The sequence below is a fragment of the Pseudonaja textilis genome, chromosome 6 (genome assembly GCF_049901715.1).
Source record: "Pseudonaja textilis isolate UNSWEBS1 chromosome 6, rPseTex1.2, whole genome shotgun sequence".
Classification (NCBI taxonomy): Eukaryota; Metazoa; Chordata; class Lepidosauria; order Squamata; family Elapidae; genus Pseudonaja; species Pseudonaja textilis.
In genome coordinates, this window is record NC_141995.1 from 49,579,306 (window position 1) to 50,156,021 (window position 576,716).

The 576,716-nt window shown below is 42.5% G+C and overlaps 7 protein-coding genes and 2 long non-coding RNA genes across 28 annotated transcripts; 3 read left to right on the forward strand and 6 right to left on the reverse strand.

Moving 5' to 3' along the window:
- Window positions 1-4,060: 4,060 nt before the first annotated feature.
- LOC113435791 (toll-like receptor 6) lies at window positions 4,061-462,262 on the forward strand. Of its 7 annotated transcripts, XR_015744191.1 has the most exons (4): window positions 5,252-5,598; window positions 7,057-9,453; window positions 11,383-12,031; window positions 462,190-462,262. XR_015744191.1 is itself a non-coding variant. In XM_087936828.1 (3 exons), the coding sequence occupies exon 2, from the start codon at window positions 7,099-7,101 to the stop codon at window positions 9,451-9,453; it is 2,355 nt and encodes a 784-aa protein (XP_087792954.1). In that variant the 5' UTR covers window positions 4,061-4,517; window positions 7,057-7,098; the 3' UTR covers window positions 11,383-17,036. The 7 variants fall into 7 exon arrangements, 6 of the variants coding, with proteins under 6 accessions (XP_087792954.1, XP_087792951.1, XP_087792952.1 ...); XM_087936828.1 differs by lacking the exons at window positions 5,252-5,598; window positions 462,190-462,262 and adding an exon at window positions 4,061-4,517 and having other exon boundaries at window positions 11,383-17,036; XM_087936825.1 differs by lacking the exons at window positions 11,383-12,031; window positions 462,190-462,262 and adding an exon at window positions 17,719-18,814 and having other exon boundaries at window positions 5,251-5,598.
- KLF3 (KLF transcription factor 3) lies at window positions 24,273-52,400 on the reverse strand. Of its 2 annotated transcripts, none has more exons than XM_026699862.2 (6): window positions 51,709-52,400; window positions 33,577-33,660; window positions 32,393-32,879; window positions 30,880-31,024; window positions 30,023-30,183; window positions 24,273-26,151 (listed from the first exon to the last, which is right to left on the reverse strand). In XM_026699862.2, exons 2-6 carry the CDS (start codon window positions 33,631-33,633, stop codon window positions 25,970-25,972), a joined length of 1,032 nt encoding a protein of 343 aa, XP_026555647.1. In that variant the 5' UTR covers window positions 33,634-33,660; window positions 51,709-52,400; the 3' UTR covers window positions 24,273-25,969. The 2 variants fall into 2 exon arrangements, with proteins under 2 accessions (XP_026555647.1, XP_087792955.1); XM_087936829.1 differs by lacking the exon at window positions 51,709-52,400 and adding an exon at window positions 51,306-51,629.
- LOC148125476 (uncharacterized) lies at window positions 74,999-80,529 on the reverse strand. Its single transcript, XR_015744163.1, has 2 exons — window positions 80,415-80,529; window positions 74,999-79,628 (listed from the first exon to the last, which is right to left on the reverse strand). It is a non-coding gene; the product is annotated as an uncharacterized LOC148125476 (long non-coding RNA).
- Window positions 80,811-89,607, forward strand: LOC148125477 (uncharacterized). Its single transcript, XR_015744221.1, has 3 exons — window positions 80,811-80,923; window positions 82,771-82,923; window positions 87,461-89,607. It is a non-coding gene; the product is annotated as an uncharacterized LOC148125477 (long non-coding RNA).
- TBC1D1 (TBC1 domain family member 1) lies at window positions 160,982-253,623 on the reverse strand. Of its 10 annotated transcripts, none has more exons than XM_087936569.1 (22): window positions 253,564-253,623; window positions 247,683-248,157; window positions 204,380-204,895; window positions 199,786-199,875; window positions 194,343-194,447; window positions 193,344-193,476; window positions 192,583-192,674; window positions 191,141-191,251; window positions 190,085-190,213; window positions 187,496-187,582; window positions 184,322-184,569; window positions 179,646-179,786; window positions 178,218-178,337; window positions 175,785-175,918; window positions 173,855-174,040; window positions 171,849-172,010; window positions 170,858-171,016; window positions 170,339-170,583; window positions 168,458-168,617; window positions 166,769-166,938; window positions 164,989-165,159; window positions 160,982-163,009 (listed from the first exon to the last, which is right to left on the reverse strand). In XM_087936569.1, exons 2-22 carry the CDS (start codon window positions 248,097-248,099, stop codon window positions 162,806-162,808), a joined length of 3,780 nt encoding a protein of 1,259 aa, XP_087792695.1. In that variant the 5' UTR covers window positions 248,100-248,157; window positions 253,564-253,623; the 3' UTR covers window positions 160,982-162,805. The 10 variants fall into 10 exon arrangements, with proteins under 10 accessions (XP_087792695.1, XP_087792692.1, XP_026555643.2 ...); XM_087936566.1 differs by having other exon boundaries at window positions 184,283-184,569; XM_026699858.2 differs by lacking the exon at window positions 253,564-253,623 and adding an exon at window positions 253,187-253,264 and having other exon boundaries at window positions 184,283-184,569; window positions 247,683-248,146.
- Window positions 265,212-292,496, reverse strand: PGM2 (phosphoglucomutase 2). Its single transcript, XM_026699860.2, has 14 exons — window positions 292,429-292,496; window positions 286,899-287,066; window positions 286,401-286,507; window positions 284,033-284,117; window positions 282,532-282,615; window positions 281,123-281,316; window positions 278,694-278,883; window positions 277,950-278,047; window positions 276,568-276,748; window positions 274,731-274,824; window positions 272,468-272,597; window positions 270,098-270,287; window positions 268,385-268,518; window positions 265,212-265,376 (listed from the first exon to the last, which is right to left on the reverse strand). The coding sequence occupies exons 1-14, from the start codon at window positions 292,486-292,488 to the stop codon at window positions 265,274-265,276; spliced, it is 1,818 nt and encodes a 605-aa protein (XP_026555645.1). The 5' UTR covers window positions 292,489-292,496; the 3' UTR covers window positions 265,212-265,273.
- On the forward strand, window positions 313,011-340,543 carry RELL1 (RELT like 1). Of its 4 annotated transcripts, none has more exons than XM_026699866.2 (7): window positions 313,011-313,161; window positions 329,344-329,583; window positions 330,937-331,008; window positions 333,063-333,120; window positions 334,547-334,777; window positions 336,066-336,305; window positions 338,085-340,543. In XM_026699866.2, exons 1-6 carry the CDS (start codon window positions 313,044-313,046, stop codon window positions 336,277-336,279), a joined length of 933 nt encoding a protein of 310 aa, XP_026555651.2. In that variant the 5' UTR covers window positions 313,011-313,043; the 3' UTR covers window positions 336,280-336,305; window positions 338,085-340,543. The 4 variants fall into 4 exon arrangements, with proteins under 4 accessions (XP_026555651.2, XP_026555652.2, XP_087792702.1 ...); XM_026699867.2 differs by having other exon boundaries at window positions 338,088-340,543; XM_087936576.1 differs by having other exon boundaries at window positions 336,066-336,258.
- Window positions 344,962-393,147, reverse strand: PGCKA1 (PDCD10 and GCKIII kinases associated 1). Its single transcript, XM_026699863.2, is given in 5 exon segments — window positions 344,962-346,275; window positions 346,278-347,002; window positions 348,371-348,425; window positions 351,487-351,535; window positions 392,635-393,147. Coding segments are annotated over 3 exon segments (963 nt in total). The 5' UTR covers window positions 348,403-348,425; window positions 351,487-351,535; window positions 392,635-393,147; the 3' UTR covers window positions 344,962-346,069.
- Window positions 405,762-478,185, reverse strand: NWD2 (NACHT and WD repeat domain containing 2). The gene is made up of 7 exons (XM_087936819.1): window positions 477,648-478,185; window positions 441,134-441,222; window positions 429,232-429,348; window positions 421,030-421,233; window positions 414,574-414,718; window positions 411,694-412,283; window positions 405,762-409,882 (listed from the first exon to the last, which is right to left on the reverse strand). The coding sequence occupies exons 1-7, from the start codon at window positions 477,796-477,798 to the stop codon at window positions 405,950-405,952; spliced, it is 5,229 nt and encodes a 1,742-aa protein (XP_087792945.1). The 5' UTR covers window positions 477,799-478,185; the 3' UTR covers window positions 405,762-405,949.
- Window positions 478,186-576,716: the final 98,531 nt, after the last annotated feature.

Genomic DNA, 576,716 nt, shown 5'->3' on the forward strand with positions numbered 1-576,716 from the left:
ACCATTTTTCATACCTAGTTTTATGACTTTTGCGGCATCCCCATGATCATGCAATCAAAATTTGGATGCTGGGCCAATGATTCATATTTATGACCCTTGCTGTGTCCCGGGGTCATGGGATCGATCTCCCTTTTGCGACCTTGTGATTAGCAAAGTCAAGGGGGAAGTCAGATCTCACTGAACAAGTCACTTATCAAATGCCATGTTTCACTTAACAACGGTGGCAAGAAAAAAAATCGTAGAATAGAGCAAAACTCACTTAGGAAATGTCTTGCTTAGCAACATAATTTTTGGGCTTCATTGCGCTTGTAAGTCGAGGACTACCTGTTTTCTTGCCCTTCTTAAAAGCCAGGTCCAGGTGTGGAGTTACTGAGTTATGACTACAGCGAAGCCTATGCACAAGAATCTTCTCAGACAAAGTTTGTACCAGGACAAAATAGATACAGGTAGTCCTTGACTTACAACCACAATTGAGCCCAACATTTCTGTTGTTAAGTGAGAATTTGTTAAGTGAATTGCACCCCATTTGACAATTGATTTTATTTTGTTTCATTAGGATCCACCATTAGGAATCATCCAACCACCCCCTTTCTTGCTAAGCAAATCACTCCAATTGTTAAATTAGTAACGTGGTTGTTAAATTAATCTGGCCCTCCCTTTGGCTTTGTCAGAAGGTCTCAAAAGCGGACCATGTGACCCCCACTCCCCACCCCGGGACACTGCAACTGTCATAAACATGAGTCAGTTGCCAAGCGTCTGAATTTGGATCACAAATTCACATTGGGGGAGGCTGCAGCAGTCCTAAGTATGAAAAGGGCCTTTGTAATGTGGAATGGATGCTGAACGACCACTTGCAAGTGAAAGAACAGCTATATTCTTTCATCCCTTTCACCCTCATCCTATCCTAACTGTACTCTCTTTCATCCCTTTCACCCTCATCCTATTCCCTGGTCCATCGACTCTCCTTTATCAGTCTGACTCTTCATCTTTGTCCACAGCTCTTCTCCCAAGTTTAGTTTAATTTAATTTAGTTTAGTTTAGTTTAGTTTAGTTTAGTTTAGTTTAGTTCATTGTCATTGCACCTCGTACAACGAAATCAAACACCATCTTCAGTGCACATCATGACCATGAAAATAGACACAAACACACATCCTTCACATTCTATACATGGAATTTAAAACCCCTGATATTGTTCTTAAGCGGCGAAAAAGAAAGGGAAAGGAAACGGAATTGGCTTTTCTTCCTCTCACATCGACAGTTTTAACTGACTTGGAACATTAAGAAGAAGAGATTCGAATAAGAAATTGATACTAATCCACTTTGACATTAATAGGCTATTTCTAGCTGAAAATAAAGTGTCAAAGGGATAAAGATTCTTGGATAATTTAAGAATTTTCTTAAGAAAAAAGAAAGAAAGCAGAGGAGGGAAAAGGAAACAAGAGGGTGGAATCTGGAAAATGGAGGAGACCACCTGGGACTTAAAAAAATTGATAGTGGAATTTTAACAAGGCTTGCAAAAGATACATTGTAGCTGAAACTTTGTTATAAGACAATAAAGCCCCTGGAAAGAGAAAGTGACAAAAGAAGCAAGAAACAGATTTGGATTATTGGATGATTCCTGGAATTTTGGATGGTGGATCCTAATGAAACAAAATAAAATCAATTGGGGGTTGTTTAAAAATTTTAAAAAATGGCATCACTCCTTGAAGAGTTAAAAATGAGACTTAAAGAACAAAAAGAAGAAGCACAAGAGGATCTTTTGGCTTCGTATTTCAATTTTTAGAAATGGAGATTTCTGGCAAAACAAGAAGGCCGGGATAAAGACGAAGCCATCTTTAATGACCAAGCAACTTTAAGCGGGGTAAAAAAGGGAAAGGGGCGAAAGGGAGTTAAAAACTTAAGCATTGAAGCAACAAACAAAAAAAAAAGAGTAATTTGAAAAGCAATCATAATATCAGGAAGAAGCAGAAGGGAGGATCACGGAAGGGAGAATCAGATAGAAAAAGGAATAAAAAGGGGAGGGAAAAGAAGAGAGGGAAGAGGGAAAGGAAAAGAAGCTATAAAGGACAGAAACAAGATATAAAGGTACAAGAAAAGCATACAAGAATTAAAGGTATAAACCTATTTAAAAGACACAGAGACCATGGTTAAAATTTAACTTAAGGAGAGGATTCTGCAAGGGTGCATGGGATAGCATTGTTATATTTGAAATAGAAAACGGTTAGAAAATATGTTTAGATGATTAAAGTGATAGGAAAAATTTGTATTGATGTGTAATGGAATATTTGTTTGTAAAGAGAATCAGTCTCTCAATGATTTAAAAAGAAAGTTAAAAAAACTGAAAAGAAACATGGAAGATTTTTATCAGTTGACAAGATGAATTTGAATAAGAATAATAATTTATTGACTACTGTTAATAACTATTGTTTTGCTTTTATTTAAAGACAGTAATAAGTAAAATATGAAATATAGATGATTAAAGTGAAAGATAACTGATATTACTAGGTAATGTTTGTTAAAAGAAATAGAAATGTAAAAGATTGTTATTAATATTAATGGCAGAGCTGTACTTGAATAGAATACTTATTCCATTTACTATTGTTACACACACACACACACACACACACACACACACACACACACAAAATATAGAAGCCTGATGATGGCAGATGAGATTCTGCCAAAACATCATCAGAACTTTAAAAGCACAACTATAATGACATGGGAAAATACCCGAACAAAGCTGAATACCATACATATAAATACCCTCAAAAACTTAAGAAAACAAATATATATATATACTAGATACTTGAATCTTACGCGGGAGAAAACCGAACAACCAAAGATCTATATATATATATATATATATATATATATATATATATATATATATATATATATATATATACACATACATACATACATACATACATACATACATACATACATACACATGTATACTCTAAATGAATGTTATCACTGTAAAGGTGTAACTTAAATTTTTAAACAAGATTTGAAAAAAGATACAAAGGTGTTACACTCCAGTCTAGTAATTATAGGGGAAAATTTGTTTTATGTGAAAAGATAATATGAAATTGTAAACAGGACAGACAAAAGTATAAAAACATTGATTAGAAAGATTTTAAAAATTAGAAAAAGATATGTAATTGAATTAAGAAAGGAATGAGATAATTTAAAATGAGACTATAGGAAGTAAAGAAAGGGAAAAGCTATTGAAAAAATTGCAAAAATAGTTATAAGATATGGATTAGAACGTATAAGGTAAATATGTATTGAGTTTATGTCTGTATGGAGAAGTGATAACCTGGGGTCATGCTGTTCTCAAAAAAAGATATTTTATTTGTATTTGTACGTTTTGTGAAAATTTAAAGAAAACTTTTATAAAAAGAAAAAAAAAGAAAACCCCTGATATTGCATTAATATTGTACTATACAGTAGAATTCAACAGAGCTACTGCCCTGGGATAGAAGCTGTTTTTCAGCCTATTTGTCCTTGTTTTTATTATCCTATATCATCTGCCAGATGGTAACAGTTCAAAAAAAGGGTGCCCAGGACGAGATGGATCTTTGAGGATGTTTTGAACTTTCTTAAGGCAGCGGGAGCTATAAAGCTCTTCCAAAGAGAGGAAGAGAGCAACCCATGATCCTCTGGGCAATGATATTCACCCTCTGGAGTGCTGTCCTATCTTCCACTGTGCAATTGGCAAACCATACAGAGGTGCAGTAAGTTAAGATACTCTCTCTGGTGCAGCGGTAGAAGGTCACCAGCAGTTTTCCATTCAGCTGTTGTTTCCTGAAAAGTCTCAAGTAGTATATAATCTCTGCTGGGCCCTTTTGACCAGGGATGCAATATGAGCATCCCAGGTCTTTTAGGGAACACCCAGAAACTTAAAACTGGTCACTTGCTCCACTCCGTCCCCATTGATAAGAGCTGGATGTCTGATCTGTTCCTTCTATATAGTCCACTATCAGCTCCTTGGCCTTATTGGTGTTGAGGACCAAGTTATTGTCTCCACACCAGGAAAGCAACCAACCCCAATGAGTCCCACCACTGTTATCTCAGACCAGCTGCTGGGGGGGAGGGCGAGAAACTTGTTGAACCTGCATCAAAAGAATAAAGTTTTTTTGGGGGGGAGAGGGGGTTGGGACCCCTTTTCTGCCCCCTCCTTCCCCGCCTGGGAGCGCGGCTGGCGGCTTGCGCTAGCCGAGACTGACAAATTTCCTGTCTCCACTTTCACTTTGGGTCCGCCAGCACTTTCCCCAAACCTCTCGCCCTTGCTGGGCTGGCTGCTGAGCCAAGGAGGGTCCGGAAGCGAAGGAGGCGTGGGGTCTTCCCGGCAAGGGGAAGAGGAAGCGGGCAAAGCCTCCTTCTGGTTCAGAAGGCAGGGAAGTTCCAAGCCGAGCGACACCCGTGTCCGGGCGCTCGCGGGCTTTTCTCGGGGAATCGCTGTATAATCCAAAGAGCCGGGCGGGCAGGTCGTTGCTATCCTTTCCGAGGTAGGTTATTCTCTGTCCGGGGGAGGAGAGCAGGTCCCCGCGTTGTGTCGGGGTGGAATCCAGGCGCAGCTGGAGAACGCGGGACGCGAACCCGTCGTGGAGCTGCGCGCTTCTTTGCCTAAGCAGCGCTAAAGCAACCGGGAGCGCTACGAAGCGCTTCGAAGTAATAATGGTAATGATAATGAGGGGAGGAGGAGGAGGAGGAGGAGGAGAAGGGAAGGAAGGAAGGGGGAAAAAAGTCCTTTTGGGGTTGCTTTTTTCTGCCTTCTCTTCTAACCGGCAGCATTGCTGGAAAATCCTTCCCTTCCCGGAGACTTTCTTCCCTCCTTCTTGCAACTCCAACGTGGTTACAACAGCAACCCGCTCCCCAAATCCAGACGGATTGGGTCTTGGCTTCAATGGTACAAAATGCGCTGGGTGGATGAAAAATTAGGTTTGGCCACCCAAACGTCCCTTGGCTTTCATGTGCTGGTTTTCAGACGTTTTCTAACCCCGTGGGTTATTTCAGCCTGACTTCCTCTTTTGAAGCAACAACATGAGTCTGAGAGAGAGGAGGGGGGAGGGGGGGGGGAGAGAAAGAAGAAGGAAGAGGAGGGAGGGAGGAAGAAAGAGAGAGAAAGAAGAAGGAGGGAGAGAGGGAAAGAAGGAGGAGCAGGAGGAGGAGGAGGAAGGGGGAGGGGGAGGGAGAGAAGAAGGAGGAGGAGAGAGAGAGAAAGAGAGAAAAGAAAGAAAGAAAGAAAGAAAGAAAGAAAGAAAGAAAGAAAGAAAGAAAGAAAGAAAGAAAGAAAGAAAGAAATGAAACAGTAGCAGTCATTGTTAGAACTGGCTATGATTTGCTCCTAGGGAGAAAATCCTTGGAACAATTCCTACCCCAAAGCTTTTTTTTTTTTATTCCCAGGGCCTGATTTGAGGTACCCCAGGAATTTTAAGCAAGACAAAATGGATGAGGGTAGACTTCGATTCACAACATTTCCTTTAGTGACTGTTCAAAGTTACACTGGCACTGAAACAGCGACGCACGGCCATTTTTTGTACTGAATGACCATGGCAATATACCCAGGGTTACATGCTCAACATTCAGGTGCTTGATTTAGTAAAACTCGCTTCACCACTCTCTTGCTTAGCAACAGGAAATTTTGGGCCTCAGTGGCGGTCATAAGGTACCTGAAAAAGTTTGGTAGCTTGTTCACGGAGCTCTTTTGTTCTTGTACAAAAAGTGCTTTTGTATTTCAGGATTTTATTTTATTCCATTTTATGTTTTTTTTTTTAAAAAAAGAACTATAGATAGAAGACTAACGCTTCCTTAAGAGCTAAAGAGAATTAGATTCTCTTGGGCCTCAAGAGGCAAGGGGGAAAAATAAGGGAAGCGATCAAACTCCATGGTAGTGTTTTGGGAATGAAAAAAACCAACAAGGGTCCTTTAACAGAACCTCAATAACGTGTAGCAAAACTTTAAATAGAAGTAAAAGACTTAAATGACATTGCGTTCTTTCAACGTCACAAAAAGATCTAGACATATCTGGTAAGGCGGCTGTGGGAAACAGATTTAGTCACTGAGATTTATGAATATTGAAGAGCCACAATGTGGAGGAAGTAGCTGCTATTACAACACCTTGTAACCCCCCCTCCCCCCAGTAAGAAAGGAACTAGGAGAGTGAAACGTGCAAGTGATCTTAGAAAAGCTCAAAACACAAAGGGAATATTATGTGCTGCTTAATTCCTCCCCAAATCACCCAAATGAAATCGTCTCGTAGAATCCCAGAGAGCTATTGTGTTACTTTAGAGAAGTTTGCAGCGAATCATGTTTCTAGTATCTTAGAAGACCAAGATATGCTTAATTAATATGAACTTTTGGGATAATGCACACTTGGTATTCAGCAGGTTCCGACCAGTTCTGGAGAACCGGTAGCGGAAATTTTGAGTAGTTTGGAGAACTGACAAATGCCACCTCTGACTGGCCCCGCCCCCATCTATTCTCTGCCTCCCAAGTCCCAGCTGATGGGGTGGGTCTTTTTTGGTTGCACTGCACAGGAGAACAGAGCTGGAAAGCAGGTTAGTGGGGTGGGGAAGGAATGGGATTTTGCAGTATCCTTCCCCTGCCACGCCCACCAAGCCATGCCCACAGAACCGCTAGTAAAAAAATTTGAATCCCACCACTGGGCTAATGTATTATTAACAGACGTTCCCGTTATTCTGTTAAGGTTTCATTTATTATAAGGAATATTGAATAGAATAGAATGGAATACTTTATTGGCCAAGTGTGATTAGACACACAAGGAATTTGTCGTGGTGCAGATGCTCTCAGTGCGCATAAAAGAAAAGATACATTCGTCAAGAGTCAAAAATCATAAGATACAACACTTAATAATGGTCATAGGGTACAATAAGCAATCAAATCATACTAGGAAACAGTCAATATAAATCGTTATGATACAAGTGACTAAGTTACAGGGGATGTAATGGGAGGAGTGATGATAAGATTAATACTGAAATATTAAAGGCTGACCATAGTATTGTACTGGGATTTTTTTTTTAACAGAACGATGTCCAGTTGAGAAGAAGGCCTAAATCCTACTGTCCTATGGCCGGAAGGAAAATGTCAGCTACGAATAATTTTCTCTCTATTTGTATATTTGTGATAACCTCATGGAATTTCACCCACTCAAGTGGACTTATAGCAAATTACTCAAAGGGCTTCCTGTTCACTGTTCCTAAACATTTATCAACACAAACAACAGTTCTGGATCTATCCAATAACAGTATATCTACATTGGAAATCTCTGATTTTCGTTCTCTTCCCAACTTACAAGTGCTAATTCTGTCTCACAATTCTATCAGCAAAATTGATTTGGGGGTTTTCCAGCACAACAAATTCTTAGAGCACCTGGATCTGTCTCACAACATGCTAAGGACTGTTTCTGGTTTTCCTGTTAAAAGCCTCAAGCATCTAGATCTCGCTTACAATGACTTTACTGATATGCCGCTCTCCACCGAGTTCACCAAAAAAACAAAGCTGAACTATTTGGGAATTAGTACTAGAAAACTTTCAAGTGTCAACGTTCTTCTGCCTTTACAACTGGACACGCTGTTACTGGGCTTAGAAGATCTTTATGAATACAGGCCAGGAAACCTCCTCGTGTTCAATGCAAAGACGGTTCGGATTGTGCTCCCTCAAAGAGCAGACTTTCGCATCCTCTCAGATCTACGATTCAACGGTACAGAAAGTTTAGAACTTTCTAAGATCCCATTGGAGCAAATGGGAGACTTAAGAACATTTCTGACGCTGAATGAAACAAGCACATTGCTAAATCTAACAATAATCAATACAAAATTCACTTGGAAAGACCTCATTGACAGCTTCAAAGCAGTGGGGGAATCCACTATTAGTCACTTAACCATTTTATATCCAACCATTACTGAATTCAATGCTGGATCTTTTAAAAATGTGGATCCCTCATTAAAAAGTTTAACCATCAAATATGGGCAACTTGATACAGCAAAATTTGACCAAAACATTGTGTACTCAACTCTTTTCAACTTGAACATTGACAGCTTGACTATTTCTGATACTGGTATATTATATATATATTGTCCTGAAGCAGACAGTAGATTTAAATATTTAAGTTTTAAAAACAACACATTGACTGACACAATGTTAAAAGGTTGCAAAAATTTAACTAGTCTACAAACGTTCATTTTACAAAAGAATAGACTGGAAGATCTTACCCAAGTGAGTTTAATGACAACTAACATGACCGCTCTGAATTATATGGATGTAAGTAAAAATTATCTGTATTACAAAGACAGTGAAAACAAATGCAACTGGGGTGAACATATAATTAAACTGAATTTGTCATCCAACAAGTTAACAGACTCTGTTTTTAGATGTTTACCGAACAATATCCAAATGTTGGACTTACAAAGTAATCAGATTTCAGCTGTACCTAAAGAGATCATTGACCTGACTGCTTTAAAGGAGTTAAATTTGGCTTCTAACAGACTCAATGCTTTTCCTGGATGTCGCCATTTTAGAAACCTTCAGGTGCTTAACGTAGAAACTAATTTTGTTCTTGACCAGTTTTCTGAATTCTTCCAGACCTGTCAGAATATTCGAAGATTAAAAGGAGGACATAATCCCTTTGGGTGCCACTGTGAATTAAGGCAGCTCATTCATCTTCAAAAACAAGAATCTGTGGCATTGGATGGTTGGCCTGATGCTTATATGTGTGAATACCCCAGCGACTTAAGGGGAACTCTCTTAAGAGATTTCCATATTTCTGAACTTGAGTGCAATGTGGCTCTCTTGATTACAGTGATTTTAGCGGTCGGTCTGTTCGTGATAGCTGTCGTTGCTTTCTTCTGCGTCCGCTTCGATGTTCCCTGGTATTTGAAGATGATCTGTCGTTGGAGCCAGGTGAAACACCGGCTATGGAAGAATAAATCGGAAGAGATCCCCGAGAGCATCCAATACCACGCATTTGTCTCCTACAGTGAGCACGATGCTAACTGGGTCAAAAGTGAGCTCATCCCCAATCTGGAGAAGGAAGACGGGTCCTTAAAGATCTGCCAACACGAGAGGAACTTCATCGCAGGGAAGAGCATTGTGGAGAACATCATCGACTGCATCGAGAAAAGCTACAGGTCCATCTTCGTACTATCTCCCAATTTTGTGCAGAGCGAGTGGTGCCATTACGAGCTATATTTTGCTCATCACAAGTTATTCAGCGAAAACGCCAACGGTTTAATTCTCATTTTGTTGGAGTCCATACCGGCCTACATCATTCCCGCCAGGTACTACAAACTCAAAGCTCTCATGTCCAAAAGGACCTACTTGGAATGGCCAAAAGACAAGAGGAAGCATGCATTTTTCTGGATTAATCTCAGAGCAGCTCTTCAGATTAAACTGCCAAACTCTGAAGAAATTGAAGAGCCCTAGGTAAGAATGCTGACTATCAAAACACGTTGGTGTTCCTCATTTTTTAATTACAGAAACATAGTTTTTGGTAGTGTTGGAAGAATTATCCTGCTGGGTTCAGTTCCAAGTGGGGAAAAAGACACTGAAAACACGGAGGCTGTTAGGAAAGGTGATTTAATGGTGGACAGGAGGACCACATGGCTTGGAGCTCCAAAGAAGGAAGGCTGAGATGCTGAGAGTCCCTTGGTTTTATAACCCCTGTTGGGATTTGAATTTGAGCTTGTATTCTGATTGGTTGTCAGACTCCCATGGGGCCATGCAGGGGCAACTCTGTAGGCTGTCCTGAGTCCCAGGCTTGGTTGAGCCTTGCTGGGTGATGATGTAATGAAAGGACTTTGAGCAGTTCCTATTATTGCTGTCTCTGGAGATCTTTGTTATGTAAAATAGGCTGGCCTAGGCCAGAGTAATGGACCATTAGCAAATGTGGGTGTGGGGTGAGTTTCTGCTCTTCTTAGGGAAAATATTCTGCCTTATTAATATTTCCTAGGATATTTCAATTTTCTAGGAGAGAGGTGGGTTTTAACTTCCAATAGTAGTGTAGTAGTTACAAAAACCAAGTTGTCTTTTGGGTTGTGACTTAAAGAGCAGAGGGATGTCTAATTCGACTTTATCCATACCAGTTTTATATATTTAAAATATTAGATTAATACTTTCCCCCTTTCTAGTTCTTGCATTTCTGATACGAGATGACACAAGATCCATATCAGTTATGAAAATATCTAAGCACTACTCTGTAAAGGAGACAAATGTTGCCTGCCTACTGATGTATATATTTGAAGACCCCAGAAATCATTTTTGCATGAGGGTCCTTGACACTCTCGGAGCTGGGTGTTTTTTTTACAGATATTTCATGACCCAATTAGGTAATATCATCAGCACTAGAAGGAGATAGAGGTGGAGGAGAAGAAGGGGAGGACTGTGAGATCCTTGGTGCTCTCTGAGCTTGGTGGCTTTCTTGCAGATGTTTCATGACCCAGCTAAATAACACCATCAGTGGTAGAAGGGAGTAGGCCTTCTAACTCCCTTGTAGCACTGATTATGTTACCTAGTTCGGTAATGAAACGTCTCTACAGTAATATCACCAAGGTCAGAGAGCACCAAGATTGAACAGTTCAACCCTGAGCTATAAATATTCTCCTCCATTGGTATTACTTTTGTTTGTCATTTCACTGGTATGGAACTTTTTTTAAAAAATGAGGGAAACCCCTCCCCCCCTAAGATAAACATGCACACATAAACCAGGCAACTAATATTACAATATATTACAGCATTTGTATGTCTTAAAATTTCTCTACCTATTTTCATGCTTTCCAGGTATATAAACATCTAGTTTTTTTTTCTTTCGCTACTTTTATCTATTTATAATCCTCTGCTCCATTTCCCATCTGCCACCCCCCGGTCAAAGACAGCTAACTTGATACTTGATGCACTAATTTTCATATATGTGTTTGTTGCATTGCAGAATCTAATAAGGAGGGGAAAAGTCACTTGGGTAGCCAGGAATAAGGCATCATCTGCATATAAAATTACAGATGCATTCTAACACCACCACATACATCCCTTATCTATTTCTTGATACATTAAACAACCTAAAGGCCATTACACATCCCTGCCTTACTCTTTGCTCAGAATCAAACCATTCACTAAACATTGCACTTATTCTTGTGCATTCTTTATCTGAACCATAAATTGCTCTTATAACAGAATAATAGAGTGGGAAGGGACCTTGGAGGTCTTCTAGTCCAACCCCCTGCTTAAGTAGGAAGCCCCATACCAGTGATGGCTAACCTTTTCGGCACCGAGTGCCCAAAACGCACGCACATCGCCAATATGCCATGCAGTATATAAGTCTAAGGGCTATTGCTAATCGATTAACTTTTTTTCTTACAGGAACAGTGTGGATGGAAAGGAATCTGCTCTCGTATCGACAAGATCTGATGGCTGTGGTTTTTATGTTCCCTACTACTTTGTGATTTGGGAGTGGCATCTCCCAGCCTGAGCTGGTACACAATCTGGACTCATGGTTCCCACCTAGAGTGCAAGTGGCAGCCATGTCCAGAAGAATCTTTGCAGAAATATATCTTATTTCCTTTCCTAGGTCGGGAAACACTGCATCACTGGTATTAGAAGTATTAGTACCGCTTTATAAAACCGTAGTAAGACCACACCTGGAATACTGCATTAATAAAAAAAAAGTGTTGAAACTCTAGAAAGAGTACAGAGAAGAAGGACAAAGATAATTAAAGGTCTGGAGACTAAAACATAGGAAGAATGGTTGCAGGAACTGGGTATGGCTAGTCTAGAGAAAAGAAGGACTGGGATGACATGATAGCAGTCTTCCAATATCTCAGGGGCTGCCACAAAGAAGAAGGGGGTCAATTTATTCTCCAAAGCTCCTGAAGGCAGGACAAGAAGCAATGGATGGAAACTAATGAAAGAAAGAAACAACCTGGAACTAAGGAGAAATTTCTTGACAATGAGAACGATTAACCAGTGGAACTGAAGTTATCTTCAGAAGTTTGGTGCTCCATCACTGGAGGTTTTTAAGAAGAGACTGGAGGGACTTCCGGTTTGCCAGGCTTCGGCGACGGCAGAGATTCGTGATCCTGCACAATCTCTGCCGTGCTAGCCGTCTTGGTGCCTCCAATCCCGACGGGTCTGGAGGATAAGGCTGCCCCGTAGAGGCAGCCGAAGACAGGGGGAATCCGGATAGGGGTTTGGGGGTATTGCAGACCCCCTCCCCAGCCAGCAAAACCCCCTTTTCTCAAGGCGGTGGAACGGCAGTCTGTAATGGCCGCCACAAAGAAGCCGGCAGCTGGACAAGACTGTGCAGGACGAAGAAGGAGAAAGTTGTAGAGTGAAAGTTTTTTGGCTGAACCGGGACCTTTAAGATACATTTAATATCCTGAAAACCACAATCTTTTGGATGATACATTGTTTCCAGTGGAGGTTTTTAAAGCGGTGAATGGAAGTGCTGAAAGGGAAAGTTACTCTCCCTCCCTTACGGAGTTAACAAATGGACACTGAAAAACCTGCTTTTTTATAGAAGGTAAAAATTTAAAGCTCTTTGTTACAAGTGGGAAGGGAGAGGACTGAAAAAAAGAACTTATATTAAGGTTTTGTTGGAGGAGATGCCTTGAAGATTTAGAGACTAGAAGTTAACTGCAATAAGGCTTTAAAATACAGATTGGGTTTTTTTCTAATTGATATTACCCCAGGAAGAGAAATTGCAAAGGGAAGAACTTTGTGCTCTGTTTGGACTGCTTGATGGCTCTGGGACGTTGGGGAACTGTTTTAAGTTTTGAAATATCTTGGTTGGTTTAATAAGAAGAAGAGGAAAAAGAAAAAGAAGAAGAAAAGGTTTGTAATGGCTTTACCTCTTGATGAACTAAGACAAGAACATGGAAAAACAAGGAAAGAAGGCAAGGATGCTGTGGGAGAAGCCTTTCGCTTTTTAGAAATGGTGCTTGCTATTTACCAGCAAACTCAACAACAGGTGGAGGAAGAAGAAGAAGAAGAAGAAGAAGAAGAAGAAGAAGAAGAAGAAGAAGAAGAAGAAGAAGAAGCAGCAGCCATTTTTAATGAATCAAAAAATTTAATCAAGAAAGAAAAGAGAAAGAGAGGAAGGAAAAGGAAGGACTTAAGACCTAAAAAAAAACCCAAGAAAGAAAAAAATAAGATGCAAAATCAATACAATGTTAGAAAGCAAAAGAAAAGAGGAATACAACAGAGAGGGGAAGCTAAAAAGGCGCAGGTTAGGAGAGGATGGGGTAAAAAGGCTAGGTGGGTTAAGAAAGAAAGGGAAAAGGGGGGGAAAAGCCACAAAGGTATAAAACAAGATGGGAAAAAGCAAATTTTGCTTAGGGATAAAGGGTAATGCATAATTTAAAAAAAAAAAAGATTCTGCAAAGTACATATGATTGTATTGTAGTGTTTGTGTTAGAAATAGAAAATTAGAATTTTATAAGATTTAATAAAAGATTAAAATATTAAAATGTTTAATAATGATAGATCCTAAGATTTAATAAAACATTAAAGGAAATGTTTAAAATATTTAGTTTAATTATAGAGTTTAATGGGCTATTGTGTTGATGTTATTATAGATTTATTATTGCAGCATCTGTTTTTGAAGAAGAGACTGGATAGCCAGTTGTCTGAAATGGTATAGGGTCTCCTGCTTGAGCAGAGGGCTGGACGAGATGACCTCCAAGGGTTCTTCCAGCTCTATTCTGATTCCATTTGATTCCATTCATTAGTCATTTCCTATGTGCCCTGTTGCCATGCCCTCTGCCTCAGTCTGTTCATGAAGACCATTCAGTATCTTCTGCATTAAAAAAGGATTCAAAAAATCAAATCTCCCCTCAAAAATAAAAAGGATGGAGGAAAATAATCAACTTGTGTCATCTCCAACTTCTCTTTAGTACACCTTACAAGGCTAACAGAATTAGGGTTTGTGTAGGCTAATCCTAGCCAATTTGTTAATATTTATGGGTTGCCTCAAAGCCAGATGTATAGGCATTCAAATTTACAGCTGTCTTTGTCGTCATCCACAAAAGGAAGAACTTCTACAAGGTAGTCGCAGGAACATCCTGAGGTAAATTAAAACACCGTGCAGAACAGACAAAAAAAGGCGGGAAAAAAGGGAAACTCACCCTTTATATTTAACAGCAACCAATCAGAGCATAGATTGCCTCATGTATGAGTCAGCAAATTCTAATTAATGAACTACAACTGTGCGTTCTGGCTTATCATACACCATATGCTGTCCCAGCCATTAAATTCAGTATCCTAACACCGATGGTGTTCAAGTGGCGCTCCAGATGTTTTGGGATTGCATTGCACCCAAGGCACTTATTACTATTGGTGAAATGGGACAACTTGCCACGGCCAACTCACCGTGGGACAACTTGCTGCAGCAAGACAATCTAATAATTTAAAATAAATGAGAAAAAAAATGTCATTCACATTTCATGCTGTCCCTCTTTTTGCACCTTTTCTTCAATGATTCTATTTCACTATTTCTTTAATGTTAGTGTAACTCTTGACCTGCAGTGAGTTGGCTGTGGCAAGTTGGCAGCGGTGAGTTGGTCATGGCGAATTGTCATAGATCGTACCATTGGTGCTATCTTTGCTTGCTTTTTGTCACCGTTGCTCTGCTTCTATTTCAGATCTTTGTGTTTAGTGATTTTCCCCAGGTCGTTCTCTTCTCTTCTGCTTTCTCCAGGCACTGCCACATCCACTATACAGACTTCTTTTTGGTCTTTCTTACTGACAATTGTTATGTTAGGTGGCAGGTGCCGGTTTGTTTGAATTCTAAAGTCCCAGAGCAATTTAACATCGCTTTTTATGACTTTCACTATTTTATGGCCCGACCAGTTCTTGCTTGCAAACAAATGATATTGTGATGACCCGGGGTGTGGCATGAAGGCAACACAGTCAAATAAGCAAGAAGAATCCCCTTATTATCTCCAACTTGGCCCACAATGTCCAAGTTACCTATGGCTGGAGAAAAACTCTCCCAGAAACAGCCTTTAAGTGGAGGAAATTCAGTCTGAAAACAAAGTACATACAAACTGTAACTAAAAATCCACACAAACCACACTGCAGCAATTAACTGGACAGGGCAGGAGAAGGAATTGCAGTTTGAAAGACCAGCAAAACACACACAGGTGAGAAGATGCCAGGAACGCAGATAAGCCTCGACAATACCAGATAATTCACGATTTGCTCCCAATAACTTTGCTGTGTGCAGCTTTCCTTTTTAAACACTGTGTTCCCAACTGCAGCTAATGAAGGGAATCAAGGCCCTTTCCTCACCCTTAAGCCATGCAACTCACATTGCTTCCTTCTCTCTTCCTCCCTGCGTGCCCTAGGATAAAGAGGGGGTGGGTCTGGGTCTTCCTCTGAATTCCCTCTCCCTTGCTCTACCTCTTCCCTGCTCTGCCCAGCCGGACTGTGCCCTTTCCCAGTTTCTTCCACAGCCAAGGGAACCACACTCCCACTCCCTGTCACCTGCTCAGCCTCCTCCTTTGAATCATATTCAGACAGGGCATGACAGATATTTCTTGCAGGTCTTCCAATGTACCATTGTCACTACTTTGTCATGCCATTGCTTGTAGTCAAGTCTGTGCAATCTTCTTGCAGCAGCTATTATTATTATTGTGATTATTATTGTGATTTCAATTTTACTGGAACTTTCCTGGAACCATGAATTGCAGTGGGGAAGCATATACGCCATATATCCATACATTTTTTTTCAACCACACGGGTTAAATAAATTGGAACATTAAAAATAGCACGCTGTAAGAAGTGAATGGTAATAATTTTCTCTCATACTGTATATGTATAATGTGCAAAATCTTCATGGAACATTGGGGACATCTAGTGGTGCTAGATATTCCTGGAAAAGGAGAAGTTTATGTTGCCTATAGGAAAATAAACTATTATTAGTGGAAGGAATAAGAAGAAACGCATTGGATTTTCTCATATGGGGCACCTTTTATGACTTTATGACATTTTGGCTACAAAATATTCTTGGCTAAAGGAGAAATAAGTAAGAGTGGGTCCATTCTCCTGAAAGCATCAGATAAGCTCGTTTGTCTGAAGACCAGTTACCTCTTTGGCTTAGTATCTAAAACACAAAGGACCACACAATAGTTTTTATCAAAGGATTAGGATCACAGATTGAGATGTAGTTCAGAAAGATTTAGTGCCCTAGTCCAGGGGTGTCAAATTCACGTCGTCACAGCAGCGTCACGTGATGTATCGGGACTCCCCCCCCCACTTCACTAAACCAGGCATGGGCATGGCCAGCCCGTGACACATTGTTCTGACCCAAACCCTTTTCCAATAAAACAAACATGAATCAAAGGGAACAGAAACCTTTTAATGATTCTTACGAATCCCCGGTTAAAAGGCTGCTGCAAACTAACTTTGGTAAGCACAAACTGTGCGAGGCTGCCAAGAATAACAAATAAGGTTACCTAGAGATATTTTATAACACAAGAGTCTTCAAATGCCAACTTAACATACTGCAATGTCCACGAGTGCTCGAGTTTCAAAACGTCTTTGCTTCCTGCAAAGAAGGTCTGATTCACAGCTGGCTTTTATCTTCTTGAAGGAGGGGCCATTACCTTGCAGCCTTATTCCTGAGTCACTCATGCTGCTGCAGCTGCTCTTTCTTGCGAGCAGCCCTGCATGCACGCGCACTTGGCACAGACTTCTTGGGAACTTTCTCATCGCTGCTGCCAGCCCCCACAATCTCTGAAGGCAGCAGTCTACTCCCTAATGGTCCTGGCCCCTCATCTGAGTCCTCGCTCTCCTCAGCTGTCTGCACCTGCTGCCAGTTAACCACAACTTTTACCCAAAATCAGGCAGAGCAGATTGAGTTGCTTGCAGAATCACAGATTCACTCAGAGACCTACCTTTCTGCAATCTATTGCCTGAGTCTGCACTGAAAAAATAGAAGCTTCAGTCCTAAGAAAGGTCTTTCTAGCTAATGTATATCTCCCGGCACAGCAGAACAGCTGATGGTTGGAGGGGGGGGGAGGAAAAATAGCAACTTACCAAAAATTAGGAGAAGGCACAACACAGGCAAATTGGATGGTGTGCATCTCAGGTAAGGAGTGAGTGGGCGGGGTGGGGTGGGATGGGATGGGGCCAGCCAGTGGAGCGAATTGCTGGTTCTCTGAACTGCGTAGAATCATAACAACTGGTTCTATAGAACCGGACAGATCAGGTAGAATCCCACCCCTGAATATATAACATATGAGGACTGTACAGTGCAAATTTATAATCACGGTTTGATATGACAAAATGTCATTACTGAATCCCCATCCGATTACCAAAAAAAGAAGAAGAAACGGTAAAGGAACATTAAAACATTCACATCTTTAGTGAGTAAGATTACCAAAATTTTCAGTATCTGTAAATGATAGGCAAGACATGCTAAAAACCTTTATTTACCCAGTTATTATTAGCTTATAAAATATATTACATTTTATTTTTATTTTATTTTTAAAATCTGCATAATGTTATACAGGAAGTAGAATAAATGTAACATTCCTGCTACATTTGCAGGCGAAATTTGAAAAAAATGCTAAACAGGACAGTTATTTTGCCTGTGGAATATTTTAAAATATATATAGTTAAGAAAGCGCTAATATTTGTCAAACATAATAGGAATTATTATAGCCCTTTAACATGTGTAAAATACTTTTCCTGTAGTTCTGTTGGAAAATATATCTACTTTATCAAGCCAGAAGTCAAAATACAAACACGGTGCTATCATGAGAGTGTTCCCTTGTGTGTTTAACAGAAGAACAGTTGTAATTGAAAACTAGATTTTGGAAATCTCAGCAGCCCACTGAACAGCGCTACTGGGGAAGAAGCCATTTTTCATCACGCTTCCTGTGACGTGACTACAAAAGGCAACTATACAGTGCAATTCTACTAGTGGGTGAGGAGGCTGAGAAACAGATGCTTTAAGATTTCTTTTGTACTGTAGTCTCTGGATTAGCAACACAATTTCCCCAAGTCAGCAATCTCTCTTCTTGTTCTTCAACTTTCCATGTTATAACTATGCCTTCTTGCCTTTGTCAAACTCTGCAGTTGGACATCTGATGACAGCATGGATATATTGCTGGCACCAGATTGTATTGTATAATTTATGAATCATAAAATACAATTTTACAAAAAAATCGGTTGTATGTTATGATTTATGACCCATGATTGATCACTTTGTATGTACACTAAGAGCTTTTGCACTGGAGACAAATTCCTTGGCCAATAAAGAATATTCCAGTTCCAATTTCAATATACTGTTAGTCACAATTCAAAGATGCTTTTATTTGAAACTGATTTTCTGATTTTTCTTTACGAATGTCTCACTTCTCATCCAAGAATCTTCTTCTTCACTTCCGTTGAAGTGAAGATTATTGGATGAGATTCTTCTCATCCAAGAATCTTCTTCACTTCCTGCCAGATATTTAGAACTGAACAAACTTCTTGGATATGAAGCAAGACATCTTAAAGAAAAACCAGAAAGTCCACTTGCCCTTAAAATAAAAACACCATTGGGATAACCTTGACCTGAATGAATGAGAGCCTCCATAGAGATCCCTAGTCACAACTAATATAACATAAATATGCAAGTAATTTTCCAGAAAGTTTCTTCTATTGTCCATTCTAGTCTTCGGCTCTAATCTAAGCTCTGAGTGGGTCCTAGTCAGAGTTTAGATGGACTTAGGAGGACCAGGGGTGACATGATAGCAGTGTTCTAATATTTCAGGGGCTGCCCCAAAGAAGAGGGAGTCAAGCTATTCTCCAAAGCACCTGAGGGCAGGAGAAGAAACAACGGATGGAAACTAATCAAGGAGAGAAGGAACCTAGAACTATGGAGAAATTTCCTGACAGAGAGGACAATTAACCAGTGGAACAGAAGTTGCCTCCAGAAGTTGTGGAAGTTTTTAAGAAGAGATTGAACAACTCTTTGTCTGAAATGGTATATAGCAGTGATGACAAACCTTTTTGTTGTGGTGGTGCCGAAAGTGTGTGAGCGCACAATAGTGGGCACATATGTGTCCTGTCACCCACAATGCAGTGCATCCCACCCCCCTTGTGCATGCGTGCGCAACAACCCCACCCTGCTATTTTACCTGCACTGCACATGCGTGCGCCTTCCAGCTGATTTTCGGCCCGTTTGAGGCTGTTTTCGCCCTCCCAGAGACTTGAGGGAAGCCTCTGAAGCCTCAGGAGGCCGAAAAATGGGCCTTCCAGAAATACCAGAAGTGCACGTTTTCAGCCTCCTAAGGGCCTCTGGAACCCAGGGAGGCTATTTTCACCCTCCTGGAGGCTCGAAGGAAGCCTCTGCAGCCTTGGGAGGCTGGAAATGGGCCCTTTTTCAGCCTCCAGAGGCTGCAGAGGCTTCCTTCGAGCCTCCGGGAGGGTGAAAATGGCCTCAAATGGGTCGAAAATCAGCTGGGAGGCGCAGGCATGTGCAGTGCAGGTGACTTTGGCTGGGGCTCGCGTGTCCACACAAATGGCCCTACGTGCCACGCGTGCCATAGGTTTGCCATCATGGGTATATAGGGTTTCGACCAGAGCAGAGGACCCCAATCTCTGGGCCATGTCCCACTACGGTGGCCTATTTGGAATTGGGCCATGTGAGTACACCACTGTTGCATGGATTGCATATGTTCCCCCTTTCTCCCCACAGCCAGGCCACCAAGCCATAAAGATTAGGGACTCCTGGACTAGAAAACCTCAACGGTCCCTTCCAACTTTGTTATTCCAGGTCCAAATCTGATCAGTAGTCAAGAGATCTTGAGAACCACAAGTAGTCCTCAACCGAGCCCAACATTTATGTTGCTTAAGTGAAGAATTTGCTAAGTGAGCTTTGTCCTGTTTTACAACTTTCCTCACCACGTTTGTTAAAAGTGAATCATGGCAGATGTCCAATGAATCGCATGGTTGTTGAGTGAATCCGAGTTCCCAAGTTGACTCCTGAACTTCCGCAACTGTCATAAATGTGGTCAATTCGTCCAAGCATCTGAATGTAAATCCCGTGACAATGGGGATGCTGTGTTAGGTGTGAAAAATGGCCCTGTCACTATTTTCAGCACTGTTGTAACTTTGCTAACGGTCAGTAAACAAACTGTTGTAAGTCGACGACTACCTACATCAGTGGTGGCTAACCTTTTTGGGCTCCTGTGCCGAAAATTGTGCGCACGCTTTGGCTTCCCAGAGGCTTGAGGAAGGCTTCTGCAGGCTGAAAACTAGGCCCGTTTTGTCACTTCTGGTGTTTCCAGAAAAACAGGAAGTGACAAAAAGGCCTAGTTTTAGGCCTGCAAAGCCTGCAGAAGCCTTCCTCAAGCCTCTGGGAGGCCAAAAAAGGCCTCAAACTGGCTGAAAATCAGCTGTGAAGTGTGTGCATACACAGTGAGGTAAGTTTGCCTGCAGCTCGCATGCTGGCACAAAGGGCTCTGCATGCCACCTATGGCATGTGTGCCATAGGTTCGCCATCATGGTTCTAAGCAACTGAAGTTTCTGCCGCGCAAAATTCTAACTGGAGAGTATGATTGATGACTTGGCTATGGATGTGTCCCATTGGAGAATATGAATTACAATACACCCAGAGGGTGGGGGGAAACCAGGGTCAAGGGTGACAATCACTGATGTGTCTCAGAGTCAGCTGCACCCAGGTAGTGCCGGCAAGTTTACTCCTAATAAATCTTCTTTAAGCCTTTGAAAATCCAGCTAGAGACTCATGATTTAAATGGGGGATAACTACCGGAGCCCTGACACAGGTAGTCCTTGACTTACAACCATTCGTTTAATGACCATTCAAAGTTACAAATGGCACTGAAAAAAGTGACTTATGGCCATTTTTCACACTTATGACTGCTGTAGCGACCCCGCTTGAGAACTGACTCCTATTTACTGACTCCTAATTATGACGGTCACAGTGTCTCGGAGGTCATGTGGTCCCCTTTTGCGACCCTTCTGTCCAGCAAAGTCAATGGGGAAGCCAGATTCACTTAACTGTGTTACTAACTTAACCATGGCTGTGACCCATTTAACAACCATAGCAAGAAAGATCATAAAATGAGGCCAAACTCAATAACTGTCTTGCTTAGCAACATACATTTTGGACTCCATTGTGGTTGCATGTTGATTGCTACCTGTAGTAGGTTGCATCCTGCAGTCCAGCCAAGCATCTTCATCAAACCGCAAACGGTGTAAATCTGGTTTTTGTTTTCCATCCTGGCACATATTTGGCCACATCAATCCAAAGAATCTTTCATAGCGTTGGCATCAAATGAATTAGCTTGTTATACAGATTAAAATTAGCATAGCTTTCGTTTGCAGGGCAATTGCACCCTTTCCTCTTTTTTTTGCTCAGAATTAAAGGGGAGAAAAACAACAACCGCAACATATCTAAAAATAGGAAAGAAATGAAGACATTGTGAAGCTTTATTAGCAATTTAGAATTAGGAGAAGGAGCAAATTTTCTTCTTCTTCCATTGTATGGCAAATATGTGATAGCATCAACCCATGGAAGCAAAGCTATTTGGGGAGGAAAAAATATATAAAACGCTCTGTAGAAAATAAGTTTAGGAAAAACCAAGAGTTATGGCATTGCACGTTGTTTTTTATTTTTAAAACAAAATATTGGTGAGCTTCAAAAATGGAGCATCTACTTTATGCAAAGCACCACCTGGTAAATTATGTTCCTTTCGGCTCTCGATGTATGCTATCAATGCACAGCCGTGGCTGCTTTCCAGGGTTGATTTAAAAATCTCTGATTATTTTCAGAGAGGTTCCAAGGATCCGTTTATAGCTCCAATTCTCTCTACTTGGATGTCCAAGGGTCCAGTTCCTGACACTTAAAATTAATCAATTTTCTCCTGTTTTTCCTTCTTTCTTTCTCTTCTCACACTAGTACCAGACAGTGTTAAATGTCTAAAGGATTGATTTGGATTGACAATAGAGCAGAAAATGCAAGAGATCTTTGCTCCATTTATATTAGAACGAGCGTTTCTAGAGTGCCAAATAATTTATTCGTTGTTTTGATCCTCTGGATTTTTGCAGCACAGATATGGTAAAGTCTTAACTGATATCCCGATAACCGTACAATTCCTCCTGGTACAAGCTGTTAGAAAAATGAGCCTCATTCATTGAACCTCAAAGAGACTAGTCCTCATGTACCCATGGAGAACGGTTTACCTGAAAAGTATGACAAGGAATTGGAAACAGGCTACAAGCCATCCTTGTCTTGCAACAGTTTGTTTTAGTGACCATTCAAAGTTACGATGGCACTGGAAAAAACCGATTTTCACCCTTTTGGTTATGTGATCAAAATCCAGATGTTTGGCAACTGGTTCATATTTACGATGGTTGCAGTGTCCCAGGGTCACTAGGACAAAGTCAACGTGGAAGCCAAACTCACTTAACAACCCTGTGACCAACTTAACAACTGCAGGGATTCACTTGGCCACCGTGGCAAGGGCGGTTGCAAAATGGGGCAAAACTCATTTAACATTTGTCTCGCTTAGCAACAGAGACTATGAGCTCAATTGTGGCCGTAAGTTGAGGATGACCTGTATATGGAGTCTAAAGTGAGTTGGTCATTAAATGTTCATGTTTGTTCTTCCTTCTTCCAAATTACTGCAAAATTCATGTCACTGTTCTGCAATTTCCCGTGAGGTTTGCATTCAGTATATAACCCTGTTTTGAACGCACAAAAATATTCTTCTTTCCATCCGGTATATTTCTCCAATACCTTGAAAATGCTAGGAGATTACACAGGATTAGACAGGTAGTCCTTCAACTTATGACCAGAACTGAGCTCAAGATTTACATCGTTAAGTGAATTTTACCCCGTTTTACGACTTTTCTCATCACATTAGTCACTTGATTGTTAAGTGAATTTGGCGTCCTCATTGACTTTGCCTGTCAGGTGGTTGCAAGAGTGGATCACGTGATGCCCCGGATGCTGCGACTGACATAAATGTGAGTCGGTTGCCTGACACCTGAATTTCATAAGTCGTAAGTGTGGAAAAATGGTTGTAAGTCCCTTTTTTAGTCCATGGTAACTTCAAATGGTCACTACATGAACTGTTGTAAGTTGAGGACTACTAGTACTGGGTAATCATGCCATTTAGATCCCCAAAAAGTGACTTTTGGGGGGCCTCTTCCACTGAGATGGACAATGGTTTCTTTGTCTTGGGGCACGGACTATTAGAAGCACATATAGGTATTCCTCAATTTACGATGATTCATTTAGTGATCGTTCTAAGTTACAATGGCACTGAAGTAACTTATGACCGTTTTTCACACTTATGACCGTTGCAGCCTCTGCGTGGTCACGTGATCAAAATCCAGCCGCTTGGCAACGGGCTCACACTTATGACAGTGGCAGCGTCCCGGAGTCATTCGATTCCCTTTTTACGACTTTCTGACAAGCAAAGTCAATGGGGGAAGCCAGATTCTCTCAACCACCGTATTACCAACTTAACAAGTGCCGAGATTCACTTAATGACCATGTGCAAGAAAGATCGCAAAATGGGGCCAACTGTTTCGTTTAGCTACAGAAATTGTGGGCTCCATTGTTTTCACAAGTCAAAGATTACCCCTGTATGCCTTCCACAATTTTCAAATCCTTGGCATAGTAATAAGTAAGTTAAGAATGGATTGCATAAATTCAGTTGCCAGAAGGAAGCCTTTGCTCGCCCTCATTTTGAAGTATCAAATACACCGAATTTTCCGTCAAGTTCTCAGCTGCCCCATTCGGTTGCACACCAATGAAACTCAATTCTACTCAACTGCGGGTCAAAATTCCTTGGTTCCTTAAAGGATGCCAAAACAACCTTAAGGTCTTGTGAACACCATTCCTGACCTTCCCAGTCTGGCTTTTTCGAAAAGCAAAGTTCACAGCGGAAGTCGGGATTCGTTTAATGGACCCATGATTCACTTAACGAATGCGATGATTCGCTGAACAATCAGGGCCAATTTCTTTTTTTACAATCGGATGCAACTTCCTTAAGAATAGCCTCCCTTAGCCAGGTAAATTCTGCTTCCAATTGCTGTCAAGGACTACCTATAAACTACTTCTTGTGAGAATCTTATTTCAGAAGTATCAAAAAAAACGTGGGGATGGGGAAGAGGAGGCTAAGCCAGCTAACTTGGGATTTAAATAGTATATTTTTGGGGGTGGATGGGTGGGGAGGAACTGAACAAGACTTTGTACCAGAAACAATGGATGTGGTCCAGTCAAAGTGTTCTATATTATACCGGTTTAATGAGAGTTCGGTAATACAACTTTTAAAAAGTAAGAGAGGGAACAAGGTGATGAAAGTGCTAGAAAAGTTTATACCAGAACAACTGAAGCTAAATACAATTTATGGAACAATACAACAAGCAATTTTGAGTGAGTCAAGTTGCCCCTGAGCAATTATTTACTCGAAATGTATGTGATTTTAGTTTATAAAGTGTTTAGTTTATATTCTGCAATCCCCTTCCTCTCCTGCCCATTCCTTTGGCTGTTGTCATCGTTTGCTTCCTTTAAAAAAAAAAATCCTTTTTTTTTCTTCTATAGACGAGAGACATAGTTTCCATGAATTTAACCATAGGCTGCAAAAGGACAAAAAAATGCTGGTGGATTACAGCGAGTCTCATTTCCTTAATATAAATATAAAAATTGCATCTCTGAATATTCGGAAGATTTATAGGATGAAACTATCTAATCTTTCAAATATTTTTTGGGGGGAGGGGGGAATTATCGATACTGAGAAGGTATTACAAAAATACTTGGTGACGGCTCGTTTGCTGAAGTTTTCATAAAAGCCGATTAAAAACTTTTGACAAGGTTAAGAGTTTTTCGTTTGTGATCGGCGCGACCAAATCTATGCTCTCCGGAAGTGCTTCAATTACGCAGATCTTTTTCGTCCAGGACCTTATGAATACGGAAGGATTCCGTATGGATGGAAATTCATTTCTAACAAGGAAGAGCTGGAATTTATTTTGCTGGAACGGTGGCTTCTTCTCAGCTAAGGCAGGTTGAGGTGTTCTTGAGGGCAGGAAATGCCGAGGAGTGGAGAAAATTTGTATGCCTGCCACCCTTCCCCAGCGAGGTAGATTTGAATCAATTTTATCCATGAATGTCACACCACAAGGAGTACCATTGTGTGTCCCATTCACACAGTTTGCATGACAAAAACAGATCACTGCATCCCACCAAAAGGGTTTGCTCAGTGAATCTACCAAGACACTCGATCCCAGGCAAAACAAAAGGAGAACTTACATAACCTCTCCCACACACACACACGAAAAAAAGGCAACATTGATCAGGATATATGACATCTGCGTGGGCACCCACTTTCTGATGGTAACTGGAGATTTATTATTTATTTTTTTGCATTCATTCCCAGGGTTGAGGATTTCGTTTTCTGCATTCAAAAAAAAAAAAAAAGTGTCTTCTATCCAACCATATTCCAAAAAGATCCATTCATTGCATTGCTGGGCATAAAAAAGAGACGTGCATTCTCTTACGACAGGCACATCAAGTCTCTGGCAAGGATTAGCAAACTGGATTTTGAAAAAAACAAAAAACAGTAACTATCATCGATATATATATACTGGCTGATTAAATGGCAAAACTAATCAGCTTGACTATAAGATGTCTTAGTCTGAAGGAAATATAACCTATTTGCTGGCAAATTTAGGGCACGCTGAGCATCCCCAGGAAACGAAACAAAACAAAAAAAATGTTCACATTCTTTCGGTCTGGCCGACGGCAAGAATCAAGAAGGGCCGAGCAAACATTTTTTTTTACTGACCATCAAGAAAGGTTGCGAGGAGATAAACATCCAAAGATCCAGTCCAGCTGAATCGGAATTAAAAGCTTAGGTCAAAAAAAAAAAATTGAAAAGAAAAGAAAAAAAAAAACCCCACAAAAAGGGCAAGGGAAGTGAGAAGTTCAGACGAGCATGTGGCGTTTCCGATGGAGGGCAAGATGGTCAGAACGAGAGAAACTACGATCACAGTCCGGGCACTGGAATGGTTTGACTCCGGTATGTTTCCGGAAGTGTCGTGTAAGTTCGTCCGATCGAGCAAACTTCCATGTGCAACCTTCCCAAGTGCATTTGTAAGGCTTTTCACCTATGGATTTAAAAAACAACAACACTTGTTTTAAGAAACACAAGCGAGATTATTTTACCCCATACATTAAAAAAAAACTTACGAGAAGAGCAATATTTCTTCATCACCAGTAATTTCACTGAGTGTCTCTATGGTCAGGCGCTAAATCCACAAACCTATGCACAAGAAACTTCTCAACCAGCTTTGCAGCTGTTAAGAGTTAGCTAAGGGACAACGGAATTGAAGGGAAATTGATTTATGGTAGTTAGCTTGTGACTACATTGGGATTCTAGGCTGATACCTCTTTTAACGCCGTCCTCCATTTCTGCCACTTCTTATTATCCTACGTCTATTTTTCCAACAAATGTTTTGATTCTGGGTAGAAACATTAGTAAAATAGGTCCTTGCATGACCCCAAAAAATGTGGCCGAAAATGTGGCCGTACATTTGCTCTCTTGCCAGCTATGGATAATTTGCACCGTCAATTCCAGATGAACTTGCTGCAACAGATTTTTTAAAAAGCGCACCTCTGTACAGCAAAGAGTTTCAATGTGATTCCTCAAGTTTAACTGCTGGATTGGTTCCACAGGTTTTTGAGAGAATTAAAGGGGCTTAGTATAAGTTTTAATTATAATGAAGCGTTTAAATTGATTTCTGCCCAAATGTGGGAATCTTATGAAGAATAAAGTACATATAATTTACGATACAGGTAGTCCTCGAGTTATGACCACAGCTGAGCCTCAAATTTTGAGGCTGAGCCATTTGTAAAATTAATGTTGCCCCATTTTATGACCTTTCTTATCACAGTTAAGTGAATCACTGCAGTCGTTAAATTAATAAAATTGTTAAGTGAATTTGGCTTTCCCATTGGTTTGCTCATTCTAAGGTCACAAAAAATGGTCATACGAGCTCGGGACACTGCAACCATCATAAATATGAACAGTTCCCAAGTGTCTTAATTTTTATCACATGACCATGGGGATCTTGTAATGTTCGTAAGTGTGAAAAATGGTCCTTTTTTTTAGTGGTGTTGCAACTTCGAATGGTCACTAAATGAACTATTGTAAGTTGAGGACTACCTGTATTTACAAACAAATGATTAAATGGGCAAATTTGAAGCCAAGCTGGAATTTCTGAGCAATCTGTTGATCGATATACTCTGTAGTAAAACTAATCTGGTTTCTTTCAGTGACCGATTTTCAGTTTTATAAAAATCTCTCACTTCCTATTCTTTTCACTGTGGAAATGTATCCTTCTGTTTAAAAAGTCTATTAACAAAAATAGGAGAAGGGGACAAAGATTAGGAGCCAAAGACTGACTTCACTTAATTCAAACGTTTATCTGTTCATAATATTTATAACTTGTCCCAAGCCAAACTGTACATTTTAAATGCCATTTTGACACAGGAGGGATTAATTTTTCAATGTGGGGAAGAAATGGCGTAACTAAATTCTTCAGTTCAATCCTCACTCAATTTGTACCCAGTGACACTTTTTCAGTTCTTAATTTTGTGAATGAATAGTGTTGATTGAAAAATTTCAGATGCGGTATTCCTTCACCGTGCTTCTGTTTATAGCGTTCATTTTCATTATGTTTCTTTAATTAGCACTTCAATTTTATTGAATTCATCTGGATTGTCTGAATTCAAATAACTTCTTGAAATATGAAATTTCTATGAGATGGTTGCTCATTACTAACTGATAATCTATGAGAGTTTGAATATGAACTTGCTACTGTATGATCTGTATTTAACTGAAATACACACACACACACATATAAGATAGGATTTTGGGTGCATTTTATACACAAATCAATTACATCATTGTCTATGTTTTATGTAGGACCTCAAATATTTTGTTTTTTCATGTTTATTACTTATTGATTTGATAAATTTATACACTATTACCTTTGCAATGTGACTAAAGGTTTCGTCTCCTTACTTAATTTTAAAAAATACAGGAAGTCCTCAACTTACAACAGTTCATTTAGTGACCGTTCAAAGTTATAACAGCCCTGAAAAAAAGTGACTTATGACCATTTTTCACACTTATGACCATTGCAGCAATTCCTGTGACCACATGATCAAAATTCAGGTGTCTGGCAACTGGTTCATATTTATGATGGTTGCAGTGTCCTGGAGGTCATGCGATTCCCCTTTTGTGACCTCCTGTCAATGGGGAAGCCAGATTCATTTAACAACTAGTTGGGTACTAATGCAATGATTCACTTAACAACTGTGGAAAGAAAGGTGATAAAATGGGGCTAAACTCACTTAACAAATGTCTCACTTAGCAACATGAATTTTGGGCTCAACTGTGGTCATAAGTCGAGGACTACCAATATTGCCAATGGTGATAATGAGTCCTGGGCCAATGATTATAGCCCTGTGGTGGTGAACCACAGGTGCCAGAAGTGGCGCGCAGAGCCGTTATTGCTGGCATGCGAGCACTCGCCCAGAAAAGGTCTACTGCGCACGCATGCACGCTGCCTGTCTGACAGCTGATTGTCGGGTATCTGGCGTGCATGTGCAGGGGCACAGCGGCGCGCAGGGCACACTCTCATATGCACAGAAGCATGAGGTGCATGTGGGGGGTTGCATGCACATGCGCAGGAGGCATGGAGGCCCCCGTGCGCATTGCCTTCTGGCACGCGAGCACGTGATGGCACGCGAGCACGAGCAGGCAAGTGCGCGTGCAATTATTGGCATGGGAGCCCCAAAAGGTTATCCACCACTGTTATAGTCGACTGCTATTTAAATTTGGGCACAAATCCCATTATCCAAACTTTCTAAATTTGAAAAATGTCACAGCCAACATTTAAAGTTGCTTTCAACGATGCTACCATTAAATTGCAGGGGTGCGGGGAACCTGCAAAGACAGAAAGAAGAAGAAAAATATCCATAATTCCCTCCGCAAGAACCCTTTAAAAAGCACATCAGAAACTTTTAAATATAATTCAGTGCTTTGGGGAAGGAGTTTACCGCCAACATAGTAGGGTGTGAATATTCCACTGAGTCACAGTTAGAAGGCCAAAAAGACAAACTTAGCTACCAGACAGAGAAGCAAAATGGACGAAGGAGAAAATAAATACCGGCCTCTTGAATCTGGTACTGTATCTACTTGGGAGGAAATAAACCACTTAACACAGCAAAACCTATTTCCAAAGAAGCTTGCATAGGATATATAGAAAATCCTCGACTTACAGCTGCAATGGAACCCAACATTTCTGTCGGTAAGTGAGGCAGTTGCTAAGTGAGTTGTGCCCCATTTTAAAACCTTTCTCGCCATGGTTGTTAAGTGAACCATTGCACTTGTTAAGTGAGTAATCTCATTAAGTGAATCCGGATTCCCCGTGGACTTGGCTCACCAGAAGGTCGCCAGAGGGGAATCACGTGATTCCAGGGACGCGGCAACTGTCATAAATGTGAGTCAGTTGCCAAGCTGATGGAATTCTGATCGTTTGTCTGAATTTTAATAATCTGACCACGGGGATGCTGAATTTTGATCATCTGACCATGGCCGTAAGTGTGAGAAACGGTCCTTAACAGTAGTGGTATGCTGCTGGTTCACACCGGTTCTAGTGCAAGTCAGCAGTTGGCCCCACCCACCCGCCCTTTCCTGTTCCCTATTCCCTTTGTTTGTAGCTCTTCAACTGAAGTGTGCGCCCACAGAACCGGGAGTAAAATATTTTGAATTCCACCCCTGGTCCTTAAGTGACTTTTTGTCAGGGCCGTTGTAACTTTGAATGGTCATGAAGCAAGCTGTTGTAAGTCTAGGACTACCTGTAGTAGGAGCTGGGTCTTTTTAAAAATCATTTCATTAAGGTTTCCAACCCCCTCCCCCTCCAAAAAAAAAAAAAAAGAAAGGAAAAGAAAAGAACACTTGCTTCCTACCTGTGTGTGTTCTTCTATGGGCTTTTAAATGAGAGCTTTTCGTGTACACCTTGTTGCAGCCTTCGTAATCACACCGGTGTATCCGTCTCTTCCTTTGCGTGTCTGGCGATTCCACAGGTAGAGGTCTCTTCCCAGGCTGGACTATAACTGAAGGGTGATTCCTGTGTTAAGTTGAATCATAGGTTAAAACTACAACCTTTTGAACTAAAACCATCTTCTTCTTCTTCTTTTTTTGAATGGCCCACCCCAGTGTTCACTTCTTCAATACCCATTTGTCTTCTGCCGGCGTTAATAACATTACATACATGTGGAAAAAATTCAAGCAAGCTTAGTAAATGTCATGGACTTCTGTGGTAATTGTTTGGCTGACTTTCCTACTAAAAGATTCAGTTTCATTTATTCTCTGGCATGATGAACAAGCCATCTCCCTTCCTCTATTTTTTATGTATTTATTTTTCCTCAGAATGGTAGGATTTGACCAAATATTTTAAGCCGCAATCTGAATCAGAAATCTTTGTGCTTCTATTGGTTTACACGTTTTTCTAAATATTTTAGCAAAAAAACCCTTTTTTTTTTTTAATGATACAGATTTTTCCCTCCCAGGCTATGAATGTTATCAACTTCCTTTACTCTACCGACATAAACTCAACAGATTTTACTCTTCATCTGTTTTTTTAGAGCCCAAATAAGAATTTCTGATTTGGTGCAGCCACATGGGTGCAAAGCTTTCTGAATTAGGTGAAGAGTGCAGGGAGTCCAAAGTTGCTGAGCTTGCCTCGAGAAGGCGAGCCTCAAGAAGCTTTCAACTACAATTCGCTTTTCCACTGGCGAGATTTGAAAACTTCTAAGCTACTTACTCTTGTAGCATGGGAGGTGACAATGAGGTAATCACAGGAGGAGACATTTGCTCAGGATAGTAGTCATTTCTTGGCGATTCCAAGCCCGGTTCTACCTTGATAGATGTCTTTAGTACTGGCTTTTCGTAAGATTCGATGACAGATACTGTGTGGAGGAAGAAGAGTCAGTGAATGGTAAACAAAGAGAAGAAAAGCTTGCATTTGAGTCTTTGGTCACTGCATTCTTGCTACATCGTTCTTAAAAATATAAATTGCAAATACAAACATTTGAATTAATCTGCATAACTGAACGACAATGCTGTTCTATAATAAATCTTATAACTCAATCCTTTGTTCTGGTCCCTATAGACAAATCTATAGTGGCTTCCATGCTATTGCTTTGCTTTCTATAGGAACACCAAGTGCTTAATAGAACAATATCAATTATTCTATTAAGAACAATTGAATTAAAGTACATAAATGAACGACAATGCAGTTCTATAACAGCAATAGCACTTAGACTTATATACCTCTTCATTACAGCCCTCTCCAAGCAGTTTTATAGACTCAGCCTCTTGCACCCAACAATCTGGGTCGTCATTTTACCCACCTTGTAAGGACAGAAGGCTGGGTCAACCTTGAGCCTGGTGGGATTTGAACTGCCAAATTTCAGGCAGTTGGCAATCAGCAGAAGTAGCCTGCAGTTCTGCACTCTAACCACTGTGCCAACACGGCTCTTTTAACCCTCTTACAACCTTATAACCCAGCCCTTTGTCCTGGTCACTATAGATAAATCTATAGTGGCTTCCATTCTATTGCTCTGCTTTTATAGGAACACCAAGTACTTAACAGAAAAATATCAGTTATTCTATTAAGAATAATTGATATTATATAATAATAGAAATAATAGTAATAATGGAATATCAATTTAGCACCTTCAACAAGTATATTTGAAACACTTTAGCGAGATTACATTCCTCCAAGAAATGTAGGTCAGCCCGCAATTACTCTCTGCCCTTCCATTTATCATAGCATTTATCACCATGACAATGGGATGCTTAAAGCAAGAGAAAGCTAGCTAAAGATTGCTTAGGGAGAATCATTTTCTTCAGGTCTATGGGTGCTCTCCATAGTTCAGTCTCTCTCTTTATAAGCTCCTATTCACACCACCAAGTTTAGGATAATTTATAGAGCTGTGGTAGCGCAGTGGCTAGAGGGCAGTATTGCAGGCAGACTCTGCTCAGTGCCAGGAGTTCGATTCTGACCGGCTCAAGGTTGATTCAGCCTTCCATCCTTCTGAGGTTGGTAAAAATGAGGACCCAGATTGTTGGGGGCAATAGGCTGATACTGTAAAACCGCACAGAGTGGGCTGTAAAAGCACTGTGAAGCAGTATATATGTCTGATCCCTAGTGCTATTGCTATAATTTAAAGTAGAAGATGAATGGATTCTTTAAGCTGACTTCACACACACACACAAAATAAGAGAAGGAAGTCCACAAAAGAACAAAACAAACCTGAAAACAGATGTTTTACCTGGCACGCTGCTTGGGTTTTCCAACTCTTCGGAAAGAACGGTGGACACCATGATAGGCTGTTGAAGGTGAGAGGCGTACATGAAAGGGACAGGTTGAACGACAAGGGGTTGAATAACAGGAAGTATTCCCGGGCTTCTTAGTCCGTGGCGGGAAAGAGCTGCCATGACCGGAGGAATAGTTAAGGGCATAGTAAAAGGCTGCATTCCTGGTGGGCCCAGTTTCTTCATGGGAGGGCTGGATGATGGAAGATTTAATCCCGGGGAAACTCTCTGGGGTAGAGTCTGGAATTTGAAAGAGGAAGGAGAGTTTCCAGCGGAAGGTGGCGAACTCCGTTTATTCATGGTGAGGTCAACCGGTTCCACCTGAACCCCACTGCACAGTCCATCTGGAATCTGATAGAACTTATTGGACATCATATCTGGTGTGGAATAGATGACACCATACTTATTGGACTTCATGTGGTCCATGTAAGTAGAGTTGAACGACTACAGGAGAAAAGGAGGAGGAAAGGAATGAATGGAAACCCATGGAAAGGAATGGAAACCAGAAAAGAGGAAGGGAAAAATGTATTGGAGAACAGGAACTCCTTGTGACTTGTTTCTGTCATGCTCTAATTTGAATTCTACTTGACTTAAAATTAAAGTAAATCCATCGAATACACAGAAACATTTTTGAAAACCATACTACAAATGACAATAGTGCACAGTTATTCCACTCTAGTGAACAATTCACTTATTTATGAGATTTTTATCCTGTCTTTCTTACTTTCTTACTGGTAGTAGCTTACTTTCTTACTTTATTAGTAGCTCAAGGCAGTGAACATACCTAATACTCTTTCCTCCTCCTATTTTGCCCTCAACAACCACCCTGTGAGGTGAGTTGGACTGATAGGGAGTGATTGGCCCAAAATCACCCAGCTGGCTTTCATGTCTAAGGCAGGACTAGAACTCACACTCTCCTGGTGATTGGTAGGTAACACTTTTTGATACCTGCCATGAGTTTTGATGTAAATCCAATTTATTTGTTAGAAATGCTCAGAATGTGTATTTGGTCACCTCTAACCTGCTTTGTAATCTTGCATCTTTCAGAACTGAAAAAAAAATGTGGATGGTATTGCAGACCTCCTTTATTACAGTGTAATGAGAATAAATATTAATATTTATGCATTTTTTAAATACTGACCACTGGAATTGGTTCCATTGCTTCTTGTTTGATAGGGACGGGATCAAACATCAACATTTTCTTTCGAGATAAATACCTTGGATTCTAAAAACAAGGGGGGAAAAGGACAACGGTTGTAATTTTTATTTTACATCATTTCAGTATGGCATTAACAAAGGGTACTTTGGATTATAACAATCAACAAACCATTAAAAATCACACTAAAGATGTTTTCAAAAACTGAAAAAAAATCTTCATCGTTTCTGTGTTTATAATGCTAACATGTTAACATTCTAAATCCAAGATCCTTTAAAAAAGTATGATTACAACATGATGTTTTGGCATAAGGACACACATTTTAAGACAATGTTTTGAATAGTCATGAGCCAAAGTGGAAAACTTTGGTAGAGATCTGAAGAAATTTTATACGGTCAAAGGTGCATTCGTTCATTGACAACCACAGTTGAGCCGAAAGTTTATGTTGTTAAGTGGGGCATTGGTTAAGTGACTTTTGCCCAGTTCTGCGACCTTTCCAGCCTCAGTTGTTAAGTGAATCACCGCAGTGGATAAGTTAGTCACCTGGTTATTAAATGAATCTGGATTCCCCATTAACTTTGCTCATCAGAAGGTTGCAAAAGGGGATCACGTGACCCTCGGGACAATAAATACAAACCATTTCCCAAGTATCCAAATTTTGATCACATGGTCATAGGGATGCTGCAAAGGTCATAACTGTGAAAAACAGCTGCAAATGGTCACTAAATGAACTGCCTTTGCAAGGAATCAGGCAAGAATAATTCCAGTCCCAAACTAAAAAGTCCCTGATTAGAAAAACTTAGAATAGTTTAAAATTCCTACTTGGTGATCTAATAGCCAGTCGCCTGTACACTTCTGAGTTTTGCCAAATTTTAAGACAAAAGAAGAGCTAGTTGGATGTCACACTTAGGGTGGAACTTCAGGCTAGACACTGGGAGGGTTGTGGGTTCTATTCCTGCTTTAGGTACAAAGCACAATCACATTTCTCTCAACCTTTTGAAGGAGGTGATGGCAAAACACTTCTGAAAAAAAAAAACTGTGAGTAAATCTAGAAAGTTTTTGAGAATCAGATAAATTTTTTAAAAAATGGCAAACAACTGAAGTTTACTTCACCTGCGTTTCCAAAATGCTCTTTCCTTCAATGGGTTTTTTAAAAAAAAATATCTCTAGATGTAAATGTAAATTTTGTAAAAAAATCTCTAGATGTAAATGTAAATTTTGGTTTTTATTTTTTTTGCAATTGGGAGTTATGTTTTTTTCAAACCCCTCAAAAAACAACTGAACAACCGCAATGTTCTTAAAGTTAAATCAGTGGGCCAAGTTCAAAGAAAACCCCCCTAATACACTACATTTTAGATATGTACGATTTTAGATAGTATTAGTAAGAAATCAGATAAGGAACCCTGCTCCCTTAAGAAAACAGCCTTGCCTCTCCTGTTAAAAATAAAACAGAGAACTGCACAGTGTCGTTTTCCCGTCTCCTCCCTTGCTGCTCCACCCTGTGGATTGAGGCCAAGGCAAAGCAACTTGTCCAAACAGGACATGGTTGTGATAAGATTTCGCTCACGCCCTGTGCTAAGCAAAGAAATGGGATTTTTCTATGCAAATAAGGCCAGGTATAAAGGTAAGAAAGAAACACAATCTAAGGCATAGGTCTGATATCCAGGAGAGTGCAAGCCTGGGATGGAAAAATGAAATCTCTTCTCTGCTCTATGGTTTCTCCTCTGATGAAAGAGAGAGGATCGCCGGATCCCAGGAAAGCAAGACGAGAAAAGAGATTTCATTTTATTTATTTGTTTGTGTATATCGTATTTATAGGAATCCTCAACTTACTGAAGACTAGCCCAAAATTTCCACTGCGAGGCGAGACAATTGTTAAGTGAGTTGCATGCCCTGTTTTAACCATCCTTTTTACAGTTAAAAATGGTGATCACGTGACCTCAGGGCAACCGTCAGAAATACATAAACACGTTAAAGTGTCTGAACTCTGATTACTTGACAGTGGGGATGCTGCAATGGTCGTAACAGTGAGGACCTGGACACAAGTCCAGTCATTTTCAGCGAAATCGGGAGCTAACAAACTTGATAAATAGGTCACTTTCAATCAGAATAGATCTGGAAGCAGGAGACTTTATACCATTCTGGACAAATGGTAGTCTCTTCTTAAAAACCTCCAGTGATGTGAGCATCCAGAACTTCTGGATACAATTGATTAACTGTTCTAACTGTCAAGAAATTTCTCCTTAGTTCTAGGTTGCTTCTCTCCTTGATTAGCTTCCATCCATTGCTCCTTGTCCTGCCATGTATGTATGTATGTATGTACGTACATATGTCAATTGCTTACAAGATAATAGGTATAAGTAAAAACATAGTTATGAATACATGGATACATATCAGAAAAATTTAAAAAAAATAAAAGAAACAATAGGACAAGGATGGTAGGCACGTTGGTGTGCTTACGCATGCCCCCTTTTAGGAAAGGGGTGAGGTCAATAGTAGACAGTCTAAGGTTAAAGTTTTTGGGGTTTGGGGAAGAAACCACAGAATCAGGTGGAGTATTCCAGACATTGACCACTCTGTTGCTGAAGTCGTATTTCCTGCAATCAAGTCTGGTGCGGTTTGTTTGTATCTATTGTGCGCTCTTGTATTCTTATGGTTGAAGCTGAAGTATTCATTAACAGGTAAGACATTGCAATATATTATTTTATATACTATACTTAGATCGGACCGAAGGTGGTGTAGTTCTAAGTTTTCTAGGTCTACAATTTCGAATCTGGTGGCATAAGGTATTCTGCAATGAGTAGAGGAGTGGAGAACTCTTCTTGTGAAATATTTCTGGACTTTCTCAACTGTGTTAATATCAGATACGTAATGTGGGTTCCAGACTGATGAGCTGTTTATTGGTCTAGCAAATGTTTTGTATGCTCTAGTTAGTAGTGTGATATTATCAGAGAAAAAGCTATGTAGGATTAGGGTAACCACTCTAATGCCTTTTTGGCTATGTAGTTATAGTGGGCTCTAGCACTTAGATCAGGGGTGGGATTCTACCAGTTCGCACCTATTCGCTAGAACCGGTTGTTAACATTCTAAGCAGTTCGGAGAACCAGTTGTTAGAAGAAATTATTGGCCTAATCCTGTAAGGAAGGCAGGAAGGAAACAATCTGGTGTTGCTTACAGAAACTGCCTCTCCGTTAAGCCTTATTACATTCTTGGCAGGACTAGACTTCCTGTTTCAGGAACTTCTCCAGAGTTTTTTTTCCCCCTCCTTTGCTGGTACTTTACTTGTGTGGAGTGACCATTGAAAAAAGTAACTTATGACCGTTTTTTACACTTATGACTGTTGCAGCATCCCCAGACTCACAAGAGGCCAGGCGAGGAGATGCGTTTCTCGATGTGAGTGATGTTGAGTTGGCCACATCCAGCCAGTAACTTGACCACCAAGCCATGTCCACCCAGTCACATAACCACCAAGCCATGCCCACCAACTAAGCCATGCCCACAGAACCAGTTGTAAAAAAAATTTGAATCCCACTCCTGACTTAGATAATTAGAGATGAGTATTCCAAGGTCCTTGACAGAATTTGGATCATCAACAAGGTCTTGACAATTCAGCTTGTATTTTATTTTCTGATTTTTTTTTTGCCAATATGTAAGACAGAGCATTTATTTGTTGATATTTGAAGTTGCCATTTGTTTGACCATTCTGATACATAATCAAGGTCTTTTTGAAGGGTAGTAGAATTATCTGCGGTGTTGAATAGCCTTCTGGTGCTTTGGAGAATAGCTTGACTCCCTCTTCTTTGGGGCAGCCCCTCAGATATTGGAACACTGCTATTGTGTCTCCCCTAGTCCTTCTTTTCATTAAACTAGACATACCTAGTTCCAGCAACCATTCTTTATATGTTTTGGCCTCCAATCCCTTAATCCTCTTTTTTGCTCTTCTCTGCACTCTTCCTAGAGTCCCAACATCTTTTTTACATTGTGGCGACGAAAACTGGATGCAGTATTCCAAGTGTGGCCTTACCAAGGTATTACAAAGTGGTATTAAAACTGCACGTGATTTTGATACTATCCCTCTGTTTATGCAGCCTAGAACTGTGTTGGCTTTTTTGGCAGTCGTAGCACACGGTAAGTGATTGTCCACAAAGGACTCAAAGAGCTCTCTCACAGTTACTACTATTGAGTGAGGTACCACCTATACTGGTTTTTCTTGCCTAAATGTAGAACCTTACTCTTTTCTCACTACTGAATTGCATTTTGTTAGATAGGGACCAATGTTCAGTCTTGCCAGGGTTTAATCAAAACCTGTTGTTTACCATCCAGACTGCAATCTCGACCACTCTTTTACTTGCTTGGGTCTACAGGCCCCATATGTTTCTGTAAATACATTTCCCTTAATTCCCATTTTCACATGAGAAAGGAAGGAAGAAGGAATTCCTTCCAACGGCTTTGTGAAATTCACTTATTTATTGCTCTCAAACTTCCCAAAGCTTAGAAATCAGGCTGCCATCAAAAGAAAACATTTACTTTTCCTTCATTAGTCCAGCAAAATATTTTAACAAAGTTCCCTTAGAATAACAAAATAGTCTTTAAGTGCTTTGGCACAAATATTTAAATAGAGCCTAAAATAGAAGCAAGGACACAGGTTTGTGCAAGTTAAAAGAAAATAGTTTTAAAAACATGCTACTAAAATTAAAACAAAATCCATTGCTTTTTGTCAACAAGTGAACTGCACATATCAAAACTATGCTTTTTCTAAAAGTCTGAGATAATTCTGGTGTTCACCCATATAAAAATCCAATCATATTTATCTAGAAAGAGAAAATTGCTAGAGAAGTACAGTAGAGTAATGATTTAAATGAATGAACTGAACACCCCTTCAGATAAAGCTTTGATCACACTGTTCATTTTACAGTATTTACCAAGGATACAGTTGTTGTGACTTTGCAGTGGTAACCTTCCTTATTTTCCTACCATTGGTTCTGTTTTTGCATTGTTTTAAGGGGAAAAAATCCTAGTTTTTAGGCGAAAAAAGAGTGACCAAGCTGAAAAATGCATTTTTATTTGTAGCTGATGTTTACTGAGAAAAACATCCTGTTTTCTCTTTAACCCTTTTCCAGGACCCGATCCCAGCTTAAAATTCTGAAACACAGTGCCTAAAAATTCAAAGAAAGAGGATGGCTTGTTCCAAACTCTACGATTCAATGCCGGGTCTATTGTGAAGCAACCGAGTTAACATTTTAAGTTTCACTAAACTCATGCAAACTATCTTTCTGAGTAAACTTGTTGAGATTCTGCAAATGTTAAACATAATGGAATTACTGTAAAAACGAACTGTGTTAAAAATCACAGATTGACTTATTTTAAAAGATGACCACCCGATCAAACAATATAAGCTAACGTTATTAAAAAAAATTAGCCCATCCACTAAGCTATCTATTCTATTCACGCTAAAGAACGAAAACATTCTTTAACCTGAGAGATTACAGAGTTAGGATTTGAGTCAAAATTCCTCAACAGATCTTGAACGCAGCCAAACGGATGAAACAAAGAATGCATTTGTTTGTGCATGCTATGCTTCCATTGTGTCTAATTAGATCCTTCCCGTTGGTACTACTAGTTTTGTGAGAAGAAAAGATCTATTATCACAAGGGTCCCCAACCCGCCAGGGCTGCAGCCCACGACCAGGCCATGAGCTCCCGTGGAACCATCCTCTCTCCAACCCCTTGGTGGTCCGCAAAGCTGGAAACATTGGGGAACTCTGCATTAGCATAAAGAAATTGATAAAAAGAAAAACAAGGCAATGCAACTGACATTTGTATGTCAATCTCCCTTGTCCTCATTCCAATGCAAACTGTTACAAATCATATAATTTCTGATTTAATAGACATTAGGAATTAACAATTATTTGTTAATTGCAGAGCCTGGGGGGCAGAGTTAAAAGAGGGATCACCCTCGAATTCTTATGTAGCCACAAGCAGAGTAAATCCAACCTCTCTTGAGTCCTCCTGACTCTTATTTAATTCTAATCAGGTGATGGCCATTGATTGAGAAGATTCTTGTGCATAGGTTGTTTAGCAATAAATCAGTTAAATTGGACCTTCACGTGTGGACCTGATCTTTGGCACCAGACTTTGAAGAAAGTTCTCTTTGGGGTTAGTTCTTCCATCTGTAGTTTAGACCTCTGTCCTTCCTGACCGGTGAGTATCTTGAGGGAGGTAAAGGAAACTAGTTCAGGAGCTGAACTTGTCTGTTTTGAAGACAAAGGTGGGATGGTCTCTTCTCAAGAAGCCATTGCTGAACTCGACAATGGAAGGTAAATATTTTCCTGTCTGCAATCTCCCATTTTTTATGGGAAAGTTGTGGAAAAGGTGATGGATCTACAATTGCAGAAGAATTTTAGTTGCTCAAATTTAGAAATTTGTACAGAGCAAACAGTGCACAGTCCAAATGTGGTTTTCTGCTTAACTGCCAAAAGGAAGCAGGAAACTTTACTCAGAGGGAAGACATAGTGTATACCATAGATGCAACTACAAACTTATAAACACTGCCATCTACTGGTTGAAGAACATATATCTCTACTGAATATTGCTGTAGTTGTATAAAATCAATGAAATTCCAACAGTAACTCTTAATGATTATGTGGTTAATACTGTTCCCCGTTTTTCTCTTTTAATTTTCCTACTGAAAGATGGCGATATAAGCCTCTCAAAGTCATTTTAGTCTAGAACAGCTTATAAATCACATTAGTAAGTAAGCAAACAAAAATATTCCAAGTTTAAATCTAAGAAACATTGCTAAGAGCGTCGGGCCAGTTCTGAGAGACAAAAAATTATTTATCGGAGCAGAAACTTATCTGGCTTCCTGTCTTAAGCTTCAGCTTTCAGAGAAAAACACAGCTGTGAAAGACAACAAGATTAAAAAAGCAGACATTTAAAAGAAAATGAAGTACAGATAGTTCTCAACTTACAACAGAACCTTTAGTGACCATTCAGAGTTATGGCGGCACTGAAAAAAATGACTTATAACCATCTTTCACCACTTATAACTTTTGTTGCAGGCCCACAATCGTGTGATGAAAATTCAGATACTTGGCAACGGGTTCATACTTATGATGGTTGCTGTGTCCTAAGATCATGTGATTCCCTTTTGTGGCCTTTTGACAAGCAAAATCAATGGGGAAGCCAGATTCACTTAACGACCATGTTACTAACTTAACAACTTCTGTGATTCACTTAGCAACTGTGGCAAGAAAGGTCTTACAATGCGGCTTAACAAATTCACTTAACAAATGTCTCACTCAACAACAGAAATTTTGGGCTCAATTGTGGTTGTAAGTTGAGGACTACCTATATATGGAACGGTATAGGGTTTTTTTCCCCCCTCTCCTTCAAAGTAGAGAAGAAAGAACTGCTTTCATCAGGAATCAGGTTGCAGGGACTGGGCATGGCTAGTCTAGTGAAGGGAAAGACCAGGGGTGACATGATAGCAGTCTTTCAATATCTAAGGGGTTGTCATAAATGAGAGGAGGTCAATTTATTCTCCAAAGCACCAGAAGGCAGGAGAAGCAGCAATGGATGGAAACAAATGAAGGAGAGAAGCAACCTAGAACCAAGGAGAAATTTCCTGACAGTTAGAACAATTAATTGGTGGAACAACTTGCTTGTGGTATAAATCTGGCCTATGCCCTGTTTGCCGGCCCGTGGAGAACTACAATGCTGATCTGCCCTTCAAAGAAATCCAGGCTGACACCCCTGGACTAGAACACCTCCAAGGTCCCTTCCAACTCTGTTATTCTATTCTATATATCGGCCCAGCATTCAGAAGAAATAATGTCCCAAGTCTGGGTTATGAGATAGTAACTCCTCAAATGGAGGGAACTTACAAGACATGGCTGTCCAGTGTCTAGTGTAAGGCGAATGGGATAAGTGGGATCATGTGCATTATTATCGTCATAATTGTCCCAAAATGATCGATGCAAATCACAAAATTTGCATCATTTATGTGATGTTGTCACAGTACACAGGACATCATCAGGCCTTCTAATAACTTTATTAAAAGCCACTTGTCAGATTTGCAGACTTTACAACATGCCGAGCCGAGGTTCTGCTAATATATAATCATACCTTCCTCCCTATTATGCTCACCTTCCTCCCTATTATTCCTTCCTTCCTCCCTTCCTATTATTCCTAATTTCCTTCCTTCACCCACCCACCATTGTTCCTTCTTTTCCCCGTTATGCCTGCCTGCCTGCCTGCCTGCCTGCCTGCCTGCCTGCCTTCCTTCCTTCCTTCCTTCCTTCCTTCCTTCCTTCCTTCCATCCATCCATCCATCTGTTATATATATAATTACAACTTTAGCAGAACTGAGTAGTTCAAACTCAAGTTGAATGTTAAACAACAATCGTCCAATAAGTATTACAAAATTATAGATTTGTGTTTCCTAGAACGATAATCGTTCACATTAATCCATCCCTTTAATTAAGATACACACATTTCGAGCTAAGGCTAATAGAGGACTGCAGAAAATGCCAGGAGCAGAGGCCTCCAGGGAGAGGAGGTCAAAACAACAACCGCAACAACGCAAGATGGCAGCTGCAATTGGGCCACCGAAGCCTGCCCTTCTTTTATGTGGGTGGTGCCTGCATCAGATCACTTACAAAAGAGGGAAGGGTAGATTACAAAAGGGACAGAAGAACTTGGATCACTTCTCCTAGCTTCTTTGCGATTGCATCCATCCAACCGTTTCATTTTATACTAGACACATTCAGTGTTCATCAGATAACTCTGGCTGAGAAAATAGCTCCATTCTTGGCGACTTCATTAATCCCAACTTACGTCAACTGTGGATATCACAAAGCTTGATACAACTGCTGAGCAGAAGAAGTGTATTTTGAGAGGCCTGTGCTTCAAATTCATTCGCGCCGATGGACAGAAGAACAAACCAAGTCGCCCAAAGTCAGAAACCGATAAAAATTTCATGCTCTTGATATGAGTAAGATGGGAAAATCCAAAAAGAGGCAACGTACCAATAATGAAAAACAAACAAGAAATGAGAGACAAGAAAGAAGATGATGCATTTTTAAAAAAATGATGCAATGAACTCAGGATATTTTCTCCCAAAGAGGCATGAATGCTGCTTAAGCTATTAAGCTGCTTGTAATAAACAGCACTTTTTATAAGCCTTACTTATGACTAATGTTTGAATTTAAAGTCCCTAGCAGTAGCTGTGTGTTTTGTTCCTATCACTCTTACGCTGGGTCTTATAAACAATGGCTATTATAAACCCTAAAAGGGAAGTCTGGCCCTGGACGAAGCCTTAGCATAGAGAAGATTTAGATTTATTCCGTAGACTAGCCCTGCCAAATATCAAATTATGGACTGGAACCAACTAGTCTTTGGAATGAAAAAACTTCCGTGTTGGCTGTAGAGAATCTCTCTCTTCATAAAGCACTTCCTCTGACTAAGAGCACTAAAGTTACAATAAAACGCTGATTTACAGCTTAAATAAATCGGATGCTCAGCAACCTGACTTGTATTTAACAACGGTGGCAGGAAAGGTCATAAAACGAGGCAAAATACCCTTCACAAATCTCTCGCTTAGCAACAGAAATGTCAGGCTCAAATGCGGTCGTTAAGTCGAGGACTACCTCTACACGTTCCAACTTTTGACTTCCTACCGGGGGGGGCTGCGGGGGGCTTCCTGTGTCATGGCAAGTCAGTTTTGCCCCATTTTACAAGCTTTCTGTCCCCCCGTTGTTAAGTGGATCTGGCTTCCCCAATGACTTGGCTTGTCAGAAGGGGATCCCATGACCTCCGGGACATTGCGACCGTCGTAAACATGAGACCGTGGCCAAGCATCTGAATTTGAATCACGTGACCATAACGTTCGAGAGTGTGGAAAACTCTCATAAACCATGTTTTTCACTGCCGTTGTAACTTTGAACAGCCACTAAACCTAAATCCAGGACGACCTGTAGTGAAATGTTATGAGGAAAGGCGTTTTGCAACTTATTGCAGTCCTGCAAAATGGCTGCACCAACGTTTTCAAGAGCCTGCTTGGGTAACAGGTGGAGTCTGGTGAACCGAACCATCGGTCTCCCGTGTAGAAAGAGAAAAACAAACATGGTTTGTCTGCTTCAGGTGCTTCATGGTCTGCTTCAGGTGAGCTGGAATTGGCAAGCATTCCAGATTTGGGCAAAGAAGATGCGATGTTGATCAAGTCTTACATCCTATTCATCTACCTTGTCTTCAGACGACGTCTCTGGTCTTCAAAGTAGGCCAGATTGAAAAAAAAAAAACAGATATTGCGGGGACTCCAGAAATGCTAGATTATTGCTGAAAGGTAAATTAGCGCAATATGGACAGTATGGCTATTTTTCTGTCTATCTCATCCTATACTAAAAAATAAATAAAAAATCAAGTAGGCATTGAGTTTTTTAAAAACCTCCTAAGTTGATAATGTAACCTCATTTTCTAATCACTCCTTAATCTTCCTTCCTTCCTTCCTTCCTCCCTCCCTCGTTCCTTCTTTTTGCCATTATGCCTTCCATCCATCCATCCTACCCTCCCTTATTTCTTTTCCTCATTATGTATTCTTTCGTTCCTTCTCTCCTTTCCTTCCTTCCATCCATCCCACCCTCTTCCTATTTTCTATCCGTCCATCCTCTTCCTTCTTTCCATCCATCCATCCATCCATCCATCCATCCATCCATCCATCTGACCCGCCCTTCCTTTTTTAGCTGATCTTGGGGAAAGTAAAAAAGGGAGGGTGGGATGGATGGATGGAAAGAAGGAAGGAGGGAGGATTGGGGTTACTTCCATGTTGTATCATTCAGTTTTTGGACTATTGTTATGTTTCATTATGGTTCGATTAAAGAAGCCAACTCAGGTTCAAAGTTCTCTTCAGTTAAATATTGCCTATTTAGTTGCAATTTGCCAGTCAGCAGGACTCAAAATGCTGTGAAAGTAATGTGAATTCCCCAAACTGTGGTTTAGCACAGAGGAGTGCTCAACCTCGGCAACTTTTAAGACTTGTGGATTTCATGCTGGCTGGGGAATTTGGGGAGTTGAAGTCCACAAGTCTTAAAAATTGCCAAGGTTGGGCACTTCCGGTTTAGTGTATCGTATAAATGTCCAGAAAAAAAATCCAGCTAACTGCACCACGAAGTTTTAGTGGAGAAACATGACAATCCCCAAGCTTCAAATCAAGTAGGTTAACAAATGTCACAAGTTGTAGGAGCTTCATCCCCTGGAAGCTTTCAAGAAGAGACTGGACTGCCATTGGTCAGAAATGGTGCAAAATCTCCTGCTTGGGTGGCGGCGGGGTTGGACTAGATGACCCACAGGGTCACTTCCAACTCTGCATAATCTGTTAAATCTGAGGTCAATTCTGCATCCAGCTCGGGTCACAGGTAGAGCTTCATGTGACTGAAGGCAGCAAGCAAGAGGCGGTGGCATGTGTGTGAATCAGTCTCTATTAGACTACACCCACAATCTGATCTTCAATTGCATCCTTCAGCCATGATTCCCCGAGTCAAGGATGTCAGGAAGATTTTTCACATCTCTGTGGGTCAAGGAAACAACAGGGCGGGGCCATCCGGTGGCCCCACCCACCATCCTGACTTTTCTATCACACACATGCACACCTTATAACCTGCTCAAACTCCTCTAAAATGTAAACATCTCAACTTCTTACTCTGGACCAGGACAGCACGGCATAAAAGATACTACAGGTAGTTCTCGACTTACCACCCCAATTGAGCCCAAAATTTCAGTTCCTAAGTTGAGACCTTTGTTAAGCGAGTTTTGCCCCATTTTTACGACCTCACTGTCCCCCGTTGTTAAGTGAATCACTGTGGTTGTTAAGTTAGTAGCACGGTTGTTAAGTGGAACTGGCTTCTCCAATGACTTGGTTTATCAGAAGATCACAAAAGGGGATCCCACAACCGTGATCATCATAAATATGAGTCAGTTGGCCAAGTGGTCGAATTTGGATCACGTGGTCACTACTGTGAAAAATGTTCATAAATCACTTTTTTTCAGTGCCATTGTAACTTTGAACAGTCACTGAACGTAAATCCAGGACGATGTTAGTACATCAAAGAATAAAGCAAGGTGAAATAATTTAAGCCGTTTTATTGATCAAAATGCTTTCTGGTCCATTAATGGAAGAATGTAGTTTCCTTGAATAAGTTATTTTTCGATGCGGGGGGGACAAAAATACAGAGAATTGTAACCTTTCCTTCTTCTGTCCACAAACACAGCAGTTCAGTTTTCGTTTGTTTTACTTTCTGGAATTCATACAAAGTTGGGTGAGAAAATTAATATTTTAATAGCATGGCAATACAGCTGACTGGGGACATTGTCTCAGCCAGAAAATGTCTTCCTTGGTCTGGCTTATTTATAAATAGTCATAGAGTCTCAGGAAGAAGTGGTGCCTGCAAAATGCATCTTCAGCTCATTTAGCAGCAACTTCGAGCATAATAATGTAGATATTTCAAGCTCTTGCTCGGAACTTCCTCTTCAGCACATTCTGCCCTCATTTGTGAATGTGTGCTGCCGTTTCTCACCTGATAGGCCACACTGTGTCAATAAGGAGGGTTTCTGATCAAATGAGCCTAGTACAATTTTCTGTTATTAGGAAAGACCATCTTTTCTGAAGAGGCTTTACACCATCTCATTGGATGTGTTTGTCCCGGGCTGATGGAACAGATAGGGCCCAGTGCAGAATCTGAACTGAACGAAATCATGACTTGCCTTCCTAATTCCGATACCTTTGATTTCTTTTTTTCCCATCCTGAATTCAGAAATTCAGTTTTCTTGTGTTGTGACTGCAGTGGCTGTTAAGAGATGCCATGGTCAGTCTGAATCTCTGATCATCAAAGTTGTAAACATTGGTGACACTTAATCCGAAGATGCCTGGAAAGCTTGCAAAATTGAGGCTGACTGGACAAACAGACAGGGTGGACAGAATAAATTTCTGCCTGTCTGTCTGTCTCGTTGGCTGATAAAAATACGAGCAGTAAACACGAACCATCTCAAAAACCATCCCCTAAGAACAAAAGCCATCAGCAACTCTTTGTGGGAGAAAACTTAAGCAAAACTTTGCTAAAACTTTTAGAGAAGTAAGTTTATCTTTTATTATTGAACTGGTGGCACAGATAAAAGAAAGTTTGAATAAAACAGGGGTCACCAACTCACGGCAAAGGCTCCTGTAGAAATCACGTATGCCTAAAACCTAGGGAATAGCTTTTCTTTGATTTCCCTAAATATATCACCACCATTCCACATAAAAAAAAAAAAAGCACCACATTTAAGCCTTTTGTCTCTTCCTCCCCATCTCAAAAAAAAAAAAAAAAAATCCGATCCAGAAAATAATCTCTCCTTCGTTTGATACTCTAAATAAACAAGATTGCAGCCTGCGTGCACGAGTGAAAAGGTTAAGCGTGGCTCTTTTGTGGTGACATAACGCAGGCGTTTTTTAAGCAATCCGGAGTGTGCAGAGACATGATAATTCGCTGGGTGGAGACTGAACGCAGTTGGGGCAGTGACAAGAGGACAGGTCTGGGCTACTGATCTACCAGAAAACAGCCTGAAACAGGAAAGAACACACATATGCTACATGGAATGTGTGACGCAAAGGCCAGCCTTGAAACAAAGAACAGGAAACAGTGCTAGTGGCTCTCTCTTGCTCTTTCTCTCTCTCCGCTGGAAAGAAAGAAAGAAAGGCCAGAGAAAAATCTAGGTGACCCTTCCTGTGCTACGGAGAAGGTTGGCGGATGATTTCAACCACAAACAAACCCACCACCACAACACACAGTCATTGGTCAGTGAAGACGAATCCAAGAGACGGTCTCTATCCGTAGGAAGCCAGGTTGAGTATCTACAATTAGGCAATACCACCACAATTGATGTTCTTCTCTATACTCTGCACCGAGCTGCTCAAAATATTTAAGGGGCAAATAAGCAAATAAGCAAGCAAGCAAGCAAACAAACAAATAAATATCCCCCTGCTCAAGCCAGGAGACCCTAGATCATTTCAGACAAATGGCTGTCCTGTCTCTGCCTACCTTTGTACATCTATTCGTGCAAATCAGTTCGATTCAAGAATCTCTGTTCTGTGTGGATAATGCCACAATTAAAGTATATGGTACATGGGGTAAATAGGCCAAGCCCACAAACATTTTGGGGACTACCTAAAAATGCCAATGCAATTTTTTTAACTGCAAGGTAACAACAATGTACCACTGTCAACTTCTGGGCATTTTCTGATTTCCCATCTAGTTTATAGATCTGGTATCTTAGGGTATATTAGCCAGATATGATGATCCTTGTGGGGGGAATCAGCCAAAGGCAACTAAGTGCTGAAAATTTACATTTATAACACTATGCAAAATACATTCTAGGGGAAGTGGGAAAAAAAACCCACCAGAAACGAATTTTGAAACATTAAGCTAAGCATTTGCTTATAATGTAAGTGAGCTACAGGATTTAGTGAGAACTACACAGTGATGTGACATATTGATTCCTCTTCTCTCCCTTTTTCTAAGTTGGGTTTGAGAATTTGGAACTTTTATTCATTGAGGTTTGTGACTGAGCAATAAACAACATTTCTCTCAGTTTGTTTGTTTGAGATAAACCATGACACAAATACAGGTAGTCCTCGACTTACAATGGAACCCAAATTTACCCTTGTTCAGTGAGATACTTGCTAAGTGAATTTTGCCCCATTTTACGACATTACTTGTCACCATTGTTAAGTGAATCACTGCAGTGCATAAGTTAATCACCCCGGCTGTTAAGTGAATCTGGCTTCCCCATCGACTTTGCCTGACCCCCAGAGACACAGCGACAGTCATAAATATGAACCAGTTGCCAATGCCTGAATTTTGATTCACTGCAAAAGTTGTAAACGTAAAAACCAATATTTGTAACTTTGGTCGCTAAACGAACGGTTGTAATCAAAGACTACATGTATTGTACTAGTTAGCAAGCTGGCTCCGTTCAAACAAAGCACCATAAGGAATTAACCACCGTTTAGGAGCAAATGCCATTTCTACATTCACTTTGACATTCAGTACACTTTTGTCACAATAAACCACCGATCACCATGTCTACCGTTGACACTGGAGCTCCTTTTAAAAAGTGGTGTCTACCCTTGGCATTGTTTTGATTATGTTGATGTTTAACCATCACAGCATTAAGCAGAACTGCACCCAACTTTTCTTCACTGGTTTAAAACGGGACACCAGGAAACTGAAGCAAAGTTTTCAATCCCCAACCTCCACTTCCATGGACTACCAGTGAAGTCCATACTTTCTCAGCTATTCAGAAGTGGAAAACACCTTGGATTCGTTGGATCCAAGTCTTACAATTAATAATAAGGACAAATGTTGTGCCTCAAATAATCACATACAGTATGCATTTATTTGGAACCGAGTCAAAATGGGCTAAATGCAGCTTTCCCCAGAGTAAATATATGCACAGCACTGTAACCTTTGATTAATGTGTTTGCCTCTTTTCTTTTTCAAAGAAATATTCCAGTTTTCCCCCCTAACCCGTTGCCCTGTAGATTACACTATCCTTAACCTGAACAACAGTGGCCCAGTTATTATAACTAGAAGGGTGGGAGGATCTGGGGCAGAGTATCTAGACAGGAAAAGAAAATAGACTTTTCTTTACATAATAGGTCACAGTGTTAGTTCTAACTACTTGTAAAAAAAGGAAGGCGTAAGGTCTTTCTTTATTAATCGCTCTTATTCTCTGAGTTTATTTTCATGTCAAGTTTCTTTATTAGTATATCATTCAGGAAAAGCCAAAGTTAGAAGTCAGAACTTGCTGGTTCACTTCGGCAAGCGCTTGGGTGATTGTATATGTTGTGTATTGTCTGCTTGTGAGGCACTAATGCTGTCAGGTGAAGCATCAGTGCCACACAAGCACACACACAAAATGTAATTGCCTTGTGACTAAATACAGTAGTAACATTAGATTGATATAATCTAGTTTTGATCAAATCTGTGGTTAAGGATTGGTCAAAGACTTCAGCAAGCTTTGAAAACTACTCTACAATGCCAAAAAATAAATAAATAAATCTTTATTACAACAGAAGTTTACAAGTTAAAAACTGTGACTCAATGTGCCAATGACTTCAATACAAAGTTTACATTTTCCCAGAAACTAGAGGAAAAAATAGCACCTGAGCCCAGTGTAAACTATGACATTTGCAGCTATACAAAAAGAATTGAAACAGCAATTAATGGCCAAATGATAACAGTAATTTAGAAGGGAATGCATTTTTTACTCTTGACACAAATGTCTGTAACAAGAAAGCAGCACATTCAAAGTTTTGTCAGCTGGAAGTTTTTAATTTATTCAAGAAGCGGGATTCTAAATTATCTTCAAATGATAGCACCTCACTACGAAGTCTGCATCTCACAAGCCTTCCAAATAAGCATTATACTTTTCTTTAAACACCCAGAAAGCAATATTTGGAGAGAGAGAGAGAGAAAAAGTCAAATATTGATGTCTTTTCCAATTAGGTTTAAATGTTCTACTATTTACACACCTTTCTGGCATTTCTAGGAGTGTTTATATAAATATCATTAATGCCATTTTAATACAAATAGAGGTGTCATAAAGGTGTATGTATACACTATGTGTGTGTGCTTTAAAAGCCAGGAGGAATGTAATATCACAACACAGTATCTCCCTGTCAAGACATATGTGTTCTGAAGCGAGGGAGCTAAACTAGACCCAACCATATTTTTATGAAAACTCATATTGTACAGAACTCTTTAAGAGTGTGTTCATTTTGTCCAAGTAAGACGAGTGGCAAATACATTTTCTAAGTCAATAAAAAAGAATAAATGTTCACATTCGACATCTCCCCTATCTATTTTAGGAATATAATAAGGGCCCTTAAAATTCAAGGTAATCGCATCTTGGTGGGTGTACAGAGAGAAGTCCTGAGATGGTTGAAGGAACAAAAAAACAGGAACCCCCCACACAGCCCAGGATTTAAATGGATTTCTCTCCCAAGTTGCTTCGGGCTGGGAATGGAAAGGGTCATCGGGTGTCAAGAAACAGGTCACCCATTGGGAGGTGGGGGAAAGCTCACAAAGACTCTCTCCTCCCCCATCCCAAGAACGGGGAGTGGGGTCAAATAGTCCAATCCAGCACTGCACGTCCTTTTTTTTTTTTTTTTTGCTTTTTGCTTTTTGCAAAAGCTCTCAACCCACGGCTGGGCTTTTGTTCAAATGCCTTTCCTTTAGTCCCAGGCTCTCCGAGAGGAAGGAAAAAGACGCATACAAAGGAGACTTCCCGAACCCTAAAAACATCTTTCTCCCCCCCCCCCCGCTTCTCCCCGTTCCTCCCAGCCAATCGCAGTTTAGGAGATCCCTGGGAATTGCCAAGCGCGATTCGCGCCCCTCCGGCCAGGGATCCGAGGGAGGGGGCAAGGGCTGCTGTTTCCCCCAGCCCTCCCACTAAGCCCCCCCCCCTTCCCCCCCGAGTTTCCACCGGCTCTGGGGGTGGGCGGGAGCGAGGGATCTCACCGCCCCGAGGCCCGCTACCCCTTCCCCACGTCCGCGCTCGCTCTCTCGCTCTCGCTTTTGCAACTGCCAAGGTTTTCACCGAAGTGGCGAGAGGCACTTTGTCCCGTCCCGCCACGTCGATAAAAAGCCGCGCTTTCCCTTCTCTCCATCGCGGAGTCACCTTGGGGACCCTCTCGGACCGCTCCGCTTGCTCCGCTCTCCGCCAGCCCCTTTTTCTCCTTTTAACCGACGCGTCGAGCCTTCCTCGCGACCCCCTCTTTCTCTTCCTCCTCTTCCTCCCGAGCGCTCCTCCAAGAGCCTTTTCTCCTTTTAAGACACCTCGAGCCTTCCTCGCAGCCCCCCTTCCTCTTCCTCTCCCTCCTCCCGGGCGCTCCGAGATCCCTTTCACCTGGCAATAGACCCGTTGAGCCTTCTTCGCAACCCCCCCCCCTTCTTCCTCTTCCTCCCGAGCGCTCCCTTTCTCCTTTTAACCGACGCGCTGAGTTTTCCCCGCAGCAGCAGCAGCAGCAGCAGCAGCACCGGCCGCCCCCTTCTTCCTCTTCCTCCTCCCCGGCGGGACTTACTTCGACTTGTCAAAGCGACCAACCTCCGAAGTTGGTGCTGCTGGGGCTGGCTTGGGAGCGGGGGGCTCAGGGGGTCTCGGGCCGCCTTCTTCCCTTCCCTTCGTGGGTTGTCTCTCCCTTGCGCTCGGCAGCGGGCGGGCCACCTCGGTGGGGCCGGTCGCCTCTGGCTGGCCTCCTCCTGCGCTGGCTTTTCCCCCACCCGGGCTCCTGGCACTAGGCAGCGCTGTCACATGACGCCGGCGCGGCTGGCTGGCTGGCTCTGCCAGGCTCCCTCGGCCGGCGGGGTAACTAAGAGGGCGGGGAGGGGGGGGAGAGGCAGGCAGGCAGGGCCAGGGAGGGGCGCGCCGATCACTCAGCCGGCTGAGCAGGCAGGGCGTCTCCCCGGCTGGCTGGGGCGAGGCTTCCGCACACCGCAAGCCCAGCCCGGGGTCGGGGCGCGGCTGGAGTCCCTGCTGGGCTGGGCGCCTCCTTCGCACACAAACAAGTCGGGCACGCCGCGGCGGCTCTGCCCTGCTCGGCTGGCCCCGGGAGGCAGAGTGAGGCCGGCTGCTGCTGCTGCTGCCGCTCCTCCTCCTGCCCGAGCCGGCGGCTTAATTACCCCCCTGCAGCCGCGGCGGAGCAGTGGAAGGGGGAGCCTCCCCGCTGCCAAACTCGCCCTTCCAGCTGCCGTCGCCGCCCGCCCTCCTTCCCTCCCGGCCGGCCGGCCGGCCTGCCTCCCCCGCCCGTCCGCCCTCTCGCTGCTTGTCAGCCGGGGAGGCGGCCGCACCTGGCACCGGCCTCCGAAGGAGCCACACAAGCACACACACACACGAGAGAGAGAGAGAGAGAGGGAGAAGGGAGAGGCGCGCACACGCCCGCCCTGCAAGGCAAGCTGCAGCGGCGCAAAAAAAAAACCAACAGCGGCGGCAAACGCCCTGCCAACACGCCCCCCGCCAAAAAAAAGGCCCGAGGGCAGGAAGGGAGGAGTGGCCCGATACGAGGAAACGCCCGCCGCCGCCAACCCTTGGCCGCGAAGCCAGGCACCCCGAGCCACGCCGATCGGAGAGCGTCTGTAGAGAAGGGGGTGGGCAGAGGGTCCCTTGCGCCCAAGGGCGGGGGTCTTTGGGGGAAGCTCGGCAAGGAGCGTGGTCCAGAGGGATGAGGGGGGAGGGTCCCTTGCAGCCATGGCTGAGGTCAAGGGTCTGTACCGGAGAGCAGGGGAGGGTCCCTTGCACTCACGACCAAGGACTTTGGGAGTTCAGCAATAATCTAGAGGGGAAGGGTCCCTTGAACACAGGACCGAAGCCCAGGGGTTTTGGGGGCTGGGGATGGCAATGAGCGTAGTCCATAGGGAAGAGGGGAGAGAGTCCCTTGCCCCCAGAACTGAGGCCAAGGGTCTTTTGGGGGGCTCGCCAATGAGTGTAGTCTGCAGCGAAGAGGGTTGAGGGTCCCTTGCCCCCAAGGCCAAAGGTCGCCTGCATCCTAAGAGCCCCAGATAAGACACTGGACTCCGAGCCCATCCTTCCCTTTCCTGGCTCTGGGGTGGGAGTGGGGAGCCATGCCTTGCCTGTAGTACAGGCTCCGCCTTCAGGGCTCCTTTCGGTTGGGTGGGATAGCAGGAAAGGGTCACTTTCCCCAGGGGGGCAGCCGGGCCTGCTCTGGGTTTGCCCCTGAGGCTGAGGTGGAGGCAGCTTTTAAGGGTCAACTCAATCTCCATACATAAAGTCCTCCGGAGTCCACTTTTTGCCTTGACCGTTTGACCTTCTGACGGACGGTTACCCCTTCATTCCTTGCCCTCCTTACTGCACCCATTAAAAGTGTACAGGTGGTCCTCGACTTACCACTAAGTCCGCTTAGTTACCAAAGTTACGACGCCGAAAAAAAGGTGACTTAGGACCGTCCCCACCCCCTCCCTGACTTACGACCCAAGCATCCCCACGGTCATGTGATTTATATTCGGATGCTTGACAAGCAACTCACGTTTATGACGGTGACAGGGTTCCTGGGATCCTCTTTCGTGACCTTCTGAACAAGCAAAATCAACGGGGAAGCCGGATTCACTTCACAACCGGGTTACTAATTGAACCACCGCAGCGATTTTGCTTAAACAAGCGTGGCAGGAAAAGTTGCAAAATGGGGCAGAGCTCGCTGAACAAACTCCTTGCCTAGCGACGCCAATTCTGAGTTCAGTTGGGGATGTAAGCTGAGGACCTACGTCCGCGGTTCAAAATTCCACATCCCTAGGCCCTCTCCCTAAGGCTTGGTCGATAGGTGGGTGAGGGCTATGGATATATTTGGGAATCTAAAGCAGGAAGACACCCCCCCCCTTGTGTTTCAAATGGGGCTGTGGAGGGAGGGAGGGAGGGAGGGAGTGAGGGCCACTTTTAATGGCAACCTCAAATGGGTTTTTGGAGGTATTCTTTTAACAGGCGGGAATCTCTCCACCTGATTCTTCATGCACAATACATCTCAGCAGCTTGCAAAAGAATACCCTGGACGTGAGAAATGATAGTCTCGGCTCTCCTATTTAGGCTAACCGTTCAAGAAATCCACCAATGCCCTATTTCATAGTCACAATTTTTTTCTTCTTCTGAGAATATAAAGCATTTGCGTTACATGCACCGTGATTTCAAAATATTTAGGATCATGTGGAAAAAAATGCTTCAAAGGACCTAACGCACTTTTTTTTGGTTTTTATTGTTTTATCTGCCTTCATTTTGTGTTTATAACATTTCTCTCTTTTGGGGGGAGGGGGAATGTGTATTTTACCTTAACTCTCTGAATAAAACAAAAAATAATAAAAAACAAAACCCACAAAGATTTATACCAATTTCACAGTTTGAGGTCTAGAAACCCGAGGGAATTCTAAGATACGTTTTGAATAATCCAATGCCTAATTTTTATTTAGTGATGTCGTGTGACATTTCAAACACCACCTGAGTATTTCAGTAGCTGGTCTTAATTGCCACACTGGTAGTCTCTCCTTACAACCATTCGTTTAGTGTCCATTCAAAGTTACAACGGCATTAAAAAAAAAGATTTTTGATCATTTCCCACACTTAATGACCGTTCGGGCATCCCTGTGGTTATGTGATCAAAATTCAGACACTTGGCAACTGACTCGTATTTATGATGGTCACACTGTCCCAGGGCTGGGTCACGTGGTCTCCTTTTGTGCCCCCCGATAAGCAAAGTCAATGGGGAAGCCAGATTCACTTAGCAACCGTCTGACTAAACAACTCACTTAACCACTGGAGCAAGAACAGCCTTACAATGGGGCAATCCTGACTAGCAACCATCTCCCTTAGTCTAGGACTGCCTGTAAGGCCAAAAGCACGTGCCACATTTCTGAATTCAGGCTGGTTTACCTGGAAGATGTAGCTTAATCAGGCTGAAATCCCAAAGGTTCATCGGCTCATTAAATGTAAGAATTTACCTTATTACCACACTCTCCATGCCAACGTAAGAGAATGGCCACGGGAAGGGATCTGTGGCCAAACCATGGGGTGTGTTTTGGTGTGGCAGTCAATCCAGCGTATAATGAATTGGTTCATCTGATACAGCTATTATATGTCATAAGTGAGAGGTGTGGTAAGGAGGCTGTTTTTCCAGTTTATCGGCATGTGACAAGTCATGTTCAGGAACCATAATGCACGTGTGTGTGTGTGTGTGTGTGTGTGTGGAGAGAGAGACAGAGAGACAGAGAGAGAGAGAGCTGTATCTACTGTATTTGTTCAGTTCCTATATCTCTTATCTCCTCAGGTTTCCATACTCCTAATCATTGAAAAGATAGCAATTACGTGGCCAATAAATCTTTAGCCATAAACCCCAATGTTTTAGTAAATTTCTTTTCATATACTTTTCTTCCCTACATGTTACATATTGTTGGCAACGAATTGGGAGCTTTGCTGAAGGAAACCAACCCTGGCTGTTCTTTGGAAAGACAAACAGGGAAGCGGAAGCTCAAAGACTTTGAGAAGAGAGGACTCCTTGGAGAAGACCCTGAGGCTGGGAAAGATGGAAAGCGAAAGGAGAAGGGGACGCCAGAGGAGGAGACGCTTCGATTGTGGGGGCTTCATCACCGGGGGTTTTTAAGAAGAGGCTGGACAGTCGCTTGTCTCAAATGGCATAGGGCAGACATGTCAAACTCAAGGCCTATGGGCCAGATCCGGCCTGCAGTGTGGTTAGATCTGGCCCGCAGAACATCTGTCATGGCAGAAGTTGGACACGGAGGAAACTGCTTCCTGCAAACGTTCTCCTCTGGGCTTCCATGCACAGCAGCGTCATCCTCCACCTCCTGCTTTGCTGGGAGGGGGCACTAGACAGGGAAACACCAACCATGCCTGGGATTGGGAGAAGGACGTCCCCTTTGGCATGCTGACGCTCTCTCTCTCTCTCTCTCTCTCTCTCTCACACACACACACACACACACACACACACACACACACACACACATTCCAAGCTTGGAGACTTTTCTCCACATCTGAGCTTGCAAACTGCCAATCATGCCCGGGGTTTAGGGAGAAGGCCCTCTCCTTCCTCTCTGGATAAAAGTCCCCAAATGTGGAATGTGGAGTGTGTGTGTGTGTGTATGTGCATACACACATGCTTGGCTGCCAGCAGTTTGGGCAGGTGAGGAGTTTGTGGGGGGCACCAAATTGTCCACATGTTGAGTTAGCCGGTGCGGACTTGTTCCGTCCTGGCCCAGCTGTCCAGTGCGCAATCAGCCGCGCCCAGTGAATGGTGCTGAGCCGGCCATGCCCACTGAACCACACTCACCAGGCCAATTAGGGACTCCTCATAGTCTTACATGGAACTGGGTCTTTGAGGGCAACCATTACGCTCGCGCGACCCTCAATGAGGCAGACACCCCTGGTGTGTGGGGTCTCCTGCTTGAGCAGGGGGTTGGACTAGATGACACGCAAGGTCCCTTTCAGCTCTATTCTGATTGATTGCTTGATTGATAGTGTCATTGATGCAACAAACATGAGTTTGGGCAAACTCTGGGAGATGGTGGAGGACGGGAGGGTGCTGGCATGTTGTGGTCCATGGGATCGTGACCAAATTAGCGACTGAAGAACAACAATTGGAAACCTATAAAGGTAATCCTTGTCTTTCCACCGTTTAGTGATGGTTCAAAGTTACAGCGGCCCCGAATAAACTGACTTTTGACCGCTTTTCACACTTACAACCGTTGCTGCATTCCCATGGTCCTGTGACCAAAATTCATATTTATATTTATGACGGTTGCAGGGTCACGTGATCAAAATTACAACCCCTGGAAACTGACTCATATTTATGACGGTTGCAGTGCGCTGCGATCCCCTTTTGCGAACCTTCTGACAAGCAAAGTCAGCAGGGAAAACAGATTCACTGAACAACGGTGTTCCTAACTTAACAACTGCAGTGGTTCACTTAACAACCGTGACAAGGAAGTTCATAAAACGGGACCAAATTCACTTAACGCAGGTCAGCAACCGAAATCTGGGGCTCACTTCCGGTTGTAAGTCAAGGACTACCTAATATTACGTTCATCAGTTTCATACCATTCAGTAGAAATCTTTAGGGCAAACAAAGCTGTGATAAGATTATTATTCCCAATGGGAACACTTGCATGTTAAAGGATGAAAATGGCGAAAAAGGAAATGAAAAGAAGCGAAGGATGATTCGGTCGTATTTTGTCGCAGGCTCTGCTTCTTCCTTGTGCAGATTATTTTTGATGTGGATGCCAGGATAAGAGGAATAGAGACATATGTTCCAAATCTCCTAAAATGGCTAAATCTTATTTAGTTATCTGTATGAATGCCACTTCGATTGCCAAAGTAGCTCAAAAAATTCTGACATATTTTTTTTCCCCTCCCGATTTCAGCTAGGCACGCCAGAATCTCCTTGGAACTGGCATGACATCTCACAAAACTTTTGCTCTTTATTAAATTTGTTCGATTGTTTGGGGATTTGGTGGCAACATTGGGAGGGCAAGTGCTTTGTGTGTGCTTTGATGTTCTTAGGTGCCATGTTACCTGCAGGCAACATCTTAAGGCAGGAACGGCTCATACTTTATGCTGTGATTTTCAAGCATGTTTAATGACAATAATAATCCACATAAAGTCAAAGTTCACATAAAGGAATAGAATGTGCTCTTTTGAATTAAACATTTTGCTGGGTTTTTCATGATTCATGCCGATAGTTTTTCAATCTTAAGTCTGAATTTTGATCCGCAGCTAGATTGGAGCTAAAATGTTATTGCTCATTCTATATTAGTTGCACAAAATAGTTGCAACACAGAATGTCCTACTAAGCGATTAAACAGCATGGGACTAAATAATTTAACTGAAAGATTACCGTATAATTTTTGAAACAGCATGATTGTATTTTTGAAGACTATAAATGTATTTAAATGTTTACTCTCTCTGTGTGTGTATATGTGCACACACACACACATTCACTGCCTATAGAATGCTCACAAGTGGTATGTTGAATTGGCAGTTCTTTGCTGTTGCTACACACACACACACACACACACAGAAATAAGGTGCCATCAATGTAACACCAGTAATTCTCCTTCCCTTCTGCTGGTAACTCCCAATGGTTGGCACTGATAAGTAAACCAATGAAACTGAGGACACGATCATCAAGTCATGTGGACTGACCCAAATACACATCTGATTTTCCTTGGAAGGTAATAACAGTTTCTGTATCTAAGGGCTAATTTTGATTTCACATATAACATACCTGATGTGTCAAAAACAAGGAGGAGGAGGAGGACTGTGGGTTGGGGTCTCGGGGTTTTTCTGAGCTTCATGGCTTTCTTGCAGACATTTCATTACCAAACTTGGTAACATCATCATTGCTAGAAGGAAGGGGGTTTGCAGAGAGATGGAGTAGGAAGAAGAGGAGAGGAGGAAGGGGAAAAGGGAAAGGGGAAGAAAGGAAGAGGAAGAAGGGAGAGGATAGGAGAGTAGGAGGGGAAGGGGGAGGAGGAGGAAGAGGAGGAAGGATGGTCCTGGGGTCATGCAATCACCTTTTCTAACCTTCCCAACTGATTTTTGACAAGCAAAGTCAATGGGGGAAGCCAGATTCGCTTAACGACCGCACAATTCACTTAACAACAGCAGTGCCTCCCTTAGCAACTGGAGCAAAGGGGTTGTAAAATGAGGCACAGCTCCCTTCCCGTGTGCCTCGCTTAGCAGTGGAAATGTTGGGCTCAATTGTGGTCGTAAGTCAAGGACTGTCAGGGTTATATAGAGCATTTTGCTAACATCGCCTTGTTTAAGTATGGGATTTTGCAATGTTCATTAATGCCAACGCCTTCTCCGCTGAGTGCGATACAGCACACCCCCAACCTGGTCTGATGACTGACAGTTTTCTTTGGCAATATCCACAGACAGTACATCATCTTTTACTAACTGTTTAATAAAGCAACATTCAGCATCCTCTGGAAGCGTCAGATATTGCAATTGCTTGGAACTGAAGCTTATGTCAAGCTTAACATTTATTCTAGGCAAAAACAGTAAAACCCTGAATATATTTCCTCATTGGTTTTTTTTTTCCTTGGTTCCAGCGGATTCTAATATGACCTGATTGTATGGCGATTTAGTGCCACAGATTGACTATCATCATCTGAGTCAGACGCAAAATAAAATTTAAAACTATTTCAAATATTTAGTTGCAGAGTTACTCTGCTAGTTTACGTACTGGAACTTTTCGTTCTGGGATGTATTGTGTACCATTAAAAAAAAATTCATTATGATCTGCAAACTGTCCAGAGTCATTGAGTGGAAGATAAATTGCACACCGTAAATATTTCATTTTAAATCCCAAATGGGATTTGATTGATTGAGTTATTGGCACTGTCATTTAAGTCATTTCAATCACAGCCACACTGAGCCGCAAACTGAATGAGAAAATAGGGTAAAAGTATAGAGAAATTCAATTTCCATTTTGAAAAAAAAAAAGCTCTAAAACCTAATAGCCGATCTAATAATTATAATAAACAATATAATGCAATAAACATCATCTATCAGTTCAGGCCTGGGTTTTCATGTCCACATTTAAAAGCTTCCCAAATAGCAGCCGTGATATTTCTGGAAAAGAGCATTTGATGTAAAGGAAGCTGGAACAGACAGTGATTGTCCTTAGATCCTTTCCTGCCAGAGTTTGTGGGCATTTTTAAAGGTAGATGGTCGTATCTGTACAGAATTTTTAAAGGTACATTGGCAGGTCGTATCTATATAGAATTTTTTTAAGTTAGATTGGCAGGTCATATCTATTTAGGGAGTCCTCACTTTTGTCCAAAACTGAGTCCAACATTTCCATCGCTAAGCGAGACCACTGTTAGGTGAGTTTTGCCCTATTTTTATGACCTTTCTTTCAGTTGTTAAGTTTGTCACAGGGTTGTTAAGTGAATCTGGCTTCTCCATTGACTTTGCTGGTCAGAAGTTCGCAAAAGGAGATCATGTGACCACGGGACATTGCAACCATCATAAATATGAGTCAGTTGCCAAGTGTCCGAATTTTGATCATGCAACCACAGGGATGCTACAAAGGTCCTAACTGTGAAAAATGGTCGTAAGTAATTTTTTTCAGTACCGTTGTACCTTTGAACAGTCACTAAATGAACTGTTATTAAGTTGGTAAGACTACCTGTACTCACGTTGTATTTGAATATATGAACAGAATTATTTCATTTTCATGTTCTTGGAGAATTAATTCCTTCTTACTACTGGTATATTATCAAAGTAGTTTTGTCATCCTGCAACAGGCAAAATTCCTATAAAAACCAGTGCATATTTTGTTTGCAAAACAAGTTTATCTACATGCCAAAACATCACCCAAAATAATAATAATAATAATAATAATAATCACCATCATCATTATCATCATCCTAGGCAAGCACTTAAACAATTGGCGCCATTGGTCAGCTGCAGATTCAGGTGGGATCATAAACTTGAGAAAGTGGTCGAAAATGAGCATGCAAAACTACTGTGGGACTTCCGAATACAGACTGACAAAGTTTTGGAACACAATACCCCGGATATCACGATTGTGGGGAAGAAAAAAGTGTGGATCATCGACATTGCCATACCTGGTGACAGCAGAATCAACGAGAAACAACTTGAAAAAGTCACCAGATATCAGGACTTGAGAATCAAACTGCAGAGACTCTGGCACAAACCAGTGCAGGTGGTTCCAGTGGTACTCAGCATACTGGGTGCTGTGCCTAAAGACCTAGGCAAGCACTTAGAAAAAAACTGGCGCTGACAAGATCACCATTGGTCAGCTGCAGAAGGCCACCTTACTGGGATCTGCTCGCATAATCCACCGATACATCATGTTTGGGAAGTGCTCGACTAGTGATTTGTGATACGAAACCCAGCATAGTTATCTCGTTTGCTGTGTACACTGTCATTTTTTGTGAATAATAATAATAATAATAATCATCATCATCATCATCATCATCATCATCCATCTGCCACCCGCTAAGCCACCTGCCAGGATTATTAGTGACAAAATGTTTCCTGCCCAGTTAAGCAGAGGGTCAGGCAGCAATGTGCTCCTCGGATCTGTTACCAAAGAGAAGTTTCGTTTAATTTTACCCGCCCCCTCCATTTCCCCATTCCTCAATCATGTTTGATTCTCAAAGGCCATCTGGACAAGCCCCTCCATTTTTCTTTGCAAGGTTTTGTAGATAAATAGTTTTCCATTCCTTCCTTCCTAGGGCTGAGAGAAAGTGACTGGCCCAAGGTCAACCAACTGGCTTCGTCCTATGGCACAACCAGAATTTATGGCTTCTGGGTTTCTAGCCTGATGCTTTAACCACTTCACCAAACAAATTCCAGAATAAACTCCACATTTTTTTTTCCTACAAGAACCTAAGAAAAAAACTTGACATCCAGCTATCCTCACCTTACAACCACAATTGACCCCCAAATTTCTGTTGCCGAGTGAAACATTTGTTAAGTGACTTTTGCCCCCTTTTTTACGACCTTTCCTGCCACAGTTGTTAAGCGAATCACTGCCGTTCTTAAATAAGCGACGCAATGATTCAGTGAATCTGGCTTCCCCAATTTGACTTTATCAGAATCACATGATCTTGCGGGTTGTAGCAACTGTCATAAATACAAATCGAATTTTGATTATGTGACCGTGTTGTAATGGTCGTAAGTGTGAAAAACGGTTTTAACTCACTTTTTTCAGTGCTGTTGTGACTTTGAATGGTCACTGAGTCAACTCTTGTAAGTTGAGGAATTTGCTTGGAGGGCAAGCTAAGCCCTAGTCCCTTCGGATGGGTTTATAGGTCTGTTCAGAAAATGGAAATGCTGGATTGGTTGCAAACCTAGCTATGCCTCGTCTAGTGAAGACAAAGACCAGGGGAGACACGGTAGCGGTGTTCTAATGTTTGTGGGCTCCTACAAAAAAGAGGGGGAAGTCAAGCTATTCTCCAAAGTACCTGAAGGCAGGACAAGAAGCAACGGATGGAAACTCATCAAGGAGAGAGAAGCAACCTAGAACTAAGGAGAAACTTCTTGACAGTGAGAACAATTAACAATTAACAATGGAACAATTTGTCTCTAGAAGTTGTGGGTGCTCCCACACTGGAGGTTTTTAAGAAGAAACTGGACATCTATTTGTCTGGAATGGTATAAGGTCTCCTGCCTTGAGCAGGGGGTTGGACTAGAAGATCTCTGAATTCCTTCCCAGCCCTGTGACTCTGTTCTTTGTTCTAAATGTACTTGACTCTAAAAATTGCACTGGGTGATTTTTAAGGCTGCCTTCCAGTATTTTTCTTCTTCTTTCTTCTTCTTCAGAGTGAATATTTAGCCAAATAAAGGAAATACGGTTTCAAATAGAAATTTAACCCACATAATGATGATCCATGGGAAGGTGGATAACAGCAACCAGACCATATCAGAAGGCACATATCTACATCCTCTATCAGATGTCAGCTCAAAACCTGAGAAGATTCTGTAAAGCGAATCGTTGGCCTTTTCAGTGGTTATTTAAGCAAAATGCACGATTCTCATTCACCTTACTTGGTTTTGACCTATTTTGGGGAAGATCAAACTTGCTGACACACTGTTTAATGGAAGATGATATGTTCAAGTTAAAAAAATAAAAAACTTATTAAAAAAACATGCTTTCCCTAACATTTTGAGAGCCATGGTGAAGTTGAAACAACTTCTGGAAATGAGCAATTAAAAATATGCATTCTGATTAAGATACGATTCATTTTGTGTTGTGGATTTGTTCCAAGGGGATGAAATGTTTGTGTTTTCAGTGGCACCTTCTAGTAGCAATTAATTGCAATAAAACCGTAAGAGTGTGACGGCTACAGGGGCCAAATTCCAGGGTTTAAAGACAGGGATGCAAACTGAGGCTAAGATCTTAACTATCTTAACAAGGAGGGGTTCTTGTTCCACATGTGGAAAACATATATACACACACACACACACACACACACACACACACATATATATATATATATATATATATATATATATATATATATATATATATATTTAAGTAGCTTCATTAAGCCTGCCCTAATTTTTGCAAAACCGGTACAGAAGGGATTGCTTAACAGAGGGAATTAGCGTGCGTGAAACTGTAATCAAACTAATAATAGTTTAGTAACAAAGTCCCACTAAAATATCCACTACCCTTCCATTCTCTCTGCAGAGAGCTAAAGAGAATTTCCTCCTAGCAGGATTTATGCTCAGAGGATAATGGTGTTCAGAACACAATCTCTTATTGCACATGGACGTCACCGTGGAGAGGTTTTCATTGGGAGCCACCTGTAGTTTTCTATCAGATGAGTGGCTCAATACAGGCAGACCACAACGGAGCCCAACATTTCTGTTGCTAAGTAAAAATGTGTTAAATGAGTTTTACTCCATTTTAACCACCTTTCTTGTCACTGTTGTTAAGTGAATCACTGCAGTTTTTAAATTAGTAATGTAGTTGTTAAGTGAATCTGGCTTCCCCATTTGACTTGGCTGTTCAGAAGGTTGCAAAAGGAGATCACGTGGCCATTGTAAACATGAACCAGTGTGCCAAGCGCCTGAATTTTGATTATGTGACCCTGGGGAATGCTGCAACGGTTGTAAGGGTGAAAAGGGGACATAAGTCACTTTTTTCACAGCCGCTGTAACTTCGAACAGTCACTAAACAAACTGTTGTAAGTTGAGGACTGTAAATGCTTTTAATAAAATAAATAAAATATGGGTAGACGCCGCAATGGAGCTTGCCCATCACAGTTGTAATTTGTGACAATGGTAAAAGTGGGCAATCACAATTAAAAAAGACATTGGGAACACTTTCTGAAACTGAATTTGGAAACAGAACAACTTACAAACTTACTAAACGTACTAAATACAAGTAGTCCTCAACTTACAACAGTTCGTTTGGTGACCGCTTGAAGTTACAACGAAGTTACAAAGTGACTTATGACCATTTTTGACATGACCATTGCAGCAGCACCATGGACATGTGATTTAAATTCAGATGTTGGACAACTGACTCACATTTATGATGGTTGCGGTGTCCTCACACGATCCTCTTTCACAAACTTCTCACAAGCAAACTCAATGGGGAAACCAGATTCCCTGAACAACCGTGTTACTAATTTAGTAGTGGCACCGATTCACTTAACACATGTGGCAGGAGAAGTCGTAAAATGGAACAAAACCCACTTAATGAATCTCTCGCTTAGCAACGTCAATTCTGGCCTCCATTGTGGTTATACTCCAAGGACTACCTGTAGCTACTGTTACGCCAGGCCCTCCCTTTCCATGGATCCTGGTGAAGCTGCAGTAACTCACATCTTTAAGAAAAAATGCATGAAGCTCCTTACACATTCCTACAACACCTGTCCACTAATAGGTGTGGGGTGAGGCTCTTTCTGTGAGCACATTTAAATCAGGTTCATTTAGGGAGACATAGGGCCAAGATTAACCTCTGCTTCCCCAGTGAACCCGATTAAGGCTGCTGGTTCAGTGGGGCCAGGACACGTAATCTGTGTATCAAGGTTATTGTTCCTTTGCTCTTAAAAACATCAAGGAAACAGCATCTGCGGCATGTGGGTTAAATTTGTATTTTAAATGTTTGGAACAAATCAGAGGTGGTATTCAACAGGTTCTGTCCAGTTCTGGAGAACCGGTAGCGGAAATTTTGAGTTCAGAATACCACCTCTGATTGGCCCCGCCCCCATCTATTCTCCACCTCCCAAATCCCAGCTGATTGGCTGGGTCTCCTTTGGTTTCCCTGCACAGGAGAAAGGAGCTGGAAAACAGGTTAGTGGGGTGGGGTGTGAATAGAGATTTTACAGTATCCTTCCCCTGCTATGCCCACCAAGCCACGCCCACAGGACTGGTAGTAAAAAAATTTGAATCCCACCACTGGACCAAATCTACAACACAAAACAATCGTATCGTAATCAGAATACATATTTTTAATTGCTCATTCACAGAAGTTGTTTCAACTTCGCCATGGCTCACAAAATGTTAGGGGAAAGCATGTTTGATCCTCCCCCAAAACAGGTCAAAATCAAGTAAGGTGAATGAGAATCCTGTGTTTCGCTTTAAAAAAACTCTGGAGAGGCAGCCAAACGATTCGCTTTACAGAATCTTCTCAGGTTTGGGGCTGATATCTGATAGAGGATGTAGACATGTGCCTTCTGAGATGGTCTGGTTGCTGTTATCCACTTCCCCATGGGTTAAATTTGTATTCGAAATTGTTAAAAACATCCAGGAAACAGCATCTATGGGTAGTCCTTGACTTACAACAGTTCATTTATTGACCGTTCCAAGTTACAACAGCATTGAAAAAGTGACTTATGATTGTTTCTCACACTTCCAACCGTTGCCAGAAGGTCATGTGATCAAAATCCCACGGATGGGCCACCGACTCATAGTTACGACAGTCACAGCATCCCGGGATCACGTGATCCCCTATTCGCTGCCTTCCGACCAGCCAAATCAATGGGATTCATTTAACAACCGTGTTGCTCACTTAACAAGCACAGAGATTCACTGAACGGCTGGGGCCAGGAAGTTCATAAAATGGGGCAGAACCCAACCAGTGTTTCACTTAGCAACAGAAATTTAGGGCTCCTGGGAGTGCGAGCAGGTTAACCACCAGGAGGTTACAGCAGGAGAGGTTAAAGCCTTTCTCCCACACAGACAGTGCTGGTGAAAAGAAGAGAAGCGGGTGACATGATAGACATCTTCCCGTACTGGAGGGGCTGCCCCGAAGAAGAAGAGGTCGACCAGTTCTCCAAAGCACCAGACAAGAAGCAACGGATGGAAACACATCAAGGAGAGATCCAACCTACAACTGAAAAAAAAAGCTGAATGGCTTCCCTTCAGAAGTGGTGGGTTCTCCATCACTGGAAGCTATCAAGAAGAAGAGAGGCTGGACAGCCGTTTGTCTGAAATGGCTTGAGCAGGGGCTGGTCTAGAAGGCCTCCAAGGTCCCTGCCCACCCCATTATTCTATGAAATGGTGAAGGATGCTTTTCAAGCTTTCTCCTCCATGCATCCTACAGGAATGCATGCATGCATGATCTTCATTCACACAGACTTTGCACCTGACTTCAAAACTCCGGCTTGCCTTTGCCTTATGTATTTGCTCAATGAGCAAAGCTGTTGGAAGACTTTTTTTTAAAGGTAAACAAAACCATTTGCTTCATAAGTAAGCAACAGAGGGGAAAACAATGTTTTTAGCCATTTGGATATAAAATGTATACAAACCAAGGTCCAAACATTTATCCCTTCAACTTTCCATGCAAGACGATGCCTTAATAATTGTTTTTTTTCCCCCCTTGGTTTAAAAATTATCCTTTTCTTAGCTTTAGATGTTGCTAGCTTCCTTTTCTCCCCTCCGCTTCCAAAGCAGGAAAAAAAATTGATAGAGATTTTTTTTTTATCCAAAGGGACAGAAGAGGTTAAGAAGTAAGCCTCTCTCTGCCCTTGCAAACGAGGCCTCTGTTTGTCTTTTGTGTGCATGGGGCGGACTGGGCAGAAGGAATAAAAAGCCATAACTGCAAGAATTGTGGGTAATTTGGCGCTGAATGAAAGGAGCCGAAAGAACCAGCGACCCTGGGGTGTTCGTACCGTTTTGCACAGCCGGTTTCAAATCCTTCCAAACTCAGAGCAAACCTTCTCCGTTTCTGCGTTCTGCATTTGAATATGTGAAAGTGTATAACAACACTTCAGGCATCTGAAATGTGAGAAAGAATTATCCTGTAAGGCTGGTTTTTCCATCCTGGTCAGGGTGTGGTATCCCCTTAATAAGTAAACTAAATAATTACTTATTTACAGATTCAGCAAACAGGGAAATCGCAGTAACCTTTGAAATAGACGGGGGCCAGAGGAAGGGAGTGGATTAAAAAGCTGGGTTTGTTTACTGAAAATATATGAAAGTCCAGCTTGAAACCACTGCTTGCTCATTTGTGTGATTTAGAGAATGTTTCTTCAGTCTAATCACCTGAAAATCCTTAAGAACCTCCTGTTCTTAAAAAGGTCCATTTCACTGTACAGGTAGTTTTTTTGCCTTATGACCACAATTGGGCCCAACATTTCTGTCGCTAAGCAAGATTGTTGTTAAGGGACTTTGCTCCCATTTTGCCACCGTTGTTAAGTGAAACACCGCACTTGTTAAGTTAGTACCATGGTTATTAAATGAATCCGGCTTCCTCGTTGACTTTGCTCGTCAGAAGGTCGCACAAGGAGATCACGGGACACAGCGACCGTCATAAATATGAGCCGGTTGCTAAGTGGGCAAATTTCGATTATGCGACCATGGGGATGCTGCTGTGGTCATAAGTCTGAAAATGTGAAAAACGGCCTTGTCACTTTTTTCAGTGGGGTTGTAACTCCGAATAATCACGGAATGAATTGTTGTTACTTGGACGGAAGCCAGATGAAGCCGATTTATTTCTTGGTGGGATTTAATCTTATTTGGCTGCTGTAAGGACGTAGTTGTGGCCAATGTCACCTCCATGAGTTCAACAACTTTACACATTTATTCTGAAGTAGCTTTAGAAGACTGGTCAAAAAGATAATGCAGTGGTGTGCATACTTTGGAAGGAGATTTATTGCCAAAGCTTAAATACAATTGGGAAACAGGCATTTTCTTAATCTACAGGAATACCAAGATGAGAGTGACCTAAATTTTAAATTCATAGCACCTAATTAAGAGGCAATTGATTATGTGCCATCAAGTTGGTGTTGACTATTAGAAACCACATAAATTTCTTCATGCTGATCTGTCACGAACATCATCTAGCCAGACACCATCCATCCACCATGGTAGAATAGATACATCTAAATTCCTGGAAATTTCTAATGTAACTTGGTCAGAGCTAATCAGAATAGAGCTGGAAGGGACCCTGGAGGTCTTCTAGTCCAGCCCCCTGCTCAAATAGGAGATCCTATTCCATTTCAAATAAGTGTCAGTCTCTTCTTCAAAACCTCCAGGGATGAAGCACCCACAACTTCTGGAGGCAAAGCTGTTCCACTGGTTAATTGTCCTCACTGTTAGGAATTTTCCTTAATTCCAGGTTGCTTCTCTCCTTGATGAGTTTCCATCCATTGTTTCTCGTCTTGCTTTCTGGTGCTTTGGAAAACATTGGCGCCTTTTCTTTGTGGCAACCTCTGGAGTACTGTTATCATATCCCCCTTAGTCCTTCTTTTCTCTAGACTAGCCCAACCTCAAATCCTACAACCGTTCTTCCTATGTTTTCAGTCTCCAGGCCTTTAATCAGCTGCTCTTCTTTGCACTTTTTCCATAGTCTCAACACCCTTTTTGTAATGTGATGACCAAAACTGGATGCGTTTGTGAAGGAGGAAACTGGAAGTATTGGGTTTACTTTGTGGATCAGCATGGTGCTTTGCTCAAATTAAGTTTGAGATTATGAGGATGGAGGTTCATTCTCCGAGCATGTGGGATGGTTTGCAAACATTTTGTTACCAGGCTAGGTAACATCTTCAGCAGAGTTTAGGAAATGTCTGTGTTCTTCTGCTTTGTGTGGTCAATAGGTCTTGTGATGGGTCAGGTGTGGGTGTGTCCAGCGAGGGTCTAGGGATGGGGAGGTCGTGTCAGGCAAGGGTCACTGGGAGGTGAAATGCTGGTTGGGGGGATGTGTGGTTGAGGGTTGGGGCCGTTGCTGATTGGCTGTGCGGTTAATTTGAATTCTGAGGGGTTTGTAAATTTGACATTATCTCTTGGGTGGACTGGACTTTGTTGACATTAGTAACTGAGGACATCTTTCATGCTGCCTTGGAAAATAGTTAATCAATGCTCGGGAGAAGCCCATGCAAAATGATGTTTTATAAAAACATGTTTTTGCACACTGTGGCTCATTAATGCACACTGGCTTATTCCAATGACAAATTAAGATCTGTGTCATTGGTCTTTGTTCTTGGAGTGGTGTTTGGACATTTAGTGAGAATGAGACTGCAGAGGCCCTTCCTTCACCAGAGACTCTTAAGAGCCTAAAATTTCAACGGATTTTGCTTAATGAGTAACTAGTTTTATGGTGCCTATTTCCCTGGATAACACTTTTCAGACCAGGGACCACCAGGGAACTGGAGCTATAAACCAGATTGAGAAACTGAAAGTGGAAGTAGACAAGCAGCAACAAATGACTTTTCATATTGTTCCTAAAAATTAGATGGCTGTGGCCCCATGAAGTCACCTGGAATGGTATACAGTTTAAGAGTGACCTTGGGAGGGTAGGTCCAGCATTGTTACTTAGGAAACCATCAGATTAGAGAAAAGATGAATAGTGGATGGGAGCCAGAAGGACCATCCCTAATTTCTCAAGGTGTAAAGGAGACTGGAGGAGTATTCTACTTACAAGATTCTGTTAATATAAACTTACGATAAAGTAGAATGAGCTCATCTGGCTGCATTCGTTTGGTCTACCTGATAAAAGTGTACATTGATCTTGCAAATTGGAAAGGATTTTTCTCATCTTGACTCCTTGACACCCTAAGAAATTAGAGAGGGTCTCTTTGAGTCTCTTGCCTAGCCCACTATCCAGCTTCAGATGATTGATTGATTGATTCATTCCTTTATTCACTTTTTACAGCTGCCCAACTCAACCAAGTGATTCTGGGCAGCTTACAATTCTACAATTCTAAAACAATCTAAACAATCAAAAAGACATGGCACACCATAAAAACATCCCCAAATGAAAATAAGTACAGGTAGACGTATGAGGACAACCGGGGTGCCAAATTTCTGCTGAGACAGTTGTTAAGTGAGCCTTGTTCCATTTCATGACCTTTCTTGCCACAGAGATTAAGAGAATCCCTGCAGTTGTTAAGTTAGTCACATAGTTGTTCAGGTGAATCTGGCTTTCTCGTTGACTTGGCTTGTCAGAAGGTTGCAAGAAGGGATCACGCGACCCCAGGATAAAGCAAACGTCATAAATAGGGATGGGTTGCCAAAAGTTTGAATTTGGATGGGGATGCTGCAATGGTCATGAGCGTGAAAAATGGTCACAAGTCATTTTTTTCAGTGATCTTGTAGCAATAACAGGAGCAATAGCACTTGGACTTACTGTGCAGCCCTCTCTAAGTGGTTTATAGAGTCGGCATATTGTCCCACAACAATCTGGGTTCTCATTTACCCACCTTGGAAGGAGGAAAGGCTGAGTCAACCTTGAACCTAGTGAGAATCCAACTGCCAAATTGCAGGCAGACGGCAGTCAGCAGACGTAGCCTGCAGTACTGCACTCTAACCACTGCGCCACCACAGCTCTTGCAACTTCAAATGGTCACTAAGGGAACTGTTGTAAGTTGAGGACTACCTGTAATCTAAGCAGGAGATGACAAGAACAGGGTGAGCAGGGTCTCCTGGTCCAGGAATTGGTGCAACTGGCTCACCGCTCAAAGGTGTTTGAATGCTGTCTTAGCCAGTTTCCCAAAGTCATTTCGACGTACTGTGACATGAACAGAAAGCTGAACTCAAGTTGAAAGCATTTTTATCACTATTTTATTTTTCTTGTTTATTTAAGTGTAATTTTTATTAATCTATTATTCATTCTACTGTGTACACTTGCATTTTATTTACGTATCCTTTTTGGTACAGTATTGTGGATATGAAGATTAGCTTTAGTGAATGGTAGAATCATAGTACTATTAAAAATCAGTGGATTTAATGTTCGTCTAGAATGATTTAATATAAGTTTATCCATTCAATTTGTTTTTCCCCCCAGCGTAAGGAAAGCTGTGTGCTCCTTTGCAATCTTAATGTTAAGCTTTGCATTCTTACCAGTAATATTTTGATGTTATGGGTGTGAATGTCACATAGGTTGGGCGTGGCATATATAATTTAGAGCATCTCAACACTGATTCTGGGAAGGAGGAATTTAAAAATTTTCAGACGCTCACGTAGATTAAACAATGTGTGTATGAGTGTGTGTGTGTGTGTGTGTGTGTGTAACACCTTGCAAAGGAGAGGGGGTTTGCAAATGAATATTAATTCTTTAATTTTGTAAAAGATTAGGTCTGGAGCTTTTATAGGCAGTCAAAAATCTTGCAAAAATACAGGGATGGAATTAGACCTAAAAAATAACTTATTCTCCAAAGCATCTGAGGGTAAGATAAGAAGCAATGGATGGAAACTAATCAAGGAGAGAACTAAGGAGAAATTTCCTGATAGTAAGAACAATTAATTAGTGGGACAACTTGCCTCCAGAAGTTGTGGGTGCTCTCCATCATTGGCGGTTTTTAAGAAGAGATTAGACAGCCATCTGTCTGAAATGATATAGTGTCCTGAGCAGGGGGTTGGACTAGAAGACCTCCAAGGTCCCTTCCAACTCTGTTATTCTGTTAAGCTCTTTAAAGAGAGATCCAATCTGGAGATAAGGAAGAATTTCCTGATTTCAAGAAGAGATTGGACTGCCATTTGCCAGAAATGGTGTAGGGTCTCCCGCTTGGGCGGGGGGTTGGACTAGATGACCTACAAGGTCCCTTCCAACTCTGATTATCTGTTAAATCTGTTAGTGAAAACAATTAATCAACAGAAGAGTTTGTCTCCTAGAGTTTTGGGTTCTCCATCAGTGGAGGTCTCCAAGAAAGGATTGGACAACCATTTGCCTGGGATACAATAAGACCTTGGGCAGAGGGTTGGACTCAAAGACCTCCAAGGCCCCTTCTATGATTCTCCTTTCCTACCTACCTACCTACCTTCAGCATGAATTGTGCTTTATAGTGGAGAGACATCATGTATTTCTCTCTTTCACTGTGAAGATAACTCAGTCTGGATTTTGGTAGGAATTTTGTACAGATACATTCAGAAGCAGCCTGATTTTAGGAGTATAAGCAGTCCTTGACTTACAACAGTTCGTTTAGTGACCGTGAGCCTGTTGCCAAGCAGCTGAATTTTGATCACATGACCATGGGGATGCTGCAATGGTCGTAAGTGTGAAAAAGGGGTCAGTGACGTTGTAACCTTTGAACGGTCACCAAACGAACGGGATTAAGTCATGGACTACTTGCGTTTGGGTTGCAAAAATCTGCATGGCCACTAGAGGTAGCAGCAAATGGGCAGAAAAGTCCAACTCTTTGCTGCCCTCTACTGGCTGGAGCTTTAAAATCCAGACATATACTCTGCCCAATACAATTAGCTTCCTTGAAAGCACGGATCAAAGAATAGGCAGTGAGGGAGACCTTGGTCAGAGGCTGCTGCAAAGAGGTGGCTTTCCCTGCTTTTGTTACATTTATGTTGTTGGGTTTGTGGCTAAGTGCAAGTATGAAAAATTATAAATTTTATAAATTATGAAAAAGATTCCTGTAAGCTTTAGGCTGTTTAAAATCAGTACGCTCTCAGTAACTGGTCTCAAAAATAATGAGGGGAAGGGTATTTTCCACCCTGCCCCAATTTCATTTTGTTTCTTTTGCAAAGATCCTGTTTAAGGAAACACATACATCAAAGTAACTTTCAGGACAGGACAGTGATTAAATGCTGCTGGACTCCGGTATTTCTTGAACTGTTTCTGCAGCGACCCATTAAGCAAGAAGAGAAAAGAGAAGGCAAGCCAAGGTCCCTACACTCTGGGAAAAGGGCCAACATTTGCATGCAAACTCAGATAAAACAACACCACAATCTTGCTTTTGAACTGCTGTCGCTGAGCAGCTGAAGAAACAAAAGGAATATCTTGCCTACAACTGGGCATGTTAGAGGAAGGGAAGACAGAAGTTGAATGTAGACATCTTTTCCTTCTTCTCTCCATCCAGATTATTTTCACATTTTCAAGAAAAAAAAAAATGCTTTCCCATCCTTTCAAGGACTGCAGCACAGTGTTGGCTAAATCTGGCCCTGAGTTCTGCCTCGGTTTACCTTTTCCAATAAGCAACCGAGTTAGAAGATCATTAAAAGTACCATAAAGTGGGGTCTCCAAGAACCAGGAAAAAATGGATTACATTTACTTTTGTAGTTAACACAAAAAAGAAGTTAAAAGTTGATCGGTTTAGAAATAGTCACCTCTTCAGTTACATCGCAAGAATTATAGCATCCAATAATATATCATAAACAAACTGTAAAGGTTATGATAAATGGAGAGTTAACAGACTTTATAGATATAAGAAAAGGGACCAGACAAGGCTGTCCACTGTCACTTCTGTTAACACTGGAAGTACTGAATAGGAACATCAGAGAAGAAAGGGAAATAAAAGGAATGAAAATTAAAAAAGAAGAGTATAAATTACAAGCCTTTGCAGATGACCTGGTATTTATATTAGAGGATCCATTGGAGTCCGCACCTAAACTGATAGAAAAGATAGAAGAGTATGGGAACGTAGAAGGTTTGAAAATAAATAAAGATAAAACAAAGATTTTAGCAAAGAACATGTTAGTAAGACAAAAGAAAGAATTGGATGAAGTTTTGGGGATCCAGGTCACAAACAAGGTTAAGTATTTAGGGATACATATAACACCAAGATGTAGCACACTTAAGGAGGACAATTATCTTAAACTTAAACAATAGATTGCGACAGATTTGATAAAATGGGAAAATTTACAGTTATCACTGATTGGGAGAATATCTACAACTAAGATGAATATATTGCTTAGAATCTTATACTTATTCCAGACAATTCCAATCAGATTAGGGAAAGAATTTTTTGAAGATTTAAACAAAATAGTGCTAAAATACATTTGGCAGGGGAAGAAAGAGAGAATAAAATTTAAATTGCTACAAGATGCAAGAATAAGAGGAGGATTTGCTTTGCCCAATTGGGAATTATACTACCAAGCGATGAGTCTGATGTGGGTAAAGGAGTGGATAACACTAAGGAATACTAGACTTTTAAATTTAGAAGGACATGACCTGCTGTTAGGGTGGCATGCCTTCCTCTGGTATAAGAGAACTAAAACGCAGGGGTATTTTAGAAGACATTATATTCGAGAAGCTTTGTTTCTAAACTGGGAGAAGATAAAAAAGCAATATGATTTAAAAATTCCGCTATAGTTATCTACCATTGAAGCTTTTTCCTATCGAATAATATATAAAAAGGAACAAACAGTTTGATATGGTGAGATATTGAATGAAAAGGATGAACTTAAATCTATGCAAGTGTTGGAAGAACAAGGTGTAAAAATGAATTGGTTTTCATATTTGCAAAAACAATCTAGATTTGATAAAGATGTTAAAACAGAAGGTATCTCTGACAAGTTGACTGATTTAGATAAAATTTTGACAGGTACTGATGAAAAAGTAATAAAAAAACTTTATGGACATTTGCTAGAGTTTAAATTAGAGAAAGAACAAGTAAAAGAAACAATGATTGCATGGGGGAAAATTTCGGATATGGGATTGATTTAGATAAATGGCAAAAATTGTGGTCTCAAAATTATAAAATGACAATGTCAACTGCATATAAAGAAAATTTGTATAAGATGTTTTACAGCTGGCACTTACCCCGACGAGAATTGCAAGGATGTTCAAGAAAAAATCGGATGTTGGAAATGTCATCAGATACCTGGTTCATATTTACCACATGTGGTGGACATGCTCAGATGCAAAAAGATATTGGACTATAATCCACACATGGTTGGAAAAAATGACAAAACAACACATAGACTTTAAACCTGAGATATTTTTATTGGGAATTATACCAGAAATATATTGTAAAGAATTGAAATATTTGATTGTAAATGTTTTAACAGTGGCTAGAATTGTATTTGCTAAGAATTGGAAAAATGAAAAAATACCTATGCAGGAGGAAATTATTAAGAAAATCATCGACTGTGCCGAAATGAGTAAATTGACATTTGAAATTAGAGAACAAGAGGATAAACAATTTTATATGATATGGGATTTATTTTATCAATGGTTAGATAAAAAGACATGGTAAAGAAATAGATTAGTAAGCCTTACAAAGATTAAATCATAATGAAAAATAGAATATCTCATATAAAATGATGGAAAAATAGTCAAATGAATGTTTAATAATTGATATTATATAAGCACAAGCTAGACCGATAAGGTGAGAATTTATATAACTTGTGAGTAATGGTAAAAAAAGGATAGCACAAAAGATTGTAACCAACTGACACACTGTATGTATGTCATTGAAAGAGAGCTTTATGTTCGTATGTTTGTTGTAAAAAAATAAAAACTTTGTAAAAAAAAAGAAAATAGAAAAAAAAGAATTATAGCATCCAATAATATGTGAGCACAGCCATAGTAAAGAGCATTGTATTCTGAGTAAAAGTAAAAGAAACATTTGCAAAGAAAAAAACATCAAAATGATAGATATATTCTCAGCTGAACAAGGGTGAGCTTGACTATGGAGGCTTGAGAACAGCTAAAAATGAAACTGTTATCTACTATTTATCTGATGCTTGCCTGGCAGGCCTGGTTTCTGAAAAGGTTTCTGAAAAGAAACAAGGAAAAAAATAGAGGTTTTTCTTGAAGGTTAAGGTTTCTGGAAAATGATTAGCAATACAATTGAAAAAGCAAATTAAAAACTAACAAACAAACAAACAAAACCAAAACCAACATGTTACTTGGCCAGTGCAACAGTACTACAAAAACCAGGTTTCCAGTATGACAAATCTCCAGAGAGATTTGCTTTGGCGGCATACCAGGTATGTTCTCCTTTAATTGAAAGTTTGTAGTTTGGGGATTCCTATTTGGGCTTTTTTGTTTCATTTCGCTTTGATCACAAAGTCAGACCAGAGCCCAAATCCAGCACCAAGTTTGCAGAGTTAACCTCATTGGTTTCAACTGGATGTCTATAAGGTTCCTCTCTATGTGGCATCGTGAAAGAAATCAGCATAAGTCTTGTCTTCCCGCAAAAAGGTGCATCAGATGAGTGAATGGTTGGCATTTCCTCCAAGTTATCTTCGAAGGTCTGTTGGCCCAGAGGTGGTATTCAGAAGGTTCTGACCAGTTCTGGAGAACCGGTAGCGGAAATTTTGAGTAGTTCAGAGAACCGGCAACTACCACCTCTGACTGGCCCCGCCTCCCTCTATTCTCTCCCTCCCGAGTTCCAGCTGATTGGCTGGGTCTTTTTTTGTTGTCCTGCACAGGAGAACGGAGCTGGAAAGCAGGTAGGGTGGGGAGGGAATGGAGATTTTACGGTATCCTTCCCCTGCCACACCCACCAAGCTACGCCCACAGAACTGGTAGTAAAAATTTTTGAATCCCACCACTGCCCAGCTTCGACTGTTGACTTAATCTTGGCTTTCAATGGAGACTTGTTGGATTATTTGGCAGGGTTTCATCCCTACCATTTGGAACATTGCACCTGCTCCTTAACCCTTTTTTATTTTTTAAAAGGCCAATAGCTCTGAATCTTCAGAACTTCCCCACACAACTTGAAGACAAGCTCCTGGCTTTATCGGAGATGAGGAGAGGAAAAGGGAGGTTGTTGTTTTGCCCAAGACAGGATGAGCTTCTGTTTCAATGCTCTTGGTTCTGCTCTTAGAAAACACCTCATTTTCTACCACAACTAGCTTCAGATGCCAGAAGTGGGGGATGTGACAGAGGATTCACAGACGAGGAGAGTGGATTTATCGCCGTACTTTATTTGAACTTTAAAAGAACAGAGAAGAGCAAGGAAGATGATGATGGGATTGGAGGCTAAAACATATGAAGAACGGTTGCAGGAAGTAGGTATGAGTCACTTAATGAAAAGAAGGACCAGGGATGACAGGATAGCAGTCTTCCAATATTTAAGGGGTTGACACAAAGAAGAGGGCGGGGCAACCTGTTCCCCAAAGCACCTGAAGGCAGGACAAGAAACAACGGATGGAAACTCATCAAGGAAAGAAGCAACCTAGAACTAAGGAGAAACTTCCTGGCAGTTGGAATAATTAACCAGTGGAACAGCTTCCCTCCAGAAATGTTGGGTGCTCCAACACTGGAGGTTTTTAAAGAAGAAATTGGACAGTCGTTTTCTGAAATAGTACAGGGTTTTCTGCTCAAGCAGGGGGTTGGACTAGAAGACCTCCAAGGTCCCTTCCAATTCTGTTATTCTATAAACACAAACATGAGAGAAAGCCTTCAGAGCAAGGCTTCTGGAACATTTTTCAACCCCATAAAAGTTGCTCATAGCACCAAGAGTAAGCAGGAGTTAGTGACTGCCCAACTGCCTCTCCTACACAGATTTATTGGGGTATATTTTCTGAATTCCCCTCTTAATATTGATCCATTTTAATACTTATTTTTGGTCCCATTCGGTTCCCTTTTTAAGGGACTTATTCTGCGGAGGGGCAGAGAGATAGGCAGAGAGACATATGGAAAGATGGGCAGAGGTCACTATGGATAGACTGACAGGTAGTTCAATAAGCAGAGCGAAGGACTGGCGGGTGGAAGGGCCGGCAAGCGTAGATGGATGGATGGGCAGAAAGACAGATGGCCAGAGTGATGGATGGATGGATAGACAGAGAAATGGGGGATGGGAGGGACAGAGAAATGGCTGGACAAGATACATGAATGAGCAAGGGGACACAGAGATAGATGGACTGATGTTCAGATGGAAAACTGACTAGCAGATAAATAGGCAGGTGGACAGACTGACAGGCCAATTTATATCTTTCCTTCCAACATTCTTTGGGATTAGAATGAATTTGGATAAGGAAAAGCACCCCCAAAATAAGGCAGGCAGGGTGACAGTTGATGTTCCTGTTGACTAATCCCAAGTCACTTTAGGAGAACTCCCCAGCTAACCAGGATGTCAGGTCAAAGATAACTCACTGTCTCTTTTCATCCATTCAGATCAGACGTAACAAGTCACCCAGACAGCTGTTTTTCTGCCTCTAATTCTCCCCTTTCACACTGAAGCTTCTTAGCAGCTCCTGCAAATCCCCTCCACACACACAACCCTTGTTGTGACTAATTCTACCAAAGACTCAAAACAACTGAGTCATAGCGAAGCTTTAAAACGCATTGCGGGAGGTAAGGAAGAGAAGACCTTTTGCAAGAAAGTGGATTTTTTTTGGGGGGGGGGGGGTACTGCCAAGGGTAGAGTTGCGTTTGGGATCCTCCCTTTTCTCAACCTCCTTTCGATTGGAGAGCACCCGGGTCTCCAAAGGACTTTGTAGTAATGTTGCCGTTGTCATTGTTGTTTACAGATTACACCCAGAGGCTGAAACTGGAAGCAGAACACCCCCTGACAGCTTGTAACTAACCCCAGAGAGAACTGTGAAACTCCTGAAATAACTTCAGCCAACTGCCAGCGTCTCTCTCTCTTCCCTCTCTTCTCCCCTCCCCAGAAGTAAAATCATAGAATCCTAGGGCAGGAAGGACATTAGAGGTCTTCTAGTCCAACCCCTTACCCAAGACAGGAGTCCTTATTCTATCCTGGACAAATGATGGTCCAAACTTTTCTTGAAAATGTCCAGTGATGGAGGACCCACAACTCCCACCCTTCCAAGCTGTTCAGAATAACAATTTGGAAGGGACCTTGGAGCTCTTCTGGTCCAACCCCCTGCTCAGGCAGGAACCCTATATGGTTTCAGACAAAGGGTTGTCCAGTCTCTTCTTAAAAGCCTCCAGTGATGAAACACCCACAGCTTCTGAAGGCAAAACTGTCCCACTGGTTGATCGTTCTCACTGTCCGAAAATTTCTCCTTCATTCCAAGTTGCTTCTCTCTTTGATTAGTTTCCATCCGTTGCTTCTTGTCCTGCCTTCAGGTGCTTTGGAGAATAGCTTGACTCCGTCTTCTTTGGGGCAGCCCTTGAGATATTGGAAGACTCTGCTATCATGTCTCCCCTAGTCCTTCTTTTCATCCAGTTCCTGCAACCATTCTTCATATGTTTTAGCCTCCAGTCCCCTAATCCTCTTGGTTGCTCTTCTCTGCACTCTTTCTAGAGTGTCAGCATCTTTTTTACATCGTGGAAACCAAAGCTGGATGCATTATTCCAAGTTTAGCCTTACCAAGGCATTATAGTGTGGTATTAACACTTCACATGATCTCGATTCCATCCCTCAACTGCTTAATTGTTCCCTCTGTCAGGAAATTCCTCTTTATTTCCAAGTTTTATCTCCTTCCAGGGAGCTTCTTCACCCATTACTTCTTGTCTTGCCCTGAGATGCTATGGAGAATAAATTCAATTCCATTCCAAATCTGCCTCCGTCGTTCCCTTCCTATTCCTTGGTTCAGAAGAGCAGAGAAAGAGAAAATTCATAGGCCACTTTCCAGCTCACATTCTTAATGGTATTAATTCAGAAACTATTAATTTGTGGCTGACAGTGAATCATCTTCAAAGCTTGCAAATGGGTGGTAGGAACAGCCAGAAAGATATGTCAATACGAAGTGAGGACAAAAGTTTGATATAAAGCATTTCCTGGCCGTAGTTATAAAGATAAATTCCATTGCCACGGAAGGGTAGTTGCTAAGGTGTTGGCTTTGCATCTCCTTGATTCTAGCCAGCCTGTAGCCCAGGAAATTTCTTGACGATGTAATGATTAAGATATGAGCCTAGAAGTAGAGAGACTGATTCATATTTGGATTCATTGAAAAAGGAAAGAAAAAGACCAAAACACCTCCTTGCCAGCAATCGACACCCAGATGAGCAGAGGTTAACGCCAAGATTAATATTATTAGACCAGTGACCAAGCTGTAAACAACACCCCAATTAGGGAAGTACAAACTCAGTCAAAGAAGATAACAATAAACAGCAGCCTAATCAAGGAACCCAACTCCTATTAGCACTGATCAGATAAACCACTTGTACTTAAGCAGAGAGCAAACCCCACTCCCTCCTAGCACTGATGATGTTACCTAGTTGGGTAATGAAGCATCTACAAGAGAACCATCAAGCTCAGATAACACCAAGGACCTCACAATCCTCCTCCTCTTCCTCCTCCTCCCTCCTAGCACTAATAATGTTAACTGGTTGAGTTGTGAAAGATCTCAAAACCACCAAGCTCAGAGAGTACCAAAAACCTCACAGTCCTCCTCCTGCTCCTCCTCCTCTCTGCAAACTCCACTGGCTTCTAGCACTGATGATGTTACCTAATTGGGTAATGATCTACAAGAGACCCACCAAGCTCAGAGAGCACCAAGGACCTCACAGCCCTCCTCCTCCTCATCTTCCTCCTCCTCTCCACTCCCAGCACTGATTTTGTTACCTAGTTGGGGTATGAAATGTCTGCAGGGAAACCACCCAGCCTAGAAAGTGCCAAGGACCGATTGATTCAGTTTCTAGAGTCCCCTCCTTCGCAAAGGTTAATAGGGGGATTATGGAGCATTCCCCTTACTTACTTCAAGTCCCAGCTTAATGCTGTGGTGTCATAGGATTAGAAGACAAAGAAACCCAGATTCCAGCCATCCCATAGCTACAGAAGCTTACTGGGTTGTTTCTTCAGCCCAACTTTCTTTATCGGTTGTGATTGCAGAAAAGAAAGAAAAGAAAACATATGGGAGGAGGGATCCCTGAGAAAGCCAACGTGTGGTTACCCAAATCTACCAAATAAATAATATGGAAGGTGCAATAGATAATGATGAGCTCACTCCGCAGCAGAGCCACATACCAGATGGTTAAAAAGTCCCAATGCAAAAGGAAGGGTTTGCAAAAGTAGGACTCCGCCTGCCAGCAGGCCAAGTGGAAAAACGAGTCCTCTCGCCTGCCAAAAGCAAGCAGGCAGCTGCATTAGTAATGCAGACTCCGTTGCCAGCTGATGTTTCTGGAAGCTGCCGGGTTTGAAGCCCAAGGCCCAGAGCGAGCAAGCTTCACCAGTCAAGCTGCCAAGTGGAGGAGGAGAAGGAGTTAGGTAACTGGGACCAGTTTCCCTTCAAGAAGCCGGCGAGAGCCACCCTCTCTGAAGCCGCGTGAGATTGCAAAGAAGGGCAGGTGTGACCGATAGGTTGCAGAACTCAGCTAGGAAGGGGGAAAGGACTATTGACCAGAAAGGGTGGCTTGGCCTCTTGTGAGAAGCTGTGCCAGAATGAAGCACGCAGACACATTTTGGAACGAAACCCTCCAGGAAATGAAACTGACGTTAAGGAGAACTTTGTTTCTTAAAGAAAAAAAGAGAGAGGGGGAGGGAGGTAGAAACGAACTTAATTCCAAGCCAAGTTAGCCTGCTGCAATTAAATCACACGTAAATGTAGGCAGTGTCATTTTTAGCCGGGTTCAATTATAAATCTAAATTTAATAGAGAAGGTTGAGGGTAGGGTAAGATAGCTATCAGCTTTGCAAGTCCTGGTAGCTTTTATTATTTTGCACTTTAGGGAACTACCTAATTCCTTTCTGTCTCGTAAGATGTCTTTCACGGTGTTGTTGGCCATTGGGAAATTTTTGACTGCCTTTGACCGATGGTTTCTGGGCAGAGCTGCTTGGCACATTGCCAGTGAAGGCCTGTCATGACTCCCTGAGGGTAGAAACCAATGACATCGTGCCCCCTCCCCACTCCAGACCCACTGCCAAGGCCCCCAGGGCCTATGCTGCTCAGCTTCCGTTCAAGAGGTCTGCTGACAACACAGTCCTTTCAGCAGTTCCAAGAAGGCTCCATGCCCATTTATCTGTGGCCCTGAGGACCCAGGCAAACCTCCAAGAGGCCTCAACGACTCTGTATAAAAAGGATGCAAATGACCAGCTGTCTGTTAGGAGTATAAACCTTTCCATTCCCCATCATCCAGTCAGAGCTGAAGAAGCTTCTTGGATGAAAACGAAAGGTCTTCAAAGAAAAACCAGAAAGTCCTTTGGCCTCTTGAAAAAGCGCCTTTGGGACAACCATGACCTGGATGACTGAGAATCTCCATAGACATTCATCTCTTATTCCTACCAAGCTAGCCTCTGATGGTGGCAGCTACCACCCAGTGAGTTACAACACATCCATGGCTTATACCATCCTAAACAGGTTCTCAGATTTCTCATTCTACTCAGCATAAACTGGCACAAAAAGATGATCTTTGTCACTGTCAGTTTACACTGACTTATTTTCAGTATTTAGAAAGTGAGGAATAGCTATGTTTCCTGCTTGAGACAGCGGCAGCAACAAATGAGAAAGAATGGCACTCTACCAGCCACCCAAGCCAGCTGTAGAAGTTTCTTCAAAAGATCCAGACTTCAGAATCCTCTCTTTAGATATGTATTTCTTGGTTCTCTATTCGTTGCGTTGACATCTTGACTGCCCCCCCACCCCCCCCCACCCAAGGCCAATGTAATTCTGTAGATATTTTAACAGAACAATAGAGTTGGAAGGGACCTTGGAGGTCTTCAGGTCCAACCCACTGCTCAAGCAAGAAACCCTAGACCATTTCAGACAGATGGCTTCTTCAAAACCTTCAGTGTTGTAGCATTCACAATTTCTGGAATCAAGTCATTCCACTGATTGATTGTTCTCACTGCCAGGAAATGTCTTCTTAGTTCTAGGTTGCTTCTCTCCTTCATTTGTTTCCATCCATTGCTTCTTCTCCTGCCTTCTGGTGCTTTGGAGAATAAATTGACCTCCTCTTATTTATGGCAACCCCTTAGATATTGGAAGGCTGCTATCATGTCACCCCTGGTCTTTCCCTTCACTAGACTAGCCATGCCCAATTCTTGCAACCGTTCTTCATATGTTTTATCCTCCAGTCCCCTAATCATTTTTATTGCTTTTCTCTGCACTCTTTCTAGAGTTTCAACATCATTTTTACATCGTGGAGACCAACACTAGATTTCCGATTAGAAGGGAGAAAAAATTCTGATTGTGCAAGGATTTTAACCTGGGATAATTTAGGAGAATGCCACATGGGCTTTAAACCTGTCAATTTCTAAAAGGCACGACAGGTAAGCAGCAAAAAGCTGCATGTGAATACATAAAGAAAATGCTTAGGTGTTTTATACAGTACTGTCAAGCATTATGCACATCTGTTGTAGTACTGAATTGCTTTCCCAGCAAAATGGTTTCGGTCTTCTCAGGAATATTAACTAGCCACACCTGGATAGGCTAGTTGAATAGATTTCATTGTCTACACCTGGTAGATTCAACTCCTATGCATTTATTAGAATGAATTATTTCCCAGTTCTGAGGTTTGGAATATGGAATTTCAGTCTCAAAGATTTGTTCAAAGATTTGTTCTGCATATAAATGCTGTGATGGTCACCCATGAATAAGTCATCTTGTTTGTCATGTTATTAGCTCTAATAATTGCCTATGTCTGTACCCTTGTATTATGAAACACACATATTAAGGAGGAGAAGAAAGAGGAAGAAGAGAAGGAGAAGGAAGGTGATGGAAGGAGGACGAGAAGAAAGAGGAGGAGGAGGAGGAGGAGAAAAGAAAAAGAAAGAGACAGAAAGTGTACAATTCTCTTTCTCTACTTTTAATGTAACTTTCCCTTAAAAGGGATTTGTTATCGATAAAAGATCGGTTTTTACCAATAGATAGGAGTAATTGTAACTCTGGGGTCATTGATGCTCTCTGAGCTTGGTTGTTTTCTTGCAGACGTTTCATTATCCAAACTATGGCTTGGATAATGTTACCAAGTTTGCGTAATGAAACGTCTGCAAGAAAACAACCAAGCTCAGACAGCACCAAGGATCTCTCAGATCAGTTTTGGATAAGGAGCACTTTCATTAAAAACAAACAAACAGATGTCTGATTATTCCATCAACATACCCAGATAAGTGATATTTTTCATTAAAGATAACGCCTTTTTTAAATCTCTAGGGCTACTTCAAAATTACATGCAGTGTGATTAATTCCAAGATCCCTGTTTGTCTCCAGGGTTGAACTGAGTGATTGGAGTATCATCCCATTTCCCTGTACCTGTTTTGCACTATGTATTAAAGAATGAGTAGCTAATAGGCTCGTATGAAGGGTCGGAAGGTACAGGAATGTAGTGTTGGTTGCCAATTCTCAATACAAAGCTGGATCTTTCCCTGCACAATCTGGGAGAAAGATGCAGCCGCTTTCAAGAGTTGTAGAGAGGGGCTGTGTTTGTGTTTTCATGGTCTCAAAAGCCCCTTTTGGAGTTTAATTTTGAAAACTTGCACATTTGATTGAGGAACATATGAATAATCAGAATGTAGTATATAGAACAGAAGCCATTCAGACTTACAGCAGTCTTGGAAAAGATGACTTATGACCATTTTTCACAGTTACAACTTTTGCAGCATCCCCATGATCCTGGGATTGAAATTCAGATGCCTGGCAACCATTTCATGCTTATGACAGGGGTCCTGTGATTCCCCTTTTGCAATCTCCCAACAAGCAAAGTCCGATTCACTTAACAACTGAACAATGGCATTGATGCACTGAACAACCGTGGCAAGAAAAGTCATAAAATGAGGCAAAGATTCACTTAACACATTTTTCTCTTAGTAAGAGAGTTTGGGCCCAATTGGGGTCGTCAGTCGAGGACTACCTGTGTTGAAACTACATAGCAGTCTTCCAGCTTCAATATGATCTGCAAAATTAACAAGGTGTGTGTGTGTGTGTGTGTGTGTGTGTGTGTGTGTGAAAGGCAATAATCATTACAATTTCTCTGCAAGATAGGACACTATCTTATCACTTCCACATTTTAGATCTTGGACATAGCTAAGCAAAAAAGTCTTTGTTTAAGGATTCCTAGCAAATATATACTTGGGGTGAAGGGCACTTTTTGAAATTTCACCTCTAACAGTACCTTTTAAAAAATATTCAGCTGAGTCATTTGTTTTATTTTAAACATGTAGGCCTTAAAGATTTCTATTCTCAAAGCAACTTGCAGACTATTTTTTAAACAAACCAAATCCACATTCATATTGAAGTCCAAAGTGAATGGAAAGAAATCAAATAATAGATGACACCAGGTCTTGATGGTACGAGGGGTAGGATAAAAGCAATAGAAATGATGACAATACGATCAACAATTATATTGATTTACAGTAAATTATATCGAATTGAGCTATATCTTTGCGGATCAGGGATCCTATGCCAAAAAAAATTAATAATAATAGGCAAAAACAAATACTAGAAGAAAGGGAAAAGAAAAGTTATCTGTTGGCAAGGAAAAAAATTATGGTGCCTTCAATTAGATATTCTTGATTTAGTTAATATGGTATAATATGCTAAGAGTTTGTTGTGGTGATTGAGGCACCAAGCGAGAAAACAGAAAGTGGCAAGTTCTAGTCCTGCCTTAGGCATGAAAGCTGGCTGGGTGATTCTTGGCCAATCACCAAGAGACGATGAATTTTAGTCCCGCTTAGATATGAAAGTTGGGCGGGTGATTTTTGGCCAATCACCAGGAGATGGTGAGTTCTAGTTCTGCCTTAGGCATGAAAGCCATCTGAGTGACCATGGGCCAATCATTCTCTCTCAGCCCAACCTCACAGGGTTGTTGTTATGGGGAGCATAGGAGGAAGATGATGTGTTGGATACATTTGATGCCTTGATATTTTTTTTCTGTAAAAATAATGAAGGTGGGATACAAGAAAAACAAATAAATAGAAATAAATAAGGGGGGGGGGAGGATTTCTCAGACTTCCTAGAGAAAAAAAAAGTTCATTTTTAGGGAGCTAAAAAAAAAAAGGGAGAGGAGCAATGAGTGAAAATGGATAGTAGTACTTTCTGGGAGAAGCAGGAGTATGCAGTGATGCAAGATGAACAAAGATCAGGGGAAAGGAAGCATTGGATAGAACTACAGAAAGATAAGGATAGGATAAGGTTACAGAGGTTTTCGAAAAGGAGGATATGCGTCAGACCCAAGACCCCAGAGAAAGCGTGCTTACTTACATACATATACATACTTAGATGAATATTTTTGGTATAAAAATGATGGTTCCAAATCAAATGGACAAAGTTAAGAGATTTCAAAAATGGCGTTAGAACATAGACTCATCGGGCTGGAAGGGAACCTGGAGGTCTTCTAGTATAGCCCCCTACCCAAGCGGGGGACCCTACACCATTTCAGACAAATGGCTGTCCAGTGTTGGAGCACCCACAACTTCAGGAGGCAATCTGTTCCACTGATTAATTGTTCCCACTGTCACGAAATTTCTCCTTAGTTCTTGGTTGGATCTCTCTTGAACAAGCTTCCACCCATGAGTTCTTGTCCTACCCTTTGGCGCCTTAGAGAATTACGTCTATTCTCTCTTCTCTGTGACAGCCTCTCAAGTACTGGAAGACTGCTATCATATCCCCACCCACTATCCCTTCTCTTTGATAGGCTAGACCGGGAGTGTCAGACCTCAGTTTCACTGAGGGCCATATCAGCATTATGGTTGCCATTCAGTGGGTCAAAACGCTTAGCACCCTGGCTGTATCTGTCATCAGTAGACTGGATCCAAAGAACCAATGCTCTTTCTTGCCCAGGTAGTCCTTGACCTATGACCACCATTGAGCCCAACATTTTCAGTGGCTAAGCTGGTTAAGGGAGTTTTGCCCCCGATTTACGATTTACCTTGCCACCGTTCTTAAGTGAATCACGGCAGTTGAGTTAGTAACACACTTGGTAAGTAAATCCAACTTCCCCATTGATTTTGATTTGTCAGAAATGCTGATCACATCACACACACACACACACACACACACACACACACACACAGACAGTGCAACTGTCATAAATACATGCCAGTTGCCAAGTGCGTGAATTTTGACCACGTGACCCTAATTCATAAATATTTGTGAAGCCAAATTGCGTGAATACTGGAAAATTAATCTTTTACTTCTGTGAGCAGCTCCCAAACTTTTATTCAAGAGAAGATCTGACTCACCATGGGGGTTGGGGAGGGGAAGAATTTAAGGAGCTACATGATGGGAGAAGGTAAAAATGTATGAAGAAAACTTTAGCATTAAGGTGTTTTTGTTTAAAAACCATACATAACTCTAAGAGGAAGCTTTTTATGCATGAGCTGTCTGCTGATCCAGGGACTGTGTTGAATATAAAATTTGACTTCCTAACAGGAAGGTTAAAGAACAAAAGAACTCACAACAGGCATGTTGGATTTAGCTCATTGCTGAATTCTCCAGAAAATAATTTTGCTGAAGGATTATTCAGGTCACACAAAATCAGCAAATGAAATGGGGACCAACAATCAGATCCCTCAAGGAACAGGGACTAAATAGAATTCTTGGCAAAATGTCATTATTCAGTTTGTAGCAATGGTGTTTTCCCATGAAGATTATATTTCTTGCTGCAAAGACTTTCCTTATCACCTGATCTAGGACTTGTATAGATAGGCTAATGTCATGCTTCTTTGAATATTGTTGTCTTTTTATAAGAACTGGAGGTACCTATAACCATCAGGTGTTCACAAATTTGTGATTATTCATCATATTCAGAAACCATGTGCTATAATCTCTCTCTCTCTCTCTCTCTGTCTGTCTGTCTTCTTATCAAAGGGAGAGTCAACCTGGAAATAAGGAAGAATTTTCTATCAGTAACTACAATTAATCAGTGGAACAGCTTGCCTGTCAGAGGTGTAGGTGATCCATCGCTGCAGGGTTTTTTTTGGAAAAAACTGGACAAGTATTTGACCAGGTCTCCTACCTTGGGTCGGAGGTTGGAATAGAAGACCTCTCGTGTCCCTTCCAGCCATATGATGGATAGAAACTAATCAAGGAGAGAAACAACCTAGAACCAAGAAAAAATTTCCAGACAGTGAGAACAATTAACTAGTGGGACCACTCCTTGCTTCCAGAAGATGTGGCTGCTCCAATACTGAAAGTTTTAAAGAAGAGATTGGATAACCATTTGTCCGAAATGATACAGAGTTTCCTGCTTAAGCAGAGGGTTGGACTAGAAGACCTCCAAGGTGCCTTCCAACTCTGATACTCTGTTGTTCTGATGGATATGGCACTTCTAGCAAATCAGCATATGATGGATAATGCAGGAGCCAAGCAGCTACTTCTACAGCAGATGGAAGCCATAGTGAATTCAGAACTGCCCAGGTCAGCAATGGGATAAGGGCCAACATACAACAACCCCCGAAGCTGGATGGAGAACTCGCCCCCACTCCTTTGTTTTTAAAAGAAAAACACGGATCACTTTCAATATTTGCTTTCGAAATTCCTTGGCACAAACGCAGCACCAGTACCAGTAAAAGAGAAATCACAACACCCCCAAACCACAAAAGAGGTCACGGAACTGGGAGAAAAGGTTTTGGTGACATCCAGAGTTCTTTAGCAATCTCAACTCTCGAGCGTCTCCTGAAAAGTTGCAGAAGGATGGCAAGCGTGATTTTAAAGAAGGACATAAGCTGAATGGAAGGCAGCAAAGCAGCAAGTTACAACGACAGCAACAACAGCAACAACAACAAAGTTACATCTTTGAAATATTCCTCCAAGTGCAGCTGAGAAAGTCCAACTATGAATCATTTGTTTACTGTGGCATATAGTAAGAACATAACTTAGTGATGTTATTTTAACAAGACTAAATTTGTAACAGCGATAGGCATACTGAAGCCATGTTATCTGCCTTTATTGATTTATTTTTTTAGATTTCTATCCTGCTGGATTTAATTAGATTCTTGGTTCCTTACAATAAGATAAAGCACAATACCTTTGTTTTAATATTAGCAAAGCAACAGCACAAAATGTAACCAAGCCTCATAACATGTAAAAACTCAAACAAGCTGGAAGAGCTGCATCTTCTGGCAAGTAACCAAGACAGGAGCTGATCTAACCTCAAATGAGGAGACTATGGTGTTGCCACTGAAAAATAAGAAATTCCTTCTTGATTTAGCCAATATGACTAGGGCTGGATTGCTGAATTCGTTTTGCATTCCCCCAGAGACAATAAATTATGTGGGGCCCTTGGTGCTGTCTGACCTTGGTGGTTTTCTTGCAGACGTTTCATTACCGAACTAGGTAACATCATCGGTGGTAGAAACCCTACTCCCTTCTAGCACTGATGATGTTATCTAGTTGGGTAACGAAATGTCCGCAAGGATACCAAAAGCTTAGACAGCACCAAGGACCCCAGAGTTCAATCCCAAGCTGCAAATTTTCTCTTATTGGTAAAATAAACTATTTAATCCGATATAAAGTACAATCTCAAGAGTCACGATTTTAATACTGAAATTGCAATTTCTATCTTTCACAACTTACATCCTGGCTCAGCGGGACCCTTCGGTGCTCCAAAATTTCCTGATTTTGCAATGTTTGTTTATCATTGTCTTCACCAAATAATTTTTGGCCGTTTTCTTTCTTCCCAGCCCAAAGACATGTTGGAAAGAAATGCCATATCCAAGAGGCACATGACTCTGTTAGTCTGTCTATCAGCAACATAATTCTGGAAACAGAAGGAAAAAAAGAACCAAATCTGGCCTGATGGAAAAAGCCACTAAAAATAGCTTAAGTTCCAAAATAGGTTGGATTCAACAAGGGGTTGCAAAGAAAAAAAATCTAGAAAAAAAATGTCTTAAGATGCACAAGTTGTCTGTGATTATCAATGAAGTCATAGATTTTGATTTGTGTCTTAATCACTGGTAGTGTGCAAAATGTATTTGCATTATTTACATCTCATTTAATAAACTAATAATCATGGATATTTTCATCTTAAAATTTTACACTGGATGAAGATGCAGTGAGAGCCAGTTTGGACTAGTGGTTAAGGCACCAGACTAGAAATCAAGAAACCATGAGTTCTAGTCTTACCTTAGCCACGAAAGCTAGCTGTGTGACTTTGGGTGAATCACCAGGAGACAGTGAGTTCTAGTCCTGCCTTAAGCATAAAAACTGACTTTGGATGAATCCCCAGGAGATACTGAATTCAAGTGCCACCTTAGTCATGAAAGCTGGTTGGGTGACTTTGGGCCAGTCCTTCCCTTTCAGGCCAGCTCACCTTGCAGGGTTGTTGTTGTGGGAAAATAGGAGGAAAAAGGTGTGTTGGATATGGTTCTCACCTTGAGTTATTTGTAAAAATAATGATGAGATATAAATAAATTTATGAATGAATAGATCAGTGGCCCATCTATATTACAGTATTTCTGCATATAATTTGCAGTTTGGCTATGTGTCCCTGAATAACTTTCCTTTTATGACTGAATCCTGTCTTTAGTCTTCATTAGGAGCATGAATGCTACCTGTGTGGTAGTGCTAACACCACACTAATTAAAAAATAATTTAATGTTTATCACTATCCCAAGGCTCTACATTAAACAGAAAAGGCTCAATAAATTTTGGTTATAGAGTGGCATGTATTTCTAATTTTTTAAAAAAGCTTATATATTTTTCCAATTCAAAGACACCCACATCCTATTCTGCTGATCAAAGCCACAATTATCAGTTTCATCTTGAAATTAACCAAGTTACTGAGAAAGCTGCAGGTCTCCTTTGACCTAAGAACTGCATTTAGAAAAACAAAAACAAAAAAACCCTATTGGCCTTGAAAGGTTGCCGACATAGGCAAAATTTGTGTGGATTGAAAAGAGACAGCAAACTCTCCAGTAAACACCTTGAAAGGTTTTTGCTTGTTGCATCATAGGTCTCGAAGCCTGCAGAATCAGCAGTTTGAAGAGACCCACAGCCAAAGGAAGAAAGAGAAGAGAAGAAAAAGGAAGGGAAGGGAGGAGAGGAGAGGAGAAGAGAAGAGAGGAGAGGAGAGAGAAAGAAACAGATAATTATTAGTGAGAAAAAAAATAAACTTTTCTCTGACTCCTTTCCCATTTTTCCCTGCAGTCTCTTTTACTTGTTTTGTTCCACTGAGGAATTATGAATTACATATACAAAGCATATTTGTTTTATTTTGTTATGAAACAATAGGAGATAGTATCCAAAGGCTTCCAAAAACAATTATTTGATGAGGAAGGAAAAAAGGTCTCTGCTGCATTAAGCAATGCCAGGACCTTTTGCTCTTGCTCTTAAACTAAAATTAAAATAACCAAAGCATTAAAAAAGAATAGAAAAAAAATCTCACAGGACACTGACATGCACATGACTCAGGTAATTGTGTTCAAAGCTTTATAACAGCTGACATGAAACAGAAAACCTCAAGGTCTTTCAAGGGAAGGAGGGAGGGAGGAAGGAAAGAAGGGGAGGAGAGTTCATGCAAGATCTTGTGAAATGTTGTTATTCTTGAACATGGTAAAGTAAGATGTAGGGATAAAACTTTGCAAGCTCTAATATTATTTTAGGCTATTACCCAGGATTATGGAACAGAATTTCAACCCTGGAAAAAAATCCTAACTTTTACAAAATGCAAATGATTCTGAAATACATCCAAATATTTTACTGCCCCATTAATAATGGTGGTGCCAGAGAATGCATGAAGTTTTGCCATTTTGTACTGGATGGAAGAAACATTGTGAAGGTTAGATGAGAGGCAAGAAAAATCATGCATTGCTGCCACTTTGTAACAATGCCACAGCTTTTGGGATGGATTCATTGACACGCTTGCATATTTCTGGCACAGTCCCTGAGAATGTAGAGTGGGGAACACGGGTCTTCAGATTTCCAGATTATATCTGGAAGCTATTAAGGAGCCAGTTTTGGCATGTACACTACATACAGGGCTGAAATATATTCAACTCAAAATGGAGTGTTTTCTTAAGAATAACTGAATAACAGAGTTGGGAGGAACCTTGTGGGTCTTCTTGCTCAAGCAGGAGATCCTATGCAATTTGAGACAAGTGGCTGTCCAGGCTCTTCTTAAAATCCTCTAGTGATGGAGCACCCAAAACTTCTGGAGGCAAGTCGTTCCACTGGTTAATTGTTCTACCTGGATTTGTTTTATTTAGTTCTAGATTGACTCTCTCCTTGATTAGTTTCCATCCATTCTTTTTTGTCCTGCCTTCAGGTGCTTTGGGGAATAGATTGACTCTTCCCTCTTCTTTGTGGTAACCCCTCAAATATTGGAAGACTGCTATCATGTCTCCCCTAGTCCTTCTTTTCATTAGACTAGACATGCCCAATTCCAGCAACCGTTCTTTATGTGTTTTAGCCTCCAGTCCCCTAATCCTCTTTGTTGCTCTTCTCTACACTTTTTCTAGAGTCTCAACAACTTTTTTTGACATTGTGGCAATCAAAACTGGATTGAGTATTCCAAGTGTGGTCTTACCAAGGCTTTATAAAATGGTACTAAAACATGTGATTTTGATTCTATCCCTCTGTTGTGATGCAGCCTAGGATTGTATTAGCTTTTTTGGCTGCTGCTGCACACTGCTGGCTCATATTTAAGCGATTGGCCACTTGGATTCTAGGATCCCTTTCACAGTTACTGCTATTGTGCCATTTACCTATTCTATATCTGTACCAGTGGTGGGATTCAATTTTTTTTACTACCGGTTCTATGGGTGTGGCAGGGGAAGGACACTGTAAAATCTCCGGGCAGAGATGGTATTTGCCAGTTCTCCAAACTACTCAAAATTTCCGCTACTGGTTCTCCAGAACTGGTCAGAACATGCTGAATAACACCTCTGATCTGTATATTTGGTTTTTCTTGCCTAAGTGTAAAACCTTACCTTTTGTTAAATGCATTGATGCTTATAAGAAACTAGGAAAGGCCAGAATCTGTACTATAACTATAGTCTCTTAAGGCATGACAGCAGGAATGATAAGCTTGGAAAAACAAATAAACAAAAGAAGAAAAACCACTAACCATACAATCATACAATCAGATGGGGCTAGGAATGGGTTTTCTCCAATTATTCTCGTTTGTTAAGTCACTGGACCAACTGGGCAATTTTAAACAACCCAGCTTGGAACCAGTTGGGGAATTTCTGCCTCCTACTTCAGTATGTTGTGATGTTTGTTTAAAACATTGCCTGTTTTGCTTTCAACCACAGCCTGAACTTTTATTTCCTGCTTCCTGGTTATTCCTTCCAAACAATAGCAGAGGTCAGAAAAGGTGCTGCATTTCATGCTGTTTCTTCTGAGTCAGCTTCTTTTTTTCATTTTTTTTTCCACGAAGTGAACAATCACTATACAAGCTGAGGTCTCTGGGAATTTTTTTGCCATCAATTTCAGGGAAAGAAAGAAATTCAGAGCTGGCACACTACTCTGCTGAAGGAAGATTTGCTGCTTGGATTTTTATGCACCTAGGGCACAGGCGCAGTTATTTCTGGATAAATGCTAAGCCTAATTTTAAAAAAAGTCTACAATAATCCCTCAGGACTTAAACTTTACCAGTCCACCAGACTTGAAATATGCACAAGGAGAAGTGAAAGAGTCACTTCTCACAGTTCAGCCAGATTTAACAGTAGTGCTACCTGGTGGGAAGAGAACCGGTCTGTTGACCTGGTGAAGAATATGAACAATTTGAATTTTCACCCTGCTGAGTTGTAAAAAAAATACAATTCTTACTTAATCTGTGCAGAAGAGATAGACTTGTGTTAGGCAGTAGAAGATATCATGAAACTTCTGCTGAGTGCAATAAATCTCCTGCCCCCAAAATATTTTTCAAAACCCCTAAATTTTTGAAATCATTAAGTCAAAGGTAGATTATTGGCAGATCAATTGAAATTCAACCAGGCAAGCAGCATTGTAAATGCCTGGGTATAGTTTCCCCTATGAATGGCTCAAGGAAGGATCATGGAATAGCTAGGGTGCAGAATGAACCATTCCTTAAGATTTGAATAGGTTTGGAAAAAAAAACCCCTCAAAACCCACAAGCATAAGTGATTAAGGCACCAGGCTACAAATTAGGAGATTGTGAGTTCTAGTCCCTGCTTTCTAAAGTTAAGAATCACCTCCTTTTCACCCTTTCCTCTTAACTTTCCAAAATTTCACTGGATCTTAGAATATCTTGTGTTGTATAAACAGAGGCATAGAATCAAGATCATGTGAAGTAATAGTACCCTAGTAAGACCACACCTGGAATACTGCAACCAATTTTGATCACCGCATTACAAAAATGATGATGAGACTTTGGGAACAGTGCAGAGAAGAGCAACTAAGATGACCAAAGGCCTGGAGACTAAAACATATGAAGAATGGTTGCAGAATTTGGGTTTGACTAGTCTATAGAAAAGAAGGACTAGGGGGGACATGATAGAAGTATTCCAGTATTTGAGAAGCTGCCACAAAGAAGAGGGGGTCAAATTATTCTCCAAAGCACAAGAGGCCAGGACAAGAAGCAATATTTGGAAACTAATCAAGGAGAGAAGCAACCTAGAATTAAGGAGAAACTTCCTAACAGTGAGGGCAATTAACCGGTGGAACAACTTGACTTCAGAAGTTGTAGGTGCTTCATCACGGGAGATTTTTAAGAAGAGACTGGACAGTGAGTTGTCTGAAATGGTATAGGATCTCATGCCAGAGCAGGGGGCTGGACTAGAAGACCTCCAAGGTCCCTTCCAGCTCTGTTCTAATTCTAATTCCAATTCCAATTCCTATGCCATGCCACATGTTAGTAAGAATTTATCTCTAGTGAAGTAGCTGAGAGTTTGCACAATATATTTTTCTATCCGACCTTTTTTGCCAGAAAAGGTTAAGAGGAATTACACATGGTAGCAAACTGACTGACCTTCTCTGACATCTGAGTCCAAAAGTTTTGACTGTACATGTAATTCTTGTATAGAATGTCATAGGGACCCAGGAACCAGAGAGTGGGATCATCAAATCTTTTCCCAGTGCTTGACATAAATACCTACCTACCTACTTACCTACCTACCTACCTACCTATAAACTTGGATTTTATTTTCAACCTCTGATACAGGTAATTCTGACCTTATAATCTGAATTGAGCCCAAAATTTAGGTTGTTAAGTGAGAAATTTGTTAAGTGAGTTTTGCTTCATTTTATGGTTTTTTTTTGCCACATTTCTTGAATGAATCACTGCAGTTGTTCAGTTAGTCAGACGGTTGTTAAATGAATCTGGCTTCCCCATTGACTTTACTTGTCAGAAGGTCACCAAAGAGAATCACGTGACTCTGGGACACTGCAACTGTCATAAGTGTAAGTCAGTTGTCAAGCATCCAAATGTAAATCATATGACTATGGGGATGCCACAATGTCATAAGTGTGAAAAATGGTTCACTTTTTCAATACCTTGTAACTTCAAACAGTCACTAAATGAACTGCTGTAAGTCGAGGACTACCTGTACAGAATTTGGGACACTCCTCCCCACAACTAAAAGAACATGCATAGGGTGTATTCCCCATACACATTTTGCATGCTAGATATGATGTATTACTCTAAGTAGTAGGGCACCAATGTGCATGAATAAAACTAGAAAAATGCAGTAATAAGTAATAAGCCATGTGATTTATTAAGAAATGCTTCCAAAGATAAAGATTCTGTTTCGTCCCCACCTCCAGTGAACCCCGCCAGCTAAACATTACAATCAATGCTTAGAAATATTGCCTAGCACGTTTCTTTCTGAGATTATACATATTTTGCTAAGGTATCACTTCTGTAACTGATTTTATACTCGTTCTTTTACAAATGTCTATAACTGTCTGGTTTGGTTCTGCAACCCAACAGAACAGACACAGACTTCAAAGGATAATTAGGACTGCAGAAAAAAACAATTACTACCAACCTGCCTTCAAAAAGAGGGCTGTGAAAATATTTACAGACCCCTCACATCCCGGACATATACTGTTTCAACTCCTTCCCTCAAAACAACGCTATAGAGCACTGCACACCAGAACAACTACGCACAAGGACAGTTTTTCCAGAAGGCCATCTGCTAAACAAATAATTCCCTCAACACTGTCCAACTATTTACAAAGTCTGCATTACTGTTAATCTTCTCATCACTCCTTATCACCATCCTCTCCAACTTGTGGCTGTATGACTGTAACTTTGTCGCTTGTATCCTTACAATGTATATTGACTGTTTCCTAGTATGATTTGATTGCTTATTGTACCCTATGACTATTATCAAGTGTTGTACCTGAAGATTCTCGACTCTTGATGAATGCATCTTTTCTTTTATGTACACTGAGAGCATTTGCACCAAGACAAATTCCTTATGTGCCCAATCACATTTGGCCAATAAAGAATTCTATTCTATTCTATTCTATTCTATTCTATTCTATTCTATTCTATTCTATTCTATTCTATTCTATTCTATTCTATTCTTAATCACAAACACCCCTGTCTCTCCTTTCAAACACCCCCCCCCAAAAGCTCACATAACTTTTTTGTTTTAATAGAGAGTAGAAAATGGGAATTGCATATGAAAAGTGAGAAATGGGAAGGCACGAGATAATAAAAGCAAAAATGATTATGGCAACATTTCAACAGGAAGTGTAATATAGCTCGATAACTTCCTTTCACAATCCAACGCCGAAATTCTTGCTCTTATCTCCAAATATATCATACGTTAACAAAGAGCCAGTAACTAATTCCACTCAATTCCATTTATAGATTATCCTGATAAACAGGTATCTCGTTGTTTTGTTTCCCTTACATGAATATTCATGCTCAACTTTTACAACTAGATGACTCCTACTACAGTGTGAGAACTATGCGAGAAGGGTTACTATGTCAAATGAAAAAAAGCACTAGAGTTATACCAATCACCCTGCCTTTTATTTTACAAGAAACAGTGTGCAAACAACAATCAACCTGCAAGAGTTTCCATCCCCCCCCCCCATTAATTCTTGAGACATTTGTAAGTTGTGTTGCAGAGAAGTTGAGTTGCTGATATTGTGTCTCGGGTCTTTGGTGCTTCCTGAGCTTGGCTGTTTTCTTGCAGATGTTTCATTACCCAAATAGATAACATCATCAATGCTAGAAGAGAATGGGGTTTGTGGAGAGGAGGAGAGGAGGAAAACTATGGGGTTCTTAGTGCTCTCTGAGCTTGGTTGTTTTCTTGCAGATGTTTCATTATCCAACTAGGTTACATCATCAGCTCTCAAGAGAACAAGCCCCACTTCCTTCTAGCACTGATGAGGTTACCTAGTTGGGTAACAAAATGTCGGCAAGTAAATAACCAGGCTCAGAGAGCATCAAGGACCCCAACTCAGTTCAACCTTGAGCTACAAATATTCTCTTCTATCGGTATTCTGCTTGAACTAGAAACTTATTAATTAAAGTAATAATGATCTTGTTTGCTTGGCTGGCTGCAGAGTGGTTTCTAATAGTCTTTGATCTTTACTCACTCTTTATTTTTCTCCTCTTTATTCTACACAAAACTATCTATTACCTTTGCATCTTCCCAGCAATCAACGGTGGACTCCCTAAGCAAGCTCTTTGTCCTCATTTTGTCTTAATATGTAACGTCCACACACTTTTCACCTTCCGTATGTAATTCTGCAGCTTTTCTTTCAGTTAGCAACGTTAAAATGTCATTTTTCCAGTTTTGATCCCAGCTGTCATCACTTCCAGTCTTTCCATTCTCATAATGTATGTTTTGTACAAATCAGTCAGATTAAAATCACAGTTTGCACTTTTAATCCGTTCTTTTTCTTGTTCTGCTCTTATTTTCTTCCACTTTTAAGTAATTCCCTAATCTCTCCTTCTGTCTGTCTGTCTGTCTCTCTCTTTCTCTCTCTTTTTTGGAAAAAAGATATTGTAGAGAGCTGGGAGCTACACCCATATAGTTTTCTGGACAGAATTATTGAAATCAATTAATTAATCATTCAGACTGGGGTTTCTATTTGCCAAGGTGGGTTTCTGGGCCTCTCACATTATGGATCCTGTTATTTCCAGCCCCACAATTAGCACATTATCGTGCTAAATAGTTTAGTGAAAAGAAGGACTAGGGATGATGTGATAGCAGTGCTCCAATATCTCAGGGGCTGCCACAAAGAAGAGGGAGTCAAGCTATTCTCCAAAGCGTCAGAAGGCAAGACAAGAAACAATGGATGGAAACTAATCAAAGACAGAAACCGTCTAGACTAAGGAGAACTTTCCTAACAGTGACAACAATTAACCAGTGGAGCAGCTTGCCTCCAGAAGTTTCTTTATGGAAAGTTATTCAAAACAACAACATAAATCAAAGGGAAAGGGAAAAAAAAAAGATAAAGTCCAGCAGGGTTTAAAAGAAATCAGATTTCAGACAACCGGTCAACTTTTAAAGATAAAAAGAAAAAGAAAATTCAAAAAGTGAAGTTAAAACCCAGGCACAATTAAGAAAACAAACTGCCGAGAGGAAGATGAATGACGAGTGAGCATTCCCAAAGGGAACTGGAATCTTTATTTATTTATTTAATTTATTTATTTTTATTTATTTGATTTGTCAATTGTTTACAAGATAATAAGTATAAGTGTATACATAGTTATGAATACATGAAATGGGTACATATAAGAAAAATAAAAGAAACTATAGGACAGGGACGGTAGGCACGTTGGTGCGCTTATGCACGCCCCCTACAGACCTCTTAGGAAAGGGGTGAGGTCAATAGTAGACAGTCTAAGGTTTAACGTTTTTGGGGTTTGGGGAAGAAACTACAGAGTCGGGTAGAGTATTCCAGACATTGATCACTCTGTTGCTGAAGTCGTATTTCCTGCAATCAAGTTTGGTGCGATTAACCTTGAGTTTGTATCAATTGTTAGCTCTTGTGTTGTTATGGTTGAAGCTGAAGTATTCATTGACAGGTAGGACATTGCAATGTATGATTTTATATACCATGCTTAAATCAGACCGAAGACGGCATAATTCAAGGTTTTCTAGTTCTAGAATTTCAAGTCTGGTGGCATAAGGTATTCTACAACGAGCAGAGGAGTGGAGAACTCTTCTTGTGAAATATTTCTGGACTTTCTCAATTGTGCTAATATCAGATACGTACTGTGGGTTCCAGACTGATGAGCTGTATTCAAGTATTGGTCTAGCAAATGTTTTGTATGCTCTGGTTAGTAGTGTGATATTATCAGAGAAAAAGCTACGTAGGATTAGGTTAACAACTCTTAGTGCCTTTTTGGCTATGTAGTTACAGTGGGCTCTAGCACTTAGATCATTAGAGGTGAGTATTCCAAGGTCCTTGACAGAGCTTGGATCATCAACAAGATCTTGACTATTCAGCTTGTATTTTATTTTCTGATTATTTTTTTTTGCCAATATGTAAGACAGAGCATTTATTTGTTGAGATTTGAAGTTGCCATTTGTTTGACCATTCTGATACATAGTCAAGGTCTTTTTGAAGGGTAGCAGTATTGTCTGTGGTATTGAACAGCTTCATGACTCCCCTTCCCAAGTTGCTCCACGACTTGCTGAAAACCAACTTGGATCATCCCTAAGTGCTCCCATTCAAATCCAGGAAGCAGAAATTTTTTTTGACTGAAATGGTATAGCCTGCTTGATCAGGGGGTTGGAGTAGAAGACCTCCAAGATCCCTCTGTTATTCTGAGGCTCTATATTAGCTGCTGCCCTCAGTGTTGACCACAGAGATAAGCCTCAAAACTTGGGAAACGTAGAGCAAACAATGACCGTTTAGACGAAATAGTGTCATCCTCTAAAACAAACAAACGAACAGAGAAAGTAATACCTGATTAAACATTATATTGCAATGATATTGAAGAGTTAGGCAATAAGATTTTCTCGAATGGGTGTATATAGACACTGTAGTACTCCAACCACTGCTGTACCAAGATAATCCCTTCCTATTGGTATGTTGTCTAAGGTTTCCAGATTTTTTTCTCCCCCTGCTAGATCATTCCTCAGACTTCCTCAGATGTAGGAGAAGGAATGGGAGAACTTGAGGGTGGAATGAAAAGAAGGATCAACCTAGAATTGTTATGTAGCCACAAGTGAACTAAATCCAAATGTACTTGGGTGTCACTGACCCTTATTTAATTCTAACCAAGTGTCCACCATTAGTTGAAAAGATTTCTGTGCACAGGTTTTTAGCAATAAATCAGTTGAACTGAACATTCACAGGTGGACTTGCTCTTTCATGCCAAGGGGGACACAAGATTTTGGAGGAGTGTGCAGGTATGCAGAGCAAAATCACAGTTAGGACTCCTGCTTCGTCTGGATGAGCCAACACTAGTATCCTGTGCAAGCAAAGGAGCATTTTTTGATAGGGTTCTGATTTTACCCATATATACCTCACAGTTACGGAATTTTAGGACTGGAAGGGGTCTTGGAGGTCTTCTAGCCCAACCCCGTCATCCTGGATAAATAGTTGTCCAATCCTTTCTTGAAAACTCCAGTGATGGAGCACCCACAACTCCAGGAGACAAGCTGTTTCATCGATTAATCATTCTCACTGTCAAGAAATTCCTCCTTATTTCCAGGTTGGATCTTCCTGTGATGAATTCGTTGCTTCTTATCCTGTTTTCAGGTGCTATGGAGAATAAATTGACCCCCCTCTTCCCCGTGGCAGCCCTTCAAGTATTGGAAGATGCTATCACCATCTCCCCTGAGCCTTCTCTTCATTAGGTTAAATATACCGAGTTCCCTTGGCCATTCATCATGCGGTTTAGCCTCCAGCCCACTGATATTCTTTGTGGCTCTTCTCTGAACTCTTTCTAGAGCCTCCACGTATTTTTCTTGTATTTTGTATTGCATTGAGCAAAAGTGGAGGCAGTATTCCAAATGTGGCTGTATGGTGTAATATGAGTGGTATCATCACTCTCTGATATAATAGTTGCACATCCTTAACTGAACTAGCATCCACTTTGTTCCGGAAAGCAGAAAGCAAAATCCAGAGTGCAGCCTGATGGTTTAGGCACAAAATTGGATCTCTAGCAACACTCACTCTCTAAAGAAGATAACTTGTCCAAGCAAAGCCTATTAGAGCAGTTCTAATAGGGCTACACCTTTAAGCCTCATTACAAGATCTCAGTCAGATTTTGTTTCTGCTGTGCCTGGACAGGCTGACAGCAATGTTGGATTTTCGACGGTAAGTATGAATTCAAACTAAATGTGGAACAAGAAACAAGAATGTTTGCTTCAAAACCCAGGAAGCAACCAACGCCAAGTGAACTCATCCTTCCCATTAAAATATATGGCTTAAAAACTGATTATGATTTTCTGCCAGTGAAAAGTTATACAGCAGGAAATGGCAGTGTAGAAGTTGGCTTAAGGCAGACAGATGAAATTGCTCTTAAGGCTGGTGAGCTGGGATTTTAGTTTGCAGAGAAACTCAGAAAAAACTCAGATGAATGAACAGGTCCAGTTAAAGTGGAGTTTGTGCTGAGTCAGGCATGCCATTCAAAAAAACAATCTCAGAAAACAAAATCAGGGGGCATTATTTTTCTTAGCGAATAACCATGGAATTGTATCATGGCATAAGAAAGTACTGAACAAGGGAACACAATCTGATCACTTGCAATCACTAAGTTTAGAGAATAACAGAGTTGGAAGGGACACCTTGGAGGTCTTCTAGTCCAGCCCTGGTCTGTGGACCGGCACCGATCATCAGCATGCCAGAAACCGGGATGCTCAAACAAGCAAAGCCCCATTTCAGGGATGCAGGCAGCACACAAGCCACACCGCCTCCGGTCCATGGAAAAACCTCTGTCCGTGGAACTGGTTCCTGGTGCCCAAAAGGAATTTAAAAATTGTGTCAATATACGTAGCACCTTGTTTCCCAATCAGTAGTCTTTCAACTTCATCAGAAGTGTTCCAGCGCTGTTTCAACCATATTGGTCTTGGGGAACTTTTTCAGATTTGGAACATTTCTGGAATAGATGAGGCTTTTTAAAAAATAAATTTATTTTTATTACAAATATATTTTCTTCCATTTGATGACATGTCATCCAGATACAAATATCTTGTGCAATACAGTTAGTGTTTACAATCATATTCATAGTATTATTCTCTAATCTTATCTTATTGTACTTAACATCACTATCTCTTTATCTTTCTTCTTAGCTTAATTATTTCTATTAAAAATATCTATTACCCTTAACTAGTCCATTATCTAGCTTTCATATTTCTTCTCTAACCATTGATAAAATAATTCCCATACCTTATAATATTCAGTTTCCTCTCTTTCTTTAATTGCAAGTGTTAATCTATTCATTTCTGCACATTCTAGTATTTTCCTAATCACATTTTCTTCAGTAGGAGTCCAATTTTGAGCAAATACAATTCTCACTGCAGTTATCACATGAATAATCGAGTACACATTTTCTTTACTGTAAGTTTCAGGTAAGATCCCCAACAGGAATATTTCAGGTTTTAATTCAATACGCTATTGTATCATGTGGAATAGATGAGGTTAAGCCTCAGATGACAGTGTTTTCTCCAAGAAATTCTAATTACGAGATTTAGCCGTAAGCCATGTTCAATATCGACTCAAATGGCAGGAAATAAGCAGTGGCTAGTTTCAGAGTTTCTGCTCAGGAGGGTCTTAGAGAGAAAACTATTTCATAGAACTTAGAATAACAGTTGGAAGGGACCTTGGAGGTCTTCTAGTTCAACCCCCGTTAGAGCAGGAGACCTTTTATTATTTCAGACAAATGGCTGTCCAATCTCTTTTTAAAAGCCTCCAATGATAAAGCACCCACAACTTCTGGAGGCAAGTTGTTCCACTGATTAATTGTTCAGTCAGGAAATTTCTCCTTATTTCTAGGTTGCTTCTCTCCTTGATTATTTTCCATCCGTTGCTTCTTGTCCTGCTTTCAGATGCTTTGGAAAATAGATTGACCCCCTCTTCTTTGTGGAAGCCCCTCAAATATTTGAACACTGCTATCATTTCTCCCCTAGCTCCTCTTTTATATTACCCAATTCCTGCAACCATTCTTCCTATGTTTTAGTTTCCACCTGTAGCTTCTTGTCCTGTTTTCAGGTGCTTTGGAGAATAAGTTGACCCTTCTTCTTTGTGGTAGCCCCTTAGATATTGGAACACTGCTATCATGTCATCCCAATCATGACCCCTTATAAACAAACCTGCCAGATTAGACTCTATAGGGGTCCCACAGTATGACTTTGCAACTTTGCCTTCTTCCCAGATATTGGAAATGCCATTTTGAAGTAATGGTATTATGGAATAATGTGAAACCCTATTATGGCGTTCACTCATTTTGCTTCAAATGCTCTCAGCAAAATATTTATGCAACCTTGAGCCGGTGAGGATCTGTGGTCAGAGTTAGCCTGCAGTCTTGCGTTCTAATTACTGGGAAGGAAGGAAGAAAGGAAGGAAGGAAGGAAGGAAGGGAGGGAGGGAGGGAGGAAGGAAGGAAGGAAGGAAGGAAGGAAGGAAGGAAGGAAGGAAACAAACAGTAAGGAAGAAAAGGACTTTAGTGCAGCATCTTTCAGACGGTTCACATAGTGGTAGGTGGACAAGCTTTTGAATACTTTGGCCACTTAATGAGATCAAAGGACTCTTTAGAGAAGAGCCTAATGTTGGGAAAGTTGGAAGGCAGAAGGAGGAGATGGTAGAGAAGGAGATGGTTGGATAGTGTCATTTACCCAATGAACATGAATTTGGACAAATTCTAGGAGATGGGGAGGATAGGGGATCTTGGTATATGTGGTCCATGGAGCCATAAAGAGTCAGACACAACCTAGTGGCTGAACAACAGAGAAGCTTTTAATGAGATCGGATCAGAGCCAGTCTAGATATGCATCATAGTTGCACTAATTAAAATAGCAGCTGTATTTCACATCCAATTCCTAGTACATGTTTAAGAGCTGGGAACATGTTGGATTCCACCTTCCATTTACCCAGAGCCATTCTGGTATTAGTAATCAGGTTCATCCTGTATGATTCAAAGGAGATGACTGTCTCAGACCTCCTTAATGAGTTAAATATAGACCAGACGATGTGTGCTGTGTGCGTTCCTCACGAGAATCAAAGAGCTGGGACCGAGCCAGAAGGCAGATACACATTTAGAGCGATAAAGCACATGCTTCGCTGAGGTTCCAAGAAAGTTTGCCCGACATCCCTATTTGCTTTATGTTGTAGGTGATGTGAACCTGTCAGCAATCACTTTCTCTCAGAGCGCTCCTTTGTAACCGAAAAATTAACAGTCTATTTGTCAACAGGAACATTTCCCCTTGCAATTAGGAAGTATGAAACAAGAATAGCTCTCTTGCAGTTGAGCTGAGTTGATAATTCCACAAAACATGTTGCTAGGCATAACATATCCCTTTAAGGAATGCCACCAACCTGTTAACAAGAAGCATTCAATTTAAGCAGGCATGGTTATGCAAATTGGCTTTGTTTCGTGATAGTTAATATGTGGATACCCAGTGAATAATGTCAATACAAGTACACAGGTTCTATAAATGCAGAAATTTCTAACAAACCCAAACTATTTCCTTTCCCCCTTTTATTCTACTTATAAAACCAAAAATCCTGTTATAACAGAATAACAGAGTTGGAAGGGACCTTGAAGGCCTTCTAGTCCAATCCCCTGCTCAGGCAGGAGACTCTATACCATATCAGACAAATGGTTGTCCAATCTCTTCTTTAAAACCAACAGTCTGGGAGCATTCCCAACTTCTAGAGGCAAGTCATTCCACTGATTAATTGTTCTAACTGTTAGGAAGTTTCTCCTTAGTTCTAGGTTGGCTTCTTTCCTTGATTGGCTTCTATCTGTTGCGTCTTGTCCTGCCTTCAGGTGCTTTGGAGAAAAGATTGACCCGCCCCCTATTTTTTGTGGCAGCCCCTTAGATATTATAGATCCTGATTTTAGAAGCACTTGAATCTAGATAGGCTGTGTCCAGCTTGCTAGGGTTCTCATTTTCAAACCTTTCAACCTAATTTGAAACTGGCCTTTAATGATCTTTTCTGATGCTGGCCTGGAAACAGAAACTGTTCTGTATTAACATTCTTGTAGACTCGCATTCTGATTGGTCCACCCGGACCGCAACCCGATTGGTCCACTGAATGACTGTGATTGGAGCGCTAAGAATCTACCGTGATTGGCCGAGCCGATCGCGGGAGATTCAAAGCGCTGCCATTGGCCGCCAAGCTGCCAGCCGGCTGTATAAAGCCAAGCGGCTCGCACACTTTAACTGTCCTTATTCAGAAGCTACAATAAAGAGCTGATTGTTCACTTTCGCGTCTCGCCTCTTATGTGACCCGATCCACCGATCAAACACTGGCGACGAAGGTGGGATCGTGAGGCGAGGACCAACTAGCACATGGCAAACGGTGATCAGTGCCCTGCAAGATGGCCAGCACCCTGCCGCCCGCTCCGTTCGACCCAGCAACCGAAGACTGGGAGTCATACATCGACCGCTTCCAGATGTTCCTGGAGTGCAGCAACCTCAAGGACGCCAACGGCCAGAGGAAACGGGCAGTATTCCTAACACACTGCGGGCCCGCGGTGTTCAAAATGGCCAAGGCGAAGCCCACCGACGTCAAGGAGATGGACTGGGCTGACCTCGAGCCCATCTTGCGCCGCCATTACGCCCCTACCGTGCCCATCCTCATTCGTAGGCACGACTTCTACCGCCGAGATCAGCGCGAAGGCGAGACCATCGGCGACTTCGTGGCCCAGCTGCGGAACCTGGGAGGCCCCTGCGAATTCCCCGACCTGGACCAGGCGCTTCGGGACCGAGTCGTCCTCGGACTCCGAGACCCCGTGCTGCAGAGCCGGCTGATGGCCAAAGGCAACATCTCCCTCGCCGACGCCCTCGCTGAGGCTACCACCGCCGAGGCCACCCGCCAGTAAGCAGCCCGGATGAGGCAAGCCAACACGACTGAACGGCCACCGACCAACGAAGCGACCCCAACCACCGCGAAGCCCGGGGAAACCAGCTGTTGAGAAACGACCACGCATCATGGCGACTTCGAACCCCAATCCGACACCGAGGACGAAGACGAGGAAATCCATCGGCTGCAGACCGAGCGCGACCGCCGGGATCGCAGGGGGCGTAAGTCGGGTTTCCATTGTGCCGGCTGCAGCGGCGATCACCCCCGCTCCGAATGCCGTTTTTTCGACGCCATTTGCAGGCACTGCGAGAAGCGGGGGCACATCGCCAAGGTGTGCGGGAACAAAAAGAGCTACAGCCCGCAGCGACGAGGAAACAGCCCACGACGACGAGATGGCACCCCCCCCAGGCACCGAGACCGACCGACCGAGAGCTGGTGGAGCCGCGACAGCCGCAGCAGACGACTCAGCGAAGCACAGCGGCGCGAGGAAACCCACCAGACGGTCGTCATCGGCCATTCATCAACCACGGACGCCCGAAAGGTACACATGGCCCTGTGCATCGAGGACCAGCCCTGCGAGATGGAAGTGGACTCTGGGTCCTACCTCTCAATGGTTTCTTGGCGCACAATCAAGCACCTAGTCCCGACCATCTGCCGCAATGAACTAGATGACCAGAAGCTAATCCTGAAAGACTATCAGGGAAACCGCATCCCTGTGGCCGGCATCGGGCACTTTAAGGTCACATTCAAGAACCACACCGACATCTTGCCACTCACAATCGTGGACCGGGACCGCCCCAGCTTGCTCGGCCTGCAATGGTTCGCCCCGCTGGGCATCGAGGTGACGGGCATCCATCACACAGACGAGGCCGACTGGGAAGCGACTCTCGTAAAAGAATTCCAGGAGGTCTTCGACAACTCGCTAGGCAAGTACCGAGGGCCCCCTATATCTTTCAACCTTAACCCTAACATCTGCCCCAATCCGCCTCAAACCCCGGCGAATGCCTTTTGCGCTCAAGCCGAAAATCGACGAGCAACTAGACGAGCTCGTCGCGCAAGGGGTACTCGAGCCCATCGACCATGCCCGTTGGGAAACGCACATAGTCACCCCCATCAAACCTGATGGCTCCATAAGAATTTGCGGGGACTACAAGGCCACCCTCAATCACGCGCTGCAGCAAAGCGCCTACCCAGTCCCAGTAGTACAGCACCTTCTGCACTCACTGGGGGGAGGCCGGGTCTTTGCAAAACTCGACTTGGCACAAGCGTATCAGCAATTGCCGGTCGATGCGGAGACAGCCGAAGCGCAAACGATTGTTACACACCGGGGGGCTTTTCGGTGCAACCGACTCCAATTTGGAGTCAGCGTCGCCCCAGGAGTCTTCCAAAGTCTCATGGAAAGGCTCCTCCAGGGAATAAAAGGGGTGGTTCCCTACTTTGATGACGTGCTGATTGCAGCCGCCAACAGAGAACAATTGGAGACCCGTTTAAGGGCGGTGCTTAACAAATTCAAAGACGCCGGCCTTAAAGTCAAAAGAAACAAATGCCAACTCCACACTGAGAGGGTCGAGTTCCTGGGGTACCTCCTGGACCGGCACGGAATACACCCAACCGGGAAGAAACTCAGAGCCATCAAGGAAGCCCCCACACCAACAAACAAGGCGGAACTACAGGCATTTTTGGGACTGCTTAATTTTTACAATGTTTTCCTACCCCAAAAGGCGACCGTGGCGGAACCCCTACACCGGCTACTCGATAAAGCGGCCATCTGGACCTGGGGGAAGCGGGAGGAGACTGCGTTCCAACGAACAAAAAACCTGCTGACATCGGACGCAGTCCTGATCCAGTATAGCGAGACCCTCCCGCTCACGGTAACTTGCGACGCATCACCTTTTGGCATCGGAGCAGTCCTCAGCCACACCCTACCCGACGGGAAGGAAGCACCCATCACCTTCTTCTCCCAAACGCTGGCCAAGCCGGAAAGAAATTACAGTCAACTGGACAAAGAAGCCCTCGCCATCGTCGCCGGAGTGAAAAGGTTCCACGAGTACCTTTACGGTAGGAACTTTTCGATCATAACGGACCACAAGCCCCTGCTCGGGATCTCGCAGGGAACAAGGCCACCCCGAACATCCTGTCACCCCGGATGACGTGGTGGTCCGAGTTCCTTGCCGCATACTCATACGAACTGTCACACCGGCCCGGCAAGAACATTCCGCACGCTGACGCACTCAGCCGGTCACCACTACCCGACCTAGACGACGACCCAGTGCCCACAACGACGATCCTGCAAATCGAGACCCTACCCAGCCCACTCTTAACCGCGCCAGACATTGCCCATGAAACAAATAAAGACAAACGGCTGGCGCGGGTATTGAGCTGGGTAGAGCGGGGGTGGCCAGAAAATGACGGCGGCGAGCAGTTCAAAGCCTTCCGAAACCACCAAACTGAGCTGTTCTCACAAAGGGGGTGCATACTCTGGGGCGACCGGGTAGTCATACCGGAAGCACTACAAAACAGAGTGTTGGCAATGCTGCACGAGGGACACCCGGGGGTCGTCAAGATGAAAGCCCTGGCCAGAAGCTACGCTTGGTGGCCAGGGATGGACAAACAAATCGAGACATGGGTCGCCAGCTTCAGCAGGTGCCAAGAGTCAAGAGCCAACCCCCCCGCCGCCCCGGTCCTGGAATGGGAAACCCCGAGAGGACCATGGTCGCGACTACACATAGACTTCGCCGGGCCAACCAAGGGGCATACATTCCTCATCACCGTAGATGCTTACTCCAACTGGCTGGAGGTAAGCACTATGAGGGCAACACCAACAGAAGCAGTCATCGACAAGCTCAACAGACTCTTTGCAACGCAGGGGCTACCGGATGTCATAGTGTCGGACAACGGGCCACAGTTCACGGCACTGGCATTTGAAAAATACCTGGCCGAATGAGGCATCCGACACGCCTTAACCTCGACGGCTCACCGGGTGGCGAACGGTAGGGCGGAACGGATGGTCCAATACACAAAAAAAGCCATCCAAAAAATCGAAACCGGCGACATCCAGGAAAAAATAAACAAACTACTCTTCATACAACACATCATGCCGAGCATGACCACGAACAAGAGCCCAGCGGAGTTACTGATGGGAAGGAAACTGAGGTCTACACTGGACCGCCTACACCCCACCTACAACCCAGAGAAACCCCCGGACTCCTCCAGCCGGTACCGGGCATTCAACATCGGGGATACGGTCTACGCAAAGAACTTCACGGGAGACCCCCTCTGGGTACCTGCACAAATAACACAGGTAACCGGACCCCGATCATACAGACTCCAAACGACAGACGGAAGGAGCTGGAAGCGGCACATCGACCAGCTACGGTCCAGACTAGCCGCCAACACCCCCGACGCCTCGGCAACAACAACCAAGGAAAGCAGAGAGGGAGGGGAAGCCTCAACAACCAAGCCGGTAAACGACGGAAGGCCGGAATCATCAACGGCACACACCCCAACGCAAGCCGAACACCCCCCACCAGAAGACAGAAACGTTCAAATAAACCAGCCATACTCACCAGCAGACCTCGAACTGTCACAGACGGGATCTTCACCTGGAAGGTACAGCCAAGCCAGCTCAACCAGCCCGGAAAGACCGAGCGAGAGCAACAGGACCCGCAACTCGACCAACCCAGGTAGTCCGGGCAGGAGCTGCGACGACAGGCCCGGCTCACCCTTCCAGGCGGTTCCATCAACGAAGTTGAGAGCGACGCGGAGCCCGTCCGAACCGGCCGACGATCACACACAGACTGAACCGCGCAGGTCAGCTAGACAGATTCGGAGCCCCACCTACCTGCGCGACTACGTCACGACGCTGCGTCGGACGAAACCATGAGGGGAGGGGTGTTCTGTATTAACATTCTTGTAGACTCGCATTCTGATTGGTCCACCCAGACCGCAACCCGATTGGTACACTGAATGACTGTGATTGGAGCGCTAAGAATCTACTGTGATTGGCCGAGCCGATCGCAGGAGATTCAAAGCGCTGCCATTGGCCGCCGAGCCGCCGGCCGGCTGTATAAAGCCAAGCGGCTCGCACACTTTAACTGTCCTTATTCAGAAGCTACAATAAAGAGCTGATTTTTCACTTTCGCGTCTCGCCTCTTATGTGACCCGATCCACCGATCAAACAGAAACAAACGTGAGCCAGCTAATCCTTTAACCATGAGTGTTCATAAGTGAGGACCAGAGACATGTGGCACCATATGTGAGATGATGTTTACATGAACCATGTGACATCATTTTGATGTCACGGTAGTTTCCACTGGACACTTATTTTTCCAATAGGAAATTGCACTATCTCTCATTCTATTATAGGCCCATAGCTGAGCTGCTGTGAAATTTCAAGTAACAATAACTCCTTTTTATGCATTCATAAACACCAACTAGCAGTCAGGAATATGACAAAAACTCCTTAATTTCCCAACATGTCAACAGACTTAACCATATTTTTAACTGGTAAACAGTGACCATCCTAGACCAAGCCAAGTCCAAAAACACTAGAGAATTGCTGGAAGCCTGACAATGAATGGGGATTTTACAGAATCCTTCCCCTGCCATGCCCACTAAGCCACGCCCACAGAACCGGTAGTAAAAAAAATTTGAATCCCAACACTGGTTGTGGTAGTAACTCGAGGTCTACTTATGTCTATTTGTGTGAACAAGGTAAACAGAATCTTTCCAATTGAACAGTATAATTGCCTTGAACTAAAATTTGGAATTTAGTAAAATTAAAATCACAATAAACTCTTATTTGCTAGGTCTCACTACATTTTAGTACCAAGTTTATCTAAAACCGAGTTGTTTGCAAAGCAAGAGCAAATAAAGAGAAAGATTTGCTAACATTCAGCAGTGATGTTTTATTGTCTTGTACTGTATGCATAGTTCTCTGGGGTTAGATTTGAGGCCATGGGTAACTCTAAATTGGCATTGCTTTCTTTCTGGATGATGGGGAGTGAATATCATGTTTGCAGGTTGTTAAGGAAACAGAGCACTACAGAGATCACTTGGAATTCTCTGCTTAATACTGTTTTGCCAAAACTGAAAGGAGTCTAGGTTTTAAAAATAAACACGATGAAGCTAACGATCTCTGCCAAACATTTGGGGGGCAGGAAAGAATGGAATCTAATTTTTGTAGACGAACCTGCATTTCTCTTCCAAGCCACAATTCATGCATGCACAAGATGTGGGGAGAAGATGCGCATTTGCATTTAAAAACCTCTGCAGCATTTGGGCTGATGCAGAGCACCCACAATTATCAAAAAAGTCAATGACAAGCCACAAAGGTACAGTTGGAACACTGTATATGGGTTGCAGATAAAGAAATGGGCATAGCTTTGATCCCATTGTGGTGGCCTTGTTGACTTATTTTTTTTGAACATATGGGTCAAGAATGAATGACCAGGTCCAATTAATCTGATTTATTGCTAAAAGATCTATGCAGAGGAATCTTCTCAATAAGGGCCAGCACCTGTTTGGAGTTAGGGGTCAAAGGAATTCAAGGAAGGTTGGACTTAGTCCGCTTGTGGCTATGGAGGGATTCTAGGTTGATCCCTCTTTTAACTCCGCCCCCAGGGTTTGTCATTCTTTCTTCTACATCATGCCATGGTTATCACCAAACTTTATAGTAAAAAAAGAGAAACCTGAGCCAAGTATGTGTTTTGAGAGTTCCTCATAGTTCTACTCATCATTTTGTTTCAGAAAGACTAATGAAGACCTGAGGGATGGCGCTTAGAGGTGTTCTTTTTCATTTGTGACCCAGGACAATGCATGAAATTCAAAGTTGTTTATGTGCATGTCGGATGCTGAAAAGATGCTGAGACTTTATAAAAAGTGCAGAGCAGAGCAACTAGGATCATTAAAGACCTGGAGACTAAAACATATGAAGGAACTAGGTATGATTAGTCTAGAGAAAAGGAGGATTAGAGGAGACATGATAGCAGTGTTCCAATATTTGAGGGGCTTCCACAAAGAAGAGGGGATCAACTTATTTTCCAAACAGCCAGAAGGCAAGACAAGAAACAATGATAGGAACTAATCAAGGAGAGAAGCAACCTAGAAATAAGCAGAAATTTCCTGACAGTTAGAAGAATTAACCAGAAATTGTGGATGATCCATCATTGGAGATTTTAAAGAAGAGACTGGACAGCCATTTGTCCAGAATGATATAGGGCATCTTGCTTAAGCAGGGGGTTGGTCTAGATTCTAGAAGATCTCTAAGGTTCCTTCCAACTCTATGCTGACTGAACTGCAGTTCATCATTTTCATAGTATAGTTCAAATTATAGGTCAGAAGTATTTCTAGAACATTTTTATCAGCGTCCTGCCAATTAAAAATACTGCATATCTCTCTTTCTCTCCATCTCCCTCCCTCCCTCTTACACCCCTTTCTCTTTTTCATTTTACAGTTGCCTCAAAAATTAAGTTAATCCTTGTAGCAATGAGGATTCTAGGTTATAGCCTAAGTTTTCCATTTCTTCCACTGAGATCCTTCTGCTATCTCCAAGTCTTTTTCTTCTCTGATTCCCCTGTATTTCTTAAAATCTGCTTTATTATAAATCCAAGAAATACATTAAACTGCATCTTTAATTTCCTTTAAAAACAACAACTTCAGCCTTATGTAGTCTTCCATAATATTCCTGCTACTGCTATTTCTCACCCCCTTTATGAATTAAACATTTCTGGGACTACATCTAAAATGTCCGCTGATGGGAACTAGAGGCAGACATCCCTTCCTGTTGCTCCTGCAGTGTTCTTAAGAGGACCAGACCGATTACCTAAGAGATATCAACAGACCTGCCTTTTAGAAATCTCTCTAGTCCTCTTTTCAAGGTAAACTAGTAGCCAACTTCATATCTTGAAGCAGAATATTTTACAGATTGAATATATGCTGTGTGAAAAAAACATTTCTCCTTATGTGATTTAAGTTGCCAACTGGTCCATTTCATGGGATGGTCTCTACTTCTAGTTTTCTGGGAGAGGAAGAAGTTTTCTGGGAGCTTGCCCTTAACTTTACTTTCTTCACCAGACACAATTGGATAAGCTTTTATCAAATCTCCTCTTAAGTATCTTATCTGTAGCTGAACAGCTCTAAGTGGTACAGCCTGCAGAAGAGATAACAGATAATCTTGAAGAAGAAATACAAGATCTGTTATCAGAAAGTAAGTGATAACTTAGTACGAGGAAAGAAAAAGGCATGAGAAAGAGACTTAAAATAATCATCTTGATTCTTTTAAGAAAAAGATCAGAAAGGCTTTCCACTGATAGTCCTCAACTTACAGCAGTCCATTTAGTGTCCATTTGAAGTTACAAAGGCACTGAAAAAAGGGATTTGTGTGACCATTTTTCACACTTAGGCCAGATTCACTTAACCACTGTGTCACTAATTTATTTCATTGCAATTCTAACGAAGCTCTCAGAATATTTACCTATTAGTTTATAGTTTCACACTGGCCTGATTTCTACTGCCCTAATATAGTTAAGTCCTCAACTTACAATGGTTCATTTAGTGACCACTCAAAGTTACAACCTGAACTTATGACCATTTTGCTCCCTGACAACTATTGCAGCCTCCCCACAGCCACGCGATGAAAATTCAGATGCTTGGCAACTGACTCATATTTATGATGGTTGCATTGTTCCCAGGATCGTGCGATCACTTTTTGCAACCTTCAACAAGCAAAGGCAGATCTAATTCACTTAACAACCATTTGCTAGCTTAAACCACTACAAAGATTCATCTAACTACAAGAAAGGTTGTAAAATGGGGCAAAACTCACTTAACTACTGTCTCTCTTAGCAATGGAAATTTTGGGCTCCATTGGGGTCTTAAGTTGAGATCTACCTGTACAGCTTCCTTCTTTTTTCTCTCTCTTCCCTTCCCTCTTTGGATAAAGATGCTTCATCCCAAACAAAGGGTTAACTCCAGAAGAACCTCAATGGGTATGGATTTGACTTTGAAAAAGATACCGGAGGTATCATGCCCTTGTTGGAGTCTGATTCTGAGAGGGAGATTGAGCAGCTGACAAGGAGTGGGAGTGTGGATCTGGTGGCTGTGGAAGAAACGGGGGAGGAACACTGTCCGGCTGGGCATTCAAAGGAAGACCCAGGGCCACCTCCTCTAGGGCACGCAGGGAGGAACGGAGAAGGGAGCAACATGGCTTACTGGAGAGAAAAGGGCCCTGATCCCTTTCATTAGTTGCAGCTGGGAGAACAGGATATACAAAGGGCGTTTGCATACAGCACCTTGCTGGAAGCAAAGCGTATATTATCTTTGTCAAAGCTTATCTGGGTTTTGGCATCCTCCCAACCGTGGGTGTTGCATTATCCTTTGAAAGTCTGCAATTTATCATCCTGGCCTGCTGTGTGGTTTGTGCTGTTTTTTTAAAATTTCTAATTATCTTTACTTTGGGTTCGGACTGCATTTCTGCCCTTCGTAGACTGTTATTTGAAGAATTTGATATCCAGCCGAGGATAATTGGACATTGGGGCCAAGTTGGAGGCATTAAAGGGAATTTATTCTACTTTTGTGACTTTGTTATTTTTGTGTCATGCATGTCATCACAGAAGGCTATATTTTATTTTGAACGTGGGTGAGGAAAAACTAGCCTCACTTTCTTTGGGATCTACACAGGTGTGCGCTAAACAACTTCAAAGCCACCGATGGAATAGTTTGCACCTGGGAGAAAAAAAAAAGGAAAAATCCTTCATTAAACGGTGCCCACCACAATCTGCTGAAGATTCAGACAGAAGCTACAGAAGGGTAGCCCTTCTCAATCAGCTATTTCCACCCAAATGGAGGGTCTCAAAGATGTGAAGCACCTGTGAAACAAATCTGCCCCCTCTCCAAAACCATTGGATAGAGGTTTTTCCCTGTTAAATGTTACCTTGCTTCTTCAGTCTTATCTGAGTCATACTCACACATATGGGAGCCTTGTTTCAAGTGCTGCATTATACACTGTTTTTGCATCCGTGCAACAGGCGTGGTAAGTGAGACACTTAACAGATATGAATAGATGGGGCACATGAATTTTTAGATGGGGATATCAAGCTTCCATCTTCCCCTAAAAACAGTCTCTTTATATTATAATTTGTGTATTATATTTCAGATAAGAGAAGAAAAGCCTTTAGCTTTACTCAGTACACCGAAGTGCTGCTCAGCACAAAAGAATGAATAACATTTCAAAGCAACTGAACTAACATATTTGCCTACTACGTTAAGTCCATTTAGACAAAAAATACTACTCATGCTACTGTGTTAACTTCCACTCCATTGTCTCCATCTCTCCAAGAGAGAGAGATCACCTCGAGAATCAAACATTCATTTTTGGTTTTCTTCTGTTCAGTCGCATCTGATTCCCAGTTTTCTTGGCAAAGTTTTCTAGAAGTGGTTTGGCATTGCCTCCTTTCTGGGGCTGAGAGTGTGTGACTGGCCCAAGCTCAATGAGCTGGCTTTGTGCCTAAGGTGAGACCACAGCTCACTGTTCCCAGCCTGATGCCTGTTGTGGTCCACCGGCAGCAGGTGCGGATGGCTGAGGTCTCGGAAAGTGAGGACTCAGATGCAGGGATGGGGCCAAGTCTATCAGGGAGTGGAATGCTGCCTTTGGAGATTGTGGAGTCTGGCAGCAGTGATGAAGAGGTTCCCAAGGAGCCTGTGCCAAGTGCATGTGTGCTCAGGATTGCTCAAAGGAAAGAGCAGCTGCAGCAGCAAAGGCGACTTGGGAATAAGGCTGCAAGGTAATGGCCCCTCCCTTAAAAGCCAGCTGAGAAACAGGAGTTCTTTGCAGGAAGCAAAGAAGTTTTTGCACTCAAAAATACTTCTTGGCAACTTTATCTAGTGTTCTTGGTAGCCTTGCACAACCTTGGCAAGGCTCGTTCTTACAATTAGTTTGAAACAGCCTTTTAACCGGGAAGGAATGGAATTCGTAAAGAATCATTAAAAGGGTTTGCTGTTACCTCTGTTTCGTGTTTGTTTCCCTGGAACAAGGTTTGGGTCAGAACAATGCCTTAACCCTCATATCAAACTGACTCTCCTTCCTTACTGGTCTTCTCATCACAACAACACGGAATGACACATGAAAAAGATTAATCGTACAACAGTTATGCATTTATAAGAATGGCTAAATTGAAGTTTTGGAGAACAACACTACAATGAAAACAAATTCTACCCATCCCTGCTCCCATGAGTATGGAAGTCACACTGCCATACACTACATTTTCATGGCAAGAGCAAATATTTTTACAGCTGTTCCTTGAACTACAACTGTTCATTTAGTAACCTTTCAAAGTCACAACGGCATTGAAAAAAGTGACTTATGACCATTTTTCACCCTTATGACCATTGCAGCATCCCCAGGGTCATGTGATCAAAATTGAGACGCTTGGCAACGGACTCATATTTACGACGGTTGCAGTATTTTGGGATCATGGGATCCCCTTTTGCGACCTTCTGACAAGTGAAGTCAATTCATTTAACAAGTATGTCACTAACTTTAACAACTGCACTGATTCACTTAACAGCTGTGACAAGAAATGTTGCAAAATGGGCAAAATTCACTTAACAAATGTTTTGCTCATCAATAAAAATTTGGGGCTGATTTGTGGTCATAAGTCGAGGACTACCTGTATAATGCAATGAAAATCAAAAACATTTTCACAGTATTCTGATAGATCTCTCAAGATCCATGTGCATAGAATTTGATCACACCGTGACAATCCAATAGAAGACAATACCTCCAATTCACGGTTGAACTGTGGGGTCCTTGATGGTTTCTGAGATCCGTGGTTTTCTTGCAGACATTTCATCACCCAACTAGGTAACATCATCAGTGCTAGAAGGGAGTAGAGTATGATCTCCTATTATATACAGCTGGCTTGCCCTATCCGAGTTGGTGGAAGTATTCTTGGTGGCTCCTCGATTAGGCTGTTATGTACTGTTCAGTTGCCTCCGTTGGTATTTCATTGAACTGAGGTGTTGTTTACAGCTTGGTTTGTTGGTCTAGCGTTAATCTTGGTGTTAATCTCTGTTTCTCGGGGTGTGAGCTGTGAGGATTTGTTATTTTGTTTATGCTTGGCATGAATACTTTTAATTTGGTGGCATAGATAAACGACAATCTTGTGGAAGTGTTTTTTTTTTTAATAGAGATTTTACTTCACAACCTCTCATTAACATTTTGGAGGAAAAGGCTTCCTCAACCCATCTTTATATCATTAGATGGGAATCTCAGGTAGAAGAGAATGTAAATATAGCAGGTAAAATGATTTTGTAAATATTATTGTGTAGTGTTTGGATTATGTCCTTTGGGGGAAAAAATTAGATGGGTAAATTTTCAGATCAAAACCTAGCTCATTATGTATAAAACAAGGAAATTAAATAATATTTTTTCACTACTCCTAAGTGTCAGATTACCAACTCTTTAAAAGGGGGAGGCCTTCATATAAACTTAACAGTAATCACCATCCCCTGAAATGAAAAAAAAAATGATGAACTTGGGAGGAAAACAGATAGAAAACTGCACCATTTATGTGTTTATCTGTCAGTTTTTATTTGTGTTTTCTTTGAAAAGCCATCCCGACAATCGGCCAATAAAATCAACAAGTGTTAAAAAAAAAAACAAATATCAGCGAGTTACCATCTTTTGCAATCTCTTCACTGGGTTTCAAAACAAGATGGACACGTGAGCTGGAATCTTCATACTGGTATTGATCACCAAGATGGGACCCTGAGTTGGATCAGCCAAGGGTTGAGAGAAAACCAGGACAACAACAGCCTCCTGCTTCATTGGCTGGCAATGATCTCAGTCTCTCTGGAGACTGGAGCCTCCTGCAGTTACGACATTAGTTGGACTCCTGCAGATAGAGGAAGCCGGGAGATCGGTTTCATTGGGCCTCAGTTGGGTGTGGCTTGATAGACAGGGTGTTTACACCCAAAATACTCCCTGCATACGTATTTTATCTGCTAAAGTCAGTTGGCTCTGTTAAAACCTTCTGTGTTCTTTTAATTTTTTTAAAAAAAAGAAATAGAAAGAACCAGGAATTCAGTGGTAGGGTATTTTTTGCTGGGAGAAAAGTATATAAGGAAGGAAAAAGGAATGGAAAGAGTAAAATTGCAAAGAGAAAGGAAAATGACAGATAAGCCCAAGAGCTAAAAAAAAAAAACACCCACCCTTGGATGTTTTTTGATGGGCACAGAACAAGATGTTATAAAAGTTGCATCAAATGAAGAGCTGCCCATTCTTCAGATTTGCCTACTTCTGCTCAGAGAGGAGAAAGGGAAAGGAATACAGGCAGAGCTCCAACTTACAGCAGTTCATTTAGTGACTGTTCAATGTTACAACGGCGCTGAAAAAAGGAACTTGGGACCGTTTTTCACACTTGGGACTGTCACAGCATCCCCACGGTCATCGTGTTGATAATTTAACAATTGCTGTGATTTGCTTAACAAATGTGGCAAGAAAAATCGTAAAATGGGGCAAAACTCCCCATTTTTCTCCCCAAGAAATTTCTCACTTAACGACATAAATTCTGGGCTGAATTGTAGTCATAAATCAAGGACTACCTGTAATCCTGCTTTAAATTCGGAAAGAATTTTTCTTGAAAAAAAATATCCAAAAAGAAAACCAACTCCCCTTCTCAAAACCCCAAAGTTATTTAGGAAGGAAGGGAGGGAGGGAGGAAGGAAAAAGGCCCAATAAAGATGGTGTGTTGAATCGCGGTTCTATATATGAATATCCAGGTGTTGAATGGGAACTGGATTGTGGCCATTTCTAAAAAATAAGTCAGAAATTCCTTTGACACCCAAAGTGGTAAAAGAGGAAGTAAAGAAGAAATCAGAAATTGGAACTGCCTAGAAAGAAGAAGAACCTTTCATAATGTTATTGACTGAACTGTCATACCATAAGCGACTTGCATCTCTACTGATTTTAATTTTTACACCCGTATCATATGCTTTTATTTGGGGGTAATCCAGCTGGTTTTTCTATTTCCACCCAAAAAGCTGCTCGTTATTATTTCTTCAAATTATTGTTTATTTACTCTCAGCTCCCCCTAGCAAACCACCTCCTTAATGCCAGGAACGGAGGTCAACGGATGTCTAGTATTACGTCTAGTATAGTAACGAATGTCTCAATTCTCTGTCAGGGGCAAGGATGCCATGAACCATATGGCACAACCGCTTTATGGCTGTGCTCAAAACCAAGGGAACCCATTCACTTTTTCAACTGCCCAGATCAGCCATCTGCTGGATGGAAACCAGCAGCTGTCACAAAGCTGCTAGGTCTTGAAGACAATGAATGCAATGAAGGAGTTGGGTGTGTGTGTGGGGGGAATAGGCAGTGAGGCTTGTGTAATGAAGAGCCTATAAGCTTTAGAGGTCCCCTGCCAACTTACATCCTAAAGTCATATGCAAACAGTCACAGAAGTGCCTTCTGTGCTTGCATTATTAAATTATGCCCCAATTAGAGTGACAAGGAACACGTTTAAACTTTTGACTGTTATTTACAATACAAGTAATAGCAATAGCATTCAGATTTATGCACTGCTTCACAGTGCTTTTACAGCCCTCTCTGAGTCAGCCTTTTGCTCCCAACAAGTTTGGGTCCTCATTTTTCTCTCCTTGAAAGGAAGGAAGGCTGAGTCAACTTTGAGCCTGTTGGGATTCAAACTGCCAAGTTGCAGTCAGCTGGCAGTCAGCAGAAGTAACCTGCAGTACTGCACTCTAACCACTGCGCCACCGCGGCTCATTACGACAGTTCACTTAGTGAATTGTTTTGGCCTCATTTCTGTAATATGTGAATTTGAATCCTAACTACTCTATAAATTGGAACAAATCAAACTTAGTGCCATTCTATCTCAATAATAATTTTGATCTGTTGCAGAATTGTGGTTTTAGGTTATATGTTCGGACTCCTTTGCTTCTCTTAGCACAAAGATTCCTAGGAAGCTTTTTCAGCTGGGTGAATTTGAACTTATGTCTAATTTTGACACAAATCAAAGAGGATACACAGCAGATGGTTCCAGTATTTCTTGGAGTAACTGGGACAAGAGAAAGGAAATTTGGATTATTTTAAAACCAAGGTTCATTTGCCTTTTAAAACAACTTTCCAATAACCCCATTCTCTTTGTCAATGAAGAACTTTGTTCTCTTTGTTCTGGGAATTGAAGTCCACAAATTTGAAAACAGCTGAGGTTGAGAAATCCTGATCTAGAGGATTGTTAACATGTCTTTGGATCAATCATTTCTGGTTAAAGATACATATGTTCTGTTTGGCTACATCCCCAGCATTTGGAATCTGTTAAAGATAGCAAGAATAGCATTTTCCCCCTCACAGACAAGGAATTGCCAAAGGGAATATTATACAACTTTGGAAGGATAAATCTATGCCTCATTCGTGGCAACAGATTCCAATCTGTGAGATCTCTCCTTCCCCCCCGCCCCAAATAAAAGACAACAAATAGGATTTTCAAGCAGACTGGTGTTTTTTTTTTTAGTGTTCATTAGATAATTTTCTAGAACCATTCCTTCCTTCCTTTTTCTTTTTATGTCTGCATATAAAGTAAATGTTACCTTATTTTGTTAAATAATTTATGGCTGCATTTGTTTTTCAACAAAAAAAAAAAAATCCCACCGGGTATACATGCATACCCATTGTACCTTTTCCTTTTATGGTAAAGCAAATGTTATGGAGAGCATAGAAAGAAAATAAGAATTTAAGAAATTAAAAGCATGAGACATGGAGGGGGTGGGAAGGAGGAGGAAACATAGATAAACCTGGTTTATTCCCTTGACCCCGCCCGACCTTCCTGTCCCTGCAAATATTGTTTTCCACCACCATGTCCACATGCTGATTCATAATGTTTTTTGTTCCTCTTCCTTTTTGTGTTCATTCATCTGACACGCTCAAAGAAGCCACCAACAGGCACATGGAGATAAACAACACCTGAGTATCATTCAAAAGAGACAATCAAAAAGCCAAAAAGGAAACAAAAAGACCAAAATACTTTGTCTATACCCGGAAGAGCAGAGGTTAACACCAAGTTTAACACTAGACCAACAACCAAGCTGTAAACAACACCCTGATTCAACAAATTAACACAGGCAAACAAATAGTAAACAATGGCCTAATCAAGGAACCAGAACCAGAACATCCCACCAACCTTTGTAGCATCCCCATGGTCACTTGATTTATATTTGGATGCTTGACCACTGACTTACATTTATAACAGTTATAGCGTCCTGGGGTCATGTGAGCCCCTTTTGTGACCTTCTGTCAAACAAAGTCAATGGGGAAGCCAGATTCATTTAACATCCATGTGACTAAAAACAAACGTGGCAAGAAAAGTTGTAAAATGGGGCAAGACTCACTTAACAAATTTCTCACATAGCAACATAACGTTGGGCTCAGTTGTGGTTGTAAATGAAGGACTACCTGTACAACATTCAAAATGTTAGATGTTTCATACTGATCTTTTTGCTGTTTGTAAGCCACCCAGATTCACTTTATAGGTGAGAGGAGAAGCATATACATTTAATAAGCAATTTAATAAGTTTGTGTTAAAGACAATGGTCAAAATCAAGAAAAAAAAAGAAACAAAACAAAACCAAACTATCCAAACTAACCAAACTAACCAAAAAAAAACTATCGCAAACTTTCCTGGATCTAATTATCAAAAATCCTGTCAATTTATTGTGGAAAGCATGAAAAAGTCTTTTTTTATTTCATTAATTTGTGACCTCAAGCAACCATTCTTTCCTTTCATCTTGCACATTGCAAACCGTGGGGGATGTGGCAAACCAGACACTGTTACCCAGCTCAGTGACCATTTATACCTTGACTGCTATGAAACATTAACCTAGACAGCTTGATTGATAGGGTCGACCTCTCTGAGGTCAACAGTTGGAAAGGTTTTGGCATGAGGCTCATTTTAGGAATTAGTCCATTAGTGGTCAAGGTGGTGAGGTTATGTGAAAGAAACTGGGGGAAAAGAAAAGGCGATATTCTTCCAATGGCATATGTGGGATTTGGCACTGTTGACCCAATTACGGATTTCTGAATGAAAGCAAAACATGATCTTCAAGCAGATTTTGTGTCAGTAAATACATGAGGTTGTATGTATTTACTTCCTTCTGTTTCCTACTTTGGCTGTGCAGTCCTCTTATCTAGTTTTAAAATTAATTTTAATTTTTTAAAAAATCTTGAAAAAGTTGCTTTTTTGGCTGTCTACAAAAAATCCAGAGCTGCTCTAAGCATTTAAGATATTTTTTGGCATTTTGTACTGGGCTTTCCAAAGATTCTTTCAGGAAAGGAAGGATGAATACCACCTTCTGGTCAGCCATCCTCATACTCTAAATTCATTTGGTGGTGACGCTCCCAGGTTCACAACGTGGAATGTATTTTTATGTATGTACGTATGCATGTACAGTATGGATGCATTTATTATGCCACGCATCTCCTCTATTAGGTGACTCATGTACGTCCAATTACTTCCCGCTCTTGTGTGAGATACCAAGAGGTTTGTTTCAGGTGAGACATCTTCACAAGGTACAGTGCAGGTAGCCCTCAACTTTTCATTTAGTGTCTGTTCAAAGTTATGATGGCACTGAAAGAAAAGTAACTTAGGGCCCTTTTTTCACACAATTCAGATGCTTAGCAAGTGGTTCATATTTATGTCCCAGGGTCACGGGATCCCCTTTTGCGACCTTCTGACCCACAAAGTCAATGGGGAAGCCAGATTAGTAACCAAGTTACTATCATAACAACTGAAGTGGTTCACTGAACGACTGAGACAAGAAAGGTTGTGAAATGGACCAAAACTCACTTTAACAACTTTCTCGCTTAAGCAACAGAAATTCTGGGCTCAGTTGTGGCCCTAAGTTGATGAGTACTTGTATTCCTGTTCTATATGGGAGCATGTCCATTTGGCAGGTCCATTATGATATCAATCAAACCTTCCATGTATTTGAGCCACCTATTGATTGCTCCTCGACAGGTAGGAGGAACAGGTAAAGATCTCACATTGTCTATATTCTCTGGGGAATGTACTTCCTAATGTTGTTTCAAAATTCTCTGCCCTTGGATCAATGCAAGTCATTCTCCTGAAAAGATTTCAGCCTTCCCATCAGGGAACAGCCCACATTATCAGAATTCCAACTCAACAAGGTCTCTAATCTACTCTAGGTTGTAGTCTACGTTCACCTCTAACAATGGCAGGATACAAAAGGCTTCTTACTCCTTGTGTTGAGTGGGGAATGCTACTAGCTTCTCTGTCACTACTTTGTTGCTTATCTGGGTTAGCCTTGTGTTTTTGGCATCAAGAGTTTAGTTTGGCTTGCATTCTTGTTCTTCCTGCCAAATAGACAGCAGTTAAGGAAAATCCACCTGATCAAGCTCTACATTTCAGGTCATGTGAGCAGAACTGCTCCTGGAAAGAACGAGGGGACAAAAAGGTGAAACTTTAGCCTCGTTCCATTGATTTATCTACTTGCCTTTCATTTAAAAACAACTACTACTTTTTCCCTTTTTTTTTTTTTTTTTTGGACAATCATGCACTTCGTGTGTCGTTCCCCCCCCCGCCGCCAATTTTTTTTTTCCATTTTTTCCCCTTTTTTTTGGGGGGGGGACAATCATGCACTTTGTGTGTCGTAAAATAATAAGGCATTATTTTAAAAGCAATAAAAGCATGAATGTAAAGAAATCAATATTCAACAAGTAAAAAAAGTAAAAAAGCAACACCACTACAACTGTCCCAACGGTGCTTTTTTTTTTTTCTTTCAAGAGGCAACTGGACTTTCTGGTTTTTCTTTGAAGACGTTTCGCTTCATATCCGAGAAGCTTCTTCAGCTCAGAGCTGAAGCAATGAGAAGCGAAATGTCTTCAAAGGAAAACCAGAAAGTCTAGCTGCCTCTTGAAAAAGCACTTTTGGGACAGCCATGACCTGGATGACTGAGAATCTCCATATTAGACAACTCTACAACTGCTACTGAATGCAGCAGTGAAGGTAGCTGTTATGTCGGTAGGCGATGGGTGCTTCTTTTCCGTCTGGGAGTGTGTGGCTGAGGATAGCCCTGATGCCGAAGGGTGACCTGTCACATGTTACTGTTAGCGGCAGGGTCTCGTTGTATTGGATAAGGACAGCGTCCGATGTGAGTAGGTCCTTTGTCCGGTTGAAGGCGATTTCCTCTCGCCTCCCCCAGTTCCAGGTGGCTGTTTTGTCCAACAGCCTATGCAATGGCTCTGCCACGGTCGCCTTTTGGGGCAGGAAAACATTATAGAAGTTAATCAGTCCAAGAAATGCCTGCAGTTCTGTTTTATTTCTTGGTCTAGGGGCTTCCTTGATGGCCCTGACTTTTTTTTCCGTTGGGTGGATTCCGTGCTGGTCTAGGAGGTACCCTAGGAACTCGACCTTCTCGGTGCACAGCTGGTATTTTTTTGACTTTCAGCCCCGAGTCTTTGAATTTTTGTAGTACCTCCCTTAGGCGGCCTTCCAATTGTTTTTGATTGGCCGCTGACACCAGCACGTCGTCAAAGTAGCGTACTACCCCCTTGATTCCTTGGAGTAGCCTTTCCATTAGGCTCTGGAAAACCCCTGGTGCTACGCTGACTCCGAACTGGAGTCTCTTGCAGCGAAAAGCCCCCCGGTGGGTTACTATGGTTTGCACCTCGGCGGTTTCCGTGTCGACCGGCAGTTGTTGGTAGGCTTGTGCCAGGTCGAGCTTCGCGAAAACCTTGCCTCCCCCCCAGTGAGTGCACAAGGTGCTGTACTACTGGGACGGGGTAAGCGCTTTGCTGTGGGGCGCGGTTGAGGGTGGCCTTGTAGTCCCCACAGATTCTCACCGACCCATCTGGCTTGACCGGGGTGACTATGGGGGTTTCCCACCTGGCATGGTTGGTTGGCTCTAGTACTCTCTGTTCTAGCTGCTCATCGATGTTGGGTCTGAGTGCAAAAGGCACTCGCCGCGGCTTAAGGCGGATTGGGGCGATGCTGGGGTCTAGCTGAAGGATATAAGGGGCCCTCAGTACTTACCTAGGTTGCCGTCGAAGACCTCCTGAAAGTCCTTCGCGAGTTGCTCCTCCCAGTCCGCCTCGGCGATGTGGTCGATGCCCGTCACTTCGATTCCCAGCGGCCCGAACCATTGCAGTCCCAGGCTAGGGTGGTCTTTGTCTACGATAGTCAGGGGAAGTATTTCAGTGCGCCCTTTAAATGTGATTTTAAAGTGTCCTATCCCGACCACGGGACGCGGTTCCCCTGGTAGTCCTTTAGGATTAGTTTCTGGCTTTCCAGCTCTCACCTGTGGATGGTAGGCACCAGGCGCTTGATTTCCCGCCATGCAACCATGGAGAGGTAGGATCTGGAGTCCACCTCCATTTTGCATGGCCGGTCTTCGATGCCTACCTCGTGTACCTTTCGGGCATCCCAGCTTGAAGAATGGCCGATGATGAACATCTGGTGGGTTTCTTCTCTTTGTCGGGTCTCGCTGAGACATCGGTTCCTCCCGTCTCAGCTCCACTGGCTCTCAGTTTGTCAGTCCCTTGCCCTGGGGGGGGGGTGCCATCTCGTCTCTGGGTGCTGCCGTTGCATCCCCGGGGGCTATGGATTCGCTTGAAATAGCAGACCTTGGCGATGTGGCCCCGCCTGTCGCAATGTCGGCAGATTGCGTCGAAAAACTGGCATTCTGACCGCGGATGGTCACCCCTGCACCCGGCGCATAGGAACCCCGACTTACGACCTCACCGCTCATGCCAGTCTTGTTCCGCTTGGAGTCGGTGGATGTCCTCCTCTTCGTCTGCGGTGTCGGAGAGGGAGTCGAGGTCGCCATGATGGGTGGTGGTGGTCGCTCGGCGGCTGGTTTCGGAGTGTGCCTCGGGCATCGGGGTTGCCTCAGTGGTTGCAGGCCGGTCTGCTGGCTCGCCCGTCGCATCCGCGCCGCCGACTTCCTGGTTGCCTCGGCTGCAGTTGCTTCAGCGAGGCGGTGGTGAGGGAGATGTCACCCCTCACCATTAGCCGGCTCTGCAGAACGGGGTCCTTGAGCCCAAGGACGACGCAGTCTCTCAGGGCCTCATCCATATCGGTGAACCCGCACATGCCTTCCAGGTCCCGTAGATCAGCCACAAAATCGCTGATGCTCTCACCCTCTTTCTGATCCCTCCGGTAGAAGTCGTGCCTTCTGATGAGGGTGGGCACAGCGGGGGCACAGTGGCTCCACAGCAACAGCTCGAGGTTGGCCCAGTCCATTGCCTTTATATCGTTGGGTTTTGCGAGGGCTTTTGCTATCTTGAACACTGCGGGCCCGCAGTGTGTCAGGAACACAGCCCTTTTTTTCTGTCCATTTGCGTCTTTGAGGTTGCTGCTTTCCAAGAACATCAGGAATCGGTCAATGTAGGATTCCCAGTCCTCGGCAGCCTGGTTGAAGGGTGCGGATGGCATGATGTTGCTGGCCATCTCGTCGGTCGCTTGTGTTGCGGCACCACGTGCTTGGTGGGTCTCAGTTCCGCGATCCCATCCTCATCGCCAGTGTTATGTTGGTAGATCGGTCCCAAGAAGAGACGCGAGACTCACTGACTTTTAAAGCTCTTTTATTGCATGTTTAGATTGGCTCGGCTTGGCTTCGGCGGCGGCTTATATTGAACTTGCTCTTGGCGCTGCGGCCAATGACATCGTTTCGAATCTCCCGCGATCAGTTTTACCCAATCGTGGGTGATTTGCAACGGGCTAATCACTGCGGCTTACTCAGCCAATCTGAGCGCGGTGCGTCTTAACCAATCAGGATTGAGTATTACAAGAATGCTAATACAGCAATACAGAACAGTAGCCCTTTGGGAAGCACAGGAGTTGCTGTGCTGCTTTGTGAGCTCCACTGGCTGCCGGTTTACTTTGGAGTCCCATTTGAGGCATATAAAAATTATTTAAATACAGATAGTCCTTGGCTTATAATAATTTGTATAGTTAAAGTTGCACTGAAAAAAGTGACTAATGACCATGTTTCACACTTATGACTGTTGCAGCACCCCCATGGTCACGTGATTTATATTCAGAAGCTTGGCAAGTGGTTCACATTTATGATGGTTGCAGCTTCCTGGAGTCATGTGATTCCCTTTTGTGACCTTCTGCCAAGCAAAGTCAATGGGGAAGCCAGGTTCACCTCACGACCATGTTGCTAACTTAACAACTGCAGTGATTCACTTAATGTGGCAAGAAAAGTCATAAAATTGGGGAAAACTCACTTAACAACCATCTTGTTTAACAAGAGAAATTTTGGGTTCAATTGTGCGGATGAGGATGACCTTCAAATGCATATTATTCAATTTTGGGTTAGAAGGTCTGGATTGTGATGGATTGTGTCAATGAAGGGGCAGGTGGTGTAATGGTCTACAGTGAAGTGGGAGTTTCCCAGGAAGGAGGGAGCATATTGCAAGAGGGGGATGAAGCAAGACACAACACAATCCGGAACCAGATCAGAGAAGGGGGAAGAAATTTAAGATAGGGACTCTGTAGAATCTCCCAGGGAATCGTATATCGTTAGGGTTAGATTACTATAAGATTGGTCTGGCAAGATTCTGTTTATATGTTATGAGCAAATAAAGAACTGGACTTTTACTGGATGGTTCTGTGTTTTTCTTGGGTTGGACCTCATGGTCTGGGAAAGAAAAGGAAGGAAGGAAGGAAAAGAAAAAGATCAGACCAATAGATGGCAGCATATCCATCTCTTCTGTATCTCACTGCTGCCACCTATTGGCTATCCATATTTTAGCAGCTCAGATCTGTTAGCGCTAATCCAATTCATGTGAAGTGGTCGTGGAATCATTTCATGTGCTGATACTTGTTTTTCTCCCTCTCTTGCTCTCGTGCCTGAAGCCATGAAACAAAGCTGCCCTACCTTTTACCCATCTATCATCTATCAGCTATTAAGAAAACAGCAGAGACCTTGTGTGCGCCATGTACGAATGGCATTCTGGCTGCGTTTCAAAAGACAAAGCTGCAAAAATGGATGATGGCCAGCCCAAACCTGCCAGTAAATGGCTGGCTGAATGGAGGAGAAGCTATGAAACGTCACCCGAGGGGTTGCTGCGAAACTGTTAAATCACACCTGGGTGCCTGCTTAAATTCATGAGGCCTTCTGTACCATTCGCACCAGAGTTCAGTCAAATGGAGAGCCAAAAGGGGAGGTTTCCACAAGCTGCTTCTCATTTTGAAGGTGAGGCGGAAGAATAAGGCAGAAGAATTACAGAATAACAGAGTTGGAAGGGACTTTAGAGGTCTTCTAGTCCAACCCCTTGCTCAAACAGGAGACCCTATACCATTTCAGACAAACAGCTGACCAACCTCCTCTTAAAAACCTCCAATGTTAGAGAAGGTGGGGAAGGAGAAGGTGGAAGAATCGGTCAGATGGTAGATGGGACGGCACAAGGCCTTGTGTTTGTGGAGGTGAATTCCACAATTGTAAACGGTTATAGGAATATCATTTTCATTTCATGTTAAAAATGCTTGGGGGAAAGGATATGTTTTGAGTAATGCTGCTTTTGAACTTTGTTATTGGAAAAGACTCCTCCAAATACCACGAATTTCCAAGTGAAAAAAACATGAATCATCTTATCTAGAGTTTTCATTCAAATTGTCATGTTTTGGATGCATTAGGCAAAGATTTTAACACTTTGGAGGTGGTTGGATATATTGGGAATCTGGAAGGGAAGAGCAGAAGTCACTCAAGCCCGGCTCATCTCATGCTTAGACTAATGCAATGTGTTTTATGTAGGGCTACCCTTGAAGGTTTGGAAGCTCCAACTGGTGCAGAGGGAGGTGGCATGAGCAGTTCTTGGGGCCCTACGGAGGGCCCCATGTTACACTGCTGTTCCCTGAGGTGCACCAGATGCTGGTTTGCTTCAGGGTACAGTTCAAGGTGTTGGTTACCACCATTAAAGCACTTCATGGCTTTCTGAGAAGCCATCTCATCCCAATGGGGCTAGCCCAACCCACCAGTGCTGGCAGAAGGGGCATTCTGTGGACCCCATTGGTGAAGGAATTCTGGCTGGCAGGATCCAAGGGAAGAGCCTTTTCTGTAATGGCTCCTGCCCTGTGGTACATCGTGCCTCCTGAAACGAGATTTGAACTCTTCTGGCCTTCCGTAACAGCCTGAGGACCTTGCTCTGTCAGTTGGCCTAGGGCCCCAGTGGGTGTGCCTCACTCGGGAGGTGGCTGATTAAGACAAGACCCCCAGGTCCATCCTGCTCCATCCCTCCCCAACTTTTTAATTGTACATTATGACTGTTATATTATAAGCAATTATGGTTTCAATGTTTAATTGGCTTTTAATTTTTGAAGCTGCCCAGAGTCACCTCCAGGCAAGATAGGTGGTAAACAAGTCAGATAGATAGATAGATAGATAGATAGATAGATAGATAGATAGATAGATAGATAGATAGAGGTGAAACTCGAAAAAATAGAATATCATGCAAAAGTTCATTTATTTCAGTAATGCAACTTAAAAGGTGAAACTAATATATGAGATAGACTTATTACATGCAAAGCAAGATAGTTCAAGCCATGGTATGTCATAATTGAGATGATTGTGGCTTACAGCTCATGAAAACCCCAAATCCACAACCTCAGAAAATTAGAATATTGTGAAAAGGTTCAATATTCTAGGCTCAAAGTACCCCACTCTAATCAGCTAATTAAGCCATAACACCTGCAAAGGGTTCCTGAGCCTTTAAATGGTCTCTCGGTCTGGTTCAGTAGGAATCACAATCATGGGAAAGACTGCTGACCTGGCAAGTTGTGCAGAAACCATCACTGACACCCTCCATAAGGAGGGAAAGTCTCAAAAGGTAATTGCAAAAGAAGTTGGATGTTCCCAAAGTGCTGTATCAAAGCACATGAATAGAAAGTTATGTGGAAGAAAAAGGTGCACAAGCAGCAGGGATGACGGCAGCCTGGAGAGGATTGTCAGGAAAAGGCCATTCAAAAGTGTTGGGGACTTTCACAAGGAGTGGACTGAGGCTGGAGTCAGTGCATCAAGAGCCACCACACACAGACGGATCCTGGACATGGGCTTCAAATGTCATATTCCTCTTGTCAAGCCACTCCTGAACAAACAACATCAGAAGCATCTTACCTGGGCTAAAGGAAAAAAAAGAACTGGTCTGTTGCTCAGTGGTCCAAAGTCCTCTTTTCTGATGAGAGCAACCTTTGCATCTCATTTGGAAACCAAGGACCCAGAGTCTGGAGGAAGAATGGAGAGGCACACACTGCAAGATGCTTGAAGTCCAGTGTGAAGTTTCCACAGTCTGTGTTGATTTGGGGAGCCATGTCATCTGCTGGTGTTGGTCCACTGTGCTTCATTAAGTCCAGGGTCAATGCAGCCATCTGCCAGGAGATTTTGGAGCACTTCATGCTTCCTTCCGCAGACGAGCTTTATGGGGATGCTGACTTCATTTTCCAGCAGGACTTGGCACCTGCCCACACTGCCAAAAGCACCAAAACCTGGTTCAGTGACCGTGGGATTACTGTGCTTGATTGGCTAGCAAACTCACCTGACCTGAACCCCATAGAGAATCTGTGAGGCATTGCCAAGAGAAATATGAGAGACATGAGGCCAAACAATGCAGAAGAGCTGAAGGCCGTGACTGAAGCATCCTGGTCTTTCATAACACCTCAGCAGTGCCACAGGCTGATAGCTTCCATGCCATGCCGCATTGAGGCAGTAATTGCTGCAAATGGGGCCCAAACCAAGCACTGAGTACATATGCATGTTTATACATTTCAGAGGTCCAATATTGTTCTATGTACAGTCCTTGTTTTATTGATTGCATGTAATATTCTAATTTTCTGAGATTGTGGATTTGGGGTTTTTATGAGCTGTAAGCCATAATCATCACAATTATGACATATCACGGCTTGAATTATCTTGCTTTGCATGTAATGAGTCTATCTCATCAATTATGTTCACCTTTTAAGTTGCATTACTGAAATAAATGAATTTTTGCATGATATTCTAATTTTTTGAGTTTCACCTGTAGATAGATAGATAGATAGGATGATTACTAGCAGCAAGATGGATGGAATCAGGAGAGAAATGGCTGCACAGTTGGAAGATCTGAAGAACCTTGTAAGGAGAAAACCGTAATGGAGAAAATCTGTGTAGTTGCTAACAATTGACAGCAACTTGTTGGTCAATCATCATCAACATCATCAATAATGGACGGAAGCTGTTTTTTAATTGATGTAAGCCAGCAAAAGATATAAAGTTATTAGGCTACAGCCTAATAAGCAAACAAAATTAATCACATAAATATTAGATTACATAGATTAAAATCACCTATCGACCATACAAGACCTTTTTATCTGTGCTTTTTACCTTGAGTTGGACCTGGAAGCCGATTGGCAGCCCATGTTTTATGCTACTGTACTATACTATTCTGCTATACTATTGTAATGCACTCTACATGGGGCTGCCCTTGAAGAGTATTCCATACAGTATTGTGCAACCTGGAGTTGCCTGTGTGTCAAGTCTAGGCTTGTGCAAAATTGTTCAGAACACACTTCAAGGGCAGCCCCATGTAGAACACATTACAATAGTCCAGAGGGGAGGTGGCCAGAGTGTGGGCGACTATCAGAAGGGCACATTGGTCCAGGAATGGGTGTAACTGACACGCCACTCAAAGTTGTGTGAAGTCTTTTTTTAATGACACTTCAGTGTTATAAAAAATAGCCTTATGAAGGACAGAAAGGAATAGAGGTATACCATAATAGTTTAAAAAAACGATTATCCTTATTTTTAAAGTGGAGATGCTCGTTTAGGGTGTGAATTATCTTCAGTAAGTATGGGAAAGTATGCTTTACAGCAGGGTTGCCCAATTTTGGAAATTTTAAGAACTGTGGACTTCAACTCTCAGAATTCCTCAGCCAGCATCCTGGAGAGTTCTGGAAATTAAAGTCCAAAAGTCTTAAAAGTTGCCAAGGTCAGACATCTCTGCTTTACAGTTAGGGCTATGTACGCAAAAGTTACCACTTGTCCTGCTAAAGTCAACATCCTAAGCCTAATGCACTTGTGTGTCATTCATCTCCTCTGTTGATGAAAGTTTATTTTTGCCACAGAGTTCTGCTCCATTACCCAAAGCATTCTTGCAGCTGGACATTGCACAACATTTTTATGGCTCCTTGCAACACACACAACCAAACTTCTGGGAAGTGTTTTCTGGGAAAGCAGTTTCTCACCACTCCCCAAACCCATTTGATTTCTCTAAGACACCACAAGTCCTCCTCAGATCCCTTCTGCCCTTCAGTGAAGCATTGCTCACTCAATGGCACGAGCTTCCCCCTCTCCACCTCTAGACGTCAGCCTTAAAACATCCAGAAGAGCTCTGTTTACAGTCTGTGTGTTCAGTCCGTGATGCAATGCGTCTGCTCTCAAACTAGAAAAAACAGGAGGAGGATGACTATCCTTTGGAACACCAGCCTTAAAAGCAAACCTCTTCTATCTTTTAACTGGGAGATCAGGTGTGAACAACGGGCTCTTTTTTAAAAAAAAATATTGCAGCCCAGGAGCTCACCTTCCACTAAAAACCTGGTCTGGAAGAAGAAATATCAAATATCAGGTATTAATACTACTATATACTGCCTCGTTAAGACCACATTTGGAATACTCTGTTCAGTTCTGGTCATCACAATGCAGGGAGGGATGAAGGGAGGGAGGGAGAGAGAGAGAGTTGAGACTCTAGTCTAGTAAGAGTTCGGAGAAGAGCAGCAAAGATGATTAGGGGATTGGAGGCTGAAACATTTGAAGAACAGTTGCAAGAACTGGGTATGTATAGTCTGGTCTAAGGAAGAACAGAACAAGGGTGGACATGATAGCAGTCTTTCAATATTTGAGGGGCTACCACAAAGAAGAGAGGGAAAACCTATCATCCAAAGCATCTGAGGACAAGACAAGAAGCAATGGATGGAAACTTATCAGGGAGGGATCCAACCTAGAACTAAGGAGAAACTTCCTGACAGATAGAACAATTAATCAGTAGAACAACTTGCCTCCAAAAGTTGTAAATGCTTCAACACTGGAAGTTTTTAAGAAGAGATTGGACAGCCATTTGTCTGAAATGGCATGGTCTCCTGCCCAAGCAGGGGGTTGGACTAGAAGACCTCCAAAGTACCTTTCAATTCAGTTATTCTGTACTCTCTAAGGCATGTGGAGATCACTTTCTGAAGGTGAATTAACGTGCCCCAGTCTTGGCCATAGGAGGCAGCCATGGGAATAGAAGCATGTGCATTTATGGTTGCATCATTGTGATGCTTGTTTACTATCGCTGTTCCAGCAGGCATTCTAATGATAGGCTGCAAATCTCTGATCCTGCTTCAGAAGGCTACCAGATGTTATCTCTGCAGCTACCTTACAAGCCAAAGACTCCACTATGCTTCCACCTCAGCTCTTCACAATCCTATTTAATTAGAGGCAAAAAGTGCAGTAGCCTGGCTGTCTGGGAGCATACGTGCAACCCTCTCTCTGCTAGGCAGGACAGGGTGTGAAGGAATATCCCTGGCGCTAATGAAGGGCGGGGTGGATCTGTGCAATCACGCTTCGCTGTCTGGTAAGGCAAATTCCAAATCGGCAGTTGCACAATCTCTCCTCTGCAGGAGCCATGACTCTGCAAAGCCAAGAATGAGGTGGTATTGTTCAGAAGGCAGGCTTGAAATCAATCCAATGATCTTACCAGGATATATATAGTTTCTCTCCCCCTCAATCCATACATTTTTCCTAGAGCTGTATCAGCCCCACCTTGCTAGAAGCTTCTCTTCCCATTCTCCTTCCAGTACAGCTGCTTTGATTTATAACATAGAATGAGTTGGGAGGAATCTTGGAGGTCTTCTAGTCCAACCCCATGCTTGATCAAGAGACCATTTCAGACAAATGGTTGTCCAGTCTCCTTTTGAAAGACTTCAGTAATAGAGCACCCATAACTTCTGAAGGCAAGCTATTCCATTGGTTCATTGGTCACTGTTAGGAAATTTCTCCTTGGTTCTAGGTTGTTTCTCTCGTTTAGTTTCCAGCCATTGTTTCTTGTCTTGGTTTTTGGTGCTTTGTAAAATAGTTTGATCCCCTCACCTTTGTAGGAGACCCTCAAATATTGGAATATTGCTATCATGTCTCCCCTACTCCTTCTTTTCATTTGACTAGACATACCTAGGTCTTTAAACCATTCTTACAGTTTCAGCCTCCAACCCCTTAATCATTCTTGTTGCTCTTCTCTGCATACTTTCCAGAGTCGCAACATCTTTTTTTATATTGTGGTGACCAGAACTGGATGCAGTATTCTAAATATGGTCTTACTAAGGTTTCATAAAGCGGTACTAGAACTTCATGTGATCTTGATTCTATCCCTCTATTAATGCAGCCCAGGATTGCATTGACTTTTTTGTCTGCAACCACTAGTTCATATTTAAGTGAATGTCCACTAGGACTCCAATCCCTCTTAGAGTTGTTGACATTAAGCCAAGTTTCACCTAATCTGTACCTATACAATTGGCTTTTCTTGCCTAAGTGTAAAACCTTACACTTTTATCTACATTAACTTCTATTTTGTTAGGTTAGGGCCCAGAGTTCAAGCTTGTCAAGAATTTTTTGAAGACGTGATGTTGGCTATTCCTGCCAGTTTAGTGTTGTCTGTAAATCTGATGAGTTCCCCTTCTATTCCCTCATCTAGATCATTTATGGAGATATTGAAAAATACTGGGCCTAAACCCATTGCTTACTTCGCTTCATGCAGATGTAGTTCTGTTTATCTCCCTTGTTTATTTTTGTTATTTATTTATTATTCTTGGTTAAAAGTCAAGGAGAAAATGCTGCCTTATCCTAGATTGACTTACATACAGGGAGTCCTCAAAGTTTAACAATTCTTTTAGTAACCATTCAAAGTTGCAACAGCTCTGAAAAAAATGACTTATGACCATTTTTCACACTTACAACCAGGGCTTCATCCCCACATTCACGTGATCAACATTCAGACGGCTTGGCAAGGTTCATATTTATGACAGTCACTGTGTCCCAGGGTCATGTGATGTAGATTTTTTTGGCTTTTTACAAGCCAAGTCAATGGGGAAGCCAGATTCACTTAACAACAGCGTTACTGACTCAACGGCTGCAGTGATTGTAAAATAGGGCAAAAGTCACTCAAAAACTGTTTCATTTAACAGCATATATTTAGGGCTCAATTGTGGTCATACATCAAGGAATACTTGGACTTATTTTGAAAGTAGGCTACTCAATGCATTAAGAATATCAGCAGAGTAAGCAGAGAACACAACAGTGATGCCCTATTCCCCAAGTACAGTTGAGAAATACATAAACCCCATATTATATTTGTAAGCACGCTTTATAAATGACTATAACTGAATAAGAAAATATATTATTGTATTAATTATTGCCATGGAGATTTTCCACAAGAGGCTGGATAACCATTTGTCTGGAATGGTATAGGGTCTTGTGTTTGAGCAGGGGATTGGACTCTAAGGTCTTTCCAACCCTGTTATTCTATGTTCTTATATAGATGGATTTCTAAGATGTCTAAGGGAAAGAGGTAATTGACTTGTGACACTTTAGTTCTCAGATCAGGATCAAGGCTGAGCTTCTTGGCATGAAGGTTAAATAGGACAAAGGTGCAACTCAGTTGATGGGGGACACTTCCCTACTGTATGGGCAGTCAGAGAATAGGACATGTCATAATTTAAAGTACTCTTCAGCAACTTCACACAGGCTGAAAATCTTAGGTGCTAAAGCAGAGGACTCCAAACTTGGCAAGTTTAAGATTTGTGGACTTCAATTCCCAGAATTCCTCCTCCAGTCATGTTAGCTGAGGAATTCTGGGAGTTGAAGTCCACAAGTCTTAAATTTGCCAAGTTTGAAGACCCTTGTCACACACAATGCATCACACTGCCACTTTAGGGGGTGAAAAAAGTCCTAACGTTCCTTCAAAGTGCTGTAGGTGAACTGTTATTTCCTATTTATCTTTGCAATCATCTTGTGAGCTTGATAATGCCGAGACACAAGGTGTTGAATATTTGTAATTAGTTGTCAGCAAGTAATTACTTTCTTTAACTAGCTGAATGTGAGTGTGTCAATTTGGAATACAAGACCTAAACTGCATTACACATTAATTGCAAAAACAACTTCAGATGAGTTTGTTATATCTGTGAGGTAAAAAAAATTACAGTGTGGCGAAGAGAAGGAAAACACAGATTAATTCTAAATAGGGAAAGAAATGAGTATCTAGACTGCAAAAATCCAACTCTTTAATGAAAGCAGCAGGAGTTAAAGAAAATGTAAACCCTTTGCTGCCATCTCGTGCTCATCCTTAATATTGCAGATCACATAAAGTATACACAAAACACTTGGTGAAGTTTCACGCTTGAATTTGAAAATCATGCTTTCAAGCAAAGGTGGCTCGAGACATTTTAGCTGAAATCAAGATTTCACACTGTTTTTTTAAAAGGACCAATAAAGTTATTTTTTTGTGCTTTTTATTTCCTAAAGCACCCCGTCTCTTAAAAGTTCTGGCTTCTCCTAACCCATAATAGCAGTCCCACTGGAAATTTCATTAGTCAAGCTGCAAATAAAGTTGGCTTCCAAACTTTTTCTGAAAATGATGCCTGCAAGTTATGTTTAAAATACTGGCATAGCAATAGATTTCACTCTGTCTTCTGCTTGTTGGGCTGGGGTGTTTATAGCAACCCTTGTGGAATTGGCATTGCTTTTATTTTTCTTTTCTTTTTTTCTTTTAACAGAGCCAGCCAAGCACAATTTAGGTCAACACAAACATAAGTTTGGGAGGCACCTCTTCCAAGAACCTCCTTAATAAGACAGGCAGCATCTGACATGAGAAATCTAGTTCAAAGGACTTATGAGGGGTGGTTGAGCACAGAGCCAGATCTTTGCCTAACCTCTCTCTAGTGCCCATGTTTTATAGCTGTGATTAGAACAATTTGTGTCTTCTAGGTACCATAAAACGCTGTGCTAATAGATGGCAATAAAACAGAAAGGTGGAAGGAAAAATCAAAGCTAATAATGTCTACAAAAGGTGTAGAGTTCTGCCAACTTTTTGAATATTTCAGACTATTCATTATATACAGACAGACCAGGAAATACTGATGGAAGAGAATATTTGTAGCTCAGATTTGAACTCTGTTATTGTGTTCTGCCTATAGTACAAGAATCTCCCTAGACTGCTTGCCTTCCCTTGGGACCAAGCAGATACAGTGCCATGGGAGTTAAGAGGTTTTAGTCCTAGTCTTTTGTGGCTGCACAAAGATTCTAGGCGAATTCCTCACTTGATCCTTCTTCCTTGCCTGGCTGTGAGTTTCCCAACAAAGTAGCATCATAAAGCAATGGGAGTAAAATGGTAAGTTTATTTGATACAGACATGCCTATATATATTTATTTTGGTGGATAGCAATATTGAAGTGATTTCCCTTTTACATCTTCCAGGAGTTTTGTTTTAATGTTCTAGTCTAGCAGATAGTCCTAGGATTTTCTGGGAGTCTTTCTTATCCACATTTTAAGCAGGCTTAACCTGGCCTACCTTTGGGGAGAATTAGCTTTAAAAAAAAGATAGAAACCCAGCTCCTTTAAGCTGGAGCTGTTCAGTTGTGACAGATTCATAAGCACTGGGTGTACAGAACGAAGGAAGATCTAAGTGTTCCTTTCACAACAGCAATCACACCTCCTCAACGTAATGCTGAAGCATTTGACATTCTGTGTTTTTATGAAAGGCCATTGGTCATTGTGATGACCCGGGGCGTGACATAAAAATAAAAAGTCACAAAAGTAGAATAAATTCTCTTTAATGCCTCCAAATTGGCCCTAATGTCCAATTATCCTTGGTGGGATAACAAACTCTTAAATAAAAAAAGTGTCTGAAGGGCAGAAATGCAGACGAACCCAAAAGATAATTAGAAATAAAAAACCCAACACAAACCACACTGAAATAATTAACACAGCAGGCCAGGATGGTAAATTGCAGACTTTCAAAGGATAACGCAGCACCCACAGTTGGGAGGATGCCAAAACCCAGATAAACCTCAACCAAGATAACGTATGCTTTGCTTCCAGCAAGGAGCCGTATGCAAACACCCCACTTATATCCTGTTCTCCCAGCTGCAACTAATAAAAGGGATCAGGGCCTTTTCTCTCCCATAAGCCATATTGCTCCCTTCTCCGTTCCTCCCTGCATGCCCTAGGATGAAGAGGGGATGGCCCGGGGTCTTCCTCTGAATGCCCAGCTGGACTGTGCCCTTCCCCCGTTTCCCCCGTCACAGCCACCGGAGCCACACTCCCACTACCTGTCCAATCTCCCCTTCAGAATCAGACTCCAACAAGGGCATGACAGTCATAGACCTCTGCATGAAACAGAAGACCAGATTTAATGGCTTCTTCCCATGCTATGATTCCAAGCAATAATTCTTTCTATTTAGAAATAAAAAGCTATGAAACCAGCCACCTAATTACTTCTTGGGAGCATCATATATGCTGCTTTTCACCAAGGTTGAATGATTTGGCCAAATTGTATGGATTCTAAACCCAGGAGGACAGATGTCCTCATCTGGAGTCACACAATGCCTTCTCTTTCTCCCTCTTCTCCTGCATTTCCTTCCTTCCTTGTCCCTCCTTCCCTCCCTCCATCCTTAATCTAGATACATTTCATACCCAACTGCAATTTTAAACAAATTATTCTGCATCAATTTGTCTTTGGTTAGCATTCAGATTTATTATCATTGGTCTTGATAGAGACTATATAAACAAATAGTATTTAAACCTATGACTTTGTGGATAGTCTATTTGTTCATTTTAGAGACAGTGTCAGATGTATGAAGTGCCTTGAACAAAACCATCATTAATCCCAGGCAACGTTTGTATACGCCAGTTCTGGATTTTGGCAAAGATGATGAATCCTCTGTTATAACAAATACTTAAACTGGAATAAGTCATACTGAGTTAAAAAAAAAAAACTTTACTTTTCAGCAGGTGTGAGCAAGTGTGTGTTTTTAGCGGATCAAAATAAACAGGACATCCTAACCTTTGAAAGTACACTGTAATATAAATATCTAATCACAGGTTTCTTTCCTTTCTTAAGTATTACTTAGGCATGGTTACAAACTGGAAATTCTCCAGAAAAATAAGGAATAGCAGAGCATTCTGTGGCTTGTTCAACACTTTGCTGCAATTTGCTACCTGACAGCCATAGCAAGTTTTCCATAGTTAGAAAGGGAAAGAAAAGGAAGGACCTTGTATTGTAAGTTTCTTCTGTCCTTTATCTGTGGACCAAACCTTGATGGGTAGAGAGAGGAACTCCAGGATGTTGGCTTGGTACTTCAAAACCTAGTTATTATCATCTGGTCTTAGCCTTCTCTTTGGAGGACTAGTCATATTTCTAAAGGACAAGTATGTTAATAACTACCAGCCTTGGAACACGTAACAGAGTTGGAAGAGACCTTGGAGGTCTTCTAATCCAACCCCTCTGTTCAAGCAGGAGACCACCCCCCCATTTCAGAAAAATAGCTGTCCAGTCTTTTTTTTTTTAAAAAAAGCAATAGTAATAGAGCACCCACAACTTCTGATGACAAGTCATTCCACTGTTCTCAATTAATCAGTGGAAAAAGAATTAAGGAAGTGGGCTGTCAAGACATTTCTGTTGAGTTCTAGGTTGGATTTCTCTTTAATGACCTTCCATTGATTGCTTCTTATCCTGCTCTCAAGGTGCTTTGGAGAATATGTCAACTGCCTCTTCTCTGTGACAGCCCCTCAAGTACAGGAAGATTGCTATCACATCATCCCTAATTACTTTCTTTGTCAGACTCGATCTTTCATAATATGTTTTAGCTTCTGGTCGCCTTATCATCTCTGTTGCTCTTCTCTGCGCTCTTTCTAGATCTCAACATCTTTTTTGTGGTGATCAGAACTAGAGGCAGTATTCCAGCTGAGGTCCCACCAGTGAAATATAAATTGAGACCACACTTGGAATATTGAATCCATTTTCGGTCACCTCAATATACTACAATACAAAATATAAAGTTAGGGTTATCACCCTTGAAGACTAGGTGTGCCACCTCCAGTCATGGTGGCTTTACATACAGCATTACACACTAAGGCATAGGAACAGCAACAGAAAAGAAGACTGCTTTGATCTCTTACTAGTGGATGCATTTGGTGAGCTATCAGATGACATGACATGCTGACTTAGAGAGTTTGTTAGGCATGTTCCAGCAGAGCAATTCTCCTCTTCTTCATCATTAAATTTACATGCTGCCCAGCTTCTAGTGACTCTAAGCATGTTTAATTTGGATGGCTACAGAGTGGTATCAGGTCTCCAAATTAGTATATAAATATTTGAAAAACGATACTAGCATTCTCAACTCCCCAAATTCAACTCCCTCATTTGTCATGACTTTCAAACTATGTACTTTGTGACCTCTTTTTTGTCATTGTTCTTTTTGAAACAGAAGAGATATCCATGTAGATTCAGGCATTCAGGTCAGTCTTTGCTTATGACACAGATAACGAAAATAAATGTTCAAAGTTGCACACAAATGGGTCCTGGACACTGATTGTCCATGATAATTTTTTTTTTTAAAAAAAGTACCCAGATAGAGGGAAATGCAGTATCACTTGTGAATAATCCAGAACAAAATTAAAAGGCAATGACAGCCAGTGACGAAAGCTTTCAAGTGGTGAATCCTTTGCAAAACTGAAGAGAATTTAGTTGGCGTCCTAAATGGGTTGAGGACCAGACAGGTTGGAAAGCCAAAAGAAAGAAAGAAAGAAAAGGCAAGATCATATTCACAACCATATAAGTGAAATTCCACCTTTTTAAAATGGCCGCCACAAATGCAGCCCATGCCAAAATAAAAGGGGCGGGGCGGTGGAGGTGCAATCACACAACTGCAGATGGGTCAGCCCTTCAAGGTAGACCAGACTACAAAGACAAAGCTATGCAGGCTGATGCTTCTTTTTATCATTATAAGGTTATACTAATGGAATCTTGCAAGTCTCACTGTGCTTCCTCTCTCCCTCCTTTTCTCTAGGGAGCTCTTAGAAATAAGAAGGATCTTGTCTGAGATAATAGAACAATGGAGTTAGAAGGGATCTTGTCCAACTTCCTGCTGAAGCAGGAGATCCTCAGACCAATGGTTATCCAATCTCCTCTTAAAAACCTCCACCGTTGGAGCACCCATAACTTCTGGAAGCAAGCCGTTCTACTGATCAATTGTTCTCACTGTCAGGAAATCCCTCCTTAGTTCCAGGCTTCTTGATTAGTTTCCATCTGTTGCTTCTTGCCCTGCCTTCAGGTGCATTGGAGAATAGGTTGGCCTCTCTTCTTTGCGACGGTCCCTCAAATATTGAAACACTGCTATTGTGCTGCCCTGGTCCTTCTTTTCTCTAGTCACACCCAATCCCTGCAACCATTCTTCATATTTTTAAGCTCCAGTCCCTTAATCTTCTTTGTGGCTCTTTTCTACACTATTTCTAGAGTCTACATCATTTTTATATTATGGTGACCATAATTGAATGCCGTATTCCAAGGGTGGTCTTACCAAAGCATTATAAAGTGGTGTCAATACTTCATGTGATCTCGATTCTATCAAGTTTTATCAGGTTACAACTCTTCTCTGGACTTCCCTGTTAGTTTGGTAGTGTCTTCTCTTCCTCCTGTCCTTGGATAAAGGCTTTTCCTTTATCCTCTACAAAATCCCATCTTCACTTTTTTTTTTTTTAGTTGCTCCCTCATCTCCCCAAATGAAGGACACTGCTCAAGGCTACACCCTTGGAAAAAATTACCTCACGCTCTCTAACCAGCCAAGCTCTTCTTGAATGAAATGAAGTCAGGATTTGGGGCTTGAGATCCTGATGCTTACTACAATCATCTTTATAAATAATGCATGATTTGAACATGGTCTAATTAGATTGCATTGGAAATAACTAAGAGTAAAAGAGAATTAACTTCAGATGCAAGCAAGACACTTTCTCTAGGGCTTCAGGACAAAACAAAACAAAAAGTATCATTGGGGGTTTTCTTTGGATTTGTGGTCACAAATGAAGAATGTTTGGCACTTTCAAGGATTTTCCAGGGTTGTGTAGCTTCCTAAACATCTGGCTGCAGAGGGAACATTTCTGTGACCTGCAGATTCAATTTGATTAAGTCAGTTTTCAGATATTTACTGTAGAACCAAATTTTGATTGCTAGTAACACAGCATAGGAAGGCTAGAACTCTATGTCCATAGTAATCCTTGCTAAACAAAACTGGATGAATTTCTGAAAAGCCATTTAGGCTTATATTGCAAATCATTTAAAAACATGAATTGTTTACAATATTAACTTCTTGAAGTTTAATATTTAGGAATAGTTTAAAAGATGTCTTCTTGCTTGATGTGTTGCATTTTAATCAGATTATTTCACCTGATAGTGGCAATTCAGTTTCTGATTTGTGGAAAACAGTCTATTAAAACTATTGCTCAGTTGAATACTAAGAGTTGACAGAAACTAGAAGCCTTTATGTCTGACAGTAAGCAGGGTTGATCCTGGTAATTGGAAGAGAGACCATCAAGATATCCTATGGCTGTAGCCTTGATTAGAACATTTTTAAAAGTCAAATATTTATGAGGTTGCAAAAGTGTACTCACACCAAATTCCTTGTTCACTTGAGTTTTATTAAGGAGAATTCTCCTTAATAAAACTCTTGCCATGGGCCCTGCTCTTTAGAATATCATCTCTCCTGAGATCAAATTGGCCTTTTGGCTTTATAGAATGTTTTCAAGGTGTGGTTTTGCCATGGAGTGTGGAGACTCAAGCGTATAGTAGAGACGGTGGTCATTATAATTGTTGATGGGTGATGGGACAGCTCTGGATTGTGTCATATGGTTTATATATAGATTTTTAAAACACTGTTTTACAATTGAATACCTTCATTTTATATTGTGTTGTTTTTGTTTCTAATGTTTTTTTCAATTGCTGACCTGCCCACGATGATATATGTGAAATGGGCAGCTATATAAATTGAAATAATGAATATTATTATCTTTAAAGTCTCAGCACCACCAAACTTTTTTAAAATAAAAAAAGTCTTAAACTAAGACAGGAGAATATTAATAACTAATCAATAATTTCATGAAAATTTCAGGCCATCACAACAGTTCTGGGAACTTGTTTATAATCCTTTGCCCCCCAGTTTTTATTTTCTTTGCACACATTTTACAATGCTTCCTTTCAGAAATCACCTGATTTTTTTAAAAAACTTATGTAGCTTTTAATGTTTAAAAGATAACAGAACTAAATCAAGCAATCAAGGTATAAAATGTTTTCTTGTTTAAAGTTGATTGCAAACTTTGAGGAACTGAATGTTCTTTGACGAGAGACCCTTTTTCATATGAATGATGGGGTACCCCCCTCCTCCCCAAATAACCCAATAAACAGGATGAGTGTTCAGGAGCTCTGCTTTTTCTTCAGTCTTGCTTTCTGAAGCATGCCAGAAAGAACTGACTCCATATGGTGTATTCCTTACTGCCTGTGTAATCCTGACCTGGCCTGCACATCTGGATTTTTTAAAAAAGTGCCCTTAAGGAGCAGTGCATTGTTGAGTAGGAACAGGAAGAAGATTGTAGCAGAAAAGGTGAACAAACATCTGGAGAAGCTAATGATTCAGAAAGCTACAGCAGATGTTCAAGTACAGACCTGAATAGAGCATCTGTAGTATGATGTTTAATTTGTCTAACAAATCCTACCTTCTTTTTCTTATTTAAATTTTTTTCTGCTTTTACACAATTAAAAAACAACACCAGAGTTGATGGCAGACGTTTGTGTTCCTCTTATTAAACACACAAGAGGAGAGGGAGCCAATGAGGTATCTCTCTTTCAGAAACACCCCAAATCTACTCAGAACACCCCAAATCTCCCTTTCCAATACCTCAGGAATGGTCCAACATTTACACAATTTTACAAAATCCAAGAATATCTGCAGACTCTTAAATTATTTGATGTAAATAATTTTTGAGGTATAAAAATCATTTGCTGATCTCTGGAAAGTAACGGGGTCTGAATAGCACCGTTCATGGAGTCCTGTGCTTTGCAATGAGGCATTTCAGATGACGTGGCTTTGCTTTGGAGCAGCTTTGGCTTCAGATGTGGATGTCCCCTTTCTCCCCAGTCCATTGTTTTACACCCTATGCTATTGGTTCAAGATTGTTTATTATGCCTTTTAAAGCATCCTTTTAATTGGAGTGGAGGGAAATATTTCTAGGATAAAACATACCATAGTCATTCAGGTCCTGCTTTTGGGTTTGCAATCCAAAGAAGAAGAGATAGAATGAAAATCAAATGAGAAAGGTGGGCAGCAAGCTTATTTTCTTGGTCCAACCAATTATCCTCCAGGAAGAAACATGTCTTTCTAAGAAAATGCCTGGCAGGTTTATTTATGTACATATTTTTTGACTCACCCACATTTTTTGATCTTGTTACTTTCTGGGCCAACATTTCATATAGCCACGTTAATTTATTAAAGAGTAGCATCTCCTACCCATTATGAAGACAAGTTCTTAACCAATGGCACCAGTTCAATCAGAACTTACCCTATTGATCCCTTTGATGAAGGTGATTTATCCACTTTTAAATCTCATTGATTTCAATCACAGAATATGCATCTTAATCCTCTGACTCCATAGACACTTTGCACAAACAACGTGAGAGGAACATATATTTAAGTCATGGCACCCCAGTTATGTAACGAAGCAATCAGGGTATTTAGGAATTCAAATATATGTACATGTTGACATGCCTCCTGAAATCAGCACAACTTCATAGATAGGAATATTTTACTTGATCTGGAGTCTGCTGTATCTTGGTAAGGTATTTTACCTTTCGTTTGCAACAGGACAAAATGCAGAAGTCATGTTATCACATCGAAGGGAAAACAATTTTAGCCTAATCAAATTTTTACCTCCAAAGTAAGCCCCATTTCATTGTAATGCTTTACTTGCCGCTCCAGAGATATACTATGAAAAGCTCTGAGAACCCAGGTGCCTGCTCTTTCCCTGAGGTCAAAGCCAAAATAGTCATGGAAGGAAATCTCAGCACCTGCAAGGAGGGTGGTCCCTGGACAATAGAAGTCGGGCAGATTCCTAAGTTCCAAGATCATCAGCTAGATCATTAATGATGAACTATGCAACATCATATCAATAGCAAAAATGGTGTCAGGAGAATAGGGAGAAGACCATAACAATATAAACTAAAGGATAAAAATACAAAAAAGAACTTGATATTCTAGAAAGAATGCAGAGCAACAAAAATGATTAGAAGTTTGGAAGCTAAAGCATAAGAAGGATTGAGGGAATTAGATGTGTCTATCTAACAAACAGAAGGCCAAAGGTGACATAACAATCTTTCAATATTTGAAGGGTGATCATGGATGGACGATAATCAAAGAGAGATCCACCTAGAATTAAGAAAAAAATTCCTATCAGTAAGAAGAGTTACTCAGTGGAATGACTTGCCTCCAGAAGTTGTGTGTGCTCCATCACTGAAGGTTTTTAAGAAGATAGTGGACAATCATTGTCCAAAATGGTATAAGGTCTCCTGCTGTAGGCTGGACTGGAAGACCTCCTATGTCCCTTCCAACTCTTATTCTGTTATTCTGTATTCTATACATTGAATTTGGAATAAACAGGGTTATATGTAAACTGCTTTAGCTTTGGGTTTGAGCTTAAGACATTTTATAGCAGAAAAATGTGGAACTCATTCTTTAAAATTGTATCATTGCTAACTTCAGCCACGTTGATTTCAATCAGTCATAACCTTAGCTGGCGGAAGGTTACAAGCCATTGCTGTTGGAGGAAGGGGAGCTAAAAAAAAAGAAACAAAACACTTGCAAAGAAAGCATGTTGAGGCAGTTTCCCAAACCTCCTCTTTGCTTCCTCTGCATTGTTTGCTGAATTTTTATGTGCAGCTTATTAAAAGGTGACGGTTGTAATTGACACCAGTTGCTGTTACAGCCTGTTCAAAAGTGTGCTCCATGAGTTTCTTCTCTTCGGGTGGGGACCTGGGGTGGAGTTGGAGACATCATTTCTTCTGACCTGATCAACCAGATTAGCTGGAATTATTTCAACAGGGCGTAGCTGCCTGAGACCGTGAAGAATTCCAGAGTAAAGGCCCCAAGTCATATAGTTTATTGTTCAAGGTCTCACACAAGTTCAGATGCTTTGCACAGGATGAGCCTATTTTTGCTCCACCCTTGTTCATGGGTCTCCACCCCACATCAGAGAGAACACTTAAAGGATAAAGGAACTTGCTGAAAACGTGTCTGATTTATAGGCAATTGTTCATAATTAAGCCAATGAGTTCCTAAGTCCTGGTAGGCCCCATAATTCCTTTATACAAAAAATAATTCTTCACTTTAGCTGAACGTATAATACTGGTCATTTTAAACAGTGTATTAGCTGCAAAGTTAAGCCTAAGCTTATCGACAATTAGCAATTGTTTAAGAACAAACTGCCAGGTGCAAGCAAGCAAATCCACATGTGTAAAGTAAAACCTAATTACTTTATTTTGTCTTGCCTACAATACAGAAATCTCCTCAGATTGCTTGCCTTCCTTTAGGAAGAGATAGATAAGGATGTATAGATCTTGGGAGGGGCAGTCTTGGCTCTCTTGTGGCTGTGCAATAATTCAAGGCTAATTCTCTGCTTGTGCACTCTTCTCTGCCTTGCTCAGCATTTCCCAACATAACTGAAGTTCCCATATTAAAGTAATTAGCTAAAAGAGGAGAAGACATTGTAAATTGGAGTCCTTTTTCAATAACTTGCTCAAATCTATACAAAATATCAATAAAAAGCATGTAGCTGCTGAAATAATTAAAACAAAATAGGTACCTGTTTTATTTGTCCTGCCAATCATTGAATTGCTAATCTAATCTGTTGTTTTCTAGCAGATGCTTGACATGCCATCATTTCCATAAATCATAGAAAAGCAAGGTTTATCAAAACTGGGAAATCACTGCATTTAAGTCCATGGCTACAATTGGTTTCCCAAGTTACAAGTGCTCATACCAGGTCATTGAAGAGAAAACTGTCAGTTTGAAATGGATGATGATGATTTATCCATTCAGTCAAGTCCAACTCTTGGTGATTTTTCAGGCCAGGTTTCTCCACATCTTCTGATCTTGTGCTATTTTTGTTTTGTTTTTGTATGTTCTGGCTGGTGTCAGTTTTGACAGTGTCCAGCCATCATCTTTCTTAATAACTCTTCCAAACATAATTGCTTTCTCCAATGAATTCCCCCACATGACAAGGCCAAAGTAAGTGAGACACGGAGTTTGAAATTAAACCAAGTTTATATAATAAAAGTTTTGTTGTGGTGATGGGAGGTGAAGGGACGTGTCAGGTGTGAAAGACCAGGTCCCCATGTGAAGATCGTTACACTGATTTATTGCTAAAAGCCTATGCAGAAGAATCTTCTCAACGAATAATCAGCACCTTCTTTGAGCTAGAATTGGCTCAACAGAATTCAAGAGAAACTGGATTTAGTTTGCTTGTGGCTCTGGCCCTCCACCTACAGAATACTTGCTAAATCACATAGGCACTTAACAAGTGACCAACTCAGAACAAATAGGGACTGCTGATTGGCTGCATTCTTGAGCACAGCTATTAGTCCACCCCATAGGCATCTGCAGTAGGCTACACCAATGTCAAAATAACTCAGAATGGTTAAAATTATGCTAGGCAAGAAAACTATAAAATCTTTTATCAATTACTGGCTACACCTAACATTAGAAAGGGTCGCTGAGATTTTCTACTAATATCTCCATTGATGGGCATATCTAGTATTAAGGTGTGCCACCAGTTTTACTGTTGGTTCTAAGACAATGGCCACCACAGATGTTATTTCAAAGGTTTGAGATTGGGAGGCAGGTGAAGCTAAAGGAGTCTCTTCTAGTTTGAGTCTCTCTAGGAAGATCCTTCGGGACTGGACAAGGCCTCCAGCTGAACGCTGTTCTCCAGTGTGATCCTCCCTCAGTGCCAGCACAGGGGCTGAAAGGGTCACCTACGGCCACTCCAGAGAGGACTTCCAGCATGAGTCTCAGCATGTCTGTTCAGGACTGAATGAGAAGGCAGCAGATCTCTTCCCAGGCTTTCAATGTCAGCGTCACATAATGGAAACTCAGGGACTGAAAGAACTCTATAAGTAGGGCCATCGCCATCATCTTCAGGCCATGTGGATATGTGGAATGCTTGTGGGACCCTTTCTGGTTCTAAAACCCACATTATTCTAGGCAAGAAAACTACATAATCTTTTATCACTCAATGGCATTTCTTTAAAAGTTGAGTTTTCTGTTTGATTCTAAGAATCATTGTCCATCATCTCAAACTAGGAATTCTGTTATACTGTTTAGAACTATGTCACATTTGTGTCTACTTTTGTTGCTATTCTGTATTGTTGTTTTAAAAACTTTTGAAAAGCAAGGCTTAACAAGGCCCAAAGGTTTTTGACGTAAACTAACCTACATGTTGCAAAAAGCACCTGCTAGTCTTCCTTGTTAAATGTGGGAGCAACTTACATGACATACTGGATAGTAAATGAAACTGACTTACAGTTTGATGGCATCTTCTACTGGCATTCTTGACTAAATTAATATTCATTGTTTTCCATGTCTTTCCTCTTCTATTTTTACCATCCACACCAAGCCTTGCTGGGTGGAAAAAAAATCAATGTTACCAAAATGACAAACTGATGTTTATAGACTAGAAAACCCATTAAGTAATTTTATATAGGGGCTTGGCTTTTACATGCTTTCTCCTGTGAGTGAAAGAAGGCAAGATAGAATGGATGAATTAAAATGTTGAGCCCTTGAACCAGGAGGGGCTAAGATTACTTAAGGTCACAGGTTTTTAAAATATTTCTAAAGATTTAGCCTCTAGCCTTTAGTCATCCCTAAAAGTGCCTCAGGCCCTAAGAGTTTACCTTATTGCAAAAAAGGTCAGCTCCTGACACATTTTTTGTTAACTTTCACCTTTAGTTACTTGAAGTAGCTACTCCTTGACATATTTTGCTTCTTTTAAGACGCTGAGCCTTGGCTAAAATTACCTCAGTCCCAAGAGTTGGCTTTATTCCTAAGAGCAATTTTACCTTTACAACTGATTTTAATTCTGACTCAGTTGTGGTAGTTTGGTCCTTTCAACAAGACACAGCTGAGATTATCTCAGGCTCCACTAATATTTTACTAAAACCTTGGCTAAAATTACCTCAGTCCTCAAGAACTGACTGTATATGAAGAAGGTAAGGTCAACTCGCAGATCTGAAGTAATATAGGTCAGGCACAGGTACAATAACCCCAACATTTATGTTGCTAAGCAAAACATTTGTTAAGTGAGTTTTGCTCCATTTTACAAACTTTCTTGCCATCGTTGTGAATTACTGCAGTTATTAAATTAGTAATCCAGTTGTATAGAGAATCTGGTTTCCCCACTGACTTTGCTAGTCAGAAGGTCACAAAAGGGGATCACATTATCCCAGGACACTGCAACTGTCATAAATACGATCCAGTTGCCAGTTTTGATCATGGGACCATGGGGATGCTGCATGGATTGTTGTTAAGTGTAAAAAGCAGTCACAAATTGCTTTTTCAGTGTCATCAACTTCAAATTGTCACTGAATGAATGGTTATAACTCAAGGACTACCCATATTACCTTTTGCCTTTAATTACTTGAAGTAACTACATGTGTTGATTCTTTTAAGACCTCGAGCCTTTGCTAATATTATCTCAGGCCTTAAGAATTAATTTATCTATATTTTACTCCTAGGAGCAAAGTCAGTTCCTGCAATAATTTTACCTTTACAGCTAATTTTAATTCTGACTCGCCTATGATGGTTTGGTCGTTTTAACAGGATGTGGCTGAGATTATCTCAGGTTCCACAAATACTTTACTAACAATCTGAGCCTCCGCTAAAATTTTCCTCAGGTCTCTAATGTTTATTGAAGAAAGTTAAGGTCAACTCCAGGGAATGAAGCTATTTTTTTGAATGGAATAGAATAGGAATAGAATGGAGGAATGGAGAATAGGAATAGAATAGAATAGAATAGAATAGAATAGAATAGAATAGAATAGAATTCTTTATTGGCCTGGTGTAATTGGATACAAAAGGAATTTGTTTTGGTGCTAATTTTAACACCTATTCACTTGTGATGGTTCAGCCCTTTTTAATAGTATATAGCTAAAATTGCCTCAGCTTTATTCCTGAGAGTAGAGTCAGCTCCTGGGTCTGAAATAAGTAATTTTAATTAACTTTCCCCTTTGCTTACTTACTCACAGTACTTTTAGTCTTGTACAGATAGGACATGGCTAAGATTATTACTTCAGGCTCCCTAACTATAAAAAATCTGGTTAAAAATTACAGGTAGTCGTCGACTTACAACAGTTCATTTAGTGACTGCTCAAAGTTACAATGGCACTGTAAAATGTGACTGATGGCCATTTTTCACAGCTATGACCTTTGCAGCATCCCCAGAATCATGTGATCAAAATTTAGACACTTGACAACTGACTCCTGTTTACGACCGTTGCTGTGTCCGAAGATCCCCCTTTTTGCAACTTTCTGACAAACGAAGTCAATGGGGAAGCCGGATTCACTTTACAACCGGGTTATTAACTTAACAAATTGCAATGATTCACTTAGCAACTGTTGGTCCCAAAGGTGCTTTTTTTTTTCAGGAGGCAACTGGAATTTCTTGGGTTGTTTTTTTTTTGAAGACGTTTTGCTTCTCATCCAAGAAGCTTCTTCAGCTCTGTCTTTAACAGATACCAGATAAACAGATCATCAGAGTTGGAAGGGATTTTGTAGGTCATCTAATCCAACCCCCCACCCAAGCAGGAGACCCTATACCATTTCTGACAAATCTTCTAAAAGAAAAAACAAGAGACAAAAGAAATCTGAGACATTTTTGTTGGGCATGATTCCAGGAAATTATAATAAGGGTAACACATAATTTGGTTCTACACATCCTAACAGCAGCTAGGATTGCATATGCACAATGTTGGAAAAACCCAGAAACCCCGCAGACTATATTATAATAATAAAAAAATTCTGGAACGTTCAGAGATGGATAGGTTAAGTTTAAAAATTAAAGGAAAAGAAGATTCGTACTACCTCATAACATGGGAACTGTTCCATAAATGGCTGATATTGAGGTTAGAGGAGCGGAATTAGATGAAATATGATTTATAGAAGAAAAAGAGATGAGTAAATATTTCTGATGGTTATATAACAGATACTATAATGAAATGTTATGATTGATGTTATATTCATTTATATATTACTGCATATTTGTTTATAGATATATGATCATGACATTTGTACGCTTATATGTTAACACCTTGGACACCTAGAGAGCATACTGCTCAACGTAAAAAGGAAATATATAAAATAATAATAAAAAAATATTTCAAAAAAAGAAAAAACAAGGAAGCCCAGTTGCCTCCTGAAAAAGAAAACACACCTTTGGGACAAGCATGACCTGGAGGACTGAACATCTCTACAGACTGTGGCAAGAAAGGTCGTAAAATGGGGGCAAACTCACTTCACAATGGAAATGTTGGGCTCCATTGTGGTCATAAATCGAGGACTACCTTTATTATTCCCTGAAGGAAACCAATGGGGGGGCGAGGTTCCTATCTTTAGGGACTTGTGGTATTGGATTCCTTTAAATAAGACACCCTTTGGGACATTATCTCAGCGTTTTATCTCAGAAGATACTCCGTGGTTAAAATTACCACAGGGGTGTCATTCTTACTCCCCGAGAATAGGCTACTGATTAGCCGAAGGCCTCCCGCTCCTCTCTCTAGCCTACAAAGTAGAAGAGTCTCGGCTAGAATTACCTCGGAGCGCAAAAGGCCACCTCACAGCTTAAGGCTCCGAGGTTTTGGGCTACGGAGACGCCGTGAGGGAAGAGTTACTTCTTCTCCCGCGACCCGCCACCGTCCCCTCCTTCCAGGGCCATTTTTTTCCCCTCCTCAGTCTGAGGAGTCCGCCTTTTTTATTATTATTATTATTGTTGTTATTATTATTAAATGTCTCCGCCCTTAGGCCGCTCAACCAATCCGAGTGACGGACTTCCCAGAGTAAACCAATCACGACCGCGGCGAGGCGGAGGAAAAGCGGGAGACGGTTCTCAGAGCGCTGGGCGGGAAAGGCGCGAGCTCGCACGCACGCACTCACCCACGCGCGCGCGCAGATTGCAATGCCACGCTCCCGGAGCGGTTGCCATGGAGAAGGCGGGAAGCGGCCCGCCGGGCGGCTCATTGCGGCCAGGTAGGCCGCGGTTGCACGGCTGAGGGTGATTGGACGTTAATTTCTCTGTGTAATTTCTGTGTTAATTTCTTTGTGTATCTATGCGAGGCCGTTCCCTCCAGGCTTCGTACCCCCCCTTCGCCCTCTCTGAGGACCTTTTGGGACTACAAAGCCCATCCGCCAGCAGGGGATCTCCTCTTTTGCACGGAGGGGGAGTGGTAACCTTAGCTGGTCTTCGGTCGGCTCTCCCCCGTCTCCGTTGAAAAGGCTCAGTTTATAATTGATCCCCACCGTCTTTGCAGCAGTGGGGTTTTTTTAAGGACATATACACCACACCAATAAGGGAGGCTTTGGACTATAAGTCCCATTAGCCAGCTCCGGGGTAACGATGTTGATAGAGATTGTCCCTTCTTGCAACACCATTAAGCATTAAGCAGTTCCCCCCCTCAAAATACTCATTTTTTTATCAGAAAATATATTAATAAAATTAATAAATGTATTTAACAAATGTAATAAAACAATAAAATTATGGTTATAGGTACAGTACAGGAAAAACTTTGGACTACAGATCCTTTTTTTTTTTTAATATGGTTTTACATTCTGTAAGCCGCCATGGGCGAATAGGCGGCAATATAAATTCAATAAATAGGTAAAATAAATATTAGCCAGCTTTTGGGGTGGGGGAGAGGCTGATGGGGATTGCCTCTCTTGCAATAGATCACCCCACTTAAAATCAAGCCCCCTTTTGTGTGTGTGTGTGTGTGCTTGTGTGTGTTTTGTTTTGTGTGCATCTTCCCCACCATGTTGCAATCGTGCCAGGCAGCAAGGTTTTATTTTGTTGTGCAAATCCTGAAATGGTTAAATTTGTTTCCAGTGTTTTAAAAAGAAAAAAGAAAAATATCCAGGGCTGGTTTGCTTTGCTTTTTGCTTTGCTTTCTAGGAACGCTGCTTAAATGTTACAGGAATAGAGGAATTTTTGTTACATGAGGTCTTGCCCCATTAAAGGGAAAGAAATGGATCCAAATTTGAAATAACAGTTTCCTCCTTTCTCTGTTTGCAGGAAGGAACTCTTTCCTTCCTCCCACCCTCTTAAACGTTTAAAGGGGTTTCTTGTTTGAAAAGGCAAAATAATCGGTGGCTGTCTTGATTCATCAATTATTCAAGCAGAGACAGTCTGGTTAGTTCAATAAACTACACTTAAAACTATGAATGTATTCTTTTATTCATGGTTTAAATGTGGTTTCTCAAACTAACCAGATGCTCTGTGCTTGAATGACACTGAATTGTTCTCCCCTAATGGTCTATTTTCACAGAGCATCCTGAACTAAAAGTGGGAGACTGATTTCTTATGTTGAGCAAATTCGGTTATTGATGAATAAAACCTTTCTGCTCTACTGTGTTTTCCCAAAAATAAGACCATGTCTTATAATTTTTTTCAACCAAAAAAGTCACCAGGTCTTATTTTCAGGGGATGCCATCCACTGACTAACCTCACTTGCGTGCATCACCCCAGGCCTCCTTTTTGCTGTCAGAGGCCTTCTGGAACAACTTCTTCTATGGCTGGCAAGGCTTTCCTGAAGGCCTCTGTAGACGATAACTGAGCTCTGGATCGATCCAGAGTTTTGTTATCAGCTATGGAGGCTTTCAGGAAAGCTTTGCCAGCTGCAGAAGAAATGGGCTGGCGAGGCAGGTGTCGGGGTGTGCGAGGCCTGGCTACAACTGTCCAAAGATAAGTAGTAAGGCAGTTCTACCACCCCATCCCCACCCTAGCTTAATTTTTACCCGTGGACTCTGGAGTGGGTGGGATCTTAATTAGGGCTTATTTTGGGAAGTGCTTATATTGGGTGCATGTGTAGAAAATCAAGCTAGGACTTACTTTCAGGGTAGGTCATATTTTCGGGGAAATGGTATGTGAGTAAAGTTGCAGAGGAGAAATTGTGATCTCTTGGACGTTGCACAACTATTGTTTTCAGCAATCTTTGTCAATGGATATGCTGGCAAGGTCTGCTAGAGATTGCAATGCAGCAACATCTGGAAGCACAGCTTGTTCCTGTACATGATAAAATATTACATGTGTGCATTTTTTTTCCTTGTTAACTTTGTCATTCCTCTGGTATTGCGTAAAGAGGGATCTCACAATCAAATTAATCCAGTAAAATCTTCCTTTCTTCATGTGACTTCATAGGCCTGTCCATGTAACTTTTGTTTTCTGCAGTATCAAAGCTATTTGTCATTGTTTTCTTCTAGGATGTTTTCCCCCCAAATTCCCAGTCTAGACTACAAGTTCGAATTTCTTGTCAGCCCCATTCAGTCCTCCCGACTCTACCCTGAAGCAAGGGATTTACAGGGTCATAAAAATAAAATAAAAAGTGCAGGGAAGGTTAATGTATTGGAAGGAAGCTGGTTTACAAGTTATTGACTTAGGGTGAAGCGGCTGCTAAATTGGTTATGCCCTCGGAAACCATGCCTCTCTTTTCTTATAGCTTTTTCCCTAATGGCATGTAGAGGTCTTTGTGAGGAGGAAAGGCCAGCCTCAAAACAATATCAACTTTTGTTGATGATATGCGCTGCATGTTCAAATCCAGGTGCCTGAAGCAGAAAGCTTGATTTTTGACCGTAGCTAAGCAACAACATACACCTTCCTACATCAGTTACAAGAGAAGGCTCTGGAACTAGAAAAGCAGATGCAAGAATGGCGACCAGAAATGGCTGGAAAACGAAAAGGAGCACGAAGGCTTGGAAAGCTTCCTGGATTCTCTGGATCCTAAGACGCATGTGTGTATTTTCATTCTAAAATGGGTTAACTTTCTTTTAGAACTTGGAGCTGTTATGTTGAAGAAACCCTGACTCAACTTTGAGTTAATTTCTTAAGACTAACAACAACAACAACAGAGTTGGAAGAGACCTTGAAGGTCAGGCAGGAAACCCTATATCATTTCAAACCAACGGTTGACCAATCTCTTCTTAAAAACTTCCAGGGGTGGAGCACAACATCTGGAGGGAAGCTGTTCCACTGATTAATTGTTCTCAAGAAATGAGAAAGCTCCTTCATTCCAAGCTGCTTCTCTCCTTGATTAGTTTCCATCTGTTCCTTCTTGTCCGGCCTTCAAATGCTTTGGACAATAGATTGATCTCCCCCACCCCTTCCTTGGAATGTGGCTGTTTCTCGTCAATGTCATTGCCAGTGTCCAATTGGCTTGCAAGACCCAGCAAAGCCAACTTTCATGAACCCCATTTTTTTCCCTTTTGGCAATTGTGGGATATCATGCATTACTTTAGCACAAATCGTTTGCAATGGCGCAACAGGCTTTTCCAGTTCCATGGGTGCGAATGCTTCTTATCTCAAAGTAACAACAGACAACTACAGGGTTAGTTATGACCCCTACGACAGCCAATAGAATACATGTACTTGCACAGGAACAGGAAGCTCAAGGGCAAGGCCCAAGAGAAGGTGTAAATAACCGCCATTCTCAACCTCATGTGGTCAGCTGCACGAGAACCGTGTGCTTCGTGCTTCTGCTTCACCATTAAAACCACCTTTCCAATCAGTCTCCGTGTTTCCAGTGTCTTTCTCCCTGCTTGGAATTGATCCAAATGGATGATATTTCTTCCTATATTGGAAGATATTGGAAGCTAAGCGTGGCCATATTGAGAAAGAAAAGCATAACATTCTGTCTTGGAGTAGAGAAAGTTTGCCAAATTCAGGCTATTTTAGCCGCCTCCTGTAATATTATAAACAACTTCCTGGGCTGGAAGATTTTCCTTCCAGAAAAAAACTACCAAACTATCCTTGAAAACAAAAAGATACAGGGAGCTTAGCACAGAACTAAATTTAGACTCAGCGGATGAAAACTACTCTCTATTAAAGAGACATGGTATCCAACATAAAGCTTAATTGAGGAACAACCTTTAAATGGGCATTTGAACCTCGCTGGAAGTTTTTAATCAGAGATTGGAGAGTGTTATGGTTCGCCAGCAGCAGAAATGGACAGTGGGGAAGAAAGGGGATCTGTCCAGGAGTCTGGAGAGGACTCAGACAAGGGTCCTGCGTCCAATGCAGAGATGGGGCCAGGACCATCTGCGAGTGGGGTGCTACCTCTGGAGCCTTCTGAGTCTGGCAGCAGCGAGGCAGAGGAACAAGGGGAGCCTGTGCGCGTGTGCGCAGAGCTACTGGAAGGCAAGAGCAGCTGAAACAAAAGAGGCAACTTGGGAATAAGGCTGGGAGGTGATTGCCCCTCCCCTAAGGGATAAAGGACAGGCAAAGATAATGAAACCTTTGCAGGAAGCAAAGTCGTTTGTTCGGTTCATATTCATTCTTGAAGCTCTTTGTACTTTGGTTGGTGTTTTTCTAGTTTATTGGACACTTCTGTTATTGGCAGCACTTCACAGAACTGAAAGGTGGATGCTTATCTCGAGGGACTGTTTGAGATTCATTACCAGCTGGGAATGAAAATAATTCAAATAAAACCAGACTTGTTTTTAAAATAAGCTTATGCGTAATTACGGTCTCAGAAGCCCAGTCTCAGTCAGAGCAGAGAGCCATTTGTCCAGAATGGTATACGATCTCTTGCTTGAGGAGGGAGTTAGACTAGAAGACTTCCAAGGTCCCTTCCAACTCTCTTAGTCTGATGTTCCAATCCTACAGCCCTCAAAATGTACTTAAGCAGGATGTTTTAGAGTAGACTCCTACAAGCTTTGAACATTCTGCTTGTTGTCATCTGCGGAAGACAGCTCCATTTATTTGCCCAAACAAGACATGCACATCTGCAGGCCTCACTTCAACTTTTCTACTCCCTGGCTTTTGTCTTAAGTGAACCAGAACAAAATAAGTGATCTATCTGGGGGTGGATATTTCACCCCAGGTGACCTGTCCTGATGAAAACCAGTTCTCTGCGATGTTTATAGAGTAAACTTTAAAAAGATGGTTATGAAAAATGGAGAGAGAGCCTCCATTCACACTAGTTTGAATAATTAATCGGGGTTCTCCCCTATTTTTTATGTATATTTTATTTATATTTTTATGTCTCTCTTCTTTTATGTACACAGAGAGTATTTGCACCAAGACAAATTCCTTGTGTGTCCAACCACACTTGGCCAATAAAGAATTCTGTTCTATTTTTTTTCCTGGCCTTATTTTAATTTTTCGATTGAGATATGCTCTCAGCATTCGGTTTGCCTTCAAATATCCACCATGAGGGGATTTTGGCTAGTTGTTTTAAAAACATATTTGTTCCCCTAAGAATGTAGGTTGTTATTATATACTGTATACAAATCACAGCTGCTAGTTCTTTAGCTGGTGCTGGTCTTCATACGCATTGGGTTCTTTCCCAAGTTTTGATGGCTTGTTCTAATTATATCTTCATATTAATACCTATAGTACAATATGCCTAGAAAGTGAGTAGCTTCTCCCCCCTCCTCCAGAAGATACATCCAAGAAAATTAGATAAAAGAAAAAAGAGGTGTTCCTCATAGGAACACGTGTCTTGGCCTCCTGGCTGGTCTACTACAATGCACTCTACATGGGTCTATGAAGACTGTCCGAAAACTGTCCAGAATGCAGCAGAAACAGTGATGGACATGAGAATAGAATAGAACAGAATAGGAGAATTAGAATATAGAATTAGAATATAGAAGAATTAGAATATAGAATAAAAGAAGAATTAGAATATAGATCTAGAATACTGAATATAGAATTAGAATAAAATAGAAGAATTAGAATATAGAATATAAGAATTAGAATATAGGAGAATTAGAATATAGATTTAGAATGCAGAATATAGAATTAGAATAAAATAGAAGAATTAGAATATAGAAGAATTAGAATATAGAATAAGAATTAGAATATAGAATAGAAGAATTAGAATATAGAATATAAGAATTAGAATATAGAAGAATTAGAATATAGAATATAAGAATTAGAATATAGAAGAATTAGAATATAGAAGAATTAGAATATAGAACAGAATATAGAATTAGAACACAGAATATAGAATTACAATAAAATAGAAGAATTAGAATATAGAAATAGAGTATAGAATTAGAATGGAATAAAATTAGAATAGAATAACAATAGAATAGAAAAGAAAAGAAAAGGAAATTCTTTATTGGCCAAGTGTGGTTGGACATATAATGAATATGTCTCTGATGTATAAGCTCACAGTGTGCAAACAGTAATAGACCATAGGTCATAAATCATAGTTACAATCATTATTCAGAAGTTACAAACAACAACTGATACATCCTAAGAAACCAATAGGAGAAGATCATAGGAAAGATGAGAAATGAGACAGTGCCGGGGGAATGAGGTGTTTAGCAGAGTGATGGCACGTGGGGGAAACAGGCTATGTTTGTGTCTAGTTGTTTTGGGATGCAGTGCCCTATAGTGGCATCCTGAGAGAAGTTGAAACAGTTTATGTTCAGGATGTGAGGGGTCCGTCGATATTTTCTCAGCCCTCTTTCTGGTTCATGCAGTATACAGGTCCTCAATAAGAGGCAGGTTGGTTGCAGTTGTTTTGGCTGCAGTCCTAACTATTGAATTTGTTGGAGCACACGAATGACAGTGGTTGATGAGATTTTCCTGGATTTGCTTCCCTGCCCTCCTAACCAAGATCACCGGCCTGGGGGTGGGGGGGGATCCACTTGGCTGGTGTTGGTTGGGGTAGGAGGTGAGTTTTGACAGAAGCGTAGACTGGTAGGTTCAGCCCTTTCTCAAAACTCAACTCTGGTCTTACACAAGTGTTTGCTGTGGGTGCCTTCAAAAGAAACCTGTCAAAACTCATTGGAGTTTTACAGTGGTGGGAATTCAATCCTTTTACTACTGGTTCTGTGGGCGTGGCTTGGTGGGCGTGGTGTGGCTTGGTGGGCATGGCAGTGGAAGGATACTGCAAAATCCCCATTCCCTCCCCACCCCACTAGCCTGCTTTCCCGCTCTGTTCTCCTGTGCAGGGCAACCCAAGAAGACCCAGCCGATCAACTGGGACTCAATGGGAGGCAGAGAAGAGATGGGGGTGGGGCCATTCAGAAATGGTATTTGCTGGTTCTCTGAACTACTCAAAATTTCCACTACCACTACTGGTTCTCCAGAACTGGTTAGAACCGGCTGAATCCCACCTCTGGAGTCTTTGCATACAACCAACAAAGGATGGAGAATATCAGTTTCCCGCTCTAAAACAGCCACTCTTCATCAGCCTGGTGAGGATGGACATTCCCCAAAATGTCTGCCTTTGAGACAACAAAGGGAATTTGGGGGTGCCAATTTACACGCTAGCTTGAGAATCCCAGGAAGGGTTGCCCAATTTTGCCCCAATAAGTTGCTTTCAACAACATTTCCTGAGGCAGGCCAAAGGCTAAACTGCATGATTATTGCATCCTACTCAGAATTCATGACAACACTGGGGCAATTACAGGCAGTCCTTGACTGACAACGACTACAGAGCCCTTCACTTCTGTTGTGGAGAGAGACGTTTGTATTTCGCCCCGCTTTGCAACCTTTCTGGCCACCGTTGTTAAGTGAATCGCTCGCAGCTGTTCTGTTAACAACAGGATCATTAAGTGAATTGGGCTTCTCAGTTGACTTTGCTTGACAGGTGATCTCCAAAAAGGATCACTTAACCCCAGGATCCTGCAATGGTCATCAACACAAATCAATTGCATCAATATAAATACAATTGCATTTTGATGGAAGTGGCCATGAGGATGCTGCAATGATCGTTAAGTGTGAAAAACAGTCGTAAGTCACTTTTTTTGCAGTGCTGTTGTAACTTCGAACAGTCACTAAATTAGTGGTTGGAAGTTGGGGACTACCTGTGAATTTGTTAACTCATTAAGAAGTGATAGAGAAGAGGCAGTGACAAAAAGGGAAATTGGATAAGTTTGACTGGGTTTAATCAATAATAAATTGGGTTTATTGTCTGCTCCAGGAAGGTGCTCTCTCTCTCTCTCTCTCTCTCTCACTCCCACCTCCCCTCCCTTCCTCCCTCTCTCCCCCTCTCTTTCTCCCTCTTTCTTTCTCTCTCCTCTCCTTTTTTCCCCTCTCTCACCTTCCAGATGTTTCATTATCCAACTAGATAATATTATTGGTGTTAGCAGGAAGGAAGGGTGGGAGGGAGGCAATGTGGAAGAGGACAACAATAGCTAAGACAACAGTGACCACGAGGTCTTTGATGTTCTCTGAGCTTGGTGGTTTTCTTGCAACATTTCCTTACCCCTAATAAGTAACATCACTAGGGATAGAAGGGGAGGGAGGGAGGGAGGAGGAAGAGGAGGAGAAGGAGGATGACAACTAGGGTCTTTGGTGCTCCCTGAGCTTGGTGGTTTCCTTGCAGACATTTCATTACCCAACTAGGTAACATCAGTACAAGAGGCTGCTCTAGATACCTGCACAAAACCCCACTCCCTTCTAGTTGAGCAATTAAATGTCTGCAAGAAAACAACCACCTTTGTAGAGCACCAAGGACCCCAAAGAACAAGATCTTCAGTCAGAAATTATCTCGCCTCTGTAACACTAGAGTTGATTCACGAAAGGGGAGAGGCAGTGCAGTCTCTTGTGGGTACGCCACTAACACCTTAAAATTGTATTGCTTGATTTCATGGGTTCTTCCTCCCATCTTGTAAATGGCTAACCTGTTCCGACTTTCTCACCTTTGTCTTGTGGTTTGTAAGAGCTGCTATAACCTTTCAAAGAGGGAATTCTGGAAAAGCATAACTGGTATCCGGTAACTCGCTAGAACAACATTGCCACCTAGTTGTAAGGATGCTGCTACAATTCCCTCTCGTCGAAAGATAAAATCACATCTCCTTGCAATCAAAACTCAATGGAGGACACAGATAAACCTCCAAGTGGCCTCAACAACCCTCTAAAAGGGTGCAAATGACCAGCTGGCTGCAAGGCCTCCTTCCTGTCAGAGCTGAAGAAGCTTCTTGGATGAGAAGTGAAACATCTTCAAAAGAAAAAAAACAAGAAAGCCCAGTTGCCTCCTGAAAAAAAGCACCTTTGGGACAACCACGATCCTGTCAGCTGTTCATCTTCCTCCTTGGATTCAGACTCCAACAAGGGCATGACAAGAGGAGAGGAGAGGAGAGGAGAAGAGAAGGGAGGAGACAAGACAAGACATTTTTTTCCGGATTTTTGGAGCATCACATATGAATTTGATGTTTATTGCTTTTTTTTTAAGTGTTCAAAAAACTTACAGATGGGGTAATGTCAGTCCAAATCCAATGCTGTTGGGCATACTAACAGTGTATAGCTATGACAGTAGTAGGTGTCTGAATCTGACAATATGAAATAATTACCGAAAAACAAAGATATAAACATGTGCGTGATGATGCCTTAACATCAAACCAAACAACAGCAAAGTCAATAAGATTGTCATTTCTAATATTTATCAACGCAAAAAAACCCACGTGGTGAATTTCAACCGTTATTTTCCAAGGAGCCAGCATAACTTTTTAAAAACAAAGAACCTTTGCTTATTTAATGCAGCCAACTCTTATTTTTTAAAAATAACCACACTACATCAGGGAGGGGAGACATGCTAGTTTGTTATGCTTTTCTTTCAAGGGTCAAATGAATTAATTCAACGAGGACATTAAAAATGATCTTTCAGAGATCATTACCATTAAAAATGGAACTGTTCTCCTCCCCCAGGATGAAAGAGTTATTTAATTGAGTTACATTTGTAGTGCAAATACCCCTAGAAGTGCAGATTTACTTCAATCAGTGGCAAACCACTCAATGAGTCTCATCATCATCGTGTAACTAGGTTAAAACTTTTAAAATCACCAACATGCACATTTGTTTGAAAACAAATACCGGTAAATGTGATCTTAACCAATCATTCTGATTAAAATTTTGATTGCACAGTGATGAATCCTAGAATATTTGCTGACTACCTGGAGTCTTTTAACTATCCCAATATTCAACAGACAGAAAAAGGATATATTTTCAGTGCACAACGATGCCTGCACTCCTAATGAAAAACAATATTTTTTTTTAATAAAACTGTTTTAAAACCATAATCTTCTTCAGTGTAATATGCTTCTAAGTGCAACATGTATAGGAATATCTTTGATTTGTTAAGTGGCTCTGGAATTTTTAAAGGTGATGTTTGAAGTGTTATCAACTACAATTGCTTGATACCTGACTGAGCAACTGGAATTAAAAGGGGAAACAACTAGCTTTGCATTCAGAAAACAAAGGCTTGTGGCACAATGAATCAAAAATAAATAATACAACATTTTAAGGCATAGTCAACTATAAAGATATGAAAGCTTGAGATTCTGCCAATACAGAGAAAAGGAAAGCTATCTCCTTGACCCTGATATCAAAGCATTCAACCATGATACATCATTAGATTAAAAGTAACAGAAAACCATATTTATCACATTGGCAACAACAAAGAGTAGTCCCCAAAATTATAGGGTGATGTTTGGCTTCTTCGTGGTTCATGATGTCAGTGTCCCCCTGGCAAGTTTTAAAAACACACTGAGTAAGTAGAATTCACTTTCCTCTTTGGAGAAAGAATTACACATTAGCCCCTGAAATGGGAAATAAATCACTCCAGCATGCTCCTAAAATTGAAATTCCTTGAGAAATTTGCAGCCCTTGAGGTTTAGCCTGGAATTTCCTCCAAACCCTTTTGGTGTAACCTCGGTGAAACCCTTAGAATGACAAGCAATTACCATAGGGTAATGGACTCCAGAAGTTTACAACCAGGTGGAAATGTGTCAAATTATAACAAAGCTTAAAAATTGTCCTGCGTGTTGTACTCTGTAGGTATACTATGTGAAAGAAAAATGGGACGTAGTAGATGAGCAAGATCTTAAGTAAGCACTGTAACACTTTCCTCCTCTGTGCAACACGATTTGAGAAACGAAGAAAAGGTAAGGCATGGGCAATACAAAAAATTCTAAGAGTTGCTTAAGAAAAGAGTTGCTGAGCCTTAAATTCTCAGTTAGCGGCATTTGTGCGTCCTTGCTCGGAGGGAAGAGTTTTTCCACTGGAGTTTACTGGCTGCATGTGGAATTCCTTGAGATTTTCTAACAGTGCTTTCCTCTCCAGTTCCAGAGCGCGGATGGTCTGGTTCAATTTGCCTTCACTGTTAAGCAGAACCTCGATCATGGCTTCCAGGTTTTGGATCTTCCCATTAGCCACCTTGAAAAAATAGACAGGAAACAAGGATATTGATGACAATGAAAGAATATACAACACTAGTAATCAACAAGGCCCACTCGTCAAGTCTCAGCTGTCAACCCTGAATGGACATGGTCAATGACAACCGATATTGGGGTTAATTCCAAATTTTTGGAGGTCACCAGGGCAACCATCCCTGACTACTCGACAGGTTTCCACCCATGTCAGATGAAAGTCCAGTTGCCTCCTGGAAAAAAAACAACAACACTTTTGGGACAACTATGACCTGGATGACTGAGAATCTCTACAGACTTTTAGCTGTACAATTTGGGATGAACAGCCTTTGAATATTGGAGTATGAATGGATTTTCAAAACATTGCAGACTACAGGAACCATTTGCACTACTCAGGTGACCCTAAGGACACAGATAAACCTCCAAGTGGCCTCAATGACTCCCAGAAAGGATGCAAATGACCAGCTGTCTGCAAAGAATATAAATCCTTCCATTCCCCACCATCCAGTCAGAGCTGAAGAAGCTTCTTGAATGAGAAGCAAAATGTCTTCAAAGAAAAAACAAGGAAGTCCAGTTGCCTCCTGAGAAAGCAACTTTGGGACAACCATGTCGTATGAAACCACACCGGATTCGGGCTGGAACTTACATGCAGAGTGAAGATGGAATGAAAAACAGATTTTTAGACTTTACTAATAGGTGTTACCTAAATCCCATTCCGATTTGGGATTTCTACCTTGTTTGAGAACAAGTGAATGAGTTGGACTTCCTGTTGCAGTAGATCATTTTAACGTCTACAGGATATAAATAATTGGGTTGAAATTTGGGAATCCCCAAAGAACTGATCCTTAATGTCCTTTTCTCCAGTCATTAGGATGTTTTATTTATCTAATTTATACAGCTGGCCATCTCATAAATATTTGACTTTGGGTAGAGTCCCACCAAACTAAAACAATGAATATGTACAATCATTATCGTTAACAAATATTAAAAATATTAAAAAAACTATTTAAAACATTAAAATATCAATAATATTTGTAATACTTTTTTAAATGTTCAGTTGACTGAGTTTCATGTTTAATGAATAAAAGTATAATAATAATAATAATATAAAAACTACTGGGAACATCAGGTTGAGAAGGTTCTGGAGAATGAAAAAGTCAAGATCTTGTGGGACTTCAGAATTCAGACTGACAGGCACTTGGTCCACAACACGCCTGACATAACAATAGTTGAAAAGAAAAAGGGTTGGTTCATTGACATTGCAATACCTGGCGATGCATAAATTGTAGACACACAGGAAGAAAAAAATCACAAACTATCAGGACTTACAAATTGAAATTAAGCCACTTCAGAAAAGGAAACCATGTGTTATCCCAATTGTAATTGGAGCCCTTGGAGCCATACCGAAAGGGCTACCCGGCTATTTGGAAATTCTGAATTTATCAGACTTGAATACCCTGATTCTACAAAAAAAGCCACCCTACTTAGAACAGCTTATATCCTCTGATGCTACCTGAACAGTTCCTAGGTCCTTGGTTAGGACTCGAGCTGCTGAGCTACCAACCAGCCCCAAAGGCTGTGAATCTTACTAAAAATTAACCAACAATAATAATAATAGAATAATAGACAAAGGGATCTTAATAGTAATAGTTCTTTGCTCGATTCTTTTCTCGCAGACATTTAACTACCCAACTAAGTGACAGCATCAGTACCAGAAGGGAGTGGGGTTTATTCTATTTATATACTGATGCCTCCAAGTATATAAAACCCTTAAATCTTAAATCAGGAACATCATTTTGAATTTGTGTGTGTGTGAAATCTTATGGCTAGCCCAATTGGTTTATAGAAAAAAAATAGTGCAAATTAATTTTTGACAAAGGGAAACTTATTCATTGTTGATAGCATCCAACAGAAATAAATGCAACTCCTCTCTTGACTTGCTTAATATCTTGTTTAATGTGTGGACGCGTGAAATTCAGCCCATACCTGCAGCTCTTCAAGGAGATCAAAGTTTTGCTTCCGCAAGTTACTGTTGGCCTTCTCAAGTTTATCCATCCTTTGATTGTCATTGAGAGAGGAATCTATTAATTCATCCTGAAGGACATGGTATTCAACTTCATAAGCTTGAAGCTGTTTGGAAATATCCATCTCAAATACCTGCCGTGGGAAGAGAAAAATAAACAGAAAACCATCTGAACGTCAAATTTGTCTCCTCGTATCATATTAACAAAACCAGGGGATTTGAGAATGCCAGTATTCTCCTTTCCTGTCTATCCTATCCTTCTGCAACCTCCTGGCTAGGAAAGTCAATGGGGAAACCAGATTCACTTAAGAATCATTTTACTAACTTAAGAACTGCTTTAAAGCAGTGGTCACCAACTACTGGTGGTCCACGAGAAAATTTTGGTGGTCCACAGAGAAATGTCACCCCCAAAGCAATTAATCCAGGCTGCACGGGAACACAAGGCTGCGCCACCTACATGGCCTGCAAGAACACAAGGCTTGCGTCGCTTGCATTGCGAACACCATGAGGTAGTGAGGGGAGGGAGGAAAGGGCGGAGGGGAGGAACTTGCCCCATTTGCCCCATGCACCTCGCCTGGCCGCCGGGCTGTTTCTTTCCGCTTCTTCTGCTTTTGGCTGCATGCAAGGAAAGCAGCCAAAGTCTTTCTTTCTCTCCCCCAAACTCCACCAGAAATGAGTCTTTGGGACCCTGCAAGGCCTCCTGCTCCAAGAGGCTGCACCAGCATTACAAGTCTTACAAAGACTCATTTCTGGTAGAGTTTGGGGGAGAGAAAGAAAGACTTCTGCTGCTTCTGCTGTTTTCCTTGCATGAAGCCAAGTCTCCCTCCCTCCCTGAGAACGGAGCTAGAGACAGTATCCTGTGATCCCAAATGAAGAATGATTGATCGGTAGGAAAACAGGGTGGGGGAATTTCCCTGCAGACTTTTTTGGGGATTTTCCAAGGGTTTCTGGTCCGGGGGATTTAAAATTATGAGTTTGGTTGTCCCTGAGGTCCAAAAGGTTGGTGACCCCTGCTGTAAAAAGTTGAAGATGGGGTGAGATTCTACTGGTTCGGAGCGGTTCGGGCGAACCCTTTGCTCCAGTGATCAACTGGCTTCAAACTGGTTCACTGGGGGAATCCCACCTTTGGTTAAAGACTAGTGAAATGTTGGTGCCCAAGTATTCTAAAGCAGCAAATCCGAAGCACTGCCAATCAGAAAGAATGCTCATCTTGTAGTTGCACAGTTGAGATTGGACACACTGATTTAAATCTATTTTTTTTTAATGAGAAAAAGTGAAGAGGATTGACTTTTATTGTTTGAGATATCCCATGATGCACCTCTCTGTTTTTACTCTTTCACAAATGATTTTGCGTGAGAGAAAGATTAGGCTGGCCCGTGCTGCGTCAAATTTGCCATTTAAAAAAAAAAAAAAAACGTACACAGAGCATTTGCATTACGTTTCTTAGGATATTCACGCTAATCTCTGCAGGAGATAGGATGTTGTTCAAGCTTACTCCAAAGCTTACTCTGTGCCAAATAAAACAGGAAGGCGCGGTGAGGAATATAGCCCCCTCCCCTTCAACGCAAAACATCTTAAAACAGATCTGGCTATTGTTTAGAACGATGTTAATTCTGTAGAAGGAAATTCCAACCAAATAAAGCTGCAGTTCGGCTAGGAAAAAAAAACTGGTCTCAATTACACGAGGAAGTTGTTCTAAATTTTGCAGCTTCTACTTTTCCCTGGCAACACTCCACTTCATACCTGGTTAATGGTTTTTTCCATCTGTACCAAGCCTAGATTGGGAAGAATACTTTTAATGAAGTCAACGATTGTTTCCAGGTTTTCATGCTCCAGAATCAAAGGCTTATGGCTTCCCAAAAGGCTCAGGGCCACTTTAAATAGAACTTCTGGTCCTTGGAGAAGCATCAAGTCTAGGGAAGAGAGGAGAAACATTAGGAAGAGAGTTTGAAGAGGATTCTATTCGATCCCTGAAGTTTCTGTTCATTTATTCTTTAGTTATAGCTACAAAATTTCCCCCCAAAATAAGACCCGGTCTGATTTCTTTTAGTCTTGGAAATAAGCACTCGGGCTTATTTTCGGGGAGGTTTTAATTTTTTTTTAGGTGCAGGAGGTGGCGAGCACAGGAGGCCGACAGGAGTGGGAACGCAACTACTGCTGGCCCCACCCTCTCCATCCCACTGTCTGCTTGCCTGTGACTGCAATGGGCCAAACTCTCGGCATGCTCCATCCTCCACCCATGTGGGGCACCTCTATGTCCCCACCCCTGCCATTGCTTGATTTTTACACTTGCGCCTTGCCCCACCTCATACATCCAGAGGTAGTTGGGGCTTAACTAGGGCTTATTTTGGGGGATAGGGCTTATATTGGGCACACATGGGAAAAAACCAAGCTAGGGCTTATTTTCGGGATAGGTCTTATTTTCAGGGAAACACAGCAAACAGCCTGGAACCTGTTGGATCACTGTTTCAGAGATACTTTTTCATCAAAACAGAGACACAGAACGACCACAGGTGGCCCAAAAAGCAACAGAGTGGGAACAACTTGAAACTTCCAATGGGCTTGTCCAATGATGTTCCTTGTAGGAAAGTGATAGGTAGTGGCTGGAAATGACAATCACATGAACATAGTGTGGTGGCACACTGCGATTGGAATGCAACGATGAAGCAGCACTGAAGTAGCCCACAGCTTTGTATGGTCATCAGTCCCTGTTTTCAGTGCCGTTGTAACTTCGAATGGTCACTAAACAAATTGTGGTAAATCCAGGACTACCTGTATAATACGTTTACTGATTTTTTTTGTCAGGTTCTCATGAGACGTTCAGGGATTCTAGGAATTGAAGTCCACAAGTCTTATAGTTGCCAAGTTTGAAGGCCCTTGGTCTACTTGGCAAGGTTTGTGGTTCTTCCTTCCTGCCCTCTTTCTTTCTTCCTTCCTTCCTTCCTTCCTTCCTTCCTTCCTTCCTTCCTTCCTTCCTTCCTTCCTTCCTTCCTTCCTTCCTTCCTTCCTTCCTTTTCTTTGTCCCTTCCCTCCCTTTCCTTCTCCCCTCCCTCCTTTCTCTTCTTTTTTTGCTTTTACAGTACCCCTCCCCCACGCCTCGTTTTTGGCCTAGTGGACCTCAGGGAAGCCTCCTGGGAGCTGAAAAAAAAGCAGCATTTTGAAGTGTGGGGGAACCAGCTGTCCCGCACGATTTAGATTAGCTAGAAAGCAAGAAATCCAGTGATTTCCTGCTTTCCAGCTAATCTAAATTGCACAGCACAGATGATTGTTGCCCAGCTGATTGCCAGAAATACTGGTTCGGCCAAACTGGTAGATTATTTACTACCGATTTGGCTGAACCGGAAGAATATCGCCACTGTCTAGAACCTCTCCTCTTCTCACAAGGTGGCCAAAGTCATTCATGGTCCAGACACCCTTATTAGGATGACTTACCGAACACCCTGGCGACAAAACCCAGGGGAAACTGAGAAGCAAACAGGGTCAGAAACCACGGGGCTGCGTAGAGGCTGGGGCTGATCTCGTTGGCTTCAAAGTGATCGTAAAGATCTTTGTGGTAATCGTGGAGGAGTCGAGAGAGCTGATACATCTGGATCTGCCAAGGGAATTTAAAAAGAGAGAGAGAGAGAGAGAAGTAAACACAGAGGAAAGAAGAATTAAAACTTTTTTATACTTCAGTCGTCAGCGGTGGATGGATGGATGCCATCGGGAGGTGTGGCTGAAGACAGTTCTCAACTTACGACAGTTCATTTAGTGACCGAAGTGACTACATCACTAAAAGATGCGACTGGTGACCATTTTTCACACTTATGACGCCTTGCAGCATCCTCATGACCAAGATTTGGAGCGCTTGGCTAACTGACTCATGTTTATGACCATTGCGGGCTGCTGACATTCCTAATAAAGGAATTTTTGAGTTCCCATCAGAGGGTTTGTCACGTTTGGGGAGCTGCATCAGACACATTGCATTTGTTAAGTTAATCACACAGTTGTTAATTGTGAATCTGGCTTCCCCACTGACTTTGCTTCTCAGAAGTTTTGGGGCTCCATGTTCTGACCTCAAAAAGCACTAAGCAGACTCTTTGTCCCAGCAAAACCCCTTTTATTAAACAAAGGTGAATTTTTTGCATTCACATTCAGCCAAAGGCCTGGCCAGCAGACTTTCAAGGGTGTCATTAGGAGCACAGACCTTATCTAGCTTGGAGAGTTGCCAAGTAAATATTTCCAAATGCAGTGCAGACAAGGAAGGCCTCAGCACAGAGTCTCTGAGATGCACAGACAGACCTTCACACTGCTGGAATGAATGAATTGTTTCCAGCAAAAGCCCCCTCCCCTTTTGCTCCTCTTTTAATCCCTATGAGAGGGGACATTCGCTGTCCACCTGTGGCTTTAGTCCCATGCCAACCCTTAGTTCATAATTGTTCTTTTCTTTTGGCAGCTCTGCACATGCGCAAGCTGGGAACCAGCTCCAGTGTTCCCCCGCCTCACTGCTATCTGACTCCAAAGGCAGCTGATGACTATCAGCCTGCCCTGGCCCCATCTCTGCCTCTGACGTAGAGCCCTCGTCTGAACCTTCTTCAGCCTCCAGGACTGGCCCAGGTTTCTCCCCAACCTCCTCACTGTTCGATTCTGCTGCCAGCTCTGCTAGCCACTGGCTGTTGTGGTCCGCTGGCATCCTGCAGAGCTGGCAGCAAAGTCGGACAGTGGGGAGGAACATGGGCCAATCCTGGAGTCTGGAAAGGGCTCGGATGAAGGATCTGCATCTGACACAGAGATGGGGCCAGGGCCCTCTGAAAGTTATGTGCTAACTCCAGAGCTTCCAGAATCTGACATCAGCAAGGCAGAGAAACAGGGGGAGCCTGTTTCCAGTGTGCACTTGTGCAGAGCTGCCAGAAGGCAAGAACAAAAGGGGCGACTTGGGAATAAGGCTTGGAGATGATTGACCCCTTCCATAAGACATAAAGGAGGAGCAAAGGGACAGGAACCTTTGCAGGAAGCAACTATTTGTTCTGGTCAGTTTAAACTCTGAAGGTGGATGCTTATCAGCCTTATCCCGAAGGACTGTGGAAGACTTCTGTTGGACTATTCATAAACTGTTTGGGACTCATTACGGGCTGTGAATGCATATAATTCACAGCCATTGGAAATAAAAACAAGGTTTTGGGGAACAGCGTGTGATTGTTACTGTCTCAGGAAGCCTTGATCAGAACACCAGCGGGCCACAACACTCCATGGTGGTTGTATGTCGAGGGCTTCCCTGTATAGGGTTCTCGCAATTGGGTGCAATACTAAATAAATGTAATGCAGGTCCTTTACCTGAAGAATCGTCATGTCCGGTCGGTATTGCTTCCGAAGGCCCAATTCAAACATCAGGAACTTCAGCATCTTAAAGGCTTCCTCCTCGCTCATGTGTAGTAACAACACTCCGGCCACAAAACTGAGGCCTTGACAATAGCCCACTTCCGGATCCAGGAGGGAGTAGGCCTTCAGGATATTATAGAGGGACAGCTGACCAGCTCCAAGCTGGGATGAGAAGTAGGGATGGGTCGGGAAAGTGCGACCTATGAGAGAGAGAGAGAGAGAAAAAAGAGACGGCCATGGACACAAATCAGCCGTACTGTTGTGCAAAACACTTCCCAATTATGAAAACAACCCCAACAACCCGTAACTGATTGTGAGGTGAGCGCTCCGCCTCTAGGCCACCACATCACTCCCTAAGAAATATCTTCGGTACATACCATAATCTAGTCCTAAGTGAAATATGACCCCCCCTTTTTATTTTCAAATGCAAAATGTTCCAAGTTTAATACCAGATTTACTTCTGGGCAGGCTTACCTAAATCAATCAGAATTGCATGCTGCTGGGAAGTCAGCTGTTTTAAGAGTTCTTTGTACGGCGTGTCCTTTGGCTGTTGCTTATTTGGGAATGGGTGCTTGAGTTGGTGCAGCTCTACTAAGAACTTCCAAATCTCTCCCCGTTGTTGCCGAGGAACCCCTTTTCAAAAGATGTTAAGAGCAAAAAGAATGAATCGCGGTAAATGAGACACCGACACACAGTATGTACAAGCTCCCTGCTTTAAAAAGAAACCATTGCTTTCAATGGGGATATCCTTCCAGAATGACCTTGAAATGCTGCTAGGATAAGCTCATTTATCCTGGAGTATTTTTCACATAGCTAATGCCACCAGCAAGGAGCTGAGAGGACTTCAACTCCCAGAATTCCTTAGCCAGCATAGCTGGGAGTTGGAGTCCAAAGTCTTAAAGTTGCCAAGTTTGGGGGCCTTTGCCCTATAGTGGCAAGGGTGGGTATTCAGCTGGTTCGGACTAGTTCTGGAGAACCGGTAGTGGAAATTTTGAGTTGTTCGGAGAACCGGCAAATCCCACCTCTGGTTGGCCCCACCCCATCTATCCTCTGCCTCCCATTGAGTCCCAGCTGATCGGCTGGGTCTTCTTTGGTTGCCCTGCACAGGAGAACGGAGCTGGAAAGCAGGTTAGTGGGATGGGGGAGGGAATGGGGATTTTGCAGTAACCTTCCCCTGCCACGCCCACCAAGCCACACCACGCCCACCAAGCCATGCCCACAAAAATTGAATCCCACCACTGTCTAGTGGGGTCCTTGGTGCTCTCTGAGGTTGGTTGTTGTCTTGCAGACATTCCATTACCCAACTAAGGGACATCACCAGTGCTGGAAGGGAGCAGGGTTTGGAGAGGAGGAGGAGGATGTGGAGGAGGCCTGGGAGGTCTTTGGCGTTCTCTGAGCTTGGTGGCTTTCTAGCAGATGTTTGAAAAAGGTAATAATAGGCTTTCCAAAGGGCCAGTACCCTCACCTTTCTCCACAGCAGAATGTATTTTCTCCATGTCCAACTTGATCTTTGACCTTCCTGGCATGGTCAGCAATTTATCCCAGACAGACAGGACTTCTTTGAGACACGGAGTCATTTCTTCATAATCAAGCTTCAGGCGCTTATTGAGCAGATCGTTTTCAGAAGCTGGGGGGGGAGGGGCGGGGAAAGGCGAACAGGTTAAAGACAGCCGCCCCTGTGAAGGGCCACCAACACATTTTTTGCAAATGTCTGTGTCTGTCTGTCTGTCTATCTAATTTATATAGCCACCAACTATTAACTATATGAAAACCAACTATCATCTGGCTATCATCTGTCTGTCTATCATCTCATCTGTGTTTATGTGTGCCTGCCTGCCTGCCTACCTACCTATCATCTATCACCCATCTATTATCTCTCTCTCTCTCTCTCTCTCTCTCTATCTATCTATCTATCTATCTATCTACCTATCTATCTACCTCTACCTCTATCTAATCACTATCTATCCATCCATCCATCCATCCATCCATCCAATCTCTCTCTCTAATCTCTATCTATCTATCTATCTATCTATCTATCTATCTATCTATCTATCTATCTATCTATCTATCTATCTATCTATCTATCTTATATAGCCACCCATGACATGAAAACCACCTATCATATGGCTCTCATCTGTCTGTCTATCATCTCATCTGTGTCTATGTCTGCCTACCTGCCTACCTACTTATCATCTATCATCCATCTAGTATCTATCTATCTATCTACCTACCTACCTACCTACCTACCTACCTACCTACCTACCTACTATCTAATTTATATAGCCACTATATAATTTATAAAGCAACTCTGGGTGACCTACAACAATTCAGTAAATCAGGCATCATGTACAACCATTTTGTAATAATTATTAAACATACGGATGAAAGATTGTTTTTGTTTCAAACATCCCTCCTTGTTCAGATATGCAATGGAGGGAGCTTTGGGGCCAGGACTGAGAGCAGAAGCGACCTGGGTTCACGATTTAGACACAAGAAATAGCCTGGGCAAGGCTTTCCCTACATTGCACCCAAGATAGCAGGGCAGAGGGGTGGACTAGAAAACCTCCAAGTTCCCTTCCAACCTTGGGACGCTTAGTCTCAAGACAACCCTTCTTTCTTGTACCTGCTGCAGCCTCTAAGAACTATCCAAGTATGAAGATCCCCATTTTCCTTCCATCTGAACCAAGAAAATAGCAGCATTGAACCAACTTTGGATGCTGTTACAGATTCAATTATACAACATCTGAAACATCTTAATATATGTGGAGGAAAAAGCCCGGATGGCTTTGATTGATTTTTAAAAAGCAAGATAAATAGGTGAGACTCTTTGTAGCTTAGGGTTGAAATGAGGGCTCCTTGGTGCTCTCTGAACTTGGTTGCTTTCTTGCAGATCGTTCATTATCCAACTAAATACCCTCTTTCCCCAAAATACGACCTACACTGAAGTAAGTCCTAGCTTAATTTTTACACGTATGCGCAATATAAGCCCTACCCCCCAAAATAAGCCCTACTTAAGATTCCACCCACTCCAGAGGGGATCAGTAAAAATTAAGCTAGGGTGGGGAATAGGGGGGATGGAGTTGCCCTACTACTTACCTTTGGACAGTTGTAGCCAGGCCTGGCACACCCCGACACCTGCCTTGCTGGCCCAATTCTTCTGCAGCCAGCAAGGCTGGGTAGGCTTTCTTGAAGGCCTCTGTAGCTGATAACAAAGCTCCGGATCAATCCAGAGCTCTCTTATTGGCTGCAGAGGCCTTCAGGAAAGCCTTGCTGGCTGCAGAAGAAGAAGTTCCTGAAGGCCTCTGACAGCGAAAAGGAGGCCGGGGGCGACGTGCGCAAGTGAGGTTAGTCAGTGGGTGACATCACCCGAAAGTAAGACCTGGTGCCTTTTTTGGTGGCAAAAATATATAAGACAGGGTCTTATTTTCGGGGAAACACGGTAGAATTTTTTGGGAGAGATTTGGTATTTACCTTGCAGTTTCTGATTTTCCTTTTCCATCCTAAGAAGAAGGATGTGCTGGAGAATAGCTTTTTTCCAAAGCTCCCTCAACTCCTTGGGTGTCTTTTTTCTGTCTTCTTTGGTTGCTCCGAATGGTCCGTCTTCGCAAACTGGCTGTAACGGTGATCTAGGGGCCAATTCTCCCAGTTCGGAATAATCTTATTCAATAAAAAGAGAACCAAAAGTTCTTTTTCTTTATTTGAACATTTGTCTGAATCCCTAGATCAATCCTAGCCTTGGGGAAATAATTATCAGAAGAGGAACGGCAAGCTGGAAACTGAAAATCTTACAAGACCCTTTATCAACTAATAGTGTAGTAAATACCTTCATGTCCATGGAGATTCTCATTCATGCAGGTCATGGTTGTCTCAAAGGTGCTTTTTTCAAGAGGCAAATGGACTTTCTGGTTTTTCTTTGAAGACGTTTCGCTTCTTATCCAAGAAGCTTCTTCAGTTCTGATGTGAAGAACTGAAGAAGCCTTTTGGACGAGAAGGGAAAATATCTTCATAGAAAAAGAGTAGTGAACTTTATCATTACCCCCAAGTGACTGTGTTTAGCTAAGAATTTTCTACAAACTCCACTCATACACAGAACTGAACAAATCATTTGGCCCTGCAAAATATATCCAACTCAGCAATTAGATCTGAAAGAACTGCACGAATGGTTTTTGCCACCCAAACCAAGATCTACTGTCATGTTAGACCAGGGGTGGGATTTCAGCCAGTTTGGGCAAACTGGATGTTAATTTTACGTATGGTTTGGCGAAATGGTAATTCCGATGACTGGCTGACCCCGCCCGTTCCCTCCCCTCCCAGGAGTCCCAACGTGGCCTGTTTTGGATCCCAAGTAATTGCAGGGGGCGCATGGAGCCCGGGCAGGTGGAAAAGAGGTCTCCCAGAGGCTCGTAGAGGGCAAAAATGGGCCTGCTTCTGGCCTCCTGGAGGCTCAAGGAATGCCTCCGGAGCCCGGGGAGGATGAAAATGCCCCCCCCATGATGCAGGAGGCCAACTAGGCCACGCCCACCATGGCCACGCCCACCCAGCAACCAGGCAGAGAATCTAACATTGCTAACATTTTTAAACCTCACCCTTGTGTTAGATCTTTGACAATCATTTGTGCTTTGCTTTCCTACCTTCGTCCGGCAAATATCGAAATTCCCCAAAAGATAGATTGCAATTTAAAAAAAAAAAAATTCCACAGTATTTGAGAATCAACAAATTTGTTTCAATATAATCCGATAATCGAATAACCCAATATTTTTTTTCTAGACTTACAAACAAAATGAAGAGCGCCATCTACTGTATCAAATGAAACACGTGCAAGAGGCATTTGAATCTGAATATTTATTTGGCCAAGTGTGACTGGACCAAGGGTTTCAAACTCGATTTCATCGAGGGCTGCATCAGGCTTATGTTTGATCTCTGGGGGGCGTGGCCAAGGGGGTGTGGCCAGCTTGACATCACTTGTGTCGGGGGTACCTGCTAAGGGAGGACTTCCCTCAGAGTCAGACCCTCCCTCCTTCTCATTATAACCTTCCTTCCTTCCTTCCTTCCTTCCTTCCTTCCTTCCTTCCTTCCTTCCTTCCTTCCTTTCCTTTCCCTCCCTCCCTCCCTTCTTTTTCCTTCCCTCTTCATTCTCCTTTCTTCTTCCTTGCCCTCTTTCCTTCTTTTTCCTTCCTTCCTCTCCTCCCTTCTTTCTCTTTGTCTTTCCTCTTCCCCTTTCTGCTTTCCTGCCCCTTCTTGGATGCTCAGATGCAAAAGGGGAAACATTTTTCCTTTGGTTTTGTTTTTAGTTTGTTTTGCTAGCTCTCTGCCACTAGTTAAAAGCTTAATTCAGTCTATTCTACTGGGCGGGGGCGGGGGGCAGGCGGGGAGCAATAAAGAAAAATTGGATTCATTTTACCTTCATGCCAACCAGAAGGGTCGCATCCTTTTTGGGGTGTTGCCACTCTTAAAAATATCTGCTGCCTCCAAGAATGCCGTCGAGCCTTCACTGGGGTCTCGGGGACCAAATCTGCTTCATTGGATATGTTATGTCTAAAATCAGAAGTCACAGAATTTATTTATTTTAGCTACCATTGAAAGACATTTTCTCCCCTCCCGGATGAAACAAAGATATGAATTCTTTAAAGAATCTCAACAGCAAATCAAAATCGAAAAGAAAATTACTCGGCTTAATTCTTTAAATGATGAGCTTCCTGACAGAAATTACTCAATGGTGGGTGTTTTGAATCGTCAAAAATATTCAGCAATAACATTCTCTTGCCGCTTATACCGCATTTCCCCAAAACTAAGACCTATCCTGAATATAAGCCCGAGCTTGATTTTTTACACTTGCACCCTCTCACCGTTCCAGCAAAACCAGATCCCAATCAACAACTCTGAGACGGGCATTTTCCCAAAGTTTCTTTTTATTGGAAAACGTCATACAGGGATATCTGAGAGTTCCAGGTTTTCCCTCAGTAAATCAAAAATCAAAAACGAACACCCAACCCCTGCACCCATCAGTCCATCAAATGGTCCAACTGCCATCTGTCCCAACTGGAAACACGACCTTGACCGAAAAGAAGAATGCCGTTATGTCTAACTACTAACACTCTAAAAATCCCCCTCCTAAGTTCTCAGGCACAGGAATGTGGCAGCGTGGAAGTTTCTGGTTTTAATAGGGCTTTCAAATCTGACACATCCAATATAAGCCCTGTTCCCCAAATAAGCCCTAGTTAAGATCCCACCCACTCATTGTACCTGGTTGCATGCGGTGGGGCAAGGTTCAGGGGTGAAAATCAAGCTAGTGTGGGGATGGGAAGGGTGCACCTTCCCCACATGCCCCACACCTACCTACCTTAAGACAGTTGCAGGCGGGCCTCCCACACCCTGACACCTGCCTTGCCTTGTTAGCCCACTTCTTTTGCGGCTGCTTGCTGCCACTTATTTGTGTCACCGCCAGATAGTTTCACTCTCAACAGCCCTCAGGAACGTGTTAATCCAGAACTTGTTTCTCGGCTGCAGAAGCCTTTCCTGAAGGCCTTTGACGGCGAAATGAAGGCCGGGGGGTACTGCACCCGTCAATCCAGAGCTCGTTTCTTGGTTGCAGAGGCCTTTCTTGAAGGCCTCTGACAGAGAAATGGAGGTTGGGGGCACCAAATGCGAATGGTTGCAAGTGGCTGCAGAAGAAGTGGGCTGGTAGTGGCCATACGGGCGCCTGCTCGGCATGGCTGTCGGTGCCACCACTGCGGGGTGAGACAATGGAAGATATCCCCCCAAAATAAGACCTAATGCCTTTTTGGGAGGCAAAAAAAAGGAGACTGGGTCTTATTTTTGAGGAAACACCGTAGTTATCCCTGCTCATGACATCAAGATGTGTTTGTGCAAAGGTTTTGTACGGTGGACTGGGCCAAAAAGACGCGAGCCGGGCCCTTACATTTTCCAGGATGGCCCTGCAGGCCGGATTGGACCACATTGTGGGCCAGATCCAGCCCGTGGGCCTTGTATTTGACACCCCTGGTATAGAGCTTTGTAGATGATAACCAGAACTCTGAGAAAGCTAAACGCGGTCAGATATGATTTCCTCCACACATGTTCTGACCTAGGCTTCCCCAACAGCTGAGTCCTTATCCCGATAAGCCCCTTTTTTATTTCATTTACAATGAATATCCTCTCCAAAGTCCTGGCCAACAGTCTTGCAAGATAATACCCAATTACAGACCTTTATCAGGCTTGGAGAATGGCCAGGATGACATCTTTCAGATGCTGCAATACTTGCCAGAATGAACTAATTGTCTCCTGCAAAACCCCACTCCCCTTTTGCTCCTCTTTTATTCCCTAGGGGAGGGGCCATTCACCATCCATCTATGGCTTTACTCCTAAGTCGACCCTTGTTCCTCAGCTGTTCCCTTCGTCTGGCAGCTCTGTGCATGCGCACGCTGGGAACAGGCTCCAGCTGTTCTTCGGACTGATGTCTGACTCCAAAGGCAGCTGATAACTGTCAGATGGTCCTGGCCCCATCTTTGCCTCCGAAGCAGAGCCCTCTTCAGAGCCTTCCCCAGACTCCAGGACTGGTCCATGTTCCTCCCCAATCTCCTCACTTTCCGAGTTGTTGGGTCACAACAACACAATCCCACAGCTGTAGCCCAGGTCGTAGAAGAAAGCCATAGCCAGCCAGTTTTGTGCTGGGTCCAGGAACACGACATAGAGCTGATCTCAAATCTGAAGACAAATTTTCTTTCTCAGTTAAGCCCCAATTTCTTCCACCACTAAATGTGCCCCCTCAGGTCTGAAGTCATGTTTCTGAACCAGAGATCCACTGAAAGATCCCCTGAAAGAACAGGTCCCCTACCTGGTAGGTTTCCTAAAGTCAGACGTGACATTTTCATCTACAGGAGCCAGGAATTTTAAGAAATTTGGTACGGAAGAGGAGGTGTGAAGCTTTTTCTGGAAAGAGGAACGGTAGGAGGTGCTGAGCATCGTTGAAAAGGGTGGCTCAGAGCGGGAGAAGTTTAGCGTGGTGGGTAAAACACAAGCACGGAAAGAAAAGAACAACACAGACAAGAAAGTAATAAGCAACAAATTAGGAAAAATATAATAGGTATGAAAAGAAAGCAAAGGCCAAGACTGCCAGCTGTGTAATTTTTTTAAGATAACTTCTTGGAGGCTCGTTCTGTTTTCAGGGAAGGCCACGAAACCACATTTCTGTCATTTTCTGTTATAAACACTGAAAACAGGGCTAAAAGAAGGCAGGATAGAGGAATCTCATAAGATGAGACTCCTGGTGTAAAGGATGAGTACCTGTACTAGAAACTCCTCCTGTGTCTATGTCCTATTATTTTTGTTTCAATTTTTTAACTGAAGGTGTATTAACATAATAATGACACATATTACATATATCAGTAAGGGTCAATTTGGATTGTGGGTTCACATACGTGCAATAAATGACAATAACGTTGTGACTGACTGAGCTGATGCTTATTTCAACCCGAGACTTTGACTAAGTTACACTAAACTTTATTTTATTTCTTCGTAGATTAGGTAAAGTTTCCCCTTGCACATACGTGCTAGTCCCATGATGGCAAACCTATGGCATGCATGCTGGAAGTAGAGGGGGTCACACATACATCGCATTATGGGTGCAGGCACGTGTGCACATTGTCATGTGTGCATGCGCGCACTTTTAACACACAATGACACAAAGGTTAGCCATCGCTGTGCTAGTCGTTTCCAACTCTACGGGGCAGTGCTCATCTCTATTACAAAGCTGACCACGTTCATGGTCAGGTGGCTTGCATGACTAAATGGCGAACGCTGTTCCCTTCCCACCAAAGGGGTCCCTGTTTTTCTACTTGCATTTTTGACGTGTTTTCGAACTGCTAGGTTGGCAGAAGTTGGGACGAGGAACAGAATCTCACTCCGTTATGTGGCGCTAGGGATTCGAACCACCAAACTGCCAACCTTTCTGATCGACAAGCTCAGCGTCTTAGCCACTGAGCCACCACGTCCCTCTTCCTAGATTACATGGAGTTAATTAGTTACCTCATAACTAAGAGCTACATCATAGTAGCACGATAAAGGTTATTTTTTTCCAAGGGCTTGGAACTCTTGACTTATTTCCGTTGAATTCATGACTTCTCTTTGCGATGTACCAATGTCTTTGGTGACAATCTTGGTGAATTGATGCACTGCCAACCCGCTCCTCTCTCTGTCTCTCTTTCTGTCTCTCTCTCTCTCTCTCAGTCTCTCTCTCTCTCTCTCAATCTCTCTCTCTCCTCACCTCTTTGGCATGGCCTGCCTGCCTTGTTCTCCACTTGAGCTATGCCTTAGGCGCTTGAAGAAATTGGGTGAGGAGGCCGAGGATGGAAGCTGAGCTGGAGGAGGCCGGGCAGCAGCTGGTGGCTTAGAGTTGCTGGCAGCGCTGGTCAGGTTTTATAAGGGGAAGGAAGGGAGAGAGGGGAGGGGAAGGGAGGGAGAAGGAATGCAGTGGGAGGAGAGGAAAGGGACGGAAGACAAGGAGAGGCAAGGGAAGGCAAGAGAAGAGGAAAGGACAGGGAAGGAGAGGAGAAGGGACAGAAAAGGGAAGGGAAGGTGAGATGGAGGATGGATGGATGGAAGGAAGGAGAGGGTGAAAAGGAAGAGGAAGGAAGGAAGACAAGGAAAGGCAAGTGAGGAGAAGGGAAGAAGGGGGAGAGGGGAAAGGAAGGGGGTGGAAAGGAAAAGAAAGATGATATGGATAATGGATGGAAGGAAGGAGAGGGTGAAAAGGAAAAATGAAAGGAAGGAAGGAGGGGGAAGTGAGATGGATGAATGGATGGAGGAAGGAAGGAAGGAAAGAAGGAAGGAAGGAAGGAAGGAAGGTCAGTCAAAGTATATGCATACAGGAAAGCTGAAAACAAAAATAACTCAAGCACTTTAATTAGGAACCATGTACACAGAAAGTAGCATCAAGAAGCCCTTTAAAGCCCTATTACTGAAATGTGCTTCTTCTATGACTCTAGCCTCTCACGGATCTGCTGACCATGCACAATAATACTAATGCTAATACTAATAATGTCAGAATGAAGACAGATAGTCAGAATACATTAATGCACGGAGCAGGTATTTCTGCTTACAGCTTGAATGTTTGGCAGAGGTCAGGTTTTTTTAATGAGGGTAAAGCTGCCTGTTTCCCAGCCCTTGAATGTCTCAGCTTTGGAAAGCTTGGTGAGGCACCAGAGTAGAGAAAAGACAGTCTGAAGTAAAAGAACAGTGCCAAGACCAGTTTCTTTCCAACACTCCGTGTACCAATCCTGCATATCAAACTGTACATGCTGAACACGCTGTTAGTAGAATTCTAAAGGCAAGCCCAGATGGTGCAAGATGCGGGGGAAGGAAGTCTAAAACTAGCTTGCAACCTGCAAAGTTGTCCCAAAGTTGTGCTTTTTTTTTTTTTTCCCAAGAGGCCACAGGACTTTCTGGTTTTTTTCTTTGGAGACATTTCACTTCTCATCCAAGAAGCTTCTTTGGCTCTGACTGAAGAAGCTTCCATTCCCCACCATCCAGTCAGAGCCAAGGAAGTTCTTGGATGAGAAGTGAAATGTCTCCAAAGAAAAACCAGAAAGTCCAGTTGCCTCTTGAAAAAAAAAGCACCTTTGGGATTCTATTCTGTTCTTGTTCTTGTTCTTGTTCTTGTTCTTGTTCTGTTCTCTTCTGCATTCTATTCTTGTTCTGTTCTGTTCTACTCTATTCTATTCTGCATTCTATTCTGCATTCTATTCTTGTTCTGTTCTGTTCTACTCTACTCTATTCTGCATTCTATTCTGCATCTATTCTTTTCTAGTCTAGTCTATTCTCATCCTTTTTCTGACAAAAATAGGGACGGTTGTCCCAAAGCCACGTCTATTGAGTTGCGGCATGTTTGTATAACCAGAGGTTTTCATCTATTAACAGAACGTGGATGAAGTTCAGATGATGCTGAAGGTCACCACACATATATTCTCTCACCATTCCTAGAATGGGTTTGAAGGGAACTGCCTGGCACCCCTAACAAGAGAGCTCTCAAGAATTTGAAACGAACCAAACCAAAAACACAACAACTTTATGTCCTAAATAAGAAGCTGCTTCTCTAACCTCAAGGGCTAACCAACCAACAGCTCCACTTTCCTGAACAAGCCCTGTCTAGCTGCAAAAACCACTGTGATAAAAATCTGGCATTAGAAGGAGAAAAGGACAGATGAGGTTCAAAAAGAGGACAACGAAAACATTGTTATTTCAGAATTTTCCCTTTCCTCTTTTCGGGTCCTTTTTACCGGTTACAATTCATCTCAGGCATATGTCTGTCTGTCTGTCTGTCTGTCTGTCTGACACTCTCTCTCTCTCTCTCTCTCTCTCTCTCTCTCTCAGAGGCATATGTCTGCCTGTCTGTCTGTCTCTGTCTCTGTCTGTCTGTCTCTGTCTCTGTCTCTGTCTCTCTGTCTCTCTCTGTCTCTGTCTCTGTCTGTCTCTCTCTCTCTCATTATGTTTAGGTGAGAAATAAAATGCACATTGGGCTTGCATCGAATTTTGCAGCATTTCCCCAAAAGCCACAGCTTACACAGACAGTAACTGTCATGCCCATGTCGGAATCTGATTCGGAGGGGGAAGCTGAACAGCTGACAGGGGGTGGGAGTGTGGCTCCATTGGTTGCGGAAGAAATGGGGGAAGGGCACAGTCCGGCGGGGCAGAGCAGGGGAGAGGTAGAACAAGGGAGAGGGAGTTCAGAGGAAGACCCGGGCCCACTCTCTCTTCATCCTAGGACACGCAGGGAGGAGCAATCCACACCATCCCAGAGAAAATACAGGCAGTCTTTGACTTACAACTGTTCATTTAGGGACTGTTTGAAGTTACCAAGGCACTGGGAAAAATGTGACCTAGGGCCATTTTTTGCACTTATGACCCTTGTAGCTTCCCCATAGCCACGTGATCAAAATTCAGACGCTTGGCAACTGGCAGGTACTTATGACGGTTGCAGTGTCCCGGGCTCAAGAGATCACGTTTTTGGGACCTTCTGATCAGCAAAGTCAATGGAGAAGCCAGATTCACTCCACAAACCATGTTACTAATTTAATAATGGCTCCATTGTAGTCGTAAGTCAAGAGCTACCTGTACTTCCAGCCTTTGGTCCCGGAAGCTTCTTCACTGCATGATTTTTCGGCATCATGTAAGTAGATTTTGGACTAGAAAATTATCAGCTTCCCTTTCCTAAAAAGAACTATTCCTCCAAATACATTTTGGGTTCATGCACTCCCTTCAGAGAATAGACAAAATAACTCACACATATCGGTCCAGTTGAATAAATCTAAGACTAGAATCAGTTTACACTAAGCAGTTTTCTCTCCAGGTTTCTATCCTTTGCTATGCTCTGTTTTAAATGCATTCAAGATGTTGTAAGCCACTCGGAATCTATTGGAGTGGGGTAGCAATAATGGATGTAAATGATAATAATGGAAGAACAGAGTTGGAAGGGACCTTGGAGGTCTTCTAGTCCAACCCTCCCTCCTCAGGCAGAAGACGCTACACCACTTCAGACAAATGGTTGTCCAATCTCTTCTTAAAAATTTCCAGTGTTGGAGCATTTACAACTTCTGGAGGCAAGTAGTTCCACAGATGAATTGTTCTCATTCTCAGGAAATTTCTCCTTAGTTCGAAGTTGCTTCTCTCCTTGGTGGGTTTCCATCCATTGCTTCTTGTCCTGCCCTCAGGTACTTTGGAGAATAGCTTGACTCCCTCGTCTTTGTGGCAAGCCCTGAGATATTGGAAGACTGCTATCATGTCACCCAGTGGAAGCATTCAAATAAAGTTGCCACCGGTTTGGTGGGCGTGGCTTGGTGGCCACGCTTTGTGCGCATGCCCACACTTTGCGTGCACACGCACACCAAACACGCACTTTGTACAGGCGCAGAGGCATTCTAACTTGCCTCCTGCAAGCCTGCACGATGGTGATCGCTGCAGCAGCTGCCGCGTGGCGCTATTGTGTGCCGCGCAAAGCAGCTGCGCTTTGAATTCTGGCCATAAAAGTGAGTATGGGAGCCCGGGCGGTTGGGTGAGCCAACCACAGAGCAGCGAAGAGAACCAGTTTGGTCTCCACTGCTCATTGCTGCTACCGGCTCTCCCGAACCGGGCAGAACCGGTCGAATACCACCACTGATGTCACCCCTAGTCCTTCTTTTCATTAAACTAAAGGTTCTCCTCACACATACGTGTTAGTCATTTCCAGCTCTAGGGGGTGGTGCTCATCTCTGTTATAAAGCCGAAGAGCCAGCACTGTCCGAGGACTCTCCATGGTCATTTGGCTGGCATGACTAAATGCCGAAGGTGCACGGAAAGCTGTTACCTTCCCACAAAAGGTGGTCCTTATATTTTTCTCCTTGCATTTTTACATGCTTTCGAACTGCTAGGTTGGCAGAAGCTTAGTGATGGGAGCTCACTGCGTTACGCGGTGCTAGGGATTCGAAGAGCCAAACTGCCGACCTTTCCGATCGACACGCTCAGCGTCTTAGCCACTGAGCCACCACACCCCCTAACTCTTCTCTAGGGCCAGTCTAATGCTGACCATTAGTTGAGTAAAGTGTTGTATACAGACACGAGTAATAAATCAACTTAATCATCATCCTAGGTCCAAAATCACAAAAGATGGATGCCTGCTCCCTCACCCAATTAATAGTTAATAAGGGTAACGATTTCAATCATTAATCAAGATGACTTATAAGTTGCATTCATAAAGCACATCCCCATGGAAAGCAGATGCTGTTACATCATCTCAATGTTTCAGACTGAGAAGTCCATGCAGTGGTTATGATCAAGAATGAATCCCAAGGTCCTTCTCCGTTGCCTAAGGTGGACATACCTGTAAACATTTCCTCCCCATACCTTTCCCTTCCCCTGCTTGAATCTTACTTTTGCTGGTCTGGAGCCTCTGTGGTCATGGAATGATACCTCAGAAGTTTTCTTTGGGAAACAGATGGAGAAGTTTCAACCGATTCGAACGACTCCTGGGTTTCCAACGGAACGTGAGTCAGGGTGTTAGCGCGTCTTCTGAAGCCCTGGTAGGCTGATTGGGTAGGATGTTCTTCAGATGATCCTTCAGATGCAGTCGAGAGAAGATCAAGATTGTCCACCGACCCGTTTGGTTTTAGAAGGCTGTCCGGGGGGAAATGGTTTTCCTGGTCGCTGAGAGATGTTTCCTATCAAGTGAAACAAAACTGTGAATGATCTAATCAGCCAAACCCAACATTTCATTTCTTTCCATCTCAAGCATAAAATCCAGAATGGGTGTGTTCTTTTCTTGGATTAAAGCAGCCAATTTAGCCATCTCTGTGTCATGCCCCTGTTGGAATCAGATTCAGAGGGGGAGGCCGAGCAGCTGACAGGGAGTGGGAGTGTGGCTCCATTGGCTGTGGAAGAAACTGGGGAGGGGCAAAGTCCGGCTGGGCAGAGCAGGGAAGAGGTAGAACAACGGAGAGGGGGTTCAGAGGAAGACCCAGGCCAATCTCCTCTTTATCCTAGGGCACGCAGGGAGGAACGGAGAAGGGAGCAACATGAGTTGCGTGGCCTACGGGGGAGGAAAGGGCCCTGATTCCCTTTATTAGCTGCAGCTGGGAATAATGTTTAAAAAGGGAAGCTGCACACAGCAAACTGTTGGGAGCAAATTGTGAATTTATCTGGTATCCTCGAGACTTATCTGTATTCCTGGCATCTTCCCAACTGTGTGTGTTTTGCTGGGCTTTCAAGTCTGCAATTCCTTTTCCTGCCCTGTCAAGTTAATTACTGCACGGGGTTTGTTTGGATTTTTAGTTACAGTTTGTATGTACTTTGTTTTCGGACTGAATTTTCTCCGCTTAAAGGCTGTTCCTGGGAGTTTTTCTCCAGCCGAAGGTAATCTGGACATTGGGGGCAAAGTTGGAGATAATAAAGGGACTCTTCTTGTTTATTTGACTGTGTTGTGTTTGTGCCATCACACTCTAGTATCTCCTTCAGTTCTTCCAACCAATCATCTATTTTATCCTACTCTTTCTCTTCTTCCCTTTTGTTCCCCTCCACTCTTTTCCTACTATTTTCATTCTCCTCTGCATCTTATATTCTGGTCAACTACAATTGGACGGATCAACATGTGCTAACAGGACATTTAAAATTGTTGGGTTTTTCAATGCTAGAACATCTGGTTGCTTTTAATGACCCAATATCTAATGTAGATGGTTAGAATCAGCAGAATGGCTTGCCTCCGGAAGTGGTGCGGTGGCCTAGAGGTGGTGCTCTTGCCCCACAATCGGGAGGCTGTGAGTTCAATCCTAGGTAGAGGCAGATACCTAGGTAGAGCCAGATGCTCTCTGGGCACGCTGAGAATATATCTGCTGGAAAAAAACCTCTGCATTGGCAACAAGAAGGGCATCCAGCCAGTAAACACTCAGCTCCATTCAGTTGCCAAGACTCCATCCTGCAAGGGATTATTGAGTCATTAAAAGGAGATAATGAATCGCATGCCTCCAGATATTGTGGGCGCTTCATCACTGGAGGCCTATGGAGATTTTCAGTCACCCAGAAGCTTCTTGGCTGAGAAACGAAACGTCTTCAAGGAAAAACAAAGCCCAGGTGCCTTTTGAAAAAAACAACTTGGGCATCTCTGTCCCTGGAGGTTTTTAAGAACTGACTAGACAGCCATTTGTCTGAAATGGTATAGGGCACTGATGGCTAACCTTTTTGGGCTCCTGTGTCAAAAATTTTGCGTGCGCTTGTGCTCGCACGCTCGCATGCCAGTACCCGGAAGGCAATGGGTACTGCCCCCTGCGCATGTGCACGCAATCTCTCCCATGCCACCCCCTCACAGCTGATTTTTGCCCAGTTTGAGGCCTTTTTCGGCAGGATGAATAATAGGGCAATTTCATCACTTCTGGTATTACAGGAAGTGATGAAATGGGCCTATTATTTAACCTGCAAAGCCTGCAGAGGCTTTTTTCAAGCCTCTGGGAGACCGAAAAAAGACCTCAATCCAGCCGAAAAATCAGCTGTGAGACACGCACATGTGCAGTGACGTAAGTTTGCCTGCGGCTTGCGTGCTGGCACAAATGGCTCTGTGGCACGCATGCCATAGGTTTGCCATCGCGGGTATAGGTCTTCTGGTTGAGCAAGGGGTTGGACTAGAAGACCTCCAAGGTCCCTTCCAACTCAGTTATTGATAATCAAGCAGAAAAGTTTCCATAGATTGTAAAAGAGGGAAGAATCAAGTTCACATCCTCCATTGGGTTTCCTGGGATCTTTCATAATAATTCTGTTATAAATGGACACAGATACTCCTCAGTTTATGACCACAATCGAGTCCAACATTTCTGGTGTGAGACATTTGTTAAGCGAGCTTTGCCCCATTTTACATCCTTTCTTGCCTCAGTTGTTAAGTGAATCATTGAGGTTGATAAGTGAGTAGCCTGGTTATTAAGTGAATCTGGCTTCTGACTTTGCTTGTCAGAAGGTCACCAAAGGGGATCACACAGCAATGGTCATAAATATGAACCAGTTGCCAAGCCTCTGAATTTTGATCATGTGGCCATGGGGATGCTAGAAAAGTCATCACTGTGAAAAACGGCCCTAAGTCACTTTTTTCAGTGCCCTCGTAACTTTGAACGGTCACTAAATTAACTGTTGTAAGTCGAGGACTAACTACCCTGTTTCCCTGAAAATAAGTCCCAACTGGAAAATAAGCCCCAGCATGATTTTTCAGGATGCTCATAATATAAGCCCTACCCCCAAAATAAGCCCCAATTAAGATTGTCAGCCAGAAGGACACATTGAAACTGTATTTCCCCCAAAATAAGACCTAACCAGAAAATAAGACCTAATGGAGCAAAAATTACTATAAGACTCAGTCTTATTTTCGGGGAAACACAGTACCTGTATTTTTTTGCCTATCACTATTGGGTAATTTTTCAGATGTACATATGGTAAGTAGATGTCAGGCTTAGTAGCACATTTAGGATCAAATGAGTTCGATCTTGAAAACCAAAATATAATAATTACTGCAGGAGTTTATCGGAAGCTAAACATTTGATGAAAGAAAAGAAACTGTAAAGTGAACTATTCCATTGCCTGTGTTGGTTTTATACTGTACAGTTCACTTACTTTACTTATAGTACTGAGCGTGCTGGATAAGGAGCTATCCAAATCAATACTTCCAGCGGTGTCCTGTAGGCTCTTACTTTTATTTCCCTGCCAAGAAAATCCTCATATTATTATATGTATTTAAAAATATAAAGATATACAGTCCATATATAAAGAAGTATGAAAATTCATATAAAAGACATTTCTTCTAATGAATAAACTGTTAAATTTAAAGATTCCACCCTGTTTCCCTCAAAATAAGACCCAACTGGAAAATAAGCCCTAGTATGATTTTTTTCAGAGTGCTCGTAATATAAGCCCTACCCCAAAAATAAGATTAAGATTGTCAGCCAGATGGGCACATTTAGATCCATATTTTTCCAAAAATAAGACCTAACTGGAAAATAAGCCCTAATGCGTATTTTGGAGCAAAATTAATATAAGACCCAGTCTTATTTTGAAGGGAACATGGTAGCAGTGCTGTGAGCTGTCAGGATTCCAGCAGTTACTCCAATTAAATCATGAGCCTCGAGCCCCACTCCCCAAACTTGAAAGGATTTATTAGAAGTTAACATGTCGGCATTAGCCTGGGAGTAGCCGACTCTGAGATATGTAATTCACTGCTTTCCCCCCCACCCCTCTGGGTGTATCATCCAACGAAACATGTCCATAGCCAAGAGTCATCAATTATGCTGTCCAATTAGGTTTTTCTGTGGCAGAAGCTCCAGTCATTTAATCAGTCTTTGAAGAAAATATGAATGGAATGTACTTTCGATTCCACACTGCCGCCTGCTCTTTGAAACTCCCCCCACTTCTTTCTGTTGTCAACTATAAAATGTGTATACAAAATGTTTTATGAGTTGACATGATCATTATTAAATTTAATTTTGGGGATGAGCTAAGAATATAGGCTTATTATTACAGGTAATCTTCATCTTATGACCCCAATGGATCCCAACATTTCCACTGCTAAGAAAGAGAGTTGTTGCCACAGTACAGTTGTTGAGTTTTGCCCAGTTTTATGACCTTTCTTGCCACAGGTTGTTAAGTGAATTGCTGCAGTTTTTAAGTTAGCAACACGGTTGTTAAGTGAATTTGGCTACCCCACATTGACTTTGCTCATCAGAACGTCACCAAAAGATACTCATGTGACCCTAGGACACTGCAACTGCCATAAATGGTTGCGAAGTGTCTGAATTTGGATCTCCTGTCTATGGGATACTGCAATGGTCATAAGTGTGAAAAATGGTCCTAAGTCACTTTTTTTGGTGCAGTTAACTTTGAACGGTCACTAAATGAACACTGTTGTAAGTTGAGAACAAGCTGTACTGTACTTGCATTTTTTTCCCTCTCTTGACACTTGATTTATAAGTCTAAAATATTGAAAATGACCAATTATTTGTCTGAATTCCCCTTAAAAGACTGGGCTGTGTATTCGCCGATGGAAACTCGTAGTATGTCATTCATTATTTCCTGTTCTGACCTAGGATTCCCCAAGAAGCACTAAGCCGACTTTTTGTCCCAGCAAAACCCCTCTTATTAAACGAAGGTGAGTTTTTTGCATTCACATTCAGCCAAAGGCCTGGCCAATAGTCTTTCAAGGGTGTCATTAGGAGCACAGACCTTATCTAGCTTGGAGAGCTGCCAAGTAAATATTTCCAAATGCAGTGCTGACAAGGAAGGACTCAGCACAGAGTCTCTGAGATGCACAGACAGATCTTCACACTGCTGCAATGAATGAATTGTTTCCTGCAAAATCCCCCTCCCCTTTTGCTCCTCTTTTAATCCCTATGGGAGGGGCCTTCACCATGTCTTAACTCAATGCTTAATTACCACTTATATGTGCCCCAACCCTCTCTAACAATATGCACATCAATACATGAAAAAAGCCATTTCCATCCACGCAGTTCTTTCAGAATCTATCCTTCAGCCCATAGTTGTTTCAAAATCCATCCTGCAGCCTGCAGTTGCTTCAGAAACCATCCTGCAGCTCACAGCTCTGCTGAGTCAATCTAAAGCAACCTTCAACACCATTGGCTAGCACACAAGCAGCAATACAGATCCGGTGTCTGCAGAGCTAAGGTGATATTCTTCAACTTTGCCCCCAATGTCCATTTGCTGCAAAGTGTGTTTGGAGCTGACGGGATCAGTAGCGAACTCGGAGCCCAACAGTTCACCTATGGCCTTTCTCCCATGTCAACCCTGAGTTCGTAATTCTTCTTTTCTTCCCATGTCAACCCTGAGTTCATAATTCTTCTTCTCCCCGGCCTCACTGCTGTCTTACTCCAAAGGCAGCTGATGACTATCAGACTGTTCTGGCCCCATCTCTGCCTCTGATGCAGAGCCCTCGTCCGAGCCTTCCTCAGCCTTCAAGACTGGCCCAGGTTCCTCCCCAACCTCCTCACTCTCCGATTCTGCTGTCAGCTCTGCCAGCCGCTGGCGGGCCACAACATTTCCCTCCTTTTAAACACATATCCAGGTGCGTGCTTAATGGTTTCGTTTTAAACACAGTTGTTTATTTTAGTGCAAAAATAAATTTTTCATGATGCGGAGGTCAACGCCCCCCAACACAGCAACTGTTGCATTTCAAGAGATTCAAAAAAGACTTACCCGAGATAAAATATTTTCCAAGGATTCGGTAAGCGACCTCTTGGCTTTGTTCTTCAGCACGTCAAGCTTGAACCGACTTGTGCTGTTTGGCATTTCGTTTCCCGTGGCTTCTCCAGTGGACTGGCCCGTCTAGGACGTTAAGGTAACAAATGCATTTGAAAAAAGAAAATAAAGATAAATCAACAGGAACCCCTTCCCAAAATAATAATAATGATAAAAGTGTTCGCTCCCAGGGGGGACATTTTTGTAATAGAGAAACAGGGAGCTGCTCAAAAAGATAAAAGACTTCAGAATATCCTCCAGATAGTTTAATAATAATTAGTTCCCATTTTCTTGGCAACCGTTTGGCACTGTTATACAATCAGCAGCAGCAAAGGTGGGATTCAAATAATTTAACAACTGGTTCTCTGCTCTAATGACCGGCTGGGTGGGTGTGGCCATGGTGGCCATGGCCAGGGGTGTGACAGGCAGGGCTTGGCCTCCTGCAACCTCCTGGGAGCAAAATCGGGCTGCAGGGGTAGTGCATCACCCCTACACCCCTGTGCCCATTTTTGGGCCTAGTAAGCCTCCCTGCAGCCTCCTGGGAGCAAAAACGGGCCGTGGGGGAGACTCCTGGAAGGGGCAGGGAGGGGAGGGGCAGGACCAGCCAGAGGTGGTATTTGCCGGTTCTCCAAACCAGTTAAAATTTTCACTACAGTTACACCAGAAGGCATCCGAACCACCTGAACAGCACCTCTGATCAGCAGCAGGCCTGATCTGTGAGGCCTGGTTACAACTGTCCAAAGTCATAGGGCAGCTCTACCACCCCTCCAGCTTAATTTTTACCCCTGCACCCTGGAGTGGGTGGGATCTTAATTAGGGCTTATTTTTGGGGGTAGGGCTTTTATTGGTCGCACGTGTAAAAATCAAGCTAGGACTTACTTTCAGGGTAGGTCGTATTTTCGGGGAATCCAGGTATGATTGAATAACATAATGAGGATTACTTAAAATGGGCAAATCTGATAGAGATTATTAATACTGTTATAAAACAAATATTGGAAAAAGAAAACTACAGACCTGTTTAACTTCCCCAAGGTGAACATGATCCTTCTGTTTTTCTTCATACACGTTTCTCAGGATAGAGATGATGAGCTCATTCTCCTTCTGTTCATTTCTTGGCCTTATTTTCTACCAAAGGGGGAAAAAAAATAAAGAGGAGAGCTTAATCTCTTTAACTCGTTGCATCACCAAATTGCTGCAAACACAGGTAGTCCCCGACTTAACAACAACTTGCATCATTGAGTGACCGTTCAAAGTTACGCTGAAAAAGCACCAAAAAATGGGGCCTGTGTCTATGTTCCACACTTACAACTGTTGTAAGCATCCCCATTGTCATGTGATCCAAACTCCGGCGCTTGGCAGCTGACTCCTATTTGTGACAGTCCTGGAATCACAATGATTCCTTTTTGTGACGTTCTGATGAGCAAAGCCAAATTCACTTAACAACCGTGTGACTAACTTAAAAACTGCAGGGATTCACTTAACAACTGGGGCAGGATAGGGGTCAACTAAAAAAATATTTCTTTGGTCTTTTTAGTTGCCAGCAGAAAGAAAGTGAGGAAAACAGCGCATTCCTTAATTGCTTCAGATAACTGCTAGGTAGCTGAAGCTGTTGGGGCGCAAGATTATTACTAGAGAGCATGATTGATGACTCTTGGCTATGGATGTGTCCCATTGGAGAATATGCATCCAGGGGATGCGGGGGAAGACCAGGGTCAAGGGTGAAATGAATGATGTATCTTGGAGTCGTCTGCACCCAGGTAACGCCAACATGATCACTCCTAATAAATCTATTTTTTTACTCTGATGCAAATAGAAACTTATGATTTGAATGGGGGTGGTTGGTCGGAGCCTTGACAGTAGATTGTAAAATGGAGCAAACCTCCTTTAACAAATGTTTCACTTTGCAACGTACATTTCAGGCTCAATTGTGGTTGTAATTCAAGGACGACCTATACCAAAAAAATGACATCAATTTCACAATATACAGCTGGAGTTATGAAACAATTTGTGTTAAGTAGCTTTTTATCCTGTCATTCGGGGAAGTGAATGGCCAAGCAAATAATCCTTACTTCTAAAGGCAACATTTATTTGATTGTCTCCAAAAACATAACTGTAATCACATGCCTGTTATTTCTAAATTTTTTCCTACATCCTCTAGGGACCATCAATGCTGCCAAAATTTGCATCAATCGAACATAAAGCAAAAATGTTTTGGACACTTTTTTTCCCTTCCAAAAACCTAAAAACTATTTTGAATTTTTTTAAAAAACATATGGACAAATCAGGTGACATATGGCTTAATCTCGCTGAATTCTATAATCAACCAACATTGTTTAATTCTGGGCCAGCAATTTCCATTGATTTTAATGCAACTCCTGCTAAGAGGCACAAATTAGGACCACAAATTAGAAATTGTATTTTTTCTCCACTGAAAAAAATAATATAATGGCAATTACCTGAACTTCCTCAAAAATCGAAGCTTGCTCCTGGTTATTCAGTGCTGTTAAATGTTTTTGCAATTCCAACTTAGTTTTAGAAGGATGCATCCCTAGCAAATAAACACATCAACATTAAGTCAGCATCATACCTTTGAGATAATATTTGGTCACTGGAAATTCACAAAGCTGTGCTGTGGATGGATGAAACAATTTTCTCTTTGGTCCCGGGATGATAGCAGCAAATTAAGATTTACATTTGTTTTGACCCCAAGACAACCATATCTATAAAGGTAAAGGTTCCCCGTGCACACATGTGCTAGTTGTTTCTGGCTCTAGAGGGCAGTGCTCATCTCCATTACAAAGCCGAAGAGCCAGCGCTGTCCGAAGACGTCTCCGTGGTCATGTGGCCGGCATGACTAAATGCCGAAGGTGCACGGAACGCTATTACCTTCCCACCAAAATGGTTCCTATTTTTCTACCTGCATTTTTTACATGCTTTCGAACTGCTAGGTTGGCAGAAGCTGGGACAAGTAACGGGAACTCACTCCACGATGCAGCGCTAGGGATTCAAACTGCCGAACTGCCAACCCTTCCGATCGACAAGTTCAGCATCTTAGTCGCTGAGCCACTGTGTCCCTTCCATTATACCAGGATGCAATTATACGCACACTAAAAATTAAACAAGCTTTTTTTTAAAAAAAAAAGTCCCAATGATATATCTATTGGCTAACTCCCAAAGGTATCCAAGAAACACATCGACCAACCAGGATAATTCTTACCTTCTATCTTTTCACAAAGCTTATGAAGAATTTGCATAGGACACTCATCACAGAACTGCAGTTGGGCTTTGAAATTTTGCTGGCTGGCTGCCACACTGAAGGCCTGTTTCAAGGTCATCATGATCTCGTCCACCTAAATGAGCGAGCGAGAGAGACAGAGACAGAGACACAGATAGAGAGAGACAGAGAGAGAGAGAGAGAGAGAGAAAGACACACACACACACACACACACACACACACAGAAACAGACACAGAAAGAGAGAGGGAGAGAGAGAGAGAGGTCAAAGTTCTGGATTTTTCTGCTGTTCTAGTCCTTTTGCTAGCTTTTGAGCCATGGTGGCGCAGTGGTTAGAGTGCAGTACTGCAGGCTACTTCTGCTGACTGCTGACTGCCTGCAATTTGGCAGTTCAACTCTGACCAGGCTCAAGGTTGACTCAAGGTTGACTCAGCCTTCTGTCTTTCTGAGGTAGGTAAAATGAGAACCCCAAATTGTTGGAATCCCAAAATTGTTGGTTAGAATGCCGTATTGCTGGCCAACTCTGCCTACAGTCTGAAGTTCAATCCTGATTGGCTCAAGATTGACTCCGCCTTCCATCTTTCTGAGGTGGGTGAAATGAGGACCCAGATTGTTGGGGGCAATATATTGACTCTAAACCGCTTAAAGAGGGCTGCAAAAGCACTGTGAAACTGTATATGTCTAAGTGCTATTATTATTTTCCTTCCTTTGTTCCTTCCTTCCTTCCCTCCCTCCCTCCCTCCCTGTGGTTAGAGTGCAGTACTGCAGGCTACTTCTGCTGACTGCTGGCTGCCTGCAATTTGGCAGTTTGATTCTCACCAGCTCAAGGTTGACTCAGCCTTCCATCCTTCCAAGGTGGGTAAAATGAGGAGCCAGATTGTTGGGGGCAAGAGGCTGACTCTGTAAAACCGTTTAGAGAGGGCTGTACAACACTGTGAAGCGGTATATGAGCCTAAGTGCTATTGCTACTTTCAAGTTCTTACCAGAGCTTCATCTGTACATTGAAATACGTAACAGACAAAATGGAAGCCTCTGTTTTTGGAAGGCTCTCTGCAGATGAATCCAAAGTGATCCACGTGACAAATTCCCTGGAAGACAAATTATTGCATTCAAAGGTTTGTAAAGGAATGAGTAGAAGCAGCTTTATGTTGTCTGCATGTTGAGTCAAGGCAAATGGATTTTTCTTGCTTCTTTGAACAGAAGCTAAAGAAGCTACCATACTGGGATAAACAATAAAACATTTCAAAACCAAAGAAAAGAAAACAAAAGTCCAGCTGCCACGACTCAACGTCCAGACAACTCTCCCTGGATGACTGAGAATCCTCCACCGACTGTGATGACCCGCGGCGTGGCACAAAGGCAACACAGTCAAATAAGCACGAAATGTCCCTTTAATACCATCAACTTTGGCCCCAATGTCCAGGTTACCTTCAGCTGGAGAAAAAAATCTCTCCCAATAACAGTCTTTAAGTGGCGGAAATTCAGTCCGAAAACAAAGTACATACAAACTGTAAATAAAAATCCAAACAAACCACGCTGCAGTAATTAATTGGACAGGGCAGGAGAAGAAATTGAAGACTTGAAAGCCCAGCAAAACACACACAATTGGGAAGATGTCAGGAACCAAGGTAAGCCTCGAAGATATTAGATAAATTCCCAATTTTCTCCCAACAATTTGCTGTGTGCAGCTTCCCTTTTTAAACACGGTGTTCCCAACTGAAGCTAATGAAGGGAATCAGGGCCCTTTCCTTCCCCGTAAGCCATGCAACTCACGTTGCTCCCTTCTTCATTCCTCCCTGCGTGCCTTACGATAGAGGGGATGGGCCTGGATCTTCCTCTGAATACCCTCTCCCTTGCTTTACCTCTCCCCTGCTCTGCCCCAGCTGGCCTTTGTCCTTCCCCAGTTTCTTCCACAGCCAATGGAGCCACACTCCCACTCCCTGTCAGCTGCTCGGCCTCCCCCTCCAAATCAGATTCCGACAGGGGCATGATACTGACATTTTCTCATAATCTTTTTCATGTAGCATTCAACGAGGGTTGAGCTGCCTTTATAAAAGGGGGGGGGCTCTCAAAATCATTTCCTTCTTATTTATTTCGCAGAAAAATCAAAAAAGTACTATAGAATCATAGAATCACAGAGTTGGAAGGGACCTGGGAGGTCATCTAGTCCAGCCCCCTGCTCAAGCAGGAGAGTCTACTCCAAATCTTAGCCTCTACCTAGGGATCGAACTCACAGCTTCCTGATTATGAGGCAAAACGCTCTGAGTGAACAATTCCACTAAAGGTGTAGGGGTAGACCTTGGTTTACGACTGCAGTTGAGCCCCAAATGCTCGTGGCTAAGTGAGACAGTGGTTAAGTGAATTTTTACCCTGCTTTATGACTTTTCTCGCCCCGGTTATTAAGTGAATCATGGCACTTGTTAACTGAGTTACACGGTTGTTAAGCGAACCTGGATCTCCCCATTGCTCCCAATTTTTGTTATGTTTTTACGCTTTTCTTGAACAGCAGCTCTGGGATAAATCAGGTTTTAAGACTAATGATTCTCCTGAAAGGAAAAAAGGAAATAATACAGATAATTTTTCACTGCGGCTATGTTAAGATAAGAGAATACTGTCCAGAAATCTTGTGGCTAAGCCTCCAAACGAAGAGGCAGATTGTAGCATCTGCCTTGCTTTATCAACAGAGATGCACGGTGTAATATTTTCTTCCACTTTTTTTTAAGGTTTTAATTTTATTTTAAATCTATACATTTCATCTTCCATTTAACAGTGTGTCGTCTGGGTAGTGTTGTGGTTTGCAGACAGCCTGTGCAGATGGCAGTGGAATTGGACAGTGGGGAAGAATGGGGACCAGTCTGGGACTTTGGGGAGGACTCGAATGAAGGTCCTGCGTTCGATGCCGAGATGGGGCCAGGACCATCTGGGAGTGGGGTGCTGCCTCTGGAGCCTCCAGAGTCTGGCAGCAGTGAGGCAAAGGTCCCAGGGGAGCCTATTCCCAGTACACATGTGCGCAGAGCTGCTAGAAGGTGAGAGCAGCTGAAACAAAAGGAGTGACTCGGGAATAAGGCTGGGAGGTGATTGCCCCTCCCCTAAGGTATAAAGGTCAGGCCAAGATGATGAAACCTTTGCAGGAAGCAAAGTCGTTTGTTCGGTTCAGATTCATTCTTGAAGCTCTTTTTTTTTTTTCCCCTAGTTCATTGGACAGTTCTGTTATTGGTAGCAGTTCACAAGAAAGAACGGTGGGTGCTTATCTTATCTTATGTTTGAGATTCATTACTGGCAGGGAATGAAAATAATTCTCAATGTTGCAATAAAGCAAGGCTTGTTTTAAAATAAGCGTGTGCATAATTACGGTCTCAGAAGCCTTGGTCAGAACAGGTACAAATACCTTGTACAATAACAATTAAAATTACAACCATATTCATTACTTTGGCATTAATTTTCTGTTCTTATTAATATACATAATATCTCTATCACTATAACACTCCTCTTCTTAACATGTTTAATTTTATTAACCTATTTTCTATATTTCACTAATCTATTGGCTATTTCTAGCTTCCATGTTTTTTTCTCTAGCCATTGATAAAATAGTTCCCATATCTTCATAGTATTCAGTTTGGTCCTGTGCTAGAAGTTAACCATTAAATGAACTGGGAGTAGGAAAAATTAGATTTTATTTCCAGCTGGCCTGGAAAAAAAAACAAAAATCAAAGCAGAATTTGACCTTGAGGGCAAGTGGTTGAGGGCTGACTCAGAAATATTCCCTGACAAAGTAAACGGTCTCAAAGAAACTCCTTCTAAATTTATGGCAGACTTCCTTTAGAAATAACCATTCTGGTATTTATGCTAACTTAAAAGTTTATTTTAGCATTATTGGCCACCAAGCCATTTAGCATTAAGGGATTTCCATGGAATTGCATCATTTTGCATCTACTTTTTTTGGGGGGGGGGGGACAATTTGGAAAAAAACCCAGCTTCATAAAATGGGGGCTTTATTTGTTAATTGTTTTAAACAAATTACAAACTAAATTATGAACCAATTTTAACCCCAACAGAGGCCAATGTTTCTGTTGCTAAATGAGACAGTTGGGCAGTGAATTTTGCGGCCTTTCTTGCCAAGCGAATCACTTCAGTTGTTACCTCAGGAAGATGGCCGTTAAGTGAATCAGGCTTCCCCATTGATTTTGCTTGTCAGAAGGTCGCAAAAGCGGATTGCCCAGGATGCTGCAGCTGTCATAAATAGGAAGCAGTTGCCAGGGGTGGGATTCAAATTTCTTAACAACTGGTTCTATGGGCGTGGACTAATTTGTGGGCATGGCTTGGTGGTGATGTGACTGGCTGGGCATGGCTTGTATGCAAATATTACAAATATTTATGTAAATATTGAATTTATTAAAAAAGAGCAACTTTTACCTAAAATCAGGCAAAGCAGGCATGCAGACTGAGTTGCTCACAGAATCACAGATTCACTCAGAGATCTATCTTTCTGCCATCAGCTACCTGAGTCTGCACTGAAAAATAGAAACTTCAGTCCTAAGGAAGGTTCAGCTCTGGTTTTAGATTAGCTAGAAAGCAAGAAATCGAATGATTTCCTGCTTTCTAGCTAATCTAAATCTCCCGGCACAGCAGAACAGATGATGGTCAGGGGAAAAATAACAACTTACCACATGCAGGGAAGTTTGATGGCGCACATGCCAGGTAAGGAATGAGTGGGGTGGGGAGGGGAGGAGCCAGCCAGTGGTGCGATTTGCCGGTTCTCTGAACTGAGCAGAATTGTAACAACTGGTTCTATAGAACTATAGATTCTACCAGGTAGAATCCCACCCCTGGCAGTTGCCCCAGTGTCTGGATTTTGATCATGTGACCATGGGGATGCGAGATCATGTGACCATGGGGATTACAACAGTCATAAGTGTGAAAAACAGTCATAAGCCAATCTTTTCAGTGCCACTGTAACTCCTCAACAGTTTGCTTAACGTCCGTTTGAAGTTACAAGGGCACATGAAAAAAGTGACTTATGACCGTTTTTCACAGTTACAACCCTGGCAATATCCCCATGACTATGTGATCAAAATTCAGACTCTTGCCCATTGGTTCATACTTATAACTGTTACTTAACAACCGGGTTACTAAACTAAACTATTATCTGCACTGATTCACTTAACAAGTTGAGCAGGAAATATCATAAAACGAGGGGGGGAAAAAAACCTCATTTAACAAAGGTGTCCCTTCACAACAGAAATGTTGGGTTCAATTGTGGTCATAAGTCGAGGACTATCTATATAAGACTGTAATCAAGTGGCTTGTCAACTCATAACATATTTCTGGTTTTTTTTAGAGTTGCCAACAGAAAGGGAGAAGGGAGCAGTGCGACAGCTTGCAAACCGAAACGGCATTCCATAAATGTTTTCAAACTAACAAAGTAACTAGGTGACTGAAATTTTTGCCGTGCAAAATTCCAACTAGAGACCATGATTGATGACTCTTGGCTATGGATGTGTCCCATTGGAGAATATGAATTACGATACACCCAGGGGGTGGGGGAAACCAGGGTCAAGGGTGACAATAAATTATGTATCTCAGAGTTGGCTACACCCAGGTAGTGCCGGACATATTAACTCCCAATAAATCCTTTTGAAGTTTTGGAAGTTTGGCTCGAGACTCCTGATTTAAATGGGGTATCATGCCCCTGTTAGAATCTGACTCCGAGGGAGAGGAGGAAAAGCCGACCGGGAGTAGAAGTGTGGTTCTAGAGGTTGCGGTGGAAACTGGGGAAGGGCACAAGCCAGCTGGGCATTCAGAGGAAGACCCAGGCCCGTCCCCTCTTTATCTTCAGGTACACAGAGAGGAGTGTATAAGGAAGAAGCGTGAATGGTGTGGTCTATGGGGGAGGAAAGGGCCTTAATCCCCTTCGTGGGCTGCAGCTGTGAGGACTGTTTAAAAGGACAAACTGCACATGGGTCAGTGCTGGAAGCAAAGCGTGAAAATATTTCTAATCTGTCAGTTCTTATCTCAGTTCTGGCATCCTTCCCAGTATGTGTACTTCGATATATGCGGACATCTGCAAGCCCTTATCCTGCCTTGTCTCATTAATTCTTCAGTTTGATTTGTGTTGTTTTTTTCTATTTAGGTTTATATGTATTTTGATTTTGAACGGAAGTTTCTCCAGTCAATGATAATTGGACTTTTAAAGCCAAGTTGAAGGAATTAAAGGGACTTCACCTGTTTTTGTGACTTTGTTGCTTTTGTATCCCACCCTGGGTCATCACATGGGGTTAAGTGTCAGAATCCTGACATGGCCATTAATTAAACACGAAACAAAAATCCAATCACAATGACCATGATGATGATAATAACAATGCATGAAAATCAGTCAGAGACAAGAGAACAAGAAAAAGGAAAAAAAAGGAATTCAAATGTGGATACCTGGGAGCAAAAGGATATTTCTTTAAAGCTTTTCTCAATAACTACTTTTTTGGTTTCGGGACTTATGATGTAAACTTCAGACTGTCCAATCTGAAAACAATAAAAAAAACAATATCAATAAAGCAGCCACAGTATTATTCCCATTATTGTGCTCAGCATTTTTGAGTCGGTACGCCTGAAGCATTCTGCATTAATACGGATGCAAGGAAGGAAGATTTTTATACGCTCTTTAATGCAGTATTGAAAAAAAAATATCGAATTTTCCAATGTCAAAACATTGATGAAGCCGATGAAACAAATGCCGCCTGATCCTGTTTGGGAAGGATAAAAAAAACGAGGCTTGCCAATTTTGTCCTCTCTGCATTGGCGTGTATAAGTACGCAAAGAAGACCGTTGGCACTGTGACTTCGCAAAACTGCAGTGGAGTTATTTCCCTTAAGCTCAGCCTCTAAATTTCCCCCTGTCTTTACATGGTTTCCTGAAGCAAACTTAATCTGAAATAGTTTGAAGGATTAGCAGACTAGACGTCCGGTTAATATAAATTAATGCTTTGGTGCAAAAACTCCACGTTACCAGGGAGGTTTTAGCTATTATGCAAACTGCTCTAAGGGCATATAAAGTGAATGGAAAAAACAGACACCTGTTGGAAATAACACAATCGTACAGGTATGCATATTCCAGGCTGCAACTTTGGACCACAACTTTTTGAGCCACATGTTGCTAGGCAACTGTAGATGTCAGTTGTCTGAAGCAAGCAGGCTCGGAGACGTTACCTCATAATCTGTGAAGCATTTTTTAATGGGCTTGTTTTACTCTCTGCAGCTTCATTTTATTTGGAAACTCTGCATCGGGGTTACGTGTGTTAAAGCTTGCAGGCAATTGCACACTGGGCTGAGTTGTGACAAAAGTCTGAAGGGCCCATTAAGTGGGAACTGCTCTCTAGAGCAAAGAGCTTGTATGTGATGGAACTAGTAAGTAATTTTGCTTTTTATTATCATTATTACCCGTGTTTCCCCAAAAATAAGACCCTGTCTTATAATTTTTTTCCACCAAAAAAGTCACCAGGTCTTATTTTCGGGGGAGGCCATCCACTGACTAATCTCACTTGCCTCGTCACCCCAGGCCTCCTTTTTGCTATCAGAAGCCTTTTGGAACAACTTCTTCTGCGGCTGGATCAATCCAGAGCTTTGTTATCAGCTCCAGAGGCCTTCAGGAAAGCCTTGCCAGCTGCAGAAGAAATGGGCCGGCGAGGCAGGTGTTGGGGTGTGCGAGGCCTGACTACAACTGTCCAAAGGTAAGTAGTAGGGCAGCTCCAGCCCCCATCCCCACCCTAGCTTAATTTTTACCCGTCCACTCTGGAGTGGGTGGGATCTTAATTAGGGCTTATTTTGGGGGTAGGGCTTATATTGGGCACACGTGTCAAAATCAAGTAGGACTTACTTTCAGGGTAGGTTGTATTTTGGGGGAAACAGGGTATTGTAGAGTCAGGGTGTTCTCTGAGCTTGGTTGTCTTCTTGCAGACGTTTCATTACCAAGCTAGGTAACATCATCAGTGCCACCAAGAAAACCACCAAGATCAGAGAGCACCAAGGACTGCCTCAGTTCAACCCTGAGCTGGAAATAAAAAAAAAAAAAATTCCCAAATGGATTCTATCACAAACTAGAACAATTGAAGCACAGCATACCATATAAATCTGTAACCTCAAAAGCATCAACACTGACAACAGTCCCCACATTTAAAACACGGCTTTGGCAGCCAAGATGGTATAATGGAATGAAAAGATCTGGGTGAATTGCAAGATTACATGGACCTTTTGGGGAGGGATGCTCTATTTAATAGGATTCTAACTCAAGATCCTCTCCCATTCTAGTTATCTGACATATTTCATCACTGACTCTTAGAAAAGGTGATTAGATTGGTACAAAGCACCAGAAAACAACTTAGGAGTTTGTGCAGGAGAACCATCATCAACCATAACCATTGCTGGAATTGGGTATGTCTGGTTTAATGAAAAGAAGGACCAGGTGTGACATGATAGCAGTGTTCCAATATCTCAGGGGCTGCCCCAAAGAAGAGGGAGTCAGGCTATTCTCCAAAGCACCAGAAGGCAGGACAAGAAGCAACGAGTGCAAACTAAGCAAGAAGAGAAGCAATCTAGAATTAAGAAATTTCCTGACAATGAGAAGAATTAACCAGTGGAGCAACTTGCCCCTAGAAGTTGTGGCTGCTCCAACCTTGGAAGTTGTTAAGATGAGATTGGACAACCATTTGTCTGAAATGGTGGAGGTTTTTCCTGCCTGAGGAGGGATTGGACTAGAAGACTTCAAAGGTCCCTTCCAACTCTGTCATTCTATTCTATTCTTCTAAAATCAAGGCCTCCTTATTTGACCCAACGTTCATTCCTCATAAGTAGGGACAGTTGCCAGTTGCCCAATAAAGAAGGAAGTCTAAGGTCAGAAGTGTTTTCTCTTTGTTACACCATAACCCATTTCCTTAAACTGAAAAAAAATGATACATCCATTCCAGGAAGCCATGGTACTTACAAAGCTTCATACTTAAGGTCAGCATGACCTCCATTTAATCTTCTAGAGAAGATTACCCTCCTTCTAGGTAATCAAATTTCCCTGGAATCTACTAGGATCGATCCCCCAGTAAGCATGCACTGAATCTCTTTTTACATCCCAGAGAAGAAAACAGTAGCTTCGTGCAGTGAAAACACGAAAGGAGAAACGTTGCTAAGCTGAGCCAATGTGAATCCTCCCCCAGGTGGAATCGTAGAATGATAGACTGCTTGGAGGTCTTCTACTCCAACCTCCTGCTCGAGGTAAGGGTCTTTATGCCATCCGGGACAAACGTGTTCTGATCCAGGCTTCCCAAAAGTACGAAGCTGACTCCTCGTCCCGACAAAACTCCCTTTTATTTAGGTTAAAGGGAATTCCTCTCCAGCAAAGTCCTGGCCAACAGTCTTTCAAGAGATTTCATAACCACAGACCTTTATCAGGCTTGGAGAGCTGCCAGGCCGATATCTTCCAAACGCCACTCTGTAGCAGACAATACTTGGCAAGAAGTAGGAACAGATCTTCACCCTCATGAATTGAACTAACTGTCTCCTGCCAACACCACTCCCCTTTCGCTCCTCTTTATTCCCTATGGGAGGGGCCATTCACCATCCACCTGTTCCTTAGCTGTTCCCTTCTTCTGCCAGCTCTGCACATGCGCACACTGGGATCAGCTCCAGCTGTTCTTCTGCTCCACTGATCCCCAACTCCCAAGGCAGCTGTTAACTGTCGGATGGCCTTGGCCCCATCTCTGCCTCCAATGCAGAGCACTTGTCTGAGCCTTCCCCAGACTCCAGGACTGGCCCATGTTCCTCCCCAACTTCCTCACTGTCTGAATCTGCTGCCAGCTCTGCTGGCTGCTGGTGGACCACAACAAAATGGTTGTCCGATCTTTCTTTGATTTCCATTGATTAATTGTTCTCACTGCCTCCTTCACTCCAGATTGGATCTCCTTCTGAGGAGCTTCCACCTGTTACTTCTCGTCCTTTCCTAGGCTGCTATGGGAAGTAAATTGATGCCCTCTTCCCTGTCCTTCAAGGATTGGAAGACACTACCATACTAAGCCTTCTCCTTCTTTGGCTAAACATAACCAGTTCTATCTATATACTGTATATTTCATCTACACCATCTATATAGGTGGTATATATGCCTCCGCCTCCTTGTTCTCTGCTCTACCCATTAACCTTACTTTCTTGGTAATCATACTGATATTCGTGTTATGTTTCTTGTCATTGTTTCTTTTATTAGTTTTTCACACTCTTTTCATTGCTTCATTTTTACTGAGGTGGTGCTCTCTGTTTTCTTGCAGGTGTTTCATTATCCCAACTGGTCAGGTATAGCACTGATGATGTTACCTAGTTGATTACCTCATTTCCTTCTGTTACCTTTCCTTTCCTTTCCTTTTATTTCCTTCCCTTTCCTTCCATTACTTTTCCTTCCCTTCCTTTCCCCTTCTGTTTCTTTCCCTTCCCTTCCATTACCTTTCCTTCCCTTCCCTTCTCCTCCTTTCCATGATTTCATGAATTTGCAAAGAGCAAAGAAAATTGTTAGTGCAGACAAAAATGGAAAGGAAACCAGATAATGGAAGACTATCTGGGTTTATTTGCTTGCGTGAAAAGCGCAGAAAGTTTGTGAGAATCTGGGAAAGGAATGGCACAGAGGGCAGCAGGCGAATTAGCAGTTAATTTATTTGAGAAAGAGCTACTCAACTTAGCCTGGGAAAAACTTCCTGAGAAATTACTTGAAATAACACACATGGACTCTGCCTTCATTAATTCACTCTAAAAAAAGACTGGAAAACGCCTCCTGAAATCTCCAAGATTAGGCAGCTAGCCCAGACTACAAGTTACAGGCCACCATCCCAACGGATGATGGGTTGAATTCGACTCCAAGGAGGATGGCAAGATGTGGGCCTTTTTGATTCTAAACCGCCTCCAGAATTACTCCCTTCTCAATTATCTGCAGCATTTCAGTGGCTAGCAATACAATAACAATCAGGAAGGCTAAGCAAACAAAATTAGGTGTTTTTTTTTACCGTGAACAACATAATCCGGTTCCCAGCAATATCTGTCGGCTGTACATTTTGTCCCTGGATAAATTGACTTTTTAAGTTGAGAGAAACGACATCATCTTCATCCAAGGATCGGGCCAGGCTGTTGCTCTTCAGGCTCCAGCTCTGCACATCCCTTTTCAACGCAAAAGAAGGGAGGCCGGGCTGAGAGTGAGACTTCCTCAAGGGCTTCGCGGTCTCTTCTTCGCTCGCCGAAGATTGGAAGACGGAGCGGAATTTGTCACTTAGGGAAAAGCCACTGGAGTGATCGGCGCTGTCATTTTGACGGGGCAGGTGCAGGTTTTTGGTATCACTCACATCGTTGAATTTCTCGATGCATTCATCGATGAAGGCCGGAGGGGCGTTTTTGTGCGCGACCGTCACCCGGCCGCAAAACAGCACCTCAAACTTCTTGCTGAAAGGATCTTCAGGTTGGCTCTGAAAGTCTTCCTGACGAGAGATCTTCCCTGCTTGTCTGATGGTGCTGATAATCTCAGGCACCTGCAATATATATATATATATACTGTATATAGATACAGAATATAAAATAAAGATAAAATATATGCTTGTTTTCAGAGAGGAGGAAAACAGGAACAAAAAAACACAGCAGAAAGCGAGAGGGAAGAGTGTCAGAATTGCAATTCTTGGAAAATAAAACAAATTAAAATGGTCCATGATGGCGAACCTATGGCATGTGCGCCACAGGTGGCATGCAGACCAATTTGCGTGGGCACACTAGCCCCAGCCAAACTTACTTGCACTGCGCATGCGTGTGCCTCATAGCTGATTTTTGGCCTGTTTGGGGCCTTATTCGCCCTCCCGGAAGCTCGAGGGAAGCCTCTGCAGCCTCTGGAGGCCGAAAAATGGGCCCGTTTCAGCACTTCCAGTATTTTCAGAAATACTGGAAGTGTTGAAACCAGAAGTGCTGAAATTGGACGTGCCAAAACGGGCCCATTTTTTGGCTTCCAAAGGCTGCAGAGGCTTCCCTCAAGCCCCCAAGAGGGCGAAAAAGGCCTCAAATGGGCCAAAAATCAGCTGGGAGGCGCGTGCATGCACAGTGCAGGTAAGGGGGTGGGGGTGGTTTGCGCATGCATGCGCAGGGGCAGCAGGTTGCATTGTATTGTGGTTGCTGGCCCGTGTGCTATCGTGCACACGTGCGCTTTCAGCACATCACAACAAAAAGGTTTGCCATCACTTGTCTGGATGAATATATAAAGTAATAAGATTGTTAAAAAATAAGATATATTAAATAATATTTATAAGAAAATGTGATTATTGTTACATTGATAAGAAAAGTATTAAATATAATTTGTAAGCACAAGATATACGTACCCAGTCTACACATGGTTGAAATAAAATGGAATTATTGTAAAATATAAAATAATTTTTTTTTCGAAAAAAAAAGGATTGCAATTCTTGACTTTGATTTGTCCTCCTGGAACGGCAAACCAAACTCCTGGACTTATGACCGCAATTGAGCCCAAAGCTTCTGCTGCTAAAGGAAGACAGTTGTTCTGTGAATTTCCCTCTTTCTTGCCGCAGTTGTTAAGCGAATCACTTCAGTTCTTAAGATAGCCACACGGTTCTTAAGTGAATTGGGCTTCCCCATTGACTCTGCTTGTCAGAAAGTTGTAAAAGGAGATCATGTGACCCCTGGGACATTGCAAACCGTCAAAAATACGAGTCACTTGCCAAGTGTGTGAATTTGGATCCCATGTCCAATGGGAAGGCTGCAATAGTCGTAAGTGTGAAAAATGAGTCACTTTTTTCAGTGCTGTTGTAACTTTGAACGCTCATTAAATGAACTGTTGTAAGTCGAGGCCCGCCTGTACTTTTCATGCCAAGTGTTTCATGCATTCAAAGAAGGAAAAATGGCCGTGTAGCATTTGTCCATTTAGGGTTGACATTTGTTTCTTTTCTGATAATACAAGTAGTTCTCAATTTACAATGGTGTGATGACCCAGGGCATGGCACAAAGGCAACACAGCCAGAGAATAAATATAAGTTACTTTATTAGCTCCAATTTTGCCCCCAACATGCCGGTTACTCTCTGGTCTGGAGAAAAACTCACCCACGAACCTGCAACAGCCTTTGGCTGCAGATACTTCAGTCCAAATGTTGTAAATTGAAAACTTCAAAACATAAATCTGACAAGGCAAGATAATCTGGCAGAACAAGATAAGGAGTTCCAGAAGTGAACACAGCAATAAATCAAACTAGTTGGGAGGATGCCAGGAACTCAGATAACAGCAGCCAACACTAGGTGAACTCAGTGTTTGTTCCCGACAACCACCCCTCCCATCTGTCTTTCCTTTAAATTCCCTCCCCAGGTGTGCCTTGTGAAGGGAATCAGGGCCCTTTCCTCCCCCATAAGCCACGCAACCCACATTGCTTTCTTCTCTATTCTTCCCTGCGTGCCCTAGGATGAAGAAGGGCGTGGACCTGGGTCTTTCTCTGAGCCCCCTCTCCCTTGTTCTAACTCTCCCCTGCTCTGCCCAGCCTGACTTTGCCCTTCCCCAGTTTCCTCTACAGCCAATGGAGCCACTCTCCTGCCCCCTGATGGCTGTTCATCTTCTTCCCCCTCAGATTCAGACTCCGACGGGGGTCATGACAAATGGTTTGTTTAGTGAAAGATGAGTTTGTAGTTAACAATGGCCCTGAGAAGATTGACTTATGACCATTTTTCACACTTACGACCATTTTTCACACTTACGATCGTTGCAGCATCCCCATCATCATGGGATCCAAATCTGGATGCTTGACCACGGGTTCCAATTTATGACTGTTGTAGTGTTCCTGGGGTCGCGTCCAAGCAAAGTCAGTAAGGAAGCCTGATTCATTTAACAAACACGTTCCTCATGGAACAACTGCAGTGATTCATTTAGCAACCATGGTACAAAAGGTTGCAAAACGGGCAAGCTTCACTTCACAGCTGTCTTGCTTAGCAACAGCAATTTTGTGCTCAACTGTGGTTGTAAGGCGAGGACACCCTGTTCATAGGACAGGATTGTGAAGGGATAAAGAGAGAAGAAGGTATCAAAATAACTCCTTCTGGAGCCAATCTGATTTTTTGCATGCCTCTTTATCCACATTGGGGAGGGGAAGGAGCTGCAAATAATAATATGGAGAAAGGAACCTAATAAGGTCATTTTATGGCTAACAGACATATTTCAGTAGAATTACTCAGAGGATCACCATAAGGGAAAGTACAATGACCTAAGAATGAAACAGGAAGAATTACCTCATTCTCAGAGTATAGTCTGTGGCTCAATTAGCCAACGTGGAGTTGAACTTTAAACAATTCCGTCTTTTGAAAGTACTTTTTGAAAAGTAGAAGAAAACTTGTAATCTGTTCTCTGGAAAGGCTTTCATATGACAAGCCACTATAGGGGTTACCAAAATGTGATTGTCTTCGTTTGCTTGTTTGACCAGCTATTTAGTAACAGTACATCTATATCTATATATCATCTCTCATCCTCTATTATCTCTGTTTATAATTATGTATCATTTCTCTACCTATCATCCATCCATCATCTATCTGTCTGTCTGTCTGTCTGTCTATCATCAATATCTATCTATCTATCTATCTATCTATCTATCTATCTATCTATCTATCTATCTATCTATCTATCTATCTATCTCTATCACTCTATCTATCTATCATCTATATCTCTATCACTCTATCTCTCATATCTATCTCTCTCTCTATCTATCTATCTATCTATCTATCTATCTATCTATCTATCTATCTATCTATCATGTCTCTGTCTGTCCATCCATCCATCCCTCTCTTTCCCTGTCTCTATCAATCATCTATTTGTCTATCATTACATATCATCTGTCTGTCTTCCATCTCCCACCCTCCCTCCCCGCTCTCTAAACCATCTATCTGTCTATCATTATGTATCATTGCGTAACATCTATCTGTCCTACCTACCTACCTACCTGTCCTATCTCGATCAACCAGCTTTCTTTACAACCCTTTAATATTCAGCTCCTAATTATTTCTCCTACAGTCTTCAATTAATTTCTCACACCTCAGTCGTCATTCCTCATAGTACATAAAGAGCAAAACTTAAAACAATCACCAGTTAATTCTTCCAAAATCAAATGTGATGGATTATTTTAAAATAGGAAGTAAGAAGACTGGGGATATTATTATTTCTGGAAATACATGGGGGGTTGTATTGTAAATTAACTTTCCAAATACTCTTGAGAGCTTTATTTTACTGAGAGATACACACTAGATACAAAGTGTATAGACTTTAGGAAGGATTTCATATGGGAGAAATCAAATCTATTAGCTTCTTCTATCTCGTCTATAGTTTGCAAAATTTTGTAACCCTTCGGCTGAGAGAGAAAACAGTTTTTCATCTTATTTTATGATCCACAGGACATATGCTTCAACATCACTCTAAGGGAACTTTTTAAACATCCACCTATTCAAAATGTTTAATTCCTTTCCTTGACCTGTTCTCATTACAAAGATCAGACCTGTGAAGATTTATTTATGAGTTCTTACTCTGAAAGTGAAGTAAATTTATTGGGACCTCCATAAATAATTTGATGTGAACTTTGAGAAAAAAAAATACTGCAATTCTGCATCCTTGTAGGTAATACAAGCCATTTCTCCCAAGGCTCCCATTTTGTTTCTATAAACCAGGAAAGCCGGCAAAAGTAGAAGCCTTACCACAACAACACCAATTCAAAGTACTGACATTTCTATATCTACGATTAATTAAAAAATAGGTCTGAGAAGCGGCTCAGAAGTTCTTGTCCCAAGCCCTGAGTGATCTCTCAATATTAGGCTACATCATTCAGCTGGAGTGCTGACGATCAGAACTGGCAATACACAGCAAGTAAAGACAAATTGTATGGCAACAAGAGTGTTTTGACCTAGGCCTCACAAAATCACGGAACAAACTCCTTGTCCTGACAAAACTCCTTTTTATTAGGCTAAAGTGAATTCCTCTCATTTGCATCCAGCAAAGTCCCGGCAAACAGTCTTTCAAGGGTGAATTTCAACCACAGACCTTATCAGGCTTGGAGAGTTGCCAGGCCGATAGCTTCCAAGCACAAATACTTGGCACAGAGTCTCTGAGAGTCATGAACACAGATAAACAAATCTTCACACTAATTAAATGAACTAAATTGTCTCCTGCAAACACCACTCCCCTTTTGCTCCTCTTTATTCCCTATGGGAATAATTTTTTTTTTACTACCAGTTCTGTGGGTATGTCTTGGTGGGCATGGCAGGGGAAGGATACTGTAAAATCTCCAGTCAGAGGTGGTATTTGCTTGTTCTCCGAACTACTCAAAATTTCTACTACCAGTTCTCCAGAACTGGGCAGAACCTGCTGAATATCACCTCTGGGCGATTCACTGTTCACTTGTGCCTTTACTCTTGAGTCAATCCTTGTTCCTTAACTGTTCTCTTCTCCTGACAACTCTGTGCATGTGCACATCAGGAACAGGATCCAGCTGTTCTTCTGCCCCACTGATCTCCAACTCCGAAGGCAGCTGATAAGTGTCGGACAGCCCTGGCCCATCTCTGCCTCCTACGCAGAGCACTCATCAGAGCCTTCCTCAGACTCCAGGACTGGCCCATGTTCCTCCCCAACCTCCTCACTGTCCAAATCTACTGCCAGCTCTGTTGACTGCTGATGGGCCATAACAAAGACAAAGCCTTCCAATACAACTAAAATGGCTCAGGTGACCCTGTTCCTTGACCATGCAGGCTGAAAGATCCAAACAATTACATTTGCTTTTCCATTGCAAATTTCTTCCTTGACTGCTCTTCAAAAACATCCATCAAAAGTTCAAAAGAAGTCAATCTGTTGGCAACTCTATAACCCAGGCTTTCTCTCTCCCTTTTTGTAACATGGGTTGTGCAGCACACATGAAAAAGCACAATGGAACTTCAACTGCAAATGTCTCTAGTAACTACCTGGTTTCCCCGAAAATACAACCTACCTGAAAGTAAGTCCTGCCTTACTTTCCCAATATAAGCCCTACCCCGCAAAGTAAGCCCCAATTAAGATCCCACCCACTCCAGAGTGGACAGGTAAAAATTAAGCTAGGGTGGGGATGGGGGGAGGGTGGAGCTGCCCTACTACTTACCTTTGGACAGTTGTAGCCAGGCCTCGCATACCCCGACACCTGCCTTGCTGGCCCATTTCTTCTGCAGCCGGCAAAGCTGTCAAAGCTTTCCTGAAGGCCTCTGGATCGATCCTGAGCTCCCTTATCAGCTGCAGAGGCCTTCAGGAAAGCCTTGCTGGCTGTATAAGAAGTTCCTGAAGGCCTCTGACAGCAAAAAGGAGGCTGGGAGCGACGCACACAAGTGAGGTTAGTCAGTGGATGACATCCCCCGAAAATAAGACCTGGTGCCTTTTTTGGTGGCAAAAAATTATAAGACAGGGTCTTATTTTCAGGGAAAAACAGTACATTGAAACATTCCTCTTATGTTGAAGCAAAAATACGACCGTTTTTCCAAAGCCAAATCTAGTGGGGTTTTAATCATTTACAGGTGGTCCTCAATTTAACAACAGTTCATTTAGTGACCGTTTCATAGTTACAATGGCACTGAAAAGAGTGACTTTTCACTCCTCTGACCACTGCAGCATCCCCATGGTTACGTGGTTCAAAATTCAGCCCTTCGGCAGCTGACTCATGTTTATGACGGTTGCACTGTCCTGAGTCAAAGTGCGGGGATCACGTTTTGCAATTTTCCAGCGAGCAAAGTCAACAGGGAACCAGGATTCCCCCAACAACTTAACACCTGCAGTGATTCACTTAACAATGGTGATGGGAAACGTCATAAAGTGGGGCAAAACTCACTTAACAGGCATCTCACTCAGCCACAGAAATTTTGGGCTCGATTGTGGTCACAATCAACCAAATGGAACAGAAGTTGCCTTCAGAAGTCATGGGAGCTTCATCCCTGGAAGCTTTCAAGAAAGAGGCTGGACTGCCTCTTTCTGTCAGGTGTAGGGTCTCCTGCTTGGGTGGTGGGTTGGACTAGATGACCTACAAGGTCCCTTTCAACTCTGTTACTCTAAATCTTCGACTATCTGTATTTTGGGAATGCCAGGATTTTTAGTAAACAATAGGAGGGATGACTGCCAAGTGAACAACAAATGCTGTTTTTAAAACATTGTTCAACCCTGATTGCTCAGTCTCAAGGCGTTTAAGATGAATTTAGCCCCAGAAAACATGAGGTCTAGAATCTTGCAACATGACCAATTAAGAAAGAGAGAGAGAGAAAGAGAGAGAGAGAGAGAGAGAGAAATTCAAAAGATTATATTTTGGTCACTGGCCATCCTTAAGTTGATTAGTAATTTTTAAGAATATGATTTCATTTTTTTTTCCATTTTAATGTTTTTGACATCAAGGTTACCCATACCATATTTAAAAAACAGATTAGTAAAGCCAACCAAAATATTATTATTCCTATTTTCCACTCCTTGGAAAGAACTCTACAATAGCCAGCATAAAATTCCTGCCTTTTTCTTACAACAGAATTATGATGATAATAACCATCATTTTATTCTTACTGTACCTAAGTATCAAGAGCTGTACACGAAAAATAAAATATTTATGGTCTTCCTGAAATACCTTTTTGCTGCTAATGGCGGTCTAACATATCACAGGTTCCACCTCCTTGTCATCATAACTGTTAGTTCTCCAGTTACAACAGTTCATTTACTGACCATTCAAAATTACAATGACAGTGAAAAAAGTGACTTATGACCATTTTTTACACATGACCGTTTTACTGCTCCCCTATACCCAATCACGTGCTCAAATTTCAGATGCTTGGCAACTTGACACATATTTATGACATTTGCAATGTCCCTTTTGTGACCTTCTGACAAGCAAAATCAGCGCAGAGAAGCCAAATTCACTTAACACCTGTGTTACTCATTTAACATTCACTTAACAAAAAAGAAAGATTGTAAAATGAAGCAAAATTCACTTAACAACTGTTTCACTTAGCAACAGGAATTTTGGTCTCAATTATGGACGTGAGTCAAGCAGTAGTGGGATTCAGTGGTTCGCACCGGTTCAAGAGAACCAATTTTTAACTTTCTGAGCAGTTTGGTGAACTGGCTGTTGGAAGAAAGCATTAGGGCAGAGAACCAGTTGTGAAATTATTTGAATCCCACCACTGAAGTCAAGAACTACTTATATACCCAAAGAAAGGACTAATGTATATTGTTGCATTCTGTTGTTTTTATTATTATTGTTATTATTGAATAGAACAAGGAAAAAGAACAGAATAGAGAAGGGAATAGAATAGAATAAGAATAGAATAAAAGAAAGAAACAGAATAGAATAGAGAAGGGAATAGAATAAAACAGAGTAAGGAAAAAGAATAGAATAGAGAAGGGAGTAGAATAGAATAAGAATAGAATAGAATAAGGAAAAAGAATAGAATAGAGAAGGGAATAGAATAAGAATAAGAATAAGAATAGAATAGAATAGAATAGAATAGAATAGAATAGAATAGAATTCTTTATTGGCTAAGTGTGATTTGGACACACGAGGAATTTGTCTTGGTGCAGATGCTCTCAGTGTACATAAAAGAAAAGACACATTCATCAAGAATCATCAGGTACAATACTTAATAATAGTCATAGGGTACAATAAGCAATCAACTAATACTAGGAAACAGTCAATATAAATTGTAAGGATACAAGTGACAAAGTTAGTCCTTACAGTCACAAGTGGGAGGGGAGGGGCGATCAGGGGTGATGAGAAGATTAATAGTAATAGTAGTGCAGACTTTGTAAATAGTTGGACAATGTTGAAGGAATTATTTGTTTAGCAGAGTGATGGTGTTAGGGGAAGAACGGTCCTTGTGTGTAGTTTTTCTGGTGTGCAGTGCTCTATGGCGTCGTTTTGAGGCAAGGAATTGAAACAATTTATGTCCGGGATGTGAGGGGTCTGTAGATATTTTCACAGCCCTCTTTTTGACTCGTGCAAGATACAGGTCCTTGATTGAAGGAAGGTTGGTAGTAATTGTTTTTTTCTGCAGTCCTAATTATCCTCTGAAGTCTGTGTCATTATTATTATTATTATTATTATTATTATTATTATTATTATTATTATTATTATCATCATCATCATCATCATTATCTAAGGATAGGACTCACAAATATTAAAAGGAAGGTAACTCAATAAGTTGAAAACAAAGACATATGAAATTCTATTGAAAATGCAAAGCTTTAGTTATTTGAAAACCATATTTAGATGACTTCCCCATGGGTTTATTTCTTCTTCCCTGGATATAATTTGCTAGAGTAATGGCTATCCTCTATTTATCCTTTTTTAAAACCATGGTTACATCTTCCCTTTTAAAAATCAAATTAAGCAGCTATTTCAATAATTCATGTTCCTATTTTCAGTATCTTATTCTATAGTATTTATGTACAATCAGATTGATTCCTCAACGGAGCTATTTTGGTTTCCCTCTTATCCTTTCAATTACAAGCCAGAAACAATAAAAGAAATTGTTCTGCCTTTTTAAAAAATCTTGGCAACCACTATTAGTCTTTTCAACTGTATACGGGTAGTCCTCAACTTACAACAGTTCATTTAGTGACCATTCAAAGTTAGGGTTAGGATGACCATTTTTCACACTTACGACTGTTGCAGTGTCTCCATGGTCACGTGATTTACATTCGGATGTTTGACAACTGACTCACATTTATGATGGTTGTAGCGTCCCAGAGTCATGCGATCATTCTGACAAGCAAAATCAATAGGAAAATAGGATTCACTTAACAACCGTGTTACTAATTTAAGAACTTCATTGATTTGCTTAACAAATGTGGCGAGAAAAATCGTAAAATGGGGCAAAACTTGCTCAACCAATATCTCACCAAACAAGATACAGTTTGGGTTCAGTTGTGGCCTTACTTTGAGGATTACCTTTACATTGTTCGCATGATGCTATGAGATATAGTTTGTGCTTTGAGTTGTATCGGAGTCTAAATCGGGAGAAGGCTGACCAATTTAGGACATGGAGATGAGGTGGACAAAACCCTTGATGAAATTCCAAAATGGTCCTAAACAAAGTGGAGGAAAAGTCTCGCAGGTCCCCTCTTCATATTCTATCACACTGTTCTGACCCAGGCTTCATAAATGGTAATTAATCACGAACTTGTGTTAAAAGCAAAACCTATTTTATTGCAACGCTGGAAATTGTTTCCATTCCCAGCTGGAACTAATCTTAAACAGTTCCCCAAGATAAGCACACAACTTTCAGTGCTGCCCGAAACAGAAGTATCCAATTAACTATAAAATAAACCAACCGAAGTACAAGTAAAAACCAACCAAAGTACACAGAGCTTCAAAGATGGCTCAGAACCAATTGAACTACTTTGCTTCCTGCAAAGGTTTTGTCATTTAGGTCTGACTTTTATTCCTTATGGGAAGGGCAATCACCTCTCAGCCTTACTCCTGAGTCAGCCCTTCTGTTTCAGCTGCTCTCGCCTTCTAGCAGCTCTGCGCACACACACACACACTGGGAACAGGCTCCCCTGGGTCCTCTGTTTCACTATTTCCAGACTCTGAAGGCTCCAAAGGCAGCACTCCACTCCCAGATAGTCCTGGCCCCATCTCTGCATCGGATGCAGGACCTTCATCCGAGTCCTCTCCGGACTCCCTGACTGGTCCTCTTTCTTCCTCACTGTCTGATTCCGCTATCATCTGCACCAGCTGCTGGTGAGCCACAACACACACACAAGGAGTGTTACAAATGACATGACATTATGAATGTTACCACAAACGTGGTGCTGCCAGCAAAATGTCCATATATTTCAGCGGTGGGGTGCTGTGTGTTTGGAGTGCTTGCGTGCAGCTCTGAAAATGGGGCAATAGAAGCTCAGCTGCTCACCTTCCAAGTCAGCAACAGTAATTAGAACAGCGAGGGGGAAGGAATCAGCTGTGCCACACAATCGAGATGAGCTCCAAAGCAGGAAATAAAAGGACAGGATAGGGCGGGGGCCAGCTGATAGTCGGAACAACCAGTTTAGGCGAACCGGTCCAAACTGGCAAGAATCCCACCACGGATATATTTTGAACACCGTTCCATCCACTTCTATAATGGCACAACACAGCTCACATGGACAAAAGAAAAGCGAACCTTGCCCCAAATTAAAGAAAAATGAAAAAGTGGGGCCAGATGCAATGCAAGATTGTTGTGGTTGTTCTCATTTAGATATACATCCCGCTTCTACTTCAGAGCTCATGAAGTTATTCTGACCAAGGCACACACTTAGTTAAAGAGAATAGCAGTATCAAAATCACCCCCTGAGTTTTCCCGAGCATGAAAAAATTTCAAATACTTCCCCATTCCTGGTTCAGCATCCAAACCATTACACCACACTGCCTTACATTCTGCTTTACCCAAATATTCCTGGGAATTGCCCGGGTCCATTAGACAAATGTTGGCTTTTAATACTGAAATACTCTTACTTTCCTTGTTGTATGAACTGGTACATTTTAATAATACATTTCGTTCTTTGCTTTTCGGATCCAGAGAACGTCTATTAAATAGAGATTATCATTTGGGGGGGGCAGAGGGAGGGAAACCATTAAAATTGAGATTTTTTTTTTTTTTTAAAGGGAGTAGGAATGGAAGGAAACCAGGGTTGTCTGTTTTAAGTACGTCTTACTTAATACTACCGTGGCTCTTCATGCCGCAAGATAAATAAAATTTTATTTGATTTTCTGGTAGCTGGAAAATTAAAGGCAAAAATGTTAGGTTTTTTTGGAAGCTACACTAATGTACTCTTCTAACAATATATTAGGAAACCCAGCCTGCCTTGTATTGATTTCTGCATGTTTACATATTTAATAACCTTAATCAAGGCAGTACAATAATTTGTTTTTAAAGACTTCCCTGCTATGCAGTCGTTAGTCCCTTGTTTTCTCTCATGTATTATGTAAAATTCTAGAGCTGTGGCCAACAAGCTTTTAATACACAGACATCGTATTTCAACCCCCCCACCCCCCAAATGTTATGATCTGAATCTAAGGGCCTGGCATTTCGGAAGGAGTGATTTGACTGAATCTGTGATGACTCAGGGTGGGATACAAAACAAATCCAGTCACAGAGAACAGGTGAAACCCCTTTTAATCCTTCACTTTGCTTCCAAGCTCCGAATATCCTTGACCAAAGACAAAAAACTCCCACACAAACAGTTACAAGAAGGAGGAAAAAAGCAACACAAACTAGGCAAGATAAGGGCAAGAGGATGTCCACAGATAACAGAACACACACTAGGAAGGACACCAAACTCAGAGAGGAACCATAAACTAGAGATATTTCCATGCTTTGTTTCCAGCACTGGCCCATACGCATGTCCGTCCTCTTATTCAGTTGTCTCAGCTACAGCCCATGAAGAGGATCAAGACTCTCTCCTCCAGAGTAAACCATGTCTCTCCCTTATCCTCTCCTCCCTGCGTGCCCTAGGATGGAGAGGGGATGGGCCTGGGTCCTTCTCTGACAGCCCAGCTGGCCTCTGCCCTACCACAGCCTCCTCCACAACCTCCGGAGCCACACCTCCACTCCCTGTCGGCTGTTCCTCCTCTCCCTCAGAGTCAGTCTCCACCGGGGGCATGACAGAATCCCTGGATATAAATATAAAACCACTCATCTGTAAAATGGGAAAAATAACTCCCAGTCCTCATTACTGATTCCCAGAGAGCCCTCGTTTTACATCCCTTCATTTAGCGACCATTCCAAGTTACAAGGGATCATGTGATTCCCTTTTGCAACCTTGTGACAAGCTATTGCAGTGATTCACTTAACAACGGTAGGTCAAGTGGAGCCTCCCTTCCTCCCCAAAATAGCTGAACCCATGTTTTGCTGAGCAACAGAAATTTAGGACCTCAACGGTGGACATAAGTTGGAGATTTATATATTTATATGTATTTATATATAGATGTGGATTTACCTGTTTTGTTTCCGTGCTGTTAGTTCTCAACAGCTGAAGCAGCGAATCTGTTATGTTACAATACCCCTCTCGCTTGGTCCCAAAGGCACGGAAGGATGTAAATGGTGAAATTGGTTTGTGGTAAGACAAAGAGGCAAAAAAAAATAACTGAACATTGTCCGTTTAAAACTATGTGCTTGCCTTTCACCACAGACAGGCAAGCAGAACAGGCAGAAGGATGGAAATGAGTAAACATTTTCCCTTAAGGTTATAAACGGACATAACCACGGGGACAGAGACAACTTGAGGTGTTAATACCACTTTGTAATGCCTTGGTAAGGCCACCCTTGGAACACTGCATCCAGGTTTGGTTGCCATGATGTAAAAAAGATGTTGAGACTCTAGAAAGAGTACAGAGAAGAACAACAAAGATGGAGGCTAAAACATACGAAGAACGATTGTCGGAATTGGGTAGGTCTAGCTTAATGAAAAGAAAGACTGGGGATGACATGATAGCACTCATAGAATAGAATAGAATAAGAAAAGAATAGGATAGGATAGGATAGGATAGGATAGAATAGAATAGAATAAGAAAAGGATAGGATAGGATAGAATAAGAATAAGAATAAGAGTAAGAGTAAGAATAGAATAGAATAGAATAGAATAGAATAGAATAGAATAGAATAGAATAGAATAGAATAGAATAGAAAAACGAATGGACTGGACTGGACTAGACTAGACTAGACTAGCCTAGGAGTTGGAAGGGACCTTGGAGGTCTTCTAGTCCAACCCCCTGCTTAGGCAGGAAACCCTACACCACTTCAGACAAATGGTTATCCAGCATCTTTTTTTAAAATTCCAGCGTTGGAGCATTCACAATTTCTAGAGGCAAGTTGCTCCACTGATTAATCGTTCTGTCAGAACATTCCTCCTTAATTCTAGGTTGCTTCTCTCCTTGATTAGTTTCCACCCACTGCTTCGTGTCCTGCCCTCAGGTGCTTTGGAGAATAGCTTGACTCCCTCTCCTTTGGGGCAGCCCCTGGGACATTGCTATCATGTCTCCCCTAGTCCTTCTTTTCATTAGACTAGACATACCCAGTTCCAGCCACCGTTCTTCATACGTTTTAGCCTCCAGTCCCCTAATCCTCTTCGCTGCTCTTCTCTGCACTCTTTCCAGAGTCTCAGCATCTTTTTTACATCATGGCGACCAAAACTGGATGCAGTGTTCCAAGGGTGGCCTTACCAAGGCCTCATAAAGTGGTATGAACGCTTCACGCGATCTTGATTCTATCCCTCTGTTGATGCTATCTATCTAAGAGGTTGCCACAAAGAAGAGGGAGTCAAACTATTCTCCAAAGCACTAGAAGGCAGGAGAAGCAGCAATGGACGGAAACTATCTGAGGAGAAAAGCAACCTACAACTAACAAGAAATTTCCTGACAGGAAGGACAATTAATCAGTGGAACAATTTGACTCCAGAGGTTGTGAAGGCTCCAACACGGGAGGTTTTCGAGAAGAGATTGGACAACTGTTTGTCTGAAATGGTGTATGGTTTCCTGCTGAGCAGGGGGTTGGACTATATGATCTCCAAGGTCCCTTCCAACTCTGTTATTCTGTATACCCTGTTAGGGCTGAATCTGATCAGGTGGCAGCTGGTGGCCGGCACCAAAGCACCAAGAAATAATGGGTGGAAGTTTGTTAAGGAGAGATCTAACCTAGAATTTAAGGTAAAATTTACTGACAATCAATGGAAGAGCTTGTCTCCTGGAGTTGTTGGATACTCCATGGCTGGAGGTTTTCAAAAAAAGACAGAATACATTTTATAGTGGTTCATTTATGAGCGAGACCGATCATGTCAAGATACCCCAAGAAAGGATAAGTATCCATTCATTTGAAAAGGCAGAGAAATCTTGGAAGATAAATTCTGGATCAGAGACCTATCTAAAAAATTTGAACTGTCGACAGAAAATTATCTGCTGGGCATAAAGTTTCATTATTTGTCAGCAATAAGAGGCTTATTTTAGCCATGTTGTAATCTTAAGAGTCCTATCAAAATTTGTAATCTGGAGGGTCAAAACTTAAAGAAAACTCCGGTGTGATGCTAGAGAGCGTACAGCTTTTTCTTCCGAAATTCGAGGAAAAAAATAAAATAAAATAAAAATAAAAGAGGAGGGACAATGGACAGCTAATCTGAAGTACAGGACCCACCCTTTCTATTAAGACTTTCTATTAAGACTTTCTATTAAGACATTAGACAATAGCAATACAAAACTGCTTCAGACGCATCACATTTAACAGAATCATATATTTTTTTTGCAGTCAAGCAATCTATAGACAGAATAAGAAGTCAAGAAAGGAGTTCAATTTTTGACCTTGACCACTGCACAGATACTTGACCAACAATCAAGTTTTTCTTCAGTAAAAAAAAAAAATGCTTTAAACACACACACACACACACACACACACACACACACACACACACACACACACACATGCAATTATTACAATGACCAAAACTGAAAAGCTGAGCCAGAAGTTCAAAGTTATATATACATAGTTCAAATATATATATATTTGAACTTCTGGCTAAGCTTTTCAATTGTCATTGTCACTGAAGGGACATCAAGAGAAGGAAAAATGTTTTAATTCCACGATGTAAAAATCCAGGTTTATTCACGCAGTATCTCAAAGTTGGCTTGAAATGTATGAGCCTTTGGAGAGCGAGTAAAATATCACTGTATGCAAAATCACCCCAATCTTTCGTACTAACTTAAAACAAAAAACGAACGAAAAGACTATAAAAATCTTCTAAGCACTGATTTAAAACCTCCAGCTTTCCTGTTTTTTGTTTGGCTCTGGCCACTTCTGTCCCACGAATTACATTTTATCCCCCCCACCGCTGCCAATTTTTTACCTTTCCAAACCCACAAAAAGCAACTTTGTCGGAAACAAAACAAGAATGACCCACTTCAAATTCAACCCTGTAAAAACCCACCTTACGTGCAAGGCAACCGTGTCAAATTTATTCAAGGAGGCAATGATATGCAATTCCCTCCTTTGCACCCAGGTTTTTTTTTTTAAAAGAAAGCCAGGGCTGTAAATTCTGCCACTTCAAAGGAAACCCATCGCCCATCGATGGATTTGCTATCCCTGGAGTTGAGGTATTTATGGTCTTCCAGCTGTGCTCTCCAACAGAATTTCTCCTCTTTCTCCTCTGGGCGCTTCCAGAAACCAAACCTCCCCCGTTCTGGAGACAAAGAAGATCCAACCAAGAAAAAAAAATCCTACCTTTGCTACCCAGTTAAACAAGGGAGACATCCTAACAAGAGGAAAGCCAACCGAGGCTGGCCAGCTCCAATCCCAACTGTCTTCTCTTCTTCTTGGTCAGACTTTGGTCTTCCACATCTGTCTCGAGCATCGACTGCTTTTCAGAGGGACCAGGAAGCATTGCTTTCCCAAAGTGTGTGTGTGTGTGTGTGAGGGGGGGGGGGTGTTGCAAAGGAGGAATACGTTAGCTTCCTCCTTCAAAAGCAACTCTGAGCTCACTGCTCCATGGGCTCTCCCTGAATGCAAGAGAGACGGGGCGGGGCCAAGGCTAGTAGAGAGCTCCTGTTGGCTCTTTCAAAAAGACAAGTCCACCCCTCTCCTTCTCAAGAGGAGGAGGGAGGACAAACAAAGGCTGCCCTGTGGACCGGTCAGGAAATTGTGAAATTTAGCAGCTGGTGGTTGAAGGAACACGCAGGGGCATGCCAAGGCAGGGTGAAAAAAAATAGATTAGGAACATAGACTGGCAACTTTTAAAGCCTGCCGGGATGAAAGGCAGCATTCATAAGCCCTGCTTTAAAAGAAACGGGCAGCTAGAAGTTGCTAGGACTTTGCGCAGAAAATCATCATCCTCTTGTGGGACTTCAGAATTCAGGCTGACAGGCACTTGGCCCACAACATACCTGACATAACAATAGTTGAAAAAAAAAAAAAGGTTTGGTTCACTGACGTTGCAATACCTGGTGATGCATGAATTGTAGACACACAGCAAGAAAAAAAATCTCAAACTATCGGGACTTACAAATGGAAGTTGAGCGACTTTGGAAAAAGAAATCGTGTGTTATCCCCATTGTAATTGGAGCCCTTGGAGGTGGCCCCGAAAGGGCCACCTCGCTATTTGGAAATCCTGAATTTATCAGACTTGAATACCCTGATTCTACAAAAAAAACAACCCCACCCTACTTGGAACAGCTTAAATCCTCCGACGCTACTTGAACAGTTCCTAGGTCCTTGGTGAGGACTCGAGCTGCTGAGTTATCAACCAGCCCCAAAGGCTGTAAATCTCACTAAAGATTAACTAATAATCCATCCTTGAAGGGAGATGGGTGGTTCAGAAATGGGAAAAATAAATAAAAAATAAAATAAAATAACTCCTCCCCCTCTAACCAGCCCCTAACCCAGTTCTGCCTCTTTAAGAAGGAGAAAGCGTGAATTGTTATGCTGTGCTAAGATCTGTGAGGTCCTTGGCGTTCTCTGGGCTTGGTAGTTTTCCTTGCAGACGTTTCATTACCTAACTAGGTAACATAGTCAGGGTTAGAAGGGAGAAGGGTTTGCAGGAGGAAGAGGAGAAGGTGGTGGTGGAGGACTGTGAGGTCCTTGGTGCTCTCTGAGCTTGGTGGTTTTCCTTGCAGACGTTTCCTTACCAAACTAGGTAACATCACCAGTGCATCGTTAAATTGTGCAAATATTTCCCCTGCTAAATCACAAAGCCACGTACAAAGCAGAGGTAGATTTGTCAGGGGATATTATTAATGGATGGCAATTTCATTGTTTTGGATGTTTCCTAATTGAAATACTGAGAATTGTCCAGCCTTCAATCAGGCCGAATGATATAATGGCTCCAATAAAGGGGAATATTCGTAGCTCAGGGGTCCTTGGTGCTCTCTGAGCTTGGTGGTTTTCTTGCAGGCGTTTCATTCCCCAAGCGTTAGGGAGAGACTAGCAAGAAAACAACTAAATGTACTGGCTGAGCCGCATACTGCTCAAACTGTTCATTAAGGCCACTCTGAGGTGAGCATTGATGTGCAGACGGTGCATCATGCTACAGGTTTTGGCAGCTTTCTAAGTCAACACAGGTGGATGTTTATCAGAAAGCAAAGCTGAAGAGGCAAAAAAAAAAAAAAAAACCCAGGAAAAAGGAAAGTTGAGACGGCTTATTTTGTAAAACCTTACTGTGTATTGTCCATGACAATAAAAAGAAAAGAACACAACAGCATATGTGTTTATGGGGATTCTCAGTCATCCAGGCCATGGCTGTGCTTTTTCAGGAGGCGACTGGACTTTCTGGTTTTGCTTTTGAAGCTGTTTCGCTCCTCATCCCAGAAGCTTCTTCAGCTCCGACTGGATGGTGGGGAACGGGAGGACTGATATTCCTTGCAGACAGCTGGTCATTTGCATCCTTTTGAGAGAGCCGTTGAGGCCGCTTGGAGGTTTGTCTGCGTCCTCAGGCTCACCAGATGGTTCAATTAAACTCTTTGGTCCAAGAAAATCCCACACCCATTTGCACTGCTCAGGTGACTCTGAGGACACTGAGAAACAACCTAGAAATACGGAAATAATTCCTGACAGTGAAAATAATTAATTGCTGGAAGGACTTGCCTTCAGAAGTTGTGGGTGCTCCAACACTGGAAGTTTTTAAGAAGAGATTGGACGAGAGATTGTCTGAAATGGTATAGGGCGGGGGTTGCCAACTTTTTGGACCTCAGGGACCGTCAAACTCATAATTTTAAATCCCGTGCATCAGAGACCCTGGGAAAATCCCCCAAAAAGTCTGCAGAAAAATTCCCCACCCCCTTTTCCTACCGATCGATCATTCTTTATACGGGATCGCAGGATACCATCTCCAGCTCCATTCTCACGGGAGGGAGAGAGAGAGACTTTTGGCTTCATGCAAGGAAAGCAGCAGAAGCAGCAAAAGTCTTTCTTTCTCTTCCCCAAACTCTGCCAGAAATGAGTCTTTGCCAGCGGAGCCTCTTGGAGCAGGAGGCCTTGCAGGATCCCAAAGACTCATTTCTGGCGGAGTTTGGGGGAGAGAAAGAAAGACTTCTGCTGCTTTCCTTGCGTGCAGGCAAAAGCAGAAGAAGAAAGAAGCGGAAAGAAGCAGCCTGGTGGCCAGGCTAGGAGCGTGGGGTGAGAGGCAGAAATTCCCCCCCTCCGTCCCTTCCTCCCTCTCCTCAGTACCTTGTGTTGTTTGCAATGCAAGCGATACAAGCCTTGTGGGCAGCACAGCCTTATGTTCCCATGCAGCCTGAATTAATTGCTTTGGGGCTGACATTTTTCTGCGGACCACCAAAATTTTCTCCCACTGGTTGGCGACCACTGGATTAGAAGACCTCCAAGGTCTCTCTTCTCCCTTCCCTTCCCTTCCCTTCCCTTCCCTTCTAAATGGCTCTGCAGTTACTTTAAAGTAGGGGAAGCTGCCAAGTCGCCATTCTTCTGCTTCACTTAAAAGCCTTTTGCTAATTGTGAGAATGAACAGATTTTGTCTAGTAAAATGCTTTTTCCAGAAGCTGTAAACATGGTTCTGTGTCCCTGGCTGGCTGAAGAGGAGAGTTATACGCTAAATCAGTTTATATCCTTTATCCTGACAAGATTTAAGAGATTTGGCTTTCCGCTTTCAGAATTTCCCAGCCAGCAAGTCTGGGTATCTTAAAATTGCCAGGGTTGTGAAACACTCTTCTATAAGACAACTAGAGCAGCGCTTCATAGAGTGGACAAATTTTAAGGCATGTGGACCTTAACGATCAGGATTCCCCGGTCAAAAGAGAAGTGAAACAGACCAAACTCTTGCCCATTTCACTTTTGCTTCCCTGTTTGGGCTGTAGAACGATTCCAAAATGCTTGAGAGAATCCAAACTGCCCAGGACAGACAATCCTGATGGCCTCTTAAAATGGAATTAGCAGAATAGGGTGCATTTATCTGGTCATAACAATGTGTGTATGTGTCATGCCTCTGTTGAAGACTGACTCCGAGGGAGAGGAGGAACAGCCGGCAGGAATTGTGGTTCCAGAGGTTGTAGAGGAGGCTGGGGAAGGGCAGAGGCTGGCTGGGCAGTCAGAGGAAGACTCAGGCCCATCCCCCATCATCCTAGGCCATGCAGGGAGAAGAGGATAAGGGACAAATGTGAATGGCATGGTTTACGGGGAAGAAAGGGCCTTGATCCCCTTCATCGGCTGCAGCTGTAAGGACTGTTTAAAAGGATGGATTACGCATGGGCCAGTGCTGGAAACAAAGCGTGAAAATATTTCTAGTCTGTCCGTTTTTATCTGAGTTTGGCGTCCTTCCCAGTGTGTGTATTTTGATATCTGTGGACGAGTTCAAGCCCTTATCCTGCCTTGTCTCCTTAATTGCTTCAGCGTGGTTTGTGTTGTTTTTTTCTATTTATAATTTATAGGTATTTTTAGTTTGAACGGCATTTCCTCCTTTTTGCAACTGTTTGTGGGGGGAGTTTTTTTGTCTCCTGTCAAGGATATTTGGACCTTGGAGGACAAGTTGAAGGAATTAAAGGGACTTCACCTGTTTTTGTGCCTGTGTTGCTTTTGTATCCCACCCTGGGTCATCACAGTATATTTGACTGTGGCAAGGTGTAAGATGCAGGTAGGAACAGCACAGTAGTGGGATTCCAAAATTTTTACTACCGGTCCTGTGGGCATGGCTTGGTGGGCGTGGCAGGGGAAGGATACTGCAAAATCCCATTCCCTCCCCATTCCTGAGGGGAGGTTACTGTAAAATCCCCATTCCCTCCCCACACCACTAACAAAAGAAGACTCAGCCGATCAGCTGGGACTTGGGAGGCAGAGAAGAGACGGAGTGGAGCCAGTCAGAGGTGGGATTTGCCAGTTCTCCAAACTACTCACAATTTCCACTACTGGTTCTCCAGAACTAGTCACAACCTTCTGAAGACCACCTCTGGAACAACATGCACTAAACAACACAACCAAGTAGCTGGCATTTGTGTACAGCAAGGTTCTTCCAACTTGACAAGTTTGAGACTTGTGGACTCTAACTCCCAGAATTCCTGAGCTAACATGACAGGAGGAGGAATTCTGGGAGTTGAAGCCCACAAGTCTTAAAGCTGTCAAGTTTGAAGACCCCTGGTATATACGGAGATCAGTACAGCATATGGGCTAGATCCAATCAATCAGTATAGAGCTGAAAGGGACCTTGGAGGTCTTCTAGTCCAGCCCCCTGCTCAAGCAGGAGACCCTATATAGATTGAGACAAGTCCAGTCTTTTTCTTTAAAAACTCCAGTGATGAAGCACCCACAACTTCTAGAGGCAACTTCTGTTCCACTGGTTAATTGTCCTCACTGTTAGGAAATTTCTCCTTAATTCCAAGTTGCTTCTCTCCTTGATGGGTCTCCATCCACTGTGTCTTGTTCTGCCCTCTTGTGCTTTGATTCTTTTTTCTTCTTCTTCTGATAAGGTAAAGGTTCCCCACACACCTATGTGCCAGTCATTTCTGGCTCTAGGGGGTGGTGCTCATCTCTGTTAGAAAGCTGAAGAGCCAGCACTGTCCGAGGACTCTCCGTGGTCATGTGGCTGGCATGACTAAACACTGAAGGCACACAGAACGCTGTTACCTTTCCTCCAAAGTGGTCCCTATTTTTCTATTTGCATTTTTAACACGCTTTTGAACTGCTAGGTTGGCAGAAGCTGGGACAAGGAATGGGAACTCACTACGTTATGCGGCGCTAGGGATTCGAACAGCCGAACAGCTGAACGTTCTGATTGACAAGCTCAGCATCATATCCACTGAGCCACCACATCCCTTAACTCTTCTCCAGGGCCAGTCTAATGCTGACCATTAGTTGAGTAGATTATTGTATATAGACACGAGTAATAAATCATCTTAATCATCATCCTAGGTCCAAAATCACAAAAGATGGATGCCTGCTCCCTCACCCAATTAATAGTTAATAAGGGTAACGATTTCAATCATTAATCAAGATGACTTATAAGTTGCATTCATAAAGCACATCCCCATGGAAAGCAGATGCTGTTATATCATCTCAACATTTCAGACTGAGAAGTCCATGCCGCGGCGGTTATGACCAAGAATGAATCCCAAGGACTTTCTTCATTGGCAGAAGCTGGGACAAGTAACAGGAGCTCACTCCGTGATGCGGTGCTAGGGATTCAAACCGCCGACCTTTTTGATCGACAAGCGCAGCATCTTAGCTACTGAACCATCTTCTGATCTTCTGATGCTTTCCTCCTAAGTCTATGTGGGAGAACTCACAAAAGGTCATGGAGAATAAGAAAGCTAAGATCCGGCAGGACTTTCAGAACCAGACAAACAGACAGGTACTAACCAATCAACCAGTCACCCTCGTACCAAACAAGAACCAGAAGACAGCGGTGGCGATAGACGTAGTAGTGCCAAGTCACGGCAACATCAGGAAGAAGAATTATGCGAAGCTGGAGAAGGAGAAGGTCCTGAAGGAAGATCTAGAGAGGTTGTAGAAAGTAAAGGCCAAGGTAGTTCCAGTGGTGTTAGGACCACTTGGTGTGGTGATTCTTAAGGTGGGAAAGTAACTCTAACAGATCCCAGGAATGATATCACGACAATCACTTAAATATGAGCCAGCTGTGTGCTGCAGCTGCCAAAAAGCCAATATATCAGATAAGAGTTAAGGCATGTGGTGGCTCAGTGGCTATGACGCTGAGCTTGTCGATCAGAAGGGTCAGCAGTTCAGCGGTTCGAATCCAAAGCACCGCGTAACAAGAGTGAGCTCCCATTACTTGTCTAGGCTGCATTAACGGAGGGATAGAATCAAGATCACATGAAGTGTTCATGCCACTTTATAAGACCTTGGTAAGGCCACTCTTGGAATACTGCATCCAGTTTTGGTTACCACGATGTAAAAAAAACAAAAAGATGTTGAGACTGTAGAAAGAGTGCAGAGAAGAGCCACCAAAATGACCAGGGGACTGGAGGCTAAAACATATAAAGAACGGTTGCTGAAACTGGGTTTGTCTAGTCTGATGAAAATAAAGACTATGGGGGAGATAATAGTAGCAGTCTTCCAAAATCTCAGGGGTTGCCCCAAAGAAGAGGAAGCCAAGCTAAGCACCTGAAGGCAGGAGAAGAAGCAATGGGTGGAAACTAATCAAGGACAGAAGCAACCTAGAACTCAGGAGAAATTTCCTGACGGTCAGAACAAATAATTAGTGGAACAAGTTGCCTCCAGAAGTTGTGAATGCTCCAACACTGGAAGTTTTTAAGAAGAGATTAGATAGCCATTTGTCTGAAATGATATAGAGTTTCCTGTATGAGCAGGGAGTTGGACTAGAAGACCTCAAAGGTCCCTTCCAACCCTGTTATTCTGTAAAAGTGCAGTTATGGGAACAGTTAAGATCCTACACAGAACTCCCAAACTTCCGGGCTTCTGGTAGAAGACTTCAGGCTGAGAAAGACACAGATTACCCCATTAACACACACACACACACACACACACACACACACACACACACACACAGTAGGGGTGCAAACAAGAACCCTGGAGAACTACAGCTGTGTTTTCTCGCAAAGCTGAGAGCCACTTCCTCCAGAAGAATAAACATGTAGTAGACACACACACAAAAAAACCCCATATTGTTGGCATTTCGCATATGCAGTAAACCCTTGTGATAAATCCAGGTAAACCTCATTGGGAGATGGAAAATTTTGGGAGTGGGGTTCCATAACATCTAAAATTGCCCTTTTCAAGGTAAACAAATATTATGACCTGCAACTGAGTAAAAAAAAAATGCAGCCTACCAACAACAAGCATAAACTTTTGTTTTGGGTTTGTGTGGGAACAACTGAGATATAGTTGAGTCCGAATGTGACGACTCGATTCCTCGTGAAAGAATTTTGTCTCCTGCCTTTATTATTTTTTTTACAAATAACCCAAAGTGGCAAACATATCCAACACAATTTCCTCCTCTTTCCCCCCCCCACTTCCACAATAACAACCCTATGAGGTTGTGTTGGCCTGAAACAGAGTGTCTTCTCCTAGCTGGCTTTCATGGCTAAGGCTGGACTTGAACTCCCAGCCTTTCTAGCTCAGATGTTAATGTCCTTTTCCCCCGTGAGAATATAGGCACAGAATCTGACAACACCAATTTGTTCAAAACTTCGCCCCTCCACCAGCTTTTAGAGCCTGCAATCCACTTTCTACAAAGGCCCAGAATTCTAGCTGAAAGCTTGCAAAATTTACCGCAACCTTACAATAGTAGTACTCGTCTTTTTGGTTTCCTGTCTTCATTACCTCAAAGTCTTGCAAGACTGAAAAGCATGTTCCTCCCTCTGTTAAACTTGACTTTCCAGAGAATAACAGAACAAAGTTGGAAGGAGGTCATCTAGTCCAGTGGTCGCCAACCAGTGGGTCACAGCCCACTAGTGGTCTGCGAAAAATTTTTGGTGTGCCCCAGAGAAATGTCACTCCCAAAGCACCCCCCAAAGCAATTAATCCAGGCTGCACGGGAACACAAGGCTGTGCCGCCCACGTGGCCTGCAGGAACCCTTCCCGCTCACTCACTTCTTACCTGGCAGATTTGCCTGCTAAGTTACTATTTTTCCCCACCACCACCCCCCGACCGTCAACTGTTCTGCTGTGCCGGGAGATTTAGATTAGCTAGAAAGCAGGAAATGGTTGGATTTCTTGCTTTCTAGCTAATCTCTAGATCTTTAGACCTTCCTTAGGACTGAAGCTTCTATTATTCAGTGCAGACTCAGGTAGCTGATGGCAGAAAGATAGATCTCTGAGTGAATCTGTGATTCTGTGAGCAACTCAATCTGCCTGCCTGCTTTGCCTGATTTTGGGTAAAAGTTGCTCTTTTTTAAATAAAAAAAATCAATATTTACATCAATATTTATAATGTTTGCATACAAGCCATGCCCAACCAGTCACATGATCACCAAGCCACACCCACAAATTAGACCACACCCACAGAACCAGTTGTTAAGAAATTTGAATCCCACCCCTGCCTCTGTGTGTTTGTGTGTGTGTATGTGTGTGTGTGTGTGTGTGTGTGTGAGAGAGAGAGAGGTTAGATCAGCTCTCTCTCTCTCTCTCTCTCTCTCTCTCTCTCTCCCACCAACGTCAGCAAGCCACCATCAGTCAAATTCATATTAGTGGTTCCCGGGATTTAAAATTATGAGTTTGGTGGTCCCTGAGGTCCAAAAGGTTGGTGACCCCTGTTCTAATCCAGCCCCTACTCAGGCCAGAAATCCTAGAAATGAGAAGCTCTTTTCTGAAGTGCTTTCTCCACTCCTCTTTCTTCTTTGGACTGAGATAAGATAACCTTTATCATCACACTGGCGCACATTAAAAATGAAATCCCACTGCCTTCTCTCAAAAGTGTACACATATATAACATTCATGTACATACCGTGTTTCCCCAAAAATAAGACCCTGTCTTATAATATTTTTTGCCATCAAAAACGTCACCAGGTCTTATTTTCGGGGGATACCATCCACCAACTAGCATCACCCCCAGCCTTCTTTTCCCTGTAAGAGTGGTAGCCTCGAAGCTGATGATAGCGGTCTTCCAAAATCTCTGAGGTTGCCACAAAGAAGAGGGAGTCAATTTATTTTTCAAAGCACCAGAAGGCAGGACAACAAGCAATGGATGGAAATTAATCAAGGAGAGAAGCAATCTAGAACTAAGGAGAAATTTCCTGACAGTCAGAAGAATTAACCAATGGGACAACTTGCCTCCAAAAGTTATGGGTGCTCTAATACTGAAAGTAGAGATTGGATGGGTCCTTTCCAACTCTGCTATTTTGTTATTCTGTCATATAAATAGATTTCCCTTTTAAGTTTAAAGCTGGAAAGCCATAGATAATAATTGTATAGAAAATGAGAATGATAACATACAGAGTGACCTAAACTTTAAACACCTCTTCCCCCACAGGAAGCACATGCGTCCTGCTTCATAACTAAACCCCACTCAGGTTTCATGAGCCCATCAATCAAGTCAGTTTAATTCCCTTAAGAAATGGAAATAACATCATGCTCTCAACTCTTGTTATGCTTCAGTCAGCAAAAAAAAAACAACAACCCAAAACATCCAAGGCAGATTAATTTAGATCGCATGATGTCATCGAATAAGTTATTCAGAAGCACAAATGTGCTCCGTTATCTATGAAGGAAGGAAAAGTAATTAGTTTCTTTTCTTTTTATGTACGCTAAAAGCAGATGACCAAAGACAAATTTCTTGTGTATCCAATCACACTTGGCCAATAAAGAATTCTATTCTATTCTATTCTATTCTATTCTATTCTATTCTATTCTATTCTATTCTATTCTATTCTATTCTATTCTCTATTCTATTTTTTCCTTATTCTATTCTATTCTATTCTATTCTCTATTCTATTTTTTTCCTTATTCTATTTTTATTCTATTCTATTCTTATTCTATTCTATATTATTCTATTCCATTCCATTTCATATTCATTCTTCTGTTCTCTTCTATTCTCTTCTATTCCATCCCATCCCATCCCATTTCATTCTCTATTCTATTTTTTCCTTATTCTATTCTATTCTATTCTATTCTATTCTATTCTATTCTATTCTATTCTATTCTATTCTATTCTATTCTATTCTATTCTCATTCTCATTCTCATTCTTATTCTATATTATTCTATTCCATTTCCATTCTTCTGTCTCTTCTATTCTTCCATCCCATCCATCCCTTCTTCCATTCTTCTTCATCTCTTCTATTCTCTTCTATTTCATTCCATCCCATTCTCATTCTATTCTATTCTATTCTATTCTATTCTATTCTATTCTATTCTATTCTATTCTATTCCTGATTAGTTTATTAGGTGGGTTCAAAACTTTACAGTATATAAAGCAATAAGAACAGACTGATCAGCTGGAGAGCTATGGAGAAAACAGCTCCAGAAAGCTCCTAAAATCAGTCTTCATTTGATTGTTGATGATGAAGGCTGACTAAATTGGTGATGAATACACAGATACAGATTAACAGAGTTGGAAGGGACCTTGGAGGTCATCTAGTCCAACCCCCCCCCATCGTCCAAGCAGGAGACCCTACACCATTTCTGACAAACAGAAGTCCAGTCTCTTCTTGAAAGCCTCCAGGGATGAAGCACCCACAATTTCTAAAGGAAACTTCTGTTCCATAACTTGATTGCTCACACTGTCGGAAAGTTTCTCCTTATTTCCAGGTTGAATCTCTCCTTGATCAGTTTGCATCGATTATTCCTTATCTGGCCTTCAAGTGCTTTAGAAAATAGCTTGACCCCCTTCTTCTCTGTGGCAGCCCCTCAAATATTGGAACACTGCTCTCCTGTCTCCCCTGGAATTCTAGTCCTAGTCCAACCCACTGCCTAGGCAGGAAACCCTACACCACTTGGTTATCTAATCTCTTAAAAACCTCCTGTGTTGGAGCATTCGCAGCTTCTGGAGGCCAGTTGTTCCACTGATTAATTATTCTAATTGTCAGGAAATGTCTTATTTCTAGGTTGCTTCTCTCCTTGATGAGTTTCCATCTGTTGCTTCTTGTCCTGCCTTCAGGTGCTTTGGAGAATAGCTCGACTCCCTCTTCTTTGGGGCAGCCCCTGAAATATTAGAACACTGCTATCATGTCCCACCTAGTCCTTTTCACCTAGTTCCTGCAACTGTTCTTCATATGTTTTAGCCTCCAGTCCCCTGATCATCTTTGTTGCTCTTCTCTGCACTCTTTCTAGAGTCTTAGCATCTTTTTTACACTGTGGCGAACAAAACTGGATACAGTATTCCAAGTGTGGCCTTACCAAGGCCTCATAAAGTGGTATTAAAGCGATCAATATCTTTCCCCTCATAATTCCTAAGCTTCTGAACCAGCAAGATCTTGAGATCATCACAGATAAAAGATGAGGATTTGGCGATACGATAATAACCATATGTAATATACACAGAAAACAGGAAAATTCGAACTCTAAGTACAGGTGGGTTTTTGACTTACGACCCCAAAGGAGCCCCCCATTTTTTTTTTTGTAAATTTTATTTGAGTTTTCACAAAGAAAAAAAATACAAATAAAACATCTTTTTTGAAAGTAGCGTAATCCCAGGTTACATTTCTTCGTACAGACACAAATTCAGGTTCATGCTCATTTTTATATTCTATTCCATATCTTATTACTATTTTACATTTTCTGCATAGCTTCTCCCCTCTTTTAATTTTCTCAATTTTATTTTAATTATCTCATATCAATTCAAATCATTATATTTATATTTTTTGTCTGTCCTGTTTCAATTATCTATCATTTTTTCTCATTAAACAAAATTTTTCCTGTAGTTACTGATTGGAGTATGACGCCTTTATATCTTTTAAGTTTATCCATTTAACTTTATTTAGGCTTCAATATATACTAAAGTTATAACATTCAATATAATACATAACTTCCATTCGATTCTGCTTGGTACATTCTTAAAATACACACTATATTCTTAAAAAAAAAAAAATTATAAATGTATGTAATTAAAACAACACATTCCATTCCAATTCAATTCTATCATTAATATTAATATTCATTAAAATCTTAACTTCTTTACCATTACTTTTCAATTAAATATCATACTTCTATGGGAACAATTATAAGCTTTCCATAATTAATTCCCCGCCGCCTCTTCACTTATATTTTATAAAACATTAACTAATTAAGATGTTCCCGTTCCTTCCTAATTCAATTTTCTCATTTATTTTATTTCACTTATTTTATTAACAAACATTTCACTAAATTACACTAACTATTTTATCCCTCATTTTAATCATACATTGTTTCCAATTTTCTAAAGTTATTTAACAATACAATATAACAATACAATCTTATGTACCTTTACAGAATCCCTTTTTCAGTTAAATTTTCACCCATTATCTCTAAATAGGTACTGTTTCTCTATATCTTGTTCCGGTCCTTTGTAACTTATTTTCCTTTCCTTCTTCCCTCTCTTCTTCTCTCTCCCCTTTTTACCCCCTTGTCTCTCTACCTCTATTTCTCTCTTCTGTATTCCCCTTTTCTGTTGCTTTCCAGTATTATACTTATTTTTCGAATTATTTTTCTTTTCTTTGGTTGTTTTTTTAAATCTTAAATTCTCCATTCTCTTTCCCCCCTTTCCTTTGTTCCCCACATAGAATTACTTGTTCATTAAAGATGGCTTCTTCTTTGTCCCAGTCTTCTTGTTTTGCAGACGTTCCTTGTTGTTTCTCATAGTTCCAAATCTCCATTTCTAAGAATTGAAAAACGAAGCCAAAAGAACCCTTCCCTTCTTATGCATCTTCTTTGTACTTTTTAAGCTCCATTTTCAATTCATCTAGAAGTGATGCCATTGTATAAATTTTTAAACAACCACCCGATTAATTTTAGTCATTCAAATGTAATAACCAAGAATCCAAAGATCACCAAATAATCCAAATACACATAGGCTGTTTCTTTTTGCTCTTTTTTTTTCACTTTCTCTTCCTGGGGTTACTGTTTAGTTACAAAGTTTCAGTTAAAATGTTTCTTTTAGAAGTCTTATTGAAGTTTTACTGTAGATTCTTTTTAATTCCAGGCAGTCTCCTCCCTCTTCCAGATCCTGCCCTTATTCTTTTTCTCTCCCTTCCTGCTTATGAAAAAAAAAATTAGTGTCCAGAAATCTTTATTATCCCTTTGACATTTTGTTTTATTTTCAGCTTAATTGCCTGTTGATGTCAAAGTGGATTTTTCTGATTTCTTATTTAAGTCTCTTAGTTGTCAGTATAGGGAAGGGAAGAGAAGAAAAAAAGCCCCAAACCTTTCCCTTTTCACTTTCCTTCGCTGCTTCTGACTCTTCTTTGGGAGCGATGTTATTTTTTTGTAAGTTTAAATTCCAGGGTACCTTAGTTGTTGCTTTTGCAATTTAACCCGGTCAGCCAAAACTTTCACTTCTTATCTTCCTCCTGCACATTCTTTTCCGGTCGAGTTCTTCTTTGTGGTGGCCATTTCTGACCACTGCAACCACCTTCGGGAAAGGGAGTAATGGCCAGCTGAGGAGGAGAGATGCATCTCTCCTCAACCCTGCAGGCAGCCTCCCCCCTGTTCACCACTTCTACAGGGTGGCTTAGCTCCAAAACCAGCTGGCTTGGGGCACTCCAGCGGCGAGCCCAGACCGAAACCGCACACGATCATGGATTTCTGTCTGTCACCAAAGAGACTTCCAACTGGAAGGCCAGGAGTCCAAAAATTTTCTTGCTAAGTGAGATGTGGGTAAAGTGAGTTTTTGCCCTGTTTTACTTTGTTTGTGGTTAAGGAAAAATTTGGAAATAATGCTATCCATGAGGGATCCTTGCGGCTCGCTGGGCTTGATTGTTTCCTTGCAGACGTTTCGTTACCCAACTAGGTAATGACATCAGTGTGCTGACATTATCTAGCTTGGGTAATGAAAAGTAAAGAAAACAACCAAGCCCAGAGAGAACCAAAGATCCCTTATTTCAACCTTGAAGCTACAGATATCCTTCTTTATCAACATGTTAAGTATCCAAGAAAAAATCAATGAAAAAATGCAAGATGGGAACTGATATTTTTTTTTGTTATTGAAATGTTTGCTTTTTGTTAAATTATATACAGAGATAAATGGAATAAATGTGAAAAAAAGGAAATTATGACAAGCTTATTAACTATATTTAAGGTATTAATAGAACACAATTGAAATGAATTATGAGGATTGTTGTAATGAGATTAATATCAGTTTTTACGATGAATTGAATAGATTAATTTTTCTTTTTGAAATTATAAACATTTTTATGTAATTGAAGGGGAAAGTACCATGCGGAATCTGACCTAAAAGGTATATATGTTATGTAGTTGCTAGGAGAGTATTATTATTAATTTTTATTACAAGTTAAATGATTATTGGGATTTAAAGAGGAGTTCATTAAAGGATATATAAGCTATGGGGTGGCACACTCAAATTAGTAATTGTGGGGCAATTTTTTTTTTGTTTGGAAATGTTTGAATTGAATTAGAATTTGGGAAATGATGAAATAAGAATATGCGATGAAATTGCAAACCTGACAGATAAAGGTATAAAAGTACAATTAATATGAAGGTATGAGCGTTATTGAATGTGTGAGTTGGAGGAAAGTATTTGAAAAAAATAATAATAGAAAGCATGTAGAGTATTGGTAAGATATGAAATTAAATGTGAAAGATGAGTATGTAATCATTGCCATGTTTGTATGAAATCCTGTAATCATGCTGTTCACTATAAGGAGATGTTTTTAAAATGTGGAAAACTGAAATAAAATTTTATTGAAAAAAAAAAAAACCTTGATGAAAAGAGTTATAAAAGCAGCGAGACTGCCGTCATTCAATAGGAATGCGGAGGTAGATGGTGTAACTGAACACGTGTTCAAATATAGGATTTGTTTATTGATGGAGAGGCAACGTGACTCAATTCACATATGTATGGTGACCTCATCCATATCCTGTGATTAGAGGAAGGGCATTATTGTATCTTGATAGCAAGGCGAAGGCAATAGGAGCCAATGCAGAAAGAATGACAAATTAAATGTTCTTGGAAAGAGAGCTACAAGAATTTTAATTGAAAGGCTATGAGAAGCGGCAACAGACAAATTCTGGGGACATAGTCCAGAAAGGGGTTATGAGAAATGCATGAAACGTGGAGGGGAAAAAAAACACAGTTTATTGCATGCTGGTTCAGAGAAAGAATATGACAAGGTGAATGGATACAAATGGGAAAATATATACCGGGAAAATAGTAGTATATATGCTAATAGAAAATATAATTTAATAATATAATCCAAATAAGTCAAGGCAGTAGATGGAAAATTAGGATTAAGTAATTAAACTGTATTATTAATATTAATAGTGTGTTAAAGTATATTATGAATTTAAAATAATTAAGGACTAGGAACTGTGTGGGATTTTGAGATACGCTCTCGGGACTGATTAAATATTGTCAATATTTAGCATTATTATTAACCCTACACATTTGGAATATTGAAGTTATGGTGGAATTATGAATAATTCTGAGAAAATATTAAATAACAGTATTTAGGGACTATAAACAAGGCGCAAAGAAATGTAATTTATGTTTCGATCAATTCACGTGAAAATGAGAAATGGATTATGAAAAGAGATTAAGCCCTGTTGAAGTTGTGGAAGTTGGAAGATTAGAACTCCATATATACCCATTTGTATTATTATTGTTGTTATGGCTTAAAAAAGACTTGACCCAATTAATGCAATGTTCATAAAATATGTATGCTTATATTGAAAATAAAAAAACGTATTTGAAAAAATAAAGATACCAATGATGTACATCTTTGCATATAATTTGAAGGCTGGTGTCATGCCCCCTTGGAGACTGACTCTGAGGGAGAGGAGGAACAGCTGACAGGGAGTGGAGGTGTGGCTCCGGAGGTTGTGGGGGAGGGTGGGGAAGGGCAGAGGCTGGCTGGGCAGTCAGAGGAAGACCCAGGCCCATCCCCTCTTCATCCTAGGGCATGCAGGGAGGAGAGGATAAGGGAGAGACGTGAATGGAGTGGTCTACGGGAGAGGAAAGGGCTTTGATCCTCTTCATGGCCTGCAGCTGTGAGAACTGGTTAAAAGGACGGACATGCGTATGGGCCAGTGCTGGAAACAAATCGTGGAAATATCTCTAGTCTGTCCATTCCTCTCTGAGTTTGGCATCCTTCCCAGTGTGTATTCCGATATTTATGGATGTCTTCAAGCCCATATCTTGCCTGGTTCCCTTAATTGCTTCAGTATGGTTTGTGTTGTTTTTACTCTTTATAATTTATGGGCATTCTTAGTTTAAATGGCATTTCCTTCTTTTCGTAATTGCCTGTGGGGGAGTTTTTTGTCTCCAGTCAAGGATATTTGGAGCTTTGAAGCAAAAGTGAAGGAATAAAAGGGGCTTCACCTGTTTTTGTGACTGCGTTTATTTTGTATCCCAACCTGGATCATCACAGCCGGTTTCTAAACAACCAGTTCTCACAGTTATGACCGTGGAAGCATCCCCATGGTCAGGTGATCAGAAGTTGGCACTTGGTAACTGGCATGAACTTACGACGGTTGAAAGCACTCCAGTGTCATGTGTGCCAATTGTGACCTTCGCTGCTGGCCCCTGACAAGCTAAGGCAACTGAAGAAGCCCGATTCTCTCAATGACCTCGTGAGCCACTTAACGGCTGCAGTGATTCATTGAACAAGTGTGGTCCCCAAAAGGCCATAAAATCAAATGCATCTCATTTAACTGCCTTGCTTAGCAACATAAATTCTGGTCTGAATGATGCTCATAAGTCAAGGACTGCCTGTACACTTGGATTTGCAACACACTCTTCTCTCATGCCCCTGTCAGAGTCTGAATCCTAGGCGGAAGATGAACAGCTGACAGAGAGTGGGAGTGTGGCTCCATCGGCTGTGGAGGGAACTGGGGAAGGGCAAAGTCCAGCTGGACAGAGCAGAGAAGAGGTAGAACAAAGGAGAGGGAGTTTGGAGAAAGACTCAGACTCACCCCCTCTTCATCCTAGGGCATGCAGGGAGGAACTGAGAAGAGAGCAACTTGGCTGCATGGCTTATGAGGGAAGAAAGGGGCCTGATCCCGTTCATTAGCCACACCTGGGAAGAGAGTTTAAAAGAGATGCATACTGAGTGTGGTGTCTGCTGGGAACAAACATGAGTTTATCTTGTGTTGACTTTGGATATCTGTGTTCCTGGTTGTTCTGACCCAAACCTTGTTCCGAGGAAACAAACACCAAATGGAGGTAACAGCAAAACCTTTTAATGATTCTTTACAAATTCCATTCCTTCCCAGTTAAAAGGCTGTTTCAAACTGATTGTCTCTGATAAGGACAAGCCTTGCCAAGGTTGTGCAAGGCTGCCAAGAACCCTAGATAAAATTGCCAAGAAATATTTCAAACACAAAGAGTCTCCAAACACCAACCAAGATATTCTGAATGTCCACAAGGCTTGAGTGCAAAAACTTCTTTGCTTCCTGGTTTCTCAACTGGCTTTTATCTCTTAAGGGAGGGGCCATTACCTTGCAGCCTTACTCCCAAGTCGTCCATGTGCTGAAGCTGCCCTTTCCTTCGAGCAGCCCTGCGCACATGCGCACTGGGCACGGGCTCCTCGGGTTCCTCTTCATCACTGCTGCCAGCCTCCACAATCTCCAAAGGCAGCATTCCACTCCCTGATGGTCCTGGCCCCGTCCCTGCATCACACACAGACCCCTCATCTGAGTCCTCACTCTCCGAGACCTCAGCCGTCCACACCTGCTGCCAGTGAACCACAACACTGGTGCCTTCTCAACCGTGTTGAATTATAGCTGTAACTTCACGTCTGGAATTCCTTCTTTTGCCCTGCCGAACTAATTACCTCATTTTGCCTTGATTGGACTTATAAAGTTTTTGTTGACCATGTTTTGGACTTGATTCTCTGCAGCCCAAGGCTGTTCCTGGAAGACTTTTTCTCCAGCCCAGAAGGTAACCAGGGCATTGGGGGCAAAGCTGGAGCTAATAAAGGGACTTCTATTGATTATCTGATTGTGTTGGCTTTGTGCCAAGTCCCTTTGGGTCATCACACTCTTCAGCCAGGCTAATTCTTCTGCAAATATTAGTGCTGGCCTATAGCCCTGATATTTTGGGGGTGCTCTCCCATAGGTGGGCAAAATCCCCACATATTTTCTGAGCCTACACAAGGTCAACCTCTCCTTTTGTTGATATACAGTCGACTGCAAATATGCCTCATTTGCAAAGTCTTGCAACTGTATGAGAATCACTATGCATTAACTCCAGAGTTATAACAAATATTTTTAAATATACACCACCGACAGAGTATCCCACACACTTGCAAAGCTATTTTTTATAAAAGCCTATGAAAACAACTTCTGACTCCTGGCAGAACTGAAAGAAATACTTCAGACCCAGCATTGCAATTGGAAACCTTGCAAGCTTGGGCCCTGTTTATGTTGGCAGGAGGCAGCCAAAAGCAATTCACATCAGCAGAGAATTAAAAATGATGAATAGAGCTATGGCGATCCTATACCCAACCATCTCCCCATTGCTTGCTTCACCCATGGCTATCAAAGCTGTGTTCCTTCAAATTTCTAGGTTTTATCATATCACAAGACCTAAAATGGACACCTAACATAAAAAATGTCATCAAAAAAGCACAACGAAGAATGTTCTTTCTGCGCCAACTCAGAAAGCTCAAACTGCCCAAGGAGCTGCTGATCCAGAGGAATGATTGAGTCTGTCATCTGCACCTCTATAACTGTCTGGTTTGGGTCTGCAACCCAACAAGACAGACACAGACTTCAGAGGATAATTGAGGACCTGTATACTGCACAAGTCAAAAACAGGGATGTGAAAATATTTACAGACCCCTCACATCCTGGACATAAACTGTTTCAACTCCTTCCCTCAAAACAATGCTATAGAGCATTGCACATCAGAACAACTGGACACAAGGACAGTTTTTTCCCCCCGAACACCATCACTCTGCTAAATAAATAATTCCCTCAACACTGTCCAACTATTTACTAAGTCTGTGCTACTATTACTGTTAATCTTCTCATCGCTCCTAATCATCCATCCCCTCCCACTTGTGACTGTATGACTGTAACTTTGTCGCTTGTATCCTTACGATTTATATTGACTGTTTCCTAGTATGATTTGATGGCTTATTGTACCCTATGACTATTATTAAGTGTTGTACCTGATGATTCTTGATGAATGTGTCTTTTCTTTTATGTACACTGAGAGCATATGCACCAAAGACAAATACCTTGTGTGTCCAATCACACTTGGTCAATAAAAGAATTCTATTCCATTCCATTCTATTCCATTCTATTTTCAAAGTCCAATTCTGGACATGTATTCAAAGCAAAATGTTTAAAAAAATGAAAAAGGGAAAAGTATAAGATGAAAACTGGGGGCCTACCAAACGAATCCTGATGTAGATCTCAGTCAAGTTTGAATAAGATAACTGGAGGGTGGAAACAGACCTATGAACATTTTCAATCTAAAATACAAGCAGGGTTGACTTGAAAATTCAAATTCTCATCCACAGTAGAAATTACAAAAAGGTAACCCCATCATACCCCCCGGTGTTCCTTGGAAGGACAGATACCAAACTTACCAGCTTTAAGACTTAACAGAATAGAATAACAGAGTTGGAAGGGACCATGAAGGCCATCTAGTCCAACTCCCCATCCAAGCAGGAGACCCTACACTATCTCTGACAGGTGGAAGTCTAGTCTCTTCAGGAAAGCTTCCAGGGATGAGGCTCCCACAACTTCTGAAGGCAGCTTCTGTTCCATGGATTGATTGTTCTCACTGTCAGAAAGTTTCTCCTTATTTCCAGGTTGAATCTCTCCTTGTTCAGTTTCCATCCATTATTCCTTGTCTGGCCCTACAGATGCTTTGGAGAACAGCTTGACCCCTTCCTCCCTGTGGCAGCCCCTCAAATATTGAAAGATGCTATCCTGTCTCCCCTGGTCCTTCTCTTCACTAAACTAGCCACGCCCAGTTCCTGCAACTGTTCATCATATGTTTTAGTCTCCAATTCCTAATCATCCCTTTGCTCTTCTCTGCATTCTTTCTAGAGTCTCAACATCTTTTCATATCGTGGTGACCAAAACTGGATGCAATATTCTAGGTGTAGTCTTACTAAGGCTTCATAGAGTGGTATTAGTGTCTCCCTTGATCTTGATTATTAATGCGATTTAGGATTGCATTGGCTTTTTTGGCTGTCGCTGCACACTGTTGGCACATCTTTAACTGGTTGTCCATTAAGACTCCAAGATCCTTCTCACTTGTGGACTTCTGGCTGAGGAATTCTGGGAGCTGAAGTCCACAAATTTTAAAGTTGCCAGGTTTGGAGATCTCATCTTGGACGGCTAGCCAAATCTAAGTGTGGCCTTTGCGGTTTACTCATTCAGTACTCATTAGCGCAATGCAGAGCCCAATCTGTTATTGTTGTTTTCAATGTACATATTTCAGCAGGGAGAAGATATTCAGCAGGAAGAGGTTGGACTATAGAATTTCGAAGGTCCCTTCTAGCCCTAGGATTCTATGTTTTATCTGTGCATGCAACATACCTTACTAAGCCAGGTTTGTAGCTCAATTCTTCCCTATGACAGAGCTCCACTGTGTGGCTGCAACAAGAAATTACTGTGGTAGAAGGAATACAGGAATGTGGGAGGCAGGACGGTAATAGATAAAACTTGGTGAAAAAGAAGAGAATCGCTGAGCTGCTCCTAGTTCTTACAGATCCTCCTGGATTACTAAAGTGTGTGAAATATGTAGCACCTATTGTGGTGGTATTGAAAACATCGTAAGGATTTCCTTCCATGCGTTCAGCCTTTTTAAAATGATTTGTTGAAAGGTTCAGCCAACACAGGGATACAATCAAGATCAAGGGAGGCACTAATACCACTCTATAAAGCCTTAGTAAGACCACACCTAGAGTACTGCATCCAGTTTTGGTCACCACACTATAAAAAAGACATTGAGACTCTAGAAAGAGTGCAGAGAAGAGCAACCAGGATGATGAGGGGACTGGAGACTAAGGCATATGAAGAACAGTTGCAGGAACTGGGTCTGGCTAGTCTAGGGAAGAGAAGGACCAGGGGAGACAGGATAGCATCTTCCAATATTTGAGGGGCTGCCACAGAGAGGAGGAAGGGGGTCAAGCTATTTTCTAAAGCGCCTGTAGGTCAGACAAGGAATAATGGATGGAAACTGAACAAGGAGAGATTCAATCTGGAAATAAGGAGAAATGTTCTGACAGTGAGAACAATCAACCCATAGAACAGAAGTTGCCTTTCAGAAGTTGTGGGAGCTTCATCCCTGGGAGTTTTCCAGAAGAGACTGGACTGCCATCTGTCAGAAATAGTGTAGGGTCTCTTGCTTGGGTGTGGGGTTGGACTAGATGACCTAAAAGATCCCTTCCAACTCTGTTCATCTGTATCTAGCGTTTTGCTCTCCGTCCTGCTATTTCCTGCTTGCTCTTTTAATTCTTATAAGTGGTTGATGTGTCCAGCAGCTCAGGGAATTGTCTCCTTCAGGAAGTAAAACCCACGTCTGCAACTCGTGGTGGATTATAGAGGTATCTCTGGTGCAAGATTGGAAACACACACACACACACACACCCCGAAGGGAATATGGTTTGCAGGGCAGATCAATAGAAAATCAGAAAGAAAATTGCAAGGAAAGAAAATTGGCAAACCTTCTAGAATGGTCTCTAATTCAGCAACCGTATGGGTAGCCCTTGAATTATGGCCACAACTGAGCCCCAAATTAGTGTTGTTAAGTGAGTTTTGCCCGTATGACCATCTTCCTTGCCACAGTTGTTAAGGGAATCACTGCAGTTGATCAGTTAGTAACTCAGTCGCTTAAGTGAATCTGGCTTCCCCATTGACTTTGACAAGTGGTTTCCCTATACCCAACTCCATTCTAGCACTGATGACATTACCTAGCTGGGACAGGAGAAGTCTGCAAGAAAACAACCAAGCTCAGAGAGCACCAAGGACGCCAGTCTTCCTCCTCCTCCTCCTCCTCCTCTCCCCCTCCACAAATCCCCCTCCATTCTAGCACTGATGACGTTACCTAGTTGAGAAATGAGATGTCTAGAAAACAGCCAAGCCCCAAGGAGGCCAAAGCAATGATTGCATGCATGGGTTATTATTATTTTATTTCTGAAGCCTGCAGAGATTTGTGTTCAATCCACCTCCACAAATTTATCACTCTTGAAGAGACTCTGATGGTGGAAGCAAAGGGCCAACATGTGACAATTCCTTTCTAGAGAAGATAGTCCACCTTGCTGATCTGAATTCAGGCCATTTCCTCTTTTTCCCATGCTTCGCTCCTAAAGAGAGCGAAACCTCGCTGAATGGCCTCCATAAAGCCATGACACACAGTACACTGTGTTGTGCGTTGTGTTGTTTAAAAGGAATCTCTTTATCTATTAATAGGACACAGAAGAAGCTCAGATCATATTTTAGGTCACGGTCCTGGAGGATTAGGTGTAGTCGTCAAAGCGTTTGAGCTGTCCGTCTGCAGAAATCCCGCAGCTGGCTATTTTTCCCAGATCTAAAAGTCCTTCAAACCAGTGTGAAATGTGAAATGTAACTCTGCAACTCGATTTGAGTGTGTGAGAGAACGAAAAGTTTCACATATCTGCCACCTCTGTGTAGAAAGCGGCAAAAAAAAACAAAACCCTAGATCAGTGCAGATAGAAAATAGAATAACAGGGTTAGGAGGGACCTTGGAGGTCATCTAGTCCAACCCCCTGTTCAAGCAGGAGACCCTGTATCCTTCCAGAGAAATGGCTGTTCTTAAAAACCTCTCTTCCAACCGTATTATTCTATGTTGCAATATTCAAGCTTGCCGTGTCTTATTGTCATTGATCACTTCAGCAAGCTTTTTGGTTCTGGATTATTATTATTATTATTCTTCACACAGTCAGTCAGAAGTTCAAATTGGGTTTGGCATTTTGGTCTACCTATCGAGTCCATACCAAGGACCTGGGATAGGCAAATCTGGATGTTTGATGGTGTTACAGGTATGATATCGCCGCAGGATGGAAGCTGTTCCAAGTAAAGCTGCCTTCTGCAATTGACCGATGGCAAATTTGTCAATGCCACTGATGGTGTTGGCTGTTCAGTCTCTTCTTTAAAACCTCCTTTCCAACCGTATTATTCTATGCTGTAATATTCAAGCTTGCCCTGTCTTATTGTCTTGATCACTTCAGCAAGCTTTTTGGTTCTGGAATATCATCATCATCATCATCATCTGATACTACGCTGGCAGGAATAGCCAATACCCTAGATGATAGGCTCAAGATCCAGATGGATCTTGACAGAGTTGAATCCTGGGCCCTATCTAACAAAATGAAATTTAACGTAGAGAAAAGTGAAGTCTGACACTTAGGCAAGAAAAACCCAAAGTACACATATAGGTTGTGTGAAACCAGGCTTGACAGCAGTAACTGTAAGAGAGAAGTTGGAGTCTTAGTGGACAACCCATTAAATATGAGACAGAAGTATGCGGTGGCAGCCAAAAATTTGCAAAAATGCAACTTAAATTTTTTTTAAAAAAATGGAATATAATCCTTAGGCCAACAAGTTTCATGTGATTATATATTCTAAAACAGTGGCTCCCAACCTTTTTTGTCCCAGGGCCCGGTACCGGCATCAGCATGCACGACCAAGGCAAGGTGAGCCGAGTGACCGGCCAGCCAGACGTCCGCCGCTTCTCCCTGCCACCTTCAATTCCTCCTTTGTACATTTGTCGATGGGCTTTTTGGGCTCTTTCTTAATCTACTCCTAACACGAAACTCCACCACCATCGGGATGGCTCTTCATTCGAAGCCCCCCCCCCCTTCGACGAAACTAAGGCGCGAGGATTCCTTCAGCACCCAAATGCCACTTTCCAACCGACGACTGACAAGCTCACCCAGAAGCACTTTCTCAAGCGCTGTCAAAACAAGATGGTGGCACCCACTTCTTTGCGGCCCGGTAAAAAATGATCCCGGGGCCCGGTGGTTGGGCACCACTGTTCTAAAACATAGATCCTAAGGATTAGATTTCATAGAGTGTTTGAAGACCTGGACTGATATTTGGAATATTGTTAAAACTGCAGGGGTGGGCTTCAAATATTTTAGAAAAAGGGTTCTCTGCCTGGGTGCTGGGTGGGCATGGCCAGGGTGGGCGTGGCCTAGTCAGCCTCCTGCACCACAGAGGGGTGGGATCTGTTTTTGCCATCCCCGAGCCTCCAGGAGGACAAAAACGGCCTCCATGGACTCCAGAGGCTCTCTGGAAGCGGGAAATGGGCCCATTTCCGGCCTTCCTGAACTTCCGGGAGTCCATTTTTCACTCTCCCCGAGCCTCTGTGCATGCCCTGCACTCCCCTCCATCCAAAACGGGCCGCGTGAGGGCTCCTGGGAGGGGAGGGGTAGGCAGGGCCAGCCAGGGGTGGGATTTGGGAGTTCTCCCAACTGCACAGAATCTTAGCTAGGGGTTCTCCCGAACTCCCGCTAACCCCCAGCAGCCCAGCCCTAGTTAAAAGCAAACCAAACAAAAATGCCCTAAAATTTGCACGAAAGAAAGCCGTCCCCTGCTACACCGACCACAACTAAAATACTAATTTTGGTAGTCAATAGTAGAGTCCCAAGAAAACACACCCATTAACCAATTTAAAATTAATTTATCGGCATAAACTATATAATACTACACATACTGACAGCGGCCAGAATAGCTTACGCGCAAATGTGGAAAGAGCATAAGGCCCCAACGGAAGAATAAATTTTACAGAAAATGGCAGACTATGCAGAAATGGATATGCTCACACTTAAAATAAGGGAAAAAGAAGAATCTGACTATTATTCAGTTTGGCATAGATGGTACATATGGCTAGGAAAGAGAGATAAGAATGGATAAAGACGACTGTATAGAAGAAACCTCAAGAAAGTAATACATAGATAGGTAGAAAGATAAAATAGATAAAGACAGATAATAAATAAGAATTATAAATAAAGACAAAGACTACTAAGAGTACGTACGAATAGATGATGGAAATATGGATTAATACTGAATGTTGATGCAAATACTGTTGAAAATGTAATCAAGATGGGTACTGGTGGAAAGCAATGAAAATTATTTGAAAAAAATAAATAAAATTAATGTCATTTCCTTTCTGTGGGAATGATAGTACTCATGTTTACCTGGAAGCTCTTAATGCAACTGCGAATGTTAATTTGGAAAGCTGTGATACATTAACACCTTTACGTGTTGTATGCCTTCAAGATCTAGAGCCATTATCACAGTTTAGATCGCTAACCAGGAACAGATGTTACCCCCTCGAACTACAGTATGGTTCACAGTAAAAAAAAAAAAAAAAGCTAAAGAGTTTTCTCTGTATCAGTTTACGAATTTGACTAATTTACTAATTTTAGACCAGTTGTCCAACTTAGCAAATGGAGAATCTGTGCAGATTCTCAATCATCCAGTCACAGTTGGCCCAAAAGTGCTTTTTGCAAGAGATAACTGGACTTCCTTGTTTTTCTTTGAAGATCTTTCGCTTCTCATTCCAGAAGCTTCTTCAGCTTCTGAGAACTGAAGAAGCTGTCTTCCTGAGAGCTCAGGAAGCTTCTTGGATGAGAAGCAAAACATATTCAGGAGTCAAAAACTGACAAAGACATGCTGCGATTCTTCCAAATAGATCTCCTTATTGTTCTGACCCAAACCCTTTTCCAATAAAACAAACACAACAAGGGTACAGAACCTTCTAATGCTTCTTACGAATCCCCGGTTAAAAGGATTCTGAAACTAATTAACACAAGCCTCACCAAAACTGTGTGAGTCTGTCAAGAATCACAAATAAGAAATAATTTACAACACAAGAGTCTTCAAATACCAAAATACTGCAATGTCCATGAGGTTGGAGTTTCAAAACGTTTTTGCTTCCTGCAAAGAACGCTCACTTCACAGCTGGCTTTTATCTTCTTGAAGGCAGGGCCATTACCTTGCAGCCTTACTCCTGAGTCATCCGTGCTGTTGCAGCTGCTCTTTCCTGCGAGCAACCCTGCATGCACGCAAACTTGGCACAGGCTCCTCAGGAACCTCCTCATCGCTGCTGCCAGCCCCCACAATCTTTGATGGTCCTGGCCCCTCATCTGGGTCCTTGCTCTCCTCAGCCATCCGCAACTGCTACTGGCTAACCACAACACTTATGATTTCACACCTATAGACTGAATCTTGCCAAACTAAAGCGTATACTATGGTAACTATTAAGGAGGAGCTGTCTTTACCCTCTTTCTCTCACACAAGCTATCTAAACTGACTTGTCGCTTGCTTCTCTGGAGGGCAGCCCCTCCCTCCTAGGAATCCAAACAACGTCTCATCACATCTTGGTTGTCTACAGGTAGACTCAGCTTATGACCACAATTAAGCCCAAAATTTCTCTTGCTGTGAAATTGTTTTGCCCCATTTTATGACCTTTCTGGTGAAAAGCGGTCATAAATCACTTTTTTCAGCATTGTTGCTACTTTGAACAGTCACTAAATGAACTTCTGTAAGTTGAGGACCACCTGTACAGATGGAGAAGACCATACAAAAGGACTGACTTAACCTTTCTTTGCCTTTTGGGGCACATCATCTAGGCTAGGGGCAAAGTTTAAGATCTGTGGGCTGGGGAATTCTGGGAGTTGAAGTTCACGAGTCTTTAAAGTTGCTAAAATCGGCCACCTCTTACCCCCAGCCTGCTAGATCAATCGCTCATCTCCTCTAGCTTTAACTCCAACTCCAAACTATTCACTTACCTTGGTTTGATCATCGGCTTTGAAAACGTAGCAGATACTTGGCCGGTGTGGGGACCCATCTCTGATCAAGCAGGCAAAGTAACTGGGATCATCACTGTTGTGAATCAACTTGTGGACATCTTGAGGCCGACACTCAAAGAGGCTGGAACAGATCAAAGGATCCCACTGCTGGTTTTTCCCTGAGTCTGCTTCACACCGTATCTTGGCGGGGGAGATGTAGATCCGAATTTGGCGAACGTCAGGCTCTTCCTTTGATGGCTGAAAGCTGAGCTGTCGGATCTGGGCTACGATCCAAGGAAGCATGGGCATCGTGGTTAAAGAATGGACCGGCATCGAACCGATCAGCTGAAGGCGGAAATCAACAGAACCGTCATTGGATGCCTCCGGGTTTTTCACACTGAATGACAAAGGTTCCATTTTTCAAAAATTGGGAAAGGTGCTACCTCAACCCAATCAGTCAGCCACTCTTGAAATTCTAAAACGGAAACAAAAAATTATTATTAGCGGATGTAATAACTTCTTTCCATTCCAAGAATCGTGCCAACAATGACACTAAACAGCCCTATTTCAATTTTTCATTTTGTTTATGCCATGCTACCGAGTTTCCCCGAAAATAAGACCCTGTCTTACATTTTTTTTGCCACCAAAAAAGGCACCAGGTCTTATTTTCGGGGGATGTCATTCATCGACTAACCTCACTTGCGCACGTCGCCCCTGGCCTCTTTTTTTGCTGCCAGAAGCCTTCAGGAATTTATTCTTCTGTGGCTGGCAAGGCTTTCCTAAAGGCCTCTACAGCCGATAATGGAGCTCCGGATCAATCCGGAGCTTTTTTCTCAGCTCCAGAGGCCTTCAAGAAAGCCTTGCCAATCTTGTCGGCTGCAGAAGAAATGGGCTGGCATGACATGTGTTGGGGTGTGCGAGGCCTGGCTACAACCTTCCAAAGGTAAGTAATAGGGCAGCTCCACACACACACCCCATCCCCACCCTACCTTAATTTTTAATCGTGCATTCTGGAGTGGGCGGGATCTTAATTAGGGCTTATTTTGGGGGTAGGGCTTACATTGGGCACATATGTAAAAATCAAGCTAGGATTTACTTTCAGGGTAGGTCGTATTTTCAGGGAAACAGGGTACTACAACCAATTTATTATTCAGGATAGGTCTTATTTTGGGGGAATGTTACCCACTGACTAAACTCACTCGTACGCATCACCCCTGGCCTCCTTTTTGCTGTCAGTGAAATGAATAAATTGTTAAATTTAAATTTAAAGATTCTAGCAGTGCTGTGATCATTATTGTGTTTTCCCAAAAATAAAAACCTGTCTTTTTTTTTTTGTCACCCAAACTGCACAAAGTCTTATTTTGGGGGGATGTCATCCACTAACTTCACTTGCACACATCATCCCTGGCCTCCTTTTCGCTGTCAGAGGCCTTCAGGAACTCCTTCTTTTACTGCCAGCAAGGCTTTCCTGAAGGCCTCTGCAGCCGATAACGGAGCTCAGGATCGATCCAGAACTTTGTTCTCAGCTCCAGAGGCCTTCAGGAAAGCGTTGCCAGCCTTGCTGGCTGTAGAAGAAATGGCCCGGCCAGGCAGGTGTCAGGGTGTGTGAGGCCTGGCTACAATTATCCAAAGGTAAGTAGTAGGGCAGCTCCCCATCCGCACGCTCGCTTAATTTTTACCCTTGGACTCTGGAGTGGGTGAGATCTTAACTAGACTGTGCAGAGATGGATAGATTGCACCTTAAAAATAAAGGATAAAGAAGACACAGAATATTACCTAACATGGAATAGGCTTTACGAATGGCTAGAGGTAAGAGGTAGAAATTAGGTGAAGAAAGATTATTGTTATGTATGAATTAAATATAAAGAGGGTTTATAATTATAAGCATTTTAATATAATTAACAGACTCTCTCTCCCTATAACAACGAAATACCACCCATGCATCATCACAAAATCTCCAGAACTGTAAAGCCTACAAACTTGAAATTTGGCACGTATGTTCCTCTCGGCTTCTAGGGACTCACTAAGAAAGGGTTTTTTGAAATGACCATCAGAGCATTAGTATTCCCTATATTATCATTATCAACACGCTCTGATGCTAAGGAGTTCTACTCCCCCTCCCCACCCGAACAGAAATCTGTTCCAAATGCAAAACACAAGCAGAGGAGTTTCAGTTTCAGAGCACCAAGAAGCTTTCGTACAGAACAGTTGAGCTAAGCCACATCCAGCTCCTTGCTGTCTCCTTGCTCACACAGCAAATACTCTTTCGGTTTCCAAACAGCCCTCAACTCTCTCACACACTGACAGGATGCTAGCCAGATGAATACCAATGGATGCTGGTAGGCAGAGGCAGAATTCCCGCCCCCCAAATTATTTTCTTCCCCCAAAACTAAGCCCGACCACATAGTTTCGTAGCAAAGCACAGGTATCAAGCTAGTTACAAATAAGAGAAAGCTACTTAAAAACTATTCTGTTATACATTATTATTATTATTTTTGTAAAAAGCTTTTTATTTTTATGTTTCAAAAAATATCTCTTTTAGTGAACATCGCGGTTCCAGGTTTTTACATTTCCATATAAACATGACTTTAGTTACATATTCATCTTTCACATTCAATTCCATATCATATCATTACATTTATAATTTCTATAAATTTTCTCAAACATCCTTATATTCTTCACACTTATTATATATATTTCCTATTCGTATCTTCTGTTATACCATTATTATTGCTATTTGTATACAGGTTAATATCTAGGTTTGTTTCCTTCTTACTTTTTTGGTAAATGATACGCCCTGACAATACACTGTATTCAAAATGTTTATGAATAAAAGACAAAACATTAAACAAAAAGGATAAAGGATTTATCTCTTGCCGTGTTTTAAAATAAAGTCATTCCCGGAATCACACAGGACCGTTCTGGAATTCTTTCTCTCATGCTGGCAAGTGGCAGGTTTCAAATTACTCTGAATGCCACAATGCTTACATGCCCAAGGGATCCCTTTCTGAACAGATCCCTAGACAGGACAGAGAACATCACGCACACATACACAACTTTTGCACACACACACAAACTTTAGCACTGGCCTCTTGTTCAGGAACCAGACAATCAGCCCAACTAGCAACTTGTTTTTGCTTTTTAAATGCATTGGCAATCAACACAGGAAACCTCCAACCAGCGGTGGGATTCGGCCAGTTCGCTCCCCTTCAGGAGAACCAGTGGTTAAGCTTCTGAGCAGTTTGGTGAACCGGTTGTTGGAAGAAATCATTAGGGCAAAGAACCAGTTGTGAAATTATTTGAATCCCACCACTGCTTCCAACCAGATAAGAGCATCAAAATAAAAGCTCATTTTTTAAAAGCTGTCATTTGCGCAGAGGGGTGTCCATCATTTGAAACTTTCAAGAAGAGATTGAACTTCTGATTTGTCAGAAATGGTGTAGGGCAAGGGTGGGCAAACTTTTTGGCTCGGGGGGCCTCGTTAACTTTTAAAATTTGACAGACGGGCCGCCACCTGGTGTCGAAATGCCTGTCATTACAAGTCAAAATCAAATGAATGCAATCATTCAATCATTCACATCAAACCTTAATTCTGTACCAATCTTCGGCGGGCCGGATTAAAAAGACCAACGGGCCGGATGTGGCCCCCGGGCCGTAGTTTGCCCACCCCTGGTGTAGGGTCTCCCCCTTGGGCAGGGGCTGGACTAGATGACCTATACCCATGATGGTGAACCTATGGCACGCATGCTACAGGTGGCACGCAGAGCCATTTGTGCCAACATGCGAGCTGCAGGCAAACTTATCTCACTGCGCATGCGTGTGCCTCACAGCTGATTTTCGGCTGGTTTGAGGCCTTTTTCGGCCTCCCAGAGGCTTTAGGAAGGCTTCTGCAGGCTTTGCAGCCTGAAAACTAGCCCTGTTTCATCACTTCCTGTTTGTCCGGAAATACCGGAAGTGACAAAACAGGCCTAGTTTTCGTCTTGAAAAGCCTGCAGGAGCCTGCAGAAGCCTTCCTAAAGCCTCTGGGAGGCCGAAAAAGGCCTCAAACTGGCTGAAAAGCAGCTGTGAAGCACAGTGCAGATAAGGGGCGTGGGTGGGTAGGGATTGCACACGCATGCTCAGGGGGCGTGGGGGGCACGCATTGCCTTCTGGGTGCTGGCACCCCACCCCCAAAAGGTTAGCCACCACTGACCTATAAGGTCCCTTCCAACTCTGTTAATCTGCAATCTGATGGAAACTGAACGGCTATAAATGTTCAGGGAATTCCCAAAGGGGCGAGCCAAGAGCCTCAAAACTCAGCTCCATCACTTTCCCCCATTCGGGTCTTTTAATATATATTTTATATGTGTGTGTATGTGTGGTTTTTCTTTCTTTCTTTTTTTAACTTGAACATATCATCTTCCATTAAACAGGGTGTTGTTTGGGTCTCTTGTGCTATTACAATCCAAATTTACAGTATTCGTTTACATTGCTAATAATTCTCTAATCTTACAATAATAATAATCATAATCAGCATTATAACTCTATTCATTTCTCCCTCCTAATGTATCTTTGAATGAAAATATATTAGGTATAATGATATTAACAATCATATTAATAACCACCATCATATTGCATACAACTCTATCTTAATATATATTCTTTATTTCACTCCCCTCCATTTATTTCTCACTTTTTATTCTCCAACCATCCATAAAACAGCTCCCTCGTCACATAATATATTCAGTTTGCTCTTTCTCCTTTATAGCAAGCGTTAATCTGTTCATTTCTGCACATTCTAACACTTTTCTAATTCCATTCTCATCTGTAGGGATCTCATTACTTTTCCAATTTTGCACAAATATAATTCTATTAATACAGATATAATGAAATATGCATTTCCCTCCCCCCCTCAATTGGATCTTGAAAAGATTTTGGGGCACCAGAGAGAAATGTGTATGGAATGAATTATCAACACTTTGCCAAAAAAAAAAAAAAGTGAGGAAAATACAGATACAGATTAACAGAGTTGGAAGGGACCTCGTAGCTCATCTAGTCCAACCCCACGTCCAAGCAGAAGACCCTACACCATTTCTGACAGATGGCAACCCAGTCTCTTCTGGAAAGCCTCCAGGGATGAAGCTCCCACAAACTTCTGAATAACAGAATAATAACAGATGAACAGAGTTGGAAGATACCTCGCGGGTCATCTAGTCCAACCCCAACAAGAGGACCCTACACCTTTGCGATGGCAGTCCGTCTCTCTGGACCCCAGGTGGCTCCCCTGTTTTTAGCAGGGGGAGGGAGGCCAAAACCCCCTCCCCTAGCAGGAGGCCAAAAATGTATTCCTGCCTGTATTAATTTATCCAAAGGGAAGATTCAAAGGCCAGGAAGTCTCCAAGAAACTGCCCTTAGGGACCCCAAACTAAAGAGTTAAAAAGACCCCGACTTTCCCGAAGTAAAAGAACTTTAACTGCTTTCCCGTATTCCTCCTAGTAGAAGGTTCCACTTTCTCTTTCCTTGACTTGTTGGCCGTACCTCTCTCTCTCTCTCTCTCGTCTTCTTCCCTTTGAGGTTTGAAAGCCTCCCCTGAACTGGGGGGGCAGTCCTTGGGGGTGGGGGGAGATTATTTGCACCCCTCTTTTGCTGAAAGCCAGGCTGGCCAGCTCCCTTTACCCCAACTCTCCCGGGTCGCCTCTGCAAAAGGACGGGGAAGACACACAAGTGTCTCTCTCTCTTTCTCCGCCTTCCCGGCCGGCTGTGGTTGCAAAGAAGCGGCCAAGGGGAAGGGTCGCTTTGAAGCGGCCAAGGGGGAGAGCTAAGGCGACCCCCGCGAGGGTTAGAGACCCAGCGCCTGGCCGGGAAAGGCGGTGTGGGGGGGGGTTGTCCCGCGCCGCCTTACCTGCTTTCTTTTGGCGGCGTCTCTGCTTCGTTCCTTCCCTCCCTCTCTTCCTCCTGGGGGAGAGGAGCCCAAAGGCTGGAGGGTGGGTGGGGAGGGCAAGAAGTGCGCTTGCTTAGAGGGAGGGGGTAAAAATAGAAAGGTCCTTGGGCTGGGCCGGGAATGCAAGACAGAGATGGGGGGGATGTTTCTGTGAGCTGGGGGTTTTCTGGCAGTCGTTTTATGACCCAACTAGGGAATGTTATCAATGCTAGAACGGAGCAGGGTTTGCAGGGAGGAGGAGGAGGAGGAGAGAAAGAAAAGAAAGGTAGGGTTGTTTGTGGTCTCTGAGTTTTATGGGTTTTTTTTTTTTGCAGATGTGTCGTGACCCAGCTAGGTCACAACCTCCGTGTTAGAAGAGAGTGGGATTTGCGAGGAGGAGGAGGAGGATTGTGTGGTCCCTGGTGCTCTCTGAGCTTGCAGACCTTTCATCACCCAACTAAGTAACATCATCACTGCTAGAAGGGCAGGGGGGGGAGAAGTAATTAATAATAACAACAACAAAAGAACAAGAATAGTAATAACAACTCAGCCAGCTTTGAAAAAGAAGTGGAAAAAAAAAAATCACGAAATATCACGACCTGGCCATCGAAACTACACGGTTATGGATGAAACCTGTGACAGGGATATACCCCTTGGTACCATGTCCGAGAATTTTACAAAACACATCAAGAAATTGCAGCTTCCTGCAATAACACCAGCAGAACTGCAAAAAAACCCTGTGCTATTCCGAACATCGTACATCTTAAGAAGATACTTGGTTAGTAGCTAGGATGCAGGCAGCAAAAACCTGTATCAACTATCAGTGCCAGTTACTGATATTTGTGGTACATTTTTCAATGTTCAGTCAGCTGACTTTCATGTTTAATGAATAAAAGAAATAATAACAACAACAATAATAATAACAACAATAATAATAATAACAATAATCCTAAACACTTGGGAAGTGTTCGACTAGTGATTTGTGATACGTAACCCAGCACATTTATTTCGTTTGCTGTGTACACTGTTGTTTTTTGTGTATAATAATAATAATAGTAATAATAATAACCCAGCCAGCTTTCATGCCTAAGGCAGGTCTAGAATTCACACTCTCCCAGTTTTCTAGCCGGATGCTCTAACCACTAGACCAACCAGGCTTTCATCCGGGAAGGAACCTGGTGCGATCCTAAAGGAGCTGATTGAAAAACGAGTATGGTAGAAGGTAACCTCTTCAAAGCTGAACATTTTAGCGCCTGCTTTCTCTGCAAGAATAGGAAGTGGTTTCCCATGCGGTGTAGGGGATTTATTTTGTTTTAGCCCGTAGCTTCCTGGGGGGGCCTCAGCTGAAGGACTAGCCAGGCCCAATTTTGCACAGTTTAAAAATAAAAAATAAATAAAATCAGCTATAGTGTTAAGCCCAAGTTGGACAATGACAACACAAGACCTACAGACTTGAACTGATTTCTGATAAACAAAACCTTACTCATTCGTTTTAATCAACTTCTTGAAGGTAAAAACATAAAAGCTGCGCTCATGTATGTAAGTTGTATGGGGAGCAACGCGTGTCTAGGCTTTGGAGGAAAACACGATCTCTAGGCTGTCCACTCAGCTGCTGTTTTGAAAATGCCGACAATTTCCCCAGAAGGCTTTTAACAGAGCTTGAGAGTGTAAGAAACTGACTAGATGTGGTGATTAGCTAGCAAAATGACCAGGCCTCTTTTGCTGCTGCATATAAACCAACTTAAAGCAAAGGTGATCTGACTCGGGCTTCCCAAAATCATGATAAAACCCCTTTTATTTGTTAAAGGGAATTCCTCCCCAGCAAAGTCCCGGCAAACAGTCTTCCAAGAGATTGCACAACTACAAACCTTTATCAGGCTTGGAGAGCTGCCAGGCCAATATCTTCCAAACGCCACACTGTAGCAGCAATTACTTGGCAAGAAGTCAGGAACAGATCTTCACCCTCATGAATTGAAGTAATTGTCTCCTGCAGACACCACTCCCCTTTCACTCCTCTTCATTCCCCATGGAAGGGGCCATTCACCGTCCGCCTTTACTCCCATGTTGACCTTTGTTCCTTAGCTGTTCCCTTCTCCTGGCAGCTGTGTGCATGAGCACACTGGGAACAGGCTCCAGCTGTTCTTCTTCTCCACTGATCTCCATCTCTGAAGGCAGCTGATAACTGTTGGACAGCCCTGGCCCCATTTCTGCCTCCGACACAGGGCTCTTGTCTGAGCCTTCCCATCCTCCAGGACTGGCCCATGTTCCACCCCAACCTCCTCACTGTTCGAGTCTGCCACCAATTCGGCTGGCCACTGACCACATCAAAATGTTTAAATGGCAGTGAAGGTGACTGGGGAGGGAAGGGGGGGATGACCCAAGCTTTTACAAATAGTCCTTGACATATGACAGTTCATTTAGTGACCATCCGACCAGAAAAAGCAACTTAACGACCGTTTTTCACACGTGTGACCATTGCAATATCCCCACGATCGCATGATCTAAATTAGGCTGTTTGGCAACCGTCTCATATTTATGATGGTTGCAGTGTCCCATGGTCATATGATCTACTTTTATGACCACCTGACCCGCAAAGACCATGGGGCAGTCAGCTTTGCTTAACAACTGTGTTACCAACTTCACCGCCGCAGCAATTCCCTTAACAACGGTGGCAGGAAAGGTCACGGAAATGCGGCCAAACTCACTTCACCCACCTCTCCCTTAGCCACAGCAACTTCGGACTCTGTTGTGGTTCCATCCGGAATCCAGTACACAAAGGTACAGGCGTTCCTCGACTTATGACTGCAACAGAGCCTCACCTTCCCGTTGCTAAGCAAGACATTGACGAAGCGAGTTTGGCCCTGTTTTCATGACTTTTCCTGCCACATTTGGGCAGTGAACGCTGCCATCGTTGAATTAATCGGACGGTTGTTAAGTGGATCTGGCTCCCCCCCCCATTGACTTTGATGGTCAGAAGGTCACAGAAGGGGATCGTGTGACCCTGCTGGGACGCTGCGACCGTCATAACTGTAAGTCAGTTGCTAGGCATTCAAATGGCCATGGGGATGCTGAAATGTGTCGGAGGAAGATGAACAGCCGACAGGGAGTGGGAGTGTGGCTCCATCGGCTGTGGAGGAAACTGGGGAAGGGCAAAGTCTGGCTGGGCAGAGCAGGGAAGAGGTAGAACAACGGAGAGGGAATTCAGAGGAAGATCCAGGCCCAACCCCTCTTCATCCTAGGGCACACAGGGAGGAACGGAGAAGGGAGCAACGTGGGTTACATGGGGGAGGAAAGGGCCCTGATTCGCTTCATTAGCCACACCTGGGAATAAGAGATTAAAGGAGATGCCAGCTGAGTGTGGCAGCTGCTGGGAACAAATGTGAGTTTATCTTGTGTGTACTTTGGTTTTCTGTGTTCCCAACCGTGTTGAGTTATTGCCGTACCTTCACGTCTGTCCCACCACTGAGCACACCCCTTATTTTTGGGCCTCCTAGGCCTCAGAGAAGCCTCCTGGGGAGTGGTCTTGTTCTCAGAAGGCTTCCCTGAGGCCCAGGAAGGCAATAATGGAGCATTGGGGGGGGGTGCACCCCCCCATGTGCCCCTTTTTGCTTCCTGGGCCTCAGGGAAGCTTCCTGGGTGAAGCAGTAAGATAGCGAGGGGGATCCCAGCACAGCTGATCGTTGAGAGGGGGCAAAACAAAAGGAGTGACTGGGTGAGGGGAGAATGAAGTCAGTGATGTCGGGCATGCGCGATAAGGACTGACTGGGTGGGGTGAGGAGGGGCCAGCCAGGGGCATGATTTGCTGGTTCTCCGAACTCCGCAAAAACGTTACAACCGGTTCTATAGAAACAGTCTGAACCGGTAAAATCCCACACCCTGACTCCACCGTATTGTGTATTACTGTTCATTCTACGTTCCAGTTGGCTGGGCAATTCTGGGAGTTGACGCCCACACACCTGAAAGTTGCCAAGTTTGGAAAATACGGCGGTGGTGTGTAGTTTTTATCTGTGGCAGCAAGCGTATCTTTCCGGTGGGTAGCTTTTTGCTTATGGTTATTATGCACTTATAATGGGACGTGGTGGCTCAGTGGCTAGGATGCTTCGCTTGTCGATCAGAAAGGTTGCCAGTTTGGTGGTTTGAATCCCGAGTGCTGCGTAACGGAGTGAGCTCCCGTTTACTTATCCCAGCTTCTGCCAACCTAGCAGTTCGAAAGCATGTAAAAAAAAAAAATGCAAGTAGAAAAATAGGGACCACTTTGGTGGGAAGGGAACAGCGTTCTGTGCGCCTTCGGTGTTTAGTCGTGCCGGCCATATGACCACGGAGACGTCTTCGGACAGTGCTGGCTTTGTAACGGAGATGAGCACCGCCCCCCAGAGCCGGAAACAACTAGCACATATGTGCATAAACCCTTACCTTTATGCACGTATGGTTATGTACTTACAACCTACAGTAAACACACTCCTGCTTCTCCGCTCCACCTTTGCTTGATGTGGTGGATATTCTGCTGTGTACCTTTAAAGTTTTATTCAAAGCTTTGTGGAAGGCAAATAAAATAGAAAGAGACCACAGACATAGAGACTTTGATTCACGTATATGCTGCTTTTTAAATACATTTTATTTCTATTACTAATTTGCTTAGCTAGAGCAGAAGAAAGCAGAAGGAAAAATTGGAACAAATAATAAGAAATTGCACGGCTCTTCAAATTTCCGGTGATATTCTTGAACTATTTTTAGAAGTAGCATGAAGCTAGACTCTTAAAACAGACAATCCAACAAGGTCAATCTTAGCCATTATCTTTATATTTAATGTGTGTGTGTGTGTGTGTGTGTGTGTGTGTGTGTGTGTGTGTGTGTGTGAATAGAGACAGACAGATGAAGAAAGATGTTAGAGTTAGATATATAGAGAAAGATGTTACAAAGATGATAAATAGATAGACAGATATGACAGATAGAGAGAAAGATGATAGATGATAAAGATAGGTATAGATAGACTAGCTCGATACCTGTGGTTCACTTACGAAACCAGTTTTTGAGTAGGAAAATAAGGGGAAAAAAAATTCTGCCTCTGCCTACCAGCATCCATTGGTATTCATCTTGCTAGTGTCCTGTCAGTGTATGAGAGAGTTGAAGGATGTTTGGAAACTGAAACAGTATTTGCTCTGCGAGCAAGGAGGAGACAGCAAGGAGCCTGGGTGTGGCTTAGCTCAACTGTTCTGTACTAAAGCTGCTTGGTGCTGTGAAACTGAAACCGAAACTCCTCTCCTCTGCTTGCGTTTTGCATTTGGAACAGGTTTTTTTTTTCAGGTGGGGAGAGGGAGTAGAACTCCTTAGCATCAGAGCGTGTTAATGATAATAATATAGGAAATAGTCTAAATGCTCTGATGGTCATTTTGAAAAATTCTTTCTCAGTGAGCATCTAGAAGCCAAGAGGAACACATGGGCCAAATTTCAAGTTTGTAGGCTTTATGGTTTTGTAATGATGTATGAGTGGTATTTCGCTCTTATATAGAGATAAATAGATAAATGATATACAGATGATAAAGATAGTAGATGATGATGATGATGAGATAGATAGATAGATAGATAGACAGACAGACAGACAGACAGACAGATAGATAGAGATGACGTGAGATGGAGAGACAGATTTGCAAATGCAAGAATTTGCCTGGCTATTTGTAACCCACGGCTTAATTATTGTTAGATTCAAAGCCTGCTTATTAAAACCAAATGGAAAGTTTTTTTGTTGGCTTCAGGAGCTTTGAATCAGGGCAGATTCTTTCCTTATGACATGTTTATTTTCTCAGGTCTATTTTTATATTTTAAAAAGCTCTCGGTGTATACAGCTCCTGAACTTTGCAAGAGTATTAAGGGCAGCATGGATTTCTAGCAAAGAGCAAGGGAGAGATCTGATAACGAGAGGGAGGGAGGGAGGGACCTCATGGGCCGGGGATGGTTGTTTTCACGGAGGAGATAAATTCACCCGCTTTTATGGGTGACTCGATTGAGGGCACAACTCATGTTGTTGCTTGCCAGAAATTCCGAGCTGCTGTGGCTTTGGGGCAACATCTTCGCTGCTAGAGCATAGTGAGTCCTGTGACAGTTTAAAGACTTGCAAGCCTGCATTGTGACATGAATTTTCATAAAAGTATTTTAGCAGAATATACAGGTAGCCCTCAACCTATAACAATTCATTTAGTGATGGTTCAAAGTCTACCATCTATTTATCTATCTGTATCTCTCTCTATGTATCTCTCTCTATGTATCTATCTCTATCTATCTCTATGTATTTCTCTCTCTCTCTCACTATCTCTCATCTCTATCTCTATCGTTATCTATTTCTCTCTCTCTCTCTCTCTCTCTCTCTCTGTAACTATCTATCTATCCACCCATCCATTTATCCATCCATCTCTCTCTCTCTCTCTATGTATCTATCTATCCATCAATGTATCATCTATCCATCCATCTATCCATCCATATCTATCTATCTATCCATCTATCTATCTATCTATCTATCTATCTATCTATCTATCTATCTATCTATCTATCTATCTATCTATCTATCTATCTATCTATCTATCATCTATCTATCCATCCATATATATCTATATCTATCTATCTATCTATCTATCTATCTATCTATCTATCTATCTATCTATCTATCTATCTATCTATCTATCCATCCATCCATCCATCATCTATCTATTATCATCTCTCTATCTTTCTATTTATCAATCATCTACCTTCTTTCCCTCTCTTCTTTCTTTTCTTTTTTTTCGCTCCACCCTCCCTCCCTCCCTCCCTCCCTTTTCTTTCTTTCTCCATTTCAGATATTTCAAATATTGACAGCTCAAAGAACAGGACTTAAGTAAGCAGAACTTGCATTACAGTCCAACCAGCATTATTGATTTCGACATATTCCGGAATTGGTTTTTGTTTCCGAGCTTTATTTAAAAAAACTTTCACTTCTGCTTAGCCCCTCCCTTCCTGAGCCCCACTGAGTCACCTCTTTGCATTAACTGCACAACCAGCTGAAAATAAGACATCCTGCCTCCTTCCATGCTTCACGTACACACTAGTTTCACCAGGAACACAAAGGAAATACCCAGACACTTCAAACAGCCTAAACACGAGATAACATTTACTTGTTTTGTGTAAATGTGATCAATAAAAGACAAGCCCATTTGAAGCAATTTGTAAACAAGCTTCATCGATATACGTACATGAATTTAAAGACACCACAATGGTCTTTCTAGCATGAATATATAAGTTTTTAAATACCAGTTGCATTGACCATTAAGTACCAGTACAAAATGAGCATCATCCTGATTAGAAATCATCAGGCATAATCTCTCTCTCCCTCAACACAACACACACTCTCTACATATAAATATACCCCCCACTCTCTCTCCCTGCCCCTCCCCCCCATCTCTCTGTGTATACATATATATACAGGTGAAACTCAAAAAATTAGAATATTGTGCAAAAGTTCATTTATTTCAGTAATGCAACTTAAAAGGTGAAACTAATATATGAGATAGACCCATTACGTGCAAAGCAAGATAGTTCAAGCCGTGATATGTCATAATTGTGAGGATTATGGCTTACAGCTCATGAAAACCCCAAATCCACAATCTCAGAAAATTAGAATATTACATGCAATCAATAAAACAAGGATTGTACATAGAACAATATCGGACCTCTGAAATGTATAAACATGCATATGTACTCAGTGCTTGGGTTGGTCCACTACTGCCTCAATGCGGCGTGGCATGGAAGCTATCAGCCTGTGGCACTGCTGAGGTGACCAGGATGCTTCAATCACGGCCTTCAGCTCTTCTGCATTGTTCAGTCCCATGTCTCTCATCTTTCTCTTGGCAATGCCCCATAGATTCTCTATGGGGTTCAGGTCAGGCGAGTTTGCTAGCCAATCAAGCACAGTAATCCCACAGTCATTGAACCAGGTTTTGGTGCTTTTGGCAGTGTGGGCAGATGCCAAGTCCTGCTGGAAAATGAAGTCAGCATCCCCATAAAGCTTGTCTGCGGAAGGAAGCATGAAGTGCTCCAAAATCTCCTGGCAGATGGCTGCGTTGACCCTGGACTTAATGAAGCACAGTGGACCAACACCAGCAGATGACATGGCTCCCCAAATCAACAGAGACTATGGAAACTTCACACGGGACTTCAAGCACCTTGCAGTGTGTACGTCTCCATTCTTCCTCCAGACTCTGGGTCCTTGGTTTCCAAATGAGGTGCAAAGGTTGCTCTCATCAGAAAAGAGGACTTTGGACCACTGAGCAACAGACCAGTTCTTTTTTTTCTTTAGCCCAGGTAAGAAACTTCTGATGTTGTTTGTTCAGGAGCAGCTTGACAAGACTAATACGACATTTGAAGCCCATGTCCAGGATCCGTCTGTGTGTGGTGCTCTTGATGCACTGACTCCAGTCTCAGTCCACTCCTTGTGAAAGTCCCCAACACTTTTGAATGGCCTTTTCCTGACAATCCTCTCCAGGCTGCGGTTATCCCTGCTGCTTGTGCACCTTTTTCTTCCACATAACTTTCTATTCATGTGCTTTGATACAGCACTTTGGGAACATCCAACTTCTTTTGCAATTACCTTTTGAGGCTTTCCCTCCTTATGGAGGGTATCAATGATGGTTTTCTGCACAACTGTCAGGTCAGCAGTCTTTCCCATGATTGTGATTCCTACTGAACCAGACCGAGAGACCATTTAAAGGCTCAGGAACCCTTTGCAGGTGTTATGGCTTAATTAGCTGATTAGAGTGGGCCTGACTTTGAGCCTAGAATATTGAACCTTTTCACAATATTCTAATTTTCTAGAATTGTGGATTTGGGGTTTTCATGAGCTGTAAGCCATAATCATCTCAATTATGACACATCATGGCTTGAACTATCTTGCTTTGCATGTAATGAGTCTATCTCATATATTAGGTTCACCTTTTAAGTTGCATTACTGAAATAAATGAACTTTTGCATGATATTCTAATTTTTCGAGTTTCACCTATATTCTACTTACCTCTATCGCCTACAGTATCTCTCTAGAGATACTCTCTTTCTATATCATCTCTATATCATCTCTCTATATATAGTGTCTGTATATATATCACCTCTATCATCTCTCTCTACCAACTACCTGTATATCTCTATCATCTCTCTTGTGTGTGCATGTGTGTGTACATAATCTATCATCTGTCTCTGTCTATATCTATCACCTATCTCTTTCATCTCTCATCCTCTCATCCATCTATCTATCTATCTATCTATCTATCTATCTATCTATCTATCATCATCTATCTATATCATCTATCTGTATATATCACCGTTCACCTATTTCTCTCTCATCTCTCTGTCTGTCATCTATCTATCTATCTATCTATCTATCTATCTATCTATCTATCTATCTATCTATCTATCTATTCTATCTATCTATCATCTGTCTGTATATATCTATGACCTATCTCTCTCTCTCAATCATCTATCATCCATCCATCCATCTATATCATCTATCTGTCTGTATATAACTATCACCTATCTCTCTCATCTCTCAATCCATCTATCTATCCATCCATCTATATCACCTGTCACCTATCTCTCAATCTGTCTATCAGCTGTCTGTATATATCTATCACCTGTCTTTCTCATCTCTATATCTCTGTCTGTCTCTATATATCTATCACCTATCTCTCTATCATATCTCTCACTCTTATCTCTATATCTATCATTCATCTATCTCCAGATCTTTTTTATGGTGTTCAAAACCTGCATTTTTTTTGAATGTTCAGACCATTGCACTTTACATGACCTTGGGAAGTCCCCAGCTTATGACCACAAATGAGCCCCAAAATTTCTGTCGCTAAGCGAGACAGTGGTTGAGTGACTTTTGCTCCATTTTACGACCATTCTTGTCACTGTTAAGTGAATCACTGCAGTTGTTTAATTAGTAACAATATGGTTGTTTGGTGAATCAACCTTCTTTGTTGAGTTTGCTTGTTGGGAAGGTCACAAAAGAGGATCACACAACCCCGAGGACACCGCAACCGTCATAAATGAGTCAGTTGCCGCTGAATTTTGTTCCCCGGTAAGGGGAAACGCTGCAACGGCCATAAGTGTGAAACAGAGCCATAAGTCACTTTTTTTTCAGCACTGTTGTAACTTCGATTGTTCGCTCAACAAATGCTTTTCTGTTGAGAACTGCCTGTGTATTTTAGTTGTGACACTGTGCGGTGTTGCAACAAAGGATGACTTGAACTGATCCGAAAGGAAGGTTCAAATCAACAGAGAGGCAGCCTGGTAATGGTCTTTTGTTTCATCCGGGCACTGCAGTTTTTCTCTCCTTGACCCAATGTGGACCGTCTCTGAGGTAACTCGGGGACAAGCTGGGAGATACGAAGAGACAAGATATGCTCAGCTCCAGTTGGCCCAACCAATCTGTGCGACTTTACGATCTGTGTTGTGTTCTTGGCAATGGTAAGGATGTGGATTTGTGTTTCCTTTCTTTGGGGGGGATGCTTGCTGGATTCGTGGTGGAAACCTGACCCTACCTAGCTTGGAGATCACTCAGCCTGCTGCCATCTGCTACGGCCTATTTAGGGGAGGCAACAATTGTGTCCTTATTATTGTTGTTTGTTTGTTGTTGTTATTATTATTAAAATATATACGATGTTCTGAGTAGCGCGTGTTTTTTTTGCAATTCCACTGGTGTGATTACAGGAAGCTGCAATTTCTTGATGTGTTTTTGTAACATTCTTGGACATGGTACCGAGGGCCCCGATGACAATGGATATATCACTGTCACAGGTTTCATCCATAACTGCGTAGTTTCGATGGCCAGGTTGCGATAATTTCTTGATTTTTTTCCCAGTTCTTTTTCTTAGACTCTGGTGTGTCCTGGTACATAAGTCTAAGTGCTATTGCTATTTCCTTCCTTCCTTCCTTCCCTTCCCTTCCCTTCCCTTCCCTTCCCAGTAATTAGAATGCAAGATTGCAGGCTAACTCTGCCCACTGCCAACAGTTCAATCCTGACCGGCTCAAGGTTGAGTCAGCCTTTCATCCTTCTGAGGTGGGTAAAATGAAGACCCAGATTGTTGGGGGAAAGAGGCTGACTCTCTAAACTGCTTAGAGAGGGCCGTAAAGCACTGTGAAGCAGTATATTAGTCTATTGCTCCTCCTTCCTTCCTCCCTTCCTTCCTCCCTCCCTCCCTCCCTTCCCTTCCCTTCCCTTCCCAGTAATTAGAATGCAAGATTGCAGGCTAACTCTGCCCACTGCCAACAGTTCAATCCTGCCTGGCCCAAGGTTGACTCAGCCTTTCATCTTTCCAAGTTTGGTAAAATGAGGACCCAGATTGTTGGGGGCAAGAGGCTGACTCTCTAAATTGCTTAGAGAGGGCTGTAAAGCACCGTGAAGCGGTAAGTCTAAGCGCTATTGCTAGTGCAATTTATACAACCGACTCTTCACTTCTTGGCTTAAAATCTTTGGTATGTGAACATGCAATTGTTTTATTAGAAGAAAGGTCCCTTTCAAATTGTCTGTCAATTTACCCAGGGACGAAAGACTTCCTTACCACAGTAGATCATTCCCTCAGCCAGCCATTCTGTAAAGAAATTAAATTTCCTTTTTTCCTCCCTTCATGTATTTTATTTAAGAATACACAGATTAAAAGAAGTGCGGATGTTATCACTCTGGTTTGGGTTGCAGCTTGTTCTTCTCCGGCTCAAAGAAATATTTTTCAAGAGCGCCGGTCAGTTCCTCCAGTTCTTGCTTCAGCTTTTCAAAATCACTAAAATGAGACAAGTTGGAGTAAGATTTCAACTTTGCTTTATAAAGACTCTCCCAACCCAGAGAGATTTTAATTCCTTGTAAGGAATGGTAGCAGCCTGTTTGGGGATTGTTAGGCAGATCTAAAGCAGTGGTGTGGTTCCAATATTTTTACCACCGGTTCGGTGGGCGTGGCTTGGGGGGGCATCCTTTGCGCAGGCGCAGAGGCGTTTTGAGTCACCTCCTGGCATTCTGCGCTCTTTCTGATGTTTCAGCAGCTGCCACGCGGCAATTACTGTGTCGCGCAAAGCAGCTGTGCTTCAAAAGCAGGAGATAAAATTAATATGGGAGCATTAGAGAGAACCGGTTCGGTCTCTGCTGCTCATTGCCGCTACCGGCTTGACAGAACCGGTAGAATACCGTCACTGATCTAAACCCTATCAGACAGTGGTGGTATACTGCCGGTTCGCACCGGTTCTAGCAATCCGGTAGCACCCGTCAGCAGTTGGCCCCGCCCATCTGCCCCCACCCTTTCCTGTCCTGTATTTCCTTTGTTTGTAGCTCAGCTGATAGGCGTGGCAGAGTGGAATTTGCCGCCTCAGCTGTTTTACTCAGGTCAGTTTTCATGCTTAAAACTGCCCGTTTTAGAACGCTCCACGCGCACCCACAGAACCGGTAGTAAAATATTTTGAATTCCACCATTGCTACCAGATGACTCCCTTAACCACAGTCTAACTGAAGAAATACAACATTGTACTTCCTTATAATCACTTTTTTTTGTAGGGGGGAATTTTATGGAAGGGACCATTTAGGTTGATAAGCTCTGCTTATCTGCATGTAGAAATCCAGAATAAAACACCTTGAACAAACAGCTGTCTAGACACTGCTTAAATATACAGTATAAGGCACGGAAGACAATCGTTTTCCAAATAATCAGTTCAATGGTGAAACTGGTCTTATTGTTAAGAAAAAAAAATCAGTTGTTCAGCCATTTCATGGACAACTCAATTAGATTCCAACTTCCTTATTTATGGCATTTGGTTTAGAGCCATTGTGGTGTAATGATTAAGGCACCAGGCCAGAAAACAAGAGATGGTGAATTCTAGTTCTGCCTTAGGCCTGAAAGCTGGTTAGGTAATTCTGGGCCAATCAACAGAAGATAGTGAGTTTTAGTCCTGCCTTAGGCATGAAAGCTGACTGGGTGATTTTGGACCAATCACCAGGAGACAGTGAGTTCTAGAGCAGCCTTAGCCATGAAAGCTGGTTAGGTGACTTTGGGCCAATCATCAGGTGATGGTGACTTTCAGTCCCACCTTAGCTGTGAAAGCTGAATAGGTAATTTTGGAGCCAATCACTTTCTCTCAGCGCAACCCACCTCACAGGGTGGTTGTTGTGGGGAAAACAGGAAAAGGAAGAAGTATAAGATGCATTCGTCAGTTTGAGTTGCTTAAAAGTAAGAAAGGCAGGATTTTTTTAAAAAAAAAACTAATAATAAAATTCAAATTCCACCCATCCAAAGAATGGAAGGTGGAATAAATTAGGTAATCACTTCTTGCTTTACTAATCCCATTTGTTACATCATCGTCTTTTAACAACCCTATAATCCATTGAGGGGTGGAGTCCAAGCAACTGAATGGAGCTAGCAGAGGGTTTTAATGGCCGGATGCCCTTCCGGTTGCCAATGCGGAGTTTTTTCAGCAGTTATATTCTCATTGTGCCCAGAAAGAGAGAAATATCTGCCTCTACCTAGGATTGAACTCACTGCCTCCTAATTGTGATGTGAGAGCTCCGCACTACTCCAATCCCATTTGTTACATAAACGTGAAATATAAAACGATTTGCTGAAGGAGACCCAATAGCGTAACTTGTCTCCGGTGGTTCCATATTAAACCAATTTTATTATTAGCCGCCCGTAATCACTTAGGTGGTTATGAGCGGATATATAAATCAAGACAGATTGAATGGCGTGTATGCATGCACTGTATCTATGTGCTTACATTTGTATGCATTTATTTTTTAGGGAAGGTATTTCAGACGTTTGAAACACAATTCATAATGAATAAGATATTGGAATTTGCATTCTGTGATGTACAGGAAGTCCTTGCCTTACAACAGTTCATTTAGTGATGGTTCAAAGAGACCCTCAAAAAGGGACTTATGACCATTTCCCACACTTTATGACCATTGTAGCAGCTCCACGATCATGTGATCGACGGTTTGACTCATACTTATGACCTTTGTCCCAAGGTCATGGGATCCCCTTTTGGAACTTTCAAAACCAGCAAAATCAATGGAGAAGCCAGATTCACTTAATGACTGGGTTATTAATTTATCAGCGGTGGCAAAAAAGGTCATAAAATGGGGTAAACCACTGTCTTACCTCACGTTAACCACGTGAATTTTGGGCTCACTTGTTGTCATAAGTCAAGGATTACCTGTATTTCGGATAACCAAAGTCCAATTTCACAAAGTTTAGTTTACTTTATTGTCATTGCACCTCGTACAGTGAAATTAAACACCATCTTCCGCGTACATTATGACTATGAAAATAAACACAAACACACATCACTCACACTCCACACATTGAATTGAAAACCCCTGATATTGCATTAATATTGCACTCTACAGTAGAATTCAATAGAGCTACTGCCCTGGGATAGAAGCTGTTTTCAGCCTATTTGTCCTTGCTTTTATTATCCTGTACCATCTGCCAGATGGTAATAGTTAAAAAAAAAAGGTGCCCAGGATGAGATGAATCTTTGAGAATGTTTTGAACTTTCTTAAGGCAGTGGGAGCTATAAAGCTCTTCCAAAGAGGGAAGAGGGCAACCCATGATCCTCTGGGCAATGACGTTAACCCTCTGGAGTGCTTTCCTATCTGCCACAGTGCAATTGGCAAACCATACAGAGGTGCAGTAAGTTAGTTAAGAAAGTTAGGAAAATGCAAATTTTAATCAGTTATTTCCTATATACCGGCACACACACACACACACACACCACACACACATATATATAGAAGTCTGAACTATACCTGTTTCCAGGAGGGGCAGAAAGTTCTGCGTAATATTTGATTTTGGGTTCAGTCCCGCTGGTTCGCATGGTAGCTACACATCCATTACTGAATGTAAATGTTATCATGTGGCTGCTTTTACTCGTGGGGAGCACCTGAGAGGAGAGAAGTCAACTTCATCAGAAAGCTTTTTCCCCAGAGTCTGTGACACATTCACATGTGAGAAGCACAGGACAAGTCAGATAGGACTCGTTGAGAAAAAAAGAAGATGGCGTCAAATAGGAGCAGGCGGCCTCCAACGTTACCGTAATAAGATTCCAGAAAAGAATTTGTAGACACAGATGGGAAACCAAGTTCCCTGGATAGGACCACTGTCTCCAACCGATTGTCTGTTGTGGCCCACCAGCGGTCAGTGGAGCTAGCGGCAGACTCGGATAGTGAGGAGGTTGGGGAGGATCATGGGCCAGTCCTGGAGTCTGGGGAAGGCTCTAACAAGGGCTCTGCATCGGAGGCAGAGATGGGGCCAGGGCTGTCCGACATTTATCACCTGCCTTCGGAGTCGGAGATCAGTGGGGCAGAAGAACAGCTGGAGCCTGTTCCCAGTGTGCACATGCACAGAGTTGCCAGGAGAAGGGAACAATTAAGGAACAAGGATCGATTCAGGAGCAAAGGCTCAGGTGGATGGGGAATGAAGCCTCTAAAACGTAAGAGTAACTATTAAATAAGGAGAGAAATCTCTAAGGAGATTCTCAGTCATCCAAGTCATGGTTGTCCCAAAGATGCTTTTTTCCAAAGGCCTACTGGACTTGCTAGTTTTTCTTTGAAGACATTTCACTTCTTCAAAAATGGAAGAAGGATGACCCGGGACAAGGCACAAAGGCCACAAAGCCAGCTGAGAGTTCAAACTCCCCTTTGATGCTCCAAATTTCCCCCAAACGTTCCCACGCTCTTGGCAAATCCCAGAGCAAAGTGCAGGCGCACACAGACACACGGGAGTCTCTGGCTGCGCCGAGACCAGCAAAGCAAAGGGACGGGGAAATGAGTCCCCGAAGCAAGGAACAAACAATGAATCCATGAAGCAAAGAAGAAGCAAGCGGTCCTACAAGCTCCAAATGTCTGCAACGGCCCACACAAAACTCTACAAATTCAGCGTTGGTTTCTGACAAACGCCCCTCCCCACTGCGTCTCCTTAAATTTCAGTCCCCAGGGGTGCCTTGTGAAGAGGGAGGGGGTGCTCTCCTCCCGAGTTGTCGGGTCGGCCTGTGCTGGTCCTGCCTTCTCTCTCCTTGCTCGGGGATCAGGAGGAAGGCAGTCCTTGCTCATCACTTGAGCTCCATCGCTCCTCCTGTCTACTGCTTGCCCTCTCTCATCATCCTGCCCCTGTTCCTCCCTGCTAACAAGCTGTTCCAATCCTGAGGGGTCCTGGGCTGCCTTGTTCTGCTTCTCCCCACATTCCTCCGAAGCCAATGAAGTCACCCCCCTCGATCTCTATTGGTTCCAGCTCCGGCTCGTCTTCCTCCTCAGATTCAGGCTCCGATGGAGGGGTGGAGGCCTTGACAAAAGGATATTTTCTCAGCTCATTTATTTTTCTTATTTTGTACTAAGCTCATGCAAAACAAAGCAAACAAAAAAAAACAACACCCTACCTTTGGGATAAGGAGAGAAATAACGAACACGCACTAAAAAAGAAACAAACCCAAGATTTCACAATGGAAAACCTGGCCAGCCACTTACTGCTTTTTTATCAGCCTGGTTACTGTCGTAGCCGGTCGTCAGATCTCTGACTCCAGAGACTGCAAATTTCCCACAGGTTTGTGGGTAGGTATTTTCCCCCTCGTAATTCCTAAGCTTCTCGAACAGAGCTGTGATGACCTTTTGATCGTAACAGATAAAATAGGAGGACTTGGTGATATGATAGCCGTATCTACATAAAAAGACAAAGCAGGAAAAACTTTGAACGCCAAGTACAGCTGGTCTGCACGTTGTAACACAAACATACAAATTGTTGATTTGGACAGTGAGGAGGAGGAACATGGCCCAGTCCTGGAACCTGAGGGAGGCTCTGACGAGGGCTCTGCATCAGAGACAGAGATTATCAGCTGCTTTCAGAGTCAGAGATTAGCGGGGCAGAAGAACAGCTGGAGCCTGTTCCTGATGTGCACATGTGCAGAGTTGCCAGAAGAAGGGAACAGTTAAGGAACAAGGATCGACTCGGGAGCAAAGCTACAGGTGAATGGTGAATGGCCCCTCCCATAGGGAATAAAGAGGAGTGAAAGGGGACTGGTGTTTGCAGGAAACAATGAGTTCAATTCATTGGGGTGAAGATTTGTTCCTGACTTCTTGCAAAGGAATTGCTGCTACAGCGTGGTGTTTGGAAGATATTGGCCTGGCAACTCTCCAAGCTTGCTAAAGATCTGTAATTGTGAAATCTCATGAAAGGCTGTTTGCTGGGACTTTGCTGGAAAGGAATTCCCTTTAACCTAAATAAAAGGGGTTTTATTGGGACGAGGAATCTGCTTCACGATCTTGGGAAGCCTATATCAGAACACAAATATACATATATGTTAAGGAATCTAGAAACTCAAGTGCTGCTTCTGTTGTGGATGGATTGTCATCTTCTGTACATCAGGAAGAACGTTATCCCTGATAGCTAAATCAGCATTCAACTCCTCGGAATAAGTGAGTTTGATTTAAATGAGATGAAGGAGGAGGAGGAGATGGATGAGGATGGAAGAGAATGAGAAGATGGATAAGGATGAGGAAGGAAGAGAACTAGAAGAAGATAGATAAGGAAGAGAAAAAGAGATAAGGATGAAGAAAGAGAAAGAGAAGGTAGATCGAGATGATAAATAGGATGTCATGCCCCTGTTGGAGTTTGAATCTGACGAGGAAGACAAACAGCTGACAGGGGTGGGAGTGCGGCTCTGTTGGCTGTGGAGGAAACTGGGGAAAGGCAAAATCCAGCTGGGCAGAGCAGGGAAGAGGTAGAACAAGGGAGGGGGGATTTGGAGGAAGATCCAGGCCCACCCCCTCTTCATCCTGGGGCACATAGGGAGGAACGGAGAAGAGAGCAATGTGGGTTGCATGGCTTCCAGGGGAGGAAAGGGCCCTGATTCCTTTCATTAGCCACACCTGGGAATGAGAGTTTAAAAGAGATGCAAGCTGAGTGCAGCAGCTGCTGGGAACAAACTTGAGTTTATCTTGTGTTGACTTTGGTTATCTGCGTTCCTGGCGTTTTCCCAACCGTGTTGAGTTATTGCCGGACCTTCACATCTGGAATTCTTTCGCCTGCCTGTCAGACTAATTACCTCATCTTGCCTTGATGGACTTATAGTTACAGTTTTTGTTGACCATGTTTTGGACTTGATTCCCTGCAATCAAAGGCTATTCCTGGGAGAGTTTTTCTCCAGCCCAGAAGGTAACCAGGGCATTGGGGGCAAAGTTGGAGCTAATAAAGGGACTCCTACTGATTATCTGACTGTGTTGGCTTTGTGCCATGCCCCGGGTCATCATGTAGGAGCAGAAGAACATAATCAGATTAATTTGTTCTATTGCCCATGTTTATCCATGTTCCCCGATAGTTATAAACCTCATCCTGCAGAATTGAGGACCTCCGTTTCTTTACTGAATTTATTGATTAAACAGGTAGTCCAATTGAGCCCAAAATTTCTGTTGCTAAGTGAGACATTGGTTAAGCGAGCTTTGCCTCGTTTTACAACCTTCCTAGTGACCGTTATTAAAGCGAATCACTGCGGTTCTTCAGTTACTATCCCGGTTGTTTAAGCAAATCTGTCCCCCCCCGCTCCCCCGAGGGAGAAGGTCACAAAAGGGGACCACGTGATCTGAGGACACTGCAATCATGATAAATTTTTGCTAAGCAGCTGAATAAATTCAGTTGCTAAGCAGCTGAATTTGGATCATGTGACCATGGACACGCCGCGACGGCTGTTAAAGTGTGAAAAACAGTTCTAAGTCACTTTTTTTTTTAAGTGCCGTTGTAACCTTGAACAGTCGCTTGACTGAATTGCTGTAAGTCGAGGACTACCTGTCCCTTAAATGTTAAAAAAAAAAAAGGCACTCTGTGTTTTGTTAAATGATACTCACTCTGTGTAAATGTTTTTCAGCTGCTGAGATAGGGTCACGTTCTTCGTGGCCAGAAAACTGGACATCTCTGCGGTTATGACGGCTGCACTTACGCCGTCTTTATCCAGGACCACAGGGCTGCACATATATCCTGAAAGTTTACAAGGAAAACAAACAAAACCTCTTTGTAAAACTATTCCAATACAAGTGATAAAATGCCAAAAGGCACACAAAGTAGTTACCCATGTTTCCCCAAAAATAAGTCCCTGTCTTATATTTCTTTTGCCACCAAAAAAAGGCACCAGGTCTTATTTTAGAGGGATGTCCTCCACTGACTAACCTCACTTATGCCCGTCGCCCCCAGTCTCCTTTTCACTCTCAGAGGCCTTCAGGAACAACTTCTGTGGCCCTCTGCAGCTGATAACGGAGCTCTGGATCGAGCCGGAGCTGTGTTATCAGCTACAGAGGCCTCCAGAGAAGCCTTGCCAGCCTCGCAGAAGAAATTGACCAGGAAGGTAGGTGTCAGGGAGTGCGAAGCCTGGCTACAACTGTCCAAAGGTTAGTAGTAGGGCAGCTCTACACACACCATCCCCACCCTAGCTTAATTTTTACCCGTCCACTCTGGAGAGGGGTGGGATCTTAATTGGGGCTTATTTTGGATGTAGGGCTTATATTGGGTGCATGTGTAAAAATCAAGCTAGGACTTACTTCCAGGGTAGGTCATATTTTCAGGGAAACAGGGTACTACAACCCATTTTGGTTGCCATACTACAAAAAAGAGGTTGAGACTTTGGAAAAAAGTTCAGAGTAGAGCAACTCAGATGATCAAAGGCCTGCAGACTAAAATATATGAAGAATTGCTGCAGGATTTGGGTTTGGTCTAAAGAAAAGAAGAATTAGGGGTGACACGATAGCAATATTCCAGTATTTGAGGGGCTGCCCCAAAGAAGAGGAGGCCAACTTATTCTCCAAAGCATGTTTGGGTATTTTCCCACGTCATTGTAGTTGTGCTTTTAAAGTTGTAGCGACGTTTCGGCAGACTCTCATCTGCCATCATCAGGTTTCTGTATTGTGTCCGTTGGACGCAAGACAGACACAATACAGAAGCCTGATGATGGCAGATGAGAGTCTGCTGAAACGTTGCTACAACTTTAAAAGCACAACTACAATGACGTGGAAAATACCCAAACAAAGCTGAATGCCATACATGTATGTATGTATATATGTATATATGTGTATATATATATGTGTGTGTATATATATATATATATATATATATATATATATATATACATTATACATATACACACATACACATACACACACACACACATATAGTGTATATATAGTGTATATATATGGTATTCAGCTTTGTTGGTAGTTTCCACGTCATTATAGTTGTGCTTTTAAAGTTGTAGATACAACTTTAAAGCACAACTATAATGACGGAAAATCCCGAACAAAACTGAATACCATTCATGTAAGTACCCGCGAAAACTTAAGAAAACACACACATATATATACACACACACATATATATGCATGTATGTATGTATGATGTATGTAAGTAATGTATGTGTATATATGTATATGTACATGTGTATATGTACATGTATATATACATACATATATACATATACACACACACACACACACACACACACACATACATACATACATACATACATAGCGAAATACCACTCACGCATCATCACAAAATCTCCAGAACTGTAAAGCCTACAAACTTGAAATTTGGCACTTATGTTCCTCTTGGCTTCTAGGTGCTCACTAAGAAAGGATTTTTCAAAAAGACCATCAGACCACCAGTATTTCATATATTATTATTATTTTTGTTATTGTTATTATAGTTATTATTAACGCGCTCTGATGCTAAGGAGTTCTACTCCCCCTCCCCACCTGAAAAGAAATCTGTTCCAAATGCAAAACACAAGCGGAAGAGAGGAGTTTCAATTTCACAGCAGCAAGCAGCTTTAGTACAGAACCGTTTAGCTAAGCCATGCTCAGGCTCCTTGCTGTCTCCTTCTTGCTCACAGCAAATACTGTTTCAGTTTCCAAACAGCCCTCAACTCTCTCACACATACTGACAAGATGCTAGCCAGATGAATACTGATGGACGCTGGTAGGCAGAGGCAGAATTCTTTCCCCTTATTTTCCTCCCCAAAAACTAAGCCCGACCACATAGTTTCATAGCGAAGCACAGGTATCCAGCTAGTATAGAATATATCTATATTCCTTTACTGTTTAATAAGGAGAAGCATATTACCGATGGCTTCTTCAAAAGCGAATAAGACATTTTTTCCTTGATCTATCAGCTCCTTGGCTCGATTTCCCATCCACTTGAATCCCGTTAATGTTTCCTGTATTGACCAAGGTTCAATGAAAAGATATATGAGAATAGAATGGGAATTTCTTTTAAATGTATTTATTTATTTTATTTACCATTACATGTAGTAATACTGCTGTACGTGGTGATGTCACTTGACCCCATATTTCTGATGTACTGTATGCATATGCCCATGATGGCAAATGGATGGCACACATGCCACAAGTGGCACGCAGAGCCATTTGTGCTGGCATGTGAGCTGCAAGCAAACTTACCTCACTGTGCATGCATGCGCCTCACAGCTCTTTTTTTTTTGATGGGGGGTGGGTGGTTTGATGCCTTTTTTGGCCTCCCAGAGGCTTGGAAAAAGCTTCTGCCTGGCTTTTCAGGATAAATTATAGGCCCATTTCACCACTTCCTGCAATACCAGAAGTGACGAAACGGGCCTATAATTTCTCCTGAAAAGCCTTGTAGACGCTTTTTCCAAGTCTCTGGGAGGCCGAAAAAGGCCTCAAACCAGCCGAAAATCAGCTGTGAGGCATGGTGCTGGTAAGGGGGTGGTGGGATTGCGCACGTATACACAGGGGGTGTGAGGAGGGGGGGCACGTATTGCATTCTGGCTGCTGGTCCGCACGCAATTTTTGGCACAGGACCCCAAAAAGGTTAGCCACCACTGGCATATACTGTATTTTTCGGAGTATAAGATGCTCTGAAGTATAAGACACACCTAGCTTTTGGGGAGGAAAATAAGAAAAAAATAACCTGCTTCTGACTCTGAGCAAATTGCCTCCTTGCAGCAAACAACCTGTTTCAACTTTAGCACAACCTGATTAGCACAAGCAGCTGATTGTCTGTTGGATTGGCCTCCCAACGATCAGCTGTTTCAGGATGCAGGGATCGCTATTGCCACCTCTGCATGTCACATTTTTGGCCTGTTCCAGGTGGCGGGGATCAGAAGGGGTAGAAAATGGGGCATGCGGAGGCCGAAAACAGAGTGTGCAGAGGCCAAAAAGGGGATGTGGAGGCCAAAAATGGGGCGCACGTAGGTGGCAATAGGCGATGGTGATCCCTGTAGCCTGAAACAGCTGATCATTGGGAGGCCAATCCAACTGACAATCAGCTGCTTGTGCTAATCAGGCTGTGCAGAAACTGACCAAGCTGTTTGCTGCAAGGAGGCAAATTACTGGGAGGCAGAGGCCAAAGGGTGAGGGCTGGCGGGTGGGTGGGGCTTCAGCAACATTTGCTGTATAAGATGCACAGACATTTCCACCCACTTTGTGTGTGTGTGGGGGGGATAAGCGCATCTTATACACCAAAAAATATGTTATGTTTCTAAGTGACATCAGAAATATGGGGATCAAGTGACGTCACCATGTACAGCAACCTAATTACAGGCAGACCTCGACTTACAACAGTTTTATTTAGGGACCGTTCGAAGTTGCAACGGCACTGAAAAACGGAAACCTATGACCATTTTCCACACTTAACGACCGTTGCAGCATCCCCACTGGCAACTGACTCATATTTACGACGGGTGTCACGCGATCCCCTTTTGCCAACTTCCAACCAGCCAAGTCGACGAGGAAGCCAGATTCAATGAACAACCATGTAACCTAAGTTCACCAGGGCTGTGATTCGCTCGACCCTGGGGGGGCAAGCAAGATGGTGAAAGGAGTCCAAACTGACTTGACCAATGTTTCGCTTAGCGACAGGAATTCTGGGGTTCAACTGTGGTCATAAGTCTGCACAGGGAAACCAAAAGGAACTGGACCCTTACCTCAAAATGAAAGCCTTCCTTAAGAGCGATTGCTTGTAATATTTTGGAGGACACGGTGCTCGATAACATATATACGTCTTTAATGGCATTTGGAGTCTGATTTTGATTTTTCCAGCACGTGAAGAGCCACCACCCTAAAAGAGCTCCGAATTCGTTGCCGGAAAACACTTTCCATTCTCCACTGCAGAGATGAGATAGAGGTTCCAGAAGTTAAGAGCAGTGGTGGGCTGCAACCGGTTTAACAAACGGTTCTGTGAGCACGCGCAGCATTGAAAAAAACACCAATTTGAACCTCTACAAGGCAGCCCTGGTAAGTAAAAACAGCTGAGGCGCGCAAAATCCATTGTGCCGTACAAATCAGGTGAGCTGAAAAAGACGGAAATATAGGACAGGATAGGGCCATGATGGCAAACCTATGGTACATGTGCCACAGGTGGTACACAGAGCCATTTGTGTGGGCACACAAACCCCAGACAAACTTACCTGCACTGTGCATGCGCGCACCTCCCAGCTGATTTTTGGCCTGTTTGTGGCTGTTTTCGCCCTCTGCAGCCTTGGAACGCCAAAAAACAGGCCTTCCAGAAATACCGGAAGTGCCAAAACAGGCCCGTTTTCAGCCTCCTGAGGCTCCAAAGGCTTCCTTCGAGCTTCTGGGAGGGCAAAAATGACCTCCCCCAGAGGCCCTCCAGTGACTGAAAACAGGCACTTCTGTTATTTCTGGAAGGCCCATTTTACAGCCTCCTCAGGCTGCAGAGGCTTCTCTTGAGCCTCCAGGAGGGCATAAACAGTCTCAAACGGGCCAAAAATCAGCTGGGAGGTGCACGCATGAGACTACAGAAACCATTTGCACTACTCAGGTGACCCTAAGGACACAGATAAACCTCCAAGTGGCCTCAATAACTCTCAAAAAGGATGCAAATGACCAGCTGTCTGCAAAGAGTATCAATCTTTCCATTCCTCACCATCTTGTCAGAGCTGAAGAAGCTTCTTGGGTGAGAAGCGAAACGTCTTCAAAGAAAAACCAAGAAAGTCCAGTGGCCTCTTGGGGGGAAAAAAAGCACAATTTTGGGACAACGGTGTCAAGAAAGGGCATAAAATGGGGTAAAGCTCACTTAACAAATGTCTCACCTAGTCACATAAAATTTGGGCTCAATTGTGCTCATAATTCGAGGATTACCCATAGTACATTTATATGCCGCTGATGTCTTTTTATGTTAATCACCTTGGCAATTTACCACACTTACAGCAAACATGGGCTTCTAACAAAACAGTATCTGAATAGTAAAAAAAAATACTTTTCTTTTTAAAAAAAATCAATTTTATATTTCCCAGGTATTCCTCCCAAACAACAAAAAATGAAGTTTGGTAATCGACAAACTCACCTTCCTTGTTTCTCGGCCACCGCAAGCCGATCAGCATCTGGATCGTTGGCTAAAATAACCCGAGCGCCTTTTTTATCAGCTAGGGCAAAAGAGAGAGTCTGGAAGGAGAAAACGGTAAAAAGACCGGCACAAATTATCCTTCGAAATAAAACCAACAAACATCTTCTACCCCGACCAAAACAAGCATGGATGGTAGGAACGGGACAATCCGCCGCGGCCAACTCATTGCGGCCAATTACGGTACAATTCAATTTAATTATTTAAATATACTTTAAAAATGATTTTAATTTTTGGCATTCCCATTCTGTTCTCTCCCACCTTTTGGCATCCTTTCATTAATGATTTTATTCCACCGTCTCTTTGATATCGGTGCAACTCCTGTCCTGCGGTGAGCCTGGACTGTGGCGAATTGTCCTAGACCTCCGATCGAGAAGTCTGGATCGCAGCGATAAGGAAGGTGCGCAAAAAGATTTTGGAAGCTTGATCTCGTTCAGCGGCACGAGGTGCAAAAAAAACCCCAAAAATCCACAAACGAGTCACATTCTGAAAATCCCCGCCTGCAAAACTGCTGAGAAATTAGCAGCCGGAAGAAGCAAAGAAATTGACTTGCCTTTTTTGAGAATTACAAGCCGTATGCGAGCTTAAAAGAATGCAGACATTTAGAGCTGCGCTTTAGTTGCAAAAGAACATCTGAAGGGACAGGAGACGAAGATGGAAGAAAAATGCACTAAATTATGTTTTTACCAGTACACCTTTCCCTTCCTCTGGATTGGGGTATTTTACGGTGGGAAACTCTGGATCGGGGTCCTTCTGTTCAGGCACGGCAAACGGAAGGCTAAAGTCGAACGCCTTAAAGGCCGACTGCACAAATTCGTGGCCGACCCCATGGACGGAAGTGTGAACGAATTTCAACTTGGTCTCCCTGTTTATATCCCTGGAATCAAGTAACAAGAACGACATTTAGCTGGGAGGACATTGTCTGCCGCAAGAGAATAACAAAAAAGGAGTGGGGAGATTGTGGAACACTTCTTACAAATTGTTCAATGCAGTACAGGCAGTCCTCGACTTAAAACGGTTCATTTAATGACCATTCAAAATGATGACGGCACTGAAAAAAGGGGACCGGTGACCCAGTTTTCACACTTACGACCGCCGTAGCATTTACATTCAGATGCTTGGTATTCAGATGCTGGTGCAGCCAGTAGCGGAATCGGACAGTGAGGAAGAAAGTGTCATGCCCCTGGTGGAGGCTGACTCTGAGCGAGAGGAGGAACAGCCGACAGGGAGTGGAAGGGTGGCTCCGGAGGTTGTGGAGGAGGCTGGAGAAGAGCAGAGGCTGCCTGAGCAGTCACAGGAGGACCCAGGCCCATCCCCTAACCATCCTAGGGCACATAGGAAGGAGAGGATAAGGAAGAGACGTGGTCTACTTGGGAGAAGAGGGCCTTGATCCTCTTCATGGGCTGCAGCTGTGACAACTGAATAAGAGTATGGACCTGCGTACTGGCGAACGCTGGAAATAAAGCGTGTAAATATCTCTAGTTTATAGTTCCTCTCTGAGTTTGGCATCCTTCCCACAGTGTGTTATCTGTGGACATCCTCCAGCCATATCTTGCCTGGTTTGTGTTGCTTTATTCCTTCTTTGTGTAACTGTTTGTGTGGGGTTTTTTTTGTCTTCCGTCAGAGATATTTGGAGCTTGGAAGCCAATGGAAGGAATAAAAGGGGCTTCACCTGTTTTCTGTGTTTGTTTTGTATCCCATCCTGGGTCATCACAGAAAGGGGACCAGTCAGGGAGTCCAGAGAGAACTCTGCGTCTGATGGAGACATGGGGCTAGAACCATCTGGGAGCGGGGTACTGCCTTCAGAGCCTTTGGAGTCTGGCAGCAGCGAGGCAGAAGACCCAGGGGAGCCTGTTCCCAGTGCGCATATGAGCAGAACTGCTAGAAGGTGAGAGCAGCTGAGACAAAAGGAGCAACTCAGGAGTAAAGCTAGGAGGTATTGTCTCTCCCGTGACGGATAAAAGTCAGACCTAAAAGATGAAACCTTTGCAGGAAGCAAAGTAATTCAATCGGTTCCGAGTCCTCCTTGAAGCTCTGTGCATTTTGGTTGTTTTTTTTTCTTGTACTTCGGCTGGTTTCTTTTAAAGTTAATTGGATACTTCTGTTTTTAGCAGCATTCCACAGAATTGATAGGTGTGTGCTTATCTTGGGGAACGGTTTAAGATTAATTCCGGCTGGGAATGAAAATAATTTCCAGCTTTGCAATAAAATAGGTTATGCTTTTAAAACAAGTTTGTGATTAATTACATTTGACGAAGCCTGGGTTAGAACACTTGGCAACTGACTCACACTTATGATGGTTGCAGTGTCCCAGGGTCACCCCTTTGGCTACCGCCTTGACAAACAAAGTCCAACGGAAAAGGCCAGATTCACTTAATAACCATGTCGCTAACTTAACAACTGGAGTGACTGACTTAAGAACAGTGGCAGGAAATGTCATAAAATGGGGGTGAAACTCACTTAACAAATGTTTCACTTAGCAACAGAAATTTTGGGCTCAACTGTGATTCTAAGATGAAGAACTAGCTGTGTTAGTGATTTGGGCTATAGCATTCCTTGGCAGCTATGAATTTTAAACTGTGTAAGGATTGAAATCGTTTTTAATTTGATTTTTTTTTTCATTTCTGTTCTCCACCCAATGTCACTTCTTGAGATGGGTGGACACATAAATGAAACCTGGAATAAAGACAGTTAGTCCTCAATGTACGACTGTAATGGAGCCCAACATTTATGTCGCTAAGTGAGGCATTTATCAAGCGGGCTTTGCGCCATTTTACGACTTTCCTTGCCACCTTCGTTAAACAAATCGCTGAAGTTGTTCAATTAGTAACACGGCTGTTAAGCGAATCGGGGCTTCCCTGTGGAGGTTGCTCATCAAAAGTTCTCAAAAAGGAATCCCGTGGATCCTCCCCTTATCAGGACATTGCAACCGTCATAAATGTGAGTTGGTTGTCAAGCGTCCCAATGTAAATCACGTGACCATGGGGGGGGATGCTGCAATGGTCATAAGTGTGAGAAAGAGTCATAAGTCCCGTTTTCTAATGTCGTTATCATTTCCATCACTAGGTGAAATGTTGTAACGTTGAGGACTTCCTGTAATTCAATGAGCCGCTCACCTGTGACAACAGTGCCGCTGTATATCTTTGAAGTAATCCTTGTTAACTGTCGCAAAAGGATCATGGAGTAGTGGACTTGGATCTATCAGGCTGTCCTCCCACGCTTGAGGCCACGGTTCTAGGTTCCCATTAATGGCGTCGGCGATTCCTCTATCGTGTGGACCGATGATCTGCGAGCCATTCTCCCAATAAACCTGAACACCACAGAGATTTATTTTTAATCTTTATTAACAGATCTTTCGGCTCGATCTATGCCAGTGGTGGCTAAACTTTTTGAGCTCCTGAGCTAAAAACTGTGCCCACACCAGCACTTGTGTGTCAGCACCCAGAATACAATGTGCGCCCCTCTCCCCAGCCCCCTGCGCATGTGTGCACAATCCCCCACCTCCACCCCCTTACCTGCACTGCACCTCACAGTTGACTTTTTTTTCGGTTGGTTTGAGGCCTTTTTCGGCCTCCCACAGGCTTGGAAAAAGCCTCTGCAGGGTTTTTCAGGCTGAATTATAGGCCCGTTTCGTCACTTCTGGTATTACAGGAAGTGACAAACGGGCCTATAATTCATCCTGAAAAGCCTTGCAGAGGCTTTTTCCAAGCGTCTGAGAGGCTGAAAAAGGCCTCAATCAAATCGGGAAAAAAAATCAGCTGTGAGGTGCGCATATGCGCAGCGAGGTAAGTTTGCCTGCGGCTCGCATCATGGACCTATGCTATCTAAATTCATGCTAACACCCCTGGAATTAACCGGAAAGACTATTTATTTATTTAGTTTTATTTACTTGCACAATGCCTCTAATCTTCATAAACAATTCAAGGTGCAGAAACGAATCTACTATTCCTTCCTCCTCCCAATATTCCACACAGCAGCAGCAAAACTCAACTGTGTGGTGGGTTGGGCCAGCTGGCTTTCATGCCTAAGGCAGGACTACAACTCACCATTTCCTGGTGATTGGCCCTAAGCCCCCGAGCTGGCTTTCATGCCTAAGGTAGGACTAGAATTCACCTCCTCCTGGGGATTGACTCAAAGTCACTCAGTCAGCTTTTCTGTCTAAAGCAAGGACTACAACTCAGTCTCCAGCTGGCTTTCATGCCTGAGGCTGAACTAGAATTCATCCTCGCCTAGCGATTGGTCCAAAGTCACCCAGCTGGTTTTTGTGCCTACAACAGCACTAGAATTTATAGTCTCCTGATGATTGCACAAAATCCCCCGTCAGCTTTTGTGTCTAAGGTGGATCTAGAATTCACAGTCTCCTGGTATTTGGCTTAAAGTCACCCAGCCGACTTTCATATATAAGATGAGACTGGAACTCACTGTCTCCTGGTTCTTAAGCCTGACACTTTTAACCACTAGTGCTTTAATCCATCTCAAAATATTTCTAGAGATACTATGCTAGGAAAACTATGTAAGATAATACCTTATATCCATTGTCTTGTTTGGGATTGTGAGATGCAGTAACCATAATTCCAGCAGCAAGTTTGAGGTGCGTCACTGTATATGGCTATAGGAAACCAGAAGAAAAATATTAAGGAAGTGTTCTGACCCATGCCCAATCCAAGAGGAACAGAGAAACCTTGTAATAAAATAATTACAAAATAATTAGCTGTGATAATCACAAGCCTTGCTAAACTGTGCAAGACTTGCCAAAAGATAACAGAGAAGAAATAATTTGCAATACAAGAATCTTCAAATACAAACGCAGGATACTGGAACGTCCACGAGGCTGGAGTTTCAAAACGTCTTTGCCTTCTGCAAAGTATGTTCGTTTCACAGCTGGCTTTTATCTCTTAAGAGAGGGGACATTACCTTGCAGCCTTACTCCCGAGTCGCCTGTGCTGCTGCAGATGCTCTTTCCTGCGAGCAACCCTGCGTGCACGCACACTTGGCACAGGCTCCTCGGGAACCTCCTCATCACTGCTGCCAGCCCCCACAATCTCTGAAGGCAGCAGTCCACTCCCTAATGGTCCTGGCCCCTCATCTGAGTCCTCATTCTCCTCAGCCATCTGCACCTGCTGCCGGCTAACCACAACAGAAGGAAGGAGATTCTTAGGTCATCCAACCCTGACAGCTACCCACCTCTGTACAAAGCAACAACTTTTTAACAAGCAGAGTCAAGGAACAGAACAACCCGTCAAGTCTCCACAAAGGCTTAAATTCACTAGAGGTCAATGTTTTTCAAATCTCCCAGGTCGTCCTCGACTTACAACGGTTCGTATAGTGACCGTGTGAAGTCACAACGACACTGGAACGAAAGGGACTTAAGACCGTTGTTCACACTTACGACTGTTGCCCCCGTCCCCACGGTCACCTGATCCAAATTTGGACGCTTGGCAACTGACTAATATTTAGGGGTGGGATTCAGCCGGTTCAGACCAGTTGAGGTGAAGCACACACTCATCAAACCGGTTGTTACACTGGTTGAATCCCACCACTGTTCATATTTATGATAGTTGCAGCATCCTTGTGTGTGTGTGTGTGTGTGTGTGTGTGTGTGTGTGTGAGACGTGATTCCCCTTTGCTACCTTTTGACAAGCCACTTAACAATCGTGTGATAACTAAACTTCTGCAACGATTCATTTAACAGGGACAAGAAAGTTCACAAAATGGAGCAATACTCCCTTAAGAAATGCCTTGTTAGTAATGGAAAATTTGGCCCGCATTTTGGCCGTAAATTGAGGACTACCTGTCGAAGAAGCATCCCTATATTTAAGATTTCAAGTGTACATTAAGTATACACTCAAGTATTTCAAGTATATTTTAAGGGTCTACTTTTATGTCGTAATGAGGGCCAAAATGACTTGATGAGATGGACGGCTATAGAAATTGAACCAATATTCTGGGGAGGCTATTGAAACAATCCTCCTGTATCTGCTGTTGGAAGCGTGCACGAGTGACAAAAACGACAACGAAAACCCTACCACAAATGGAGTTGGTGTGATCTGGGAGAAAAGGTAGACAGGAATCCCCTGGGTGATGAACGCCGTGGCAGCGAGTCTTGCAAACCTAACAGCCAGAAAGGAAAAAATAAAAAAGTCAAACTTGAATCCTATCGCAACAAACTTTACCTTGCTATTGTATTATTAGCAACTGAAATAATACGCTTTACGAACCCCCGAAAATAAGACCCTGTCTTATTTTTTTTTGCCACCAAATAGGGCACCAGGTCTTATTTTTGGAGATGTCATCCACTGACTAACCTCACTTGCACGCATCGCTACCCAGCCTCCCTTTCACTGTCAGAGGCCTTCAGGAACTACTTCTTCTGCAGCTGACAAGGCTTTCCTGAAGGCCTCTGCAGCAAATAACAGAGCTCTGGATCGATCCGGAGCTTTGTTATCAGATACAGAGGCCTTCAGGAAAGCCTGGCTGGCTGCAGAAGAAATGGGCTGTCCAGACAGGTGTCGGAGTGTGCAAAGCCTGGCTACAACTGTCCAAAGGTAAGTAGTAGGGCAGCTCCACCCACTCATCCCCACCCTAGCTTAATTTTTACCCTTAAGACTCTGGAGTGGGTGGGACATTAATTAGGGCTTATTTTGGAGATTAGAGCTTATATTGGGCACATGTGTAAAAATCAAGCTAGGGCTTACTTTCAGGGTAGGTCATATTTTTGGGGAAATGTGGTATTATTTTTTTACCCAACAGAAACAAAAATTGTTTTATAGTTTAGTTCATAAACCAACCTCATTCGCTTGAGCTGACTTATTTTATTTATTAGATTTTTATGCCGCCCATCCTTTGTAGGGGGGGGGGATGGGCAGCATAAAAATTTACTAAATAAATAAAATAAGTCGGCTTTATCGATTGAATTCATTAGTTGACCCATGAACACATTTAGCTACAAATTAATATATTCCCCATTATAAGCAAACAGCAAAAAGCGTATTCCTGTTAAAAGTTACGGTTTATAACACTATGGTGTCCTGTTTATTTATTTATTGGTATCCCGCCTATATTATTTCTAGAGATAACTCAAGGCGGCGGCAATGTCCAATACAACTTTCTCCTTCTATTTTCCCTACAACAACAATCTTGTGTGTGAGAGTGACTGACCCAAAGTCACCCTTCTGGTTTTCAGGCCTACAGCTGAACTGGAACTCAACTCTCTCCTGGTGATTGGGCTAAAGACAATCAGCCAACTGTCATGGCTAAGGTGGGACTAGAACTGATCATCTCCTGGTAATTGGTCCAAAGTCACCCAGCTGATTGTGATGGCTGAAGTTGGAACTAGAACTCACCGTCTCCTAGTAATTGGTACAAAATCACCCAAGTTGGCTTTCATGGCTAAGGTGGAACTAGAACTCACCATGTCCTGCTGATTGGCCCAAAGTAACCCAGCTGGCTTTCATAGCCAAAGTGGAACTACAATTCACCATCTCCTAGTGACTATCCAAAATCACCCTGCTGGCTTTCGTGACTAAGGTGGAACTAGAACTCACCATCTCCTGGTGATTGGTCCAAAGTCACCCAGCCGGCTTTCGTCTAAGGCAGGACTAAAATTCTCAGGTTCCCAGTTTCTAACCTGATCCTTTAATCACTACACCAACTTGGTTCTCTTGTCTTCTTGAACAATAGATTTATATACCTCCTCACAGTGCTTTACAGCACTCTCTATATGAGGTTTACAATGCCAGCATATTGCTACCAACAATCTGGGTTCTCACGTTACCGACCTCAGAAGGATGGAACGCAGAGTCAACCTTGAACTAGTGAGACTCAAACCCTTGGCCATGGGCAGAGTCAGTCTGCAATCCTGCATTTTAACCGCAGCGCCACCACAGCTTTTCCAGATACTTACCACTCACGAGCTTCTCTTTATGGAATCTGTACTTATCAATCTAAAATTTGCTTTTAGAATAGACAGGTTATTTTCCAAGAAGAATAATGACTGCCTAGGCCCATAATAGTGAACCTATGGCATGCGTGCCACAGGCGGCATGCAGAGCTATTTGTCCTGGCATGCGAGCCGCAGGCAAACTTACCTCACTGCGCATGCACACGCCCCACAGCTGATTTTCGGCCTTTTTCAGCCTCCCAGAGGCTTGAGGAAAGCCTTCGCAGGCCAAAACGTAGGCCCGTTTCGTCACTTCCTGTATTTCCGGAAATACTGGGAGTGACAATATGGGCCCATTTTTCGGCCTGCAAAGGCTGCAGAAGTTTTCCTCAAGCCTCTGGAAGACCGAAAAAGGCCTCAAACAGGCCAAAAATCAGCTGGGAGGTGCAGTGCAGGTAAGGGGGCGGCGGCGGTAGGATTGCGCACCCAAGCATTGCAAGAATTGTGACAGATACCTTTTGCTGCTTCCACCAGTTGATGGATGGGCCCGCGCATCGTAGCCTATAACCACTCCTCTATTTTTCAGGTCACTGATGTTCTTTTCCAGGTACCTACAAAATCCCTAGAAACAAAACAAAACAGTCGAGTTTAGCAGTTTTGTTAAGCTTCCTCGGTTTTGGTTTCTTTATTGTTAGTTGCACACTCAACTTTCTTTATTGTTGGTTGCACACCCAACTTTCTTTATTGTTGGTTGCACACCCAACTTTCTTTATTGTTAGTTGCACACCCAAATTGTTAACTGCACATCCAACTTTCTTTGTTGTTAGTTACACACCCAACCTTCTTTATTGTTAGTTGCACACACAACTTTCTTTTTTGTTAGTTGCACACCCAACTTTCTTTTTTGTTAGTTGCACACCCAACTTTTTTGTTAATCACACATCCAACTTGCTTCAGTGTGGTTATTGCTTGGAAAATGGGGACCCAACTGCCTGCAGAAGTAACTCTGATACCTGGGAAGTCTGGATAATAGTCAAGTCATTCATCTGGGATGTTCCAGGCCCCATCGCCGCTCGTAGTCCAGCCGTCCCAAATTCCATCCGTGAGCCGAAACATTTTAATAGTTCTTCTGTGTTTCCCTTGGCAATCAGCTGCTTAACTATTTCCAAGGTTTTAGGATTCTGCAAAATTATTATAAATGTGAGTTTAGTTATTTCCACTTGTTGTATACGCGTAGGGTAATCTGTGAAACATACATACATAGAGCCACACACAGATACATATATCTTCTATCTATCTATATACATATAAAAGCGAAATACCCCTCACGCATCATCGCAAAACTCGAGAACCATAAAGCCTACAAACTTGAACTTTAGCCCATATGTTCCTCTTGGCTTCTAGGGGCTCACTAAGAAAGGTTTTTTTGAAATTACCATCAGAGCATTTTGAGTATTTCCTATATTATTATTATTAACATGCTCAGATGCTAATGAGTTCTATTCCCTCTCCCCACCTGAAAAGAAATCTGTTCCAAATGCAAAACACAAGCAGAGGAGGGGAGTTTGTGTTTCAGTTTCAGAGCAGCAAACAGCTTTAGTACAGAACAGTTGAGCTAAGCCATGCCCAGGCTCCTTGCTGTCTCCTTCTTGCCCACACAGCAAATACTCTTTCAGTTTCCAAACAGCCCTCAACTCTCTCACACACTGACAGGATGCTAGACACATGAATATCGATGGATGCTGGTAGACAGAGACACATTATTTGACCCCCTTCTTTCCCTCCCCCAAAACTTTCTTGATCACATAGTTTTGTAGCGAAGCACAGGTATAGACATATATATATTTACATACATACATATATATGAGATATATATATTTTTATATAATTAGATACATAGACATACAGATATACATACACACACACACACACACATGTGGTTAATATGTAGACAGCAAGTTCTCGACTTACAACAATTGAGCCCAAAATTTGAAACCCATGCTTGCACCTTATTGCAAATTTTTTCACTTCCTCTTTTATGATATTTAGTGACAGAAGCAAACAGTCTTCCAAGCATTTGCAGGCAGTTAGCCTAAAACCATTATTATTAGTCTATAAAATGGCAGGTATTTTCATTGAATTCAAGGCGAAGAACATTCTGTAATACCGGATTCCAGCGATTGCCCTAATTAAATCATGAGCCTCGAGCCAAACTTCAAAGGATTTATTAGAGGCGACATGCTGGCATGGCCTGTACGAAGCCAACTCTGACACACGTAATTTACTATCACCTGTGATCCTGTTTCCCTCCCTGCCCCCTGGGTGACTCATAAATCAGATTCTCCAACTAAGCACATTGCCAACCAGATTACTTAGTCCCGATTGGCTTAAGTGAAACGTAGAGACCAACATTTATTTGTTCATGCATTCCAGGCGGACACTGGGTTCATTCAAAGATTATGATATCACTGAGAGCATTTGCACCAAGACAAATTCCTGGCGTGTCCAATCACACTTGGCCAATAAAGAATTCTACTCTATTCCATCTATTCTATATCAGACCCTGTAATAGCTTGCCAAATTCAATTAATGTTTCACAACAGCTACAATTCGGCTTACGGGACGAGTCATCCAACTGAACTTTACTTAAGGTTTTGTGATTTTCTGCCCCTCTGAGCTCCTTGCTTAAGAGTGGAGACGGTTAGGGTTAGGGTTTGCTAATAGGGGGTTTGATCGAGCGACACCTAAGGGTTTTTGCAGAATGTGATTGCTCAATTAAAACTCCCAGTTCTGCTTGCATCTTGCATCAGGTTCTGCTGAATGGTTAACCCGTTGCAAGCTGCCTCTAGTACCAGAATTTCTCCTCTTCTTAAGTTCTTGAGATCAAGAGGTGGTCAGTACGTTTTATTTATTGGTTTCCTTCCGTATATTCTTAGTTTTTTTTTTAATTCTGCAACTAAGATGATCAAAGGCCTGGAGTCTAAAAGATATGAAGAACAGTTGCAGGATCCGGCCATTAAACACTCTGCTAGCTCCTTTCCGTTGCCCAGACTCTAACCCTGCAAGGGATTATGCAGCTGTTCCAAGATGATGATTATTCTATTCTATTTTCTATTCTATTTTCCATTCCATTCTCTTTTGAAAAATAAGACAGCGCTGATCAATTGAATGTAATCACCAGGATGTAAAACCGTTCCAGAGAGTTCTAAAATTTAATTTGGATCATCACATGTCCTTAGCACCACATGCTTGTAGAACACACTATGTGCTTTAAGCTATTCATAAAATAAAATCCCGGAATGATTCAATTTATGTGATTCAATCTCCGCTCTAGGCTGGGCTACATCTTATGCAGGATAAAATGAGGTGTGTCCCGTGAGTTGGGTTAGGTTACCAAGGGACCCTACAAAGACTTTTCAAGGCCCAACTGAAATAACCCAGCACACTGAATGCCAGAATAAGAAAGTTGGAAGGCACCTTGGAGGTCTTCTAGTCCACCCCCCACCCCCGTTCAAGAAGACCCCATAACGCACTTCTGTTATGGATTGCCCCAAGACTTATTTCTCAAGCCATCCTCAATACTTCTGTAGATGTCACAGAGTCCCTCGGAGCATGGGACGGGTGGTATCTAAATTTGATCAATTAATTAAAAGGCCCGGTCACTATCTGGAACGGAGACTCTTTTATTTTCACTCATTTATTTCATAATTCAGGTGCCACTGAGATGGAAAAAAAAGATAATTAAATTAAGCTGCCCAAGCAGGGCATTAAAATGCAAATAAACACCAAGAGCTACTATACTGTGGTGGTTCGCCAGCAGCAGGTGCAGACAGCTGAGGCCTCGGAGAGCGAGGACTCAGATGAGGGGCCTGCGTGTGATGCAGGGATGAGGCCAGGGCCATCAGGGAGTGAAGCCTTTGGAGATTGTGGGGGCTGGCAGCAGTGATGAAGAGGCCCCCAAGGAGCCTGTGCCCAGCGCGGGTGCACACAGGGGTGCTCAAAGGAAAGTGGAGATAAAAGCCAGCTGAGAAACCGGAGTTCTTTGCAGGAAGCAAAGAAGTTTGATACTCGAGCCTGGTGGACGTTAGGAATATCTGAGTTGGTATTTGGAGACTCTTTGATTTATTGTGTAGTAACTTTATCTGGTGTTCTTGGCAGCCGTGCAAAAACTTGGCAAGGCTCTTTTTTTTATCGGAGCTAATTAGTTGGAAGCAGCCTTTTACCAGTGAAAGAACGGGATTCGTAAATGCAACATTAAAAAGTTGTGCTGTTACCTTTGTCTCGTGTTTTCTCTCTTGGAACCAGGTTTGGGTCAGAACATATACAGGTAGTTCTCAACTTGTAATGTTTAGTGAAAAAAGGGACATGAGGCCGTTTTTCACACTTACGACCACTGCAGCTTGCCCACAGTCATGTGATCGAAATTCAGAGGCTTGGCATCTGACTCCTATTTATGACGATTGCAGCGTCCTGGGGTCATGTGATTTCCCCCTTTTGCAAAGTCCATGGGGAAGCCAGATTCACTCAACAACCATTTTACTAACTTCACAACGGCAGTGATTCACATCAACAGTGAACAGCTGCGGCGAGAAAGATCGTAGATAGATAGATAGATAGATAGATAGATAGATAGATAGATAGATAGATAGATAGATAGGAAGGAAGGAAGGAAGGAAGGAAGGAAGGATTCTTTATTGGCCAAGTGTGATTAGACACACAAGGAAGTAGAAGGGAGCAATTTCCTTTAACAAATGTTTCACTTAGCAATAGAAATTCTGGGCTCATTTGTGTCCATTAAACAACTATATTTCTTTTCCAAAGGGATTCTTGAATTCATAGTTTTTTTAAGCTGTTCGCTGGCAGGCCAGAATGGCTCTCAACTTGTTAGGAAACCACAATCTTACACCATAGCACAGCTAAGGTGTGACACAATCATTTAGGACCAGAAGAGGAAGGGGGCTTATTATCCCAGTAATTCTCTATCATCACCCCACTACCACCCATTTTCATCCTGCTTCTTCCTGCAGGCTACTTTTATACAAATATTGAATAAAAGCTTTGGATAAAGACCCCAGATATAGGTTGACGTAATTTTCAGTGAAGCCACAAACCTCAGAGAATTCAATAGAAATGAAGCAAGAATAACAGGCTGGCTCTAGCCAAATAATAATAATAATAATAATAATAATAATAATAATAATAATAATAACAACAATAATAATAATAATAATATAGTAACAACTACTGGGAACATCAGGTTGAGAAGGTTCTGGAGAATGGAAAAGTCAAGACCTTGTGGGACTTCAGAATTCAGACTGACAGGCACTTGGCCTGCGAGTCCAGTTGCCAAGCATCCGAATGTCAATCATGTGACTGCAGGGACGCTTGCAATGTGACAAAAGTCCCTTTTTTCTCTCCCCAGCACTGTTGTAACTTCGGGCGGCCACTAAAGGAACTGTTCTAAGTCGAGGACGACCTGCCTATTGACCAATGACTGAGAAGCACAGGGCTGTAGTATCCTTTTTGTAATATCCTCTCTATATAGTAGAGTTGTGAGACAAACTGCCTTGGTTGATGATGGTTAAATCAAGCAAGCCAGGACGATGGGACGTTTTGCAAACTGGCTGTCGGAGCGCATCTGATTTATTTACTATTAGGAGTAGCCTTGAATGACAGCCAAGGCACGCAATAAGCCTCAGGGACTTCAACCCGGAAACCACCAGTTCAAATCCTGCTTGGGCCTTGAAGTCCTATCAGATTTTCTGCCAGGGAGGAAGGACAAGAAGGAACCACCCACACGTTTTGGCCAGAGCAGACCCCAGCAAAACCAGTCACCCCCCCCCACTGCACAACCCCCCCCATTTTTTCTTCCTGGGGGAGGTACTGAAAAAGGGGACCCCCGTTTTAAACCCATCGGAGCAATTCAAACCAATGCCAGGGTGGAGAGTTGGAGCCGCCCTAACTCTGATTTTTTTCACCCCTTGGGTTTGTTTTTTCTTTTTGGGGAGGGGGAGCCCAGTCAAACCATGGTTTTTGGGGGGAGGGGGGAATACCTGATTGCAACAGATCCCCAGCCAAACTTGCTTTTCTGGGGGGGGGGGTGTTGCCTGGTTGCAACAGATCCCCAGTCAAACCCCATTTTTTTCTTGTTTTGGGGGGACGGGCACCTGGTAGCAACAGATCCCAGCCAGACCCCAATTTTTCGGTATTTTTGGGGGGCGCCTGGTTGCAACAGATCTCCAGCCAAACCCGATTTTTATTTTTAGTTTTGCTTTTCTTGGGGGACATCTGGTTGCAACAGATCCCCAGTCAAACCCCAGTTTTCTCTTGGGTTTTTTTTGGAGAGGGGGCGCCTGGTTGCAAGAGATCCCCGCCATGCACCCCCTTGCTAGCCTCGGAACAAAGCCTTAGCCAAAGGAGGAGAGACCACCAGGAAACCCAACCCCCCCCCAACCCCGGAGCGCCGCGGAGGGAGGGCGTAGATCGGGAATCGGGGCAGCCCCCGGGGGCGATGCAGCCTCGGGATCCCTTCCGATCTCTCACCTTGTCCCAGAGAAGCCACTGGGCCGCCGCCGCCCGGGCTCGATCCGCCTCCCCCGCCATCCGGATGCAAAAAAGACGCGCAGGGAAGGGCCGGGCTGCCGGCTCCCTCCGCAGGCCCCGCCCCCCGGGAGGCGGAGTGAAGGGTGATTTGGGGGGCGGGGGGGGGTCCCTGGTGGCAACAAATCCAGCCAAACCCCAATTTTTTCTTGCTTTTTTGGGGGCGCGCGCCTGATTGTAACAGATCCCAGCCAAACCCCAATTTTTCTTGCGGGGGTGGGGGGGGGCTGGTGGCAACAGATCCCAGCCAAACCGCAATTTTTCCTTGCATTTTTGGGGGCACCTGGTGGCAACAGATTCCAGCCAAACCCCAATTTTTCTTGCTTTTTGGGGGCGCCTGGTGGCAACAGATTCCAGCCAAACCCCAATTTTTCTTGCTTTTTGGGGGCTCCTGGTGGCAACAGATACCAGCCAAACTCCAATTTTTCTTGCTTTTTTTGGGGGGGGGCGCCTGTTTGCAACAGATACCAGCCAAACCCCAATTTTTCTTGCTTTTTGGGGGGGCTCCTGGTGGCAACAGATTCCAGCCAAACCCCAATTTTTCTTTCTTTTTTGAGGGGCTCCTGTTTGCAACAGATCCCAGCCAAACCCTAATTTTTCTTGCTTTTTGGGAGGGGTGTGTGCCTGGTTGCAACATGGAGAAGCCAGTTTCACTTAAGCGACCGTGTTAACTGACTTAACAACTGCAGTGATTGACTTAACAACAGTGGAAAGAAAGTTTGTAAAAGAGGGCAGAGCTCAGTGAACAAATTTCTCATTTAGCAACATCAATTCGACTGCCCTGTATCCTTACTGGCTTTCATTTTAGGAGGTAAATTTCAGGTAACAGAACCTTTTAGATCTGCCCCAAAGCACAAGGACTTGCCTAGGGTCTTCAACTCCCAGAATGCTCCAGCCAGCCAGGCATGGAGCATTCTGGGACTTGAAGTCCACAAGTCTTAAAAGTTGCCAAGGTTGGCTATCTTTGATCTAGGAGGCAGGCCTACCGTACTGGTGCAAATTCTTATAGCAAGGGTCTCCAAACTTGGCAGCTTTTAAGACTTGTGGACTTCAACTTCCAGAATTCCTCAGCTAACATGACTGGAGGAGGAATTCTGGGAGTTGAAGTCCACAAGTCTTAAACTTGCCAAGTTTGGAGACCTCTGCTATAGCACCTAAGATTTTCAGCCTAAGACAAGGGTATTCAAACTTGGCCAATTTTAAGACTTGTGGACTTCAGCTCCCAGAATTCCTGAGCTAACATGACTTGGAGGAAGAATTCTGGGAGTTGAACTTCACCAGTCTTAAAAGCTGCCAAGTTTGAAGACCATTGTCTTAGTGGCTTCACTTCCTGGAGAATGGACACCCTCCCTCTTTCCTTAATTGGTTGCTTTTTAAACAAGAGAGAAAGAAGAAAATAGAGAGATCTGTAAGAGAGAAAAAGAAAATAGTAGCCGAGTCTAATAATAAACAGTAAGATGAAAAAGCTAAACGAAAGAAACCAGATAACCTCAAATGCCTCTTTGTATTTGTGAATTCTATATTTGTATAGTGCTTTCCATTACTGCAAAGTTGATTTAGTACAAAGCCATTAAAATACTGGGTAACACAAACAATATGTGAAGGCCAGTAGGAAAATTATATTTTCATTTAAAGCAAAGCAAAGCAAAGCAAACATAAAGGTTCCCCTCGCACATATGTGCTAGTCCCTTATTGGCGAATGCGTGCTGGAAGTGACACGCAGAGCCATTTCCCCCAGCATGTGAGAGGTCGCCCGGAAGAGCCTCATTGCGCATGCATGCCCACGCCACCGGCCGACAGCTGATTGTCAGGCATCTGGTGTGCATGTGCAGGGGGTGGAGGGGGGTGTATGGGAGATGCACGCACATGCACAAGGACGCACTGCGTGCAAGGGGCTTGCGTGTGCATGCGCAGATGCATGGCACATGAGGGGGGGAATTGCGTGCATGCGCAGACAAGTGGGGCACAAGGGGGAATATCGCACACATGCACAGATGTGTGGTACTCTAGGGGGGGTCATGCACGCATGTGCAGGGGGCGTGGGCCAATATGCCTTGCCTTCTGAGTGCTGGTATGTGAGCACGCGCACAATTATCGGCGCAGGAGCCAAAAAAGGATAACCGCCAATGTGCTAGTTGTTTCTGGCTCTAGGGGGCGGTGCTCATCTCCGTTACAAAGCCAAAGAGCCAGCATTGTCCGAAGACATCTCTGTGGTCATGTGGCCGGCATGACTAAATGCCAAAGGCGCACAGAATGCTGTTACCTTCCCCACCAAAGTGGTCCCTATTTTTCTACTTGCATTTTTTACATGCTTTCGAACTGCTAGGTTGGCAGAAGCTGGAACAAGGAACGGGAGCTCACTCTATCACATGGCGCTAGGGATTCAAACCGCCGAACCGCTGACCTTTCTGGTTGACAAGCTCAGCATCTTAGCCACTGAGCCATCGCGTCCCTCTAAAGCAAACATAGTCCATAATAATAATTTTTGTCTTGGACCGGAAAAGACACCGAGGTGCATAGATTGTGTGAACAACAAAAGTTTGTGTAACCATCAAAAGGCTTTGGTGTTCGAAGGTGGGGCTTTGCACTTCCTTGTGCAAGATTAAGGAGGCCGTGTGTGTGTCCTACTTGGGTGGCACACTTGCAATTCCACATACCTTCATGGCACGCAACAGTAACATCACAAGACACAACTAGGCCATTGTGGTGTGCCTATTGCACAGAAGATTAAGAGAGGAAGCTTAAGAAGATGCTAGAGAGACAAACAAGTGTGGTGAAACAACAGAGAGAGCTTCCAAGTGGAACAACTTGCCTCCCGAAGTTGTGGGTGTGCTCCAATACTGGAAGTTTTAAGGAGAGATTTCAGACTTTGTCTGAAACAGTGTAGGGTTCCCTGCCTGAGCAGGGGGGTGGACTAGAAGACCTCAAAAGGTCCCTTCCAACTCTGTTGTTCGACTAATTGTCATATTATTGTGTTGTTGTGATTTCTACATATTAACTTTCAGTAGGAATGTAGGTATATTAGGATCTTCCCATGTTTCTAGCTACAGAATAACAGAAGGAAGGGACCTTGGAGGTCTTCTAGACCAACCCCCTTCTGAAGCAGGAGGCTTTAGACCATCCCAGACAAGCGGCTGTCCAATCTCTTCTTCTGGAGGCAATCTGTCCCACTGATTATTTGTTCTCACGGTTGGGAAATTTCTCCTTCGTTCTAGATTGGTTTTCTCACTTCTTGCTTATAGGAGTTCCTGCTTGAGCAGGAGAGGGTCAGACTAGAAGACCTCCAAGGTCCCTTTCAACTCTGCTATTCTGTTATTCAACTCAGGCATTCCCAGTAATAGATCGTGGTGATTGTTGCTATTTTTTTGATAATACCTGTCCCTTACACATACAGAGAGAGGGAGAGAGAGAGGGAGGGAGGAGAGAGGGAGGGGGAGAGGAAGGGAGGGAGGGAGAGAGGGAGGGAAGGAGAGGGGAGGGGGAGAGGAAGGGAGGGAGGGGAGAGGGAGGGAAGGAGAGGGGAGAGGGGAGAGGAAGGGAGGGAGAGGGAAAGGGAGCGAGAGAGAGAGGGGAGAGGGAGGGAGAGGGAGGGAGAGGGGAAGAGAGGGAGGGAGAGGGAGGGAGGGAGAGAGAGGAGAAGAGGGAGGGTGGGAAAGGGAGAGGGGGATGGAGAGAGAGGGGGGAGGAAGAGAGAGAGGGACGGAGGGAGAGGGAGAGAGAAAGAGAAAGAGAGAGATCTATATGCTTAATTTGGAACTGTGGGATTAATTAAATTTTTCAAATCTTCAACTTTAATGAGGTTTTTTTTGCTATCAATTTTTTTTGCAGGGAAGAGTGCCCTCTGCTGGTGTGAAGATAACATTTGAGACTGTGGATCCAGCTGTATTTAATGCCATCTTTTCAGACACCCCATCCTATTAATCTCAGTGAAACTTGAAACGATTTCCTAAATGACAAACCATAAAATTAGGGAGAGCACTCGTGGTTGGAGAGGAGAACTGTCAATTCGTGTACATCAGCTGGCTTAATTCTGCCGGCTTAGATTATGTCTTCTTATGCTAAGAATAAAGCAAAATTTACACCAAGACAAATTCCTTGTGTGTCCAATCACACTTGGCCAATAAAGTATTCTATTCTATTCTATTCTATTCTATTCTATTCTATTCTATTCTATTCTATTCTATTCTATTCTATTCTACTCCTTATTCTGTTCTATTCCTATTCCTATTCCTATTCTATACTATTCCTATTCTATTCTATTCTATTCTATTCTATTCTATTCTATTCTATTCTATTCTATTCTATTCTATTCTAAATCAGACTGGTTTCCAAGAAGGACATACCTTGCCTGGTGAATTCTATCTGATCCATCCCAAGAACTCAAGATTCCATCTGATCAATTTTAAGCCATGGAGGCTTGCAAAAAATCTTTATAAAACCCTAATTAAGACCACATCTGGAATACTGCATCCAGTTTTGGTTCACCGCATTACAAAAAAAAAAGATGTTGAGACAGAGAACAGCAACTAAGACGATTGAAGGCTTGGAAACTAAAACATGAAGAAATTGCAGGATTTGGGTTTGGGCAACCTATAGAAAAGGACTACTGTGTTTTCCTGAAAATAAGACTGGGTCTTATATTAATTTTTGCTCCAAAAGACAAATTAGATCTTATTTTCTGGTTAGGTCTTATTTTGGGAGAAATGTGAGTCTCAATGCATCCCTCTGACTGACAGTCTTAAGTGGGGCTTATTTTCAGGATAAAACTCATATTATGAGCATCCTGAAAAATCATGCTAGGGCTTATTTTCCATTTGGGTCTTATTTTCAGGGAAACCGGGTAGATGGGGACATGATAGCAGCCTTCCAATATTTGAGGGGCTGCCACAAAGAAGAGGAGGTCAACTTATTTTCCAGAACACCAAAAGGCAAGACAAGAAACAATGGATGGAAATTAATCAAGGAGAGAAGCAACCTGGAATTAAGGAGAAACTACCTAACAGTGAAAATTATTAACCAGTGGAACAACTTGCCTCCAGAAACAACGGATGCTTCATCTCTGGAGATTTTTAAGAAGAGACCAGACAGCCACTTGTCTGAAATTGTATAGGGCAAGGGTCTTCAAACTTGACAGCTTTAAGAGTTGTGGACTCCAACTCCCAGAATTCCTGAGCTAACATGACTGGAGGAGGAATTCTGGGAGTTTGAAGTCCACAAGTCTTAAAGCTGTCAAGTTTGAAGACCCCTGGTATACGGCCTCCTGCTTGATCTGGGGGGTTGGACTAGAAGACCTCCAAGGTCTCTTCCAGCTCTATTCTGACTCCAAATATTATTGGATCCTCATTGAAGCCAGAGCTTTTAAAAAAGAGAATGCTACGAATTTTCCAATCCATTTGAACACAGCCTTCTATGTCTGCTGCTCTTCAGAGCTACCGGTTCTACAGAGGTGGACAGAACCGGTAGAAACCCACCCCTGCTGCAGATGGCTTCTGGAATCCAGGGAGGCGGTTTTCGCCCTCCCGGAGGCTCTCTTCTGATCCAAACCTTGTTCCAAGGAAACAAACACCAAATAGAGATAAAAGCAAAATCTTTTCATGCTTCTCTGCGAATTTCCGTTAATTCACATTTAAAAGGCTATTAAAACTAATTGTCTCTGATAAGAACGAGCCTTGCCAAGGTTGTGCAAGGCTGCCAAGGACACTAGATAAAATGGCCAAGAAGTATTCCAAACAAAACGACTTCCAACACAAACCCAGAGAGTCTGAACGTCCTTCACAAGGCTTGAAGTACAGAATTTCTTTGCTTCCAGTTTCTCAGTTTTGTTTTTTATCTCTTAAGCAAGGGGCCATTACCTTACAGCCTTACTCCCGAGTCACCCATGCTGCTGCAGATGCTCTTTCCTTTGAGCAATCCCGAGCACACATGCACTTGGCACAGGCTCCTCGGGAACCTCTTCATCACTGCTGCCAGCCTCCACAATCTCCGAAGGCAGCACTCCACTCCCTAATGGTCCTGGCCCATCCCTGCATCACACGCAGGCCCCTCATCCGAGTCCTCGCTCTCCGAGACCTCAGCCATCCGCATCTGCTGCCGGTGAACCACAACAGGCTCAAGGAAAGCCTCCAGAGTCCAAGGAAGGCCCCTCCCTCCATGGTGCAGGAGGCCAAGTAGGCCACACCCACCCAGCAACTGGGCAGAAAACCAGTTGCTAAAATTTTTGAACCCCACCTCTGACCAAGTCCAACCTTCTGTTCTGTGGAAATTAAAATAGTTCAGGCAGATGGATATCTGATTTCTGCTTCAATACATCCAGCAAATAATAAAAAGCTTATATATCTTCTCTGGGTCGTTCTTATGGTTAGGAAGGTTTTTTTTTTTTCTTCCAAAGTTGAACTTTGCTTTCCTTGTAGCTTCAATCCATAATTTGGTATTTTGCATGATGGAAAGGGAAGAACTTTTGTACGGCACTCTTGTGATAATTGAAGCAGGCTATCGTACCGTCCTCTCTGAAAGAGTGAAGGATGTGATCCTATCACAATTAGAAAAAAAACAAAACTTCCTGCTGGTAAGTTGTACATAAGAGAACATTTGTGGGTTGTGGGTTATCCATCTTTATAAAGTTTGAGGAACCTGGGCTTCATTTCTAGAGAAGATAATATTTATTTGTAGCTCAGGATTGAACTATGGAATCCTTGGTGCTCTCTGAGCTTGGTTATTTTCTTGCAGATGTTTCATTACCAAACTAGGAAACATCATCAGTGTTAGTAAGGAGTGAGGTTTGCTCTCTGTTTATATTGTGCATGTACACACACACACACACTCACGCACGCACACACGCACACACACACCATTCACTTTCAGCCAGTGGTGGGATTCAAATTTTTTTACTACCAGTTCTGTGGGCGTGGCTTGGTGGGCGTGGCATGGGAAGGATACTGCAAAAATCCCCATTCCCTTCCCACCCCACTAACCTGCTTTTCAGTTCAGTTCTCCTGTGCAGGGCAAGCAAACAAGACCCAGCTGATCAGCTGGGACTTGGGAGGCAGAGAATAGATGGGGGTGGGGCCAGTCAGAGGCGGGATTTGCCGGATCTCTGAACAACTCAAAATTTCTGCTACTGGTTCTCCAGAACTGGTCAGAACCTGCTGAATACCACCTCTGCTTTCAGCACTGATGATGTGACCTAGTTGGGTAATGAAATGTATGTAAGAAAACCACCAAGCTTAGAGAGCACCCAGGACCCCACATGAATAGATTTCCTGCACATTGTAGATGGTACTATTACTGTGTTTTCCCGAAAATAAGACCCTGTCTTATATTTTTTTGCCACCAAAAAAGGGACTAGGTCTTATTTTCAGGGCATGCCATTCACTGACTAAACTCACTTGCGCATATCATCCTCAGCCTCCTTTTTGCTGTCAGAGGCCTTCAGGAACTTCTTCTTCTGTGGCCAGCAAGGCTTTCCTGAAGGGCTCTGCAGCCGATAACAGAGCTCTGGATTGATCCAGAGCTTTGTTATCAGCTCCAGAGGCCTTCAGGACAGCCTTGCCAGCCTTGCTGGCTTCAGAAGAAATGGGCTGGCAAGGCAGGTGTTGAGGTGTGAGAGGCCTGGTTACAACTGTCCAAAGGTAAGTAGTAGAGCAGCTCCACCCTCCCATCCTCACCCTAGCTTAATTTTTATCCATGCACTCTGGAGTGGGTCGGATCTTAATTAGGGCTTATTTTGGAGGGTAGTGCTTATATTGGGTGCACATGTAAAAAAATCAAGCTACGACTTACTTTCAGGGTAGGTCGTATTTTCAGGGAAACAGGGTAGATAATCCTTGTAGTTCCTTCTGACTCCATAGTTCTGTGGTTTGATGATTCTCATAACCGTCTCAATGCGAAATATTTCCAATTTCTTCAATATCTCTATATAAAACTTAAATATCCAAGACCCTATTCCTCTACATTGCTCTTCTCTGAAACGTTTCTGATTTCTCTTGAGTCCACCTTAAAATATGGTGTTCGGAACAGAACAAAAATTCAATTTTTCTACTTTGAAATATCGCTGCACAGTTTCTGCCTCTGCCACCTTTCCTCACCTATTTGCAAATGTGCATGATGGTAAACACCTTCTAAAAAGTTATATTACTTTACGTTGAAATGCAATGCTCGGCCCAATAGAAATAAGACCAGCAGAAACACCCAGGAACCAAATGTGAAATAATTTATTTGCCCATCCCCTTTTGCAACCGGGCGGCAGGAATTAAAAAGGAGAACATCAAACTCTGTTGTTGGGATTTTTAGCTCTGAAAAGCACTTGCTTGTTATAAATATGCATGCATTATTCCGGATCAATATCCAGAAAAATGATTACACGGAATTGCAAAGAAGGAAGGACAGAAGGAAGCTTTTCAGCCACTCTTGAAATGCTGCTTGGTCTCCAAAAGTAGAGTGGAATGACATTTATGCAATGAAGAAACTTCACTCTCTTTGTTTCTGCAGTTCGTTGTACTGTAGAGGCAAGGGTTGAATTGCCTCACATCAGCCTGATCTACCTCACAGGGTTGTTGTGTGGAAAAGAGGAGGAAGAACATGAAATATTCCACTAGGCCCTCCTAAAGGAAAGATGGAATCTTAACCTGACAAAACATTTAATAAATTACTATGTTTCCCCCAAAATAAGACCCTGTCCTATATCTTTTTTGCCACCCAAAAAGGCACCAGGTGTTATTTTGGGGAGAAGCTATCCATTGACTAACCTCACTTGCATACATTACCCCCGGCCTCCTTTTCGCTGTCAGAGGCCTTCCGGAACTTCTTCTTCTGCAGCCGGCAAGGCTTTTCTGAAGGCCTCTGCAGTCGATAACAGAGCTCTGGATCGATCCAGAGCTTTGTTATCAGCTCCCGAGGCCTTGGGGAAAGTCTTGCCAGCCTTGCCGGTTGCAGAAGAAATGGGCCAGCAAGGCGGAGTCGGAGATCAATGGGTCAGAAGAACAGCTGGAGCCTGTTCCCAGTGTGCTCATGCACAGAGCTGCCAGAAGAAGGGAATAGCTAAGGAATAGGTTTGACTTGGAAGTAAAGCCACAAGTAGACTGTGAATGGCCCCTCCCATAGGGAACAAAAGAGGAGTGAAAGGAAAGTGGGGTTTTGCAGGAGACAATTAGTTCATTTGTTCCTGCATTCTTGCCACGTATTGTTTGCTACAGTGTGGCATCTGAAAGGTATCGGCCTGGCAGCTCTCCAAGCCTGATAAAGGTCTGTAATTGTGAAATCTCTTCAAAGACATTCGGCTGGGGCTTTGCTGGAGAGGAATTCACTGTAAACCAAATAAAATATCTCCTTTTTTTTTTTTTGTCAGATCCACACCCGACTCAGAAGATTGTACAGGTTTAGGATCTTACGGGTGCCACATCCCGAATTTTGCAACACAAAAAAGAATAACTGATTTGTCATTGTTCCTAAGGGCAAAATGAAACTGCTTCTCCCCTCTTATTTTGTCCTCTCTGTTGTATCCTGTCTCCTCTAACCATTTCCGAATTCAGAGAAAAACAAGTAAACAATTAAAATCTATCTCCTCCTTTATCTTCCCAACCTCCAATTTAGAAGCCTTCTACAAACATCAAGTCGGTATCGTAATTATAGGGACTTCCTTTGATAAATATACTCCTGCACCACAAGAAATCTTACTGCAAGGAAGAGAACCTTTTTAAAATCTAGATTTTTGGGGGTAGGGTGGGGTGGGGTGGATCATGTCGTATGAGAGAGAAGACAGTCTAACAATAATTGTAAGAAGAGATATCCATCTGGTTCATTTCCAAGCTGGGAGAAACATGGAGGCCAATTGGAAAGATGGTTTAATGATGAACAGAACCAACCAAGCACATGGTTCGGTTGCAGATGATCCCATGGAATTGAGAGTGGGTTTTTTTTTTTAAATACTTTCTCTGAGCTTTGCACTTGAGCCTCCTGTTCCTGTGCAAGAACATGTATTCTATTGGCCGTTTTAGAGGTCATGTAGGGGTCATCGCTGGCTCTATAGGTTGTTTTTGCTTCGGGACATGACCACCAAGAATGAAAGAAGGTACCCTGTTGTTGTCCACATTTCCAGCAATTTGGTTTTAAGTTTGGATAAATCTTGGCCAATCTTGAAGGTGCCATATACCAATGGTAGAACATTTTATGTGGATTTTCCTTATAAGCCGCCATTTTTGTTATTTTATAATTCTTATTCCAAATTTTTTCCCGCTCTTCTAAGTCGATAGCAGGTCCGACATTACTGCCCCATCATTGATCCTTTCACAATCTCTTCTACCGTGTTTCTCCAACAATACGGCCTCCCCCAATAGGAAGTCCCAGCATGTTTTATAGGCGTAAAATCAAATTAAGCCCCTCCCCCCACATTAAGGCCTATATTAAACATGCAAAATGGGGGAGGGGAATGGTGGCATTTGCACGCAGCGCTGAAAACGGAGCATTTAGAAGCTCAGCTGCTTACCTTCCAAGTCAGCAGTGGAAATAGAACAGCGAGGGGGGGTGGAATCAGCTGTGCTAGGTGATTGAGATGAGCTAGAAAGCAGGAAATGCAGGACAGGATAGGAAGGTTAGGTGGGGCCGGCTGATTGTCGGAACAGCCGGTTTGCCTGAACCGGTATGAACCTGGCAGCAGTCCACCAACTGGAAGGAAGGACTGACTAGCGATAGCACGTAGATTTATATACCGCTTCACAGGGTTTCACGGCCCTTTCTAAGCTGTTTACAGAATCAGCTTCTCTGCCGCTCCAAATAGCTGACTTCCCTTCAGCTGTTATTTATATAACAGAACCTTCCCTGTTGACGTCTAGAAGTTGAGCTACGTCAAGCCTCTTCTTTCACGTGTTTGTTTTCCGAGGCTGAGAGGATGGCTGGCAGCTGACACTTTACATCACTTGGGTCGGATAGAGTTTCCAGCCATGAAGTTTTATGAATGTCCTTGTAGGGGGATTAATTTTTTTTTTCATAAACAAATGTGGAGACCTCCTTGAAATCCGTGCAGGGATAGCGAGGCAGAAACTGGGGGAGTGATAATATCTGATGATGCAAAGCTGCAGCTGGGGACATATTTTTAGCGGTTGGGTCTCAACGGAGCTGCCCCTCATGAGAATTCTGAATAAACAAAGCAGCAGCAGCAGAAGAAACGGAGTGCAGAGAAGAGCAACAAAGATGATTAGGGGACTGGAGGCTAAAACATATAAAGAACAGTTGCTGAAATTGGATATGTCTATTTTATTGAAAAGAAGGACTAGGAGCGGCATGATAGCAGTCTTCCAATATTGGAGCGACTGCCACAAAGAAGGGGGAGTCAAGCTATTCTCCAAAGCACCCGAAGGCAGGACAAGGAACAATGGATGGAAACTAATCAAGGAAAGAAGCAACCTAGAACTAAGGATAAGTTTCCTGAAATAAGATGCGGGTGTGTCTTATGAGTTTTCCTGCAGAGCTGTTCATACGAGAAAGGTGCCCAGTTAGACAAGCACCTGCATTCAGGAGAAGCAACCACAGTTGGAAGCTGATCAAGAAGAGAAGCAACCTAGAAATTTCCTGACACTGAGAACAATTAACCAGGAGAACTACTTGCCTCCAGAAGTTGTAAATGCTCCAACGCTGGTTTTTAAAAACAGAGTCTAGTTGAATGAAAAGAAGGAGTAGGGGGCAACCTAATAGCAGAGTCTTCCAATCAGTGGTGGGATTCAAAAAATTGTTATTACCAGTTCTGTGGGCATGGCGTGGCTTGGTGGGCATGGCTTGGTCAGTGTGGCGTGGCTTGGTGGGCGTGGCAGGTGAAGGATACTATAAAATTCCCATTCCCTCCCCACCCCACTAACCTGCTTTCCAGCTCCGTTCTCCTGGGCAGGGCAACCAAAGAAGACTCAGCTGATCAGCTGGGACTCGGGAGGCGGAGAATAGATGGGGGCAGGGCCAGTCAGAGGTGGTATTTGCCGGTTCTCCGAACTACTCAAACTTTCCGCTACCGGTTCTCCAGAACTGATCAGGACCTGCTGAATATACCACCTCTGCTTCCAATATCTCAGGGGCTGCCCCAAAGAAGAGGGAGTCAAACTCTTCTCCAAAGCGCCTGAAGGCAGGACAAGGAACAATGGATGGAAACTCCTCAAGGAGAGAAACAACCCAGAACCAAGGATAAGTTTCCTGACAGTTAGAACAATTAATCAGTGGAACTACTTGCCTCCAAGAAGTTATGAATGCTCTAACACAATTTTTAAGAAGAGATTGGACAACCATTTGTTCTTAGAGATTGCTTTAGCCTCCCTGGATGGTTGTTTCTTCTTCTTTGCTTTCTCTGGACGCATGGAAATAAGGTGTGTGTGTGTGTGTGTGTGTGTGTGTGTGTGAGTTATGATTTTTTTCTGCAGTGCTGTTTATATGAGTAAGTTGCCCAGTTAGACAAGCTTTGATTATACCTTCACTTATCTAGAGCCTGTTCAGACAACAACCCCCATAATTCCTGATCTGCATAACAAGACCTGGAATGCTGACAGATGCATCCAATGGGCTGGGGAAGGTTGGGGAAGACTAGAGAACAGCCAAAAAAAAAAAAAAAAACGAGAAATTTTAAAGATGGTTTTAAATTGGTCTTCAGAAATCAAGAGATATTTATTTTGCTTTCTTAATGTCCTTTAATCTTAAAGTATTAATTTCCCCCACTTCCACTTTGGATTGAAGTAGAATATTTACCCGACCGTCTCTCTCTATTAGTTAAAAGAAGGACACTAAGACCTGGTTTGGTATATTAAACAGAACAAAGAGAGGTAGAAACAAATTACTTTCCATTAGTGTACAGTAAGCAAAATTCTGCCTGAGGTCTTGAAGAGCTCTGGAAGACTAGAAGAGATAGGAAAAAGGCCATTTATTTAATGATTCAATTGTTTTCTAAAAGAGTTAGCATCTATTGGGCTGTAGTTGTAAAAGAAGATTTTACAGAATATTTGTTTCTCAAAAAAAAAAGAAGAAAGTCATAAAAACAGATTGATAAACAAAACTAGCCAGTGTTTAAAAGTAGTACCGTTCTAATCTTTAAATCTTCATAACTTTCTACACAGTTAAATAAGAATTGGCTGAATTTTCCTTTTCTAGTAGTATAGGGCCAGCATCTTGTAAAAACTCTCTGACATTTTGTGGTTTATGGGTTTGCGAGGCCACCAGAACCCCATAAAATTCTATTAAGAAAATGTATTCTTCGTTGTATAAATCACATCTAGTTATTAACTTAGTTAAACTGAAGTCTAGACACTGTTTCTCTGAAAATAAGACCCTGTCTTGTATTTTTTTTGCCACTAAAAAAGGCACTAGGTCTTATTTTGGGGGGAAGTCATCCACTGACTAAACTCACTTGTGCACGTCTCCCTTGGCCTCCTTTACGCTGTCAGAGGCCTTCAGGAAATTTTTTTTCCGAGGCCGGCAAGGCTTTCCTGAAGGCTTCTGCAGCCGATAATAGAATTCTGGATCAATCCAGAGCTTTGTTATCAGCTCCAGAGGCCTTCAGGAAAGCCTTGCCAGCGTTGCTGGCTGCAGAAAAATTGGTCCAGCTAGGCAGATGTCGGGGTGTTCCAGGCCTGGCTACAACTGTCCAAAGGTAAGTAGTAGGGCAACTCCACCCTCCCATGCCTACCCTAGCTTAATTTTTACCCGTCCACTCTGGAGTGGGCAGGATCTTAATTAGGGCTTATTTTGGGGGGGGTAGGGCTTATATTGGGCACACATGTAAAAATCAAGCTAGGACTTACTTTCAGGGTAGGTCATATTTTTGGGGAAACCGGGTATTGCTCTATTTGGCAATAATACTCCTCTTGCAACATGACCATGTCATCTTCGTTTGATTGACAGGAAGAATAATTTCTTTCATCTTCTTTTCAAGAATAGCAAGGCTCAGAATTCAGAGAGATCAAACTGAAGTCTGACCAACCAGGTAGCTTTTCTAAAAATATATGGTCTTCACAATTTTCTGCTAGCAGAGAATAATTCGGTAGTCTTCGACTTACAACAGTCTATTTAGTGACCATTCGAAGTTACAAGACAATTGAAAAAAGTGACTGAAGGCTGTTTTTAATACCTACTGTTTCCCTGAAAATAAGACCCAACTGGATGGTTGGGTATGCTCGTAATATAAGCCCTACCCTGAAACTAAGCCCCAGTTAAGATTGTCAGCTGATTGTGGATGCATTTAGAACCGTATTTTCCCCCAAATAAGACCTAACTGGAAAATAAGCCCTAATGCGTCTTTTAGAGCAAAAATGAATATAAGACTCAGTCTTATTTTGGGGGAATCATGGCACATCCCCACAGTAGCATCCTTATGGGCCACACATCATCAAAATTCAGACGTTTGGCAATTGAGTCATATTTATGAAGGTTGCATTGTCCCAGGATCATAAGATTTCCTTTCGTGAACTTGGCCTTTCTATGAGTCGTGGACTTCAACTCTGAGAATTCCTGAACCAGCATGGCTGACTCAAGAATTCTGGGAGTTGAAGTCCATGAGAAATAAAAGGGCCACAGTTCCCCACCCTTGCTCTACACAGTCTAAATCAAGGGTCTTCCAACTTGGCAAGTTTAAGACTTGTGGACGTCAACTCCCAGGATTCCTGAGCTAACATGACTGGAGGAGGAATTCTGGGAGTTGAAGTCCACAAGTCTTAAAGCTGTCAAGTTTGAAGACCTCTGATCTAAATGGCAAGGCAGCCAGGATTCTTCAATGAGCCAAAGAGTGCAAATATTTACTCTAAACAGCAAGCGAGGCCTGAGAATGTGAGATGACACACACTCATAAACACAGCATTCAATGTGTGTTCTCTGCTCAGTTTTAAAGACATTTTGTTCGCTGGCATCCAGCCTGTTTAATTTTTATTTTATTTAAAGATAAGAAGACCCATATTGTACAGGCAAGAACTGGGTTTGACCAGTTCCCTCAGATGAAAATCCTTTATTTCCTTTGGAAGGACTTCAGTTTCATGTTTCTGGCTGTGGGCTTCGCTTGAGCCAATTCAACCAAAAAGATTGAGGGTTTATTTATTTATTCTTATTCACTAGCAGAGTACCCATGCTTCACGACAAAACTTTGTTATTAGGCAAGTTTTTGGGGAGGAAAATAAAGGGAAAAAAAATTCTGCCTCTGCCTACCAGCATCCATCGGTATTCATCTGGCTAGTGTCCTGTCAGTGTGTGAGAGAGTTGAGGGCTGTTTGGAAACTGAAACAGTATTTGCTGTGCGAGCAAGAAGGAGACAGCAAGGAGCCTGGGCGTGGCTTAGCTCAACCGGTATGTACTAAAGCTGCTTGGTGCTGTGAAACTAAAACTGAAATTCCTCTCCTCTGCTTGGGTTTTGCCTTTGGAAGAGATTTCTTTTCAGGTGGGGAGGGGGAATAGAACTCCTTAGCATCAGAGCGTGTTAATAATAATCATATAGGAAATACTCTAAATGCTCTGATGGTCATTTGAAAAAAAAAAAAACCCTTTCTCAGTGATCACCTAGAAGCCAAGAGGAACATACATGCCAAATTTCAAGTTTGTAGGCTTTACGGTTCTGGAGATTTTGTGATGATGCATGAGTGGTATTTTGCTTTTATATACTGATAGATTTAATTAATCTTTCACTTTTACCTGAATCTAAAATTCATGTATCAAAACATGTGGCAGAACCTGAATTACAAGTTTCAAGTTTAATAAAGTCGAATGATTTTAATAAAGGGCGTCTCCCATTCGAAACACAAACTAGATCTGAAGATCACAGTTCTATCTGTAACTCTGGATGAAAGTTGGTTTAATCCCAAATTTGGAATTTTTTCTGGACTCCCGGCCATTTCTTGGAAAGCAAAGGGAAGCCACGGGCAACAAAACTTCCCAAAATTTCATCTGGTGTACCAGTTGCATCATTCCCAGAATTTATGAGTCACCATGTGCATAGCCTTTCATGCCCTGGAGTTTTCTCTTGCAACACAACCAGGTTGGGCTGTCCTTCCAGACTACTATATTGTGTTTAGAAAAATATCCAGAGGATGGAAGGAATGGGTAAAAACACACTAAATTAACAAAATCCCTTCTTGTTTAGATTAGTGGCAATCACTGTTTGAAAAGCCTATTTACTGAAAGGGCCGTATTTACTTTGACCTCATAAAACGTTGCTTCTTCTGAGAATTCTAGATCTCACACATCATGCATGCATGCCAGACATGTTAAATCCATGCCACCAAATTCCTGATATTTTAACGGTTCCTTAAAGAAAGCAAACTTTTGAAACATCACTGTTGGAAGATGCCAAGGACCAACCTATTCCCGATCAAACTGCATACCTTTTGCCCACGCAACCTACAGACTTACCTGTTCTCCCAGCTTCTGCCTTCTTGATGACTTTCAAAGGATTAACAAGTTAATAATTCCCAAATATGTATACAATGATTTCCGAGCTCACCATCTGCCTACTGGATCATAAGCTAAGAGTCACTGGCAGAATTGTCTCAAAGGCATGGAAATATGAACCAGTGTTTGGGGACACTGACCTGGAAGAGGAATAAATCTTTTGTGAATTTCCAAGCTCTCGCACAGCATGATTTCTTGAGATGAAGGAAAACGCCTTCAAATATACCTCTAGCACTGATGAGGTTACCTAGCTGGGTCATGAAATGTCTGTAGGAAAACAATTACCCTGTTTCCCCTCCCCAAAAAATGACCAAACCCTGACATGAAGTCCTAGCTTGATTTTTACACATGTGCCCCATATAAGCCCTACCCACAAAATAAGCCCTATTTAAGATCCTGCCCACTCTAGAGTGGACGGGTAAAAATTAAGCTAGGATGGGGATGTGGGGAGTGGAGCTGCCCTACTACTTACCTTTGGACAGTTATAGCCAGGCCTCGCACACTCTGACACCTGCCTGGCCGGCCCATTTCTTCTGCAGCAGGCAAGGCTGGTAAGGCTTTCCTGAAGGCTTCTGTAACCGATAACAAAGCTCTGGATTGATCTGGAGTTCTGTTATCGGCTGCAGAGGCCTTCAGGAAAGTTCCTGAAGGTCTCCGAAAAGGAACTTCCTGAAGGCCTCCGACAGCGAAAAGGAGGCCAGGAGCAATATGCGCAAGTGAGGTTAGTCAGTGGATGACATCCCCCAAAATAAGACCTAGTGACTTTTTTTGGTAGCAAAAAAATATAAGACAGGGTCTTATTTTCGGGGAAACATGGTAATTCAAGACAGCACAAAGAACCCAATAGTTCACTAATCTCTGTGGTTTGAGAAGGAGAAATCTATTTATAGCTCAAGGTGTTTGACAGACACTTAAAAAGATGTTCACCTGGATTACGTATTCAACTTGGGTTGAGGGCATTAATGGCACATCTTCTAAAAGCAAAATGAGCTATCTGATTTGAAGGATGAAGTTAAGTGTGAGATTTAGGAAAGTAGGCTAAACTGCGAGATTCAGCAAGACTTTGGAAAATGTCTATGGAAATTCTCAGGCATCCAGGTCATGGTTATTCCAAAGGTATTCTTCAAAAGGCAACTGGACTTTCTTTTTCCTTGAAAACATTTTGCTTCTTCAGTTCTGACCGACTGGTGGAGAATGGAATGATTTATATCCTTTTAGTCCTCTGGACATTAGCACTCCTTCTGAGAGTCGTTGAGGCCACTTGGAGGTTTATTGTGCCCTCGGGGTCACTTGAATAGAGCAAATAGGTGTGTGTTGTGGTTCTCGGGCAGCAGGTGCAGACGGCTGAGGTCTCGGAGAGCGAGGACTCAGATGAGGGGCCTGTGTGTGATGCAGGGATGGGGCCAGGACCATCAGGGAGTGGAATGCTGCCTTTTGAGATTGTGGAGGCTGGCAGCAGTGATGAAGAGGAACCCGAGGAGCCTGTGCCCAGTGCGCATGCGCGCAGGCCTGCTCGAAGGAAAGAGCATCTGCAGTAGCACAGGTGACTCGGGGGTAAGGCTGCAAGGTAATGACCTCTCCTTTAAGAGATAAAAGCCAGCCTCCTTTAAGAGATAAAAGCCAGACCGGGATTCTTTGCAGGAAGCAAAAACGTTCTTGGACTTCAAGCCTTGTGGAAGTTCAGACTATCTTGGTTTGTGTTTGAAGTCTTTTTGTTTGGAATATTTCTTGGCAACTTTATCTAGTGTTCTTGGCAGCCTTGCATAACCTTGGCAAGGCTCTTTCTTATCAGAGCTAATTGGTTTGAAGCAGCCTTTTACCCATGAAGGAACGGGATTCGTAAAGAAATATTAAAAGGTTGTGCTGTTGGTACCTTTGTCTCGTGTTTGCTTCCTTGGAACCAGGTTTGGGTCGGAACAGTGTGATATGACACCACCCATATCTACAACACAGTCTGTCCGGCAGTTCCAAGAAGGCTTAAGAACAGTGGCAACACAGGTTGTAAAATGGGGTAAAACTCACTTAACGTCAAACTGAGCAACAGAAGTTTTGAGCTTCTCAAAATTATGCTTGTAAGTTGAGGTCTACCTGTATGGATGCTTACTGAACCCACCTTGAGGGACTGTATATCTTGTCTATATATAAATATATATGTTATAAGTAATATTACCAATGGATTGTACTTGACTACAGACTATAGTCTATAGAGTGACTAGAGGTGAAAGACTATATGGTATAACTATGAGAATAACAGTTATAATTACGGTGTAAAATAATATGTATATGCAAAAGAAATTACATTGTATAATTATGAGAAAATGGCTACAATCAGGGTATATAAAACTATGTATATTTAAATGAGATTTGATACAGCAGTACACCTTTGTTGCAGAAATGGAAATGTGATGTATAATAAATGAAAATGTATAATAAAAAACTTTATAAAAAAAGAAGAAATTGCTTTAAGTGCATATATTGTGCCTGAGACTATCCAACTATTTCCTTATCAGGTAGAGACAGACCTTAATTATATAGTCTCTCAAAACAGATAATAGATGGTGTACAAGCACAAATAATTCTTTTCCTTCCTCTTATCTTGAGCTATAATTTGCGGTTTCTAATTTTCAAAACAGCCTTAGCTAGCAAAGGCAGAATCTGTATCCCCCATGAATAAAGGGATTGCTACGGTGAGTTTAGGAATATATAGACTTTCACTTTATTTATTTGATTTTTTTTTCTTCATAAACATTTTGAATACAATGTATTGTCAGGGCACATCATTTACAGAAAATAAAGAAAGAACAAAAAGGAATATTAACACATACTAATAACAATAATCTTCATAAAAACAAAATACCACTCATGCATCATCACAAAATCTCCAGAACCGTAAAGCCTACAAACTTGAAATTTGGCACCTATATTCCTCTTGGCTTCTAGGGGCTCACTAAGAAAGGATTTTTTGAAATGATCATCAAAGCATTAGTATTTCCTATATTATTATTATTAAACATGCTCTGATGCTAAGGAGTTCTACTCCCCCTCCTCACCTGAAAATAAATCTCTTCCAAATGCAAAACACAAGCAGAGAAAAGTTTCAGTTTGTTTCACAGCAGCACCAAGCAGCTTTAGTACAGAACAGTTGAGCTAAGCCACGCCCAGGCTCCTTGCTCACACAGCAAATACTCTTTCAGTTTCCAAACAGCCCTCAACTCTCTCACACACTGACAGGACGCTAGCCAGATGAATACTGATAGGCAGAGGCAGAATTTTTTTCCCCTTATTTTCCTCCCCGAAAACTAAGCCTGACCACATAGTTCCATAGCGAAGCATGGGTAAAAAATGGGTAAAAAGTAAAAAAATAAAAATAGGTGTTACTAGAATGATATAAGCTTGTGAAAAGAAACAAATGTGAGTAATACTATTTTATTTGTATCAAAATGTATGACACTCAGAAGGGCTACACTGTTCATGCAATGATATGTTTGTAGAAAATAAAATGTATGACACTCAGAAGGCCTACACCGTTCCTGCATTGATAAGTTTGTAGAAAATAAAAATAAATAAAAAGGTGTATTATTACTTAGAATTGTATAAGCTTGTTAAATGAAACAGATGAGTTAATATTATCTCAAAATATTAATATTAATATCTCAAAATGCAGGCCACTTAGGTGTTACACCGTTCACGCATTGATAAATTTGTAGAAAATAAAAAAATAAAAATAGGTGTATTATTGCTAGAATGATACAAGCTTGTGAAAGGAAACAGATGTGACTAATACTATTTTATTTGTATCAAAATGTAGATGCTACACTATTCATGCATTGATGTTTGTCAAAAGTAAAAAAATAAAAAAACTTGAGGGAAAAAAGAAAGAAAATTTGCTTTTGAGCAACCTGGAAGGCAAACCCAGCGCCCCTTCCCCAACCTGCCCAAAGATCCCCCCTTCTCGCCCCCACAAAAACGCGCCGAGCAACTCCAGCCAAACTTTCCCGCCCTGCTCGCCCGTCAACGGGGCGCCCGCGGGCTTCTCCGCCCCCACCCCTCCGCGGGCGGGCCGCCGAGCATGCTCAGTCGGGCTCCAACCCGGAGAACGCTTCTGACCGGGTGGGGCGGGGCCGGTGGGAGGAGTTTCTTCGGGGCTGGGCGTGGGGGTGGGAATGTTGCGGGGATTGTTGCACTCCTTCCCCCACCCGCCCGGGCTCGAAGAAGGGAAGATCGGAGCGATGCCTCCCGCCGGAACGACCTCTGTGACCGCTTACCACGTCCGGCCTCTCGGTGGGTCTTGGGGTGGGGGGTGTCCGCGGGAAAATGGGTACCCAATTTTGGGGGGTCTTTCTTCCCCCCCAAATCCCTTTGCACCTGGGTGGGAAACTTTGCCAAGTCTTTGGCTGGCCCTGTCCCATTTGGTCTTTAAGGGTGGTGGGGGGAGAGAGAGAGAGAGATCAAGAACCCCTCTCCACCCCAATTTCTTCCCTCTGGTTCCTCCCCCACAACCCTGCGGCCGGGGTGTGTGGGTGGGATGGATCCCCTCTCCCCGATTGGATCTCCCTGCCTTCCAAGCCTCCCCAAAAGTTGGGGGGATTCGCGTGGCCGGCCAGGGTCCTTGGTGGTGGGGGTCACCCCAGGACTTGGCTTTGCAAAGATGCCCGCCCGGTTTCGACCGAGTTTCTTTTTTGGTGGTGGGGTTTGATGCCTAATCGGGGCAGAAACGCCCTGGTGAATTTCCCGCGGTTCCGTTCCGTTCCTTTTCCTTCTTCCTTTCCTTCCCTTCTGTTTCCTTTCCTTTCTTTCTCTTTCCTTCTCTTTCCTTTCCGTTCCTTTCTTTCTCTTTCCTTTCCTTTTCCTAATTTCTGTTTCCTTTCGTTCTGTTTCCTTTCCATTCCTTTCTTTCTCTTTCCTTTTCTTTTCCTAATTTCTGTTTCCTTTCCGTTCCTTTCTTTCTCTTTCCTTTTCTTTTCCTAATTTCTGTTTCCTTCTGTTTCCTTGAGTTTCCTTTCCTTCTGTTTCCTTTCCGTTCCTTTCTTTCCTTTCTTTCTGTTTCCTTCTGTTTCCTTTCCGTTCTTTGTTCCTTTCTTTCTCTTTCCTTTTCTTTTCCTAATTTCTGTTTCCTTCTGTTTCTTGAGTTTCCTTTCCTTCTGTTTCCTTTCTTTCCTTTCTTTCTCTTTCCTTTTCTTTTCCTAATTTCTGTTTCTTTCCATCTTTTCCTTTCCTTCCTTTCTTTTCTTTCCTTCTGTTTCCTTTCTGTTCCTTTCTTTCTCTTTCCTTTCCTTTTCCTAATTTCTGTTTCCTTTCGTTCTGTTTCCTTTCCATTCCTTTCTTTCTCTTTCCTTTTCTTTTCCTAATTTCCCTTTCCTTTCCTTTCCTTCTGTTTCCTTTCCTTCTGTTTCCTTCCTCTGTTACCTTTCCTTTCCTTCCCATTCCCCCCTTTTCCTTCTTTCCTTTCTCCCCCCCTTACATAAAGGGCAAAGCAAAGTTTTGCAGCTGTTGGCCCTTCCATGTGATTAAGTAATCACTCCTGGGAGTTTATTTGAATAGTTGGAGCCTGAGCTGCAAGTGTAGTAGGATTGCCTGGCTGGTTGGTAGAGAGTAGTGCAAATGGCAGGAATGTTCACAAGGCTCACCCCGCCCCCCCTTCCAGAGGCCTGCCTTTCACTTAGGTGAGTTGTGATTTCAGGTAGGTACAAATCTTTAACGATTGATTGCAAGTTGCTTTCATCCTGAAACGGGCCTTGAGTTTCTGTTTTTCTGGTTCCTTTTTCCTTTCCTAGCAAGAAAAAGAAAACAACCCACAATTTTTAACACGCCTTTACAATTTGCCCGATTCTACTGCTCATGTTTTGAGAAAAGGAGAAGAGTCCAGAATTAAAAATGACAAGAGTTGGAAGGGACCTTGGAGGTCCTCTAGTCAGACCCACTGCCCTGTTCCAGCAGGAAACCCTATACCTAAGATGGCAAACCTATGGCATGCGTGTTTGGAAGTGTCACGGAGAGCCACCTCTGACAGTACGCGAGCCATCGCCCCAGCTCAGTTTCATTGCGCATGCGTGCGCTCGTCTCTTGCCATCCAGCTAATTGTCGGGTATCAGCTGTGCATGCGGGGCATTTTGGTACCCAGATGGGGCATAGGCCACTGCTTATAATGCTCTCAAGTCCATCCCTAGGAAGCTATAGTCTTAGTCTTAGTATAGATAATGGATATAGTGATAGCAATAAATAGTAACAATATAGTAATAGCAATAAATAGTATAGTAAATTAATAGTGATAAATAGTAATAGCAATAGTAATAAATAATAGTATAGTAATGGTATATTATATTAATAATATAGTAATGAATAGTAATAGCATAGTGTAGCAATGGTATAGTGTAGTAATTTAGTAATAGTATAGGTAATAGATATAGTGCTAGTAATAAATAGTAATAGCAATAGTAATAGACAGTAATAGTACAGTATATCAATAATATAGTAATAAATACTAATAGCATAGTGTAGCAATGGTATAGTGTAGTAATTTGGTAATAGTATAGGTAATAGATATAGTGCTAGTAATAAATAGTAATAGCAATAGTAATAAACAGTAATAGTATAGTAATAGTATAGTATATCAATAATATAGTAATAAATAGTAATAGCATAGTGTAGCAATAGTATCGTATAGTAATTTATTAATAGTATAGCAATAGTAATAATAGCATAGTATAGGAATAGTATAGTATATTCATAGTAATAGTATAGTATAGTTATAGTATATATAGTGATATAGTAATGCTGTAGTATAGTAATATAATATAGCATGGTATAATTAATATAATATGTAATATGTAATAATAATTTGATCGTTTGAAATATACCCAGCAGGAATCAGAATGCATCTCATAAACAGTTACATGCACAGTTCCATCTCATGCAATAGCTTGTAATTGCTGCTAATTAACCTACTTTTGTTTAGGAATTTTCTCCACCTGTATCTCACGCAGTTGCTTTGGAGTAGCAAAAAGGAAAGATTAAATGGTAGCTGGAAGCAATATGCTTTTGTGTTCTTAACACAACCTTGCAATGTTGGGAGTTATTTAAGTGAGTCAGGGCGGTAGAAATAAGGTTGGAGATTGCAGGATGAACAAGTTCTGCCAAAAATCCTCATTGTTCAAATTCTTTTACATTGTTCACCAGAATATTGAATAGTTTTATTATATTAATGGAAATGTTTTTGGACCTCTCCGAAAAGTGAGCTTCATAAAATGTTTTGGTGTGCATTTGGAACGATTGAAGAAAGTTCATTCTTTGATTCATTTGGTTTATTGAGATATTTATTATTATTATTGTTATTATTGTTGTTGTTGTTGTTATTATTATTATTATTATTATTATTATTATTATTATTATCTACTTCTGTTTCTGCATTTCTTGCTCTATGCATTCTTTTAAAATTTTGGCAGCTAGTTAATACCCTGTTCTGGAAATAGCTGTAACTTAACTGAAAACGATTACTTTCCCTAAACATTCTTCATTTGTCTCTTTGGCTCAAGCTGAGTTCTTTTTTTAAAAAAAAGGTTTTTTATTTTTTATACATCTCCTCAAGTGAGCAATGTGGTTCCAAACTACAACATTCATGCATAATCATAATTACATTTCCAACTTTCTTATCTAATTTTATATCAAATCATTATCTATTCCATTGATCTTTAAATAAATTCTCACTTCATATCTTCAATTCATTAATCCAATATGAAAAGCATTTCATCCACACATATATTTTCCACTCTTTATCCCCTATTACCGTGTTTCTCACAAAATAAGGCTGGGCATTATTTTTTTTTGACCCCCGAAAAAACGGCTAGGCCGTCTTTTCGGGGGTGACTTAATTCCCCCCCTTTGCATCCTCGGGCGGGTGACGACAGCTTGGATGTTGACCTCGGCATTGGTGGGGCACTTTGTATCGGGAGACCTTCCGCCACCGTTGCTTTCCCTTCTCCCCGTGTTGCCGCGGCATTTAGAGCAGGAAGCCTCGCCTGTCAGCTGCGCTGGGCGCCCCAGGCGAAACTCTTCGTGCTCTGCCCGGCGCCAGGCAGGGATGGCGGCTGGGTGTTTCTCCCGGGGTGGGCTGATCCTGCGCTGCAGCCCCGGGAGATTCACCTCCCCACGTGGGGTTGGGCTGCCCTCTCGGGCAGGAGAGGCTGTCATACTGGTAGTAGGGCATCATTTTTAAAAGAATTGGCTTTGCCTGCGAAGGTGAAGGGAAGGTGGCGACAGGAGCGCCTGAAGCCGAGTGTCTCTGCCGGGCTCCGGTTGCAGGGAGGAGCCCTGCCTGGCTGCCCGTGGCTGCACCAAATGCCGCGGCGTTGCTCTAAATGCCGCGGCGAAGGGAGAAGGGAAAGCAACGGTGGCGAAAGGTCTCCTGATACCAAGTGCCCCACCAATGCCGAAGTCAATGCAGGCAGCACCATATCCGGGTATGCAACAAAAGTACTTCCTAACGGAAAGCCCCCCCCCCCGCTATTCCTCCCCATTTCACATGTTTAATATAGGCCTTAATTTGGGGGGAGGGGCTTAATTTGATTTTATGCATATAAAACATGCTGGGACTTCCTATTGGGGGAGGCCCTATTGTTGGAGAAACAGGGTATTTTCATTTCCAGTTTACCACCTATTTTATTTTACATTATTATCTTCTTTTAACATTCTCAACGCCGATGTATAATAAACAAACAAACAAAAAAAGAATAAAATAAAACTAATATATTCAGGATCCACATGATATTTCCCTCAGGCTCAAGCTGAGTTCTGGATGGTTTGAGTTTTTTTGTCATTCGTTTTAAAATTTTTTCCTTTAGAGTCTTTGTCGCTTTCAAAAACAATCTTGGGAACATTGTTTTGACATACAAGAATTCATTTCGTGGCCGTTCAAAATGATAAAGAGCCCTGGAAAAGGTGACTTAATGGCCAGGGATTTCAACCGGTATAATAACTGGTTCGGTGAGCGCAACCACCCATTTTCAGCTCTTAATACTTACCTTCTACTGCAGCCCCAGGGAGTAAAACAGCTGAGGCGCGGCAGTTGGTGCAAATCAGCTGAGCTGCAAAACACAGAAATAAAGGAGAGACTAGGGCCGTGATGGCGAACCTATGGCATGTGTGCTGGAAGTGGCATGCAAGAAGTCGCCCGGAAGAGCCCCAATGTGCATGCATGCGTACCACCCGCCCGCTGATTGTCAGGTATCTGGCGTGCATACGCCGGGGTGCAAGGATGCATGGGAGATGCACGCGCATGCACAGAGATGCATGGCATGTGGGGGCATCATGCATGCATGGGCACATGGAGGGATTGTGTGCGCGTGCTCAGGGGGTATGGGGCCTCCCACATGCATTGCCTTCTGGGTGCTGGTGCACGAGTGCGAGCTTGCGCGCAATTTTTGGCACGAGAGCCCCAAAAAGGTTAGCTACCACTGGACTAGGGCAGGGGTGAATGCGTGGGGCCAAATGATCACCAGAACTACCGGTTCACCTAAACCAGTCCGAACCACTGAATCCCACCCCTACTTACGGCCATTTTTCTCACGACGGTTGCAACATCCCTGTGGTCATGTGATCAACATTTGGATGCTTGGCAACTGACTCATCCTTAGACGGTTGTGGTGTCTCTGGGGTTATCCCCTTTTGCGACCTTCTGAAAAGCAAACTCAAAGGGGAAGCCAGATTCACTTCATATTATCAATTTACCACCTGTAGTAATTCACTAATCAGTGGCGTCAAGAAAGGTTGAAAAATGGGGCAAAGCCCACTGAACAAATGCCTCACTTAACAACATAAATTTTTGGGCTTGGTTGTGGATTGCTGGTACTTGCTCTGAATTTGGAGGCAACAAGTACATATTTCCACAGGAATTACATAAGTGCAGTACCATGAAAAGTATTTTATTTTCTTATAGAACGTAGAATAATAGTGAAGGAAGTGACTTTGCTAGTCTTCTACTCCTGTAGTAACTCCGTACAGTTTCTCACTTCAAAATTAAAAAAAGAAAGATAATGTCCTTTAGCCTGTCCAGTTCCTGCTTAAAATTCAAAATCCTATTTTTTCTTTCTTTCTTCACTTTTCCACAATGCACTCATTTGCCAGTTGAAACCCAAATAATAATTAAATGGAAACTGTTTGCCATTCCGTTGGCAAAAGGGGTATTTGAAATCCAAGAGACTGAGTAAATGTTAAACCTCCAAGGGTTAAATCTCTAGGATGGCCTTGAGTCAGTTGGATTGAGATGGTCAGCCGTAGAAAATGAATGAATGAATGAATGGAAAGCAAGAAGGAAGGAAAGAAAAAATGAAAAAAGAAAGAAGGAAAGGGAAAGAAAGAAAGAAAGAAAGAAAGAAAGAAAGAAAGAAAGAAAGGGCAATAAATCTAGAGGTCAGTTTCCAGAAATCAAACTTTAAAAGGAGGGAATAACAATGGGTTTTTTTTCTTACAGATAAATAAACTTAAGTGATAAATGATACAGGTCATAAAAAATAAATAAATGAAAGATAATTTGAGGAGTTCTCACAGAGGAGTTGGCTTACTCTCCAAAGCATCTGAGGGCAGTACAAGAAGTAATGGATGGCCCAAAGGTGTTTTTTCAGGAGGCCACTGGACTTCCTTGTTTGTTCTTTGAAGATGTTTTGCTTCTCATCCAAGAAGCTTCTTCAGCCCTGACTGGATGTGGTAGGGAATGGAAGGATTTATATTCCTTGCAGTCATCTGGTCATTTGCATTCTTTCATTTGCATTCTCATTGAGGCCACTTGGAGGTTTATCTGTGTCCTCAGGGTCACCTGAGTAGTGCAAATGGGTGTGGAGCCTTCTTGGAACTGCTGAAAGAAGGCTCCACACCCATTTGCACTATTCAGGTGACCCTGAGGACACAGATAAGCCTCAACGGCCCTCTAAAAGGATGCAAATGACCAGCCCTCTGCAAGGATTATAAATCCTTTCATTCCCTACCACATCCAGTCAGAGCTGAAGAAGCTTGTTCGATTAGAAGTGAAACGTCTTCAAAGAAAAAACAAGAAAGTCCAGTTGCCTCCTGAAAAAACACCTTTGGGACAGCCATGATAACGACTGAGAATCTCCACAGACTTTAAGTAATGGATGGAAGATGATTAAGGGCAGAACAGTGATGGTGAACCTTTTTGTTGTGGTGTGCCAAAAGTGTGCGTGCGCGTACACGCATACTGGCATCCAAAATGCAATGCGCCCTTCCCCTCGTGCACATACAATACCCCCTGCCCCCCTACCTGCATTGCACATGTGTGTACCTCCCGGCTGCTTTTCGGCCCATTTGGGGCCTTTTTCGGCCTCCCAGAGGCTCGAGGGAAGCCTCTGCAGCCTTTGGAGGCCGAAAAATGGGCCTGTTTGAGGCCTCCAAATACCAGAAGTGACATAACTGGAAATATCAGAAGTGACGATACCGGCCTGTTTTTCGGCCTCCAAAGGCTGCAGAGGCTTCCCTCAAGCTCTGGGAGGCCGAAAAAGGCCTCAAACGGGTCGAAAACCAGCTGGGAGGTGCGTGCATGCACAGTGCAGGTAAGTTTGTCTGGGGCTCGCGTTCCCGCACAAATGGCTCTGCATGCCACCTGTGGCACGCGTGCCATAGGTTCGCCATCACGGGACTAGAAGACTTCCAAGGTTTCTTCCAACTCTGTAATTCCCTGTTCTTCAAAGTGTGCAGAGAAGAGAGTATCAAAGTTGATTAGGGTTCTGGAGATTAAACCATAAGAAGAATGATAGAGGGGTGTAGTGGAAGGAAGGAAGGTAGGAAGGAATAGAATTACATTTCTATGTAATTAGGAAGCTCCAGTCCTGTATGAGCATTGAATTGTTTCTTTTTATAGGGGTAGCATTCAGTTTTTTGAGATCCAGTTTGTTTTGGATATTAAGGACAGGAGTCAAAATAAGGAAACTTAAATTCTTGCCTTTACTTTTGGAATTGTCAAAGTCAACTGGATAATTTTCACTCTCTTGGCGGCCTAGAAAAATGGTATTCAGTCTTCATTTTTTCCCTATTTACATAGGAAAGCAGGACACAAATGATGAGTAAATCGTATTTGCTGCCACACAAAGTATGAAGAATATTATTGTCTTTTATTCAACCAGGGGGCATAATAAACGTATATGTGCTTGTTTTTTTTAATGCATCTTTTTTAAATCTCACATTTGTTTTTGTTGGTTGGTTCCTGTTTTTGGGAAGTTTTGTATTTTAACTTTTTATTGAACAAAATATAAATGACACTAAAAAAGAGAATATTACTGTATTTTATAGCTTAAATCTTTGGTTTAAGGAAATTGACTAATGATGGGTGGGTGATAGATTCCGATGACACATTTTCTGATTCCCTTTGTAGGAGCTAGATGTTTGTTCATAACTCGCTTTTATTTTTCCTACACAGGAAATAGTATACCATGTGACACTTATTTAAAAGACAACTTCCTTTTTTATTTACACTGTTTCATTTTCTTCCTCTATTTTTTCTTCCTGGGTATCCTTTGTATTTTGCTTTCCCAAAAGAAAAATTGAGAGAAGAGATTTATTTTGCGTTTAAAAAGCATTTAAAAGAAAATACACGTGTTAGGAGGAGTTTTTGTGCAGTTCTTAAACGATTTAAAGTGGTTTTAATGATGAAGTCGTGATGTTTTTTAAAAGTTAATCTGTTCTGTAGAATTTTGTTCGGATAATGTCAGACTAACATTAAATGCAATCTCTCATTATCCCAAAGGTGTTTTTTCAAAAGGCAACTGGACTTTTTTTTCCTCTTCCCTCTGAAGATGTTTTGCTTCTCATCCAAGAAGCTTCTTCACTTCTGAAGAAAAACTGAAGAAATTCTTCAGTTGGAACTGAAGAAGCTTCTTGGATGAGAAGTGAAATGTGTTCAAGGAAAAAGAAAGTCCAGTTGCCTTTTGAAAAAAGCACTTTTGGGACAACATGACCTGGATGACTAAGAATCTCCATAAATAATCTTGCATTGGTTCAGAATTTTATTCCGAGTCAGGATGATGCATATATTCTGGAAATGCAGAAGACTATTTATAGCAACCGGCCTTGTAAAAAGTTGGTGACTTTTATTTTTTATTTGCGTATTGTTCTTTTCCAAGCTAGGAAGAGGGATTTGAAATTCAGCATGCCATGCATAACTCTTTAACAAAGGATGTGAGGACACATTCATTCTCTTTAAAAATTATAATTCAGAATTTGACCGACCAAATGAAGTTAGGATAACTGGGGAAACGATTTGCACTAATTGTCACTGAGCCATATTTTACAGTTTAGAAAAAGTAAATCTTGGGTAATGTCTGTTGTTTTTTTTTTGGATAATAAAGAGTTGCTAAGAATTGGACTAAACGGCCAAGACAATCATTTCAAGATAAAAAAGTGAATTACCCAAAGGAGGGATAAGAATTCAGATTGCGGAGGGTAGAAAACATGAATCTAAGACAGACAGTTTGGTATAATGGTTAAGGAGCTGGCCTAGAAGTAGGGAGACTGTGAGTTTTAGTCCTGCCTTAGGCATGAAAGTTTACTGGATGACTTTGAGCCAATCACCAGGAGAAGTTGGCTGGAGCCTGGGTGACTTTGGGCCAATCACCAGGAGACGGTGAGTTCTAGTCCCTCCTTAGGCACAAAACCCAGCTGTATGACTTTGGACCAGATAGTCCAACTCATCTGACAAGGATGTCGGGAAAATAGAATGAGGAAGCAGCATGGTTAGTATGGTTTATTGCCTGGAGTTACTTATTAAGCAATAAATGTGAGATAAAAATCAAAAAAATAACTGTTGGGAAGTTAGGGAGAGGTTTGAAGGACTAGATTGTTGGAAGAAATATCCTTCTGATTCAGTTCCAAGTGGGGAAAAAAGACACTGGATTCCTGGAAGTTGCTTGGAAAGAAGGTTTAATGGTGGACAGCACCACATGCCTTGGAGCTCCTGAGTGAAAAGGGAAGAGATGCTCAGAGTCCCTGGGTTTTATACCCTCTCTGGCTTTGACCTTCCTGGTATCCTGATTGGATGCTGTCAGGGGTCATAGCTAGCTTTGTAGGATGCATGTGTGCTAAGCTTGGTTGAGTCCTGCTGGGTGATGTAATTCCCAGGTGCCACGTGGTGAGATGGGTAATCCTACCTTGTCCTGAGGGCCATGTCTTAATCCCATCGCCCTGGAGCTGAAGGGGGGAGGGGCAGGGAGCTGCAGGAAACTGATTGTCTTCACAGCACCAAGCAGCTTTAGTACAGGACAATTGAGCTAAGCCACACCCAGGCTCCTTGCTGTCTCCGTGCTCGCACAGCAAATACAGTTTCAGTTTCCTCAACTCTCTCACGCACTGACAGGACACTATCCAGATGAATGCCGATGGATGCTGGTAGGCAGAGGCAGAATGTTTCCCTCCTTATTTTCCTCCCCCAAAACTAAGCCTGACCACATAGTTTCATAGCAAAACATGGGTATCGAGCTACTGTATTTCTCACAAAATAAGGCCGGGCCTTATTTTTTTTGACCCCCCCCCCAAAAACGGCTAGGCCGTCTTTTCAGGGGTGACTTAATTCCCCCCCCCCTTGCATCTTCAGACGGGCGGCGACGGCTTGGATGTTGACCTCAGCGTTGTTGGGACACTTGGTATCAGGAAACCTTCCGCCACTGTTGCTTTCCCTTCTCCCCGTGCTGCCACGGTGTTTAGAGCAACCATGCGCGGCCAGCTACGGCTCCTCCCTGTAACTGGAGCCCGGCGGAGACACTCGGCTTCAGGCGCTCCTATCGCCACTTTCCCTTCGCCTTTGAAAGCAAAGCCAATTCTTTTAAAAATGACGCCCTACTACCGAGTCATGTGTGTGATTCACTAGTCACCTAGTTACTATCTTTGAAAACATTTGTGGAATGCAGTTTTGGTTTGCAAGCTGCCACACTGCTCCCCCCTCCCTTTCTGTTGGCAACTCTAAAAAGACCATAGAAATATTTTGTGAGTTGACATCACAGTGGCGAGAAAGGTCATAAAATATGGAAAAATTCTCTTTAACAAAATGTTTCGCTTCCCAAGAGAAATGTTGGGAATTTCAATTTCGATCGTAAGTTGAGGACTACCTATATGTGACTTCAAATCAGTCCAGAGAAAGGAGGCGTTGGGTTTTGATTTTCAACCTGATCAGCGAATTGCCCTGATTCATACTGTAAAGTAGGTAACTGTTTGATTCTTTAAAAAAAAAAACCCTTTGTGTCCTTTATGGTAATGACAAGGAAAAAAGAAAATTCCGGTTTCTCGAAACTAAAAAGCCAAAAGACAGCTTAGTGTTTCTAATGTCCATACAGAGTCTCGTGGATTTCTAGAGGAAATGCGTTTCCTGGATTTGTCCAGGTTTGAAATGTGTCCAACTTCATAGCAGAAGGTGAAAAATAACGCATTTTAATTGTTCTGATGCACGGCAGAAATAGATCTCATTTCTGGAAAGTCCAGCTTACAGGATATGATTGAAAAGACTCCAACTAAATATTTTGGGGTAAATTTTGGCTTTTGAGAGTTAGTCAGAAGTGTTCCGGAGGAGAACTTGGTTTGAAATATTTTTTTTTTCCTTTTCTTTTTCCTTTTCCTTTCCTTTCCTTTCCTGCCCTGCCTTCCTTGCCTTCCATTCCGTTCCCTTCCTTTCCTTCTGCTCCCTTTCCTTTCTTTTTCTTCCCCCTTCCCCTTTCCCCTCTTCTTTCCCTTCCCTTCCTTCCCTTTCTTCTGTTTCCTTTCCTTCCCCTTTCCTCTCTTCCTTTCCTTTCCTTTCCTTTCCTTTCCTTTCCTTTCCTTTCCTTTCCTTTCCTTTCCTTCCCTTTCTTCTGTTTCCTTTCCTTTCCTTCCCCTTTCCTCTCTTCCTTTCCTTTCCTTTCCTTTCCTTTCCTTTCCTTTCCTTTCCTTTCCTTTCCTTCCCTTCCCCTTCCCTTCCCTTCCCTTCCCCTTTCCCCTCTTCTTTCCTTCCCTTCCTTCCCTTTCTTCTGTTTCCTTTCCTTCCCCTTTCCTCTCTTCCTTTCCTTTCCTTTCCTTTCCTTCCCTTCCCTTCCCTTCCCTTCCCCTTTCCCTCTTCTTTCCCTTCCCTTCCTTCCCTTTCTTCTGTTTCCTTTCCTTCCCCTTTCCTCTCTTCCTTTCCTTTCCTTTCCTTTCCTTTCCTTTCCTTTCCTTTCCTTTCCTTTCCTTTCCTTCCTTCCTTCCCTTCCCTTCCCTTCCCCTTTCCCCTCTTCTTTCCCTTCCCTTCCTTCCCTTTCTTCTGTTTCCTTTCCTTCCCCTTTCCTCTCTTCCTTTCCTTTCCTTTCCTTTCCTTTCCTTTCCTTTCCTTTCCTTTCCTTTCCTTCCTTTCTTCTGTTTCCTTTCCTTTCCTTCCCCTTTCCTCTCTTCCTTTCCTTTCCTTTCCTTTCCTTTCCTTTCCTTTCCTTTCCTTTCCTTTCCTTTCCTTTCCTTTCCTTCCCTTCCTTCCTTCCTTCCTTCCCTTCCTTCCCCTTTCCCCTCTTCTTTCCCTTCCCTTCCTTCCTTTCTTCTGTTTCCTTTCCTTCCCTTTCCTCTCTTCCTTTCCTTTCCTTTCCTTTCCTTCCCTTCCCTTCCTTCCTTCCCCTTTCCCTCTTCTTTCCCTTCCCTTCCTTCCCTTTCTTCTGTTTCCTTTCCTTCCTTTCCTCTCTTCCTTTCCTTTCCTTTCCTTTCCTTTCCTTTCCTTTCCTTTCCTTTCCTTTCCTTTCCTTTCCTTCCCTTCCTTCCTTCCCTTCCCCTTTCCTCTTTCTTTCCCTTCCCTTCCTTCCTTTCTTCTGTTTCCTTTCCTTTTCTTCCCCCTTCCCTCTTCCTTTCCTTTCCTTTCCTCCCTCCCCTCCCCTCCCTCCCCTCCCTCCCTCCCTTCCCTTCCCTTTCCTTCCTTTTCTTCTGTCTCCATTCCTTTCCTTCCCTTCCTTCCCTTCCCTTCCCTTCCTTCCCCTTTCCCCTCTTCTTTCCCTTCCTTCCTTCCCTTTCTTCTATTTCCTTTCCTTTTCTTCCCCCTTCCCCTCTTCCTTTCCTTTCCTTCCCCTCCCCTCCCCTCCCTCCCCTCCCTTCCTTCCCTTCCCTTCCTTCCCTTCCCTTTCCTTCCCTTTTCTTCTGTCTCCTTTCCTTTCCTTTCCTTTCCTCCCCTCCCCTCCCCTCCCCTCCCCTCCCCTCTCCTTTCCCTTATTTTCCTTTTATGGAGGTGATCTGATATCATCTTTACTGGTGCCTGTAATCTAATTCCTTCCACTTGCTGGTTTATTTTTTAATTGGATTTTCAGTTATTAATAAAGATTCTTTTTACTTTGCTTTTTTGTTTTGTAAACACCACTTGATACGGTGGTTATAATATTGGGCTCCCTGGGTGACTTTAGGCCATTCCAACGTGTATAGATCTCAGTATCTTTTTTTAATTTTGTTTTTTGGTGAGGGGTTGGGATAAAACGAAGGGATCTCCCCCATCTAAGTTACCTTGAGTTTTTTGGGGAAAAGGGAATAAAATGATCTGATCCCCAACCTGGCCCTGAAATCCAGGCCTTCCAAGGATTTCTCTGTTTTTGATTCAAGGTTGAACAGGAAATTAAACTTGGATTTTGCTATTTATTCTTTGCCGAAATGGAATGGTTTAGTGTAGGGCGAGGGTCTTCAAACTTGGCAACTTTAAGACTTGTGGACTTCAACTCCCAGAATTCCCGAGCTTACATGACTGGAGGAGGAATTGTGGGAGTTGAAGTCCACAAGTCTTAAAAGCTGCCAAGTTTGAAGACCTTTGGTGTAGCGGGGTGAGGAAGCAATGGCCCTTTTATGACTTGTGGACTTGAACTCCCAGAATCCCTGAGCCACCAACAGTGGCTCAGGAATTCTGGGAGTTGAAGTTCAGAGGTCATTCATTAAATGGGCCGTGATTCCCCACTTCTGGCTTAGTGGAATAACTCTTTGGTTACACAACATTCTCCTCATCCTTATTAAAAGGAGACAATCTTAAGGTCTCTAGCCTTGAAGCCAAGACTCACAAAAATCAGAATATTTCTGCTAGGGTAGCAGGCTGAAGACACACTTACATTAACTTCTATATGATTTCTCTTCCTTCAAGCTTGGCCAAGCTAATATAGAAATGAAATAAGAATTGTAGATAATATTGTAAAGTAAGATATGAGAATATCCCAAGAAAAATGAAATAAGAATTAAAATTGGATAAAATAAGTTTAATAAATTTAATATTAATAAGTAATAATGTGATATGAAACTGAATAAGAAAGAATAATGTGTTACTGTGGTTATGTTTATATTGAAATGTAAAAACCTGGAACCACACCGCTTGCCAAAAGAGAGGTGTGTTTTTTATTTTTTTAAATTAAAAATGAAAGAAGGAATTGAATAATGAAACTATCATGTATACTTAAATAATATGGTGATTGGCATTAGAATAACGTATTGGAATATTGAATGATGAAATAATGAAAGATTGTAATTTAATACAAATATGTGTATTAACATTAGATATGATTAACATTATTATCTTTCTTTGCACCAAAATGTATGATGCTTAGGTGCCTCACTGTTTATGTTGGCCTCAAACTGGCTGAAAATTAGCTGTGAGGTGCAGTGCAGGTAACGGGGTAGGTGGGTGAGGATTGCACACGCATGTGTAGCGGGCATGGGGGGCGCGCATTACCTTCTGGTTGCTGGCAAGTGAGCGTGCAAGCGCGCGCACAATTTTTTGGCACAGGAGCTCTAAAAGGTTAGCCACCACTGCTATGGAGATTGTTGCCCAAGCACTCCTCGACTTACAGCAGTTCCTTTAGTGACCATTTGAAGTTACACTGGCATTGAAAAAATTGACTTATGACTGTTTTTCACACTTAATGACCACTGTGGCATCCCCAAGGTCACGGGATCGAAATTCAAACGCTTGGCAACTGATTCATGTTTATGACGGTTGCGTTGTCCCGGGATTACATAATTCCCTTTTGCGACCTTTGGGCGAGCCATGGGGAAGCCGGATTTGCTTAATGACCATATTACTAACTGAACAATGGCAATGATTCGCTGCACAATGGGGACAAACAAGGTCATAAAATTGGGGCAAAGCTCACTTAACAACAGGAATTCGGAGCTCCATTGCAGCTGTACGTCGAGGACTACTTTTATTTGTGGCCAAAGGATCTTTACAATGAAAGTATCTAAACAAATATAAGACTGTAAAATGAAATTAATATGTCAATATATACCATTTCCCTGAAAATACCACCTACCCTGAAAGTAAGTCCTAGCTTGATTTTTACACGTGCGGCCAATAAAAGCCCTACTCCCAAAATAAGCCCTGATTAAGATCCCATCCTCTCCAGAGTGCAATGGTAAAAATTAAGTTAGGGTGGGGATGTGGGGGTGGAGCTACCCTACATTTGGACAGTTGTAGCCAGGCTTCGCACACCCCAACACCTGCCTTGCCAGCCCATTTCTTCTACAGCTGGCAAGGCTGGCCTGAAGGGCTCTGTAGCTGATAACAAAGCTCTGGATTGATCCAGAGCTCTGATATCGGCTGCAGAGGCCTTCAGGAAAGCCTTGCCAGCCACAGAAGAAGAAGTTCCTGAAGGCCTTTGTCAATGAAAAGAAGGCCAGGGGACGACACACACAAGTGAGGTTAGTCAGTGGATGACTTCCCTCAAAAATAAGACCTGGTGCCTTTTTTAGTGGCAAAAAAAATATAAGACAGAGTCTTATTTTTGGATAAATAAGATATATGTAGATAGAGATAGAGATAGAGAGAGAAAGAGATAGATAGATAGATAGATAGATAGATAGATAGATAGATAGATAGATAGATGGATATGTCAGAGTATATTCATGAACTGGAATAGAGCATAGTAACAAGACCAACCAAGGAATAGGCACAGCAACTAAGTCAACCAATGAGGACTATTTGGAAACTGAAATTAGAAGTAGCCTAGGCGTGGCTCTGTTAAGCTCTGCAGCTACGTTGAGCTCCGAGTCTGTCTGTTGAAAATGAAACTGCTTCCCTCCTCTGCTGTGTGTCTCGCTTGCCTGCTGAACTAAAGTGAAACTGATGTCTGTTTCTGAGCTCCTGTTGCTGTTCTGCTCTGAACCTGTAACATGTCTGCTTCTGTTTGAGTTTGTTCCATTTGGGAGAAATCTACAACGGGTGTTGTAAAATTTACTTTATGTGTTTATAAAGAAGTTAAATGAAGCCTCAGCCATCTGTGTTTACCTTTTTGGTGATGAATTTATGCTGCAATAGTCTGAATAAGATAGGGGGAGAGAGAGAGAGAGAGAGAGAGAGAGAGAGACACCAAGCCACCTGGCTCTGAGAAGTGGGATGAGCCCACCTTGTTTGCTCGAAGTTCTTCTATTAGAAAGAACAGTTCTCTAGATGTTTGACCTGTTGCCTTGTCCAAGGCTAGATTTGACAGACACGGTGACCTTTTCCACCTTCTGTTTCCCTAGGAACCCCCAAAGCCTTGGCAAGCCACAGTTTCGGAAACACGACAAATAAATCCGAAAATGGCTCTTCCAAAGATGGAGGAGGAGGAGGAGGACACCTCGAATATATCGCTTATTTTCTGATTCCAGTATTCTTCCTTATGGGGCTGTTGGGGGTTTTGATTTGCCATGTGCTGAAGAGAAAAGGCTATCGGTGCACGACCGAAGCGGAGGAAGAAGATGAACAACTTGAGGAAAAGATAGGTAAGGAAGAGCCATTTAAAAATAAAAATAAAAAGTTCTTTCCATATTTATACGGGCATAGAGGAATAGTTTTGGGTTTTCCTGGGTTCTAGGTTGGTTCTCTCTAGGTTGCTTTCCATCTGTAGCTTGACTCCCTCTTCTATGTGGCAGCCCCTGAGATACTGGAAGATTGTGATCATGTCACCCCTCTTTCTTTCTTTCTTTCTTTCTTTCTTTCTTTCTTTCTTTCTTTCTTTCTTTCTTTTTTCTTTCTTTCTTTCTTTCTCTCTCTCTCTCTCTCTCTCTCTCTTCTCTCTACTTCTTTCTTTTTCTTTCTTTCTTTCTACCCTTCCCTTTTTCTTTCTTTCTTTCCTTCCCCCTCTTTTTCTTTCTTTCTCTTCCTCCCTCTTTCTTTTTTCTTTCTCTTCCCTCTACCTCTTTCTTGCTTTCTTTCTTTCTTTCTTTCTTTCTTTCTTTCTTTCTTTCTTTCTTTCTTTCTTTCTTTCTTTCTTTCTTTCTTTCTCCTCCTTTCTCTTCTTCTTCTTTTTCTTTCTCTTTCTTCCCTCCCCTCCCTCTTTCTTCCTTTCTCTCGCCTTCCCTCTTTCTTTCTCTCTCCCCTTCCTTCTTTCTTTTCTTTCTTTCCCTTCTTCCCTCTTTTTCTCTCCTTCCTCCCTCCCTCCCTCCCACCCTCCTCTTTCTTTCTTTCTAGTCCAACCCCCTCCCCAAGCAGGAGATCCTTTACCATTTCAGAATGGTTATTCAATCTCTTCTTTAAAACTTCCAGGGTTGGAGCATTCACAACTTCTGGAGGCAAGTTGTTTACTGATTCACTGTTCTCACTATCAGGAAATTTCTCCTTAGTTCCAAGTTGCTTCTCTCCTTGATGAGTTTCCATCTGTTGCTTCTTGTCCTGCCCTCAGGTGCTTTGGAGAATAGCTTGACTCCCTCTTCTTTGGGGCAACCCCTGTGACTTTGAAACACTGCTACCATGTCTCCCCTAGTCCTTCTTTTCATTAAACTAGACATACCCAATTCCAGCAACTGTTCCTTATATGTTTTAGCCTTCAGGCCCCTAATCCTCTTTGTTGCTCTTTTCTGCACTCTTTCCAGACTCTCAACATCTTATTCATCTTGGGGTTGCCAAATAAGACAAATAAGAAGAAATGACCCTTCTTCCTTTATTCTTTTAGTTTTGCTTTTTCAGCCATACCAACTTTCGATAACAATCTCCCCCCTTCAAGCTCTTTTTCAGAGATAGTGGTTTTAATCTCTGCTTCATATGTGCTGTTTTGGGAAAACGTAGTTTATCGTTGTTTCCAGGAACCAAAGAACTAAAGTTACTTTTTGTGTGTGTTTTTTCGGTTTTACTTTTAGAATTGAATGACAGCGTCAATGAAAACAGCGACACGGTGGGGCGGATAGTTGATTATATCATGAAAAACGAAGGTAAGGGACCTCTTAAGTTTTTAGAACCGACTGTGCGGATGTATTTGAGCTCTTTTGGTGTCTTTGGAAAGGACTGTAAAGTGACAAAACCCTGCATTTTCATTCGTGACTTATGACTTCATTATTCAGTTTTCGAGGTGAAGTCACACATGCATTTTTTAAACATTTGCTTCTGTACGTGTGCACACTGCTTGTAAGCAAAAGTACTTTTCCAAGTGTCAAACCTTAATGGTGAACACGTTTGTCCTGTCCCCAACACAGCATCTCCTCATGCACGAGGGAAAGATTGGAAGATATTTGTCAGAATTTGGAATTTGTTGGAACAAAGTGTCAGATGAAACCTACACAAAACCATCACACACACACACACACACACACACACACACACACCCCTTGGAAATCATTTCAGCATTTTCTGGATGCAAATACAACATCGCTGGTCTTCAGTGACTTTTCTCTCAACCCTCTGAAACTCAAAAAAAAAAAAGTCACTTAATTTGATGTCTCCCTGGCATCTTGAATTCAATAGAAGAACGTAGAACATAGAGTAACAGAGAAAATTTGTATCTCAGCATTGAACTGGGGAGTTCTTGGTACTCTCTAAACTTGGTATTTCTTGCAATCATTTCGTGACCCAGCTAGGTAACATCATCAGTGCTTTCTGCGAGCAAACCACTTGTATGTAAGCAAAGACCAAATCCCACAATCTTCTCACACTGATGATGATAACTAGTTGGGTCATGAAACGTCTGCAAGAAAACCACCAAGTTCATAGAGCACCAATCCTTTACAGTCGTCCTCCTCCTCCTCCTCCTCCTCCTCCTCCTCCTCCTCCTCCTCCTCCTCCTCCTCCCTTTAGTTGGGTCATGAAACGTCTGCAAGAAAACCAACCTCAAGAAAGCACCAAGCACCTTGCACAATTGAATTGATTTATCACGTAGAGAAACATGCCTGCTTTCGGTTTAGACCCAATTTTCAATCCAAAAGTAAGTCTTACTCTATGTCCATTCAGCCATTCGGGCTGAGATACTGCAGTGATTCAAAAGGCTCCTGATATAGTCCTGCCAGGACTGTATCATTTTCAGAATAGAAAATTCCACGAAGGGAGGTCATCTAACCTTGAAAATCAAGCTACCTTGGAAAGAGCACAGTTTCTTATTATATTTATTCTTCCTGGGAAGTGACCCTCGATGAGGAACATGTTCAAATGTGTCACTTTCAGAACACGTCCATTCCCAGAAGATGATTTTAAGCAATGCATAATTTTTCCAGTTATTCAAACCTGCTAAAGAGAGCACACCTTTAAAACTTCTGTTATTAAAATACAGTTTATTAAATCTTACCATTTCCCTGAAAATATGACCTACCCTGAAAGTAAGTCCTAACTTGATTTTTACACATGCGCCCAATATAAGCCCTACACCCCAAATAAGCCCTAATTAAGATCCCACTCACTCCACAGTAGACGGGTAAAAATTAAGCCAGGGTGGGGATTGGGGTGGTGGAGCTGCCCTACTACTTAGAACAGTTGTAGCCAGGCCTTGCACACCCTGACACCTGCTTTGCCGGCCCATTTCTTCTGCAGCTGGCAAGGCTTTCGTGAAGGGCTCTGTAGCTCATAACAAAGTTCTGGATCGATCCAGAGCTCAGTTATTGGCTGCAGAGGCCTTCAGGAAAACCTTGCCAACCACAGAAGAAGTTCCTGAAGGCCTCTGACAGTGAAAAGGAGGCTGGGGGCAACACACGGAAGTGAGGTTAGTCAGTGGATGACATCCCCCCAAAATAAGACCTGGTGCCTTTTTTTGGTGCCAAAAAATATAAGACAGGGTCTTATTTTGGGGGAAACATGATATTTGCCAGGTATCTTGTGCCTCTCAGCTCTCTCCTGAGTAAATGTGCAAAGCATTGGTCTGAAAAACTTATGTTCTACCAGTTCTGTCTCATAAGTAAATGATTCAATTTACCTCACGGGTTGCAGGCTTTTCATTCACTGCTCAACTGCACAGTCGAGAATTCAGAACAAAGATATTAAATATGATTTCTAACTTTTGCAGCCAACGCAGATGTGCTGAAGGCCATGGTGGCTGATAATTCGGTCTGCGATCCAGAAAGGTAAACCATCTCATTCCAAATGCTTTTTCTCTCTTCCTTAAACAGCCCCAAATAAAGGGGAGGGAATAACTCCTTGAATCTTTCTGCTAGTTCGATTTTTCACTGTAGAACATTTGATTTCAAGTCTGCCAGTATTCTGGATATAGCCCAGCCTTCTTTAAAAAAAAAAATGTTTCATGGGTGTGTTTTAAAACATTGGCTGATCTCACAGCTGGCTTCATGGAGCTGAAAATAGCAATAAGGTTTTGCACGTTGAAGCCAAGGTATAATTCAAGAAAATAAGAATATGTGGTTCTTGAAGGCGTGATTCCATCAATGTAACTGTAGCCGGTTCTTGTAAAGGAGCTTCAAATGTAAATTTAGCCAAAAGATATTGGACAAAAATACACACCTGGTTGGAAAAGATAATACAGCAGCATATTGATTTAAAACCTGAATATTTCTGTTGTGGATTATACCTGAAACATTTAGTAAAGAAAAGGTATGCTTAATTATTCACGTATTGACTGCAGCTAGAATTGTTGTCAAGCCCAAAATTGACATATGTGTAGCCATTTTATTTAATCTTATTTTATATTCCTTTTCTTTCTTTCTCTTTCCTGGTTATGTGGGGGAAGGGTTTCAGGCTTGCCACATTCCTAAAGTGGGAGGAGTGGAGATAGAGTTGTTTAGGCTAGGTAGTTCTTCTTCCCGTGGGAACGAAAGCTGACCCTGCTGAGACCTGGAGGTGGAGATTGACGACACCAGGCAACATTGATTTTATTTCTATTGGGGAATGTGACTTTTGGGAGTTGTTTCTAATTTCCAATATTACGTGGTGTAATTCTGGATTGTGTCAGATCCGGAATTGCAACAGACTTTGCCAATTTGATGCTTTCCTAAATAAAAGAAATTGTTTTGGAAGTTGGACTTTGCTCTTTTCTTTTGAAATGGATTTCATCATTTGGAATCCTGACAATTGTATTTGCACAAAATTGGAAAAGTGAAGAGATTCCTACTGATGAGAGCGTGATCAGGAAAATATTAGAACTAGAAGGAAATAGATAAGGAGGATGAAGAAAGAGAACTAGAAGGAGTTAGATAAGGAGGACGAAGGAAGAGAACTAGAAGGAGATAGATAAGGAGGACGAAAGAAGACAACTAGGAGATAGATAAGGATGGGGATGGAGGAAGAGAAGAATAGAATCAGAAAGTTCAGAGCAATTTAATTTCAAAAGTAATGCTTGCACATTGAGTGTTGGTTTCACTTTGGGATGAAAGCATTCCAGATTAACAAAAACTTTGTGGAACAAGGTCATTTAGAAAAAAAATGTGTGTTTGGAAATCATGTAGGGTATGAGCTCAGGAAAAAAAAAAGGGAGTTACTTCTTCAACTGCGGACCCTAAATGTCAATTTTTTTTGCTGTATTTCTGCTCCTAAACTTAGCCCAACGACTCCAGGCAGCCCAACGAGTCCAGGTTCTCCGTTGTCTCCTGGAGGCCCTTTGTCAAAACACACTTGCCGAGGACACCACTTGCACACCATTGGCGGCGTGGCTGGGACAGGCGCTTGTTCTCGTTGCAGCCAGAAACGGTGGAATCTCTTCAGTCCAAATAAAAGAGGCAAAGAAGCCAAAAAATCCCGTCATGGACAAGTTACCGTGCTCTCCGTGGGAAGGTAAGTTGGCTTGATTTCAGGAGAAGAGCATGTCCCAGTTGGCTTCCGTTTGCATGCTGGTAATAGAGCAGAGGAGAGCCAGTACAAGACTGTGGGACTTACGATGAGCTTACTCAGTTAAAACACAGATGTATCACCAAGGTGTGTAGTGGTTAAGGCACCAGGCTAGAAACTGGGAGAATGTGAGTTCTAGCCCTACTTTAGTCATGAAAGATGGCTGAGTGAGTTTGGGCCCATCACCAGGAGACTGTGAGTTCTAGTCGCACTTTAGCTATGAAAGGTAGCTAGGTGAATTTGGGCCAATCACCAGGAGACTGTGAGTTCTAGTCCTCTCTTAGACATGAAAATGGGCTGGGTGACCTTGGGCCAATCACCAGGAGACTATGAGTTATGAGTTCTAGTCCCAGTTTAGCCATGAAAGGTGCTGGGGTGACTTTGGACAAATCACGAAGAGACTATGAGTTCTAGTCCTGCTTTAGACATGAAAATCAGCTGAGTGACTTGGGGCCAATCACCAGGAGACTGTGAGTTCTAGTCCTCTCTTAGACATGAAAAATCAGCTGGGTGATCTTGGGCCAATCACCAGGAGACTGAGTTCTAGTCCTGCTTTAGACAAGAAAATCAGCTGAGTGACTTGGGGCCAATCACCAGGAGACTGTGAGTTCTAGTCCTCTCAGACATGAAAAATCAGCTGGGTGACCTTGGACCAATCACCAGGAGACTGAGTTCTAGTCCTCTCAGACATGAAAAATCAGCTGGGTAACCTTGGACCAATCACCAGGAGACTGTGAGTTCTAGTCCTGCTTTAGACAAGAAAATCAGCTGAGTGACTTGGGGCCAATCACCAGGAGACTGTGAGTTCTAGTCCTCTCAGACATGAAAAATCAGCTGGGTGATCTTGGGCCAATCACCAGGAGACGGTGAATTCTAGTCTTCCCTTAGACATGAAAGGTGGCTGGGTGGCCTTGGGAAGTCAGTCACTCTTTTTCAGCCCAACTTTATTTCACTTGTGGAAAAAACAGGAGGCGGATGATATATTGGGTATGTTCATTGCCTTGAGTTATTTCTAAAAGTAATAATGGTTGAACGAATGAATGAATGAATGGTTGAATGAATGAATGGTTGAATGAGTGAATGAAAATAGAACAAGCCAAAATAGGCAAAGGGCAGGAATGATTGCATAATTTTTTTTTCCAAGATCCTTTTCAACTATGAGTTGAACTTTTGCATAATATCAACCCTGCTAGATGAATTCATGTTCTTTTTTTAATTAATTGCATTGTTCCAGATTTCGGGTTACCAAAGTGGAACAGAAGTCTGCTGCGAAGGACCGGAAACACTTGGTGTCTGTCAGCGGAGGCCACGCTGGTGACATGCCCTCTACTCCTGGGAAAGAAAGCTCCAAAGAACAGCCAGCTTCACTTCCTGTCACACCGGAATCGAAAGAGCTGAAATCAGCACCGACCAAACAGGGAAAGGATGTGAGTTCGGATTCAGGGTAGCAAAGTTGATGGCAGGACATCCCAAGGTCAGTAAGCTCCAACCAAATCTTTTGTCACCAGTTCTAGAAGTCCTTAAAGACCAAAAAGACCTCAGATTGTCTTCCCCAAAGAAAAAAGATTGTAAGCAACAAAATTCTGTAAAGTTAGCCTTTCATTTTGAGTTACTGACATTGTTAATGTTCAGTTTTGCAGCGTTAATTCAGCGCCAGATGGCTGATGCTTCATTTCACATCTTTATAAACATAATAAGTAGATTTTACAAACCAGTTGTAGATTTCTCCAACATGGAGCAAACTCAGACAGAAACATGTTACAAGGTCAGAGCAGAGCTCCAGTCTTCAGCAAGCAAGTTATTTTCATCTTCAATAGACAAGACTCAGAGCTCAACATATCTTCAGAGCTGCAGAGCTTAATATAGAGTTATGCCTAGGCTACTTCTAGTTTGTTTCCTAGGCTACTTCTAGTTTCAGTTTCCAAACAGTTCTCATTGGCTGACTTAGTTGCTATGCCTATCCATTGGCTGACTTCATTACCATGCTCTATTCCAGTTCATGAATATCCTCTGATAGTTAAGTGAGGTATTTCTTAAGCGAGTTTTGCCCCGTTTTATGACTGTTCTTACCTTGGTGGCTGAGTGAATCACTGCAGTTGATAAGTTAAGTAACCCAGTGGTTCCATGGAGTAGGATTTGCTTGGTCAGAGAGTGAGGACAGGATTCCTGGACGTTACTACTACTGTCATAAATATGAGTTAGTTACCAAGTGTCTGAATTTTAATCATATGATGATGGGGATGCTGCCAGAGGTTGTAACTCTGAAAAGGGGTCCTAAGTCCCTTCTTTCTGCGCCCTTGTAATGTTGAATGTTGGCTAAATGAACTGTTGTAAGACAAGGACTACCTGTAGACCCTGCCTTTCCGTCCTGTTGGGCAGGGATGATGTAATTGGAAAGAGGTAGTCCAGGGCCGTCTTAACAGCATTATGGGCCCCGGGCAAAGCAGTGTCCTGGGGCCCCTGTGACAACAACTCACAGGAATGGTGGATAAAATTAAACATATATTTATTTTATTGGCACTTCCAACAAATAAATATGGAATAAATAGGTTGCTGTATTTAGATGATACAAGGTGCATTGAAAGGTTAACATACAGAGATTAGTATGGGGCCCCTATGCTCGCGGGGCCCACAGGCAAGGGCCCATCATCCAACTTTCCTCAAAAATATGACCTACCCTGAAAGTAAGTCCTAGCTTGATTTTTTTATACATGCACCCAATATAAGTCTTACTCCCAAAATAAGCCCTAATTAAGATCCCACCCACTCCAGAGTGGACGGGTAAAAATTAAACTAGGGTGGGGATGGGGGGGGTGGACTACTCTAGTAGTAGAGCATACTTACCTTTGGACAGTTGTAGTCAGGCCTTGCACACCCTGACACCTGCCTCATCAGCCTATTTCTTCTGCAGCCAGCAAGGCTGGCAAGGCATTCCTGAAGGCCTCTGGAGCTGATAACAAAGCTCTGGATCGAACCAGGGCTCAGTTATTGGCTACCGAGGCCTTCAGGAAAGCCCGCAGAAGAAGTTCCTAAAGGCCTCCGACAGTGAAAAGGAGGCCAGTGGGGGACTCACACAAGTGAGGTTAGTCAGTAGATGACTTCCCCTGAAAATAAGACCTGGTGCCTTTTTTGGTGGCAAAAGAAAAAAAAAAGAAAAGACAGGGTCTTATTTTTGGGAGCACAGTATTTTGTAGGATGAACAAGGACTGCCAACCTGACTCTTTTAACGATTGTATTTTTTTCTCCTCTTCAGCAGGGTTAGAGAAAGCAAGAAAGACCATTGGAAAGGGGAAAAAAAAGAGACTTTTCAAGGAGCTATTTGTGAATGCCACGCCATGGGCATCTTTCACTAACTGAATCTCTGCACCGTTCGGACCCAGATATTTAACATATTGTTAATAACGGAATATTGAATGGCATTTATTCAACTGAAGGTTACCAGAATGTACTACCTGCAATTTTATATATGTGTGTTTAAAAAACGCCTTTTTATTTTTATTTTTCCTCTGACAAAGCAAGAACTTAATGAAAATTCTCTCTTGGAAATGGGGGGAACCCCCCCAAAACTCTTTCCTCACCCCAGATCTCTTGTATGCGTCGCATGGCCTGAGGTCGAAGCCGATTGACCAAAGCAAATGACACAAATCATGTAATCCCATACTGCTCGTTCCTTGAGAACAGGAGAAGGGAAATGGGGAGCCGTCTTTTCGCCTTAATTTATTGTGGCTGCTAAATAATACACTCCTTTAATTGCATTGATTCAGTGGCTTTACTATAATTGCTCTTTGGTTCTCAAAACCGAATTTAGCGTATTTTTCGAGCTTGGTTGAGCTGCTGATTGAATTTTGTAGATGTAGCCAAGAACTACCCTGTTTCCCCCAAAATACGACCTACCTTGAAAGTAAGTCCTAGCTTGATTTTTACACATGAGCCCAATATAAGCCTTGCCCCCAAAATAAGCCTTAAGATCCCATCCACTCCAGAGTCCACGGGTAAAAATTAAGTTAGGGTGCGGATTGGGTGGTGGAGCTGCCCTACTACTTACCTTGGACAATTGTAGCTAGGTCTTGCCCACTCTGACACCTGCCTTGCCAGCCCATTTCTTCTGCAGCTGGCAAGGCTTCCCTGAAGGTATCTGGATAACAAAGCTCCGGATCGATCCAGAGTTCTGTTATCGGCTGCAGAGGCCTTCAGGAAAGCCTTGCTGGGCACAGAAGAAGTTCCTGAAGGCCTCTGACCGTGAAAAGGAGGCCAGGGGTGACGTACGCATGTGAGGTTAGTCAGTGGATGACGCCCCTCAAAAATAAGACCTGGTGACTTTTGTGGCAAAAAAATAAGACAGGGTCTTATTTTCGGGGAAACATGGTAGTTCAAGGCTAGGTGTGCAAATGTATTCTTAACTTTCTTACTGAGGTCCTTTCTTTGGGCAAACTGTGACAGTAAAAATGCAGGCGGTCCTCGATGTATGACCAAAATGGAGCCCCAAATTTATGTTGCTGAGTGAGAAAGCTGTTAAGTGAGTTTTGCCCCATTGTGCAACCTTCCTTGCCACGGTTGTTCCCGGGACACTGCAACCGTCGTAAATGTGATTCGGCGCCCAAGCATCTGAATTTTTGACCCCAGGGATGCTGCCATGGCTGTAAATGTGAAAACGTGCATCACTTTTTTCAGTGCCGCTATAGCTTTGAACGGTCACTAAATGAACTGTTGTAAGTTGAGGACTACTATATTCCGCTGAGTCAGCTGTGCTCTTTTTCACATTATCCTTGTCACTCGTCCTTCTACCTGGTGGCATTTGCCTTGGGGAAGCATCTTCTGTTGATATCGTTCCCTTCTGATATAGCTATTTTTGCTAGATCAAGATAGATCCAATCCCTAAATTTGGAAATGAAAAGTGTGATGGATGATCTCAATGAGTCTTTGCTCTAAATCAGAGGTGAGGAATTGTGACCCCTTTATGACTCGAAGACTTCAACTCCCAGAATTCTTCAATAGGCATGGCTGGCTCAGGAGTTCTGGGAGTTGAAGTCCACGAGTCATAAAAGATCCAAGTTTCCATGCTGGCTCAGGAATTCTGGGAGTTGAAGTCCGCAAGTCATAAAAAGGCCATAGTTCCCATGCCAACTCAGGAATTCTGGGAGTTGAAGTCCATGAGTCATAAATGAGCCAAGTTCCCATGATGGCTAGGGAATTCTGGGAGTTGAAGTTCACGAATCATAAAAAGGCCAAGTTCCCTGTCTCTGCTCTAAATCATAATCCTGATTCTCAGTGGATTATTATTTAATTACAAATCCATTCTTGAGGGGGAAAAAAAACTGCAAGTATCCTTCAGGTCTACAGTGAGTTGTACTAAAACCAGTTGTGTGTGTGTGTGTCTCTCTCTCTCTCTCTCTCTCACACACACATGGCTAGGAAAGCTTTAAATCAATATAAACGTCTTCAGCGGTTGACCAAAATCTTTGGATTTGAACAAAAACATCGCTGTGCCTGAATAAGTGTTTTTCTCTGTTGTAGTAGACAATGCTGCCATTTTATCGAGAGGCTTGTGCGATTTATCAGCTGCCAAAGCGGAGAGGGTCTCACTTTTCACATTAAATGTAATTTAACTGTGCATTAAATGTATGTTAACCATTTGGTTTGGTTTGTGAGCATTTTGTACAATAAACTTTATTGTTCATTTTGAACAATAAAAGCAACAGAGCCCTTTTTAAACAGCGGTGTTGACGTTTTCTCTCAACTTATCCTGCCCTTCGTGCGTGCTATATCATATTTTATTGGTTGTGGGGGCAAAAGTACTTTCCAAGGGTGGTGATAATACCTTGTTTCCAAAGGGTTTCCAAACCGCTTTTAAATTCAAATTGGAAAAAGACTTCAACCTTTTCATGTCTTTTAAATCAAATAATGACATTGAACGAAAACATAAACGGGAAGTCAATTCCACATGGAAGTACATAGCTCAGCCGGTGTGTTAAATGGAATTCCAGATGGAAGACTGGGAATGAGCGTAGATTTGATTTTTGATTTAATAAAATATAATTGATAGAGAATATTTGTAGCTCATATTGAACTGTGGCGAACCTCTTGCTCTTCGAGCTTGGTTTTCTGGGCGATGTTTCATTACCCAATTAGGTAACATTATCAGTGCTAGAAGAGAGTGGGATTTGCTATCTGTTTATACATTGGTATATAAATACTAGTACATTAAATTGTGTATATCTATCTATATAAAAGCGAAATGCCACTCAGGCATCATCACAAAATCTCCAGAACTGTAAAGCCTACTAACTTGAAATTTGGCCACCTATGATCCTCTTGGCTTCTAGGTGCTCACTAAGAAAGGATTTTTCGAAATGACCATCAGAGCATTTAGAGTATTTCCTATATTATTGTTATTAACACGCTCTGATGCTAAAGAGTTCTACTCCCCCTCCCAACCTGAAATCTGTTCCAAATGCAAAACACATGCAGAGAGGAGTTGAGTTTCAGTTTTAGTTTCACAGCACCAAGCAGCTTTAGTACAGAACTGTTGGGCTAAGCCATGCCCAGGCTCCTTGCTCACACAGCAAATACTGTTTCACTTTCTAAACAGTCCTCAACTCTCACACACTGACAGGATGTTAGCCAGAGGAATACCAATGGATGCTGGTAGGCAGAGGCAGAATTTTTTCCCCCTTATTTTCCTCCCCCAAAACTAAGCCCAACCACATAGTTTCGTAGTGAAGTATGGGTATCGAGCTAGTTCCTTAATATGAGAGCAAACGTCACTCCTACAAACTGATGATGTTACCCAGTTGGGTAATGAAATGACTGTAAGAAAACTATCAAGCTCAGAGAGCAACAAGGACCCCACAATAGATAATATTATGAAGCAAGTCATTCACTGGGGGAAAACACTACAATGACCGTAAATAAGCAAAACACTTGATAATTTTTCTCAAAGGACAAAATACGAGAGCCAGCAGAACTGGTTTTGAAATCAGCAAGGATTGAAATCCATCCAGTATTGGCATAGTTCCATGGATACAGAAAAATAAGGCACTGTCATTTTTATATCCAGTGGGTTAGCTTATCTATATCCATAAGGTAAAGATAAAAGTTCCTCTTGCACACATGTGCTAGTCATTTCTGGCTCTAGGGGGCGGTGCTCATCTCCGTTACAAAGCCGAAGAGCCAGCGCTATCCAAAGACGTCTCTGTGGTCATGTGGCCGGCAGGACTAAATGCCTTCGAAGGCACGCACAACACTGTTACCTTCCCACCAAAGGTGGTCCCTATTTTTCTACTTGCATTTTTCCATTCTTTCGAACTGCTCGGTTGGCAGAAGGTGGGACAAGTAACAGGAGCTCACTCCATTACGTGGCACTAGGGATTCGAACTGCCAACCTTTCTGATTGACAAGCTCAGCATCTTAGCCACTGAGCCACCACGTCCCTATCTATATCCATACATATATACAAATCCTTCCTCCCTCCCTCCCTTCCTTCCCACCCATTCCTTCATCTTCCTCCCTCCCCTTTCTCCTTCCTCCCTTCCTCCCTCCCTCCCTTCCTTCCTTCCTTCCTTCCTTCCTTCCTTCCTTCCTCCTCTTTGCTAAAAAACTCAAAGATACAGAGTGAAAATCCCAGCTAGGCCAAATATGTATGTATGTATGTATTTATGTATGTATGTATGTATATGTATGTATGTATATGTGTGTGTGTGTGTGTGTGTGTGTACGTACATACATACATACATATATATATATATATAAAGACTCCATTAGCCACCATACACAATTGCTATTCTGGTCAAGAATGATTAATATTATCCAGTTGCAGAGTATTTTCGAACATGGGACTTGTTTTCTAAATGGTTGGACAGTAGAGATAGAAATTAGGAGTGGGAAAAATATTATTGGATAAAAATAAATTGATATGGATGCTACTCTGTTCACTAAGCACTTATGTATGTAAGTGTGAAAATATATAAACTGTTAAAAGAAAAAGAAAATAGTGTTTTAACATATAATTGCTTACTGCCATATTTTTGGAAATGATCCTAAATTCTTGGCTTCGACTGCATTTTAATTCTCATTACAGCCACCTGCATATCTTTAATCCTGCAGGTGGCACTGTTATAATGAAGAAAAAACAAGAGCAGAAACTGGTTCCAACTTTGCTTTTTAAGTTCATTAAACATTCCTTAAACAACATACCTCGGTTCTGATTTACATGAAAGCTGGCACATGACCACCAAAGAAAAAAAAACGAGGATAGAAAAAGCTTGAACAGCATTATTCAAAATAAAAAAAGGTCTTCTGCAGTCACGACATAAGCCTAAGATTGAAAATCAAGCATGTTCAGATGTTACATCTTTTCTATCCTGCTCTACAGAGTGGAGAGTTGGTCTCTGGACAGAAAACCACTTGAAGAGACTAGAAGCGTTTGAATGAAAACTAGCTAGAATTGGCCCCAAAGGACTTAGCATCTGGCTTCCAGAGAGCTTCCGGAGCCTGGGGAGATAGTTTTCACCCTCTCGGAGACTCGAGGAAAACCTCCGGAGCCCGGGGATGGTGCAGGAGGCCGAGTAGGCCACGCCCACCATGGCCACACCCACCCAGCAACTAGGCAGAGAATCCGTGGCTAAAATTTTTGAAGCCCATCCCTGGGCAAAAGTCACTTAACCGAGGTCTCGCTTAAGCCACAGGAATTTGGCGCTCAGTTTTGTTCGTGATATACTTCCGTTTTGTGAAAACGAGATGCATTTTTGGCCTCGCTTGAAATGGAAGAAAGAGCTCCCAGTTGGCACCTCTGCTGGTTGAAACTGGTTGATTTCTCAGGCACTTTGAGCAGGGGTGTGTGTGTGTGCTATTGGGGGGGGGGTAAAGTGGTACAGTCCCAGGGTTCTAATTGAAGACCTATCTGGGTTTTTGTTTTACTCGTGTGAGAAAAAGAGGAGAGTTTTCAGTTGAAAAACTTGTTTTAACCTCCAGGTGTGGGTCTTTCTTTAGCTTTGAGATGAAGATAAGGAAGGTCAGTAACGTCCACTTTTAGTGTCAAAGTGTGTAGACGTGGTAGGAGAGCTGGGTCAGCCAATTAAAACTTCAGCCCTTTTAATTTGTTAATCGGATAAGGGGCCACTACATTTCTTGCTTTTTTTTCTGCCAATTTTGCAAGAGAAAATTTCAGTTTTCTGAAAAGGTAGTTTTTTTTTTAACAAAACAAAACAAAACAAAAACCTGTTGTAACTTACCTGAACAAAGACTTCCTACAGTTTCCAGACTATTTCTTATCTTTTTAAAAAATGCAAATCTCCTGATATCATTTCATGCAAATTATCCCAAAGTCTTTTTTTATATACCTTGGCTTTATCATTTCCTTCCAGAAAGGAAATCATTTCCTTGCAGAAATTTCAACACCAAATGTTAAGTATCTTTAATTTATTTTGGAAAAAAAAGGAAAAGAAAGGGAAGGGAGGGGAAAGGAAAGGGAAGAGAAGGAAAGGAGAGGAAAAGATAGGGAAGAGAGAAAGGGAAGGGGAAAGGGAAGCGAAGGAAAGGAAAGAATGGAAAGGGAAGGGGAAAGAGAAGGAAAGGAAAAAAGGGAATGGGGAAGAAGGGGAAGGGGAAAGGAAAGGGGAAGGAAAACAGGAAAACAAAGGGAAGGGAAAGAAGAGAAGGGAAGAAAACAAAGAGAAGGGAAGGGAAGGAAAAAGGAAAGGAAAAAGGAAAGGAAGGGAAGGGAATTGGAAGGGGGAAGGGGAAGAGAAGGAAAAGAAGGAAAAGAAAACAAAGGGAAGGGAAAGAAGGGAAGGAGAAGAAGGAAAAGAAAAGAAAGGATTGAAAAGAAAGTTTGACTCCCCTACTGAAGATAAGAGTTTGGAGACCATAGACAAGCCCTTGCAGCTTCAGTGTTTCAACATATGTCTCCTAAAGGGCATAAGATTACTTTTGAATTACCGGTCTAGTGTTTTTGAGTTCCTGACTTGATGCTTTTGTGGCCTTCTGCTTTCCTCCAAAAAAGAAAGAAGGATTGCCCCAAAGAGGGTTGAGCACCAAATATCAGTAATGGCTTACAATCACCAGCTTACTTTCCCACCACTTTGAAACAGGACACACAAAAAGAAAGAAAAACTATCGCATAAACTCTACAATCGGCTACACAGAATTTGTTTATTAAAAACAACCCCTCTCCCTCCAGGAAATCCCTGTTCATTTTTTATTAAGTTTCCATCAAGAGTCTTCTCTCTGCCCCTTCTGGACAATGGACGCATCCTGCAAGCCATCAAAATGTAGGTCTTGAGAACCATTCCTTACAGAAGGATATGTTCTCCTACCATGGTCAAAGAAAGAAGGCTTGGCCAAGGTCTTCTAGGGTAGAAGGTTGGTCCATGAACATTAGATGGGTGATGTTCATGACATCACCAATTACATCTACTGTCATTATATATCTGACTTGGTCTATGCGTAGATTCCTTTTGTCAGGCCCCTGTTGGAGTCTGAATCAGAGGGGGAAGACAAACAGCCGACCCGGAAGTGGGAGAGTAGCTCCATTGGCTGTGGAGGAAACTGGGGAAGGGCAAAGTCAGGCTGGGCAGAGCAGGGGAGAGGTAGAACAAGAGAGAGGAGGTTCAGAGAAAGACCCACACTCATCCCCTCTTCATCCTAGGGCACGCGGGGAATAACAGAGAAGAGAGCAAAGTGGGTTGTGTGGCTTATGAGGAAGGAAAGGGCCCCGATCCCCTTCACAAGGCACACCTGGGGAGGGAGTTTAAAGGAGAGGCAGATGGGAGCTGCATTTGTCGGGGACAAATGTTGAGTTTATCTAGTGTTAGCTGCTGTTCCTGGCATTCTCCCAACTGGTTTGATTTCCTGCCGTGTTACTTCACTTCTGGAACTCCTTATCTTGGCCTGCTGGATTTATTACTTTATTTTGCCCTGGTTGGATTTATAATTTAAAGTTTTCTGTTTATAATGTTTGGATTGGAATATCTGCAGCCAAAGGCTGTTGCAGGTTCCTGGGAGAGTTTTTCTCCAGCCTGGAAGCTAACTGGAACATTGGGGGCAAAGTTGGAGCTAATAATACTTATAATACCCATACTTATTCTCTGGCTGAGTTGCCTTTGCGTCATGCCCCAGATCATCACACCTTTGACTAGCTATGAACATCCTGAGCCCAGACCTCCAAATGGCTTTCTCAAGTGAAGCAACCCCTTCCTGTTAAAGAGATATGTACGTATCATCACTACCCCAACAGCCATCTTAATAGTCTTCCTCCTCCTCTTCCTCTTCAAAAATTTCACCAGCCGTAGCAGCCTCCAGGGCTGCCAGGGCCTCTGCAACGTCCGCGTCTTCTTCCAGTTCTCCGTTAACCTTGGTGAGGCCATCAGATGTAGCTTCCCAAGCAGGCTCTCTCTTTTTCCTCCCTGAGAGAATCTCGGTGGCTATTTGGTCCTCAAAAGAGAGGTCAAAGGGCTTGTCCGCCAGACGCCGTCCCCTTCATCCGACTCCCTGCACAGCGGGTTCCAGTTATGGATGACGGTCGTGTTTTCCGTGCTTTGGTTGATTTGCACCAGGTGGTTTGGGAGGTTCTCCTTCCCAACAGTCCTCAATTTCTCAGCATGGTTGTCCTCGGGGAGAAAAGATGGATTATCCAACCAAACGTCTTTGTCTCGCATCTCTGGTAGGGCAAAAATGGGTTCGGCGGTCGTCTGAAAACCCTCCTCCTTGCAAAGAGCATTCGACGTTTCCAAAGTCTGCTTGGGGTAATTTTCAGGATCAAAAATCTCGAGTTTATCACCTGTTTTTGGCTGGAAGTCTCTTTTGGCTGGAGGTTCAGGCTGCTGACCAGAAGAGCTGTGCAGGTTAACCTCTTTCGGTTGGGTTTTATGATGAGGGGCGCTGAGATCCTTAGAGGAATGGATCCCATTCACGCTACATTTTACTACGGAGTTCCCAAGTCCTTTGTCTGGAAGAGCAGGGATTCTGTTACTCCAAAGAGCATCTTTGGAGTGGTGGAACCTGCATTGGTTTGCTGCAACCTGCATCTCTGCAACGTGGACTTCGTTTCTATGGCCCAGAATGTCCCTGTTCTGCTTGCAATGGAATTTTCCTCTTTCTTCCTCGTCTGGTTTGTAGAGGTTTATCTCATTGACATAGGCAGCCGTCTGCACTTCTTGGGGATGGAGGATGTAGCTTGGGAAAAAAATGAAGAATACCCAGTTATTCCATTTCTCTCCCCTTGTCACGGAGAAACCTGCTCATTTCGCCAGAGTTTCTCACCTGAATTTGGAACATCGTTTACCTTTGTGTGGTAGAAAAGCATGGTGCAACTACATTGAAATGGAATTAAAGTTAACTGACCATTGTCTTGATGTTTGGCAACGCAACTAAAAGAATCCCCCTTACTTCAATGTGCTTTCACTTCTAGTTGACTGTTTAATAGTGTCCGTTGTGGGAAAAACTAATTAACAAATATCTATCTATCCTCAGTATCTATCTATCTATCTATCTATCTATCTATCTATCTATCTATCTATCTATCTATCTCTATCTATCCATCCATCCATCCATCCATCCATCCATCCATCCATCCATCCATCCTTCTATCTATCTAATCAATCTATCTATCTATCTATCTATCTATCTATCTATCTATCTATCTATCTATCATATCTATCTTATATCTATCATTTGTCTGTCTATCTATCTATCTATCTATCTATCTATCTATCTATCATCATCATCATCATCATCTATCATGTCTCTTATATCTATCATTTGTCTGTCTATTATCTATCTATCTATCTATCTATCTATCTATCTATCTATCTATCTATCTATCTATCTGATTATCAACTATTTGTCTGTCTGTCTGTCTATCTATCTATCTATCTATCTATCTATCTATCTATCTATCATCTATCTATCTATCTATCTATCTATCTATCTATCATCTATCTATCTATCTATCTCTCTATCTTCATCATCATCATCATCATCATCTATCATGTCTATCTCTTATATCTATCATTTGTTTGTCTATTATCTATCTATCTATATCTATCTATCTATCTATCTATCTATCTATCTATCTATCTATCTATCTATCTATCTATCCATCATATCTATCTTATATCTATCATCTATCTATCTATCTATCTATCTATCTATCTATCTATCCATCCATCCATCCATCATATCTATCTTATATCTATCATTTGTCTATCTATCTATCTATCTATCTATCTATCTATCTATCTATCTATCAATCATCTATCATATCTATCTCTTATATCTATCATTTGACTGTCTGTGTCTGTCTGTCTGTCTATCTATCTTTATATCTATCTCTAGCTTTATATCTATCTATATCTTCTATATGTCTGTCTGTCTGTCCATCCGTCCATCCATCCATCCATCCATCCATCCATCCATCCATCCATCCATCTATCGGGTCAGCTTGCAAAATTTAGAAGTGAAAAAATTACTGTGCTAGCCAGCCATCTCAATTAACCTTCTTTGATTTTAGCCCTGCCAGAAATGATATGGAGGCTAACCTACCTTTTAATCATTTTACAGCATTTGCACCCCATCTGGATTCTTCTTTCGTCAGTATCTGTAAAGAGAAAGAGGGTGGGGGGAGGGAAAGAGACATCAGAAGCAGGGAATTCTATGCAAAATAGCAAGAGGTGGGACTCTCCACTTTATTTTTGAAAGTGTGCGTTGGATAAAATGAGTTTCCAATCATGTTTAAACATGGGAAACACTAAGGGTGATGACATTTGACTCAATCAGCATGTTGCGTGCACTCCCCTCCCTCCCTCCTATCCTCTCCTTCCCTCCCTTCCTATTATGCCTCCCTCCCTCCCTCCTTCCCTTCCTCTCTCTTTCTTTCTCTTTCCCTTATCTTCCTTCCTTTGTTTGTTCCTTCTTTTCTCTCTCTCTCCTTTCCACTCTCACCCTCTGCCCTTCCTTCCTCCCTCCCTCCCTCCCTCCCTCCTTCTTCCTTCCTTCCTCCCTCCCTCCTTCCTTTCTTCTTTCTTCTTTTCATTCCTTGCCTCCCTCCTTTCCTTTTCTCTCTCTCTCTCATACTCATTCTCTCATTCTTTCCTACCTAAGACATCACAAGGTTAAACCAGTAGAAAAACAGCAAAGGCATTTTCTTCCTCAACCAAACAGGACAGTATTAAAAACAGAAAGCATTTCCTTTGTTAAATATTAACCAGTGGCTTGTTTCCCTCCAAATAGAGTTGGAATGACCTGGAAAGCTCTGCTGAGAAGTGAAACAGGAGCAGAGAACCAAATTTAGACTCCCGAGACTGCAAACATTGAGAAGTTATGCTACAGCAGAGAAATTGAAAAGATCTACCCAACCAATTCAACCAATTGGCAACTGACTCAATATTTATGATGGTTGTAGGCATCCCCCGGGGATCATGGGCTCCCCTTTTGAGACCTTCTGACAAGCAAAGGTCAGATTCACTTAATGGCCACGTTACTACTTGAACAACTGTCACGATTCACTTAGGAACAGTGAAAAGAAAATTCGTAAAACATCATCTGAGGGAGTGGGGTTGGGGAAGAGAAGGAGGAGGAGGAAGAGGAGGACTGTGGGATTCTTGATGCTCTCTGTGCTTGGCTGTTTTCTTACAAAAGTTTCATTACCAAACTAGGTAACATCATCAGCGTTAATCTTCACTAGTTTGGCTAAGGAAACATCTGTACGAAAACAACCGAGCTCAGAGAGCACCAAGGACTCATGTCAACCCTGAGCTACAAATATTCTCCTTTACCAGAAGTTGACTTTCGAGCTTGATTTCTCACTTGATTAGGAGCCAGCCGTGTGCAGCAGCCGCCACCACCAAAAACCCCTAATGCCATCCTGGGTTGTATAAACAGAGGCACAGAATCAAGATCACGTGAGGTATTAGTGCCGCTTTATAAAGCCCCGGTAAAACCACACCTGGAATATTGCAACCAATTTTGGTTATCATGCTACGGAAAAAGATGTTGGGACTTTGGAAAAAGTACAGAGAAGAGCAACTAAGATGATCAAAGGCCTGGACACTAAAACATATGAAGAATGGCTGCAGGATTTGGGTTTGGCTAGTCTAGAGAAAAGAAGGACTGGCGGGGACAGGATAGCAGGATTTCAGTATTGGAGGGGCTGCCATAAAGAGGAGGGGGTCAAGCTATTCTCCAAAACACCAGAGGGTAGGATCAGAAACAATGGTTGGAAACTGATCAAAGAGAGAAGCAACCTGGAATTAAGGAGAAACTTGCTAACGGTGAGGACAAATAACCAGTGGAAGAGCTTTGCCTTCAGAAGTTGTGGGCGCTCCATCACTGGAGGTTTTTAAGAAGAGACTGGACAGTCACTTGTCTGAGATGGTATAAGATCTCCTGCTTGAGCCGGGGGATGGACTAGAAGACCTCCATGGTTCCTTCCCTATTCTATTCTATTCTATTCTATTCTATTCTATTCTATTCTATTCTATTCTATTCTATTCTATTCTATTCTATTCTATTCTATTCTATTCCATTCCATTCCATTCTATTCATTCTACTCCTATTCCTATTCCATTCCATTTTCTGAGTGGTTTGGTGGCCTAGCCCTAGCCCTAGCCCTAAGTATAGGCAGAGGTTTCTCTCTCTGGGCACAATGAGAATATATCTGCTGAACAAAGCTCTGCATTGGTAACAGGAAGGGCATCCGGCCCTTAAACACTCTGCTAGCTCCATTCAGTTGCCCAGGCTCTAACCCTGCAAGGGATTATGGAGTTGTTGCAAGATGATGATTGTTCTATTCTGTTTTCTATTCTACTTTCCATTCCAGGATAACAGTGCTCCAATATTGGAGGGGCTGCCACAAAGAAAGGGAGGGGGTGTCAAACAACAGCGGCGAGAAAACAGGGGAAAAGTCACCCCAACAAATATCTCACCTAACAACAAAAATATTGGGCTCAATCGTGGTCATTAAGTCAAAGGCTACGTGCCTTTATAAGGGATGGAAAAAAGAACATTTTGGCATATTGTTTATATCTTATAAGTTACAAGCAAGGATGGGATTCTACTGGTTTGGACTGGTTCTATAGAACTGGTTGTTATGATTCTGTGCAGTTCGGAGAACCAGCAAATCATGCCCCTGGCTGTCCCCTCCCCTTTCCACCTGCCCCTCCCCTCCCAGTCAGTCCTTATCGCGCATGTGCAACATCGCACGCATGCCCGACATTGCTGACTGCGTTCTTCCCCGCCAGTCACTCCTTAAGGTATTTCTTTCCCCCCGCTCCTGACGATCAGCTGTTCCTATGATCAGCTGTGCTGGGATTCCCCTCGCTGACTTACTGCTTCACCCAGGAGGCTTCAGGAAGGCAAAAAATGGAGCGGGGGGTACAACTCCCCCTGCCCCCCTCCATTTTTTGCCTTCCTGGGAGCAAAAAAGGTGCCCTCCAGGAGGCTCCCCTGAGGTGCAGGTGGCCACAAAATAGGTGTGTGTGTGTGTGCTGCAAAAAAGAAGCCATGCCCACCCAGTCCCATGGCCAGGCCCACCTAGCCACACCCATCTTGCCACATCCACAGAACTGGTTGTTACAAAATTTGAATCCCACCCCTGGTTACAAGAGGTTCTTGAGACAGATGGAGACATGAAAATAAATATTTTCCATTAGCCTACTTACCAACAAATCACAGGGAGTTCCAGGACCATGATTTTAACCTCACGGGCATCTGAAATGATGGTTATGAAAGCTGGTTAGGAGACAAATCGAGATCAGGGGAGGTACTAATACCACTCTATAAAGCCTTAGTAAGACCACACTTAGAGTACTGCATCCAGTTTTGGTCCCCACACTATAAAAAAGATGTTGAGGCTCTAGAAAAAGTGCAGAGAAGAGCAACCAGGATGATGAGGGGACTGGAGGCTAAAACATACGATGAACGGTTGCAGGAATTGGACCTAGCTAGTCTAGGGAAGAGAAGAATCAGGGGAGACATGATAATGGTCTTCCAGTATTTGAGGGGCTGTCACAGAGAGGAGGGGGGGGTCAAGCTATTTTCCAAGGCACCCGAAGACCAGACAAGGAACAATGGATGGAAACTGAACAAGGAGAGATTCAACCTGGAAATAAGGAGAAACTTTCTGACAGTGAGAACAATCAACCCATGGAACAGAAGTTGCCTTCAGAAGTTGTGGGAGTTTCATCATTGGAAGCTTTCCAGAAGAGACTGGACTGCCATCTGTCAGAAATGGTGAAGGGCCTTCTGCTTGGGTAGGGGGTTGGACTTGATGACCTATAAGGTCCCTTCCAACTCTGTATAATCTGTACATACTGAAGACTAGGATTTTCCTTTGAGAAAGACAGAACAAATAGTCTACACCCCCAGCATTTACTGTTCAAGGAATTCTTGGAGGACAATATTCTTTTGAGATTTCCTGATAAACCCAGAAGAACTACAACATTCACGGGACCTAGGAAGTATGTTAACTATTTTCAGCCAGCATATTTCTAGAGTTGCTTCCTTCAATAGCTTTGCCTGAAGTTCACTTTTGACCCACTGATCTTATCTGAAACCTGCTCTTAGAGGTGAGACAATCTGGTGCTCTCCAGATATTTATGTTCGTAATGTCCATTAGCTTTGGTCAATCAGGTCAAAAATAATGTAAAAAAAAGGTCGACGTACAACCACAATTGTGCGCAACATGTCCGTTGCTAAGTGAAACACATACTAAGTGAATTTTGGCCCATTTTACAACGTTTCTGGCCCCCACCGCTAAGTGAATCCCTTCAGGAAAGGAAGGAAAGCAGCAAAAGTCTTTCTTTCTCTCCGCCAGAAATGAGTCTTTGGGACCCTGCAAGGCCTCCTGCTCCAAGAGGCTGAGCTGGCAAGACAAGTCTCACAAAGACTCATTTCTGGCGGAGTTTGGGGGAAGAGAAAGAAAGAAAGAAAGACTTCTGTTGCTTCTGCTGGTTTTCTTGCATGAAGCCAAAAGTCTGTCTCTCTCTCTCTCTCCCCCCCTGAGAACGGAGCTGAAGACAGTATCCTGTGATCCCAAATAAAGAATGATCGATCGGTAGGAAAACGGAGTGAGGAATTTTCCTGCAGACTTTTGGAGGGATTTTCCCAGGGTCTCTGGTCTACGGGATTTAAAATTTGGTGGTCCCTGAGGTCCAAAAGGTTGGTGACCCCGGATCTAAAGGACCTCGGTTAGATATTTGTGCATGACAGAAAAAAAAAAAAATCCAAATGAATTTCCCAAACACCGCAGAGTTCAAAAGCTCTTCCTTGCTAGCAATCTGTCTTAAGCTATGCTGCTTCCAGATGTAATGTATGGCATGTAGTTTATCCTGACTCGGGTGACTGTTTACCTTGGTGGGAAACCTGTACTCCCCACAGAGACGACTGGAAAAGGCAGTACTGAGCCAGTTGGATGGCAAATCTACTCTGGGGCTGCTTACCTGTCCAACTAGTTTTCTTTTTTTAGGTGGGCTGATGTCAGAAGAATTGTAGTTTCACCTCTAGCCTGCAACCGTGGACACACACACCACAACTCCCCGGGCTGCTTTGATTCATTTTGTCAACATGTTTTTCCTCTCTTGCCACCTTCAATCCTGTGAAGGCCTTTGTCAATTCCCCTCCAGAACTGGTCAAACGGGAAGTGGAGTTGCAGAGGAAAAAAACTTGTCCCATATATATATATATATTTTCCCCATCTTGTTTTGGAAATACGATTTGGAACAGGAAAGTACACAAAAGGATCGAGTAAGGCTTGATAGATTAATAAAGGTAGAGCTGGAGTTAGGACCACATATGCGCCCAACATTTGTGTTGTTGCTAAGTGAAATGTTGGTTAAGTGAATTTGGCCCATTTCTATCTATATCTATAATCTGTACCAAGTCTCTATGGTTAGACTCTGTGCTTTACTCTCTGTGTTACCTAATATTTATATGTCCACATCCAACCTGTCTGCTTAAGACTCTATGATTTACCCTCTGAATTATATCTATATCTATACCTATACCTTTACCTATGCCTATATAATCTGTATATCTGTATCTGCATCTAACTATATATCTATAAGCTATATCAACTCTCTGTTTAGACTATGATTTACTCTCTATTTTATTATATCTATATCATTTATATCTATATGTATATATATCTATATTATAAACTATGAAGTCTCTATGCTTAGACTCTGCGATTTACACTCTATATTATCTAATATTTATATGTCCATAATCAACCTCTCTGCTTAGAGCCTTAGACTCTATAATTTACCTTCTGTTTTATTATATCTATATCATCTATGTCTATCTACTAGCTCGATACCCATGCTTAGCTACAAAACTTATGTGGTCGGGCTTAGTTTTTGGGGAGGAAAATAAGGGGAAAAAAAAAATCTGCCTCTGCTTACTAGCTCCATCGGGATTCATCTGGTTAGCGTCCTGTCAGTGTGTGAGAGAGTTGAGGGCTGTTTGGAAACCGAAACAGTATTTGCTGTGTGAGCAAGGAGACAGCAAGGAGCCTGGGCGTGGCTTAGCTCAACTGTTCTGTAGATGGTTGCTGCTGTGAAACTAAAACTGAAACGGAAACTCCTCTCTTCTGCTTGTGTTTTGCATTTAGAACATATTTCTTTTCAGGTGGGGATGGGGGAGTAGAACTCCTTAACTTCAGAGTGTGTTAATAATAATATCCAAAATGCTAATGCTCTGATGGTTACTTCAAAAATCCTTTCTTAGTGAGCACCTAGAAGCCAAGAGGAACATAAGTGCCAAATTTCAAGTTTGTGAGCTTTACAGTTCTGGAGATTTTATGATGATGCGTGAGTGATATTTCGCTTTTATCTATCTATCTATCTATCTATCTATCTATCTATCTATCTATCTATCTATCTATCTATCTATCTATCTATCTATCTATCCTACCAAGTCTCTATGCTTAAACTCTGTGATTTACTCCCTGTATTAGCTAATGTTTATGTATCCATATCCAACCTCTCTGCTTAGACTCTACGATTTACCCTCTGAATTATTATGTCGATTATCTATATCATCTATATCTATATCTGTTTCTCCATATTTATATCTAACTATATATCTATAAATTATTTCAAATCTCTCTGCTTAGACTCTACAATTTACCCACTGTATTAGAGTTCACCTGCTTTTATTGAAGTTTATGGTCTGAAGCATCCTGGAACTGCCTTATGCGGGGATGCTAAACCGGGAAATGAGAGGGATTTTATTAGGGTTGTTTGCATGATCAACAGAATTTGCATTCCATGCTCCACAAAAGAACTCAGAAACAGGCAGTTGTATTGGAGGAAGGGGAAAAAAAATATTACCCAGGAGGAAATTGTAAAAATAGCAAGTACAAAGTAATGTTTTGTCATTCTTGGTCTTAAATAGCCTTTCTTTTTTTGATCTGCTCCTATGCTGGTGATAATCAGAAGATCTATATGCATGTTCCTAAGTGTGATGACCCGGGGTGTGACACAAAAATAACCAACTCACAAAAATAGAAGAAAATCCATTTAATGCCTCCAACTGGGCCCCAATGTCCAATTATCCTCGGCAGGATATCAAACTCTTAAAGAAAACAGTTTACGGAGGGAATAAATGCAGTTCAGACCCAAAGTAAAGTTAATTCAAAATAAAAAAAACCCAATACAAACCACACTGAAGGAATTACTACAGCAGGCAAGGTTGATTAATTGCAGACTTCTACCAGATAATAGCAGCAACCACAGTTGGGAGGAAGCCAAAACACAGATAAGCTCCAACAAGAATAATACGCGCTTTGCTTCCAGCACCTTTGCCACGCGCAGTTTGTCCTTTTAACCCAGGGGTCAGGGAACTTTTTTACCTCTTACCCCCCAAAAATTTATAAACGCAGATGTTACCCCCTTGATTTGAAAGTAAGGAAATCATACATCCAATAACATTTTGAATTCAAATACACCAGTCCTCACCCTTTCCTAAGAAGTCTGTAGGGGTGTGCATAAGTGCACCAACGCCTACCTTCCCTGTCCTATTGTTTCCTTTTATTTTCTTATATGTATCCATTTCATGTATTCATAATTATGTTTATACTTATACCTATTATCTTGTAAGCAATTGACAAATCAAATAAATAAATAAATTTGTTGTGGCTATTGCCAATTTCTATTCAAAACAAAGGCAGTAGAGACTGTCTTCAAATTGGCAATAGGCACAACAAACTTCCATGTCAAAACACTTTAGCTCAGCAATTCAGAAAGTTTCATAAAAATATTGACAGTAAAAAAAAAAGCGATTTAGGCCACAGAAGTCAACTTTTATGTTCTGTCAGGAATGCAAGTGACTGCCTCCAGCCTGTGCTTGAACCCAGCCAGTAAAGGGGTTCCCACCGCTCTGGCTAATTGATCGTTCAGGGGAGGAAACTTAGCATTAGGAATCGTCTCCTAACATGCAGCTCGAGGGCTTCTGTAATGCGAATCTCTTTGGATGACAGAGCGCAGGCTTCTTCTGTACTGCACTCTCTGTGGCTGCACCTGCTGACTTCACCTTCCAACATAGACGCGTCTGCGCGGAGAGAGCGGAAAATTGGCAATCCAGAGAGATGGGTGGGGAGCGGGAAGAAAACAACCTTTATCTCAGCCGCCTTTATTGCAAATGGCCATCGCCTCGGACACTTGAGCTACTGCCAGCCAAACCGACCTTTTCCCGTTTGGCACAAAAAAGCCGCCAGGAGGGAAGAGGGAGGGAGGGAACCTGCTCGCTCGGCCTCCTCAGCGCCCCGACTTGTTTTCAAGGCTCCAGAGACACGAACCGCGACAGCGCCAGAAGCCCTCCCTGTCCTCCCGTCTCTCCCCACCGCGCCCTCCCGGTTTCAGTCCAGCTCGCGTAGTTTTGGCTGGCTGAAGCAAACGCGACCTCTGGCGTACAGCGGCAGGAGTATGCGCGGCAGGCAGCGCTGGGGCTACGCCAGTCGGGCGCCTTCGGTTTAGACTTCCCGGCTCTTTAAAACGGCGTGTAAACTGAGATGCTCCCATAAGAGAGCCGAGGCGCGGCAGCAGTCGTTTAAAGTTAACGGCAGCGGGCGGCCTTCCAGCGCCTCGCCCACAGCTGCGCTGGCGCGTGCGCGCTCCGCCACCCTCGCCTTCAAGTTAGGCTTGTCCCGGAAAGCTTCAGACCGACCGCCTTCGCCCTGCCCCCACCCTTCCCTCTCTCGGCACACGCGCTCCGCCTGGTTAGAGTAGTCAGTAGCCAGATGACCCTCAGTACCCGCTCTTCTACAGCGCTTGCGCCATACACATAAACGCTGGAGCAGTCCACTGAGAGAGGGGGGAGCAGAGCAGAGAAGGAGGATGCGGTGACACTGACACACACTGACACTGGTCGTCCCGTGCTATAATGGACCGTAATAACTGCTGCTATGCCGATAGTTCCGCCATTTGGCCAGCGCAACCTCCTCATTACCCCCAGATTTTCACTTTTACCCCATTTGGGGTAATTTACCCCTGTTCCCCGACCACTGTTTTAACCAGTCCTCCCAGCTGCAGCCCATGAAGGGGATCAGGGCCCCTTCCTCCCCTGTAGACCATGCCACTCATGTTTCTCCCTTATCCACTCCTCCCTGTGTGCCCTAGGATGAAGAGGGGATGGGCCTGGATCTTCCTCTGAATTCCCATCCGGCTTGTGCCCTTCCAGTTTCCTACACAACCACCGGAGCCACACCCCACTCCCTGTCAGCTGTTCCATCTCTCCCTTGGAGTCAGACTCCAACAGGGGCATGACATTAAGCAAGACTAGATAGCTCTTCAAATACTGCAACCTCACAACTTGTTTTATTTTATTTTAATATTTCACGGTGCAGTGCAACATATCGATGCTATTAGACCATGAATTCCAAAATCTGAAAGGACTGGCTTCATCTAAAATAGAAGGGCTGAAGAAGAATAGTTTTATAGGTTTATATCTTTGCCCTTCTAAGCATGTTTTCCTGCACTTCACTTGGAAACATTATTAAAAACCATATTAAGAAAAGGCTAACATCGCTGTTGGAAGTAAGTCACAAAGCGAGTCAAGAGATTAACAAATCACAGAATCAAGATCACGTGAAGTGCCGCTTTATAAAACCCACATTCTTCCTCCTCCTCCTCCTCCTCCTCCTCCCTGCAAACCCCACTCCCTTCTACCCTGATACTATAACCTAGCTGGGTCACGAAACGTCTTCATGAAACCAGCCCAGCTCAGAGAGCACCAAGGACCCTACAGTTCAACTCTGAGCTACAACTATTCCCCCTTTATTGAAACCAGAGGTTTTTCTGGTTTGTCAGGATTTTGAACCGTTCTTAAAATTGGAACAGGAGAACTTCATCCTCTGAGGAAAGGGCTACGTGGGGCACGACAGAAAGCCAGCCTGGTTAAAGAGCAAAGAAGAAGCAAGAACATCTGCTGAGGATGCGAGGCAGGAAGCGATAAGGATAAATGAAACCTTCTTCACAGGGAAGAAGTTATTTGTGTAAACCTGGTCGGCGTGTTCTGAATCATTCAGGTTCTCTTTTATGAATTGGATTATCTAGTTTCCTCGGGTGCCAAGTCATATGGAGGAAGTTAGAAATTCTGGAGGAGAATCACCTCCAACCACCCCCAGCTAAAAATGTAAACATGTCAGGCTAGTCAAACTGCTCCCATTGTTAATTTACCACTTCTTTTTTTAATTTTAAAGAGCCTTTATTGAAATTAAGATATTAAAATACAAATATGTCTATAAAAAGTAAAACAATACAATTCACCATCATTCTGTGACAGTACAAAAAATAATAATCTTGGCTGTATTCATACATTCTAAATATTCATACATTTCAACAGGTTCTCATTAATCATATACATATGCAAAAAAATTTTAAACTAATTTTTAACCTATAGCTTTCCTATTTCTACTGTCTATCCATTGATATCAATTGTTCCAAGTTACATGATATTCTGAGTCTTCCTTGTGATTCAGTTCTATAGTCCAGGGGTCGCCAACCTTTTGGACCTCAGGGACCACCAAACTCATATTTTTAAATCCCGTGGACCAGAGACCCTGGGAAAATCCCCAAAAAAGTCTGCAGGAAAATTTCCCACCCCATTTTCCTACCGATCGGCCATTCGTTATTTGGGATTGCAGGATACCGTCTCCAGCTCCATTCTCAGGGGAGGGAGAGAGAGAGAGACTTTTGGCTTCATGCAAGGAAAGCAGCAGAAGCAGCAAAAGTCTTTCTTTCTCTCCCCCAAACTCTGCCAGAAATGAGTCTTTGCCGGCGCAGCCTCTTGGAGCAGGAGGCCTTGCAGGATCCCAAAGACTCATATCTGGCGGAGTTTGGGGGAGAGAAAGAAAGACTTTTGCTGCTTTCCTTGTGTGTAGCCAAAAGCAGAAGAAGAAAGAAGCGGAAAGAAGCAGCCCGGTGGCCAAGCGGGGTGCGTGGAGTGAGTGGGGCAAGCTCCCCCCTTCTGCCCTTTCCCCCTTCCCCTCACTACCTCATGTTGTTCTCAATGCAAGCGATGCAAGCCTTGTGTTCCCACAGGTCATGTGGGCAGTGCAGCCTTGTGTTCCCACACAGCCTGGATTAATTGATTTGCGGGTGACATTTCTCTGCAGACCACCAAAATGTTCTCATGGACCACCAGTGGTCTGGCCCATTGGTTGGCGACCTCTGCTACAGTGATTCTATCCATTTGTGTGCATTCAAAGATTTTTCAGATTATTAAAGAATCTGATCGTACGGTAGACATTTTCCAAGCTTGTGCTTGTAATTCTATTGTTATTAAAATGTGCCTGTATTCTATAATCCCAAAATAGATTACTAGGGATAGCTGCTGGCTCTCTTGAACTTTCTTTCAGGCAGGTGAGAGTTGCGCACAACGACAGGCCGTCCTCGAACGTATGATCATGACTGAGCCCCAACCTTGCCGTCACTCAGTGAGGCGTTTGTTAAGTGAGGGGGTTTTTTGGCCCAGTTTTATGTCTTTCCCGCTTACCTTGGTTAACGGAATCACCGCGGTCGTTAAATGGGCAACCCAGTTGTTAAGTGAATCTATCTTCCCCATGGACTTTGCGCATCAGAAGGTTGCAAAAGGGGAAATCATGTTGATCTTGGGACACAGGACCTGGTCGTAAGTGTGAACCACTTGCCATGCATCCGAATTTGGATCACGTGAACATAAGGAAGCGGCAAAAGGTTTGTAAGTTTGAAAAATGGTCATAAGTTCCGTTTTTTGCAGTGCCAGCCACTAAATGAGCTGTGATAATTTGCCTTACAACAGGTAGTCCTCCAACTTACAACTGCAACTGAGTCTGCAACCAAGTGCACACAACCCGTGTGCATCCCCTACCCTTGTGGATATGCCCGCAACCTCCCATGCACTGTGCACCTCTGTGCATGTGCACGCAACCCCTGTGCGCCCCCGCTCCTGCACATATGCACGCAGCCTCCCGCACACTGTGCACCTCTGCGCATGTGCACATGACCCCTGTGCGCCCCCACCCCGCTGCGCATACGCACGTGACCTCCCATGCACTGTGCACCTCTGTGCATGCGCGCACGGCCCGTGCACCCCCACCCCCCTGCACATCTCCCACAACATGCCCTGCCCCCCTCGCATGCACGGCAGATACCCAACAATCAGCTGGCTGGTGGGAGGCATGTACGCATGCACGGCGGATCTGTTCCGGGCGATGGCTCGTGTGCTGGCAGAAATGGCTCTGCATGCTACTTCCGGCACGCGTGCCATAAGTTTGCTATCACGGGCCTAGACTTCGTCTGATGAAAAAAGTGAATTTTATGAGCAAGCGTCAAATCAAAATTTGGCACACAAATGCGTCGGCGGGAAGAGGTTTTAGCAAGCAACTGTTTTCTTTTTGTTTCCTACAAAGGAGAACACTCATTTCTTTGTAAAAGATGGTGCGAAAAATCATAAGGGCGTTTCAAATTGTCATGCCAAGCTAGTTCTTTATCTCCCAAAAGCAACCTCTTCTTTTTTAAAAAAAAAAAAAAAAGTTATTTTGTTTTTCATCCCACCTTTATGAAGGCAGCGAGCGTGTGATGAGCCGGAGTGTAATACAAACGTAATAAAATCCAAAACATAAATAAATGTCCTTTAATGCCTCTAACTTGGCCCCACTGTTCAATAATTCTCAGTTGGAGATTAAACTTATTCAAAAATAGTCTTCAAAAGAAAGCAATACAGTCCGAACTCAATGAGCAGATGAAGGTGAACTAAAAAAACTAAAACAAACTACAATGAAGGAATTTCCACAACGGACCAGGATAAGTAATTACCAACTTCAGGGAGATAACAAGGCACAGTCTGTTGGAGGGACGCCAACCAAGATAACTTCAGCCCAAAGTAACACAGGCTTTGCTTCTGGCAATGCTGTGTTTTAACCGTCTCTCTTGTATACTATTCTCCCCAGCTGCAACCAATGAGGGGGATCATGGCCGCTTCCATGACCAGTTGTTATTATAAGTACACAGCTAAGGGCAATTAGAGAGGTGTAGATGTGAAAGCCACTTTATTAAGGTCATAGTAATCACTGGGAATTTTATTGGCTTAGCAAAGCGACACCAACCTCTGGCTTAAGGTGCAAAGAAATAATGAACATGTAAAATGCCCCATTGTAAGCATCTTTAATTTATACAAACCAGTCCACAGGGAAGGAATTAAATCTTGATTTTTTTGCTGTCCTCAGCAGAAAAAGATATATAACACACAGCCTTCAAGCTGTCACTCTAGTTTGTTCGTTTGCTTGTCTTTCTTTCTTTCTTTCTTTCTTTCTTTCTTTCTTTCTTTCTTTCTTTCTTTCTCTCTCTTTCTTTCTTTCTTTTTCTTTTCCTTTTCCTTCCTTCCTTCCTTCCTTCCTTCCTTCCTTCCTTCCTTCCTTCCTTCCTTCCTTTTCTTTTCCCCATGTAGTTTTCATTTCATTCAAAACTAATCAAGGAGAAAGCCTTCCCTCCCCTCACCCCTTCAGTAAGGCCAAAGAATTGGAAAGAATACCATAAATTCTGTAAATAAAAATGGGGACAGTTCACAAAGATTACTAGGTGCAAATAGAAATACATAATATACGTACTCTTTCCATAGCAAGGAAGATATGGCAGGAATGGTGACATCAGATACTTTATTTAAAGAGGAAAATAGGTTCTTATTTGGATGTCACTTCTGGAATTTGTGCTTGTGAAGAAAAAAAATAAAACTTTGATTTTGGTTTTGTTGTTTAGGAAAGATTTGGTGTTATAGAAATGGGCGAGTTATATATTAACATGTAAAAGCAAAAAGTTGAGGTTGGAGTGTGTTTATCTTCTACTGTCCGAAGAAGAGTTGGAAGTCTGTCCATCTATCTATCTATCTATCTATCTATCTATCTATCTATCTATCTATCTATCTATCTATCTATCTATCTATCCATCCATCCATCCATCCATCCATCCATCCATCCATCCATCCATCCATCCATCTACTTCTTTCCTACTATCATAGCACCATTGAGAATGTCCTGACATCCGGCATTCTTGCATGATACGGGAGCAGGTCTTTAGCAGACAAAAAAGCTCTACAGAGAATAATTAAAACTGTCCAGAATATCATTGGGCTCCAGCTACCAGCCCTGGATGACATCTTCACATCTCGCTGTTTGAGGAAGTCGCACAACTTTCTCAGAGACTCTTCCCATCCTGCTTACAATCTTTGTGAACTGTTGCCTTCTGGCAGAAGATACAGAACCATTAAAACTCGGACCACACATTTTTCTGAACAGTTTTTTATCCCAGAGCTATAATTGCACTTAACAAAGACCACCATCAGTGAGCTGTTGGACAGCATTACTTGGTCTGTTGTGTGGATGCTTATGTGTTACAACTAAGGAAAGTTGTAAAATGGGGCAAAATTCACCCAAACAACCTTTTTTTCCTTAGCCACAGAAATTTTGAGCTCAGTGGTGATTGTATGTCAAGGATTTTCTAGAGAAGCTTTCCTTGGGCTCTGTAGCCAAACCTGGTGATCACAAGAATGGAGTTACACCTTCACAAGTGGCCTGGTATTTCTTCTGCAGGGGACGCTGAAACTAGGTTATGTTTGTAAGTGACATACCCGGCATTTAATGTCTCAGTGCAAATTTTTACAAGGGCCAGAGGCAGAGAACGTACAAAACAGGTTTGAAAACTTCCAGCATCGCCTAAATTCGGGCTGTTCAAGAGCTTGGCAGAAATCTCTGCCTGAATGGAGCCTGCATATGAGTGATGCCTAACCTTCTACAGGCCCCTTTTTCCTATTTTTTTTTTTTAATTGAATGTGCTTTCCAACCTCAAATGTGGATTTTCCTGCAATTAGTTTTAGGGGATGACCCCAAGTTCTACCCTGTTTCCCCCAAAATATGACCTACATTGAAAGTAAGTCCTAGCCTGATTTTTTTACACGTGTGCCCAATATAAGCCCTACCCCCAAAAAATAAGCCCTTATTAAGATCCTGTCCACTCCAGAGTGGACGGGTAAAAATTAAGCTAGGCTGTGGATGGGGGGCGGGTGGAGCTGCCCTACTACTAACCTTTGGACAGTTGTAGCCAGGCCTCACACACCCCGACAACTGCCTTGCCGGCCCATTTCTTCTGCAGGCCAGCAAGGCTGGCAAGCTTTTCCTGAAGGCCTCTGTAGCTCCGGACTGATCTAGAACACTATTATTGGCTGCAGAGGCCTTCAGGAAAGCCTTGCCAGCCACAGAAAGACTTCCCGAAGGCCTCTGACAGCAAAAAGGAGGCCATGGATAATGTGCACAAGTGAGGTTAGTCTGTGGATGACATCCCCCGAAAATAAGACCTGGTGCCTTTTAGGTGGCAAAAAAATTTTATAAGACAGGGTCTTATTTTTGAGGAATCACTGTAGCACTATAAGAGAAGAATAAAACATTTTGTCTTTGTATTCCATTCTAAGAGAGCTTTTCTAGATCTTTCGTTCTACTCCTGTTTGGTCCAAGCTAAAAGGCTGATGGTGCTGTTTGACAAGATCCTTTTCCAAGTTTAAAATGCCCCTTGGCAGGTAGGATAAAGAAGTGCCCTGTTTCAAATAGTGACCTTTTCATAGATACAGGTTCCCAGAACATCAAGACTCTATTCCTGATTGACTCACTATATTTTTAAAGGTTATTTTTTTTTTCATCCCATCTTTATTATTTTTTTGTAAATAAGGAGGTAGACATACCTCTTCTTTTTTCCCCACAATCCTGTGAGGTGGCTTGGGGTGTGTGAGTGCGACCAGCTTAAAATCACTTAGCTGGATTTCATGCCCAAGGTTGAACTAGAAGTCCCCGTCTCCTGGTGATTGGACCAAAGTCACCCAGTCAGCTTTGGACTAAAACTCCCAGTCTCCTGGTGATCGGACCGAAGTCATCCTATCAAGCAAGAGGCTGACTCTGTAAACCGCTTAGAGAGGGCTGCAAAAGCACTGTGAAGTGGGATATTGATAGTCCGTCCGTCCTTCCTTCCTTCCTTCCTTCCTCCCTCAGTGGTTAGAATGCAGTATTGTAAGCTAACTCTGCCCACAGCCAGAAGTTCAATTCTCAAGGTTGACAGCCTTTCATGCTTCCGAGGTGGATAAAATGAGGACCCAGATTGTTGGGGGCCAGAGGCTGACTCTGTAAAACACTTAGAGAGGGCTGTAAAATACTGTGAAGCGGTAGATAAGTCTAAGTGCTATTGCTATTCCTTCCTTCCTTCCTTCCTTCCTTCCTTCCTTCCTTCCTTCCTTCCTTCCTTCCTTCCTTCCTTCCTTCCTTCCTTCCTTCCTCCACAGTGATTAGAATGCAGTACTGCAGGCCAACTCTGCCCACTGTCTGAAGTTCGATCCTGACCGGCTCAAGGTTCACCCATCCTTCCATCCTTCCAAGGTCAGTAAAATGAGGACCCAGATTGTTGGGGGCAAGAGGCTGACTCTGTAAGGGCTGTTAAGCAATGCAAAGCAGTCTGAAAGCCTATTGCTATTGCATGCAAAGAAGCGAAAATGCCCTGAATTTTCCTTGAAATAATCCTTTTCCATTGCAGTATCTTTGCTCCTGGCTCAAGCAACCACAGTCAATTGTCCCAGCAAAATAATTAGAGGACTTAACAGCTTTGCAGAAAGAAACATAAATCTGATTGTGCCAAGACAGGACAACCAGGAGTTGCAAGGCTGTTCTAATCAAGACTTTTATCTCTTGAGGGCATTGTAAAAACGTCCTATTGACTGGAGGACAGCCTACTATTTCCAGACAAGGAAAGTAGTGTAATTGTGAGGCAGCTCTAAACAAACTTCTATTTTTTCTACCACCCCCCTGAATTGAAAGGTGTTTGATTTCTTTATCTTAACCTTATTTACCATCCTGCCTTGAAACAATGCTTGGAGGCTGAAACAAGCATTTGTTCCTTTAAGCGATTTAGTATATTGCTTGGCATAGGACCAACCTGCCAATTCATCCATCCTTGGCTTCCCCAGAAGAATAGGGTCTCTGTTCAAACCTACCAACCCAAACAGGAGTAAAATGACTCAAATACAACGAAGCATTAGACAACGCAACAGGACAAACTTAAGACTGTTAAAAATGAGCAGCGGCTACACGAGATGGTGTTCCCTGTCTCTTAATTCTGGTCCCAAAAGCCTTGAAACAGCAGGCCGACTGGTAGTGGGATCCAGCCAGTTTGCACCACTTTGAGAGAACCGGTTGTAAATTTTCTGAGCAGTTTGGTGAACTGGTTGTTGGAAGAAATCATTAGGGCAGAGATCTGGTTGTTAAATTATTATTTATTGTTAATTACTTTATTAAGTCACTGAGGCTGACTTACAAAGAATCAACCAGAGGTGGTATTCAGCCGATTCTGACCAGGTTTGGAGAACCGGTAGTGGAAATTTGGAGTAGTTCTGGAGAACTGGCAAATACCACCTCTGATTGGCCCCACCCCCATCTATTCTCTGCCTCCCGAGTCCCAGCTGATGGGGTGGGTCTTCTTTGGTTGCCCTGCACAGGAGAACGGAGCTGGAAAGCAGGTTAGTGGGGTGGGGAGGGAATGGGGATTTTGCAGTATCCTTTCTCTGCCATGCCCACCAACCCATGCTCACCAATTCATTCCCCCAAACCACACCCACCAAGCCATGCCACACCCACCAAGTTACACCTACAGAACCGGTAGTAAAAAAATTAGAATCCCACCACTGGAATCAACCCACAAAGGGTTTTTCCAGCACCTAGCATGAGAGCTGTCTTCCTCTACTTGTCCCAGTAGAGAACAGGTGGACCAGAGTTGGCATTCAGCAGGTTCTGACCAGTTCTGGAGAACCAGTAGTGGACATTTTGAGTAGTTCGGAGAACCGGCAAATACCACCTCTAGCTGGAGATTTTACAGTATCCTTCCCCTGCCATGCCCACCAAGCCACACCCATAGAACTGGCAGTAAAAATATTTGAATCCCTCTACTGAGGTAGATCTGTTCTCTAAAGCACCAGAGGGTAGCACAAGAAGCAACGGGTGGAAACTTATCAAAGAGAGAGACAACCTAGAAGTAAGGAGAAACTCCAGAACAATTAATCAGTGGAACACCTTGTCTTCAGAAGTTGTAGATGCTCCATTGATGGAAGTTTCCAAAAACAGACTGGACCACTGTTAGGCTGGGATGGTATAAGGTCTCTGCTTTGAGCAAGGGGCTAGACTAGAAGGGCAATCTCAAAAACAGTAACTGTAAGAGCTATTCCCCAAAACACCCGAAGGCCAGACAAGCAATAATGGATGGAAATTAATCAAGGAGAGAATCAACCTAGAAATAAGGAGGAATTTTCTGACAGTGAGAACCATCAACCGATGGAATAGACGTTGCCTTCGGAAGTTGTGGGAGCTTCATCACTGGAAGCTTTCAAGAAGAGACTGGATTGTCATCTGTGAGAAATGGTGTAGGTTCTCCTGCTTGGGTAGGGGGTGGGGTGGACTTGATGACCTGCAAGGTTCTTTCCAACTCTGATTATCTGTTAATCACTTAAACATGAGTCAGCGGTGTGTGGCTGCAGACAAAAGAGCCAATGCAATCCTTGGTTTTATAAACCGAGGCATAGAATCAACATCACATGACATATTAGTATCACTTTTGTACAGCCTCAGTAAGGCCACACCCGGAATCCTGCCTCCAGTTTTGGACACCAGATTATAAAAAAAGGATACTGAGACTTTGGGAAAAGTGCAAAGAAGTGCAACTAAGATGATTAAAGGCCTGGAGACTAAAACTTATGAAGAACATTTGCAGGATTTCCTGATAGAGAGGACAATTATGCAGTGGAATAACTTAACTGCAGAAGTTGTGGGTGCTTGATCCCTGGAAATTTTTAAGAATAGACTGGACAGCCCCTTGTCTGAAATGGTATATGTTCTGGTTGAGCAGGGGGCTGGACTAGAAGACCTCCAAGGTCTCTTCCAGCTCTATTCTGATTAGATTGACTTCTCAGATCGCTTCCAGTCCTATGAGTCTATGTTCTATTTACGTCACAGCCTTCATGAGCCCAGAAAGTATGGACTTATTTATGCAAATGGAATGCTTTCCCTTTCCCTTCACCTTAATCACATGATGTTCTCCAGAATATGCAAACACCCCATGGCTCATCTCTCTGGGCCAAAGGTTGAACATGACCTCATTTTTTGAAGTTTGCTCGACATGATCAAAGTAAGGGATGCTTTGTAGCATGTTTTGTTAGCTTTGCCTTTCAATGTATTTACTAGGAAATCATTTCTGCCTATTCCAGGGGTGTGCAGCCTGAGGCTCTGGAGCTCCATGCGGCTCTTTCGGCCCTCTATTACAACTCCCTGTTGGCTGATCCCACCACTGGCCGGACCCTCCCCTCCCCGTCACTCCTTGCATGGCCTAAGAAGGTAAGGGTGATGGTGGAAGATGGAGACTCACTACATATTCCAGAGCAGGTGGCGACTGGGCAGGAATGAGTGACATCGAGTTGGCCATGCCCATCCAGTCACAAGGGTTGTTAAATTATTGGCTCCCGGTATTTTCTTTTCTGTGGGAAATGGGTCCAAATGGCTCTTTGAGTGTTAAAAGGTTGCAAACCAGAGGTTGTATTCAGCTGATTCGGACTGGTTCTGAAGAACCGGTAGTGGAAATTTTGAGCAGTTTGGAGAACTGGCCAATCTTGCCTCTGACTGGCCCCATTGAGTCCCAGCTGATCGGCTGGGTCTTCTTTGGTTACCCTGCACAGGAGAATGGAGCTGGAAAGCAGGTTAGTGGAGTGGGGAATGGGATTTTGCAGTCCCTTCCCCTGGAGTGGGGTGAAAATGGGATTTTACAGTATCCTTCCTCTGCCACGCCCACCAAGCCACGCCCACAGAACTGGTAGTAAATTTTTTTGAATCCCACTACTGTTGCAAACCCCTGGTCTACACCATCGTGCAAAGTTACTTCTGGATGGCCGATTTGAATTTAGTTTAGTTTAGTTTAGTTTGTCATTGCACCTCATACAACAAAATTAAATACCATCTTCAGTGTACGTTATGACTATGAAAATAAAACACAAACACACATCCTTCACATTCTATATAATTGAGTTGAACCCCCCCGATATTGCATTAATATCGCACTAGACAGTAGAATTCAAAAGAGCTACTGCCCTGAGATAGTAGCTGTTTTTCAGCCTATTTATCCTTGTTTTTATTGTCCTGTACCATCTGCCAGAAGATAATAGTTAAAAAAAAGGCTGCCCAGGATGAGATGGATCTTTGAGAATGTTTTGAACTTTCTTAAGGTAGCAGGAACTATAAAGCTACAAAGATGTCCTTCCATGTATGTTGTTGCTAAGTTGTCTTTCCTGCCCTCTACACGAACCCATCCAGACAGTTGTCTGTGTCCATTAAAAAACCTTAAAATATTGTACGGGCATGTGTGTTCCAAACTTGATAACCCTAAAGCTTGCGGACTTCAACTCCCAGACTTTTCCAGCCAGTAATGGTGGCTGGGGAATTCTGGGAGTTGAAGTCCACAAGTTCACATGTTGCCAAGGTTGGACATCCCTACTATAAAATTGGGTTTTTTTAAAAAAACAAAACAAAACAAAATTGCAACTCCCCAAGACAATAAAAGAAAAGAGATCATGCTGGACAGTTGTGTTTATTTTGAGCAATTGCCCTGCCATTGCAACCTCAAAAATATGACCATTAGTTCTCTCGTGGATGCTCTCCCCTTCTTCAGCCGCTGGAAAACATTCATAGGTTAGGAAGCACCATGGAAAGAGGAGTAGCTTTACAATATTTCCCCAGTTGAGACGTTTGCTGCTTGCTCCAGACTTACACACCACGTAAATGAAGGAGGCATGGAGAGAGGTAAAAGCAATACCTTTTTTTAAAAAAAATTTTTTTATTGTTTTTTTAAAAACAAACATAAACAAACAAAACGTAAAAACATCAAGCCATCTTCCATATGTGTACATACAGTGTGCCGGTTGGTTTACAAATTGTTTTGTGCTTCCATTTCTTAGTCTTCAATTACAATTACATTGCATATAATCTCGTATTTTCAATCAAAAATTAAATACCTTAGTATCATTATTAATCAATCATTTGACTATACTTTTGTTCATTCATGTTTTACAAGATAATCATAATTTACTTAGTTTGTTTTTATAACAGTTCATATTATCACCCCAAATCTATCCTAAAATCATTTTGTAGATATAATAAGAAAGAAGTACATCTTTATATATTTATTATTTTCTAAGAGTCTACATATTTCATTACTGTATTTTATTGTCTAACCATTGATAGAATAGATCCCAAATTTTATAAAATTGTTTATCCTCTTGTTCCCTAATTTCAAATGTCAATCTACTCATTTCAGCACATTCCAATATTTATAAAAGCAACATCTTACCATAGCTGTCAAAATATGTCTACTGCTATGACAATATTAAAGAACCATTTATCAGCCTACTAATATCACTCCACCATCATATAACACTGGTGCCATTGTCTAGCTATATTTGGTTTTATTTATTTACTAACTAACTTATTTTACTGATTTATTTATTTCTAAGGGACGCGGTGGCTCAGTGGCTGAGATGCTGAGCTTGTTGGTCAGAAAGGTTGGCAGTTCGGCGGTTCGAATCCCTAGCACCACGTAATGGAGTGAGCTCCTGTTACTTGTCCCAGCTTCTGCCAACCTAGCAGTTTGAAAGCACATAAAAATGCAAGTAGAAAAATAGGGATCATTTTTGGTGGGAAGGTAATAGCATTCTGTGTGCTTCCGGCATTTAGTCCTGCTGGCCACATGACCACGGAGAGCGTCTTCGGACAGCGCCGTTTCTTCGGCTTTGTAATGGAGACGAGCATCACCCCCTAGAGCCGGAAACGACTAGCACATATGTACAAGGAGGGGAACCATTACCCTTTTAACCTGCAATTATTGTTTGTTTTAACAAGTAACTCAAGGCGGTGAACATAACCAACATACCTTCCTTTTCCTATTTTCCTTACCACAACAACAACCTGTGAGGTGAGCTGGGTTCACAGAAAGGCACTAGGCCAAAGTTACTCAATTGGCCTTCACGGCTAAGGCAGAACTAGAACTTCCGGCGCCTGGATTTCTAGTCTGGTGCCTGAACAACTAGTATTTCTCATATCAAGGCTCCAGCATGCACCTCCATTCAAATCATAAGTCTCTAGCCGCATCTCTCAAAGTAAAAAAGATTGATTTATTAGGAGTTAACATGCCAGCGTTTCCTGGTTGCAACTCTGACACATCATTCATTTCACCCTTGATCCCAGTCTTCCCCCCACCCCCTGGATGTATATTCTCCAATGAGACACATCCATAGCCAAGAGTCATCAATCATGCTCTCCAGTAATAATTTTGCGTGCCAACAGCTTCGGTGGCAAAGGTGATTATCTGAAGTATTTAAGGAATGCGCTGCTTTCTCCAGCTCCCTTTCTGCTGGCAACTAAAAAGACCAAAGTAGTATTTTTTAAGTTGACATCTCAACTTTGATAATTTGAAGATTTGTGGACTTCCACTCAAGCCACCCAGCTGGCTTTCATGGCTAAGGTGGGATTAGAACTCACAGTCTCCTGGTGATTGGGGTGGAGATCATGGGGATGCTGCAATTGTCTTCAGTCTGAAAAATGATCATAAGCAGGGGGTGGGATTCAGCCGGTTCTGACCGGTTCAGGTGAACCAGATATTAAATGTACATCTGGTTCACTGAACAGGTAGTTGAACCGACTGGCTCGCCCCACCCACACCTCCCCTCCCTGGAGTCTCCACGCAGCCCGTCTTGGATGCAGAAAAGTGCAGAGTCTGTGTGGAGGCTCTGGGAGGGGGAAAACGGGCCTTTCAGAAGTTTCAGAAGTCCAGAAATGGGCCTGTTTCTGGCTTCTGGAAGGCCTCCAGAGCCTGGGGGAGGCTGTTTTCACCCTCCCAGAGGCCCGAGGGAAGCCTCCTGACTCTGGGGAAGGTGAAAAATGGCCCTCCCGGAAGTTCCAGTAGGCCGTGCCCACCATGGCCACACCCACCCAGGAACCAGGCAGAGAACCAGTTGTTGAGACTTTTGAATCCCATCCCTGGACATAAATCCCCTTTTTTCAGTGCTGTTGGAACTTTGAATGGTCACTAAATGAACCTTTGTAAGTTGGGGACTACTAGTACAAATATTTGTGAGCCAGTCAAAGCATGCCTGAGTTTAATACAATCCCTCAAATGTAGAAGTTCAATGGACTAGTTATACCTAACTTAGACTACCTTATTTTTATTTTACTTATGATGAAATTCATATCTTCTTGGCCAATTAAAAGCACACCTGGAATCATTTTCTGGCACCAGGCATCCTTTATTTATTATGTCGTTAGGAGCATCCCACAAGGTCATTAAAAAACTTGTTTACCAAAATAATTTTTATCGGAGCCTTAAATGCTTTAAGCTACAGCGGAGATCAGGTGACAGGGAAGGAGCATTGTGATAAAACATGTGTCATAACATCACAACGTGAACCCAACACTTTAAATTGGGAGGTTAATCGTCATTATCTCCCATCATCCTGACCAGGAGCTTTTCATAACAAAGGTACGTACACAGCACACTAAATTCCATTTTTTTTGCCTGAATGAAACGCATAGAATAGAAAGGAAAGGAAAGGAATGGAATGGAATAGAATAGAAAATTAGAGTAGAATCGAAAACATGGAATGGAATAGAATAGACCAGGGGTCGCCAACCTTTTGGACCTCAGGGACCACCAAACTTATAATTTTAGATCCCAGGGACCACTAACTGGTTCTGGGGGCGTGGCCTAGTTTGTGGGTGTGGCTTGGTCATGTGACTGGCTGGGCATGACTTGTATGTAAATATTATAAATATATAAATATATATAAATATTGAATTTGTTTATAAAAACAGAGCAACTTCTACCCAAAATCAGGCAAAGTAGGCAGGCAGATTGAGTTGCTCACAGAATAACAGATTCATTCAGAGATCTATCTATCTGCCATTGGCTAGCTCAGTCTATCACATAAAATTTGCTTGCAAGCAAACTCATAAAATTTGCTAGCAAGAAAACTCACAAAATTAGCTCACAACACACCATGCATGTAAATATTGATTTTTTTATTTTAAAAAAAGAGCAACTTTTACCCAAAATCAGGCAAAGCAGGCAGATTGAGTTGCTCACAGAATCATTCAATGGTCTATCTATCTGCCATCGGCTAGCTCAGTCTCTCAAATTTGCTTGCTGTGAGTCTCCACTGAATTTGATTGCAAGCAAACCTTCAGTCCTAAGGGAGGCTTGGCTGTGCTGAGCCGATGATCTAAAGACTAGCTAGAAAGCAAGAAATCCAACCATTTCCTGCTTCCTCTCTACTCTAAATCTCCCGGCACAGCAGAACAGATGATGGTCAGAAAAAGGAAAAATAGAAATTTAGCAGGCAAGTTTGCCAGGTAAGGAGTGAGCGGGCGGGGAGGGTTCCCTTGGGTCATGTGGGCTGAGTTGTGTTTCTGTGCAGCCTGGATTAATTGCTTTGTGGGGGTGCTCTGGGGGTGAGATTTCTCTGTGGCCCACCAAAATTTTCTCACGGCCCAACAATGGGCCACGGCCCACCAGTAGGCAACCACTGAACTAGACTAGAAAACATGAAATGGAATGGAATGGAATGGAATGGAATGGAATAAGAATGGAATAGAATAGAACAAGAATAGAACAGAACAAGAATAGAACAGAATAGAACAAGAATAGAACAAGTATAGAATAGAATAGAATAGAATAGAATAGAATAGAATAGAATAGAATAGAATAGAATAGAATAGAATAGGAGCTGGAAGCAGAGGTAGGTATTCAGCAGGTTCTGACCAGTTCTGGAGAACTGATAGTGGAAATTTTGAGTAGTTCGGAGAACTGGCAAATGCCACCTCTGACTGGAGATTTTACAGTATCCTTCCCCTGCCACGCTCACCAAGCCACACCCACAGAACCAGTAGTAAAAAAAAACTTGAATCCCACCACTGGCTGGAAGGAATCTTGGAGGTTGTCTAGTCCACCCCCCTGCTTAATCAGGACACCATATACCACCTCAGACAAGTGACTGTCCAGTTCCTTTTTAAAAACCTCCAGCGATGGAGCGCCCACAACTTCTGAAGGCAAAGCTGTTCCACCGGTTAATTATCCTCACCGTTAGCAAGTTTCTCTCTAATTCCAGGTTGCTTCTCTCTTTGATCAGTTTCCAACCATTGTTTCTTATCCTGCCTTCTGGTGCTTTGGAGAATAATTTGACCCCCTCCTCTTTGTGGCAGCCCCTACGATACTGGAATACTGCTATCATGTCACCCCTGATTCTTCTTTTCTATGGACTAGCCAGACCCAACATCTGCAGCCATTCTTTGTATAGTTTGTGGTCTGAATCCAAAGTCTTAAAACCTAACTAGGATAAATATATCAGTCAAACCTGGCACATCACACAAAGTCATTGCATCAGCAAAAGGGTTTGTGGGGGAAAAAAAATCCAATGGATGCATTCATAGAATATAGAACAACAGAGTTGGAAAGGGACCTTTGAGGTCTTCTAGTCCAGCCCCATATGCTTAGGCAGGAAACCCTACACCACTTCAGACAAATGGCTATCCAATCTCTTCTTAAAAACTTCCAGTGTTGGAGAATTCACAACTTCTGGAGGCAAGTTGTTCCATTGATTAATTGTCCTGTCAGGACATTCCTCCTTAGTTCTAGGTTGGTTCTCTCCTTGATGAGTTTCCACCCATCGCTTTTTGTCCTGCTTTCTGGTGCTTTGGAAAATAGGTTGACCCCCTCTTCTTTGGGGCAGCCCCTCAAATATTGGAACGATTCTATCATGCCTTCCTATTCAAACAATGATCTGCCTGTCAATACTCCCTATAAAACAAGAGTTGTGCATTCTCCATATTAAAACTGAACACGTGCTGGCTTTTACTACTTACAATTCCGCTACCCTTTGCAAGAGGCCGCAGTAAAATAAGACATGTTTGGAGCTTCTGTCTTGGTGGAATTATACACACATTCAGAGATAATCCCCAAAGAATGTGCATTGCATCTAAATCGCCCCATTTTCCGTTCGTTTCAACTTTTAGGTTGCTGCCAAGAAACACATTTCAGCTGTTGGGGACTTTGGAAAAAAATAATAACATTTAAAAAATTTTAAAACCCAAACTGAGCAAACTATTTATAGACAATCGAAGGGTAAGCCTACCCAGGAAGACAGCAAATAGAAGTCAAGGGGAAAAAAGGAGACAGAAAGGAAAGAATAAGAAGCATGCCAGCAAATATTGGTTTTTCCACACGCCCTGTCCCGCGGAAAGGAACCAAATATAGAAACTATCAGGTGATAAGAAGGACTTTGTTTAACAAGTATGGTCAATGGATTAGTCCTCCTGAAGAGGAGGGAATTGAGGCTGGAGGAAATAAGCCTCTGTGTTTTGGTGCACCTGCCAAGCCAAAGGAGATTTCATTGGGGAATAAAAAAAATGAAAGAAAAAAAATGAGTTTATGGCTAGTCTTCAACTCACAATGATCCGTTCGGGGACTGTTTGACAGTTCATGTAGTGAGTTACGACGACGCTGTAAAACAATGACTTATGACCCTTTTTAACACTTTGTAGAATCCCCAATATCACATGACTGACATTCAGATGATTGGCAATGGGTTCGTACTTATAGCAATAGCACTTAGACTGATATACCGCTTCACAGTGCTTTTACAGCCCTCTCTAAGTGGTTTTACAGTCAGCCTCTTGCCCTCAGTCAACCTGGCTCCTCATTTTACCCACCTTGGAAGGACGTAAAGGCTGAATCAATCTTGAGCCGGTGAGAATCGAACTCCAGACAGTGGGTAGAGTTGGCCTGTAGTACTGCATTCTAACCATTGTGAAGGAAGGAAGGAAGGAAGGAAGGAACAGCAATAGCACTTATATACAACACACTGTTTTACAGCCCTCTCTAAGCGATTTACAGAGTCAGCCTCTTGCCTCCAACAATCTGGGTCCTCATTTGACTGACATCAATGGGACGAAAGCCTGAGTCAACCTTGAGCCATTGAGAATCGAACTCCAGACAGTGGCAGAGTTGGTCCGCAGTACTGCATTCTAACCACTGCGAAGGAAGGAAGGAAGGAATAGCAATAGTACTTAAACTTATATACTGCTTTACAGTGCTTTACAGCCCTAAGTGGTTTACACAGAGTCACCCTAATTTCCATTCCATTCTCTGGCTACAGGAAATAACAAGTCTAAAGATAGCACCCAACCTGAAATGTTTTTATTAGGGATAACCAAAGGAGAATATATGATAGGGAATGAATGTCTAATGATACATATCTTAACAGTAGCTAGAATACTATATGCTCAAACTTGGAAATTAGATAGTACACCCACAGATGACATGATTATAAAAAAAGTAATGGATTGCGCAGAAATGAACAAATTCACAATGGAATTGCAGGAGAAGGAAGATAAAGAATTCTATATGGCCTGGGAAAAGTGGTATGTCTGGTTAGAAAATAGAAAGAAAATATAATGCAAAAGTAGAAGCTTTAAAGTGTAAGTGTAAATAATGTACACTGCTCAAAAAAATAAAGGGAACACAAAAATAAATACTTCATTCATTACATAGTTGAATGTGCTGACAACAAAATCACACAAAAATTATCAATGGAAATCAAATTTAGCAACCCATGGAAGTCTGGATTTGGAGTTACACTCAAAATTAAAGTGAAAAAAAAAACACTACAGGCTGATCCAACTTTGATGTAATGTCCTTAAAACAAGTCAAAATGAGGCTCAGTAGTGTGTGTGGCCTCCACGTGCCTGTATGACCTCCCTACAATGCCTGGGCATGCTCCTGATGAGGTGGCAGATGGTCTCCTGAAGGATCTCCTCCCACACCTGGACTAAAGCATCCCCCAACTCCTGGACAGTCTATGGTGCAACGTGGTGTTGGTGGATGGAGCGAGACATGATGTCCCAGATGTGCTCAATTGGATTCAGGTCTGGGGAACGGGAGGGCCAGTCCATAGCATCAATGCCTTCATCTTGCAGGAACTGCTGACACACTCCAGCCACCTGAGGTCTAGCATTGTCTTGCATTAGGAGGAACCCAGGTCCAATCGCACCAGCATATGGTTTCAAAAGGGGTCTGAGGATCTCATCTCGGTACCTAATGGCAGTCAGACTACCTCTGGTGAGCACATGGAGGGCTGTGCGGCCCCCTAAAGAAATGCCACCCCACACCATTACTGACTCACTGCCAAACTTGGAGGATATTGCAGGCAGCAGAATGTTCTCCACTGCATCTCCAGACCCTGTTACGTCTGTCACATGTGCTCAGTGTGAACCTGCTTTCATCTGTGAAGAGCACAGGGTGCCAGTGGTGAATTTGCCAATCTTGGTGTTCTCTGGCAAATGCCAAAAGTCCTGCACAATGTTGGACTGTAAGCACAACCCCCACCTGTGGATGTTGGGCCCTCATACCACCCTCATGAAGTCTGTTTCTGACCATTTGAGCAGCCACATGCACATTTGTGGCCCACTGGAGGTCATTTTGCAGGGCTCTGGCAGTGTTCCTCCTGTCCCTCCTTGCACAAAGGTGGAGGTAGCGGTCCTCATGCTGGGTTGTTGCCCTCCTACGGCCTCCTCCACATCTCCTGATGTACTGGCCTGTCTCCTGGTAGCACCTCCATGCTCTGGACACTATGTTGAAAGACACAGCAAACCTTCTTGCCACAGCTTGCATTGATGTGCCATCCTGGATGAGCTGCACTACCTGAGCCACTTGTGTGGGTTGTAGACTCCGTCTCATGCTACCACTAGAGTGAAAGCACCGCCAGCATTCAAAAGTAACCAAACCATCAGCCAGAGAGCATAGGAACTGAGAAGTGGTCTGTGGTCACCACCTGCAGAACCACTCCTTTATTGGGGGATGTCTTGCTAACTGCCTATGCTTTCCACCTCTTGTCTATTCCATTTGCACAACAGCACGCGAAATTGATTATCAATCAGTGCTGCTACCTAAGTGGACAGTTTGATTTCACAGAAGTGTGACTGACTTGGAGTTACATTGTTGTTTAAGTGTTTCCTTTATTTTTTGAGCAGTGTATATATGTGTGAGTGTGTGTGTGTGTGTGTGTGTGTGTGTGTGTGTATGTATGTCTAGGAAAATGGTGAAACTGATGTCACAAATAACCGCAAAAATGTATATAGTTTACTTTTTTAAAGGTGAAAATTTAATGAACTTTATTATAAATTTTTTCCATTCCATTCCATTTTCTACTCTATTCTCTAAAACTTAAAAAGAATGTAAAGGAAGGAGCTAAATGTTTTGGTTCCATTTTGCAAGTCTTACATGATCTTAAGGCATACATTTTGCACTCTGTCTATAATTCAAGGATCTCCGCACTGAGCTGGATAGATTCCATTTCTACCATTTTACACTTCCAATACCTGAATTTCTACCTATCCAGCACCTATATAAAGAAAAAGAAATCAGCCAGGATGGGGAAGAAAGTGCTACTTTTGATCATTAGCTTGCAAAGAGGAAAAGTACTTTAGCTTTTGTTTTCCGGATGGTTTTCTGTACCCAAACAACACACAGTGACTCTTTGTTAATTATTTCATTGTCTTCAGCCATGCAAGACTGAGATAAAATAAGATTAAAAAAAATAATAACACTCCATGCTTTTAGGTACAGAAGAAAACAACCACAAAGTTGACAAGAAGCCCTCATAACAAAGAAAGGAGGTTATCCACAAACACATTATGGCCCTCAACAATTATTTACAACTCACGAGAGGAACTAAATATTTAAAATTCAAGGTTGGTTGAGAAAAAAAAATCTACCATATGGGAGAAAAAGAAAACAAAAAAAGGGGATTGAAAAGATCGGATTAATTCAGGAAAATTCACCCAAGTCCATCTGGCCCTACAGATCACTTGAGAAAACAGAATTGTTTCGAACACCCAAAATTGATTTGAGAGAGAGAGAGAGAGAAAGAGCATTTGCAAATCTCCAAATGGGCTTTGAATTTTTATAAATCACTCCCAAGGCAGCTAATTCTACAGGATGATCCCAGTGATTTTAATTCCCCCAATGCAATAATATAATACCATGATGGCAAGCAAACCTGTAGCACGTAGAGCCATTTGTGCTGGCAGGTGAGTTGCAGGCAAACTTACCTCACTGCGCATGTGTGCGCCTCACAGCTGATCTTCTGCCAGTTTGAGGCCTTTTTTGGCTCCCCAAAGGCTTGAGGAAGGCTTCTGCAGGCATTGCAGGCCGAAAACTAGCCCTGTTTAAAAATACCGGAAGTGATGAAACGGGGCTAATTTTTGGCCTGCAAAGCCTGCAGATGCCTTCCTCAAACCTCCGGGAGGCCAAAAAAGGCCTCAAACTGGCCGAAAATCAGCTGTGAGGTGCAATGCAGGTAAGAGGGCAGCGGTGGGTGGGTGGGGATTGCGCACGCATGCGTAAGGGCATGGGGGGGTGCATTGCCTTCTGGGTGCTGGCACACGAGCGTGCAAGCGCGCGCATAATTTTTGGCACAGGAGCCCAAAAAGGTTAGCCACCACTGATATAACAGATCATGCTTTCAAACTCCCCCCATCTTTCCATATGCAGCTCACGGTGCCTTCACAGACTAATCTAGGCCTTGGACACATAAAGACAAGTACAAAGTGTTTACAAATTCCTGCCACTAAGTAGAACATCATCTCTCAAACTTGGCAACTTTAAGATGTTAGACTTCAACTCCCAGTATTCTCCAGCCGCTAGTTTGTGGATTTTTTTGTATACAGTCCCAGTGTATAGCTTCCCATGTTTTACAATGCCTTGTTTTTAAATAAACATTGGCTGAAATACCGGTTAAATCATTAGCTAGCGTGGTCATGCTTTATCTTTCCAAACTGCCTGGAAATTTGTTTTGTAGCAAGTTAAATGTTTTTCTTAGAATTAGAGATGTAACAAGGGGGTGGGGGGGAAAACACAAATCAAATTTCTGAAGCCACAGGGCTGTTGGGTGGGTGGAGGTGACAATAACACAATTTAATCCTGCAAATTACAGGGGAAAAAAAAATCCAAATTAAAAAAATGCAATAAATCACCTCTATTTTGCAGATGTTCCTCCATAGTCATTCCCTTCCACTCTGTCGACATTTCTTACTTGTTAGCAAATTTTAGAGGGAGTCCAGGCTGCCTTCTTATGACTTAGAATAACTTTGTTGTCCCTTTGAATGTACACTAATCGGCATACGTTAAAATGAAATTTTGCTGCATGCGGCTCTCAAAGGGTCACCACCTCCGGTATACTACATTAAGCATGACAAAATAAATAAATAAATAAATATACAAGTACAAACTTGTGCATATACTCACATATATATTATATGACACAGAGAAACATCGCAGTCTAGTTCGGATGCATACATGTACATGGAGAGAGAAATGAATCTTGTGAGTTTACCAGGCCTAGGAAACAAAGCTGTTACAGAATCTTGTAGTCCGGGTAGAAATACTTCAAAACCTCCTCCCAGAGGGGAGCAACAGCAACAGACTCTAAAGTGGGTGTGTGGGGTCTCTAACAAAGCTTCGAGCTCTAAGCACATAGTGCTTACAAGCAGAATCCTGAATAACGGGAAGCGAGCGTCCTATAATCTCCGCTGCTCTCAACACTCTCTGTAGGGGCTTTCTATCTGAGGCATGGCTGCCACCAAGCCAAAGAGGGATGCAGTTTGTTAAAACTCTCTCAATTGTGCCTCTGTAAAATGTGGCCAGGACAGAAGAAGAGAGAAGTGCTCTCCTCATCTGATGGAGGAAATGCAGACGCTGGTTTGCATACTTCACCAAGGATGACGTATGAAGAGACCAAGTCAGATTGTTAGTTATCTGCACCCACAGAGACTTAATACTATTTTCCACCTTTACAGCTACATCCTTGATACTGAGTAGAGTATGACTGTGCCAGCTCTTTCTAAAATCTACAACGATGTCCTTTGATTTATTAACATTTAGAACCAAATTACTTTAATTGCACCAACTGCACCAGAGCTTTCACCTCTTCCCTTTTGCGCATCTTCGCTGTCGACCCATCTCTGCTGTGTCATCCGTATATTTCACAATATGATTTGTAGCAGATTTCTTTACAGCACGATGCATGTCATATGCTGAAAAACGCAGGCAGTCCCCAACTTACGACCACAATGGAGCCCAACATTTCTGTTGCTAAGCAAGACATCAGTTAAAAAATGATTTTTGGCCCCATTTTATGACTTTTCTTGCCACGTTTGCGGAGTGAATCACCACTGTGGTTAAATTAGTTAAGACAGTCATTAAGTGAATCTGGTTTCCCCATTGACTTCCCTAGGCAGCCTTGAGTTAATAAATGTGGAAGGGCTGGAAGGGAAAAAAATAAAAAAAACTATGCACACGTTTTATCACCAAACTAGGTAACCTCGTCAGTGCTGCAAAATTACAAATGTCGTCATCTTCCCCTCTAGGGCTTGTTGCCATCTCTAAATCATTTGGGTCATCCTTTTCCACATTTTTCAACTTTTTCAGATGCTGGGCAGTGGTGGGATTCTACCAGTTTCTCTACTGGTTCGGTAATCGCGCACTTTGCGCATGCGCCTGTGCACACACCTAATACGTGCGCAGCTTCCCATACAGCAATCTAGCATGCTAATCAGCTGAGAGGATAAAGAAGAGAAAAGCACAGGGGTGGGTGCTACTGGTTTGGCCGAACCGCTAACATTTCACCACTGATGTAGGGACTGGAAATGGATAGAAACAATACTCAGGGATTGATTCTTGATTGCCTTCTAATGCTAGTCTTTGGGGACGCAAATGGCGCTCTTACAAAACGTCAACTCAATATCTCTTGGCTACATCTATCTTACTAGGACCTACATTGTGGAGATCCATTAACTACGGACAAGTTAATTAACCATCAATTATGGATAAACTATCTCCTTCTGAAGACCTCACCTCCCATTTCATACTGGGAATATCATTTCCCATCCACCCACCCCGATTAGGCTCATTGACTTTCTCAAACAGGCACTCTCCAGCTTGCAACAGATCATTTTGTGACAAGTCAAAGTGACAACGGCACTGAAAAAAAGAGACTTATGACTGTTTTTCACACTTATGACTGTTGTGGCAACAGATTCCTATTTATGACGGTTGCAGTGTCCCCTTTTGTGACTTTCCAACAAGTTAAATCAATGGGAAAGCCAGGTTCACTTAACCACTGGGTGGCTAACTTTAACAACTGCTGTGATTTGCTTAACGACTGTGGCCAAAATGGTTGTAAAATGGGGCAAAATTCACTTAACCACTGCCTCGCTTAAGAGCAGAAATGTTGAGCTCAGTTGTGGTTGTTCAGACGAGGGCTTCTGGCAGATGCTCCTGCCTTCCCGTTAAAGCAATATAGTGGACCGACCACGTAAAAAGATTTTACATTTCGGAGGCCATGGTTTGATTCAACAATACTGAGCGCCATATTGGATTCTTTGTTTGGACCCTGATATCATTGAAACCCCAGTCACATTTCCACTCAAGAGAAAGAAGGGTGGAAGGGAGCCAGCGAATTAGCATCTTGTTTCCATGAAAACGCCTCAGCATGCTAAATCCATGTTAAGTATCCCAGCACAACCCAAGGATGTTCTTGAGTGGATGCTATGCTCAGCCAGAGCTCATTCAGACTTCGACAGAGGATAACAGAGTTGGAAGGAACCTTGGAGGTCTTCTAGTCCAACCCTCCCTGTTCGGGCAGGAAACCCTGCACTTACTCTCTACGCAGGGAATCCCCGACTTATGACTTCAATTGAGCCCCACATTTCCTGTTGTTAAGCGAGAAAGAAACAGGAAGTGCGTTTTGCCTCATTTTACAACTTTTCTTACCCACAGCCATGAAGCGGATCGCTGCAGTTGAGAAGTTGTGAAGGGGATCTGGCTTCCCCATTGGCTTGTCAGGAAGTCAAAAAGGGGGGATCACGTGACCTTGTCTCCCCCCCCCCACAATCGACATAAATATGAACCGGTGGCCAAACATTTAAATTTTGATCTGCAAAGAATATAACTGTGAAAAGCCACCACGACATATTTTTTTCAGTGCCGTTGTAACTTTGAACGGTTAGTGAATGAACAGTTATAAGTCTACTTATACCATTTCAGACACAGGGCTGTCTCCAATCTCTTCTTAACAACCTCCGCTGATGCAGCACTCACAACTTTGTTTCACTGGTTAACTAGCTCGATACCTGTGCTTCACTACAAAACTATGTGGTGGGGCTTAGTTTTCGGAGAGGAAAATAAAGGGGAAAAAAAAAATCTGCCTCTGCCTACCAGCATCCATCAATATTCATCTGGCTAGTGTGCTGTCAGTGTGTGAGAGAGTGGAGGGCTGTTTGGAAACTGAAAAAGTATTTGCTGTGTGAGCAAGGAGACAGCTAGGAGCCTGGCATGGCTTAGCTCAACTGTTCTGTCCTAAAGCTGCTTGGTGCTGTGAAACTGAAACTGAAACTCCTCTCCTCTGCTCGTGTTTTGCATTTGGAAGAGACTTCTTTTCAGGTGGGGAGTGGGAGAAGAACTCCTTAGCATCCAAGCCTGTTAATAATAAGAATAATATAGGAAATACTAATAATGCTCTGATGGTCATTTGGAAAAATCTTTTCTTAGTGAGCCCCTAGAAGCCAAGAGGAACCTATGAGACAAATTTCAACTTTGTAGGCTTTACGGTTCTGGAGATTTCGTGATGATGCATGAGTGCCATTTTGCTTTTATAAATATAGATTGTCCTCCCTGTCAGGAAATTTCTCCTTAGTTCCAGGTTGCTTCTCTCCTTGATGAGTTTCCATCCTTTGCTTCTTCTCCTGCCTTTAGGTGGCCTGGAGAATAGGTTGACCCCCTTCTTTCCCAAAGATGATGTCCATGGAACAGCCTAGGACAAGACTATCTCAAAGCTGGAATAACCTACACAGACACATCAAGCCCAACTCAGACATTTCAACCGATCTAACCTACGATTTAATATCCAGATAGCAAAACATCCATGTTCAGTTCAGTTCAGTTGACTTTATTGTCATTGCACCTCATACAACGAAAATAAATGCCATCTCCAATGTACATTATAACTACGAAAATAAAACACGAACACACATCCTTCGCATCCTATGCAATTGAATGGAAAACCCCGATATTGCATTAATATTGCAATATGGAGTAGGATTCAATACAGTTATTGCCTTGGGATAGAAGCTGTTTTTCAGCCTATTTGTCCTTGCTTTTATCCTCCTGTACTGTCTGCCAGATGGTAATAGTTAAAAAAAAAAAAGGGTTCCCAGGATGAGATGGATCTTTGAGAATGTTTCGAACTTTTTTGAGGCAGCGGGAGCTATGAAGCTCTTCCAAAGAGGGGAGAGGGCAACCAATGATGCTCTGCGCAATGACGTTAACCCTCTGGAGTGCTGTCCTATCTGCCACTGTGCAATTGGCAAACCATGCAGAGGTGCAGTAAGTTGAGATATTCTCTATGGTGCAGCCGGTAGAAGGTCACCAGCAGTTTTTCATTCAGTTGTTTTCTGAGAAGCCTCAGTAGTATAATCTCTGCTGGGCCCTTTTGACCAGGGCTGCAATGTGGACACCCCAGGTCAGGTCCTCTTTTATTGGAACACCTAGAAACATATCAGTTGTCAGGATTCTAGGAGTTGTCCTAATTCTATACAGTTGTTAGAATCTCTCGTTTCTGAGTATGCAGCGTGGGCTACAAGCTTCAACACCTCAACCATCAAAACAAGGAAGAAACCTGTGGTGGGTTTCCAAATTGTTTCCTACCGGTTCTATGTGTGGTTCTATGCATGCACGCTTCATGGGCGTGCATGGACGGCTCAAAGACGGACCTCGGTCAACGCTGGTGAGCCGCGTGAACCAGCTGAGCTAAAAAACAAGAGAATATAGGAGAGCTAACGGCGGGGGCAGGTGAATGGGACCAAACAGAGGTGGCATTTGCCAGTTCTCTGAACTAGTCAAAATTTCCGCTACCACCAGAACTAATCCAAAACCGGATGAATACCATTTCTGGGAAAAACATGGCAAAGGTTCAAGGTCAGCTGTAAGAAACTTATCTTAACAACTGGGGCAGATGTTATGCAGTTTCCCCGCAAGCCACAATGTTGCCTTTTTTTGCTGAAACCTTAACAACCTTTGAACACAACTTGATTAGGAAGACGCATGAATGCATTTCTACTGGAGTTCTTCCTTTGAAAGCTTTGAACTTCCGAGGCTGGGGAAACTGATCCCATTTGCAATCATCATCATGACAACAACAAAATAACTAACAAAATAATAAATAAAATAATACTAAAAAATAAAAATAAATAAAAAAATAAAAAAAATAAAAAAATATAATATAAAATTAAAATTAAACATAAAATAAAATAACTAACATAAAATAATAAAATAAATAAAATAAGAAATACATAAATAAAATAATAAAATAAAAATTAAAAATAAAATAAATAGCATAAAATAATGAATAAAATAAAAAATAAAATATCACATAATAAAATAAAATAATAAAAAATAATAATGAATAAATAAAAAATAAATAAAATAATATAATAAAATATAACATAAAATACTAAATGAAATAATAAAATTAGATTAGATTAGATTTTTATTGTATATCTGTATGTGTGTGTGTGTGTATATATATATATATATAAAACTTACATATATATATAAAACTTAAGAATGAATATATATATATATATATATATATATATATATATATATATATATATATATATTCATTCTTTCTAGTTTTCGCGTACTTACATGTATGGTATTCAGCTTTGTTCTGGTATTTTCCCACATCATTATAGTTGTGCTTTTAAAGTTGTAGCAATGTTTCGGCAGAATCTCATCTGCCATCATCAGGCTTCTATATTGTGTTCGTCTGTGTATATATAAATATATTGTGTTCGTCTGACGAACACAATACAGAAGCCTGATGATGGCAGATGAGATTCTGCTGAAACGTTGCTACAACTTTAAAAGCACTACAATGACGTGGGAAAATACCCAAACAAAGCTGAATGCCATACATGTAAGTACCTGCGAAAACTTAAGAAAACACACACACACACACACATATATATATATGAATATATATATTCATTCTTAAGTTTTATATATATATATATACACACACACACATACATACAGATATACAATAAAAATGTAACTATATATGGATATACAGAATATCTATGAATATGCAGAATATATGTCTATGGAAGGAATATATACGACTGTACAGAGTGTTTATGAACATATTGAATGTAAGTATAATGCACAGAAGTTTATACAAGATATGTTATATATTATCAGGGAAAGTATCAGTGTATGAATGGGGATAGACGAGTTGAGGAGTTCAGTAAGGAGGCTGCCATGTGGTCGAAGCTGTTCCTTAGCCTGCTGGTCTTAGACTGCAGGCACCTGAACCTTTTCCCAGATGGAAGAAGACATTGTTTCCTCTGAATGTCCACAATGGCAGGAAGTGGGATCCCTATAATGCGTTGGGCGGTTTCACCACCCTCTCTAATGCCTTCCTTTCTTTAATGGTGCTGTTTCCATACCAGACTGAGGTACAGCTGGTTAGGATGCTCTCGACCGCACAGCGGTAGAATTTGATCAGAATAGTTGGGAATAGGTGATTCTTCCTCGGTAACCTCAGAAAGAAGTGAGCTTTCTTGAACAGGCTGGTGGTGTTGATCTGCCAAGAGAGATCCTCAGAGTGGTGGATCCCCAGGAATTTGAAGCTGGTGACATGTTCTACAAATACACTCTAAAAATAGTAAAAGTAATAAAATAAAAAATGAAATAAAAACATATAAAATAAAAAATAAAAATAAAATAAACAACATAAAATAATAAAATAAAAACAGCTTTCTACCTGGCCTGCACTGAGCTTGTCCCCATGCAACCCAGAGGTTTGCAAAAGACAACATGGGACACCTAACATCAAACGTAGGTAGGATTCTTGTGCATCGTCCCAGGTCACCTTTTGATCTTCCACACTTTAGCAGGAATTTCAACTTGTTTGTTTCCTTTCCAGAAAGCAACGCCTTCTTTTCCAAATAGTTCAGGCTCAGGAGCCTTTCTGAGCACGTCAGCAAACGTTAAAGGCTGAAGAGTTTCTTCTCTCCCCCACTCTGCTTTCCTTCTCGTACAAATACAGGCACCCAGGTAATCATTTACTATTTTTTCCTTCTGACTCGAAGGTTGCAAACTCTTCAGAACGCCGGTAAGGAATCACGGCGAGAGAAAAATAAACATTTAGGAACGAACAAACACAGCTGTTCCCAAGGCGGCTAAAACACCAGTTACACCATGATATGCTGCAAAGGGGAGATTTTGTAGACAGCTTCATTCTGGAGAAACCATTTTCATTTGGGGAGACGTCAAGCGCGAAAAACAACCAAGAATAGGTGAAATAACTGCTACGTCAAGCATCAAATCAAGCCGATCATGGCTTAAGCTACAACAAAGGAGTTGAGAGCCCACATTTTAAAATCTTTGCAACAACCTGCAGAGGTAAGCTAGGCTAAGAGGCAACAACTTTGTAGAGTAAAAGTCATATGGAAAGGGAATCTCAACTCAAGTCTTCCAACGATCAAGCTCAGTCCAGTTCCTGCTGTACCTTTTTAAGGTGTGAGAAAACTTTAGGGTTTCTGAGCCCTTCCGCCCCGCGGATCCCAAAGGGATTTTTTTTCAAGAGGCCACTGGCGTTCCTTTGTTTTTCCTTGAAGAGGTTTTGCTTCTCATCCGAGAAGCTTCTTCAGTTCTGATTGGTGGTGGGGAATGGAAGGATTTCTTGCACACAGAGCTGGTTATTTGCATCCTTTTAGAGGGTCGTTGAGGCCACTTGGAGGATTCAGATGAACTCCATGACCAGTGCTAAGGTGACTCCAAGGAACATGGTGGAGGATGGAAGGATTTATGTCATCTGGTCATTCGCGCTCTGAGAGTCACTGAGGCCACTTGGAGGTTAATCTGTGCCCTCAGGGTCACCTAAATAGTGCAAAGGGGTGTGAAACCTTCTTGGAAATGCTGGACAGACTGTGTTGTAGAGATAGGTGGTGTTGTACCACACCTATTTGCACTATTCAGGTGACCCTGAGGGCACAATAAACCTCCAAGTGGCCTCAATGACTCAGAAGGAGTGCTAATGTCCAGAGGACTGCAAGGATCCTTCTATTCTCATCCATTCAGTCAGAACTGAAGAAGCTTCTTGGGTGAGAAGCAAAACCTCTTTGGAGAAAAACCAGAAAGTCCAAGTTGCCTCTTGAAAAAAGCACTTTGTGGCCAACTATGACTTGGATGACTGAGAATCTCCATAGATATTTAGCTATAACTACAGAGCTAAAGAAGCTTCTTGGATAAGAAGCCAAATGCCTTCAAGAAAAAACAAAGATTAAGATTAACAGGGTTGGAAGGGATCTTGTAGGTCATCTAGTCCAACCACCCGCCCAAGCGGGAGACCCTACACCATTTCTGACAAATGGCAGTCCAATCTCTTCTTGAAAGCCTCCAGGGATGAAGCTCCAACAACTTCTGAAGGGAACTTCTGTTCCATAGATTGATGGTTCTCACTGTCAGAAAGTTTCTCCTTATTACCAGGTTGAATCTCTCCTTGTTCAGTTTCCATCCATTATTCCTTGTCTGACCTACAGGCGCTTTAGAAAATAGCTTGACCCCCTTCTCCTCTCTGGGGCAGCCCCTAAAATATTGGAAGACTGCTCTCCTGTCTCCCCTGGTCCTTGTCTTCACTAGACCAGCCATGCCCAATTCCTGTAACTGTTCTTCATATGTTTTAGCCTCCAGTCCCCTCATCATCCTGGTTGCTCTTCTCTGCACTCTTTCTAGAGTCTCAACATCTTTTTTTACAGTGTGGTGACCAAACATTTCTTACCTTTGAGATTCTTCATATTGAAGAAGGGAGCAATCCCAAGTGGTCCACCTGAAGGTAGAGGTGCAATGACAATAAAGTCAACTAAACTAAACTAAACATGGATGCCTTGCTATCCGGATATTAAATCATAGGTTAGACAGGTATAGACTAAGGCATATTAAGAACGGTTACAGGAACTGGACTTGGCTAGTGTAGTGAAGAGAAGGACCAGGGGAGACATGATAGCAGTCTTCCAATATTTGAGGGGCTGCCACAGAGAGGAGGAAGGGGTCAAGCTTATTTTCCAAAGCCCCCAAAGGCCAGACAAGGAATAATGGATGGAAACCGAAGAAGGAAATATTCAACATGGAAATGGAGAAACTTTCTGACAGTGAGAACAATCAATCCAACGGAACAGCTTTCATTCGGAAGTTGTGGGAGCGCCATCACTTGAGACCTTCAAGAAGAGATTGGACTGCTATTTGTCAGAAATGGTGTGGGGTCTCCCGCTTGGGCGGGGGGTTGGACTAGATGACCTATAAGGTCCCTTCCAACTCTGATTATTTGTCCTCTGTTATCTGTGTTAATAACAGGTTGTAAAGTCTGAGCTGAGCTTGGTGCAGAGGTGGTCTTCAGCAGGTTCGGACCAGTTCTGGAGAACTGGTAGCGGAAATTTTGAGTAGTTCAGAGAACCGACCAATCCCGCCTCTGACTGGCCTCGCCAACCCCCTCTCTTCTCTGCCTCCCATTGAGTCCCAGCTGCTCGGCTGGGTCTTCTTTGGTTGCCCCGCACAGGAAAATGGAGCTGGAAAGCAGGTTAGTGGGGTGGGGAGGGAATGAGGATTTTGCAGTATCCTTCCCTGTCACGCCCACCAAGCCATGCCACGCCCGCTAAGCCATGCCCATAGAACTGGTAGTAAAAAAAATTGAATCCCACCACTGGGCCTGCCCCCATCTCTTTTCTGCTGCCCATTGGGTCCCAGCTGATCGGCGGGGTCTTCTTTGGTTGCCCTGCACAGGAAAATGGAGCTGGAAAGCAGGTTAGTGGGTTGGGGAGGGAATGGGGATTTTGCAGTATATCCTTCCCCTGCCATGCCTACCAAGCCACGCTGCGCCCATAAAACCACGCCCACAGAACTGGTAGTAAAAAAATTTGAACCCCAGAACTTGTTGCAATGAACACCCATTGTCAAACACCCCTTGGCGACACCTATATTGGTTTAGTTTCAAGGATGCTAACAACGGAGCCGGCACCGAACATTTCTCCAGGAGTTTGAGTACACAGCTAGTCCTCGCCTTGCAACAGTTCATGTAGTGACAAATGTTGCCACGCCCACTGGAAAAAAAAGGGACTTAGCACCGTTTTTCAACCTTACTACCGTTTGAAGCATCCCCAGGTGATCAAACTTCAGGTGATGGTCCTGGCATCATGCCATGCCCCCTTTGCGAACTTCTGACAAGGTCAGGGGGAAGCCACACTCACTTGACAACCATGTGACTCACTTAACAGCCACAGTGATTTACTTCACAACCGGGGAAAAGCTCACTTAACAAATGTCTCACTTAAGAACTGAAATTTGGGGCTTACTTGCAATCCTAAGTCCAAGATCACCTGTCCAGGTGAAGCAGCTCCCAGAGCTTAAGCCATTCCTCTCAACAATTCCCATATTTTAAAGTCCTGATTGAAAGTGCAAAACAACTAACAATTCATCAGTGGCAGGAGTTGCCTTCAGTAGTTGTGTTTGCTCCATCACTGGACGTTTTGAAGAAGAGACTGGACATCCATTTGTCTGAAATGGTATAGAGCAGGGGTCGCCAACCTTTTGGACCTCAGGGACCACTAAACTCATAATTTTAAACTCCGGGGACCACTAATATGAATTTTAATTGATGGTGGCTTGCTGACATTGGTGGGAGAGAGAGAGAGAGAGAGATCTGATCTAACCCCCCCTCTCTCTCACACACACACAGAGGCAGGGGTGGGATTCAAATTTCTTAACAACCGGTTCTTGGCCATGGCCTAATTTGTGTGTGTGACTTGGTGGTCATGTGACTGGCTGGGCATCGCTTGTATGTAAATAACAAAGAATGTTCTTTCTGCACCAACTCAGAAAGCTCAAACTGCCCAAGGAGCTGCTGATCCAGTTCTACAGAAAAATGATTGAGTCTGTCATCTGCACCTCTATAACTGTCTGGTTTGGTTCTGCAACCCAACAGGACAGACACAGACTTCAGAGAGTAATTAGGACTGCAGAAAAAAACAATTACTACCAACCTGCCTTCAATCGAGGACCTGTATGCTGCGCCAATCAAAAAGAGGGCTGTGAAAATATTTACAGACCCCTCACAACCTGGAAATAAACTATTTCAACTCCTTCTCTCAAAATGATGTTATAGAGCACTGCACACCAGAACAATTAGACACAAGGGCAGTTTTTTCCCCAAATTCCATGACTCTGCTAAACAAATAATTCCCTCAACACTGTCCAACTATTTACAAAGTCTGCACTACTATTACTGTTAATCTTCTCATCACTCTTTATCACCCATCTGCTCCCACTTGTGACTATATGACTGTAACTTTGTCACTTGTATCCTTACGATTTATATTGACTGTTTCCTAGTATGATTTGATTGCTGACTGAACCCTATGACTATCATTAAGTGTTGCACCTTAAGATCCTTGACTCTTGACAAATGTATTTTCTCTTTTATGTACACTGAGAGCATTTGCACCGAAGACAAATTCCTTGGGTGTCCAATCACACTTGGCCAATAAAGAATTCCATTCCATTCCATTCCATTCCATTCCATTCCATTCCATTCCATTCCATTCTAAATATTTACATAAACATTGAATTTTTTATAAAAAAGAGCAACTTTTACCCAAAATCAGGCAAAACAGGCAGGCAGGTTGAGTTGCACACAGAATCTCAGATTCACTTAGAGATCTGTGTTTCTGTCATTGGCTATCTGAGTCTACAACTGAATAATAGAACCTTCAGTCCTAAAGATTAGCTAGAGAGCAAGAAATCCAAGGATTTACTGCTTTCTAGCTAATCTAAATCTCCCAGCACAGCAGAACAGCTGATGGCTGGGGGAAAAAAAAAAAAAAAAGGAAAAGTAGCAACTTAGCAGGCAAGTTTACCAGGTAAGGAGTGAGTGGGCGGGAAGGGTTCCCACAGGCCATGTGGACGGCGCAGTGTGCAGCCTGGGTTCATTGCTTTGGGGAGTGCTCTGGGGATGACGTTTCTCTGCGGACCACCAAAATTTTCTCACAGCCCACTAGTTGGCGACCAGTGGTATAGAGCAGGGGCTGCCAACCTTGGCAAATTTGAAGACTTGTGGACTTCAAACTCCCAGAATTCCTCAGCCAGACTTTGGCCACGCCCACTCATTGCAGGCCCTGCCTTTCTTTCATAGATCTGGATCAGGGGTCTCCAAACTTGGCAACTTTTAAGACTTAGGGACTTCAATTCCCAGAATTCCTCAGCCAGAGGAATGCTGGGAGTTGGTCCACAAATCTTAAAGCTTTGCTGACGGAGGAATTCTGGGAGTTGGAAGTCCACAAGTCTTAATGTTGCCAAAGTTGGAGACCCCTGGTATAGTCCCCTGCTTGAACAGTGGGATGGACTAGAAGACCTCCGAAGTCCCTTCTGGCTCTATTACAGGTAGTCCTAAACAATTCACCTAGAGGCCATTTAAAGTTACAATGGCACTGACTTCTGATCGTTTTTTCACAGTTACGACCTTTGAAACCTCTGCTTTGACCCCAATTCAGCTGCTTGGCCCCTAGTTCCTACTTAACGCCGGTCACAGCCGACTGGGTGGTCCTCACGTGGGTCCTCTTTGGCCCCTTTCTTGACGAGCCCAGTCAAACCTTCCAGCCAGGTTCCCCTTAACAGCCTTCCCCGCCGCGGCGATTCGCTTAAAGACGGCGACGGTGGCAAAAGGTCATTAAACGGAGCAGAGGACTCACTTAACAACCTGTCTCGCTTCTCATAGGGACACGGGGAGGGGGGGGGACTCCATTGTTGCAGCTGTTAAGTCGGCATCCAAGCCTGCTCTGCCAGCTTCAGTCTACCTGTTGGTCGCGGAATAAGCCGCCGCCGGAATCAGAAGGAGAGGGGAAACGAAACCTCGGATTCTTCTCGATTTACTTTGGAGAAAGTGAAATCCACCTGCGGGCGCCAGGAGGGGAGAGGGTCCAGGAAGAAAGGATCCCCGGGGTTCCAGGTGGGCATGGAAAAGGGCGCAGGTGAGCCGCCGGAGGGAGGGAGGGAGGGAGAAATTCCGCAAAGGGAACAAAAAACTGCGCAGGGCAAAGCAGCCCAACTCACCTGTCACCTCGGGATCGCTCCGGAATCGAAGTCGGCTGTAGATCTCCTGCCATCCCCGGAATTAAGTCAATCAGTAGGTCTCTCTCTCTCTCTCTCTTTCTCTCTCCCACTTTCTCTCTCTTTCTGTCTCTCTGTCTCTCTTTCCCTCCCTCTTTCTGTCTCCCACCTTCTTTCTCTTTCTGTCTCTCTCTCTCTCTCTCTCTCTCTCTCCCGCCCTCTTTCTCCCTCTCCTCTCTCCTTGCCTCTCTCCCACACAGACTCTCTCTCCCCCACTCTCTCTCTCCCTCCCTTTTTCTTTCCTTCTCTCTCTCTCTCTCCCCCTCCCGCTCCCTTTCTTTCTGCCTCTCTCACTTTTTCTCCCACTCTGTCTTTTTGCCTCCCTCCCTCCTTCCTTTCTGCCTCTTTTTCTGCCCCCCCCCTTCTGTCTTTCGGTCTCTGTGTCGCTCTCTCCCTCCTTCTCTCTCTCTCTCTCTCTCTCTTTCTGCCCCCTCTCTTTCTCACTCTCTCTCCGCTTCTGCCTCTTTTCGCAGGAGCCCGTCCGAATGGCCGCCCCTCATTGGGCAACCGGCGTCACGTGGTCGACCAAGACCGGGTTTGAGGGAGGGCTGTGGGTGAGTGTGTGAGGGAAGGTGGAAAAGTTTTGCGAAGTTTTTTTGGGAACGCGGCGCTTTCGAAAGAATCGCGCTCCGTCTTTTCTTGCAAGCGAGCCGGGCGAGTTTTTGTTGTGGTTCTTTTTCTGCTTGTTAGGGTTTTTTTTTCCTTTCTTTTTTTGGGTGGTGGTGGTGGGGGTGAGGTGGGTGGAACCTCAGGCGACACGGGATGAAAGGAAGGAGCCAAAAGAGGAGGAAAAACAACAACACACCAACCAACAATCTCTCTTACTTTGCTGTTTTGCCCAGGTAGATTTGGGATGCTATTCCCCCCCCCACCTCAAAAAAAAAAAAAAATCCCAGGAGAAGTTACTGGAGGGGAATAGGGCTGAGTTCAATCAGTCAGTCAATCAATCAATCAATCAATCAATCAGAATAGAGCTGGAAGGGCAGATAACAGATAATTAGAGTTGGAAGGAACCTTGTAGGTCGTCTAACAAATAACAACAAACAAATAAATGATCAGTTGGAAGGGACCTTATAGGTCATCTAGTTCAACCCCCCCGCCCAAGCAGGAGTCCCTACACCATTTCTGAAAAATGGCAGTCCGATCTCTTCTTGAAGGTCTCAAGTGATGAAGCTCCCACAACTTCTGTTCCATTGGTTGAGTGTTCTCACTGTCAGAAAGTTTCCCCTTATGTCCAGGTTAAATCTCTCCTGGATCAGTTTCCATCTATTTTTCCTTTGTCTGGCCTTCTGGGGCTTTAGAAAATAGCTTGATCTCTTCTTCCTCTCTGTGGCCGCCCCTCAAATAATGGAAGACTGCTATCCTGTCTCGCCTGGTCCTTCTCTTCACTAGGGACCAGCCATGCCCAGTTCCTGTAATCGTTCTTCATATGTTTTAGCCTCCAGTCCGCTAATCATCCTGGTTGCTCTTCTCTGTACTTTTTCTACAGAGTCTCAACATCTTTTTTTTATAGTCTGGTGAACAAAACTGGATGCAGTACTCTAGGTGTGGCCTTACTAAGGCTTTACTGAGTGGTATTACTTGATCTTGATTGTATCCCTCTGTTAATGCAATTTAGGATTGCACTGTCCTTTTTGGCGGCTGCTGCATACTGCTGGCTCATCTTTTGCTGGTTGTCCACTAAGACTCCAAGATCCCTCTCACAGTTACTGCTATTGAGCCTGGATTCACCCGGTCTGTATGTGTCCTTTTGGTTTTTCTTGCCTAAGTGTAGGACTTGACTTTTCTCTACATTGAATTTCATTTTGTTAAGTATGGAGGTCATCTAGTCCAGTCCCCTGCTCAAGCAGTACTCACAAGGAAGTCCCAAAGATGCTTTTTTTCAGGAGGCAACTGGACTTTCTGTTTTTTTTTTCCTTTTGAAGATGTTTCGCTTCTCATCCCAGAAGCTTCTTCAACTCTGACCGGATAGTGGGGAATGGAAGGATTTCTATTCCTTGAAAACAGATGGCTATTGGCCTCCTTAGAGGGTCCCTGAGGCCACTTGAGGTTTATCTATGTCCTCTAAAAGGATGTAAATAACCAGCTCTGTCTGTAAGGAATAGAAATCCTTCCGTTCTCCACCATCCAGCCAGAACCGAAGAAGCTTCTTGGATGAGAAGCAAAAGGTCTTCAAAAGTAAAACAAAGCAAAACAAGAAAAAGCCCAGTTGCCTCCTGAAAAAACAACAACAAAAAAAGCATTTTTGGGACAATTGTGACTGAAAATCTCTACATACTTTTAGTTATACAATTTGGGACGAACCCCCTTGGAATGGGGTGGGAGTAGCAATGGATTTCCAGAGATAAAAATTGCGGACTACGGGAACCAGGAGCACCACTCAGGTGACCCTGAGAGAGCTCAGATAAACCAGCAAGTAGTCTCAACGACCCTCTAAACCAGGGGTGTCCAACCTTGGCAACTTTAAGACTTGTGGACTTCAACTCCCAGAATTCTGGGAGTTGAAGTCCACAAGTCTTAAAGTTGCCAAGGTTGGATACTCCTGCTCTAAACAAATGCAAATAACCAGGTCTGTCTGTAAGGAATAGAAATCCTTCCATTCCCCACCATCCAGTCAGAGATGAAGAAGCTCCTTGGATGAGGAGCGAAACGCCTTCAAAAGAGAAAAAACAAACAAACCAGAAAGTCCAGTTGCCTCCTGAAAAAAAGCACCTTTGGGACTTCCTTGTGAGTACTGCTTGAGCAGGGGGCTGGACTAGATGACCTCCATACTTCATAAAATAAAATTCAATGTAGAGAAAAGTCAAGTCTTACACTTAGGCAAAGTAAACCAAAAGGAAACATAGAGTGTTGTAGGCTAACTCTGCCCACAGCCAGCAGTTCAATTCTGACCAGCTCCAGGTTGACTCAGCCTTCCATCCTTCCAAGGTCATTAAAATGAGGACCCAGATTGTTGGGGGCAAGAGGCTGACTCTGTAAAACCGCTTAGAAAGGGCTGCAAAAGCACTGTGAAGCGGTGCATAAGTCTAAGTGCTATTGCTATTCAATTTGCGAAAGTTCTCCGTGGCTTTCAAATCTAGGTGAGTGGTCTTGAAAAATGACCACCAGCAGGGATTTCCTATGTCTCTTCCTCACCTTTCCTTCCTCATTCAGAGAGTGGAATTGCCTCTCTTTATGCCAAAAAAGATTTTCCTCAAGGATGAACTCAAATGTTGTGCTTGTGTTGATCGTGGCCGAAATCAGGGGTTGCCAACCTTTTGGACCTCAGGGACCACCATACTCATAATTTTAAATCCCAGGGACCACTAACCGGTTCTGTGGGCGTGGCCTAATTTGTGGGTGTGGCTTGGTGGTCATGTGACTGGCTGGGCATGGCTTGTATGTACATATTATAAATATTTATATAAATATTGAATGTTTCATAAAAAAAAGAGCAACTTTTACCCAAAATCAGGCAAAGCAGGCAGATTGAGTTGCTCACAGAATCACAGATTCATTCAGACATCTATCTATCTGCCATTGGCTAGCTCAGTCTGTCACATAAAATTTGCTTGCAAGCAAACTCACAAAATTAACTCACAACACACCATGCATGTAAATATTGATTTTTTTATTTAAAAAAGAGCAACTTTTATCCAAAACCAGGCAAAGCAGGCAGTCAGATTGAGTTGCTCACAGAATCATTCAATGGTTGCCATCGGCTAGCTCAGCCTCTCAAATTTGCTTGCCGTGAGTCTCCACTGAATTTGCTTGCAAGCAAACCTTCAGTCCTAAGGGAGGTTTGGCTGCGCTGAGCCGAAGATCTAAAGGCTAGCTAGAAAGCAAGAAATCCAACCATTTCCTGCTTCCTAGCTAATCTAAATCTCCTGGCACAGCAGAACAGATGATGGTCGGAAAAAGGAAAAATAGCAATTTAGCGGACAAGTTTACCAGTAAGGAGTGAGCGGGTAGGAAGGGTTCCTGTGGGCCATGTGGGCTGAGCAGCCTTGTGTTTCTGCGCAGCCTGGATTAATTGCTTTGGGGGGGTGCTCTGGGGCTGAGATTTCTCTGTGGCCTACCAAAATTTTCTCACGGCCCACCAGTTGACAACCGCTGGCCTAAATAATGTACTGGATGAACCACCATTGTTTCTGGAACTATGCAGATGCTCCAAATGTCAAAGCACTGCAAAACCATGCCCAAACTCAGGAAGATGAAAAGGGGTGATCATTTTTTTAAAATTTTCCATTCTCTTCCCTTTTTCTGGGCTTCACGAGAAACGTTTGCAACCAAAGATACAAGAGGTTTCCCAGATGGGTTTTGTTCCCTCCTGCCTAGGATTCAAAGAGCATCAATGCCCTGATAGCCATTCTGGAAAGACCATCAGGTGGGTGGGAGAAAAACAAAAAGGTGTGCAACACGCTTACTCCATCTACTGGTTAATCTTAATATTTGGAAGACAAATTCCTTGTGTTTCCAATCACACTTGGCCAATAAATTATTCTATTCTGTCCTGTCCTGTCCTATCCTATCCTATCCTATCCTATCCTATCCTATCCTATCCTATCCTATCCTATCCTATCCTATCCTATTATTCTGTCCTTGCTGAATATAGAGACAGATAGATAACTCTACAAATTCTTCCATGCAAAGTTTCTTTTGTTGGATTATATTAGGTATCCTCAAGGTGACTCACAGTTATGTCGAGATGCATCTAATGTCCAATTCTTTGCACAGTTGAAATCATAGTGTAAAATGATAGTGATCTTTCTGTCCCAAATTTCATCCCATCGTAGCAGATACACTAGCAGGAGGCTGAGTTTAGGCAAGAGCGAAGAAATCTCCACCGACTCACCAAGAGTCAATTCAGTGACCAATCAGGGTTGGAGATGTGGCCACATGACATGAACTACATTTCTTAGGATACCTTAACTATATTTACCATAATGCATTCCCTTAAGGGGACAGCTCCCAATTCTTAACAAACTATCCCATTCCCATTAACTATAATTGTCTGGACAGCACATCTATTCTATTCTATTCTATTCTATTCTATTCTATTCTATTCTATTCTATTCTATTCTATTCTATTCTATTCTATTCTATTCTATTCTTCATTCTTTTGTTCAATTTTGTTCTGTTCTATTCATTCTTCTGTTCTATTCTATTCTATATTCTATTCTATTCTATATTCTTTTGTTCTATTCTGTTCTTCATTCTTCTGTTCTATCCTATCCTATCCTATCCTGTCCTATCCTATCCTATTCTAATTCCTTATTCCTCTATTCTATTCTATTCTATTCTATTCTATTCTATTCTATTCTATTCTATTCTATTCTATTCTATTCTATTCTATTCTATTCCATTCCATTCCATTCCATATTCTATTCTACTTTTCCTTTTATTTCAAGATCAAACAACAAACCACTCCTCGATGCGCTCTTGTGGTGCAGTCAGAGTTCACATATCCTCGTGTTTCTGACACTTTGGCAACTTTAAGATGGGTGGTCTTTGACTCCCAAAATTCCCCCAGCCAACCATGAACTGTGGGAATTGAAGGCCACCCTCTTGAATTTGCCAAAATTTAAGCAATATCAAAGGGGCACGGTGACTCAGTGGCTAAGATGCTGAGCTTTTCGATCGGAAAGGTTGGTGGTTCGGCAGTTTGAATCCCTAGTGCCGCATAATGGAGTGAGCTCCCGTTACTACTTTCCCAGCTTCTGCCTAGCAGTTTGAAAGCATGTAAAAAAATGCAAGTAGAAAAATAGGGACTCCTTTGGTAGGAAGGTAATAGCGTTCTGTGTGCCTTTGGCATTTAGTCATGCCAGCCAGAAGACCTTGGTGGTCTTCTAGTACAACCTCCTGAGATCCTATAAGATTCTGAACTAATGGCTGTCCAGTCTCTTCTTGAAAGCCTCCAGTGATGGAGAACCCACAACTTCTATTTGTGATGACCCGGGGTGCAGCATAAAGGCAACACAGTCAAATAAGCAGTAAGAGTCTCTTTATTATCTCCAACTTTGCCCCCAATGTCCAGGTTACCTTCGGCTGGAGAAAAACTCTCCCAAGAACAGCCTTTAACTGTAGAAAATTCAGTCCAAAACAAGGTACACAGAAACTGTAACTTAAAATCCAAACAAACCAAGCTGAAGTAACTAGCTTGACAGGGCAGGAGAAGGAATTTCAGACTTGAAAACAGGGCAAAACTCACACAGGTGGGAAGACACCAGGAACACAGATAAGCCACGACGATACCAGATAAATTCACGATTTGCTCCCAACAACTTGCTGTGTGCAACTTCCTCTTTTATACACTGTGTTCCCAGCTGCAGCTAATGAAGGGAATCAGGCCCTTTCCTCCCCCGTAAGCCATGCAACTCACATTGCTCCCTTCTCTGTTCCTCCCTGCATGCCCTAGGATGAAGAGGGGGGTGGGCCTGGATCTTCCTCTGAATTCCCTCTCCCTTGCTCTACCTTTTCTCTGCTCTGCCCAGCCGGACTTTGCCCTTCCCCAGTTTCTTCCACAACCAATGGAGCCATTCCCCACTCCCTGTCAGCTGTTCGGCTTCCCCCTCCGAGTCAGATTCCGACAGGGGCATGACACTATTGTTATTACCTTTATTGTCAGAGTACAACATGTGTACAATGAGATTAGCTGAGCCTCCCTTCATGCACTCACACACACACAACGCAACCCCTCCAACACAACTAGAGGGAAGTCATTTCACTGATTAATTGTTCTAATTGTCAGGAAATTCCTCCTTAGTTGTGAGATTTCCAAGACCTCCCATGATCTTCCACCAGTTACTTCTTGTCCTGCCCTTAAATGCTTTGTAGAATAGTTTGTTCCCCTCTTCTATGTAACATCTTATAGTATAAGATCTCTTGCTTGAGCAGAGGGCTGGACTACAAGACCTCCAAGGTCCCTTCCAACTCTATTCTGATTGACTGGAAGACTGCCACCATGTCACTTAAGAACAACATGTTGCTCATGAAGATTTACTTCATTACGCCTTCGCTTAGCAACTGTGGCAAGAAAGGGTGTAAAACAGGGCAAAACATACTTCACTTTAAGTCTCACTTAGCAATGGGAATTGTGGCCTTAAATCAAGGACTACTACCTGCCATCATCATCTTTTAATGACTCCATAATCCCTTGGGTGGAGTCTGGGCAACTGAATAGAGCTAGCAGAGCGTTTTAATGGCCAGATACCCTTCCTGTCACCAGTGTGGAGTTCTGTTGGGCAGATATATTCTCATCGTGCCCAGAAAGAGAAATAACTGCCTCTACCTTGGATTGAATTCACAGCCTCACAGCCTGTGAGGCGAGAGCTCCACCTCTAAGCCATCGCACCCCTCTCAAGGACTACTACCTGTACTTGTGGAAAATCTGTGGAGTATGCGAACTTTGAGAAAAATAACACCAGAAAGCTGTTGGTTTTATTATGGTGTTCATATTTATTCATACAAACAGTGGGTAGACAAGACAAGATATGGTTGAAGACAGCCATAGATTTCTAATTTAACAACCCTGTAACAAAAGGTAACTAAATTTAACATTTATGAAAATATAAATCTTTGACCCGGGGTAATTCTTCGCCCGACAATACAAAGTTTACATAAAAACATTCAGTATGATCTATTGGTTGCAAACAAGTTAAGAAAAGGCATTATTCATATTCTAGAGGGGCGTTTACACAGAAGAATTGTATGCTACAGTCAATTCTGTATTTGTTTTACAAAAAGGGCCACTGAGGTTCAAAATACAGACAGTTTTGGAAGTCCAATAGGTTAAACCCGAGTCCTGTCCAATCTTATGCTGCGTTTATCTACTGACCGACAATTTACTTGTCTCCAAAGAGAGGAAATTTTTAACAATATGACACTACTGTCAGGGCTCCAGCAGTTACTCCTCATTTAAATCATGAGTCTCAAGCCAAACTTCCAAAACTTAAAAAGGATTTTTTGGGAATTAACATGCCGGCACTGCCTGGGTGTATCATAATTCATATTCTCCAATGGGACACATCCATAGCCCAGAGTCATCAATCATGCTCTCCAGTTAGAATTTTGCACGGCAGAAACTTCAATCACCTAGTTACTATCTTTGAAAACATTTATGGAATGCAGTTTTGGTTTGCAAACAGCTGCACTGCTCCCCCTCCCTTTCTGTTGGCAACTCTAAAAAGACCATAGAAATATTTTATGAGTTGACAACCACCAGGGAAGGGAAGAAAATGGATAAACACAATCCAGACAATAAATCCATGGCTCAAACAATCCATGGCTCAAACACTTTAACCATTTTAACCATTTAACCATTTTAACCATTTAACCACTTTAACCATTTAACCATTTTGCTCTGACTTCATACATCATCGTACACTTCCTGATAGAGGGATGTGCCAACTCACAGGCTAAGGGGATGAAAGGTACTTTAGCTATGTGACATCTATGCAGTAGTTCTTGACTTACATCAATTTGTTTGAGAGAGGAAAGGAGAACAGTGGAAATCTATGAGCCGGTTCTTGGGACAGAAGAGCCACTGCTGCTAGCAAAGCCCCATCCTAGCTCTGGGGATAAAGGTGTGGCAGAGAACTATTCATCTTCTGGCTGGCTGGACTTGTTAGCCTGCGAGAGAAATGTTTCGCTGGGGCTTCCAGCATTCCTAGTAAAGGAATCTTTTGAGTTCATGTCAGAGGGAGCTAAGTCAGAACACTGTCTGTCTGTCTCTCTCTCCCTCTATCTCTATCATCTCTATCTATCTATCTATCTATCTATCTATCTATCTATCTATCTATCTATCTATCTCTAGCTATTATACATCCATCCATCCATCCACCTATAGCTATTCTCCATCCATCCATCCATCCATCCACCCACCTATAGCTATTCTCCATCCATCCATCCATCCATCCTTCCATCCATCCATCCATCCATCCATCCATCCATCCATCCATCTATAGCTATTATCCATCCATCCATCCATCCACCCATCCATCCACCTATAGCTATTCTCCATCCTTCCTTCCTTCCTTCCTTCCTTCCTTCCTTCCTTCCTTCCTTCCTTCCTTCCATCCATCCATCCATCCACCTATAGCTATTCTCCATCCATCCATCCATCCATCCATCCATCCATCCACCTATAGCTATTCTCCATCCATCCATCCACCTATAGCTATTATCCATCCATCCATCCATCCATCCATCCATCCATCCACCTATAGCTATTATCCATCCATCCATCCACCTATAGCTATTATCCATCCATCCATCCATCCATCCATCCATCCATCCATCCATCCACCTATAGCTATTATCCATCCATCCATCCATCCATCCATCCATCCATCCATCCACCTATAGCTATTATCCATCCATCCATCCATCCATCCATCCATCCATCCATCCATCCATCCATCCATCCACCTATAGCTATTCTCCATCCACCCATCCATCCATCCATCCATCCATCCATCCATCCTTCCTTCCTTCCTTCCATCCATCCACCCATCCATCCACCTATAACTATTCTCCACCCACCCATCCACCCACCCAGACTCTCATCATGAAACACCTAGGATGTGATAAGTAAGCAACATACAATTGTTGGGAATAAATGTGGAGCAGATCCTGGTTGAAACAAGTTAGCCATTCTAGGTAGTCTGATCCTTAGAATTCTGGAGGTTAAAAAAAAGAGAATATGTTTTATTCACAATCTTTAAAACAACTGAGGGAGAGACTTCTTGACAGTGAGGACAATTAACCAATTAACCAGGTCACTGGAGGTTTTTAAGAAGAGTCTAAACAGTCACTTATCTGAAATAGTGTCGGTTATCCTGCTTGAGCAGTGGGCTGGACTAGAAGACCTCCAAGGTCCCAGTTCACTCTACTCTACTCTACTCTACTCTACTCTACTCTACTCTACTCTACTCTACTCTACTCTACTCTACTACTCTCTACTCTCTACTCTCCTCTCCTTACCTCTTTTAAACTGCCAAAGATATGCCTTTTTCTTAAAAAAAAAAAAAGCTATTAAATTTCTGTTTTTTCTTTTCAGGTTATCCTTGACTTACTATCTAACCATTTAACAATGGCCCCAAATTGCTGTGCAGCCCCCGCCCGCTCCGTTTTTTGCCTCCTGGGCCTCAGGAAGCCTCACGGGAGCCCGTTTTTGCTCCCGGGAAGCTTCCCTGAGGCCCGAGAAGCCAAAAATTGGAGCATGGGTTGTGGCGGCGGCGCTGTGTTGCAGAAAAGAAGAAGCTATGCCCACCCAGACACATGGCCACTCCCATCTAGCCACACCCACAGAACTGGTAGTAAAAATATTCGCATCCCACTCCTGGTCGTAAGTCAAGGACTAACCGAGCTGATGAATGACTTTAAAACGTTGGATGGTTGGGGGAAAAATACTGTAAGGAAACGCACCCGAGAGCTCAATTAAACTAAAGCACAAACGTATTTGGTCAACTGGCACACCTCCTCTAATGTCCAATTTCTCTGCTGCAAATTTCAATTTAATTAGGCAGCTGTTTCCATATGTCCGAAAACCCACCAGGATCTGGAGTAACACCTTCACCTTTGGACGTATATAGTTGGCCTTGCGTCATTTGAGAATTCAAGACTCCATGGCTCCCAGGAGGCCGTATATTACCTTCTTTTAACGACTCCATAATCCCTTGCAGGGTGAAATCTGGAGCTAGCGGAGGGTTTTTACTGGCCGGATGCCCTTCTTGTTGCCAATGTGCAGTTTTGTTCACCAGATATATTCTCCTCGTGCTGAGAGAGAGAAATATCTGCTTCTACCTAGGATCCAACTCACAGCCTCCTGACTGTGAGGTGAGATCTCTAATTCTAGGCCACCGCACCACTCTCTCAGGAGGCTGCCTAGAAGAGGTTGAAGGTGTTCAGCCTCCTGCGAATGATGTGCAAATTCCCTCTGTGGTTCAGTATAAGCCCGTCTTCTGTTCAAATTTGCTCGGAAGTCTTCTGCTCCAGGGGATGTTACAAGAAAAATACTCAGAGTCCTCAAATATTGGCTGACAAAACCGGAACAGGTGTGTGTTTTATCTATTTCTGTTATAAAATGCACACAAGTTGGGATGGGATAACGGTGGGCTTTATTTTAAAATGGAAGACCAGCCTACACGTCTAAGCTGTTCATACTTGTAGACATTTAGAAATATTTTATACTTTCTGTAATGAACGGGACGGAACCTCCATCTTAAACTCATGTACTTTATCTTAATTGAGCTGCACAGGTCCAAGTGGGCATCATTCATTGCAGGCTTTCTAGATAAGTTTGGACTACAAGTCCCATCGCCTCTAAGGGCTAGCTGGGTAAGAAAAGGCAAGGGTAGGAGAAGAGGAGGAGATGAGCTAAAAATAAAATAAAAAATACAATCAGAAAGACATCCCTATTTTTCCTACAACCCCCACCTCCCCCAGGCTTCGAAGGGATAGAGTCTTATAAAAGGCCAGCCCAAAGCAGTGAAGTGAAGAGTATGATATTGTACAGAGAAGTAAGAAATTTATTACAAAGTGTAACAGTAAAGAACCCTTGAGGCAGCCAGATTTTTTGCTGTTGTTTGCTTGTTATTCAGCACGTATGCGAGCATGTCACTGGAATCCCCGAGTAAATTGGTCATCGTGTCTGTGTTTCACGCAGGAAAAAACAGGAATGACAATAAGGCAGACACTAAATGCGCCAGGAACAGTGGTAGGATTCAACCGGTTCACACCAGTTCACTCGAAACCGGTTGTTAAATTGCTGGCTGCCCCCCCCACCCCTTCCAAGAGTCCCAGGGAATCCCCAAGCACCCTATTTTAGCTCCCAAAAGTGCAGGGAGGCTCACTAGGCCCCAAACAGGGTGTGACGGTATGGGCGGCCTGTTTTTGTTCCCCGGGGGAGTGCAGGAGGCCGAGTGCTGCCTGTCACATCCCCTGGCCATGCCCACCATGGCCACGCCCACACAGCTGGCCATTAGGGCAGAGAAGTTGGTGTTAAATTATTCAAATCCCACCACTGGCCAGGAAGGATGTGTGAACTCTTCCATTCTGATTCCTGCAAGGATTAGAATCAGCTGGACTTTCCCAGAACAGAATGGTTCATAAGAGTGTTTTTTTTGACGTAAAAAGAGAATGGAACGGGACGGATGGCTCGTAATGCCCTCTCTGATGGGAAAATGTTATCCCTTAAGCACTGTACTGAAAGACATGGTGAAAAAGAAACAGCATGAAATCCAGACCAAGTTGCTTTCTTTACCAGGGGATCCAATCTTGGCAACTTTAAGGCTTCTGGACTTCAACTCCCAGAATCCCCCAGCCAGCCACGCTAGATCCCGTAAAGCAGGAGCGTGCAACCTTGGCGACTTTAAAACTTGTGGACTTCAATTCCCAGAATCCCCCAGCTGTCTGGGCTGGAGGATTCTGGGAGTTGAAGTCCCCAAATCTTAAAATTGCCAAGGTTCCACACTCTTGCTTTACAGGATCTAAATAAGCCATTTTGTAAAATTTTGTATTTTTGGAATAGAAAAACGTCCATCGATGTTTGAAATGCTTGCAATTTGGGGTATTTTTAAAAAATTCTTAGCACTTTATGTGTGACTTTTAGATTACTTCAACTGCTACTCTACCTGGACCAGGTAAGAAGAAACAAAAGCAAGCGGAACGAATCAACGCTATAAGACTATCGAGTTAAGTGACAAAAGATTTACATGAAATGATGGCCGTGACTGAAAATCTGGGGGAATTAGTACTATTCACGGGCTGAAAAAAGCCCTTTGCTGTTTTTTTTAAAAAAAACAATCAATTTTGTATGTGTGTGTGTGTTGGGGGTGGGGTTCTAATAGCTGCTATTTCAAATGTTTATGGAATGCATCGAATGTTTCAGGGTGACATGTAACATCTGGTTGCACCATCAGAAGGAAATAACCCCCCTTCCTTTTTTTGCAAGTGGTATCAATTCAAAATTGCTTCTGCTCAGCTGGATTTTTTTTTTTTTTTTTACAAAAAATGCTTGATCTGCCTCATTCCAATATGAAATATAGCATCCTTCTTATTGAAAAACCTTCCTCCCCACCCCGTTTTAAAAACAGCAGAATCCATCCGACGATATTGCTTGAAAGAGTCAGTCAAAGACTGTGGATCGCCTTCGGAGATTTTTCTCTCTGCCTCGTTTGTCAGTTTTTAAACCGGCTCTTTTAAAAGTGGGCTTGGGCCTCAATAACAAATGTGACATCTGCGGTGTGGAAGGGCGAGCAGACTCCTTGTTTGAGGCTCAGTTGCCAGCAGTGAACACGCGGCAGTCTATGGCAGAACACACTTTGTCGTAGCAATAGTTGTGTTTTTTGGTGGGGGTGGTGTCGCTGGACTCAGCATCGACCACGGTGATGGGACTGTCTCTCGCAAACACCTCTGTCGATTCTCTCCAGATACAGTCTGCAGTCGCTTTGAAGGTGTAATGGTGACACTTTGGCTTCATCACCTGACTGGCGTTGTTGAAAATCTGCCGGCTGTTGGAAGTAGCGATTTTGATTTTCAGGGCGGCATCCACGCGATCCACCACAGTATACGTGGAGATGCTTCCATCGTCGAAGCCCACAATGATGTTCAGGTGCCTCTGGGAAAGAGTTAGGAAAGTGGGGGTTTTGTAGAGTGAGCAGGCCCCGATGTTTTTGCCATCTGCCAACCTCATTACAATTAAGATAGAGATGGCGCTGTTATCCTCGTCATCTTCCCCGCTGCGGAAACAAATGTACACCAGATAGCGTCCGTCCTGAGACAGCTTCTGCCTCCAGATGATCCCCGAAGCATGGACCACTCGAAGCTTGCCACTGTGAAGGTCCAGGATGTTGATGTTCTCATCTCCACGAGAGAGAATCCCCAGTTTTCCACTGGGCGATATTTCAAAATCCTCTAACGTTTTCAAGAAGCTATTAGGCAGCTGTAAACGTCTAGAGACAACTTCTTCGGTAAGACTGCAGATGTTCACGGTTTCAGCAGATGTGATAAAGATCACACTATCCGGGCTGTCTGGGACAAGTTTGATATCCACAATGGTGATGCCATCATCACAAGAAAGCTTCTTGGTTATGCTACCAGTCCACAGGCTGACCGCTAAGACTTTGTTCTTTGTCATTCCAACCACAAAGGTGTTCGCTGTGGTTATAAATGCATTCTGCAAGGCCACAAGAATGTTGCACACACGGTGTCCAGTCGACAGCCTCCAAACCCTGGATGCATTTTGCTCACAGAGGGAGACCACAAACTGGTCATTGTGGGTTATCAACAGTTGGCATATCCTTTGCCCATTGATGCGGAAGAGATTTTCGCCGGAATCCGTTTGCCACACATACTGGCTGCATTTGTCATCAGACGTAATCATCAATTTCCCGTTGGATGTCAGGACACAGTTTTCAACCAGGCTTTCATGCTTAAATATTGCTTCAATGAATCCCGTGCTGAAGTTCCATTTATGGATAGCTTCAGATCCATCCAGTGTGTAAATCGCTTCCCCCTTGGCGGGCAAAACCAGTCTTTGGATGGGCTTGCCAGTTTTGTCAATGTTGGACATTGCAGTGATAATATCGATGTCCCATACCGAAAGGACCCCACTGGTGGACAAGGAGAGTAGCATGTTGTGATGGTTTGACTTCATCAACCTGACAATGTTTCCCGAGATTTCTTGTAAGGTCGCCATGCACTGCCCGCTATCTCTCCTCCAAACGAAAATGGCTGAGGTGTTTTCGATAGACGCAACGATGCAGTCTCCGTTTTTGGATAATGCAGCCGAGATGAAGCGCTCGTTCCTTTTCGCTCTAAACTTTTCTGCGACTTTCCACATGCTCGTGTCCAGCAGGTCTATGCTGAGAGATTTGCAGATTAAAATGGCACTTTGGTCTTCAGCAAGTTCAAGGCTGACAAATTCACTATCCCCTCTCCTGCAATCAAAGTCATCCATTAATTGAGGGTGGGAAATTTCCTCTGTGTTCCAAATAGAGAGGGCCCCTTCGCTGTCCACCATGACCATCTCTTGAGCTGCATCTAAGATGAGAAGAAATTTAACAAACCCTCCCGAGAATTCAGAGGTCACTGTGGCCAGCTTGTCACCACTGCCCAAATGAAATATTGATGCCGTGTTCAAATGTTGTCCACAGAACGCGTACATCCCATCTCCTGAACACTGGATGCAAGTGACTTCATACCAACAGTGGAATTGATGAAGGGGCCACCCGTACAGTAGATCGATCACCGTGATGTCCTTACTGGCTTCCAGCCATGACAGCACATGGTTTACAGAAAGGGCAAATCCATTTATAAAACTGGAACTCACTCCAATGCCGCTATGCTTTGATCCTTTAATTTCCACCTCGGAGAGAAGACAAGAGTTTAGATTGTCATAAATCAAGAGTGTGTTCTTGGTGGTGGCCACCACAAGGTATTTTTCATCAGTCGTCAGTTTCATGCCCAAAATAACTGACTGAGCGGTTGTAATTTGCCTTAAGAGTTGGCGAGTCTCGATATGCCAGGTACTGATGGACCCATTTTCTAGAGCAACAATAACTATACTTGGATTGAAGGTAGGTAGGATTTCGGTCACTTGAGAGCAGCTGGAGGACAGAGGTAGTCTTTCAGGACTATAAGTGACATCCATAGAAGAATGAAGTGGAACAATAGAACAATATTTAGGACCATCTTTGTCACACTCTAGAAGAAGCTGTCTCAGTTTGGGCAAGGAACTGACCACTGGCAGTAGCCTCTGTTGTAATTCCGCTGAGAGGGTCCCTGGGTATTTTGTCACTTTGTGTTTGATGGCCCGCAGGGTGGTTGCTAGAAACTTCAGCTCTTTTTCGTGTGAGTAGTTGTAGGCCAGCTCCACATCCGAAAGGGCTTTGTCAAACTGTCCAATTTTGATCATGGTGTAAAGCCAGCTGAAATTCATGATGACGCCGTACAAAATGTCATCGGTTTTCCCGCACTTGGTCAGGTGGTGCAAAAGCTCAGTCATTTTCCGGTGGTTAATGAAAAAAATGTTGGGCTCCAAAGGGTTGCACTGAAAGACCCAAGGCTGGTCAGGGCACTGCCTGTCAAAATTCATGAAGTCCATCATGTGCCTCTCTTCATTGTTCATACTCCTGCTGTCAATGTCCAGGCAGCCGTTCAGATACTGATCCTCGCCGTAAAGTGATTTCCTTCGGCCTCCAGACCAAACCCCTAGAAAATATTCTGCCATGACCATGTGCATTTCATGCACGTCTTCTTCCCTGTGAAGATATATCTTTTGGGCAATCAGTTGTAGGTGCCGATTAGCCCAAACTAAAAGGGTTACGTTTTTCACTTGTCTTTCTATCAGGTATCCTGTTAAGCCTTCTTTCAGTTTTGCAATGTAGATGTAAGGTACTCTCAATGGATTGAGGTATCGGATGCGTTGACTTAGTTCGAGCATGACGGTGTTATCGAGCGCTAAAATGTCTTCCAATTCCATTTCGCTCAAGCCAGCTATGGACATGGTGATGTAGCCAAGGGCTCGGGATAAAAGTTTCGACCCGCAGCTATTCTGAAGAGACCAGAACATATGTTCTATGCCATCATGAACAGTGATGCAGAGTGAAGACCCATCGACATCCTTGTGAGATTTCCAACTTCGAACCTCTCGGAAGGTTAAGTTTACAAACATCGGCAAGGTGCACTTAGAGAAAGCCTCGTTGACATAGATTTGTTGGCCCGATGTGACTTTCCTCTTCACTTGGAGCAGCTGTTGCTTGAGTACTTGACTGCACATCTTTCTGTCCCTTGCTGTCAGCTCGATGTAGTTGTCTTCGTCGTGGATAAGGCTCTTCAGTTTTTGGAGTATGCTGTGCTTGTTTGGCAGTGTGGACAAGATAATTCGGACTGAACGAGGCAGGTGAACCGGAAGCCACCACAATTTCCTGGCGTCCTCGTGATCAGCCAGCTGTTCCAGAGCGTCAAAGATTAAAACCAGGGGTCGATGAAAGGTGGACTCATTCAAAAGGTTAATGAACAAGTCTCGGAGATCATGGGTCTTCTTCGGGTAGCTTTGCACTAGGCATCGATAGTTGATTGCTAACTGTTCACAAATACTTTGGAGGAGAGTCCTCAGGTCTGTGCTCATCTCTGTGGATCCTATAAATCTTATGATCACCACGGGATCCGATTCCGGTCCCATCTCTTCCTTCAGCCAAGCATAAGCCTGCAAATATAGAAATGCAAAGGGGTTAATTGTTCAAATTAGTAGACCTCATCTGGACACAAGAAACACGGTAAATAGAGGTAGTCCTTGCCTTACAACGGTTTGTTTCAGAGGTGGTATTCAGCATGTTCTGACAGGTTCTGGAGAACCAGTAGCAGAAATTTTGAGTAGTTCAGAGAACTGGCAAACACCACCTCTGACTGGCTCCGCACCCATCTCTTCTCTGCTTCCCGAGTCCCAGCTGATCAGCTGGGTCTTCTTTGCCCTGCACAGGAGAACGGAGCTGGAAAGCAGGTTAGTGGGGTGGGGAGGAAATGGGGATTTTACAGTATCCTTCCCCTGCCATGCCCACCAAGCCACACCCACCAAGGCACACCATGCAACATAGGGGCAAAACTCAACTATTGAACTTCTCACTTAGCAACAGACATTTGGGGCTCAATTGTGGCCCTATGTTGAGGACTACCTGTACATCAAAAATGATTGTGGGAACTGGGTATGTCCAGCATAAGGAAGAAAAGGACTAGGAGTAATTTGATAGCAGTCTTCCAGTATTTGAAGGGCCATCACAGAGAAGAAGGGTTCAATCTATTTTCCAAAGTACCTGACAGCAGGACAAGAAATAACGGGTGGAAGGTTATCAAAGAGAGATCCAACCTAGAACTTAGACTTATATACCACTTTACGGTGCTTTTACAGTCCTCTCTAAGTGGTTTACAGAGTCAGCCAGTGGTGGGTTTCAATTTTTTTACTACCGGTTCTGTGGGCGTGGCTTAGTAGGCGTGGCTTGGTGGGCATGGCAGGAGAAGGATACTGCAAAATCCCATTCCCTCCCCACCCCACTAACCTGCTTTCCAGCTCCGTTCTCCTGTGCAGGGCAACAAAAGAAGACCCAGCCAATCAGCTGGGAGCCAGGAGGCAGAGAATAGATGGGGGCCAGGCCAGTCAGAGGTGGGATTCTGAACTACTCAAAATTTCCTCTACTGGTTCTCCAAATTACTCAAAATTTCCACCACCGATTTCCTGAACCACTCAAAATTTCCGCTACCAGTTCTTCAGAAGTGGTCAGAACCTGCTGAATACCACCTCTGGAGTCAGCCTCTTGCCCCCAACAGTTTGGGTCCTCATTTTACCCACCTTGGAAGAATGGAAGGCTGAGTCAACCTTGAGTCTGGTGGGATTTGAACTGCTATCTTGCAGGCAGCCGGCAGGCAGCAGAAGTAGTCTGCAGTACTGCACTCTTAACTACTGCGCCACCATGGCTTATAGTAGGGAGAAATTTCCTCTTCATGAGAACAATTAAGCAGTAGAATAGCTTGCCTCCAGAAATTGTGGGTGCTCCATCTCTCTCTCTCTCTCTCTCTCTCTCTCTCTCTCTCTCTTTCTTTCTTTCTTTCTTTTTCTTTCTTTCTTTTTCTCTCTCCCTCTCTCCCTTTCTCTTTCTATCTTTCTCCCCTCTTTTTCTCTTTCTCTTTCTTTCTCCTCCTCTCTTTGTCTCTGTCTCTTTGTCCCATCTTTCTCTCTCTCTCTTTCTCTATGCTTCAAAACTAATTCAAAAGACAGAAAAAAATGCCTCTTTTTTTTGAGCCTGAAATAAAGTTGAGCCTTCTTTAAGAGTCTCGTCAACTTCAATGAGTCAAGTGCTTTCTCCTTTCTACACGCAGTTTTCAAGAGCAAGACAACCAACAGGGGAAGTGATGTAGAGGAAGCTCTAATTACAGCTTGCCACAAATAGACTTAAAACAGAAAAGTAGTCTTCAATTAGGTTTAAAACAGTAGGGGAGGGGTGGAAATCACAGCAGCGCTTTTACCTTCTTTGCCACTTCTGCTAATAAAAATGTTTTTCCGGTGCATGGCCCTCCATAGACAATAAGAGGATTAATGTGGCCCATTTTCTTAGGCAGGAGGTATTTGCGCATGATAGTTCTGGCCTCGCATCTATATTCATAGAAGGAAGAGTAGGTTCTACACAGAGAGGAATGTTGAAGGACTTCATCATAAATCCAGTCTGTCTCTATGTCAAAATTCTGTTGGACTGTTGCTTGGATGATGTCTATCATGTCTTCGTAGAACTGTTTGCCAAGACCATCAATGTAGTGGCTCTCCACTTCTTGGGTGTAACCGTACTTGATGTCACAATGGGTAACGGAAGTGTAGACTCTCAAGTTGGAAGAAGCCACAATGGTAGGTACAAATTCGTCCCTGAGTCGGATGAGTTTCTCAAGGGCTTCCGGATCCCTCAGAAACTTCCCACCTCCGCGAAGCACGTCCATGTATTTCTCCATCTCGGGAACTTTCACAAAACGTTCGATGTTGGCAATCTTCCGGATGTAGCAAACGCACTTCTTTAAAAAAGCCGGGGTTTGTTTTCCTAAGGCAAAATCGAATTCGTCTTCGATAGCTGGGAGGAAGAGAAAAGAAGAAGAGGACATCTAAAGATGGTGGAGAATAAAGTCAAATCGGCTGCACGGAATCCTAATTTACTAGGCCATATCAAAGACGTTTGGGGTTTTTTTTGTCCAAGAGGCAACTGGACTTTCTGGTTTTTCTTTGAAGACATTTCGCTTCTCATCTAAGAAGCTTTTTCAGCTCGGACCGGATGGTGGAGAAGTTCCTGAGGTTGGCTGAAATTCTGGGAGTTGAAGCCCATCCATCTTAAATGTCTGGGGAGATTCTCAGTCCTCCAAGTCATGGTTGTCCCAAAGGTGGTTTTTCAAGAGGCAACTGGACTTCCTGGTTTTTCTTTGAAGACATTTAACTTCTCATCCAGGAAGTTTCTTCGGCTCTGACTGGATGGTGGGGAATGGAAGGAGTTATACTCCTTGCAGACAGCTGGTCATTTTCATCCTTTTAGCAAGCTGTTGAGGGCACTTGGAGGTTTGTCTGTGTCCTCAGTGTCACCTGAATAGTACAAATGAATGTGGAGCCTTCTTGGAACAGCTACAAGGACTGTAGACTAGAGATAGATGGCAGCTGAAGAAGCTTCTTGGGTGAGAAGTCTTTGAAGAAAAAACAGAAAGTCCAGTTGCTTCTTGAAAAGCACCTTTGGGACAATCATGACTTGGATGACTGAGAATCTCCACAGACATTTAGGCCATATCAAGTTCTATCAAGTTCTTTTAATTGTTTTCCCATATTCTATTCTTGGGCCCAGGAAGATAAAACCAGTTATGGTCTGTATAGGTAGTCCTTGACTTACAGCCATTCATTTAGGGACTTTTCAAACTTACAACAGCCCTGGAGAAAGTGACTTATGACCATTTTTCACACTTATGACCTCATTCCCATGATCACGTGATCAAAACTCAAGATGCTTGGTGACTGATTCACATTTATGTCCTGAGGTCACATGTGATTTCCCTTTGGTGACCTTCCAACAAGCGAAATCAATGGGCAAGCCAGATTCACTTAGCCAAAATGTTAGCAGCTTAACAACTACAGTGGTTCGCTGAGCAACAGTGGTAAGAAAGGTCACACAATTAAGTATCGTACTTTATGATTCTTGACTCTTGATGAATGTATCTTTTCTTTTATGCATACTGAGAGTATTTAAACTAAGACAAATTCCTTGTGTGTCCAACCACACTTGGCCAATAAAGTATTCTACATTCTACAATGAGGCCAAACTCACTTTAACAAACATCTGACTCAGCCCACAAAATTGTGAGGCTCTATCAGAGCTGAAGAAACTTCTGAGATGAGAAGGGAAACATCTTCAAAGGAAAAGCAGAAAGTTCGGTGGCCTCTTGAAAAAAAAAAAAAGTACCATGGGGATAGTTTTTACTGTGGTTGCAAGTCGAGGACTACTGTGATGACCTGAGGCATGGCACAAAGACAACCCAGCCAGATAATAAGCAGGGGTCCTTTTATTAGCTCCAACTTTGCCCCCAATGTCCCGGTTATCTTCCGGTTTGGAGAAAAACTCTCCCAAGAACCTGCAACAGCCCTTGGCTGCAGATATTCTTAGTCCAAAATGTTGTAAACAGAAAACTTTGAACTATAAATCCAACAAAGCAAGATAAGGCAATAAATCCGGCAGGGCATGATAAGGAGTTCCAGAAGTGAAGTAACATGGGAGTAAATCAAACCAGTTGGGAGGATTCCAGGAGCGCAGCTAACAGCAGCCAACATTTAGATAAACTCAATGTTTGTTCTGCGCAAACGCAGCTTGCAACTGCATCTCCTTTAAACTCCCTCCCCAGTGTGCCTTGTGAAGTGAATCAGGGCCCTCTCCTCCCTCATAAGCCATGCAACCCACGTTACTCTCTTCTCTGTTCTTCCCTATGTGCCCTAGGGTGAAGAGGGGGGTGGGCCTTGGTCTTCCTGAGCCCCCTCTCCCTTGTTCTATCTCTTCCCTGCTCTGCCCAGCCCCAGTTTCATCCACAGCTAACGGAGCCACTCTCCCACTCCCTGACGGCTGTTCGTCTTCCTCCTCGGAGTCAGACTCCAACGGGGGCAAGACAGCTACTTGTACAGTGCCTTTTCTATATCTTCATCATTTCAGGAGCGGGGCTGAAGAGACCCAATTTAGGAACAATAATACCTGCGATGAAGAATTGCACGCCATTAGTGGCTACGATTCGTATCAAAGGAAATTTATTTCCTTTTGTTTTGCGCATACTTCCCTGATCAGGTGCAATCCTATCTCAGCATTTATCTGTCTATGCACTGTGCCTGGATTTCATGTTTACCAGAAGAAAGATATCTCTTTGCTTGACTGTGTTTCATTTTCCCCTTTTCATACAGTATCTTCACGGCTGTCTTAAACATCACCTTAATTTCTTCTGATATCTCCTGCCATTTGCTCTCACTGACAGGGTTGCAAGAGGCTTCCATCTTTAAAGCAACAAAAAGGAAAAAAAGAAAGAAAGATCAATGGTTTAGACAATTGCAAAAAGCAGACTCAAGGGCATGCTAATAAAATTAACATTTACGCTTTTAATACATTTATTTATTAAATTTATCTGCCCCCTTTCTGCTTTCAGGAAAAAAAAATCCTTCAGGAACTATATGCACAAATCTGAAGGAAGGAATATTTATTTTTAAGTGGTGTATGTATAATTCAAGATAAGTGAGCCTTATTAAGATAACTGATCTCAAAACTGATCAATCAGAATAGAGCTGGAAGGTTTTCTAGTCCGATCCCCTTGGAAGGGTAATTGAGGGCCACATCAGGGTTGTGTTTCATATCAGGGGGCCGGCGTGAAAGTGGGTATGGTTGAGGGCGGTGGCAGCCAGCTTGACGTCACTCATCGAGGCTCTATTTTTGGCTGTGACAGCTTCCTGCAGCCCTCTGCCAGTGAAAACGGAGCTCGGGGGGTGTCATGCACAGCCTTCCCAAGCTCTGTTTCTGCTGGCAGAGGGCTGCAGGAGGCCATCACAACCAAAAACGGAGCCCGGGGTTAGGGGGGCATATGTGGCCCTTCCAAGCTCCATTTTCATTGGCAGTGGCACCGCAGGCCACTTCTTCACTGTTTCCAGGGCAGCCCCATGGGCCAGATCTAAGCACCTCGCCAGCTAGGTTTGTGCGAATCGGATGTGAATTTTACAGCTGGTTCGCCAAACGGGTAGTTGCAACAGCTGGCTGGCCCTGCCCACCCTACCCCTCTGCTCCCAAGAGTCTCCACACATCCCGTTTTGCATCCCAGGTAAGCGCAGGGCCCGTGCAAAGGCCCGGGGAGGTTGTTTTCACCCTCCTGGAGGTTTGAGGAAAGACTCCGGAGCCCAGGTAGGGTAAAAATGCCCCCCCCTCCCATGGTGCAGGAGGCAGACTAGGCCACACCCACCCAACAACTGGGCAGAGAACCAGTTGCTACATTTTTTTGAAGCCCACTCCTGCTTGGAGGTGTTCTAGTCCACCGCCCCGCCCAAGCATGCGCACACAACCCCCTCACCGCATTGCAAGCCTTTGCACATGTGTACGCAACCCCCCTCACATGCCGCATACCTCTGCACATGCACGATAGATACCCAACAATCAGCTGGCTGGCGGTGTGTGTGTGCACCCATGCGCAGTAAGGCTTTTCCGGGCAACCTCTCACATGCCAGCAGAAGTGGCTCTGCGTGCCATTTCTGGAATGTAGGCCAGAGGTTCGCCATCATGGCCCTATCAATTTGAATCCCACCACTGGCTGGAAGGAGCCTTGGAGGTCATCTAATCCAGCCCCCTGCTCAATCAGGACACCATATACCATCTCAGACAAGTGACTGTCCAGTCTCTTCTTAAAAATCTCCAGGGATGAAGCCCCCACAACTTCTGATGGCAAGCTGATATAAGTGATAAGTCCACTTTAAGATAAGTGAGCAATATTAAGATAAGTGCAGCCAAGATAAAAGTTTGCTATTTTAATTGGGGAGCAACCAAACTAACACATTTTTATCTTTGCTGCATGGTTAGCGGGAGCATAAATTTTTGATAATAGGTAAGAAACTGTACAGCACATATTCAGAATACAGGGAGACTCATAGAGGTGAGCTATAGAAAGAAATGAGCTATACGAAGATCACCTGCAAAAAAAAAAGATTAGGCAAAAATGATCTGCTGTTCCAGAAATAAATGCATCAGGCTCTGATTGCAGAAAAAGTAGGTGGGGTTGCAAAAATCACACATTTTTTATTATTTACTTTTACAGCGGTAGCCCTAAGGCAAAGCATATTTCCACTTCAGAGAACAGGGTGTGACTCAAACTGATTCTTGTTTTGTTGAAAGGAAAAAAAAAGAAACCTTCATTTGTACACACAAACCTGAAGGACAATTTTTAAAAATTATGTGCTTATTCAAAGTTGTTACTCTGGTGTACCCATGGGGTGAAAAACGCTGTTAAAAAGTAAGGGTGGGTTTCAGTAAAATACCTCACTAAGAATAACTGAAGATCACTTGACTGAGATGTGGTAAAATAAAAATACAATGACTAAATAAAAATAAAATAAATAAAAACAACACAATAAAAGTTTCTTTTTTTAAAAAATATATTTATTACTGTTGGAAGACTCCTAAATGATTTTGGGCACTTTACATAGTTAAAAGTGGGAGAAGAATAGACAAACGATTAGCAATTAGAGAAAAGGGTATGTGTTCTTGAGTTTGGCTCATGAATCATGATTTAATTAGGGCGATTGCTGGAATCCTGACAGCATGTACATGGATTATATGGGTACTCTTTGACTTATGACCACAGCTGAGCAGTGGTGAGCAGCAACTGGTTTAACAACTGGTTTTGTGAGCATGTGCTTTGTATGCACACACATGCTTCACTCATGTGTGCACGTGCACAATAAACACCAATTTGAGCCTCTCCAGCTCACCTCCCCGGTTGTTGTGGTCCGCTGAAAGCCTGTGGAGATGGCAGCAGAATCGGACAGTGGGGAAGAACATGGGCCAGTCCAGGAGTCTGGGGAGGACTCAGACGATGGTCCTGCGTCCGATGCAGAGATGGGCCAGGACCTTCTGGGAGTTATGTGTGCTGACTCCGGAGCCTCCAGAATCTGATAGCAGCAAGGCAGAGGAACAAAGGGAGCCTGTTCCCAGTGCGTGTGTGTGTGCAGAGCTGTCAGAAGGCAAGAGCAGTTAAGACAAAAGAGGCGACTCGGGAGTAAGGCTTGGAGGTAATTGCCCCTCCCATAAGATATAAAGGAAGTGCAAGGAACCTTTGCAGGAAGCAACTTTGTTTGCTCTGGTCAGTTTGGAACCTGAAAGCTCCGTGGTGAATTTGTGCTCCATTTGGTTTTGAAAGACTAACTGGTACTTTAGTCGTTGGCCACACTTCAAGAAAGATAAAGGTGCGTTCTTATCAGATTTCTTCCGAAGGACTTTGGCAGACTTCCATGGGACTATTTATAACTGGTTGAGACTCATTACGGGCTGTGAATGAAGATAATTCACAGCTGTTGAACTAAAATAAAAGGGTTTTGGATTTAACATGTGTTTGTTGGTGTCTCAGGAAGTCTTGGTCAGAACACCGGTAAGTAGACCAGCTGAGGTGCAGTAATTCACTTTGCCACACATATCAGCTGAGCTGCAAAAGAGGGAAATGTAAGACAGGATAGGGTGGGGGCAGGTGGGTGGGGCCAACTGGTTGTCATTTGTACCAGTTTGCTAGAACCGGTCTGAACTGGCAGCAGCCGACCACTGGGACTGAACTCAGAATTTCTGTTGAAAGTTAGAATATTTCGGTCATGAGATGTGACACCTGGAAAAATATGGAAGGCTTCACTTAATCCTCTAAGAAAAGATCGAAGGCCAATGAGGTCCAGGTAGAAGAAGAACATCATGGCTTCAAAATCTAAGGGTCTGGTTTGGACAAAACTCAGCAGCCCTTTTTTGTGCAGCTGTTGATCAAAATAGGATCGTCAACATGATCACCAACGTCCGATGACGGATATGGCACAACACCAAGGGGAAGTTTAATGAAAAGAAGGACTGGGGTGACATAATAGCAGTGTTCTAATAACTCAAGGGCTGCCACAAAGAAGAGGGAGTCAAGCTATTCTCCAAAGAAGCAACAGATGGAAACTAATTGAGGAGAGAACCAACCTAGAATGAAGGAGAAGTTTCTTGACAGTAAGAACAATTAACCAGTGGAACAACTTGCCAGTGGAAGTTGTGGGTGCTCTAACACTGGAATTTTTAAAGAAGAGATTGGTCAACCATTTGTCTGAAATAGTATGGGGTTTCCTGCCTAAGCAGGGGATTGGACTAGAAGACCTCCAAGGTCCCTTCCAACTTTGTTATCCTATTCTATTTTTCACATTTATGACCGTTGCAACATCGCCACGGCCATGTGATTTACATTCAGAGGCTTGGCAACCGACTCGTATTTATGATGTCTTGTGGGTCACGTGCAAGGGTGGGATTCAAATTTCTTAACAACTGGTTCTGTAGGCGGGGCCTGATTTGTGGGTGTGGCTTGGTGGTCATGTGACTAGTTAGGCATGGCTTGCTGACTGGGCATGGCTTGGTGGTCATGTGACTGGGTGGGTATGGCTTGTATGTAAATATTATAAATATTTACTTTTCTGCCATCGGCTACCTGGGTCTGTCACATAAAATTTGCTTGCCAGCAAACTCATAAAATTAGCTCGCAAGCAAATTCACGAAATTAACTCACAACATACCATGTATGTAAATATTGAATTTTTTATTTTAAAAAAGAGCAACTTTTACCCCAAAATCAGGCAAAACAGGCAAGCAGATTGAGTTGCTTGCAAAAGCACAGATTTATTTAGAGATCTATCTTTCTGCAATCTGCTACCTGAGCCTGCACTGAAAAATAGAAGCTTCAGTCCTAAGGAAGGTCCAGCTCTGCTTTTAGATTAGCTAGAAAGCAAGAAATCCAATGATTTCTGATGGTCAGGGAAGAAAAAAAAAAGGAAAAATAGCAACTTACCAAAAATTAGGCAAAGCACAATGCAGGCAAGTTAGAGGGTGCGCATGCCAAGTAAGGAGTGAGTAGTAGGGAGGGATCGGGCCAGCCAGGGGCATGATTTACCAGTTCTCCGAACTGCACAGAATAGTAACAACCAGTTCTATAGAACTGGTCTGACCAGGTAGAATCTCACTCCTGGTCACGTGATCAACTCCCATGACCTTCTGACCAGCCATGTCAATGCGGAAACCAGACTTGCTTAGCCGCCAAGTTCCTAATTTCACAACTGTTGCGATTCATTTCACAAATGTGGAAAGAAAAAGTCGTAAAATGGGCAAAACTTATGGAGCAAAATTTCTCACTTAGCAATACAAAGTCTGGGCTGAATCGTGGTCGTACATTAAGGACTACCTTTATGAAAATATGTGTTGTGTGCATGCACCATAGTTTATTGTACTTAAGAAGGGAAAAAAAGTACATTTCCAGTTACTTTTCCATAGAAAAATTCGACTTCGAATCTAAGGGGTATACTTTTCCTGCCCCATCTGTTTGCTTTCTGAATATTGTTTCCATGGCAACTATGGAACATGGTTTTGCACCAACTCATCATAAGGAAAGTTTCCATGGCAACTCTCCCATGCTGTTATTTCCTCCCCATCTCTTCCCCTCCCCAGGTCTGACAACTGAAGGACTTCTAAACATAAAACAAGAAACTTGGATGGGCAGGTGAAGGAATGACTACTTTCACTAAGCTAAGTATGTCCCAGCCTATTGAAGAGAAGAGAACGATTAGCGAGGACATGTTGATGGTCTTCCAGTACCTATGGGACACTTTAGTTTTTCCTACACCTAGGCAAGAAAAACCACAAGTACACATATAGACTGGGTGAAACTAGGCTTAACAGCAGTAACTGTGAGAGGGATCTTGGAGTCTTAGTGGACAACCAGCTAAATATGAGCCAGCAGTGTGCAGAAGCAGCCAAAAAAGCTAATGCAATCCTAAGTTGTATTAACAGAGGGATACAATCAAGATCAAGGGAGGTACTAATACCACTCTATAAAGCCTTAGTAGGACCACACCTAGAGTACTGCATCCAGTTTTGATCACCACACTATAAAAAAGATGTTGAGACTCTAGAAAAAGTACAGAGATGAGCAACCAGGATGATTAGGGGACTGGAGGCTAAAATATACAACGAACAGTGCAGGAACTGGGCTTGGCTAGTCTAATAAAGAGAAGGACCAGGGGAGACATGATAGTGGTCTCCCAATATTTGAGGGGCTGCCACAGGGAGGAAGGGTTCAAGCTATTTTCTAAAACCACCTGAAGGGCAGACAAGGAATAATGGATGGAAACTGAACAAGGAGAGATTTATTGTGGAGAAACATTCTGACAGTGAGAACAATCAACCAATGGAACAGAAGCTGCCCTTGGAAGTTGTGGGAGCTTCATCACTGGAGACTTTCAAGAAGAGATTTTCCATCTGTCAGAAATGGTGTAGGGTCTCCCACTTGGGTGGGGGGGTTGGACTATATGACCTACAAGGTCCCTTCCAACTCTGATTATCTGTCATCTGTTATCTGCCCTCCTAAGCTCCATTTTCACTGTCAGAGGGTTGCAGGATGCTGTCCCAGCTGAGAACGGAGCCCATTGTCGCTGGGAGAGTGATGTCATACTGGCCATGCCCCCCTGAGGTCAAGCATAACCCTGATTAGCGGCCCTTAATGAAATCGAGTTTGACACCCCTCTCCTAAATCAACACCCATGTGAAGAAAATTTACCGTATTGGGATTGCTCTTCAGAATGTCAGGTTTCGGTTTGAGGTAATAAGTTGGGGGCACGGCATTCTCATCCCGGCAGTAGCACTCTTCCAAAATCTTGGTTTCCAGCTTTGCCTCAACAGCGGCATCCAGAATCATTTCAAATTCTGAGGATTCCACTTCCCCCGGGATCCGGATGCTTCCATATTTTTCTCCCAGAAGACCCTGTTGTGCACAACAACACAGAACAACCTTCAGGCTATTGGCAGAACTGGATAAGATAGTAACAGGGACAGAAGAAAGATTGATTTTTTAAAAAAGATGTATTAAATGGAGAAAAAAACAAGTGAAGGAGACAACGATAGCATGGGCAAAAAACTTTGGTTATACCAGGGATGGCGAAGCTTTTTGTTGTGGTGTGCCAAAAGTGCACACACACACGCAATAGTGTGCATACGCTTGTGCTGGCACCCATAATGCAATGTGCCTCGCCCAGGAGTGGGATTCAAATTTCTTAACAATCAGTTCTGCGGGCATGACCTAATTTGTAGGTGTGGCTTGGTGGTCATGTAACTGGAGGGGTATGGCTTGCTGACTGGGCATAGCTTGGTGATCACTTGACTGGCTGGGTGTGGCTTGTATGTAAATATTGTAAATATTTATATAAATATTTATTTATTTTTATAAAAAAAGAGCAACTTTTACCCAAAATCAGGCAAAGCAGGCAGACAGACGGAGTTGCTCACAGAATCATAGATTCATTCAGAGAACTACCTTTCTGCAATCAGCTGCCTGAGTCTGCACAGAAAAATAGATGCTTCAGTCCTAAGGAAGGTTCAGCTCTGCTTTTAGATTAGCTAGAAAGCTAGAAATCCAATGATTTCCTGATTTCTAGCTAATCTAAATCTCCTGGCACAGGTGATGGTCAGAACAGCTGATGGTCAGGAAAAAAAAAAAAGGAAAAACAGCAACTTACCAGGCAGGTAAGGAGTGACTCGGTGGGGCAGGGTGGGGCCAGCCAATGGTGCGATTTGCCGGTTCTCCAAACTGCACAGAATTGTAACAACCGGTTCTATAGAACTGGTAGAACCAGGTAGAATCCCCCCCTGCCCCCCCTGCATATGTGCACGCAACACCCTGCCCCCTTACCTGCACTGTGCATGCGCATGCCTGCCAGCTGATTTTTGGCCCATTTAAGGCCGTTTTTGCCTTCCCAGAGACTTGAGGGAACCCTCAGGAGACTCCGGAGGCTGAAAATGGGCCTGTTTCAGCACTTCCGATATGCTCCTTTTTCGGCCTCCTGAGGCTGCAGAGGCTTCACTCGAGCCTCTTGGAGGGCAAAAATGGTCTCAAATGGGCCGAAAATCAGTTGGGAGGTGCGTGCATGCGCAGTGTAGGTACGTTTGGCTGGGGCTCGTGTGCCCACACAAATGGCTCTGCATGCCACCTGTGGCACCTGTGGCCATAGGTTCACCATCACAGGGTTATATAATAGAACTAGATAAATGGCAGCAATTGTGGGACAGAAACTACAAATTAACAATGTCAACTGCACATAAAGAAAACTTGTACAAGATGTTTTATAGATGGCATTTTGCGCCACCAGTGTTGGCAAGGATGTTGAAAAATAAATCAGCTAAATGTTGGAATGCCACCAGGTACCTGGATCAGAGGTGGTATCCAGAGGTGGATCAGAACTGACCAGTTCTGGAGAACCGGTAGCGGAAAATTTGAGTAGTTCAGAGAACCGGCAAATACCACCTCTGACTAGAGATTTTACAGTTTCCTTCCCCTGCCACAGCCACCAACCCACACCCACAGAACTGGTAGTAAAAAAAATTGAATCCCACCACTGACCTGGATCATACTATCATATGTGGTGGACATGTGTAGAAGCAAAAAAAATTTTTTGGACAAAAATACATACATGGTTGGAAAAGATGATACAACAACATATTGACTTAAAACCTGAAATATTTTTGTTGGGGATTTTACCTGAAACTTATACTAAAGAGAATGCATATTTAGTTATGAATGTATTAACCGCAGCTAGAATTGTATTTGCATAAAACTGGCAAAGTGAAGAGATTCCTACTGATGACAGCGTGATCAGGGAAATATTAGAAAAATGCAGACATGAATAGATTAACCCTTGCAATTAAAGAGAAGGAACAAACTGAATGTTATATGATATGGAAACTATTTTTCCCATACATATGAAAATTAGAAGCACAAGATTAGTGAAGTATAGAAAATATGTTGATAGAATTAAAACCATTAAAGTGAGGATTATGTATATTAATATTATGTATATCAGTATTAAGTTAAGAGTAGAGAATTAATATTAATGTAATGAACAAGGCTGTAAACTCTAATTGTTATGGCACAAGGTATTTGTACCCAGATGACACACTGTTTAATGGAAGATGGATTATTTGTATTAAAATAATGATGATGATGATGATGATGATGACAACAACAACAACATTCAGGAACTAGGCTGATGACATTGTCCGTAAAAACTTAGACAACCATTTTCCTTCTTCCAAGAGGTGAATAGGCCCAGTGACAAAACAAGAACAAATCAAAACCATATAAACTTCACCTTCTGTGATTATCCAGGGCATGGCACAAAGGCAGCACAGTCAAATAACCAATAAGAGACCCTTTGCCTCCAATATCCAGGTTACCTTCGGCTGGAGAAAAACTCTCCCAGGAACAGCCTTTAACTGTAGAAAATTCAGTCCAAACAAGGTACACACAAACGGTAACTAAAAATCCTCACAAACCACGCTGCAGTAATTAACTTGACAGGGCAGGAGAAGGAATTTCGGACTTGAAAGCCCAACAAAATACACACAGTTGGGAAGATTCCAGAAACACAGATAAACCACGACGATACCAGATAAATTCACGATTTGCTCCCAACAATTTGCTGCACGCAGCTTGCCTTTTTAAACACTGTGTTCCCAGTTGCAGCTAATGAAGGGAATCAGGGCCCTTTCCTCCCCCGTAAGCCATGCAACTCACATTGCTCCCTTCTCCATTCCTCCCTGTGTGCCCTAGGATGAAGAGGGGGATGGGCCTGGATCTTCCTCTGAATTCCCTCTCTCTTGTTCTACCTTTTTCCTGCTCTGCCCAGCCAGACTTTGCCCTTCCTCAGTTTCTTCCACAGCCAATGGAGCCACACTCCCACTTCCTGTCAGCTGCTTGGCCTCCCCCTCCGAATCAGATTCTGACAGGGGCATGATACTTCCTAGTCTCCACAATGTAGAGAAATGAGGACTATGCCTCATAAAACAAAGCTATTTGGGAGCATGAGTGTGAGAGATACAGCTAGTCCTCAGCTTATGACCACAATTAAGTCCAAAAATTTCTGTTGTTAAGTGAGACATTGGTTCAGCGAGCTTCACTCCATTTTACAACCATTCTTGCCACCACTGTGAAGCAAATTCACTGCAGTTGTTAAGTTAGTAACACGGTTGTTCAGTGAATCTGGCTTCCCCATTGACTTGGCTTGTCAGAAAGTTGCAAAAAGAAATCACGTAACTTCGGGACATAAATATGGGTCAGTTGCCAAGCATCTGAATTTTGATCACATAACCATGGGACGCTGCAACGGTCGTAAGTGTGAAAAACAATTATGTCATTTTTTTTCAGTGCCATTGTAACTTTGAGCAGCCACTCAACGAAGTGATGTAAGTTGAGGATTATCTGTATTCTTACAACAAAATTTATTTTCATGCGATTTAACTTCCTTTCAGTGTCTAATTGGTGGAAGTCAGTCAAAGAGAATTAACTCTTTCTTTTTTAATGCTGTCAGGTCTAATGTAAGAGGATCACGGAGCACAGAATAGCATTGTTATGATTTGCTCCATTGTTTGCAATGGATCTTAATATTCCCACCTAACGCATCCTAATTGAAAGCGATGTGTTCATTAAGCACTATGTACGATGACATATTCACGGGCATGGAAAACTAGCTGGTGAAATTCAGCCACCAGATGGCATTGTTTCTCCTAATAATTTGATTTTTTTTTTTAAAAAAAAGCACGCCATATTTACAGTAACAGAAAATTAGAATATATGTTATTATTTATACCAGCTGGTGTGAAACCTAACATGTTGAACAGCTGTTGGACCAATAATTACATACCCTTATGAGTGCTTAAAATCTGACTTATGGACTTCCTTTTTTTACAAGTTTGTGACATATAGTAGCAAGCCCATTTTTTCTTCCAGATGAAGTAGAATATAGGGCAAAAGGCAAAAACATTCACTTTTCCAGGGCTTCATATTGAGCAAGGATCTGAACCCAAATTCCAACTTATTACCTTTCAAGGTATTTTTGAGTTATATCTCTCAACCAGAGGTGGTATTCAGCAGGTTCTGACCGGTTCTGGAGAACTGGGAGCAGAAATTTTGAGTAGTTTGGAGAACTGGCAAAAAAATTTTTTTTGAATCTCACCACTGCTCTCAATGGCAAAGAATTGCCGATTGTTATATTAATTAAAAAAAAAACTTTTTAACAACGTTCACTTTTGAAAATATAAAAACTTCCTTAGCCAAACATGGCAGGTAATTAGAGTTAGTGTGAATAAATAGGACAATCTGATGATCACTGACCCCCCTCGTCTTCCTCTTCAATCTACCTTTGGTGGTTTATTTTATTCCCAAACATTTAAGTGGGATGCAACTTAAATTAAACTTTATTTGAACAGTATCTAGGGTGACATTTAGCACTTTATAAATAGAGCTTAGTGCTTCACAGAAATCTGATTCTGCAGGTTTCAGTTTTTGAAGATTTTCTTTTTCTTTTTTTACTTTTGGACCTAAAAAATAGTTGGGTTATATATTGCATAGCTAGTGGTGTGCATAGCTAAATTACACAGTAATTGCATAACTAAAAATAGTGGTGAGATTCAATTTTTTTTACTACCGGTTCTGTGGGCGTGGCTTAGTGGTCATGGCGTGACCTGGTGGGCGTAGCATGGCTTGGTGGGCGTGGCTTGGTGAGCATGGCTTGGTGGGCATGGCAGGGGAAAGATACTATAAAATCTCCATTCCCTCCCCACCTGACTAGCCTGCTTTCCAGCTCTGTTCTTCTGTGCAGGGCAACCAAAGAAGACTCAGCCGATCAGCTGGGGACTCGGGAGGCAGAGAATAGATGGGGTTGGCGGGGCTAGTCAGAGGTGAGATTTGCCAGTTCTCTGAACTACTCAAGATTTCCGCTATATAAAGCCTTAGTAAGACCACACCTAAAGTATTGCATCCAATTTTGGTCACCACACTATAAAAAAAGGATGTTGAGACTCTAGAAAAAGTGCAGAGAAGAGCAACCAAGATGATGAAGGGACTGGAAGCTAAAACATATGAAGAACGGTTGCAGGGACTGGGCATGGCTAGTCTAGTGAAGAGACCAGGGGAGACATGATAGCAGTCTTCCAATATTTGAGGGGCTGCCACAGAGAGGAGGAGGGGGTCAAGCTATTTTCTGAAGCATCTGAAGGCCAGACAAGGAATAATGGATGGAAACTGATCAAGGAGAGATTCAACCTAGAAATGTGGAGAAATTTCCTGACAGTGAGAACAATCAACCAATGGAACAGAAGTTGCCTTCGGAAATTGTGTGGGCTTCATCACTGGAAGCTTTTAAGAAGAGATTGGACTGCCATTTGTCAGAAATCTTGTAGGGTTGGGCGGGGGTTGGACTAGATGACCTACAAGGTGCCTTCCGTCTCTGTTAATCTATTAATCTGTTAAATTGATGCAATCCTTCTGTTGATGCAACTGCGTTGGCTCTTTTGACAGATGCAGTATACACTTGGGCTACTATTCACTTACAAGCAGTGGAAGTAATTTCCCCTTCAGAGGTTTATTTAACTAACATCTAGTATCACTTTTCAGGTAGCATGCCCCTTCAATAGTACACTATGAATTGTAAATAAAACCTCTATTGTATTAAATTAACCCCTGCTGCATTATGGAACAGGGTGTTTGGAGAAAAAAAAAACCCCTGCACAATGCTTTATTAATTGTTCATCAGTGTTCCTGGACAATGGCAATAACCACAGCTCCTTCCTCATCTTGTCTGGCTGCCCACTTTTTCTTAAATAAAAAGAATCAGTTGCTTTTAACCTTATCCAAAATGTCAGATCCAGCGAACAATCTAAAACACAAAAGAGGCAATTTTACATCCTAGCCGAGAAGGCAGATTCTCTGAATGTGAATAGTTTTCAAACTATTCTCCGAGAATCCAGTCTGTATTATAAAATCACAATGCTTTTAATATCTAAAATGTGATTAGAAAATTGTGAGAAATGAGCTAGGTTCAAACATGTTGGCAAAACCAGCAATTAGGAGCAAATGGAATCTCTGCATAAAAAAGGAACTGCCAAACAGAAACAAAGATAATGACATTCCTTCTCTTAGGAGTAAAAGCATAGGGAACGTTTTATGGTTGCAAATTAAAATAAATAAATAAATAAAAAACCACTTTCAACTAATTGAATGAGGAGCATTTATTGTAATTGCCCTGGATGTGATATTTCTATTGAAAGTTCAGAAGACAAGGTAGCTTTTCAACTTTATAGAGAGAATTGTTTCATGGAACTGTCTGTCTGAAACATCTTGGAATAGAAGAGAAATTTGTAGCTCAGGATTGAAGTAACGGGTCCTTCATGCTCTCTGAGCTTGGTGGGTTTTCTTGCAGACGTTTCATTACCCAACTAGGTGATATCATCAGTGGTAGAAGGGAGTGGGGTTTGTGGAGAGGAGGAGGAGGAGGACTGTGGAATCCTTGGTTCTCTCTGAGCTTGGTGGTTTTCTTGCAGATGTTTCATTACCCAACTAGGCAATATTATCAGTGCTAGAAGGGAGTGGGGTTTGTGGAGAGGAGGAGGAAGAGGTAGAATGGACTGTGGGACCCTTTGTGGTCTCCAATCTTGGTGGTTTTCTTGCAGATTTTTCATTACCCAACTAGGTAACATCACCAGTGCTTTGATGAGTGGGTCAGCATTGATAGTATGGTATGGTATGGTATGGTATGGTATGGGGTATGGTATGGTATGGTATGGTGTATGGTGTATGGTATGGTACGGTACAGTACAGTACAGTACAGTACAGTATATGTTGTGGTTCGCTGGCAGCTGGTGCAGCTGGCAGTGGAGTCAGATAGTGAGGAAGAAAGGACACCAGTCAGGGAGTCTGGAGAGGACTCGGATGAGGGTCTTGCATCTGATGCAGAGATATGGCCAGGACCATCTGGGAGTGGGGTGCTGACTCCGGAGCCTCCGGAGTCTGGTAGCAGCAAAGCAGAGGACCCAGGGGAGCCTGTTCCCAGTGCAAGCTGCTAGAAGGTGAGAACAGCTGAAACAGAAGGGGCAAGTAAGGCTGGGAGTTGATGGCCCCTCCCATAAGGGATAAAAGTCAGGCCAAGATGACGAAACCTTTGCAGGAAGCAAAGTAGTTCAATAGATTCCAAGTCCTCCTTGAAGCTCTGTATATTCTGGTTGTTTTTTTTGTTCTGGTACTTCGGTTGGTTTCTGTTATCATTAATTGGATACTTCTGTTTCTGGCAGCATTCCACAGCACTGAAAGGTGTGTGCTTATCTTAGGGAACTGTTTAAGATTAGTTCTGGCTGGAATGAAAGCAATTCCCAGCGTTGCAATAAAATAGGTTTTGCTTTTAAAACAAGTTTGTGTTTAATTATGTTTGATGAAGCCTGGGTCAGAACAGTATAGTATAGTATAGCATAGCATAATATAATAATAAAATGAAATAATATAATAACAACATTACATAACAATATATATATATATGATATAATAACAATACTAATACTAATAATACTAATAATGAAATAATATAATAATATATAATATGATGTAATGCAATGAAATAATAAAATAAAACAAATGAACAAACATTTTAGGTTAGCATTATTTCTGAGATGTCATTCTAAACATGAATGCATCAGATGTTTTAGACAAATCACTTCTTAACCCAATCTGTCCATCTTCGGATCTGCGATGTAGAAATGATGATTATGATGATGATGAAATATTATATGAAACATTCAGATGCATCTCTGGAATCTGCCTCACAACAACAACTAAATCTCTTAGGAGATCTTATGTTAAATTATGCATCCTTAAGAAAAGGCCACCACTCCATTAAATAAAAAACTAGATTCATTAAGTAAAACTTTATATTATACCCACAACAAAACATGGACCTGCTGAAGTTTTCAGGCAATCTTCTAAGAGCCTCATACGAGTCTTTTGGAGGTCTGGGCTATCCCATTCTTCCGGCTCCACTCCCCAGTACAGATCAATCACCTAGAAAGCCAACAAATAATATTACAATAGTTATATGTAGTATTACTCACAAATAACAATTCAGGCTGTAACTCAACATTTTGAAACACACACACACACACACTAATGGCAATAGTTTTAAGGACTGGGATTTTCACTTCATGTATTTATGGACATTAGCAAAGGATCAGTTCTGTGAACACTTAGGGCCATATCTAAATGGGAGTTTTATAATTATTAATACTCATGGCTAATGGGAGAACATTGAACTCCAAGTGTTACTATTTCCAAAACAAGCTTAATTAGGACTTATAATACATGAGGAGAGAGAAACAATGCAACAGGCTTTAAGAATAACTTACAAATTTGCCTGCCTGCCTGCCTGCCTATCTATCTATCTATCTATCTATCTATCTATCTATCTATCTATCTATCTATCTATCTATCTATCTATCATCTATCTAAGATTGTGAACCAAATGTGAACCAAATTATCTATCTGTATCTCTCTCTCTCTCTCTCTCTATGTCTGTCTGTCCGTCCATCCATCCATCCATCCATCCATCCATCCATCCATCCATCCAATCTATCTAATTTATATAGCCACCCATGACATGGAAACCAACTATCATCTGACTATCATCTGCCTCTCTGTCTATCATCTCATCTGTGTGTCTGCCTGCCTGCCTGCCTATCTATCATCTATCATTCATCTATTGTCTCTCTCTGTCTATCATCTCATCTGCCTGCCTGCCTAAATACCTACCTATCTATCATCTACCTATCTATCATCTATCTGTCTACCTACCTACCATCTATTGCCTACCTACCATCTATTGCCTCTCTCTCATCCATCCATCCATCCATCCATCCATCCATCCATCCATCCCTCCTTCTACACACACCCCATATACAATGCATGTTTAATCATATATAATCCCACCAAACCCGGCTGATCTCAAATAAAGTAGGATTGGATTGAAAACTCAAGAAAGAAATCTGGATGAAAGACCCACAACCCCACCCCCCCTTCAGTAATGTCATCATGAAAACAATAACAATATGTTTGTTTAGCCACCAGGAAGAGTGTGGTCAGTAGTACTCCAACTACTACAGTTGCAGTAATTTTAGAGGTTGGACTTCTGACGCCTTTATTTTGAATTTACACCATTCACATTAGTCTATCTTGGAGTGTGTCTGTGTTGCATCTCAATGCCTTTCTGTGGAAGAGCTGTGGAATTCCCCAGCCAGGAAAATTCTGGCAGCTGAAGTCAACCCAGTTCTGGGAGTTGAAGTCCACAGGTCTTAAAATTGGCAAGGATGGACACTTCCTACTTCAGATCAACTTCAGCCCCAACATCTATGAATACAACGGCCGTTCCTTCAAGTATAAACTTGCTTCTTCTTATATTTACTTACACGACTGTCAGATCCACCACCTTCGGCTTGGCGCCTCACTGACATTCTGGCATCAATGAACCGGGGAAGGGAAGAAGGAACAAATAGGCAATAAAACTGTATGCCCCTATGGTGGGAAATTGGGAGGTGGGGGGACTGACAGTTGAGGAAGAACGGAGCAGTTGGGAATCCAAATGCCTGGGATCTTCAAGGCTGTTTACCCTGAGAGTGGAATTTCACCAGCCGAAACACCTCAGCGTTTCCCAAAACATCTCGGCGGTGCTGGATTGGGTGTACCTGGACAGCCATGGGAGCAAGGTTGGAGGAACCAAGGGATTAGTTCTGTATTGATACATGGGGAATTTTAGATTTTGCCTGACCCTACTGCAGTGAGCCTCTCTTAGCAAATGTACCTTTTGCTTCAACCAAATGGAGTCGAGAGTCTTTCTTTCCTAAGGGATCAGACTGGGGCAGGTCTGACAGTGACTCTGTACAGCCCCATTTTATTATTTATTCTTGGGGTTCCATGGAGGACAGCAAGGAAGTTGTGCATTGTGATAGGAAAAGTGATCCCCTTTCCCTAATGATCTGGAGCACGGGTGTCAAACTTGTGGTGCCACATTGCCGTCATGTGACATTTTGCAATGTTTTTCCTATTCACGGAGCTGGGGTCAGCATCCGGCCCATGGGCTGCCAGTTTGACACCCCTGATCCAGACATTCTCTGTACACCAAACCAATCATCATAGGAATTATCTAACTAGGCCTTGTGACAGCGAGCGCTAGTTATGTATCCACAGTGCTATTTTTAAAATATTTCATATTTTGTTGTTCGGGTTGCCATAATACTGAGCCTTTAAAATAGCAGCTATTTAACTGTTCACATTTTCTTTTGTGTCTACAGATCCAGCCTGAATAATCTTAGACGTAAGCCTTCACACAGAGGGGAGGGGGGGAATAAAAGAAAAGAAAAAAACAGGTTTATTTAAAGAAATGAAGCGATACTGTGTGATTCCACATCATTTTTAGCTCATGTGGATTATAAACATGTTCCAGAAAGTCCTTGACGTGCGACCATAACTGAGCCTGGAATTAGGATCATTTATTTGCAAAATTTATATTTATAATGTAATTTATATTGCTGCCTATTTGCGCATGGTGACTCCAGGACATAAAAGCATAATATAAAAGAAATAAGAGTAAAAATAATAAAATAATAACCCTACCCCCACCCTCATCCCAGTGATTTAATGGACTCCATCTCACTCTGCGTTCCCCAGGCACACTGGAAGAACCATGTTTTCAGGACAGGGTTGGGCTGCTGGGGGTTCGCAGGGGTTCGGGAAAGCCCCCTAACTAGCATTGTGTACAGTTCGGAGAACCTCCAAATCCCACTCCTGGCTGGCCCCGCTCATCCTGCCCCGCCCCTCCCAGGAATCCCCACGCGGCCAGTTTTGGATGCAGGTAAGCGCAGGGTGCACGCGGAGGCTCAGGAAGGGTGAAAAACGGGGCTCCCAGAAGTTCAGGAAGGCTGGAAATGGGCCCATTTCTAGCCTCCAGAAAGCCTCTGGAGCGCGGGGAGGCAATTTTCACCCTCCTGGAGGCTCAAGGAAAGCCTCCAGAGCCCGGGGAAGGCAAAAACATGCCACCCCAGTGGTGCAGGAGGCTGACTAGTCCACGCCTATCCAGCAACCGGGCAGAAAACCGTTTGCTAAAATGTTTGAAGCCCACCCCTGCTTCAGGGCCTTCTGAAAGAGTGTTAGAGGGGGGGACGGCCCAATTTCCAGAGGAAAGATGTTCCAGAGGAAGGGAGCCACCATGGAGAAGGCCCTTCTTCTGGGTCCTGCCCGATGTATCTCCTTAGAGGAGGGGACCTGCAACATGCTCATTGCTAACTCCAGGAGTTCAATTCTGAGCAGCTCAAGGTTGACTCAGTCTTCCATCCTTCCGAGGTCGGTAAAACGAGGACCCAGATTGTTGGGGGAAAGAGGCTGACTCTGTAAACCAGTTAGAGAGGGCTGTAAAAACAGTGTGAAGTGGTATATAGGTCTAAGTGCTATTGCTATTATTGCAGGCTAATTCAGCTGACTGTCATGAATTCAGTCTTGACTGGTTCAAAGGTGACTCAGCCTTCCATCCTTCCAAGGTTGGTAAAATGAGGACCCCGATTGCTGGCTCTGAACTGCTTAGAAAGGGCTGTAGAGCACTGTGAAGTGGTGCGTAAGTCTAAGCGCTATTGCTTTTGCTATTGCTATTAATTTTCCACATTATGGAAATATGCTGACTCTGTAAACCACTCAGAGAGGGCAGTGAGGCAGTATGAAGCGGTATATAAGTCTAAGTGCTATTGCTAGTCCTTCCTTCCTTCCTTCCTTCCTTCCTTCCTTCCTTCCTTCCTTCCCTCCCTCTCTCCCTCCCTCCCTCCCTCCCTTGAATGCAGTATTACAGGCCCTGCCTACTGTCAGGAGTTCGATCCTGACCGGCTTAAGGTTGACTCAGCCTTCCACCCTTCCGAGGTCGGTAAAATGGAGACCCAGAATGTTGGGGGCAAGAGGCTGACTCTGTAAAGTCGAGGACATTTAAAGGAGAGGGGAAAAAAAAAATCTAATGAAGTAATCATTAGGCCAAGATAGTTGACGCAGGTTGTCCTCAACTTACGACCACAACGGAGCCTAACATTTTGGTTGTTAAATGAGACATTTGTTAAGTGAACTTTGTCTTATTTTACAACCTTTCTTGCAACATTTGTTAAGCGAATCATTGCAGTTGTTAAGCTAGCCACGTGGTTGTTTAAGTGAATCTGGCTTTACTAGTCCAAAGGTCACAAAAGGGGAATCACATGATTTTGGGGCCAAATAACGGTCCTAAGTATGAATCAGTTGCCAAGCATCTGAATTTTGATCATGTGATTATGGGGATTCTACAAAGGTGGTCTCCAGGGGTGGGATTCAAAAATCCCAACAACCGTTTCTCTGCCTGGTTGCTGGGTGGGCATGGCCTACCAGAACTTCCGTGAGGGCCATTTTTCACCTTCACCAGAATCCGGAGGCTTCCCTCGGGACTCTGGGAAGGCCCTCCGGAAGCTGGAAACAGGCTGTTTCCGGATTTCTGGAACATCCAAGAGAGCCATTTTTCACCCTCCCAGAGCTTCTGGGCGAACCCTGCACTTACCTGCATCCAAAACAGGCCACGTAGAGACTCTTGGGAGGGGTGGGGCAAGGTGGGTGGGGCAGGGCCAGCCAGTCGGTTCAGCTACCTGTTTGGCGAACCCAATGTAAATTTAACATCCAGTTCATCTGAACTGGCCCAAACTGGCTGAATCCCACTCCTGGTTGCCACTGAAAAATGATCATAAGTCACTTTTTTTCAGTGGCATTACTTTAAACGGTCGCTAAATGAACTGTTGTAATTTGGGGACTGCCTGTATTCTAGGGTTTGGTGCTGCCTTTTTTTAATCGCAGGGATTTTAAGAGACTACTTTAGACATTTGGACGCAATGTGAGAGTAAACCCAAAAGGTTTCTAGGGTGTAGAAACTAATGCTACCCGTGTTTCCCCCAAAATAAGACACTGTCTTATATATTTTTTTGCCACAAAAAAGGGTACCAGGTCTTATTTTCGGGGGATGTCATCTGCTGACTAACCTCACTTGTGCACATCGCCCCCAGCCTCCTTTTCGCTCAGGAACGTCTTGTTCTGTGGCCAGCCTGAAGGCGTCTGCAGCCGATAAAAGAGCTCTGGATCGATCCAGAGCTTTGTTATCAGCTACAGGAGCCTTCAGGAAAGCCTTGCCAGCCTTGCTGGCTGCAGAAGAAATGGGCTGGCAAGGTAGTTGTCGGGGTGTGCGAGGCCTGGCTACAACTGTCCAAAGGTAAGTAGTAAGGCAGTTCCACCACCCGCATTCCCACCCTACCTTAATTTTTACCTGTGCACTCTGGAGTGGGTGGGATCTTAATTAGGGCTTATTTTTTTGGTGGGGGGGTAGGGCTTATATTGGGCACACATGTAAAAATCAAGCTAGGACTTATTTTCAGGGTAGGTCGTATTTTCCTGGAAACAGGGTACTTATGCTACAAGTGGAAACATGAAAAGTATAGACTGTGCATGGAGACCTTAATATCATTAAAGTGCCTGCATTATGGTATCATCTGTTCGGTGCTCACAATGTCCTAATAAATGAGCCATGAAGGGAAACATTTTCAGTTAGGAATAGTTTTGAAACACGTACAACAGGCCTTCTGTCACTTCGGTAATGTTTTAACAGTTTAATTCTATATATGTCGGCTGAGAAAAAAAAAAAAAGGCTGACTGAATTGAACCTGCTCCTAGATGTAATAGGCATTGCGTTGCCACCTAAAAGCTTGAAAAATGCTGTTCTCAATTGGGTGCATTTGGGGAGGAGTAGGGATGAAGATGCTTAAAGCAATGCTTAGGCCATTATCTCCTTGGTGGAGCTGGTCTCCACCTAATGCTATTAAAGTCCAGGTGAGTTTTTTTTAAAAAGGGTTTTTTTCTTTTTAGTCTAACAGGTGATGCTCATTCCCATTTCCTAGCCAAGGGTTCTTCAGCACTGTCTGAAGATACTTTTGTGAACATGTAGCTGGCATGACCATATGCCAAGGTGCATGGAACGCTTCCCACTGGAGTGGTACCTACTTATCTACTCGCATTTGCACGCCTTTGAACTCAGTGTTGTGGTCTGCTGGCAGCCTGCGGAGATGGCAGCAGAGTCGGACAGTGGGGAGGAACATGGGCCAGTCTGAGAGTCTGGGGAGGACTCAGACGAGGGTCCTGCATCCGATACAGAGATGGGGCCAGGGCCATCTGGGAGTTATGTGTTGACTCCGGAGTCTCCAGAACCTGACAGCAGTGAGGCAAAGGAACAAGGGGAGCCTGTTCTCAGTGCGTGCGTGCGCAGAGCTGCCAGAAGGCAAGAACAGGTAAGACAAAAGGGGCAACTTGGGAGTAAGGCTTGGAGATGATTGCCTCCCCCATAAGACATAAAGGAGGAGCAAAAGGACAGGAACCTTTGCAGGAAGCAACTTTGTTCACTCTGTTCAGATTAAACCCGGAAGCTCTGTGTGGACTTTGTACTCCGCTTGGCTTTTTATAGTTCATTTGGCACTTTAGTTGTTGGCAGCAATTCAAAGGAGAGAAAGGTGGGTGCTTATCTTGTGATACTGTTTGGGACTCATTACGGGCTGGGAATGAACATAATTCCCATGCGTTGAAAGAAAAAGAGAGCTGTTTAGACTAAGCATGTAATTAATTATGGTCTCAGGAAGCCTTGGTCAGAACACTGGGCAGGGGCAGAAGCAAGGAATGGGAGCTTACCCTATCACGCAGTGCTTGGGTCTTGAACTTTCTGGTTGACAAGCCCAGGGTCTTAACTGCTCAACCATCGCACTTCTAATGCCAAGCTGACGCATAATAAATCCGCCTTTAATTCATGTTTAGTCAGGGGGGAGTCACTGCCCTCTGTAATCGAGGTCTGGATAAGCCTGGGATGGGGTTCTATCTGGGTTCATGCTTGGCATCAGCTTCACCAGGGTAGGTGGGTAGAGGTGGCAGCCCAGAAGCTTCAATCGTGAGGTCTTTGGTGTTCTCTGAGCTTGGTGGTTTTCTTGCAGACGTTTAACTACCCAACTAGATAACATGATCAGTGCTAGAAGTGTGTGGGATTTTCTGGTTTCTATGTGCATGTTCTTGCTCTGTCACTATTGGTGGGACTATTCTAGATGATTCTTTGATCAGGCTGTTGCTTATTGTTTGTTTGTCTGACTTGCTATAGAGCTGTGGTGGCGAACCTATGGCATGCATGCCACAGGTGGCACGCAGAGCCATTTGTGCTGGCACGCGAGCTGCAGGCAAACTTACCTCACTGCACATGTGAACACAGCTGATTTTGGGTGGGTTTGAGGCCTCTTTTGGCCTCCCAAAGGGTTGAGGAAGGCTTCTGCAGGCTTCTGCAAGCTTTGTAGGCTGAACACTAGCCCAGTTTTGTCACTTCTGGCATTTTGGGAAAAACAGGAAGTGATGAAATGGGGTTAGTTTTCAGCCTACAAAGCTTGCAGAAGCCTGCAGAAGCCTTCCTCAAGCCTTTGGGAGGCCGAGAAAGGCCTCAAAACCGCCGAAAATCAGCTGTGAGGCGCAGTGCAGGTAAGGAGGTGGTGGCGGGTGGGTGGGGGATTGTGCGTGCATGCATAGAGGACGTGGGGGGGGCGCATTGCCTTCTGGGTGCTGGCACACTAATGTGAGTGTGCAAGCGCGTGCCCAATTTTTGGCACAGGAGCCAAAATGGTTAGCCACCACTGCTTATAGAGCATGAAAGCTGTTGAGAGTCTGGAGAAGGAGAAGAAAGTTCAACCCTAGCAAAACTATGGCTGTGGCTGCTTGACCTCCTAGTCCTCAGGACCTTCCATCTGGTGTGGTGCCAAATCAGCCACAATCCACGTAGTAACTCACTGCTGTCTCCCAGCATACCGATATATAAATTTATTGTAGGGAGGCCATAAATGAGCAGGCACAATTCTGAAAAGGTTTAAGGGTGATCCTAAATGCTTTTCTCTTATATCATTTGCTGCGACCTGATGACTTCATCTATATCGTGATGATATTAATTTTATAGCTTTCCTTTAATCCAGGGGTGTCAAACCCGATTTCATGGAAGGCCGCTCCATGTTTGTGTTTGACCTTGGAGGGATGGGTGTGGCCAGGGTGGGCGTGGCCAGCTCAACATCACTTGTGTTGGGGGCACCTATGGTAGCCAAGTGCTAAGGCAATGCTTCCCTCAGACCCTCCCTCCCTTTCAATACAATCTCCTTCCTTCCTTCCTTCCTTCCTTCCTTCCTTCCTTCCTTCCTTCCTTCCTTCCCTCCCTCCCTCCCTCCCTCCCCCCTCTCTTCTCCTTTCCTTTTTTTTTTTTTGGTCTTTCCTCTTTCCCTTTCTCCTTTCCTGTCCCTTCTTGCATGGTCAAATGCAAAATGGGAAATATTTCTCCTTTTGTTTTGTTTTTAGGTTGTTTTGCTAGCCCTTTGCCGGTGAAAACGGAGCTTGGGCCCCCCAGATCTAAGCACCTTGAGTTTGACGCTCTTGAGTTTGACACCCTTGTTCTAATAAATCCTGGGAGTTATTCTTTTTTGGGGGGGAAATGAGTAAAGATCTCTTCCAATCTTGCAAAAATGGTGGTTTCAAGAATTCCCTGAGGAAAAGGCTATGATTTAAACTAGTTTGGCAGTAGCCGCTAAAACCCTGTTAAGGTTTAGGGGAGGAAAATTGTCAAGCAATGATATGGAATCTTTGCTATCACCTGTGAATTTAGAAAGGCAACATGGGTCACATTGGTTAGCACATAGAAATTCAATAACATTAATGGCAACCGTACCTCGAACTGTAGTTTTATTTATCAACTAGCTCTATACCCATGCTTCGCTATGAAACTATGTGGTTGGACTTAGTTTTTGGGGAGGAAAATAAGGAAAAGGAAATTCTGCCTCTGCCTATCAGCATCCATCGGTATTCATCTGGCTAGCTTCCTGTCAGTGTGTGAGAGAGTTGAGGGCTGTTTGGAAACTGAAATAGTATTTGCTGTGTGAGCAAGAAGGAGACAGCAAGGAGCCTGGGCGTGGCTTAGCTCAGCTGTTCTGTATTAAAGCTGCTTGGTGCTGTGAAACTAAAACTGAAACTGAAGTTCCTCCCCTCTGCTTGTGTTTTGCACTCGGAACAGATTTCTTTTCAAGTGGGGAAGGGGAGTAGAACTGTTTAGCATCAGAGCATGTTAATAATAATAATAATATGGGAAATACTTATGCTCTGATAGTCATTTTGAAAAATCCTTTCTTAGTGAGCACCTAGAAGCCAAGAGGAACATAAGTGCCAAATTTCAAGTTTGTAGGCTTTACGGTTCTGGAGTTTTGTGATGATGATGAGGGGTATTTCGCTTTTATATATATAGATTTATTTTTTAACCGAGCTATTTCTTTCTTTTAGAAAAGCAACAACTCTCAAAAACCAGTATTTAACATGAGGCTTTGCTTTCTGAAACTCAAAAACAAAAAAAAATCAGTTGACCTTTAAAAAAATAAATAAAAGAACTTACAAAAGAAAGACCTGCCTTTAGCATAAAGTAGCATATTGCTATTCTACTTCTGATTTTTCCTGTGCCAGGCGTAATCACATCATGGCAATTCAATATTTTTGACCACTGAGCTGAAGTGCTTTGATGCCTGACTGAGTGTGCACACAAATTGCTGCATTAAAAAGAGAACACATCGCGATTCCTCCTCTCATCCGTCTTCTCCCCCACTGTTGTGTGTCAAATTATGCAAAAATGGCCTGTTTTGTACACTAAGTTGTCAATATCGCTCCTCTTAGCCTTGGATGAGATTGGAGTTGGGAGTCTTTGTTGCTAAAACTGTGATGATTTGATGCCTGCAGAAAGATCGGCGCACATAAATGACCTGAGCTAAACCTTACAGCCCAGCCTGAGACTGGATGAATAATCAGAATAATAGCAATATCACAGCACATGCAACTGTACAAATGGGCATTTACAAGAGAAACAAGACACCACCATGAAGTTAAAGGGCAATTCTAATTTGAAGGTGACAACAATATGATGGAACCAGCAAGAGAAAAATGGATAAAACAATAAGGTAAAAGTTCCCCTCACGTATATGTGCTAGTCATTTCCAGCTCTAGGGGGCGCTGCTCATCTCCGTTACCAAGCCAAAGAGCCAGCGCTGTCCAAAGACATCTCCATGGTCATGTGGCCGGCATGACTAAACACTGAAGACGCACGGAACGCTGTTCCCTTCCCACCAAAGGGGTCCCTATTTTTCTACTTGCATATTTTTACATGCTTTTGAACTGCTAGGTTGGCAGAAGCTGGGACAAGTAATGGGAGCTTATGCAGCGCTAGGGATTCGAACTGCCAAACTGCCGACCTTTCTGATCGACAAGCTCAGCATCTTAGCCACTGAGCCACCGTGTCCCTATAGGATAAAACAATAATGGCATAGAATTATCCTTGGCTGTGAAATCTTCTGTAGGGGCCACCCGAGTGTTTTATTTTGTGAGGCTACAGAAATGCCACCTAGACAGAGTACCAGACAGTATCTCCCTGCTGTGATGATGATTTTTAAGTCAGTGCCATGGAGACAGCAGCCAAAGCACAACATTCATGCTCACATATTGATTAGGTGGGTGTGCATTTAGCGTTACAACCCACAAACAAATGTTGTACGCATGCTATACTTTGTTGCAGAAGGCAATTCTTGGGGAAGACCACAAATCCAATGGCCATTATTGTTCCATCATGCCTTTCCTCAAAGTGGGGGCAAGGATACCCTCATGATGACAAAAGAGGTTTTACAAAAGTCACGTCGCTTAGACAGGCAGTCCTTGACTTACAACCAGGGGTGGGATTCAAAAATCCCAGCAACCTGTTCACTGCCTGGTTGGTGGGTGGACGTGGCCATGGTGGGCGTGGCCTACCAGAATTTCTGGCTCAGCCATTTTTTGCCTTCTTGAGGGTGTGGAGGCTTCCTTCCGGCCTCTGGGAGGGTGAAAACGGCTTCCAGGCCTGTTTCCAGCTTCTGGAACTTCCGGTTTGGCTGTTTTTCGCCTTTCCCAGAGTCCAGACGCTTCCCTTGGGACTCTAGGAAGGTAAAAATGGTCTTTCCCGGCCTCCAAAGAGCCCCTGGAAGCCAGAAACAGGCCCATTTCTGGACTTCTGGTTCGGCCATTTTTTGTCTTCCCCAGGGTCCGGAGGCTTCCCTATGGCCTCTGGGAGGGTGAAGATGGCTTCCCCCAGGCTTTGAAAGGGCCTCTGGAAGCTGGAAACAGGCCCCTTTCCAGGCTTCCAGAACTTCCAGTTCGGCCCATTTTTCACCCTCCTAGAGTCCGCTTCGCGCGGACTCTGCACTTACCTGCATTCAAAATGGGCCGCATGGAGACTTCTGGGAGGGGTGGGGTGGGGTGAGTCGGGGCCAGCTGGTCAGTTCAACTACCAGTTTGGTGAATCAGATGTAAAATTAACATCTGGCTCGCCTGAACCGGTCTGAACCAGTAGAATTCCACCCCTGCTTACAACACTTTGCTTAGTGACTGTTCAAAGTTACCACAGCACTGAAAAAAATGACTTATTTCTTATTCTTATTCAAACTTTTACGGTCCTTGCAGGATTCACCAGTGGTCAAGGGATTGACATTCGGTTTGCTTGACAACTGACTACACTTACAATGGTTTGCAGGCGTCCCGGGGCCACGCGATACCCATTTGCGACCTTCCGACAAGCAAAGTCAAGGGGGGATTAACCCAATTCACTTAACGACCTCATGACTCACTTAGTGATGTTTAGCATGCGTACGAACGTCCCGGCTTCAAATTTTGAACAGTAGGAAAGAAGTACCTGAAATTCCATCCCATAGTTTTCCCTGCAGAATTCCCGTAGCTTGGGGTACACGTGTTCTCGCAAAGCGTTTCTTTCTGCAACCGTATCTGTAAGCGAGGAGGCGGGGAAAAAAAAAAGAATGAACAAAACTGGTTGAAACCGTGTATTTATAGCGCTGTAGTTTCACGGAGAAAAGAACACTTATTTTAAAAATTGTGAACACAAGCGTAAGGCAGAAATCCTGATTCTGTGCTCTGGGGAATAGCTTGTTGAACAGAAACACTTACTCTTGACATTTACCCAAATTTAGTTGAACACCTATGGCAATAATTCAGCACAATGTTTATACACGGCACAGATTTGGGATGTATTTATGTTTTTTTAGGTAGAAGTAGCTCTGGAAAGATAAGACCAGCAACAATCCTGCCATCATAAGAAAGCCTTGAAGTCTTCTGACTGTGACAATAATTCAATGTGACATTTAAAGTTTAGAGCCAATTAGAGCACTTCTGGACTAAACCAACATTTATTGAGGTGATAGAAAGCTTGAATTCATTGCATTTAGTTTGGCACAAGAACAGTTTGGATGACTACGATGATGCGGGGCATGGCACAGAGGCAACATAGCAGAGATGGGTATTCAGCAGGTTCTGACCAGTTCTGGAGAACCAGTAGCAGAAATTTTGAGTAGTTCGGAGAACTGGCAAATACCGCCTCTGACTAGCCCTGCCGCACATCTATTCTTATCATGATCAGCTGGGACTTGGGAGACACAGAATAGATGGGGGCGGGGCCAGTCAGAGGTGGGATTTGCCGGTTCTCCGAACTACTCAAAATTTCCACTACCGGTTCTCCAGAATCTGTCACAACTGGCTGAATACCACCTCTACATCAGTCCATCCGAAAGGCAAACAGCCATGACTGTTCTGGGCAGATGCAGAAGTTGAAATGCTTTGGCCACCAAATGAGAAGAGGGGGACTAATTGGAAAAGACCCTGAGGTTGGGAAAGATGGAAGGTAAAAGCAGAAGGGACAGCGGACACTTGGAAAAAATATTCTGAAGCCATGGCATGTCTATATCAGCAAAGATCAGAACCGTGCAGAAAAAGCACCATTAAATCACAATTGGTCCAACATAGTGGTTGTTACAGTCCTTACACTGTATTTTGCAGATGACTCTTTCCCCCCCCTCTCTCCTGGGGCTAACTGGGTCTTCTGAAAGATTAAAGCTCAGAGATCTAACTCAGAGAGCACCAAGAGACCCCACGGTTGAACCCTGAGCTATAAATATTCTCTTCAGCTGGATACAGTTTTTTTTTCTACAGAACTCAGAACATCATTAAAATCAACTTTCATTCGCACAATTCAGAATAACATGAAAGCTGAATCCATTAGCGCCTGCAAATGCATGTTGTTATTCACTATCTAGTACATGTACACTTGTTCCTACTACAGTATCACAATATTTTAATTTCATAAGGCCCCTAGCTGTTAAACCCATTTTCTATAGAGGTAGTCCTCGACTTACAACAGTTCATTTAGAAATTGCAAGGACAGTGGAAAAAAATGACAAAATTCAGAAGTTTGGCAACTGACTCATATTTATGATGGTTGCAATGTTCAGGGGTCACGTCATCCCATTTTGTGACCTTCTGAAAAGCAAAGTCAACAGGGAAGGCAGAGTCACTTAAAAAACGTGTTACCAGGGGTGGGCTGCTACCGGTTCGCACCGGTTCAGGCGAACTGGATGTTAATTTTACATCCAGTTCAATGAACCGGCAGTTGCAACGACTGGCTGGCCCTGCCCACCCCACCCCACCCCTGCCCGGAGTCTCCATGTGGCTTGTTCTGGATCTCAGGTAAGTGCAGGGCCTGTGTGGAGGCTCAGGGACAGTGGTGGGATTCTAATTTTTTTTACTGCTGGTTCTGTGGATGTGGCTTGCTGGGCGCAGCAAGGGAAGGATACTGTAAAATCTCCAGTTAGAGTTGGTATTTGACGGTTCTCTGAACTACTCAAAATTTCCGCTACTGTTTCTCCAGAACTTGTCAGAAACTGCTGAATACCCACCTCTGCTCAGGGAGGGTGAAAAATGGGCCTCCCAGAGGCTTTGGAAAGTTGAAAATAGGCCTGTTTCTGCCTCTAGAGAGTCTCTGGAGCCCGGGGAGGAGGGAAACGGGTCTCCCAGAGGCTCCAGAAGACCAGAAATGAGCCCATTTCCAGCCTCACTGGTCAGCTGGGTCTTCTTTGGTTGCCCTGCACAGGAGAACGGAGCTAGAAAGCAGGTTAGTGGGGTGGGGGAGGAATGGGATTTGGCAGTATCCTTCCCCCAGGAGTAGGGAGGGAATGAGGATTTTCTAGTAACCTTTCCCCTGCCACGCCCACCAAACAACACCACACACACCAAGCCACGCCCACAGAACCAATAGTAAAAATTTTTGAATCCCACCACTGGTGCCATCATGTCTCCCCTAGTCTTTCATTTCTCTAGAGTGAACACACATACCCAGTTCCCATCACCATTCTTCCTATGTTTTAGCCTCCAGCCTCCTAATCGTTTTTTGTTGCTATTCTCTGCACTCTTTCCAGGGTCTCAACATCTTTTCCATATTGTGGTGACCAGAACCACAAAAGGCAGCATTGGTCTTACTAAGGCTTTGTAAAGCGGTACTGCAACTTCACGTGATCTTGATTCTATCCCTCTGTTTTGGCTTTTTGGGGCGCACAACTGGCTCATATTTAAGTGATTGTCCTCTGGGACTCCAAGATCCACGGGTGGGCTGCTATGGGTTTGCCTAGGTTTGGGCGGACCCGTTGCTAACGTTAGGGCTGGTTTGGCAAATCACCAAATCCCACCTCTGGCTGGCTCCACCCACCCCACCCCATCCATCCCCACCTCTCCCGGGAGTCTCCTTGTGGGCCATTTTGAATGTGAGGTAAGTGCAGGGCCTCCTGGAGGCTCCAGAAAGCCAGAAACAGGCCAGTTTCCAGCCTCTGGAGGGCCTCCGGAGCCTGGGGGAGGCCATTTTAGCCCTCTTAGAGGCTCAAGGAAAACCTCCAAAGCCTGGGGAAGGTGAAAACAGCCCCCCGCCGTGGTGCAGGAGGTCGACCACCATGGCCATGCCCACTCAGCAACCCGTTGCTGAAACTTTTGAAGTCCACCCTGCCAAGATCCCTCTCACAGTTACTGGTATGAAGCCAAGTTTCACCTAGTGTAGAGAGTTTCCATAATTCGATTAAATGAAGGAGACAGACTGAAAATGAGTTAGTTATAGAATTCTAGTCTTGTATTCCTGGAATTTCTCAGCTTTGGAACTAAAGCTGAACTATTGTAAAGTTCAAATGAATGCAAACAGTATCAACGGTACAGACCTTCAAGTATCTAGGTCTATCATATCACTAGACCTAAAATGGACACCTAATATCAAAAACGTCTTCAAAAATGCACAACAAAGAATGTTCTTTCTGCACCAACTCAGAAAGCTCAAATTGCCCAAGGAGCTGCTGATCCAGTTCTACAGAGGAATGATTGAGTCTGTCATCTGCACCTCTATAACTGTCTGGTTTGGTTCTGCAACCCAACAGGAAAGACACAGACTTCAGAGAGTAATTAGGACTGCAGAAAAAAACAATTGCTACCAATCTGCCTTCCATGGAGGACCTGTATACTGCATGAGTCAAACAGAGGGCTGGGAAAATATCTACAGACCCCTCACATCCCAGACATAAACAGTTTCAACTCCTACCCTCAAAACAACACTATAGAGCACTGCACACCAGAACAATTAGACACAAGGACAGTTTTTTCCCAAACACCATCACTCTGCCAAACAAATAATTCCCTCAAAACTGTCCAATTATTTATAAAGTCTGCACTACTATTACTATTCATCTTCTCATCACTGCTTATCACCTATCCCCTCCCACTTGTGACTGTATGATTGTAACTTTGTCACTTGTATCCTTACGATTTCTATTGACTGTTTCCTAGTATGAGTTGGTTACTTATTGTATAATATGACTATTATTAAGTGTTTAACTTATGATTCTTGACTCTTGACAAATGTATATTTTCTTTTATATATACTAAGAACATTTGCACTAAGACAAATTCCTTGTGTGTCCAATCACACTTGGCCAATAAAGAATTCCATTCTATTCTATTATTCAGGAAACCATTCAAAGAATGAGAAGACCTATTTTGGTTTAATTATGGAAATTTATTTTTACTCGGATAAGTGTGAAATTCAGCATGCATAATTTGGAGTGCGTTAAAAACAAGCAAACTTGTTTTACCATGTACCTCCATATATCGGAGTGTTGGAAAAGACAATAACAATAAATAAGAAGGAATAAATTAAGTAGGATGACTGATAGGTCATCTAATTTAATTGTATAAATTTATAACCCCCCCCCCCTTTCAAGGTGGGATCGCTAGCAAATGAGTCTACTTTATAACAAAATAAAACAATGAAGTTTTTACTTTAATGTGGAAGGAGCTTTTTAAATATCTGCCTTTTGAAGTTTTTGAATCGTATGAATTAAGTACTGTGATATCAGCCTGTACTAAAGATAAAATCTATAAAAATGCAGACCAAAATAATCATCGTTTCTTTCTTTTGAAGTCATAATGATTATATGATTGCACATTCATAGTCTGGTAGCATGATCTTATTTATTGGAATGTAATATTTAGGGCTATAAATATGAATTCAGACATATTATTCCTGCTTGTTTAAAGAGGCTGAGCCAGTGTTGTGGATTGTAGGCAAAAAAAGGAACAAATATATACAAATATCCTGTTTTAATCCAGAATAACTTTCCATGGGCCACAGTTGTATCAAGATTTTGTATTATAATACAAACCTTCAGATATTTTTGAATCTTTCTCTATACAGAACAGTGGAAATTCAAAGCAAGATTATTTTTTTTCTCTTTTTCTTTCTTTTAAACCAGAGCCACAGGTGTAGTGGTGTAGTGAGTGCGCTATCTACACTGAACCTATTAAAAAAATTGGTCATGGATATGATTTTTAAAATATTTAAATAATAATATAAGCTTAGAAGGAAACAGTTGCAGCAAAAATTCAGAATGCTTTCTTTTTTACTGTCTGGCCTACTTGCTCTTTGATGGATTTACCTCAAGAATAAGACACTATAACATAACTACCTCAGAACAACACAGAATAAAATTAGAAAAAAAATGCATTTCTTTGTGTAAAGTCTTGTGGCTTTCTACTGCTAATTCAGGAAATTTTCTGTATTTTGCAGCATGCTTTAAAAAAAAAGCAACTTGTACAAACTCCATAAGAATTGTATAACTTACGACCACAATGGAGGCCAAAATGTTTGTCATGAAGTGAGAAATTTCATTAAGTGATTTATTTTGTGACTTCTTTTGCCACATTTGTTCAGGGAATCACTGAACAGTAATACAGTAATATAGTTGTTAAGTGAACCAAGAAAGGTCATAACGTGGGGCGCAGTTCCCTTAACAACTGTCTCATTTAGCAACAGAAATTTGGTGCTCAATTATGGTTGTAAGTCATAATTAGTTATGCAGTCTTAATTAGTATGCAAGCACATTGTTTCATTGCTCAATACTTGAGCAGTCTGATAATTTTAGGCTGAACATCAGGTTAGGCATTTTTCTTTTATGTATGTTCAAATAATATAATGAGGATTACATAAATTTGATAACTGTGATAAAGATTATTAACAATGTTAGCATGATCAATATGAATGATACCTAGTCAAATTTGTTCATATATAATATAATATAATAGAATTCTTTATTGGCCAACTGTGATTGAACACACAAGGAATTTGTCTTGGTGCAAATACTCTCAGTGCACATAAAAAGAAAAGATACATTCATCAAGAATCATTAGGTACAACACAATGACAGAGAAATGTTTAGATTGAACAAGAAACATAGAGATGAAGATAGAGATAAAGATGAGCATAAAGAATTCCCTATGCCTCCAGGGTCGAAATTTTGGGCCTGGACAATCTGGAACTGCACTGCCTGCAGTCTGTTATAAGCATAGTTCACAAAATTGTCTGCTACGACATCTTGCCTGTCAACGACTTCTTCAGCCTCAACCACAATAATACACGGGCAAACAACCTCAAGGTAAACTGTTCCAAACTTGATTGCAGAAAATACGACTTCAACCACAGAGTGGTCAACGCCTGGAACGCCCTACCCGACTCTGTTGATACAGCCTCAACCCCTCACAGCTTTGACCTCAAAATGTCTACCGTAGACCTCACCCCATTCCTACGAGGTCTTTAAAGGGGGCGTGCATAAGCGCACCAGCATGCCTACTGTCCCTGTCTTACTATCCCCATTTATCTGTATTTAATCCCTTTGTTCCTGTTTATGTTCATACCTACACTTGTTATCTTGTACATGTTTGACAAACAAACAAATAGAAATAAATAAATGAGGAGTTAGGCATTTTTTGTTTATGTATGTTTGAACAACATAATGAGGTTTACTTAAATTTGATCAATGTGATAGAGATTACTAATACTGTTATCATGAATTGGATTAATACGAATGATACCCAGAACCAACTCTGTTCACGTATAATATGGATGTATATTTAAAAAAACAATTAAAAATATATTATAAAAAAAAATTAGGTTGAACAGCAGTCTTTTTTTCCAAATTAGTTCCACTGCTTTAGACATATTTCATCTGGGTGTGTCCATTGTTTGAAAATATTTTCCTGAACAAACACCCGTGATTGTAAGCTGAAATGAATGCAGGAAATCCTTCTGAGTAAATATGCAAAGGAAGAATAAATCCCCACTAATTAAAAGCTGAATGAGCCCCCTGAATTATAGCCGTTTCAGACTTTTTTAAACTACCAGTTCTATGAGAGCTAAAAAATGCAGAAATATGGGACAGGATAGGGCGGGGGCAGGTGGGCAGGTCCAACTGATTGTTAGTGCTACCGGTTTGCTAGAACCAGTCCAAACTGGCAGCATCCCACCCATTGTCTTCAGTATAGTTTGCTGTTTATCTTCTTCCATTGCCTCCATTGTCTAGGCCCTGGTGTCCAGATTCCAGGAATTGCCCTAATTAAACCGTGATTCTAGAGCCAAACTTCAAAAAACTTCAAAGGATTTATTAGAGGCGACATACTGGCATTGCCTTGTAAGGAGCCAACTCTGGCATATGCAATTTACAGCCACCTATAACCCTGTTTCCCCCCTTCCTCCTGGGTGTCTCATAAATCATATTCTCCAATTGAGCATGTTCACAGGCTGGGTGTCATCAATCATGTTCTCCAATTAAATATATTTGAGGGCAAAAGCTCTGGTAGTTTAGTCACAATCTTTTTAAGATAAGTGTTGGAATGTACTTTTGTTTTCAAACTGCGGCATTGCTCTTCCAAATTTCCTCCCTTCCCCCTTTTTTATGACAACTACTAAAACAAGCATAGGGATGTTTTATGAGTTGACACCTGGGAGTTTATAATAACGTTTGCTTAAATACAGGAACAAGGGCAGGTTTCAATTTCATAGCAACATATCCCACAACAAATCAATCCCACAAAACCACATTTCTTCTGCTAAAGCCCTCTGGATAGTGATGTTTTTTTTCCTGGTTGCAAAAAGCTTTTGACGGAACACAAACAGCGAAACGGAGGTGTTGAAGGAGAGGTCCTTGGTACTCTCTGAGCCTGGTTGTTTCCTTGCAGATGTTTCAACCAGCTGCTTGAACCATGAGATGGGGTGGCCAATCAATTCGATAAAAATAATTATAATCTGCATCCACCCATCCCAGGTTCTTGAGAACGATTCGAAAGGTGGACAAAAATGCCAAACCTAATAATAGCAGCTACCTATGTATCTGTGCAAAAAATCCACCAAGCTCAGAGAGCACCAAGGATTCCACAGTCATTCTCCTCTTCCGCCTCCTCCTCCTCCTCCCCCTCCTCTTCCTCTTCTTTCCCTCCCTCCCTCCCTCCTCCCCCCCTCTCTCTCTGCAAACCCCACTGCCTTCTTGTACTGATGTTGTCCCCAGTTGGGTCATGAAATATCTGCAGTAAAGCCAGCAAACTCAGAAAGCACCAAGGACCCCATAGTCCTCCTCCTCCTCCTCCTCCTCCTCCTCCTCCTCCTCCTCCTCCTCCTCCTCCTCGCTGCCTTCTTGCATGGATGATATCCCTAGCAGGGTCATGAAATATCTGCAAGAAAGTCACCAAGCTCAGAAAGCATCAGGGATCACCCAATTCAACCCTGAGCTACAAATATTCTTTTCTGTCAGAGATGTTCATATTTCAGTGCTAGGGCAATATTGCTTCTTCCTCTGATGTTTTCCACTAAACACTCACTGTTTGAAGTTCTGCCTAGATGTTCATCTGACTCTTTTCCAAACATGGTGGAAAGGGAGCAATTGGGTTTATTATAGTTTCCTTCTTGGGGGACCTCCCCAAGCTCTAGGAGATCTCTGAATTGAATAATACTTTCTCCCACTGGGCTGATCAGCAAGCGCAGAGCATCTGTTGCTACTCTAAGAAAGTTCTCTGGGGGAAGATGGATAGTTTTAGTCTACCCAGTTTTAGTCCTGTCTCTATGACTCCCACCCCCTTTTTTCCTTCCAATGTATGCTGTTTTAAATAGGTTACATAACTACCAGCATAAGCGGAGAGGATCCTAAAAGTTGCCAAGTTGAAATCCATCCATGCCTTTAGAATAGAATAGAATAAAATATTGGAATATAGAATATTGGGATAAAGAATAGAATATAATATTGGAATATAGAATAGAATATTGGAACATAAAATAGAATATTGGAATATAGAATAGAATAAAATATTGGAACATAGAATAGAATATTGGAATAAAGAATAGAACAGAATAGAATATTGGAACATAGAAGAGAAGAGAACATTGGAATGTAGAATAGAATATCAGAATAAAGAATAGAATAAGAATAGAATATTGGAATATAGAATAGAATCACTTGCAGTGATTCATTTGACAATGGTAGCAGGAAAGGTTGCAAAATGAGGAAAAACTCAGTTAATAAAAGTCTCCCTTAGCAACATAAATTTCGGGTTCAGTCATGGTTGTAATTTGAGGACTACCCATACACAAGAATATTTAGTTAACCGAATAGAGAAGACTGCAGGCAATTCTTTGGAAAAGAAGGAATTTTTATATATTCACAGTGACATCCCTGGTCCTTGCCTGTGAATATTTCCAAGACAATGGTTCTGCCTTTTAAAAACTTCTTTGGTAGCATTCTTTTAACCTTTGAGGCAAGTGGAATTGCGATTTAAGGGCAGATTAAGTTTTAAAATTGCTCACACAGAATATTGCTGTTGATTGCAATTAAAAGCCACAAACAGCAAAGTCTAGAAGGACCAGAATCACTGTAATCAAAATTAATTTGGAACAAGTACTCTTTGTACTCTGAATATATTTCCTGCGTGATTTCTACAAAAACTGTAACTATAATCAGAAGCAATATTACAGTTAAACTGCAGCGAATGATTATGTTTCCTGGGTGATTTCTACAAAAAATTATAACCATAATGAAAAGCAATATTATAGTTAAAATGCAACGAATTAATGACTCTTCACGTATAATATGTTCTTACTTAAACTACTGAAAGAATTACAGTTGTTGAGAGTTTGGCACCATACCTGTTATAACAATAACAACAACAATAACAACAACACCCCAGACTTAACAATTGTTGGCAAGAAAAACAAAATAGTCTGGATACTGGATGTTGAAGTACCTGGAGTTAGAAAAAGAGAAAGAGCTGGAGAAAACCCCAAAAATATAAAGGCATGAAAATAAAAGTAGAAAGTTTATGACAAAAAGTAAAGGCAAAGGCAACGTTTTTGCCTGTCTGGTCATATCTGACTCTAGGGGGCAGTGTTCATCTCTGTTGTGGTTCGTGGACAGACTGTGAAGACGGCAGTGGAATCGGACAGTGGGGAAGAACGGGGAACAGTCCAGGAGTCTGGAGAGGACTTGGACGAGGGTCCTGCGTCCGATGCAGAGATGAGGCCAGGACCATCTGGGAGTGGGGCGCTGCCTCAGGAGCCTCCGGAGCCTGGCAGCAGTGAGGCAGAGGACCCAGGGGAGCCTGTTCCCAGTGCACGTGTGCGCAGAGCTGTTAGAACGCAAGAGCAACTGAAACAAAACGGGCAACTCGAGAGTAAGGCTAGGAGGTGATTGCCCATCCCATAAGGTATAAAGGACAGGCAAAGATGGTGAAACCTTTGCAGGAAGCAAAATAATTTGTTCGGTTCAGATTCATTCTTGAAGTTCTTTATACTTCAATAGGTTTTCTCTTCTACTTCACTGAATACTTCTGTTATTGGCAGCACTTCACAGAAAAGAAAGGTGGGTGCTTATCTCGAGGAACTGTTTGAAATTCATTACCAACTGGGAATGAAAAAAATTCCCAGCATTGCAATAAAATAAGACTTGTTTTTAAAATAAGCGTGTGCATAATTACTGTCTAGAAAGCCTTGGTCAGAACAATCTCTGTTTTTTAGCCAAAGGAGCCAGCATTGTCTGAAGACACTTCCGTGGTCATGTGGCTAGCATGACTTCACAGTGAGGTGAAGTGGTACCTATTTATCTACTCGCATTTGCATGTTTTCAAACTGCTAGGTGGGCAGGAGCTGGGGCAAGGAACAGGAGCTCACTCCTGTTGGATGGCGTTTGGATCTCAAACCTGGGCTATCAGCTTTCCATCTGACACAGGCTCAACGTCTTTAACCACTGAGCCATCTCACCCCATCTTTATGACAAAAGACACTACCAATAAGTAGTAGGCACAATATCAAAACCTGTCAGCCATCCCAACTTGGTCATTTAGAAAAGAGAAGTCTCTCAAATCTATTGTTAACGAAAACACACTTTACTAAGTGGTTACACAGTGCAGCAAAGCCGGATTCGAACTTTCACACCCAATGTGACTGGTTAAGGTTTCGCTTCTTCCCACCTTCCCCCTTGTCTGCCCAGTTACATTCAAACGAACTGTTTTACTAACAGTTCCAGGCTTGGTGGGTTGGATGGTGCTGCATTCCATGGTGTGATCTTGGAATAGCTGGCGGCTCTTATGGGACAGCACGATGAGTAATTTCATCTCTTTTTTTTTTTTTAAAAAAATTTTTTATTATTTTTTTAACATAAAAAACACAACAACAAAACATAAAAGTATCAGCTCCCCCATATTTTTGTACACACAGTAAGTCGGTTGGTCCATCGGTTTTGTGCATTCACCTCATAGTCACAATTACAGTTACTTTATATAATACTCTTATCAATACAAATTTATAAATCCTAGTATCGCTATTAAAGAAAAAAAAATTGACTAAACTTTTATTCGGTCATGCCTTTATGAGATAACTATATTTTAAATATTTTATTCTAAAACAAATCTTATAATCATACCAATTCTATCCCAAATATGAAAAAGAAAGAAACAAAGAAAACTATTATATAGATATAGTATCAAAAACCAATAAAAGGAAAGGGAAAATAAAGTCATTATTATTCCTTATTATCTAACTTTTATATTTTAATATTTCATCATTCAACCATTGATAGAAAAGATCCCAAACTAAATAAAATTGTTTATCTTCTTGCTCTCTAATTTCAAAAGTCAATCTACTCATCTCAGCACATTCCAAAATTTTCTTTACAACTACTTCTTGCAATGGAATTTTCTCATTTTTCCAATTTTTTGCAAATACAATCCTAGCAGCAGTCAATACATTTACAATCAAATATTTCAACTCTTTACTATAAGTGTCTGGTAGTATTCCCAATAGAAAAAACTCCGGTTTCAAGTCTATATGCTTCTTTGTCATTTTTTCCAGCCACATGTGGATTTTAGTCCAATATTTTCTAGCATCCTCACAAGTCCACCACATGTGATAGTATGAACCAGGTTTCTGATGACATTTCCAGCATTTTTCGGATTTGTTCTTGAACATTCTTGCTATCCTTGTCGGGGGAAAATGCCACCTGTAAAACATCTTATACAAGTTTTCTTTATAGGCTGTAGACATTGTCATTTTATAATTTAAAATCATAAATAATCTCTTTTTTTTCTTTGCTGCCATAACAAATTTTACCTTGGTCGTCTATTAACTGCGGTATTTTCCTCGACTCTTTCTCCTTTCTCAATTTGTATGCTAGCCATCTACCTGGCTTATTTGCATCCTCAAAATAATTCTGTTTAGCATTCCTAATTTTCTGTGCCAGTTCTTCTTTCTCTATTAAGTCCATTTTATGTTTAGTTATATCCAGTTTCATTTTAACATCTTTTCTGTGTGGCATTTTCTGTAATTCTTTTTCAAGTCCCTTATATTCATCATCCAAGGCTTTAAGAGTTCGCCTTTTCCTGTTATTCTTTTTCTTGTATAGTCTATTATCAAGCCTCTAACATAGGCCTTCATTGTGTCCCAAACATTCTGTATTGAGGTGTCTTCTTTTCTGTTCTCTTTAAAGAAGAAGGCCAATTCTTTCTCCATCCATTGTATAAATTCCTTATCCTTTAAAATAGAATTATTTAATGTCCATCTCGATCTTTTCCTTTGTCCCTTCCATTCAATTGTCAATGGGTTATGGTCAGCCCAAGTACTTGTTTCAATATTTACTTCTTGAATACTAGACATTAAATCTGTTGAGATCCAAATCATATCCAGTCTGGACCATGATAGATGCCTATTTGAATAGAACGTAAATTGCTTACATTTATCATTTCTTTCTCTCCATATGTCTTTTAAAGTTAATTCATCTATCATTTTAAAAAAGGATTTAGGAAGAGTTTTCCTGTTATGCTTTACTGTTGTTGCAATATAGTCAAGTCTATTATCCACAATTCCATTAAAGTCTCCCATCATAATTACATTAGCATAGTCAAGTTCGGCAGTCTTAGTATGTAATTTTCTATAGAATTCTTCCTGTTTATCATTCGGTGCATAAATTGCAATCAAAAGTATCTTTCTATTATTGTCCATTATTTCTACCATTAATATTCTCCCATCATCATCTGTATAAATCATTTTTGCTGGAATGGCCTCTTTAATATATAAAACCACCCCTCTTTTCTTGGATTGTGTCAAAGAGGTAAACAATTTCCCTAATTTTGGTTGTAATAACAATTGTTCATGTTGCTTTTTAATATGAACTTCTTGTAAACAAATTATGTCGAACCTTAATTTCATTAATTTATGAAAATCTTCCTTCTCTTAGCAGCTGAATTCAGTCCATTTATATTCATTGTAATCAATTTTTTTCTTCCATAATTATGTTTTATATTTAGATTTAACCACTCTCGTGGGTCTTGCCTCACGTTGATCTTTAATATCCACTTGTCCACCTACTGCACCTTCTTCTTTTCCAACCTCCATTTGTTCCTCTTGGGATTCAATTGATGGGACCTCCTTTCCTGCTCCTCCTTCTCTGCCTCCAAAAACCTCTGCACAAAACAGTTCTGCTTTCTCAATTGAATCAATTCTATGTCTCTGTTCCTGCCACGTAAACATCAATCCTTCTGGAATCAACCACCTGTAAGACACCTCTTTTTCCAATAACCTTTAGTCAGGAATCGTATTCTCTTCTCATCTCTCTCACTCTTCTAGGTATTTGTTTTAAAACCAAAATTTCTTTACTTTTGTATTTCAGTGGCTTCTCTCTTGCTACTTGCAATATTTGTGTCTTCAAAGATTTTTAATAAATCTAATATGAACTTCTCTGGGTAGGTTATTTCTCATCGCATATCTTGTAAAAACTCGATATATCTCATCAATTCCATCCATCATCTTCTCTTCTGTTATCTCGAGCGCCTCCGCCAGAATTCCTACCATTATCGCAACCAAATCTTGTCCTTTTTCTTCTTCTATATTTTGGAATCTAAGATAAAATTCTGATCTATCCAACTCCCACTTCAACATCTCACTTTTTTCTTGTTCAATCGCTGTTAATCTATTGTCGATATTTCCAATTTTCTCCTCTCTTTGTTTGCCTCCTCTTCAACATTTTGGAGTCTCTCTTCATATTTTTCCATCATCTGTTCCATCCTACCTATTCTTTGTTCAATAGTATCCATTTTTACCTTAAGATCTTGAATTCCTTGCATAATCATCTGAAGGATACTCTTTCTTGTTCTTTTTCTTTCTCTTTATCTTGCTTTAACAATGTCTGAATTGAGCGCTGTCCAGATGGTGGGGAGGCAGAAGCAGACATAGAGGCACCCGAAGATATAAATTTCTTACTCATTTTAAGTGGTTCCAACTCTTCAAGTTTTTTCAAATTTTAATCCACAAAAAAAAAGAGAAAAAATATGAAATTATAATCCAAGGTAAAAAGGCCAACAATAAAAAGCCAAAAGTGAGAGAAAAAAAGAAAAAAAGAAAAAAAAATTCTTCAAATTCTTCCTGACCTTAGTCCAATAAAAAAGGAAAAAAAACCATAAAAAAAAGTAACAGTAAAAATAAAAACCCAAAATAATAATAAACAAGACAAAGCCAAAAAGGAAGAAGGGAAGAAGAAAAAGAGAAAAACAAAAAACAAAACAAAAACCAAGAAAAATAAGTTTCTTCAGATTCCACACCTTAGTCCAGCCAGAAAAAAAAAAAAAAAAACCTCAATTGAAAAAAGGAAAAAGAAATAGTCCGCTGATGTACATTAAAAAAAAAAAAGGAAAAAAGAGAAAACAGGATCCAAATAGGCAAAAGAAAAAATAAAATCAGTTAAATCAAAATAAAATATAAGTAGAAAAAAGAAATTCAGAGGCTTCCCTTGCAAATAAATCAAGCTTAAAAGTAAGGACCTTGATGTTAGTGAAGGGGTTGGCAGAACTCAAAAAACAACAACAACACTGCACTCTATTTAATTATCCAAGGCTCTAATTATAACTCCCTTCTCTTTCCCACAAGCTTCAAAGCTGAGCCATGTATATCCAGAAAGACACCTGTAATAATATTCCACAAAGTGCTTTCCTCTATCTTATCAGGGGATGTCCTTGAGAAGAAGAGTCTATTTTTATTTTTTTAAATATTTCCGAGCCTCTAGGTGGCAGTGTTACAAAGTATCATAGTTCTCACTTTCCCCCTCCTCTCTTAAGGGAAAGCCGGCTTGCAATACACAAAACAGAAACCGAAAAATCAAACAAAATCAAGAGAAGCCTCTAGCCCAGAAAAAAAAAAAAAAAGTCCAGAAGAAGAATAAAACATATGAATATATAGAAAAAAGAAAACAGTCCAGTTATCCAATAAATAACAATAGAGTCCGGAAGCAAAGAAAAGAAAAAAATGGATTCTCTCTTTGACGCTTTCCCTAAAAAACGCCGCTAAATCAATTTTGTCAAAAACAAAACAAAAATCACACAGGTTTCTTCAGATAATTAGAGTAAACTTTCAAAATTCAAAAAATTAAATAAAAAAAAGAAGTTCTCACCCAACCGACAAACTCTTTCTCAAACTCTTTCCGTCTGGAGTCGCCCGGCCTCAGCAGCATGGGGCTGCCTCTCCGCCGCTGGCAAGAAGAGCTTCACCCGGGCTCTCCAGGGATTTTGCGGTATCCCGGAATCCTCAGGATATGCTCTTCACGATGGCTGTCCCTACGGGACAGCGTGAGGTCCGTTGGACCGGCCAGTGGCGGAGATATCGGCTGCAATCGAGGAGCTCGATTGCAAACCGTATCGCCACGGCGCAAGCTCCTCCCATCTCCTAGTAATTTCAACTCTTTTTATGCTAGCCCCCACATACCTCCCTGTAGCTCTTTCCCCTGCCATTGTGTATAGTAGAGTGGCTGCCGTTGAAACAAGAATGGCATAGCCGGGTGGCAGTCCTGACAAAACTTCTGGACCCTCACTTGAATACCACTGGCATTGACAATATCACCATCAGTTAATTGCAAAAGGTAGTTTCACTTAAAGCAGCTTACATCCAGAAATGATACCTCTAACACCATCAAGCATCCATTTCTGCCCAGTGGTGGGATTCAATTTTTTTTACTGCTGGTTCTGTGGGCGTGGCAGGGGAAGGATACTGCAACATCGCCATTCCCTTCCCACCCCACTAACCTGCTTTCCAGCTCTGTTCTCCTGTGCAGGGCAATAAAAGAAGACCCAGCCGATCAGCTGGGACTCAGGAGGCAGAGAAGAGATGGGGGCGGGGCCAGTCAGAGGTGGGATTTGCCGGTTCTCTGAGCTACTCACAATTTCCGCTACTGGTTCTCCAGAACTGATCAGAACCTGCTGAACGCCACCTCTGTTTCTGCCTATCTCAAAGTCCTTGGGAAGGATTTAATAGATGGATAAAAATGCCAAATAAAAAAATGCTTCCCAACAACTTTTTGAATTGCAAATTGGGTGGTAGCTAATGCCGTCCAACAGCATCTACTTGAAAACAAGATCTCTCCACCAGAGCAGAAAGGAAACTGCCCAAGCAGGAGAGGAACAACAACAAAAATTAACCAGCCAAACAAAATCAACTCCTAACTGACAAGTTGATTTTGGAAAACTGAAAGAGATGGAAAACCAAGTTGAACACAGCTTGGATTGATGATAAGACTCAAGAACAAGCATGGAACAAATTGCTTTGGTGTTGGACTGGTCTATATTCAGAGACCAATGGCACACACACACACACACATACACACACACACTCCTGGGCATGTGGATTCCTCCTATGAAGGCACAGCCAGGCCTGCCCAGATACAGAGGAGCCTGGAAGAGCCGCCTCAAGCTATAACAGACAAGAATAATGAAGAGCGAGCTGGGCCAACCACGAAGTCACGGACAAAGCCACAAATTGCAATAGCTTCCTAGAGATAAGAAATCCAAGCTGGGTCTGGCAAAGGAGGAAACAACAGGAGTTAAACCTCCATCGACCAACATGACTGAAGCAAAAACAATAGAGTTAATTACAGGTGGGAGGCGGTTGGAAGGGCCTATTATGCGTGCAAGGGCTTGATTGATTAATTGATTAATGATATATAAAGGCATAGATCTCTGTAATGGTAGTTTAATACTCTGATGATGTCAGCAGAGGCTGATGAAAGCTTAGTAAGTATAATAAATATAATTTTAGTTCTGGAGATCGCAAGATGTCTGTTTCTTCTTTTACACACACACACACACACACACACACGTAAAATAGAATGATAAAGATAATTCGGAACAGAAAAGATACATTGGGAAGAGTTCAACAATTTTTTTTTTCATTTTTTTCAGATTTGTCCAGTATCCTAAAATAATTGCATCCCCTTATGCCCATGTTGGCGAACCTATGCCACATGTGCTGGAAGTGGCACACAGAGCCATTTCTCCCGGCACATGAGAGGTCATCCAGAAGAGCCCTACTGCACATGCACACATGCGCCTCCGCCCAACAGCTGATTGTCGGGTATCTGGCGTGCATGCACAGGGGGCGGAGAGGGGGGCTGCATGGGAGACACATGCACATGTGCAGGGGTGTGTGGCGCACGAGGGGTTGCACCTGCATGCACAGACATGCAGCACAGGAGGGGGAATTGTGCACACATGCACAAAGACATGCAGCGTGCGAGGGGGAATCACACACGCATGCACAAAGACGGGCGGTGCATGAGGTGCGAGGAGCGCGTGCATGTGCAGATGCATGGTGTGCGAGGGGGGTCATGTGCTCATGGCAGGGGCTTGGGGGGCAGCACACATTGCCTTAAAGGGTGCTGGTATGCGAGCGCACATCAGTGAGCAATTATTGGCATGGGAGCCAAAATAGGTTAGCCACCACTGCCTTATGCTGTTGTATCTGGGGATCTGGAATTGTGAAATAAATGTCTGTTCTTTCAACTCTCCTGACATATTTGTAAACATATAGCTTGTTAAAAAAAAAACATAACAAGGCTCCTGTGTTATTTGTTTTGGCCACAACAAAGACACCAGTTCAGCTGCTTCCAAACTATTTCAGGATCTTTTCCAGACAATGATATAAGCAACATTTTTTTTTTTACAAGAAACAATGCTGGCCCTAATCCAATTGTAATAATTACAGATCGAGATATAAACAACTTTGCAGCTAGCACAGAATCTCAGTGTCGGAAGTGGGCGAATGAAACATCTTGGACAGATGGCCTTGTACAACTCAAGGATCGTGTGGAAGATTGCTCTTGTTTCTTTGAGAAAAAGAATGAGAGAGTTGTTTTTTTTGGCACAACGCTAACTTAAGTTTGCTTAAGACCACGGGATTTCTATTTTAGCTTAATTTCTCTCCATACGCAGCTCCAAAGGGGTGGGAAATCTTTTTGGTGACTGTCATAGATAGAGAACTTCTGGTCTGTAGGTATGGTCCACTTTGTGCATTTCTGGTCTTGTTCTGACCCAGGATTCCCCAACAACATGAAGCCGACTCCTCGCCCTAATAAACCCCTTTTATTTAATTTACAGTGAATTCCTCTCCAGCAAAGTCCCGGCCAACAGTCTTTCAAGGTATCTCACAATTACAGACCTTTATCAGGCTTGGAGAGTTGCCAGGCCGATATCTTTCAGATGCCACACTGTAGCAAATATTAATTAGCAAGAATGCAGGAACAGATCTTCACCCAAATGAACTAATCGTCTCCTGCAAAACCCCACTTCCCTTTTGCTCCTCTTTTATTCCCTCTGGGAGGGGACATTCACCATCCATCTGTGGCTTTACTCCCAAGTTGATACTTGTTCCTCAGCTGTTCCCTTCTTCTGGCAGCTCTGTGCATATGCACATTGGGAACAGGCTCCAGCTGTTCTTCTGCCTCACTGATGTCTGACTTTGAAGGCAGCTGATAACTGTTGGATGGCCCTGGCCCCATCTCTGCCTCTGATGCAGAACCCTCATCAGAGCCTTCCTCAGACTCCAGGACTGGCTCATATTCCTCCCCAACCTCTTCCCTGTCCGAATCTGCTGCCAGCTCTGTTCGCTGATGGTGGACCACAACAGGTCTGTAGGTACAGTCCACCATGGGCAAGGTCTGCTGTCCCAGTGGTCTCTATGTCATCAATCATAGGCTGCCCTGTTGAAATTGAGGAAGTACCTCTGTATTGGGAAAAGACTTGAAGACCAGGTGAGGTTGCATCTGGTTATACAACTCCATGTTCCATGAAGACGTGATTATACTCCATGTGGTTATAACCCCACGTGCAACCCTTGGGAGGGGTGTGGGACAAAACTTTGAATCACTCAGATCTTGAAGGTGGATAAAGACTTTGGACCAAAAAAAAATATGGGACTTTGATATTATATTTGTTGATGGCAACAAAATTACTTTATGTCCCCCAAAGGGAAGGACACTTTGATTCCCACAATGGACGAATGGCTGCAAAAGTTGACGGAGTTAGGAGAGATGACTAAATTGACCACTTTGATGAAAGAAAAGAACAGAGCTATTTTTGTTTTTTACTTGGAAACCACTTCTGGACTTTGTGCTTGAGGTGGAGAAAACCCCTCCCCCCTGAAACTCTGATTTAAGGCTTTGTTGCTCGGATGGGTTTGTTGTTATAGAAACAGCTAGCATATATTATTATATAGAAGTAAAAAGATGAGGTTTTTGTGCTATCACAATATTCTACTGCACTAAAAGGAGTCCAAGGTCAACGTCTTTTCTTTCTTTCTTTCTTTCTTTCTTTCTTTCTTTCTTTCTTTCTTTCTTTCTTTCTTTCTTTCTTTCTTTCTTTCTTTCTTTCTTTCTTTCTTTCTTTCTTTCTTTCTCTCTGCCCTCCACTTCTCTCCCTTCCTCTTTCCCTCCCTTGTTCTCCTATTAGTTTCTTTTGTGTTTCTGTATTTTGCGTTCTATGTCAATCAGTGGTGGGATTCAAATTTTTTTACTATCGGTTCTGTGGGCATGGCTTGGTGGGCATAGCATAGCTTGGTGGGCATTGCAGGGGAAGGATACTGTAAAATCCCCATTCCCTCCCCATCCCACTAACCTGCTTTCCAGCTCCATTCTCCTGTGCAGGGCAACAAAAGAAGACCTAGCTGATCAGGAGGCATTCTTTTCTCGGGAGGCAGAGAATAGAGGAGGGCGGGGCCAGTCAGAGGTGGTATTTGCCGGTTCTCCAAACTACTCAAAATTTCTACTACCGGTTCTCCAGAACTGGTCAGAACCTGCTGAATACCACCTCTGATTTCAATGAACTAATAATCATTTTGATATGACTAACCCCCAAATCCCACTCCTGGCTGGCCCCACCCCACCCACCTCTCTCCTCCCAGGAGTCCCCATGCGGCCATTTTGGGATGCAGGTAAGTGCGTGCAGAGGCTTGGGGAGGGCGAAAAATGGGCCTCCCGGAAGTTTGGGAAGAAGCCGGAAATGGGCCTGTTTCTGGCTTCCAGAGAGCCTCTGGAGCCCGGGGAGGCCTTTTTTGTCCTCCCAAATGCTTGAGGAAAGCCTCTGCAGCCTGAGGAGGGCAAAAATGACCTCCGCCATGGTGCAGGAGGCCGACTAGGTCACGCCACCATGGCCACGTCCCCCCAGGAACCGGGCTGAGAACCTGTTGCTAAAATGGTTGTAGCGCACCCCTGGCTTTGAGGGTAGTTGCAAACAATGTATATTGTCACATTATTACAACATCCCTCAGGCCTGAGGAAAATGACCTCGGATTAACAGCTTCCGAGACAACACGTAGGCAGAGTTAAGAGACCAAAAGACACACAATAAATCCGTAACTCAAATTCAGATTAACAGAGTCAGAAGGGACTTTGTAGGTCATCTAGTCCAGCAACACCCCCACCCCCCCCAAAGCAGGAGGCCCTGCACCATTTCTGACAGATGACTAAAAGGTAGGAAGAATGACTGCAGGTTTTGGGTCTGGCTAGTCTAAAGAAAAGAAGAATTAGGGATGACATGATAGCACTATTCCAGTATTTGTGGGGCGGCCACAAAGAAGAGGGGGTCAAATTATTCTCCAAAGCACCTGAAGGCAGGAGAAGAAGCAATAAGGATGGAAACTCATCAAGGAGAGAAGCAACCTGGAATGAAGGAGAAACTTCCTAACAATGAGGATAATCAACCAGTGGAACAGCTTTGCCTTCAGAAATCACGGGCGCTCCATCACTGGAGGTTTTTAAGAAGAAACTGGACAGTCACTTGTCTGAGGTGGTATCGGTTCTCCTGCTTGAGCAGGGGGATGGACTAGAAGACCTCCAAGGTCCCTTTCAGTCTATTCCATTCCATTCCATTCCATTCTCTTCTCTTCTCTTCTCTTCTCTTCTCTTCTCTTCTCTTCTCTTCTCTTCTCTTCTCTTCTCTTCCCTTCTCTTCTCTATTCCTCTATTCTATTCTATTCTATTCTATTCTATTCTATTCTATTCTATTCTATTCTATTCTATTCTACATTCCGTCCTATTCTATTCTATTCTATTCTATTCTATTCTATTCTATTCTATTCTATTCTATTCTATTCTATTCTATTCTATTCTATTCTACATTCCGTTCTATTCTATTCTATTCTATTCTATTCTATTCTATTCTATTCTATTCTATTCTATCTTCTCTTCTCTTCTCTTCTCTTCTCTTCTCTTCTCTTCTCTTCTCTTCTCTTCTCTTCTCTTCTCTTCTATTCTATTCTACATTCCATTCTATTCTATTCTATTCTATTCTACAATCTGTTCTGTTCTATTTTATCCTATTCTACATTCTATTCTATTCCATTCCATTCCATTCCATTCCATTCCATTCTATTCTATTCTTTATTCCTCTCTTCTCTTCTCTTCTCTTCTCTTCTCTTCTCTTCTCTTCTCTTCTCTTCTCTTCTCTTCTCTTCTACTCTACTCTATTCTATTCTATTCTATTCTATTCTATTCTATTCTATTCTACATTTTGTTCTGTTCTACTCTACTCTACTCTACTCTACTCTACTCTACTCTATTCTATTCTACATTCTGTTCTATTCTGTTCTATTCTATTCTATTCTGTTCTATCCTATCCTATCCTATCCTATCCTATCCTATCCTATCCTATCCTATCCTATTCTTATTCTACTGTTTCATCATATTAGATGTCATTTATCATTCAAGAAGTGGATAGGGATGGACCCAAAACAAACATGATATCATTTCTACTTAATAAAAAGAGATATGCTTTGTCTCCCATTGTGCATTTAATGTCATCTCTTTGCAGTCTTGTAAAAACTGCAGCTTTGAGAGATCTCTCTGGAGTGGCACAGATTGCTTTTCTGGCAATAAGAGGGTAAACCAAATGTGTTTTGATAAAAGCAGCCTGCACTGAATTGTTTTAATTGCTTTTGGCATGCCATAAGACATACAGCTCATGCATGAAATAACAAGCTAGGGATCAAATCCTTTTGTGTTGGTGCTTCCTGAACTTTAGGGATATCTCCAAAAGCATCCATCATTGGTGAATACCGGGCCAATAATTCCCTAGAAAATGCACTCTATGCTAGAGAAAGCATCTCATTGGCTTGTAGCTATGAAACATATAAAGAATGGTTGTTGGAATTGGGTATGTCTAGTCAGATGAAAAGAAGGACCAGGGGTGACACGATAGCAGTGTTCCAATATCTCAGGGGCTTCCCCAAAGAAGAGGCAGTCAAGCTATTCTCCAAAGCACCTGAGGGCAGGACAAGAAGCAATGGGTGGAAACTCATCAAGGAGAGAAGCAACCTAGAACTAAGGAGAAATTTCCTGACAGTTAAAACAATTAATCAGTGAAACAACATGCCTCCAGAAGCTGTGAATGCTCCAACACTGGAAGATTTTAAAGAAGAGACTGGACAACCACTTCTCTGAAATGGTATAGGATTTCCTGCCTAAACTGGGGGTTGGACTAGAAGACCTCCAAGGTCCCTTCTAACTTTATTATTCTGTTCTGTTCTGTTCTGTTCTGTTCTGTTCTGTTCTGTTCTGTTCTGTTCTGCTCTGCCCTACCCTACTCTACTCTACTCTACCAGAATTTTTTCCAATTTTATCTGGACTCCCAAAATTATACTGAGGCAGCTATGTAGGAAAAGTAATTTGCCAATAGCAATAGCACTAGCACCAGCACTTATATACCCCTCCACAGTGATTTACAGCCCTCTCTAAGCGGTTTACAGGGACAGCATTGTGTGAAGCAGTGGTTAGAATGGCATATTGCAGCCGAACTCTGCTCACAGTCTGGAGTTTGATCCTGACTGGCCCAAGATTGACTCAGCCTTCCATCCTTCTGAAGTTGGCAAAACAAGGACCCAGGTTGTTGGGGGCAAAAGGCCGACTCTGTAAACTGCAAATTACTTTCCCTTCATAGCTATCTCAATATACTTTTGGGAGTCCAGATAAAATTGGAATAATTCCAGAGCAGAGCAGAGCAGAGCAGAGCAGAGGAACAGAATAGAACAATGGAATGAAGAATAGAATGCTATGGTATGGTATGGCATGGTAAAGTATGGTGAGGTGTGATGTGGTATGGTATGGGGCATGGGGTGGGGTGGAGTGGAGAGGAGTGGAATGGAACAGAACAGAACAGAACAGAACAGAACAGAACAGAACAGAATAATGGAATGAAGAATAGAATGGGATGGAATGCAATGGAATGGAACGGAATGAAATAGAATAGACTACAATAGAATACAATACAATAGAAAATAGAATGGAATATAATATTATAGAAATATTATAGAATATAATATTATAGAATATAATATTATAGAATAGAACAGAATAGAATAGAATAATAGAATAGAATAATGGAATGAAGAATAGAATGGGATGGAATGCAATGGAATGGAACGGAATGAAATAGAATAGACTACAACAGAATACAATACAATAGAAAATAGAATGGAATATAATATTATAGAAATATTATAGAATATAATATTATAGAATATAATATTATAGAATAGAACAGAATAGAATAGAATAGAATAATAGAATAGAATAATGGAATGAAGAATAGAATGGGATGGGATGCAATGGAATGGAATGGAACGGAATGAAATAGTATAGACTACAATAGAATACAATACAATAGAAAATAGAATAGAATAGAATATTATAGAATATAATATTATAGAATAGAACAGAATAGAATAGAATAATAGAATAGAATAATGGAATGAAGAATGGAATGGAACGGAATGGAACGGAATGGAACGGAATGGAACGGAACAGTACAGAACAGAGCAGAACAGAAGATCAGAATAAGTATCTTCAAAAACATGGTTCTGAAACCTGGATTCTACCTCTGCTAACAAAACCTTCTAGGATTACAGGGAGATCCAGATCCCATTCGGTCATTTATGAGGAGAAAATAATAATATAGATATATTCTACGGAAAACAAACAATTGCATCTTTAATGCTGTTGCTAATTAGATACGACAAAGCTTATTCTGGTTAATTATGCATTATCACAGATTTTCATGTGCCAGAAATTGAGGCAGAGCCATTTTCCTTATCTGTGACATAAGCCGTGCCATTAAAACTTCTATTCACACCTTTTGGGAATCTCCCCATCAAATATTCCATCCCAAGGTAAATTTAAAGGATGAGGATCAAATGTTAATTGAACATCCCCTAAGATAGAGACCAAAATATAGAGACGAAAACAAACCATCAAACAAATGGAGTGTGGCCCAGATTCTCTGATTTGTCACCTGCGGTTGCCAGACTTGGTGAACTCAATCCTAGAAATATTCTTTCCCAAGAACTAGATTATTGATTCACATATGTAGGTGCTTATGTATAAAAGGGCACGACAAGGACAGAAGTCTAATTATATATTAATCGAATGCATACACATCTATCGATTGCAATCCATTGCTGTAAAATAGGTACTGTGTTTCTAAAATGGATCAATCCTATTTGCCCATTTCATCCCCCCCCTCATCTCTATCCTCTCTCTCTGATCTCTCTTTCTATCTCTATCTTATCCTCTCTCTCTCTTATCCTCTCTCTCATCTCTCTCTCTGTCTCTCTCATCTCTCTCTCATCCTCTCTCTGTCTATCTCTCTCTTATTCTCTCTTTCTCTTATCCTCTCTTTCTCTTATCCTCTCTCTCTTATCCTCTCCCTCTCATCTGTCTCTGTCTCTGTCTCTCATACTCCTTCTCTCTCCCTCTCTGTCTCGCTTTCATTCTCTCTCTCTCTTATCCTCTCTCTTTCTTATCCTCTCTCTCTCTTATCCACTCTCTCTCATCCCCCCCCTCTCTCACACACACCCCTTCCAAAACAAGCCAACAACAAGAACAACAAAAGGATAGAGATTGATTTAAATGACACGGATGGCTGGAAGAAAAAGAAAAGAGACAAAAAAGAGGTGAAGGAGAGAGAGAGGGGAATAAGAAAAGAAAGGGAAGAAAGAGTGAGAAGTTCATGTATAAATCTTGCACAAAATCCTAAACTGTTAAATTTAGCAAGCAAGCCACCCCTCCATGCATTAGCTTGTCTTCAATGGTATCCCTAATTCCAACAGAAGAGAATACAGTATTTTTAGCTCAAGGTTGAACTGTGGGGACCTTGGTACTTTCTGAGCTTGGTGGTTCTCTTGTTGATCTTTCATTATGCAGCTAAGGAACATCTATCTATCTGGGCTGGAAGGGAGGAGGAGGAGAAGGAGGAGGAGGGTGCTTTCTTGCAGATGTTGCATGTCCCAACTAGGTAACATCATCAGTGCTAGAAGGGAGGGGGCTTATGGAGGAGGAGGAGAAAAGGAGAAGGAGGAGGAACAGGAGGAGGAAAGTGGAATCCTTGGTGCTCTCTGAGGTTGGTTGCTTTCTTGCAGATGTTGCATGTCCCACTAGGGAACCTCATCAGTGCCAGAAGGGAGGGGAGTTGGAGGAGGAGGAAGAGGAGGAGGAAGAGTACCGTGGGTTCCTTGGTGATATCATCAGTGGTAGAAGGGAGTGGGAATTGTGGAGAGGAGAAGGAGGACTGTGGAATCCTTGGTTCTCTCTGAGCTTGGTTGCTTTCTTACAGATGTTGCATGACCCAAGTAGGTAACCTCGTCAGTGTTAGAAGGGAGGGGAGTTGGAGAAGGAAGAGGAGGAGAAATAGAAGGAGAAGGAAGAGCAGGAAGAGGAAGAGGAGGAAGAGGAGGAAGAGGAGGAAGAGACGGAGAAGAAGAAATAGAAGGAGGAGGAGATATAGAAGGAGAAGGAAAAGGAGGAGGAGGAGGAGGAGGAGGAGGAGGAGAAGAAGAAGAAGAAGAAGAAGAAGAAGAAGAAGAAGAAGAAGAAGAAGAAGAAGAAGAAGAAGAAGAAGAAGAAGAAGAAGAAGAAGACAATAATAGAGGGTGATTTGTTTTCCTATTAATCAAACTATATCCTTTGAAAGTATGGGTTTTCACCTTACTTTGAAAAAATGCCAGAACTTTTTTTGTTTTTGTTTTGTTTAGCGTTCCGATTCTTTTGCCTTCTGCAATATCTCAAGAGGGAACCGAATGCATTTATTTCCTCCAAACCATTAAAAAAAAGTAACACAGGGAGAGCTAAGCATATGCTTCACGTGTGCCTTTTCCCCCCAACTGACTGGAAGTGGGGAAAAACAGTTAAAAAAAAAACCACAGAAGCTTAGCAACATTCATTATTACGGAGGCACAATGAAGGGATATTCATAAAACTTTGCAGGCTGATTCAGGTCACGCTACTGTAGCTAGGCTGCCAACTAGCTTGCCAACTCTGATAAGGAACATTGAGGTGTTGATTGTTCTAGCTGAAATATTTTGCAGGGAAATCCAGTAACAAGTAAGATCCAAAACAAGAGTCTTGTATTTTTTTTGCCACCAAAAACTGCACCAGGTCTTATTTTGGGGAGTCGTCATCCACTGACTAACCTCACTTGTGTGTGTCGCCCCCGGCCTCCTTTTCGCTGTCAGAGCCCTTCAGGAATTTCTTCTTCTGCAGCCAGCAAGGCTTTCCTGAAGGCTTTTGCAGCTGATAACAGAACTCAGGATCGATCCAGAGCTTTGTTATCTGCTCCAGAGGCCTTCAGGAAAGCCTTGCCAGCCTTGCTGGCTGCAGAAGAAATGGGCCACCGAGGCAGGTGTTGGGGTGTGTGAGACCTGGCTACAACTGTCCAAAGATAAGTAGTAGGGCAATCCTCCCCTCCCCTCCCCACTCTAGGTTAATTTTTACCAGTGTACTCTGGAGTGGGTAAGATCTTAATTAGGGCTTATTTTGAGGGTAGGGCTTATATTGTGTGCACATGTAAAAATCAAGCTAGGACTTATTTTCAGGGTAGGTCATATTTTCAGGGAAACAGGCTAGTTAGTCTAGTGCGAAGGTGTCGAACTCGATTTCATTGAGGGCTACATTAGGGCTGTGTTTGATCTTGGCAGGGTGAGGGGACATGGCTAAGGGGTGTGGCCAGCTTAACATCACTGGTGTTGAGGGTGCCTATGGTGGCCCAAACACTCTGCCACCAAAAACAGAGTTTGGGAGGGCTTCACTCGGCCCCTCCTGGGCTCTGTTTTTGCTGGCAGAGACACCGTGAGCCGGTCCTTCACTGTTTTCCAGGGCAGCCCCACAGGCCAGATCTAATTCTGGAATCCGGACTGTATATCAGACATTAATACAATTGAGTGAGTCCAGAAGTATTTTACAAGGAGAGTACGACACTCCTCTGTTTGCAACAGAATACCCTACATCACCAGACTTGAGATTTGTAGGCTTAGACAACCTTGAACTATGCTGGCTAAGATTGGACTCAAGCGTAGTACATAAAATCATATGTTACAACATCTTACCAGTTAATGAATATTTCAGCTTTAACCACAACAACACAAGAGCACACAAACTAGATGTAAAACACTCCAAACTTGATTGCAGGAAGTACGATTTCAGCCACAGAGTGGTCAATGTCTGGAACTCACTACCTGAATCTGTTGTCACATGTTCAAACCCCCACTCTTTAACCCTAAGAGGTCTGTAAGGGACATGCATAAGCATACAATCGTGCCTACCATCCCTGTCCTACTGCCCCAATTATTAGTTCCTATTTCTTATATTTAAACTTATGTTATTTCTATTTCTATATCTTATTTCTATTATATTGTAAGCGTTTGACAAAATAAATAAATAAAATAAATAAATAAGCACCTTGAGTTTAGATCTATCTGTCTGTCTGTCTATCCGTCCGTCCATCCATCCTTCCCTCTCTCTCATTACTCTCTCTCTCTCTTTATCTATCCCTCCCTCCCTCTCTCTCATCTCTCTAATCTACCTACCTACCTACCTACCCCTTCCTCCCTCCCTCCTTCCCTCCCTGTCATCTCTCTAATCTCTCTCTCTCTCTCTATCCCCCCTCCCTCTCATCTCTCTAATCTCTCTCTCTCTATCCTTCCCTCCCTTTCATCTCTCTCATCCATCCATCCATCCATCCATCCATCCATCCATCTATCATATACATCACTATTTCTGTTCTGGACTGCACACCCTTGAAGTACACCCAAACTTAGTGATCTTAATTCAGCTTTGGTATGAAAGGTTGCCTTCCTTTTTGTGACATTCATGACATGAAAAAAGTTTTCCTAGAAGTTACAAAGAACAATTACATCATAAACCAAATATCCATCCTTTTGCATACAAGTAATTTCATTCATTGTTTTTCTCTCTGCCTGTTTGCTAACAACCCTAATAACAATTTATTATTCTTGATTTACTTTTTTGATGTTGTTGCACTTTTTCATTTATTTCCCAATGTACATATTTTATGCAAAGAACATTGATATTTCTTTCAGTGCAATGTAAGATATCAACCTCACAAATAAACAAGTAAGGTATCAAGGCAAGACAATAGTTGTTCATTTGCCACACATCACTTTGCTGATTGAAGGTACAAAACTGCATTTATCACTTAATCATGCTTTATTATAAAAACAAGCCCTCACTTTTCAGTTAATTACAGTTTAACCAGTCTGTCATTTTTAGTACAACAAACTGCAATTAATTAAAAAAACCCACCATTTATTATCACCTTGCTTTACTCAGTGTTATGACACAAAAAGACCAGAATATGACAGATTTAGCCATAGTTCTTATTTTTGAAAGATAGAAATTCTGCTCTGGGCATACAATAAAATTAATACTGTATAAAACCCATGGACATGACTCTATAAACTACTATATGTGGTAAATCATGTTTGTTATATTTTATAGATCAGTGGTTGCCAACAATAAATTCGTAACTCAATAAATCTGTAAAGCTGGAGCCCACTGGTGGTCCGTGAGAAAATTTTGGTGGTCCGTAGAGAAATATCACCCCCAAAGCAATTAATCCAGACTGCATGGGAACACAAGGCTTGCGTTGCTTGCATTGCGAACAACACGAGGTAACAAGAGGACAAAGGAAAGGGCGGAGGGGGGGAACTTGCCCCATGCACCTGGCCTAATCATCAGTCTGCTTCTTTCTGCTTCTTTCTTCTTCTGCTTTTGGCTGCACGCACAGAAAGCAGCAAAAGTCTTTCTTTCTCTCCCCCAAACTCTACCAGAAATGAGTCTTTGGGACACTGCAAGGCATCCTGTTCCAAGAGGCTGTGCCAGCACAGACTCATTTCTGGCGGAGTTTGGTGGAGAGAAAGAAAGACATCTGCTGCTTTCCTTGCATGAATCTAAAAATCTCTCTTTGTCTCCCCCTGAGCTGGAGATGGTATCCTGCGATCCCAAATACAGAACGATCGATCGATGGGAAAACAGGATGGGGAACTTTCCTGCAGACTTTTTTGGGGATTTTTCCCAGGGTCTCTGGTCCGCGGGATTTAAAATTATGAGTTTGGTGGTCCCTGAGGTCCAAAAGGTTGGCGACCCCTGTTATAGATTATATATTAGGGTTGGAATGGAATTCTTATCTAGGTTGGAAATTTACCATGTCTGAGATCTCCATGCAGACATGATAAAGCCCCCATTGGATATCATGTTGTGAATCATTTTTGTCTGTATAATAAAAAATTGGGGCCTATTAAAATGGGAAAATATTACATTAACCTTGTAACAAAAAGAACTGATGTATACGTTTTCCTTTGCAGTAAGGGCTATTTTTAAAATTACAGGTAGTCCTCGACTGATGACCACAGCTGAACCTCACATTTATGTTGCTAAGCCAGACATTTCTTAAGGGAGTTTTGCCCCATTTTACAACTTTTCTTGCCATGGCAAATCATTGCAGTTGTTAAGTTAGTCACTGTGATGACCTAGGGTGGGATACAAAATAAACACAGTCACAAAAAACAGGTGAAGCCCCTTTTATTCCTTCATTTTGCTTCCAAACTCCAAACATCCTTGATTGGAGACAAAAAACTCCCACACAAGCAGTTACAAGAAGGAGGAAATGCCGTTTAAATTATAAAGAGTAAAAAACAACACAAATCAGGCAAGACAAGGGCTGGAAAATGTCCACAGATATCAGAACATACACTGGGAAGGATGCCAAACTCAGAGAGGAACCATAAACTAGTGATATTTCCACACTTTGTTACCAGCACTCACCAGTATGCATGTCCATCCTCTTACCCAGTTCTCACAGCTGCAGCCCATGAGGGGATCAAGGCCCTCTCCTCCCCAGTAGATCATATCTCTCCCTTATCCTCTCCTCCCTGCGTGCCCTAGGATGGAGACAGGATGGGCCTGGGTCCTCCTCTGACTGCCCAGCCAGATTCTGGCCTTCTCCAGTACCTCCGGAGCCACACTTCCACTCCCTGTTGGCTGTTCCTCCTCTCCCTCAGAGTTAGTCTCCACCAGGGGCATGACAGTCACACGACTGTTTAGTGAATCTGGCTTCCCTGTTGACTTTGCTCATCAGGAGGTTGGAAAAGTTGATCATGTGTCCCTGGGACACTGCAACTGTCATAAGTATGAACCAATTGCCAAGCACCTGAGTTTTGATCACGTGATCGTGGGGATGCCCATGTACGTGTCAGAAATGGTCACAAGTCACTTTTTCCAGTGCTGTTATAATGCTGAGCAGTCACTAAAGAAACAGTTCTTATGTAGTACAGTGTAACTAATATTCCACTGAACCTTTAAAACAGGTGTGTCAAACTCAAAGCCCATGGACCAGACCTGGCCTGTGGAGTCCTTAAATCCGGCCCACGAGGCTGGCCTGGAAATATCAAAGGACTGGCCCACGATGCCTGTGTACGGGCTGTGTACATGCCTCGTTTTCACAGCTGGCCGAAAACGGCCTGAAAACTGGGCCAAAAAGAGGCTGAAAATCAGGCTCAAAATGGGCCCCAAAACAGACCAAAAACAGGCCCAAAAGAACTGAAAAACAGGCCCCAAACAACTGAAAAACAGGCCGAAAACTAGGCTCAAAATGGGCCCCAAAACAGGATGAAAACAGGCCTAAAACAGGCCAAAAAACCAGGACCAAAACAAAAATAGAACTAAAGAGGCCCCAAACAACTGAAAAACGGGCTGAAAACCGGGCTCAAAATGGGCTCCAAAACAGGCTGAAAACTAGCCGAAAACAACTGAAAAATGGGCCAAAGCAAAAATATGGGCCCAAAATGGCCTGAAAATGGGCCACAGGGACCCTTTTTTCCAGCAGAGTGCTGTAGGAGGCCATAAAGGGCAAAAACAAGGCTCACAGGGGCCACACGCAGATCCCCTCATGCCCCATTTTGGCTGGCAGGGTGCTGCAGGAGGCATCTGTCCGCCACCCCGCACCCCTCCATTGCCAGCAGCCAGCAGAGGAGAACTAACAATGTTGATCTGGCCCTCAAAGAAATCCAGTTTGACACCCCTGCTTTAAACCAAATAGACTTCTTTCAGGGGTTCCCCCCCAATTTTCAGAATCCCTCCTAATTCCAACAACCTGGGAAATGGGCCTATTTATGGCTTCCAGAGAACCTCCGGAGCCCAGGGAGGCCGTTTTCACCCTCCTGGAGGCTCAAGGAAAGCCTCCGGAGCCTGGGGAGGGCAAAAACGCCACACCCACCATGGCCAGGCCCACCCAACAACTGGGCAGAGAACCCCTTGCTAAAATTTTTGACGGCCCCCCAGCAAAGTCAAATGTGGGAACCAGATTCACTTAAAAACTGTGTTTCTAACTTAACCGTTGCAGTAATTCACTGAACAATGGTGGTAAGAAAGATGGGACAAAACTCACTTAACAAATGCTTCATACTTGGTTATTAATGTTTTAATGGCAGCTAGAATTGTCTTTGCTCAAAACTGGAAAAATGAGAAAATTCCGATAAGAGGAAGAGGCGATTAAGAAAATAATGGAATGTGCAGAAATGAATAGGTTAACATTAGCAGTTAGAGAGCAAGAAGAAAAAGAATATTTCAAGATATGTGATTTATTTTACCAATGGTTAGATAGAAGAGTGGAAAACTGAAGTACAATTTAACAGTAATGATACGTTATAATTGATTATTATAGAATGACTTTTAATATGAATTAAAATTGGTAAGAACTGAGATTTGCTCTTAAGGATAATGTGGACTCGAAACTAAGATCTAATGATGGTGTAATAATATAATATGACATGGAAAGTTGATTAACGTAATATGGATATAAATTTAAATTCAAGGGGAAAAGGCTATATCTATTGTGCACAAGAATTATGTACCAACCAACACACTGTACAATTGAAAGATGGTTTTATTTTGTTGTTTTATGTTTGTATTTGTCTATGTTTGTTGTTAAAAAAAAAAAACTTTTTTTAATAAAAATAATAAAAAACAACAAGAAATGCTTCATTTAGCAACAGAAATATTGGGCTCAATTATGTTTCATAAGTCAAAGACTACCAGTATTTTAGTTATGGTTTATGCTATCTGGACACTTCAGGTTTAAGGAAATTACTTCGATTATTCTGAGCTAATCTTTCTGCAGTTTCCAATTAAGATCAAAGGATGGCCTTTAATAAAATTGCTCCATTGCACAATGCAAGGAAGTTCATCATTCTTCCAAAGACTCAACCAGAAATTATATTTTCATTAAAACCTGTACATTTATCACACAATGTTTAGCCAGGAAGCTGTGAACGCCATGTACAATCTGAGATTCTTCACTGAGTTTTTCAAAATAGCCTCTTCAATTTTAAATGTTATGTACTTTGCAGGATTTATGACCAGGTTTCTAATTTGGGGGTAGATGGTTGAATAAAATAAAATGTATGAAATGTTATTTGAAAGAAATCGTGAAAGGTGGCATACTTGGTGCAGATCACTTTATTAAGAGTTAACAAGAAAGAATGATTAAGTAAATGTTACTATAGTTTGTATACTAGCTTGATAAAAACAAACACAGAATCATAAGCAAATGCTACTATAGTTTGTACAGTAGCTTGATAAAAATAGTCAAAAGCCCTAAATGCTTTCACAAATAAGTACAGAAAACCTGACATATGACATCAGAAGACATATCTTTCTAGCCTACTGGTATCTGGAAATTGTATCTTAACCTCTCTTAGATGCAAGTTTACTCCAGAATTACGATTAAGCATGCAACTAGTTTTGTATGCAGCAGCACCTCCCAATAGCTTAAAGAAAGTTTTTCTAACCCCTGGATGGATTTTAACTAAATGTCTACTAATTTTCAGCCACAGCCGTTATAACATTGGCAACTATTTCCAATAAATGCCATTTTATTTTCCAGTACCACGGACAGCTCCCTTTGCAGGCACTTGCTCTGAACTTGCCCTTTCTCCGAAACTGTCTGAATCAGACAGTGATAATTAGATATAAAAGAGCAAATGAATTAAAGACCTCCTGTGAAGAGGGTGGGGGCCTTCTTTCAGGAGTAGCCTTTTGTGGAGCAATAATTCAGCAGACGACTTGGGTTTTCGTCTTTGGCAATAAACAACTCCGAAAAGACCTTCTACCTCTTTGCCTGGCTGCAAATAAAGGCTTCAGTCTCTGAAGAGGTTTTTGCCAAAGAAATTAGAAACATCTTTTTCTCATCCTTACTGTTCTTCTTTTAAGTATAATGGGCTACTTGCCAGTTTTCCTGGGACACTATGTACATCTATTGCAAACTCCAAGCTTTAGAGGACCGAGTCTCCTCTCACACTATACATCAACTGAGGAACGAACACAGTAATAATAATAATAATTTAAAAAAAAAAACCCAGACAGGTAGAAATGTCTTCTGTCATCAGGCAGGCTGAAGAGCAATATAATTTAATGAACTTTCCGCTCAAGGACGAAGTAAAATGGGAATAGGGCAAGCAACAAAGAGACACCTACTTATGCTCCCTGGAAGTAGAACATTAAATATGATCGCATCTTGTTTTGTACGTGTACTTAGGCTTGTAAAAGATTTCAGAAGTCATTTAATCTGGTTTTTTTTTTTTTAAATTGCACAACAGTTCTATTGCAAAATATCTTAAAGAGGGAAGCACGCCACAAAACAGTATTTTGTTTCAGAATTATTTCGATTGGCTCCTCTACATTGAATTCCCATTTGGGAAAGTGTTAATTGACACACATAGCAAAGTGGAACAGGAAGACAAAGGCTTCCGCTTTCAATATGATGTAACCCCCAACGTGAGACCGGCTCAATTGCCCCATAGAGGGATGCTATGGGCACAATTCTCCAAGTATTGCGCTGAAAGATAGGGGGCCTTCCTTGAAATGAAACCTGTCAAAGAGGGTTCAAGATTTCTTCACTTTCTACAAAAGACCCAAACAGAACATTTTATTGGATCTCTTTGAGAGGGGAAAGACAAGAAGGTCAATCTCTTTTCTTTCTTTCTTTCTTTCTTTCTTTCTTTCTTTCTTTCTTTCTTTCTTTCTTTCTTTCTTTCTTTCTTCTTTCCTTTTCTTTCCATCTTTCCTTCCTTCCATCCTTCTTTTTCTCTTTCTTTTCTCTTTCTTTCTTTTCCTTCCTTCCTTCCTTCCTTCCTTCCTTCCTTCCTTCCTTTCCTTCTTTCTTTCCAACTTTCCTTCCTTCCATCTTTTTTCCTCTTTTTCTTTCTTTCTTTCTTTCTCTTTTCCTATCTTTCCATCTTTCCTTCCTTCCATCTTTCCTTACTTCCATCTTTCTCTCTCTCTCTTTCTTTTTCTTTATCTTTCTCTCTTTCCCTTTCTTTCCATCTTTCCTTTTTTTCCTTTCTTCCTTTCTTCTTTTCTTCCTTTTTTCCTTCCTCCCTCCCTCCCTCCCTCCCTCCTCCTTTCTACTCACACACTCACTCACTCACACACTCACTCACCGTCCTTTGAATTAAGGAAAAAAATAGCACCTTCTAGTCTCTCCTCTCTTAGTTGCCAGAAAATGCAGCATATTTTTCCTGGGGCAAATAAAATGGACTGCAGGCCTTACAGGCAGCCCTGCTGGTGAGGGTGCCTCCATACAAATAAACTTTTCCTTTTTTAAAAAACAAAAACAAAACAAAACAAAACAAATACCTAAGAGCAAGCAAGAGAGAAAGAGAGGCTTTTGTAGACAAAACAGGTGCCAGAAAACTTTGCTGACATCCTTAAACACCCCTCCCTTCTCTCCAGCCTGCCGACCCTGCTTGCTTTTAAACCTGCCTTTAGGGTGGTGGCAGAGGTACTCCCCTCACCCTCCTCCCCTTTACAGTCAGAGTAGAAATTTTTTTTAAAAAAACCCAGCAACGAGAGCAGATTGTCTAATGTGAGGCCCTGCTAGGAAGTTGTGTCCCGGCTTCCTTACCCATCACCTTTTCTTGCCTAATTCTGCACAGTATCACAATCCCCGCTAAGCCACAATCCCCCTAAGCTCCAGACCCTTTGGGTGGGTTTGGGTGTTGTGGGAAGGCAAAGTCAACCCTGAATCTTAGCTGTCCCCTTTTCTCCTCTCTTGAGTCTGGCCAAAGGCAAAGCTCCAAGGAGATCCAAGCAAACAAGCAAGCGTGCAAGGAAGCAAGGGAAGGGAGGGAGGGAGGGAGGAAAGAGAAGGAAGGAGAAGGAAGGAGGGAAGGGGAAGAGAGAGGGACACAAGTCAAAAAAGAGGGAGGAGGGAGAGAGGGAAGGAAAGAATGAGAAGAGGAAGGAAAAGTGGAGGGGAGACTAGTGAAATAGGAGGGAGGGAAAGAAGGAAGGAAGGAAAAAGAAGGAAAGAAAGGGGGAAGAGAGAGAGGGAGACAAGTGAAATAAGAGGGAGGAAAGAAAGGGAGGGAGGAGAAGGAAGGAAGGGAAAGAGAGAGGGAGACAAGTGAAATAGGAGGGAGGGAGGGAAAGAAGGAAGGAAGGAAAAGGAAGGAAAAAAGAAGGAAGGAAGGGGAAGAGAGATAGGGAGACAAGTGAAATAAGAGGGAGGAAAGAAAGGGAGGGGGAGAAGGAAGGAAGGACAGAGAAGGAAGGAAGGGAAAGAGAGAGGGAGACAAGTGAAATAGGAGGGAGGGAGGGAAGGAAGGAAGAAGGAAGGAAGGGAAAGGAGGAAAGAAGGAAGGAAGGAAGGGAGAAGACAAGTGAAATAGGACGGAGAGAGGGAAGGAAGGAAGAAGGAAGGAAGGAAGGATGGATGGATGGAGAAGGAAGGAAGGGAAAGGAGGAAAGAAGGAAGGAAGGAAGGGAATGGAAGGAAGACAAGTGAAATAGGAGGAAAGAGGGAGGGAGGGAGGGAGGGAAGGAAGGAAGGTTGCCCAGCCACCCCGCCCGCCCTCCACGTCTCACCTTCGGGGTTGGCGCTGACGAAGACCCGCACGCTCCTGCCGCTGGGCGCCAGGTGCAACGGCAGAGCCGAGAGGTTGCCGGAGAACGCCGCTTTCCGCAGCGCCGAATCCCGCGGAGCCGGCACCTTGCCGGCCGTTCCAGCCGGCCACATCGCGCAGCGGCGGCCGCTTCTTCTTCTTCTTCTTCTTCCTCCTCCTCCTCCTTTCTCCGCCCCGGCTTGTCCTTTGGCAGAAGGGCGCCGCCGCCGCCGCCGCCGCTCGTCCGCCCGGCGAGTCAAAGCCCCGGCTGCGGCTCCTCGGCCTTGTTCTCCGGCGAGAGGGCTGGAGGGCTGGAGGGCGGCGGGTGTCTCGCTGCCGGCAAGCCCGAGAGACGGGGCAGAGAGAAAAGTTTCCGCCAAGCGGCCAAGCCGCTAGTCCCTCAAGGAGGCATCGAGGCGCCGGGCTGGGCTTCTAAGAGCTTTGGCCCCAGCCAACTTCGGCTCTTAAAGGCAAGCCTCGGCGGCGCTCCCCCGGTTGACGCACGCTCCGGCCGGCGGGTGGCGGCGGCGGCGGCGGCGGCGGCGGGGAGGGGAGACCACGCGGAGATCCCAGCCCGGCTAAGCATCCGTCAAGCCATCGCCAATGGGCTCCTGCCAAGAAACCACGCGGGTGGGTGGGGGGGGTGGGGGGGTCGAGGCAGGTGGTCTCGCGTGGGTCTCCTCCTCCCTCCACCCCCAGAAGGGTTCCCCCCTAAGAAGGAATCTCGGCCGGCCGGAAGGGAGCAAAGCTGCTTGCTGCAAAGGTTGGACGTGGGTTTGAACACACACACACACACACACACACACACACACACACACACACAGAGAGAGAGAGAGAGAGAGAGAGAGAGAGAGAGAGACCTGGAAAAGAAAGTCTCGCTATCTCTTTGTAATGATGGAGGAGGAGGAGGAGGGGAAGGAAGGAAGGAAGGAAGGAAAGAAGGAAGGAAGGAAGAGCGGGAAGAGGAGGAAGAGGAAGAGGAGAAATAGAAGGAGAAGGAGGACGAGAAGGAGAAGGAAGAGGAGGAGGAGGAGGAAGAGGAGGAGAAGGAGGAGGAAGGAAGGAAGGAAGGAAGGAAAGAAGAAAGAAAGAAAGAAAGAAAGAAAGAAAGAAAGAAAGAAAGAAAGAAAGAAAGAAAGAAAGAAAGGAGGCTCGGAGGAAGAGAGGGGAAGGAGGATTTATTCACCAAAGCGACCTTCTCACCCCTCCCCGAGGTGTGAGCAAAGGAGAAGGGCAAGAACGAAGGAAGGAAGGAAGGAAGGAAGGGGGAAATCAAGCGAATGGCCGAGCTTTGAAAGAGCTCAGCGGCGGGCTTGGGATGAAATATTCAGAAAGGTTAGGGACGTCTGGCTGAGCCAATGGGACTGCTGGCGCTTGCGGGCATTCCCTCCGAGGGAGGGGGCGGGGGGGCCTTGCTGGCTGGAGCAGAGAGGTAGGGGTAAGGTGGGGAGGGGAGGGGGCGAGCCCGGGTCTTCAATGGGACAGTCTTCAACCTGCTGCTTCTTGCTGCCTTTTCGTCTTTTAGGCTAAGCGAACCAGAGGGTCCTTTCCGAGGTAAAGGGGGGGCGGCGCCTAAGCTCTCCCCTTCTCGGGCTTGCCAGCGTCTGGGAGCAATCCCAGCTCCTGGATCGGTCAGTGTAAGCCTGAAGGCTGGGTGGAGGGAGAGGCAGAGAGAGAGAGCAGGCTCGACCGGTTGGCTTCCCAGAAGGTAGAGAGACTTGTAGGTGCTGGAAGGGACACAGAGCATCCAGATAAACTTTAAATAAATGGATAAACTTTAGATAGATAGATAGATAGATAGATAGATAGATAGATAGATAGATAGATAGATAGATAGATAGATAGATGATAGAAAGAGAGATAAGATATAGATATAGATATAGATATATATAGATATATATATATATATATATATATATATATATATATATATATATATATATATATATATATATATGTATGTATGGAGAGAGAGAGAGAGAGAGATAATATATGGATTAAATGGTTGGATGGATAGATAGATAGATAGATCGATAGAGAGATAGATAGATAGATAGATAGATAGATAGATAGATAGATAGATAGATAGATAGATAGATAGATAGATAGATAGATAGATAGATAGATAGATAGATAGATAGAAATAGAAATAGAAATAGAAATAGAAAGATATGGATATGGATGTATATACAGTATATGGAGAGAGAGAGAGAAGCCAACTCCTTATTCTGATAAACCCCTTTTATTTAGGTTAAAGGGAATTCCTCTTCAGTGAAGTCCCGGCCAACAGTCTTTCAAGATATTTCACAATTACAGACCTTTATTAGGCTTGGAGAGCTGCCAGACCGATATCTTTCAGATGCCACACTGTAGCAAATATTAATTAGCAAGAATGCAGGAACAGACCTTCACCCCAAACCCCACTCCCCTTTCACTCCTCTTTTATTCCCTATGGGAGGGGCCATTTACCATCCACTTGTGGCTTCTTTACTCCCAAGTTGGCCCTTGTTCCTCAGCTGTTCCCTTCTTCTGGCAACTCTGCACATGCACACACTGGGGACAGGCTCAAGTTATTCTCAATAATGTCTGGTAACTGTCGGACGGCCCTGGCCCCATCTCTGCCTCCAATGCAGAGCCCTCGTCAGAACCTTCCCCAGACTCCAGGACTGGCCCATGGTTCCTCCCCAACTTCCTCACTGTCCGAATCTACTGCCAGCTCTGCTGGCCGCTGGTGAGCCACAACAATATTAATGTTTGATATTGTCGCTTAAACATGTTTTGGTGGCGCCATATTAGTGAGCCTAAAACCTTTAAGGGCATCTTTTTTTCAAAAAACAAAAACAAAAACAAAACAGAGCAATGTATATTTTAACCTCTGGGGAAAAAAAACCCAAGCCAAGAATTCTGTTTCAGGCATTTTGTCTGCCAAAGAAACTGAATGTAAAAGAGCAACAAGGATGATTAGGGGACGGAGGCTTAAACATATGAAGAATGGTTGCAGGATTTGGATCTAACAAAAAGAAGGAGTAAGGGTGAGTGATAGAAGTCTTCCAATACTTAAGGGGCTACCACAAAGAGGAGGTCAATCTATTCTTCCTAGTGGAGAAGAAGCAACGGATGAAAACTTCTCAAGGAATGAAGGAGAAATTCCCTGACAGTGAGAAGAATTAATCAGTGGTAGAGCTTCCCTCTAAAACAGGGGTAGATAATAGATAATAGATAGATAGTAGATACTCAGAGTTGGAAGGGATCTTGTAGGCAGTGGTGGGATTCAAATAATTAATATAACACCCGGTTCTCAGCCCTAATGATTTCTTCCAACAACCAGTTCACCAAACTGCTCAGAAATTTAACATCTGGTTCTCCCGAAGTGGTGTGAATGAGCTGGATCCCACCACTACTTGTTGGTCATTTAGTCCAACCCCCTCCCCAGGCAGGAGACCCTATACCATTTCTGACAGATGGGAGTCCAATCTCTTCTTGAAAGTCTCAAGTGATGGCGCTCCTACAACTTCCGAAGGCAATTTCTGTTCCACTGGTTGATTGTTCTCACTGTCAAAAAGTTTCTCCTTATTCCCAGGTTGAATCTCTCCTTGTTCAGTTTCCATCCGTTATTCCTTGTCTGGCCTTCGGGTGCCAGAAAATAGCTTGACCCCCTCCTCCTCTCTGGGGCAGCCCCTCAAATATTGGAAGACTGCTCTCCTGTCTCCCCTGGTCCTTGTCTTCACTAGACTAGACATGTCCAGTTCCTGTAACTGTTCTTCATATGTTTTAGCCTCCAGTCCCCCCATCATCCTGGTTGCTCTTCTCTGCACTCTTTCTAGAGTCTCAACATCTTTTTTTACCGTGTAGTGACCAAAACTGGATACAATACTCTAGGTGTGGTCTTACTAAGGCTTTATAGAGTAGTATTAGTACCTCACTTGATTTCAATTGTATCCCTCTGTTCATGCAATTTAGGATTGCATTAATAGCAATAGCACTTAGACTTATATACCACTTTATAACCCTCTCTAAGCAGTTTACAGAGTCAGCCGATTGCTCCCAACAATCTGGGCCCTCATTTTACTGATCTTGGAAGGATGGAAGGCTGAGTCAACCTTGAGGTGATGAGACTCGAACTTTATAGCGTGGTGACCAAAACTGGATGTCAAAACTGGGTGTCAAACTTAATTTCATTGATGGCCACATCAGGGTTGTGTTTGACCTCAGGTGGGTCTGGCCAGGGTGGGCATGACATCACTAGTGTTGGGGTGGGGTGGGGTTTCCTGAGGCTGCAGAGGCTTCCCCCAGCCTCCGGGAGGGCAAAAACGGCCTCCCCCAGGCTGCAAAAGCCCCCCCACCCCCGAGGCTCAAAATGGGCACTTCTGGTATTTCTGGAAGGCCTGTTTTTCGGCCTCCCGAGGCTTCAGAGGCTTCCCTTGAGACTCCAGGACGGCAAAAACGGCTTCAAATGGGCCGAAAATCAGCTGGGAGGTGCGCGCATATGCAGTTCAGGTAAAGGGCAGGGGATTGCAGGCGCATGTGAAGGGGGGCGGGGTGCATTGTATTGTGGGTGCCGGCATGTGTGAGCTTTTGGGACACCCCAACAAAAAGGTTCGCCATCCCTGGTGTAGGGATTCCTGCCTGAGCAGGGGTTTGGACTAGAGGATCTCCAAGGTCCCTTCCAACACAGTTATTCTGTCCCAGAGTTCCCTAGCCTTCCACCTCCACCTGTCTTAAAGTTCCTAAGGTTAGAAGTGTTGTATTAGATCAAATAAAAGTGTTTGGAGAATTAGATTTAGCTCATGGCTTCCTTACTCATACCCACACACACAAAAAGAAGAAAATAATAATACTGCCAAGACAAATACTCAGGAAGCTGCAAAACACCCCAGGTTAGCTTTGTCCTCTGTTGTGAGTAAATGTACACAACCTCCTATTACGACAACAGAGTGCAACAGCCTCAATTTTTCCAAATACTTCTTGAGGCTGTATGGAGTTCAATGACATTCAGGGAAATATTAGTTCAGATTAGTTGTTTTAGTTTTTTTTGCTTTTCAGCAGACCAGCTGTAGATATTTTTTAAAAAATATTTTTATTTTAAAATTATGGGAGTTTTTTTAATAAAGAAAATTAATAAGAGGAAGGAGACGAACTTCAGAGGAAGTTCCTATTTGCTTACCTCTATGTGTTATTCGCCTTATATATGCTACATAATATCCAGAAACTTTTGTCAAATTGTTATTAGATCTTGAAATAGATAATTGGATAATGAATGAAAATGTCTCATGAAAATCGATGCTTTCTTAACTTTTCAGTTCAACTTCCCCAAGACCATTTCCTAGTGGTCTCTAGCCAAGTATTAAGCAGGGCTTAGACTGAAAGATTGAAAACTTCTGGAAAAAGTCACCAAAAATGACTTTTCTCCCCTTAAATGTGAATGTTGCTTAAAATATCCCTTAGAGGTAAGAGTTGGCCGAAATAGTTTTCAACATTACATATATAAAGTTTAATATATCAGTCTTTCAGATATAGATAGATCATGGAAGATAGATAGGTAGGTAGGTAGGTAGGTAGGTAGGTAGGAAGGGAGGTAGATAGATGATACACAGAGATAAAAAGATGATAGAGATAAAGAGATAAAGAGATATAGAAAGATAGACAGGTAGGTAGATATAGATAGGTAGGTAGGTAAGTAGATAGATAGATAGATACCATAGATAGATAGATACCATAGATAGATAGATAGATAGATAGATAGATAGAAAGATAGATTGATAGATAGATATAGATGATAGATAGATAGATGACAGAGACAGACAATGGAAATAGAGATAAATATAGATATAGATGATAGACAGATAGACGATAGATAGACAGAGATAGACAGATGATATAGTTAGAGATAGATAGAGATATTGAGATAGAGATAGATAGATGTCTGTCTATATCTATCTATCTATCTATCTATCTATCTATCTATCTATCATCTATCTATCTATCTATCTATCTATCTATCTATCTATCTATCTATCTATCTATCTATCTATCTACCTACCTATCTATGGTATCTACCTGTTTAGATAGATACCATAGGTAGGTAGGTAGATAGGTAAGTAGATAGATAAATGATAGATATAGATAGATACTATAAATAGATAGATAGATAAATGATAGACAGACAGATAGAGATAGATAGATAGATAGAGAAATATAAATTGTAGCTAGCTAGATAATAGATAGATAGATATAATTAGATAATATACAGCCCCATTGATGAATTGTTGGATGATAAACGGACTTTAACTAACATCTGCCTCACCAGCGTGACTCAGGTGAGAACATTATCCTTCATAAGTGAAGCCCCATTGGTCAAATGTCAGGTAGAATTATTTTATCTGTATTTTTAAAAATTTTAACAAGATCTCTCTCTAAACATTTTCAGTTCCTAAAGAAGCTAGGTGAAGAAAATCTCCCTGTACTTTCTTACGTTCCAAATGGTTAAGTCACATATCCTTATTTTTACATCCAATCTCCTTCCCACCCATCCCCACATCAAAATCTGGTATTTATTCAGCCAAAATTAAGGTAATAACTATGCCAGTGGGAACTAAACAGGGCCCTTGGTTATCTCTCTTGCAAACCCTGACCTTTTGGACTGCACGTTTTCTGTTTGTGTACCAGTTTCAGCTCTTATGCCTGAAGCTTTGAAAGATCTCCCCAATAGTTGATGTTCATGGCTTCATTCTGTTTAGTTTAAATCAACAAAGACAGTGGAAAAACCCTTTGCAAATGTTAGGCTTTAGTCTCGTGAGAAAGGTTAGCATTCACTTTATACCGAAGGAGAATCAGACTCTGGAGAGAAATAATCCCATGGTCCCATAGTAGGAAGGACATATACTGAAGCTTGCTAGATCCACACCCAGGTGAGGCTCTTGAACTTGGCTTTGATGTCCATAGGTGTCCATACCTATGGACATCATAGCCACAATAACACCAGAGAAACTTGCATTGTACCATTATAAGGCAAGCTCCATATTTTATCCTGGTATTGTGATGTTGCATGGAAGGGAGGTGGAGTGAAAAAGGGAATCAGCCAAGAATCGTTACATAGCCACCAAAGAATGAAGTCCAACTGCTTTTGAGTGCTGTTGACCCTTATCTAATTCTAAACAGGTGCCGACTGTTAGATTCCTGTGTCTAGGCTCCGTATTGTGACAATATCAAGCAAATCCATCACTTGCTTCTCTGGTCTCCATTATTCTGAAGATGGACACACCCAAGTGGTTTTCTTGGGAATGATGCGGCAATGAGTTGTAAATGACTTCTGGAAGTTTTCTCAACTTCCCAGTCCAGTTTAGAGCCTTCTTTCATCCAAATATTAAGTAGGCCCGAACCTTGTGGAGCTCCGTCAAAATCAGGAAGGTTTTACCATCTGCTGAGATGTGTTTCAAGCTATTCTACTATCAGGCAGAAGCAATAAGATTCACTCGTGAATGGTTCAAGTAATTTACTTCATTACATTCTACCTATACTAACTGGATACTTGTGCTTCACTACGAAAGTATGTGATCGGGCTTAGTTTTTGAGGAGGAAAAGAAGGAAAAGAAAATTCTGCCTCTGCCTACCAGCATCCATCAGGATTCATCTGGCTAGCGACCTATCAGTATGTGAGAGAGTTGAGGGCTGTTTGGAAACTGAAACAGTATTTGCTATGTGAGCAAGAAGGAGACAGCAAGGAGCCTGAGTATGGCTTCGCTCAGCTGTTCTATACTAAAGCTGCTTAGTCCTGTGAAACTGAAATTGAAACTCCTCTCCTCTGCTTGTGTTTTGCATTTGGAACAGATTTCTTTTCAGTTGGGGAGGGGGAGTAGAACTCAGCATCAGAGTGTGTTAATAATAATAATATAGGAAATACTAATGCTCTGATGGTCATTTTGAAAAATCCTTTCTCAGTGAGCACCTAGAAGCCAAGAGGAACATACATGCCAAATTTCAAGTTTGTAGGCTTTATGGTTCTGGAGATTTTGTGATGATGTGTGAATGGTATTTCACACACACACATATATATGTGCGTGCGTGCGTGCGTGTGTGCGTATGTGTGTGTGTGTGTATGTATGTGTATATATATATATATATATATATGTTTTCTGAGGTTCTCGCGGTATTTATATGTGGATCTTTGGTTGTTCGGGTTTTCTCCGCGTAAGATTCAAGTATCTAGGCAACGTTTCGATGAAGTCTCATTCATCATCTTCAGGCTTCTGTCTCCGGCTCTGTGCTTTTCAGAGTAATGTGAGATTGCAGCTGCTTCCTCCTTTTAACTGCCAGTGGGGGTGGGACTTGATTGGGTGGGGGAACTATCGCCAAAACCGAACACTTCAACAGCAGAATAATCAGAGAAGCCATAGAGATAGAAAAACGGCCACACAGCATGAACAAACGAGATGACACCTCCCGCCTTCCAGCCATTTGGAAACCCGCCCTCATGAACAGACAGTACCTAACATGAAGAAGGACACCAGACCCACACCCATGAGAGCCACACAAGATGCCACCACCACACTTCCATGTAGAAAACAGACTCTCACCCACTCAGAAGATGAGACACGACCATGGACCAGAAGCTGCACTACAGCTGCATCACTACCCACTTCAAACCCCTCCGAGCCATACATGAAGCAAACCGACACCCACTATGAAGATGCAACAGGACCACGAACTAGAAGCCAAACAGCAAGATCACAACTCACCAGTTCAAATCCCCCAGCAACTAAGACTAACCGGAGCACAGCCAAGCCCCCACCTGAACAGAACACGCCTCCAACCAATCAGAACACGGCTAACCCCCAACCAATCAGAACACAACCAAACCCCTACCAATGAGAACACACCCCCACCCAATCAGAACACAGCCAAGCCCCCACCCAATCAAGTCCCACCCCCACTGGCAGTTAAAAGGAGGAAGCAGCTGCAATCTCACATTACTCTGAAAAGCACAGAGCCGGAGACAGAAGCCTGAAGATGATGAATGAGACTTCATCGAAACGTTGCCTAGATACTTCGAATCTTACGCGGGAGAAAACCCGAACAACCAAAGATCCACATATATATATAAAACCGCAATCTCCCTAGACTGCTTATCTACTCTTGGGAGCAAACAGACCCCATGAACTTAGTGCGGTCATGCTTTTGCCTTTTGTAGCTTTGCAAGGACTCAAGACTACAGCCAGGCTTGACCCCTTCCTCCCTGCCTAGATGGTAGTTTCCTAACATATACCTTACTACTGCAGTATGATACAATGCCCAAAACATGTTAGGAATAGAAAAATGGGACAGTGAAGCTCATCCACAGCCCCCCTGTGTGCTTTTCAAGCACTTTGTGTTAACTTTGAAATGAAATTGTTGTGACAATTTGACATTGAAACTGCAATGGAGAAGATGCTAGACTTGGTGAATGCTTTATAAGCTTTCAGTCACTAAAGGAAAGACCATCTGTTACAGGGAATCATCATTTTCTTCTAGCTTAAGTGACCTCTTGTGCATTCAGTAGAAAGAGCAACCATGAAAAACACTTCTTTTTCCAGAGCAAACACTTTTAAAATATGGATGCTATTTGGAAGGAAGCTAGGGATTTGAATCTGAATTAGAAGGCTCAGCATGACAACGATTATTTTTAAGTGCTGAACTCAAAAGATACAGCACATCCAAACAGGTCTATCATATCTAGCTACCTAAGGGTTACTAATCGGATATAACTATTCAAGTATCAGAGATTGTTAATGTGTGGCAGAGGTGTCGTAATTCTGTGTAAAGCAAATTCTTTGGCTACGGAAGACCTCAACTCATTCTCTAGCAGATCTGCAGCAGAGGTGGTATACAGCAGGTTCTGACCAGTTCTGGAGAACCGGTAAGCGAAAATTTTGAGTAGCTCAGAGAACTGGCAAATACCACCTCTGACTGGAGATTTTACAATATCCTTCCCCTGCCACGCCCACAGAACCGGTAGTTAAAAAAAAGTTGAATCCCACCACTGGTCTGTAGGAGCATGTTTGCATGACATCCTGAATCAATCAGCTCATATTATTTACGATTCAGTTGTAGAAAGCACTTGTGAAAAATTGGATTCATTGATTAATCCATGCCCAAAGTAAGTAACCGTGGTTTAATCTCTTCTGCAAACCCAGCCAGAATAAAGCAGTTATTTTGAACTGCAAACCAGGGCATACAAAACCTTCGCCAAACCAGTTCTCAAATACAGCTCATCTGTCTGGAATCCACACTGTATAACGGGCATTAATTGAGTGAGTCCAGAGGTATTTCACGAGAAGAGTCCTTCACTCCTCTGCTTACAATAGAATACCTTATACCACCCAGGCTTGAAATTTTGGATCTGGACAACATAGAATTACGCCTCCTATGGTCTGACCTAAGCTCAGTACACAAAATTGCCTGCTACAATATCCTACATGTCAATGACTTCTTCAGCTTCAGCCGCAATAACACACGGGCACACAATAGATACAAACTCAAAGTAAACCGCTCCAAACTCAGTTGCAGAAAATAGAGTGGTCAATGCCTGGAACTCACTCCCTGACTCTGTTGTTACATCCTCAAACCCCAAAAACTTTAACCTTAAACTGTCTACCATATACCTCATTCCATTCTTAAGCACACCAGCGTGCCTACCATCCCTGTCCTACTGTCCCCATTTATTTGTACTCATTTATTATGTATATACTTACACCTGTTTATATGTTGTTTATATGTTATGTTCGTACTTATATTGTTTTCTAATGCATGCTTGACAAAATAAATAAATAAAAGTTTTCTACATCCTATTTCTGTACAGAAAGGTTCAGTGGAATTCAGGGAGGTTTGACCATTGCAATTAAAATTCTTCCTGATATAACTATATCTCCCCAAATATTAAAAAAATGAAACCAAACAAGAATTCAGGAAGGTTTACCTTCAAGGAAATATGCTTGACATCACGATGTAAATAAAAACTGAAGCTGGGACCGCAGGATAGATCCAAACTAACAACATTAACTCCAGCTACCACTTCTGGGATGTCAAATTTCAGTTGACCATTGGATGGCAGCAGAGAGATATTGACAGCCTAAACTGGTTGCCCTGCACAGGAGAACAGAACTGGAAAGCAGGTTAGTGGGGTGGGGAGGGAATGGGGATTTGACACTATCTTTCCCTTGGAGTGAGCTGAGAATGGGAATTTTGCAGTATCCTTCCCCTGCCACGCCCACCAAGCCACACCACGCCCATCAAGCCACGCCCATAGAACCAGTAGTAATTTTTTGTGGAATCCCACCAATGGTTTCCCAGCTTGTGAGTGCATTGCCTCTGGAATGAAGGAGAGTGTTTTTAGACGAAGAAATGAGTTAGCAGGAAGATGCGTGCCACAATTTTTGCATCAACACGAGCAAACCTATATGCCTCTGTTGGCTTGGATCCATCTCAAAACAATTTCAGCTTTGGACTACACAGAAGGACAGATGGAGCATCTGTAAAAAAAAGAAATGTTCCCTTTGCATACAGGATGATGTCAGTCTGCTCAGTACTTCATCTTCATTAAAGGAGAGCACAGCCAACACACCTTAAAGGATGTAGCTGTTACCCTTGCTCTAGTTTTCATTTCATAAAACTATTTCTGAAATGGCCGCGCAGCATTTAGGCTGACCAAAGGGCCCGCTGGAATAAAAACAACAGCCTTGTGGCACCTTAACCACTAACAAATTGATCGCACACCACTCCTCCGTCACCAAAAACATGACAACGGCGTTGTAAACACTTGTGGGCTTGGACTGGACCTGTGCAAAGATTTATACTCCCACTTTGTAGCCTGATTCTCAGCTGGGACTGCAGATTTAGCATTGACTGATTCTTGCTTTTAAGAAAAATACATTCTTTTAAAGAGAGAAATGTGCACCAACCCTATTTTTCTCTTAAATCACTCCAGGTTCCCTATGGATTTTATTCCTTCCAATGCAGGGGGGGCGGGGGGGATATAAACAAACCCCAATCACATTCTGCTTTGGGTTTTTACAGAACTGCAATCTCCCTGACACTCATTCTCAAAATTACGCTTGATACCCAATGATATTCAGATATTCAGAGTTGGAAGGGACCTTGTAGGTCATCTAGTCCAACCCCCCGCCCGTCCAAGCAGGAGACCCGACACCATTTCTGACGGATGGCAGTCCAGTCTCTTCTGGAAGTGCTGAAGCTTCCACAACTTCCAAAGGCAAATTCTGTTCCATGGATTGATTATTCTCACTGTCAGAACATTTCTCCTTATTTCCAGGTTGAATATCTCCTTGATCAGTTTCCATCCATCATTCCTTGTCTGGCCCTTTGAAAAATAGCTTGACCCCCTTCCTCCTCTCCTTGGCAGCCCCTCAAATATTGGGAGACTGCTCTCCTGTTTCCCCTGGTCCTTGTCTTCACTAGACTAGACATGCCCAGTTCCTGTAACTGTTCTTCATATGTTTTAGCTTCCAGTCCCCTCATCATCCTGGTTGCTCTTCTCTGCACTCTTTCTAGAGTCTCAACATCTTTTTTTACAGTGTAGTGACCAAAACTGGATACAATACTCTAGGTGTGGTCTTACTAAGGCTTTATAGAGTGGGGAGGCCCTCAAATATTGGAAGATGCTATCATGTCTCCCCTGATCCTTCTCTTCACTAGCCTAGCCAGACCCAGTTCCAGCAATCATTCTTCATATAGATGATAGATAGATAGATGATAGATGATAGATGATAGATAGATAGATAGATAGACAGACAGACAGACAAGCATGTAGGTAGGTAGGTAGATAATACAGAATACAGACTAACAGAGTTGGAAGGGACCTTATAGGTCATCTAGTCCAACCCCAGGCAGGAGACTCTACACCATTTCTGACAGATGGCAGTCCAGTCTCTTCTTGAAAGCTTCCAATGATGAAGCTCCCATAACTCCTGAAGGCAACTGTTGTTCCATGGGTTGATTGTTCTCACGGTCAGAAAATTCCTCCTTATTTCCAGGTTGAATCTCTCCTTGATCAGTTTCCATCCGTTGTTCCTTGCCTGGTGCTTTGGAAAATAGCTTGACCCCCTCCTCCTCTCTGTAGCAGCCCCTCAAATATGATAAAACTGCTATCCTGTCTCTCCTGGTCCTTCTCTTCACTAGACTAGCCATGCCTAGTTCCTGCAACTGTTCTTCAATATGTTTTAGTCTCCATTCCCCTAATTATCTTGGTTGCTCTTCTCTGCACTCTTTCTAGAGTCTCAACATTTTTTTTAATATGGTGCCTGACACCAACTGGGATTTTGAAGTAGGTTCCTGTTCCTTCGGCTGGCATAAAACTTTCCCGAATCCAGTTAGGTGTTGAGTTTGGCCAGTTTTGCTATTTATAGTCTTTTCCTTAAAGATTGTACTCTCCTACTTTCATCTTTTCAAGAGATTAGTGTGTCTTGCTTTCTCTCTCTCTCTCTCTCTCTCTCTCTCCCTCTCTGTCCGTGGTTTTGCAAGCAGAAATCAGAACGCGTGTGGATGGGTTTATCCAAGAAATGGCTGTTTCCGGCTTCTGCTTTTCCTCCTTATATCCCCAACAAGCTTTCCTTCTTTCCTTTGGGTTGTATAATTAGCGCCTGAGGCTGAATTCATGGCTCTCGGCTGGAGATGAGCAATTCAACCTCTTGCCCTTCCAGAGTCTGACTCTTCATATTGGAGAGAAAAATAAAAAAAAAAGGAAAAAAAACAAAACCCGCCAGTCGCTGGAAAGATTGGTTAGAGGCTTTTTAAAGGGCTGCCAAGAAGGGGAACATTTCAATGTCCAGAAAGTGGATCAGCGCATAGAACAAAAGAGGGGTGGAAGTCAAACCCATAAATAGCTCAGAAATTGCCTTTTGGCTTTTTTCCTGATCAAATGTTCAAGCCAAAGATAGTCAGGAGTAAAGAAAGCCATAAAGCCGAGAGTAAGAACACAACGGATTCTTCACTTTTTTTTCCTTCAGATTCTGCATGGATTTTTTTCCTCGGGAACCTCCTCATCGCTGCTGCCAGCCCCCACAATCTCTGAAGGCAGCAGTCCACTCCCTAATGGTCCTGGCCCCTCATCTGAGTCCTCACTCTCCTCAGCTGTCTGCACCTGCTGCCGGCTAACCACAACATTGAGAGAGATATCCCACCCAATAATTAAAGGAAAATATAGAAAAAAGATTAAATATATTCTACTACATATATTGACAACAGCGAGGATATCCTTCAGGCGATGTTGGAAACAAAATAACATGCCATCAGAGGAATTAGTAATTCAAAAAAAAATCTTAGAGTGTGCTGAAATGGATAAACTTACGTTAAAACTAAAAGATAAAGAAAGGTCAGAGTATTACGAAGTTTGGGACAGTTGGTACATATGGCTGAACGATAGAAATAAGAATAATGGAGATAAGAAAATTGTAAACAAATGTATATAAATGTATATAATGTATTTATTTATAGGAGATTGGTATATGTAATAAGGGTGTCACTGTTCTGACCCACGCTCTTTTCCAACAAATCAAACACAATCCAAAGGGAATAGAAACCTTTTAATGCTTCTGCAAAATAATTAGCTGTGATAAGCACAAGCCTTGCCAAACTGTGCAACTTGCCAAAAGATAACAGGCAAGAAATAATTTGCAATACAAGAATCTTCAATTACAAACTCAGGATACTGGAATGTCCACGAGGCTGGAGTTTCAAAATGTCTTTGCCTTCTGCAAAGTACGTTCGTTTCACAGCTGGCTTTTATCTTCTTGAAGGAGGGGCCATTACCTTGAAGCCTTACTCCCAAGTCGCCCGTGCTGATGCGGCTGCTCTTTCCTTCGAGCAGCCCTGTGCACACATGCACTTGGCACAGGCTCCTCGGGAACCTCCTCATCACTGCTGCCAGCCCCCACAATCTCTGAAAGCAGCAGCCCACTCCCTAATGGTCCTGGCCCCTCATCTGAGTCCTCGCTCCCCTCAGCCATCTGTACTTGCTGCCGGCTAACCACAACAGTCACTGTCCCGTTATTGTTAAGATGAAGATTTGTAAAATGTGAAAATGAATAATAATAAAATAAAAATTAAAAAAAGAGAGAGATATCCCACCCTTTCCCTTGGTATGATAGTTTTGATTAAAATTTCCCCCTGCCCATGTCCCAAAGTGGGTACCTCTCAGGGGAAAAATAACAGCATTTTAATCATTTTAATCAAGATCACGGCATGAGAGAAGTACTTAACGTTGCACGTGTGGGCCACCTCCCTGCAGATAGCACTGAAAAAGACTCATTAAACTGTGTTTGCAAAATGCAAGGTCACCCTGAATCTCAGATCACCTCCTTTTCGAGCAAGGATATTTAGATAGGAAAAAAGTCCACTTAAATCCTTACCTGTAATATCAGTAAATGTAAAAAGAAAACCCCAATGACCTCCTATATTTGATATAAATTATTATATATGAGCCAGAAAGAGGGCTGTGAAAATATCTGCAGACCCCTCACATCCTGGACATAAACTGTTTCAACTTCTCCCCCTAAGTCAACGCAATATGGAATTGCACACGAAAAGCAACTAGACCAGTGATGTCATGCCCTTGTTAGAGTCAGACTCTAAGGGAGAGGAGGAAGTGGAGGTGTGGCTCCGGAGGATGTGGAGGAGGCTGGGGAAGGGCAGAGGCCAGCTGGGCAGTCAGAGGAAGAACCAGGCCCATCCCCTCTTCATCCTAGGGCATGTAGGGAGGAATGGAGAAGGGAACAACGTGGCTTACGAGAGAGGAAGCGGCCATGATCCCCTCATTGGTTGCAGCTGGGGGAGAATAGTATATAAGAGAGACGGTTAAAACAGAGTTGCCAGAAGCAAAGTGTGTTTTATTTTGGGCTGAAGTTATCTTGGTTGGAGAACTTCCAACAGACTGTGCCTTGTTATCTCCTTGAAGTTGGTAATTATTTATCCTGGTCCGTTGTGGAAATTCCTTCATTGTAGTTTGTTTTGGTATTTTATTTCACTTTCATCTGCTCATTGAGTTTGGACTGTATTGCTTTCTTTTGAAGACTATTTTTGAATAAGTTTAATCTCCAACTGAGAATTATTGAAGAGTGGGGCCAAGCTGGAGGCATTGAAGGATATTTATTTACGTTTTGGATTTTATAACATTTGTGTTACACTCTGGGTCATCACAAGTGGTGTGTTTCAAAAAGTTTCCCTACCGGTTCTCTGAACTGGTCAAAATTTTCCTTACTGGTCCACCAGGACTGGTCAGAACTGGCTGAATATCAATCCTGAACTAGATGCAAGGACAGGTTTTCCCCTGATGCCATCACTCTGCTAAATTCCCACAACACTGTCAAACTACCTAGTAGGGCTGTATATTACTATTGTTCTCATCTTTCTTATTACCTATTTCCTTATCTTTAGAATTAGAATTTGATTTTTTTTAATTGGCCAAGTGTGATTGGACACACAAGGAATTTGTCTTGGTGCAAATGCTCTCAGTGTACATAAAAAGAAAAGATATATTCATTAAGAGTCAAGAATCATAAGGTACAACACTTAGTGATAGTCATAGGGTACAATAAGCAATCAAATCATACTAGGAAACAGCCAATATAAATCGTAAGGATACAAGTGACAAAGTTACAGTCATACAGTCACAAGTGGGAGAGGATGGAGATAAGGAGTGATGAGAAGATTAACAGTAATAGTAGTGCAGACTTTGTAAATAGTTGGACAGTAGGGAATTATTTGTTTAGCAGAGTGATGGCTTTCGGGAAAAAAATGTCCTTGTTTTTAGTTATTCTGGTGTGCAGTGCTTTATAGCGTCGTTTTGAGGGTAGGAGTTGAAACAGATTAGAGGTGGTGTTCAGCAGGTTCTGACCAGTTCTGGAGAACCGGTAGCAGAAATTTTGAGTAGTTCAGAGAACCAGCAAATCCCACCTCTGACTGGCCCCGCCTCCCTCTATTCTCTGCCTCCCGAGTCCAGCTGATAGGCTGGGTCTTCTTTGGTTGTCCTGCACAGGAGAACGGAGCTGGAAAGAAGGTTAGTGGGATGGGGAGCAGGTGGGGATTATGCAGTATCCTTCCCCTCCCACGCCCACCAAGCCACACCCACCAAACCACGCCATGCCCACCAAGCCATGCCCACCATTGTCAGGGATGTGAGGGGTCAGGCAGGGTAAGCCATCTTCTTATGACTGTAACTTTGTTGCTCGTATCTTAGGAGTTATAGTAATTATTCGATTTAAGTATCCCAGTATGATTCATGTTGATGGCTTATTTTCGTTTCCTATGACTGCCTTAGGTGATTTAGAGAATGGGCTGACTTCCCCTCAGATATTGGAACAGTACAGGGGTGGGCTTCAAAAATTTCACCAACGGGTTCTCTGCCTGGTTGCTGGGTGGGTGTGGCCATGGTGGGCATGGCCAATCAGCCTCCTGCATCAGAAATGGTGTAGTCTCCTTCTTGGATGGCGGGTTGGATTAGATGACCTACAAGGTCCCTTCCAACTCTTATTCTGTTATGTTCTGAGTACTAAGAAGACAGAGCATGCAATCTTTCACTGAGTAGATGTGTTGTGGTTCGCCGGCAGCAGGTGCGGATGGCTGAGGTCTTGGAGAGCAAGGACTCAGATGAGGGGCCTGCGTGTGATGCAGGGATGGGGCCAGGACCATCAGGGAGTAGAATGCTGCCCTCGGAGACTGTGGAGGCTGGCAGCAGTGATGAAGAGGTCCCCGAGGAGCCTGTGCCCAGTGCACGTGCACGCAGAGCTGCTCAAAGGAAAGAGCATCTACAGTAGCATGGGTGACTCAGGAGTAAGGCTGCAAGGTAATGGTCCCTGCCTCAAGAGATAAAAGCCAGCTGTGAAACTGAAGTTCTTTGCAGCAAGCTAAGTAGTTTTTGCACTCAAGCCTTGTGGGTGTTTGGAATATCTTGGAGACTCTTTGTGTTTGAAATATTTCTTACTAACTTTATCTAGTGTTCTTGGCAGCCTTGCGCCACCTTGGAAAGGCTAATTCTTATCGAGAAAATTAATTTGAAACAGCCTTTTAACCGTGAAGGAACAGAATTTGTAAAGAATCATTAAAAGGTTTTTCTGTTACCTCTGTTTCGTGTTTGTTTCCTTGGAACAAGGTTTGAGTCAGAAAAAGATGCCACCATTTACCTCCACTCAATAGTTGAGGGTTAACAGATAATAACAGATAATCAGAGTTGGAAGGGACCTTGTAGGTCATCTAGTCCAACCCCCATTAGAGTAAGTGGCATGGTAATACAACCGTAGTATGATGGGACAACTCCATTAAATTCTTTCCCGTACCTCTTAGTGTTTTGATTGCATGGCAATTCTAACTTTCCACATAGTGTAGCAGCCAGAGATGATTGGCTTCAGGAAAGAAAATGAGTTTTCGGAAGTAATTTCCTCCGGCAAACAATGAAGTGAGGAGTGTATTTTGAAAGCAAGCAAGGGGGAAAAAAAAAAGCCAATTTCCCAAAGGGCAATAGAGGAGGTATTTTTGCATTAAACCTTTGCTGTCTCAGTAAAAATGCTTGCTTTATGAAAGAAAACATCAGAATTGTTTGCTAAATTTCTTGGAACAAAAACCCGAATCAGATTGGCAGAGCTTTGTGGAGAGTTCAAGTAATAGTTCTTTCAGTCCCGTTTTCAATCTGATGCCCAGAGTTGGGCTGCTACCGGTTCACCTCGGTTTGAGCGAACTGGTAGCTAATTTTATGGCCGGTTCAGTGAACCAGCAAATCCTACTCCTGGCTGACCCCGCCCCACCCGCAGTGCCCCCTCCCCTCCCAGGAGTCCCCACATGGCCTGTTTTGGATCCCAGGTAAGTACAGGGCCCACATGGAGGCTCAGGAAGGGTGAAAAATGGACCTCCTGGAGGCTCCAGAAGACCGGAAATGGGCCCGTTTCTGGCCCCCGGAGCCTGGGAAGGCTGTTTTTGCCCTCCTGGAAGCTCAAAGAAAACCTCTGGAGTCCAAGGATGGTGAAAACAACCCCCCGCCATGGTGCAGGAGGCTGACTAGGCCACGCCCACCATGGCCACGCCCACCCAGCAACCGGGCAGAGAACTGGTTGCTAAAATTTTTGAAGCCCACCCCTGCTTAAACCCCAAGAAAGCAATTTGTTTTCAAACAAGCAAGGCTCTTAAGCATTCTCAAAGAGACAAAAGGGTTCAAAGAAAGGTTTAAACTGGATAAAAAGTGTTACGGATTTGACTTGGTTAAAAAAGAATTGGAAATGTCATTAGGTGGCAATGATGAACATATTAATTCAAATTTCTACTATATCACATGAACTAAAATGGACACCTAACATCAAAAAAGCACAACAAAGAATGTTCTTTCTGTGCCAACTCAGAAAGTTCAAACTGCCCAAGGAGCTGCTGATCCAGTTCTACAGAGGAATGATTGAGTCTGTCATCTGCACCTCTATAACTGTCTGGTTTGATTGTGAAACTCAACAAGACAGACACAGACTTCAGAGGGTAATTAGGACTGCAGAAAAAACCATTGCTACCAACCTGCCTTCCACGTAGGACCTGTATACTGCATGAGTCAAAAAGAGGGATGTGAAAATATTTACAGACCCCTCACATCCCAGACATAAACGATTTCAACTGCTACCCTCAAAATGACGCTATAGAGCACTGCACACCAAAACAACTAGACACAAGGGCAGTTTTTTTCCCAAATGACATCACTCTGCTAAACAAATAATTCCCTCAACGCTGTCCAATTATTTACAAAGTCTGCACTACTATTACTGTTAATCTTCTCATCACTCCTGATCACCCATTCCCTCCCACTTGTGGTTGTATGACTGTAACTTTCTTGCTTGTATCCTTATGATTTATATTGACTTTCCTAGTATGATTTGATTGCTTATTGTACCCTATGACTATTATTAAGTGTTGTACCTTATGAGTCTTGACTCTTGATGAATGTATCTTTTCGTTTATCTGCACTGAGAGTATTTACACCAAGAAAAATTCCTTGCGTGTCCAACTACCACTTGGCCAATAAAGCTATGCTATTCTATTCTATTCTATTCTATTCTATTCTATTCTATTCTATTCTATTCTATTCTATTCTATTCTAACCTAACCTAACCTAACCTAACCTAACCTAACCTAACCTGACCTGACCTAACCTGTTCTATTCTATTCTATTCTATTCTATTCTATTCTATTCTATTCTATTCTATTCTATTCTAAGATCTATAAAATGTTATTGAAATTGAATTTGGAAAAACATTATATGATTCAGTGGGCAAGGAATTTCAGATATAATGGGATGCTGGAACAATGTGAAAATATATGGACGAGGGGTTTAAAATTTACATTAAATTATAATCTAAAAGAAAATGTCTCTAAAATGATGCATCATTGGTTTTTAACACCAAATAAGTTATCTAAGATGTATAAAGGTATGTCAAATGAATGTTGGAAGAAGCAAAGAAGGGACTTTTTTTCATCTATGGTGGACATGTGACAAAGCAAAAAATTTTGGAGTATGATTCATATTTTAATGCAGAAATTATGAAAATGGAGATAAAAATGAAACCAGAACTGTTTCTTTTGGGCCTGATGGAGAAAAAAATAGGAATTTCATTACTATGTGTTGACAGCTGCAAGACTGTTGTATGCACAAAAATGGAAGATCATTCGTACCATGGACAAATGGTTGCAGAAGTTGATGGAGTTGGCTGAAATGGCAAAATTGACGATTTTGATTAAAGAAAAGAATATAAAGAATATTTCCACATGGAGACCACTTCTGAACTTTGTGTTCAGTGTGGAAAAGAATGAAACTCTGACCTCGGGTTTTACAGATTAGACTGATGGATCTTTATAGAAATGGCTTGTTTGTACTATTATGGAAAAGCAAAAAGCAAAAAGTTGTGATTTGATGTTAATGCCTTACTTTACTTGTAACAGAGTTGGAAGTCAATGCTTCTTTTTCTTTTCCTTTCCTTTCCTCACTTCTTTCTCTGTCCCCACCATTGCTCTTTTATTTACTTTTGTATTTTGTATTTTACAATACTCTATTAAGGAGCCTCGGTGGCGCAGTGGTTAGAGTACAGTACTACTCCTACTGCAGTTTGGCAGATCGAATCCCACCAGGCTCAAGGTTGACTCAGCCTTCCATCCTTCCGAGGTGGGTAAAATGAGGACCCAGATTGTTGGGGGCAAGAGGCTAACTCTGTAAATCACTTGGAGAGGGATGTAAAGCGCTATAAAGCAGTATATAAGTCTAAATGCTATTGCTATTAATGGTGGCTCGGTGGCTAAGATGCTGAGCTGGTCTATCAGAAAGGTCAGCAGTTCAACGGTTCGAATCCCTAGCACCGTGTAACAGAGTGTACTCCTGTTACTCATCCCAGCTTTTGCCAACCTAGCAGTTCGAAAGCAAGTAAAAAATGCAAGTAGACAAATAGGGACCACCTTTGGTGGGAAGGTAACAGCATTCTGTGTGCCTTCAGCATTGAGTCATGCTGGCCACATGATCATGGAGACGTCTTTGGACAGCACTGGCTTTTCGGCTCTATAACAGAGATGAGCACCACCCCCTAAAGCCAGAAATGACTAGCACGGATGTGCGAGGAGAACCTTTACCTATTAACTCAAATAAAAATGCTTAAAATAGGCATCACTCAAACAATGAGTAAATAGAGACATTACTGTTTTTTCCCTTTTCTTTTCAATCTTGTATGTTTTTTGTTAAGAAGAGAGCACAAAGCCCGGTGAATGGAGATCATCCTTCAAACTCTCACACGCTTCCCTTAATTTTGGGATTCTCGTCTACACACACGCACAATTTCCCCTCCCCTGCAAGATCAGAGAGGAAGAGGGAAACTTCAATTTCTTTCCCCAGAGGATTAGAATCTCTTTTCTCTCAATGAGAGGAGCAACAGTCAGTAGGAGAACCAGATAAGAAAGAAAGGGAGGAGGGAGAGGAGGAGGGAGGCAAAAGTGCTTAATCTGATCAGGTAATTGGCCAAAGTTTTTTTTTAATGTAGATCTACTCTTCTCCTGTCGCCTTTTTGACCCCAGCAAAGAGGGGCCTGGGGCATCTGTAACTGCACTGTCGAGAGTAACACATACCATCTTCCACAGCACAATCAGGGCAGCATCTGAGAGAAAAGCGAGAGAAAGGACTAGGCGATGCAGAAATGGAGGGATTACATTTGGCATTGTATACTTTGGATCAAGATCTGGGGAAATATTTAACACGCAACTTGGACACACAGCTTAATATAATCTCTCTATATATATTTTTATTTTTTTTTGAAAATCTCCCCGTCTCAAGAGAGAATTATCATCTCTTTTCTTTTAGGCATTGACTGAATTCCATCAAACTGGTGCTTGACAAAACACCCACTTGTCTCACTCCAATTTGCTTTTAGAATAGAATAGAAGAAGGAAAAAGAATAGAATAGAGAAGGGAATAGAATAGAATAAGAATAAGAATAGAATAGAACAGAAGAAGGAAATAGAATAGAATAGAGGAAGGGAGTAGAATAGAATTAGAATAGAATAGAATAGAACAGAAGAAGGAAAAAGAATAGAATAGAGAAGGGAGTAGAATAGAGTAAGAATAGAAAAGAAAAGAATAGAATAAGGAAAAAGAAAAGAATAAAGAATAGAATAGAATAGAATAGAATAGAATAGAATAGAATAGAATAAGGAAAAAATAATAGAATAGAGAAGGGAATAGAATAGAATAAGAATAGAATAGAATAAAACAGAATTCTTTATTGGCCAAGTGTGATTGGACACACAAGGAATTTATCTTTGGTGCAAATGCTATCAGTGTACATAAACAAAAAATAAAATACATTCATCAAGAATCATAAGATACAACACTTAGTGATAGTCATAGGTTACTAGTAAACAATCAAATCCAAATAAAGGAAACAAATAAAACAATATAGATTGTAAAGATAGAAGCAACTTGGTTACAGTCATAAGTGGGAAGAGATAGATACTAGGAAGGATGAGAAGAATAATAGTAATATAGTCTTACTAAGTTCTTTGACAATGTTTTGGGAATCAGTTGTTTAGCAGAATGATGGCATTCAGGAAAAAAACCTGTCCTTGTGTCTAGTTATTCTGGTGTGCAGTGGCCTATAGCAAAGTTTCCATTGTTAAGTGAGATATTTGTTAAGCGAGTTTGAATGGTGGCTCAGTGGTTAAAATGCAGTACAGCAGGCTAATTGTGCTGACTGCTGGCTGCCAGCAGCTCGGTAGTTCGATTCTCACCAGCTCAAGGTTGACTCAGCCTTCCATCCAATCTGAGGACCCAGATTTTTGGAGGCAAGAGGCTGACTCTGTAAAACGCTTAGAGAGGGCTGTAAAAGCACTGTGAAGCAGTATATAAGTCTAAGTGCTATTGTTTGTGAAGGAAGCAAGGAAGAAAGAAAGGAAGGAGGGAGGAAGGAAGATATGAAGGAAGGAAGGGAAATGAGGAGAAGGAAGGAAGGAAGCTATGGTGGCACAGTGTTTAGTGGAATGCCATATTGCAGGCTAACTGCCCACTGCCAGCTCAAGGTTGAGTCAGCCTTCCATCCTTCCAAGGTGGGTAAAATGAGGACCCAGATTGTTGGGGTCAAGAGGCTGATTCTCTAAACTGCTTAGTGAGGGCTGTAAAGCAGTATATAAGTCTAAGCACTATTGCTAATTGATGTATATTATGTAACCTCAGCTTTAATGCACATCTGCTGGTCTACAAAACTGAGGTTTTTACTATAGTTTTATTTAAAACTCCCTAGTTCTTTAGTGTCCATAAAGATACAACACAGGCCCATTTCATGGCTAAGATGTACAATCTAAGCAGACCGATGGGGACTCATTTGTTTGAGGAAGCGGTGACATTTGGAAGCAGCAAATGGTCAATTGCTCAGTATAATTGTGTGTGTGTGTGTTCTATTTTGGGCACACACTCCTTTCTTTAAAGAAGAGTCCCATAGACACTTCATGATTAATAGACTTGCTCCACAATACTGCCAGCAGGAAGCCAATCTAAGTGTGTGGGGTGGGTGGGTTTGCTTGAATAATTGAAAGGAAGAAGCGAGGGAGATAGCAATTTCTTATCATTGATAAGGGAATGGTCTCAATCTGTCCCAGCTGGCTGGCCAAAAGGAAATTTGTCTTCATGAATGCTACGTGGCAGGCTTCCAAAGAGAACAGCTCTAAAAGGCAGAGTTCAACACCTGAGGACTGAGATTGGAGGTCTTTAGCAAAGTGCAACTATGTTTAGTGCAACTAAATCTATCCAAGAGAAAGAGGAGGAGGAGGAGGAAAAGGAGGAGGAGGAGAAGGAGGAGAAGAAGACAAAAGGAAAAGGTAGAATAAGAAGAAGAGGTGGGGGAGGAGAAGAAGAAGAACAGAATAAGAGGAAGGAGAAGGAGAAGATGAAAGGAAGAGGAAGGAGGAGGAGAAGAAGACAAAAGGAAGAAGAAGAAGAAGAAGAAGAAGAAGAAGAAGAAGAAGAAGAAGAAGAAGAAGAAGAAGAAGAAGAAGAAGAAGAAGAAGAAGAAGAGGAGGAGGAGGAGGAGGGGGAGGAGGAAGAGGAGAAAAGAAAAGGAAGAAGAAGAAGGAGGAGGAGAAGGAGAAAGGGAGGAGGAGAAGGAGGAGAAGAAGACAAAAGGAAGAGGTAGAAGAAGAAGAGGTGGGGAGGAGAAGAAGAAGAACAGAAGAAGAGGAAGGAGAAGGAGAAGATGAAAGGAAGAGGAAGGAGGAGGAGAAGACAAAAGGTAGAAGAAGATGAAGAAGAGGAGGAGGAGGAGGAGGAAGAGGAGAAAAGAAAAGGAAGGAGAAGAAGGAGGAGGAGGAGAAGAAGAAGAGAAAAGGAAGAGGTAGAAGAAGATGAAGAGGAAAAGGAGAAGGCAAAGGCAAAAGGAAGAGGTAGAAGAAGATGAAGAGGAGGAGGAGGAGGAGAAAAGAAGAAGAGGAAGGAGAAGAAGTTGTTAGCCTCAAATTGAACCTGGTTTTTGGGGATTATCTGGATATTTATGTTTTCTTGAAAGCAATTTGGAAGTTATTTGATATTATTACTCTCATATAATGGCAGTCCACAAGCCTGCAATTTTGTGGTGGTCATTCATACAATATAGAATTATACAGTTGGAAGGAATCTTGGGAGTCTTCTAGTCCTATCTATGGCAGGAGATCTATATCATTCAGGACAGTCTCTTTTTGTCCAGTATCTTCTTAAAAACCTCCAGCGATGAAGCCCCTACAACTTCTGAAGGCAACTTCTGTTCCACTGGTTAATTGTCCTCACTGTTAGGAAATTTCTCCTTGACTCCAGGTTGCTTCCCTTTTTGATCAGTTTCCAACCATTATTTCTTATCCTGCCCTCAACCTTTCTTAAGCATACAAAGGGTTCACCCTTATGTGCTGAAAAAAATATATGCTTCTGTGCTTTCAGTTTTAATTAGGAAAAAAAAATTATGCTGGTTGTTAGATGCTTAGTTACAATAAAACACAGCTATTAATAAATAAAACTGGAAACACGGGGCTCATTACACTTCCTTTTTGTGTTCTACTTTGTGCCAATTTGTCAATGGTTAACATTCTGACAAGAGTTAATATTCTGACTCTTGATCTCCTCCTAGGAAGTAATAAATAAGAAAAGAAAGAGACCGTGGGCTTCCAGTGATGGTATTTAAAATTCGAACAACTATGTCGGGCTCTTCATAGCATCTGTTGGCAATGCTTGAAATTACTCAGAAATTTGAGAAAACAGCTGGCGAGGGAGAACGAGCAGTAAATAACCACACATAAAATAGATCCATTATTTTTTCCCTTCCTTGTGGGTGTCTTGGTTTTTGTCTTGCCTTTTTTTGTAACTTGTTCACATTGAAGGATCTGGAGTGATAACAGCTGATGGCAATGCCTCTATTTATAAGTGTTGATCTAGCAGGACGATCTCTTTCACTCATGCAAGCTACTGCTTGATGTGAGAATTGGTGTGATGGATTTTGTCATCTTTGCTCCAATGAAACGGATTGCTGGGGGGGGAGGGGGACTGTTGGTGTGTTTATTATTTCTGTTCAATCTTTAATGACCCTGACATTATTTGGCAGCTCAGCCCGGAAAGGAGACACCAGACAAAACAAAACTTGCTTTGCCTCTTAATTAATATTTCCTTCTTTATATTCATCAGATACTAGCTGGATACTCGTGCTTCGCAATGACACTAAGTGATCGGGCAATGGAGGAGAAATCCAGTTCACAATTCATTGGCTCAGTGGTGGTCGGTGATTGAAACACTGTCATGCCCCTGTTGGAATCTGACTCCGAGGGAGATGAGAAACAGCCGACAGGGAGTGGAAGTGTGGGTCTGGAGGTTATGGAGGAAACTGGGGAAGGGCACAAGCCAGCTGGGCATTCAGAGGAAGACCAGGCCCATCCTCTCTTCGTCCTAGGGCACGCAGGGAGGAGCGGATAAGGGAAAAATGTGAATGGCATGGTCTATAGGGGAGGAATGGGCCCTGATCACCTTCATCGGCTGCAGCTGTGAGGACTGTTTATAAGGACAAACTGCACATGGCCCAGTGCTGAAAGCAAAGCATGAAATAATTCTAGTCTTTCAGTTCTTATTTGAGGTCTGGCATCCTTCCCAGTGTGTGTATTTTGATATCTATGGACATCTTCAAGCCCTTATCTCATTAATTGCTTCAGTGTGGTTTGTGTTGTTTTTTTTCTATTTATAATTTATATGTATTTTGAGTTTGAAAGGCATTTCTTCCTTTTCGCAACTGTTTGTGGGGGAGTTTTTTCTCCAGTCAATGATAATTGGACCTTTGAAGCCAACTTGAAGGAATTAAAGGGTCTTCACCTGTTTTTGTGACTTTGTTGCTTTTGTATCCCACCCTAGGTCATCACAAACACATAAGGGAATATTGCTCCTGCTGCCTTGAGTATGGAAGCAGTTCCATAGGTGGAAGGTGTAGACATTTTGGTGAGCTACGATGTTTAGTGCTGTAAGGAGCCCCAGACCGCTCTTGAGTGAGGAAATGGAACGTCTGACAGTTTGAACTGAGGTAACAGAATGTGAGGCAACTGGGAACAGAGTGGAACTGAGTTCTTTTCAGGTGTGGAGTGGGGAGTAGAACTTCTTAGCATCAGAGCGTGTCAATTGCTGTATTAAGAAATACTAATGCCCTGATGGTTATTTTGAAAAATCATTTCTTAGCGAGCACCTAAAAGGCAAGAGCAACGTATGTGCCAAATTTCAAGTTTGTAGGCTTTACAGTGCTGGAGATTTCGTGAGTGAGTGGTATTTGGCTTTATATATGTATATGTATATGTATATGTATATGTATATGTATATGTATAGATAGAGATAGAGATAAAGATAGATATAAAAATATATAGCTAAGTATGTACGTATAGATAGATAGATATAGATATATAGATAGGTATAGATATAGATATTCATCAACACGTTTTGGGCCAGACTTGCTCTCTCTGGGAGCATCTAGTGTTTGACGTTGTTAAATATGGAGAACCGAGGTGGCTAGTCTAAGAATCAACAAGCAGTTAACACAGGTAGCTCTCAACAATTGAGCCCCAACATTTTTGTTGTTAAGGGGGACATTTGTTAAGTGAATTTGGCTCCATTTTGCACCTTTGTTGCCACCGTTGAATTGCTGCAGTTGTTATGTTAGTAACTCGGTTGTTGAGTGAATCCGGCTCCCCCATTGCTTGGCTTGTCGGAAAGTTGCAAAAGGGGCCCAGGACACTGCAACCATCATAAATATGAGCCAGTTTTTTCAATGTTGTAACTTTGAACAGTCACTAAATGAACCGTTGTAAGTCAAGGGACTACCTGTAAATGAATTTTCAGGGTATGAAAAGTAAACCCCAGGATATTCATAGCTGGCACCTGCCAACGTACAGTGCAGAGAGCATTATCCAAAATCTAACCTCATTTATGTGAAGTTATTGAAATTAACTTTTTTAGAAATTCTCTTTAGAAAAATGGATATTATCTACTTTGATCAGATTTTTTTCCCTGCTAGCAGAAATGTTAAATTTTTAGAAAATGATCTTCTTTGCTTGTTTAACTTATTATCCAGACATCATATTAAAAACAAGGGGATGAACCAGAGATTTGTTCCCGGGGTCTGAAGAGCATCATGATGGAAGAATTCCAAAACACGTCAATAATGACTTAAATAATGCAATATGAACCAAGATCTGAACTAATTAGAAAAAAATAAAATCAAATTTTCTGTGACCATTTTCAATTCTAGCGAGGGACATCTGCACCGATTCATTGGGAAAGTTACTGTCGTTCATGGAATTAAGTTTATATTTGCTTTGCTTATGATTCTGCTAATGTCTCTTTGGGTTTTTATGGCAACATAATTCTTAATTAGAAAGGCTGTTTGCTCTGATCCAATACAGACATTCTGGTCTTCTTATATTTGGTATCCTCTGGCTCACTTAGAGTCAGAGTCTACTTAAAATGTGGACTTTATGAAGCCTTAATAAATATCAAAGCAAAAGCAGAATGCACATTAGCCTATTTTCCTCAGTAAAGTAATTTTCAAGGAGCTTTCCTAGAAAGGTGACTTGAGTCAGGGGTGGGATTCAAAAATCCCAGCAACCGGTTTGCTGCCCGGTTGCTGGGTGGGCGTGGCCATGGTGGGAACTTCCGGGAGGGCCATTTTTCACCATCCCAAGGGTCTGGAGGCCCCCAGGCTTCTGAGAGGGCGAAAATGGCCTCTCCCAGGCTCTGGAGGCCCTCTGGGAAGCTGGAAACAGGCCCGTTTCTGGACTTCTGGTATTTCCAGGGCCTCCATGCAGACCCTGCGTTTACCTGGGTCAAAAATGGGCCATGTGGAGACTCATGGGAGGGGTGGAGCAGGGTAGGCGGGGCCAGCTGGTCGGTTCAAATACCACTTCAGTGAACCAGATGCAAATTTAACATCCACTTTGCCCGAATCCATCCGAACCGGTAGAATCCCACCCCTGCCTTGAGTTAAAAAAAAAACAACCATGATATTGAGACTTTAGAAAAAGTGCAGAGAAGAGCATCTAAAATGATTAAGAGATTAAAATATATGAACCATGGTGGCAGGAATTGGGTATGGCTAGTCTGGAGAAAAGAAGGACTAAGGGTGACACGATAGCAGTATTTTTGTATTTGAGGGGTTGCCACAAAGAAGAGGGGGGGTCAATCTATTCTCCAAAGCACCAGAGGGAAGGACAAGAAATAAAGGCTGGAAACTCATCAAGGAGAGAAGCAACCTGGAATTAAGGTGAAATTTCCTAGTAATGAGAACGATTAAACAAGTGGAACGGCTTTGCGTTCAGACATTGTGGGTGCTTCATCACTGGAGGTTTTTAAGAAGAGACTGGACAGCTACTTGTTTGAAATAGTACAGTGCCTCCTGCTTGAGCATAGCAGCTGGACTAGAAGACGCCCAAGGTCCTTTCCAACTCTATTCTATCCCGTGATTTCTTTGATTTTTTTTCTTTTAAGATTTGAAGTCTGTTGAATAAACCACTCTCCATAACTCACATGCAACGACTGATTTTCCCCACAGTTCTTAAAAAGAGAGTGAGTTTAATAATTAAGAATCTGGTTTAGAAGTTAGGAGACCGTGAGCTTTTAAAAAAAATGCCTCATAAATGGAAGCTGGACAAGCGACTTTGAGCAAGTCATTCTTTGTCAGGCCTAGGATGAAGCCACTTCTGGAAATTTTGCGAAGAAGGCAATTCTCTCCTCCAGTGTAGTATTCAAGCAATTTAAGGAGAAACTCTTTCTCTTAGCAGGGGACAAGTTCCTACCCTAGAAGAATTTGTGACCAGAAACCAGTCATTTACCTGTTTCCCTGAAAATACACCTACCCTAAAAGTAAGCCCTAGCTTGATTTTTTACATGTGTGCCCAGTATAAGTCCTACCCACAAAATAAGCCCTAATTAAGATCCCACCCACTCCAGAGTGCACAGGTAAAAATTAAGCTAGGGTGGGGATGGGGGGAGGGTGGAGCTGCCCTACTACTTACCTTTGGACAGTTGTAGCCAGGCCTCACATACCCCGACACCTGCCTTGCCGGCCCATTCCTTCTCTATCCGGAGCTCTGTTATCTGCTGCAGAGGCCTTCAGGAAAGCCTTGCCAGCCACAGAAGAAGTTGTTCCAGAAGGCCTCTGACAGCAAAAAGGAGGCCTGGGGTGATGCACACAAGTGAGGTTAGTCAGTGGATGACATCCTCCCAAAATAAGACCGGGTACCTTTTTGGGTGGCAAAAATAAAATAAAATAAAATAAGACAGGGTCTTATTTTCAGGGAAATGATGGGTATATTCCTTTTCTTGATTTATCCAAATAAATACTGCAAATAATTATTGAATCTCAAGTTGACTGTCAACTATCAAGACTAAAGCCAGAAAGGAAGCAATTCTCTGTCCTTCCTTGGTTTATTTATTGATTTATTAAATTTCCCATCATCTGGAACGGATTTGGAAAAGACGTAAGAAGCAGAAGTTCAGGGTAACCATGGTGAATGTTTGCAATGCAAACATTGCTTGTTTTATATGGGTGTTTTGACTTTGAAGATCATTACGTAATGGTGGGACTTGAATCATGATACCACGATACCCCTTTTGTCATTCTCTTTTTTTTATTATAAATTTTATTAAGTTTTCAAATTTTAAAAATATAAAATAAAACTTTATACACTGTTATCAACATCAAGACATCTTTTGCATCTCCTTACATTTTTCAGTATATGTATTTACTTATTCCTTTACCATTACATCTTACTCTTGCTAAAACACAATATCTTTTATCCTTCATCAAATGGTATATTTACATATTTACATATTCCCTCATTCTTTTCCTAATTGCCATTTTATTTTCTTTTTATTTCTAAACCACTCATCCTAGGCATCCCAGGCCCTATAGTAAATTGAATCTTCTCTGTCTTTTATTTTCATCGTTAGCCTGTCTATCTCTATACAATCTATTATTATTTTTTATAACCATGCCTTCTGGTGGAATCCTTTTTTCTTTCAAGAGTTGTGCACATGAAATCCTTGCAGCTGTTAATATGTGTAACATGATGTATCTATCTGTTTTATTGCATTTTGTGTTATTATACCTAATAAAAAAGTTTCCTGATTAAGTTCAATTTTCTGATTTGTGATTTCTTCTATCTTCATTCCCCCCACTAGACTGGCAAAAATGTTTAACTCAGACTCAAATTGTTGGAAATGTGGAAAAGAAATAGGCACTTATTTCCATACCTGGTGGACATGCCAAGAAGTGGAAAAATATTGGAATACAATTAGACAATGGCCCCCTTTATCATTCTCATGGTGTGGCACCAGTTATAGAGAAGACGAGAGAAGGCTAGCTCCACTGGTATGGATGCGTCCAGAGAGCAGCACTTTCCATCATGGCCAAAACTGGAGATGCAGCTGACCATGCAAAGTGGCGTTCAATGATCCAAAAATGGATCCTGCATTTGGAGGAGTAGGGGTAAAGGTTTAATGACTGCAGATTGTCATACGTATATCAAGAATGACGAGAATTGGTTCCAGATGAATGATAACTAAGACAGCTGGGTAATTTCAACAGATGCAGCCAAGAGGCTGTAGTGACACATTTCATAATCCTGTTGTGCACCGTTTTGTCTCCCCAGAAGCGCTTGGCTGCACATCTGCAAGGAAGTTCTCCATCTGGCTTTGCTTTGACAGACTTGTGAATGCCAAAAGATAGTGATGGCAACATTGATGGCCTTTTCTTCTATCCTCTGCAATTGCTGACATGCATTGGAGTTATTTCAAATGATTGCGTCTTTAGTTTAGTTTTTTTTAATGGAAGTATGTGTATGAGAAAGTAAACTAAATACTCTGTGTAATGTGGTGAATCATTTTAGGAGGAGCCTCTCTCTCTCTCTCTCTCTCCCTCCCTCCCTCCCAGTGTTGTAGTCTCCTCGGACGATGAGGAGGTTGTCGAGGAACTTGGATCAGTCCTGGAGTCTGAGGAAGGCTCTGATGGATGCCCTGTGTCAGAAGCAGAGATAGGGCCAGGGCTTTCTGACATTTCCCAGCTGCCTTCGGAGTTGGAGATAAGTGGGGAAGAAGAACAGCTGAGGCCTGTTCCAGATGCAGGTATGTGCAGAGCTGTCTGGAGAGGAGAACAACTGAGAAACAGGGACCGACTCAAGAAGAAAGGCACACATGTTCATTGAATGACCCCTCCCTGGGGAATAAATAGAAGCAAAAGGGGGAGTGGTGGTTGCAGGAGACAATTAGTTCATATTTCTTTTGGAAGATTTGCTTATCAGAATTCGTGCCTCACAGAGACTCCTTGCCAAGAATTAATTTACAGCATTGTGACTGGAAGCTATGGCCTGGCAATTATCTAAGGACTGATAAGGTCTGTTCTTGCAATTAACCCTTGGGAGGATTATTGCTGGGACTTTTCTGTGTGTGAATGCCATGAATTCACAGTAACTACGTAAATAAAGAGGAGGGTTTTTTTTTCAGGACAAGGAGTCTTTTTCTTAGCTCTGCTAAGGCTGGGTCAGAACAGCCTCCCTCCTTCTCTCCCTCTCAACATTTCTTAAAGCAAAAGATTTAACTATTTCTTTTAATTAGTAGATTTATATTATCAACTTACCAAGGAGAGATCCACTAAAAGCTAGAACTAAGGAGAAATTTCTTAACGGTCAGAACAATTAATCAATGTAACAACTTGCCTCTAGAACTGTACTTGTGGTCCCAGGTCTGGACACAAAGCCAAGACTTCAGGGTGTTGAAAAAAGTCACAGCTAAACTAATCTCCAGAGGTTGGGTGCCAAGGCTTAAAATGATCATCTTTGGAATCTCATTGGCTGACATTCCACAACTGGCGGGTCCTGGAAAATGTCCCTCCTGCTGTTCTTGTTAGAGTCACATCATCTACCCCTGAGTAAATATAGGACGACTATTTCTAGATCCCATTTTAATGTTCTCCCTTCTGCATTGTTGTTGTAGGTTTCATAAGACGCCTTCTCTTCCGGGACTTTGCTTTTGTGGCTCTAGGGAGGCAGGAACTCTTGTCCACCTTGTCCTTATGATGTCCCAAGAGCTGTTTTGCTCTCCCCAATTACTTCCAATTTCAAAGGTTATAAAGATTTATCTTTTTATACTCAATATTTTTAAGAGGATGTTAAGTCTTCTCTAACTCTTACATTTCACGTTGCGAAATGCCTCTACCGAGCCATACATTAATGCAAAGCTTCAACGTGCTATTCTTATTTATTTTATGACCATTTTTGTTTTTTGGTAATGGATTTTTTTTGTAGCAAACTACTTTCTCTTGTTCTTATTTATAATGCTGGTCAAAGAGCAACATAAAGCAATTTCATTTCCAAAGGAAATTACAGCTTCTTTGCAGGAGTGAGAGTGTCCTTAGACAATTGGCCTAGCAAGGAACAATAATTAGGTAATTCTTGCTGATTACAAAAAGCGGGGAAAGAGGTTGGAATTTGTTAAAACCTGGATGGGAGACCATCAGCAAATCACAGGGTTGAAGGTGAGATTGGGAATGTGAAAAAAAGTTCCGGGGGAAAAAAAACCAAAAGGGTTGTTTTGTATTGCCAATAACAAAAGTGTATTGATAAAGCAAATTTTATGCTTTTCTCAGTGAGATCCTGTAATGCAGGTTGTCTCCAAACTCCAAATGTAAGACTTGTGGACTTCAATAATTCCTCAGCCAGACCATTCTGGGAGTTGAAGTCCACAAAATTGCCAAGTTTGGAGAATCCAGCTGTAGTGAACTATCTGAATTTGATTGACTGTAGCTATTCTGAAGTATGATTTTATAGCGCTCCTTGGTCTGTACTATTTCAAACAGGTGGCCGCAGCATCAGAGGTGGGTATTCAGCAGGTTCTGACTGGTTCTGGAGAACCGGTAGTGGACATTTTGAGTAGTTCGGAGAACCAGCAAATCCCACCTCTGACTGGCCCCGCCCCCATCTATTCTCCGCCTCCCGAATCCCAGCTGATCGGCTGGGTCTTCTTTGGTTGCCCTGCACAGGAGAATGGAACTGGAAAGCAGGTTAGTGGGGTGAAGAGGGAATGAGGATTTTGCAGTATCCTTCCCCTGCCACGCCCACCAAGCCACACCATGCCCACCAAGCCATGCCCAAAGAGCCGGTAGTAAATTTTTTTGAATCCCACCACCGCATAGCATTCTGTACAGAAAATTGTACATGTCTCAAGCTTTTATTCTTTTTCCTTTTAACATTGTACTGGAGACATTTTTGATGTGGAAATTGGCAATATAAAGAAAACAATAGCAACAGATTTGACTCTTGGATAAATATGGCTGAAAGCAAGGTTAAGCTGGATCGAGAGGAATAGTTTTCAAGGATCGGAAACCAGTTTCATCATCTTTTTATAGACATTATTTGTGCCAGTTTCTTTCTTCTTCATGAAGGAGGTGAGCAGTTTTATATGGAGTCCATCAGATGTGGCAAGAGAAACTCAATTGGCAACCTCCAAAAATGGATTTCTGGCATCCCCAAACCATGACTAGACCAGCATGGGGCCTGTAGTAATTTGACATAAGGAACATGCTATGTTATAGAGTACATGGGCCTAATCTATTTTGAATTGCTATCTAAGCATTACAATAATCCAGAGATCAGATAATCTCTGGATTATTGTAATGCTTAGATCGAAATTAATAATCCGTCAGCAGGCTCTTATTTTATGTATATTCCTTAGTTATAATTGGATTTTGGATGATGGACAGGTAGCTTATAGATAAGGTCTGCATTGCACCAACGAATAATATTAAAACCATGACCACTGTGTCCCTTTAGAAATATTGTAGGAGAAGAAAAGGCAAAACTGGAGGGTGGAGTTAAGTAAGATAACAGCCTAAAGTCACTACGTTCCCACAAATGGTCTAAGTCCAACTTCTCTTGAATTCCATTGATTCTTATTTACCACCAATTTAGTACTGAGCATTAGTTGACTAGATTCTTGGGTATAGGCTTGAATAATAGATCTTCTGAACTGGCATTTACATGAGTTGCTGATTTTTTGTGTGCCTGAGAAGAACCCAAGAATCCTAACCTGCCACTTGGCTTTAAATATGCCATCAATCTTTCTAGCCCTAATAGGAACATAACAGAGGTGGATATTCAGCAGGTTCTGACCAGTTCTGGAGAACCAGTAGTGGAAATTTTGAGCAGTTCAGAGAACCGGAAAATCCCACCTCTGACTGGCCCCGCCCCCATCTCTTCTCTGCCTCCCGAGTCCCAGCTGATTGGCTGGGTCTTCTTTGGTTGTCCTGTACAGGAGAACAGAGCTGTAAAGCAGGTTAGTGGGGTGGGGAGGGAATGGGATTTTGCAGTAACCTTCCCCTGCCATGCCCACCACCAAGTCATGGCACATCCACCAGGCCACGCCCACGAGAACCAGTAGTAAAATTTTTTGAATCCCACCACTGCTTCAAACCCAAGAATACGCTAAGGCAGAAGCTTGTCCACCCCAAAAATAAAACACCCAGACATAAACTGAGCAACGTGGTATATGCAGTACAATGCAATGAGCCACGTGCAGATTTGTACATCAGGCGGGGGAGAGACAATTACTTCATAAGCACATGGCACAACATAGGAGGACAAACCCATCAGGACAAGATTTAGCAGTCCATCTGCATTTAAAAGACAAAAGCCGCCCTTTTGAAGACAGCAAACTCCACGTTTTGGATAGAGAGGACCATTGGTTTGAAAGAGGGTCCAAAGAAGCCACCTATATCAAAACTGAACAGTCCTCGACAGAGAGGAAGGGATGCAATATCATCTATCTCCAATCTACAACACAGTCCTTTCAGCAGTTCCAAGAAGGCTCCACACCCATTTGCACTGCTCAGGTAAGGACACAAATAAACCAAGCGGCCTCAACAACCCTCGAAAAGGATGCAAATGACCAGCTTTGCTTTTCTCCAGATTAAAATTCATTTTGTTGGATAGGGCCCATTGTTCAAGTCCTGAGTGTGTCTTCTGGAGTGTTGGCGATTTCTGCCAGTTTAATGTCATCTGCAAATTTGATGTCTGCTAGGAATATAAATCCTTCCATTCTCCACCATCCAGTCAGAGCTGAAGAAGCTTCTTGGCTGAGAAGTGAAACATCTTCAAAGAAAAACCCAGAAAGTCCAGTTGCCTCTTGAAAAAAACACCTTTGGAATCTCTCTTTGTGAAACTGAAGATGTATTCAGCACTCTGAGCTACTACAGACTAAGTTTTGATGTTTTTGTAGGTTTCCTTGTACTCTCTGAGCTTGCAGACAATTTATTACCAAACTAGGTAAAATCATCAGTGTTAGTAGGGAGTGTGGGGTTTGTTCTCATTTTGTATATTAGTGGTTCGTTAGTGTTGGTCTTCTTGGTAATTCCTTGATTTGGCTGTTGTTTACTGTTAGCTTGTTTGGCAGTTCCTTGATTGCTATTTTGATTGGTTGCTTCTTGGCTCTTTGATGATCCTCTCTGTGAAATTCTTCCAGGTTCCTAGAGAAACCTGCTCATCTTGTTCACCCCTCCTGTGATGAGCTGGGACATGGCACAAAGACAACCAAGCCAGATAATAAATAGGGGTCCCTTTATTATCTCCATCTTTGCCCCCAATGTCCCGGTTACCTTCCAGTTTGGAGAAAAACTCTCCCAGGAACCTGCAACAGTCTTTGGCTGCAGATATTCCAGTCTAAAACGTTGTAAACAGAAAACTTTAAACTATAAATCCAACAAAGCAAGATAAGGCAACAGATCCGGCAGGGCATGATAAGGAGTTCCAGAAGTGAAGTAACACAGGAGTAAACCAAACCAGTTGGGAGGATTCCAGGAACGCAGATAACAGTAGACAACATTAGATAAACTCAATGTTTGCTCCCAACAAACGCTTAACCCACTGCCTCTCCTTTAAACTCCCTCCCCAGGTGTGTCTTGTGAAGGGAATCAGGGCCCTTTCCTCCTTCGTAAGCCATGCAACCCACATTGCTCTCTTCTCCATTCTTCCCTGTGTGCCCTAGGATGAAGAGGGTGTGGGCCTTGGTCTTTCTCTGAACCCCATCTCCCTTGTTCTACCTCTCCCCTGCTTTGCCCAGCCTGACTTTACCCTTCTCCAGTTTCCTCCACAGCCAATGGAGCCTTTCTCTGTCAGCTGTTCATCTTCCTCCCCAGAGTCAGACTCCGATGGGGGCATGACACCACTATTCTCTCTTTTCAAAGCCAAATATACCCATTTTTTCCAATCTTTCTTCCCAACCTGAAGTTTCTACCTCTCGGTTTTATTCTTCGTCCTCTTTTGCACCTGTTCTGGTTTGTCTGAACGATTCTTAAAATATTTCCAGAATTTCGGCACACCCCTCAAATTGGAATATGATTGATGGAAATATAATGGAACAAATGCATCCTGTGATTTGCAATTATACTTGTATTGATGCAGCCTAAATTCAGGTTTGTCTTTTTGGCAGCTGTCTTGCACTACTGATTCATTCTACATTCAACTTTTGACCAGCTACAGTTCCAAAAATCCTTTTTCACATGTAGGATTAGCAAGACAGGTAATTTTTCCTTGCTGTGGTTGTGCCTTTGATTTATTTTTCATAATTGAATACCTTTGCCTCTGTTTCAATTAAATTGGATTCTGCTCTTCAGAACTTAAAGCTTATTAGGATTTAATTTTTTTAAAATTTTCCGTTTCCTAGGATATTAGGTAGATGACCCAACTGGGTGTCATTCGCTAATCTGGGGATATTGCTTTTATCATTTTCTGCCCTTGAAATCGTTAATGAAAATATTAAAGAACACTCAGATGAACTATATATAATGCAGCATGACCCACACTTGATCCTTTCTCCAGTTTGGTGAAGAACCATTGGTAAGAACTTTTGGACTATGAATTTCAGTCTATTCCGGGGTCTTCAAACTTGACAGCTTTAAGGCTTGTGGACTTCAACTCCCAGAATTCCTCCTCCAGTCATGTTAGCTCAGGAATTCTGGGAGTTGAAGTCCACAAGTCTTAAACTTGCCAAGTTTGAAGACCCCTGGTCTACTGTGTATTTGGTAACCTATATGCCATCCAACCCACAGGAAATTAGCTTGCTAATCAGAATTCATGAATTTCATTTTCCACCTTCTGAAGGAGGAAGTTGTTAGAAAGACATGTCAGAAATTGTTTTGGCACAGTTTGTCTCCCAATAGTGCTGGGATCTTCTCCAACAAAGACAATGTATGAAATGACGTCAGATGTCTTAATCCTTTTCTTCACTTGAAGTTCATTGATGGCCTTTTCATCATCTGGACCTCTGGAAATAAATCACTCAACAAATTCCGTCATAATCTGAACAGCTTTCATCCACTATCAACAACCTCAGCCATTTACAGAAGAAGTAAAGATACATTGTGGACACACAAAACATTGTCCAGGCAGGGGCATGATTTGCCAGTTCTCCGAGCTGCACAGAAACATAACAAACGTTTCTATAGAACTGGTCCGAACTGGTAGAATCCCACCCCTGAAGACATCTCATCCAAGAAGCTTCTTCGGTTCTAAAGAAAGCAAAAAGTCTTCGAGCAAAAACAAAGAAAGGCCGGTTGCCTTTTGAAAGAAACCCCTTTGGGACAACCATGACCTGGATGCTTGAGAATCTCCACGGACATGGTTTTTTAGTCTTGAAGCTTGCAGAAATGTTATCCAGTTCTTTCTTTGGGATTTCTGCCAATGATTGTGGATATTTTAGCATGCCACACCATGTGTCCTTCCTTTCTATTGCTTTCCTAACCAATTACACCCTTCAACTTCTGTATTTCAATTATGAGAAACATGTCATCAGGTCCCTGTTAAGCTGATTAAATCATCTTCACCTTTCTGTAATAAGATTTCAAGTTCATCTTGTTTATTTCCCCTACTCTGAGAATCAGTACATAAATAATGCAGACCATGGATTTTATGAGTCAGTGTTGGCCCTTAGTTTGCACTGACTAGTTTAGTAGGGTCCAGTTTCTTTCTTTCTTTCTTTCTCTTTCTTTCTTTCTTTCTTTCTTTCTTTCTTTCTTTCTTTCTTTCTTTCTTTCTTTCTTTCTTTCTTTCTTTCTTTCTTTCTTTCTTTCTTTCTTTCTTTCTTTCTCATGCTGCAATGGGGAAGCCCTTAAGCCAAGCTGTTTCAGAATTTGAGCTTTCGTCACCTATCCCTGCAGGTTGAAAACTCTTCAGGTCAACGTTCCCTTGGGTTGGGGTCAGTCACACACTTCCAAGTTTGCGCAGTGTGTGCATTGCATCCTCAGCAGCCCATCCTCCAGGTTGCAAACCATCATTATAAAGAGAGAGTAGGATTGTGTCAAAAAACAATGGTTAGTGTATGCTTAAGTAATGCTACAGATACGTTAATGTAAGAGACGGCCAGGTTGAGTTCTAGGGTGGGGTCAAATGTATCACCAGTTTGAATTCTCTATGCCGCTGTAAAAGACCCTCTTTGAAGTCCATTGGTGCTTATCTGGTGCCAATTCACCTCAATTTTTAATAGATCCAATCCTTGTGAATAGGTAGCATGAAATAAACTTGTACTACTTCTGAACTCTATCCGGGCTCCTGACATTTTGCACCTGACGGTTAAGCCAACAGTGATATTGCAAACACTGGACTGGCATCAGAATATGTGTGGCTTGAGCATCTCTGAGAAAATATCATTTGGAAGAGGAAATGGATCATAGTAACACTGTCAAAGGACTAGCATTCATTTCATACTCTGGACACATTCTGGACATATATTTTTAGAAATATGTGGCTCAACTCTCAAATAAGCCCTTAAGAAGAAACATAGATTTCCACCCTTCCTGAAAGCCAGACCTCTCTATTTTGTACATTGCTACAAATAAACTCATCTAATGCTACCCACACACACAACCCACACATAGTTCCCCCCTCTGTCTCTCTCTCTCTCTCACACACGCACACATTCACACATGTGCTTTTCACAAATCCTTAACATTCATCTTTAGAATAAATTGTTCTCTTCCACCCGCACTGAAGAATCAGTTCCTATCTTCTTTCAATTTATTCTAAAAAAATAAAAATCCCTTTCTAAAATAGTTCCCCACCCCAATCTAACTTTTTAAAAAAGTCAAAAAAGCCAATGCAATCCTAAATTGCATTAACAGAGGGATACAATCGAGATCAAGGGAGGTACTAATACTACTCTATAAAGCCTTAGTAAGATCACACCTGGAGTACTACATCCAGTTTTGGTCACCACACTACAAAAAAGATGTTGAGACTCTAGAAAAAGTACAGAGAAGAGCAACCAGGAGGATTAAGGGACTGGAGACTAAAATATATGAAGAACGGTTGTAGGAACTGGGCATGGCTACTCTAGTAAAGAGATGGACCAGGGGAGACTTGATAGCAGTGTTCCAATATTTGAGGGGCTGCCACAGAGAGGATTGGGGGGGTTAAGCTATTTTCTAAAGCACTTGTAGGCCAGACAAGGAATAATGGATGGAAACTGAACAAGGAGAGATTTAACCTGGAAATAAGGAGAAACTTTCTGACACTGAGTACAATCAACCAATGGAACAGCTTGTCCTCGGAAGTTGTGGGAGCTCCATCACTTGAGACTTTCAAGAAGAGATTGGACTGCCATTTGTCAGAAATGGCGTAGGGTCTCCCGCTTGGGTGGGGGGTTGGACTAGATGACCTATAAGATCCCTCCCAACTCTGATTATCTCTTATCTGTTAAATTAATTTGTGCCCCCCATATACATCTCTTAATACATCCATTTTATTTTTTTTCTGGTGGATGAGTTCTAGTGGTGGGCTTCAAAAATTTTAGCAACGGGTTCTCTGCCTGGTTGCTGGGTGGGCGTGGCCATGGTGGCCGTGACCTAGTTGGCCTCCTGCACCACAGCAAGGGGGTGTTTTTGCCCTCCCTGGGCTCTGGAGGCTTTTCTCGAGCCTCCGGGAGGGCGAAAATGGCCTCCCTGTGTCAGAGCTCCAACAAATCCACCCTGATTCCAATCAAAAGTCTCTAGCCACATCTCAGAGAAAAGAAAATTGGTTTATTAGAAATTGCCATGTTGGTTCATGACCGGGTGCAGCCGATACTAAATCACATCATACATTTCCCCCTTGACCCTGGTCTTTCCCCCACCCCCTGGATGTGACTTCTCCAACAGGACACATCAGTCTCCAAGAGTCATCCATCATGCTCTCCAATAACCTTCTTATGCTCCAACAACTTTGGGCTGCTGAGGTGATTATCTAGGCATTTCAAGAATGCCTTGTTTTCCCCCTTTTTCTGGCAGCTAAAAAGACAAAGTATCTTTTTAGACCAGTATCTTTTTAGCTGACATGCCAGGCTCTGGAGGCTCTTTGGAAACCAGAAATGGGCATATTTCCAGCCTTGCCAAACTTCTGAGAGGCCCATTTTTCACTCTCCCTGAGCCTCTTCACACGCTCTGCACTTACCTGCATCCAAAATGGGCTGTGTGGGGAATCCTAAGAGGGGAGGGGAGGGGTAGGCAGGGCCAGCCACGAGTGGGATTTGGAGGTTCTCTGAACTGCACCGAATCTTAGCGAACCCCCAGCAGCCCACCCCTGGATGGGTTAAATTACCTTTGTGGAAACTCCAGCTTCTCTGCTGTGTCAGGTATGGTCAGAAGATAGAAAATGAATTAGAGATCAGGAAGGAAGAAGTCAAGTATGAGTTGTAGCGACTGCAGGTAGAATTACGAAAGAAAGGAAACTTTAAAAGGAGAGATCAGGGCTCCAGATTTAGGACCCAAGGTACTGGAAAAAGTCCATGTTCCTCAAAGTCTATGAAGATTTTCAGTCATCCAGGTCATGGTTGTCCCAAAGCTGCTTTTTCAGGAGGCAACTGGACTTTTCTTGTTTTTTCTTTGAAGACATTTCATTTCTCATCCAAGAAACCTCTTTGGTTTTGACAGGATGGTGGTGAATGGAAGGAATTATATTCCTTAGCACATTTGCACTACACAGGTGACCCCAAGGAGACAGGTAAACCCCCAAGTGCCTTAACGATGCTCTAAAAGGATGCAAATGACCAGCTGTCTGCAAGGAATATAAAACCTTCTGTCTCCTGCAGTATAGAGGTCCTCTGTCATGCCCCTGTTGGAATCTGATTCCAAGGGGGAGGTCAAACAGCGACAGGAAGAGGGAGTGTGTCTCTGGTGGCTGTGGAGGAAACTGGGGAAGAGCACAGACCACCTGGGCATTCAGAGAAAGACCCAGGCCACCCCCCTCTTCATTCTAGGGCACACAAGGAGGAATGGAGAGGGGAGCAACGTGGCTTATGGGAGAGGAAAAGGCCCTGATCCCTTTCATTAGTTGCAGCTGAGGGAACAGGATATAAGAAGGGCATTTGCACACAGCACCTCGCTGGAAGCAAAGCGTGCATTATCTTTGTTTGTCAACTGTTATCTGGGTTCTGGCATCCTCCCAACTCTGTGTGTTTCGTTATCTTTTGAAGTCTTCAATTCCTTATCCTGCCCTGTCTCATTAATTGCTGCAGCGTGGTTTGGGTTGCTTTTTATTTATAATTTATATGTACTTTGGGTTCAGATGAAATTTCTTCCCTTTAAAAACTGTTCTTGGGGGAGTTTTTTCTCCAGCCGATGATAACTGGACATTGAGGGCAAAGTTGGAGGAATTAGAGGGACTTTACCTACTTTTGTGACTTTTGTGACCCTTTGGGTCATCACATCCTCCATGGAAGGCAGGCTGGTTGAAATTGTTCTTTTTGCAGTCCTAACTATCTGCTGAAGTTTGATCCTGTCTTGTTCGGTTGCTGAACCAAACCAGACAGTTAAGAAGTAGCAGAATTTACAGTAGCTAAAACAGGGTTTCTGGGCCTAGTGATCCACCAGGAAGCATGGAAAACCTTAAGATATTCTTCTTGTGCCTATGTTGAAGAGGAACAGGAGAGAAAAAAATAATTGAGGATAGTACGTTGGTTTGAAGACCTTGGTTCTGCAATGCTACTTTTCCCCTCCCCAAAATGCTAGTAGTTTGATTTTATGTGATACATTGTGTGGGGAGATAAGGAGGATGAGCTTGGATGGAGATAAGATGAAGGCAGGTGAGATTATCTCCTTTCTTTTTTTAAGTGGCTGATGTGTGAGGGTCAGCGCAAGAGGCGAACCTTAGGAAAAAAAGAGAGATAAAACATCCATCACTCCTTCTCCTTTCGCAGTTTTTTTCTCCTCTGTAGAAAATATGACAAGGCTAGAAGTTTGAAGTAAAAAATGGTATAGCATAATATGTAGTATATTATAATATATAGTAGTATAAGTATTTATACTATATAGTTACAGTATATAAGTATAAATATTTAATTGTATCTCTCTCTCTCTCTTTCTCTGACTCTCTCTCTGTCTCTCTCTGTCTCTCTCTCTCTCTTTCTCTTTCTCTTTCTCTTTCTCTGACTCTCTCTGTCTCTCTCTCTCTCTTTCTCTTTCTCTTTCTCTGACTCTCTCTCTGTCTCTCTCTCTTTCTCTTTCTCTTTCTCTTTCTCTCTCTCTGCTTCTCTCTCTCTGTCTCTCTCTGTCTCACTCTCTCTCTCTCTTCTCTTTCTCTTTCTCTTTCTCTGACTCTCTCTCTGTCTCTCTGTCTCACTCTCTGTCTCTCTCTTTCTTTCTGTCTGTCTCTCTTTCCCCCTCTCCAGCTATTAAATCTTCTGGCCTGCTAGTATCAGAACATCCAAATATCTGACTATTTTGTGTATCTGTATTAACCTGATTCCTGTTTTAAACATTGAATAAAATGTCGACCACTTCTTGTTGTTCTCTTGAGACTGTATATCCTGAGATAGTTTAGCTTTGGTGGTCAAACAACCACTGCGTCTTTCAAAGCATGATTGTAATATTTACTATGCTTTTAACCTCATCTGTGATCCAGTAAGTATTTTTAGAGTTGGAGATTTCATTAAAAACTGATTAGCGAACTGGCGAATTGCATGATATGTAGCTTATAGCCGAGTTCGTTTTAAAGAAGACTCAGAGCTTCCTTATTTTTACTTTTTTTTAAATCATGGGGAGTAGGAGAACTATTAATAGTTCTGAGCCAAACTGTTGGCATTTTTGTCTTGCTCCAGGAAGAAGAAAAACCCAAAACTTTCAGGGGTGAAAAGTTTGCAAATGTTTGGCTTTTGGTGTGGCAGCCAAGAACCCTAACAGACAGACAGGCAGGCAGGCAGGCAGGCAGGCTGGGAAATAAGAAAATGTGTCCAGAGGTCATCTGGTAATAGAGTCAGCAATGAACTAAACATTAAATTAAACATAGGCCAGGAGAAAAAAGACTCAAGGTATTGTATATCTGTCAGCTTTGGAAGCCATATTGAGACCAGATGCTCCCACACTGCCACATTTTGAGCCTGGGAAAGTGGGAGGGGGGAATTTCTTGGAGTGTATGTTGTTAGACATAATAATATTCTTTTTCTGATTCAAGGTCATGTTCTGTTGCACATAAGTGAGAGAAAGTCTTAACTTGGGATGGATGGTGATTGAGCCATGTGATGTGATGATGGGTGCAGGGGATGGATTTTGTAGTTTTTTACTTATTGTAAGGAAGCCCGGCACTTTCAGATTTGGGATTCCCTAGTTGTGCTAGTTACTGCAATTTGGTTGTTAGGCAGGGGTGGGATTCAGCCAATACGGATCAGTTTGGGTGAATCGGTAGTTCGAAGCGCACGTACACTGAGCCAGTTGAACCCTACCACTGTGGTTAGGGCATATTTTCATGGAAGGAAAATTACGAGGGAGGTTCTGCACGTGTGGCCTGAGCAAAAATATTGAGAAAAAAGTTATGCCATCTTATCTAGCACTTCTCCTTTATGCAGTACAGGCGATCCTCATTTAGCAACCAGGATTGCAACTGGCAACTCGTTTGTTAAGCCAAGTTGTTGTTAATCATTGCTTTGCTTCTGATATTATTATTATTTATTATTATTTATTTTATTTGTCAATTGCTTACAAGATAATAGGTATAAGTAAAAACATAGTTATGAATACATGGATACATATAAATTTAAAAAATATAAAAAAACCAATAGGACAGGGACAGTAGGCACAATGGTGCTCTTATGCATGCCCCCTATAGACCTCTTAGGAAAGGGGTGAGGTCAATAGTAGACAGTCTAAGGTGAAAGTTTTTGGGGTTTGGGGAAGAAACCAGAGAGTCAGGTAGTGTATTCCAGGCACTAACCACTCTGTTGTTGAAGTCGTATTTCCTGTAATCAAGTTTGGTGCGATTAACCTTGAGTTTGTATCTATTGTTTGCTCTTGTATTGTTATGGTTGAAGCTGAAGTATTCATTGACTGGTAGGACATTGCAAGGTATGATTTTATATACTGTACTTAGATCGGACCAAAGGCGGTGTAGTTCTAAGTTTTCTAGGTCTAGAATTTCGAGTCTGGTGGCATAAGGTGTTCTGCAACGAGTAGAGGAGTGGAGAACTCTTCTTGTGAAATATTTCTGGACTTTCTCAATTGTGTTAATATCAGATACGTAATGTGGGTTCCAGACTGATGAGCTGTATTCTAGTATTGGTCTAGCAAATGTTTTGTATGCTCTAGTTATTAGTGTAATATTACCAGAGAAAAAGCTATGTAAGATTAGGTTAACAACTCTTAACGCCTTTCTGGCTATGTAGTTACAGTGGGCTCTAGCATTTAGGTCATTTGAGATGAGTACTCCAAGATCCTTGACAGAGTTTGGATCATCAACAAGGTCTTGACTATTCAGCCTGTATTTTATTTTCTGATTTTTTTTTTTGCCAATATGTAGGACAGAGCATTTATTTGTTGAGATTTGAAGTTGCCATTTGTTTGACCATTCTGATACATAGTCAAGGTCTTTTTGAAGGGTAGCAGTTTTGTCTGTGGTGTTGAATAGCTTTACATCATCAGCAAAGAGACGCAGTTGCTCTTGATATGATCAGAGAGGTCATTTATGTAGAGTATGAAAAGAGTTGGTCCTAGAACACTGCCTTGGGGGACACCACTGTTGACAGGTACAGAATTTGATAGGACCTCCCACTTTTGACCATTTGCTGTCTGTTTGACAGGAATGCTTCTATCTAGTTATGCAGGTGTCCAGAGATACCGTAAGATTTTAGTTTTAGGAGTAATTTGTTGTGTACCACTGAATCAAAGGCTTTACATAAGTGTATGTAGATTGCATCTATTACTTTGCCCTGATCGAGTTGTGTAGTCTATATGTTTTTGCAGTGTAAGAGTTGCAGATTACATGATAGTTTTTCCCTAAAACCAAATTGTTTATTAGAGAATAGGTTGTTTGTTTCTAAGTGGAGGATGATGGATTGGTTAATAATTGATTCCATGACTTTACAGGTGACGCAGCATAAAGAGATTGGTCTGTAATTTTCAACTAGGCTGGGATCTCTCTTTTTGAAGATGGGGATGACCATGGCTTGTGACCATAGTTTTGGCAAGGAGTTGGTCCTGAAAGATTTTTCAAGGGTAGCTTTTTTAAGAAGTAGGCACATATTCCATCTGGTCCAATAGATAGAGATGGTTTTAGATTGTGTAGTGCTTTTTCAATATTGTCTTCTGTAAAATCGATATGTATTAGATCGTTGTAGTTGTCTGTGGTTCAACTAGGAAATACTGGGCATGATCCGTTGCTGTTTACAAATACTGAGCCAAAGAATGTGGTAAAGTGGTTGGCTTTTGTAGTGTTGTTGTTACAGTCTTTACCATTAGGTCCTTTCAGGGGTGGGATGGACCTTGAGTCTTTTAGTTTGTTGTTCACAAAATTGTAGAAAGTGCGGGTGGAATTGGTGTGTAGAAGGTTTTCTTTTTGTTTAATGTGATAATTGGTGCATTCAGTTTTTATCTGGTGGCTTAAATTTTTGTATCGGCTTTTGAAGTTGGCAACATGACCAGATTTGTTTTTCCGCCAAAGTGATTTCTTTTTGGATTGGAGCTTCCTTATTGTTTTGGGTATTAATGGTACATATAGTTTGATGACTCTTTTGACTTCAAGTAAAAATATGTTGTAATGATCTTCTACAGAATTGCATCCAGAGAATAGAAATTGCCAATCAAGGGATGAGAGATAGTTGTTTATAAGATCATAGTTGCCTTTTTTGAAGTTATAATTGGGGATTCTGTTGTTGTGATGATTTTTGTGTGGACGTATGTTGAGACAAAAGTCAATCATGTTGTGGTCACTGTTGGAAAAGGATTCTTTAATTTGTATTCCCTAAATTGAATTCAAACTATTGCAGAAGATGACATCGAGGCAGTTGTTAAGTCTAGTGTTGTTGGTTACTAGCTGTTCTAGTCCCAGATTTGTCACTCCAGATATTACTCCCAGATATTACTCCAGCTTCGCCACTGTTGTAAATGTGAGGTGTCCCTAATGAGACACTACATGAAGACAGCCTGTGTTCCCCTCCTCCTGAAACTCACTGCTTAATTTCAAGGAGAGTTCATGAGTCCAGGGTTATCAGCTAAGACCAATATGCATCCTTCATTTCTTCCACCCTCCTTTCCTTCTTTCCTCCCCTTGTTCTTTCCTTTCTTCATCTCATTCTCCCTTTCCTTCCTTCCTTCTTTTTTCCTTCATCTCATTCTTTTTCTTTCTTTCTTTCCTTCCTTTTTTCCTTTCCTTCTTTTCTTCGTCTCATTCTCCCTTTCTTTCTTCCCTTCCTCCTTCCACCTTCCCGATTCATATGGCTAGATTCCTTCCTTCATTCTTCCTTCTTTTCTCCCTTTCTCCGTTCATCCCTCCCTCTCTTCTTTCCTTCCCTTGTTCTTTCCTTCCTTCATCTCATTCTCCCTTTCCTTCTTTCCTTTGTTCCTTCTTTTCTTCATCTCATTCTTCCTGTCCTTCCTTCCTTCCTTCCTTCCTTCCTTCCTTCCTTCCTTCCTTCCTTCCTTCCTTCCTTCCTTCCTTCCTGATTCATATAGCTAGATTCCTTCCACCGTTCTTCCTTCATTTCTCCCTTCCTTCTTTCCTTCCCTTGTTCTTTCCTTCCTTCATCTCATTCTCCCTTTCCTTCTTTCCTTTGTTCCTTCTTTCCTTCATCTCATATCTCATTCTCCCTTTCCTTCTTTCCTTTGTTCCTTCTTTCCTTCATCTCATATCTCATTCTCTCTTTCCTTCCTTCTTTCTTTTTTTCCTTCTTTCCTTCATCTCATTCTCCCTTTCCTTCCTTCCTTCCTTCCTTCCTTCCTTCCTTCCTTCCTTCCTTCCTTCCTTCCTTCCTTCCTTCCTTCCTTCCTTCCTTCCTTCCTTCCCCATCTGATAATTGAAAATAGGCAGAATACACACAAATTTCTAGGCATTACTGTGAATGACATGGTGCTGGTCTAGGGGAAGACAAGATTCTCAGGGACACTTAAGAGCACAATGCTTTTAATGTTCTCCCACTTCAAGACAGTGACTCTGGCTATGATTGCTACCAACCAGGAAATATTTTTTGTATTGAGTAAATCTCCATGGTAACCACAGCAGCAATCAAAGGGATGAAGGACAAAAATATTCAAGTTATTCCCTAGAGCAAACATTCTCAAACTGATCAAATTTCATCCATTCGGTCTGCAGAAAGGATCCATAGCCTCTAAGAATATATACATATATACTTCTAAGCTTACTTTTTTGTTCTTTTCTTCTGATGGAGATGGTTTCAGTAAATTAGAACACCGGGGGATTGAAATGTTGGTTTAGGGACTGTGACTTTTGTGGTAAACACTTCGATTATCAGTGGAATCAGTCATTTAACAGAATAATAGATTTGAAAGGGACCAGCTTGGAAATCGTCCACTTCGACTTTCTGCTCAGACAGAAAGTCCTAGACCTGTGATGGCAAAGCTATGGCATGCGTGTCGGAAGTGGCATGCAGAGCCGTCTCTCTGGGCACACCAGCCATCACCTGTTGCTCTTCTGAATTCGGGCATGCGTGCCAGAAACTGGAAGAGCAGATGGCCAGCGCACATGTGCACACCAAAAACATGTGTGCTGGGGAGCTGCTCTTTTGGTTTCTGGTGCTGCCTCACGCACACACTCCCATTTCGGCACTTGAGGCCGAAAAGATTTGCCAGCACTGCCCTAGACCATTTCAGACAAATGGCTGTCCAGTCTCTTCTTAAAAACCTCCATTGATGGAGCACCCACAACTTCTGAAGGCAACTTCTGTTCCATTGGTTGATTGTTCCGTCAGGAAATTTCTCCTTAGTTCTAATTTGCGTCTCTCCTTGATGAGTTTCCATCCATTGCTTCTTGTCTTGCTTTCAGGTGCTTTGGAGCAGCGGTCGCCAACTGGTGGGTTGCGGCTCACTGGTGGGCCTTGAGAAAATTTTGGTGCGTCGCAGAGAAATTTCACCCCCAGAGCACCCCCGAAAGCAATTAATCCAGGCTGCACAGAAACACAACTCAGCCCACATGGCCCAAGGGAACCCTCCCCACCCGTTCACTCCTTACCCAGCAAACTTGCCTGCTAAATTGCTATTTTTCCTTTTTCCGACCATCATCTGTTCTGCTTTGCTGGGAGATTTAGATTAACTAGGAAGCAGGAAATGGTTGGATTTCTTGCTTTCTAGTTAGTCTTTAGATCTTCAGCTCTGCTTTTAGGCACAGCCGAACCTCCCTTAGGACTGAAGGTTCTATTATTCAGTGCAGACTGGCAAATTTGTCAATGCCACTGATGGTGTTCAAAGGGTGCTCCAGTTGTTTTGGGACTGCACCCAAGGTGCCTATGACTATTGGTACTACCCTTGCTTGCCTTTGCCACAGTCGTTCTATTTCTATTTGTAGGTCTTTGCATTGTGTTATCTTCTCCAGTTCTTTCTCTTCTATTTTGCTGTGTCCAGGCACTGTCACATCCACTATCCAGACTTTTTTATCATCATCATCATCATCATCATCATCATCATCATCAATTATTTTTTAACCTTCTGCTTTGGATGAACATCTCAGATGATGTTCTAAAGAAGGAAACGCACCAAATACAGACTTTGTAATTATTATTTTTTGAGTTGCGGCAATTTAGCATCCCTTCTTGATTGATTCCTTGAAATGAAAGAATTATGTGACGGTCCAGCAGGGAGCCTTGGTCCTGAATAATGCATGTGGTTTTGTGAATGATTGGATTGACCTCTTTGCCGAAGAGCTGCTGTGTCTCAAGATGAATCACAGAGTTGCCCACTCCAGTTAGCTTCCTGTTCAACACCACCACTTAGCTCAGGATTTGGGATGAATCCTTAGAAAAGGTCACCGTAGCTCAGATTCTGAGTAACATCAAAAACATGCCATTTGCCTAAACTCAATAAGAATGTGAGGGTAAGGCTGTTAGAGCATTGTGCAAGGTAAATACTATTGAGCCAAATACCTTCATTCTGATTGCAAGGGAGTCCTTCTTAGCATTCCTGACACATGTACCGCTCTCCACACACATTTCTGGATTCTTTAATTTTCAATCTGTTTCATTGCCTTGGTTGATTTTTACTGAAGTTTAGGGAGTTTCACTAATTAAATAAGAACCTGAAGTCTGATCTCCTCAACATAATTATTTCCCTTTCAGCTGTTCTCAGGCCCGAGATATTGTTTCTAATATTCATTTGATGGCTATTCTCTTTGGATATGAGGAAGGAGCTCTGCATTCTGGACAATGTCCTTCAACATCTCTGTGGCAGCTTCCGACAACTCTCTCCTATAGTCCAAGCTATTTTGGCTGATTTGTCAGGGGTGTCAAACTCATATCGTCATGGTGTCATCGCATGATGTATCATGACTTGGACAGTGTTGAGGGAATTATTTGTTTAGTAGAGTGATGGCGTTCAGGGAAAAACTGTCCTTATGTCTAGTTGTTCTGGTGTGCAGTGCTCTATAATGTCGTTTTGAGGGTTGGAGTTGAAACAGTGTTTGACTCCGAGTTCACTCGGAACCTGTCAGCTCTGAATATGCCTGGCTTTTAGCCTTCCTTGTCAGAGAAGAGTATTTGTTGTTTGCTGAGCTAATGAATAAACCACCATTGCACTACAAAGGAGCTGGAGTTTGTATTCATTTCAGGACAAATCTTCAATACTCAAGGACTGGCTGAGAGAGGGTTAGAGTTCACAAACATATTATATATTTTGTTCTATAACTCATTGGTGGGAGAGCAATATGGCGGAAGAAATAGACCATGTTCTGCCCACTGAGGTGACAGATGAACAGAGTGGTGGTCGAGAGATCTAGTTTGGAAACAAAAACTCCTGTGCAACCAGTTGTTTGCTTAAAGTCTTCACTGTATTAGGTGGTATAGTCTCTGCTATATTTTCTTCTGGTGGGGCGGGCCCCATTACCAAACATATTTTCCGGAAGCCGCCCTCCCAACGAATAGTTGGACACCATTTATCAAGCCATAATAGGCCCAAAAGCACAGTCTCTGTCATATGATTGAGCATCACAAAAGAGATTTTTTTCCCCAATGATGTCCCATATCCATCCCCACCATGCCTGTCCTTCAAGACTCAAGGACTGGCTGAGAAATAGTTTATGTCCAGGATGTGAGGGTGGGGTGGTGTCTGTAAATATTTTCACAGCCCAGGACTACCTAATTCAGTCAATCAGTCAGAATTAGAAACACGTAGCATGCTCAGAAGAAGAAGAAAAATAGCCTAAGGAAGTCATAATCATAATTTCTGTAACTGCTGTGATTCCATAACTAGACCTCTAATAAAAAAACTATAAAAAGAAAAAGGAAAAAGAACCTGAAGTGAAGAAGGAAGAGATTACGAGATTATTCTCTCCTTCACAAAGCACTAAACACCAGCAGAAATATTGCTGGATGTCAGACTAAATCACTTGAATGTAGAGAAAAAGGGAATTAACAGACACAACCAAGTTAGCAGAAGCTGCTTTGATCAATGTGTGTTTGTTGAGCTCATCCATTCGACCTCTATTATATGGTTAATGGAATTGAAAGAAAACACATTTTGGAACATTTTCACCATAGATCTAAGGAAAAGCCAATCAGAGCAAGAACCTCAATGCTGTCCAACTATTTACAAAGACTGCATTACTATTACTATTAATCTTCTCATCACTCCTTATTGCCCATCCCTTCCCACTTGTGACTATATAACTGCAACCCTGTTGCTTGTATCTTTATGATTTTTATTGACCATTTCCTAGTATGTTTTGATTGCTTATTGTACCCTATGACTATTATTAAGTATTGTACCTGATGATTTTTGACTCTTGATGAATATATCTTTTCTTTTTATGTACACTGAGAGCATTTGCACCAAGACAAATTCCTTGTGTGTCCAAATACACTTGGCCAATAAAGAATTCTATTCTATAACCAAAATCAGAGAATATTATTTTTTCACATTACGGAGTATGCAAAATCCACAAAGGAGATAGGAGTTCTTTTTTGGGCGGGGTGGTGATCATTGCTTTGGTTTGGCTTGACAGGTAGTATCATCTGGTTGACTTCTTCTGGATTCAGTGGTTAAGAAGGGACAGGTGTGATTAGTATTTAGATTGGAGACCACCAGATGTCCTAAGTTTGTAGGTCCAGACTAGGAATGAATGATATATTTGAGAAGAAGTCAATGGCAAGTTAATTCTCGATTGCTGCCAAGAATTCTCTTCAGGTGTCCCTGAGGCCATCTGGTGCTGAGTTCAATTTGAAAGAGAGTTTATCTCACTCTGGATATCTTTCAACCAGATAGAGGTTTTATTAATTATTCTGTACTGCAGAAGAGAAAGGTGTCTCTGTTGTAATGCACCAAAACCTTCTTCTGAATTCATTTGGTCTGAAAGGATTCCATATTGGCAACTCCAAATCTTGACCAACAAATGCTCTGTCCTATACATTGGTGAATATAAAACATAGAAAAGTCATGCAATCAGTGTGATTGTACGCCACCAGAATTATGAACAAAGAGAATTAAACATGATGGTGTAGGGCCGTGATAGACGAACACAATACAGAAGCCTGATGATGGCAGATGAGATCCTGCCGAAACGTTGCTACAACTTTAAAAGCACAACTACAATGACGTGGGAAAATACCCGAACAAAGCTGAATACCATACATGTAAGTACCTGCAAAAACTTAAGAATGAATATATATATATATACACACATACACACACACACACACACACACATATATACATACACACACACACACACGCACATACATACATACATATTTGTTTTCAGAGGTTCTTGCAGATATTTATATGTGGATCTTTGGTTATTTGGGTTTTCTCCTGAATTCTCTCTTCTACTGTTTAAGCTGGGAATGTGAAGCTGCTAATGTGGCCATAAGATTCTTTGTACCAATTACCCACAGCTGGGATGCTGGAGTTCACACCTCGGCAAGGTGTCTAGACTGAAGAAGGATGCTTGAGATACATACATACCCAATACATACATACATGCACACACACACACACACGTGTGTGTGTGTGTGTGTGTGTGTGTGTGTGTTGAAAAAGCAGGAAATAAAGGATAGTCAAGAGCCCAGCCTGGTGGGCAGGCCAAACAGATGACCAGAAGGTTGTTGCAGCGAATGGATTCGGTGTCAGCTGCTCTTTGGAGCTACCAGTTCTATAGAACGGGGTGAACTGGTCGCTTCCCACCCCAGATTGAACTCTTGGCAGTGAGCAGAGTCAGCCTGCAATACTGCATTCTATCCACTGCACCACCACAGTTGAGAATGGACAAGGATTGTGGAAAGATTTCAACATCTGGATTACAGGTGTTTCCGGTCCCAGAATGAACCATTTATCGTTCACTGGGAAAAGGCAAGAGATGATAAACGGTAAATAAAACCGCTTATCAATCCTTCCATTCCCTGTTATCCTATCAGAGCTGAAGAAGCTTCTTGGATGAGAAGTGAAAGGTCTTCAAAACAAGAAAGTCCAGTTGCCTCCTGAAAAAGCACCTTTGGGACAACCATGAACTGGATGACTGAGAATCTCCACAGACTTTTAGCAATATAATTTGGGATGGGCAGCCTGTGAATGGTGTGGGAGTGGGAATGGATTTCCAGAGGGGGGAAAAATTGCAGGAACCAGGAGCCCCACTCAGGTGATCCTGAGGACGCAAACAAACCTCCAAGTGGCCTCAATGACCTTCTAAAAGGATGCAAATGACCAGTTGTCTGCAAGGAGAAAAATCCTTCCATTCCCCACCATCCGGTCAGAGCGGAAGAAGCTTCTTGGAGGAGAAGCGAAACATCTTCAGAAGAAAAAACAGCAAGGAAGTCCAGTTGCCTCCTGAAAAGAAGCACCTTTTGGGACAACCTGGATGATTTGAGAATCTCTACCAAAGGTAACTAAAATGTGCTAGTTTCTGAGCAAGGATTGCGAATTAAAAATGGGAAGAATGGGATGGTGAGGTAAAACAGAAAAGGATTAAAATTTTCTTTTCTTTTCTGTGTGGGAGTTTGAGGGAGGAACGAAAAGGGAGGGCAGGGAATCTAATATCCATAATCACTAAGGAAAGGTCACCAGGATGAATCTGAAATGGGTGAGGTGACCCTACAAACAAAGAGACAAAGGAAGAAGGATCCAGTGTTGTTCATTCCAGACAGCTTTGATGTTCCTCAAAGCAGAAATCCTTCTACAATGGACACAGTTAGCTGCTTTGTTTCATTGAATTAGCAACCCATTAAGGTCCATCAATAATTGATCCGTTTCTTCTCAACAAGGATGGAACGTTGTACTTGCCACCTGACTTCTAGCAATATCAGTTGTCAAGGCACAGTGTTGCCATGGGATAGGAAACCCAGGAGCTTTGATAGGGTTGGAGATGCGATGGACAGAAGTACTATAAAACCCAGCTGCTGTGATATCCCTTGTCAATAAATTTGTCTGTAAATAAAGAACGCTTTATTCCATATTTTTAATGCCTGCATTTGTAGGATATTTCCTTAACAGCTGTGATTGGATCTAGGATCGCGATAGCAGATAACAGATAATCAGAGTTAGAAGGGACCTTGTAGGTCATCTAGTCCAACCCCCCACCCAAGCAGGAGACCCCACCCCATTTCTAAAAAATGGCAGTCAAATGTCTTCTTGAAAGTCTCAAGTGATGGCGCTCCCACAACTTCTCAATGAAAGCTGTTCCACTGGTTGATTGTTCTCACTGTCAAAAGGTTTCTCCGTATTTCCAGGTTGAATCTCTCCTTGTTCAGTTTCCATTCATTATACCTTGTCTGGCCTTCGGCTGCTTAAGAAAATAGCTTGACCCCCTCCTCTCTGTGGCAGCCCCTCAAATACGATAAAACTGCTATCCTGTCTCCCCTGGTCCTTCTCTTCACTAGACTAACCAGGCCCAGTTCCTGCAACCATTCTTCATATGTTTTAGTCTCCAGTCCCCTAATCATCCTGGTTGCTATTCTCTGCACTTTTTCTAGAATCTCAACATCTTTTGTTATAGTTTGGTGAACCAAAACTGCATGGAGCATTCTAGGTATGGTCTTAATAAGGCTTTATAGCAGAGGTCTCATTCTCACGGCCCGCAGGCCAATTGCAGCCCGCATGACGATATCCTGTGGCCCCCACCGTGATATGAAATATTATATACTCAATATATATAATATTGAGGATATTTTTTTTAACAACGTTTTTTGTGGAATCCCTTATGCAGCCCAGCCTCACCCAGACTCTGCCTCCAGAGGCCCCCAGGTAAATTTTGTTTGAGACCCCTGCTTTATAGAGTGGTATTAGTACCTCACTTGGTCTTGATTGTATCCCTCGGTTAATGCAATTTAGGATTGCATTAATAGCAAAAGCACTTAGACTTATATACCGCTTCACAGTGCTTTTACAGCCCTCTCTAAGCAGTTTACAGAGTCAGCCTCTTGCCCCCAACAATCTGGGTCCTCATTTTAATGACCTTGGACGGGCAGAAGGATGAGTCAACCTTGAGATGATGAGAATCAAACTCCTGGCAATTAGCAGAACTAGCCTGCAATGTTGCATTCTAACCACTGTGCTGCATTCTAACCATTCTAACCACTGGAAGGAAGGAAGGAAGGAACAGAGAGCGGGAGGGAGGAGGGAGTAAGCAGAGGGAAGGAGGGAGGGAGGGAAGGAAGGAAGGAAGTAGAGGCATGGAGAAAGGGTGTTTAAGCAGTTTACAGAGTCAGCCTCTTGCCCTCAACAATTTGGACCCTCATTTTACCAACCTTGGAAGAACAGAAGGCTGAGTCAACCTTGAGCTGGTGAGAATCAAACTGCTGGCAGAGGGCAGGGTTAGACTGCAATACTGCATTCTAACCACTGCGCTACTATGGCTGTTGTGTGAAACTAGACCTCATGGGCCTCTTCCTCCTCCAATAAAACCAGACTCTTTCTGGAAGAGTCTGGATAAGATAGGGGTCTTATCCAGAGGTGAGGATAAGATGATAGAAATTTCAGTAGCTGGGTTTCCACTATAGATTCTCCTTTAGAATTTCCCAGGATCTTAAGAGGGTGACTTACTCAACATTTTCCTCAAGAGTCTTGCGTGAAATGGTGAGTAGGCTGTTCCCTTTTTGACCATAAAGGGGAAATCTCCCAGGTGATTAAGATACACCACCACTTTCTGTCTCTTTTTCTTTGTTGACTGTTAAAGAGTGGAGGCTTGTTGGCTCAGGATATGATGTGAACCCAGAATAAAGACTGCAGATCATCCGGTCTATTATTTATTTGTCTTTTAGATTTATGTCTTACCTTTCCACAGATGCTCAAGGTGACATGTTTAACCCACCCTCACTTTTTAAAACAAAAACAAAATTCTTTCCCAGAATCAGCAACTTGTGAAATAGATCAAGCTGGATGAAAGAGAAGAGAACATACTGCAGGGTTGAATTTAAAAACCTTCTGTGATGAAGCACCCACAAAATCTGGAGGCATTGATTAGATATCCTCACTATTAGGAAGTTTCTCCTTAATCCTTGGTTGCTTCTTGCCTTGGTTAGTTTCCACCAGTGGTGGGATTCATTTTTTTTTTACGACTGGTTCTGTGGGCATGGCTTGGTGGGCATGGTGTGGCTTGGTGGGTGTGGCAGGGGAAGGATACCCCAAAATCTCCATTCTCTCCCCACCCCACTAACCTGCTTTCCAGCTCCGTTCTCCTGTGCAGGGCAACCAAAGAAGACCCACCCCATCAGCTGGGACTCGGGAGGCAGAGAATAGATGGGGGTGGGGCCAGTCAGAGGTGGGATTTGCCAGTTCTCCGAACTACTCAAAATTTCTGCTACCCGTTCTCCTGAACTGGTCAGAATCTGCTGAATACCACCTCTGACACATACTTATGTGTATATGTTTATGTGTTTGTGTATATGTATATGTGTGCACATATACAGGTGGTTTTACTTGCCTAAGGGTCAAACCTTGCCTTTATGTACATTGAATTTGATTTGGTTGGATCTCAAGCATCCTTCTTCAGTCTAGGCACCTTGCCGAGGTATGAACTCCAGCATCCCAGCCGTGGGTAATTGGTACAAAGAATCTTATGGCCCCATTAGCAGCTTCACATTCCCAGCTTCAACAGTAGAAAGTCCACCATATGTTCGTTAAACAATGGGAGGTACAAAATGTTCTATCTCCAAGTATCCGAAGGGTGAAAAAAAAACACACAATATTCTCTTTCAAGTATGCAGAGCTTTTTAGCATGAGAAGTAGGTTGCTTGGAGAAGGGTTTCAAATTCGTATAGAGTTTGAAACAAAAATCATATAGAGTTTCAAACAAAAATCCAAGGTGTTGGGAAAGATTTTGTTTCCCCAGTGAAACAGAAATGGAAAGGAATATATTTAGGTCCTGTGTTTGAAATAATTTGGAATAATTTGTTTTGATACAGAAAACAGATTTTTCACTTATACTGTAGGTTGTTTTTTTTTCAACTTCTAAGTACAACTTAATGAATGTGTGAACATTTCTAGAATATATAGAGATAGTGTATATTTGTTGTGGTTAGCCAGCAACAGGTGTGGACGGCTGAGGAGAGAGAGAGATGAGGGGCCAGGACCATTAGGGATTGGACTCCTGCCTTCAGCGATTGTGGGGGCTGGCAGCAGCAATGAGGAGGTTCCCGAGGAGCCTGTGCCAAATGAGTGTGCACTTAGGATTGCTTGCAGGAAAGAGCAGCTGCAACAGCACGGGCGACTCGGGAATAAGGCTGCAAGGTAATGGCCCCTCCTTCAAGAAGATAAAAGCCAGCTGTGAAATTAACCTTCTTTGCAGAAGGCAAAGACGTTTTGAACTCAGCCTCCTGGAGATTACAGTTGGTATTTGAAGACTCTTGTATTGTAAATTATTTCTTATCGGTTGTGTTTTGGCAGACTTGCAAAACTTAGCAAGGTTGTTTCTTGTCAGAGCTAATAAGTTGGAATCAGCCTTTTATCTGTGAAGAAACAGAATTCTTAGCTGAAACATAAAAAGGTTGTATTGCTGCCTTTGTCTTGTATTTGCTGTCTTGGAACCAGGTTTAGGTCAGAACAGTATGGTATTATTTTTGCATAAGCCCGTTTGCTTGCATTTTTTAAAAAAAGGGATTGAAGGTGTCAGTTCATAAAACATTTCTGTGCCTGTTTTGAGATTGCAACAAACAAAAGTGAGGGGGGGAAAAGGAAATTGCAGTAGTTTGGAACCGAAAGTGCATTCCATTCTTATCTTGCAAAGATTGTAACTAAGCCAGCGGAATTTCTGCCGTGCAAATCTGTAATTGGGGAATGTGATTTATGACCCTTGGCTATGAATGTGTTTCGTTGGAGAATGTGAATTATGATGCACCCAAAGGGGTGGGGGGTAAACCAGGGTCAAGGGTGACAGTGAATTATGTGTCTTAGAATCAGCTTCAATGCCGACATGTTTGCTCCTAATAAATTCTTTATAGTTTTTGAAGCTTGGCTTGAGGCTCATGATTTAATTAGAGCAACTTCCAGAATCCCGATAGAAGGCTAATGTTCTGACCCAGGCTTCATCAGACTTAATAAAACACAAACTTATTTTAAAAGCAAAACCTATTTTAATGCAACGCTGGGAATTACTTGTATTCTCAGCCAGAACTAATTATAAACAGTTCCCCCAGATAAGAACATGCCTTTCAGTGCTGTAGAATGCTGCCAAAAACACAGAAGTCCAATTAATTATAACATACACCAACCAAAGTCTCAGAAAAACCCAACCAAAGTTTACAGAGCTTCAAGAAGAACTCGGAATCTAATTGAACTGCTTTGCTTCCTGCAAAGGTTTCATCATCTTGGCCTGACTTTTATCCCTTATGGGAGGGGCAATCACCTCCCAGCCTTAATCCTGAGTCACCCCTTCTGCTTCAGCTGCTCTCGCCTTCTGGCAGCTCTGCGCACACGTGCACTGGGAACAGGCTCCCCGGGGTCTTCTGCTTCGCTGCTGCCAGGCTCCAAAGGCTCCAAAGGCAGCACCCCAATTCCAGATGGTCCTGGCCCCATCTCTGCATCAGACGCAGGACCCTTGTCCAAGTCCTCTCCAGACTCCCTGAGAGGTCTCCCCCCCAGAAAAGAAAAGAACAACCAGAAAGTCCAGTTGCCTCTTGAAAAAAAAAACCACCTTTCAGGCCACTTAGCAAAAGTCTCACTTATCAACAGAAATGTTGGTGTCAATTGTCATCATAAACTGAGGAATACCTTTGGTCGGCTTCTTCTCAGTTTTTAAGGTGGCCTCCAGCTATTTCTCCCCCACTTAAATATTAAGTAATTTAGGGGAGAGCTCTTCAGGAATTGTTAATAGCACCTCAGCATCTTAGAGCCACTCAGAGAGCTAGCTGTGAGGCTCTGTTAACATTTACTTTTCATTAGGACTAAACTACAAAACTTCCTAAGAACAAACAACTATGAAAATGGACTTGTGATGAAAATTTCATAGATCCTCTGCTTTGAACCTAGTCCCAAGATCAATTCACTCAACCCCAGGCTTCTGCCCTAGGTGGCCTAGGGAGGGGAGAACATTGTAGAAATGAATAGACAGGAGAATCCCTCCTGTATAATTTTTGAAAACAGGATGCAGGATAGATTTCATTTCTACTGATTATTCCGGCTGGGATGAAAAGCAGGAAAGCAAGCTCAAATGAATATTAATTGTGAAGTTCCCAGCATGATGGCGCATGTGTGTGCTAAAAAAAAAAAAAGAAAAGAAAAGGAAAAAAAAGAGAGAGAAGGCCGGGGAACCAATAATAGGTAACATCTCTCACAAGCGATGTGCCCAGAGGTGGTATTCAGCTGGTTCTGACCAGTTCTGGAGAACAAGTAGTGGAAATTTTGAGTAGTTCGGAGAACCTGCAGATCCCACCTCTGACTGGCTCCACCCCCCTCTATTCTCCGCCTCCCGAGTCCCAGCTGATCGGCTGGGTCTTCTTTGGTTGTCCTGCACAGGAGAACGGAACTGGAAAGCAGGTTAGTGGGTTTGGGAGGAAATGGGTTTTTTGCAGTAGTCTTCTCCCAGAAGTGGGGAGGGAATGGAGATTTTATAGTATTCTTCCCCTGCCACACCCACTAAGCCACACCCATGAAGCCATGCCACGCCCACCAAGCCACACCCACAGAACCGGATGCTTCGCATGCAATGATTTTAAAACAGAAAGGTGAATTTATCTGCCGCCCCGGTGGAAGTTTCATTTTTGGTTTAAAGAGGAGGCGCTGGGAATCTGAATTTGCAAAGGTTTGTTTTACCAATGGGGAGCTGAGACTGACGCCTCGATAACCCATAATATTTTCTCCTTGCAAAATAGATTGTTGTGCATATTTGGGCATGTTTGGGTATATAAAGGGGTTCTGTAAAAGTGTTGAGAACTCCAACAACTTGCCAGCAAAAAAATAAAAATAAAAATAGCTACCCCAGAAATGACTCTGTAGGAAGAAATATCCATCTGGTTCAATAGCAAGCCAGGAAAAAGACATTAGAAACACAGAGGCTGATTGGAAAGATGGTTTAATGATGAACCACAAAGCCCATGGTTCTGGGCAGCTGACCACATGGAGTTGAGAGTGGGGGGGAGGGTGTTATACCTTCTTTTGGGTTTTGCACTTGAGCTTCCTGTTCCTGTGCAAGAACATGTATTCTATTGGATGTTGTCAGAGTACATGGGGCCATGTAGGGGTTATATAGGGGTCATAGCTGGCTCTATAGGCCATGTACAAATCCTAGGTGTTTGTCTGAGCTAGGTTTGGTTGACGTTTCTAATGGTGATGCAATGAAGGGGCTTGTGTTCTGAAAGGGTGTCGGGCAATTTCTACTGTGGCTTAATGGGTTTCATCCTGCTTTGGCTCTTGGGTGAAGGTATTTGCTTATGAATAGAGCTACCTAGATACTTGGCTTCTTTCAATAATCTCTTTATCTCTTAAGTGCTGACGTCTGCTGTGGGCTATTAAGAAAAAGTGGGGGCTGCTTCCTGCCTCTAAAAAACATGTTTCTCCATTTCTCCCTTTGGGGAAATATACTATTCTGCCTTTCTAATATTTCCCAAAATATTTTATTCATGTAGGAGGGGTGTGTGGCTTCCCACAATTCCATACAGAGACTATATAGTGATGAACAGCCAAGTTCGTAAGGACATGCTGAGAATGTTAGTCTCACCCCAACTAGATAACTCTGTAATTATGTCTGGTGCCTGTAATTCTACAGCTAAATTAATTTTCCATTCAGAATCCTTTCAAAAGCTCCAAACCATGCAGCATTCACTACTTGCTTAGGGCCAAATTAGAGGCGAGACTAAACATCTCATTAAAATTAGAGGGTGTTTTTTTAATTAGCAGGATCCCAGTGAGTTGGGTGGGAATTGATACAAAAGTATGCCTTTGAAGTCAGACTGCAGTTTAAGTGAATGGTTCACCCTTGGTTTCCAGAAAGAATTTCCTTGCAGAAAAAAACATATGGCCAGCAGTGGTTACTACTCATTCTTTGAGACTGTAAGAGGAAAGAAAAGTGTAGAATTGCCTTTAAGGCAGTTCTGTCAACCTATTCATTGTGATCCTTTTCAACTCCCACTCATTTGAATGTGAGTTCTAGTTCCACTTTAGGCATGGAAGCCAGCTGGGTGACTTTGGGTCAATCACCAGGAGACTGAGAGTTCTAGTTCCGCCTTAGGCATGAAAATTATCTGGGTGACTTTGGGCCAATCAACAGGAGACTTGTGAGTTCTAGTCCCGCCTTAGCTGGCTGGGTGACTTTGGGTCAATCACCAGGAGACTGAGAGTTCTAGTTCCGCCTTAGGCATGAAAATTGGCTGGGTGACTTTGGGCCAATCAACAGGAGACTTGTGAGTTCTAGTCCCGCCTTAGCTGGCTGGGTGACTTTGGGTCAATCACCAGGAGACTTGTGAGTTCTAGTCCCACTTTGGGCATGAAAGCCAGCTAGGCAGGGGTGGGATTTCACCAGTATAACAGCCGGTTCGGTGATCGCGTGCTTCGAAAAAAGAAAAGTCCTTGGTGTGATTTTTGTGTTCCATTTGAGAGTCTTCTGTACTGAAATTTGCACTTCGTCCCACTATTTCTGTGCTTTGTCACAAAGATGGCAAAACCTTCCTTCTTTGCATTGACACTTTCAATGTACGTTTGAAATATATTTGTACACATTTATTTATCGGGCATTGAATACCAATGATAATCAAAGCAATTATGAGATCATAACAGTCTATTCTTTTCAAAGAAGTTTTCAAATGGTTAGATTTCTACAGGATAATTTCTGTGTTGATTCTGCAAACGTCTTTATTAGCTCTCTGCTAGACAAGGGCTTTTGTTGTGCAAGCCTTCTCTTGTCTTTTGTGTTTTTGCCTTAAAGGAAAAACAAGGGGAGGATTTCCAATATATATTGTCAAATCCTACAGATACCCAGCTGATACACTGACAAGATGAATCTAAAGAGTCTGCAACGCTAGCTATTTTTATTCAATTTTGGCCCAAACTGAAACTTATTGTAACCTATAAATGAATCTTTTTTTTCCCCTATCCCGCCTTAAACTCCGTAAAACAACTATTGAGGCACTTCAAATGGGTTGACTTCAAAATGCCTTCTTGGAAGTCTTTTTTCAAATCTCATATTTCCATTGGCAGAAGAAACAGAGCTGAGTCACCCAGCCCAAAATCTTCCAGGTGCCTTTTAGTTATTTTGTACAGACAGAAATTGTTCTTGAATTTCAGTTTATGTTCGTTTTAAGGAACTTCTGCATTGGGCCCTTGGAGGTCTTGTAAGTCCAACCCCCCACTAAAGCAGGAAACCCTAGGAAAGGAGTCAGGTTGGAATTAGGAAAATTTGTTACAGGAATTACTGCGGCAGAAAGTTGAAGCTGCAAAGATTTCTGGCGGTTTGAAAAATAAGTTGACCACACAAGTGGTACTCAACTGGTTCTGACCAGTTCTGGAGAACCGGTAGCAGAAATTTTGAGCAGTTTGGAGAACCGGCCAATGCCACCTCTGATTGGCCTCGCCCCCCATCTATTCTCTGCCTCCTGAGTCCGAGCTGATTTTCTTTTGTTGCCCTGAACAGAAGAACAGAGCTGGAAAGTAGGTTAGCAGGGTGGGGAGGGAATGGGATTTTGCAGTATCCTTCCCCTGCCAGGCCCTCCAAGCCACACCCGCCAAGCCAAGCCTTGCCCACCAAGCCACACCCACAGAACCAGTAGTACATTTTTGTGAATCCCACCCCTGGTTGACCCCCTCTTCTTTGGGGCAGCCCCTCAAATATTGGAAGACTGCTATCATATCATCCCTAAGTCCTTCTTTACTCCAGACTAGCCAAACCCAATTTCTACAACCGTTCTTCATATGTTTTAGTCTCCAGGCCCTTAATCATCCTACTTGCTCTTCTCTGCACTTTCCTCCCAGAAAGTCTCAACATCTTTTTTGTAACGTGGTGACCAAAACTGGATGCAACTTTTATCTTGTTAAAGAAGACTCAGGGGGAACTGCTATCAGATGAGGTCACTTGCCCAATGCTTCACAATACTAGGAATACGTTGGCCTGGTGGGGATAATTTTTCCCTTATAGGTAGTGAAGTATTTTTCAAATGTACACAACTTACTTCATGCTGCACGAGTTAAAGTGTCAATTCTCTGTTACTCTTTAGAGTAATGGAAGCAGTGGTACCTTCAGCAAATGGTGATGGCAGACAAATAAGGACAGTAATCTAATCATATGGTGTTTGCATGATTATCTCATTATAGGAAGTCCTTGGCTTACTACCACAATTGAGCCCAGAATTTCTGTTGTTAAGTGTTCTGGGATAGACTTTCCCCCAAAAGCACTAAGCAGACTCTTTGTCCCGGCAAAACCCTTTTTATTAAATGAAGGTGAATATCTTGTATTCACATTCAGCCAAAGGCCTGGCCAACAGCCCTTCAAGGGTCTAATAAGGAGCACAGATCTTATCTAGCTTGGAGACCTGCCAAGTAAATATTTCCAAACACAGTGCTGACAAGGAAGGGCTCAGCACAGAATCTCTGAGATGCACAGACAGACCTTCAAACTGCTGGAACGAATGAACAAATTCTTTCCTACAAAAGCCCCCTCCCCTTTTATTCCTCTTTTAATCCCTATGGGAGTTCACTTGTGGCCTTACTCCAATGTCAACCCTGAGTTCGTAATTGCTCTTTTCTTTTGGCAGCTCTGTGCATGCACACACTGGGAACAGGCTGTTCTTCTGCCTCACTGATATCCGACTCCAAAGGCAGCTGTCAGACCTCCCTGGCCCCATCTCTGCCTCAGATGCAGAGCCCTCGTCCAAGACTTTCTCAGCCTCCAGGACTGGCCCATATTCCTCCCCAACCACCTCACTGTCCCACTCTGCTGCCAGTTCCACTAGCCACTGGCGGGCCACGACGTTAAGTGAGACATTTGTTACGTGAGTTTTGCCCCGTGTCATGACCCTTCCCGCCATGGTTGCTAAGTGAATCACTGCAGTTGATAAGTTAGTAACTCAGTTGTAAAGTGAAACTGGCTTCAATGTCGTTACTTTCTGTAGGTTGCAACAGGGGATCAGGTGACCTTAAGACACAGCAACGGTCGTCAATATGAACTGGTTGCCAAGCATCTGCATTTTGGTCACATGATCATGGAAACACTGGTCGTAACTGTGAAAAGCAGTCCTAGGTCTCTTTTTTCAGTGATGTTGTAACTCCAAACCTCACTAAATGAACTGTTGTAAGTTAAAGACTACCCGTATTCATATATTACCATTTGGCTTTTCTTCCTCCCTGTTCCCAGACCCTAATATTTTAATCTCCACGTACTTTCCTGGAGGTAAAAATAAATAATCTTTATTGAGATGCATGGCCAAGGATTTTCTTGCAAAACCAGACTGCAGCAAGCAGGAGAAAAAAAAAAGTCTCCCTCTTTGTGAAAATAAGTATAATTGAATAATGCATTTATGATAATGGATGTGGTCGCTTCAATTTGATGGATACTTGCAAAATGCATGGCACGCTGGAAAACGAAGGCTGGAATAGGATTGGATATTTTCTTTGCATCAATTGTCCTTTGGGGTGATTTATGTCTAGTTAAATTATTTATTCATGTATCATTTAAACATCCAAGCTCAAAGTCAGCAATTCATCTTTCTATCGCCAAGTTTTTGCTTTGATCTTTTTAACTACAGGTAGCCCTCAACTTACGAACACAGTTGAGCCCAACATTCCTGTTACTAAGGAAGACTTAGTGATTTTTGACCGATTTTATGACCTTTATGTTAGGATTCCAAGTGATACACCCATCGCAAGTAAACCTCTGAGGCAAGTAGGTTCCTCAAAGAGTTCTCGCCTTCTCTCTTCTCTCTGTGCTCTCGGATCAGGAAGGAGTGGTCCTTGCTCATTGCCTGAGCTCTGCCTCTAATGTTCATCTTGCCCCTGTTCCTCCCTGTCTACAAACTTTTTTAATCCTGAAATGCCTTAGCCTGACTGGCTCTGCCCTTCCCCAGTTTTCTCCAAAGCCAACGGAGCCGCCCCCTCGATCTCTGTCGGCTTTTATTCTTGCTCATCTTCCCTCTGCAGATTCAGGTTCCAAAAGGGGTGTCAACGCACAAAATATTTCCATGGTCTTTTTAGAGTTGCCAACAGAAAGGAAGGGGAGAGCAGTGTGGCAGCTTGCAAACTGAAAGTGCATTCCATAAATGTTTTCAAAGATAGTAACCAGGTGACCAAAGTTTCTGCTGTGCAAAATTCTAACTGGACAGTACAATTCATGACTCTGGGCTATGGATGTGTCCCATTGGAGAATATGAATTATGATATAACCAGGAGGTGGGGGAAAATCAGGGTCAAGGGTGACAATGAATGATGTGTCTCAGTCGGCTATACCCAGGCAGTGCCGGACATGTCAACTCCCAATAAACCCTTTTGAAGTTTTGGAAGTTTGGCTCGAGACTCGTGATTTAAATGGGGCAATTGCCGGAATCCTGACAAGGGCCATGACAGCCATTAAGTGAGTCACTGCAATTGTTAGGTTAGTAACATGGTTATTAAATGAATCTGGATTCCCCAATGACTTGGTATGTCAGAAGGTTGCATTAGGGGACCACAAGACCCCGGGACACTACAACTGTCATAAATGTGAGTCAATTGTCAAGCATCCATATGTAAACCACATGACAATGGGCAATAGTCATGAGTGGGAAAAAAGGTCACAACTCACTTTTTTCAGTGTCGTTGTAACTTTGAACGGTCACTAAATGAACTGTTGTAAGTCGAGGATACCTGTACACATTAAATTTGATCTGTTTTATTTATATGGATGGGGATGCAGTGGCTCAGTGGCTAAAACGCTGAGCTTGTCGATCAGAAAGATCGGCAGTTTGGTGATTCAAATCCCTAGCGCTGCATGATGGAGTGAGCTCTCGTTCCTTGTCCCAGCTTCTGCCAACCTAGCAGTTCAAAAGCACATAAAAATGCAAGTAGAAAAATAGGGACCACTTTGGTGGGAAGGTAACAGTGTTCCATGCACCTTTGGCATTTAGTCATGCCGGCCACATGACCACGGAGATGTCTGCGGACAGCGCTGGCTCTTCTTCAGCTTTGTCACGGAGATGAGCACCTAGAGCCAGAAACAACTAGCACATATGTGTAAGGGGAAACTTTACCTTTACCTATATTGCATGGGTGCTTTGAAGAGTTCCCTATGTGGGCTCGGTTCACACCTTTGCACTTCTCAAAACAACTTTGGCAATCAAACCTGAAGCATTGCACAATTTAGTTCTGTCAACTTCCCTGTAAAGTTGTGAGTTCTTTTACATGAGGAAGGGGATAATTGCCTTGTATGCATCTAGTTGGGAAAACTTCGGTTCTTCCGCTCAGGCTTAGACACCGCTAAATCGGTGCTATTTATACCTCTGAGAATTAAAATGTCATTTTCCCAACTAGGCAGGAAAGAAATCCTCAGGTGCTCATTATCGGACTAAAAGGTACCCCCGACCTCTCTGCTTTCTCTCCATGATCAGCTTTTAAAGGTTAATTAACAACAGGAATTGCTAAAAATTTATGACCTACCACTTATAATTTTTTAATGGCAGTTCAAAAGTGATTGCTAAAGGTTTGAGTGCAAGGCTGCCCTGCTCTTCTCAGCTTCCAGATGTTTACTGCCGGGACGATTTAGGGTTTTTGCTTAAACGCACATTTATTTTCTTCAAATTCCACTGTCATGCTGGAAATATGACATTCTGACTTCTGCCAGAGCAGAGTCTCGAAAGTTAGAAATACACGTAGCTTAAAAGTTGAAGTTGCTTGCAAGCCCTTCTTAATGTGAGAATCTTTATTGCACAACAACAACAAAAATGTATTACTTGCTGGAAACATGCACAATTTCTAGTACTCCCCCAATACATCCTCAAAAAAGGGCAATATATTGTAATTACCCCCTTTTTCAGCAAACACAGGTGAGTGGATTGCAGAAGTTATAATGAAGAGATGAAGAAAAGATAGACAGAAAGAGAATAACAGAGTTGAAAGAGGTTAAAAAAAAAAGAAAGACATTTAAAAACAACGAACATGGTGCATACATCCTGACACACCTACTTCACTTACATCATTAAGTAATAAATATAACGAATAATACAAATTTACATATATACATAAACTTTAGCCATCTTTAATACATCTTTAATCCTTCCTTTTTTAAACCAGTGGTAAAACTTCTCCCAAATTTTATAATAAACAGGTTCGGTCTTATTTTTCGGTCGATTTCAGTGCACATCCAAATTTTCCTAATAATTTCCATCTCATCTGGCATTTCATTACCTTTCCATTTTGGGGCAAAAGCTAACCTCGCAGCAGTGGTGACATGGATTATTAAATATATTATATCTTTGTTATAATCTCCCACATTAATTCCCAGTCGAAAAATTTCAGGTCTAATTTCTATTTTAATTTGACACATCTCTTCTATCCAATTCTTAATTTTCAACCAATATATTTGGGCTCTCTTTCAATTCCACCATAAATGATAGTAGGATCCAATTTCTTCATTACATTTCCAACATTTGCGGGACAGTTTTGGATACATTTTTGCCAATTTTGATGATGGGATATGCCATCGGTAAAACATTTTATATAAGTTTGGAGCTCTTCTAGTCTAAAACTTTTTTGAAGCAGCAAACTCTATTCCATTTCAGACAACTGACTGTCCAGTCTCTTTTTAAAAGCCTCCAGTGTGGAGCACCCATAACTTCTGAAGGCAAAGCTGTTCCATTGATTAATTGTTTCTAATTGGCAGGAAATTTCTTCTTCATTCTAGGTTCCTTCTCTCCTTGATTAGTTTGCACCCACTGCTTCTTGTCCTGGCCTAAGGTCAGTAGTGGGATTCAAATAATTTAACAACTGGTTCTCTGCCCTAATGATTTCTTCCAACAACCAGTTCACCAAACTGCTCAGAAAGTTAACAACCGGTTCTCTTGAACTGAGGTGAACCGGCAGAATCCCACTACTGCCTCAGATGCTTTGGAGAATAGCTTGACTCCCTCTTCTTTGTGGCAACCCTTGAGATATTGGAACACTGCTATCATGTCTCCCCTAGTCCTTCTTTTCATTGGAAGTTCTCTAATGCTAAGACCTAGGAGGACCATGATTTCCCAGGAATCAGCCCACTGATGAGAAATGGAATATTTCATAACTTTTCAGCCTGATGAGCAGGGTTCCCATCTTCCTATTTTTCCTATCCTGTCCCATCTATCGTAAAAAATACAAAACTGTCCACTTTTATTTTATGGCTCCAGACTGTTTACAACATTTTAAATTCAATATAACCATTAGAATAATTAAAGTCACCAGTGCAAGAGATTAAAAGGCCCAAATAAATAAACAAACTAGGTTTCTAAGCCAGTTTGGTCTCCACGTTAACTGATTTGATCTTCTTTGGAGAGCAATATCTCTCGGCTGGAACGTGGCTTTGTTGCAATTTACTCTTTGGCCAAAACAGTAATCACAGGAGAATGCAAGAGCCCTTTCTGCCTACCAGGCATTATTGTAATTAAAACTTATTTTTTTTGTCTTAAAGGGGCAAAACCTGTTTCAGTTCCAGATTTTTTCCATCAACTGGAAGAACTCTTGGAACTCAAAGTGCCCCTTCTGTGTTGAGTTCAGAAATGGCCTTGAAGAAGATAAGATTCAATCAGGAGTAAAGTTTGAATTTAGCCTAAGAAATCAGGAAAGCATGAGAAAGAAACTCAAGATTTCCCGGCTTCGATTTTCTTTTGTGTAACAGGGAGGGAAGAGAAAACGGCATCTTCTATTCAAGATTGTGTTATTATAGCCTACAATGTTTCCAGTATTTCTTGCGCTGACCTAATTTGAAGGAAAGACACTATTTTTTTCTGGGCTGAGCTGATACAAGTCTAGTCTAATGAAAGGAAGGACCAGGGGGACATGATAGCACTGTTCCAATATTTGAGGGGCTCCTACGAAGACAAGGGAGTCAAGTTATTTTCCAAAGCACCAAAAGGCAAGACAAGAAACAATGGATAGAAGCTAACCAAGGAACCTAGAACTAAGGAAAAATTTCCGAATGGTGAATGGCCTTGGAAGCCATATGGAATAGCTTGCCTTCAGAAGGTAGCTTTCAAAAAGAAACTTCAAAAAGAGATTGGAGAACCATTCGTCTGAAATGATATAGAGCCTCCCGCAATGTGTGAGGTGAAAATTTAATCTCTTCTTTGTGATTCATTGTGTTTTGTGAAGACAATCAATAGCAGGCGTGGGTTGTGATGGCATAACTTTGTGGAGTCGTAATATTGAAGTGTTTATCATTCAAGTATCTTCTCGTAACCTGTCCATAAAATGCATCAGGACACCCTACCATGTTTCCCCCAAAATAAGACCCTATCTTATATATCAGGGGTGTCCAACCTTTCACCTTCCCTGGGCCACATTAGAAGATGAAAATTTGGTTTGGGCGCACATAAAATAAAATTGTGCGGCAGGGGGAGAAAGCTCGCCTGCCTCAAGCCTACCTCCTCCTGCAAATAGCCCGGCTGGATGAGGCAGGACTGGAAGGCAGAAGCAGCAGCAGCAGCGGCGGGGCAGAAGCAGCAGCGGGGAAGGCTTCTGCCCCCGCCGCCGCTGCTGCTTCTGCCCCGCTGCCGCTTCTTCCCCCACCGCTGCTGCTTCTGCCCCGCCGCCGCTGCCCCGCCACCGCCGCTGCTTCTGCCACCGCCGCTTTCTGCCCCGCCACCACCCCCGCTTCTTCCCCGCTGCCGCTTCTTCCCGCCGCCGCTTTCTTCCGCCCGCCAAGCTGTTCTGCCGCTGCGTTTTGCCGCCACCCTCGCTTCTGCCGCTGCGCTGCTTCTCCCCACCACTGTTGCTGCTTCTGCCGCCGCCGTTCTGCCCGCCACCACCCCGCTGCCGCCGCTTCCCGTCGCGGGGCAGTGGCAGCGGGGCAGAAGCAGCAGCGTGGCGGGAGAAGAAGCGGCGCGCGGCAGGCAGCGGCAGTGGTGGGGGCAGAAGCAGCAGCAGTGGCAGGGCAGAAGCGGCAGGTGGCGGCGGGGCAGAAGCGGCGGGTGGCGGCGGGGCAGAAGCGGCGGGGTGGCGGCGGGGGCAGAAGCGGCGGCAGTGGGGGGCAGCAGCGGTGGCGGGGGCAGCAGCGGCGACGGGGGCAAAGCAGCAGCGGTAACAGCAGGAGGTGGCGCTCTGACAGCGCCCGCCTTTTCTCTTGCTGCTTGGCCTGGCGCTCGCCTTGCCCTGCCTCGCGCCTGCCTCTCCTCCTCCTTCTCGCTGGCTGTGGCACGATGGTTGGGGTGGGCATTGGGCCGCATTACGAGGCGACCTGGGCCGCATGCGGCCCGTGGGCCGCGGGTTGGACAAGCCTGTTATATATTTTTGCCACCAAGAAAGGCACTGGGTCTTATTTTGAGGGGATGTCATCTACATTTCTAAAAGCTGGCCTCAGCTTAGTGTCTTCTTGGAGGGCAGGGAACTGGGGCTCTGAGTTTCTGTCTCCCTTAAGATTTTTATTTCTCTTTTAGGGGAAATATTTTATCTTTCCCTCTCTTTTTTTTCTCAAAATATTTCATTCTTCTAGGAGGAGGGGGTAGCTTCCCACAATAAGGCAGAAACGTCAGGCTAACATTAAGAAGTAGTCATCCACAAAAAATTTGGACTGAGGCATTAACTTTGGTGATTCACCAAGGAGAATCCTTCCGTATTTATCTGCTCTTTGTCCTTTTAGTATGCTACTGTTTTGGTCCTATTATCCCATCCATCTGGCTCTCCTTTAGCTAGGCCACTGGTACTGCAAAATGTACTAGAAAAATGGTATCCCTCAAGCAAGCCACAACTTTTTTTTGTTTTTTAAAAAAGAAATCTTATCCAACATGTTCAGTGTATTCCAAAAACTGACAAAGTGATACAGATGGCGCATCAGATGCCTGTGTTTCTAATTTTGCAGAAGTTAAGATTTGGATTCTTAGAGGACTAGGATGAAAAGGGCAAAGGCTTTTCTTGGATTTCATCAGCTTCCAAATTGGTAGTGACCTTTTCTTTCATTTTCTTGACATATAAACAATTTTTAATTAGAGCTGAAATGAAAAATTGCCAGGGCTTGTGTATATGTGTGTGTGTGTATTCTGTTCTGTTCCCATTTCCATTTTCTACTGTTCTGTTTTGTTCTGTTCTGTTCCGATTCCATTCCATTCTAGTCTCATTCCTATTCCTATTCCTATTCCTATTCCTATTCCTATTCCTATTCCTATTCCTATTCCTATTCCTATTCTATGCCTTTCCTTTCCTTTCCTTTCCTTTCCTTTCCTTTCCTTTCCTTTCCTTTCCTTTCCTTTCCTTTCCTTTCCTTTCCATTCCATTCCATTCTCATTCCTATTCCTATTCTATTCCATGCCATTCCATGCCCTTCCTTTCCTTTCCATTCTGTTCCATTCCAATCCAATCCAGATTCTTGTGGATAAGCGCAATACAATTGTTCCCTTAAGAAAGACTTAGAAATCAATTCATTTCCTCGCTAGCAAAATAAAATAAACAGCAGTCGCCACCGAACCAACACCTACCTAGAATATTGTAGACAACACGAGTGCTAATAAGGCATTAAAGGCATATATCTTTGCTGTGAAGACAAAACAGTGTAAATATTTTATGACATTCAGATCTGCCTGCCCGCTATCCCTGTTTATCCGGGCTATTTTAAATGTTTCTCGCTACGTGGGAGTCACAAAAGTTGAGTGCTTGGTGTTCTTCTACTTTTTTTGCAAATTTGAAAATGTGCCATTGGAATGTGCAACTGTTTCAATTGATTTAAAAGGACCGTGGGCAGGTAGACAAAATTCTTCATTCTGGGCAGAGGGACAAACCAGAATTGATAAAACTCATTTTAGAGTCTGCCGTTCCAGTGTAAAGAAAGATACCTACCATTTCTGCAGACGCTGTGATAAACACACAACCATTGATCTGGCCGTTGTTTTTTTTCCCCCTCAAAGGGACTTCCCCCCCCCCACCCCAAATGGAGATCTTTCTCCCAAAGGAGAGCAATTTAAATGTGAACAAAAGCCTTTTATTATATGCAGATAACAGAAGGACAGGGTTGGAAGGGACCTTGGCAGGGGTGGGCTTCAAAAAATTTAGCAACTGGTTTTCGGCCCAGTTGCCTGGTGGGCAACTGGTGGGGGTGGCCATGGTGGGGGTGGCCTAGTCAGCCTCCTGCACCATAGTGGGGAGTGTTTTTGCCCTCCCTAGGCTCTGGAGGCCTTTCTGGAGTCTCTGGGAGGGCAAAAACCAGCCTCCTCAGGCTCCAGAGGCTGTCCGGAGGCCTGTTTTTCACCCTCCCCAAGCCTCCACGCAAACCCTGAACTTTCCTGGCTTCCACAATGTGCCACATGGAGGCTCTGGGGAGAACAGGGCAGGGTGGGTGGGGTGAGCCAGTCGTTGCAACTACCGGTTTGGCAAACCGGATGCATCATTCACATCCAGTTCTCCTGAACCGTCGCGAACCGGTAGCAGCCCGCTCCTGGACCTTGTTGGTGTTCTAGTCCAACCCGCTTCTGAAGCAGCCAACTTTATTCTACTTCGGACAAAGGACTGTCCAGTCTCTTTCTAAAAGCCTCCAGTATTGGAGCAACTCACAGCTTTTCAAGCACGAAACCCTATACCTGTGATGGGGAACCTATGGCACGTGGGCCACAGGTGGCACGCGGAGCCATTTGTGCGGGCATGCGAGCCCCTTGACAAACTCACCTCACTGTGCATGTGTGCGCCTCCCAGCTGATTTTCAGCCCATTTAAGGCCTTTTTCGGCCTTTCAGAAGTGATGAAACAGGCCCATTTTTCGGCCTCCAAAGGCTGCAGAGGCTTCCCTCGAGCCCCCAGGAGGCCTAAAAGGCTTTAAACGGGCTGAAAATCAGCTGGGAGATATGTGCATGTGCAGTGCTGGTAAGGGGGTGGTGGTGGGGATCGTGTGCACATGCGCAGGGTGCAGGGGGGTGCACACTGTCTTCTGGGTGCTGGCATGTGAGCGCACATTTGCAAGCATGCACAATTTTCGGCATAGGAGCCCCAAAAGGTGAGCCACCACTGCCCTATACTGTATCACTTCTTCTTGGAGATTTTAAAGAAGAGATTGGACAACCATTTGTTTGAAACGGAACAGCCTCACTGATTCATTGTTCTCACTGTCAGCAAACTTCTCTTTAGTTCTAGGTTGGATCTCTCCTTAATTAGTTCCCGTCCATTGATTCTTGTACAGCTAGTCTGAACAAATGGAAACTTGACTCTACCAATTGATGGAACAGAAGTTGCCTTCGGAAGTTGTGGGAGCTTCATTTCTGGAAGCTTACAATAAGAGACTGGATTGCCACCTGTCAGAAATGGTGTAGGGTCTCCTGCTTGGGCAGGGGCTTGGACTAGATGACCTACAAGGTCCCTTTCAACTCTATTAATTTGTATAACTGTCCACTGAAAAGAATGGGAAGGTTATTTTTTTTTTTTCTCCTGGCATGGAAAGCGATGAAACAAGTAATGTGCATTATACAACAATGTCTTGTTTTGTTTAAAAACACACACAAATCATAGCAGGAAATTATCCAGTGTCCAGAAACTGAATGTTCCTTATCGCCTTCCGACTGATCAGCCTGTCTCGATTGGTTGGCTCTCAGGGCATCGGATACAATAGTGCAGCTCAGCGGTGGGATTCTGCTGGTGTAACCACCAGTTTGCTGAGCGCACGCACATTCCGTTTGAAAATAGCAGCAGCCCCAGTGAGTAAAAACAGCTGAGGCGCAGCAATCCGTGCTGCCGCACGGATCATCTGGGCTTCAAACAAAGGAAATACAGGACAGGATAGCACAGAGGCAGGTGGGCGGGACCAAATGATAGACCAGTGAGGGCTAACCTTCTTGTCATCACATGCTGAAAATTGTGCACGTGCACACGCATGCTTTCACCCATAATGCAAAGCGCACGCAACACCCCCCTCCCCCACACACATGCACTGTGCACCTCTGTGCATCCGTACACTTTCTCGTGCATGCCCCACCCACTTGCACACGCATGCACATCTCCCGTCGCGCATGCATGGCAGACACCCGACAATCAGCACGCACAGTTCTGTTCTGGGCGACGGCTCACATGCTGGCAGAAATGGCTCTGTGTGCCACGTCAGGCACATGTGCCATAGGTTCACCATCCCGGCGATAGATGGAACAATCGGTTCACTCACCGTACTGGCTGAATCCCACTCCCTGGTACAGCTGTAGGGAGTATCGCACGAGAAGGATAGAGAATGTAATACTGGTTGTTTTGAGTTTCAGGGTTGGGAATTGCTGGGTTAAAACCTTTTCTGAATGATTTCTTTCCTTCTTGACTGCTTCCAATGCTTTGGTGGCAGCCAGCCAGCCAGCAGAATATTCATTAGATATTTCCATCTGGCAGTTTTGAGCAGCCGTTCATGTCTTGTCAAGTGTGTTCTTTCCCTTCCCTTCCCCCTTTTAATATTTTTTTAAAAAAGGAGTTTATTGAAGCCTGCATGTGCTCTTTCTTTTTTTTTTTTTAGAAAAAAAAAATACCAGAAGGGGCCGTTTCGGTGACACCTGCTCCAATATTGTGCCTCTGTGAGCAAAGAGACTGATGATCTGTCTGACCTTCTTAGCCCTTCCTGCCGCAATTGTTTTGGAAGGGTTCAAATTATGCGTGTGGTTTATGCATCAATTGTCTGGCGCTCACAGAGAGGCACACACCCTCACGAATACACACCCGCACATGCACCCCGAGAGGTTTCCACAGCCGTGGTTGAAGTGCCAGTTCCCTATTCATTCTTGGACAGTGTCCCTTGTTCTGACCTGGGCTTCCCAAGATCATAAAGCAGATTCCTCATTCTGATAAAAACCCCTTTTATTTTGTTTAAAGTGAATTGCTCTCCAGCAAAGTCCCGGCAAACAGCCTTTCATGGGATTTCACAACTACAGACCTTTATCAGGCTTGGAGAGTTGCCAGGCCAATATCTTCCAAACGCCACGCTGTAGCAGCAATTACTTGGCAAGAAGCCAGGAACAGATCTTCACCTTAATGAATTGAACTAATTGCCTCCTGCAAACACCATTTCAGATAAATAGTTGTCTGGCCTCTTTTTGAAAGCCTCCAGTAACGGAGTACTCACAACTTTTGAAGGCAACTTCTGTTCCGTTGGTTGATTGCTCTCACCTTTAGGACATTTCTTCTTAGTTCTAGGTTGCTTCTCTCGTTGGTTAGTTTCCACTGATAATTTCTCGTCTTGCCTTTTAGAGCTTTGGAAACTACTTGGACCCCCCTCATCTTTGTGGGATCCCCTTGAATATATATTGGGACACTGCAATCATGTCTCCCCTTCTCCTTCTTTGCATTAGATGAGACACACCCAACTCCTGTAGCCATTCCTCATATATTTTAGCCTCTTGTCCCTGCATCATTCTTGTTGCTCTTCTCTGCATTCTTTCCAGAGTCTCAGCATCTTTTTTGGGGGGTGGGGTATTGTGAAGACCAAAACTAGATGTTAGGCTGTGAATTATTTTAGATCAAGTTGTAGCTTTTACTGAACTGTTATTTTCTCCTATAAAGCAAAACAAGCTAATGCGTGAAAATAAATTCAGGGAAACAGGAAAACAACATAGCCCCATGTGATTAAAATTAATATAAATAGGAATACTGTCTGATACCTTAATGGTTATTAAAGCCTTCTTCTCTGTCTCCTTTCCCCATTAAAGCAAAGTTGGTGGTGGTGGTGGGGGGGAAATCATGCCTATTATGCGTTAAAACATTTACAATCGCCTTTAGACAGTTGTGAGTCAGCTAGAAGCATTTTGACAAGACAAGGCTGCCACAGTCAAATTTATCCAGCAATGGTTCATGATAACATTTCACAATGAGGACAACGAGTGGCTTAACACAGCACACATTCCAAGGACAAGGTTGTGTTTTGGAAATGAAGTCATCCTAGGGCATAGTCAGTGGGAGAAATGATACTCGTGTCCTCAGACAGGAAAGGAAGAATTGTCAGATTAGCAACTGGAGAAGTGATGTAAATGAGAATATAAACAGACATAAAAATGTAAACACTCATATAAATATATATGTAAACAGTGATATAGAAGACCTACTCAAGGTTTAGCAATGTCCCTCCCTTCCTCCTTCCTTCCTTCCTTCCTTCCTTCCTTCCTTCCTTCCTTCCTTCCTTCCTTCGTCCCTCCCTCCCCTCCTCTTCCTCCCTCCCACTCTTCCTCCTCCTCTCCTTTCTTCTTTATTCCCTCCATCATTATTTCTGTGTTATCCTGCTCCCCTCTCTCTCACAAAAAAAACCAACCATGTATAGGAAGAGTTGCTGTAGGTATCTATTCAACCCCCCCCCAACAAGTTTTCAGAAAACACGCCCCCGTTGTGCAAATCCGATGTCAGCTTTGGAAGCCACGTTCCATGCTGCCACATAGCCTGAGAAAATGGGAGGGGGGTGATTTCAATTGAGTAGTTCTAAGTAGTCAAAATACAATTCTTTTGTTAGTTCAAGGTTATTAAGTGTGGCGCAGGATGGAAAAAGCATCTTACTCTTGGATGGATGGTGATTGATCCATGTGATGTGATGACAGCCAAAAAGGGGATGGATTGTAGTTTGGGACATTGTGGGAAGTCCGGAAAACTTTTAGTTTTGGGATTCCACAGATGTGCCAGGTGCTATTCTAATAAAAGTACTTTGAGATTATGCTTGTCTCGGAGTTACTGATCAGAATGGAGGTTCCCTGGAATGCTGACACCTGGATTACGAGCTGAGCGTGGCAAGAGTCATTGGATAACTGAATCCAATGGGCACACACGAAGTCCAGGAAAGCGGTCCACAAGTTGAATGGGTCAAGATACACAGCACGAGCACACACAAAGTACAGAACTGGGCACGTTGCTCCAGCAATGTTCATGTCCTCAGGGCGGGGTTAAGTAGGCAACATTGGTGCAGCTCTTCATGAGGGGCGAAACTGCCTCCTCACAAGTAGTCTAACTGACCACCGTTGTGCCTGTCTCCTCTCTGCTCTATGTGTTCTTGGATCAGGGGAGATATGAACTTTACCCCCTCGTCAACTATCCAGTTGGCGAATCCAGAAAATGAAACTCTTGGGACATTGTTTTACCAAGAGTATAAACTTTACTGAATGGAGAGGTGCGGTGGCCTCAGGGTGGAGCTCTCGCCTCACAATCAGGAGGCTGTGAGTTCGATCCTAGGTAGAGGCTGATATTTCTTTCTCTGGGCACCCTGGGAATATATCTGCTGAATATAACTCTGTATTGGTGACAGGAAGGGCATCCGGCCATTAAAACACTCTGCTAGCTCCATTCAGTTGCCCAGACTCCACCCACTCCATTCAGTTGCCCAGACTCCATCTTTGTTAAAAGAAGATGATAAACTTTACTGAATAAATCCACATTGGCCCAGAAGAAGTAAAACCAGTTCTGGGCTTCTGCAACCGCACACATAGTTCATTCTCCACTTCCCCCACAGGCCACTCTCAGTCCATTACATTCACCAATCGCTTCTGTTCATTTTGTTTTGGGTGTCCTTGAGGGGAGGGAACAATGCCTCACAGGAGCCAATGATGCTTGGACGCCATTCTAATATGGGCTGGGCTTCAAAAATGTTAGCAATGGGTTCTCTGCCCCGGGTGCTGGGTGGGCGTGGCCATGGTGGGTGTGGCCTAGTCAGCATCCTGCATCACAGCTGAGGGGGGCAGTTTTTTGCCCTCCCGGGGCTCCGGAGGCTTTCCTCGAGCCTCAGGGATGGTGAAAATGGCCTCCCTAGGCTCTGGAGGTTCTCTGGAAGTTGGAAATGGGCCCATTTCAGGCCTTCGCGAATTTCCAGGAGGCCATTTTTCACCCTCCCTGAGCTTCCGCACACGCCCCAAACTTACCTGCATCCAATATAGGCAGTGTGGAGACTCCTGGGAGGGGCGGTGCAGGGTGGGCGGGGCCAGCCAGGAATGGGATTTGGGAGTTCTCTGAACTGCACAGACTCTTAGCTGGGGGGCTCTGCCGAACCCCTGCGAACCCCCAGCAGCCCAGCCCTGTTAATCCAGTACCTTTCCCTTTCCTTCGTTCGGCTGTGAGCAAAGCGGAATATCGGGGAAAGTTTGAGTCACTCCTCGTTGCTAACAGGTGGCCTCTGCAACTCCTGGTCCTCACCTGGACAGCCACTTGCTGCAGCTGTGGCTCGCCTCACCTCCTCAGCCTGTTACTTGTCCAATCGACCCAGCTGAAGCTTCTCTGTCAGGCTAGCCTTCTCCGAGCCCAAATCTGGGCCATTACTCGGCTCCATGCTTTGCTGACTCAAACTCTTCCTCTGAATTCGCATCCAGAGTGAGGTCTGGGGGCAGATCCATGGCAGTCTCCTACTTTCCAGCCTGTTCCTTAACCTCTGTATTAAACTGGATCTCGGTATCATCTAGTGGGATTAATTTTCCTAGATCAGATTTACAGAGGATGGTGGTCATTGACCCACAGCCCTGTCCTTGTAAGATCCCTTTCTTCTTTTCGGGCTCAGAAATGCCACGGTGGACATTCCTCATTTTCGCTGCTATCAGTGCTGGCCAGGCCTGATTAATAACTACCAAAAGGACTTGACATTGAATTTGAAAGACTTTGAAAACAATCAGCTCCTGGCTATTGCAGAGAGAACAATTATAAATAGGGAATTAGATTTCTGAAATATCTTTCCTGGCTTAAGCAAGAATTCCTAGCAGTGACACTAATACATCGTAATTACCTGTTTTTCTCTCTTAGCCTCATGGGTTCATTTGTACAATTTACCCAGGGAAAGGAGAAAAGTGAAGGGAAGAGGGGAGGGGAGGAAAGAAGAGAAGAGAAAAGAAGAGAAGAGGGAAGGGAGGGGAAGGGAAAAAGAAGAAAAGAGAAGAGGGAAGGGCAAAAAGAGAAGAGAGAAGAGGGAAAGATGAGAGGACGGGGAAAGGGAAGAGAGAAGAGGAGAGGAGAGAGGAGAAGGAAAGAGAAGAGGGAAGGGAAGGGAAGGGTGAGAAGAGGGGAGAACAATGAAGGGAAGGGAGAGGGAGAAGAAAAGAAGAAGAGAAGAAAAGAGAAAGGAAAGAAGAGAAGAGAATGCCAAATATTTTTATTTATATATCCTTATTCTGACAAAGGACCTGAAACACAACCAACCCATCCTACAGCAGAGGAATGGCATGGCAAAAAGACATTGCTATCTCTAAAGAGATATATTTCGTCTCGGTCATTATTCACTGTTTCAGGAGTCCTTTTCGTATTGTGCAAAAACATGGGTATAGCAAACGCCTCCTATGAATCCATTTTAAACAGCACAAGACGTTTCAGCAGTGAGCCCTGAGCCAAGCAGTCACACACGAGCAGATCCCACCGAGAGGGAAATGGCTGCATCTGAAGGCTGCAAACACTTGGGTGAAACCTTAGGACGAACCCAGTCCAGATGCTTGTTTGGCAGAAGATGATCAGGTGATCAGTCCTACTTATTTGCTCACATCGGTCAGATTCAGACAACCAACTCTATCCCCTTCCCAACGGATACAGTGGCCAAAAAAAGAAAAAGAAAAATGTGGTTCCTATGTAGAACAAACTACACCCAGGAAAGATGTATTTTCCGATAATCGGGCTTGTAGTAATTTTTCTAAAATAATTTATTTTATTTTTAATACAAACAATCCATCATCCATTAAATGGTGTGTCATCTGGGCACAAATATCTTGTGCAATAACAACTAAAAGTTTACAGCCATATTCATTACATTAATATTACTTCTCTACTATTAACAATACTGATATACATAATATGTCCAATTATTATAACAATCCTCATCTTAACTTATTTAATTCTATTAACATATTTTCTATATTTTCCACTAATCTTCTTTTGCTACTAACTTTCATATTTATTCTCTAACCATCAATAGAATAATGCCCATATCATAATATTCAGTTTGTTCCTTCTCTTTAATTGCAAGGGTTAACCTATTCATTTCTGCACATTGAATCTCTCCTTGATCCATTTCCATCCATTATTCCTTTATTCCTTCAGGTGCTTTGAATGGAAACTCCTCCTCCTCTTCCTCCATCATCTCTACTACTACTACTACTACTACTACTACTGCTGCTACTACTACTAGCAAAGTCCAGTTGCCTTTTGAAAAAGCACCTCTGGGACAACCCTGATCTGGATGGCCGAGAATCTTCACTGATATCCACATTCATCCGTGTACCTGGTCAAGGTCTGGAAAGTCCTGACTGTCAGTTCTTCAAAAAAAAGGGGTCTGTGTGGAGAAGGAAAGGTGAGGAAGGGTCCCTTCCGCAGAAGATATCATGGCATGTGTCAAGAACTGAATCTTCCAAGCCTGGAGCAATTTGCTTTTCTTCTTCCCCTCCTCCCCTGCCTTCTTTTCTTATGAAAATATATTTTTTTTTTACGAATGCCAAGCTTGATGGGGAGGCTGGGTGAACTGTCATGGCCTCCCTGGAGGTTGAAGGAATGGAAAAGAATACTAAATTAGGAACTGAAGAAGGACTGGATGGGTTGGAATCAGGCACAGAATAGCAAAAACGTTTATTTTATTTATTTTTGCAGCAGTCGGTTGCAAAGTCCCTCATGGAGAGACTTTTCTGAAATCGAGATGAGGAGGAGGAAGGCTAATGTGTAAGGCATGGTCGAATAGAATAGAATAGAATAGAATAGAATAGAATAGAATAGAATAGAACAGAATAGAGTAGAGTAGAGTAGAACAGAACAGAACAGAACAGAATATTTATCTTTATTGGTCAAGTGTGATTGGACACACAAGGAATTTGTCTTGGGGCAAATGATCTCAGTGTACATAAAAGAAAGAAAAGATACTTTTGTCAGGAGTCAAGAATCGTAAGGTACTTTGTAAATAGTTGGACAGTGTTGAGGGAATTATTTGTTTAGCAGAGTGATGGCTTTCGGGAAAAAAGTTGTTCTTTTTTTTGTCTAGTTGTTCTGGTGTGCAGTGCTCTATAGCGTCATTTTGTGGGTAGGAATTGAAACAGTTTATGTCCGGGATGTAAGGGGCCTGTAGATATTTTCACAGCCCTCTTTTTGACTCGTGCAGGATTCAGGTCCTACATGGAAGGCAGGTTGGTAGCAATGTTTTTTTTCTGCAGTCCTAATTGCTCTCTAAAGTCTGTGTCTGTCTTGTCGGGTAGCAGAATCAAACCAGACAGTTATAGAGGTGCAGATGACAGAATCAATAATTCCTCTGCAGAACTGGATCAGCAGCTCCTTGGGCAGTTTGAGCTTTCTGAGTTGGTGCAGAAAGAACATTCTTTGTCGTTCTTTGTTGTGGTAGATCTGATTGTAGTAGTACGGGCAGCCCACAACTTACAACAGGTGTTCGGCATTACTACAGCGCTGGAAAAAGTGACTTGGGACCTTTATTCACAGGGAAAGACCACTGCGGCCTCCCCGTGATGAAAATTAAGGGATCAAATTTGCTTAACAACTGTGTTACTAATTTAAACCCTGCAGTGATTCACTTAACAACATTGGCAAGAAAGGTTGTAAAAAAATGGGATAAAATTCACTGAATCAGGTAGCAACAGAAAATTTGGGCTCAATTGTGGTTGTAAGTTGAAGACTATTTGTAATCTAATTCTGGCTTGGGGCATTCACCTTTGACTAACTTTCTGCATGGATTCTGAACAAGTCCTTCCTTCCTCTCTCCTCTTCCTTCTTTCCTCTTTCTCTGCCTCCCTTCCCTCCCTCCTCTTCCTCCCTCCTTCCCTCCCTCCTCTTCCCTCTCTGTCTCCCCCTCCCTTTCCTCCCTCTCCTTCCTTCTTCCTTCTCTCCTTCCCCCCTTTCTTCTTTCTTCTCTCCATCCCTTTCTTCTTCCCCACACCACTCTCTTTTCTCTTCCCTTAATTTCCTATCTTTATTTTTCTTTGTATTCCTTACATTGATAAAATAATAAAAAGTTATAATAGTAAAAGAAAATGTGATCACATAACTCCGGGACACTGCAGCCATTATAAGTAGGAGTCAATTGCCAAGCATGTGAATTTTGATCACATGACCAGGGAGATGCTCCCACGGTTGTAAGTGTGAAACATGGTCATAAGTCCACATTCTCCACCATCGTTGTAACTTTGAACAGTCACTAAATGAACTGCTGTAAGTTGAGGACTACTTGTATATAAATAAAATTTAAATGCAACCCTTAAATGCCACCCTACACCTATAGTATAGTATCCATTTTTCAAACAATCATTAGTTTTCAACAATTATCAAATCCATATGTCACAAACTGAGGTGGGTTTTCTTTCCTATTTCTTGCAAAAAGTCCACAAAAGACTTCCATTTAGCATTAAATTTCTGCCAACGGCTGTTAATTTAGCCACGTTTCCTAGTTAAATCACTTTTAGCAACTGCTCTTGCATTGTCAGCAGAGCAGACTCTTTCCAAGATTAGCGTAGAGGAATCTTGCTTCTGTTGCCAAATCTTAGATTAAATTATTTGTTTTCTTCAAGTTTTGTCCATCAACCTCAATAAGTATATCTCTGGTCCTTTTCTATCAAACCTGAGCCTGACTAATGTCTCTTAAACTTTTAGTTCCTCCATGATGGTACGAAGCAACTAAATCAAATTACTTGACGGTTGAATAGCCATCTGTAAGTGAATTTTGAATTTTCGCATACATGGCGAACCATTTGCGTGAGGAATTCTGGTGCAAATATCTATGAGAATTAGTGAACTGTAAGCACTTCCATACTCTGAAAGACACTTGAAATTACAGCTTGCCCTGTTGCATTGAGTGAAGCTTCTGCCAGGACAGCATTAGTGTTGGCTGCCAATAATAATGCCATTATGAAATCTTTTTGCTTACTCTTAAACCATGTTGTTTCAATATACCGATTGTCGTGGCTACATTCTTGGCTAAAATCCTTGACTATGTGTGCTACGCTTGAGTCAAACCATAGGCGGCGTAGTTCAAGGTTGTCTAAGCCTAGAATCTCAAGTCTGGTGGTGTAGGGTATTCTGTTGCGAACAGAGGAATGTGGTACTCTTCTGGTAAAATACTTCTGGACTTGCTCAATTGTATTAATGTCTGTTGCCTCCTGACAAAGCACCTTTGGGACAACTATGACCTGGATGACTGAGAATCTCCACAGATTTTTAGCTGCGTGGAAAGGACTTCCTTTGTTTTCCTCGAAAATGCTTTGTTTCTCATCCAAGAAGCTTCTTCAGGTGTAATAAAAAAAATAAAAAATAAAAAACGGTCAACAGGTTAGCCCAAATATTACACTAATCTTCAAATCCCTCTATTAATTATCTTATTGAATTTAAGACATAGAAAGTCCAGTCTCTTATAAAGCTGTCTAGTCCATTAATCTCTACTCAAGGCAATTAATTTCGCCATCTCTGCTAATTTAGTCAGTTTTAAAATCCATTCTTCAGTGGTCTTCCTTTCCTTTCCTTTCCTTTCCTTTCCTTTCCTTTCCTTTCCTTTCCTTTCCTTTCCTTTCCTTTCCCTTTCCTTTCCTTTCCTTTCCTTTCCTTTCCTTTCCTTTCCTTTCCTTTCCTTTCCTTTCCTTTCCTTTCCTTTCCAGCACTTAGCCAGAACAATCCTTGTAGCCATCACTATGTACATGCTGTTTTCATCCAGCAAAGAACACATTCAACATTCAATCAATTAATCAATCAAACAGTCTGGCTGGGGCCTTGGAGGTCTTCTAGTCTAGCCCCCTGCTCAAGCAGGAGACCCTATACCATTTCAGACAAGTGGCTGTCCAGTCTCTTCTTAAAAACCTCCAGGGGTGAAGCATCCACAACTTCTGGAGGCAACTTCTGTTCCACTGGTTAATTGTCCTCACTATTTAGGAAGTTTCTCCATTAGTTCCAGGTTGCTTCTCTCCTTGAATAGTTTCCATCCGTTGTTTCTCATCCTGCCTTCTGGTGCTTTGGAGAATAAGTTGACCCTCCTCTTCTCTTTGTGGCAACCTCTCAAATACCGGAATACAAATACATTCTTCACCAATATTTCTTGGCTCTGTCTGACTTTCCTGAATTTCTCCACTTCCCTTTTAAAGCCACACAAGTTAGTCACCATCAGCACATCTTAAAAGTAATGAATTCTGAAAGTTAATTAAGTGCTGTACGGAAAAAGGGTTTTCTTTTGTCCGTTCCAAATTCCCTTCCAACCAGCTTCATTAAGTGGGCCCTCAGCCAAGGATTTGGAGAAAGGAAAAAAAAAACCTACAATATCCTTACCACTTTCTCTATGCCCATGTGTCTTCTTCATTGACTCCCCAAGCCAGTAGAACAGTCACTTCTCCCTGTCATTATCCTAGCTCCAAAGATAGAAAGCACAAATTGAGTCTTCCTATTTATTTATTCATTGGATTTATATCGTGCTTTGATTTTGGAGAATTCAAGGCAGTGCACACCATGCTTTCACCTCCTTCATTCACCACAGCAATCTGGGGGAGGAGAGGGGGGGGGAGGGACGGAGGGAGGGAGAGAGAGAGAGAGAGACTGGCTAAAGCCACCTGCCCATTTGAAAAACCTGGTTTCTAAAGAAGACAAGAAAACTGAATTCTGAGGGGTCCTTGGTTTTTTGCTGAGTTTGGTTGTTTTCTTGCAAATGTTTCATTATCAAACTGTGTAACACCATCAGTGCAAATAGGGAGTGGTAGAACAGCTCACTGATGGTGGAGAGGGAATGGTGGAGAGCACAGATGAGGATGATGATGATGGTGGTGGTGATGATGATGATGATAATAATACTTTATTGTCACTGTACTAATATGCACAGTATACACATACGAAATTCACATAACACCCAGAGACCAAACCCAACACAACACACAATGACAATCCCCAAACACACCCTCACCCGCCAAAATTCCCCGCCCCCTAAAAACACACAAGCATCCACACAACAGACCAAGTCATGCTGTCCAACAGCTCACTGATGGTGGTCCTTAAGTTCATTGTTAAATGCGATTGTAGCTCTGGGATAAAACCTGTTCAGAAAAACGTGTGGTCTGAGTTTTAATTCTTCTGTATCTTCTGCCAGAAGGCAGCAGTTCCACAAAGATTGTAAGCAGGATGGGAAGAGTCTCTGAGAATGTTGTGCGACTTCCTCAAACAGCGAGATGCAAAGATGTCATCCAGGGCTGGTAGCTGGAGCCCGATGATATTCTGGGCAGTTTTAATGATTCTCTGTAGAGCCCTTTTGTCCGCTACAGAGCTGCTCCCATACCACGTAAGAATACCGCTTGTCAGGATACTCCCTGATGCTACCTAATTTGGTAAGGAAACCTCTGCAAGAAAACATCCAAGCTCAGAGGACACTAAGGACCCCACATTCCTCCTCCTCCTCCTCCTCCCTGAAAACCTCACCCCCTTCTAGCTTAGTGATGTTATCTAGTTTGGTAATAAAGCATCTGCAAGACGAGTACCAAGTTCCACCCTGACCCTACAGTTCATCCCTGAGCTACCGATATTCTCCTCTGTCAAATTTCTTGATGAGGGAATAGAATCGTTTTCCTTTTTTAAAAAGATCCCCTCCCCAGTTACATTCATTGAGGCTTTCTGTATTTGGGGTGTTTCTTTCTTTCTTTTATCTTTTTATTTATTTTTATTTGTCAATTGCTTACAAGATAATAGGTATAAATAAAAACATACATGGATACATATAAGAAAAAGAAAAGAAACAATAGGACAGGGACAGTAGGCACGATTGGTGCGCTTATGCACGCCCCCTACAGACCTCTTAGGAAAGGGGTGAGGTCAATAGTAGACAGTCTAAGGTTAAAGTTTTTGGGGTTTGGGGAAAAAAAACACACCGAGTCAGGTGGAGTATTCCAGACATTGACCATTCTGTTGCTGAAGTCGTATTTCCTGCAGTCAAGTTTGGTGCAATTAACCTTGAGTTTGTAACTGTTGTTTGCTCTTGCATTGTTATAGTTGAAGCTGAAGTATTCCTTGACAGGTAGGACATTGCAATGTATAATTTTATATACTATACTTAGATCGGACCGAAGGCGGTGTAGTTCTAGGTTTTAAAAGCATGCTGAAATGGGCTTGTGCAGCCATATCATCATTTTCTCTCCTGAATCTGTTTATTGGCAGGCAAAGAGAGACGGAAATATAATTTGCTAAAGTAGCATGTCTGTTATGAAATATTTCTGACCTTAAATGGCTCCAGGCTTGCAGTCTGCAGATACTAAACCTTAACTGGGAGAGACACCGAAGGCAGCTGTCTTGACAGTAGCAGTACCTACAGAGTAGATTTACATCCCCACCTGAGTTAAGTGTAGAGACAAATGCAAAAAAGGGTCAAATGAAATGTACTTCTGACAAGCCCAGGACTCACATTTGAAATTTGTTTGGTTCCAAAATGAAAAGGCTCTGAACCTTTCATCCAATTCACCCACAGGGTCCATTAACTGAACAACATCCACAAATTGCCTTTGACTCATCCTACAGCGCAATTCAAAGTCACACAGCATGTGTTTGGAGGTATCGTCTTCCCCCATAAATCATATCTTCTCCTTCTATCAGGGTGAAGTTCCTCTCCTCCAATAAGCACAGCACAGAGAAGAGGTTAACAGGAGAGGACAAACGAAGGTGTGATGACCCTGGGCGTGGCGCAAAAGCAACACAGTCAAATAAGCAAGAAGAGTCCCTTTAATTATCTCCAACTTTGCCCCCAATGTCCAGGTTACCTTCAGCTGGAGAAAAATTCTCCCAGGAACAGTTTTTAAGTGGAGGAAATTCAGTCTGAAAATAAAGTACATACAAACTGTAAATAAAAATCCACACAAACCACGCTGCTATAATTAACTTGACAGGGCAGGAGAAGGAATTGCTGACTTGAAAGCAAACACAGTTGGGAAGATGCCAGGAACCCAAATAAGCCTTGAAGATACCAGATTATTCACGACTTGTTCCCAAACAGTTGCTGCGTGCAACTTCCCTTTTTAAACACTGTGTTCCCAGCTGCAGCTAAGGAAGGGAATCAGGGCCCATTCCTCCCCTATAAGCCACTCAACTCATGTTGCCTCCTTCTCCATTCCTCCCTGTGTGCCCTAGGATAAAGAGGGGGCGGGCCTGGGTCTTCCTCCAAACTTCCTCTCCCTTGCTCTACCTCTCCCCTGCTCTGCCCAGCCGGACTGTGCCCTTCCCCAGTTTCTTCCACAGCCAATGGAGCCACACTCCTACTCCCTGCCAGCTGCTCGGCCTCCTCTTCCAAATCAGACTCTGACAGGGGCATGACAGAAGGGATCAAAAATATGAAACTTAGGGAAAAAAAGAAAGATGAAGCAGAGGTGAAGAGAAGCACTGCAGGTACATAAAAACAAGCAAGTTCCGGGCAAAGCAGAATTAAAATATGGAATCTCTTTTCAGAATCTGGTGCTTACCATTATTTTACAAGAAACTTGGATACTCCTTGGATAGAAGTCATGGTGATGAACTTCCTAGAAGCTCAGAGGTCATGAAAGCATATTTTTCTAAGTTTCGGGAGAACATGATGATATTCTTTTGGTCATCTGTCGGGAGGAATTAGCTTTTGGATCTTGACCTGGCTTCTTCTAGTAGCCAGATATTCTTATCAAAAAGGTTTGGAAACAGGAAAAGGAGCTGGAATGTGGTCACTTCTGCCTTTCCCCCATTACCATAATTAAGTGACTAACTAAATGTTGTCCTCACACACGCCTTCCTCTGGCATGAAGGTACTCCGGGAAGCTTCAGTTCTAATTACATTGCAGGATGTTTATTGATTGACTGAGTGCCATCACACTGGATGCATCCTTGTCTTGTCTTTAAGGAGTTGCAGCACGAAGAATCTAAGGTTAGAGAAATGACAGGGGTTTACTCATTGATTATTGATTGATTGATTCCTTTATAAAGCTTATTGGCTACCCATCTTACCGTAGGGTAACAGGGTAGCTTACAGTTACATATACAGTTAAAATGTAAAACATTAAAATCAGATTGTGTTTTCTGGTGAGACTGGTCTATCAGGGCAACCTGGCAGGAATGAGCTGCTACGGGTTCTCACAGGTTCGGGCAATCCTCTAGCTAAGATTCTGTGCAGTTCAGTTAATCAGTAAATCCCATCCTAGGCTGGCCCCTCCCACCCTGCCCCTCCCAGGAGCCCCCCCAAGGCCCGTTTTGGATGCTAGGTGCAGGGTCTGTGCAGAGGCTCGGGGATGGTGAAAAATAGGCCTCCTGGAGTCCCTGGAAGGCCAGAAACAGGCCCATTTCTGGCCTCCAAGGGCCTCCGGAGCCAGGGGGGAAGGCTGTTTTTGCCCTCCCAGAGGCTTGAGGAAAGCCTCTGGGAACAAGGAAAGGCAAAAAAAAAATGGGCCTCTTCCCGAGGCTCTGGGATGCCGGAAATTGGCTCGGAGCCAAGGAAGAGCCTCCGGAGCCCGGGAGAGAGCATTTTTGCCCTCCCAGAGGGTTGAGGAAAGTCTCCAGAGCCCAGGGAGGGTGAAAATGCCATGGTGCAGGAGGCCGACTAGGCCACGCCCACCATGGCCACACCCACCCAGCAACCGGGCAGAGAACTGGTTGCTGAAATTTTGGAAGCCCACCCCTGCAACCTGGTCTACCCAGATATGGGACGGAGCGTACCACTTTCCAAACTACTCAAACTTTCCACGGCCGGTTCTCCAGAACGGGTCAAAACCTGCTGAATGCCCACCTCTGATTCTGATGGCAACTCAATCAAGAGCGCAATTTCCTTTTGATGGTTTGTTTGCTTAAGCCGCAAAACAAACACATAGCTCTGATGAGCAGAACACTAAAAAATTAAGAGGGGACATTATTCAGCCCTCTCCCCCTTGATATTTTAAGCCTTGCAACCCTGGATGGCAGGAAAAAAATGTTTAAAACAGGGACATTCCTGACAGAGGTGGTATTCAGCAAGTTCTGACCAGTTCTGGAGAACTGGTAGTGGAAATGTTGAGTCGTTTGAAGAACCAGCAAATACCACCTCTGACTGGGCCCTGCCCCCATCTATTCTCTGCTTCCTGAGTCCCAGCTTATTGGCTGGGTCTTCTATGGTTGCCCTGCACAGGAGAACGGAGCTGGAAAGCAGGTTAGTGGGGTGGGGAGGGAATGGGGATTTTGCAGTATATCCTTCCCCTGGAGTGGGGTGGAAATGGGATTTTACATTATCCTTCCCCTGCCACGCCCACCAAGTCACACCCAGAGAACCGGTAGTAAAAATGTTTGAATCCCACCACCGATTCCTGAGATGAATAGCTTAGCATAACAACGAGGGCACGATTATTAAGATTTCAGCGGCAATTCAAAAGACAGTTGCAAAGTACCGACTGATTCTAATGCCCCAGCTCTGATCATTGGCATTATCCTATAAATAATTGTTATGTTCCGTGCCAAGGATGACTCTGCTAAACCTCAAGGCACCATTCCCTAAATCCCCGTATTATCTCATCCAGTTCAGGAAAAACCATTGCTCGACACATTCCTTTTTCTCCTGCTCTCTCCTCGCATACTTTCCAATTTCTTTCAACAATTGCTACAGGGAAATGTCAAGACACTAAAGATGAAATATGCTTTTAAAAGCCAGCCCCTGCTGCCTTACTGCTTCTACAAAATAACCATGACTCATTTGGAAGCAATGGGCCATTAAAGAAGGAATGATAGATGTTTTGAGGCTAAGAGAAGAAATAGCTAATGATTTCGTGAAAAAAAAAACCCCAACCTTTTTGAACATTTGGGAAGACCAATATTTTGCAAACACTTCTTGGGATAAAACGCTGAAGGTTTATGGCCAATTTTGACTGGTTTATGGCCAAATTTTTACAATTCTTGAAGTTAGCCCTGCTTTTCCTGATCTTAAGCCTCCCGATCAACCGGGTTCCCTCGAATTTCTGTTCCCCAAAATGCGTTTTGTTGAGTGGAACTCTTAATTCTCAGGAAACAACCACTTGTTATTTTTAAATAGATGAAGCTGTTCACAAACAAAAAAATAAAATAAAATGCAGGATGAGATCTAAAGGACTAGAAAAATGAGGCAGAAGAAAGAATCAAACAAATGACTTCAGAAAACTAAAGTTGAATGGGAATCTGTATTAGCGTTCCCCAATCTTTCTAGGTTGGTGGGCCGACTTGGGTTGGGTAGGGGGAGAAGAGGGGATGGTTTTGTGTGGGGAGCAGGTATGTGTGTGTGTGTGTGTGCATGCACAGCTTCACTTGTGTGAGTGTTGGGCAAGCCCAGAGGTCTCACAGATTGGGACCTCTGATCTAGATATTGTTGAACTCAAGTTCTCGTCAGACACAGTTATTTTAGTTTTTGATCTGGGAAGATGGGTTCTGTAGTTCCGGATAATCCAGAATACAGAATAGAATGGAATTTTCTAGAATAGAATATAGAATATAGAATATAGAATATAGAACATAGAATGGAATGGAATGGAATGGATTGGAGCAGAGTAGAATAGAATAGAATAGAACAGGATTTTTTAAAATTATGGTAAAAAGTCAGCTTGGTGGTAGCAATGCTACACTTCCCATGTTCCTATTTTTTAGATATAATTTCTCATCTTCCTATTTCTGCAGAATCGAGATTTCAGTGCTAAATATATCATGCACATTTTTTTCTCTCTAAAAAAGGACTTCGGCTCATGCACATCTGTATTCTCTATCGGAAGCTCACCATGACAAATGGGATGTCACTTGAAAAAGAAAAGGTATATTTTCTCTTGTCTCACACTGGTGTGAATTGATTCCTTCCTGCAGGCCAAACACAGGTGACCATTTTCAGCAACCACCGCTTCACAGAACAATAGATTCTGGCAATCTGCAAACCGACAGTATGTGTTACGTGACATGTTGTAGCAGCGAGAAAAAGAAGGCAACGGAGGCGGAGGAGTTGGGTAAATATCTTGGCAAGGGAAGTTTCTTCTAAGGAAGTTTCTTTAACCTTCCCTGAATGGCTCTCCCTCCTTCCCTCCCCCACTTCCACTGTTCCCCTCCCCTCCCTTACTCCTTCTTCACCCTTCTCCTTTCCTTTCCTTCCCTCCTCTAACCTTTCCATTCCTCCCTTTCCATTTCCATCCCTCCTTCCCCCCTCTTCCCTTTCCTTCCCTCCCCTCCCCTTCCCCTCCTCTCCCTTCCCTCCTGTTTCCCTCTTTTCCCTTCCTTTCCCTCCTCTTCCCTTGCTTTCTCTTGCTTTCCCTCCTTCAGATGAGGTTTTGCACAATGTGTTCATTTGTGTGGCTTTAGGAAGGAATGAAGAAATCAAGTTTGACCAGAGAATTCATTCAGAAATTAGCGGCAAGGAAAGAAACAAGCGTTCCCATAAACATGGACATCCACAGCTGTATTTCCAAGAGCTGCAGTAGGAAGCTAAGGGCAATAACTGCAGTCCGTAGGTGCTGCAGCAGAGGATCCGTGCATTTTCTCTACACGTGTGTGTATGTACCGTGTGCACCATTGCAATTCATCACATTTCGAGGCATATAGAAAATGGGAGGAAACAGGGAATCTGCTGGCGGGAAGGGAGGAAAAATGATCACTTTGCAAGCTTACATTGCAAGCACCATGAACTCCAGTTAAAGTTAGAAAGAATGAAGACCTTCCTATGGACCTCGTCTGGATTCCACGCGCTTAGGCATGATTTCCATCGATATTTATTAATTATTTAGCCCCAAGAGCAGGAGAAAATAAGGAAGGCAAGATTAAAATACAGGAGCATTTCCAGAAAGAGTCCTGCACACACCAGCTGCCCAGTCAGTCCCTTCCTCCTCCCTAGGTTTTTAGTGGTTTTGTAGATAATTGCTTGGGCTTTTGCCAATTGGCCTCTCAGTGTGTGTTCTTTTCTGTCTAACTTTATTTTCCCATCAAAATATTTAGAGTGCATCGGCTCATCTAGCGTTTCGGCTGCCTTCGCTTTCACAGCTCACCTTCCATTCTGAAAAGATGGGAGATGCGAAAAGCCATGGCAGCCTCAGAAAACTCATTGCACTTGAGCGGAGAACGTGGCCGAGTTTGACTATAATGAAATCTGAAGCCGTTCCCCAATCAGCTGTGAAATTCAGTCACTGCCTTTGGACAAGTCAACCTCAGTCTGTTTGATTTATTTGTCTCGAGAGAGCTTGTCACCATCACATCATCTGATTTACCTTCACAGCTCGAGAGTTCTACCATGTAGTTTTGGTGAAAACACAGGATTCCGGAAACAGCGACAACACTTGGACATACATACCATGACATACTGCTTTACAGCCCTCTCTAAGTGGTTTACAGAGCCAGCCTCTGGCCCCCAACAATCTGGGTCCTCGTTTTACTGACCTCAGAAGGATGGAAGGCTGAGTCAACCTTGAGCTGGTTGGGATCGAACTGCTGGAAGTCGGCAGAATTAGTCTGCAATACTGCATTCAAACCACTGGGCCACCATGGGAAGGAAGGAAGGAAGGAAGGAAGGAGGGAGGGAGGGAGGAGGAAGGAGGAAGAGCAATAGCAATAACACTTAGACTTATATATAGCTTCACAGTGTTTTCAGCCCTCTTTAAACAGTTTATAGGGTCAGCCTATTGCCCCCAACAATCTGGATCCTCGTTTTACTGATCTCGGAAGGGTGGAATCCTGAGTCAACCTTGAGCTAGTCAGGATCGAACTGCTGGCAGTGGGAATGCAGAGTCAGACTGCAACACCGCATTCTAATCACTGCGCCACCACAGCTCTTAATAAAATGGAATAATCGGGATATTACTGAAGGAAACATTTAGACGTCTTCACGCTGCTTTGAAATCAGCTTTTCATATCATTTTGAAACATTCTGGATCTCCATCTTCTGCCCTTCCTTTCCATTTTCTTCCATTCCTGTCTTCTGCCTGCAGCCAGCCATTTCTCTTTTGCTATCTGCAAAAAAGACCAGTTCCAGAACTATGTTGGTGAAAAAAAAGGGGCTCTTAAATTTGCTTCTTCTTTGTTCCTGGAGTCATCTCTAAAGACTCAAACAATCCCTGGAGCAAGAAGGAACTTACCGTATTTGGGTTGGACGATATCCCTTGAGTACATCATGGTTAGACCGCAATGTGTCTGTTATTGGGGTTGTCCATGTAATTGGTCCATAAGCTGCAGCTGATGCAGAATGAGGCAGCCAAAATTCCAAGCTGCCTGTCTGTATATATGACACACGAAGGTTGAGATAACTGACATCCATAGCCAATGGGTTTGTGAGCCAGATGTGAAGCTCAATCTGTCAGCCTAAAAGGGCTCGGAACAATTTGGAACAATTTGAGCTGAACGTCTTCTTGGTTTGAGACTCGGGGGATCACCTTGTATCTCTGGAAGTTCAACCATTGTCCCCTGCCAATTGTCCTCTGGGCATTTCAAAGACGGTACTTCAACATGACAGCCATCATTGTCTGGAAGCACCTGCTTGGAAATGCTGAAAGCAATGTATTCTGGGCATCACCTCTTTACATCTAGAGTACAAAGAATACAAAAGAGAAGAATACAAAGCATAACAAAGAGTTGGAAGGGAACTTGTAGGTCTTCTAGTCGAATCCCCTGCTCAGGCAGGAAGTCCTATATCAGTGGTGGCTAACCTTTTGGGGCTCCTGTGCCAAAAATTGTCTGTGTGCTTGTGCTTGCACGCTCGCATGCCAGCACCCAGAAGGCAATGAGCACTCCCCCCCACATCCCCTGTACATGCACGTGTAATCCCTCCCATGCCCCCTTACCTGCACTGCACCTCACATCTGATTTTCAACCCATTTGAGGCCTTCTTCGGCCTCCCAGGGGTTTGAGGATGGCCTCTGCAGACTTTGCGGGCCGAAAAATGGGCCCATTTCATCACTTCCAGTATTTCCAGAAATAAAAGACCACCTGAGGCACACATGCCATAGCTTTGTCATCACGGTCCTATATCGTTTCAGACAAATGATTGTCCAATCTCTTCTTGCAAACTTCCAGTGATGGATCATTCAGAACTCCTGGAGGCAAGTTGTTCCACTGATGAATTGTTGTAACTGTCTGGAAATTTCTTCTTAGTTCCATCCAGAGGTGGGTATTCAGCAGGTTCTGACCAGTTCTGGAGAACCGGTAGCAGAAATTTTGAGTGGTTTGGCGAACTGGCAAATATCCCTTCTGACTGGCCCCGCCACCCTCTATTCTCTGCCTCCCGAGTCTCACCTGATTGGCTGGGTCTTCTTTGGTTGCCCTGCAGAGGAGAATGGAGCTGGAAAGCAGGTTAGTGGAGTGGGGAGGGAATGGGGATTTTGTAGTGTCCTTTCTTTGCCATGTCCACCAAGCCACACCATGCCAACCAAGCCACGCCCACAGAACTGGTGGTCAAAAAAAATTGAATCCCACCACTGGTTCCATCCATTGCTTCTTGTCCTGCCTTCAGGTGTTTTGGAGAATAGCTTGACTCCATCTTCTTCGGGGCAACCCCTGAGGCATTGGAACAGTGCTATCTTGTCATCCCTGGTCCTTCTTTTTATCAAACTACACATACCCATTTCCAACAATGGTTCTTTATATCTTTTAGTCTCCAGTCCCCAAATCATCTTTGTTTCTCTTCTCTGCACTCTTTCTAGAGTCTCAATATCTTTTTTACATTGTGGCGACCAAACCTGGATGCAGTATTCCAAGTGTGGCCTTACCTTATAAAATAGTATCAATACTTCACATGGTCCTGATTCTATTCTTCTGTTAATGCAGCCTATGGCTTTTGTGGCAGCTGCAGCTTACCGCTGGCTCACATCTCCATACAGTTGACTTCTCTCTATGTGGACATGGAAGTTTAAGTACATTTAACTAATTAATGTATAAAGTACTATTGTGTTGCATTTTAATTGTTTCCTTCCTTCCTTCCTTCCTTCCTTCCTTCCTTCCTTCCTTCCTTCCTTCCTTCCTTCCTTCCTTCCTTCCTTCCTTCCTTTCTTTCTTTCTTTCTTTCTTTCTTTCTTTCTTTCTTTCTTTCTTTCTTTCTTTCTTTCTCTTTCATATATAAACCAGTGACAAGCACATCCTTCTGATTCCAACTTTTCTTTGGACTTGAGTCTTAGTTCACCTTGATTAAAAAATATTATTTGACCATAAACATATCAGTTGGGCTTCACCGTAATTTCTTTTCTAAAAAGAAAAGCTTTCTGAGATATCACCCATATAGAACCTTATTTATTTGATATCCTTAGAGTGGCACACTGAACAAAATGATTCTTAAAATTAGCATTTATTTTAACCTTATCATCGAGTGGTGCGGTGGCCCAATCAGGAGACTGTGAGTTCGATTCTAGGTAGAGGCAGATATTTCTCTTTCTGGGCATACTGAGAATATATCTGCTAAACAAAACTCCGCATTGGCAACAGGAAAGACAGCCGGCCAGTAACCACTCAGCTCCATTCAGTTGCCCAGACTCCACCCCGCAAGGGATTATGGGGTTGTTAAAAGAGCATGAGAACACTCATATAAACTGATGAAATAAATAAAATGTTTGCAACTTACTCTCAAGCTAAGTATGCATGACAGAAGTGTTCCTTTCAGATGTTGATGTTCCTGTCTCCAAAATGGATTTCCTTTTTAATTGCAGTCATTTATGGATGTCACCTCTCTCTTTTTGGTGGATACAACAATCTTAACCCTCTGCTAGACTGTCCAAACAATTGGGTTGTAAAAGTATTTAGCTTAGAATGGATTTGGGTCCAATATTTCTTATGTAGCTGAACATCTGCTGGTACTATATATATATATGAACAGATTTGAAGAGGATGTGTAATGTTAATTTTATAAAGGTGTTTTATTCCATATTTGCATACATAATGTGGGCAGAAAGAGGCATTCAAATCAATATGTGAACGGAGCTTCCAATTTTAAGTCATGAAAATGTCAAATGAAAGAATTAGATTTTATTTCAATAGAACTTTTCTAATGAACACATCTATTTCAGACCATAAATAATTAGTCAACCATTATTTTCTTTAAAAAAAAAAGTCACACCAAAGGAATTAGTGTAAGGATTTATTACAAATGGGATGCAGGTTTTGGCATGAATGTATCAGTGATAGCTGGAAACAATGGAATTCAGGTTTATCTTGAATAATCGATTGAAGTATTTTCTCTGGCTGCAAAAAAACCCCCAAAACCCTTTTCCAGTTGTACCAATTATGATCTTTAATCTTATCAAAGCTGATTTAGAGAATATATATATATATATATATATGCAAATTACCACTCACGCATCATCACAAAATCTCCAGAGCTGTAAAGCCTATATAAGCTTGAAATTTAGCATGTATGTTCCTCTTGGCTTCTAGGTGCTCACTAAGAAAGGATTTTTTGAAATGACCACCAGAGCATTAGTATTTCCTATATTATTATTATTAACATGCTCTGATGCTAAGGAGCTCTACTGCCCCTCCCCACCTGAAAAGAAATCTCTTCCAAAGGCAAAAGACAAGCAGAGGAGAGGAGTTTCAGTTTCAGTTTCACAGCACTAAGCAGCTTTAGTACAGAACAATTGAGCTAAGCCACACCCAGGCTCCTTGCTGTCTCCTTCTTGCTCACCCAGCAAATACTGCTTCAGTTTCCAAACAGCCCTCCACTCTCTCACACACTGATAGGACGCTAGCCAGATGAATACTGTTATATGCTGATAGGCAGAGGCAGAATTCCCCCCCCTTATTTTCCTCACAAAAAACTAAGCCGTATCACATCGTTTTGTAGCAAAACACTGGTATAGAGCTAATATACTATATACACACCAGAGGTGTTATTTAGCAGATTCTGACCAGTTCTGGAGAATCATTAGCGGAAATTTTGAGTAATTCGGAAAAGTGGCCAATCCCACCTCTGACTGGAGATTTTACTGTATCCTTCCCTTGCCATGCCCACCAAGCCATGCCCACAGAACCGGTAGTAAAAAATATTGAGTCCGGCTACTGATACACACATACACATAATCAGGTTATGTTTAATAAATTCCCCAAAGAAAGAAAGAAAAATATATAAGGAGAACTAGATGTAGTAGACCATTACGTATACCTTGGCCAACGGATTTCAGCAGAAGGTGATACAATAAAGGAAATTGAACAGCGTGTTCATTGTGGTTGGCCTACATAAATGTGGCCCACCATCCAGTCAGAGCTGAAGAAGCTTCCTGGGTGAGAAGCAAAATGTCTTCAAAAGTAAAAACAAGGAAGTCCAGTTGCCTCCTGAAAAAAAAATAAGCACCTTTAGGACAACCATGACCTGGATGACTGAGAATCTCTACAGACAAAATACACCACATAATTTCCCATAATGTCCTAGCTTCAACTTTTCATTTAATTTCTTCTCGTTGATGATGACATGGTTAAATCACTTTTCTGGTCAATTGTAAACTCTCGCATATAAAGTTTTCGAGCTTCTAGAAAGAGTTATTTTCTCGACTCCCAACCCCCCCCACACCTTCTATCCATGTGACAATGCCCACCTGTGCACAATTTGCCCAATAATAACCAACGTGTCTTTACTTATTAAAACCCTGAGGGAGGCAGCTCATAGGCCAAGGATGAAATAGGAAATCTCCGATTGCTAAATCAATTAAAAAGGTCAAAAAAAGCCTTTGAAACCGAGACTGAATAATACCATAAATAATTAATGTCATAGAGAGCTACACCTGATTATAATGTCTGTCTCATTACCTTGATGTCTGTCTCATTACTGGTTGCATAGCTGTGCAATTGTTGAAAATTTAATCAGTGTTGTTGTTTTTGAAAGGCTATTAATTATGCTAACCTTGGTAGTTGTGCCTAAATCTACACCATTATCTCTATCCAATTGTATGCATAAACGGATGTCTTCGACCTTCCCTAATCTAATTCCTATGGTATATATTGGTGTGGAGTTGTGGTTTGTTGGCACCCATTTGCACACTGCAAATTACTGTTTATCAATGCGTAGGCTCCAATTAGAAGCTCAGCAATTAATTTCATGAGCACAGAATATCCATTGATCAAACAAGCTCAGGCCAGAATTTGACAGACACCATAATATCAGATTTGTAAGTAAGAATCAATGGCCACCTACAGCCAGACAGATTATGAACTAGGGCGTATAACAGGAACCAT

Excerpts from the sequence above, each read along its gene's own strand:
- KLF3 (XM_026699862.2), bottom strand. The coding sequence starts at position 33,633 with ATGTTGATGTTTGATCCCGTCCCTATCAAACAAGAAGCAATGGAACCA. Across the intron at positions 30,184-30,879 it reads TCACCTCCCATGCTACAAGA|GAATCACCCTTCAGTTATAG; the intron begins GTAAGTAGCTTA and ends AACTTAACACAG. Across the intron at positions 26,152-30,022 it reads CCATAGAAGAACACACACAG|GTGAAAAGCCTTACAAATGC; the intron begins GTAGGAAGCAAG and ends TTAAATCCATAG.
- TBC1D1 (XM_087936566.1), bottom strand. The coding sequence starts at position 248,099 with ATGGAACCTTTGTCATTCAGTGTGAAAAACCCGGAGGCATCCAATGAC. Across the intron at positions 184,570-187,495 it reads CGCTCAGTACTATAAGTAAA|GAAACATCTCTCAGCGACCA; the intron begins GTAAGTGAACTG and ends TTCACTTGATAG. Across the intron at positions 168,618-170,338 it reads CGGACATGACGATTCTTCAG|ATCCAGATGTATCAGCTCTC; the intron begins GTAAAGGACCTG and ends TTCCCTTGGCAG.
- PGM2 (XM_026699860.2), bottom strand. The coding sequence starts at position 292,488 with ATGGCGGGGGAGGCGGATCGAGCCCGGGCGGCGGCGGCCCAGTGGCTT. Across the intron at positions 276,749-277,949 it reads GTGGCCGAGAAACAAGGAAG|TGGAGAATGGAAAGTGTTTT; the intron begins GTGAGTTTGTCG and ends TCATCTCTGCAG. Across the intron at positions 268,519-270,097 it reads ACCAGGCTGATAAAAAAGCA|GTGCTCCCCACGAGTAAAAG; the intron begins GTAAGTGGCTGG and ends CTCTCCTCTCAG.
- RELL1 (XM_026699866.2), top strand. The coding sequence starts at position 313,044 with ATGTTGCGGGGATTGTTGCACTCCTTCCCCCACCCGCCCGGGCTCGAA. Across the intron at positions 329,584-330,936 it reads ACAACTTGAGGAAAAGATAG|AATTGAATGACAGCGTCAAT; the intron begins GTAAGGAAGAGC and ends TTTTACTTTTAG. Across the intron at positions 331,009-333,062 it reads TTATATCATGAAAAACGAAG|CCAACGCAGATGTGCTGAAG; the intron begins GTAAGGGACCTC and ends TAACTTTTGCAG.
- NWD2 (XM_087936819.1), bottom strand. The coding sequence starts at position 477,798 with ATGTGGCCGGCTGGAACGGCCGGCAAGGTGCCGGCTCCGCGGGATTCG. Across the intron at positions 421,234-429,231 it reads CAGCAGGTCCATGTTTTGTT|GGTCTTCTGGGAGAAAAATA; the intron begins GTGGGTATAATA and ends TGTGCACAACAG. Across the intron at positions 409,883-411,693 it reads TAGCAGAAGTGGCAAAGAAG|GCTTATGCTTGGCTGAAGGA; the intron begins GTAAAAGCGCTG and ends CTATATTTGCAG.